The sequence below is a fragment of the Ammospiza nelsoni genome, chromosome Z (genome assembly GCF_027579445.1).
Source record: "Ammospiza nelsoni isolate bAmmNel1 chromosome Z, bAmmNel1.pri, whole genome shotgun sequence".
Taxonomy (NCBI): domain Eukaryota; kingdom Metazoa; phylum Chordata; class Aves; order Passeriformes; family Passerellidae; genus Ammospiza; species Ammospiza nelsoni.
The window spans coordinates 40,475,907-41,001,942 of record NC_080669.1 but is presented as its reverse complement, the minus strand read 5'-3'; the positions used below and the strand labels follow the sequence as shown (position 1 = coordinate 41,001,942).

The 526,036-nt window shown below is 36.6% G+C and overlaps 1 protein-coding gene across 1 annotated transcript; it reads right to left on the bottom strand.

Annotated features, from left to right (window-relative positions):
- Window positions 1-52,775: 52,775 nt before the first annotated feature.
- Window positions 52,776-411,411, bottom strand: PTPRD (protein tyrosine phosphatase receptor type D). The gene is made up of 34 exons (XM_059491826.1): window positions 411,371-411,411; window positions 332,734-332,901; window positions 275,374-275,519; window positions 271,101-271,242; window positions 193,562-193,750; window positions 189,674-189,784; window positions 185,965-186,234; window positions 184,665-185,246; window positions 177,451-177,584; window positions 176,966-177,110; window positions 173,397-173,702; window positions 172,193-172,386; window positions 170,298-170,324; window positions 168,017-168,134; window positions 162,584-163,171; window positions 162,047-162,144; window positions 161,025-161,278; window positions 156,377-156,467; window positions 150,247-150,456; window positions 146,773-146,933; window positions 141,455-141,466; window positions 139,066-139,178; window positions 128,888-128,985; window positions 115,204-115,327; window positions 103,615-103,790; window positions 88,396-88,515; window positions 87,713-87,867; window positions 70,535-70,820; window positions 69,866-70,044; window positions 68,424-68,550; window positions 67,353-67,478; window positions 62,853-63,007; window positions 58,772-58,907; window positions 52,776-56,403 (listed from the first exon to the last, which is right to left on the bottom strand). The coding sequence occupies exons 2-34, from the start codon at window positions 332,816-332,818 to the stop codon at window positions 56,335-56,337; spliced, it is 5,727 nt and encodes a 1,908-aa protein (XP_059347809.1). The 5' UTR covers window positions 332,819-332,901; window positions 411,371-411,411; the 3' UTR covers window positions 52,776-56,334.
- Window positions 411,412-526,036: the final 114,625 nt, after the last annotated feature.

The following is a 526,036-nucleotide window of genomic DNA, read 5'->3' as shown; positions in this document are numbered from 1 at the left end:
CTGTCGCTGACATGAGCTCTGTAAACAATTGTTTATACAGTTGTTCTCCTTAGATGCTTTCCCATCACCAGAAGGACTGAGGAAGATGTTGCTTGGGCCCTCATTTCCCTAAATGCCACCACCAGAGCTCTCCAGTTATTTTTGATACACTGTGGGTTGCCATTGGTGTGTATATGGAAGAAAAGCTTGTTAAAAGTAAAAGTTTCCAGTACTTCTCACGTCTTTTGGAAGCAGCATCTGCTCTGAAGTTACTCAAATAATTCCCAGAAATGCCTCAAGAGTCTTCAATGACTTTCCCAGTTTATTTAGAACATCTTGAAGCAGGATCAGTGAAGGGTTCCACAAACTTCTGTGTTTATTTACTGCCTCTGTTACCAACATTGGGAGGGAGGAAATAAAATAGTCTGTGACAAAAAAATTTTTGATGTTTTGAACATCACTTGTAGCCTACTCTGACCTTCACATGCCTTTCCCTTTCCCCCAGCCTCAAAACTTTCTGCTCATTTACCCCAAAGTGAGAGGGTATCCAAAGGGTGCTCCTGAACTTCTCTTTATAGGATCCTGACATACACAGATACTCACTCTCCCCCTTTACAGGTCAACTGGAAAAACTTCCATAAAATCTAACTACGGTGCTTGTATAGCACCACAATCAAGCCAGGAACTTTTACCACTAGCTCGAAAGACAGCCCTTTCTGCACAGAAGACCTTGCAGTTTTATTTTTAGTACATGGATTTCTACATATGACAAACTCCCTCTGATTTCATAGGACTGGGATCACCTTTCTTATTTATCAAAAGGCTGCAAGAAGGCTGAGTTTGCTGGGTCTCACTACTCTGTCACTTCTGATTGATTACACCAACTCTTAAATGAGCTCTTGCAGTTGACTCCAGGTAAAATGCACCCATAACAGCAAATTCATGAAAATTAAATTTGAAAACAAACAAAAAAATCCAGAAAAACCTTCCAACCGCACTCCAAACTAAACCAAACCAAACCAAACTACAAAAACTGAGTAAGATAAAGTGAAAACATGAAAGAGAAAGAAACATGCATTTTTTGACTTTCATCACCCTCAGAGTTACATGATCTCTCTTCTTACTCGCATGGCTACTTTTCTTGATCCTGAAATACATGATTCTTAGGCTGCATTTCCCCAAGAGGGCCTAATCTGCTGATATGCCTTTTCTCCTTCTGCTTTGACACCGCTCAGAAACTGTAGTCATACTTTGTCATTTTGTTTTCCCCTTTCTTTCCCTGTTAGAAATCTATTTACATCTACCAAATTGAGGAAGTCAGATTAGAAAACTGGCAAAATGAAGGACTAGTTATCCTGTATTGTGGGGCAAATATTTTTGTGGTTAAACTGATGGCATGGCCATGCTTTTCAGACTCCCTAATTATTTTATTCAGTAAGGAATTAAGCAACTATAGTATCTTCCACAAACACTCACCAAGAGATTAGTGGCAGTAGGTATACTTATTGATCTTGCTTACAAGTATAGTTGTCTCTTGCTTACTTAATTGTTTATGCTTATATCAACCTGAATGTTAATTAAAGCATATACTGAATTTCTGCACCTGGAATAGATGGATGGTCTGTGTGCTGGCTCTGATTGGAATGAGGTTCTTTGAGATAAGGATGGCCAATGAGTATCAAACTCCTTATATCCAAATTCTTGCTTAATCTTACCTTTCAAGGCTATTTTTAAGGACACTGTAACATATCCTAAGTCAAGTTGTTTTATAAATGATAGCTTCCTTTGTTATCCTGGAAAACTGGTCTTATAGTAGCTGTTCATGCTATTCCCCTAAATCCCATTAATTTAATTATAGTAGCCAGCAACCTTTTTGTTCTCAATGACATTCAACCTGTTGATGCTGTTGGCTTATTTTGTGCTACATCCTGCCACACAACATTTGCTCTAATACCATCTTTTGTAATCAGGTCAAGTAACTGTAAAATATTTCCTTTATTGACTGATTCTATGGACCCATCATGGCCTCTCAGTGCTAATTCTTTCTCTCTAGGTAGAAAAGATAATTACTTCTATTACTGTCTAAAATAACATATTTAATTGACAGTCATTTTCTGAAGATGCCCATTAGTTCAATGGCACCTCAGCTTCCATGTGACAGGGAGTAAGTATATAATTTATTTATCCTTGAAATCCCAGCACAACACTAAAACCTGATGAACAGTAAAGCACAATTTTCTACTTTGTTTTTTGGCATGCTTTAAGAGAGACTAAAGAATGGTAAATAATCTTGACACTGTAGAGGAGCTAGGAGGGCAGAGGTTCTCAGAAAGTTGTGAATGTCCTACAAGATATTGATATCCTTTGTCAGTGGTTTCACAAGGACAGGGAAAAATGAAATTCTGCATAGCATCATATGTGAAAAATTGAGATAATTCTCCTACCAGACGCCCTAATTTATTTGTGCATGCACAGATAGTGCTGGTTTCATAAAAGGTCAGACTTCTTGTAACATAGTAATCACTATAAGGTAGCTATTTAGATTTAGTTGAAGATTTTGCTTTGTGCTGCCTCCCAGATTATGCCTTCAAGTAAGTGAAAAAAAAAATCCCACAGAAAAGGCCACACCAAAACCAAAAGCAAAATAGCACCTTCCTGTACAAGTTATAGACTGTGTATAATTTCATTCATTCTTCCAGAGGCCTTCTGTATTATTTGATACAAAAATAATTCCTCCCCTCCATGCCCCTTCCCTCAAATCAGTACTTAGCTTGGAAGGACACCTGGTTATTCTGGTTTTTTTAGCTCTGGAGATTACTCCAGATTTGGTTATAAATGAAGACTTTATTTTGGGGGTTTTGGAGAGTTGCGTGTGGTTTTTTGGTCACATGTGTTTGGAGTTTTTTTGGTGGTAGGTTGGTTGGTTGGTTGTTTTTTTTAGTAAATCAGATCTATTCCTGTTCTCTATGATAAATTTAGTGTATGTGTACCCAAAACCTCTTTTCTTTTTCTTTGAGTTTCACCAGATTTGATAATTCTTTAGTAAGGCTTACTTTCTTTATGGCTTACGATCTTTTTCAAGTGTCATCTCCTCTGCTGCCACACACAATAATATAAAAATCATTGGGTACGTAAACAGTCTGGCATATGGAAAACTTGATCATAGCAGAGGTATGCTGATTATCTTAAAATGCTAATTAGTCAGCAAGCATGCAGTTTCATATTCACCTATTTCCTCTCTTCATTGAGTCCCTGTGATATAGGAAAACAATATATTTTCAGTTTACAATTAAATTAAACAAAAATTAGATTAAATTAAAATAGAATCACTAATGAGTGCTGGTATTCTTTACGGTGGGATCTTTTATCATTTCAGATAGGATCCATGTATACAGTACATCCTCTAATTCAGAAATGTTGTAAACCAAGAATAAACAGCCAAAGTAGGAATACATGATGCCAAAATGTTTATCATAAAAGGTGTACCTTCTGCTTTCATTCCTCAAATTACAAATAAATATATTTATTCATGATAAGCAATAAGTTCTTTCTATGTTTTATGATGTTTTACTTTCTTTCCCATCTACATCCAGTATAAGCTGGACATTATTTTTCCTACATTCCCTCCAACACATCCAAAATTTAAATAAAATTCTCAAGATCAAATTTCTATTGCACATCTGCACAGACATTAAGAACAGTTTATTTGACTCAGAGACAAAGAATGCAAAACAAGTGCACTTTACCCATAAACCCTGACAGTTTCTCACATGATACCTGCCCCTGCTTATCCACTTTGAGTAGAGTTGTTGTAAGCATCCAAAAGTATTGGATATCAGAAATGTTGGATTTAAAAATAGCTATCATTGAAGACTATAACAAAAAAACCATGAACAATTTGAAAATCATACAAAACAGTTTATTTCACAGAAGAAAAAGCTGTCACTGGCTAATGTAATTACTACTATAATTAATGAATGAACTATTTTGTGATGAGGGACATCTTTCTGTACTGTCCTTCCTTCATTTTGCATCGTAGCACTGCACCAGATACAATAGCTGTGGAGTGAATATTTCAAGCCTAATGTAGTATGAACAAAGCCATAACTAACAAGTTACTGGGTAAGATGTTTTGATAGATTAGACTTCCCTTGATGCAATTGTATTTTAATGGGCTTGATAAAGGAAAGTAATGCCTCCAAGGGTAAAAAGATCACTGGTGTGATCTAGTTTCTTCTTAACCTGCTTTTGAGAGGCATAATTAATTAGAATATGTTCCAGATTCCAAAACTGAAAAGCACTTCATACTGACAAGTTACGCTATAAAAATGATGCTGTTGCTTGGGAACAGTAATGATCTTTTTTTCTTTTTACTACTGCAGTAAGCTGGTAAGCTAACAACCACTTGTGAAGTTTGGCCATCTCTTCAATTTTCAACCAGTGACCCAGAGGTCACACAAAAGCTATAAGCAGTCTTCCAAACTCCATGAGGCCCCTGCCTTTCTTGTTAGGTGAAAGCCCACAGGGAATGTGCAGGATTCATATTATAAAGGATTGCTAGTACAGCTTTGCAGGGTCAGCCAAAAACAAATTTGTAGCAGTGTGTTAAAGTCTTATTAACAAGGATTCTTGTGGGGAAAAAAAAAAAGCCAAATTAACGTTCCTTAATAAAATACTGGCAGGCCAGCCTTCTTATTTGACATCCTTTCTGTCCTTGGATGCCAGAAATACTGCATGTACAGCAGCTGGTTATCCTCCAGCAGTAATAACTACTAGCATTGGAGGAAAAATGTTCTTCCTCCCTGTAAGGCAGGTCATTGATACTTCCTATCACAACTGTATGTCATGACTGTAGTGAATGGTAAAGTGAAGGTAGTAATAAAAAGCAACTCTTTTGTGAACCATTTCAGAAGCCATTTCCTACAGTCATTTGAAGAACTGGTGTCTGGGAGAACTGAAGCTTGTTATTCCCTTGATGTTTTTGTGAAAGAAAAAATGATACAATGCAGGATGGAGTGCTGGTGCCTCAAATGACACCCTAAGTGCTCCTTTCCACTGCTACAGGCAGACACAGGGCTCCATGCTGTGGCAACTTTCTATTCAGTTGCCACAGCTGATATGTGGGTGGGAGACAGTAGGATGTGCTCCAGTGAGTCAAGAAGAAGCAGGTAAATGCTAAAAGAGAGGAGCAAGTCAAAAATCTCAGACAACAATGAATTAATGAATAGGCTTCACAAATACTCCCAGTTTGCTTTCTAAACTCTATCCTTCTGAATGCTCTTGGAATACAATGTCACCTCTGATGGTTTTTCACCATTTTACCTTCTTTGTGCAAAGATGTTGCATTTATTCTCTTTTGAAAGGGACATTGTCTTGAACACGAGCGTCACAGTTATATGTGTCAGTCTTGCCCTCCCCGCCTCGGTAAGTTCTGCCTGAAACCCTAAGTTGGTGAAAATGCTGCTGTTCATCTGATGAAAGGAATACATCTACAGACTGCCATCACAAGACCTGTTGCATTCTTGCCCAGTTTTCCTTCAATTACAATACTTGTATCTAGGATACTCTAATATGGATATACTCAATAGGACTATTGAAATTCTAGGACAAGCTGAAGAGGATCAGTGAATCTGCAGCCCAAACAATGCTGTACAGCTGGCCCACTCAAGTTTTCAGGGAGCATATGGGAGCATACACATGTAAGGAAATAAATACATCAACTGAAGTCTATCCTAGAAGTCTGCCTAATTCTCAAGTGAATATGAATGTTCATCTAACACATGCCAGCCTTGACTTGTGTTAAGAGAGAACAGCAGGTTAAAAACTTCACTTGTCCCTGATGTCAAAGCACTAGCAGGTGAGGATGAGTACTGACAGCACTAAAAGTGGAAGCTAGGCATTTTTGATGGCTGTTGATTGTTGAACTGACAGTGTGTAGGGCCTGTGCTAATCTACATGACTTCTGACGACACTGATAAGAGCTGATTTCCTAAAGAAAAGCCATTTCCCATAAATAGCACAGTAATGAATCATGCCTAATGCTGATCTCTGTTTCTCTGACACTCCAACTACTCAACTTTGAAACTCTGTCATGAGTAACCCAAAATATTACTGTATTCCATATCTACCTGTGCCCCAAATGCTTACAGTCTCTTTAAAGCCCTGCAGTTGGGAAGTTGGGGTGGGGTGGCACCACAGGTGCTTTTAAAGTCTCCTGAGGTGCTTTTTAAGTCTCCTACAGCAGGCAGCTCCTGCCCTTTTACTTCATGATTTCTGTCTTACTGTCTTCTTGGTATTTTGCCTTAGGCAGAGGCTTTTTCCTATTTGAGTTCTCTTCTGGCTTTTTGTTTTGTTTTCTTTTCCCCTTTGAAAAGGGGAATCAAAGGGGAGATCCCCTCTGAGATTGTACTCAGTGGTTTTGAATTGCCAGGGGGCGAATTCCACAGGTTCCTGCCTGTCTCCTGGGCAGAGAGCAAGTGGCCCCACTCCATCAAGCCAGTCGATCTTGAGAAGACCACAAGTCACCCCAGCGCACCATTCTTGCCTTGCCTTGACTGCTCCTGCTGTCTCCTGCCATGAGAAAGTCCCTCTGTGAACACTCACCCCTGGATCTGGAGAACGCCAGGCAGTGTCAGGGAGATGAGCTGAGTGGGCAGTGGGGGGTGATAGACACCATCCTTCCTCCATCCTTCAAACCACATGCTCAGCTGCAGAACACCGTGTTGGTGGGGCACCCCTGGCGTTTTGGATCTCCCTTTGTTCTAGGGACTCCGTCAAAATTAGCAGTTTTGTATCTGGTGATTATTTGCTGATTCTTGACTCTTGTTAGTAAACTGTTATTCTTCCACTTGTTAGTGAGCTGTTATTTTTTCACTTAAATTTGCTTGTATTCATTCTTTAGTAGTGGAAAGGAATTGGTTGAACTCAGAGAGGGAGGCAAAGCATTCCAGAGCATTCCCCTTCCAATTGTATCAAAGCAAGACACTTCTACTGTGGTACCTCAAAATACTCCAAAAAATGCTGCTCAAGTTTCCCAATAACATAAATACATGAAACAGTGTATGAAAACCTGTATGCAGCTGACTTTTGCAGAGGACACAGGTTCCTTAAGCACCCTCATGTTTCTTTTCAGTCCAAAACACACACAGTGAAGGATGAATGGCATAATTATCAAAATGATAGCAGCTTTGGAAGAAACACTCACTATTAAAGAGAATTAAAAAGTATGAATAGTATTCATCATGTCACCTAATTTAATCTGAACCCTTAGCCCACTGGAGAGGTGATTTCTCTGACAATATACAGCATTAACAGGTCAAGAATATCTGGGTAACTAATAAGATTGATAAGACTGGGTAAAATTTGCTTATTTTTTAACAATCTGCCAGTGGCTTTCTTTTGAGCAGAAAGTTGTATAAAAGACAGTCTCTAAGTTATCATTTATCAAAAACAATATTTTATCTGAAAGCCTGCACTTGTTCTGACAAAGTATTGCAAAGACAGAACTTTAAACACTCCCACAAGGAGGGTAGTTTCTGTCTTTCCCCATTCTTAGATAATTGGTCATGGAACGAAAATATTTTTGTCATTTCTGAAGCTTAACAGAGACTTGGAGATCAGTACATTGGGGCATATTAACTCACTCTTCACCCAGCACCACCCATTCCTGTACACCAACCACTGATGAGAAGGATTAACACTCAAAATATTGTCACCATCTTGCTTTTTGTTGGTTTTTTTTCCCCCATTATCTGAAGATTTTAGCAAAATAAGTCCCAGACAATAGAAAAGTTTTCCTTATTGTTCGCTTTAGGATCACAGAATCTAAAATCACAGAATTTTCAGAATAATGAAAAAGTGGGGAGGATTTGCAGACTGACTAGAAATGAGGTAGTAAATCATTGATACATTAATAAAACATCTATCAACAGTTTTTACTTTAAATATCCTTAATTTAAATTGTAATCCAAAATACTGACTTGGATGATCACTGACTAGGGACAGAGATGTCTGTAATTCAAAATGGATGACAGGGATGCAGAGATGGTCCTTTCCTCCCAAATTCAGAAAAAACTATGAACATATAATTTTGTTTTATGAATGTTCTGAGAGAAAGAGCAATTGGCACATTGCACAAACTGCTTCTTCTTCCTCAGTGACACCTCAAGTAAGATTCATGGGGACATATTTTTCCCTCCTTCTAGAAATAAATGAAGCATGAAACCTCCCCGGAACTAAATTTGAAAGGTAAAATTCACTCAGTCATATCCAAGCATCAAGACTTATTGAAAGCAAATTCATCATCTCTTATGTGTACTCATGATACATGGGTCCTTCACAATATGCAGGTTTAATTTTGGAAACGGAGCTGAAGGTTCTTTCTTTGTTAACTAATGCTTAGGTAAATACCTGCTCAGTGAATGCTGCAAAACACAGCACTTCTAACTACTTGGTAGAAAAACTTGTACAAATAGCATAATCCCTCATGGTGGACATCAGGTTATTTACTCTGTTAAAGAATAATGTCACCTTGGATGCTTTCTAGTTAATTAGTAGCTGGAGTAGCAATACCACTGCAAACACAGGGATTCTGTTCAAAGAAGTAGACATAGTGTGTAGGTAAATAATCAACTTAATCCTTAAATTGTAATGTTAGTGTATTTGATCCCACAGTAGCTGCTAGCCTTTCTTTTTAAAATAAATTCTCAGTATAGATATTACACTAGAATTAAGAGGAACAGAAGTAATATAGGCAATATCAATAATCATCCATATTATATAGCTTCACTTATGCAAGCCTGCATTCTGTCTTAAAGTCTGTTGTGAAGTCAGATGGGACCCTGCCAGAGCCATTATTCCTATTTATTGAGTAGCAGACTAGTTATAAGAACAAAAGATCAATATTAATGGCTGGAACATAAGTTCAGCCTGACCCTGAACTGGACTTATTAAAGCAATGGCATTTTCCCTTTTACTTTTGTTTGGTTGGTTTTTTGCTTGTTTTTTAACAAAACAAATTTCTTGCTGTGGCAACACTCTCCTATTTAATAATATCCAACATAGCATATACTTATCTTAGAAAAAGTATGTGTGGACTTTCAATTCAACAAAAATGAAAAGTATCAAGTCCAGTGTATCTGCATTTCCTTTGTGATTTCATCTAGCTATTACATACTTTTACTTCTGCCCTGGACTTTGTGCTAATTAGGATCATACATTGAATTGATTTTGAGCATTTTCTGCCAAACTGAGAAACAAAATAAAATTAAAATTTACTGAATTTTTCTCATCTGCCACAGCAAGAAGGAAGAAAATCTCTCTGAATACACTGCTGTGATAAAAGAAAAGCACTAACAATCTGCTCATGCATTCTGCTGAAAGCTGAGTAATTCTTTTACAAGAAGAATCAAGGAAGTAAGAAGTTTAAATGGGTATTTATGCACTAGTGTTCACCCAAATAAAAATGTTCTTCTAAAGAAAAGAAGTGGAGCCAGAAACCTAGCATGTAAAATCTCTACTCTTTGTTTGTTTGTTTGTTTGTTTGGTTGGTTTGTTCTGTTCTTCTAGGCAAAGAGGAAGGAATTTTAACAGAACATATAATTAATTTTATTACAGGATGTTTTTGCTGGTAAATTACATTGAATTTAGAATCCTGTAATCATAGAATATCCTAAGTTGGAACAGGCACACAAGAATTTAGAAGTGTTTTCTTTGATTTTTCATTAAAAAAATACAAAAAACCACAGCTATTCATGCTGCTCCTCATGCATGCTTTTTGGTGGGATTTTCTTTTGTGTTTTTTGTTTGTTCATTGGGGTTTTTTGGGGAGAAGCATTCCTTCTCATATCAACAAACAATTTGTAACAAAAATATACGTCGTATAAGAATATTATTAGTGTTTGCAAAAATGACTGGAAAATGCTAGCTCTAGAGTAAAGCAGGAAGAAGTATTTTGGCCAAAAATCATCTGTCACTCCTAATGACCTCTTTCTGAAAAGTTTCTTATTGTAATTCTTCAGAGGAATTTCTATACAGCTAGTCTGTTTGTATTCTGGTTAAGGCTCTATTGTGTTTCTTCTATTAATCTTTCAAGAGTCAAATTATTTCATTCTGAGTTTGACCCATCAGATTCCAGCTCATGAAACAGACTAATTTTGACTGAATTAAGCCACATCCTCCTGAGAAATGAAGATGTTATCAAATTTCATAAACTAGACTCTAGCCATACTTGAAGAAAATCTTTTAATAGTAAAAAAGAAAAAAATTCTCAGCTCAAAACAGATTATGTTACAATTCTTTCTTATGACTTGACTGTTGAGAACAGAATGGATGTTCATGGTATTTACGTAAATTAGACAAATCAGTGGGTTTGCAATACCAAGCAATGGTTTCCAACTGAAATAAATGCATAGAAACACAAGCTGTCACTGCAATGTACTTGCTTTACAGATTAGCAAACAGATTTGTATACCTTCCCTCAATAGCCAAGTATATCAATGCCTTGCAAGAAGAGCTTTAACATTTAAAGTTTAAGAAACTTAAATTTGAATGAAACTTCCGTGATTTATGATGTTGATCAAGATTTGTAAGTACACAGGCAGAGCTGCAAATAACTTTGATTTTAATTACCTTACATTAAAAATAGTAGAAAATTTCCTTAGTCTTGAGGGCAACACTGCTTTCATTTTGCAGTGGATTATTTATAGCTCTTGGTGATGGAATCTTTTCCCAGACCAGGTTGAAGGGTGGAATCTACCAGTCTATAATAAAATTTACATCTTTCTGAACCCTGCAGAGGAACATTAACAGACTGAGACTAGCATTAATGCAGTACTTTTTCTAATCAATTAGACCAATCAAAAAAATATCCACTGAGATGGAGAAAATATCCCTGTGGAAGAAAAGTGATTCACAAACTTAAGCCCCACCATATAACTTTATAAAAAGGGTGAAAGTGGAGGCAGAAGGAAGAAAACCATCAGTGTGTGGGAAAAATATATTTCTAAGTTACATCTCTGTCTCTTCCAACAAAGTATTTCTCTCTCACATACCCTTCCCCATAGAATTACTGAATGATATGCTTAAGTAGCAAAATGGAACAAAGTACATAATGCATTATGTAACTGAACACATATAGAAACCCGTTCTGAGATTCCATGGCTCAGTCATATGTCGAAAATAGGGACAGAGAACTCAGGGAACATCCTAGTGTTATTTTGATCTTGAGAGAAGAATAATTCAAGCTGTTTCAAACTTTTGATAAAACAAGATTTTTTACCTAAGATAACATTTGAGCTAACATTTCTGTGATTGATATTTATCTCCCTAATTTCATCTGTAAATTCTGTATGTAATTAAAAGTATCATATAAATCACAAATCAAAGTCATGAAGTTTACTAAGCAAAAACTGCTACAGCAAGTTTCTTCACTTCCTATTTACCAGGCTTCACCTATTAAATCAAATAACATTAATTACCTTAGGGTCTTTTATGTGTTTTTGATGATGCACTACATTTTTTGGGAAGTTTTTTCCATGGATGCCAAAGAATTAACTCAAGTCAGTTTCAGAACTTAGCTTAAAACTATTAGAGAATGTTCTTGGGGAAAAAAAAACCATAAAGAGTTTTATTTCTATAAATGGGAATAATTAAGTCCAATTTTTTGAGGATGGATCTGAACTTTTTAGGAGCACATGAATTCATTAAAGAAACTAAAGAATTAAAAAAAAAGTTTCCACTCCCCTCACATCAAAGTGAGAAAACTCACAAGCCATGTATTCACACAAATTTGATTTATTTTTCTTCCTTAATGTGCTATAGACAATTTTTAACAGCAAGAAATAATGGAGCACTTTTTACCAAATAAACACCAACTTGTTTAGAAGGTACTTGGAGCAGCATTATTGCAGTTTGGTTTCTAGAACATTGGCATGAGGACAGGAGCACCTACAAAAGAAAGGTGATAAACTATAAAATAGAAATCCTTTCTTTGAATGTCTGCTTTGAAGTTGGAAAGGGAAATCATCAGATATATTATGACTGCAAATTCAAAATTAACTTAATTAGTTGTATGGCTGATAAGAACAGAACTTTGTAAGTCTAGGCTAACAAGTATGCTTACAATGGACAATAAGAAAAATACTCTTATCTGAACCTGTGATTCAGAATTTTAGATGGAAACCGATCAATTACAGTTGAATTTTTACTTGTGAGGGATATGAAAGGAAAAGTTTTCACTTTTGCAGCACTTCTGCGCTCAGAAGGTGGCAGGTATATTTCCAGAACAAGCTAAAATGAAATGTTGGCCCAAGACTCAGCTGCATCAAGCAAGAAGGGAAAATAAACTTCACACAAGTTTACTCAGTGGTGTGCATTTGCTGATCTACATTTCAGCTAACTGTTAAGATTCTGATAAGTGCATATAAAATCAATTTCCTCAGGTGGAAGTTGTGCTTTGATGGAACACTTAATCCTCCTCTGGGAAAAACTGTTTTCATTATTTGGAGCTTGCATTTTATAATACAACAGCTTTCATCTGTTTCTGAAGCAACTGCAGTGGGAAGATGAAGGAGGAAGAAACTGTGCCCATTTCTGTGAATGAATTGTCTTTGGGCAAGATACTATTGCCCAAACTCTGCCTTCCCTGAAATAGCACTCTTCACACATCTGTTGTTAGTTCCATTGATCTAAGCATATGGGAGATTGCATTATGCCTGAGGACTGAATAGGCTTATCTGAATAATAATAATAATAATTTTGAAAGACTTAAGAATTTCTCACTTTGTACTAAATGACATGATTTCTTGCATTTTTATCTTAAGCAAAGGATAGGTTTCTTAATCTTTTAAATAATAAGACATATATGTCATGTTCTTACAATTTATTTCACTTTATGTATGTGACAAAAAGAGGAATAGGAAATTGTCCCACCTATCTGAGCTGATCCCTTTACTTTTATTGACACCAATAATTATATTCTCTCTAAAGTGTTTTTTTCTATCCTGACCCAGAGGAATCAATTAGTATCATAAATAGAAAAGTGTTTTTTTCCAATTCTCAGCTGGTCCTTTTCTGAACCTGTTACAGTTTGAATTTATGAAAAATTTGATATATATCTTTAGTGTGGTGCAAGCTCTTTTCCTCTGGAAGTCTCTGATGTAAAAATGCACCCAGTATTTCTTCTTTATTCTGGCATCATCATGGAGACATAGTTACTCTATTTTCATTAAGTACAAGGGTTTTTTCTCCTCTTCTGCAACTGCTTGCCAGTGATTCTGAATATGAAGGAATATCACTAACCCCTAAATTTGTGAGCTTGCTTTTATGGCACTGAGATTTCTCTCTCTTTTTTTTTCCCTTTTATGCTTTAGGTCATCTATTCTTTATACATGATATCTAATTGGACTCGGAGTTTTAAGGCTTAAAGCTTTTTGCCATCAGAATTTTTCACAAACTTTTTTTTTTTTTTTAAATGCATTAAAATGTTGACTAAATTTAGTCTATCCATCACTGAAGAATTTCTTTGGTAAACTTCTATACAGCTGATATTTCTTATAAGAACATAACATATAAATATCTCGTAACATCAAGTTATTAATCCACTCAGTATTTTAAGTGGCAATGCAGCACATGATTTATTGAGCAAAATTCTCTCATATCAATAGTAAATTTCCAGTGTCTATTTATTCTTTAATTTGGGATCTAAACAGAGACCTTTAGGATTCTTTATTTTTCTTAATAAAATTGAATTGCACTTTAGTCAGCTATCTGTTTCCCATCATATTTTAGTACTTCTTTCCTTCAGCACATGAGCTTCAAATGCCTTAAAAGAGCTTTTTTAAAAATAAACCTGTATAATCAAAGAAAATTCTCAGAGGAATATGAAGGATGTTAGAAATATGTAACCTTAGATTTAATTTCTTTTTATTTCTGAATAAAAAACTTTACTTATAACCATGAAAATCTAAGCTAGTTAATGATAATCTTTTCCAAAGACAAAAATAAATATTTGTTTAGCTAACAATTTGGCTTGTACTTCAATTCAGGTATGATTAGTAAGAATGTCAAAGTGTATGATTCAGGAAGATCACTGCTGTGGACTGTGATCTGCTACAGATCTTGATTTTGTCGACACTTCCTTCCTTCCTTCTTCCTTCCTTCCTTCCTTCCTTCCTTCCTTCCTTCCTTCCTTCCTTCCTTCCTTCCTTCCTTCCTTCCTTCCTTCCTTCCTTCCTTCCTTCCTTCCTTCCTTCCTTCCTTCCTTCCTTCCTTCCTTCCTTCCTTCCTTCCTTCCTTCCTTCCTTCCTTCCTTCCTTCCTTCCTTCCTTCCTTCCGACACTTCCTTCCGACACTTCCTTCCTTCCTTCCGACACTTCCTTCCGACACTTCCTTCCTTCCTTCCTTCCTTCCTTCCTTCCTTCCTTCCTTCCTTCCTTCCTTCCGAAACTTCCTTCCTTCCGAAACTTCCTTCCGAAACTTCCTTCCGAAACTTCCTTCCTTCCTTCCGAAACTTCCTTCCTTCCTTCCTTCCGAAACTTCCTTCCGAAACTTCCTTCCGAAACTTCCTTCCGAAACTTCCTTCCGAAACTTCCTTCCGAAACTTCCTTCCTTCCTTCCGAAACTTCCTTCCGAAACTTCCTTCCGAAACTTCCTTCCTTCCTTCCGAAACTTCCTTCCGAAACTTCCTTCCGAAACTTCCTTCCGAAACTTCCTTCCTTCCGAAACTTCCTTCCTTCCGAAACTTCCTTCCTTCCTTCCTTCCGAAACTTCCTTCCTTCCTTCCGAAACTTCCTTCCGAAACTTCCTTCCGAAACTTCCTTCCGAAACTTCCTTCCTTCCGACACTTCCTACCTTCCGACACTTCCTTCCGACACTTCCTTCCGACACTTACTTCCTTCCGACACTTACTTCCTTCCGACACTTCCTTCCGACACTTCCTTCCGACACTTCCTACCTTCCGACACTTCCTTCCGACACTTCCTTCCTTCCGACACTTCCTACCTTCCGACACTTCCTTCCGACACTTCCTTCCGACACTTACTTCCTTCCGACACTTACTTCCTTCCGACACTTCCTTCCGACACTTCCTTCCGACACTTCCTACCTTCCGACACTTCCTTCCTTCCTTCCTTCCTTCCTTCCTTCCTTCCTTCCGACACTTCCTTCCTTCCTTCCGACACTTCCTTCCTTCCTTCCTTCCTTCCTTCCTTCCTTCCTTCCTTCCTTCCTTCCTTCCTTCCTTCCTTCCTTCCTTCCTTCCTTCCGAAACTTCCTTCCGAAACTTCCTTCCGAAACTTCCTTCCTTCCTTCCGAAACTTCCTTCCGAAACTTCCTTCCGAAACTTCCTTCCTTCCTTCCGAAACTTCCTTCCGAAACTTCCTTCCGAAACTTCCTTCCGAAACTTCCTTCCTTCCGAAACTTCCTTCCTTCCGAAACTTCCTTCCTTCCTTCCTTCCGAAACTTCCTTCCTTCCTTCCGAAACTTCCTTCCGAAACTTCCTTCCGAAACTTCCTTCCGAAACTTCCTTCCTTCCGACACTTCCTACCTTCCGACACTTCCTTCCGACACTTCCTTCCGACACTTACTTCCTTCCGACACTTACTTCCTTCCGACACTTCCTTCCGACACTTCCTTCCGACACTTCCTACCTTCCGACACTTCCTTCCGACACTTCCTTCCTTCCGACACTTCCTACCTTCCGACACTTCCTTCCGACACTTCCTTCCGACACTTACTTCCTTCCGACACTTACTTCCTTCCGACACTTCCTTCCGACACTTCCTTCCGACACTTCCTACCTTCCGACACTTCCTTCCTTCCTTCCTTCCTTCCTTCCTTCCTTCCTTCCTTCCTTCCTTCCTTCCGAAACTTCCTTCCTTCCTTCCGAAACTTCCTTCCTTCCTTCCTTCCGAAACTTCCTTCCTTCCTTCCGAAACTTCCTTCCGAAACTTCCTTACGAAACTTCCTTCCGAAACTTCCTTCCTTCCGAAACTTCCTTCCTTCCGAAACTTCCTTCCGAAACTTCCTTCCGACACTTCCTTCCTTCCGACACTTCCTTCCTTCCGACACTTACTTCCTTCCGACACTTCCTTCCGACACTTCCTTCCGACACTTCCTTCCTTCCGACACTTACTTCCTTCCGACACTTCCTTCCGACACTTCCTTCCGACACTTCCTACCTTCCGAAACTTCCTTCCGACACTTCCTTCCGACACTTACTTCCTTCCGACACTTACTTCCTTCCGACACTTCCTTCCGACACTTCCTTCCGACACTTCCTACCTTCCGACACTTCCTTCCGACACTTCCTTCCTTCCTTCCTTCCTTCCTTCCTTCCGACACTTCCTTCCGACACTTCCTTCCGACACTTCCTTCCGACACTTCCTTCCGACACTTCCTTCCTTCCTTCCGACACTTCCTTCTGACACTTCCTTCCTTCCGACACTTCCTTCCTTCCTTCCTTCCTTCCGACACTTCCTTCCGACACTTCCTTCCGACACTTCCTTCCGACACTTCCTTCCTTCCGACACTTCCTTCCTTCCGACACTTCCTTCCTTCCGCCACTTCCGCCACTTCCGCCACTTCCGCCACTTCCGCCACTTCCGCCACTTCCTTCCTTCCGCCACTTCCTTCCTTCCGCCACTTCCTTCCGCCACTTCCTTCCGCCACTTCCTTCCGCCACTTCCTTCCGCCACTTCCTTCCTTCCTTCCGCCACTTCCTTCCTTCCGCCACTTCCTTCCTTCCTTCCGCCACTTCCTTCCGACACTTCCTTCCTTCCTTGTTAGGTGCAACTTTTCAAGTTTTCAATAATCTCCTAATCAAAATTATGGCACATAATTACTATTATCTCAAAGTACATCTTTAAAAACAAATATAATTCTGTTTCTGACATCATGATTTGCAGCCTACTCTACCCTTCTAAGTACACTAAATGGTACTTAGTATCTGCAAGAGTTTTCCAGAAACATCAGCTGCAGAATAACGTCCTCAATATTTTGCCTACTCTCAACTCATTAAATACACCTGAGCTCTGCAATGTAATGCCTACAGCTTCCAACCTCAGGGATAAAGTAATTACTGAAGATAGGATGAGAAGGTGTCTCAAAACAAAACAATTCAATTTAATTAGTTATTCTATCACATGCAGTGGGTAAAAATGGATGTCATGAAGGCAGACTCTCACTGAGGTCCTGAAGAGTTCCCAGCTGAGTAAGAAAGGACAGTGCAGAGCAGGTCATTATCATAACACTGTTACGAGTGAGATAGTAAAAAATTCTCAGACCATCATGGCTATTATCCTTCTTTGCCTCATATATCTACCCAGCTTTGCATGCATAAATTTACTCAACATGGACTCTAACAGCCTTCCCTTCAGCTCATCAGATGCTTTTGTACCATTGTAAAATGCTACACCTTTAAGCAAAGACCCATGAATTAATTCATTGCACAAGTGCAAAGTGTATTTTATACAATAAAAAAATTCAATAATTAGAGCTAGGAAAGGACACATCAGTGTCATCTTCTTTTAGTACCTTGCTTAGATTTTACTTCCCCTGCTACATCCAATAGACACATTACAAATCTCAGTTTAAGCATGGAAATTAATAGTCGTCAGCTGTGTCTCTGTACTTGCAGGGCTTTTTCCCCAGCATTGTGTACAAATTATTCAGTGATTTCACTAAAAATATTTCTGTATTCTCTTTTAGAGATTATAGATCTGTGTGAATAGAACCACATATATTCTGCCTCTAATAGAATAGCAATATATGTAGTTGTCACTCTTAAAGCAGTTCCAGAGAATTTTCAGAAATGCAGCTTCTTCCCTCCTCACCAAACATCAATTAATGCAAAAGCAGCAGAAGGTGATAAAGCAACTTTTACTGTTCTAGTAAAGGGGTATATCTTGGAGCTGACAGTTACATGAACCTCTTAAATTTCTCTTGTGAGCTGGTATTTAAACAAATTCATAGAAAATTTGTTTCCGCTAAAAAAGTTCGGAATAACCAGAAAACCAAAGAACGTCCTTTCTCCAAATCCTATGCCTCCCCATTGATAAGATGAGAGTATGAATTTACCAAAATATAGTAGGTAGTCATATGAGTTACTTTCTTGTATATTTTGTTGAAAGTTTGAGATATATAAAATTGTAGCATTGTGTGTTTTATACAGGTTTTGTTGTAAAGTTGGTTATTGTTTATAAGTCGAGATTATGGTTTGACCCTCGGTTCCCCCCATGTTCCTCCCTCACAATGGTGTGTCCCTGGGTTGTTTGTCCCTTGTCTTCCTGCCAGTGACCCGTCTGTCAAGGTAACCAATCCCCTGGTCCTTCCCTTTATGTCCTTATGAGTTTATCTCCTCCCTCCTGGTGCTGCCCAGTTTCCCTGTTCATCATTGTAACCACCCCCCTCTGTTTCGAGAACCTTCTATGTCAGTTATCCCTTACTTAAATATGATTTGCCTGCTGAGCCTTTTCCCTCCCCTATGCAATCCTTATTGGCTCAGTTGTGTCCCTCCCTCCACCCCGGGGCTTCGTTCATTGGTTCCTTCGTGTGTCCTCCTGTCAGCCCAACCCCTTTATCAGTGCCTTCCCAAGGGTCCTTCTCTGACACCGTCACTGGTCCCGCGTGGGACAATAAAGCGCCTTGGCCACACATAGGAGTGTCTGCTCTCTCCTTCCTTCACCTTAGAACTTTGTAGTCCCACTCTTGCCTGCGCCACCCACACTGCAGATGGAACCACTACCTGGGGTTCTTGCGAAGAACCTGGGAGTGGCGGAATCCATGGTCTTCTCTGGCCACTCCGGGAGTGGCTAGATGGGCCTGTCAGCTCCTGTGGCTACAGGATGAGGCTACATAAAATTATGCATAGTTCTCATTCCTAGAGGAAAGGTAAAGCTGTAAGGTACAACATAAATGATAAATCTGAAGCAAGTCCTTGAAACAGCAACAGTGAGAGAGCTACACACTTAAAAGATGTTTTTATATTTGGGGACAATGCCATGTCCTCAAGATGTCCTGGAAAAAACTTGTATTGCTGTAACTGCTCTACTGGCTAATTCTGTACATATTCCATTACTTTCTTTACGTATCACAGAATCAGAGTGGCTAATATTGAAAAGGACCTATGGAGGTCCTCTGGTTCAACCCCATGGTTGGTCCAGTGCAACTGGTCATGCAGATTCACCAAGAGACATTGCCCAAGACTATATCCACAGACTTTTGAATATCTCCGGAGATGACAATTCCACCACTTCACTGGGCAATTTGTGCCAGCACTCAGTCAATCTCACCATGAAAAAGGGAGTGGATTTTGCAACTGAGAAGAGCCTGACTCCACATTTGCCTCTCTCCCATCAGGTATGTATTTACAGTAGTTTGATCCCCTTGAGCGTTCCCAGCTCTCTCAAGTTTTCCTCGTAGGAGAGGTGCTCCTGTGTTCCCATGCATCATCTGTGTGGTCCCTTGCTGGGCTCTCAAAGTGTCCATGTGTCACCTGTACAAGGGAGCCCAGAAGGGGACAGAGTACTCCAGAGGGTAAGGATTGCCTCCCTTGACTTTATGGAAGCCTTTGCCCAATGCTTCTCAGGATACTATTAGCATTTCTTGTGATAAGGGCCCCATTTCTGGTTCCTGTTTGAGCTGGTATCCACCAGGAACCCCAAGGCCTTCCCAGCAAAGCTCTTTTCCAGCCTACCAGCCCATATCCCAAATGTCTGGGGTTTTCCTCCCTAAGTACACGGCTTTGTCCTTTGAACTAAGGATATAGAACATATATCTTATTTTCCTGATCATATCTTAGATTTCTATGACTCACTTAAGAACAAAACTAGCATGAGAGATAAACTGTAGCAGAAATATTTGCATTTAAGTTTCTTTCTCTGAGAGACCAAAACCCATTTATAACAGACTGAAATCTTCTTGTTTTACAGTAAAAGAAGAAGCTACTTGGCTACATAGGGTCAGCTGAATTTGCAATTAAGTCCTTAATAGATACTGGTATCCTTAATTGTCCATTTTCCTGATCAAGCAGCAGATATCTGGCTTGGTACAACCTCTAACCAGACCAGGTGGAAATTAACTGTTGACATGACCTAATTTACGAGAGCTTGGAAAACTACGCATAAAACAATACTTTAAAATAGCATTAACAGCTTATTAAAGTATTTCACGTCCCTGAATCCAACTGAGATTTCATTGCAATCCAGAAGCTTGTTGGGGGAATTACCTTGGAAGGAAACACCATTGAGTTGGAACTGTCTCCATGTCAACTATGTTAAAAAATAATTTTTGCATCATTTTAATTTTTATGCTTTCTTTCTCATGCAGTAGTCTGGAGAAGTATTTTCTACACCAAAAATTGTCAATAACTGTGAAAATTCACAAAATTTAACAGTGCAGTAGGGTTTGTGAGTAGAAAAGCAATTTAAAACTCACCAATTCTGGCCAGGCACCACTTAGACATTTCTGAGACTGAAGTATTTGATTCACTACATTTAATGGGCATTCCCAACCATTAGTCTCGATTCAGTCTCCCTAGACTCACTCTCTAAAACACAAGATTTTTGCATAATAGCCCTTACACCAAATTATTCTCACTTAACTGCGCAATCAGCTCCCTGCCACCATCACCACCAAAGATTTTGCTGTTTCTAAAACACAGCAGTAGAGAAGGAACTTCTGATCCCCTGAACTTCTGCTTCTCCAAAGGAAAAGGTGTGGGAATGAAGGCTTCTGTAAGTCTCAGTTTTTCACTTTTAAAGAGGTATACTGTTGTGTCTTCCCTTACTTAGACAGCTGGCTTTAAATACAACCTTACACATACTTTACAAGCCTTTAACCCTTTTCTGCCTCATTGCAGTTGTATATATTCTCTCATAACTTCCACAAATTATGAAAAGACAACATGTAACAGCAGGGTCATACAAATACAGAAAAAAAAATCCCCCATTTTCCACTATGTCTTCACTACTACTACTACACAGTGCACAAAGTATAAAAATCTAGATGAAGAGGGAGAAAATTCTTAATTTATGGTGCATTTACTCTCCCTTTTAACATCCTTTTTCTTTTGCCTAACATTTTTGTTTATCATCTATTTAGAATATAATAATAGGAAAAAGGGGGAGATTCAATTTCCTGCATTCTCACCTCCATCTTACCTACCTACCTACATACAGCTACATACTCCCAAATCTCTTCTTCATTCCAAGGTGCATTTTTGCCCTTTAAGTATCTTTACATTCCACTCTTAAGGTTCCTTAAAGTTATCACTACTAAGCCTCAGTATCTGTGCAACGGGAGCTCAGGTCCTGCTTGGTATATTCAGAGACCAGGAGCCTTCTCCTCCGGACACAAGCCACAGAAAGGCTTATGCATGCATTTGTACAGAAGGTTGTCATCTGCCATGCAGAAAGTAAGGTGGCAGTGAAAGGAGAGGGGAGTATGCAGCAGCATATCTGCCTGTTATATCTCAGCATATCTGCTGGCAGACCAGGTGCTGTTTGTGTAAGTATCACATTCTCCTGCTGAGGTATTAGGTGCTCAGAGGGCCTTAGACACATTTCTTTCTCTAAGAGTTAGTCCTGAAGCCTATAATATCCCCTTTATCTTCTCAGATACCCTGTCACCGTTCCTCCTGACAGAGGTCAACTTAGTTTTGCTAAATAGTTTTTACCAGCCTGTCAGAAAGGCAAGTAGATTGTGTCCTCAATCCATTTTGCACTCTGCCAATCCATTTTCCAGAACTTTATTTCTTTACTTTTACCTAAAAATATAACAATATAAAGTTAGCTTTTTTTCCCTCTTCAGTGTGCAGACTTTCTCTTCTTGTTCTATAAAAGCAGACTTTCTCTTCTCATTCTATAAAACCATCTGTGACCTCCAAGCCAAACCTGCCTGTAAAAGTAAGGAGAATATGTTCCCTACAAACAACTTACTTGGGTCTTTCCTACGGCAGATCTCCTGTACTGATAACCTATTCCAGTTTTTCCCATCAGTTTAAGTATTTCTCTGAGGCACAGAGAACTACAAGATTAAAAGGATGTCCTCTTGGCTTTCTGACCTCTGGTTAGTGGTGACATTCCTCCCCTCCATAGTAACAGGAAAAAAAAAAAGTAAGGGGTGGCAACTAAAAAGCTGTTAGAAAGGAAAATGGGATCTTACATTATCTCTTCAGTATGAAATTATCTTCTTCACTGGTAGTGTTAGGTGATGGAAGAAGTGTTAGGTGATGGAAGAAGTACCCTTTTCTGTAATCTGACTTCATTTTTACTCAGTTCCTGTTTTATACAATCATCCTAAAAAGCACGTTTTCAGTTGCCACTGCTTGATATACCTACACTTGGCATTTTTTAGATCTGCGTGTTTATTTCCTTTGCTTTCTAAAATGATTGGGACAAAAGCAGCAGGGCTAGAGAGTGTTTAAAAGGACTCTTTAAGCCTCAGTTACATTTTTGAACAGAAAAAAATGCAGGTACATATAGGAAATACATATATTCAAAAATATAGAAATCTTCAGAAACAACTCAAGCAAGGGCAAGGACAAAGAGAAGGGCAAGGGTACAAATATATCAGGACCACACTTCTAACTCAGCAAGTGAGGTGTTGTCCAGGAGATGAGGGACATATATCCCATCTCCTGGTGCTCAAGAAATTTGCACTGTTTGTCTGCATAGATCTCAAAAAAAGTCTTATTGTTAATAATTCTTGAAGCAGAGTCAATGTGTCTTCTTCCTTCTTGGCAACATTTAGTCCCATTGAAATTGCCAATTCTGTTTTATTTTTAGAATGTTTTTTTTTTTTCTACTTACAAACTAGGGTATGGTTCCCTTTTCAGATGCTTCTCTGAGCTTTCAGTTATGGCAAGGAAAAAATTGAAGCAGGAAACTTTGACTGAGGTAAATTGAGATGGAAACCATTGCTGAAGAATTATTGTCAAAAGTGTAAAGTCATGATTGTGAGAGGTTCATTTTTTTCTAATTGTGATCATGCTGGGATTACCATCTGAGGAACACCTTCTGGAGCCAGCAGCTGATTTGTTTCAACATTTAGGACCAGTTCTTTTATGATGCTCTTTTGCTTAACAAAGAACATACTTTGCATTTGCAAACCTCATTCACTGGTCTTCCAGTAAATAGTATGAAAATAGTTGGTTTAGGTTATTTTTGTGTATATTTTTTAAAATTTATTTGCTTTTTTGGGGTTTTATTGGTGAGTATTAACTTTGCAAACATGTAGGTCACTACAGACTTTTACAATAACTAAGGGCTCTTGTTTCTTGGGGCCCGAGGACAAATACATAATTTTTGCATGGGTTTCAGTGTTTTTCCCCCATTGGAAGGGCTGTTTCATTATTTGTATAGCATCAGTAAAGTTGTTGGGGACGTACTATACATTTCTTTGACAGTCTGTGTTGAAGTAGTTCTTTTCCTCATGAACGTCTTGTTTGTCAACTTGGGAAGTCACTGTTTAAATTCCACTTGAATGGAATATGCTGCTTTGCAAGTGCTAGAAGAGAAGAGAAATTAAGCACGAAAAGTTCATCTCACATGACCGTCCTTTTCATTTTTGACAGAAAGCCAGGTGAGAAGCCAGGAAAGAGGAGATGACATTCCATTCCATCTGGATGCCATTGGTGGGGAATTCAGTACACAGATAATGATACTTTCAACATTGCATCTGCGATAAAGACCAGTGTTGAAGGGTAGCTGCACATGTGAAATGTTGACAGTGTTCTGCATTCCCTGCAACAAATGAATGGTCAGAAGAATAGGAAGCATTACAAATGAGGTAATGTGCTTTTCAAGTACAATGCTATTTTAAAAGAAATACTGACCTCATAGTCTGGGAAATGCTGGAGCTGGATTAGTTGTAAAAAAGGGGTCTTTTACCTTTGACTCTCTAGTAAGAATCTGGTATTTATGAACAGAGACTGAAGGTTTATTAATTTCTGAACTATTTCGTAAGACATATGTGAAGACAAGCGATGGACTCAGAATGTAATCTGGATTGAAAGGGATCTTTTGAGGTCATGGTCATCTGGTACATATCCCAGTCAAGACAGAAACAACTTCAAAGTTCCATTAGAATGGTCATAACCTTGTCTGGTATCTCTAGCAATGGACATTCCACAGTTTATTTGGTATATCTATTTTTGTGTATAACAAACCTCACTGTAAAAATGTGCTCAGCTTCTACCTGACATGCAGTTCCTCTGGGAGAGTCACATGCTAATTCTCATCAGGAAGGTCAATATTTAACATGCAAAGAGGCTGACTTCTCTTGCTTTTGTATCAGATTAATGATAATACCAGTGGACCACACGCTGGCTTTTCCCATGTAATTAAGTTCTGTTGAGTTTTTCAAAAGCTGCTCTTCTTTCCTTGAATATTCAGTTATCTTGAGGGAGGGATGGGGCAAGGGGGAATGAGAACAGAGAGGGAGAAGACATTTTTTGCTTTTCTTCCCTTGCTTATTAGCTATTAAAGAAACAACAATGTCTAGGAAAAGAAAGTTCTCACATATGAACAAAATATCTCTTATCTCTAGAAAAGAATCTATCCCACCAAATATATTCATCTCTGTTTTGAAATATTTAATGAGAAGTATCCTAAGGCAAAAGTTTTCTTTCATTTCATTTAAGAATCACACATTTTATCATTTGAGTATCCGTCGGTCATATTAAAATTCAGACAAATATCTGCATATTTTAAATGTCTGCCTGAATACCGAGATCATTTGTCAATGTCCTCACTGAATTGTTAGTCAGACTGTTGTGCACATTATTTGAGACAGCAAATGAACTGTTTGGGTTGCTATGGTTACAGCTATGGAGAAGATAAATTTCTGCAGCTACTATCTTTCTTGAGGGGCTGGGGCGGAGAAAGATAATTGAAAAACTAAAAGTTAATTCGACACATTAGGGTAGGGTCAGAACTGCAACAAAGCTTTATGTGTGTGTGCACTTCGTTATAAATGTGGAAGGAACAATACATCCATAAAAGTACATAAATATTGATGGATGCTTCCATTACATTCCCTTTCTCTAAATTTATGCTGCAATTTGTACCAGTCAGGTAGCAGTGATTGGGATTGTTCAACCGGCAGGAATTGTTAATTTGGACAGTTATCTGATTTAGAACATTATGATGAGGTGATAATTTCCTCCAAAATTACCACTAACATTTTGGGTTCATGGAAAAGCCAAATCACAGAATCATTTAGGTTGGAAGGGATCTTAAGATCATCTATTCTATCTCCCTGCTTACAGCAAGGTCACATACCACATTTTATCCAGCACCATGTCCAGTCAGATTTTCTGTGTCACCAAAGATGGAGATGACCTCTCAGAAAAAGAGAGTTTACACTGAATTTACTGTTTTTTTAATTTGTGCTCATTGCTGTTTGTTTTCTGCACATCACTGAAAAAAGTTTAGTTCTGTTTTCTTCATTCTCTCCTGTCAGATAGTAATAATAAGGCGCTCCTTGAGACTTTTCCACAGGCTAAACACTTGCAGCAGTCTTCACATATGAAAAATGCTCAAGTCATTTCATCATCTTTGTGACCCTGGGGTGGCTATGCTCTGTGAAGTCTGTGTCTTGCTTGAAGTTCAGAGCCCACACTAGACACAGTATTCCAGACATTGTCTCATCAGTACTGATCAGAAAGGAGGGATCATCTCTGCTGAAAGGGCTGGCAATGGCCTTTCTAACATACCTTATAGGATATTATTCTCCTGTTTTGCTGTAAGGGTGCACCACTGGTTTATGGTTAACAAGGTGTCTTGCAGGACCCAGGGTCTTTCCCTGCAAAACTCCTTTTCAGCCAGGTAGTCTCTCAGCTGAATGAGGGACTGGGGTTGTTTATTTGCAAGGCAGGATTTTGCCCTTCCATTTGTTAAACGCGACATCCTTCTATGCCAAAGTGTCCAACCTGTCATGAATGCTTTGAATGGCAGCACAATCACATCATTTATGAGCCGCTTTTCCCAGTTCTACACCATTTTAAAACTCTCTGAAGGGTACGCTCTCATACCGGTTACCAATGAAGATGTTAATAATGAAAAGTGTTGCTTGACTAACATGATCTCTTTTTACAACCAGGTGACCCTCTTACCAGTTGCAGGAAAAGCTGAGAGGAATGTTTCTACTTGGACTTCAGTAAAGCCTTTGGTACTCTTTCCCACAGCACTCCTGGGGAAGCTGGAGCTGCTGAAGCAATTTCACCTCATCATAGTAAGCCATCAGGTTCTATAAGCATTATTTCACTTTGTAAATCCATGCTGGCTTATTCAAAACTCCTGCTTTTCTTTCATGGGTTTGGAAATGTCTTCCAGATGCAGTTGAAATAAAACACATTGATCTGTATTTTCTAGATACTCCCTTGGCCTTCTTGAATATCGGAATGTTCTTTCCTCTCTTCCACTCTCCTGCAACCTCTCCCAGTTGCTATGACTGCTCAAAGATAATCAACAGTGGCATCACAACAATGTTAGCCAGCTTTTTCAGCACGTGTGATGCCAAGTGTCAGAAGCCATGTGTGGGAGTTCAGCTGGCTGGGATGGATGGTAAGCTAACCTTTGTTAAGAACAAAGGCATCTACTTAAGGTCTTGGGAAGCAGGATATTAAGAAAGGAAACATCTAGTTGGATTATGGCAAGGAGAAGAGGATTGTGGGTATAGTTATGTTAATGCTGTTGTGCTATATAAGGTTATGTTCTGAGTTCTTGTTTATGATTGGTTAACAGTGTTTTACATATAAGGCAATGATCTTAGTTCTCATTGATGATTGCTTCCCTGCCCTCAGATCAGCTGTTATATATTGTTGTGTTTCCCACATTTTGGGGTCTTTGGAGGACACCCTGTACTGTGCACAGCTTCTTTCCTTTGTTGTTTTGCTTGTTATTAAAGTTCTTTACTTTTCTGGGCTGCTGTTGTTATTAAAGTTCTTTACTTTTCTGGGCTGCTCCGTCATACCCGTCCCTGTTTATTTCTTTCTCCACAGTCTCTGGCTGATCTGGTCATGAGGTTGTGATGCTGATGTGACAGCCATGGACTTCTGTATGTCATTTAAGTGCTCTCTAGCCTGGTGCTACTGCACTGAGAGCAAGTCTTCCTTGCTCCACACATTCTTCTGCTGTCTGAGCCGTGCATTTCCTTATGGCTAGTTTTACTGGTAAAGGCTCAGGCAAAAAGGCACTAAACCCATTTCCACCTCCTCCTCACCCTTCACACGTGGCAGGCTGAAAGCAGGCTCCTTCTTTTCATAGTTTTTTCCACTGTTTCTTAAAAGCTTCATATTATGATCTTCCTTAGGTCCTAGTATCCTTTCCTTAAATGGTAAAAATATAAAAAAGCCCAGTATACTCAAGTTCTTCAAAAAACCAGTTTTGGCATATGTGAGACATTAAATTTTATATTAATACTCATCTAAACTGCCAAATTTAGGCCATGTCCCATTGTTGTCTAATTTATAAGTTGGCCACATTAGTTCTTAGTGTCTGATCAATTTGGGTTTTGAAAGCAATGAATTTTTGTCTGTTAATCTTTGCCAATTTTTCAATATTAAACCTAAAGGGGAATCTCTAGGTTTTTGCATTGTATCTTCACATGAGAAGGATCACCCCATTGTCCACGAAACAGGAAAAAACCCCATAAAATTTAAATGAAGTGACCTAAAGGCAAACAGTTAATCAGAGAGAGAGAGAACAAGAACGACTGTTGAGTTATGAGCGGGTCTTAGTTCTTCAAAGAGACAGGAGCAGTTGTTGGTTGTTGTAAAGTTGTTTATTGAATGAATACATCAGCTTTGAAAGCAAAGAAGTTGCGAGTATTAAAGTCTGTGCTAAAAGCTTTCTGGCGTAGAGTCCCAATGTTCCAAACAGAACCAACAGAAGCAGTAGCTGCTTGCAGAAGCTACTACCACCCCTTTGCACCCCAATACAGGGGATTTTATTCATAAATCATCCCATCAGCTAAAAGCACTATTCTAAAGCATTCTTCCTACACCTATCCAAGCTTAATTCTAATGTGAGAAAGTAATGTTGATTCTTACACAAAATCTATGCAAACAGTTCAGTCTGTTTATGCAAATAGTTCTATCTGGTCTACCTAGAAATGCAAGCAATGTTCTGTTTTCATTATATCTGGAGCTAAGCTAATTTTGTGAAAGGTTACACTACTGAACTTAAGTTAGGCTTTAGGGCTTTTTACTAGCTAGCACAGTCTCTTAAGGCACTCAAGATATATTTCTACTTACTTAAAACTGAAACTTACACTCCTGCTTCATGTCTGTGTGGCATATATTTCAGTTTCTCTAAAGGTTCCAATTCAATCCCTGCATTCCTTTTTCTCTCTGAGGGACTCAAGGAGGTTTCAATTTCATGCATTCCAACAAAGAACCACACAGGATTCCAACTCACAACCTCTGGACCAGCAGCGTGGGGCCTAAGTCACTTTGCCACCACTGGCCCTGGACCAAAATTTGCCACTGCAGTGCTAAAACTCCACTCTTTCGGGGGGCATTCCTCCCCTACTTTATGAGCAAATGGGGGTAATGACAGACAAACGAGAACCCCCCCCCCCCCGCCCCCCTTGGATCCTTCAGATCCTTCCACATACCAAACAAAATATCTCTTAACACTACACCTAGGTGCTAACAACAAAACACTGCTTTTAACTTGCTTCCTCAGGTGCCTTTGTGTTAGATGTGGAGGGTTCTTGGGCTCTGACACCACCTGGACTGTGGCCACTGCCCACCCCGAAATGCTGGCAGTGGCGGGGAAGAGCAACTGGGTCTTCCTCAGTCCAGAGGATTTTCTAGAAGTCTCCTTTTCCCATCTGGGTCACCAGAAACTGATGCCTGTTTCAGGCTTACCTAAAAGCAGAGGTCAGACAAAATTAAAGGAATAAAAAATGGTTATATTTATTGAAGGGTCTTCAGGTACACCTTGGGCAGACAGAGCCTCCCAGGGGCTATACCCAAAATGGACAATGGGTCATGACTTTTCACACTTTTCTAAGTTTGGTCCATTTGGATATTGGGGATTAATCTTCCAATTACACCTTCAGGTAATGAAGTCACTTTACTCCAAGTTTACCCCCCCCAACTCACTTTCATTTACACTTTTGAGACAGTAAGGTGTCCTTGATTCCCAGGCCTACAGAGTAATTGTTTTCTCTGACCAAAATGGGAAGCCAGTAGCTGGCACTGTATATGGAGTTTAGAGTTATACACTAAAAAATTACAAATATATGAAAAATATAAAACCTAATATCCTAAGGCATCAAATAACTTGACCTCTTTATTTCTCATAAATTCTCCTGCTGCCTTCAGTAACAGTCCAACATTTTTCTGAGTCCTCCTTTTGCTGTTCATAGACATGTGGAAGAAGCCTTTCTTGTTGTCCTTCACATCCCTTGTGAGATTCAATGCTAGCTGGCTACAAAGGTCAAGGCAGCCTTTCTGACTCTATTGCTGCAATATCAGATAGCAACTCTTCTTGGGTCGTGTGTCTTCGATTTCATACCTTGTGAAGTTCCTTTTTATGTTACGAGTTCAGTTAGGAGCTTTTTCCTCATGTAGGCAAGCTTCTTCACAGAATCGCAGAATTATCAAGGTTGGAAAAGGCAATGGAGATCATCAAGTCCAACCTATGACTGAACACCACCTTATCAACTATACCATGGCACTAAGTGCCACATCCAGTCTGTTTTTTAATATCTGCAGGGATGGTGACTCCACCACCTCCCTGTGCAGCTCATTCTAGTGCCCAACTACTCTTTATATAAAGTATATTTTTGTAATGTTTAGTCTAAGCTTGTCCTGGTACAGCTTAAGGCCCTGTACTGTTGGTTGCCTGGGAGAAGAGACTAACTCTCACTTGGCTACAGCTTCCTTTCAGGGAAAGAGTGATGAAGTCTTCCCTAACCATCACTTCCAGGCTAAACAGCTCCCTCAGCTACTCTTATTAGGGCTTGGGTTCTAGACCCCTCATCAGCCTTGTTGCCCTCCTGTGGATATGTTTGAGCATGTCAGCATCCTTTCTAAACTGAGGGACCCAGAACTGGACACTGCACTCAAGGTGTGGCCCCATCAGTGCCGAATACAGGGGGACAGTCACTATCCTTGTCCTGCTGGCCACGCCCAGACACCTGGGCACTGCTGGCTCATGTTCAGCTGCTGTCACCAGCACCCCCAGGGCCTTTTCGTCCTGGTTGCTATGCAGCCACCCCATCTCCATCTTGGAGCACTTCCTGGGGTTGTGGTGGGCCAAGCACAGGACCTGGCACTTGGACTTATTAAACTTTGTATTGTTGGACTCAGCCCATCGGTCCAGCCTGTCTGCGTCCTTCTGCAGAGCCCTCCCACCTTCCAACAGATCAGTGCCAGTTCCCAGCTTGGTGTTATTTGCAGATTTGCTGCTGGTGAACTCAATCCCCTCACCCAGGTCATCAATGTAGTTGTTAAACAGGACTGGACCCAACACAAATCCCTGGGGGACACCACTGGTGACCCTACTGGATTTGATACCTACTGGATGCAGCACCATTCACCACCACTCTCTGGGCCTGGCCATCCAGCCAGTTCTGAACCCAGCACAGAGTGCTCCTGTCCAAGCCAGGGGCTGCCAGTTTGTCTAGGAGTCTGCTGTGGGAGACAGTGTCAAAGGCCTTGCTGAAATCCAGGTAGGCAACACCCACAGCCTTTCCTGCATCCACCAGGCAGGTCACCTGGTCATAAAAGGAGATCAGGTTGGCCAGGCAGGACTTGCCCCTCCTAAATCCACGCTGGCTGGATCTGAGGCCTTGGCGATCCTGTAGGTGCTGTGTGATGGCACTCAAGATGATCTGTTCCATAACCTTGCCCATCACTGAGCTGAGGCTGACTGCCCTGTAGTTTCCCAGATCCTTCTTCTGGCCCTTTTTGTGGATGGGTGTCACACTGGCCACCTTTCAGTCATCTGGGACATCCCCAGTGATCCAGGACTGATGACAGATGATGGAGAGTGACTTGGTGAACTCTTTGGCGAGCTTTCTCATCGCCCTAGGATGGATCCCGTAGACCTTTGAAATCTAAGTGGCTCAACAGGTCTCTGAGTACTTCCTCTTGGATTCTGGGGGTTTATTCTTCTCCCTGACCCCATAAAACAAGCTCAGGAGGCCCATTGTTCTAAGGAAAACCTATCTTACTGTTGAAAACTGAGGCAAAGATGTCAAGAACCTCTGCCTTTTCCTCATCTTTAGTCACTAAATTCTCTCCCGCATCCAACAAAGAATAGAGGTTGTCCTTGCCCTCCTTTTGCCATTAATGTATTAATAAAAGCATTTTATGTTATCCTTCAGAGAAGTGGCCAGATTAAGGTCTAATTGGACCTTTCCTTCCCCTCTTTCCAAAGGTCATAAGGTCTCTGTTTCCTTCAGTTCCTTCAAAACCTCCTTGCCCATCCAGGCTCGTCACCCTTCCTGTTGGCTCATTTTTTGGCACATGGAGACTCTCTGTTCCTGCACCTTCAAGATTTTTTTCTTGACGTATGTCTAGCCTTCTTTAATCCCTTTGTTTTAAAGAGCTATTTCCCAAGATACTCTCCAAATCAGTCTCTTGAATAGGCTGAAGTCCACCCTCTAGAAGTCCAGAGTGGAAGTTTTGTTGATATCCCTCCTTGTTTCCCTGAATATTGGGAACACTATTATTTCATTGTCACTGTATCCCAGGCAGCCTCTGGCCACCACATGTCACCCAAACCTTCTCTGTAAGCAGCCAGTCTAGCAGAACCCTAGCCCTGGTAGGCTCTCTCACCAGCTGTGTCAAGCTGTTGTCCTCCGTACAGTCTAAGAATCTCCTAGATTACCTCTTGTCTGCTGTATTGAGTTCCCAGCTGATAACTGGTTAAAGTCTCCCACAACAACAAGGGCTGGTGATCTTGAAACATCCTCCAGCTCCTGTTCATAGAATAATTCATCCACTTGTTCATCCTGGTTGTGTGATCTATAACAGACTCCCACCAGGATTTTGGTCTTGTTGGCCTTCCTACTGATTCCCACCCATAGGCACTTGACCTTGTCATCATTAATTTCAAATTCCATGGTATTGAGAGCTTCCGTAATATACACAGCCACACCCCTACCTCTCCTACTTCACCTGTCCCTTCTGAGGATCTAGCCACCCATTTCAGCCCTCCAGTCATGTCAGCCGTCCCACCATGTTTCTGTGATGGTGACCATGTCGTAGCTTCCCTGCTGTATCTTGGCTTCCAGCTGTTTATCCATGCTGCCTGCATTAGTGTACATGCACTTCAGCTGGGCTGCTGATTTCACCCCTGACTCTGGCTCTCTATCAGCCCTGCCTGCTCACAGGCTAGAATCCTTTTGTCCTTGTTAGATAGATGGAACTTATCTGACTCTGCAGACCAGGTGCCATAAAAGTTGCCCCATGATCAAAGAACCCAAAATTCCACTGATGGCACCAGCCCTTTAGCCATTTATTACTCATTTATTAATCAGCGATTCATTAATCATTTATTTCATCATTCATCCCTGAGAATGAAGGGACTGAACAGAGCACCACCTGTGCTCCTGCCCCATCAACCTATTGACCCAGAGCCTTGAAATTCTTTTTAATTGCCATGGTGCCCTTCTTGTCAACCTCATCATAGCCAGCTTGGACAATTAGCAGTGAAGCAATAGTCAGAAATGAAGCAATAATCAGAGGACTGGATAAGCTCAGGTGATTTCCTGTACTTGGGCCCTAGGCAGGCAGCAGACTTCCCTGTGGGATGAGGCCAGTTGTTATACAGGGCCCTCTGTTCCCCTCAGAAAGGAGTCACCTACTAGCACTACTCTTTTCTTTTTAATACAAAAGGTTGTGATCCACCTGACAGAGGAAGTATAATGGGGAGACTCGCCAGGTGGTTTGTTTTTTTTGATACCTTCTGCCTGAACTTCCAGGGCATTGTACCTATTTTGAAGCAGCACCTGAGAAGGTGATGGAGGTCAGGAGGTAATTTTACTACCTCCCTGGGTAGGAATCTGTTTCCAGTCCCCCACATCTGCTAGGTCTTCTACTGCATGATTATTAGAGGCATGAGCCTTATTTGAATCCTGGTGGGCTTTTCTTAGGGGTGGAAGGGTGTAACTCTACCAGCCCTATTTCCCTTTCACTTTCCCTAATACTCCTTAATCTTTCTACTTCTTCCTTAAGATCTGCCACCACACAGAGCAGATTGTTTACCTGCTTGCACCATGTGTAGGTGTCTTTTCCTCTGGTACTACCACCAGGCTCAGGAACATTCTTTTTGTGTTAGCACACTTTTACTAGCAATGGCTTTTGATTGTTTGAAAACCATTGCTAGGAAAAAAAAAAGTAAAAAAATGGCGCAGCATAATCCACCACCAGGAATGTGGCTGCAACCCTGCCTGCTTGCCTTGCCTGCTCAAACTGCCATGTAAGCTGCTGTCCATGCTTTGTATGCATGTCACACCTCTGTTTACCATGTTCCAGGTCACTTACGCTCCCCATGGCCTTTTCTAAATTGTCCGTAACGGCCTGAAGATGGCCTTCCCTTTACCTGGATGCCTGACAAGATGACCTCCTTTTCTTGATTCTGCAGCTGCTGGGAGTGTGAGGGGGTTGTCCTTGAATATCAACAAGATCTCACAGACCTGCCTTCTTTCCAGGGCTGCATCCCATTAATTTTTCCAGGCAGAAAATGTTGAAGCTTTCTTTCCTGAGGTCCAGGATTGTGGTCCTACTTTTTCTTTGCTATCTTCTTTTAAATCCTGAGCTCTGCTATATCATCTTAGCTGTAGTCACAGGTCATGCCGACTTTCACATGTCTGACCAGTTCTCCCTTTTTCAGGGTCTAGCCATACTTGTCCTGGATTGCCATTTTACCATCTGTATGGCAAGTGTCTTCTGTTAAGTGGGCAGTTTTCCTTATCTCTTCCACAACCACTCCTCTCTTCAGGGAGACATCTGCTGAGAGCAGTCTATTGAATGTCACTGATAAGAGCTACAGCATCCCATTGTAAGATGCTCCGCCCAGAGGGAGGAGCCAATCATTCTTACCTGGGTATAATCTTGAGATTCTGGAATACCAGCTGGGCTTCTCCACTGGATTTCCCAGAGAAGCAGGTCCCTCTTCCACTGGATCTTCAGAGGAAACTACACTCTTTCTACAGGATTCCTGCTCCAACAGAACCGCACCTGACACTCCAGGAGGACTGCAGCCACAATTCCAGTTGGACTACTACCAGCACCCTGACCAACAGAGTGCCAGGTTGTGTTCTGACTCTGTTGGTTTTGGTTTACTGTGTTATTTTATCTTTTTATTTTCTTCCCTAATAAAGAACTGCTATTCCTGCTCCCATATTTTTGCCTGAGAGCCCTTTAATTTCAAATTTATAACAGTTTGGAGGGAGGGGGTTTAAATTTTTCCATTTCAGGGGAGGCTCCTGCCTTCATTATCAGACAACTGTCTTCCAAACTAAGACACTTGTCTACATATAAGTAACTCTGTAAAGTGGTTTCAAGTCAGTGTGTAGTATCAGCTCAAGAAAACAGAATCCTAGACCTATCCTTTCACTGCTAGGTGTCCTAATTAATAAGAAGCATATTCTATCCCCCGACTTCATTGAAGCAAGAGAGGCAGCAAGGCAAACATTCAGTTTGTCTTTAATATAGTTTTCATTTAAGGAGTATCTTTCTGGGACATGGGAACTGTGTAAAACCATTTAGAACAAAAAATGTCTTGAAAACACTTCTGCTGCATTCTAAGACTTTTCTGATGCTATAAACTATGTGCTAGCTCTAGCCAAAATGCTCATATTAAACTGCATATAGCCTAAATGGAACTTCTTCCACTAAAATATCTTATACTCCTGCTAGCAGGTACCTCAGATTTTCCAGAACCACAGCTATGAGAAGAAGCAAGTTAATAGGATTTCCAAATCCTACTGTGTGTTTTATTTTTATTCAGTCCAGAAGGAAGTCACACTGATCTACTTAGTCATCCAGCACACTATTTTTAGGGACAGTCTTCAACAAATCTTCAATATATAATTTGTCTATGGAGTTTGACAGTCTGGTATTATTATTAGTCTAGCATGGAATCAGGAGCACCCTGACTACTTTCCTTGATTACATATATGTACAAAAGTGTCATTCTTGTCTACTCGCCTAACTTAATGTTTTTGAACATATCCTGAGGACCCTTAATACCATAGCACAGGTGAGGAAGAAGCTTTCTGTTCACCAAGTCAGTCAAGAGCAGACTGAAGGAATGCAGACATCTGAATTCAGGTTCTTGCTCCTCCAATAATCACCTATGGCAATCTAAACACCAGGAGGAATAAACAGTTATGAAGAGAAGAGTTTAGAAATCACTGCCTCAAAATTCAGATAGTATTGTCTTTTATTTGGTTTATTTCAGTTTAGAAATACAAACTTAGCAAAGACATGATTGAAGTTTGGGTTCAGTTTTCTGCTGGGAGGTCTTTTCTGCTGTCATCAGAGGTGCTACTTAGGTCAGAGAAATAAGATCATTATATATAACAAGTCACTGAATCCACTATGAATATATTATTTGATACATTTATTCCTATTGTGAATTATTTATGCAAGAATCAAAAAATTTTACAATGCCAATGTTATTTGAAGCCATCCACTTGTAGATTGCTATGTAAGCTAATTTCATGAGTATATTTGCATGCTATTCACCACTGGTCTTGGTGATTGCTAAGATACTGTATCTGCCAGCTCGTGATTACCTTTCCGAGAAAAAAACACCCCAAAAATTTCCCAAAAAAAAAAAAAAAAGAACAGTTTCCAAAGCTACTTTGATCTACTGAGCACAGTAAGAAGTTTTGACACTGTGAGAGAAATTTTTGGAATTTTTGGAGTTGATTAGTAACTGCAGTTGCTAATGTTCATTAAACATGTTGAATGAATAAGAAAAGATATTGCTGAAAGGTCTACAGTTGTCAAAATATTCCTAAATTCTGAATAATCACCAGAATAAATGTGTGTCTTTACATCATCACTATTTTCCCCATATTAATTTGCTTTAGGAACTGTATCAGTGGTGAACTGTACTGATGCGGTGCTTAATACTAGGTTTTGATTGAATCAGGTTTAGTAAGAGATTTCATAAGCAAGATGGCTTAAAAAAATCTCTTAAGAACTAAATTCATATTAACAAAAACTTCTTATAGCAGGCAGGATTATGATCGCTCAAATCTAAATTAAAACTTGGAGTCCCTTTTCATACCAGTACCAATGTTTTTAATTTATTTCTTACGAAGGATTATGTCAGATATCAAATAAAATTAGATTAAACACATTATTAGACACATAGATATAATATGATAATAATTTTGGTAAAAATCATGTTCAACGCAAAAATCCTCTGGGACAAATGAGAGTGGTGGGGCTCTCCCTGGCAGGGATTGGCAGCTGGATTTATCCCACTGCCCCAACAAGGAGCAGGGCAGGCAGGAGCAGTGATGGCGTGCAGTGATGTTGCAGAGTTATTTAAATGCTGTATGTTTCCACGGTACAGATCTACATCCAGGGGATGTAGATCTGGAGCAAACACAGGGAACTGGGTGTACGGCACGAGAGACTTGGGACTGGCAGAGGAGATTCAGGTTTGCCGTGAAGAGCCCTGGAGGCCAGATGGGCTCCAGGAGGAAATGATGGTCATCTTGTACAAGAAAATACTCTGCTGGAGGGTCTGCATGCTTTCTCTTCAGAGTCTCCTCTTAAAGGCTGTTTTAATCAGTCATAAAGCAGTTCCTCTCCAGATACAAAATGAAAAGTGCCAGAGCCGGGATAAAAAAAAGTCAAACAATGTCCTTTTACTCTACTTCAGCAGATTTTTCTTGTTTTGGTTTTTTTCAGGTGTGAAAATAAAGCCAATATGCTGACATTTTTATGACACTGCTTTTCTATAATAAGTAAAAAGTCACATTAATACAATAATTTCATTTTCCAGTTCACTGGCCCGTAAAGAGGCTTATTGCAATTGGGTATTTAATACAAATACAGAGAAGTATTTACTTTGATATATTTTAATTCTATCAAGAGTTGTGGTGACACTTTAACAATAAGAAGTAGCAAATGAGTTGTTTAGACCATTCATTTCCCTTCCAGATCAGTATTAAAATCCAGCTGAGGGAAAAACTCATAATATTTAAAAGTTTTTTTCCAGGATCTGAAGCAAAATAATGTACAGAAATTTGGAAAACCCTTGCTCCTTGGGAAGCCAAGGGCATACCATTGTTTCTGGATATAGATGCTAAGTGGCCACACAGGGCTGGCAGGGGCCCTTCCGCAGTTCAGCCTTGGGAGCTTCTCTGCTCTGCCCACATGAACTACATCTGCCCCAGGACCAGCAGAGCAGTCACTGATGTGAACCTTCACCCTCGCCCTGCTGTCCCCAGACATCCCAGCCCCTCCTGACCTGTCGCCCTCCCTCCCCCTAGCTATCCTTTTAGCAAAATAGGAGCCATTACAGTAGTCAGAACTAGCAAAAGGACAGGAGAGAATACAATTTTTATAGAACAAGTGGGTCAGAAAGCCTGTACTCACATGTTGAGTGATACATGGAAACTCTTGTGCATTACTGCACATGTGGTCCATTTGTTCTCCCCTACTTCCCAGGTGTTTAACTCTCTTTGAACCCAAATGTTTCTCTTAAACTGTGTGAAAGTAACACTTTTCACAGCTAAGTATGACATGGAAGTGTTTCCAAACTCATTGCCATGCCAGCTTTTGAATCTGTAATGCCCTAAGATAAGTAATTTGGTAATTTTTCCTTTTCCCTTTCTCAGAGGCTCATACAATTTTCTGACTATGAGCAGCCATTACACAGGGAGAATGAGAAATATTCCCGCCTTAACTGCCTTTGGAAGCTAGTCCTGGTTTTTGAATCTGAGGGAAGAGAAACTTGAAGGTAGTGAGAGGCTATGGGTTTGAACCATGCAAGGACCTAAGGAAGCAGAACCACTCTTCTGTAATGTTCATCAACCACTCTAACAAAGTGATGGGTGTTTTATACTGTTTGTGAGGGGCTTGTGTTGCAGGGGAAGGGCACAGTACATAGTAAGCATCTAGCAGAATGGTTTCCTTTGGGGAAACTTAAGCTGAAGAATGTCTTGAGCCCTCCTCAGTCCCATGTGACAGATGGGACTAAAACCTCTGCACACCAATAGTGATATTTGTGCTCAGACACATAAATCTCAAGTTATGAGTTGACAACTTCAAAAGACATATGTTCTTGATAGATGTACTCTGTGCAAAAGCTAGGGTGAAACAAAGATCTAGAACTTCTATGCCATATCTGAGGGGGCTCCTATTTTGACTCTGAAGAAAGAATTTCTTATTATCTCATTTTAATTATTTTTTCTTAAGAGCTTCTGCTTCTGATGTTATGAAGCAATACATCTGGCTTTACAGAAATAAGCCTATTCTGTTTCATATAATGTATGACATTTGTCATATAAGCCAGGCCACAGGAATGGTAAATTTTTACCTTATATTTTAGGAATTTATTTAACCTGCCAGTAATTTAGATTAATTTGTTTACTTTGGATTCATGTTTGTTTTGCAATAGGTAAGTTGCAAGTCCAAAAAGGAATCAGATCACATGATTGAAGCATGAATGATCATTTCTCCTGGGGTAATAAACTTCTCTTGGTGAAAGAAATTGTGGATTATTATTAGTTTATATGGCAGAAAATGTCAAATGAGAGAAAATAAAAATACCTTCAAAGAAGACCATAACTATACTTGGTTCTGCAGTGCAAAAATCTGAAATCTGACTTGTCAGAAGATGTTCCAGCACAATAAGTAATGTGGGTATTTTTCAACAAGATAAAGCTAACATAACTTTTTTTCAAGTATCAAAAACTTTTAAACATGGCTCCAATACTCAGCAGAGCTAGACAGAACTGCAGTAACAACATTCTGTAGGAAGGAAGAAGAGAAAGACACATGAATGATTTTCACAAAATCATGTGAAATCGCTTCTTCATTTGCCTTCTTGCTTTTTATCCTTCTTATCTTTCAAAACTGTATCAGGTATGACCCACAGAGAAGGAAACTCACCACACACTTGATGTCTCAGTCACACCTTTTCAGTCAGGAGAGGTCCTTGCCTTCTCTTCCTAGCACCACACCTGGTCCTTCGTCTTGCACAGTAAACCCTCATTCTGCCTGTTGGCAATGGGATCCTTTGATAAGGAGGATGCCCCGCCCCTACCAAATAGAAATTAAATAGAGTCTAAAAATAGTCTCCAGAACCATTCAGGTTGTAAAAGGATGATCCTTTTCTTAAATCAGACATACGTATTTCTTTTCCCTGAACTCCCCCACAGCAATAAGTAAGCAAAAAGCTGTGATGTTTCACTTTGGACAAAAAGAAGCCAACAAGCACACAAGAAAAAAAAAAGCAAACAAGGAAAAGAAGTTACTTTCCTGTGCCTTGTCAAGTTGGTTCTTAATTGTTCTGTTACTTTTTTTAGCCGGTAGGTTTTTATTTTAGATTTCTATCTTTTTCATGTGATAGTGACACAATTAGGTGGCTGTTCCTCATTTAAAAAGACTAGGATTTTCAATGTTTTCTTATTTGAATCTGATTGTAATTAGCAAATTTACTCTTTTTATATACCACCTTTGATCTCTAAATCTATCTAAGCCATGAAAGAATAGAATTTAATCCTCAAAGTATACAATGATTCTCCTGGAAAAAACTCCAACCAATGAACTAAAAGAAGAAGAAGAAAAAAGGGGGAAAATATACTGCAAAAATCTACAAGGATATTAAAAATATTTAGAGTGCTCTTCATTTTTGTTAATGCCTATTGATGCATTTGTGGGATGGGAGGCCTTTATTGCTTTATTTTCAGCCCTGGCATCAGTTCTATTCTCTCTAAGCAGGTAACTTTCTATCACCTCCAGTGAATTAAAAAGTAAAAGCACCCTTGCCTGTCATTTCTCACAGAAAGAGATACACTTGACCTGCTTCCACCTGTGTCTCCTGTCAATCACAGCATTTACAACACAACTTGCTTTTCATCTTGATGAAATATTCTAGTCATGCCACACAGAGGAAGCTATTGATATTTGCATTGGTCATCAGGTGGAGTTTGTCCTATGATGTCACTCTCCCAGCTAAATCATATTTTCCAGAGTATGAAAAAACCCAAATCAAACAAATGACATAGTCCTATCCCTCCTGTTTCTGTGGAATATCTCTCCCCTTTAGTTGCTGAATGTTGCACTGGGAAGACACATGTTTCACCTAATACAATGAGACATCTAGACGCATACTCATCCCTTATTGAAGTGTCTAGCGATGTTCTAGGTCATATTTATCCAAAACTTCACATATTTTTTCAGGCTATGTAGCTGACATTGTACAAGTAATTATGTGAATATCCAGTCTAAGCTAAGAACCTAGGTTAAGAAGCCTAGAAGGATCTGCTTTTAAAAAGGTTGGTGCCTTCAAAAGTTCTAAAATGAGTGTTTGAAGTTAGCTATTAAAAAATGCATGAGACAAAAAGTCCTCTGAAAACCTGAAGAATATCAGTCTGTGTTTACATACCTTATTCCAGAATTTCAAAAGGGAAAGGAAGATTAGGTGTTCTAGGAACTACTCTTCCATGTTTCAATGCTGCGTTTTCAATATCTTGAAGTACAGACATGCAAGATAAGCATGTCTGGCCTAATGTGGTTTTGGAAGAGTGAAAAGTCCCAGTAGAGCAACAGTTCAGTGCAGATACTGTTGCTTGGTTCTCAAATTCCTGGATTATGCTACTTCTAGTTGTTACACATATGTGGATCAGAGATCAGAGCTTAACCATTGTGAAAAGCTATTTTACATCCATATAAAAGACCTTATTTCACAAATGAACAAGCCAAAGGTTTAGCTTATTTGAATATCTGAATGAGATCCAAAACAGATTTAATTGAATATTCATTTCACGCAGCTTTAGCCAACTAAGTTGCTTAAGTGAATTGATCCCATGAATAACACTCTATGTAAATGGACACTTAATGACTGCACTGACAGAAGCCTTCACCAGTGTCCTGCTTAAAGTGGCAATAGAGTGATGAAAGACTAATTTGTACCCTAACATGCAACAGTTTTACAGTACAGTATGAGGGTTGTGGAAGTAATATATGAAACTTATCTTTTACAAGCTGTCAGCTTCTCTTCTGCGTCTACTGAGGCACCACGCTGCTGCCATGCCCATATTGCATGCCATATAGAGTCACTTTTTTCTCAGGTGCACTCTTAACTTTCTCTGTGGGATTTAAAAATGGTTTCTCATTCCCTTACTGTCAGCATACTTCTGAGCTCCCTTGATCCAGGTGTTCGCAGTCCCCACCATGGAGCAGTGCAGCAATGTCCTAGCCACAGAGGCATCTGCAAGGGAATGCACAAAAATGCATTTCTGAAATTCTCTGCTATCATGACTTTTGGGCATCTTCTTCTGTTTCTTTGGGTTAATTACTTTCCTCGGATGACTGAGATGAGATGAGACTAAATGAAAGCCTTAATCATCGTCAGACTTAGGAGAGCAAAGGAAGGGGATGTGCTTCATAGTGGTGCTATTCTCCTTTCCATATGATTCTCATGTTTTCGTGCCTGCTACAAAATCTACATGGCATAAGAGACGATTTACTTTTGAAAGAGTGGCAAAACCCAAATATTTCTCATTAACCTATGTAGTTTGTTAACCTTGGCCAGCTGCCAGACACTGACCTAGCTGCTGTGTCACTGCTACTCCTCCAGTAGGGCAGAGAAAGAAAATAAGATGAAAAAGCTCATGAGGCAAGGTAAATACAAGAAGATTACTTGCCAGTAGCCACCACAGGAAAAAGAAATTCAACCTGTGGAAAATTAATTTAATTTATTGCTAATTAAAATAGTTTTGGATAGTTAGAAACTAAGACAAATTTTAAAAGCCCCTGCAGTCCATCAGTACCAGCATCTGGACACAGACACCCATCATGTTGACTGATGTTCTGCCAGTTGTGTGCTGTCCTGCTTTCAGCAGATGCAACAGCAGTCTCTGTTTGGGAGAATGTTGGTGTACTCCAGGACACTCTCTTTCTCAAACACAGGAACATGCTTGTGACCACTCAGAAATGCTAGCTGCAAAAATAGAGATATTTTTCATACAATTGTTTTAAGAATCAACAGGTGAATGTGAAGGGAAATAGACATATAAACAGAACATGAACCTTGGAAAAATGTGGCTAAAGAAGTCTGAGGTTCATACATTTCATAGCTGTAGAAAGAATCAGTAGCACAAGCAAAAACTTTTGTAGTCTGATAGAGGTTCAGAACTACAAACAACTCCTGTGTATCTTTTTATTTTTTGTTTGTTTGTTTCTCCTGTTCAGTTTTGTGCATTTACTATAATATAAAATTCCAGATTTAAATATAAGTGTCTGTATTTTCAGTTTCTCTTTTAACCTCATTTCTTTTTAGTTCCTTGATAGTCACACTGCTCCTTTATAAATTCATGCTGACTATTCCCATCCACTTTCTTCAAGTGTCAAGAAAAGATTCTCAGGACTACTTGCCCCTTCATTTTCTCAGGAGCCAGTGTGAAGCTGGCCAGTCTGTTGGTCTCTTTTACTTCCTGATGGCATGACTTGCTCTGCTGGATTCCCACAGTATGAGGAAGAAAACAGCTGGTCCTATTGTACACTCCACTGGTGAAAAAAATAAAAATTTGGTTCATCTAACTGGCTCATGAAGTGGACCCATTTCTACAGGTCAGTACAGTTTGGGGCAAGTACACTCAGGAAGAAATCAATCATTATAATCCTTCTTTTTCCATGAAGAAACATTAGAAATTAGGGTCTAGAGTTTTTTTCTAGCTATCTCTTTCATACTCCACCTTCCTTGTTGCTGCCTGTTGTGTCCAAGCTGGAGGTTACCACTCAGCAGCTGGAACTTGACAGTTCTCAGCCCTATGGGACATAAGTCCATGCATAAACTGCTTTGGTTAAGGTAAACACTTTCTAAAACAGGTGTTTAATGCAGCAAGTCTCTTCTCTCCCTAGAAACACCCTGCTTGTGTGTTCTTCCGTTCCTTTTCCTGAAATCACAAGAGATAGACACTTATTTCTCTCCTTTGACAAAAAAGAAATAAAGACAGAGACAGAAGAGAACCATTATCAATGTATACATTTGGTGCACTACATTAAGGCCATGCTAGGAATGCTACAACCTATAAAACCTGGGAAACACCAGATCCACGCTGCTCTAGGAACTTGTTTGTTAGAAGCATTCAACAGTGAAAGGAAACAGTGCAGATGTTTTAATTAAGTGGCATAAAACTTCAGTTTGCATTAGTCTTGATTTTAGCCTCTGGACATGGCTTTAAATCAGGCAAATACAAAAACCTATGGGTCTTCAACTACAGCAAAAAATACACCTCCAAGGAAATTGCTTTCAATTTTCCCTCTCATCTGCACAGGCACAAAGCCGGACAACGTCCAAAGAGCCATTGGAAAAACTGCCTTTAAACCACCAATTTTTATGGAAACCAAATAGCTAATGAGAACGTGAACAGAAACACAAAAGGGAGTGGAAGGGCTGAAGCATACCCCACTACCTCATGCTCATGAGACATGAAGCAAATTTTTTTCAATCATAAGACTTTCTCCCAATAGAAAAATATTTTAAAGTAACAATATTTACTTTCTATTTACTCTAGAAAGTAAAATAGAAACTTTTGGGCAGATGAGAAATTGAAAATTAGAAAGACTACTTGAGTTGTTTTCTTAAAAATACTGAATCATTTCTGCAAGAAATGTATGTAGAATTGCTGATACTGGACTAATTTTCAGAGGTAAGAGTAAGGATAGTATATAATCTGCTTTATGTTATCTGGTTCCACTAACCTCACTTCACAGTTGAATCATTACAGAAAACATAAATGCCTTCTGAGAAGGAAAATTTAGTCAAGGTTTTGACAAGATAAGAAATTTTCCTTTGTAAAGAAAATGTCTCTCAGAACCAAGGAGAAAGGATGAAATAAAGGTTCTAATTAAAAATGATGCCATTAAAATGTGCTGTTTAAACAGGTCAAACACCCCAAAAGAAAAACATGAATGACACAAATTTTCTGAGAAGCTAAAATAAACAGAACATCTTTGAGTACAAATTTTGAGAACAACAGTACTGTGTTCATGCATATACAATAAATACATATTTGTGGAGGTATACATGCAAGCATATGTGACTGAAGGTAGTCAACACTCATTTCTTGAGAAACAGAAATGTGTGTTAAATAAGAAATTCTTCCATTTGGCTTCTTAAGTTTTGAAATTAAAAAACTGAAAATGACATTGAGTGAGATAAGAAACTTGACCGTAGAGAACTTCCGGTTCATCTCCAAAATCTGATTTTATGTTTTGTATATCAATGGTTACAGTTGGAAGAGACCCAAGGACATCACCAGGTCCAACCCCACTTCTCATCTAGTATTACCATTTACAGGTTGCCCAGAGAGGTGGTAGAATTGCTATCCTTGGAGATACTCAACTGGATACAGTCCTGTGCTGGGGCTCAGTCAATCTTACCATGAAAAATTATTATCTGAAAATCAGACAGAATTACCTGTTTCATTTTTTCCCCTTTGCCACTGGTCCTGTCCCTGGACACCACTGAGAAGAGCCTGACTCCATCACCTTTGCCTCCCTCCCATCAGGTATGTATTTATAGTAGTCAGATTCTTCTGAATTTTCAATTCTCCAGGCTGAACAGTCTCAGCTCTCTCAAGTTTTCCTCGTAGGAGAGGTGCTCCTGTGCTCCCATGCATCATCTGTGTGGTCCCTTGCTGGGCTCTCAAAGTGTCCATGTGTCACCTGTACAAGGGAGCCCAGAAGGGGACAGAGTACTCCAGAGGGTAAGGATTGCCTCCCTTGACTTTATGGAAGCCTTTGCCCAATGCTTCTCAGGATACTATTAGCATTTCTTGTGATAAGGGCCCCATTTCTGGTTCCTGTTTGAGTTGGTATCCACCAGGAACCCCAAGGCCTTTTATGTAAATCTACTTTCCAAAAGAATAGCTGAGATCATTCCTTCTCAAGTTCAAGTCTTAGCAGTTCCCCTTGTTGAACTTCATGTGGGTCTTGTTAGCTGTCACCAGTGCCCTCGGGTCCCTTTCCAGCCACACCGTCCCCAGCCTGTAACATTGCAGGGGGTTATTGTGGCCAAAATGCAGGACTCAGCACTTGGATTTATTAAACTCCATCCCATCGCACTCTGCCCATCCATCCAGCCATTCCAGGTCTCTCTGCAGAACCCTCCTACCCTCCAATGATCAACATATGTCCCCAGCTTGGTGTCATCTGCAAATTTACTAATGAAAAACTCATCCATGTCATCAGTGAAGATATTGAACAGAGCTGGCTCAGCACAGACCCCTGAGGACACCACTGCTGACTGGCCCCAGCTGGATGTGGCACCGTTCACCTCCACCCTCTGGGCCCGGCCACCCAGCCAGTTCTGAACCCAGCACAGAGTGCTCCTGTCCAAGCCAGGGGCTGCCAGCTTTTCCAGGAGTGTGCTGTGGGGGACAGTGCCAAAGGCCCTGCTGAAGTCCAAACAGAGAACATCCACAGCCTGTCCTGCATCCACCAGGTGAGTCACTTGGTCACAAAAAGAGACCAGGCTGGTCAAACATGACCTACCCCTCCTAAACCCATGCTGGCTGGGTCTGATACCCTGGCCACATAAACTGTTCCATTATGTGTATATAACATGGAAGAGGCTGAGAAGCCTGTCATGATTCTATAATGAGTGAAACCTTGTTTTCATGAGAGCCTTCAGCTCTGCCATGGAGAATAGGAACACCACATGGTTCAGATGTAGTCTCTTCAAATTTTCCTGACTCATAGGAATCTGTAAGTTATTCAGCAGTCATTGTATACAACTTAGAGAACAGAACATACTCAGCTCTTGCTTCATGACAAATGTTCTGATCCATTCTTATTGCATCTTTGCTAGTCTAGAAGATATTGCTTTCCTCTTAGAAAAAGGTTTTTTTTCTTTTTCTGTATGTTCATGCATGTAAATGGAAAAAAGCTTTCATCAGATTTTTGAAACCACTCCATTTTAAGTATTTTCATAAAGCCATCAAGTTATCTAGTTCAAAGCTTTCCCCTCAGCTTCCTTTTCTGCCAGATACTGAAAACCACTAATTAACTAGTACCAAGAGGAAAAAAATTCACTCTTTCTTTTTTTTACTTATCTTTCTTGTCTCCTCCCTTTGATAAAATAACTTGCTTCAATAATAGTTTTAGTATCCTATTACATTGATGGAGGAGGGAAGGAAGAATTTTGTGAAGTTTATGTTGACATTAAATTTCATTGCCTCTCCATTTTTCAAGGATTTATCTGAGCTTGTTGATTCTGAATTTATGTTATTTGATTCTGTAGCATCCCATGAAATAATAATTTTTTGTATTTTATAGTGATGGATGCAGGTGTGTGCTTACTGGCAAGTAATATCTTTGCCCAAAGGAAATTTCTGTCAAAATAGCCAAAGCATATTAATACTAATCTCCATCTTATAGCTATTAAAAAGACAGCAAGGTCAAAATATAAATCATACTAGAGTGATACCAGCAACTACCTAGAGTGGATGCCATCAACAGAATTTATTACATACATCTCTCTCTCTTCTTTTGGAAAGAAAAACAGAACAGAACAAAACAAAACAAAAAAAATGCAAGTGTGTAATTAACTCTGCATTTCTTCTGTGAGCAAATTCACTTGAAAGTCTTGCAACGTGACTAAGCTTTTAACATTCCATTTGATGAAACACTCCCAAAAGCCTGTAATACAAAAGCCCATCTAACTATTTTCCTGCAATATCTTGTGTAGACCATGTATGTATATAAAATAACACAACTTTCAGCAGGTAATTAGCCTTTTCACCCTTTCAGAATTTACTCCTAGCAATTCTGAAATTAACACAATCACACAAAATGTTATTTACTTGTTTAAAAGAACAATTTTGTAATCAGGCAAAGGAGTATGTCCATCTCATAAGGTCCTCAGAAGACATTGTCAAGAAACAGTAATGTAAGAAAACACTTTGAGGGAATAAATTAACACTATTTCTAAATCCATTCTATCTCCATAATTTTCAGTTTGAGTACTGTTAATTTTAAGAGATGAAAAATCCTTCCTGTGCACAGAGCCCTGATGTTAATTTTCCATTAATTATAAAGAGCACATGTGTTAAATGAGTCAGACATAACAAGTCTACACAAACTTTTTCACACATCTTTAAGTAATTACCAAACATCAGATATTTACCAAACATCTTGCATTTGGTATATCATTTGATATTATTTAGCTAAAATCCTATAAGTAAGGAGATCAAGACAGGAAATGAAAATATTTTCTTGAAGACAGGATTTTTTTCCTTCTAGATGATTAATTTCTATCTCCTTAAGAAATAAATATTAATAATTTTAAACTTATTTTAAAAAGGCTTAAAATGCATTCTCTTATCTTAAATGTAGTTTTACATGCATTTGATCTAAGAAGCAGCATGCAGGAAGGAGAGCAGCTCTTTCACTTCAGTGAAGAGGCTTTCCACCTTGGCTTAATTCTTCAATTAGCTAGAGAGACCAGTGCTGGTGATGCATTCATGTGAGTACCATGTGTAAGAACAATGTCTTGACTGAAGCGCCAAAGTCCTCACCTGTGAGGTTTATTGTAGACTTGTATTTTTTCTATAGTATTTGCAAAAATTGACTTTTATTCAGTTAAAGTAGATAGTATTAATATCTTTTTTGCAGTGTTTATCACTTGCACCTTACCTGATTTTAGACAGTTACATTCTGCTTCCCATTTTGTAACCCCTGTGCTTGACCATTGTTTTCTTTCTGCTGCTTCTGCACAGAGTCTGCAATGTTTCTCTGCAATTGTGTCCCCAAGAAGATAATCTGAAATTTCTGGTCAATGTCAATGAAGTTACAACTGCCAATAAAAATCTAGAGCCACATGCTGTGGGTTAATCCTAGGCAGCAGTTAAACTACACACAGCCATTTGCTCACTTCACCCCTCAGTGGGATGGGGAGAGAATCAGATGGGGAAAATTAAAAATGGGTTGAGATAAAGACAGTTTCACATGCAAACTAGATGGTGCATGTGAAAACAAAGACATTAATTCACTCCTTCCCATCGGCAGGCAGATATTTAGCCCTTTCCAGGAAAGCAAGGTATCACATACAATGGCTACTTGGGAAGACAAATACCTAACTTAGAACATCCATCTTTTTTCTTGGTTTACTCCCTTTTTTATTGAAGAACAGAACATTATTTGGTATAGGATTTCTCTTTGGTCAGCTGTCCCAGTTGTGTTCTCTACCAATTTCTTGTGTACCCCCAGACTAATAGCTGGTGGAGCAATGACCTCAATACCCTGAACACTGCTTTGCTGTAAGTAAAACACTGGTGTGTTATCAACACTCCTTCAGCCACAAATCTAAAACAAAGTATCATAAAAGTTGCTATGGAGAAAACAAACTCAATACCATACAAAACAAAACAAACCAAAAAACAACTTCTGAAAAAATGACAACTTCTGATTTTGGATAAATATTGCCTATTATAAAAAAAGCCCTGCAACCATCAAACCAAAATGAACCAAACTCAAACCACCCCAAATATCACTTGGAATATTGTTTCCCATACCTATATTAGATTTAAATAGAAGTCTGCATTTTAGCTCTTTTTTATCTAAGAAGAGAGAGAGATCTACTTCACCATGCTGATATGCTGCTCAGATGCCTACTTATTACATAAAACTTACTCGGCAGCCTTATTCTACAATGTGGCTGAATGTATTTCCCCCTCTAGCCTGAAGTATGTAGGTTTGGGCCTCAATCTGTCATTCCAGTTTTCTGCAAAGTGCTGTAAATTGGGTAAGAGTTCTCTAAAACTGTGAGGGACTAAACTTTAAATGAAACAATCAAAGAAAAAGTATAAATAAGCATTTGATGAAAATTGAATAGGAAGTTTTAATGGAAAAAAATGGAATGAAAGGCATTCAAACAGGAGGTGTGAATGTGTGAAATGCTCACAATAGTCTTTGGAAGTGTGGACTAGATAAAAATTGTATGTGTATGAAACAGAAGCACGTGGTTTTGTTGTTGCCCATGAAAGATAATTGTTTTGCCCCATCTGTATTCAGTGACATACTCAACATCAGTCACTATTTCTGGTGGTTTCACTGTGCTTAGTTTGAAGTACAACAATACCTGAACTAGATGCCTTGCAGTGGTAGTGCAAGCTGGTTGGTTTGGATTTAGTGATGATGCTGATGAGGCTTGTGAATGTGAAAATCCTACCTGGAGCTTCTAGATGAGGTTTTGTTTTCTTTTACTGCATGGATGAGAGCTTGCTGTGAGTTTGTAAATTGCCTGCTACAGTAGAATGCTGAGCTTATACAACTCCCTTAGATTTGTAGCTAAGTGGATTTTTAAGAGCTAAGTGGATTTTTGAAGACTGGAATTATAGAAACTCTTGATGTGTTTTCAAATAATTTCTTCCAATGAAGAAAATCTTATATTCTGTTCTCTTGTTTTTATGTATGAGAGAAGGAAAGGCACTTCCATGCAGTTTTGACTTTAAAGATTTACATTCTGTATCCAGTAAGGCAGTTGAATATACAATGGAGTACTTTTATTGGCAAAGAAAGGTTGTTTGCTTGTTCCAGCTACAATAATTAAGACTTTTGCTGACAGAAGCAAGCTGAATGCATTTTGGGTTCAAAAGCATCCTATTTATAGTCTAGATGCAAAATGATCTCTATTCACTACAATGTCTCATTTGCAGGTTATCATTCTGCTTTCCTCTGAAAGCTAGTCAGCAGATGTTTCCTTCCATCTTGACTCATTGCATTAGTGGTAGAAAAACATTTTGTGTATTACCATGGTACTCTTCATAAGCAGATTTGGATGACAGAACCAACTTGTTGAAAAGACAGGACAGTATTAAGAGAAAATTCTCTTGAACATTATATATAACATATTATTGTATATAATATAATCTCTTGTATAGCTATGATATTCAAATCCTTAAGGTTTTGAATCAAGTAACTTTCCAAACAGTTGCAGTAGCACTGCATTAATAGATCTTCCTTGGGAAAAAAGGGAAAAAAATTAAAATCAACAAATAAAATGTAGTAAAAAAGTAAACTAAAATTAAATTTTAAAAATACAATAAAATTTTGCCACAGGTCTTTGCATGAAAATTTTCTATGACCTCACACCCCATCAGTGTTTTATTTCCCCATGCAAAGTGAAATAATGACAAAAATAGCAGTCTTTCAAACTTCTGAAATTGCTTTAAAGATATTCTTTGACAGTGAAAGTAATATTGATACCATTTGGTATCTTCTGTGGACATTTTGCCAATTTGATCCAGTGCTGTTGAAGTTTAATGATCTAAAGCTGTCATATTTCAAGGTTTCAAAATGCAAAGCTATTTCATAGAATTCAGCAATTCCATGGGCAAGATAGATGTCTTTTTGCACATGAAGCGTTGTGGAAGGGGAAGTGGTTTATCAATGGTATGTTGGCTTACACATCAGCAAATTTGTTGGTTATTTTCCTCAAAATTCCAAAGTCTGTGAAAAATAGTTTTAACTTCATTCTTCTTAAAACCGGTTAAGGGTGGGGGGGGGGGGGGAAGGGCATGTTTGCATCTGAAGTAAAAAAGACACAGCAATTTCTAGAAAGATTTTTTCCTTTCCCTTTTTTGACCATTGATCACTGGGGATCACTAGGTACAGATCCAGTTGTTAATGGACTGGGCACTGGTCAATGAATGATTTATTTTCATACATTCCTTATCATTACTTTTTCAGTACTTTGTTTATTCCATTACCAATAGCTCCCTTTTGTCCCACTTCGTCTGCACAGACTGGGAAAAGCAGGCAATGGGTAAATTTATAGATGGAAATCCCTTATTACCTTAGAATCAGGACTGACCCATTTGGGGAGACACTAACGAACACCAAAGATTCTGGGAATTTGGGAATTTGGTCCAAGTGATTGGATAATACAGAAAAGATGTAAATGTTATTGTGTTTTAAGGTCTGTAGCTATTGCTTTGCTTTGAGATAGGTTAATTTCACATCTCAACAGCATTTCTGAACAGTAATGATCTCAAAGTACATGGCATTTTTTTCTGTGTTAAGCATGAATTAGAACTTACTTTGTTAAAACCCCATTAACTTAGAAGTTATTAAGCCATACACAGCCAAATATTTTTGTCAATACTCATTTTCACACTTTATTATGGTCCATGCTAGACGCACAGAACAGGAAAATCCAAAGAAGTCAATGCTGACATTAAAGGGTACCATCTAAAGCCACTCAGATAGTTAAAGAAACCCTTACATAACACAGCTCTAAACCACCTTGCACAGACTACGCAAAAAAGGTTCAAGTCAAAGGCAGCCTGCAATGCAGTAATTGTAAAATCCACAGAAGTCAGTGGAAAAACATTAATAGGCCTCTGTAAGAATACCAAGGCTTCACATTTACACTTTTATCACCATCTTCAAGTGGAAATTAGGCCAAGAACAATACACGTTCTTCGAAATCACCCTAATGTGCACATCCTTCCAGCACAGAGAATTCTTTATTAACATGTACTTAATACTAACTGCTAATAGACTGTATTCTCTTACAAAGTAATCTTGGAGACAGAACCTGCCTTTTTCAAAACAAGCAGAATAGATTGCCATGCCATGCCCGTTGTAGCTTGCCTCGATACACCTGGTGTGTTTACTCATCTAAAACTTTTCCAACCTGTTTAAAAACTTTACCACAGTATTTGGATAGTAGCCTCACAGACTCACATTTGCACTCACTGCATATGCAATGCATAACAGTAATCAGTCAAAACTCATGACAGCCTGCCACAATTCCAGGGACTGAATACTGACTTTGGATTTACCCCAGAAGCTGCTAAATCTGCAGGGATTAAAAATTCACAATTTACCTCAAATGTGTGGATATTTGGCCCTCTTTGAGTTGCACCTATGAATGGAGAACAATCTATTCTCTCAGTGTAGTGATACATTTCTAAAGAACAAAGGGGAACTCCAGAGGCATGTAAAGTGTGGTAATTTCAATTAAGCTGATGAAACTATGAGAAATTATGCCAAAGGGTTTGCCTATGCTGGCTCAAAGCTTGCTGCTGAAGATGATATATATTTTCTAACCTAAGAATGCATTTTCCACTGTCCAGCAGCTAGTTAAGAAGATTAATGACTGCTTTGTAGTTTCAATTAAACTCCTTTATCACCAAGAGGGACCAAACAAGTTTTGATTTCAAAAGTACTGCTTAAGAAAGAAGACCAGGGCTGCATAACACTGACATTTTATTAGAATTCATCTGTAACAAATGGAACTTGTGTCAGCAAAGAACTGATTTTCATACAGACTTCCTTTTGCCACCAATGTAACGAAGTAAGAAAATAAAAAGCACGCCTTTCATTCTGTAAAACATTTACGCGTACTACTAATTAGAGGTAATTGTATCTTTTTTAACAAGCCATTTTACAAGGTAATTTTTTAAAGTTTTTCAGTCTATGCATCCAAAACAAGAGCAAAGAACACAAGTTTTTATTATCTTTGTAAAGACACTCCAAGCTTGAATGGCAAAGCCACATAATGGATGGTTATAATGAGACCTGCAGCCTTCTGATATCTGTGGAGTATCAGGGCACCAAGGGAAAAAAAAAAAGAAAAAAATAAAAAAAAAAAAAAAAAAGAAAAAAGAAAAAAGAAAAAAGAAACCATAAAGAAAAATGGGAGAGAATAAAAGGAAGCAAAAAAAGCAGTTGCTTTTTTTTTCCTTTTACATGTTCTGTGTCTTTTAAATACATACAAGTGGGTTTTGTAAGCAATTTCATACAGATGGGTTCAAGTTATTATTGGGTGTAGAATCAATAGGGCAGTGCATAGTACAAAGGTATATATAGAAAGTGCAAATCTCCTTAGAAGGTCACTCCTTCCCCCAGCCATCTTCTCTGCTATCTAACCACTCAAATAAAATTTTAAAAAAGAGCTAAATTAAACTTTTGTATAAATCATTTTTATATATTTTGTGGGGTTTTTCCCCATTGCAACTAATTACAGAATTAGACATAACTACACATACAAACGTAAATAATAGCACCGTACTGGTTATGCTGATGAAAACAATTTTAAGCTTGGAAATGTATGATGTATGTAGACAAAGATGCTCACAATTTAAATTAACTGCAGAATACATATATTGGAATACAGAAAGTGGAATGCACATCAATGATGCTAAGAGCTATCATAAGAAACAAAAAACCTGAAAGGAGTACTTAGTTGTACAACAGTTTTTCTCACAAATTGGCTCTGCTTTTTTGTATTTCTTTTACTCCCCTATTTTTGTTGGAGCTTGCAAGACAGTCTGCTAGGGAAAATGCACTGATCTTTGTACAGATCCAGTGTGCAGGAACCTTCCTTAGTCTATGTTTTCAAATGACACTTTGTTTTGTATTTCTGAATTCCTATGTTTGAGTTGAAGAACATGACCACACTACATAACCTGGTATTTTAGTAATTATTTCAAAGTATAAATCAAGAAAGAAGAAGAGAAAGAAACATAGTGCACATTCTTCTCTGGTTCAGATGTAAGTTATAGAATCTCATTCTGAGGTAGCCTTCTATAATACTTCTATTCCATATATATATATATTTATACTTCTGTTTTGATTTTTTTGGTTTGGGTTTTTTTTCATTACAAAAGTGCTCAAATACAATTGCTGGAGTTTGGTCTTTCTTATTTTTACTTCTCATAGGAGTGGGAAAATTGGAAGAAGAACTAAAAATGTTGAGGCCACATGGAGAAGCCACAGCAATGCTCCTATTTGAAACCCCAAAGAAAGCATCCTTTGATGCTGATGTACTAACAATGGCAGAACACATGCTGACCAAGGTCAATGTAAACGGCATTCTAGAAAGAGTCTCAAAAAGTACTTTGTGCTGTTTAGAGAATTTTCCTTTTTCCTGGAATAAAATCTGTCAATCTCCAATATGTCATGTGGGCTTAGTCTTGCTGGCCTTACATGAACCTTCCCACTGAAAACAAGGGTTTGACTTTAGCAATCTGTTGACACAAGTGAATGAGCAGGACTTGGCCCAAAATAAATCTGAAAAAAAAAAAAAAGAAAAGAAAAGAAAAAAGGAAGATGCATAAGCACTGCTGCTGTCAACTACTGCTACTGTGCTGCTACAGCTTGGCAATGACAGATAACACTATAACCAGTGACAAAGTGGGTTTTAAAAGCCAACCAGAAATAGATTTCCAATTTGTGGGCTATTCTGTTATTAGAAATATGGAAAGATAAAGGGCCTTGACTACCTATATGTTTTGGGTTATCATTTATTACCATCCATACTTGATTAGAAACTGGAGATGCATATTTTTCAAAATTGTCTGGTACATGTATTAAAATGTCTGAAAAGAACAACAGAGATATAAACAAACTAAACTAAATACAAATGAAGGCTAACTTAAAGAAATACTATTCAAAATAGGCATCAAATATAAGGCACTCTAAATGTAAAATTAAAATAAACCCCAGCATCCCCAAACAATGCTGTATGCCACAAAACGTTTGATTTCACAGAGCAATGTGTGTTTGGCTTTGCCCTGTTACATACGATAAATGTAAATTATATAGCGCACACTATAGACAGTATACTATTGAATACAATTTTAAAACATCTTAATACCTAGTATATTACAACATTCTCCCCTCCTAAAGGGATATGCACTGACCTTTCCCACATGCACACCTCCTACATTTAATAATATGATTTCTTATTGCACTATAGTGTTACAAATATTGAACTTCACTTGAAGCCTAAATCACATACTCTGTGTGCGTGTGTGCATGTGTGTGCTCTGTATGTGTGCATGTGTGTGTGTTCAGGTGGAAATGTGGATAGAAATATTATTTGGGATAGAGATGGCATTCAAATATCAATGATGTGCATTCCTCACTTCTCTTTGAAACAGAAGTTTATGGACCTTAAAAATGCAGAGATGATCAAATTGCAGTCTGATATAATTGCAGTATGTGGAAAAACTTTCCCAATGCTTTCATAAATCCAGGTATGTAAGGACTGATATGTTTATGTGCATGTGTGTGAATCTGTATCTGAATCCATCTGTATTCTCTGCAACTATACAGAGAGTCAAAAAAGGGTAGACAGTAATACATACATATATATATATAAAAGAGAGAGGGTGTGAGTGTGCATGTGCATATGTGTGCGTGTGTGTGTATGTGCTAGCAGCATCTTTATACTTTGCGCCTCCCTGTTGATTCCAAAATAAACCAAAAGCCCCATTTTGATTTAACTGATTACAATGAATATTTTCTTAAAGAAAAAAAAAACCAAATAAAACTACAAAATTCATATCTAACAAGACTGTGGTACTGTAGGACTGCACAAAAATGTGCAAATTTTCAAAGTATCTAACATTTCTACAGCACAATATTACAGATAACAGTTCTACAGCTTAAAAAAAAAATCTACATTTTTAAACAAAAATATTAACAGTTATGCAACCTTTTCTTTGATTCACTTCATCGAATGATAAACTCTTGTTAAAAAAAGGAAAAAGTTTACACAGTTAAAAATGAAGCACAGGTCAGCAGTATCTTTACAATACTAAAAAACTAAATCAAGGACTTTCTTTTTAAACATTCCCACATTTTCCCTTAAGTGTTATGATGAGCAGTATGATGGGAAACGGTGATGTTGAAGTAAAGAGTCCGCTTTGTTTGAGAAGCCAGAACCCAACCTTGCAACAAACATCTTGCACTGAACTGCAGTTCTCAAAACTCCTCTTTGCAAAATCATGTAATCCTGAATAAGATGATCACTCTTTCTGATTAAGTTTCCTCTTCCCTTTAACTTCAACCAATGTCGAACCCTTGAGGTATCTGTAAATGAGATCCTTCAGACGCCTCAGTGGTCAGGATTCTTTTATTATGGTTAGGTTATTAAACTGTGAATTCTTGGTCCACATGGAATACTTCTTGTTGGGTGGGGTTTTTTTTTGTTGTTTTTTTGTTTTATATATCCCCAATATTTTGTTCATTTGTTTCTTTTTTTATTATTTTTTATTTTATATATCCCCAATAATTGCTCCTTAGCTAAGAGTTAAGAAGTACTTCTAAAGCACATTGTATGGCTCAGAAGCGGCTCTCTGGATCTTAAAGGGCCTGCAATAAAAATCCACAATGGGTTTTTATGTTGCATAGTGATCAAAGCTGCCCAGATACTCCAGTGCGGCTCGATAGCAGAACTGGTATTGATCCTAGAGAAAGAAAAACAGAAAACAAATGCATCAAAAAGTCAGCTTGTTGGTTGGTTTCTAGTTTCTTTCAAGTAATAGTGAATATTTTGTAGCTGCAAACAAATATACTGCAGAGGCATCTGCAGTTCAGCAATATTCACTTGCTGACACCAACAGAAAACCACTCTGAGTTACAAGAGATGAAGATAGACAGTCTTTTAATGCAACAACATTTTCCACAGAATGGAGCTTCTTTTTGTGCAGAGACTATATACCCACCTACTGACAGTCTGTTATTCTGGATTAAAACAATATCAGCATTAAGCTTTCTTCTGATAGGAACATGCTAGGATGCTTTCCCTGCTCGTATTTGAAAATAAGTAGCAAAATAAACAATGAATTCTACAGCTAATACAACACACTAAGTAAAAGGGCCCATCACAGCTTGAATATGGAATTCTGTATGGAAAACCATCACTTTTAAAAATCATGCAAAGAAAGCAAAGGGAATTCCAGCCTTTCAGTAAGATAGGCTTTGATGAAGATGTGAAGATACCTTGGCAAGAAAAAGACCTAAGGAGAAATATAGAGCTAAAGGACCTCATTCACCTAAATCAGACTTCATTTCAACCTACACCTGGAAACAGAGAGAAGTTTAGTGTGCTGAGAAATTTTCTCATACCTCAGATGAATCTAACATTTGTAAGTTTGTGTTATTCTCACCTCCATAAAGCAGTCCTTTTGCACATTTATTTTGTTGCACACTTACACTAAAATAGCACATCTGCATATTTATTTCCAACTGCCACTCTTGGTTTAAATGGTAAAACGTAAAAAAAAAATTAAAAAACAAAAATAAAAGAAATTTCTCAAAAATACCAGGGATGTCTGTTTATTTTTCTGATAGTGCTCTGTGGTAACTGCACAGGTTGCAGTTGTTAAGATCACAATTAAAATTCTTTCGGAGGCCAGGAAGCTAATCAGATATTTGCTTCACTGAGGTAGTATGATTACTCATAGTTCATTTCTGTTAGTTGGAATAGTTAGAACAGTGGCAGAATACATTACACACATGCTTAAATTTTAAGTGTGTGTATGGTGCACATGGAAGTGCTTTGTTTAATAAGGATTAGATTTCCTGGCAGTTTATAACACTGAATGAGAGATTTGTTTGCCACAGAATCCTGGAAGACATGCCTACAGAACACCTCTGCTTTCAGCAGCGGGGATGAAGGGTACCATAAAGAAATAAGTCAAAGCAGGAGGAGGGAGCATATATTGCAGAATTGAACTCTGCATCTGTCAGGTAGGCTCAAAGAAGCATAGTTTCTGTGTACTTTAGCTATTTCTTGCAGCCAAAATGACAGAAAGCAATCATTTTTCATTTTGCTTATCCAGAAGAATGATGGTAATGGAAAATAAATGGAATTAACTCTTCCGTATGGTCACAGTGATTTACTTGGCTAACTGACAAGATTAAAAATAAATATCTGTATTTTTCATATAAGCTTTATGAAGTTGTCTTCTTAGAAGTAAAACTACCCAGCTTCTACAGAACTAGTTTAATTTTCTTGTGGAAAATGGCAAACTCTGGGGAACCATCTTAAATTTCACAGACTTAATTTAAAGGCCTGTGTCAACCAAATTATACTAAATAAATGTGTGATCTGAAATGTTTCCCTTCTCTTTTCCTTTTTGTTGGTCCTCCTAACCTATTGACTCTGGCTTAGTCCAGGTCTTCTGCTCAGAAATTAAGGGCATTTACTGATAATGTTTAAGCATTCTTTATGATGTGACAGATTTCCAAGCATACAGGCACAGGTAACTGGTCTAAACTGCTTGTCACTTACTTTATTTCTCTATGCCACACTTAATAGCATAGAAATTATTTACACTATAGTTATCCTGAATGCTGAACTTACCATTATGATTTTCAGGCCAAGGAGCCACTTGCTTGGTGACACAAAAAAACATGAAAATAATACAGTGTCAGTCTGAAGACATAATCAAGAGCTTGCTCCCAGGGAAAAAAAAAAAAATCAGTGGATCCACCTGCAGAAACAATTTGCCTGCTTCTTTACTACCACACATTTCTGCCAGGGAGCATGGATCAAATAAAAATGTGTCATGCTTCACAAATGGGTATTTCTTAACTACCATAATTTAGGATCCACTATTGAAATTACTTTTTTTCTTCCTCATTTTGCAGTAACTACTGCGATAACAGGAAATAGTCCTTTTACAGATTTTATCCTGTAGTCGCAGGGCCGATATATGTCTTCAGATATTACTGTAAGCATGTCTTATACAGTATCTATCTGTGCATATTTTTGCTTGTGTAAATACCAGTTCTTTTCCATCACCATTGCATAAGGATACTCATGCTCACCTCTGTCTGTACCATGGCTGGCCGCTGTGTCCTTAACATTTTGACAGTCTGGAAGATGTCTACAACACCTTCATATCTCATTCTTTCTAGCACAATGCTCAGGGTTATGAATACTCCAGTCCTTCCAACACCCGCACTGTTGAAGAAAATGAAGACAAAATAAAAGGAAAAAACAAATGTTAATTGACAGTTAATGCTGAATGAATTGGCTGACAAATTCTTTGTGGTTACAACACACCATATGTGTATAAATTTCTATATGGGGAAAGGCTCACTAAGCAAAATTCCATAGCAAATTACGACATTGCATTCAAAAGAATAACTGCACTCAAGTGAACCTCACATCTACTGATTACATCAGACTCTCCAGTCTTCCTTGCAAAGCCTTGATTTGTTCATCCAGATATACAATAATCACTGCATGGTGAAGGCAAATATTAACATTTGTTGCCAATAACATACATTGGAACTGACAAGAGAAAATGAAGCCAAAATGCATTTTACTGCTTGCTTTACTTTAGTTTGTCATGTATATGCCTGTTTTACACATCTTCTCTGTGTTATTTTACCTTCTGCTTGAAGTTTGAAGTACAGATGTTCGTTTAATATTGAACTTGTTCATACATGGTCTGATTCAAATAATGGACAGAGAAAGATCTCAGTTCAGGTCTTATTCAAGTCTGGCAGTCTGGATCTCTGCTTTCCAATGCTGATATACATTTACCGTGTTTGTCTACATTGGTCTTAAAAGTATTCTTTGAATATATATGTGTTTTGTTTGCTCTCTGTTCTGCCCTGGGTTTCTGCTATTCGCTTTAACCCTCAAGAAGTGATGGAAATTCTTGACATCAATAGAGCCAATAGCTGTCAGCTTTTAAAATTAAACAATCACTTATTCAAGATGATTATCCTTTGCAAAAGAGACAGGTAACTACACAGAGAAAAAGACTTTGTAAGTCTGAACTTCTATGGATGGAAACAAAGCACCTTGTCATCTCACTGTTGATGCTAATAATTTCACAAGGTTTCCTCCAGCCAGATAACCCTGGAAAGCTGAATATTTATGAGACCTATTCACCAGACAGATGAATGGAACAGCATGAACAACAGGAAAATCGTGAAGAACTCCTGAATGTTCGTATGAACTATGACAGAAATCCGGCAAATTCACAAAAGTAGTGTGGAAACTGAATGTTCAAATTGTATGATAGCATCTTAGTGTTTGGTCTAGGTCAGAGCTCTCTTAGGGCTAATAGACATATGCAACTGGATTTATAAATTTTGCATAGGATGTGTGCCTTCAGATAGCTGAAGCCAAAGGGCAACTGACACACCACTTGACAGAATATCATGTTGTCAGTGGTGATTTACCTATGTGATATAATAACAGTCCTGGACATCTAAAGCAATTGCTGTGCAAGGTGCCTGATGAGGTAAATTAGACAGCTAGTACTTCAGAAACATCCTGAAAAATCCTGGAACCTGCTCGTTGGAACCAGCTTGAACTTTGCAGACCTGATTACAGTGTGATCTAAACTAAGTAGCCCAGGAAATGACCAGGAGAATGAACACAGACTACCATTTTACATTGTCCTGCTCTGCTATTTAATTAAAAAGAAAAATACTTAAATGTGTGAGAGCATTCTGGCCTCACAGTAGACAAATCTTTGTTACTTTAAAAAAATTACTTGGAAATCTCAGGCAAAAGGAAGAAATTCCTTTGTTGTCTTGGGTACTTAAAAAATCAGCAAATGTCTCCAGGAGAGATTTAATGAGGAAGAGAAACTAATATGGAAACATGTCAATGCTTGCAAATCCTAATTGATCATCAAGTGCAACGTCTTGAGAAAATCCTGCGGGAAATCGATCCTGTTCCCTTTAGAGTAGCAAACATACTTTAACATTGGAACAATTCCTATCCAAAAATGCTTAGGATTTCTAGAGTAAAGAAATCCTTCATGATGCATTATAAGTCCCCATGATTCATAAGTTAGACTAGAAACTAAAGTTGAGATGCTTAAATGAACTATGTGGATGTATTGATTTTTTGTAAGAGAGAAGAGTTTATTATTACAAATACATCTTGACTGCATTCTGGGAAAGGTCTTCCTCAGTCTTGAGCTAAAAACTGGAATAAAAAGACTATAAATATCTAATATTGGTATAAATTAAAATTTTACTTCAATTGCTCTCTTAAATAGTTTTAAGTATATGCCTCATGAGGTTAGAAATTTTTTAATTCAACACACTGACCTATTTGTAAAAATGTTACAGAAAAAGAAAATTTTGAATTGTGGGTTGGGGGGGTTTACTGCATAACAGAGAAAGCAAGCCTGTGAAAATTATATAGAGTGTAAAGGAGACCCAAAGGAAGTGACACTACGGGTGTTTTAATTCACTGTAGAACTCATCATGGTACAAACTGGAGGCATTATTTCAGTAATTCCTCAGAGACTAGGAAAGCACAGGTATCCAGGATCTTGTGTTTCCTGAAAGAAATAAACCAACTTACTAATTTGCTAGGGACACTTCCTATTCATGTAAGTTGACTAACACTGGCAATGATAATTAGCATTACCAGTCCCTAAATAGTCATTACAATAATGATAAAGACGTTTAAAAACCAAGCCGTGATTAGTTACACTGCATTTGACTTTCTTTCTAGCAATGTCAATGGCGGAAGTCCATAATTTTACCATGAAAGATCACATCCATTTGGGAGGGATATGTAATGTAATGGAAGCAGTATTCACAGTATTCACAAGTGGACAAGTCTGCATGGCACAAAGAACCTAGAATAAAAATACTGCTCGGCTTTCTTATCTGCATAAAGGCATAAATATTGCTTATTACTCCTGTCCTCTCAAAACTCATTAATGTTGAAGAATAAGGCTTATTCTTATCTGGTTTGTTCTTCATCCCCCTTGTGTAATGAATCCCAATCAGTGCTCTGCATGCTACTCTCCTCAGCAGCCTATAAAAATTTTTAGGCACACAAGAAAAGTAGGATTCGAGTATTCCAATACATTTATTTTGTCTGTCTTTCAGATTAGACGATCATAAAGAACTCAAATTCTGTTTACCGACGACTTTGGAAAAAGGAAAATTTCTCTCCCTCCGTTTACTAGGCTCTAGTAAACTCATTCATTTATCTTCATGATAGTATTGGGGCACTACTTGGCTTGCAGTAAGAACTTGCAACTTGTGTCAGTATTTTGCATCTCTGTTATATAAATAATAATATTTAATCTACAAAAAAGAATTTCATATTACAAAAATGAGTATCTAAAATCCTAATGGAATTTATAGAAAACAATTTATTAAATAAGAGATAAGAGATAAAGATATTATTTTTGGCCATCTGCTATAGACTCTAGAATACTGTAGAGGAAATAAATAAAAAATACAAGAATATTAAAAAACCCATGCTGGATTATTTCTAATCACCATGCAAGTAATTTTCATCTGCATATCAATTGCAAAGAAGGGAAGTCATCACATCAAAAATGAGCACAAAGTTCTGATGCTAGAACTCATAAACTCAAACCCCAATGATTTCTTTGACAGGCAAAATTTCTAAACACCACTTTCTATTCCATTCCCTTTCTTGAGATAGCTACCTTTTTTTTGTTTTTTTGCCTCATCTTGATTGCTACTAATGTGCCACTGAGGTGTAACTAGCTTGGTTGCAGCTAATAATTCCTACTGAAGTAAAAGTCTTTAATTTCTAGTGGAAAAAATATCAGATGTAGCAGCTTGTGATAAGGCTCTTCCTATGCCTTCTGCGGGCAGCACTGACCAGACTGCTTTTATGCTGAATTAGAAGCATTTATATGTGAAAAAATCACGTGTTTCCACATATTTCTGAAGAACCATTTTTGTATAAATGGAATATCACAGAACAGTTCCCATTTCATAAAGCAGCTCATGCTGTTCCATTTTAGATCCTCTATTTGATTACATGACATGACACTTCACCTCTGAAATGTTGTTTAAATATACATGTTCACCACAATCAGCAATCAACTTTAGGAAAAAACCAAATCTGCATATGATTTGTTTTTAAGCTTTGTTTACTTACCTGCAATGAACAGAAATTGGTCCATCCTGACCAAATTGCTCTTTTGTTTTATGCACTTGGCCAATGAAGTCAATAAATCCTTCTCCAGACTTTGGCACTCCTTGTTCTGGCCAGTCAGTGAACTGGAACTGCCTCACTGTTCGGGACTGGCCATCCTTTAACAAAAGTTAGACACAAATAAAGCACGTTGCTGTGGCTTGAAGTTGGTCAGTGAATAATCATAAAGACAATCACAAAGTAAAGATGTTGAGAGGAGATGGGGAATGGCTAAGATTACATTTATGGAAACTCTTTTAACTGCAGTACTACTATTAAAGCTTTTGTATCAGCCCAAAACTACTATTATGAGTTTCATGAACCATATTGCATGGATTCTCTTCCACACTGCATAGGAGAGTTGCCTGGCATTCTGATGGTGTAAAAATTGTGCCTGAGGTCAAAGCTGTAACAACCCCATGAGGGGTATATGACTTTTTTGGTATATTATGTTTTGAATCCTGTGGACTACAAATTCCTTTATATACAGATCAGGTAGAATAAGGTCATCTAATCTGGATTTCCATTTCTGAGATATGCTCAACTACTTCACAGCAAGAATATCTTTACTGATAAGACTTGTTTAAGTCATTGCCCTCCTTGCAGATGTTATCTTTAACAGTAAGCTGCTTTCTATGAGGTGAACATTTTTCCTGCAAGAAGATGGATAAACAAGCTGGTTGTTTAACAAATTTCTCTTCAATAATGGTTCATTTAATTCACCAACAGCTTGGAGTTAGTTAAAATTGAAAGAAAGGGTTTCCTTTCTTAAAACAAGCCATCTGAAGCTCTTCAATCCCCATGGTTAGGAATACTAACAGTTTTTCTTTAAAGTGCAGAATACAGCATCATGGTTATTTTTCTAAAGAAGCCACTGGAATTACTAAACATGAACTTGTGCTATCTGCCTATTTAATGAGCAAAAGGTCAGGACACATAAAAATGCAATACAAATGTATAAAGCAAATTTGTTCTGCATTTTCAATCATTGATGATTTTGACACTGTCAATCTGCATGTCTGTAATGTTTAAAATCATGGCAATATGAGCCAGTGATGTTAACTGGTGCCTCTAGACATCATGTTTTCTAAGCACCTACCCTTGTCATGTCTTCAAAATGGTCTTCTATTAAGTGAAACTCTTGAAAAATTGAACTTTCTTCTAAGTAAAACTCATGAAAAATTGACATTATTACTGGAGATTCCCATCAAAAAGCAGCAAGTTATGCTGGAGGCAGGAATGATCTTTCTCTCTTTTTCCTTAGACCACAAGCATTCAACTGCTACAGACCTTTGAAATTATATAGAAGTGATTTTAAATATAACCAAAGGAAACCCCAATAATTTGCTTTTATATTTCCTCTGGTTCTGTGGGATTTTGCCTCCTGTGTCTCAGATGAGCGAGAAAACAGAAAAACTGTGTGTGTGCCAGCAACTACTCCATGAGAGGACTCTCACAGTGTGTATTTCCACTAGGTCACACCAACAATTTAGTGGCCTGTATCTGTGAAACACTTTTTTCCACTTAGACGAATAGGTAATGTTTGAAAATATTCACCGAATAGGATTTATTGTGGGCATCAACACAAAGAACTAAATGTTTAGTTCCAAAAATGGCATTTTGTGAATACAAACATCTCTGATAATGGCTTCCATAATCCCATTTTCTCCAAAAAAAGATATAATGAAATTGCATCCTCCAGATAGCCTTAGGCAGATGATATAAATTTATCAAGAAGACACAAGTACAGGTTGATTCCCTTCAAAATAACCTTCTATTCTTTCAAAGCAAAGAAGGAAAACCTGAAATCCAACTTACTTTTTCCAGGTAGAATAAGTAAGGAAGACACAAATTTATTTAAGTCCAGTCTGTCACTGGAAAGTTAAAACATTTCTCTGTCATAAATAGATCTAATGGTAAGTATTTCTTTTTTGGTGTGTATTTATGAACTGTATTAGTATGTTTCATGATTTAAGTAACTCAGTATTCCAATGCGAGTCTGTGAAATGACAATAACCTCTGTTATTTAATATTATTTAATGAGCAGAGAAATAAAGTTACTTAGTCTATGTTAGACTAGCGTTAAAGCATATGGGGAACTGATCTGCAATTTCTTACAGCTCCCTCTGTTACTGACATTATAAAGAGTGCTGATTTCTTTTAATGAGATTCTTGCCAACAGCAGTCCAGATACAAATGCCAAATTTTATTAAAATCTGTACTTTTAAATACTGTGACAGTTTGCACAGTTGGTTATCAAAATAAGTACTTTAAAATCCCTGTGTGGCACAGTGGGCTTTTAATGTTTTATCCTGTTTAGTGGCTGACCGTTTGGATTTATTCTTCCTCCTCACAGGGGATATTCAATTGTCTTTTGATTATGCTTTAGAATTGATATTACTCTCTTACAGGCATCACTAATAGTTTAGCCTTAAATAAAACTGGCCCAACATATTGACCTCTTGAGTTTCCAGAGAAAGTGAGTACAAAGCCATTTGAAGCAATACCTCAAAACAGTTACTGAGGTCAACTTCACCACACAACAACTCACAGCTCAGTTTCAGAAATAGAGTTCCACAGCAGACACTTGCTGGTGGCATCTACACAGGTACAGTGCCTTGTTTTTTGTCCTTGTGGAATAACTGGTCATCTTGGCTCTGCCAGAGCACGGATGGTGTTGTAACAGTACAGATGGACTTGGAGATGAGAGGGACAGAGGACGTTTGCAATCAATCCAGCATTTACTCTTCTTTGAGTGCAACAATTTAGTCAAATGATTTCAATTACTGGGCGTGACAGCCACGACAGCCTAACTAGAGAAAAACTATAATGTACATTTTGGTAAGAATTTCCGACTTCCAGTAATTTTGGAAGGAGATATAGTTTTCCAGCATAACTAGAAAATTTAGGATGGTGCTGTCAGCTCACTGAACAAAATTTGGACCATCAAGATAAGGAGGTTCTGTAAATTTGAGAAGCAATAACATGTGACAGTAAAATGTTATATCAGGACCTTCAATGTGCTTAATGCTTTCTAAAAGAGGTTTATTAATATCATGCCAAATAAAATTAGGTCTGGTAAATCTAATTATTTAATTATTTGGCCCTTTACTGGTTTGATAGCTGTAGGTAAGCAGACTTGCCTAAATATTCTACTTCAATACAAAGTCTTGAGGGAACTTTTTTTTTAAATATAAAATATTTGGGGACACTTTGATTACAGCTATGACTTTTTGTTATAACTGTAATTTTGTGATCAGAGCTTTGTGAACTATGTCACACAATAATTCTTCCAACTTGAGACAGACTTTTAATAGAAAATCAATTAAAACTATCAGGATATTTGCAGTGAAATTGGATTTGACTATCTCTGCTTGCAAGCGTGTTTAAAGACTCATGCTAGGAGCCTGTTCTCCACTTTTCTTAAGCACAAATAGGCTAGAGAAGATATGAGTCGTATGATTCACATTTCAAATAGAATGAAAATCAGATCCAATGCATCTACAGTTCCTTTACAAAAATCTACACCCGAATCTAATTTGCCAAACAAAAGGTTCATATGCTCACTTGATACAATAATAACAATACTACCCAATTTTACTTGATGCTCACATTAAAAGCAGTGGTCTAGCTAACCATGAGGAAGTCTAATATTTCAAATGCTGACAGGCAACTCTGAGTAGACACTCATGATATTCCTAGACATTACATCCTGCTGTTTTGCTTGAACAAGTATTATTCCACAGTGCCTACAGAAACAGAGGCTGACAGTATGTTTTCCTACCACAGAGACTGAAATGTTAGAAATCAATCTGAGAAAAGCCAAATATATATTAAAAGTTTATGTATGTTTAATCCTTTATGAGTATTCAGTTTTGGACTCAGGAATTCAGATAAGAAATGAAGTATGAAAATGAGGATGCTAAGGTCACAGCTGCATGTATCTACTCTGCAGATATACTAGAGAGCTGAAAATATACTACGTGAAAAATCAAATTATAATGTGCAAAGCTTGTCCTGCTTTTCTTATGAATGTCATTTGCTTTGCAGTTTTAAAATCTCAGTATATTAACCTTCATACTCACTCAGCCTCAAGGGTGGTGCAAAACAACAAAACAACACTCTATGTTGCAAAAATTGTAGCCAATAATGATCAAGGGGAAAATGAGGAAAAAGAGGAAAATAGTTCTCAAATAATCTAATGTACTTTGGCACAAATAGTTCAGAACTATAAAACTGTGCTACCCAGATGCTAGATCTGAATGAAGTAAATCATTCCTACAGAAAGATCCCATTTATATAAAAATAACTTCATTTGATTTTTTATTATTGCTTGTAGAAAGTATATCTCTGGGTTTTCTTAATAATAGTAAAAACTCCAAAACCCCCAAACACAGAAAAAAGAAATAAATAAACATTTTCTTTTAAACTTATGGAAACAAATGTAATGTTATGTTGACTTACCCTTGCATCTGTAACCTTGAATTCCCTCAGAATATACTGTGGCATGTTGTACTCTGCCATTGGATCTACCACAAAATACTGGTATCTGGCTGAGCGCTCTGCAGGCCAGTACTGGTGGCATTTTTCCTATGAAATAACAAAGTAAAATACATTTCCTATTGTTTGAGAGCACTGCCATAAACTGGTATAAACCCTTTTTTACTCAGCTAAGTATAATATTCATGCAAAGTGTCAATAGTGACGGGAACATGAACTGCTTGTGTTGGTGTAGAGTCAAAAGTTATCTTTAATACTGCATTGCAAAGGGTTTCTCATTGATTGCTGTATATCTGAACTTGCTTATACTTCTGCTCAGTTTTATTATCTATCAGTGACAAGAGCTATCCTTAATCTAATTTTCAATGGTGAATTTTTATCTCAGTTTAAATCTTGATACCACCTTCAGTTTTCTTCCTTTTTGCTTGTTGGAGCAAGTCCCCCCAGCCTCAGTCACTGCTCTGTCCTCAGTCACTACTCATCCACTAGCCATGTCCTGAATAATCTTTTTTCTCTCAGACACATGGTCTAACTCAGATTTCACGTATCAGATGCCAGCTTTCTCTTGATGTAATCCTGTCCAGACAGCAGACTACTTCATTCCTTCCAGCAGGCAGAGTACCAATGAAATGAGTTTAGAACTGCAAACTTGGGGATGAAACTTTCATGTGCAGCACAGAACACACAGAAGATATTCCAATCTAAAAAATACCACACTTTCTTTTAACATTTTTACAATGAGATGCTGCAAAAGTGAAGTTTCCAAAAGAGAGATCTTTCTTTTTCAATAGACAGCAATGGTCTCTCTTGCTCAATCTCAATGTGTCCCACACAAACACATCATGTCTAGTTTGTCCATCGCAACACATCAACAGATTGGAAAAATTTACATCTATGACCAGGAAGGCCACTCCTGTTTCAAAAGAAGAAGGAACTGAAATTCTCATCTTTAGATATCCTGAAGTATTAAATATTTTAATGAAAAGAGCTGCTGTAACCAACATTTTAGTAAAGGAATATTAGAGCAGTACTTACTCTGCCCATTTCTCGTAGCTTAGTGAGCATGACCACAATTGTAGAGTTATGCTCCCAGAGCATTCTCCAGAAGTCTTCAGTTGTTTCTGCTAAAGGACCCTGTGTAGCTATGTAAGCTTTTTGTTGTCTGTGGTAACAAAAACAAACAAACAAACAAACAAACAAACAAAAGTAGATTAACAGTATTATTTACAGTATTATTTTGGACCTATACTCATGTTCTTTGCTTATATGAAAACATTATCTGGAGGGAAAATGTATATACTGTTAATAATGAGCACATTAAAACCTTATTATGATTGTTTAATCAAACTATGGCTTTTTATTTTTAGAACTTTGAGAGGAAAATTACTCTGTTAATATTATGATGTATGACTTTATCATTATTATTTAAATTTTAATGCAACTCTAATTGCTCAATTTTGTGTGCTGTAAAAAGCACTTAAGAAACACTTAGTTGTGCTGGTTCATTTTACAGAAATAACTGTCTAACAATCTATTAAGTTTAGGAATTATAGCATCAAGCAGTTTCTTTATTAACTTCATTTCAACAGTCTGATGCCTCCAGCAAAAGTAAGGCAGGAAGAAAATTTGGGAATGGAGTGTGAATTTCCAGGCCCTAATATCCTACTGGGGAAAGCTACCACCAAAATGTTACAAGATTGCATCAACAGCTTTATAAGATGATGACCAGTTTGTGTTGCTCTTGCTTCTTCCAAGCAACAGCAATACCTTTGTGGGTAGTGGAGATGGACTTTATTTTCAATTATGAGCTGAGGCTCAGAAAATTCACTCTGTGGATACGGATACTCAGGCACACCTAAATTATGGCAAACACAGGCAAATAATGCCATTTCCCTTTCGTGTCTTTTTCAACCAGCTGCTCTAAGTCAGCTGAGGGCATACTGCTCCATGTTGTCATGAAGAGGCCAGTGGGTTGCACATCTTATATATACAATATATACATATATACATATATATATGCACCTTTTATATACAAAAGGCCTTCACTGGTTAGATCAAGTCCTAGGCAGTGTCCCAAGACTGTAAGTTATCACCTTGACACACAGAGTGTATCTCCTGTATCTTATTTCTAGATATCCTCTTAAGCAGAAAAACTGTGAAGAAATAGGGGTCCATGAGCATGCTTGAAGTCTCATTAACTTGCAGCATGTAAAGCATACTGAGAGCTCTCAGTGGCTTAAACACAGGTTAAAATATAATATTTAAGATTCTATGTAATTTACAAAATTTTTCTATATTACATGGGGAAAAAATATAAACCCTTTACTAAAATTTTAAAAAACATCCAATCAAACAAGCCCTGAACAGACAAAAAAATTACTAGATTTCTATACTGTTCTGTTTTATTCAAAATAATTACATAAACAATTTTGTAAACTTTTAAAACAGTAAAGATAAGAACACAACATTATTTGTACCTGTATCCATCAATGAAACTGGCATTAATATAATCAGAGCCTTCTACTCCTCGGATAGGCTGCAAGCATACCCTTGTGGATTCATATGGCATAATATTGACAAGGCGGTTTTTGAATTTATTACATGGAAGATTGGCACTGATGAATCTTGAAGTGTGAGCCTTAGAGCTAGCAAGACGCTGTTGAAAACAAGTTAAAAGAATTAAGGCCAGGTATAACAAAGACAAGTGACACTATCAGGTTTTATAATTTCTACTCAGTAGCCATTAATGAATAATTTCAACTTCAGATGCTTACTTTTCCATATTCTATTGCATTACCCAAATATTTGTAAAGCTTCTTTAACACCTTTTCGAAGTACAATGTCTGCTCCATTAGTGCATTTGTACAAATTTCCAGGATTAAATCACTACACAAACACATATATCTTGAAATATGTGTAACAATGAAGGAACAGCATGGTTAAATCAACCTCAACTGAATGGTTCTTATCCAGACACCCATTGAGAACTGAATTGTACTTTTTAGAAAGAACCATCTTCCTAATTTAAAATTTTAGTCTACGGGTATCTTTTATCTTCTGATTACTGGAAACAAGTGGTGGAGAGCAGAGCAGCTTCAGTGTTAGATCATTTGGTTTTGGTTACCCACAACATAAAATGCCAGTACCTTGAATTCCAGTTCCATTCCTGTGACATTCTCGCCTGTTTCTATCTGTGTCAGCTTCTGGATATATGCATACAGGTTTCTGGCTGGCACTTCGGTATTTCCACATGTCACTGCTTCCAGCAGTGCATCATGGATAAAGATGTACTGGTCCTCAGTTTGAACCATGTAATTCCTCTGTGCTCTCATTAGAGTTACGTGGCCATAAATATCTACAGTCTTTTCATGCTTTATTCTCTCCAACATGGCATCTATCACAATGAAACAGCCAGTCCTGCCGACTCCAGCACTAAAAGAAATGAACACGGGAGAGAAAACATGGACTGTTTCATTCACTGTGCTTACTTTTACATCATTCAACATTTAAACTTTTGTAATGCTGATTTAAATACCACATGCTTCTGAATGTGAACACCAGCCTTTATGAAAGAGGTTGGTGCCCTGAAATAAGTAAACACCTTAAATATCAATAAAAAGCAATTGAGAACACAGAATGCTTTTATGTAACACCTTTGTAACTTGCAGTTTCAGGTTTGACTATAACAGAAATAAAACACATTGCAACATGTTCTCAAGATTTATGTGCTTAAAAATGCAAATTACTGGAGATGATAAATACTCTAAGAATTCTAGCTTTATTTATAGCATGATTTCTAAGTCATTAAACATGCTATTGTTGCTACTCTCTTTACAGAGGTAAATTTATTGGCAAACAATAATCTAACAGAAAATGTGTCTTACATATTTCTATCATACTTTGCTGGTCAACTTTCCACCCATCTCCCAACCCTGCTGATGGGGGTTCTATTAACACAGTTTGTTCTGTCCTCTGCTGTTTCCCTTGGCTAGGACATACTGTTAGTCTTTGCAATGCAGACCCATAACTAGAGAGCTGTGCTAGCTGTAGGCTGGGGAAAATCCAACTGTTTGGATGCCAACTGCAGTGAACCAAATCAGAACACCTTTTTTGTATGATTGAACCTAATGAAGTCTTGTTGCAACTACTTGCATCATGTAGCTAAACTAAACTGGAGTTTAAAATGTGATGGGATTCGTACATTGTTTTTCTGTCCAGGATCACATCATGCCTTCAACAATGAATTATAGTCCCAGGCTTTCTAAACGCCTAACTTTTGTCAGTTAGTGACTGAAAATGAAGTATAGTAAACAACAGTTTATAAACCCTCAAGACACTGAGATTAGCTAAATTAAGAATATTTAAGAACACTATGAACTGCAATCCTTTGACTATAAATAGAAAGAAACAAAAATAATTATAATCAAGCACCTAGAGGACAATAGTAAAGCCAAAACTTCTCACAGTTTCTCTATTTTCAAGAGATATTAAATATTCTAAGTCCATCCTGAAACTGATAGGCAAGGTCAAACATTTATTTTTCCTATTTATTTATTTATTCTTTCTTATTTCTTAAGAATGTCTGACAATTACCAGTAAAACTGATTTTCCTTATAATCAAATCAGAAGGAAGTACAAAATAGAAAGATATTTAATCCAACAAAAGGCACGTTGTCTTTCTAAGACAGCAGATTTACATATTGTTAATCACGTGCTCTTGCCAAGGATTACTCCTCCAAGCATCAGATTCCCTTCAAACAGCTGAGGACTTCTGCTAATAGACCAAACACATCAATCTCAACTTTCTTAGATGCCACTCTGACAAGAATTAACCTGTATTCTGAGTTAAAGAAAATTTACCTTTCAGTGATATTCATCAGTGGGAATTGTAGAGAAGGAAAAAAAAAGAAACAAAATTATAGTTATCCTAGTTCATTTACCTTGTATAATAAAAGCTCTGCATTTCAGGAAAACTCGTTGACATTAACATTGCTAAAAATCATGGAGAAAACCTTAAAAAGTTATCTCACTGTTGTGATTTTCTTTGGGCTTTTTTTTGTTCTTGTAATGGAGATCAACAGAAGTAGCACACGTTTGTATGTCAGATTGGTTTATATAACATTTAAAGCATTCCTTCAATAATTAACTCTTCACATTCAGTTTTTGTCAGTTTAATAACCATGGGCCAAGCGAGAAAAATAAAAGTTTGGCGGGGCAGATTTTCTCAGTAACCTAGAATATGGTTATTTTTCCTATAATGTATAATGTACATTTCCTATAATGTATTAAATTGCTGTTCCAACATCATGTTTATAACTGGATATGCCATTTTTCAGATGGAACATCAAAAAGGTCACTGGTACCTGCAGACCACAACTGCAAAACCCCAAGCCAGTTAAAAACTTGTGCCTTCAGCTGGAATGAACAATTTTCAGTTCTTTTCATGTCTTTTATTATAATTTATATATTTATTTTTTTCCATGAGCAAACTCAAAGAGTGATAGCTATTAGTATACTCTAGCACAGAAGATATTTGCTAGTCTACAGAAATATGCAGAAGTTGTGAAGATCATGAAAGCAGATCCAAACACATTATTATTTCATGGTAAGGATGAAGGGGTGACATGCTACGTGTATGGAGGCATTTGGGCTCCTGACACACATCTCTCTGGACCATTTTATCCAGTGAGATTTTTTACTCTTTTAAGGTGTTCACTACATTCTAGTTCTGCCCATTAGACTGATGTATGTCTACCAAACTACTCTTTTGACTTTCCACATAAAAATAGAACCAGTGCTATGAAGGTGTTAACTCTTTGAAATGTGCCCTTCCTGCCCCCAATACCTTCTAATTCCAAACTACAATAGCTTATTATATAAAAAAAACTATCCTGCCCTAATTTTTTATCCCATTTCTCTTTCTCTTCCACTATTACACAGCCTTCTCAATATACTATGATACACTGCTGGGAAGCCACACAGTTTGAATCCTCACTAATAAGCTACTGAAATATATTTAAAAAAAATCTCTGTCTTTCATCTGCTAACCATGATAATTCATCTAATAAGAATAATTTCACAAATAATTTCTACTTTTGTTATTGGCTTTCTTGCCCTTTTGGTTTGCATCTTCTGGTGTTGCTGTCAAAATTAGAATTTTTGTTTCAGTTAGTGAAAGAACTACTACATTTTCAATTTGAAAACCTAGATATCTGCTAAATAGACATGCCTATTGGGAAACTGTTGCTGCTTCAAATATTGTCATTTACAGTATTATAACATTTGCTTTCAATTTCTAAAATCATGACTGACTCAGTCCCATGAGCTGAAACATGCTTAATGTCCTGTGATGTAATACAGCTGCAATAGCTACAATTCAAAAAAGGAAAATGAAGAGGCATAAGGGGGACATTCTGAATTCAAATCACTGCATGGATGTGTTAAAGGTTGGCTTTTGTGATTAATTTGTAGCTGTTTAAATGATGACCCTTTACTGATACTTCAGTGATTTGGCAAAGGAAGGCAGTGTAATTACCAGTATTCACAGATCATTTAATTGGAAGCAAAGACAGTAAAATATGGAACAAAAATCATGTAGGACATCTTTGACTCATATCAGGGGAAAATTTTATTGAATATTACTGTTTCAGACTGAATGAAGCTTGCATTTATAAACTGAAAGTACATTAAATTGGTTGTGATATGGGAAATATATAAAAAGATTTGGATTTTACTGAGGAACTTCTAATGATTGATTAGATTCTGATCCCATAGAAATTCTGTAGTAGTTCTGACAAGAGTGATATTTAGATTATTTTCCCATTTTGTGGTTAGCAAATTAGAACAGAGCAGAAAATCACCCTCCTGGAGAGGAAGCAGAAAAAAAAGGCCCTTATAAAACCACTGAACATCCTTTTGAAAAGAAACATCTGAACAAAATAACATAAAGACCTTGTGCAAAGACGTAAATTGAAATTTCATTTTAGAAGAGATTCTGGATTGCTTCAAGAATTATACAGCAGCTTAAAAGAGACCTTTGAGAATGTATTGGCAGTTTATTGAAGTGTACAGTGACTTTCTTTCCCTCTCACTGTGGTTATGGTTGGATACCAGACAACAAGAATGGTATTCAGCACTTTCTTAGATGCAGTGCTTTACCAAAGACTTCACTGACTGAATTTTCTTTATCCCTAGGCTATGCATGGAGGCAACCGTATTTATCACTAAAGTGTCTCATAAATGTCTGAAAAAGAACATGGAATAAAGAAATTGGAAAACAGGAGAATATTTCACTACAAGCAGATAAGGTTCAGTCTAGAATTCTCCCTAGTTTTCATAGGTAGTAGACAAAAAACATGGGATAGTTACAACTCAAAAGCCAGTCAGATTTCTTTCTTCCTTTAAGAAAGGAAGCATTTTAATAAGATTTTTCATTTAAGCCGTACCTTCTCAGAATTCTACTATTACCATAAATTCTTCAGATATAACTGCCCCAGATTTAAGCCCACATTTTTTTGTAATATGCACCTGCAAAAGTATAATAATGTTCAGGAAGTAAATTTGTTCTTCATCTAATCCCAAGTACAGCTCTGGAGAGATCAAGGATAAGAAGCTGTCTTATGAGATTGTACCTTGAACACAAACAAACCCTCAAATATTAAAACACAGAGAATCTAAACTTCTAAAAATTTCCCTAACAAATCCCATGTATAGGAAATTATTGTTTACTAAAATAATTTTAAAAGGTGATTTTTTCCATACAAGCTAAAAATGTAGCATTTGTAATGTTCAACAAAACAAAAAATTTAAGAGACCCTTCTAACAATGACATTCCATTAGAGCAGTTCAAATCCTCTCATTGGTCATAAATTAATGTTACATACAGAAGATGAAACAAAAATTATTTGTTCTTTACTTGCCAAATAAGAACTGGGATCATGAAATGAAATGATGAGACTTTCAAACAAACAGGAAGTAATTTTTAAAGCAGTACATAATTAAATTGTGAAACACATTGTTACAGAATATCATTCATGACAAAAAAATTCAGAGAGGAAAGGATCAATTAAGGGTTATTAACCAGCATGTTACAGACACAACTTCCCCTACAGAAATCCTTTTATTAGATTTTGCTGGAATTTGGATAGGGATTCTGAGAAATAACATTCCAGACATGTTCTGGGAGAGAAACTGAAATGCACTGTCTAAATTTGGTGTCATGATCCTACATATTTATAAAAGGCATAAACATTGTTTCCCAGCTGTAAAGCAGATCATCTTAGAACTCTTCTTTTGAATCAACACTTCAGCCACCAGGTACTTGACACCTTTGTTAATTATACCATTGAAAAGTCACACTCTTAATTGTGATACTTGCTTCTTCTTTCTTGAAAGCGTCAAATTATCATAATTATTCTACCTGCTTCTTTCCTGAAATCATGAACTGTTGGTGAAAAAAATCTCTTGTTGTCCCTCTTATGAGATGGAATAGCAAAAATTGTAAATAACTGAGAAGTTCATTGGCCTTATTTCATCTCTCTTATTTTTATCATCATAGTTTTCCTTCAGAATTGATTGTTGATTCTATAACAATACATGCCATAATCCTGCTTTTCATAGAGGATTTTTACATATACACCTTGCTTAATCACTGTATTATCTGATTCCTTCAATTACTCAGTCATATAAAGAAAAGACATTAAACAACTTTAAAATTAAATCAACTTTATTTCTCTGTACTATTTTATCTGTTTACAAGGATTTACTGTGATTTTTTTATTTCAAAATTAATTCAGTTCTATATTCTCCTTCTTATCTTCCTACTTCTCTAAATACAATCTTATATATGAATGTACTGATTTCTGTATTTATCATCAAAGAGTAACTATCCTAAATATATCTTCTCTGTGATATATGTTGAGTTTCAGTGTATACTATACATTTTTGCAATGTACAATGCCTTCGTGACATTATGCATTCCACTAAAGAAAAATGTTCTAAAATTGACTGAAATAGAGTTTAGAAAAAGAAAGTATTTTAAGGTTAATTTTAGAAACACATCTTACTTGACTTGTTACCTTCAATTAAAGATAGATCTATGCCTGAACAGCTGTAGTAAATACAAAAAAAAATGCAATTTCTGAGTAATTTAGCAGAGGAAGTACACTGTGATCCTACAGTCAATAAATAAAAGTGAAGATTACAGAACAGCAGAGAAATCAATGGACAGAAATTATGCTGCTTGCTGCTAACAATTATTTGTTCCTTTCTTTGCAGTTAAGCTGCTTTGCATTCTCAGGGCGGAATGTTTTGAGAAGTAGCTTCATACTTTTGAATATTTCTTTCTGTGCTTTGATTACATTTTCATGGAGAAGAGCTATCAGCCTATCAGTGCAAGTAGCAGAAGGTGAACTGGTGCTATCTGGATAGCTGGAAGACCTTGGAAGTACTTGCCAGCCACTAAAATTATTCTGTTCCAGAGTCCTCTGGACTCTTCCCTGATTCTAGGTGTTTTGTATTTCTATTGTAGACAACAATTTCTTCTTTTCTTAACAGCAGCTTCCCTTGGGATTTTTTCTGGTTGGGTTTAAGACTGATGGAACAGTGAAATGGTCTGAGGTTGTCACCCAGACACAGGACTTCATCAGGTAAGCCCAAAGTAAAAGAAAGATGTTATCACCAGGACTCTTTACTCCACACTGGCTTTTTTGTTCTGTTTTGGTTTTGCAGTACCAACCACAATTCAAAGTCCTAAATGAATCTGTGAATAATTTTTTTTTAAAAATTTTCTCAGTCCCTTCCTCCACTTTCCCCGAGTAGGGGAAATAAAAAAACTTGGAAATAACCAGCAATTTAGTCCTGAATCTTGAAGCTGATATGACTGTAGTGGTAGACCTATTGTTTCGGATCTCCATCTCAGAATGTCTCTTCCTTTTCAATACAAAACTGATACACCTAGAGGATACATTCAGAGCATGAGACAAACTTTATGCTGTCACCTCTAGATCTGGTTTAAAATGAATTGGTTGCAAGACAGTATTAATGCAGTGAGATGCTACACAGTAGAAAACAGTTTAAAAAGTTGAGGCTTCTCTGATGAGCTCATATGAAGACTAGTCTTGGGTTTTTTTAGATGAAGCAGTGAAAAAAATAAATACCCTTTGTAATATTTGACAATACTCCACTGCCTGCTGAAGAGCTTGGTACTCATTACAACAATTCTTAACCTCTGAAATCTTAATACCATCATGAATTCTCTGCAACACAGAAAATCAGGTTGTGAAAGGTTAATACCACAAAGCATTTCACATTTCTTAATCACAACTTGTCATTTAGAGGTTAGACACTAATCTCTTCCTTTTTTTTCTGGATTTTGAACTTACGTGCAAAAATTTTGGGCAAGTTAGAATGGAAATAATGGGAGTTTTAGCATAGAAGTTTCAAGATAGCTGTAAAACAAGCTTGGATAGTGTTATGATGTTTTTAAAATTCAGGTGACAAAAAAATAGACATCACAATGCCAAATTTACTTGGAGCAGCAGTCACTGAGAAAATCTGATAAGTGATGAGACCCTGAATTAAGTCTAAAAGTATAAAAAAATGAAGAAAGATTAATATTCAGGGCAGAATACTGATTGGAAAGCCTCCATGAAAAGATAACAGGACTATTTTTAAAGCTGCATTTTACTTCTAGAGACGTGGGGAGAGGATTTAAAGAGACTTTCATGCTGATTACTTTAGATAAAAATACAGCCTGTTCGAAGTTAGCCAAACACACTGGGTAGCCAAGTTGATGCAATGTGTTCCAGCATACTCTGTGTCTATGGATATTACGGAATTTAATGTAGGTACAGCTGGGAAATCTCAGAGGTACCCCTTTCCAGAATTCAGCTATTGGGTTATAAAAATATTTTCACATTTCCTGCAGATGGCTGGATTATTTTCTTCACTCATAATTTTAATTCAGAATTCATTACGGACAGCTGCTGGCTCTGATAGAACCTAATTGCTCTTTTACTAGACTCAGCTGCAAGCAGTCAGATTTCCTTTTCCTTTGTAGAGTATATTATATATAAACATGGGTGGGGAGAAAAATAACCAATTAACTAAATACATATGGATAAAATGACTCACTAAGAGTGCTGATCAAATAATGTATCAAACTACAGCTTAGGTCAAAGGAAATTACAGGCCTTGTAGGACATGATAATATATATATGGAAATAATTATCAGCAGCAACATATTTTTAATTTGAGATAACACATGGAAAAGGCATTGCATTTGTTAAAAAACTCTTACAGACAATTATTACATTTTAATGAGGGGCAGGTTATTTTGCCCAGCAAAAAGTCATCAGTCTTCAGCAGAAATGCTCAATTGAAGCCATTTGTTGGCCAAATCAAAGTCAGGCCTCAGTATGTCCCCTGGGAAACTTAGAATAAAATGTGACATAATCATGGAACTATTTTTACTGCCCTACCTCTTATTAAAAAAAAAAAAAAAAAGAAAAAAAAATACCCAGAGAATAGTTACTTTTACTCAGGCTACCAAAAAAGAGTACATCACAAAAGGAGGGAACAGAGACAACCAGCAAAAATGTCAAGGATGTGAGAACTCCCTTCCACCTCCCTCCACACAAGAAATACTGGAATGGGTTACAATATTTTGATGGATATGAACTCAAGAAAATTTGTAGACATGTAAAACATGAAAAAAAAAATTTTAACCCTTTTATCCAAAGACATTCAGTGAAATAAAGAGACACACTCAAATTAAAAGTAAATAAATATCTTCCAATGTGATATGAGTGAAACTACTTTAAAAAGGAAAAGGATCGTTAATACTGCCTGGTTTTGTTCTTTGCCTGTACAATCATGAATATAAGCAAAAAAGTATCCACCAGTTTCTCTAGGTAGCTAGAGGAATAAAGGGGAAAATTGAAATCCTCATGAAGCAAGGCTAAACTAGTCACTAAATGCTTGCTGCTGGAGAGGAAACTTTACTGTAATATTGTTGACATTGGAGTTTTGTACTTTCCCCTAAAATTTCTAACATTTGCCATTGTCAGAGACAGGATACTGGTCTAGGCAGAACACTGATTCTATCTAGTAATAGCATTCGCTCTGTTCCTTTACAGATTTCTGACTGCTACCAGAAACAAATCTTGCCCTATGCAGTCACAGCAGCTTTTTAGGATTTCAAAAGATAATCCAGCCCTGAGTCACACCAGTGGGGAGTATAATCCCTGAACCATAGGCTAAGTGCCAACCAAATATGGCTTTACACACATATGACGGATTTAATCAAAGAGACCACAAGTAGGTGTTTTTCATTATTTGAATCTGCATGACAAAATATTCCTATTACTTGTTATTTACACGTTTTTGAATTTTAATAGTGTTTTCAGTGATCATTTCTGAGTTTTAATGCTTATAAACAATGGAAGCATAAACTATACATACAGCAACTACAGTTCAGGTTTTAAGAAAGGCTTGTTTGCTATGAAGAACTGGTGTCTAACTGAAGACAAAACTTGAAGGGGGATCAGCATCAGTTTGCTTGTGTTTGACACTTCATGGAAGATTTACAGATAATATAGCACAGTATTTTCCCACTCTAAGAAAAAATCTATCAAGGCCAATTTTATAGGATCCTCCATACCATCACATTAACTATGGTGTGCTAGTTCTTACCATGTTCATACTCCCAGGTTTTCATAAGCAAGTGCCTAAATTTAATGAAAAAAAAATTACATACCTAAGCTCATAAGAACACTGCTAAGTTAGAAGATGAGTTGGGAAATACTATCTTTGCTATCAAGATGATTCTAACTAGTTACACTCAAACTTGAAACAGAGAAAAGAAAAGCCAGCATGACCCATCCATCTCTCTCTCAATCAGCATACAGATGGAGACACTACCTCTTGTCTGTGTGCTTGCATGAACATATCCCAATAATTACATGAGAGGTCTTGCATGTTCAGCATAAAATATCCAGGGTCTTCAACTGTAAGGTTTCTGTAATCTGCATTTTCATGACCCTGAGAGTTTTATGGTGAAAATATGAAGGCAAATCCAAACTCCCCTCTACCAGTGACATCTCCTGTCCATGTGTGTAATACCATTCATTATAAAATTACCAAGGAGTGTCTTGCTATACCAATTTCTTCCATTTGGCCTCTATCAACTTTTCTTCTAGACTCTTTCTCTTTTTCCAGTAGATTCTGCAACTCTAACAATTGATCAAAGACAGAGAAACCATCCAAAATTTTCTAAATAAGTGAATCCAGTTCCATTTACTTAAACAGAGATCAAGCATCCAAGGCATAAACACTGCAAGCCTCACCCTGTATATATATATATATATATATATATATATGTTGAAATGAAATAACTTCTAAGAATAAAGGTATGTGTAGAAATGAAACTGATGCCAGTCAGTTTTTCTGACTTCATAATGAGAGTTGCTGAGATTATTAATACAGATGAAATATAAGGAAAACCATGGACATTAATTTATTCCTATATTTTTATATTAAGAGGAACTAAATATCCTAAGCAACTAGACATCTTTTCAATATGGGATTCTTATGGCAATCTTATCCCTCTCTGTTTTCTATTAATGAAAAATGACTATGAGAAAAAACAGTATTTATGAGACCTACCGTGATCCACAGCTAACAGCTGAAGAGTAAATAGTGTTACAGTGTTTTTTTACAGGGATGACACCCAGCACAGTTTACTACACAGTAGCAATTCAATAACTTCTGGATAAAGACATGTGGGTAAAATAGAGAAAATTTAAAATATTTATGATATTAAAATATTTGTCATACTAAAATGCTTTCACTGTCTTTTCCTCTCTAGAGCTTTCAGCTGCCCAAGGAAGTTAGGAAGGGTCCTGGATTGTTCTCAGGAGAGGGAAAGGGAAGAGATGAGGAAGATTCTAGTATTTTTCAATCTTACTTGTGTTGTTTTTGAATATGTACTGGGGAGGTTTTTTCCCTACCGTGAAAAAGGATAGGCAGTCATCTGCAACCTACTCACTGCAAGGATTTAAAAATGAGCACTTGTAAGGCCTATGGCAAAAGAAGCAGTTCAAACTATACAGAAATGAAATAAAATAATCCACTGGAAAATCATCACCTTTGATAAGTATATTTTTTTTTCTTAAACATTCTATTTTTTATTCACATACACTGAACAAGAATTCTACTTTAGGAAATAGAATATCATATGGTGTTTTGTTATTTTTTGAAAATTATCTTGTTTTTCACTCTGCTAACTGGTTATGTTAGTGTAGTCAGACACAGATTTACTTAAAACTGTCACATTCCTCTAAACAGCCAAGTCTTTCTGTTAGCAATAGCAGCATTAGAAGTACCTGCCAAAGCTTGAAAAAGGGTCTTAGAGATATGCCCCTCGGTGCTGGTATTAAAAGAAAGACTCAAACATATGGGATCGCACTAACATGTTAAGCTTTTAGGTAGTGTTACTGAACCAGCCACTGAAGTTTCTGTGATGTTTTGAAAACACAGTGGCATAAAATTCCAAACACCCTCCAGTACTGGTTTATGTGATCTGATTAGCACCTGTTTGCCTGCACTAATCCAACTTCAAACAAAAACGTGTTTTCCCTGCTATCATTAGACCATTAGACCACACATTAGTGTCTCACCAATGCAGAATCCTAAGATTTAAGCCTGCATTTTTTCATTAAAGAAACAATTTTTTCTTGATCAGCTCTGCAAATTAGGGCAAGTCACGCCGAAAGACCAGTGGGATTGCAGTATTACTCAACTTCTGTAGAAAGGGACTGAAAGGGTAATCTTAAAATATAACTGTAAATGAAAAAAAAAAAAATCTATGGGCATCAATTATTTCAGTCACCACAGAAAAATTTTCAGACAAGTTACTATAAATAAACCAACCAAGATTTTAACCCATTGTGTAAAGTACCTACAAATAAGAGTAGGTACTTAAACAAATAAAGGAGTGATAAATTTCCTTTGTGGATTTTTTTTCTGGTTTTTTTTTTGGTTTTGGGTTTTTTGTTTGTTTGTTTGTTTGTTTTTTGCATTCAGCTTTAATTTATCTGCTTTTCTCTTTCAAATCTCACACTAAGAATAAGGATCATGGAACATTTAGCTCAACATTGACTGAGGCTCTACTGAACTGTCTTCCCTGGCAGATATAGACAGAAAACTTTATCTTTTTTCTAGGGAAAAGAGTAGAGTGGAATTATGCATTTATGTTATGACAACTACACCATTCATCGAGGTAGTCCTCACAAAATATCTGATTACTTAAATTAAAAAATCTGCATTTAGATTAGGCCTTGATGTTTCCCTTGGTGTTCCAAAATTCTTTCAGCAATGATCTACTGCTGAAAGAATTATCTTTTTTCCCTTTAAATTTACATACCTGTGAATATGTTTTAGCTACCTTTTCCAGTAAAAATCCTGCCAACTTTTCTGCACAAGTGTGCTGGTTTTGGCTGGACTACAACTTATTTTCCACCCAGACTTCTTGCCTCTGTTTCAGTGTGTGGTGCAGGAGCTCAGGGAAGGTGGGTGTGCGTGGAAGGTTGGGAGGGGACACAGGTAACTCAAACTGACCAAAAGGGATGTTCCAGACCATATGGCATCATGCTTAACATATAAAGAGGGGTGAAGAAGAACGAAGGGAGAGACTTTTGGATTGATGGCAGTTGTTTTCCCAAGTCATCATTATGAGTGATGCTCTCCTGGAGATGGCTGAACACCTGCCTGCTCATGGAAAGCACTGAATAAATGACTAAATTCCTTGTTTTGCTTTGCTTGTGTGTGCAGCTTTTGCTTTCCCTACTAAACTGCTTTTATCTCAGCCCATGAGTTTTCCAGCTTTCACTCTTTTGAATCTCTTCCCAATCCCACTGGTACGGGAGCGAGTAAGCAGTTGTGTGGGGATTGGCTGCTGACAGAGGTTAAACCACAGCAACAAGTAGGGCTTTGACTGGTAGAACGTCCTCATGAAATTCTCAACATGTTTTTGACTTCAATATTAGATTCAAATTCAATACTGTACAGGCAATTAAACTGTTATCAAAAGTATATGTCTAAATGACAAGCAAAGATGCCTGTTGCATATACATTAGTAATAAATAATTACCAATATTTTGGAAATTCTGATTATATAATTCTGTACTTCTTTGATATTATCACACAAATATTATTAAAAATATTTCCATTTTCATATCTTTGACATACATTTATCAGAAATCTTTAAGTTGAGTAACGTAGAATGGTAGTATGTACATTCTCAGTTAATTTCACTAGATAGAACTATGTTTTTTTGGTCGCTGTTATGTGAAAAGAGGGTATTCAATTATGTGCTAGGTGGGCTCTTCAGTAATCAGGTGTTTTCAGCTCAGACTTCTTCCCATTAAGCGCTATATAATTGTTAAATAAACTCTTCACACATTCAAAAACCATTTCCTAGGGACAGGATATTAAGATAGCTAACCAACAAATGAGGCTTTGATACAAGCTTGTCTGGGGTCACTAATGAACTGGGTCTCCATCTACCGTGATTCTCTATTGGACATTTAGCTGTACCCCAAAACCATGGAGCAAACTAGAAAACCATTTAATCCCTTAACATGAAATGGACTGAAAGACAACTGCTGGTCATTATTAAGGCAGATGGGTAGGAATGGAGTAAGGAAAATCCTAGGCTAAACCTTTCACTTGCAATACATACCTATAAGTACAGAATAAACAGGGGGTTACTCTGTAAACATCAAAACACAGACAGGTGGCTCTTGTGTTCCTCACCCACACAGGGTGAGAAATAAATTCTCCCTGTACTGTCAATAGCTTTGTTTTTCAGTTTCTATGGTTTAAGAGTTTGCAGAAAAAGACTTCCACCGATTCTTCAAGCCTACTCTTTCTTTTTATCAAACACATTTTGAAAGGAAGCTCCCATTCTGTTTATACTTCTGTAATGTGATTATTCGAATTTCCTGAGCTCTGATAGTTTGGTAGTTAGTGGAAGAAATATAAAAGAAGGTATTAGTGTTGTCTCAGATGGCTTAAAATTGCTAATAAAAATCCTGTGGTCCTTCTAGAAACTAAACTCAGATTACTCCTTCAATGAGATATTGTTAAAAAGACTGTCTACCATAGGCAAAGGATATAAGATATGGTTCTGTATTGTATTGTTTGGATCTAGTTAGAAAAGTCTTAAGTACTTTTTAAATCTGGATGATGAAAAGGGGGAATTTAATGAAAAGGGATTTAGGTAGACCTAAACACAAAATGGGAGACAATAACAGACAAGATACAGAACAAGGACAAGAGGAATATTAAAAAGGATGTAGAGGCAGACTAAGGGCCAGGAAAGGAATAAATGAAAATCAAGATGTTTTTCAAGAACAGAAAAATATCTCAATGGAAAACAGCAACTAGTAGAGGCCAAAAATTAGAGGCTAGAGGCTTGGCGAAAATTAGAATGACAATTACTGTTAGAATTACAATCTTACTTCAGAGAAAATACTAAGAAAGGTAGGAACATATTTCATGAAATGGTTCAGCAATGTGATATCAACAATGAAATAAGTTTGATAAAATAATGGAATTGAAGGACACAACTAGAATATACTCAGAGGGGTCCAGAGAATAAGAATCAGTCCAGATGTGGAGAGAAAAAATTGATAAAAGTGTTAAATGACTTAGAATAGGCAAAGGAAAGATTGGAATGGAGAAACTTACAAAGTGAGCAACAGAGAAGAGAAGGAAAAAAAATGGAAAGCAGATTCTCATTAAAAACTGGGTAATGTGCAGAGTTTGTACTTAACCTTTTTATAATTTATTTTTTATAATTTGAAATGAAATGTTTATGCATGTCCAGTACTTCAAGTTCAAGCCAAATAGGAAGAATTTTCACACTGCTGTACGAAAGACATATCCTTTAGCCTAAAAATACTGTGGCGATGCTCCATAGTTCTTCCTCTTTTGATTTTTTGAACCAATTTAATAATCATAGAATCACAGAATAACCTGAGTTGGAAGGGACCCACAAGGATTATTGAAATCTGACTCCTGTCCCTGCACAAGACAGGCCCAACAAAATCATGTTGAATGTAAAATGATAAGGCAATACAAATCCCTGAATATTATGTTGCTACAGAATGCCTGAAAAGTGACACGTTAACATGACTATAGTGAGAAACACTTTAGTTACTTCATTAGTCTATCAGTTGGATAGTCAACACATTACATGGAGGAGTTAATTAGCAGATTAATAGACTTTGGACTATCCAGAACACTTGATGCTAAATGTCCAGCCTGTTTTAATTATAGAGAGATACATTTTAAATTTTTTTCAGAAACCTGGTTACATTAATTCTGCTCATAGACAAATTGTTAGGAGTCAAATTTTAAAACCTTACTAAAATAATAGGATATGTGAAAGTCTGTCTTTTAGAGGTTAGGTTGTATGAAGTGACTGAATCCTAATGTCTCTAGTAAGTATACATAAGGCAAAAAGCTTATATATAGCAGATTATGCTTATTGCAGATAAATTATTGATACATAAATCAATAGGAATTTGGGATAAAAAAAGTCCCTCGGGCATAAAATCATACTACCTAACTTGACCACCACTTTCAATGAAATCTGCATGCAAAACTAATGATGAAGGGAAAATAATTGCCTTGTGCTTCATCAGTACCACTGGGTGATAACAAGCAATGCATTTTATTTCATCTTTTCCAATGGCTAGCCATAAAAACTGATTTAATTTGCCTATTTTTCCATAGTGGTAATTTAGGCTATTATATGAAGAGATTTTCCAGGGTGGAAAAATTAATTTCTTCTATTAAGTTTGGTTTTGAGGTAGCATACAGCATCTTCACTGTTGAGCAACTTTGGAGTATGCTATATATGGATGAAGCTAAAGAAGTTGTATCTGAGGAAATCTAAAATCCTAGACAATAACCAAAATGTTTTGAGACCCTGTAAATGCAAGTACAAAAATATGCCTCTCCATTCAAGAAACACTCAGCAAGCTTTATGAGTATATTTGTGTTGTTATTTATAATTATTCCACATTATTAATCCTGGTGTTTAAATAAACATTTAATATCTGTGTTCCATGTTCTCTGGTATTTTGTAAACAGTCTGTGCCTTTCAACATTTAAGTTCTGCTTATTTTGTTTTCCTGTTGAATTTATTTTTATTATATTGTTTACAGGAGACTCTTTCAATCACTTTAAAAGTGTTTCAATTATCAGAGTCCATGGATGGGTTGCCAATATAAGAAGTCAGAACTAGACATGGCAGTATGCTGTAATTACTATTCCTCAGGTTTTGGATGAAATAAACAAGACTGGTTTTCAAATATGCTAAGCATCTGTACATGCAGAGATCCATATATAGCGCTCTCAGCCTTACTAACTGAAGGTATTCCAAACTGAAGTTCACAAGAAATAGTGATCTTACGAACTTGCTTTAGAAAGGGCTACACAGCAAGCTATACAACGTATGAGAATATAGCCCTGGAATGAGGGAACACATCTTGGAGTTTATTTCAATCAGAATTGGTATATATGTTCTGATAATGTCCTTATCAACATGATTTTAAGGCTTTCTCAAAGATCTGTTCAGCAAATTCCAAAGAAGCTGTATCTCTTCCTTTTCATTTTCCTTAGTCCCAACACACAAAAAACAGCTGACTTTTTTTTCTTCCATGGTTACTAATTCATACCTTACAATGCCTGAAGAGGTGTGCTACTTTGCAAAAAAGCATGGAGAACTAATTTCCCTGGAACTGGGTTCAGCTTGTTCCCCAGTTACATCCTTTGCATTTTCAGCTCCTCAAAGTCCTAAACTGGGGATTCAACCTTGAATACAGATTCTGGTCTTACCTGAATTATCAATCTTAATTCCCATGTTTGCTACTTTCTCACACAATATAAATTAAGTAAAAATTTCAGAAAGTGTTTAATTGCTTAAAACATACTTTTTTCAATACTTAGTCTCTTAAACCAATACCATCCTCTTCCTTTTTCATGCCACATTCTGAATGCCACAGATACATTTGTATTCTCCCTGCAGACATTCTTCCTGGAGATCTTTTGACGTACTAAAATTAAATTAATTGTGCATAGACCAAATAAAATAATTCTAGCCTACCCAAGCTGGGAGAGCCATACTTAATTTGCAATGCAACCACCTTTTTCTTTGACAGACTCAGAAGTCTATTTGAAAGAAAATCGTATTTTCATCTGCAAAAAAACAGAAAGCAGGAACCTTGACATACCATGCAAACTTCTGGGCTTACCTGCAATGCACAACCATAGGTCCAGCATCAGGTGGGTTGCAAGTCTTGACTCGTCGCAGGAAAGCCAAGAATGGTGTTGGGTGTTCTGGGACACCATGGTCAGGCCAGGCAGTGAACTGGAATTGCCTCACTTCCCTTTTCTCACTTGAGCCATTCTATGAAATTTAAAAGTTTCATGACAAAACCGCTACTTGAGATTATATTAGCACTTTTTAGTAAAACAACTGCTAAAGCATATATACCAGTGAAAATTGATTAAATCTTCCGGGCCAGCAAGAAAAAGAACTATGGAGGAAAATCCTTATTACAGATTCAAACAATGTAAGATCTTTAAATATACTGTACACTTGTGCACCACAAGTATTCAGCTTTTTCATGGTGAGAGCTCTGCATTAACTTACAAAACTTCATATTATCAGGAACATGTACTCTGTAGAAGTCTCAATATTCAGCACTGTTAGAAGGAAACAAGGGTAAGGCTAGAAAGGAGGAGAAGGGGAGAAAGGGAATAAGGAAGTAAGGGAAAAGGGCGCACAGGTAAGGCAGGAAGCAAAAGGAAGAAGGACGACAAGGTGACAGGAGGGAGGCCAGTGATAGAAAGGAAGGAGGAACGGGAGGTGAGGGAAAAAACTGCCAGCCTTTCAATTTAAAAGCATATAGTAATTACATATAAGTATGTATACCTTGTGAAGTGCAAATGTACGAACACAGTACGTTGCCAATTCAACAGTGTCTAAAAGGGTGACTTGGATTAGTCCATAAGTTTCTGTGCCTCTGCTTGGCCAGTATTGATCACACTTCACCTGCAGTGAAAAACATGTTATCATTTAATACATTTAATATTGAAATTTATTACAAATCTGACTGTATATCACCATAAGTTTTAAAAATATGTGGAGATACAATGGCCAACTTTCAACACAAGAAATTTATCATCCACAGGAACTGCTCTTCTGGTAGTAGACTATATAATGTCTTCCTCCATAATGGGCAAGTTCAGTAGGACATATAATTGGGAAATGCTAATAAACATAGATACACTGTAGAAAAAACCAATTTATAGTAGCCTAAAGTATGACCTCACTTTTCACAGTCCATAACTTCATAAGAGTACTTCAACACAGGTGGAACATTTTTTTAATATTTTCCATATTTTACTTAGTCCCCAAACTTACAAACTACAACTTTGATGTTAGTATTTAATATGTATAGATATAGCTCAGTACAAACAAGTAGGTTTTTAGAAATAATTTCTGTACACTGATAAATGATAGGGCATCAGCAACTATTAAGTGGACTGTGAGAAAAAAATTTCCTTCTGAGATCAGTGTTCATCAGAGAAGAAGCACATCATGAAATTGAGTCCACAGGCATTTAAAAAAATGGTTTGGTGGAGAGTTCATCCATCAAATCTAAAAAATCACAAAACATTTCATTCAGAGGAATCCTAATTTTAAAATGCCACAGTCTAGAATATTAAAATATGCAATAATTCTGTGTAAGATGACACATAAGAGAACCATATTTTTATCAATATTTCTAAGGCCCAATAATTTGTTTTGGTTAAAAAGGGTATTTTCAATGTTAACTTTAAGAAAACAGAAATGCTGAACCCCTAAATCCACCAAAAAGTGTAGTACAAAGCAGTATGGCAATCAAGTAATTTAAAATATTTTACTTTCAGTGGCTGATGGGTGAAACAGAGAGTCAATCTCTATGCTATTTACAACAATACATTCTTACCAATTAGCCCTGCCTACAGTACAGAAAATAAGTTTAAACTGAGTCCAGTAACAACACACTGGGTGTTTCAACACATGTCTTCATTAATCACTACAAGCCAGATGCATACAAAATTCAATGAGAATACACTAAATGTAACAAACATCACAAGCAGAATATTGCACAATATTTGCAGTAAAAAGATGTGAATTGTCATGCTAATCCACGAGGAAAACTGATTATTTCCACAAAATGGAAAATTAAGATATGCATTTTGAAACTCGTGGTTCTCCAGGTTCTTCATTCTGCACAATAGTTAATGAAAAAAGACTTAGTATGCTCTCCAACTCTCCAGACCCAAATAGCTCTTTCTCACAGATCATTTTATTTTGAGGCTCAGAGGTCACAGATCATTAATGGCTCACAAATCACAGTCTGAGAACAAGTAATCTAGATAGAGAAGAAAAAAATTCTACCCACTGAAGCAGGGGATAAGAATTAATTAGTGGCAAAGTAGAGGGAAACAATTTTTTACAGGCAATGATAATTTAGTTTAGAGATAACGAATTGCAACAAAGTAAATAAAAATGTTTTATTGATACTGCTCTAAGAAAAAATAGGATTGATAGGGCAAAAATTCTCTTTTTAAGTAAATAAATAATTACTTCCTTGTGTCACTTACTGAAAGAATAAGTACTATATATACAGTATATATTTGCAAGATTCCTAGTACTTGCCCCTTTGGTCTTTGTAAATCAAACTAAAAAGCATGTTTAAAACTGAGACATTTAAATGTGATTATAGAAAATCTAGCTTCACTTTATAATTAATATATAAACAGTGCAACATGTCTATATTGGTTACCTGTATTTTAAACAAACAAGTTGTGGTCTATTATTTATTAATTCCAATGGAATGGAATGTTTTTGGAAACATTTTTTCATAGAAAGTGTGGATACATAATAACTGTAATTTGTAATCTTAGCAACTACAGGTTTACTCTGACTAAATCTGGGGGTTTTTTTAATTAATAAAAATGATTTTTTAAATTCAAATGAGAGAAAAGTGTAGCTGTGCCTTTGTATGCCTAAATATGTCATTCTTTTCTTCACTGGACAGATCTCACATAGAAATTATATGCTCATAGAAGCAGTACCAGCTTCCAGAAAGCATTTCTGAAAAATTACCCACCTTGCAGTCTGCTACTGACAAAGTTTGACCAGTTTGAAAATGACAGAAAATGTTTGTTTTATTTTTATTTTGTAGAGTAATCTAATGTTAAGAATTTACTCAGAATTAGAAAGCTATTTTTCAGTTACGCTGGGAAAAAATAAATGTGCATGCTCCTTTAGGTGGAGATTTTGCTTGGGTTGTTTTTTAGTGTACTAGTTTATCTAACATAAACTTCAATTATGGTATAATTTTTCTAAAATACTTTCTGTGAGACCTACGTGATGCAGAGGACAGCTGCTGGAAGCAGACAGTAAGTGTTCAATAAGAAACTCAATTTGTAGTGTAGTATATATATTATTTGAAAGTGGAAACTGATGAAAATAAGTATCAATTCTTTTAGAAAGAAAACCTGATTTCAGGTTGATGTGGATTTGACCTTCTGGAAGAGCACATAAAGCGTAAATTGATTGAACTGCATCTTCTGTCCCTTTTGCCTATTGATTTTTCTGAGATCAAGAGGTCTTCTTCAGAGATGTGTCCTTATGTGCCTCCTACCCTCTTTTGCTCTGTGATCATAAACCTTATATTCCCAATACTCCTAACAATTTAGAGTCCAATTTATCTTTGTGAGAGATCAAGCAATGTTTTCTATTGGACTTCACTGGCAGCAGAGGACCAGATAATACAAGTTAATTGGTAAGACACTACTTTCTGAGACAGAGTTCTTTCCAAACCTTTTATTCTATGTTAAGATCCCAGTCTTCAGCTCTTGAAGCGGGAGAGGTTACATATCCTATGTTCTTTTCAGAAAAGGAATCTCAAGCCCCAAAATTTAAGACTAAATGTCAACAAGCCAATTTTGAAATGTTTTGCCAAATGTGTTCTTGCTATAGCTTTTTGGCATGTTTAATTTCTGCGTAGTAAGAGCCATTTCTCTCTTGCTTCTGTAAATTATTTGGAAAAAAAAATATTTTGGCAAAGGATGCTGATGATAAAGCCCTCTCCAGAGTTACAATTACAGTGGTTTTATTGTGAGTTACTTTCTAATATATTCTTGATAAGCCCTCGCCTCATAGTCATCATTTTTCTCTTATCCATGTAGTTCTGAGTTCCAAGGGTTGATCTTTTCCCTAGCTGACTATACTCACCTGCATCCAAGAGCTTTTCTGTGCCACTAACTGCACATGAAAACAGCTTCCACCTGCAAATATCTAATATTCTCTTGCCTACAACTAAAGATGGCAAGATGAATGAAGCAGACACATGAGTGTGAAATAATTCACTGGTGATCTAAGAGTGTTTTTTTAAAAAAGAGAAATGTAACTAAAAGTACTGAAAAGCATATCTTTTGCTCCTACTTTCACTATCACAGAATCACAGAATCAGAGAGTGACTAGGTTAGAAGAGACCATCAAGATCATTAAGTCCAACCATGCCCTAACTCCTCAACTAAACCATGGCATTGAGTGCCACATCCAGTCTTTTCTTAAACACATCCAGGGATGGTGACTCCACCACCTCCCCAGGCAGACCATTCCAGAATTTTATCACTCTTTCCATAAAGAGCAAACTTTTTCCTGATATCCAACCTATATTTCCTATATTCCCCTTGGTGCCGCTTAAGACACTGTCCTCTGGTTCTGTCAGTTGTTCCCTGGAGAAAGAGACCAACCCCCCTGACTGCAGCCACCTTTCAGGGGGTTGCAGAGAGTGATAAGGGCACCCCTGAGTCTCCTTTTCTCCAGAATAAACACCCGCAGCTCCCTCAGTCGTTCCTCACAGGGTTTGTGTTCCCAGCCCCTCTCCAGCCTCGTTGCCTCCTCTGGATGCGCTCAAGCGTCTCAAGGTCCTTCCCAAACTGAGGGCCCAGAGCTGGACACAGCACTCGAGGTGTGGCCTCACCAGTGCTGAGTACAGGGGAGAATGACCTCCCTGCTCCTGCTGGCCACACTGTCCCTGACACAGGCCAGGATGCCTTTGGCCTTCTTGGCCCCCAGGGCACACTGCTGGCTCATGTCCAGTCGGCTGTCACCAGTGCCCCCAGGTCCCTTTCCAGCCACACCGTCCCCAGCCTGGAACGCTGCAGGGGGTTATTGTGGCCAAAATGCAGGACTCAGCACTTGGATTTATTAATCTCCATCCCATTGGACTCTGCCCATCCATCCAACCATTCCAGGTCTCTGTGCAGAGCTCTCCTACCCTCCAACAGATCAACACATGTCCCCAACTTAGTGTCATCTGCAAACTTACTAATGAAGGACTCAATCCCCTCATCCATGTCAATGAAGATATTGACCAGAGCTGGCCCAGCACAGACCCCTGAGGACACCACTGCTGACTGGCCCCAGCTGGATGTGGCACCGTTCACCTCCACCCTCTGGGCCCGGCCACCCAGCCAGTTCTGAACCCAGCACAGAGTGCTCCTGTCCAAGCCAGGGGCTGCCAGCTTTTCCAGGAGTGTGCTGTGGGGGACAGTGCCCAAAGGCCCTGCTGAAGTCCAAACAGAGAACATCCACAGCCTGTCCTGCATCCACCAGGTGAGTCACTTGGTCACACAAAGCGACCAGGTTGGTCAAACACGACCTTCCCCTGCTAAACCCATGGTGGCTGGGTCTGATACCCTGCCCACCCTGGAAGTGCTGTGTGATGACAATCAATATAAACTGTTCTGTGACTTTACCTGGTACTGAGGTCAGGCTGACTGGCCTATAATTGCCAGGGTCCTCCTTCCCACCCTTTGTGTGATGGGTGTCACACTGGCCAGCTTCCAGTTATCTGGAACCTCACCAGTGAGCCAGGACTGCTGGCAAATGATGGAGACGGGCTTCACAAGCTCATCTTGACCCTGGGATGGATTCCACCTGGTCCTATGGATTTATGAACATCCAAGCATCTCACAGTTCTCTGACTTCACCTCGATAACAGGGGGACCATTCTGCTCCCTGACAGCATCTCCCAACCCATGATCCTAAGTTGCACACTGCCAAAACCACTACATATGAAATCAGAGCATCTCTCAAAGGACTAAATACAATAAAAAGAAATCTTTTTAGGTGCCATAGAAATGGATGTAGCTAGAATACATAACTAATGGTAGGCACATTTTCTTAACTTGCCTCTCAAACATACACATATTTTCTTTCTCTACATTTGTTCCTCAGACCATGCAAATCCTTGCTCTTTGTGGAAGTACAAATATTCACTGAAAGCAAAGCTGTAAAAAAAATATAAATGCATCCTTTTTCATTAAAAATGAGAAGCTTGAGACATTTTCAGACTTGACGGGTTTCAGCTCCAGAGTTCCTAATATTTGTGGATATTCACACTTCAACAAGTCATAGACAGTAGAGAACATGCTGCTATGCATCAACAGAGCTGAAGGAAGTGTATTTCCATATGAACATATGAATACAAAGATTTCTGACATTCAAGGGTAGAGAAATAATTTTCCAGTATAAAGTTCCATCATTCATGCTGAAAAGCTCCTTCAGGTGATTCTTAACACATGAACCAGCTGCTACAAGCCATCTAAGATTGTAAGGACAAAACAAAAAAAGATCAGGAAAGAGACAGAAAACTAATATAAGGCAGACACATATAGCGCATGATTTATTGTAAGAACAGCATATTAATTATGCTGAATCTAGAATACAAAATATCAGTAGAACATAATTTCTTGCTCCTGTTTTCTTACTAAAAGAACTTTTGCAGACAGAATTTTCTATAGTATTTTCAGATGACCTTCCTTCAAAAACAGAAGAATAACATAATAAATTATGTTGAATGCCAATAATAATTATGCAATAAGAAAGGTAGTGCCAATTGTTGCTGGTGGAACCTGTCTCAAACCCTAGCAGCTAATTTACTGCCTCAGACATTTCAGCTGGTGTTTTGTCTCCAAACAGATTTTACAGTGAAGCCATATTCTTTTTCCAGGAATGCCTTGCCACCTAAGGATTAGACTGATTTGATTCTAAAGCTTGAAGACACTGACAATAGTATTTGAGATTATAATGCAGCTTAAAAAAAATCAGAATACAGCCCCTTTTTTTTATTTTATTTAAACAAGATTTGATCTAGTGCAACTCATTGAGTTCAGTCTAGGCTTAAATGAAAGATTAAAATATAAATTCATAGTCATAAACACGTTTTGAATTTTCGTTTTAAATACAGTAGCCACAAAAAAATTCCAGTAAGAATCTGGAGGCAAGATAAATGAACCATAGGCTAATCAATTCATAAGAAATTTTAGTCCTCTACTAAGGCTTCAAATACATCCTCATGACTCCCCTACTTTCTGAAATTTCTGAGATATGAATAATAGGTTAACAGTTAACACTGAAAGATAATAGATTAATTAAAGGAATTATCCCCAGATTTTTTCCATTCTGATCCTTATGAAAGAGTGTGGTGTGGTTATTAAAACAAAAGGAAACAGATATTGAAACGAATATTGGACATATTTAAAAGTGTTTTCTATCTCAATTTTCATCTTCATCTATACAATCAGAGAACAGTTCAAAGCTGTATTGCTGATATCAATGTGACATGCCTTTTTTGAGCTCTTTCTTAGAGCAGGGAAAGCATGGTTTTAATGAATTCATTTTGAAGGATGAGTCTGTCAAACATTTAAGATCAGCAAGATTTTCCAAAATAATGTCTTGAAAAGGTTTAAATGAATGGACTGACTGGAAAAGTGAATGTGCTGACTACTTTTTGTTTCATCCTCCTGTACTCAAGGCTGATCACTCTGTGCAGCCTGAATAATACTTTCACTGAATAAGATATTACAGTATGAAGAACATATTGAACATTTCAGCCTGCTATTCAAGTGCTGTAATGAAGATCTACTATGTTCCATAAAAGAGAACTACATTTTTAAGCGGATATGAATATTATGTAAAATATCAGTGAAACAAAAGGATCAAAAGAAAGAAACACCAGATCAAAAAAATTCTATTATTATTATGTCTTTGGTTCACTTGAAACAGAACTAATATGTGAAAAGGTACATTGGAAGGTGTTTCTTGGACCTAGAGGTCTCAATCTGGATTTTGATTTTTGAATGCAACTTCAAGACAAGGTGAGCTATCTATAACTAGTTTAATACATAGATGAAATTTTTAATCCCATAAATGTATTTCATACACTTCCTGTTACATGAACCAGAAAATTCCCCTAGCAAAAGCATTGATTACCAACCTCAGTATCCATCTGTATGCATTAACTTCCTTAGAACACAGGACAAGCTCTGTAAATTATGTAAAATGTTAAAAATAATATTCTTTTTCAGAGACACCCATTAGAAGAACTTAAATTTTCCTGATTTGTTGCTTGCCATAAAGGGCAACTGGCCTTGAGTTTTTCACCATAATCTGCTAAAAAAGGAAAAGTAGGATCACCTTTTGATAAACAATACTAAATCCACTCTCTGACATTTTCAAGCCTCAAATTGCTTGACAGAACACCATGTGCTGAAGTAATGTACTACAATGCTAAACCAAACATGAACTAATCATGTGTCCAGAGAGGGCCACAAAGCCAGAGAAGGGTCTCAAATGTAAGTGATGATGAGGACACAATGGTTGTTCAGTCTGGAGAAAAGAAGGTTCAGGGGGTACCTTATTGTGGTCTAGAACTACCTGAAATGAGGTTGTGTGAGGTAGGGGTTGATCTCCTTTTCCAGGCAACCAGCAACAGTAAAAGACTGCAGCAGAGAGGTTCAGGTTGTATACCAGGAAAAAATTTCTTCACTGAAAGGGTGGTTAAGCATTGGAACAGGCTTACCAGGGAAGTGGGAGAGTCACCATTCCTGGAAATGTTCAAAAAACGAGTGGACATATCACTTTGTCATATGGTTTAAGGAGCACAGTGGTATTTGGTAAAAGGTTGGATTTCATGAAGGTCTTTTCCAACATTAATGATTCTAAGATGCTATGTTCAATAAATTCTGAAAACAAGCAGGATTTTTAATTTTCTAACTCAAAAGTTCAATGGGCATTTTCTACATGTGGCATAGTTCCTCTGTATTAAGAGAAGAATTATATGAGGTAGTAGTATATGTCTTACCTCAAGTACAAAGCAAAGGAATTAAGAAAATAAAGTCCAACTGCAGAGTTAGAATATGGTTTTGACTAAATCACTTTCTATATATACACTTGCTTCAGGGAAATATTATTTTTACAGAAAACCATCAGTTTACCCTAACAGCTAAAAGAAACCACACGGAATGATAGCACAAAAACCCTAAATGGTTGCCTTGAAAAATACTTTTGGCAATACCAGGTATCGCCAGCTAGAGACCATTTCAGATAAGACTGTGGTGCAGAAAGTCCTTGAAAGCTTACAATGGAAGACACTGTACACAATATCCCACCAAGGCTGTTCCATTCTTGACATTACATTTTGGAAGTTCTTTAATAGTTTGATATAAATTATCTTCACTGCATAGTTTATTTCTTCCTCCTTAAAGCCCCAAAGGCAGGGAAAATGGTAGATTGCTATGGAATTTTTTAACAACCTTTCACATGCTGAAAGACAACTGTGATTTCCTTCACTGTCTTATATATAAAACAAATCAAAACCTTACTATTTCTCCAGCATCTGATCATCACTATTCTCTTCTAGATTCTCTCTAATTTACCAAGATCTTTTCACATGGGGCATTAATTCTGTATGTTCTCAATTTCAAATGTAAGTAAGCTGAAATAACCAGACTTTGAGCCTATTGACTGTGTAAAAGCAAAATTAACCCTACTCATAGTACAGCATTTCCACAGCTACTTTACTGGATGATATTCACAATCTGTATTTTAGTTGAGGAACCTTGGCACAGGCTCTTCCACCTGAAATGTGCCCAGAAAAAGAAACTCTACGCTTTATTGGATTAGATTTTTGCATGCATTAAGCACCTACGACTGACTACATTTCAGTCATAGAAATTGAGAGCTGACCATGTTCCTGCCCTTGTGCCTCTGAGAATCCTTCCATAATAAACAGTTATGACTGAGTTTTACAATTCTGACATTACAACTGGTGACTCTACCTCGTAAAATGGTGTAGCAATTCTTGGATTGTGGCCATGGCATTCTGTTACAGTGAAAAAAAACCCAGTACAAACCTACACATTTTTATTTTTGTAATCTGGTGAACACATGGTGTACTTAATTTTGTGTTTTCCTTTTTTTTTCTCCCATTTCTCTCATTCATTCATCATCTGACTCATATCTTAGCATGCAGCAAGCACTGAAGCGGTGAAATAAAATTCTGATAGTGCATTATTGGTACAGAAGGCATTGGTTTACCATTAAAACTAGGGAATGAACAATGACAAACTGCATATTTAATTCCTCTTTAGTAAAACAATACATTTTAGTATGAAAAAATGCCATCAGCTATGTGTCCTATCTACGAATATCTGCGGTCTTATATGCTAATGTACCATCTACCAGTTAAAGACATAATTTTTTTGGTTGCTACAAAGCATAGCTAAATTATCTTTTTATATTTTCCTATATAATTATACTTCACAACTTGAAAAAAACCCCCACATTTTTACACACCTGTGCTGCCCCATATAAAACACCAGTGAAAGTTTTCTGCAAAAATCAATTATATTTTGCCTAAATACAGTAAAATACAGGTGCACATGGGACTGTATTGAAAATATTCCTAAATTAATTTTTAAGTGCACCTCTTGCTGACTTCTCTATTCCTTTAGTGAAAATGTGTAACAGTATTTTGACAGGTAATACCTCCAGTATTACCCAAACATACTTAGGAGGAAAGATCTGAAATTTTCTGCAGAAGCCCTGCACAACAAATGGAAAACTAACTTCATCACATTTGCATAAAAGCCTGTTGCATCCATATCATATAGAAAAGAAAACTGCATTCTTCATTTTCTGTGCTTATTATTTACTCTGGGGCATGTACTGTTGCTTTGACTTACATATGAAGTCAGATAGATTAGATATCAGTGCCTACTCTGCCGTAACAAATCAGGATTCAAGAAAACTCTTAGCAACATGCACATTTTGAGTAGAAAAATATAGCGCTCATCCCAGACCTGCCTTCATTTTTTCCTTTCCTATAGCAAGACTTAGAAATCTTTGGTTGCCAATGTCTGTTTCAAAGCTGTTTTTACTGTGGAGTCCCAATGTACAATTACATTTTCCAGTCGTTGTGGGTTTTGTACTATAGTTGAACTTGAATAAGCCTTCCCTGATTTAATTTATTATATCCTCCTTAAAATACCCAATCAACCCACCAAGCAAAACAAATCTCAAACAATTATTTTACCTACTTGATATTTCTACTGTCATCCATTTTCCATTTTTCTTACAAATGGAATAGTCTATAAATCTATAAAATTTTCATTGAAATACTCAGACACAAGTGTTCTGATGCTTGATACTTGAATAACAGGAGTTCCTATCTAGCATTTCAGCCATACCAGGAAAAGTCCATTTACCTTCCCCTGTGACAGTGCCATCTCTCCTGACTCTCTCAGGTGTCAGTGACAAGTTGAGAGACAGTAAGTCCAAGAACTTTCAATTATCTTTTGATGTTCTTATGGAACAAATACAGGACCCATGTAAATAGTTCCATGTATATCAATAATGGGGAATAAATCTGAAACAGTATACTTCACTTTCCTACTGGGCTTGTTTTGATCTCCCCCTTCCCAATGAAGACTCAGGATTCAAGATGTTAAACCTTGACAAACCAAGATAATTATTCTACACATATGGTTTTTTAGATAATTTTTGCTTATAATATTGATGATAATATCCACCTCATCATAGTCAAATAGATGTTTGGATCAGGCTAACAGAATGGCACAAATGAGGTTCTCTCATGTTTTCCTTTAGTCATTAGCAAATTTGAATGAAGCTCATAGTATCACTATGAAAACTAAAGCCTTCCTCATCAGTAAAGAAGTTCAGAATGTGGCTCAATATCAACTTGATATTGACATTGTATTGTTATTTACCTTCTAATATTTGCATAATCGATAGTATCACTATGTTTTCATTTAGCTTTGACCTGATTGGGGTTTTTTTTGTCAAAAGATTTTAAACCTAGGCAATGGAGTCTCAACATAGAAAATATTGTAATGAGGTTAACAAGAGAAGTATTTTCTATCAGTTCCAAGATAACACAGCAAATGTATTCAAAATACAGAATTACAAAGCAAAGAAGGAAAGGATTGAATCCTCTTGCAAGTGGACAATCTACAATAGTATCCGACCCTGAAAAAGGAGGAAGGACTATATGCTTCCTGTTGGAGGCACCATGGTTAGGTTTTGCTATAAAAAGAGATTTTTCATCTGATCATTCACACAATTCACTACAGCCCATGAGTACTCAGAATATCCAATGAGTTGCGACGAGCAAAAAAACCGGATCCAAAACTCAAAAACAACAACAAAATTTAATCTGTACTGCTTGAGGTAGAGGAGAAGACAGAGAAGTTGGAAAGAGAGATATCATACATTAAAGTTTTACATATTTTACATGTTTCCTTAGTATAACAAACAACTGCTTTCTTTCAATCTCAAATTTACAACCTTCAGTATTGTAATTGTACAACCTTCAATATTGTTTTATTTCACTAAGATTAAACTCGTATCTGTGACAAAAATGCTACTAATACTGTTCCATGCACCGCCAATGTGTGTAATCCTTTTTGATACAAATTATTTTCATGGTAGCTGAATGATGAGATTGACTTTCTCTTACAGTCGAGTTTAGGTCAAGGGAAATTCAGGTGATGACATTTAATATGAAACCAACTAAGTGTGAAAGGTTATAAGTGAAAGATCTTTTTTTTCCTGCAGCTTCCTTATAGGCAAACAAATGAATAATGTATTCACTGTAACATCTTCATTTGATCTACTCAGCTGTAAAATATGAACATTCTCAAATCTGAAATCATTCAGACATCTAACACATGCTAATGAACCAACTTTGTTTCTGCAGATGCAATTAAAATCCTCATCTTTATCTATGCAGTCCAGGTTATAAAGGCTGATACCAGGCTGCAGGACTGCATAATGCAAAAAAGCTAGCTAAACAAAATGACGACATGAAAATGGAAAGCAGAAAGTCTGAGGGAGAAACAATCTTGCCTTGCAGCAGGAATAATGATCAGGCTGCCAAGACACAAAAGCAATCAAAACAGAATCAAAGGAGAAAGAGAAACAAAATTAGCAAAGCTCTTAATCCCTAATGATATGTAACAGTGCTTATATTTCATGTTTGAAATCTCACATGTTTTTCTTCTACAAGAATATGCTATATAAAAATGATAGCCCAAGAAAAAGTAGCAATGTAATGCCATCACTGGGTTTTTTCCCTGCACAGGGATTCCCAGTGCTGCCTCACCATCAATACCATTAATTACATTACATGCAGCTACTGTATTAGAAGTGGTAAGTGGTATGCTTTATTCACAGAGCTGCTGACTCTGAGACTGGGAGCTGAGTTATGTACTGGATAGCTGGTATGTAATGCTCTGCAATGAATGCATCAGATTCAGCCTATGAACACAGAAGGTGCTAAATTATGCACAAAACCCACACAAATGTAAGCATTGAATGCATGAGCAATCCATTGACTAGAATGTCTAGTTTCTTATTCCACTTAGAGCATGTATTGCTTCTGAATGCTAATCACTTATGGGGGTGATTACTATTCTGATCAGTGTTTTTTTAGGGTGCAGCCAACAAAGGCTAGAACTAGCTAAAAACTCTGCTAGGCAATTACTGGAGAGAAAGAGAAGAATTTCATTTAGCTACATCAAAACATCCTTCTAGACAGTGGCTGTCTGTGGCCTGCAGTATTAAGATAAATTTTCAAGTACTTAAATATACCTTTTGCAATGGGCTGCTTATTAGGAACTGATTTTTTTCTTTGCTCTGGTGTCATTTACCAGCAATTTTAATGAATTAATTAGTGAAGAAATGGGCAGAATTGCATTTTCTCAATTCCAAACAGGCAGTGCCTGGACTAGACAAGGTCTGTAGACCCAAGATAAAACTAAAAATTCTGCTAAAATTACCATATGCTATGTACTAATTGCCATCAGGTATGTGAAAGCAGTGGTATTAATGCAGGTTGAATTTACATGTGGGAAGTGATTCTATAATTAGAATGCTATACATTGCTTGAACTGCAAAAAGCCTACTCTACTTACAGAAATGACAGAAAGGGTAAAAGAGTAAATATATATGTTTTGGTAAGCCTCCAGAAAGGAATGACTGCTGCCAAGAGGTTCAAGTTACATAATCATTGCAATTATAGGTATCCAAGCATATGAAAAAGACATCAATGCCAACACAGTACAGCATTAGACTTCATGGTGCACTCCACCCTGTTCCAAGCTGACACATGCTGAAGTATTTTCATTTTGAAATGGAGCTCATCCATGAACTACTGAAATATCAACTATTATCCAGTTACCCCTTTAAGATACTTTTACTGATTCAAAACCGGTCTGGATGATAAATCTTCTGTCCTCCTCTGTAATGTCTTTCTATATTACTGAACTCTTCTTGATCCCCCATCTATATGGTATTTTTTTAACTCATTGCACAGAGCCTTCGATGCCTTAGCTTTTTCCACCTTCCACCTGCAGTCCTGCAGCCTGCTTCCCACTTGCAGCTTCCTGCCCCTTCACACAAGCTTCTAGGACAGAGTGCCTCAGAATGGCTGCAGCAGTGTTTGTTATTCACTTCCTGGGTTTGAAAACTCTTCCACTGCAATTGGCCTGGACCCAAGGGAAGTGATAACCACTGATGTTAGAGTCACCACTTCTTTCTCCCAGTTTCTGATTTCTACGTTTGGTTAAGTTTCTGGTTTATGATATAGGCCACATAAATGTGTTTGCAGAGAGCTCAGCAATGAACCAGCTGTGCAGCACTCTGCCCAGCCAACGCGTGCTCCCAGCAATGGTAACAGAACCACAAACAACCCGTGAGAACTTCAAGTACCTCTTGACACAAAATACTGTTACTGTAGAAAAAGTTTGATAGAGGATCCACCACTGATGGCTAAATACTTGTTTGTCTTCCTGACTGGCTGCTGCTGCTGATTTTTCTCATTTCTCTTTCTCCCCATCTTCCTCTTCTGTTATTGTCTTTTACTCTTTCCTCTCTAATAACAACCACTCTTAGAATTGATAAATGCCACCAAATATGGACCCACTAGTAAATCTTCATGCAACACACCATGATCTGTCACTACACTTTCTATCACTTTCTTTATCTTATTAAAAGCCTAATTACTATTTTTTATTTCCCTTTACATATAGCACATATTTTACTAAAACTCTTCTAGTAATAGAATGTATAGTTTAATTATTTGAATAGTATCATGCTATTATCAGAACAATATCTGTATGTTTTAGTGCTTCACTTTCCTAATTTTACTTCGGTCTGCAAAATTGAATTTGAAATATGACAGGTAATTTTGTATTCTGTTATTGCATGTGCTGTTGTAATTTTCCTAGCTACCAGTATGTGCTCAAAAAAAAAAAGAGTTTCTCAAGCAAATCTTCATTGATATTAAACAATGGTGAATTTATACCATTTAAAACTGAGAACTGAATGCTGTTGACATACACTAACTTCCTCATTACAGGATGATACAATCATGTTCTTATTACTACAGAGGAAGTAATTCTTTTGGTCACCTCATAAGATTTCCAACATGATTAAAAAAAAAAACAACCGTCAAAATTACTGAGATCAAAAAATTAAAAATTTTCCAGAGCATAAAAAAAACCTAAATAAATGTTGTGACTTGGTAGTTTCATAGTGAAAGCAAGATGTCCTAAACATAAGTACTTTTTGTGGCACTTTAAACTTGTGGTAACCTAAAAATCTCCTCAGTTTTTACACATATAAAGAAGACAGGCAAACATACATGAAGGAAAAAAAACACCACAGACATCAGTGGTAACTCAGGTACAATATTTTTAACCTTGCATAAGTTTTCCTTACCCTGGACCTCTCCTCTAGTTTTGTCATCATGACGACTGTTGCACCTTGTTGCTCCCACATCATTCTCCAGAAGTCGCCAAAGGTTTCAGGCAGTGCCCCCTGCGTTGCTATATAAGCATTCTGCTTCCTGTATCCATCTATGTAGTTGGCATTGATATAGTCACTGCCCGGGATGCCTGCAAAGAGAGGAGAGTGAAAACACAGGGCACAGCCTCTCTGCCATCCTGTTTTACAAGGGCTGAACAATCCCACGAGACTGGATTTGATGAATCCTGGCTTGCTGTGTGTGCCAGAGAGTGCATGGGTACTTACATGTGAGTGTAGGCCATCTGTGGAGTCAAGAGGCATGGTGGTGTCTATGGGAATAACAGTTCTTTTGAAACAAGCGACTTTGTGTGATAAGAAGTATAAAAGAAGCCTGAAAATCTGTATCAGGCAGAGAGACCTGGGGGTCAACACAGCAGCATTTAAAAGCTGGTCTGATGCTACCTGCAGACAGCCAAAATATGGCAGTGCTACCTGGGACAGAGCCCTTTGAGGATTCTCAATCAGACACCCTGAGTAGGCTCCTCAAACATTCTTGTTGAGGTCACTGCAATTCCTTTAAATACATAAGGGAAAAAAATATCATGAAGACTATTAATATCACTGCTATATTAATTTTCTCCATTAAATGCTAAGATAATTATGAGTTTTATTGTAACAAAACACATTATGTAAGTCAGATTTAAGAAACAGTGAAATTTTCTATATGGTGTATGCAAGAAATAAAGACCGTTGCAACACTGAGTAAGAATTAAAAGAAGTGAGATCCAGGACTTGTGTGCACATGGGAACTACACCATTATTTGCTTGAGGCTCAGGTATTTTGGACAAGACTTATGCAGGAACTTTGGCTGTGCCTACCAGACACATGTCCATTCTTAGAGCCCCATAGGAAGCAGGCCAGCTCCCAGCTGCAATCTGGGTAACTCAGGGTGTGCCACAGGATGCCTGGATTGGAGCATGCTGCCTACCCAGGCCAAGGAGGGGTGTCAGCTGTAGCAAAGGTCACATTACTACTCTGCACTAATACAGCAGGCATGCTCATGGAAATGAATAAAATTGGACTTAAAAATCTCAGGCCACTACTGAATTCAGTAGGCAGTGCCCAGCTTTTAACTCAGACTGCATGTGTGCCGAAAGATAAAGCACTGAGGGAACCATTGTTATGTTCCTGCTGTTGCTTTAACTGATGACTAGAGAAAGAAATAAGATACTCATGTGAGATCTCAGTGCTGGCTGAATAGCAAAGCAGTGTTAATTAGCTGAATATAATCATCTGCAACTTAGTAAGTTTTGTTGAAGTAAGTGACAGAAGTTACTTATTTGAGCAGAAATGAATGATTTATATTTATGCAGCCAATGTGCCACGCACAACTCTACAACCCCAAAAAATGGTAAGAGGCTCCACAAAATCTTTCGAGAGTCAAGATGATGATACCAGCTCCAGATTTATTCTACAGCTATGACTGTTTTCCCTCATCAAAGCAAAAAAATTGAGTTTCTTTGTCTATGAAACAGAATAAATTGCAAATAAGTATTTCCCAAGATCTTTGTCAAAAACAAAATCTTCAAATAGATTCTGATGCATTATCTCCTGCTAGTGGTCCCAAATCAGGAATTACTGGAGCTGCACACTCCTATCTTTCCTGACTATAAGTAGCACACATCTGAAAATGTCTTCCAAAATATTTTTAATTTGAATGGAAATTAGGGGTAACTCTTTAAAATGGACTGTTTCTTTTAAGCTACAATTTTAATTGTTTCAACACATATTCAGAGTAAACCTGAATGTTTCATTCCACTACTAAATTAGCAGTGAATGAACTCACAGACTAAATGTCACAGTAAATAAGATCCAATATAATCTGGAAATTATTCAGATTACGGGATACTGTATCCCGTAATTTCTAGTAAAAAAATTTGCTTTCATGCCCGATAAAGTTCCATATACGTTCTTGTTTCATATGTTCAAATCATATTTAAACTAAATTTTTAATTTGTTTTTACTTTCTGTATACAATTAGAAGAAAATCCTGACAAAATACTTCAGAGATAGAAAGACCTTGTGACTTCGGGGTTACAAGAGAGGCAGAAAATGGCACTCCTCAGGCAAGATGCAAGAATGGACACAGGCAGACTGTCTGACTGATTTGACCTGACTGAAAGTCTCTTCAGGAGAAAAATAAAACAAAATAAAAAACTTGTTAACCTGCATAGTCCATAGCTGAAAAGCATGATTCCCCTCCATGAAAGTCAGAAAGTGGAGGTCAAAAGCATCACTCTTGTAGATCTGAAGCTGTTTCACGTGACACTTCTTATTGGGGATGTTGGAGTTAATGATATAGAAAATGTAACTGCTAGGCACAATGTTGTATTTTCTTCCTTTATCAAGATAATAAAACTTTTTTTCACAAAACAGATGAGAAAGAAGAATGAAGCCAACAGGAGAAATCTACACCAACTGGGTATTATTACCAAAGGAACTGAGAAAGCTGGTAAGAAATGTTTTCTGCATAAATTAGAATTCTATTATGATGCCTGGTATCATACTTTGAAGCACATGTTATAAATAAAAGCCTGAGGAAAAAATGAAAAACAACACTTTGTAAAGTGGTTAAATGATCTTCTGGGAAAGCTGTCCTCTGGAACTGATAATGCACAAACTCAGTGTGAAAATTAAGCATGAGAACTATTGCAAGCTGTTCCCTAAAGAATGATCTTTACAAATTTTAGCAACCAATACTAGTACCGGATGTAAAAAAAATCCAGAATCCTGAAATTGTAAATTCATTTCTATTCACTAATTTGTATTGAATTTATTGACAAATTATATTAAAATATATAACTTCTAAATTAAATAAATTCTAGTTCTTTCAATTAGAATGAAGGAAAGCTTCCAGATTACACCTTCCTTGATCTAAGATTCAAGTCAGAAAGAATTAAGATTAAGAATTACTGACAAATGCAAGGAAGATTTCTTCAAATATAGACTAAAGTGGAAATTTTCACTTTGTTTCTCCACTTTATTTATTTATTATCTGTAAAGTGGACACGAAAAATTCTGTATTTCCTTTTAGCTAGAAAAATTAATTTTCAAGGCAAGTCAGCTTCACTGCACCAAATGAGGATATACTTGGGACATGGACATGAAATTCCATTTACCACAGGCCCTGAGCAACTATTAATGAATTAACCAATGAAGTTTCGGGGGGGGGAAAAAACAACAAAACATGTTGTTTCAACACTTGCACTGAGCTTTGCATCAAGCATTTATTGCTAGCAGAATACAGTACTGAATAGTACTGTACAGTACTCAGTAACACTTGATTTGCTGAGATCAAGAGAACAACATGATTCAGAATGCTCAGCTCCATTTTCTCTCTCTCACACAGTATCCATTAGGGATGTTCTCTGTTCTCTACCCATTCTCATAGTCCCTTTAAGTATTGTACCCATTTCTCACAGAGTCTCTTTTCATCACTATTTTCATGCGTGACCTCAGTTTCACATCCTGCTCCAAAATCCTTAAAGCCCTCTAGGGAAGGTGCTTCATCATGAGAGGACTAATGAATTTGTTAAAAACAGCAAATACAAAAATTGAATATCTGTAAATACCTACAATGACAAAGAATAAAAAAAAAAATAAATCTAAATATTAAAATTTCCATTTCTGAAATTACTTTTCTGGCCATAACCTCATTCTGAGCTGAGAAAACAGAACAATTTTGTGTCAAGTCCAATAGTGCAAAAATAATCAAATGACAACCAGTCTGACTGCAGTACAATGAAATCCTGCAAACTTTTGTTAGCTGCCATAGCTTGCAGGCAACATACCCACAAGCACAGCAGCAATTGCCATCATTACTTAAATTTGGGCTTCATAGTTAAGAGAGGTCAGTTGTTCTGTAAAAGCATGGGTCAAAAAAGGGACAAAGCAACCAAATTCTGTAAAATTGATATGAACTTTACCTAAGCCTTTTGGCATCAGTGGGATTTATTGTACCTTTAGGATGGCATACTTGAAGTATAAATTTAGGGTAATCTATGCAGTATAACCTGAACTTTTTAAGTTTCATGAAAGCAGAGACACAGTTTCTGCACAAGAAGTCAGTTAAAGACCAAGCTCCTGAACCATGATTCTACCACAATTATTTTCTAGTAGCATTTTCAAATATGGTGATGAATGGCCAGAGTCTGCAATCTTTTAATTTAGCCAGACAGGAGTTAAGTACAATGGGGGAAGAATAAAATGAGTAGTTTAGCACTAAAGACAATCCACTTTTAAATATCTCAAGAGAACAATGTTTAGTTTTTATATAGTCAAAGTGAATGAGCAATGAAATAAAATTAGGCAATGCCACAATTAAAGTACAGAAGATAAAAAACCCCATGAACTGTATTGCTCTCAATTTATGCTGAGAATGCATGAGCTGAGATGACAGTACAGCTTACTGCAACATAGGCTCAGATCCACAAGGCTAATAATGTAGACCCTAGGAATGATTCACTTGATTTCCTGAAGAGAGTTATAACCTCAAATAACTTTAATTAGACTTCACATTTTATTCACAAACTGAAATCAAATAATGAAATTATTTCAAGCCTTCACAAAGGCTGAGTACTGAACAGCCTTTCTATTTAAAATAAATTAAACTATAAAGCTTTGTTTCTGCGCTGCTTCCCTAAGACATGTGCTTTTAGTCATGTGCATAAATAGTGTGAAGTACTAGGATTAAATTCTGTCATGCTTGTAAACAAGCTGGAAAAATACCATGATGAAGTGAGAGTGTTGATGAAGTTGTACTACTGTTTTAAATCAATGTCTGGTGTTTTGAACAATGCCAGAGCAAAAACCACAGGCTCATTGTGCATGTGTGAACAAAACAGTGAGAAAAATCTAATTTATATAAGAGGCATGCATCAGGTTAACTATAAAAGAATGCAGATCAGGCCACTTACTGTCCTCTCTTTTTCATCTCTTTCTCTTTTGCTTTCTTTGTCGCACCACCCCAGCTCTGCACCATCCACATGGGAGGAACAATGTGGAATCTGGGGTGATATTTTTTGTTCTCTCTCTCTCTTGCTTTGTCTGAGCCATACGGAACTTTATTGCAGGAGTGGGGAGATGTGGACATGTGTTGTGGCTTGTTAGCCAGCACCTTTGAGGGGTTAATTTTAGGAGGTGAGAGCTATATTAGTGTACTTGCTAGCCACCACATTTGTGGAAGCAAATTTTAAGAATGTAGAGGCTCGTTAGACAACACTTTTTGACTCTAAACAGTTGTCTGATTGTTGGAGTTAAGGCATGCCTTAAGAACAAAAGCACAGGAGACCTCACTCTTGGTCGGGCTTCTTTGTTCAGCCGGATGAGAGCTTACCATGACAATGTGCCCCCTGCCATGGGCTGTGACAGCAGCCCTGGTTGGCAATGCTGTGCCTGATGCCCCTGAGGACATGTTTGGCCCCCTGGATGCTCCCCCTGTGCTGGATGCTCCCAAGAACATATTTGTCCATCCCGGCTGCCAGGGCACTGCTGACTCATGTCCAGCTTGCTCCCTCAAGTCCTTTTCTGCTCTCCAGCATCTCATTCTCCAACCGTTTGTACTTCCAAGGTTGCTCCATCCCAGGTGCAGAATCTGGCACTTTGTCTTGTTGAACTTCCTGTGGTTGTTGATTGTTCAGCCCCCTGATTTGTCAAGGCATCTCTGTAGGGCCTCCCTGCCTTCACGGGAGTCCACAGCTTCCTCGATTTTGTATAGTTTACAAACATGGTTAGTATCCCTTCCAGTCCTGCATCCAAGTCATTTATGAAGATGTTGAAGAGCACCAGCCCTAAGGTGGAGCCCTACAGAACCCCACTAATGACAGGTCCCCAGCCTGATGCCATCCCATCCACTGCAACCCCTTGTGCCTGACCTGTGAACCAGTTGCTCACCCATCACATGATGTGTTTATCCATATATATGTCCATGTATGCCGGACATTTTGTCCAAAAACACAGACCATGAGAGAAGGTATTTAAAACTTAGCTGAAATAAAAAAAAAATTACATCAACTGTCACTCCTTAATCACCTTGGCCAATGAGCAGGTGCTAGGTGACAGTAACTAGTGTTTCTGTGGATGTTTTTGTTACACGAAATCTATATAGTTAAGCAGATAATCAAATTGAAATGGTCTAAGCACAAACCTGTACTTTAAGAAGTCACTGAAATATGGAGCAGCACTAAACCAATGAAGCACTCCAGCAGTAAATGTTTGTAAAATGAAGGCTTTTTACAAAGACTGAGGAAAATTCTCAACATATCATCCTAGAAAGATGAAGGAAAAGAAAAGATGGAGGATGAAGAAGGAAAAAGAAGTATCAGGAAAAGAGAACCTATAGATAGCTGGATTGTGAATAGACTGTTAGGAGGACTAGGAGAGTCTGGTGAAGAGGAAAAAGATGAATGATATGGAATCTCAAAGGGAAATGTTGAATTAGAGAGAATTTATAGACAGAAGACAATGCCAGAAAGGGATAGGCAGAAGATGCAGAATTAGGCCTGAGAAAAAATTGGATTGTTTAGAGGGCATAAGAGAAGTATTTGAAAGGAAAGGGGAAAAGCGACAAAAGTGAAATGTAAGTATGCAAATGAAGAACTAAAAGTGTAGAAGATCTGCAGGCAAGATGAGGAATTTGGAAAATTGCAGGTGAGAAAAGAAACTTGGAAGGTGACCAGCAGAAAGACATGGAAAAAAGGAGAAGCTCCTTTAGAAAAAAAAAACAAACCAAAACTCAGCATGAATTTGTTTTGTTTTGGTCTAAGAACTGTCTAGTATTAAGAAGTCCAGAAGGGAAATAAACAGATTGTTCTGTGCAAGTCCTCAGAGGCATAGGTAAGAGCATTGCATCAGGAAACGATCCAAAATGCATGACAGTATGTGCAGATGGCAGTATGTTGCACAATACTACAAAGCAGATATTTAAAACTAACATGATGTCATCATACTGTGATTATTTTACTGTTGTCTGAAACTGGGTTTAGTGATCTATTTAACACAGAGTAACACAGCAGTTAACAGACAAAGCAATCTTTTATTGAATAGAAATATGAATTTATACTCTAAATTATCCACTCAAAGAGATGACAAGTGTCTCTACTAATATGAAAGGAAATGGTATCTGGTTTGATATTTCCTGCAAAACCCAGTTTCAATATGAGTGTTCACATTAAACATGTACCAAAATCGTTAGTCAGTCAAGAACAAAGCCACCAAATGTTTTCTTGGAGTTTTTCCCAATGGAAAGTATGTCAACATAGTCAGGAAAAATTGTTCTGACTAGATTTTAAGGGTATCAAGAATGGCAGCATTTAAGTTATAGCTATTACAGTATCAGTAGGCTCATAAACCTACAGCTTGTCTCAGCATTGTTGTCAAGACATGCACCATGACATCTACCCTATGAAATCTACTTCACAGGGGCCCTAACACCATGAAATCACTTCACCCATCTTTCTGTATCCATATTCTTTATGGGTATTTCTGTATCCATCACCAAAATACTTTTGTTGTTTTTAAGGCACTCCAAACTTGTAGGGTGAGGGGCCATTCAGTTCCTATTGTTAGCAGAAAGTAACATTAATGCAATGTGACAGAGTGCAAATAGTTTGTGCAGGTCATGACTCTTCCATAGTTAGAGTGCTCCAAACAATTTCTAAATCTTACAATGATGGTCTGCATAATCAAAGCCAAATTACTGGCAACTGGCCATCAGACAAATAAGAATATTAGCAGCTTCTTGCCTTTTCTTTCTTGACCATTTGTATTACAGTCAGAGCTTTCTAGTTTTCTGGCAGAATTTTAAAGTCACTAAATTTCCCCCCCCCCAAAAAAATTACCGTGCTGAAATAGGTATTTTTTTTCTTTTAATAACTAGCCTTATACAAATACATCCACATACAAAAGACTTTTAGTCATTAATATCTCCTAAAAGAATCGGCAAGGCATTTTAAAATGCAGAATGTTTATCCATTCCCTCCCCAACCCCTGAATTTTTATTTATTTCTTAGAGGTTGAGGATCACAGATCTCGCTGTTTTAACTCAATCTGTTAGTCTTTTGATCAGTAAATTCTCCCTTAAATCCATTTGGATGCATATAATAAAATTCACTACATTCTAACATTCTGTCATTATACTTTAAAATTCCAAGTGTCCATCTCAGAAACAGCCAAAGACAGCACAACATGAGCTGATTTCAAGACTTCAATCAGATTTCAAGAACATGGGAACAAAATTTTGCAAAGTAAAATTTTCTTTTCAGGAGGAAAACCAAATTACCACATCCAACCTAGGTTTTCTCTCTGAAGAGAAATCTAATGTAATAAAAATTTAAACAGTGATAACAAAAACATTTCTGTGAAATGAGTAATTATGTTGTGGAACTCCATACTGTATGTAATTAGAGAGGTCAGGAACTTAGTGGGGATTCAAAACAAGGTTTTAACATGAGTTATGAAGGGTGTCAAAATAAATACTTTGAAAGTGTTAGTAAGCCTCGTGTTTCAGGGCTAATGCAATTTTTAACAATTTGATATTATCAATAGTTGGAAAGAATTAATTTCAAATCTGTGCTAATTGCTTCTCAAGACTTTCTAGTAATCACTCTGAACAGGCTACAGAGTTCTGCTACGGCACAAAACTGGCCTTGTGTCTCATTCTGAAGCACCAATTACAATATTCCTTATTCCTGCAACAGTGTTAAGATGCTAAATGTTCATCAGTGTAGGATTACAGTTTGGCAGATGCTTAGTCTTTACTTCATATATACTTGCTCTTAACAGCAAGCAACTGTCTAGGAGTAAAATGGAGCTCCTCTCATTAGAAAGGCACAGCTGCTATTCAAACCTCACTAATAATATAAGTTTTCTTGTGACCATCAAAGACATGCAGATGAGGCCTATATGGAGGCATGTACATGTATATGTACGTGCATATATGTACCAAATATTCTCCAAATAGTTGTAACAAAATATACTGTAGCCCAAATTCAGGTCCTGATTAAGTTCTATAGTAACATAGATAAAGGAGAAGTCATTTTTAAGTAATATTCCAAATACTGATTTCCCTGGTAACATGAAAAGAAACACCGGTATCAACTGAATAATGTGCTGGCCAGACTGTGTATTTTCATATCTGAAATATCTACTTAAAACCTGAAAGACAAGTACTTTTTACTAAATGCTAAAACCAATTTATTAAACTTTTGAAGGTACATACACAAAATTTCATCTACCCAATCATGAAAAATCCCAGGAATAAGAATTTTAAGAGGATAATGATATATTAAATTATTTCCGTTTTCAAGACTAAATATCATCTTATAAAAAGGCATTTAATATTTGATTTATTCATCACATGCTTTTTTCAGCATAATCTAAAGACTTGGAAAAAAATTAAAATAATGAAAATCACCAAATGGGTGAATATTCCATTTGTGGTCTTACATGCAACACTAATATTACAAATGGTTATAATACTTTTATCTCTGAAGACTCAGTGACTATGGAAGATTTAGAAATTTTAGCCACATTGTGGTATTTCTTACTTAAAAAATGGAAACAAACATTACAGTTTAACTATATTTTTGTCCCTGCTCCTTAAAATACTCAATCCTTTCCAGGTACAATGTAAATATTTTTTCTGCATTTTTACTATCACTTATGTAAAAACATAGTCCAATGAACTGTGTAATTTTATACTTTCAATTACTTTCGCTAACATTTTCTGCTTTGCCTCTTAAATTTTTTTCTCATTCTCTGAATATATTGATTTTTTTTTTAAAGGGAACCAAATTTCAGGGAAATATGGCAGTCCAGTTGTCTAATATATAAATTAGCAAATAAATTTGATTGCATTTGGTTTCCTTTTTCTCTCCTTCTCTCCTCCTTTACACAACTCTTTTTCCAAGCAAAATCCCTGGAAAAAAGAGTCTTCTTTTTGCCAGTTAGACAAAAAGTTATCTCCCAGTTAAGCATTTTGTTCTGAAGAATACCATTCGGAAACCCTGCCCAGCTGCTGTTCCTGACCTATCCAGACCATGTACTTTGACCTCTTGTCTGGACCAGAGAGACAGGAAAGGATATATTTATTGAGTTACATCACATATAGTGCTAATTAGAATAGCCTCTCTTTAGTGTTGACACAGGTAGGGCCAGGTTTCTACACAGCCATATTCTTTTACAAGGTAATATGAAAAATTGTATGCTGCCAAAAAAAAAAATCTTGTCAGAACTGCTATATGAACCTCAAAGGTGGAAAAATATAAGCAGATTATCATATGCAAATTCTTCAAGGTAATCATTAAAATTTGCTAATACATTTGAGAAGCTCTTATCTGTATTATCAAAGCCTATGATATGCAGCTGCAATGAGCGAGGAAAGATCTAAACTTCAGTCAGTGGGATTGCCTTTTTCTTTACCAAGAAGCTAATATTAAACTGGATTACACCTATAAATCCAGTATCTTCAGGTCTGGAGTAGCTAAAGATAAGCAGGTGTTTATAACCATAAATTAAAATTCTTGCAGTTTAACTTGTACCATGTTATGACTGAAATAACTATGACCTTGAATACAGATCCCTCTATCTTATGTATCGTATGCAAGTCCTGTTGGAGCTAACTAAAGACAACTCTTACCTTCATTTAAATTGTGTCATTTAAATATATAATTTTTTTTTTATTACAGCCATCATTAATACCTGACTGTCAACAACATAGAATAAACTGAAAATCTGTCTTCAACCTAGGAAGTAAGTTAATAGTAAGGCAGAATTGGATAAAAAGAAAAAGAATCCTCTGAGTCAAAACCAGTGTGTCCTGATGCTTGGTAAAACAGACACAAAACCTAGGACTGGCTACCTGTAACAGTTTGCTTGAGATAACACTTTAAAGTGCTTATGATTTTGGGGAGCTTTGTAGCAAAGAAAGATATAACGAAAAGCTCTCACTAAATCACACTGCTAATGTTTAGTCAGTGAGATACTCTCAAAAATGCCTGCAAGTGGGCATTTGTTTAAAAACTCTAGTTCGATATTTAAATTGGAAATTAAAATTAAAGTTCTAAGAGAGAGTTTTTAAAATTTCCCCAGAGAACATGAGGTTGAACTGATTTTTTTCCCCACATTAAGGTTTTGCAAGTAAAATTCAATGAGCAGATATCTTGATAATTTCACTGATCAACAAATGCCTCAATTCAAATATGTTTGTTTACCGCTACGTTTGCTTTGTAGTGTTAGTATAAGTAAGCAGCAATATTAATTTACTTCAGATAACTCACTGGCATATGCACAGGTACCTAATGCACTCAGTTTTACACGTGAATGTACTTTTTAGTGCAAGTTCATAACACGTTGCTGACAAGCATCAGAAGAGGATTGTCATTACAGGAATTTGCTGGAAGTGCTTTAATTAACACTTTTTATATAACTACATAAAGATATTGATTGGTAAAATCATTCTAGATCTTAAGATATGAATAATTTAATTTTAATGGTCTCCTTACCTTCTATTGCTGAGAGTAGAACACGAGAATGGTCGTATGCAATTACATTCGCATATCTATTCTTTGGTTTGTTTACTTCCAGGTTAGAGTGTTCCCATGTGAACTGCTGGCCAGGATCAATAGACTTCAAAAGACAAAGAGAAAAAAAGGAAAGGAAACTTTCAGCTAGGGACTACATAATTGTTTCATTTATGGTAATTAGAAACTAAAATCCCATAGTTTGCACTGGAAATAATTTCCTTTTGAAAGAAAATTATTACTTCAGTACACACTGTAACATATTAGATCATATTACATTAACCATTTTGTGTTTATGCATCTGAAATTTCCATGAGGAATTTAACCACAAGCTTTTAAAATCCAGGGCTTTTTCTTCAGAGAAAACAAGCTATCCGCCCTTTTATCTTTTTACTCATTTCAGAAAGTGAGGGGCTCTCGATTAACAGAAAATGAATAAATATCATAAATCTCAAAAACACGGGGATGAAGGGGAATAAATATTTTGCCTTTATTAGTAAGAACATGTGTTCAAAAATTTCCCTGTCCTGTTTACTAAATAAACTCCAAAGGTTCCTGAAAAAGCTTTTCAGAAGAAAAAAAATGTTTCTTTTCTTTCATTTTGATGCCAGACCAACCCATGGCACTAGTGTTGCTCAGGAAACTAGCTGCGTTTCATCCATGGACCAAACATAAAGAAACTTGTTTTTCATTTCCTTTAATCATAAATAAGTAAGCAATTCAGGCATATTTAAAATTTTAATGATATCTTATTCATAAACATAACTAATCTTATTCATAAACAAAACTACATGTTTCCAGATTTGCTGTTTATTTTCTGTTCCAGGGTGGATTACAGAAGCATTCAGCACACTCCTTCATCCTTCACCACTAGGGAAACTTCAGGCTCTAGTATTTTTACCTCTATGGTTGAATGATCTACGCAGCAAAATGAATGTAAAATAGGTAACAGATGGTACCTGTTTATGCTCACTATGGTAGTGGCTGTATGAAAGGTCATCTAATTCTGAGAAGTCATGAATAATCACCTATTGTTTTACCTTCCCTTTCCATAACATTAGAGACCTCAAAATTGTTTCATCAATATGAATACACAACTATGGCTTGAGGTTTATGCCCTTTGTTTAATCCTGATAAGAACTGGCAGCTCCCAATGACAGCTAGTGGTAAACAATGAAAAAAAAACCCGAAAAATATGACACAGATAAGCCAAGGTGGGGCAGTTCACCAACACCATGCTCATTTTCCACGAGTAGACCAGCAACATGGCACAAGTCGGGAGATCCATACTGTCTGTACTGCCACTACAGCATCAAGCCAACAGCTCTGATGACTCTTCCCAGGGTATGACCTGCAATCTGTTCGAGTAGGTATCACCTGACAATGAGCATGTGTGAAATTAGTTAATGCAATTTTACCAGTACTTATCCTTTAGACTGATAATTTGGCCAGTCTGAAAATTGCTTCATTCTCATGCATCTTTTCATATTTTATATAATTTATTTATTCAATATTTTGAAAATGAATTTGCTTCTTTATCGAGATTATTGAAAAAAAAAATTTGCCTGTCTGCCTGATAGAGAAGCATTTGTTTTTGGGAAAACAAATATCTCAGAAAAACAAGTGCTTTATCCTATTAACCAATACCACAGGCTAAATTAACTTTTATAACAAAAAAAATATAAAGTCCTGCATAACCTAGCTGTGGAGAGTAGAGGAGTAAGATGGCTCAGGTTCTGGCTCACCCTTTACCTACAGCAACTGAGACAGAGTGCTTGGCAAATCTTCCCTCACAAGGAGATGAACTGGAATTATTTAGAGGAATGAGGAAGAAATTAAATGCTTGCGATCATGATGAAGGCCATGAAAATTGTACTTATGCTTTGGATATGATTCATTTGAATTCACAAAATTCACAGAATGACTAAGTTGGAAGAGACCTTAAAGATCAATAAGTGCAACCCATGCCCTATCTAAACCATGGCACTGAGTGCCACATCCAGTCTTTTCTTTAACATCCAGAGATGGTGACTCCACCACCTCCCTGGCAGGCTATTCCAGAACTTTATCATACTTTCCATAAAAAACTTTTTCCTAATATCCAAGTTATATTTCCCTTGGTGCAGATTGAGACTGTGTCCTCTGGTTCTGTCAGTTGTTCCCTGGAGAAAGAGACCAATCCCCCCTGACTGCAGCCACCTTTCAGGGGGTTGCAGAGAGTGATAAGGGCACCTCTGAGTCTCCTTTTCTCCAGAATAAACACCCCCAGCTCCCTCAGTCGTTCCTCACAGGGTTTGTGTTCCCAGCCCCTCTCCAGCCTCGTTGCCTCCTCTGGATGCGCTCAAGCGTCTCAAGGTCCTTCCCAAACTGAGGGCCCAGAGCTGGACACAGCACTCGAGGTGTGGCCTCACCAGTGCTGAGTACAGGGGAGAATGACCTCCCTGCTCCTGCTGGCCACACTGTCCCTGACACAGGCCAGGATGCCTTTGGCCTTCTTGGCCCCCCGGGCACACTGCTGGCTCATGTCCAGTCGGCTGTCACCAGTGCCCCCAGGTCCCTTTCCAGCCACACCGTCCCCAGCCTGGAACACTGCAGGGGGTTATTGTGGCCAAAATGCAGGACTCAGCACTTGGATTTATTAATCTCCATCCCATTGGACTCTGCCCATCCATCCAACCATTCCAGGTCTCTGTGCAGAGCTCTCCTACCCTCCAACAGATCAACACGTCCCCAACTTAGTGTCATCTGCAAACTTACTAATGAAGGACTCAATCCCCTCATCCATGTCAATGAAGATATTGAACAGAGCTGGCCCAGCACAGACCCCTGAGGACACCACTGCTGACTGGCCCCAGCTGGATGTGGCACCATTCACCTCCACCCTCTGGGCCTGGCCACCCAGCCAGTTCTGAACCCAGCACAGAGTGCTCCTGTCCAAGCCAGGGGCTGCCAGCTTTTCCAGGAGTGTGCTGTGGGGGACAGTGCCCAAAGGCCCTGCTGAAGTCCAAACAGAGAACATCCACAGCCTGTCCTGCATCCACCAGGTGAGTCACTTGGTCACACAAAGGGACCAGGTTGGTCAAACACGACCTTCCCCTGCTAAACCCATGCTGGCTGGGTCTGATACCCTGCCCACCCTGGAAGTGCTGTGTGATGACAATCAATATAAACTGTTCTGTGACTTTACCTGGTACTGAGGTCAGGCTGACTGGCCTATAATTGCCAGGGTCCTCCTTCCCACCCTTTGTGTGATGGGTGTCACACTGGCCAGCTTCCCGTTATCTGGAACCTCACCAGTGAGCCAGGACTGCTGGCAAATGATGGAGAGGGGCTTCACAAGCTCATCTGCCAGCTCCCTCATCATCCTGGGACGGATCCCACCTGGACCCAGGGATTTATGAATATCTAAGCATCTCAGCAGTTTTCTGAGTGCCTGCTCTTGGATAATGAGGGGAGCATTCTACTCCCTGATATCACTGAGCAACCCAAGAGGACAGTTGTCCTGAAAGTCTTCTCACTAAAAACCGAGACAAAGAAGACGACAAGTACCTCTGCCTTATCCTCATCTGCAGTAACAAAGCTCCCTTCTGCATCTACTAAAAAACAAAGATTAGTCTTACTCTTCCTTTTACCATCAATATATTTGCAAAAAGAGTTTTTATTATCCTTGCAGACCAAAGCTGCCATTTTAAGTTCAAACTGAGCTTTAGCCTCCCTAATTATTTTCTACATACTCTAGCAGCCCTCTTAAATACTACCCGAGAATCCTGACTCTCCTTCCGAAGATAATACACCCTTTTTTTATTCCTGAGCTCCAGCAGAACCTCCTTGCCCACCCAGGCTGGATGTTTGCCTCATTGACTCCTCTTTCAGCACACAGGGACAGTCTGTTCCTGTGCCCTCAAGATCTCCATTTTGAAGCATGCCCACGCTTCCTGAACTTCTTTATTTTTAAGGACTACTTCCCAAGGAACTCTCTGAATAAGTCTTCTGAATAGGCCAAAGTCTGCCCTCTGAAAATATAATGAAAAATCTTATTAATTTTCTTCTTGACTTCACCAAATACTGAGAATTTTGTAATTTCATGATCACTGTGCCCCAAGCAGCCTCCAACCACCACATCTCCCACCAACCAATCTCTATTGGCAGATAACAAATCTAACATAGACCCTCCCCTGGTGGGGTCACCCACAAATGTTGAGTTCCCAACAAATGTCCAGCAAGTTGAAATCACCAACAAGAACTAGGGCTGATGATCCAGAAACATTCTCTAGCTGTTTATAGAATGAATAGCTGTTTATAGAATTAATTTATAGAATGAATTCTTCCTGGATGGGTGGACCACACCAGACTGCCAGTAGGATGTCAGCCTTATTGGCCATCCCCCTAATTGTATCACTATATGTGATATATGAATTGTATCACTATATGTGTTACTAACAGTTAAAAAGACACTCTTAAATGCAGCTCTGAAAGAATCTATTTTTTAAGGTTCTACACAGTTTTTGACACCAAACTCTTTGGGTTCACTATCTTAGAAATTTGAGTGACTATGATCAACATATTTTAAAATGTCAGTAGTATTAGGAGCTTATTAAATTAGCGTCTAAATAGACTAAGAGGTTTGCAAAACCGGTGATGGATTTTTTTGGAGCCATATTATATTTCGTTTGCCTATAAAGGGACAGTGAATTATGCCCCAACAGTATTTTTCCACATGCAAGGGTAGACATCACTTCTGTGCTGAGCTTAAGTATACACATAGCGATGCTATCCAAGAGTAGCACTTCACCCTTCTCCAACAAAAATATTACTTTTTCTGACTACAAAGTAAAATTCTTAGTCATCAATAAAGCAAATGGTACAATTTGCTCTCTAATTTCACTCAGTGAAATTTTTATTCCTTTTTCTTACAATTTAGTTTCATTCTAGTAATGTTTTGCCATGCTCTGAGAAGGATAGCTGGTGGAATTCTGAAGCGGATATGCACTGTGTAATTTAAAAACATAAGTCTTTTATCTTTACTTCTAAGTCCTATTTATTTCATCAAAGGTACAGAGGAAGAATTTGGAGTGCATTTCCATCAGCACTGGGAAGAGTAGAGTTATATATATATACATATACACACACTATATTTAAGACATAATATACCTCTTTATCAGCAGGCCAACAATTCACTTAACATCTTATGACTTGAAAAGTAATAAAATGTACATAATGACTTCTCTCAGCACAAATCTTCCCTCTTTTCCTTTTTGAGTTAATGGAGGTGAATAAGAAAACTTACGCAGGTTATTTACAGGTCAAGTTTTGAGAACTTTGGAAAATAATTTTTATGGATTTATTTCAGAATTCTGGTAGTAATTTAGAAAATACACATAGTACAGAAGATGCTAACTATATATTCATGCATTAACTTTTAAAATTAAATTGGTAACTTGACCAGGAATAATGCACGTCTATAGTGTCCCTGACTACCCAGACAGTATTTTTTGAGAGACATAAATGGAAACATGCTATCTAAACCACAGCTCACTGCCTTAGAATGAATCATACTACTCTGCATTGTTCTAGCAACATAACTGAAGCAGACCATCTGTCTTGTCTTTTAGGTTTTTACCTACACTGCCAAAATATCCTGGAAATTACTTCACAATGTAAGATGTCAAGTACACTTTCTCTTCGCATAAGAAAACTAGAAAATAACTGAATAAACTGTCTGTCTAACATGCTACTATTTTTGAGTGAGGACTGAAGGACTTCGGCTTTAAATCATAACAACCAAAACAGGATGTAACAAATAATGATAAAAAATGCTTACAAACAGAAATTTTAAACTGCACTTTTGCATATACAAAGATGATTTTGCATATACATTGAAAACGATGGTCTAAGACTCTTATCTATTATGAGAAATAGCTTCAGCTCTCTATTATACCTATTTTTCATGTGAACTTACAGAAAGAAAACTTTAAATTTAAAGCTTAGATTCAACTGTTCAGCATTCAGTATAATTCTTCCACTTTTCACTCCCTAATGTTTAAGCATTCTTAAGCTACTGTTCGATATCAAGATATTGTGCAATGTATGGCCAGATGGTGTAGTTTAATGATTAATATTTAGGTCTACATGCAGACATAGTTAACATAAATTATCAGAAACAGGCAAATGGATTGAACTTTAATCTTTCCTATTTTCCTCACCAATCTGAACCACTTTGTGGCCATACCATCCTATCATAAAGCACCATTTTGTCAAAAGAAAGTTAATCTGTATTTCCTCAGACTTAATAGCCATACTCTCAACAAAGAGTTGAGTGGTATTGGCAGACACGTTTCAGAAGTGTGAAAGACCAATAACTCATGAATAACAAGTCTGTGCTAACAGTTTTAATGACTGCTTTAATGGTTTAATGGATAGCACTTTAATAGGATTTCTAGTATTTTCATTCTGAAAGCTTGCCTTCAATAAAGCTGTCATTAATAAAGAAGTGGATTTCTTCACAGCATAACTGTGTAGTATGAGTGCTTTGTGCAAAATAAATAAAAATATTTGTAATACTGTTACTTTCCTCTCATGCTTTGACAAATCTTTCATCTAGTGTGCTCTAAATGACTGGCTACTTAAACAAATGTGATCAGTTAGTGGGAAAAAACTGGAGCAATATTTACTATCACAATGCACCATCCATAAAATAGTTCATTGACTAATAATCATGGTAACCAAAATGTTCTGGTGGTAACCAAACCAGAAGAATTTCAAACAATCCTCCTCTGCTAATAGGTGTACCTGCTCGCTCACTGTGCAGTTTTCCTTTACACCACTTAAACAAGAGGCAAATGTTCCCTGATGTGTCTTCCAGGACTAGATCCTGGTTCAGCACTAAGGAAGGAAGGAGTATGACAAAATGTCAGCCCTCCTGCTGTGAGCTGATATGTGCCTGCCTGCTCTGGAACACTGCCCCTCCAAGGGTCACTACGGCAGCAAATTAGAAGCCAGCAGTTTTAGGTTCCTGCTGAATGTGGGGATGGATATATACTGCACAGCTGTCACAAGCAAGGGGAAGGAGGCATGCCTGTAAAGCATTTTCAAGCACTGTAGCTGCACTGTTGGTGGCTTGAATTAAATCACCAATGATGACTGCTTCACAGAGAAACCTAGGACTGGGAAGGCAAAGTAGAATGGATAAGAAAAACTGGAGAGCTTGTCAATGCAAACAGAACAACTGGTGAAGGTACACAGCTACACAGAGAAATGAACAGTTTGACCCTCTTTTACCATTGCCAGCAACTGTGAGGAGAATTTCATACCATAGCTGATGCATCTATAATAGAATGCTATTGTATTATGCAGGAGACTTACTAATAGAATCAGATTTACATACTGCATTACCAAAATGTGAATGCTAGATGCACGAACATTAATTCATGGCAATTCATCAACTGGAATTATGTTTTTTTAATTAAGACAGAGACTTCCCCATTGCACTGCAAAGGGTATAATTTTCAAGAATATGGGAGGAAACCTCCACACATGGCTAAGACTTCTTTTGAACTCGAATATGAGTTTGCATCCAGGTCTTAAAAACAGTTAAAAATGCAGATGATTAATTTTCTGTTAACTCTCAAAGGGAAGAGACCTAACTGTTCAAGACTAGCAAGATATACAAAAAGCTTTTTTTGCAAAAGCTTTTAAAATTTTCCCTCACGAAAAAACCCCATATTTTCTCCACTGTATCAAGCTAATATTCCTATGACTAAATGAAATTATGCAAAACCTGATTCCAGTGGAATCAAACAAGCTATATAAGCTTACAACTAAAGAAAATTTAAAGAGGAAAATAAGCATTATTTGAAAACACCCTTGAAGGAGATTCTTTGTTTCAAAAAGCTATAAAATCCCTAGTTTTTAAAAATTAATCATTTTGGTTTGTATTTCTTTACCATCAGTTTTAAAATAACCAACCTGCAATTTAAAAACATTTGACCATGATATCATAATGCATACAACACCAGTTTTAATGGAATTAATTTTGTATTGAAAATTGGGGATTACAGTCAACTTCAGGCGGAAAATAAGTATCAGGACGAGATGAATACCTGAATAATGAAAAAACTTGCTTTGTTTAAATATTTTTGTGGTTAAAGCTTCCTGCTGGTTTGTTACACATAGTGTATGAAATGCATCAGGTCTTATAAACTAAACTTTGTAATTGTCTCACATGAGACACTACGCTACTTTAAATTTTAAACAAACTTTTCATCATGTTTTTAAAGCACTGTCCACATCTTTTTATCTAGAATGACCTAGTTAGTTTGTCCTCAAATAATTTTTCTTGCTTCAAGAACACTGGTTTTCTCTTTCTAGACATATCACTGCTATTTTGGGCAAAATAAAACTGATATTTATCACAGTAGAGAATCATTAAATCATTAGTGTTGGAAAAGATCTCCAAGATTATTGAGTCCAACCTTTGCCTAACCACCAGCAATCCAACCACAGCACTAAATGTCACACCCAGTTGTTCCTTGAACACTGGAGTCACGGTGAATCCACCACCTCCCTCTGATCCAATGCTTTCAGTAAAAAGTTCCTGCTGGTGTCCAAGCTGAGCCTCCCCTGGCAGAGCTGGAGGCCATGTCCTCCTCTACTGTCCCTTGTAGCTGGGAGAAGAGGCCAAACCCCACCTGGCTATACCCTCCTCTCAGGCAGGTATCTGACTAACTAAACTGTGAAATTCCTTGGCAAAAAATCATTCGGCATCAGACCAAAACACTGCATCCTAATATGTAACACCACCCTTCTTTTATTTGGTTCATTATATAAGCATAAACAAATGCCGTTATCCCAATGAAGCACTCACAGCACAAAGGAAGGAGATACTACTCCACTCTAAATCTCGACTAGCAGGATTTCAAATTCCTGCACTATGTCTTTAAAGTTCTTTACCATAACTATGCTGCTGGCTCAGACACTGCCCTAGGTGGAACTAAGCACCAAACAACCTAGGTGAATGCAAGTGTATGTGCTATTAATAAGACAACTTTTCATCGTTCACTGACTACACTAATTGTTTCTCAATACATTGAGCACATCCTATGAAAGTAAAGTTAGAAAATCCCAATGAATGATGTTTGTAATATTAGAAAGAGAAAACCATTATAAGGAAAAAGAACAAAACTATAATTTTTCTGGAAAAAGAATTGATTTTTCCACATGAGTCACTTTTACCTACAATGATATAACAATTAAGTGCAGCTGTTTCTTTGATAGAGATTCATTCAGTGGATAATTTGTTCTTCCTGGACTTCTAAAATGTATTATATTGATAATAAGTTTTATATGTGGTTCTACTGTACAATATTTACTTGTTTTAGTACCCAATGTTTATGTTATGGCAGCTTGATATACAAAAAAGAGAAATGTAACTTATTCAGTAAACTGTGTTCCCATCACAAATTTAACCAACTGATTCTGAAAAGCTACAATAAAAAAAGTCAAAAGTTTTCCAATATTCAGTTTTAAAGCAAAAGACTGGCTGCAATTTACAGAAAGAAACCTGATGAGTGAAAACATTAAATTATATACAACTTCTCGTAACATTTGTTAACCAGTGCATATATACACATTCACAGTAAATCATGCAGTGTCTGATAGTGTAAATTATGTGTTGTAGTGACAGATTCTCATGCAAATATAGTATGAATCTGAATCCACTTCCTTAAGGGTGCAAAGTTCTATGTATAAACCTCAGAAAAGAAATCTTATATTTTTACAAGTCTCAGAAATCCGAGGAGAAATATATTGGAGGAATATATTTTCTGTTCTGCCTTACAGGAGGAAATTACCTTACAAATACATCATAAAATAGGCAGAACATTACTGGTTTTATTCAGTTTATCTCAATGACCAATTTTATTTTTAAATTCTGAAGTCTAAGATAAGAAGGAGATACAATATAAAGGTCAGTATCTTATAAACACAGATTTTTGCTCAGCAGCTGTCAAGTCCATATGGACCCTTACATTACATAAAAATACCAATGAAATTGCCAAAGTCAGCAAAAGCTTCCCAATAATCAGCTGGGGTCAATCCTGCCTTTAAATTAGAGAACAGAAAATAACTGTGACATTAATGGTATGATATTTGATATTAACAGAGTAAATCAACATTTTTTCTGGCTTGGGGATTGCGAGCTAACAAAAAATTAATGAAGGACTATGAAAAATTTATTTTGAAGCAGAAATGAACATCTTTGAGGAGTCATAGCACTATCATGTGTTAACACTACAGAACCACTTTATGTAACACATGAATTGTAAGTTTATTTGAATCTTGCCACAGTAAATAATCCTTGAGACTTGGCCCCTAGAAGATGGTATTCAAGGTAAATTTGTGAGAGAAGTACAGTGGAAGAAATTTCTATTGTTCTGCTGAGATGCTGTAAGAGCTGGGATAGATGCCCTCAAGAAGGCACTATGGAATAGCTTCTGAAACTTTTAGCAGTAGGAACTTGACCAGTTGATGGCACTGAGCCTCAGAAAATATATAACTAGAGGCTGTTCTACACTGGAGAATACACTGTTTTCAACAGACAGGGAGGTTTGTCCTTCTGAGAAGAAAGTGGAAAAGAAAGAAGTGGAAAGGAAAGAAGTTATATTCTTCCAAACTTGTATTGACATTTGATCAGAAATTCTGATCAAAAGTAAGTGGATGGAACATGAGCAAGGATGGAAGGGGAACAAGTAATCAGCTATTTCTTAGAAAATTAAAAGATGTGTTGTGTGGTGAAACCAGTAATTCTTTTGAGGTGGCAACTGAAGTAGGTTGTGCTAAAAAAAGAATTTAAACATCCTTTTGAAATGGAGCTAACTTCCTGATAAAAGGAAGAGAAGTCAGAGTGTATCAGAAAACCACCAAGATATATACTTTATAGTATCACAAAGTTATCACTTACTACAGTAAGTGATACATGCAATCAATGCATCTTTGAAGAATTCCATCTATGCAATGCAAATAATTACATAAAAAGTAAAATAAAACAATTGACTGCCAATGAGGAAAGGGCATTATTTTAAAAAAACAACACCAAAATCATCAGTGGTAATTGATTAAAACTCTTTGCTTCCCTAAACAAATTAAAATTTGCTTCCCTAAATTAATTAAAATTAGGAGGATTTTGCTGGTATCAATAAAGGTCAGTAGTTTTGTGCTGCATGTTACACCTTGAACTTTTGAATATGAGAAGTATCTCTTTTTCCTTCTGTCTCACCAGCTCTAGTGCTATCTGAAGTGATAATGACTGAACTGTTACCATCTGTACCTCTTTCTGCTTTGCAATCAGATTTAAAAAGATTGTTTAAGGGATATTAGTGAGAACTGCTGCTGAAGTAGAAGGTCCCAATCCCTGACCACAAATATACCCACCACTTCCCGTTGCTGGCACTAGAGCTTAAGCAGACATGTGGTGAGCTAGTTCAGGGAACTGATCCAATTGAAAGCAGCAAAGAAAAATAAAACAATTAGTTTTCAGCTGAATCTATTTCCTGAGATAATCCTTGAACAGCTGCACATCTGCTGGTGCCAGGACTGGCACAAGAGAGACAACAGGAATGCACAGCCAAGACACGGAGATGACTTACAGTGATCATCAAACTGCAGCTTTAGTCCACTGCCTAGCCTGGACCATGAACCCAAACAGCAGTGCTTTTCACTAATTCTATTTCAAAATGGATGCATCTCAGACTAGATGGAAATGAATCTGTATCTCTAAAGCTGTAATTTCAAAGATAAATGTTGAACCTTCTTGGGCAGAGCAATATGAATGAAGCTTGATGTTGACCCACAGTTGCCCATATCCTAATCTTGAATGTCTGAACATTCTGCTCCAGATGGCATGTTTTGTAAAGATTTTTTTAAAAAAAGGAGGAAAATATCCCAAATAAATGATGGAAAGAAAGAATGTGAAAGTTTTCCTGCTTACGTAGACTAGAGAAACTTCTGCAGGGTCAGAAGATATTAAGAAATAAATAATGTAATTAATTTTTCAATATTGACTATAAATTATTAAAATACATCTCACAATGATTTTAATTACTTAAGTAAGAAAGAGATAATACAAAACACCAAAATTTTCAATTTCTAATGCAGCATAAGAAAACCACGTCATGTCCCCTCCACGTTCAAGATGTAGTACAGCTGGATTGTTTATTTGTATAGAAATGATACTATATTATACGACTTGTAAATGGTTTGGGATTTTCTGCACTGAAAAAAACAATTAATTTGCCCATGGTACAACAAAAAATGGTTCTAAAATTTATCTTTTATTATGGCCTGATTGTTTATATGCTACAATCTTCATACTTAAGAACATAGGGTTTACACATAGAAAAATGAGAAGATTCTCCCACATGTTTTGTGTGACACAATCCTAAGTTGTTCTTCAACAAATTTATTTCCAGGAATTGTTGAAACTGTGTTTTCTTTTTAATTTCTAATTAGATTATTTCTTAAAGAGGTCTTAAGAACTTTCTGAATATTATATTCAATTAAAAAATAAGGAATTGTAGTTCTTCATCACAGTACTTAGTATTAATTTTTAACATCTTCTGTCAAGACTTTTAAAATACAATGGAAATATATAGGGCTTCCATGTACCCTGCAGTAACATGTTACTATGAAACTAAAATGTGAATGTCATCTTGAGTGTTTTTTATAGCTCTGCCAGTGTCCATACAAACCTTCAAATGCAACTAATGTGCAGTCCCTAAAAAATAAGAGCAACTCAGGCTTTTACTCCACCATGCTGAAAAAGTGTTGAAGGATTTTAAGCAAGGATTAGTGACACAACAGACCATAAAGAAAGTACTGCATTGGTGATCCCTTTTGGGGATGTTAATCCTATATGATCACCTATAGCTGATCTATAGAAGCACTTCTTACTGATGGTTCAGTGTATACTTGATTTAGGTATTTTTGACATGGACAATATTTTGGCAATAAAGTAATAGCTATAATTTACCAGTTTAATGGATGGCTCCCTATGTCCCTTTCACCACAAATTACTGACCTGAGAGGCTGTTACCTTCCACTATAGCAATACCTATATACTCTGTGGGTTACTGACAAGGTGGCTGGTAAATGATTACTGTCTTCCTGTTACATTCTTTCATGCTCTTCTAGACCATCACTCCCAATTTATCAAAGTGGTATTGTTGACAGGAGGAAAATACAATGTCCTGAAACTGCTACAGTAGAAGAGACAACAAGCACTCACCAACCCTTTTATCTCATGTAAAAAAATAAAAGCAGTGGACTGAACCTTCTTTGGAGCTTTTGCTCTATGTGTCCTGTCAACATTATACATAATCTAAGGATCTTTAAACTGCAGGAAAGGAAACTGTCTGTATATTAAAACAAGTCTATGCTGTATCATTCACACATTATTTCAAGTATGTGTCCATGGAATCTGACATGTATTCTTATAAAAAAGAGTACAGGATTTTATGCACAAAGGATCCACCCCACCACTGTAGCCATTTTACACCATTTTTTTTGTCATGGTTTTAATATCATACAAACCTGGTACCATATCAGAGAGAAGTCTTGGGAAACAGCAAGCATGACACTTATATTTGAATGGTAAAGAAGTGGGGAAAATTACCTCATATTCCTGTGAGAACTTCAAATTGTCATTTGCTTTCAATCTTTCAATGTGATCTGCAAGTTCCAAGATAGGTATTGGGGGATGACTGGCCATACCTGTTGAACAAGAAAGAAGAACAAAATTTAACGTAAACTACAGTGATGACATTGCTCTAAAATTTAGAAAATGCAGTAGTTAGAATGTCTATAAATGTGTAAATAGTAAAGATGTCATATGTGAGAGAAGCAGGCAAATAGTTTGGTTACTCAAAGCAGGACATGCTCTGCATAGATGAGCTCTGAAGCCAAATTAAAAAAAGTCACCAAACGTATTCCCAAAGCTAACATTCCTAGTGTAGAGGAAAGAGCTACTGTCATATGAGTCAATGAGTTTAGCTAGGCATGGAAAAATGAAACAGTTAGACCTGATGTTGACCTCTGCTTTGAGTAATGACTCCTAATGTCATTTTAAACCCTTCTACTGCAATGCATGAAATGAAAACTCTATTGAATTAGATGAGGAAATGTGAACTGAGAAACAGACACTGAAAGAGCCCTAAAGGGGAAACAACAGTGTTTTGACAGAAAACAAAGTGACTTATGCATAATCAAGAAAAACAAACTTGAATAATGAAGGTTACCAAGGTAACCAGAGACACCTGATCCTGCAAAAGAAATGGTAAAGAAAAAAAAAGAAACCTAAACCAACATAAAACTTTCAAAATAAAGGATAAAATAATGAAATGGAAATATTGAAGATTAATAATAATAATAATAATAATAATAATGCATCAAGGTATAGAAGACTGTGTACTCTAAATTAGAAATACTTAGGTAATTTACAGAATTCTGAGGTGACTGACATGCAGCTGTGAATGACTAGAACAACATGCATCACTTTTTTAAGACAACAGTCACTGAAGACAACATTGGACATAAGACAATTAGATCTTCAAAAATGTTTTCACTAGTAGCAGATTGTAGAGGCAGGGGTTGTACAGTTTGGCTGGACTCACATGCTGACTGCACTAGTACCTTAATATAAGCTTAATCTGAAATCCCATTTATCAACCCCTAAAAGTACCTACAATCTACTTCAGGTGTAAACATCTTTGTCCACTGATGAAGATATTAGGTGAAAAAGAAGAAGAGCTTGGAATTGGAGGTACAGATGGGTGTGTAAGGGGGTACAGGGACAGCAAGGCAAAAAAACCCCAAAACAAACAAAAAATAAAAACCAAAAAAACCCAAAAAGACAGAAAAGATGTGGGGTCAACTAGAACAATCTGCCAGCTTAAAATTTGATAGGCAAAATTTTGTGAACATATTTCTTTCAAGCTATCAGTCTTCATGAGCTTTCTCCAAAATGCTTACATTCTTTTCTTCATACTTTAGACTATCACACCTAAAATGAAAGTGAGGTTTCAATAGCTTAGGGAAGAGATCAGAGCTGGCAAGAAAAAGTTAAGCTAGTGAACCCCAGGATCTCTTGAAATTACAAAGGGAAAACACTGATGACTCAAGGGGGCTCAAGCTGGAAGGCATGTTGCACAATGCAGTTTGCTTTGTCACCGTGACCTTCAAGAGCATGCCTAAGACAGTTGACTAGCATTTTCTTTAAACATAGCTGAAAATGACCATGTGGCTACAACACAGTCACACTACAGTATGTGCTTTAATTCTTTAAATTCTTCTAATTTTGTTTTTAATTCCTGTTTTCTTTTGGATTCTTTGACATTTCGAGCATCATAATAGACTCCAAAATAATGTCCAGCAGCACTGGCCCTAATTCTTCTGACCCTATTAGGGAATCTTCATAGCACATCTGTGATGGTAAGCCATTAAACAAAGCAGAATATTCAGATCAGTGGGGAGATTCCTCAAAAATTTCAATTTAAAAAATTAATCTCTAAGTACTAATTTATTTGCTGCAGCTCTGCTTCTCTCCCATTTTCTTACAAATTTTACTTAGAGCTTGGCTACTCTCGAAATGCGATCAGTCATCTAATAATTAGACGGATTGATCCAGATCAAGCACCCCTATGGAAAATATGTGGGTGAAAAGGCACAGGAGAACTCTAGATTGATCCAGAAATGGAGGTGGACTGATGTACATCTAAAACATTGCTTGAACAGAGAAAATAATAGAGACAAAGATGTTTAGACCTTTTCGAGCGAATCGTGGGAGAGAGTTATTATCATATAAGGACTGAGTGGTAGTTTGGCTAGAGAGGGAGGACACAGAGCCAATCAGGGAGGCGTAGGGGACTGAATTACTGCTCAAAGCTGTAAAAAGTAAAAGCCAATCGGAAATGGGAAACAAATTAGTAACAGCAGTAGACCATCATAATCAATCATCTTGTACATACAGGCACTTCAGACATGCACAAAACAGCGTCTGGCAACTCAACTAAGATATTTAAAGGTGCAGTTACCCTACTGTAAATATAAAGGTCATAAAACCAGTGAGTATGAGACTCACTCATCACACAATGAACCTGACTGAATCACCAGCATCATGAACACAAATCATAATAATTAACTTACTGTGAAGGAATATTTTTCTAAAGATGCTGAACACCCATTCTTTTTTCAATTGTTTTTATTTAGACACTTCTCTTTGTGACACTTGACATTTCCAAGGGGAGATTTCACTATAAACACTTTGTGTAAATAAGAAATTTGAAGGTAAGTTTCTCTAAGGCAAAAAGAGGAACTACTTACAATTTCAGAAACTGACAAATTTTAACTGCATTTAAACCCTTCCTCTACATCTCATTTTCAGCAATTACACTTTGAATTACTTTCCTCAAATAATATTTGGCAGTTAACTTATGAAGTAATTGCATTTGTTCTATTTTCATACTTTAAATACATAAAATGGGCTCTACTGATATGATAGAAGTAATTATTTTTAAAAGAACTGGTGGAGGGCTTTTGTTATGCAATCAGTCTGTGAATCATAACAGAACATGCTATGAATAAACATCCTAAGATGTCATCACACCTCATGCAAAAGCATGAGGTTTCAATTGAGCAGGTGTAGAACTTGACTCAAAAGATCCCAGTTAAAATACAGTTAAACTCACTTCTTTTTGTGGTTACAAATAAGAAAATACACTTATTTGATGACACACTCCCACACCATTTAACATATGTCATGACAACACAAAAACTTAAAGACAAAATACAGCTAAATTACAACAGGTCCTGTGACATGCTAAAAAGTCAAAAGAAATACCATGCTGAAACATGCTTTCAAATTCTCTTTTAAATATGGTATCTCTTTTTTTTTTTCCCTTAAAAAAAAAGAGATAAAAACACCTGAAAACTCAAAGAAAAGAAAACCCCCAAAACCACCACATGCAAAACACAGTTGAAATTGTACCCATTAAAAATTTTTATAACCAGGTTTGGTAGAAGATTGCCAAATGTAATTGATCATATGCAGCCTAGTAGTAATTCCTTTGCATGAATTAAATAACAAAGTATGGTTTGATTACAGTGTAGAATTATCCTCTGGTTAATCTGTGGTAAATACATCACTATGGAACATGAAATACTATTTCTGCTACAATTTCAAGGAAAAAACTAAGAGAGCAAGGTCAGAAAACATCTGCATATTAACAGACATTAAACCTGTTAATTATATTTCCTTATCGCAGCTAATCAAGTGGGTGTTTTAGGCTTGTCATTAGTGCGTTAAATTAGGATTTTGTTTGCTGTCAGGGTTTTATGATAAAGGCTTTTAGAAACATTTATGACACATACATTTATTTACCAATTTGGAACTGTAGGTTCACATACCCACAATAAACAAGAACAAAGTTAGAAATTAAAGAGCAAATCTGCTAGTATACAGACTATAATCTACATGAAGTGAAAATGTGACACATAATTGTCACAGCAATTTCTTTAGGAAATGAGTGGTATGTTAGGTCCACATTGAATTAATTGTCTGTGACTTTACAGATGTCTCATTTTTATTTGATAATTTACGGAACACTCTTTTACATGTGAATCTGCGCTGAATAAGATATCCCTTTATAGAAAAAGGAAGTAATAAGTAACAGTGGCTGTTGAGACTTATCCTTATCAAAAAGATAGGGAAAAATACCTACTTTGAATTTGGACATGGAAAAAGGAAAAAAGTAAGGATGACCCTTATTCAGTAGGAATTCAGCATTCATGAAAACTTAACAAGAATGCCTTTAGTACATGAAAATTACTGTTACTTTAAAATTTCTTTTTCACAGAGCCAGAGCTAGGCCAGAGCATGAAATTACAAAGACAAATTTACAAGACAATCTCTAGAGAAATATATCATTCTGCAACAGCTATTCTAAAATAATTGCAAATGCATATATAATATTGCAAAATTATGCCACTTTTATTCAAGAATATTTTCTGTTCTTCAAAACTTGATCAATTATTCTGGAATGAAAATATTTTATCTTTTTCTGAAACAAAGACTGAGCTTTAACAAGGAGCACTGCAGGCTCCACCGCCTCATCGCAGAAGCACCACCTCTGAGTGATGTTTAAAAGTCACCCATAGTGAGAATAGGGGAAACCTAATTTTCAGATCCCGATACAAAAATGTCAAATACAGTAAAATGTTACAAAAACTATGGTCTAAAATCCAGAGGAAAAGAAAGGGATAACTTTTGTGAAGAGAAGACTTTTCAACTTCATCTCCTAGCTAAGCAGATTCTGGGTTCCTCCAGGTTTCAAAGTAAAATGGGACAGCAGAGAAGTGCTGTTTGCATCGGAAGCTGTGCCTCTCTTAGGTGCCTAAATCCTCCGTGTTAGATGTGCATAACAAGAGCTATATGCATGATGGCTCACTATGAGAAACATTTTAGTCTGTTTTTGCCGTGGAGACAAAGCACAGTACTTCCTTCGACATTGTCATGATTCTTATAAACAGATGTTGAGTGGATAAACTGCACAAAAAAAATTCTGCTGTCATGCAAAGCAGGTAACTAAATCCAGACATTGCTTTTTCCACCTTTTTTTTTGTTTGCACCCTTTTCCTCTGAACATGTTTTATGCTTTTTCTGCTTTATCATGGAAATAAGTTTGTGGAAATTCCTTAGCAACTCAGGGAATAAGTGAGCACTTATCTAATTAAAAAAGAAAGGTCTTTAATTTAGAGCTGTAATAACTCTATTTATTTTTCTTGTATTTAAAAGCATCTTATTTAGTTCATAAGATATAATGAGATAATTGTTTAATTGGCACCCAATTACAAAAATTACTTATAAGTGTGACACATTTTATAGTTAAATGGGGATAAAAAAAAATCAGTCACTTTTGAGGCATGATTCAATTTATTTCTCTGGCTGATTGGCAGACTGAAGTCTGCCTGAGCCTTGGATCTCTCAGAACCCACTCAAACTACTTAATTTCAGTTAATTTTCTTCTGCACAACCGGGCTGCCATATTTGATGAAACCTTTTGTGAGGCTTAATTATTATCCCTTCATTACCTTAACTCTCCCATGTGGCATAGAGACCTCTAAAATTTGTGCACCAGGTTAATGATTTTAATTCTGCATTTCATAGGCAACTTGTAGAAAGGTAAGAATGTGACAGACTTTTCTCCAGCTATTCCAGTTATGGAAGAATAACAGACTTAAAAAGGAAATCCTACTGAGAGATTGGGTATTTTCATGTTTACTCAAAGAGAACTTGGCACTGCTGTGACCCACTCACTGGCATATGGGCTTATCTAACACATACACATTTTTGGATAACACACACAGACCTGGGATCTTGGTCTCAGATACAGAACTGTGGGCTATTCCAAATGTCAAGGCAAAGTGTGAAATTTATCTATGGAGTTACTTCATCCAATGAGAAGGGAAGCCAGAAATAAATTTGATCCTTTCTGAACAAGGTAAGATAGGAAACTCTTTAGGTTAGAGCCCTTTAGATCTCTTTATGTTATTGAAGAATATAGACAATAAAAAGTGAAAGGAAAGCATACATTTCCTGTGCTGGTAGTTTAGACTGTGAAATTTTATAACATCCTCATGTGGAATTGAAAATTTTATGACAAGTACAACATATTTGTACAAAAATGATTGTCTAAATATCACCAAAGATAAAATATTGCTTTCTCATATTTTGTGTCAAAAATCTACACCTAATCTTCTGCATTGGGAGTAATTTAAAATTGTGGTTAGAAATTCAAATTTACCCCAATGAGTTAGGTTTCAAATGATTTTGATATCTGTATCCGATCAGGTCTTTCCTTATACAAAATATATGATTGATAAGATGTTTGGAATGTGACTGTTTAGAAATCTTTTAAAGTACTAAAGTTTATGACAATCCATAATTTTATAGGAGTGTCTCATTCACCTCTCCAAGTAAAAATTGCCAGTCCAGATATGCCAATGTAATTTAGAATTTTTTTTCTCTAACACTTCTGTACATTATGGATTCAATCAAAATTGTTTTCCTCTCTCACTGGAAGCAGTTGGTCTGCCTGGAAAGCTCCAAGCAAACTGCAGATGCTTTCATAATCTAAAGAAATAAATCATTAGAATAGCAACCATGCGAAATCATCTACCTTGAAGCACTTGTACTGATAGTATATTCACTACTCTGTCCTTTGTTCTATCTGTCAGCAATGTTGGGAAATGCCTCATTTTATGAGGGCAATAGCAGATTTCTCAGTAAAAGGAACCCAACACACAACCACATCAGCCCTATCCCCTTCCCTCAGTTACCTCCTTTGCAGTACCCCCCTATCTAGTTCTGCTACCTTGCAGAAAATAAAACCCATATATTTGAAAGTGAAAGAACAACAAACCCAACAAAGCTGACATCCTGAATGTATAGCCTTTCTGTAGTTTCTCTATTTTCATTTAAAAAAAAATATTGCATATTATTTGATAATGTGTTGGTGGTTGGGAGATGGATAAATATTCCAGTAGGATCTAAACACTTCAGTTAAATTTACTCAGATTTAAATGACATGGTAACCCTAATTGAAGTTAATTTGAGTGAAATTCTGCTTTTACTAACAAAAGAACTGTAGCTTGATTTCACTGTGACTGTTTACATAGTAAGAATGTGTTACCAGAGTAAGTTAACAGTATAACAAAGTAAGACAAATCTACTGGGGTAAGATTTTTCTCCTTTGATATTTGGTTGAGTAGTACAATGGCCTGACCTGTGTCTAGGGACCTTAAGATGTACAATAATAAGGAAAAAGAATATAATTTGATGTATTTTGTTTTCAATAATAATGGTAATACTCCAGTCTGTGAAAAGGATTATAGCAAAGGAGTTCCTAGTAGAAACAGATCACAGATGTTCTGCTCAAATAGCTTCACAGAAAACTGCAAACTTCACAGATAAACTACAGCCCTGCAAGAAAAAGTATGCCTTAAATCTTCTCCAGCTCTTTTCAGATCAATGACATGGAATTACTGTGTCTACAAGTGCCACAAATTCTGCCATTTCTTAATAACTTTACTTTCTCAATGTAAATTAAAAATTAATTACAATAAATTAATTTTATATGTTAGCACTTGGTAGCGGGGTTTTTTTCCCTCATGTTTCATTTTAATTATGATGAATACTAAATGAATAGGTAAGATTTTGCATCTAAATAAATGGAGTGCAGAAAATTAGGCTTATCTATCTAGTTATTATTCCATTATTTATTGGATGAAGAGGCAAATATAGTGACGATCGATGAGGTAAAGGCTGAGGAAATTAATGCCTTCTTTGCCTAAATTTTTAATAGCAATATCAACTGTTGTGGGGGCATCCAGCCCCCTGAGCTGGAGGACAATGATGGGGAGCAGAACTTAGTCTCCCTGATCCTGGAAAAAAATGGTCAGCAACCTGCTACACCCCTCAGACATGCACAACTGTGCGAGACTGGAGGGGATACACCTAAGGGTATCGGGTGTTGATCAGAGCACTCACTGAGCCTCCTTCCCTCATCAGCAGTCCTGCCCAACTGATGTTCCTGTTGACTAGAGGTTTCCAAATGGGACATCCATCAACAAGATGGGCAAGAAGGATGATCCAGGAAACTACAGGCTTGATGCTGGGGAAGGTCATTAAGCAGCTGGCTCATCCTGGCCTGTGCCAGCAATGGTGTGCCCAGCAGGAGAAGGGCAGGGATTGTCCCCCTGTACTCTGCACTGGTGAGGCCACACCTCAAATCCTGTGTCCAGTTCTGGAGCACTCACTTCAGGAAAGACATTGAGGTGCTGGAGCATGTCTGGAGATGGGCAGTGGAGCTGGGGAAGGGTCTGGAGCACAAGTCCTGTGAGAAGCAGCTGAGGGAGCTGGGAGTGTTTAGCCTGGAGAAAAGGAGGCTGAGAGGAGACCCTATGCTCCCTACAACTGCCTGAAAGAAGCCAGGTGGGGGCAATCTCCTTATCCAAATTAAGAAGTAATACAAGGAAGAGCAAATGGCCTCAAGGTATGCTGGGGAGGCTCAGATTAGATATTAGGAAAAAATTCTTCATGATGAGAGGGTCATGAGTCATCGGAACAGGCTTCCCAGGAAAGCGGTGGAATTACTGGCCCTGGAGTGCTCAGAAAACATGTAGATGTCACACTTCAGGACATGGCTTATTGTTGAACATAAGGTGCTTGGCTTGGTTAATGGTTGGAGTTAATGATTTTAGAGATCTTTTCCAAACAAAACAATTCTGGGATTCTGGTAAGCCATTTACTCTACTCATTATATATCTGTATACAAATAATTACTTCTTTTAGGCATAAGCAAGACTTCCAGAACAGTATTTTTTCTTTTCATGTTTCAAAGATTTGCATGTATATTTCTTTCACTGTAAGACTCTTTAAAGTTTTTACAAAAGTGCTGAGTAACAGGTAAAAACTTCACCCGGAAACAAAGAGCCGCCACTGAAATTGTAGCCTTAGAAGGACACTGAATAAAACCTTTCAATTATTTGCATTTACTGTATTTAAGTTCCTATGCTAGACACGCCCCAGAGCATGTCAACAAGATTCCCACACCAAGATGAAATTAAATTAGAAGATGTGCTCCTGAAACACACCTGATTTGCCCCAGCTGATAGGAGCAGTGTACTGGAACACACTGAAAAAGCAACGCTGGAGCAAAACTCAAGCCTCCAGACCCTTCCCTTTCTACTCCTGCCACGTGCATGAAGTGTGGGTCTTTGGCCACATTCACTACTCTGCAGACACACTCCTTCTGGGGCAACATCATCTCAATACAGTCATTATTTAGAAGATTTGCATGTTCCCTTAACCCTTCAATGGTATTTATCCTGTCAACTTCAGCAGCTAATTCTCAGCATCTCCAGCACTTAATTACCTGCTTTTATGAACTTGAATTCACTACCTTTTTTACTTAATATAGTAAGCCTGACAAAAACAAGAGGCTCAGGAAGATTTAGCATCTAATTAGCATCAGACTCCATGCAAATATATTGCAGTAGAAAACAAGTCTACTGGGGCAAAACTTAATCAAAACAGAGCCAGTTTAAGTAAAAGTTGACTTCTGCAAAGGTGGTAAAAATACTATTTTAAATATTTCTCTGTTTGTCAGATTAAACAGCTTTAATAAAACAGTGATTAATGAAAAAAAAAAAAATTAAAGTATTTGAGAGTGTGTTCCTTCTGACCTCAAACTACTGACATAATTATATCCTCCTTGACCATAACATACAGCCTTATTTTCGACATCAAGACCATTTATCTAGTTATGTATTTCCCTTCTGTATTGTACATTTGCAAACCAGTAGAATTCACAATGATGTTGATATATTACCTGATAATGCAGTAGATAAAAGAGAAGCTTATTTTCAAAGAAGCGTCCATAAAAATATCATTAATAAACAGAGGGATGTACATTTCCCAGTAACATTTTCTAGCATGGTTAGGTTTAAGTTGGAATTTTAGCAAATAAAGCACACCAATACCGCAAATGTGTCTTTGGGCTTTTTTTACAAAACTTCAAATTTTTTTTTCAAGCAGGCTTTTTTTAAAATATAGAAATTACTTAATTATTTCAAAAGCCAATGAACAAATATATTTTGCAGCAAAAACCAAAAAAACCACCCCCCAAACCCTCAATCAAAATACATATTTCCAAACAGTCCCTGTTTCTTTTCTGTAATAGCATCAGTAACCAGCTGCAATCACAGAGGTCTCAGTGAGTTATTATTGTCTCTTACCCGGAGTTTGAAAGTTAAGGCGTCGCAGCTCCACTGGATCTGTGGGATGGTGAGAGGGAACCTCCTTGCTGTTGGGTATGCTGCTCTTCCTAGAATCAGATTCAGCCCTCTTCCTGCATGGAGAAGGTGAATACACATAGACAGACATGTTAGCTTCACAAAGGTGCCTGAATGTTTGGCATTACATTCTAAAGGCAAGATGTTTATTTCTGAAAAAGTTTTTGATGCAGTGCAAAGGTAATATAATCATGAGTGGTGGGTACGGTACCTACAATTTGCAGTGGAAAAATGGTCAGAGAGAAAATAGTTGCATTCTGCCCTAATCTGCTCTTCCAGAACATCCTTCTGGTCATCCTAAGACTTTACTTTTATAACATTAAGCCTATAGAAATTCAGACGATTCTCCGATTTTAAATGCTACCTAGCTATACCTTATACTTTTATCCCTTTATAAAAAAGCAGCAATCTCTTGAGCTAGACCACCCCAAGTTACTGTGATTAAATATTTCTTATCCTATACACATAGCTCTGCATGCTATAAAAAATAATTTGCATTCTTTAGGTATTTTTAATAGGAGAAAGAACAGTACAGAAGACACCAATTAAGAAGACATCTATTCTTTTCACTTTCTAGGATGTAAGAATTTGATCTGCTTCCTCTCATCTCTGGAAGAGCTGAAATAGGCCATCTTCATATGTCTTATCAGGTCTACATATATTCAAGGCTTAGATCTGTATGAATATTTCTAATCAAATTAATGCTTTTACTGCAAAGGAAGGAAAATAAAACAAAAAAAAATCAGACAGAATTAAAGAGATAAAAGAGAATGAATGTTGCCTATGTTTCCCTTTCTCTAGAGAGAAGCAGAATCCATGCATGTTCTCACTGGCATTTTGCTAAAACTGACTTTTGTTATCTGTATGTATCTGATGTAAAACATGGATAACTATGTTACATGAAGAGTAGCGACCACTCTGCATCTTTATACAGAAAGTGGAATCTTTCTTCACAAGTTATTTGTGGGGTCCTGAATGAGAACACAATGTGGCTGTTATTTTTTATGTAACATAAAATGAAGAAGCAAACAGAGGAAGAGTTATGTTGTGAAAACAGAACTGAGATTACTTTAAGGGTAATGATAGCAGAGTGTTTTCCAGGTGCCCAATATTTATTTTAACATAACACTTTCTTTTTCCTCATTGACTCATAATGATAAATCTGTCATTACTCCAGTCAATTTCTTGCTGCCTTTGAAATAATGAAGACCAGGTGATATACTCTGAGATTTCAAAAGTTATAAAAAATACGCCTGAAATTTTGAAAGTCCCTAGTCCTATGGTTGTACTGGAAAAAAGAAAAAGTTTTACTGTAAAAACACTCCACCTGTTCTCCAGCACATACCTTAACATACGTATTAATGTCTCTTTAGTGAGGCAATAAAAATTTAAATCTGATTATTCTGTTTTTAGTCTTCTTAAAACAAAATTAGTACACATAAACTCAATTGAGGTTCCTTTCTTTTGATTTTGACTATTGCAAACTCCTTTCACAGTAGCACTTGGCCCTAGTGCTCTTTCTTCTTACTGAAGATGTGTGACATAGCTTTCAATAAGTCTTTTACCCTGTACTTCCTTCTCTTTAATTCTAGGAGTTGTAAGTGTCCTTAAGTTTCTGGAACTGTCCAGGGACAAGCTTCATTTAACTTTTTTCCGCTTGGAAGTTAGTACCGGGCTGCAATTTCATAATAATCTAATAAAACCACTAAAATATCTTCCAATCATGTTCCTGAATATTTTCAGTACTTATAGAATAACAGAATGGTTTATTACAAATTATTAATTGGAGGAACATTCTGGTTTTTTTAATCTCTCCAGCCTGTAGAAGACATCTCAATTCTTCCAGATTATGCAACGATTCTGAGATAGGTGGGGAAAAAAAATCCAGAAAGGAAAAAATGTATCACTGTATCACTGTCACTGGTAGAACTGTAAGTCAGTGTTTATGTGTATGGGACATTATGAAGATTCAGAGCAGCTAATGCCTCAACTACAACCATGGATTCCTTCAAGAACTTTGATTATTGTGTACAACCACTGCTTGCGCAGCACTAAAACACAAATAAAATCAAATGAGCATTGTCAAGCTCCGCTATCTCCTGAAAATTAACCCTACGGAGACATAAAAAAAACAGTGAAAATTTGCTGCTTGCATTACACTGCTTTTCAGCACTGTAAATAACATAGCAAATCTTGCACTTGCTCTCACTGACAGATTACTGACTACATTCACTTAAGACTGACAGATGCTTTGTCTTAGATCATTATCATAATGGCTTTTTTTTTCTCCTTTTCTGTATTAAATGAAGAGTGACTATTTTTCACTTCTCACCTGTCAGGTTTACTGCTCCATTTTAATGCAGCAAGGAGGGAAGAAAAGGTGAAATGTTAGTTGACCAGCAGCACAGAGAATAATCATGAAAACAGGAGATACAAGAAATTTTGATTTGCAGTAAAGATATGTAACTAAACAAAATTAAGCTATGACAGCTCATCAAAATATTCAATGCTTGGAAATTACAGAATAAATGGAGGATCCAAGGTCATGTCCGAAGTGAATCTTCTGTTGAAAAATACACCTCTATCTGCCAAGAAATTAGACTTCAAATTTTAACCAGTGAGACAATGGAGAATGGGTGTTTAATTTGAGCCATGAAAGTAATGTTAACATTACATTGAAAAATTACTTCTCACTGAGATGTAGCTCCCTCTTACTTTCTAGAGAGAATAGAGATGAGAGGAGGGAAGAGAGGAAAAATGAAAGTGGAGGGCAGAATGGGAAGGAGAAAAAGGGAGAAGAGGAAGAGAAAATAAAGTGACCAACAAGGTTTAATATATGACACACATAATACCTGCACTAAATTTAAAAAATAGTAATAAAAAGAAACGAAAATTTCTAAAACTATTTAATAAAACCAGGTAATAAAATCGCAAGAAATTTTTAACAGTACCCTGGAAAGAAAGGGAATCATAAATCTTTTTCCAATGAAGTATTACACACCTTTTTAGATTTAGAATTAATGCCATGTACTAGAGGTCTACAGTGATCTGTATAGATCTGTAGTGATCTATGATCTATAAAGTTTAGGTAAACAGGAAAAATTATTTATTATCTCTCACCAATGTGTTCTATTATACACAGACACTATAACTATAGTGTCTCTCTTTCTCTGTGTTGATTATAACAAACAGGGGTTCTTCAAACATTTTAATAGCTTGTACTCTGCAATGACCACATTACACACATGGATGAGAAAGTCTTTAAAATACTTCATCATCACTTAAGATTTCCCATTTTCCTGTTTTGCCTTTCAGTGCTTTTTAACATCTGGGTTTTTTTTGTCTTGGAAGCATGTTTCTTCTTATAGCTCAAAATTCAGCAGGGGACCAGCATTCAAAGAAAGTGATTCTGCCTCTATACTCCACATTGGCGAGACCCCATCTGGAGTGCTGCATCCAGGATTGGGACAATCAGTACAAAAAAGACATGGATCTGTTGGAGTAGATCTAGAAAAGGGTGACAAAGATGATCAGGGAGATGGAACAGGAAAGGCTGAGAAAACTGGGATTGCTCAGCCTGGACAAGAGAAAGCTTTGGAAGACTCTCTTGCATCCTTCCGGTACTTGAAGGGACTTTCTTATAAGAAAGATGGGGATAGAAGAACCTATAATGACAGGGCAAGGGGTAATGGTTTTGAAGTGAAAGAGGGTAGATTCAGACTAGCCAGAAGAAAGAATTTTTTTTTTTTTTTTTTTTATGATGAAGGCTATGAAGCACTATTTAATTTGATTCCCCAGAGAGGTGGTGGATGCCCTATCCCTGGATACGTTCAAGTCCTGTGGATGGGGCTCTGAGAAACCTGACCTAGATGAAAATGTCCCTGCTTATGGCTGGGGGTTGGACTAGATGACCTTTAAAAGGTCCTTTCCAACCCACACTAATCCATGATGCTATGATTCAGAGTGCTGGAGCTACTATGTTCAAAAGATTTAAGTTGAGGCTACAGTCTTCTGACCCAAATCAAAAAGCTGCGCTTGATAAAAGCAAACAATACAAAGTCTGTCAAGAGGGCTTTAACTTCCTTAGAAATGGAAAAATCTAGAATGAGGAACCTTTTGCTCTTCATCAATGGAAAACTGAAATAAGGGATTTTGTGATTTCTTAAAAACTACAAGGAATATCCACATAAAGTAATTTGTTAAAAGAAAGAAAAAAAGGAAAGATACACCCTAGACCTGAGAATGAGATGACAGGATGCATCATGGGGACAATCACTTTTCTCTCTTGTTTGTTCATTTCTGAGAAACACCACACAATTTCTAGAGCTCTTTAACATTCACTAATTAAGTTCCTAACCAACCTAATCCTATGTAATTGAACATGTATCAAACATATAAAATATATGTAAACTGTGACTCAAGCAGACCTCCTAATGGTTAGGAATTTCCTCGAGGACACACACCATCCATCCATCCATCTATCTATCTATCTATCTATCTATCTATCTATCTATCTATCTATCTATCTATCTATCTATCTTTGCTTTTGTTTGAGATTTTGGATACAAATCTTACTGCACTGAGTAAGACACTCGATCTTTGAACAAAGATTTATTTTCTTGTCAACAAGAAGATGGCCAAAAAGGAAGCAAGATTTATTTAATTTACTTGAATCTCTTGATTTGATTGTTTATAAAGTTTAATAGATGGAAAGATCTGCCACAAAGTAGGTGTCTCTGTTTACTATGACTGCAGGGTGGTTTCACTGCTGCAAGGACAGAGAACACTGAACTGGTTAATGGCCAAGTCAGTTCCATTTGCCAAGACAGAGTCAAGTGTAACTCAGGAAAAAATAGGTTTTACTGTGAGGATAGTTGAATATGAGAACAAGTTGCCCAAACAGGTAATTGAGTTTTCATTCTTCGCTATACAAAACTTTGCCTCTGAGCAAACTGCTGCAGGTGACCATGCTCTGAGCAGGGCTGAGGTGAAACACCCTCCAGAGGTATGGCCCTTTGATTCTGTGAATCTGTGGATTCTTCTGCACACAGGAGTGTGAAGAATTGGTATGGAATATGGAATATGGTAAAATTCCATGAAATAGATATGGAATTACGTTCCATCATTGGCCTAATCTGTGTTGGCTATAATACCAATGACAAGAAAAGATACTCTTCAGTATTGTTCTCATCTATTACTGTTTCTTACTAAGCTGCAATGACCTTTTGGTTATATTCTAATATATGATCCAAAAACTTGTCCATGAAATACCTTTGCTTTCAGATTTTAGGAAAAGTAAATGCACAGGCAATAACCTTTTTACAGACAAACAACAAATAATAAAGAGTTCAAACATGCATTTCTTGTCTTTGGAACAGTTTAATATACTTCAAACCAACCCATGAAACTTATCCACACTATCTAATCATGCCTGTTTTAAAGCAGGGGCAGACTTCTCCCCATAAAATTATTCTTTTGGAAACTGCAGTTGTAATTTCTCTGTGATTGTAATTAAATGTATAAGTAGTATTGTAAATCATGAGCTTAGTGGTCCAAGTCTGATCAAAAAGGTTTCAATGGACAAAGGGAATTAAACATAGTTGACCTTTATTTGAGTTACTACTCTTTGCACTTCAGAAGACACAATCATTTACCGGTCACCCTCTTTGCACTGCACATTCTTTAACAAAATCGTCTGTAATTTTTTTTGCATGTATGTTCATAACTAGACTGATGCCCTCTATCTTCATTTTCTTTTCTCACTATCATACTTGTTGCACTTATACCCCAATATAGGCTAGAAATGTAAAATTTTCTGTATCCACGAACATTACTTGTTTGCCAGTTTCTTTAATATATTTCATCCAACTCCTGTAGCCACATTAGGTCTATTTAACTCACAAATAAAACTTCACTGTTTTCTTGAAGCAATATGTTAAATACTCCAACTGTCTTGTCACTGCTCTTCTACAGTCAGCACATCTATCAAAATCTAGCAGTAAACTTGCATTCAGGTTATCTTCTCTTGGAAAAGATATCCTATTATATAATATATTTTTACAGAAATAAAAGCTCATAGAGGAGCACAGACTGCTAAAATTGCAGTCACAATTTCTTGGAGGTAATTTGCCAAATCAGTGCAGTTTAACAAATTAGAGTAAACAGCTGAAAATCGAAAAATAAATAAATACATATGGACAGTTGCCCAAACAGTTCCAGTACAAGTAGTAAATAACAGATGGTAAACATGTCCCCCATTCTTAGTGAATGACAATCTCTTCACACTACTGATGAGCAAATTTTACCTGCTCATTTGAGGAATATTCCCTTTTCTTTTTTTTTTTGGTAACAGACTTGAAGATTGTTATTTTAGTTCCATAAATGTAATCAGTAACTCTCAAAGTAGTTGCACATCTGCTTAATATACTAGTGTTCAGATTTCTTTTGTAGTATGGGAGAAGATTTGCTTTTAAAATAGTTAGAAGAAAGGAGTATTTCACTTTTAGCACATTTCCAGTGACCAGTTTTTGAAGCGACTGACAAAAGCAGAGTTGGTAACTAATTTGATTGGCTGAGACACCGTGAACTACCAGAAACATTCAGGAGACATGGTATCTGCAAACAACACATGCTGCATGATTCTGGCCCTGAAACCATTCCATAAGTGTATATCTATTTGGAATCAAAAGGTGAAGCTCAGATTTAAATATTTATATGCCCATAATAGCCTCATAGCCATTGGTTTTAGAAGACATATTTCATTTTATAAAATTATCCCTAGTGTGCCCCCTCCTAAGAAATCGGCAGCAGCTTTGTAATATTCCTCTAATCTACTTTATCAATATATTTCAAAAATGTACTAGGAATTAAATACAAAGATTAAAAAAAACCTTTTTGAGTTTTATTCTTTGGTTTTGGTTTAGTATCTTGACCCATGTTAACTCATTTGCACTGTAAAAGCCTGCTACATATAAATTATGGGATCATATTCACTGAGTATGTTGCAAGACAAAGGGAAGTCCTTTGTGTAATAGCAAAACTAAATCTGTGTCATAGAGAGAGAAAGAAGAATGAGTGAAATTTGAACTCATTGCAAGATTAGTAGAAAACAGCTATTTGATGTCTCTTTAATCTCTCAGATCAGAGCTCCAAATTCATATAGATACATTGCCAAATTGAGGCCAACTGTCAAAAGTTGAAATTCAAATTACTTGAGTGGAGATGAAAATCACATTTAGCAACAAGCTGAATGTAACCCCTAATGCATTACTATTATACATCTATAAACAAGTTCTAAAAAGTCAAATGTGCAAATTCCATACATATTTATATGCGAGCTCATATTTACTTTCTTTGCATACAAATGTATCTTTGCATACAAATGTATGCAAAGTGGAAAAAACATTTAAATGCAATAGTGTTAATATAGTATAATCAGCATAAAAATGTACTCATATACCTGTAATTATTGAAAACTTTCAGTCAAAAATTTCTGCAGCATGCTGGAAGCCATTAATAAATTTCAAAATGTTCCAAAGCAATGACAGTTAACATTGTAGTGCAAAAATACAGTGTGGAACAAGTACTACAAAGTGACCAATATAGAGGAGAAAAGACATACCTTGCAAGAAAGCTAAAAGGTAAACCTACCTTTTATAAAGCAGTATAGCTATAACAATACAGATGATAAACACCACTGCAAGAACTGGTCCAACAACCCAAATCAAGCCTTCTTCCTCGTCTGTAATTGGTTGGGGATCAAGATCCATTGACACAACAGGATCTGAATATGGGCTTGTTGCATACATGGTCTGGAGAAATAAAAATAGTTCTTAATCAGAAAGCAATGCATTAATATTTTAACTATCCCACATCTAAAATAAATGTATAGAGGGTAATGATGCAATGAGGACAGCAAACTGGAAATGCTATTTTTCTTGAAAGAAATACATAAACTTGCAAATTGAACAGTGTGTTGTTATTATAATTTTTATTTTGTGTTCCACATATTAGAAATGACCTGCAGACAAATCATGTAGCACAGTCCTCACAGAACACTTTGCAACCTAAACAGAGAATGAAAAACTGAATAGGACACTGAGAAATATGGCCCACCAGTTACCAATTTTTGGTTTTTTTTTTAGTTTCATACTGGTTTAACACTTTCTTCCTGCACAATATGGAAGGGTACTTGAGCCATAACAAGACTGCTATAGATAAAAATAAAGGGGACTGAATGTAGGAGGTTTTCTGAAAAGGGTCTTGCAATGACAGTACTGTTTTTGACCAGTCAAAAACTGTCTGACAGAATATACCTACACAAGGTGGAGACAACTTGAACTTAAGACTGAAAAATGGGAGAATCCATTGTAGAATATAAAGGGAAGCTAAACACTCAGTGTTTCATAAGGATTAAACTAAAATTATGAACCAACAGAGGTTGTTGAAAATCTTTGGTTTGCTACATGATGTAAAGCCAGCTGGCCTAGGATAAAACCCTTGATAAAGAGAATTCTTTTTTATTCTTGTCAGACCTGAGATGTTTCATCTGTGGTTGAGTGCAGAGTTAAAATTACAGACTGGTGAGGCTGAAGAGTCAGCCTGCTGAAACTGGATCATTTTAAGAAGTCTAAATTATAGTAAAGTCAGAAGTGCAAAATTGTTTGTACATATTTCTTGTTTGTGCTAGTGTGTCTTCATCAGCATTAAACTAGGATTTGAACAACAGATCTTGCAAAAGACTTAAAAACTTGATTCCATGGTAGATCAGAAATGTCAGCTAAAACAGAGTAAGATAACTGGGAGAAGAGATTAGCTTCCATTTATGTTTGCATCGCATTCTGAAAGATGCCCTAAGCCAGGACAAGTGTTATCAAAGGAGACATGTTTTTTTACACTTCATTTGGCCCTGTTTGGGCTCTGGGCTATGACAGTGTCTGGGTTTGAGACAGGATTAGGACTGGAAAGGCTGAGGCACTTACTTACTTAGTGTTACTGAGCTAGCACCCATGCCAACAATCCCCAGTTATATTATAGCATTTTACTACACCTGGCATCTGGCACCAAAACCTCCCTATATTTTGCGTCTATGATCATGGTCTGGAAATTGGGGAGTCTTCACGTTCCATTCCTGAGCCACCCAAGTAAACTGATTTTTTTTTTCCCCTCAGGTTTAGTACTCTTAAGAAATAAAAGAGGTTCATTGCTCCGAGAAGAAACTCTTTGTATTTCCCCTCTTCCTTTGGAGTGGATGGCAAAAATGCCTGGAAAAAGATATAGAGGGATATTGAGGGTAACAGTGTAAACACTTACTACCTTTTCTTCAATAAATAGGATTTCACTTTCAATTTTAAAACATCTTGTATTAATGAAAAATTAAACTCATTTATTATTTTAAATTTTTTCTTATTTTTTCCTTCCTCTTGATGACATTCTTAACATATTTATAGATTTTAATCACAGCTCTCCAGCTCCCATTTTACTAAGTTAAACAAATTCAGACCTTCCCATGACCTTTTTTAATTCAAGCTCTCTATTCTACCAATCAAGAGAGAAATTTTGTGCTCTCTGAATAAGAAGCCTTCTGTAAAACGTAACATCTGAATATCAAGAAAAATGTCCCTTTCAAGTTACATCTGTAGAACCTGTAATCCTAGAAGAAAATCAGCTATATATGCTGGAGCTGATACACTGGAGCATTGAAAGTCATTGAAAGCTGAATCTGACACCCCTAAATAATTCTTCACAGTCTGTGGCTACCTCATGCTACTCAAGCACATAAATGTTTCAGATGGCATGCTGAAGTGTCTTATTGATAGCCTAAGTTCAGTAATGCCTTTTGAAGTCTTTCAAGAGCAGGACCCTATATACATTTTGCTATATGTGTCAGTTTACAAACCAGTTTCTTCCTGCTTTTTCATCCTGATTTCTAACAAAACAATACATTCAGGTAATTTATACCTTAACTAATATAAAAAACACAAGAAACTGCACTTTATATTGAAAAGATCCATTTTAGTACAGGCAATTTATGACATACAGATTTATGGCCTCTAATTTATAGTAAAAAGCTGTCTACCTTCTCCAGTCTGAACCTTTGTGATGCAACACCTTCAGAATTATCTGTCTATGCAGCCCACGTCAAAAAGTGAAAAGAGAACTTTTGATTTATGTTAGAGCTTGCAGGAGGCACTTTATTTTCAAATGAAGCTAAAGTGTCTAAAAGTATTCAAAGTGGAAGTACCTCCTCACTGCGCCTAAGTAGGCACATTCCATTGACACCAAGAAAGCAAATGCAGCGTTATACACCACAAGCATTTGATTAGAATTCAGATTATTGGTGTTGGAGTTTCAAGTGATTGAATCTGCAAATGTACCTGTCAGGTTGAGCTACAAATTAGAAACATACTGTATTACACACTGTATGTTAAAATGCTAATGTGTATTGCATCTTTCAAAAGTCTTACATCTGTCTTTTTGTCTTCTTTTTTTAATAAACTACATGCATTAGGTTAATTCATGCATAAACGGATGTGACTACAAAATGAATTGTGTAAAGAGAAATGACAGCTCATTTTTTAGGTTTTTTTTTTTTTTTTAGGAATTTTCCCTACTACTGAATTATTTTCTAACTTTCTAACAATTTACAGATGAAATTCTTATGGAATGACTGCAGCTAAAGAGGGTAGCTGTGCATGTCCCTAGTTCAATGGATCTTTACAAGAACCCTATATGTATATCCTATACCATTATTCAATGGTAGCATCAAAAGACAGCTTTTAAATTCTTTTAAATATATAGAGAAAGATGCTGCTGTAAAGATCATGTCTCAGAAGCTGTGTCCATGGTCCAAAATAATACACAATGTAATTTTCAAAGGATCGTGACACAGCCAATAAAAGCTGACTCTTAGGTTTCAGTTATACACTGAAGTAATACACAAAGGTGCAAGCAGAACAGAAGAGTTCAACGAATTAATGGGCATTGAGTAAGGAAACACTCACTTTAAGATGCTCTGACATGTAATATTAAAACAAAGATTTAGGGAAGTGGCTTAAGCATTGAAAAAATGCTTCCGTGATTGTGTAAGGTAATTTAGATATTGAAAAACATGAACTAACTTACAGATTCTGAGTGCTCCATTACAGCCAATACAAAGAAGACATATTCTTGACCACTCTGCAGTTGCTTATTCTCAAATCCACCATAATGCTTCTTATCCCCCAATGTGAATTCCGTGGGAAGAACTTCAAAGTGAGCTGCAATATATGGCTTTAATTCAACTTCCCTCCCAAGACGAATGCTTCTGCGTTTCCTAGCTATCTCCTTAAGCAGCTTTAAAATGAAGGAAGGGAAAAGAAAGGGGGGGAGAGAGAGAGCAAGCATGAACAGAACGGTAACTGTAAACAATTTTAACGTAACTTATTGACAGTGTAATGAGAAAATTTAATGCATGACCAGGAACTACAAAAAAACCAATTTATCCACATTTCATGGGATATATCAGTATCACTAAATCAATTGCAAAATCTTCCAAATTCTCGACATTCTTGTCAGGATAAAATACAAGGAGGCAATTGCAGCACTCAGACTACAAACATAAAACAATTTTTAGATACTGTTGCGTCTAGGAGGAAGTTGGGAGAGGATAAGAAAACTATCTATTTTCTCTAGGGACATATAAATACACATAACATATTACATATTATCTATCTATCATCTATCTATCTATCTATCTATCTATCTATCTATCTATCTATCTATCATCTATCTCTATATTGAGTCATAGAATAGAATCATAAATCAATTGCATTGGAAAGGGCCTCTAAGACTGATTCCAGCCACAGCCATTAATCTAACACTGCCATGTCCACCCTTAAACCATTTCCCTAGTTGCCAAAACTACACATCTCTTTAAATACCTCCAGGAACGGTGACTGAATCACTTCTTCTGATAAACAAAGCTAAAATTTACATCAGTACAAGATTAGATGCTAGGCTCAAACTTGGAAAACATATACTTACTGATAAAGGAACTTAATCTCAGCTAGTATAATCTGTTGATGAATTACTTATTAAATCAGACAAATGTTTCTTCAATACCTTTTTTTGCTTTACATATACCGGTATTCCACAAAAATTAGTCTGGTCTGATTACAAGGAGTCAGAACTTCTCCTATGTGATAAACTATGACTTCTAAGGTTTCTTTGTGATTCCCTTTGTTTTTTGCTTATGAAACTTACATGATGTCCTGTAGTCTTATAGTTAAATCACAAATTTTTCTAAGTAGTTTAGTCTTTTCAGCACACTAATGCTTCTAATACAGCAGATTAGCACAAGATTCATTTCTAAAGAAGGAGAAGGAGACAAATCTCTGGAGTGAGAAGTAGATTAAGAAAAAAGATACTAAAATCCAATCTTAACTACATATATTAATTTCAAAGTACGTTTAGTCGGGGAAGTTCTCCACAGAATCATGGAATCACAGAATATGCTGAGTTGGAAGAGACCCTCAAGGATCACTGAGTCCAAGTCCTGGCCTGGCACAGGACAGTCCCAAGAGTCATTCCCTGTGCCTGTCATGAACTCTGTCATGCTGGTGCTGTGACCACTTCCCTGGGGAGCTGTTCCAGTGCCCAACCACCATCTGGGTGAAGATTCTTTTCCTAATATGCATCCTAAACCTCCCCTAACAGAACTTCAGACCATTCCCTCAGGTCCTGTCTCTGGTCACCACAGAGTGAAGAGATGTGTGCCTGCCCCTCCACCTCCCCTCACAAGGAAGCAGTAACTGCAATGGAGTCTCTCCTCCGTCTCCTCCAGGCTGAATAAACCAAGTGATCTCAGCCACTCCACATATGGCTTCCCCTCAAGGCCCTTCACCATCTTCAATGCACTCTTTATTTAGGCCATAGCTTGGTGACCACACCTTTTTGTCTCCCGTCATGGTATCTTGTATTTTGCAATTACACAATTAACAATTGCAATGCATGTAAAGCAACTTAATATTCACTCTGCTACTCAGAAAGGAGCTTTTAATACTGAATAATTTGATAACCTTTCTCACTGACTAAATATAAGGTTACAGATACATATGAAAGCAAGTCGTGCCACTTGAATCCGGGCTTCCTTAACATTGAGGGCATTTGGATGTTATACCTTCAAACATCTATGCAGTAAACTGCTTTCCAGCTCTAATGCTGTGTCTGTGCCCCGTTGCAGAGATTTTACATCCATTTACCTCTATCAATTTCAATGCCATGACACAAAAGCTGGTACAGCGCAATGGATCCCCTGAGCAAAAGAAGAACTGGCCATAATTTGAGACTAGAAATCATTATTCATTACTCAAGGACACTATTCCAATCAGCAGTCCATATTTCTCTTTCATTCTTCCTAAACAGTTTAATGAGCAGCTAGAGTCTATTTGCGTCGTATAAAAATGAGGGCAGCAGAGAACTGTAATATTGAAGAGATTTCTATTTAGTTACTTTATTGAAGGTGACTCTCACATCTGTTGGTAGCTTCCTATGCCCTGGGAAGAGTTACTAAATGCAGAACATGAGGCAGACAACAATCAAAGTTTGTTCCAGGTTAGATCAGCCCTGATAGGATCTGCTGAGGGAAGCACTTTGAAAAGTTTATCTCTGTATGATGCCCCATTTTATAGCAATGCCTATGCAGAGGGCTGAGCACTGGCTATCTTGAAGTCTGCCAAAACATGAAGCTAAGTTTTGGGGTAGTAACAGTGCACGCTAGCTTAAAGTCAGGAGCCACAAACACAACAGCTCTAGTAGAGGTGTACGGCTTGTGCAATCCCCGAGGGTAACTGATACTTCCATGCACCTCTTCCACTGGAATTAAAGTTGTGTGTCCTCTGCCTCAATTAAATTCATTGTTCTTTATCATATGTTTCCAGATTACAGTGTATTTACAATTTAGATTATAAATAACTCATAATAAAATGTCAAAGTACGGTAGGAGTACAGCAATCAAAATTAGATTGAGAGACAAAGAAAAATGTTTGATCTTGATAATTTCTTGCATTTGAAATAGTAACAGAAAACATATATATTGGAAGAAAATGAAATGATGAAGTATAGTATTAGAGTGATCAAGAACTGAGTTTTGACTATGAATGCCAAAAGTTAGTTAGCCTGAGACAATAAAATTAGTTAAACTTTTCAAAGGTGGTTATACATCACTTAAGGCCAGTTAACTTAGGCGTGTTTGTGTGTAGATGAAAACTTTGTAAGATTGATTACACATGATTGAGTAGATCTCAGGTGAACCTCCAGCCTCAGTAATGTTTCCTATGGAAATGGGGTTGTTGCCAAATATCATTGCTTCTTCATCTATCTCCTATTGTAAACTATACACAGATTTCAATAAAATTACTGAATTCATTTAAAACTTAACATTGCAACCTTTATTTAGGTTTTACTGCTTACAAATCTAAAATAATTCTAGTAGGTAATACTTACTGCAATTCATAATTTTTTATTCTTTTCATTTGGTTGCATGATGTGGCTATTTAAAGTCACTGAACCTCCTGATATTAAAAAAAAGAAATTTTGAGTTCGTAAAAAAGGACTGTATCTCTAATAATTTTTTTTTCAGATACCAAACATCTAGTTCATTATCTGCTATTTTAAAACTATCTTAGTTTCTTTCAGAGCTGAGGTTCAAGGAGCAGGTAGATTAGGCAACTACAATAAGGCTGAAGAGTCTTTTTGGACTGCTCAGTTATGTAATGGAGTTATACTCAAGAGCTGCGTTATTAGCACTTTCCTTCTGACAATCTACGAAAACTATTTGGAACATAGTTCTTTGAAATATCTATTACCCAACCAATTCTAATACCAGACATATATCTGAGACCATACTAAAAATATAAATATGTACAAGTATCCTCACTTGATCATCAGGAACTATTTCCTCAGAGAGTAGCGGTTTTTTGAAGGAGTGGTTGTGTGGTTTTTTATTTTTTAGTTTGTTGGGGTTTTTTGCTGTTTTTTTTTTGTTTTGTTTTGGTTTTTTTTTGTTTTTTTGTTTTTTTTTTGTTTGGTTGGGTTTTTTAGGGGGTGGTTTTGTTGGGGTTTTTTTGTTGTTGTTGTTGTTGTTGGCTTTTTGGGTTGTTTTTTGTGTGTGTGGTGTTCGTGTTGTCATTGTTATTATTTTTTTCCTAAAGTATTTATTGTGGCACTGTGTTCACAAACTTGTCAGGAACAGCACACTTGATAAAATGCATACTTTCCAAAGCTGGAATAAAACCAATCTTTTAAGCAATAGAACCTGAATGAGTTAGAATGATATGCAGATGCTGGCTGCTTTTAATGTTTTCCTCTGCTCAACTCTTGCTATATGTATTGGTGGCAATTGTAAAAGATATATCAAGGGATTCAGTTCTTTATCAGAAATAACTTCATTTTCCACTCAATGCATATCTTATTTCTTCCATCATTAATTCTACAATGTGGTCTCAATTATATCAATAGAGGTAGGAAACAATCCATCCTGACACAAATATTTCTGAATTAATAAATGTTCTTTATCAATCTCTTATACCGACTAAGGCAACACAACTTGCAGGATGATTAAAATGACCCTTTGTTATGAGAATCAGCAGGAACCATAGAATTTAACTGCCAGAAAGTTCAATGTCATCTGGCACCTATGCTTTAATCTATTAATGCTGCTGAATGTGACTACAGCCTTTGGATGTTAAAAGTGGGTGGTAATACTCAATCAGTTTCCATTACTGTATAGATGTGGCTGTCAGAGTTTTACTGTTTAACTGTATTTGATGTCACCTATGACTATGTTCATGAGCTGATGGCATTTACAGTCAAAGTTCTTTTAAAGGGAAGAAGTTAATAGATCAAAGTGAGGCATTGCTGCAATTGAAAGAAGAGAGATGATCACACAAATGAAACTGGTCAAGAAGAAACACAGGAGTGAATCAGTTAGCCATCATGCCTTCCTCTGAAAAGTTGTTTTTAATATTCTGATTAAGGATTTACCTGTTGTTGTGACAAGGACTGAAATAATTCCATTTATATTTCGAACACTTTCTACAACACTGTTAGTTTGGTGAAGATATTTATTTTCCCTATATTTTGGGGCAAAATTTGAAATTTATATCCATTTTGTCAATAACAGGAGAGAAAAGAACATTTATGCTTGCTCGCAGGTGATCAACACTTCCCAGTAACTGTGTTATGGAAAAGCATATGGTGAGGTTAGCTCTGTAACATAAATCTCTTGAATCCACCAAGAGAAAATAGAAAAATAAATTGATACAGTCAAAAGAACACTCTATCAGGAGTGAAAAAAACTGATTCTGGTCTTTGAATTGCAGACATATTACAGGTACAAAGTACCACAGCATTTGAATGTTATCTAAAATCTTGGTCAGATACAACGAGAACAATAATAACACCATCACCTGCTTTTTATAGAAGTCTCTCATAGGGGGCCCTTAAAAGAGTTTTAAAATCACAAAAATTAGTATTACTACAGCTTTACAGACTGAAAGAAGAAGGACAAGTTTGCATGAGCTATACTGTCCTTCAGTAAAACAGAAAATGGGGGTGAATATTTTATTTCCTGTAATACTACTATATCAATAATATACTGAATTGATTTCTAGCATTGCTGGGCTTATTTCTAAAATGAAAATAATTCCTCCCCTTGGATTAAGGTCATTTAAAGTTTCAGACGATGACACAAAGTTGCTCTTTCCTTCCTTGTTCATGCATTTATTTCTGATCACAAACTGTTGGTGGAATGGAGGCTGTGTCTCACTAGAAGTATTACAGTATATGACAATGGTATAAAAACACCACCAGAAGGTCAAATGTTAAACTGAGGTGCAAATTGCAATTTAGCATTTGTTACAGACTTAGTAAACACCCCTGTAATGAACCAGACCTTTATTACAGTTCATATTGTTGGTGATTAAGCTTTTGCTGACAAGTCATTTCACCTCCTGCACTTTTGCATCACTCTTTACAACAGAAAAAGAGTAAAATATTAGTGTCAACAAATATAAGACACTGTGCTCTTTGTTTCAACTTAATGTCTTCACTGTCTTCTCATTTAAGTAATCTGAATTTGTTTTAGTCTCCACAGGCTAACACAAACATAAAGTATCCTGCCAAAACTTTTAAAACTGGTGAGTTAATTACCTAAAAGTAGAAAGATTTCTTCTTTAATAAAGGAGAAGAAAAAACCCCAAACCATATACAGTACCTCATCTAATTCCATTTCATCTGGACTCTCCCATGGTTTGATAAACTTTCCACGAGACCTCTTCAAAGGCACAATAACTATGTAATAGCCTCTGTAAATGACAAAGTTGGACAAAAGAGAAGGTGAATGACAAGGAACAGATAAATTGATGGAGTGGGTCTGTTCAGAGGAACTAAAGAGAAAAGTGGTATGTTGAGAATAAACTTCTGCACATTAATATGTCACTGCAGTCTTCCAAACATAGCTGTAAACGTTCACACTTTGGCAATAACATCAGTTGTAAAGCATTTGACCAACAAATGGCACCAATTACCTGCCTTTTTGTGCAAACATATAAATATTTATAAAAAACTTTAATTACAATGTACTAAAATGCCGACATGAAATACAAGAACCATAGGTTATGTGTGCCCTGCCACCATCACACTGAAACAAAACCCCAAAGCCCTAAATTAAATATATTACCATATATTTAAATCTCAATTACCAACCTATCTTCTCCCATTTTAATGTATAATCAAAATAGTAGGTTTGAAAAATTTATTTTTTAATGCCAATATCATAATAAAGAGAAAAGAGAGCAAAGAGGACATACACTGCACCCATACTCTCTTTCCTTTTGACAATCAAATGCCATTAGCTCTATCTGCATAAGTATCCTGTTCACAGTCATAGGTAAGAGAGCTTGATACATACTCTCTTTATAACTAGGATTTGCAAATTATATATATCAGTTTTGCTCAGAAATATTTTCATAATAATATTTTCTTCCTCCCCACCCATGGAGACTAGTAAATTATATTTTCTAGTGTGATGGAGATCTGCTACTTTTATTGCTTGCTTCACAAAGCCTGCATATGTGTCAGGCAGATCCATAACTTCACTTTAATGTGAGGGAAGAAGCAGTGGAATCACAGCAGCAGGACATTCAGGGTAGTATATGTCTTCTTGATAAACACACTTGTCACAAAGTCAAGCTCTCTCCATATCAGGGGAGAGGGAAAGAAACATTTTCTTTGTTTCTAGTAACAAAAGCTTATTAAGGTGTTTCTAGGTCTCATTATGGAAGATAATTTTAGTGTCTCATGGGCCATCTCCTTTTCCAGTCTGCTTTTTTTTTTTACAACCCATTCAACCTTCTGCAAAACTATTAATTTTACTCGTGAAATGCAGCTGAAAATCCTAAGTAATTAACAAAGAGTCTACAGAAAAGGAGCTGCCAAAATGCTGGCTCAAACCCATATCAGTCTAAGCCAACACTAAACTATCATTTTTACCATACCATTGCAAGCCGTTGATCGATTTTAATGATCTCTTCTTATTTAAATCTCTTTCCCATAAAAGAAATGTAACAAAACCAGAGGTTTTAGAGAGTATGTGTATTCGCTAATACTTGTGTTAAGAAATTTGAGGAAATTTTCAGTGGAAATGCTAAGCTCCAACAGGAGCACTGGAAAGCAGTGTTGCCCATAGATTTTTAACTAGTGTCCACTTGCTGTATTCCAGTATGTCAAAAAACATCTGTGGTGTGCATTCTTATAATGACGATATTATAAATAATCTTTTAAAAATATTAAAAACTGTAAGGCTGGTTGACCCCAGGTTTTAAACCTGCATTTGTCTATTAAAAATACTTTGAATTGTAAATCCTAGTAAACACTGACTGACATACCCTTTCTTTAACAGATGTCTAAGAATCAAGACATAAAGAAAGGAAAACTTGCCCCTCTATGTCTTTCAAACATCAAAGACACGTACTTATCCTCTTCTTTTTCTTCATCTTTTATTTTTTAAGCTAACAGAGCATTCATACATTTCTCTTTTCAATCAAAGAACATCCAGCACATAATTGTAACTTTCCCACTCTTTTTCACTTCCCTCATTAAAGTCTCCCTGTTGTAACTTTGAAAATCTAATAAGACTTTCAGCACACACAGCGTATTTTAAACTGAACGAATAAGCGGATAAATAGTAAGCAGAAAAATGAAAATTTTCACACTAATATGCAGTGCTGCAAATTGTGAGGGATAATAAAGTTCTGTGATTTTCAGTGAATTGTGCAAAATGTAGCATCTCCTGAAAAACATGTCTTATAGTTTACTTTGTTATTTTCTTGTTTGTTTTTAGGTTGGAGGTTTTCCTGGGAGAGAGAAGGGAGGAGGGTGAGAAATGAAGGGTTTATTTGGATCTTGTTCTATCTACTGAGTATTTGAGAGGCCAAAGTCTTCCACAAAACTCTGTTTTTACTTAAGACTTTTCAAAGATGTAAGAGATTCGGAGAAACATGAACTGTGCTTTACGCATAAAAATTGCTTTGGAAATAGCCCAAAATACTAAGAGAAAGAAAAATTAAGAACTTGCTCCCTTGAGATGAGCAAAAGAGATCATTTTACTAATCATAAGGTGAGCTCTGCACCAATTTCTATCCTGTATCACCATCAAACGTTGATAAATAATACCTTCTTTAATTACAAATATTACAAAGGCTTTTATAATATTACCCTCAATCTCATTACCTATTCTGCATTAGAGCAAACTATTACCTGTTTCACTTTGTGTGTAATTAGAATTACTCAAAAATTCTCAGTACTTCATTGTAAGCTAGGAACAATCCTCAGCATATAATGTACCAACAGAGGAGCAGCATGTCTAAAAATCTCAACATGACTAATACATAAAATTGTTCTTCCCATATAAAGACTAATGCAGAATAATCTTACTTATTTTATTGGGGCAAGCATCAGGTCAGGCTTACTGTTCAGTATGTACTTGCTTTGGTGTGCTTGCTCCAAGGGTCAAGTCAATCTTTGCTGTTGTGTTTTACTTTATCAAGCCTGATCAAATCTTAGAAAATAGATGCAAAAATAGGAGATACATTATTTGCAAAATTGGCAGTCGGACCCTATAGATTTAATATACCTTTTCTGATGTCACTTAGCCTCTTTAACTTTTTTACACTATATAAAAAGAAGGGAATTGTCTTTTATTCCAGTGCTATCTTCTGCTGCTGTTAGATCAGCTATCCTGCACATTTTTCTCTCTGTGAATGCCCTGCCTCATAAATCTTTTTTGACTCATTCCATCTTCAGTCTTCCTTAGCTGCATTTGTTACTGACCGCATCTTACTCAATCTAATGATAATGACTACATTTTTCAGTTTTTCATCCTTTTAATGTTTCAAAGTCATTTATTTCTTGACCTTACCTGCCTCAAAATCTTCAGTCAGTAATGAAAAAGGGGGCAGCTTTCTAGAAAGCTGTAAAAATCCACCAGGGAGACAAAGCTGAATTCCCATCATTTAGTGACCAACTCATTTTCCTCCCCATTTCCTTTACATTACATATGGGAACCTTACAGATCAACAAGAATCACTATAAGCAGAGCAATAACACTTATTGATTGTTTCATGCTTCATGTTTTTCTGGCAAATCTTTATTGTCTAACCTTTCTAATCCCTGCTGACCATGTGCTCTCAGATCTTTAGTCCTGTTTCTGTTTAAATTTCAACACCACCTGTTCCCTTCCAAAATCTATGTAACCTCTGGAAAATTTCCAACTTTTTTTAGCAAAAGCTTGTTTTCATTCTGAGACCAGTGGAAAGGGCAAGTATTTTTATCCTGATAAAAACTATCAGAAATAATTAATCTGAATGAATTTAAGTGCAGTATCAATTCTTTAAAACTCAATATAATTCTTGAATGACGGAGTCTGACTACATCAAGGAGCTACAGCAGGGTAGTTATGCATTGACGGGTATCCACTCTTTTTGAGATGATACACTGTTCAAAATATAACTGGTTTTCTGCATCCCTCATTTTGCAGTCCGTGATGAAACACAGAAGTACTGCAAGAAAAATCTGCAAACTGAAGGACAATCAGTCTTTATACAAGTCCTACATACGTGGCTATGAGACAAACTTAAGAGTTCTACTTGGAACTGACATACAGTGATCATCTGTTCCCATTACCTCAGCCCTTCAGGGGTGACCAAAAGTTAAAACAAATTAGGGCATCATCCAAATACCTCTTAAACACTGACATGCTTGGGACATTAACCACCTGACTAGGAAGCCTCTTCCAGGTTGAAAATAATCATAGTAAGCAAATGCTTCCTAATACATCTGATGCAGCTCCCCTGATGCAGCTCTGAGGCATTGCCTCATGTTCTATAAATGGATCTCAGCAAGAAGAGATCAGCAGCTCCCTCTTCACTTCCCCCCCCCAGGAAGTTGCAGAGAGCAGGTCAGCCCTTAGCCTTCTTTTCTCCAAACCAGACAAACTCAAAAACCTTAGCAGCTCCTTACAGGATATTCCTTTCAGTCATGCCAACAGCTTTGTTGCCCCCTGTTAAATGCACTCAAGGAACCTTACAACAGAATTTGACATTTGCTCTTAATTTTCATGCCACTCATGACTGCCCAGTGTTCCAATCTATCTGCATCCTTCTGTAAGGCCTCTTGCCCCTTGAGAGAGTCAACAGCACCTCCCAGTTTACTACATCAAACATTACACTGATATTAGGTCAAATACTACTGCAGAGCACTGTAGTCTCCGTACTGTTATAAAGAATAAAGCCATGGTTGAACATCAAGTTACAACGATCATCTCTCTGGAGCTAAAAACAATGGTATGTCATTGATTCACTTACTTTATATTCTCATTTGAGGGTACTTCTGGAAGTTCCACAGTTATCATGCCATCCAAGTTGGTCTTCCCAATGAAGACTGGCTTTGTGCGAAGCACGTCTGGGGCAGTCTTTGCGGTTACTCTGTGCTGAAGACCCCCAGCACTATTCCCTCTGTTTGTCAGGACAAATGAATATGATGTCTCTGGCTTCAAGTTTGTGATCAGCTTTTGAGTGGCACGTCCATCAACCTCCATTTTCCCATCATCATAAAGGATCTAAGTTAATAAACAAAAGTAGTTTTGGTTATTCGGAGAGGTCACACTGAATTCAGGAATCAACCTACCTATAAATTTAAATAATAAATAAATTTAAATTTATTTGGGTATTTTAGGGTGTAAAGCAGAACGGAATTCACTACCTAAAGTAAGCTTCTCAATTTCAGGAAAAAAAAAAAAGCACTACATTAATATAAAGCAATGTAAACACTCCTGAAGTCCAATTTCACTTTTTCAAAGTAAGCAGCTTTTCTTGAACCCAGAATTTATAGCAAGGTACTCTTGTTAAAAGTATCTTGATTGTTTCATTCACACTCCTTATTTAGAAAGGTTTTTGTACCATTTAGTTCCTAAAATACTGTTCTTCACTTGCTATTGCCTGAGATGACCCAAGTGATTAAGAATGAAGCAGAAGAAATTCCAGGCAAGACTGCATGTTACTCTGAGTCTCTGTATCTAGATAAAACTATAGCTAGTGGAGTAAAAGAATTGCAAATCAAAAACACGCTGTTGTACACTGAGGAGGCAAAACCCAAAATAGTACTCTACTGCATTCTTTATTGAAAGGACTAGAAAAAAAGAAGAAAAAAATTATTTTGTTTCACTGTTTTTTTTAAATACTGTAGTGGTGAACAAAAAATTAGCCATCTTAGAAACAACGATACCCCCAATACATATTCACGATTCATGTTCAGTAAGCTAATTAATCAGGTAAATACATTGTCTAGTGTCTGTCATTTTCTTTTGTACAAATGGAAAGTTACTTACTTTGAAAGGCAAAGCTGAATTGTAGTTTTCTGGAATTTCCCAGGACAATAAAACAGAAGTCTTCATTACTGCTTTAACATGAAAATTTTTTGCAAACACTGCTGGAAAAAAAGAAACAATGTATATAAACAACATCTTGGAGTTTAGATCTTCTCATTTTTCCACTGTTCCTTGGGAGTATTAGGTCATTAGGTTTCCATTTAGGTCAAAAATCCCAAAGAATTCAATTCTCCTACCTGTTTGTTCATATTTAAATATCACACTTAAACTCGTTCTCACTCTTATCCAGTGCAACTCAATACACACATTTTCCTTACCTGAAAATGTTGTGAAGAAGTTAGCCAGAACTTGCTTGGCAAGGGACAACTGAATTCTAAGGCATCCAAAACATATTAAGATTTACATACTTTACCTTTTGTGTTTGATGAACCTATTTTTATGAATGGGCCAGTCAGTTTTTTTTATACCTCCAAATACACTGATATCCAAAGACCGATACTCCTTTAAAGGTCAACGCCATAAGCAGACAAATCCTACCTTGATCCACGGGTAGTGTCCTGAACTGGACACTTGGACTATATGGACCCGGCCCTTTGCTTGTGTGGGCACGTACTTTTACATCATAAGTGGTATCTGGTTTTAGGCCAGAAAGTGTCATAGTGGTATCAGCAGGAACAACAGGGAGTTCAACTGGCTGGTAAGCAACATTGATATCTCTGTACAAGATGGTATACTTGGTGATAATGCCATTTCTTTCTGCCAAGAGTGGCATCTGCCAAGTTAATTGGACTGATGTAGAAGTAGAGCTTTCGGAGTGGAGATTTTGGGGAAATCCACTGGGTACCTCTTCAGGAACAGAAATCTCTTTAACCATCTCCTCCCCAAAGCCCACTTTATTTCTAGCTGAGAGCCTGAAGACATAAGAAGCTCCTTTGTGAATATCTGTGGCAGTGAAGTGATCTTCCTTCTCTGAGAACTCCATGGTCGTTAAGGTATCCACGTCTTTGCGGCCAAACTTGAGGCGATAACCCTGCAGCGGGCCAAAAGTTTCCACTGGAGGATGCCACTGAATTAGAGCCGTGTTCATCTGTGTGTGGCTTATCACAAGCCGAGGTTTGCCTGGAACTGCAGCACAATGTTATTTAAAGAGGATAGATATATACACAAGTGCACCTACAATTCTTGAAGCTAGTTTTTTGTAGCAGGGATAGGGATATATTTACTCTTTCCTCACTCTCAGTTCACATATTACTGTCCTAATGAAGAAATAGTATCTGGCTCCTGCACTATTTAGTAATACAGTATAAGGAACTGCAACAGTAGAGACATTTACTGCTTTTGTCTTCTTCCCTTACCATAATTTCTAAATACAGAGTATATTCAGAGGCACAGGATCTAGGAACACAAATCAAGAAGTAAACTTCCAACAAATGTCTTATGAATGGTCCTGTCTCACAAATCCTTGTTTGCAAAAAAAAAAAAAAAAAAGTACTGTCATAAGTTTTCATGTACTTAATCCAAGGCACATTTCCTGTAAATGGGAAAATAATTAAAGAAGAAGTAACAAGTTTCTAGATAAGTTAACATTATCATTAAGAGTAAAAATGTAGTAGAAGTCAGAAAGTCAAAACAAACTTGCCCTCAAAATTATTACTACACAGGATAGAACCCAGTCATTCTAGTTTCCATACATAAATCACTTCTGTCTCCACCCTTTCAGTGTGGAGAGGTAACGCACTTTGGAATTTAATATTTTACAGCATGGCTTATCACATATGATTTATTTTACAGCATGGTTTATGTGCACATGAACTGGATTTCTTTTGAAGAAGGCCAAATTGGTAGCTTTTCTTAAACTATACACTACATTCAGTCACAAACGTAATTGGGACCCATTGGTCTAACTGGTGATTTTTAGAGAAGTTCAGACTGGTATGAGTCCAGTGATACGAACATCGAGGAGGAATTGAACTGAGCAGTCCAGAGAGGACTGAATCTTAATCAAGCGAGAAACACCATTATAGAATTTATATAGTGTACATTTTTGGAGTCCCAATATGAATTCTCATTTACTGGTTCTATTTAATTGATTAATTAATTTTAATTTAATCATATCCATTTGTATACACTTCTTTTTTATTTTCATCAATACCTCTATTTCAAAAAAGTCTTTTTCTATTATAGTGATTTATTTGGTAATGAAACATATCCATAACTATTTAGAAATCTGGTGCTCATTCAGTACCAATGCTTGACAGGTCAAGAGACCAGAATAGTTTTGGGAGTAGTACTGCAATGACAACCCAGTCTTCAACAAAGACTAATTAGTTTCATCTGCATTCGAAGCCTTCCCATGTGAATGTAACTGCTGCACTGAGAGCTCTGGTTCCTGTATTTAAACACTTCAATAGATTTTATTACTTATCTTCAGTTCTCAGGCAGCCAGCAAATCAGATTGTTATTGTCAGAAGGTCTAACTACCATTGCATAAAGAATTAGGAATAAGGAGGGAAGAACAGCATGCCTTGAAGAAAATTCTGCATTTAGTCAGCTCTTTCCTCATAACATCTGCCATAAGTCATGACATTTCTTCTAATTTCATGAGAATTATAGGTAGGTTTTATATAAATTTTCCAAATTTCTTTAGATTTGAATGTTGAGTTCACCTGGCAGCATTATTGTGGAATCTTGTGTTTTCCCACATTTTCTGCTGCATAAAGAATATCCCTCTGATTAGTTCTGACTTTTCCTCAATGATAACTGAAAGTCTTTATGGAACAAAGATAAGCCTGTGAAGGCCTTTTGCAGACCATATTTTCCTCTGCATTCTAACTATTACTGGCACAAAATAATAGTTTACCTAAAAAGAATAATGCCCCTTCAGTTTTCTAGAGGAGAGATTATTGGAAAGTATAACTAAATTATTTTTGTAATAAATTGCCTTTTGTTTTTTTGTACTTGTGGCAGACTTCACAATTAGAATGACATTTTAACCTCTGAATAACTACAGAGAAAGGAAGAAACTAATACTTGCTTTGATCAGGGAACTAATAAAGTTTACTTATTCAATAAAGTACCCTGTGACTATAATAGTAAATAACAATGGTCACTTTTTTTAATACTGTAAAGCCTATCTGATGTTGCAAAGCAGATGAATTTCTTTTTATTTCCAGACAGCTTTCAGTTAACATTTACTTTCAGTATGACTTACTTATGAACATTACAGTCTTTTAGGACAAATGACAGGATTCTGTGCAGTTGTACATACAGTTGTGTCACCAAACAGCTCTGTCTAGAAATTTCTGATAATAATCTAAATTTACCATGAGTGCAAAAGAAGTGAAATTGTCAATAAAATAAAATACATTCTCTGATCTAGTGAAATCCTCTTCCATTAGAAAATAGCAAGATATCTTTCACACACCCCTTTGCAAGAGATATTGCTGCAGCAATGGCTTGCCACCACTAGTACAAGCTCATGCAAACTGCCTTTGCCAAATTACCTGAAATAAGTGTTTTCTGTTAGCTGCTATAAAGCACACCACTGTCTTACTATAAGCTTTCATTTTCTAGCTGAAATCTGTATTTCAAGATTGCTGTCCAGTATGAAAGCAAAAGACAAGTAATGGACAAACTATTGTCCTATGAGATTCTTCAACTACTGTGACACAGAAATAAAAGGTCTGATTAAAATCTTCATAAAAATTGTATGATATCACTGACTAGTAAGTCTTCATTTTTATCAAGGTCTTGTTAATCATACATTTTTTAATTTCTGCCCCAAGTAATCTGCTAAGTGCTTTGATTTAGAAATGTTCAGTAACAGTTTTTGTTCCATCTGATTTTAACAGTGAGGAAAGGAAATCGAACATAAGACACTCTTGAATGAAAGTATCAGCTGTGTTCAGTGACTACACCAATAATTGAGTTACCATACTATAGGCTTACTTGGTGAATATTTCCTGCCTAAAAATGTAAATTATACTTTTGTATCACTAACTGGACAGTTGAAGAGTTACTTATTGTCTCACAGAATACTTTACAGATAGCTTCTCTAGTAAAAGTTCAAATATCTATTCTCCTTTCATATCTTTTATGGATATAATCTTAATAAATCTCATTAAAACTTTAGAAGTTAGACTAGAAAGCAGATCCTTCATTTTATTTGTTGTAGTAGTCCAATAGCACCTTTCTAGGAAAAAAAAAAAAAAGGAGACTGAGGACACTGCATTACAGACCTAGAGTCCTTTGATGTTAATGCATCATTCCTTCCCTTGTGTGATGCATGCTCACAGAAAGTGAGCAGAAAGCTCTTGGTACTGACTATAGTGAATGTCTCATTTTTCAAAAACCTGCATACAAATTTTTCTTACAAAAACAGCTCAAACACAGCAAGCCGTAACACAAAGTGAAGAGATTTCATACAAAATCTGGAATGTATGAAGGAGCAGAATGGTAACTAGCTCTTAATCCCAAGAACAAACATCACTTGTTCACAGGTTTAAGCAAACAGCAAGAACAGTGCAATATGAATTACATTTACAGACATGCCCCTGATTCTCCATTGCTCTTCAATCAAGTTCATATGGGACATAGGATTTGTTCTGTCTTTTTTAAGCAGAAGCATCAGAGTTCTTATGAACAGTCAATAAGGACTAAATGCAGTGAAACTTTAAGTTTTGCAAGTATATTTCCATAACCTAGGTTTATGTCTAGGAACTAATAAAATCTCAATTTATATAACTGTGTTAAACTGGGAATTTATATAACTGATTAAACTGGGAATTTAGCTTTAAGAATGAGTAATGGATCAAGTGCCTTTTTTTCTTAAATCAAGTTCCAATACATGACAGAAATAGATATCACCTTTTTTCTCAGAGTATGAGAATTCAGGAAAGATAAGAAGTTAGAGAGTATGTTTCAGCAATAGCCAAGAGTAATAACTAGAATGTATTCTAAGACCTGATATGAAGCACTGTGAAATCTAGCCACCAAGACTGAGATTTTTCCAAGGAATCTAACAAGAAAAGCTTATAGATGGTTTTGATATTAATACTAGATGTGTCCCGCATTGAGTGATTGTTTTAAAAATTGAATCAATCACTATAAATACAAAAAACTTTTGAATTTTATCTATTAGCATAAACAATACGTTGTTATTCAGAGAACTTGTAATGGTGCTGCAAGTGACTGTAATAGAATATCTTTAAAGGCTGCACTACAAAACCCTGAAAATGAACACAATACCTACAGATTGTGAACATCTGTAGGTAAGCATGACACTAAACCTAGGTTAAGCTGTGCCACAGAGACATATTAAAAAAAGAAAAAAAAAATTGCTCCTCATATAAAAGCAGTTTGGTTCATGCCATCTGTGCTAACTGCTGTATTGGTTATGCAGTCAGGATATCCAGCCTTTGACACCACCTGAGACTGAACACAGTGGCAGAATGAATTTTGCCCCAGTTTGTTCCTAAAATTATCCCTGCATCAATATGGGCTTCAGGGTTTCACAGGATGGAGTTTTATTCTGTTTTCCAATTCTCTGCTTTAATAATTACATTCTTCTGAGATAAGTTGTGAATCTCATACAGATGGGTTCTTTCAATGTTTTTACTAACAGGCAGCAGTGCTGCTACTTTCACAAAGATCATGAAAGCCCTTTACATGGTTTTCAAATATCCTTCTGAGCTGAGGAAAAATTTAAATTTTTTCCTCTCAAAGAAGACACCAATTTTAGTGGAAGAGCTACTAAAAACTATAAAGTGACCTCATCAGGAACTAAGAAAGGGATAAAGGGAGTCACTGCTCTATTTTTATCTAAATAAATGAAATAAATGAAGGTCCAAATACTGAAACAGAAAATCCTATGTCCTAGAAACACTTTTCACACAACAGGAGATGTTCAAACAAAACAGCAGCAGAAAAAGCAAAGGATTCATTTAGAGCTCAATTTGCGCATAATATTACCTGCACCAGTAGTAGATACAAGTTTAGGTTTGCTGCGTGCTCCGTCACCTTTAGTTGTATAGGCTGTCACAGTGAAAGAGTATGTGGTTTCAGGCTGAAGCCCAGAAATTATCATTTCCTAAGATGAAAAAAGATAACATAAGAACAATTAATTTAAAATAGATTGTTTGCCAGGAGAATGTAGAATCCTTTAGAAATCCATTTATATCACACTTTTGAGCTATTGGCAGTAATAGCAAGCATGTGAATGCACCAACAGACTGTACTGTGTGAAATACTTGATAATGCCAAACATTTCACTCACTTAAGCAATAAAGGACAGCACACATCCAAACAGTATACCTCAGGTAGTTTAAAGCAAAAGGCCAAAGGCTTAGTGGTGTGAACAGCGAAAAAAGTCTTCCGAAATACCTTGCCTGAGGAATACTACTGACACTGTGAAACACATGCACATGCAGAAATGAGAAACTCAGTTTAACTTAATCATTAACTGGATATCACAGGTATAGTTCTAAAAATGCCTAGTAAGAGAAATGTGTGCACTGACATGCACGCTTTTTAACTAATGATGGTTTAGCTGAACAAAAAAGCCTTGTTACTTCCATAACACTTTCACTGCAACCTGTGTGACTGGGTAGACTGCACTGCTCAACACCTGAAAGGACTTCAGAAACAACCAGCCCTTCAGCTCTAAAAGAACTATGTAAAACACCTCTAAAAATCTGCTCAGGGGAAAGATCTGATGCCCTGAGATGACAGCAGCTACAAAACAAGTATCTCCTTAGCTAGAGCAAAGTAACTGCAACATCAAACTGTATATATGAGAGCAAGGGTGTTATCTTTTCATATGTGTGTGCGCACACACGTTTATGCACACAGAAGATGCTGAATGGTGTATGAGAAATGTACTAAACTTATGTCCTGCTACAGGGACTGCAAGAGAAGTAAGTTTTGACACTCATAATATAAATAAATCTTATATGTAAGTATAAAAGGACAGTATTTGAAGGTAACTGATGGGCCAGGAGTCTCCAGCTTCCAGTAGTCCAGTAACCACTGGACTACTCCTTTGCATGTTCATAGGGCTGAATGAATTTGCACTGTATTTCAATGCTGCCAGAGGGATGGTGTATTTATACACCTAAATAAACAGCAAATGTGCAATCACACATCCCTCAGATGCAACAACCATGAAAAGTTAATATAAAAATCATGGGTTAGACTATTCATAGTATATGTATTTTTCAAGATAGTGGATATGAGCTTAGTAAGTACGTGATTAGAATTCAGCATTGTATTTACAGTTAGTTATTAGCAATATAGAAATAATTAGGTAATGATCAGAATGAGTGGGCAAAATAGCTCAAGTAAAAAAAAAACAACCAAAAACCCCAAACAATAGAATGACACAACACATAAAAATCTACTATCAAAAGATCAACTTCTTCGACTCTATCTCAGAATTTAATTGAACTGTAAGACCAAAATCAGTAAGAAAGACTTCATATTTTCATAAGAAAACTGCACCTGGTACTACCAAAATTAAACTGTAAAAGGCAAAAAAAACCACCACAAAACCACAAACAGAAAGACTTATGAAGACATTAGTTTCATCTAAAACAACCAGTGCTTCATGGTGTAAGAGCTATGGCTGTATGTAATGTTTGAGAGTGTCGTTTGGATACAGCAAACGTTATTACTTAGGCATAAACAGTGCAGAGCATCTGGCTTTCCTGATAGCATGTATTTATTTTATACAAAAGAAAGCACAACTGACTTCTACTTTCAGTTACACAAAAAACATTTAATCTTAAAAATGAATACAGAAAAATACAACTATTGGTATGTAACTCTGAACAGCTTCTGTTTTATTTTTCTGTCACCTTGTGAAGAAGAAATTGCGAGGCAAATTTAGTGACAGCCATCAAAGAGATGAAAACACAAATTAGTGCTGTACATTTTGGCATCATGCTAAACCCCAGAACAGGCAAGCAACAGTGACCCTACTCTCCCTGGGGTAAAAAAAATAAACAAACAACAAAACAAAACAACAAAGAAAAAAGGTGTCATGAGAGAAAACCCTTGATGTTAGGAACATGCATTTGTGCAAATGTCAAAAAAGCACCCTGCAAAACAACAAAAAAAATAAACCCAAAGAAAGCACCCAAAAAACTCCATAACCAAAAACAAAACCATACAGTGCTACAAGCAAACAAGCAAGACAAAAAAAAATCTCAACCAAAACACACAATGATTTTCTGCCCAGTCAAAAAGTACTTACATGTTCAGTAGTATCATCATATTCCCACTAATTTACAGTAAAGGAAGTCGAAAGGAAAAACAAAAGAAATAAGGAGATTTGTAGCCTGGTTGAGATAAAGTTTTCTTCTTTATAGTAAAATGAATATTAAAGATGTCTGAAAAAGTCATGTACAGTATGAATTATCCATGTAGAATCACATGAAATTTGGTTATGAAATCAGGCCAGGCATTTTTAATTCCATTTTAATTCCATTTCTGTTTTCCCTAAAATTCAGCTACTTCTCTTTCACTGACAAATAAAAGAAGTAATGAATCCTCTTGTGCCATGCAGTACTATTTCACAATAGTTTTTTATTAAAAGTTACCAAGGAAGAATTAAGGGCTACCTGATTTATTTAAACAAGTTACCAGGCTATATATTTCCATTTCCTGAACTAATTCAATGCATTAAGTTTTGAAACAACAGAGATATTTTACCATCTATGTCTTCATACCTGCACTACCCTTGTTCACATGTATCACAGAAGTACTACAGGCAGGAAGGAGTGGTGGGAAGAGAAAGGAGTTAACTATCATTCCTGAAACAGTGGCAAGTGGGCTGGTCAAAGCCATACTTGACAAAAGAAAAAATACAACTTTTGCCTTTATGATATCTGGACTGCGATATCTCATCTAGTCTCCAGTTAATGACCTTCTAGTGTTTAAAATCATTTTAATCCCCTACCAAAAAGAGGCTGAAAGCAACAATTTGCGAAAAGAAGAGAACCAAAGCACACCAGTATGTTCCTTCCCTTCCCACTTCCTGATCTACTTTCATCTTTGTCTCCACTGAATTTAAACTGCAAGAACACCATGTTTTCCAAAATAAGAAAGTAAGTACTGGCAGCAAAGTCCTCCAGAAACAGACATAGTATTTAGCAATTAGGGTCAAGAGCAAAATGCAGGTGTAAGAGACCTGTTCTCCAAAGAGGTCTCCGGAAATCTGAAATTCAGAACCAAAACTGAAGAAAAAAAAAGGTAAAGCCCTATTTGTTAACCATGTAAAATGCTTACAAAACAGATTTTACTCTTTAATTTAGGTTAATAATTTCTTTTTATTTCCAGTCAATCCAGTCATAAACTGTGAGCTAGCAGTGAGACGCGTAATGCATAACAGTTTCCCACAGGATGACCCCGTCAGTGTCAGGAGCTTTGTAAATCTTAATTTTTACATAGTGCTGGTATAACTCAATCAGTAAAATCCTAGTTTGAGAAGCTTTTTAAACTGGATGTTTTCATTATCTCATATTCTCATAATTTCTAAAATAGATGGGAAATTTTGCAATATAAATAACCACATACCTATTCAAACTAAGTTCCTCATTTTATTGAAGCTCCTGATATGAATAATGGAAAATATAATACCTCAGTGGTTTCTAAAGTTACATTAAGAACATTAATTTATTGTGAACTGCATAGTAAGGTGCGTACAGGAGAGAAAGAGAGATTCTCCATGCAATCAGAGAAACACTGTAATAACAGGCTAACACAGGCTCCTAATGATCCTAGACTCTCCACTGAAACACTGAAATAGGAGATGGGTGGATCAGGCCATGCACAGTTTACTACACTAACTCTGGATCAGATCACCCTGATGCTTTAGAACTTCAGAGGGCATGTTAAGTCTCTTAAGATTTAACAGAATCAGAACAATGACACAGCCTAGCATTTAGCTGCAGATCAACAGAGAAGAAAGTGTCTTGTTTTGGCCCAAGAACCTTTAAATGCAAGTGTTCTGAAAAAAAAAGTTTTGGAAATAGACACAGAAAACGCTGGCTGGTAGACTGTTCAACAGAAAGAAAAAAGACCCTCAACAACGTAGGTACATGAAATGTTTTTGCTGTGACCCAGGGAAGAAGGGAGTGTCCCAGTTACCTGTGCATCCACCAGCATGATGTCCTTCAGCATGGGCTGGCCCTTTGGCTCTCCGTTCTCCATCCTCACATAGTGCACCTGGTAGCCTCGTATCTGGCCGTGCTGCTTATTGGGCACAGGCGAGCGCCACGACACTTTAACAGCAGTGGAGTTGACAGCCTCCACCTCGACTTTGCGAGGAGGACCACTAGGAACTGGAACAACATCATTGGACAGAAGAGAATTACAGCCACCTGTCCCACCCATGCCTGTCGCTTTTTTAAAGAAAGAGCAGACTCACTATGTTGTCTTTGAAGAATACAAATCATTCAGCAAATGAGGATGCTCAACAAATCTGCTCTACCTTTCAGTGAAAAGATCAAAAAACATGACTGATGCAAAAAATGGAAGAAAAAGGAGTATTAGAGAAATAGAAAAACATGTAAAAATGTACAAAAGCCAAGGAAGATGCTTTGAGATTCAAAGCATTATAGTACAAAGAGAGATTTTAATCATTGAAATAATAATACTATAATAATAACAAAACCACAAAAGATTAAAAAAAAAGTTGCCCTTTTTTTTGTTTTTCAAGTTCTACGTTTTATTTTGGTTTGTTTTTTCCTCAGGATAAAAAGGAGGCTGATTACAAGGCTGTCTTCTGTCACTTTCAAGAATGGAAGAAAAGAAAATGTGTGGAGCATCAGTTTTCCAAGATCAAAAAACAAAACCCAAAAAAAAGAACAAAAAAAAAAAAACACAACCCAAAAAAACCTCAAATCAAAAAGCACAATATGGAAGAAGAAAGCAGCTAAAAAAACCAAAAACAAACAACCAAAAAACCAAGACCCGAAAAAAAGTTTATATACATAACTGTTTAAAGATGGCAATGACTGTAAAATCAAGGAAAAGGCAGGAAGTTTTTTCCCTAGGAGTTATTTTTCATTAAAGGAGGAGAGCAAGAAGGATACATATGGGCTCAAAGGAGCAGCAGATTCATGTCACTTGCAAAAAAATTTTCTGATTAAAAAAATACAAAAATACCAAATAGAAAAACGGTGTAGAAAGAACAGTCTTTGAATAAAAAGCTCAAAGGGTGAAAATATCTGGTTATATTCGGGGAAAAAAAAAAAAAAAAAAGAGCAGAAAAAATTACGGTTAGCCTATACGAAAGACAGCAGATGACAGAGTCATAGAGGTGCAAACTGATGTAGTGGAGGCAACATACCATCTTCATCTGTCCGAATCAATACTGCTAAGCTCTCTGGGCCAGGTCCAACATCAGTGTGAGCAGTCACAGAGATCCGGTACTCAGTCCACTTTTCCAGCTGTTCCAAAAGGTACTGGGTACTGTCCGAGGAAATTCCCAAAATTTCATGGGGCTTGACATCTTCTCCATCAATTCCAATGTACTTGATGGAGTATGCAGTGATAATGCCGTTCTGTTTTTCCACCGGCGGAGGTTTCCAACTTACCAAAATGCTAGTGGAGCTGGGGCTTGTGCAACTAATGTCTTGAGGAGGAGCTGATGGCTCTAATTTCAGTAGTGGGTTAAAGGAGGATTTGAGTGGAAGGATAGAAGTGATTGAAAAAAATGAACAAAAAGAAAAAATAAAAATAAATAAAAGAGAACCAAATGAAAATAATAATTAAACAAAAAAAGTAGAAACTCAAAAAAGCAGAACGTCAGATAATCGTATGCGCCTTGGCTTATTAACATGAAGAAACTGAAAATGAACAGGTCAACTTAATGGTGAAAAAGGATGTAGGGGAAATATATGAAAATGAAGCCTCAAAATAATATTACCTACCTGTAATTAAAAATCTTCTTGAAATAAAACAAAAACGTGATACCTCTATGACTACAGATCTATCTTTGCAATCCTTGCAATTAGTGCAAGCTGTAACAATGTAAATAACATGTGACATGTATTTACTTACAAATTTTGACATCCCCTTCAAGTGGCTTTACTTTCCTTAAGACAGAAAATCTTTAACAGAGCTCCTAAAAACTTGCAATAATTGCTAGAAATTGCTCCATAGGTTGCCATTTTTGCAGCCTTTCCACTCTCATAAACAAATTACTATTTTTTTTGTTTTTTTTAATGAGTCTGCCTGACACAAGTTCAACCATAAATTACATTCAAATTGAAAGCATTTACTGAAACATTTACTGTAACTAACATACTATGAGCATGCAGTCCATAGAAGATGACGAAAGTCTTAGTCAAAGATTTACCTACCAGGAAAAAGTGACAGGCTTGTTGATTCTGACTGTAACTTGTACTTACCCTAGATCAGCTGTCAGTTTTATTTTTTTAACTCCTCTTGGAGACACCTTTGCTAGCAAAGAATTAATCCTACCAGTAATGTATATTATTTCTACAGAAAAGAAAAAAAATCTACCCCAAACAACACGTAAAGAAAGCAGGCATTCATTTTACAAAGTGAGGTTATAAGCTTGACACCTCAGAATGTGAGTTTCTGACTTTGTTTCATCTCCTGTCAGCAACACCAGTTTTCCAGAGCAGAAATTTCACCTTTACTCATTTGTTCTCAAATGAGTACGTTACCGTATTTACCTTCCCCAAGCTTCAGAGCATCTAAGCATGCATGTCATTCTACTGCTTTCAGCGAGGCAAATCTAGTACTGAAAGTTAGGTATGCATTTATCTGCTTAAACGCACTTTGACTTACCAAAATCTATGCTTACTAACAGATCATTCAGAGCACCAAAAAAGGAGCCATAATTCAAACTCACTAGCAGAAGGAGGGGATGTGAACTCCTTTCCTATTTCTGCCTCCTGTCTTGTAAGAAAAATATAAATGTTGTGTGCAAGATCTTTTTTCCCCTCTACATCCCCCTCTCCACCTTTTCTTTCAGTTTCTAAGGGAAAAAAGGAACAAATGGATACTTATACGTACTTACAATAGTCACATCAAACAAAATTAAAACAACAGAGAAGGCCTAGGACCCTGCTGTGACCTACTGCATTTACACATGTATCCTTCGGTTCCCTACAGCTCTTTCTACAGGGATCAATGGCTTTTTACTCAGTATGGTACACTGCTCCTCCAAAGGGAAGATAGGAGGGAATTTACTAGAATTTCAATTAAGTAGAGGAGGTGGAGGGAAGAGCAGATGAGAATTAACACTTTTTGGGTTATTTTTATAGACTAATTCAGTACTCAGCTACTCAAAAGAAATGGATCCCCTTCTACCATTAACTTGTGCAGGAAGTGAAACACATGTAAAATGTCCCTTAAGGGTCTTACAAAAAAGAAATAAATCCCTGCAGCATCTCCCTCTGATACAAAGATGAAAGGCAGTGGCACACTCTGGTGAATATTGCTAATAAAATCACAGAAGTTTATTAATTTTTAATCCATTATACTCTGAAAATGCAAAATATTGCACTTATGTAACTGAGGCTAATTTGAAGGCTTATTTTAACCAGTTTTATCAACGCATATATATCTTTCTTAACTGCACATTTTTAAAAAACAAATGTCATCTTTACAGCAAATAACTTGGATCTGACCACTGAAATCAACGGGATTTTGCTACCATCTGAAGACACGAGGCTGAGATACATAACATATTCTTATATGCAAGAAGAGAAAACAGCAATGTGCTTATGTAAGGAACACAGAGCCTTGGCTCCTAGATGTTTGTTTTGTATGCAGTCTAAGCAATCTTCACTCAATAAAGGATAATGACCACTCTAAATGTTGAAATGGATCCCAGAATAAATATATACCTATTTCTTAATCAAATTATTCATTCTGAATTACTAAACTGGAAAATTGCCTTGCTACTATATCTAAAACTAACTGTGTTACATGTGCTTTTTTGTGCTTATTCCAAGTGCCCTAGAAATGCTTCAGAAATACATTTAGCTTTGCTTAAAGGTGAGCCGCACTGTGTCTCCAGTCACACTAATTGATATTAATACATAACACTAACAAGGAATGATAGTGCAAACACCTGTCATGACTGCAAAATAAAAAGACTAATGTCAACTAGAAACTGAATTTTCTGTTTTGAATTATCCTACTTTAAGAACAGGGAATTTAATTTAAAACAAATACAAATAGCATTGCACTAAGTTTTTCAATGACACACTGTAATGCAAACTGTCAGGAAAACCTAACTTCTCAGGCAAGAATAGTCCTTCTGGACATCATAGCTGATTGTTTTAGTTAAGTCTTAATTTAAATGTTTTAAGGTGAATATACAAGTTCCTGACAAATTTTTATATCCCAAGGTAGAAGTGACTGAACATCATAAAAAGCCTAGATTAAGAAAATTTAACAAAATCAGAATAAGATACTACAGAAGAGTTGGTAAGAAATATCTGTTACAGTCTGAAGTATTCCACCTGATCCACTTCTTTGCACTTTTTTGATCCAAATGTTTGCACTTTAGGGAGATGCTGCAGAGACAACCTAAGAAGTGTGCAGAGTAGGAATGTGGAACTTTATTGGTTAAGGACTTCTATTAATGTACATCTACTGCATGATACAACATTTCACCTTATTATAAAATAAAATTTCCTTATGCCAACATTATATTGCCTCCTTAGGCACAAGTTTATTTGGGTTGCTTTTTGAAACTGTGTAAAAGCCACTCATATATAAAGTTGATACACCTCAGAACTTCATATTTTAAGCATTCTTTTGCTGTATCAAGCAACATGAATATCATATTTTGCTTTTTTTCTCTGTTTCTGTCTACCTGGGCTACTGAGATTAATAGAAACAAAGAGAATAAATATTTAAAGGAAAGACACCTACTTGACTGCATGGTTCTGGCTGAGATTTCTGCTGTTGAGGCACCCAGGCCTTGAGGAGACCGTGCAGCTAGGCGGAACAAGTACAGGCTGTTCGGCCTTAAGCCTTGCAGGCGATACGATGTAGTAGGTTCAGTGGAAACCCGTTGCTAAATGTAGATTAAAAGGGAATGTCTTGATTAGTATTCAGAGACTCTGATTTCCCTATGTTGCCTGTATGCTTTTGTACTGGGATAAAACCACACAGAAAAAATAAAACTCAAGAAAATAAAGCAGAACAAAACCAAACTAAACAAAACCAAAACTGAACATTTTCTGCTGTTTACACACGTTAAGTCTGTCACCAGGCTAACTGCTCAGCTTAACAAACCTAAATATCAAAGCATTTTCACTGAAATAAGTTACTAAAATATGAAATTTAAACCATTGCCGTATTTTATGTCCAACTTATTAAGGATGACTTAAAAGATGTACAATCTTGCCACTTACTTCCTCCCCATGCTCTCCATCTTTGTAAACCAGTTCATAGCTGGAAATGGTATCAGACCGTGGAGGTGTCCAGGAAAGCAGTATGCTCGTTTCAGACTCAGGTTCTGCTTTGAAGTTCAATGGTTGACCAGGTACTAAAGAAAAGTTGAGCAGTGTTGCAAATTATTTACTTGGATACTTAAATATTTTCAAATGTTTTAAAACGTTATCCGAATATGGCATGCAGTATCAATTTTATTTATCTTACTGAACTTAAACAAATGTATTCACAGAACTATGAAACAAAATTATCTAAGCACAGAAAAAGTAAAATGATACATTTAATTCACCTGTTAAAAATTATCAAGGATTTCAAACAAATGAACTGAAATATAATTGAAGAGATGTCTGGTGATGAATACCACCAATCTAATAACCTATATGTGAAATGGCAAATATATACATCTATATATATGTGCTGTATGAGAAAAAGCTAATACAACACATGATTAGCTGAAATAGTCTAGAATAAAGTGTTAAAACTCTTACATGCATTTCCAGACATTAAATTTTTTTTCTCAGCTCATAAATGAAAGACAGTAAACACATCCTGATCTTTAAGATGATATCCTCATAAAAAACCCGCTTGTTTAACCTGAAGTAGTTATAACCTACTGAAGAGACATTCAGCTAATTTCTCATTAAGTGAAGTATTTCCACCCTTAATGACTGGTATAATAAGAATATAAGAATAGAGCGACAACACTTTCTAATTGCAAGAAGCATAATGCACTTTTGACTGCACTAGTCAATAACATTCTCTGTGGCTGTATCTTGTGCAATGGTCACAGGAATTATCCACACTAAATGTTATCCTAATTTGCTTCTTCAAATGTGAAGCAAATTATAAGGTTGACTATGAAAAGACAGGAAAACATAACTATATCATTGGATTGTGTACAATAGTTTTGGCACCCAAGTTCTAAAACATTACTTTCAATTAATAGTGCCATTGATAAGGCATGAAACAGTTTTCCACAGCATTTCTAGCTGTTCAAGAATAAAATGTGAGATGCTCTCATTTTTTCAGGGGAAAAATAAATAGATGTACTTCTTATAACAAACTGAGAACAGGTGTAAGAAGTAGGATGTGACAATAATGATGGTTACACAAACATTTATCAGAATTCTAAGACAGCATTACAAGTATGTTCTTTTAATACAGTAAAAGACCTAAAAACTTCAGAGAGTTAACTGTTAAAATAATTTGGTATTTTCATTTTTATCTTCCCCAGACTTCTACAGAATACCAATTTGAGGAGAACACTGCCCTTGGGTATTCTGGTGCAGATTTGATATCTAGCTTTCAACAAATAGAACCTTTATACATGAGTTGCATATTCTTCCAGCTCCTGAATGGACTTTATTAATGAATGAGAGAGACAAAGGAGACCAACTCTTTTACAGGAATGAAAAGGGACAGGACTAATTAGATGCTTTTCTAAAAGGTGTCTGGTCTCAAAAGAGAACACTGCCTGGGTCCTGCAAAGTGCAAAGAGGAAATGATCCCAAAGCATGGGGAGCCATTAGAGGAAACATCAACTAAGTGTTTGTGACAGATTCTAATTTTGCAAGGACAGGCTGCAGGGCTGGCGATGGTCCAGCTGGGAGAATGGACAGCTCTCAACAGCACACCCAGCAGTGACAGAAGGAGTGGAAGAGATGTAGCCAGGCTTTTCACAGAGTGTGGCAGGTGAGAGGCAGTGGCACAAGCTGAAAACATGTGAGGCTCAGGAAAATGCAGAAATGCAGCCAGGGCCTAAGGAGGTTGGACCATACCAGCCCTGGGACGTTTTACACATCAAGTGGGTGAAGCCCTAAGAAGCTCAGTCTGACCCCAGAGCTGAGCCTGCTCTGGGCAGTGGCTGTGGCTGGACACCTCCTCAGATAATCATCCTGCCAGCCTGGTTGTCCTGTAATGCTATGATCTGTGCTTAATGTATGGATACATGAATTGTAGAACACAGCCAGGCAGTAATAGTAAATGATCAGTCAAGTGACTCATATGAAAGCTGGTACCATCTGTTGTGATAAATATGGCAGCAGATGGAGAACTAAGGGTATTTCCTGACTCTCTACATGTTTTAAGACCCTCACTCTCCAAGTATTCCTTTTAGAAAAGCTCAAACGCTTTGTCATCTTGGGTCTGCAATTCTCAAGCATTTTATAATACAAGCTGACTGGACTTTTCCAAATGCTGTTTGTCAAAATAATATCTTGCTTTCAAATTTAATCTCCCCTTGGATTTTTTAATCACAGTTAAGACAACTCTGATGCTGTAAACACTGACAGAAGAAAAAGGTGACAGGGAAGTCTGCATTGCTCCAAACAGATAAGAGAAGATGACAAAGAAAGAAAACAAAACCAAAATAACAGAAACTAAACACACCTTATTGCCAATAAGCTCTGGTATGAACCCAGTACCAAAGTAAAATTCAGTGAGTTCAATAAGAAACCAGCTTCGCAAAGGACGATAGATTGATCAAGAGAATTTGCAATCAGTAGGGAACCTAAAGGGACCAAGAGTTTATGCTTCTGATTTCTCTGAAAGAAACATGAAACTCTACAGAGGAACTTTTACAACTGAAGACCTACTGTGCTCCAGAGTTTTTGCTTTGTAAATAATATACATATTTTTTGAAAAACAAGTCCTAATAGAATATAATTAAAAAATAAAATGGCTAACATACAAAATAAAAAGTGCCCAGTGTAACATACAAAATAATATGTGCACTGTGTTCTCCCTGTCTCTGCTACAACTGAAATAATCTCTTCTAATGAGTCTGAAGGTACCTGAGGTTTGCAGTATCAAACAAAACCACCGCACCCAAAATAATTAACTACTATACATTTCAGGTTTTAAAGAAGCATAGTATATTATCTGAAAAATAGTCAGAAATCCATAAATCACTTTTTTCAAATATTATCTCTAACTGACATAGTGGGAGCCCTGAGAATAAAATAAACGTGTCAGAGAGTCTTAAAGACAGAGTCCACCTGGTCCTGTCTGAATGACTAAAGAACACAGTGAAGAGATAAATTATCAGTGTGTGAAGGTAAGATTCTCATTACTGAACTCATCTTGTTAGCATTTCAATGAAGTAAAATAGAGACTACAACACTTAACAAAAGTTACCTGTGCATTGATAGTAGGGGAGTTATTCAAAAGCTGAAATAGTCTTTTCTACCTGACCAGAAACGTCCCTTGAGGGAACAAATGTCCCTTGAGGGAAGTTTTAAAATATAAGTCAGTTAAAAAGCTATCCTATACCCCACCTCAGCATCAATATATGTAGGTATCTCAAAGGGGGATGTCACAAGGATGAGGCCAGATTCTTTCCACTGGTGCCCACAGAGAGGATGATGAAATGGCCATATATTAAACCACAAGAAATTTCTCCTCAACCTGAGGAAGAGCTTCCTCATATAGAGGGTGGCAGAGCACTGGAACAGGCTGCCCAGGCAGGTTGTGGTGTTTCCCTCTCTGGAGACACTCAAAACCCACCTGGCCATCTTCCTCTGTCACCTGCTCCAGGTGACCCTACCTTGGCAGAGGAGTTGGACTGGATGATCTCCAGAGGTTCCTGTCAACCCTAAATTTCTCCCACCTGCTTTCTTGCTTTCTGAGTTTCTAGGTACATGCTCTCAACTCTTTTCATGTGGAAGTCCATTTCATGAAATGCTGCAAAAGACAGCAGGCTAGGACTACAGGGTTTCAGAGACATCAGGTCTCCCCATCCATGTGCTCATGAAAAAAAATTAAATATCTGGTAAAGTAGCTAGCTTACTACAACACTACTTCAGAACAGTACTTCCTTGCTACCAACACCTTCTCTGAACTTCTAATCTTCTTTTACCACAAGAGCTCCAGAAACATTAATTTTGTTGAATCTAAGGCTCCATTTATGTGCCCTGCAAGTCAGATACTTGAGCTTCTCATTACTGTCCTTCTTCCTATGTTCAGAGCATTACCCTATAATAATTATAATAAACCTCAGTTTTCAAATAATGGAGAATCCTTCATTTAAAACTAATATGTTTTGTGTTTTAAATTTTTTCCACTGAAACATATGCTAACAGGTACACATTCACTTCCTTGAATATTTATTAATTTTTTCCCCTAGCTCTTTTTCCAGTAATTCACTATCCAATAGACCTTGTGTACTCTCTCCTGCCTTTCTATCTAAGCTCAGAAGAAAAACAAGATTCACTTAATTCCTTTACTAGCTCTCCTCTCTTTGCAGGTTAAAAATTAAATGAATACCCAAACTGAGACAGTTCAAAACTCTAAATTTTCTTGGTACACACAGAATAAATGATGTTTCTTACAACCAGTTTAAGCCCAGAAAGGAGTTATGAAAAGTGCGTCCTGAGCAGCTAAACTGGATGCAAACAAATTTTGTTTTCTAACAAAGTAAAAAAAAAACAAAAACAGGAACAAGACCAAGACCAAGAACAAGAACAGGAACAAGAACAGAAACAAAAACAAAACCAAAAGAAGTATCACCCTAAAACTTATATCAATCTTCCTTTATTCTAAAATTTGGTAAGTCAATTAACCTATGTAACAGACCAATCCTGACTCCATCCTGAACAGATTTTAATCCTTTGGCCCAAAATGTGGAGTAAAGGTTTTCTGAAATTTTGGAATTGGTTTCCTTTTGCTCAAAAGGCTCAGCTCCACAGCTCTTTTCTGATTACAGAATCTGTTAAAATTGGGTCTTTTTACCATAAAGAAAGCACTGCTGAAAACAACTGGCAATATGACATGGCTTTGCCTTCAAATGCTTAAGAAAAATACTGAACACCACAACTGAAATTTTTGGGGTTTTTTTTCAGTGTCTGGTTGTCTGAAAAATATATCCTTCACTTCCCTTCAAACTACATGCTCCCAGTCAATATTTTAATTAAAAATCTAAATTTCACTACCAGCAGAGTTTCAGCTGATCTGCAAAGAAAGAAGCCATTCATACACCCATTTCAAAAGAGTAATTCTGCTATACTAAAAAAATAAAAATTCCTCTGAACACTATTTTTAAGAACAAATTAGTCATTTTTATAATCTCTCTCCAAAGATCAGAATACACTTAAAGGCAGGAAAACTCTGACCCATCTAATAGAGCCTGTAAGTCACACTTGTCAGCAACATTTTCTTTTACATATGCTCTAATATCCCCAAAGTGAGGGTTAAGCTAAATATATATATAATGGCAGGCTTATTTGTTTAAAATAAAACAAGCAAATGTAATCAGCATCCCATTCCTACCTTAACTCTTTTAAAATGTTTCCATTAAATCCATTTTCCCTGACCTTAAATGGCACTTTATATTCGCTTTAATATTTGGAATGTGTTTAATCTTGAGAGATTTTAACTAAAACAATCATATTCAGATGTACATAAAAGCAAATTGGAAGAGAAGGGCAAGGAGGGCATTTTTTTCTATGATGTTCACTGAAGAGAAAATACTGGATAGAGAGATGGGCAAATCCTAGTTTTTAACCATACCCTGAACTGGAAAAGTTCACTAGACTTTTTCTATCTCTTTTAGGACTTAAAATATCTGTATTTAAAGTAAAAGTATCAGTGCTTAAATATGCTTCCTGTATGTCCCATTCTTTGTTTTCTTTCAATTTCTTTAATATAGTCACAATTAAACATTGAAATAATGTACTGAGAAACACTCCAGCACTGTTAATGTTGTTGTAATTTCTTCAGATTGAAACAGTAATCAGAAACAGATGGATGTGCTTACTTCTCTGAAGTGACCTCAGAAAGTAATGTAACTTGTGCCAGTCCAGCTGAGCCTCAGCGCTCATTATTTTGATTCCTTCATCCTTCACTGAGGAAGCCACTGTCAGACACTTGCTAATCTAAGAGGTTTGTAGCTGAGAGTGAAAATACAGATAAGGAGCTCACTAAACCTTCTTCTGGAAAAGCCTCATGAAGGTGGATTCAATCAGAAGTCAGATGTCAATATAAAAACTAGCTCTCTGAAAATGGTTGCAAATGCCAAAAGTAAACTGTGGTGCATATATTGACAATTGCATGTGCAAATTTCGTAACTTTGTTACTTAGCTGAGATACTGCAAAGGGTAACATCTAGATCTTTGTGCAACACAACACCTAGAATGATTCCAGGACAATACATCAATTTCTGTCTTTATTAAATGCATGTTGGTAAAATGCAGAAGTAGAAAGTGGATGAAACATAACTGTCTACAGTTATACTTTAGAGATCTGTTTTTAAGAATTGGAGGGATGCTAAATTCTGCAACAGGAAACTTTCCTGTACTAAAAAATTCAAGTACTATTATATATTTCTAGGAAATCACTGACCCACAGTAGTACTTCATACAGCCTTCTCTAAACTGCTAGACAAAAGGACCTTTTATTTCTTATTGCTACAATAAAACACTTTGTGCAGCGTAACTCTACCAGAGCTTCTCACTTTAGATTTCATAAAAACTTTTCTGCCACATTTTTTACTGTGCTTGCTTGTCCTTTACTAGTAAAACTAATTCATGGACCTAAAAGTTCTTGAACAGAAACAAAACAACCTAACTGCAAACATAAACAAAAAATAGTGACCCTATGGTATGCGTTTTGTTGGGGCAGCTTTGATTTGACTTATAAATCCAAAGTGTAAAAACCTACTTGCTTGAACGTACACAAAGATTTGTTGTATTCATTGCTCTCATGTTTTCTGTGTTCTCAGAATCTTTACCAACTATTTGAATACATATGCAGTACACATACATTTTAAATTTCCAAAAGCAACATTCCCTAGAGTGGTTCGGCATAGGAGAACCGCATGTCGCCTGAAGAAAACCCACCAAAACCCACAACTAACATCTCAAAACAAGCTAGGAATAATTACTGAGAAGTAGGTTTAGTGCACAGAGCACTGCCAAACAAAAGCCGTAAGATTTGGCCTCCCCCAGAATGAAGATCTCCCTGAGATTTCAGTTCCACTGCAGATAAAGTTCTTGACATTGGTGAAAAAAGAAAGCATGATGGGGTAATTTCCACTCTGAAAAGATAACCTGCACTGTGGAATTGAGAAAGGTTATCTGCAAAAACTGCCTGAGTAAACTGGCTATACCTGGGGGGTAGTATTTTTGCAACATTTTAAACTGAAAGTCTCTCTCACAAATTCTGCTCATTGCTAGCTTACCTCCTGTTTGAGTGATGACTTGAATGTCACTAGAAAGTGGTCCATCCCCAACAGAAGTAAAAGCAAGAACCTTCACAGAGTATGTTTTCTGGGGTACCAGATTCCCAATAGTGGTAATATGGCTGTCAGCCACATTGTGCTTCATCCAACTGTTGACATGTTGAGTGGGGTCCATGGTGTAATAAACTCTGTAACCTTGAATTTGCCCATTAGGTTCCTCGGGCTCTTCCCACTGTACCAGAATGGTGGTGGAGCTCAGCATACGGGCCTGTACATTGCGGGGAGCACTTGAAGGTGCTTGCTCCGAAGTCCTTGTTGACACAGGCTCGCTGGGGGGCCCTCGCCCAATGTTATTTACAGCAACTACCCGAAATTCGTACTCTGAATATGGGCTTAGGCCAGCCACGCTGTAACGTGTTGTGGCCACCCCATCAATTTCTTTATATGGCTCCTCTGAGTTTTTGGGTTTGTGTTGGATTATGTAGTACGAAACTGGCTCAGGGTTTCCAGAATCCCAAGTCAACGTTATGCTAGTTGCTGTGCTTTCTGTCACCACAGGTGTTCCAGGAGGTTTGGGTAAGGCTAAATACACATAACAAAAAATACAGTTAGCACTATGTAACAGTAGACGTTCTTTATTAGAATAAAAAAGCTTACAAACAGTAACTAAGAACAAAACAAAAATAAACGGGAAGACAAAATGGAAAGAAGGAGTAATCTGTTCAGAGCAAGCTTTTGTTAATTACGATTTCCTCCAAAATCTATTGGAAAATCTTCACGTTCTGTCCAATGCAGTTAATTTGTCATGAAAATTAATGATACTGACTTTTGTAATAAATCCATAACCAGAAGAGGAATCTTATAGAAAGGCAATTCACAATTACAACTGAATTTTCAGATATTTTTTGAACCTCTTGTTTTCAATTACTCAGTGAATATGATACTTGGACACCCAGCAATTCTAAAAATCACATGACTGGTTCTCAAAGGTTCCTGCTGTTGATAAAGAAACACAACATTTCAAGATAATTTCTTTAACTGAAATAAAGGCTGGGAGCTAGACACAGAAGAGTAATGGAAAATTATGACTAACTTATTTTAATAAATATTAATTATTCAATTAGTGATTATTACTGCTGTCTGAACCTGTATTTTGTCTTATGCTAGTGAGTGGTTAGAAGATTTACCCTCTTGATGTAAGAGGGCAAGTGGCATTTAGAACTTTCAGTGTAATATGTTTGCTCAGAACGAATGAAACAGAAGACAGAACTGTGTCCAAATAAATGTGCTTGAGATATACCTTTGACAGTTATCTGTGCTATTGCTTCTATAACACCAAGGGTAGACATAGCAACGCAAGTATAGTTTGCAGACTGTCTGACATCATTAAGCTCAAGGACGTTTCTCCCTATTGGCATATCATCCTCAGGTGTCAAGTCTTCTGCTCCTAGCATCCATTTCACATATGGCATTGGTGATCCCACCGCAACACAGGTGATATTTACACTCCCGCCAGGCATGATCTCATGATTTGTTGGGGGTATAGAGAACCTCGGTGGGACCCTTCGAACTGGAACAAAACACAAAAAAAAGGTAATAACATATACAAAAAAGGAAACTGAGTCTTGCATAAGGACAGCATGCAGTGTACAGACACGATTTATTATTTTAGCGTTTATTCCAGTCTGCCAGAAAATATATATAAGAGAAATAAGAGATTAAACAAGAATTTTGTCTGCACACAGTATGATTTATTCTGTATTTATTTGAGGATATTATTAGGCACATTCATACAAAGGCTGATTCAGACCTGCTAGGGCCCCACATGTAACTAACTACATACTAACAATACACAAACACCATGCAAAAGATATACACGCACACGTGCACGCACACACACAAGCGCACATATATATATGCATTTTTTTTATGCTGATACATATATATATGCACAGAAGAAAACTGGAAGGTCAACAGCATGCTTGAGTTGATCACCAACTTCAATGCTGCATGCTTCCAGCTGATGTGAATAAATGTGCTACGCCACATCGTCACATCACAGTCCTGGAACACACTGCCTAGAATAAATTGAAAGTGCAATTTCATTTGCTTTCAGACTCAAAGTAGATGCAGCCTCAAGACCTCACACTAACACTGAAACAAACATAGAAAAAAAATAGAATTGCGCACAGATTCAAATATATATATATATATATACACACACATATGTATACATATATACAAATGTATATAAATATACATATACATATATATATTGAGAGAGAGAGAGACGGATAGAAAAAGAGACAGAGTCACAGAAAGAAACTAGGCAAAGCCAGTACAAGGTACTGGATTTGGTCATGCAGGCAAGCAAATGACAGAAACTGTAGAGAGTCATGCTTAGGGAAATGTCTGAGTAAAATCTGCAGAGAGAAAACAACACAAAAAACCCATTGGGTGAGGAAAAGAAACTTGAAAGCGATGGAAATAGGATAGGCTGACAGATACAGGAGTTTAAGAGGAGCATAGCATTTGAGGGAGAAGGAACTTAGATTAAATTTAGGTGGTTAAAAAGCAACTGCTAGGAAGAGCAACTGGGGAAATAGCAGAATATTTAACATTCAGTATTCCACTATGCTCACAGTTTAGGGAAAGCAAAATAAGGATTAATAATATTAGACATTTCTGTATTGATAGAAAGGGGTGGCAACCTTAAACACATAGCAGGACATTTCACTAACAGAGTAGTTAATATTTAAACAAACACAACACCGAGAAAATTACCAGGCAATAACAGATCAGTGTTCCTGCTTCAAATATTCTCAGTGGTGTGCACATGTGTGTAGGAGGTGGAAGTGACAGAGGTAGCTGAGAGAGGTAGGCTTATATTTAGGCCTTTCATTGGATGGTGTACTCGAAACTGTATTTATTTGGCCTTAATAGAGGCTAATCATTAAACACAGTTTTAATTCAGCAAAAAAGTTAGAAGTAAAATAAGACTATAAGTGAGTTTGAAAACAAAAAAAACCCCAAAAAATCAACAGGAAAACTATATTAATCTGAAACCTTTCCTCCAGGCTTGATTAAATTTCCGTGATCCTCTATGGATTCAGAAGGGGCTTACTGCAATGGCCTCATGAGTGAATGACAGGCAGAAGGGGAACAAGCAGAGAGCAAAACATCCGTAAACAGCCAGTTCACAGAGGCCACACAAAGCAAACAGCAAGCAATGAGCAACTTCTTGTATTGCACAAAATCCTTATAGACAAAGGAGAGTTTAGTCTTCATGCGTGGGCTATTTGGAAAAGCAACTACTGAAACCATTCCTTGAAAAGCAGGCATCAGTGTGAACAAGAAATTAAAAGGGAAGAAAAGCAGGAACACTGACCAAGTTTAGTAGACGTTAGTATTAAAAGCTAAAGAGATTGCCATGCATCCAGGTTCATTCTCTCGTGTCATGCACAACAGTTAGATACCAGCACTCATCAAAAGCCATGACCAGAGCATTCTCCGCTTAAACATAACATTAACTTAAAAAATGCCACAATGCAGCTACATTCATTTCATTTGTATTCTTTGTTATTGGTTTAATTAATAGTTTTGTAAGGTGGGTAAAAAGTAAAAAACACACCAACCTTCTCGCAGCTCTGAGGGATGTAGGGGGTTTGATGCAGAACACAATGAAATGAGGAAAGGAGAAAAACAAGGGAAACACAGAGAGAGTAAAAAGGCCATATCAAGGCTTTCAACTGCTACTTGAACATCTCTACTTGCTCTAATTAAACCTTCCTACCTCATCTTGAAAAGTTAGCATTTTCCACAGCTACAACGGAAACAATAGCTAGCATAATTTTGAAATTTTCCTTTGGATATAAAGGTATACATGCCTCATGCAGTACAGGAGAGTCAGTATGTTGGAGGAGAAGAGAAAGAAAATAAAAGATCAAATAAATTTCTACAGATGTTATAACTATGAAAGGTTTTCCTTTCTTTTTCTTTTTTAATTAGCCAAAAGAGTAACACCATATGAAAACGCATCAGGTTGATAGAAAAATCAGCTCTAAAAAAAAATTTCAAAATCAGGCTAGGCTTTTTCTGTAAGGTCATCCATCCTACTGTAAGGTTTAAGCTGTTTATATTTTCATTCCTATTTCCCCCGCCCATCCCCTTATATAATAGACACACACACACACACACATATATATATACACACATATGTATGTATGTATGTAATAGGCTTTGTTTTACAGAAATCTACATCAATCAGACGTAGGAAATACTGCCTGAAACAAAGCCCTTCTTTCTAGGTGAATCAAAAAGAAAATTCAATATGTTAATAACCATTTTTACCACCATACAGAAGAAGATAATGGTTTTATTATTAGTGATACCTGTCATACACAAAGGCAATTTCTTAAAATAATATAGCCAATTGACCCTTATCATTCTAAAGGACTACACTTCACTTACAAGTCTACACTAAAAAAAAATATATACACATACATATATATTAAGAAGAAAGAGAAAAGAAGAAAATACAGTTGTGCTCTGCATACATAAAGTTATAATGTTAGAAGCCTTTCCTTTGCAGTTAGACAGCAGAGGTCAGGTAGGCATACACCTCAATGCCCCGGGGTTACACTCAGCTGATTAGTGGCACACAGAGCAGTCACTTCAGTAGTTTGAAAAGAAATGCAAAATAAAACAAAACAAATACAAGAAAATAAATGCAAAGCACAATTTAACTTAATGCAGGAAAAAAAATAAAGTTAAAATGCAAAAATATAAATATACTTACAAACCTTAACCCACAGGATAGACTGGACTCAAGAGTGCTTTAAAAGAACAAAATAAACCCCAAGCCTTTCCTCCACAGTTTAAAATTAGCTTTACAATTGGTACATTTACCATGGCATTTTGGTCATTACAGTGGTTACTGTACAGATCCTGAGAGTATCTTAGCCCTGAACCTGCATGAACAGTGGATGCCAGGGTTATGTCATTCCTACCTCTGACATATAGATTGGCAGGGGCAGAATAGCGTGTACCCGCACTGTTGGTTGCAACACACTCATATTTGCCTTGGTCAGATTCTTCACTCAGTTCAATTTGGAGGGCACCTGTATGAATATAAAATACATTGCCAAAAAGAGGGTCAGAGAAGGCTTTTTACATCCATAATAATACACCTCTCAACAATATGAAAAGCTTGTATGCGAAGGTCCACTCAACGTCGATTCATTTTCTTGCTAAGGTGCACAGACAGAAAATGATGCAATGAAAAAAACAGAGATTATTTTTTTCACATCATCAGTGCTAGCACAGGAAAACAATCAGCATTTGGCAAAAAAAAACACAACAAAACCCTGTCTAAACAATACTATTTCCTAAGCCATTAAATGAAGATGGGTGAGACTGCTTCAAGGAAGAATGGCTTTTAATAAAACAATAGAGATTAAATAGTTGGGTCATTATAGTTTTTTATTTTTTATTTAATTGTTTCAATCTAGTAACAAAAGTAGCACAAAAGGTGGTACTCATAAAAAAGCAGGACAGACTTCAAGAAATCTTCTGCTGAAGAAAGCCAAAAATGCGCAGCAAGAACAAAAAGGCTGCTTGAAGTGAAAAAAAAGAAATTGTATTAGTCATTTACAATTATCAAAATATTATTTTAAAGAAATAAAACTCCTTTAAGACATGCAGATTGATAAGAAAAGAAAGACCGTTTTCCGCAACTTACAATCTTAAAGTACGTTTGCTGAAAAACAAAGAGCAGTTGAATTAGAAGACAAAAAAGTTTCAAAAGCATGGTCTACGCCAACAAGGAAGAACCAACCAACCACTGCTGAGGACCATAGGAGGGCCCCTCCTGAGACACCCATCAAAATCCACAAGTGGGATTAGCAGTGTGGTGTCACAAAACCCAAGAAAAATATAAAACAAGAATTACAAAAGAAGTAAACAGTTTTGCTAGAGAATCAAAAACCAACAATACCACATACCACCAAGAATAATGAGTCAGTAACCTTTCATTTCCAAAGCCTGTAGATTAGAAGATCCAAAAATCCAGAGGTGAGAGAATTCCAAAAAAAAGAAAACTACAACAACCAAAAAAAAAAAAAAAAAAAAAAAAAAAAGGCAAAACCACAATAAAAGGAAAAAAAACCACTTCTGTAATTCTTTAGGGAGGGGATACATAATTTTCAATTTTATGAAGTTAAAGAAAAAAAAAGGATTGAAGAAGAACAAAACCAAAAACCTTTTATGAAAGATAAGACAAAAAGAAGATAGTCCATGTTGTCTTCTGCATGTCTGCTACTGTTCTCCAGACCATCTTGGCTTTGGTCCAGGAAAAGAACAGCTAAGGAAGAAAAAAAAATGATCTTTTTTTGCTCCAGTTGGACAAAAAAAAAAAAGAGGAAGGAAAAAAAGAAGAAAAAAAAAGAAGAAAAAGAAAAAAGAAGAAAAAGAAGAAGTAGAAAAAAGAGAAGAAGAAGAAGAAAAAGAAAAAGAAAAAAGAGGGACAAATGGTACGCTGTGACTGGGCTATGGCCAGGAGACCTGGATATGCTTTCTTTGAAGCATATCACTTTTTTTTTTTTTTTTTTTTTTTTTTTTTTTTTAAATGAACAAATGAAAAGGGGAAAGGAAAAGGCAACGTGAAGAAAGAAAGGTCACAATATGAGAGTCACTGATCATAACCAAACAGGAGGACAAAGGAAAAAGAAAATCAGATGATGGACATTTCCATGGTTTTTATTTTATTTTGTTTTTTCCTTATGGAAAACAAAACAAAACAAAACCAAAAACAGGACAAAGATGAGAGTGATGAAAGGACAGAAAGAATGAGTAAGATCATTCTGTGAACGTTAGTTCAGCACTCTTACCTCTTATTGGTGTACCACCTGGGTGGATAATATGAATGCAAATAAGATTAGAAAGAAGAAGCATTAGTACGAGAAGAAGGAGGCTAGGGCTTTGGAAGAAGAATCAAATTAGATTTACAGAATTAAATAAGGTCTTAAGAGAAACTTGAATTACTATACTGTTAAAACAGGAATATATTAGATAGTATTATCAGGTTATAAAAGCAAATTGCATTGTACCACAAAGGGCAAAAAGGCTATAATTGGCTGCACTGCCATTCTCAGAGTAGCATCTGAGTTCTTAGACGTTCGGTTATATAGGGTTAGAAATGTATCAAATATGCCTCAAATACTTAAAGGAAACTTTACAAAACTGTACTTATGACATATTTTAGGAAAATATTGGAAATTCTATTTAAATATATATATATATAGATCTATATATATATAAAAAGAGGATATACTGAAGTCTATCTCAAAACAAACACTGCAGTTTAGGCTGGATTACGGCATTTACTGTTCTAGATCTTTGTGATACATGTGTACTGTTTCTTTTAGGTGTTGCTATGACTGATAAGACAACATTTCTGTGGAGGTGTGCGTGTGCGCCACTATAGGGGTCTGGTGACTACACTGACTGTTAGTAAAATGCATGCCATGCATTTTAAGAATAATAATACTAATCATATAATAATTATCATAATCATAATCATAATATTCTGAATATGGAAATTAGTGGGGGTGAAGTGCGCTTCAGAACTAAGCACTTACCAATAGATTCTGGAGATTTAAATACGGAGAGAAGAAAGACAGCATAAAAATATTATTATATTCCTTATAATTTGGTACAAAGTTTTCAGTTAAAGCTTTATATACTAAATCATCTATGTCACATGTGAAAAAAAATCTTAATTTACATTAACAGAAGGTTAATTTACACAGTTCTGCTGACAACAAGCAAAAAGTAGGTTAACAAGACGATTTAACATCACAGGACAGGTCAAAAGCTGAGAATTCTGGGAAGACACGTGATTAAACAACTTAGATTCTACAACGATAACTACTACAATTGTTGAAGAAAAAAGCTCATTATATCCCAGTGATCAATGATCTGATCTTATTTTGGGATAAGCATTAAACTCGATAAATTTAGAGATTTGTTTGTCTGTTTCTGGTTTTGTTTTGTTTTGTTTTTAATCTAAAGAGAGCAAAAGAATAAACTAAGGCAGGAGGAGAGTAAAGAGAACTGCTAGGAAGGTGCAAGGGGCAAAGAGAGAGAAAGAGCAGCAAAAGCTGGAATCTACACCAAAAGCAGACTTCTGTAGATCCAGAAAATATAGGATTCATAAAGCTTTAGCGTGGACGCACACTACTGTGGCTAAATGTGTTGGAAAAATGCTCAGCCAGCAAAAAACCCCCAAGTTTGTTCCATAGATTTCCCAAAGATTTCATTTCCCTTTTTTTTTTTTTTTCAGGTATAAATCTGCATGGGAAGAAGTACTGTGTTTTATGTATTTGTGAGAGGAAAGAAGATGTGTCCAAACTGGCTAATCTTTGGTGAAGTCAAATGTGGAAAAGACAGCAATAAACACATTTTAGATTTTAATTGAAGTGTCTAATGCAGGTTTTGGTTTTGATGAATATAACCATTGGTACTCCTTGCAATTTCTGAATGAAGTCCAATGTTGAAATAAATTTGTTAAAAAAAATTAAAAGGAAAGAAGAAAGAAAGAGGAGAAAATGGATCCATCAAGTACTGCAGAAAGCAGTAAAGAAAAAAATTATCAAAAAATACAGTCACAGCAGTGAGCAATGTGGAGTAAACAGAAGCTGCAAAACACATAGAGACAGACTCTATAGAAAGCTATGACAACATCACAGACATGGACAACACACTCAGTAACACAGAAAAGGAGAGGGGAAAGAGAAATTATTACCTATAAATAAAATATTTTTAAAAAAGGAAGAGAAAGAAAAGAAAGAAAAAGTGAGAGAGAACAACTCTGGGCGTTGGTGGAAACAAGACCTTACCTGAGCGTAGCTGCTTGATGCGGCCATTGTTGTTGCTTGTGTCAACAGGTAAGAAATCTTTGAACCAAGTTATTTCAGGATCAGGATTGCCACTGGCTGCACACAACATGGTAGCTGTACGAGTTCGTTCAACCACCTTCAGCTGTGGGCCCATATCAATGGTTGGAAAACCTCGAGGAATTTGATCCTCTGAAAAAGAAATTTATAAATTGAGGGATTTAATTTCAGATGTACAGTGCTGCATGAAAGCCCGAATCATCCTGCTTAACATTTAGTGATCACCTAATTATTTATAAACAACAAACAATTGATCAAAATGCTGATTCAAAAGAAAAAGTTAATTAAAAATGTCTATAATCTTTATAATTATAAAATCATACGAAATACACTAGTTAGCAGGCAATCACTGGACCCATAATGAGGTACCACACAACACTGATGTTGCCCTTCTTGCAAGAGGCCCTACTATTTTACATGAAATATCAAGTTACCATTATCAAATCTACCAACCTTAAGGAAAACTCCTCTTTATACCAGAGAAGTATACAAGGAAGGATCACTGTGCAGTGTAAGATCTGGCCGCTAACTCAGAAGACATAGGTTATGTTTCTTGCTTCTATCATTATTACTTATCTGCTGTTGTTTAACATCTATTGCCCCTGTGCTTTGATTGTCCATCCTACAGATGGACTTGATAGTGCTTTACTGCTACAGGGGAGTGCTGCAAAGATGAATGCCTTATAGGACTGCAAAACACCGAGAAATTCTAAACATTGCAGCTGTGCGGACAGCAAAGTTAAAGTGGCACGAAACTCGCAATGATATTGAATAGATACAACAGGGTCTATTAAAATACTCAGATACAGCCCCAAATCCTCATGCTAGTGTGGTTAATACTGAAATATTAAAAAATATTGCACAAGAGTAATTGGCCTTCATAATGTGACACCTGCTAGCAAGTAACACTGAAAGCCCGGTAGGATCAGGAAAATTCTCAGAAATCAAGTTTGCATAGCTAAAATAACCTGTTTGAAATAAAAAATCATGCTACTCATTTCCACTGCAATGGCAAAAATATTTTTACTGAAAAATTATAATTCCATTCAAAAACTAAAATCAAAAATAACCAAAGAGGATAAACACTCACTATAAGCCACATTTTATTTAACGTCTTAACTAATCATTACTGACATGCAATTGATTAGGGGATAAAACTAACAGGAGAAATTGTTCAACATTAACTCTCTTTAGTTAAGAAGTGCCACATTTTCAAAGATATCAGGTAAGTCTTCTGACTTTTCTGAAAATATGTACAGCAAACACAGCCTACAGATCTTTGTAGTTCCTGGGGTATGATGTTGCTCATGAGCTACTTAACTGCTTGCAATACAAGTGCACATAGATAACCACAGAATAACAGAATGATTTAGGACCTTAAACAAAATCTACATTCAACTCCTCTGCGATGGACAGAAATCTCTTCCACTAGACCAAATTACTCAGAGATACATCCAACCTGGTCTTGTACACCTTCAGAGATGGGGGATCCACAACCTGTCTGAGCAACCTATTTCAGTGCCTCACCATCCTCAGAGTAAAGCTTTTCTTCTTAAGATCTAATCAAAACCTACTCTCCTTCAGCTTAGGAAAAATTTCCTATCCCTTTTGAAAAGCTCCTCTCCAGCCTTCTTGTACTGCCCCTTTAGGTACTGGAAAGCACAATGAGGCCACCAGAGCTTTATCCTTTCTCGGCTGAACAGCCCCAACTCTCTCAGCTCTTCTTTGTAGAAGAGGTATTTCAGACCTCTCATCAACTTGTGGCTATCTAATGGACTCATTCTAACTAATCAAAGTCTTTCTTCTGTTGGAGGCTCCAGACCTGGACACAGTACTCCAGGTGGGAGTCTCACAACAAAAGAATAGAAAGGTATAAGTATATCCCCTCACCTCCTAGACATGCCTCTGATGCAGTCCAGGATAAGATTGGCTTTCTGAGCAACGAGTATACATTGCAGGGTCATATCAAACTTTTCATCCACAAATATCCTGTCTTTCTTCCCAGGATAAGCCTCAATTTGTTTTCCACTAAGTCTCTATTATTATTTGGAATGACCCCAACACAGGTACAGAACCTTTCACTCAGCCTTGCTGCACTTCCTCAGGTTCCACGTCTCAAGCCTGTTAAGGTCAATCCATGTCCTTCACTGGGGTGACCCCATCACACAGCGTGGTGTCACTGGCATATTTGCTAAGGGAGCACTCAATCCCACTGCCCATGTTGCTGACAAAGGTGCAAGTAGCACTGGGCCCAATATGAATCCCTGAGGATTTTCAGCTGACACTAGTGTCTAACTAGACATTGAGCTGCTGACTGCAATTCTAGGAGCCACCATCCAGCCAATTTTTTATCCACCAAGAGTTCCACCTGTCAAAATTCCTGCTTCTCCAGTTTAGAGACAAGGATGGTATTTGGAAGAGTGTCACATGCTCCACACAAATCCATGCACATGATTTCTGCTGCCCTTCCTTGTTCAACACTGCTGTAACGCAATCCTAGAAGGCCACCAAATTTGTCAGGCATGATTTGACTTTAGTGAAGCCATGTTGGCTGTCAACAATCACCTAATTATTTTCAGTGTCTCTTAGCATATTTTCCAGGAGGATCTGTTCCATGACCTCTACAAGCACTGATGTGAGACTGCCTGGCCTGTAATTCTCTGGTCTTCCTTATCTCCCTTTTAAAAAGTGGGGTCATGTTTTCCCCTTTCCTGTTGGTGGGAACATCACCGGACTGCCACGAGTTTTCAAATATGATGTGTAGTGGCTGCATTCTTTCATCCCAACACTCTAGTCATAAGAGAGGTCCCTGTGTTTCCATGATGCCAATTAAAGTCATAGACCTGCAGGCATCCACACATCTCTAGTACCACCCATGCTGCGTGTGTTAGCACAAAGGGGTTTTAAGTTGCTCCCCAATGACGCTGACTTTCTGTCTGGTGTGGCTGGACTGTCTTGGTGCTCTGCTGCTGACCTGCATACCCTCTCCAGACTCTTTCTGGCTCAGCAATCTAGCTAGTATGTGTGGGATGGCAAGTCCCACACTTTATCACTATTAAACCTGATGATATCTCCCTCCCCTCATATCTAATTTAAACGCCTATCAATAAGCCTGCTAGCCCTTCACCAAAGAATCCCTTCCCCCTTGGAGAGAGCTGAATCCTGCCTTCAGTCAGCAAGCTGGTGCCACATATATAGGCCATCCCATTATCAAAGAAATCAACATTTTGGTGATGACACTCGTCATGGAATCATGTGGGTCCATCTGTTTCTTTCAATGCTAACACCTGCAACTGGAAGAACAGAGGAGAAATAATCTTGACCCAATTCACCAACAATTCCAGGGCCTTGGTACTGTGAACAAAACTCTCCAGAAAGCTTTCATGACTCTTCAGAACAAGGATTTCTACCAATCAGTTGATAAATGCCAAATCATTCACCAGCCATAGGCTCTTCCCAAAGAAAGGTATGTTTCATATCTGCTTATAAAAGTCCTTGCTTTGGTATTAGCTGACAAGATTTGACTTGGGACACAGAACAGGATTTTTATGACCTTACCTTTCCTACTTGGCTTATACAAAAAACCCTAGAGTCCCTTTTGCAAATACCTAAGTGTACAACAAAGATAATCTATCTTGAATGTTAATAGGATGAAGTAGTAAAGAGCCTCCCTTTCTTATTTTTAATAAGGGCAATTAAATTCCATCCATCTGCCTTATGCATACAATCTCTTTGAATGAATGCTCTTCATGAAATTTTCATGAGAAACATCAAAATCGAACATTCAAATACCCAGAACTGTTATATTTTTGACAGTTGTGGCTGGTATCCAACCTGGCTTTCAGGTATCTGGCAATAAACCCAGATATACAACATCAAATGGACAAGGGAAATAATGAAATTTCTAATTGGAAGGCTTATCACAGTGGATTTCATTTTTAGGATGTTATTTACTTTTTGTCCTATAAGTTTATTCATAATTTGTACAACTGTCTTTACACATTAGTGATACCAAGTATGACAGATCACCAAACACTCTAGGAAACAAAGCTGAGCATCAAATCATTGTACAACTGCATCTCAGCCACAGTAAGAGGAAAGTAACTATTACAAATTTTTATATATTGGTATCGCTATAATTTTACGTGAGGTGGCCAGGAAAAATATTTTTTACTGATCATTAATATACTCACTAGGTTCTAAACTACAGTATATTCTGCTCTTCCCATGTAAAATTCAGTTCCAGACAATTAGTTTCCAATTCATCAACAATTTAAATCAGACTTGACCTTCTCAAAGCCATTTGGTACTGTCATTTTTAGAGGCCATTAAAGGTCAGATTTTTCTATCCTTGGGGTTTAGTGACTTACACATGTAATACGTATTTTGTTTAGGATGACAGATACAAGTGATTTAGAAATAGGCCACATACTTTGAATCTGTTATTTGTCTTAAAGGTGCTGAATTTCATTATTGGCATTAAAAGAATGCATTTAGTATAGCACTAGTATAATTTCCAATTGCTGCATGACTTCACAGAAGTTATTTGTCAGCGTATGATCTGAACAATGTAGAAAACAATTACAGAGAGAGATTACCAGATAAGCCCATAAGAGAGAATGCAACAAAATGACCTTGCCTTGCTTTGGATCATGGCTCTTCGTATTTCTCAAATCTCTGTACATTCAATCAGTTTGACATTGCTCACCCAAGGCACACAAAATGGACAACAAACAGAAGCTGGAAACCACTGAGCTGCCAGAAAGTTGTCACCTTCTTGCCATTACTGAAACCTGGTGGGATGTGACTGGAGTGTGACTACTGATGGCTACAGGCTCTCCAGAAGAGAGAGGTGAGGGAAGAGAGAGGCAGAGGGGTGGCCCTCTACATCAGGAGGCAGACTGAGTGTGAAGAGCTGTCTCTGAAGAGCAGCCACGAGCAGGGCAAATGCCTGTGGCTAAGGATCAGGGACCAAAGCAACAAAGGGAACCTTGTGGATGGTTTTAAGTGCAGACCCCTGATCAAAGGGACCCTACTGATGAAGCCTTCTTGCTCCAGCTACAGGAGGCATCATCCTCACAGGCTCTTGTCCTGCTGGGGCATTTCAACCATCCCAAAATCTGCTGGGAAAGCAGCGCAGCAAGCTGCAGGCAAGCCAGGAGACTCTTGGAAAGCATGAGGGATACTTTCTGGAGCAGCGGAATAGACAGCAGCCCTTCCAGAGGGGATACAATCCTGGATCTGAAGGGCACCAATGGAAGTGAGCTGATGTGAACATCAGCGTTGGAAGGAGTCTGGGCTGCAGTGACCACACATTGCTGGAGTTTGCAGTCCTGAGGGCTATGGGCCAGGTGAGGAACAAAGTTAGGCCCCTGAACTTTAGGAAAGCAGACTTCCAGCTCTTCAAGGAGATAGCCAGTGAGATCCACTGGGAGACTTCCCTCAGGGACAAGGGAGTGGAACTGAGCTGGCAGATCTTTAAGGAAGTCTTCCACCACGTGCAAGAGCTGGCAAACCCCAGCAGCAAGAAACTGGGCAAGGAAGGCAAGGGAACAGCAGGGCTGAGTAGGGAACTGCTGGTCAGAGTGAAAGGAAAGAAGCAAATGGACAAGCAGTTAGAGCTAGGATGGGTGGTGACCTAAGAAGAGTAGAGATATGAAGTATGGTTGTGAAGGGATGAGGTCAGGAATGCCTAGGTGAAGCTGGAATTGAACAAGGCAAGGAATTGTTCAAGGTCAGGTTGGATAGGGCTCTGAGCAATCTGATCTAGTGGAAGGTGTCCCTGTGCATTCTAGAGGGTTTGGAAATAGATGACCTTTAAAATACCTTCCAACACAGCCCATTTTATGATTCTATGTTCTGTTAACAATGTCCCTGCTGCCAGTTTAGTAATTGCTTCCCTTACAAGAAGCTTGATTGGAAAAAGCACATTACCCTTTACATTCAGATTTCAATATAAGTATACCTTAAACAAATATAAAATACATTATTTTACTTGTTGCTTCATTTGTCCTAGAGATGAGCTTGCCCTCATAAATGCAACAGCATTTAGAGGCTCAAATTCAGTGTTTTTGTGTGAACAGTAACTTTGATGAAGTGGTATCTTGAAAATAGCCACAATTTAAAATTATGTTCTATCAAAAAAAGAAAGCATACTTATCTTTAAGTGGTAATGATAGAAAAAATCATAGCTGCGCCACAACTATATATTATAAACTCTGTTCTGCTCATTGCTTAACTCTGTTTCCTCTAATCTTAACAAAAAAAAGGTACAATCTCTTTTTTAGGTTTTTTTTTTTAGTGACGTAATTAAATTTCTAAAATAAATAAATTAAAATAAATTTCTAAAATTTCCTAAAATAAAATTTCAGGAATGGAACTTCCCAAGCTATGCAGATGTACTGTAAGACTGTATGCAGAAGCTGGACTCAAAGAAAGAAAAGGATTTCATTACAATGGCTTTGACGCTTTGTGGTAAAACCTGCATGTCTAATATACAACACAGCTAAAGAAAAAGGAAGACAGCCATATTTAGCTAGGATTTGTGCCTCAGCTTCTTAACATTTTTACTATGTTTTCTGTAAAAGGTAACTTTCAGACCATGGCCCTGCTACCAGCAAGAAGAGTGTTACCTTTTAGAAACAGATTGAGTCTTGAAGTCTTAAATTTTGCACAGCTACCTTACTGAATCACTCTGGCAATCACAATCATGATTTAAAAAGAAGGACTGAATAGTGTGAATAGTCTTCTGAGTTACAGTACAATATGATGATATTACTACGATATGGATATCCAAAGCAAATTGCTATGACTTTGGTTTTGGATTATGAACTATAAAGGCACAGTAATAGCATCAGAACTTAAGACCAGACATTGTCAAGAAAACTGGCTAGTATGTTTGTTAAGTATTTAATTTCACCTTAACTATTTTCACCACCGAAACATCCATGTTTCAGAATATGAAACTGGAACTCATATTCATATGTAGAACAGAATATTAACCTGTAGTTAAATCTGTGTATCTGCCTAGCTAAAATACATACTCACAGTACTTGACTGTGCCTCTTAAAAATTTTGGTTATGTAAACCAGTTATTCTTATTGTGCAAATGGAAGGTGGTTCTCTACTCTATTCAGAAAGAAAAGGAAGTGAATCTATTTCAGGATTCCCTGATAGGTTTGCCACAGGCAAATTTTAGTCATTCTGCAGTTCACAGAATAAAAAGGCACACATGGAGCATTCCCAGAATACATTATAGATACTGAAGATAAACTGCCACAATAAAGTTTATTATTTCAAAGAACAGTGTAAATAAAGCTTTTATTTTCACTATTCCAGATGGCAGCAGCATATAATTTGAACTGTTTTGACATCATGACCATATTATTCAAAATCATTCTTCTTCCTTCTGAACTGAATGCAGGATTGAGAACAGTAAAATCAAAGAGACTAGGGGAGGAACTAAAATCACCATTTTGCAGTGAAGTTGGTATTCTGTACTATTATTGAAGAACCATGGATATAAAGGAATTAAAAAATAAAACCAGAGCCAATTCTAATTATACATAAAAATTAAATTGGATTTAAAATACATAAAGCATCAGAGAAGTGTCAGTTAATAAACATTATTTGTACTGAAACACTATACAAGGCAAATTTTGGAAAATAGAAGCAATTATGAACACACAATAAATTATTTTGTGGGATCCTTTGTTCAAATTTGCTATATACAGATGGATACTTACTGGTGTTGTACATCAGTAAAGCAGGGTAATGTCTACACTAGAATAATAGATCTTGGTATTGGTTGGGAGTTCTTTTTAATTTCACACTATTTTAGCACATGAGGAAAGTGAATTAGACATTGATAAGATGATCAGTAAAAATTCAGCATAAGAACAGCTGTCCATACCATCCCATCAAACCCCATGCATTTCAAAGTATCTTCATATACTGAAGAGATGTGCAAAGCACATTTTGATACAAAAGAAAACAAATTTGTTTAGTAGCTCTGTATGCAATTACCCTGCAAATTGCAAAGTAATGTCTATATAACAGAACACAGAGCCACTTAGACTGAATTATCATTTGTATGAATGTTGAACCAGCAATTTCACATTGCATTAAGTCAGTTAACATTCATTGTTATTAGCATTTAGCTTTAAATAAGTTCTCTGTTTTAACAAATGAGTGCACTGAGCCTTTGAAATTAGATATCTTCTAATAAAGAAAAAGGAATTTGCACCTTTCACCAGTTCTCAAAATCTGCAAAATTAGACTGCACAATGCAAGCTTTCCCCAAAATGACCTGTCTCAAATGAACAATGAAATACCTCCCAATCTGCTTTAACAATGACATGATATCTGAACAACAAGAATTAACATTTGTGGATTCATCATTCATATGAAAACACAAGCCTCAAAGTAAGGCTTTATTTTCAGATCTCTACATGGGCGTGTCATAGCTTACAGCAGAGCATATCATCTGAACATCAATATGCCCAAATTTGGATGTCTGTTCTGTTCATTTGGAATGTAATAAGAAATACAAAAAGCGGTGTCTCAAAAAAAAAAAAGGGAATCCAAGCATCACTACCAGATGTATCTAACACAAGGAGAGGACTCAGAGTCTGAGGTAATGAAACAAAGGCAGAGAATGTGGTCGTTTAAGAGCAGGCTATCATATATTTAGGAAAGTCTATTTTGCACTGGTGAATAAAAGACAAGAGGACTGCTAAGGGCGGCAACATGAATTTCCATGATTACTGTTTCTAATTTAAGGCTTAGTTTCCAGACAGGGTTAGGATTTAGATTACACTAAATCGGGGTTAAATCGGGGTTAAACTGGGGCTTGCCAAGAATCAAGATCAGAAAAACAAAAAAGCATGCTTTCTCTATCCAGTCAATAATTTTAAGACACTAATACTTGTGCTTTTACATTCTCTTTACTTTTATTTGAAAAATAAAGCTGAAAACAGTGCAATGTAGGCAGTTCTTGTTTTACACTTTACGTTCTCACTGACACACAGCTTTATGGTGAGGTAAATAATAAGATGAGCAGTAGGTTCATATGTACACCATAGCACACTTTTCATGTTAGTAGCTTGAATATACTGACTGGTTCAGAACACACAAAAACATTCTTTTCCTTTTCTTCCACTCCCTTCTACTCATTAGTGCTCAATGTTAAAATATTTAAACTAGCAAATACATGACAGTTTCTATAAGTAGTTAACTTGTACTCATTCAGTATAAAGCAATAAAAACGAATAAGTGCAAAGCAGTAAATCATCACAATCAAGTTCTAACATCTCAGTTTGAGAATGGAGTAGGAGCATCTTGTTTTCTTGTGATCAAAAGAGCAAGAGAGAAAGAAGTAAGAAAGAAAGAAGAGCAGTCTGTCAAAGGAGTTCTCAGACCATACAGTCTGCCTCTCCTTCCTTCCTTGTCGTGGCCATTTCTGTTACTGATGTTACACTGCTTTCAAGGAATTGTTTCCTCAATGCCATAATCTTCCTGAATGCTTTTTAATGCAGTCTATGTACTCTGTAACCCAAACTGTCAACAATAAACTGTACTAACTGCATTAATGCCACAGCTGCAGAACCTGACAAAGCAACTTGTCAAAACCATTAACTTTGTTGAAATATTGTTTCTAAAGGAGAACAACATTATTTTCTGCATTTCTACTTCAGCATTAAACTTGTACATTTTAGAAAGAGAAAGGCGATATTTTCAATTTGATAAGTGGTTAGATAGATGCTCCAAAAGAGGAGATAGATGGTGGTTAGATAGATTCTCCTACTGTTTAGCTCCCTAAAAGAAAGAAATGAGGAATAAGGGTTATGAAACTGTATTCCTTAAGTTTTAACAAAGGATATTTCATTCAGGATGCTAAAAGCCATTTTGGTTCAGAATTAAACAGTAAGGTAGTGTCTATGCATTTCAACTGATTTTCTGGTGCCCAGCACAACAATGCACCTGTACAGACGTAGCAATTTGAATGTTACTGCATCATTTCAATAACCAGCAAATGTAAGTATTAAAAAACCCCCATCAAACAACAGAAGTCCTATTACTGCTGAAGTGACAGGGAAAGAAGAGATATGTTATCAGAACAGAAACTGAACTTTGGAAAAATGCAGCCAAAGAAGATATCCCTTGAAATTCAGTACTATTCAGTGTTGTACTAATGCTACTTATACAAAACATGAACCATTTTTCTATATCCAATGCTGCATTCATCTTCAGTGGTCTGAAGATCATGCTTACAACATTCATAATGCTTGCATGATTACAGATAGGTGACTGTAAAAAAGCAATAGACACAGTCGCCTCCCATTTTTATCCTTTCTTTGCTTGCCTTAAGTCTTTCTACCACTATCAACATGTATTTATCAATTAAGAAATCACTGGAATATGTAAGACACAAAACAATGCCTTTTATCATGTACTCCCAATATATATAAGCAAAAGACAGAATACAAAGTTCTGGTATAAGTTAAAACACATGGCATCTTTGAAACTGTATGAACCTTTAACAGAAGGAAGGAAGTAGTTCCTTTATAACTAGATGGTGAAGTTATTCTCTGATTGCTTGGTAGTGGGTGTGCTCTAGACTTCACTCTTCATATGCCTGAATATGAGGGAGGAATCCCTCTCACTATTTGTGTGTGTCATCACTTATGGCAACATTCCTTTTTGCAGATACCGAGAAGATGCCTATCTCCTTACAGGGATCTGACAGCAGAGAAGAAAAAGTGTAGGAAAAAGCAGAGAAGGGAGTAGATATGAATTGCTTTTTTGTTTGGGGTGAGTTTCACCACTTAAAGTAAGTTCTTTGTCTAAAGAATAACACTCCAAAGACGGGGAAAACACCATTGGTTTCTGGTTAGAAGGATACTGAAGGGCTTTCTCTCTAGCAGAGGACATACACTGCTTAAAATTCAGCTTTTCACAGTCCTGTGACAAACTGAATAACCACTGATCACAAAAAACCTCTAATGAGCATGGAGTCACACAGAACTTGACATTAACACTTCATAATACACCTACGGCTAAGGCAGTCAACATTTCAAGGTTTTCATCCCATAAAGACTCAAGATTCATAACATCAAAGGTTCATTTTGTCACCCAAACCCAATGTTTAGAACTGTGGCCTGCGACTTTGAGTCCTACCTGAAATTTTGCTGCTGCCCTAAGATGAAGTAAGTGGGAACAGTCTGTGATTGAACATGTTTCACGGTATAACAGTGAGTGCTGCTATTAGAAATGATAGATAATGTCTGTACTATGAATTATTGTGTGAAAGAAAATGCTCAACACCCCAGCATGCTCTGAAGCACGGCAGAGGCCCTGCCTTCAGCTTGCAGAGGTGATGCAAGGCAGCACTCACTCTCATCTGCTGGGAGCTTGCTCCTGTCCTATGCTCCTCCAACACATTTTTCACAATAATATTCACATGGCCTTGAAAGAGGTATTGTGAAATACTGTGAGCTGAATGGAGCATACTCAAGCAGGCTCTCTGGAATGCTGAGGGAGAAAGATTACTTTAAACATGGCACTTTAACATTTGTCTAGAAACAACAGCTAATATTTCTCATGGAACTGTAAATGAAGAGTGATGTGGGAATTCATTCATAAGATGTTGAACACAGAACAACACCAGATTTACTCAGTTTTGCTATAACTATTGCTACAACTTGCTTGACTAATTCCAACACAATTTATATTGTCATTAATTTGAAATAAGATCTTGGCTGGGCATAGGAATATATGATGTAAAAAAGCGTTATTTTTAAAAAAACTCTTTTATAGGCTGAGATCAAGGTTCACACCTCTAAGCACATCATAATTATTTTTAACTACTTTTTCATTATTTTAAATAATTATTTAAATAATAATTTAGTGCTAACTCTAAAAAAGTTGGCAAATTAAAGTCCACAATAGGCAGTGTAAATTGAATTTTTTTAGTCTAGAGTCTGAGTGGATATATTTAAATTACAAATAAAATGTGTTCCATAATATTTTTAATAGTTTTCATAGCAAATAATACTCATTTTATATATAGTATAGGCAAGCTTTTTGTTTTCACAGATTCTGTTTAATTTTTTCACTAACTTCTATCCATCTAATCAAAGACCATCAATCATTCGTGATCTTTTTAAATTACGAGCCTTGGTGGCTTCCAGTTGATTTTGCTTTGGTTTGTTCTGTTATTTTTTAGAAGAAATTTCTGCAAATGAAAATGATAATTATTTAACAAAAAACAGTGATGCTTCAGTTTCGGTGGAATACTTCACTGGCATGTACACAAAAAAACCAGCTGTTCAACATAGCTGGAAGTCATGGACTGCAGTGACTGCAGTCTGGGACAGTGTTTGAATTGCAGTGTGACTGCCAGAAGGGTGAGAGCCATCATGTCAGGCAGGGCAGGTAGAGGACGAGAAACAGAGAAAGAATAGAAGAAATTTTCATGTGTTGTCAGTTACTTGCAAATCCATCACAAACTGTTTTGTGACAAATAGTTAATGAAGTCAAACAGCTGTGGAGAGCCAGCTCCTGCCTTTGAGCAGACACAGTGTGACAGAGTAAGCTTAGCATAGCATTGTGTATGTCAAGTACATCAAAACCAGTGTAACCACAGAAAGCCTCCACACCAGCTTCGTCAACAGACTTAGCATCTGGTAAGTTTCATGAAGAAGGTACCAGTGAAGAAAACAGAATGCTTGATAACAGAAGATGTGCATGTGTCCAGTGGTGAATTAAAAGTCAGTGGAAGGCCCTGCGCTCAGAAGTAATGCAAGCAATTGACTGAGAGGGCCAGGGTTACATATGCCTTCAATAATAGAACTGTTTCTCTTTGGATTTATTAACAGTAACATCTGTCACCCATTTTACAACAATATAAAACTTATGTCTTTTAGAGAAAAGAGACTGAACTGTTTTTCCTGTAGGCTGGAGAGGTAGGGATGAAGACCCTGATACGTACTCTTTAGAGGCAACTGGGAACAGGTCAGATGTTACCGTAATTGAGAAATAATTTATACCACTTAACAACTACACAGCAATAAATCTCAGACCACGCAAATGTATTTCAGTATTCCAAGACTTTTTTGTACCTGAAGAAGACTCAAAAATCAACCTGTGCGTGCTAAATAACTTTCTGCTCTTTTTCATGATGGCATTCTACTTTGAACATTTGAGTATGTATCACTTTAAGTGATGCAATACAAGCTGTTCCATTAAATGGAATGTAACAGGGGTTTTAAAAAGAAGAGTTAGTTGGTTTTGCTTTTTCTGTAACTTCCAGCTCCTTTGGCAAACGAGGAAAGTACTTTGCTAATATATAGGTAGCTTTTTGTGTGTCTGTTCTTTCTTTAAATGTTGTGCTTCTGGAAAAGTTTTGTCTAAACTTTTTATTCTGATGTATCCCAAAATTCATCCTTTCTGATTTTTAACCTTTAATATGACTCATTTAAGCCTTCATAACCTATTGCAGCTGAATGTCCATTAACACTTTTATCTCCAAAGCCACACCCTAATATCTTGCTGTCCTCAAAAAACCAAGTAAAAACTTCAAAGAACACCAGCAAGAACTTTGAGAAAAAACAATCTCTTGTATTTTGATCCTAAAATGTTTAGGCTTCTCTATTATCAACATTTTCTCACATTATCAACAGTTAGGCCAACATTTTCTAATTCTCTAACTCTTTGGCATTTAGCAGCTGGCTTTCCACAAAAGTCAACACCACGGAGATAACAACCGCAGAAACATGAAAAAGGTCTTTCCTGAACACACTGAAAATCTCCCTCTGCACTAAAAAGTCTGAAAGATCTTGGAAATTATCAGCAAGTATCTCACAAATCTTCATGTGTGCTGCTGATCATGCTTTGCAGCTCAGACAGGAAGTACGACTATGTGAGCTTCTATTACTGAGTTAATTACTCAAAAGAAAAACAAAACAATGCTTTTACAAGATAAGGTCCTGCTGAGGCCTTCAAAAACTGACAACAAACATACTTAAATGTTTCTACCAGTTTTAAAGAAGCTTCACAGAAACATCTTTCTCACAAATAAAAGTCTGAAAATGCTCCTAAAACAATTAATGACTACCACACATAGCACTCTTATGCTGTGCTTGAATTTGGACAAAGTATTTTATTCCAGAAAAGGAGATAAAAATTCCTTAGAAAATATCTTATTCTACATGAAAACCAAAAATATAACCAACTGTGAGCTGTGAGTTATTGCCTTCTGATTCAAACTTTTTATAGGAGATCAGAAACTACCAAGGGTTTAGAAGTTAGGATACATCACCTGCAATTTTGGGGTCTGTTTTTATAATAATTCTGAGACAGGTAAAAGTGTATTTCCATCAGGAAAACATGTCGTAAGGCTAAATTAACTGGTGCACAACATCTGCAAGGCCAGTGTGTAACAGTGTAAATTACATGATTTCTTCTGAGTATGTCAGAGGGTTCCTGAGATCTTATTCTTTCCTATCTTTTTCACTGTAGGGTAAAATTTCTTCCCAATAAAGGTAAAAAAAATTAAATAAATATTATTTATGAACCATGATTTTGCAAAGTGTTTCATTATAATGAAAAATAGGTACAGTTTAATTTTTATAGCTCCATAAAATCCGTAGATTTTTTAAAAAATCATAATTAATTCCTTGTTTTCTACAGTATTTAGTAATATTCAAACTAGTGCATATTGAAGAAGATAATTCAAAATCTACTTTCAACATTCTGTAACATGATACGATTGTATAAATTATGGAAAAATCCTCCGTATTTCCTAAATCTAGGTATTCTGTTCAAAATAATCATATGCAGAAAATTATTTCTTGACTGTCTTGCAATGGCTTTGAAAGTCTTTCATTACATAATCTGTCTAACTCAAAGATATTGGGTAGTCTCATTGAGGAAACTGACTGTAATGGAACTATTTACACACTTAGGGATGTTGCCAAAACAACTGTCACACTTTCTAAACTCATTGCCATTTCATTTCATAAGTTATTGCATCTGCTTTTTTCTTCCTACTCTAAAGCAAACCAGTTCACTTATGAATTTTCCCACACATGCAACAAGTATTACACTCTCTGTAACTGAAGCCAACTTGCAAGCATTTCACTTGTCTGCCTGAGACTCATAAAGTGCTGTTTAGATTTTACACTGAGTAACATGAGAATTTAGACATGCATCATCAAGAATATGTCATTTTATCACGATAGTAGGAATAAATCTTATGCTTAGCAAACACAGCATTGCAGAGAAATAGATTATTATTTTCTTATATCATGGGAAGAACAAGGAAGCCACTTAGCATTTGCCCTTACCAAAGCCATCAAACTTCTTAGCGCCTGCACAGGTAGTCTTTTTTATGTAAACTGCAACACTGAAAATTATTTACTAGAAAACGAAGATAAAAGCAAAAAGAAATTTCCAAGTTGCTATTTTGGCAATGCAGGTGGACTAACATACACACATGCAATAATTGATTAAAAGTTCCATGTTATTTTATCAACATTCCTGGTAGATCACAACAGGATCCTGAGGCAAAGAGCACTGAGCTTCTAGCACTAGAGCAAAGTACTGAGCACTAGCTAAATAGTAAAATTACCAATTACCACCACCGCTTGTTCTAGCAGCTACATGTTGATCGGCCTACTATTTAGAGGTTATATGACTGAAAGCTCACAGCTGGAGGTTGCAGAGAAGTAAGGGAACAACTACACTCTCAGGAAGTATGAGATGTTTGTTTAATAATTATTACAATATACCACATATGTTTTCTGTTCTCTTGATGTGTATGTAATACTAATTATCAAGAGAAGAAGCAAGAAAAAGAATAGATGCTATAAAACCTCGAATTCGTATTTAGCATGTGTATTGCAGGCAAAATCAGGACATCCCACAGAATGATCTAGAAACTGAATAGCACTTTGTTAGTATTATTGGCAGTGTTGAACAGAGACATTTATTTTATATTGGATTTTATTTTACAGTATCCTTAGCATTCTAAGTGATTTCTGTTGTTCCATCTGCACATAAATTTATGTTGCTATAGTACGGTTCCACCTTTCTGTATATTTGCCTTTCTATATATTTGTCTACCAGTAGTGTAACAAGCTGTGTTTATTTCCTTAAGTCTATGGAAATGAACGCTCAGAAGATACTTACTGAGTTTTAAGCTCTGATCTTCCTGGTATTTTTACTCTAGAGACAAGTACCTTTTAAAACCATTTTTCTTTTTCCTTTTTCTCCCAATTTTCTTTCAGCAGAGGAGTCTTTCAGCCAGTGTTTAGTCTTCTGTTCAAAACCACACCCCCAGAGAGTTGTAACTATTTGTCAATCTCCCAAAAGCAAAGATAAGAATTTAAAGTACTCCTTTCATTTTAGCCGCAAAATTAACTCCTTGTTCCCCTCCCATTGTTAAATTCGTTTAAAATCGCTGGTGCTCCAAGCTGAGGTTAGCTGCCTAGAGCCACGGTGTCTGTAAGGCAGAGCTGCAGCACATCTCCCATTCAGCTACAGTGCTGCACACACTTTATGCCAGAGAGCTCCAGTGAAGGGTCTGAAGTCAGTCCCTGCACTGCCTGCCCTAACACCAGAGGGAGATAAAATTTAGGAAGATTTTATTGCAGGTTATGAAGTCATGGTGTGGATGGATTGCTTTATCTCCAATATGATAGCTGTCCCAGCTCTGGTATTGCTTTATCATATCAGATAAACACTCTACTTGCAGCATTAAATACCAGGAAGTAAATAAGTACTACAGTAAATAAGACTTGGTGGTAACAATACTATTCCTGAGCGTGACAATCTACTTTTCCAATTCTGAGCCTATCATATATGACGAAACTCCCATCTCTGAAGTTAAGAGACGTTTGAGTGTGTAATGCTTTGCAAGATGTAGGTACAGAAAACAATTATGATGACTCACTGCTTTCTGCATTTTGTAGGACACTTTTCATATGGAAAGGGACAGCTAAGTTCACTCAAAATCTGGTGGGAGTGTGTCAACCTACTGGAATATACTGGGTAAAAGACTGTGGGTAAAACTCCCAGAAGAATTTTAACATGCAATTTTGAAAGAAGAAATGATATAGAGGTAACATCTGCAATATGACTATGCATGTGAGATACTTGCGCTCAGACTCAAAACAGCATAATGATCACATCTGCATGCAAATTCCAAAATTTAAATGTGATGAAGACATATGTGGTACTTAAAAACTGAAAAACAAGCCTCAGTTTCTTTCTGAGCAGTGAATGCTATAATCACTCCACAGATATTAACAGTCATTTCAAGCTTTTCAGATTAACTAATGCCATATATTATTCTGGTTTTTTTTTCTTCAGTTAAAAGAAAAATCTAGCTCATACTAGAATATTAAGAGCAAAAGATGGTTTATATTTCTTTTTGTATTCCAATGAAACTACTAAGTGCCAAGCAGTCACATTTTATTTCAGGGATTATTACCAAACAATTTTGTTCATTTAGTTTGTTCATGTTAAGATTAAGTCACAGAAATGAAAAAATTCCTTAAATCCTATTCTACCAATTCTAGAATTATTTCTTAAGTTTGTTTTCACTTAAATGAACAACAAATCTTGTGGGAAATACAAAATATTTTTTAAAAATATAGAACTGTTTGGTTACATCTAGGCACAGATTCCAGCTTTTGCACTTGAAACCCAAAGACAACCAGAACAAAGAAAAACACATAATATTTTAAATTCCTGTAGAGGACTCTAGAGAGGCCTCGGTAAGTAGTTTCAGAAGGATAATAATTCATTTTAGATAATAGCTAACTCATTTTACTTTTTTTTTTTTTTATCATTTCCCCAGAGGAACGAGTTATTCTTAAAACTGAATCAGATTTTCAGAAGAACACAGAAAGCAAAAATCTTATCCTAGAAAAACATAACATTTGAAGCTGCCTTTGAAGAGTCAATATTTCACTTCTCTGCTTTAGTGAAGAAAACTGGAAGGACTGATTACACATTTTGTAGTGAACCTATAGATGTTAGGAAGAAGAGGCACTAAGTAGCATCTTCAGAAGATCTGTAGACTTCTATGGGACTGTTTTAAAGTCTGATATCTAAAAGAAAATACTATTTTAACACGCAAATGACCAATAATGAATCATATCCTGATATAAATTTAAAAACAGTGGGTACAATTCTGCAACACAATCTAAATTCATAGCAAAAGACAGTTTGTGCACTATGCAATGCTCCTAGAATCTGTGGTTCATTTCCACTGCCAGCTGGTCTTTCACAAAAAATGGTTCCATGTTCTCTGTGTAATTATTACTCATACACATGGAATCAATCTGTTCTGCCCAGGGTTTTCACTCCAATCACCCTTCAGTATCTCTCAAAAATATTCTCTTTCAAGACAACAATGGACACAAGAGTTGAAGAACATCAATTTGTCCCAAGACACAGACACTGGCCAATAAAGGCATTGCAATTGGAAAGTAAGGGCCCTTGAATTTCTCAGCGCTCCCTAACTCCTTCTCAATGCTTGGTAATTATAGAGATGCCAGTACTTACAAAGTTCAACTGCTTTAAAACCCTCTACTCTTCTCGACGATTCACTCAACCAGACACCACACCACTAGTCTGGAAATAAGTTACTCATTCTCAGAGATGTTAGAAAATATGTTTCACAACTCAAGTTCCCAAATTTACCGTAAGTCTTCTGGCATATGGATTTCAGAGGTAGCTGAGCATCCACGTAGTGAAAGGTAATATAATTTCACTGTGATGATGCTTGTTGCTCAAAAGAAGCACATGCGTCTTGCGGTCTGGCTACAATATCAATGTTTTGCTTCCTGCTGGGTGTAGGAAAGACATCTCTGCTGGAGAAGGAGGGGAACTGCCCAAGACTGACTTTCCAAATTCTTTAAATAGCTTCAGCCTTTGGTTAAGTTCAATACATGCCTTTATTATCCAGTAATACCTCAGTCTTGCTTTTGAAGGAATTTCAGAAGAAAAAACTCTGAGCTGAGTTCTAAGGTTTTTAAGGGTCAGAGCTTCAGATTTTACACTGAAGATCCTGTTTTGATGGCCATGTCATTGGGGTCTTTTTCTACATATATACAACTCTGTATAATAAAACATCTTCTAACCAAAAACCTCTACAGAATACAGTATGGTGCCTCTCATCCCTCTGAAAAGAAAACATGAAAAAAAAATCCAAAGTTTTCATTGATTTAGAAAAGAATCTAATGTTGTTGAGGACTGCAATTTTGAGCAAAAGAAAGCAGCAAACAAACATATTCACAAAAATAAATAAAACAGGCCAGTCGTAAGGATTCCCTTATCTTTATTTATTATCCCATGCACAGAATAATTAATTGGTAATATGCTCCCAGTTTTATAATAACACAGTATTTCAAAAATGAAGACATTACAATGTCTGTGCAGTGTCTAGATGAGCACATTTAACCTCTTTGATTATATCTTTAGTAGAACTTCTCTTCATCTTTAATTATCAGTATTATTCATCCTCTGCAGACTCTTTAGCAGACTTTGTGAATTTAATCAGAATCATTACGTTCCCTATATGATTAAACTTAAGTACAATCTGATTTTATCCTCACTACGGTTCAAGCTGATATCACTACTTACAATAGCGATCATGATTTTTAAGTTTGAAAATTCTATGAAAGCTACCTGTATCATGTATCATGTTTTACAATCAGCTGTTTTAAGAGATTGTGAGACATTCAAATTCAATCCTGAATCAGTGTCTACACTGATAGGCACAATATAGAGAGAAGGGATGTTATTATAAAAAACCTACCAGAAAATTGGAGTTTACTATAAAATGTAGGGTCTACTATAAAATGAAAATGTTTTGTCAGTAACAATGAAAATAAAATATTTTGGTACACACAATCAAAATGCTTAAATGCACTTCACCTCTCCACAAGGCGAGCATATACTTTGTTACATATTTGCAAAGAAGATTTTACAAATTGATTTTCGTATTGTCTGCCTTTTTTGTTGAGTAGATGAAATAGATTTTCTGTCTCTAGCTTCTGAAAAGAAGAAAATAAAATGGCAGCTGTTCGGAAAATACGCAGAAGGAATGCAGCAGGGTTCCTTCATAACCATGGGTGACCTGAAAAAAAATCTGTCAGGACAGATTTGTTTTTCCACTTTTCCTATGAGAAGCTACATCACAAAATATACACCAAAAATTTCGCATGGATTATTTCCATGTTATAATAATGGTGAAGAAGTAAAATAAAATCTTATAGTGGACTTTCTTAATGAAAGGAATTGAGTAGTGGATTTTTTCAGCTACACAGAAAATCATCAGGTCACAGAGCATATTTGCTTTCCGTATTGCTTGGGGAATACCAAATCAAATCTCTTTTTTATTGCAAGATGCTGAAAAGGTAAATAGAGTTCAGAAAATAACACCAAAATTTAGAAAACACCTGAGTGAAGTAATTCATCATGTAAGCTTGGAAGATTAATGTTAGAGCTCTCTTAGAAAATAGTTGTAAATAAATAGCAGTTCAGGAGAAGGAGGATGAGCACAAAAGTAGGGCAGTAGTGGAATAATGGAGTCTTTCAGTCAGTCATAAGCAACATCAAAAAGTACCCTTAAGTGAAGAAACATGGTCTTCTTACCAAGTCTAATTTAATTAAAGGAACAGCATGTGTGTGTGTGTGTGTGTGTGTGTGTGTGTGTGTGTGTGTGTGTGTGTGTGTCTGAGTCTGTGTGTGTCTGTGTGTCTGTGTGTATACAAAGCAAAAGTACAACACAACCATTATTTACTCAGGGATACTATATATAAGATTTAAATATGGGTAGTAAATGATAAATACTTTGCCAAACTGCAGATGCCTAGATAGATGCAGGAATTGTCTACCCTTGGAGCTGATAAATGTGATTGATCTGCATAAACAGGTCCTAAATTTGCATTTTGATGTTTCAAGATATTTGTTGTATTCTTTGATTTTGAGTCAAAATATGGACACTCCTAATATATCTGTAGCTGACACCAAATTTCCCCTCCTCACCCCCAAATCTTCTTTTAAATCACTCCTTGGAAGGGTTTCATTAATTTATTTTTTTATTCTGGGGATTTACTTTCATTTAGATAATTACTTTTTCATTGTGTTAATGAGTTCTTATAATAGCACATTACAATGTGAGCAACTCGGTGGTCAGTTGATTTAAATTCTGATGTCATATAATGCTTTCTGGGCAGCTTCTATCAGCTGCTAGCAGCTTCTATCTATTCTAGCAGCTTCTATCTATTCCATTGTTAGGTTTTGTGGCAAGAACAGTATCACCACATAGACTTGTAGAGCATCCAGCACAATGGTGCTTCAATTTTGATTGGACACACAGAAAGCTATTGTAATACAAATACAGTATTTGTTGATTGAAAGATTAGATAAATATATGAAAGCTGATGAGACCGTATTATTCTCTACAGGGATTTTGAATCTACTGTTCTATTACTTTTAAAAAAACCTGAGTGCTGTTCATGACAATGGAACATTTTCATTCATTCCACAGGAGAAAATGCAAAATAATGACTTAATATACGATAAGAGTATGGCCAGTGAGAATAGGTCTATTTTGGTAAATAAATTACTTTGAGCTATGATATGCCCCAAAGTAAATCGACAGCTGCAACAGTTTTCAGTAAGCCATTAGTGTGCAAAGATAAAATGATGCAGTTTTGCAGAGACAAAAGGCTGGTACAACAGCCAAACCAGTTGATTTGTTAAAATTCAAGACTTTATGCAGACTGCTAGAAAAACCGTTTAACTTTACCTTTCAAACAGAGAGATGAGAATCTGACACATTTTAAATGGCTGTTTCTGGGCTGTCAGTCAGAGCAGGCCAAGAGATCAACACTGAGACTGCAATTTATTGTGAACTTGCCAAATTTATGTGTAGAAATTAGACTGCTACCATACCTTAAGATTTGGATTACAAATACAAGAAAGATAAGAAGAAAAAATTAGAAAAATAAAGATGTCAGTGATCAAACATCAGGTCATAAAAAACCAAAATGTATCTGTTGCTTTATTCTTTCATTTGTCTTCACTGTGAATGATTAAACAGTAGCCTTCAAAGCAAGAAAATGAAAATCATCAGCATTTGCCTTCAATACTCCAATAGTATTTTGCGTCTTGTCTTAGAAAAACTAACATAATTATTGCTGTTAATACTCTTCAGCCAAGAAGCACTTCTTTTCAGCAGAGACGCACAATATTTTTTATTAAAAGGAGAATTATATCACAATAATATCTTGTCTATTTGTTTTGAAAAGTGTCCTTGGAGATCAGAAGATTGAATTTCAATTAGATTACACTTTCAATGCTCTGTAGACATAATCAAATGTAGCTGACTTTCATCTGGAAAGAAAATATTCTTTCATGTACAGATTTGAAAATGTTCATGATCATACATAATGAACCAACCCCCGGCAATGGGAAACACCAACTAGGTCAATAATGTGCTTAATTTAGGGTACTTCCCAATGATCCATTTTGTGGTTTGTTTTTTTTTCCTTGTCACATTATTACTATTCTTGACCTATGACCCCGCATATATTCTGTACTCCTTTATACTTCTCCAGCCTGAATCTTAGTGATGCATATCCTCTGTGTTTTCTATCATGATTGCTATTACATTTTTCAAATTAATGAACACTGAGTATATAAGCATCTTTAACTAGCAACAAACTCAATTCTGTTTTGGCTGATGTGCTTTGTTGCAACTTCACAGCTCATATGACAGGGGAATTGTAAAAGGAAAGGTTAGACAAGGAATGCTGCTGCATTTTCATTGTCTACTAACTCAGTTAAAAAATCTGTTGACTCTTTTGCTTCTATTTAATTTGCTTTAGAATAATAAAACACTGATATGTCTTCTTAGAGTACTGTTATGGTACATTAAGGGGCTACTTAAACAAAGATTTAGATTTAATTCTAGAATAGAAGGTACATATTATGATGGAAGTACAAATTACAAAATTGACAACAAACTCTCATTAATATGGGTTTGATAAACAAAAATTATCAAAAATAAATAAAACAAGAAAAAATTTCTATTTTGAAGGCAGAGTATAACAACAACTCATCTGTAATACAGGCCTGCCTGTTACCACCATCCCATTTAACTCTTGACTAGTAAGTTCCTTCTTATACAAGTTTCACCCTTCTTCCTTCCTTGAAAAGCTAACACCTCATATGAATATCATCACTTTGTGTGTGTTATGTTTTCTTCTTTATCTAGTTAAATAAAAGCTATTTTTATTCATGAATTAGCCTTTTAAAACTCCTATGTTTAGCATAAAATTCAGTGGAGTTAAAATGGACAGTAATCTATTTGGGAAAACTTTGCATTTACTTCTAATTCTTTTAGTTACGAGTTTACATAAAATTCAGTCTGATCTATCAGCAGCTAAGCTGGTTTTTTTACCACTCCTGTCCAAAGTGTTACTTAAAATATTAGGGAACTAAGAGTTTCAGAAAATCTTCAGTTCTAGGTGGTGCAGTTATAGCTGATGAACTGACAACACAGTAGATCGGAAGACTGGCAGGGTCAAAGTAACATGGAGTCTGGATGACTCTTAAAATAGAAAATAATAATTGTTAGTAATAACAGAAGTGTATCCATAACAATACTGGTTTTAGTACTTTAGTGTTTAGTATTTTAGTAGTTACTATTCTTTGCATTGAGTTATACAGTGTAACCAAACAGTTCTCCCCTCTTCTGATGGGGATTGTATTTTCTTGATTTATCTGGAGGAAAAATAACCACATTACAGCTTTCCTTTTGAAAGTGGATTGTACACAACACCATCACTAAATATCACTCAGAGACCTGTTATGGGACTTTACTTACAACTGAATGATCTCTAAGAAATGTAGTAACATCAGAGGCAACAAAAGCAGTACAGGACATGTTTCAAATCACAACTAGTACATTTCAAAACTTTTGCCAGTTTATCACAGAAAAATCACATCCTAGCATGGAGACCTCTACACAAAAAGGGCTTAGGTTTTTGGCTAATCCTATGTTTCAAATGTAGATTTATAATTATAAATACATTGTTAGTAGAGTGTTTAATGTCATATTGGATAATGTTCTCTATAATCTTCCATAAAGAAACACCATAATATATTGATTTATTTTCTCTTGTTACATGTCAGTATCAAGAGACCCATGTGGAAACCAGATATAAGGTCACAGAAATATTCCCACTTCTCAGGAGTTTTCATTAGCCATGAAGAAGCAATGTTTTTGTTTTTATTCAGGTAAATCTGATCAGCATCCCAGAGCGCCTGGAGGACCTGGGACCTCTTGCAAGCCAATCAGAAATGGAGAGGATTTTGTCAGGAGCATCCATGGGAGATTACAGCAGCTCCATGAAGTGCAAGTGACCGGGAGGGCAGTGAACAGAGCAGGCACACAGGGTGTGGAATGGCAGAAAGGTGTGGCATGGCAGTCTGCACAGCAGTTCATACACGTAGGGGCAAAGAATTTAGGGAGGAAGTCATCATCCACCAAACTAACAGAGGACTGTGGTTTCCACTCAGTCAAAAGCCACTGTCAGAAGGAACACAGTGACCCAGACAAACCTCACACACCAACACACAGCTGTCCAGGTCTCCAGCTGCAGGGAGTGTCTGAGCTTCTCATGGATGCCAGAGGGAAGTGGAGACAGCACATCTTTGCACTGTGAACCAGTGGATGATCTGCTAAGCTTGGTGGCAGAACTGAATGAGGAAGTGATCAAGGAGTATGAAGAAGTGTGAGTAGTATTTCACTGAATCGTAAGAAGTTTGTCCAGGTGGACTACCTTCCAGAACAGGTGCAGGAGACAGTCAAAAGAGAGAGATATCAGGGAGGCTGAGTCAGAGCTGGACAGTGGGCTCCAATCCCAGGGTAGGGAACCACAGCCTGCTGAGGAGAGGTCAAAAATTCACCCCCCAGTACACATGCAAAGGAGGGAGGGAGGGAGGGAGGGAGGGAGGGAGGGAGGGAGGGAGGGAGGGAGGGAGGGAGGGAGGGAGGGAGGGAGGGAGGGAGGGAGGGAGGGAGGGAGGGAGGGAGGGAGGGAGGGAGGGAGGGAGGGAGGGAGTGCATTGACACAGGGGATTGGGAAGCAGTGAAAAAACAAAAAAATATACAAAACCCAAAAACAACAAAAGAGGAAAGGGACAAATAAAAGGCCTTCCTTCAAAGCCAGACATTTTCCCCCAGAAATGCTTTGTAGCTGTGCAGGCTAATGAGACAATGCACCGAGCACACACCCAGAAGAACAGCCAGAGCTAATTGGAGCAGCCAACCTGCTTCAAAAATAAGGCAATTAACCACTAGTTCAACCAAGAAAAGGCAGCATGTACATGTAGTGTACTTAGACCACAGGACTGGATTTGGCAAGCCACGTCTACTGGGGGTTGATGGGGTCCATTTGACAAGGGAGGGAAAGGTCCAGGACTTGACAAAGAAAGTTCAGGACCTGTCAGACTGCTGAAGGGGGCTTAAATTTGATCTGTCAAGGGAGGGAGGCACCTATCCCTCCCAACCTTGCCAGCTGGACACTAACACCTGTAATGGATGCCTAGAACAGTGCAAAGGCATTCCAGAGACTTCAGTCAGTAAGCCAGCTTTCTCCAGGCCTGTACAAACGCACATAGTATGGGGAGGAACATGTGCATAGCTGCATGGATATATCATTGGTACTACAGGGATGGCTCCCACTGGAACAATGGAATGGAAGGCTTAAGGCTTTTTAGGAAAAACCAGCTAGGGATATGAGGGGCTCTCTCCCTATGTCAGTGACCAGCAAGAGTGTATGAAACTCCAGCTGGGCAATGATGAGACAGCTGAGAGTTTGTGGGTCAAAATTAAAGGGAGGGCACAGACAGGGGATGTTATAATGGGCCACCTGATCAGGAGGATGGTGTGGATGAAGCCCCTTAAAGGCAGACATGCTCACAATGGCCTCATGCTCACAAGCCCTGATCCTCATGGGGGATTTTCAACCACTCTGGTATCTGTTGGAGGGACCACACAACAGAGCACAAGCCATTCCAGAGGTTCCTTGAATATGCTAATGACAACTTTCTTACAAAGTGACTGAGGAACCAACAAGGAGAGGTCTGAAATTCACCAACAGGAAGGAGCTGGGGGAATACAATGCTCCAAGGCATCTTTGGCTGCAGTGACCATGGGAGGGGGGAGCTTGAGATCCTCAGGGTAGGGAGGGGACATGCAGCAAGCTCACTGCAAGCTCTGCCCTGGACTTTAGGAGAGCAAACTTTGGCCTCTTCAAGGACCTAACAGGTAGACCCATGAGATAGAGCCCTAGAGGGTGGAGGGGAACAAGAATGCTGACTGATATTCAAGGATCACATCCTCCAAGCTCAGGACAGATGCATCCTGATAGGAAGGAAATTGGGTGGAAATGCCAGGAAGCCTCTGTGACTGAATAAGAAGCTGCCAAGCAAAGTCAGATCAAAAAATGAAATTTTTAGGAAGTGGAAATGGAGAGAAGGGGCCAGAGAGGAATACTAGAAAACTGTGTGGGAAGCTAGGGATTAGGTTAGGGAAGCCAAGGCCCAGTTAGAATTGAGTCTGGCTACAGATATCAATGACAACAGGAAGGACTTCTATAGATATACTGCAAAGAAAAGGAAGACCAGGGATAATTTGGAATCTCTCCAAAAACAAGAGAACAAGAGACCTAGAGACCATGGACAAAGAGAAGGCTGAGGTTCTCAATGACTTCTATGCTCTGGTACTCCAGCCACACTGGCCAAGATGAGAAAGAGACTGGGAGAATAAAGACCCTGAGTCCACTGTAGGAGATCAGGCTCACAACCATCTAAGGAATCTGAGTGTGGAACCTGATGAGATTGATCTGAGATCCTCAGCTAGCCAGAAGATGAAGTTGCTATGACACTATCTACCATTTTTGAAAAGTAGCAGTCAGTGAAATTCCCAGTGACTGGAAAAATGGAAATATAACTCCCACTTTTAAAAAGAAGAAAGGGAAAGAAGGAAGGAACTACAGACCAGTCAGTCTCACACACGTTTGAGAAAAAAACATGGAGAAGTTAATTCTGGAAACAGTGCCAAGGCACATGATAAAACAAAGACGTGATTGGTGCTTTTTGACCAATTTCCTTTACAAAGGGGAAGTCACTCTCAAAAATTTGGTGACTTTCTATGACAAAGCCACAGCATTTAAGGGCAGAACAACTGATATTTTTAACCTGGATTTATACAAACTTTGACATCCTTGTCTCTAAACAGGAGAGACATGGGTTTGAGGGATGGGTGCCTCCGTGGATAAAGACCTGGCTGGAAGGCTGCACCCAGAGCTGTGGTCAATGGCTCACTGTCCACGGGGAGAGCAGAGATGGGTGGTGTCCCTGAGGCTCAGCACCAGGGCCCAAACTGCTCAACATCTCTGCAGGGGACGTGGACAGTGGGGCCGAGGGCACCCTCAGACGTTCCCTGGCCGCGGCCTGCGCGGGCAGCCACGTCCTGCAGGGAAGGGCCCATCCTGAGGGACCTGGGCAGGCTGGAGAGCTGGGCCCATGCAAACCTCATGATGTTCAGCAAGGAGAAGCAAAAGGTTCTGCACATGGGCCGCGGCAATCCTGGACACACCTGCGGGCTGGGAGGGGGTGTGATTGAATGCAGGCAGCCCTGTGGAGAAGGACTTGGGGGTGATGGTTGGTGAAAAACTCCATGTGACCCAGCCATGGGCACTGGCAGCCCAGAAAAGCCAAACGTGTCCTGGGCTGCATCCAAAGCAGGGTGGCCAGCACAGTCAGAGGGGATTTTGCTCTTGTGTTGTGTTGAAGGCTAAGTTGGATATGCCCTTGAACAACCTGGTCTACTGGGAGTTCTCCCTGTTCATGGCAGGCGGTGTTGAGACTAGGTGATCCTTAAGGTCTCTTCTAACCCTTAGCAGTCTATGATTCATTTTATGATTCTATGATTTTAAATTTACTAGCTAGCTATTAATTTAGTAGTAGCTAATAACTATGCATTAAGAAATTCCATAAAATACATTTGTGAATCTCTACATGCTATCTGTTTTACAGAAAATAAAATGTAGATACAATGCACTTATATGATTCCTGAGTAATTACATGGTGGGTTAGTAGCACAACTGACAATAAAATGCCAAAGCTCTAACTTCACAAGACCTATGTTCTCCTCAATGGAAAAATTCTTCTATTCATATATTCACAATCCTACATGTACCCTTTGGAAAGTAAAAAAATGCTGTCACTTCTGCTATTCAACAGTAGACTACAGATTCAACATTCTGTTGCCCTTACTTTCAAGAAATTCAGGTTTTTCAGGTAAAATCAGAAACATATGCAGGACTAAAAGGGACTATTACTGGAACTGTCAGTTGCAAGTATCAGGCAGGATTGAAGAAAATTTATTTTGTATCTGAAATGAAAATACTTGCTTGGCAGAAGGCTTATGCTATTCAGCATCTTACTGCATTGCTAAATCCTTTCCTCTAAAGTGTACCACAAACTTTAAAATCTGTTAAACTGCAACACCATGATGTGTGGCTGACACAGATAATAGCAACCCTGTGGGTGACAGTGAACTGACAGTCAATTGACTGCTGTCGCCCCACGGTGATGATTAACAGAGGGGAACCAAACTGAAGTCCCCTCAAAATGTCTTTAGCCACACACAAACAAAATCACATTAAATTTTGCAAAGACCTGGGGCTCTAGAAACTTCTATGAAATGAATTATGAAATAATACTCTTGATTTTATGCATAGCATAGAGTGACTGTAGCTAAAAACCATACATTCTTTCAAATATTTTGGTTTTAAGGCTGTAATGTCTGTTCTCTTCGCTGGTGATGTCTCAAGAGCAGCGAAGTTTCTGCTAGTTAGTCCAGAGTCTTCCTTAATAAAAAGTTGGCAACTACCACAGACTAAATTCCTCTGAATTTATTTGACTGGTTCCAGCTGTTTATTCCAGGCATATTTAATCACTTCTATACAGCTGAAGTTGTATTTAATTTTTGCACATTTTTTATTTAATTTTATGCTCTTTGTTAAAAGGTATCTTTTGAATCAGACTATGGGATTTGTACGGCATAAAAAGTAAACCCATCTTATCTTTTGAGAACATCAACTTTCTGGGCACAGCTAAGGCAACAAAGGAGTAAGACTGCAATAAGGAATGAGCGGGTAGCTTTGTCCAAGATTTAACAACATCCTCCTTTGTTTGTAATATAGAAATGATAATTTGGTGAGGTATTTATATGCAACCTGCTTCGAGAAACATTAATATCCCTTAAGTGGAATAGTCAGAACAGGCTGCTTGTTTCATCTTGCTTACATTTTAATCTCACCACTGACTTGTTCAACAAACAATGGACAAAATCTCACCATCCTGATTTCTCAGTTTTTAAGAGAGACAATACACTTCACCTCAACATAGCATCTGGAAGACTGAAAAGTTATTGGAAAGGCTGTTTATGTCATTGAAGAAGACTCCAGTATCACACTAATGCCCTAAAAGGAATTTTTCATTCCACACATCAGTGTTCTCCACACTGAGAGCTTTGTTACATTTCCCTGTCAATGGGTCTTCAGTGGTGATCTGAGAAAGCAGTGGATGAGATGGCAGTTTAGACTCTGTGTATTTGACCATCTGTCCTTTTGGAGAGACAGCTAACAAGAACTGCATTTGACACAGTTCTATCAAGACCACAGCTTCCATCAAGTGGACACCTGTCTGTTAGAAAATGTAATATGACTGCAAAACACACACTAACTGTTGATCATTTAGTTCAATAGTTATACCCCCTCACCAAATTAACCATAATTAGAAAAAGCAGCTTTTGAAATTGATCTGTTCCCCTCTTCCATTCCATTACCAGGTTTTTCTGTATCTTGAGAGGAATTTGCTTCAATTCAATGACAATAAAATTTGAACTTTTTGTCAGGTTTGGTGTTTTTTTCTTTTTAAGGCTGCTTCATTAGAAGTCTGGGATTGTACCTTAGTAATACATCACTAGACGCCCTGTTTAACTTCAGTAACAATCAGTGAAAAGTGATGAATACATTCAGAAAAGGTTCAGTTGAGATGACTGGATTTATTTTGTTTGAATTTTAAACATTCTTAAGAGCACTGAAAACACTCTCCTTTACAAGGCAGCAACAGAAATTACACAATAGGAAAGACAACATGCTTTAGGATACATTCAGAACTGCCTTACACCCTCCCATTATTGTTTTCTTCCCTTAGGCAAAAATGTCTACTTGTGACAATCTTTACAGATTTCAGAACACCAAACAAAGGAAGAATTAGATTAATTAAATGTAAGTTGGTAGTGTAGCATTTGTAGTTGCAATTTCCTGGAAGCTTTTCCTTATTGCTTTTATTTATAAATAGATCAGCTTTGCTTAATTAACATGATATTCCCACAAAGCAAAACAGAATAGAGACTTTACTCAGCCATGAATGTAGTTCATAAAGAAGGTATTAATTTATGACACAAAGAATATTACAAGTTGTTGAAGAAAGGGAAATTATTTACTAGATTACTCTTTGGATTAATGTCTCTTAGACAGACTAGCTGCCTTCATACTAATGACAGATGAAGTATATCTGTACTGCCTTTGCATTTTCAAATCAAGATTTTGTGAAAGGCATGAGGCAACACCTGAGATTTTGTATTCAGCCATGCATAAGGCTGATGCAGAGAACAAGCATCCCTTAAGGTCTTCCTGCCAGTGGAGGTTCCCAGATCAGAACTTAGACTCCATACAAGAATTATAAAGAATATTCATGCATGTGTACATTTCTAGCTATAAATAGATAAACGCTTGCCATTTCCAATGGTTTCTGTATTCACTTTTCCCCTGCCACTGCACAGACATTGTTTTACTTTTCCTAGAATAATTTTCTTCATGTTAATTGTATGTTTCTACATCCCTTTTACACAAAGGAAATACCACAAAACTCTGCCTCACCAACAACTTAACTACATTGAATACTAGACTCTAAGGATTTAATGAGCTTAAAGTCTTCTATACGGCATGAGCAATGCTTTGTGTCCTAGCTGGAAGCTCAATTAAAACTGTAATTTAAATTTTAAACTCAAGAGATAAATCATCAATTTTAGACTTTTTTTTCCTTTAAAATTTTTCTTTGAGGATCACATCCACATCCAAAGTGTGACAGGCAGAATTCCAGATATTTTACAACACATTTCTGAATAAAAGCTGACTATGATTAGAACTTACTGTATATTTCAAATCTTTTAGGATGTGAATACCAGGAAATAATTTTTAAAGTGGCAGAGGGAAGTGGGTTTGGTTTTTTTTCTCTTCTTTCCAAAGTGTCACTGACAAAAAAAGTGAAAATTTAAAAAATTTCTTTTCAAGTTTATTTTACACAAACCAGAATACTACGTACATTCATTTTCTTTACATAAAATGCAGTGTGCATCCATGACCAGTCATCACTCAGAAAAATAATTTACTCATCCCCTTCCCTGCGAAGGAGGTAATTACAGTGGCAAGATTAAGTTGCTTATGAAACATTGTGCATAAAACCTGTGAGAGATGCCTTTGTTTCTTGCTGATCTGTGCTCTTTCAGAAGTCTGGCTTGAATTCCCAGACAGGGATCTCTGGGAGAGAAAAGGACTGATAGCACAAGTGGCACATAGATGCTGGTAGTGGGTAAATGGGTAATCTGTGCTCTAGAAAGTAGTGGATGAAGATTTAGAAGAGATGAAGCAGTTACTGAGCAACGGTGGGTACAGTATTCTTCAGTAACCTGACCAGTTCAGATTTCATCAACTCCTTCATGGCCCAGTATCGGCTTCAAATATTGTCTCCACGTAACTCCAAAGGAGGTGGACACATATCCTTGTGGAAACTCAATTTCTGCTGAAGTCTGTATAAATCCTGGCTGAAAGCAAATACACGATCAAGTCCTAGCTAGGAAGTCTGAACAGTCCCATGGAACAGCAGTAGGCATTTAAGACAGCAAATTCAAAACCCAGCTGATACTTTTACTCAAAAGCATAAGATAATGAGGTAGGAACTAATTCAGGGAAATCCTGTGACCTCTGTTATACATGAGGCCAGACTAAATAGTCTTACTAGTCCCTCATGGCTTCAAAACCTATGGCCTCAGGAGAACTGACTCTCTGGATCTGCAACTGATTCATTGTACAACTGTATACTGCCTTTTCTACTTCTCCATGTAAGAAAATGCATCATTCCTGATCCTATTTTACAAAGATGCTGCCAATCAATGATGGTATATTGTTCTAAACACGTGAAAGATTTTTAAGTAAACAGTAGTAATAGTGCATTACCAACAGATGCCTCAAGAACACAGGTCACGTATGATAAAATTTTATTCTCATTCACAGCTGCTTAATAAAAGTAACCAAGTAGGTAGTATAGATCTTTAAAGAAAAAACTAATGAGATGAAGGCCACCTGCCAAATTAATCCCTGAATGTCCTGGGGCTTATTCATATAACAAATACCAAATAATTTACATTAAAAACCCAGTTTTATTAAAAATCTCATAAAATTTCTATAAATAAAGGATTGTTAAGCATAATGGCTTTTTCAGAGTAATTCCTGCAATTGCGGAATACCTTGCCTCTCAAAAAATGCTTTGTGTGTGATAAAATAGTCCTACCAAAAAAAAAGTCCAGAGGGAGAAGGACAACACCATCTTTCATGTGTAGTATATACCAGTATGTTCAAATTATTAATTTTACTAGCTTTATTTGTTTTAAATCACAAATTGACCAAAAGAAATATTAAATTTAAATGACAGGTTCACTGAACTAGTGTAATATTATGATTCTCAGTTCAGATTCCATCACAAATTTTAAACATTCCATAGATAATAATGAATGAAGGCCCATATGTGAATACTTATAAAAGACCTGAAGGTGTAAAGAAACATGTAATTTTTATTACCAGCATAATGTGACAGTCAGGTACAGGGAAAAAAAAAGAAATTTCATCTTAAAGTTTTCCTCTTTTTTACCAACTGTATCTTTTCCTACAGTAGGAAACTGGTAATAGGGAAACCCAAGGGGAAGGCTTTGAGCTACTACACAAGTTAGCACTGAAATAGACACAGCTAAGTTAATTTTTACCAGATAAAGTATCACCAACAGATGACTGCTGCATCACATATGTGTAAATTCTCCAGACAATGGAAGTACAGGTAAAACAGCCTCCAGCACTAAGAACATTCAGGACTAGCAGCTCCTCTGCCTAGCTGATCCACAGCTGAACAGAAAAAAGGTTTTCATATCCTCTAGTCTTTACAGAAGCTACTGTGTTAATAGAACCTCTCTGCCTGCATAACCAGGAACAGAAAGCACCAACTTATAAACTGAAAAAAAAAGACATAAAAATCATGGGGCGAAAATCTAGGAATTGAGGACGACAATGCCAGAGAATCACTCAATTAATTCTGAACAGTCAAGAGTTTTACATGAGAAAACTGCTCAGAAAACTGAAAACAAAACTTTGACCTTCCTGGCAAAGGAACGCTCTTATGAATATCTGTCTCTCACTTAACAGTTCCATGCTTTTACTTTAGTAAGTAAACAGACCATAAAGGTATTATCACGGATTTATCAAATTCCACATTTTTTAGCCTTTTCCTCTAAAAAGCTCTTTTATAATATCTCTCCACTTAAAATTCTAAGTTCCTAAATTTTCTTCTTTCCAAAGGGAAGCCTCATAGTGTAAAATAATTCTCCTCCATCAATAGTATTATTTAAATCATTATTTTCTCAATGGAAATAGGATATCTTTTTCTCCACAAACATTACAGTAGAGATGCATTCTGTCATAGAGGTAGGCTTGTTAAAATTTCTACCACTAGTACCAGAGTCACAGATCCTAACAAGATAAACAATTTTGTTGTGATAAAAAGACAGTGTTCTGCAAGTGGATTGGAGTAACAAATGAATAAAAAGTGCCTATAGCAAGAAGTATGGTATAAATATTTCAGCACTAGACCTAAATACAGATTAAACGATCTAATCAGTGTAAGCTTCTTTTAACAAAAAAGCTTTCAACAGGAAAAAATGCAGCAGTGAAACACACAGACCATATTGCTGTAGTACACTGCGGACTCTAAGCCATGACAATAAATATATTTGAGAGTGGTAGATTGTATTAATAATAGCAACAATTTCTTTTTCTTTTTTTTTTTCCAATAACAACCCTGAAGTAAAGCTCTTAAGTTTACTTCATAGCTGTTATTGTTTTCCAAATCTCTTTCCATCATTTATACTCTGATGTGGTTTTTTTCCCCCTTCAACTCAGTGTTGTGATGGAATCAATACAAACCTGCTCTTAACATATCTGTCTCTGACCTGTGTTTGTTTTAAGCTATATCATTCATAATGGTGATCGATGGGTAATGCTATTCCTCTTTCTCCACAAAAAGCATGGAGCATAAAAAGTGCATATATTTTATGCCCAAGGTCAGGATAAAATTAATGGATGAGAGCTAGATAAAATGGAGTTCAAGCTGAATGGGCTGAGTGCTCTCTACAGGGTACAGCCAAGGCAGGCAGTACAAAGCCCATTATACTCAAATGTTCTTGAAGCATTTCAGAAGTGAAATTGTTTCCACAGGCTAATGCATAAAAGTATGAAGCTTTAACTTTTCTGTTTCACAGATAGCCTACAGATACTGGGCAAGTGCTCCTATTCAGGATTTTATTTAGCATATTCCATTTATCAATCTTTACCTTAAGCCATAAACCCATTTGGTGTTTATGACTAAAGTTGTACAAGCTATGTTTATTTGTCATTAGTGAACTTTACTTCACAGACTTTTCTGTTCCTGCTCTCCCAAGATCTGTGTCAAGATAACAAGTGAACAACAGAGCCTTAAAAAAAACAACCACACATACAGAAAACCTCATGAAATAAAAGAATGGAATCAGCATGTAAATATTGAAATTATCACTTACTATAAAATATGGTTTAATAATCAAGACATTATACCATAAACATTTTTTAAAATAAATATAAATTAGAAGTGCATTTCAATTCAACCCCAAGACCATGGAAATGGCAGAAGGAATGACAAAAATAAAACTCTGTTAGAGTGTTACTATTACAGACTCAGCTACTTAATATTTTCTTTCCTTACCCTGGTTATTCTATCTAACAAAACCCTCCTTTATGTCAAGAAATTTCCTCCAGTATTAGAAGTGTAAGCTTCAAACAGGGTGCACTCTTCATATGAATGAAGTATGTGGGAAGTGCCTGAATAGAGACACATTACACAGGTTCTTCAAAATACAGTGCAGCTATTTTAAGAAATAATATAGTCATGCCATGTGCATTTATTAAAAATACTGTCCTGGGGTTTTATCTAAACATGTTTCAGTGTTCATGCCCTTCTTATAATCTAAGGTTAACAGAAAATCAAACCAAGAGTAGCTGAGCATAGATTTACAACGACAACATCACCACTGACCGTATCATCATTTTTAACTGTTAATAATTTCCTGGAAAAAGATCAAGGTAAAAATACAACACTGAGCACCAGATTAGATAACAGAGATATTCAGAAAAAAGTTGAATTAGACCTTGGCACTACTTCCCCACGGCTTGTGCTCTTAGTCCTTTCTGCTGATACTTCACTAACGCAACTTAGCTTCTAGTGCATACATAGGAATATGAGGCTGCCAATTACCCACATAACTAACTGTATGCCTTATTATTTCTGTCCAATAAAATCTCACACTGCATTGGTTTAGTAAAACTAAGAAGGAAAAACCTGTAAACAGTCCAGTGTCAAAAAAAGCAAGTTAAGACAGTCTTCCATTTTTAAAAAGAAAACAAAAAAAGGATGGGGAACTTCAGCAACATGTGTTTTTTGCTAGGATAGACCTAATTTTCTTCACAGTGGCCGGTACATGGATGTGTTTTTTATTTTTGTTGAAAAGAGAGTTGATAACAGAGAGATGTTTTTGTTATTACTGAGCAGTGCTTTCATAATGTCAATGCCTGCTCCTTGTACTGCTCCACCAGTGAGGAGACTGGGTGTGCACAAGAAGTTGGGAGGGGATACAGCCAGGACAGCTGACTCCAACTGACCACCGGGATGTTCCACACCATGTGGCATCATGCTCAGTACATAAAGCTCATGGGTGACAAAGGAAGAGGGATAATCTTGGGAGTAATTGTGTTTGTCTTCCTAAGGCATCATTACACATAACAGAGTCCTTCCTTTTTGAGGATGGCTGAGCACCTGGCTGCCCACTGGAAGGGGGGGAATTAATGCCTTGCTTTGCTTTGTTTATGCACAAGGCTTTTTCTTTTCCTATTAAACTGTCTTGGTCCCAATACCTAAGCTTTCTCATTTTTACTCTTCCATTTCTCTAACCTATCCCACTAGCGGGGCAATGAGTGGGCAGCTGTGTGGGGCTCAAATGCCGGCTGGGGTAAAATCATGACATCAAAAAACCCCAAAATGCAAACAAATAAAGAGACAAATTCTGTAAATGCAGAGATCACATTATAAGACATGCATGTTCAATCCCCAGTATTGTGGCACTTCACCCAAATATTTTAGCAGGATATAACGCTGTAATATTCACATGTCTTCACTGCTGTTATATGGGGCAGCCCACCTCAAACATGCAAATAATCTATTTATATACTTGGTGGTGGGCTGCTGAATACCTAAATGTCTTTATCTTATCTAAGCAAAAATGGTTTTGTTCTGCCAAAATACAAGTTAAAGTTTATCAGATTCAGATATATATTTATGAACAGGGTTTTATTTTATGCCAAAATGTATTTAGGTGCTATTTTTTATCCGTTTTTGGTCTGTGCTTTGACTACTTGCTAAGGTAAACTGCAAGGCAAAATGAAACACTAATGATGCAGCTGAACTTTAGTCGGAGAATTCTGGATTATTTCTGAATCTCTTAAGAAATCAGAAGGTCAGAACAGGATGACACACTCATGTTTCTCGCTGATGTGAACTGGTCTCAGAGTTCATTTAAGTAATCTGTTTTACTGTTTATAAATAAAACATTTTCAGCAGGCATCTAAATAATGAAAACCAACTGGACTGACATATAGCTTCTAGACTATAATCAGCTGTGCCTACTTTATGTTACAAGGCCATTATTTTTGCTCCATTTTATTTATGCCAAGCATTTATTGGTAATTTTTTATTACTGTGATTAAATCTCAATGAGCAAAAACAAGATATTGTATTAGATGACTTTGGTATTTGTATAATTCAAAATAATTTTAAACATTCTAATTCTTTATTCTTTAAATATGCTTTTCCTGATAAATATTGTACCAACACTGCTAAAGTGTTCTTCACAACGTTACAGAACCATGCTGTGCTCTTCAATGCATGATGATGATGACCTTCTTGTACAAGAGCCTCAGGGCAAATTTAATATTCCCAGAAAAAGAAACTTTCACCAAATCTTTTGGATTTTGCTCACTGCAAATAGAATCCAGGAAAACTATTCTGGATTTGGTTTTTCATGTGTCAGTTCATTTTTACCAGCATTCAAGGCCAGAGTTTAAAACAGTTGTAAGGCAACCATTTCCAGAATATACAATTAAAGAACTCATTCAATAATCTAGAAATAATGTGAATTCCACACTATGGTGCAGCAAGAAAGGCATTCAGCTCTGGAGGACCTTGACTACAATCTTGAGTTCTACTCCTTCAACTCACAATTTATGATTAAATAAATGTGTTTAAATACTTTCTTAAAACCAATTTAGGATGACAGAATTTAAATGCATCCAAAGTGAGTCAATACACACGAATTTAATTTAAAAATGCTATTAACAGGAATTGCATAATTCTTTACATTTCCCAGAAATTTATTCAGATAATGAGCACTGTATTCTATTTTCTTGTTCATTTAATTAACAATAATTAACAATATTGCCTTTGCATGAGAAGTTTGCAACAACAAACTTTTCTGTTTCTAACAAAACCAGTTATCTTTTCCACTCTAGGTTTTGACTGACAGCACCTCCCAACAGGTGCTGAAGCTAAATGATTCCACAGTCCTTCCTGCACCAGTTTCACTTCAGCAGTTCTATTGCACGGCAAATGTAAATGAAGGAGGCAATCTGTAAGGGGAAATATTGCTTATACGGTGTTTCAGATGCAAGAAGTGTCTCATTAAAATAAACAGATTTGTAAACATTTAGCAATCTATACAATCACAATTTAAGTCTCTTGTCTGAATGAATAAATGATTACTAAAGTAAGATGTAAATGAGTTCATAAGATTTTCAAGTTCTTTTCCATTACCTTAGAATCACAGAAAATTAAGGGTATGGAATGGACTTTAAAGATTGTCTAGTCCCAATCCCCCTGTCCTGAGAAGGGACACATTCCACTAGACCAGGTTGCCTAAAGTCCCACCCAACCTAGGTTTGAACACTGCTGAGTTGGGGAATCCACAACCCCCAGAAGACCCTGTTTCAATGCCTCACCACTCTCACAGTAAAGAATTTCTTCTTAATATCTAAATTTCCCCTCTTTCTATTTGAAGCCTTTCCCACAAGTGCTATCACTGCAGTTACTTACGAAGAGTCCCTCTCCACCTTTGCTGCAGCCCCCTTCAGATCTGGAAGTTGCTGTGAGGTCTCCACACAACTTTCTCTTCTCCAGGCAGAACAGACACAACTTCCTCAGTCTGTCCTCATGAGGAAATGCTCCAGTTCTCTTATCAGCCTCATGCCCTTCTCTGTACTCGCTCCAACAGGTCCATGTTCCTCCTGTGCTGGGAGCCCAGAGCTGATGCAGCCCTGCAGGTGGGGTCTGAGCAGGGCAGAGGGGCAGAATCCCCTCCCTGCCCTGCTGCCCACCCTGCTCTGGATGCAGCCCAGGACACGTGTGGCTTTCGGGGCTGTAAGCACACACTGCCAGCTCATTATGCATGAACCACCTGAACTGCTTTTGCATCAGGTGCCAAACACAGAAAGATCTCAGACCTTAACTCACACAAGATGCCATTTCAGTACTGTAGGTTTGGATTAGGCACTTCTCATGTATGCTAGAAAGAAGAATTTCCTCTCCCTTTAAGCTATAGTACACTGATAACCTATGGTTTGTTCATCAAAAGGCCATTATAATTGATTCTTAATATAACAAACTCTTTCCTGCAGGCAGAGCCACTTACATGCAGATTGATTTCTGTTTTCAAAACTCTTATACTCTAATTTTTAGAAACCCAAGATTATTTTTTGCTTATGCACAGAAGACAGAGCGATAGAGAAGTAACAGCACAAAAGTAGAAATATTTTGAGTAGCACCACATTGACAAAATTGCTTTCAAAGATGTTACAGGAGGTCTTTATAGGGGGTGTGTAACCAATTTAAGGAAATAACTGTGTTCATACGGCAAACAGAGCAACTGCACAGCTACTGAGGTGTTGCCAGTGTCAGTCACGCTGCTAGAGGTTAACTCCACATAATAAACAACAGGGATAATAAACATTATCAACCTCCTACTCAAACACAACCATCTCTCTTCTCCCCACTACAATGTCAGAATAAGGTGAAGACCCTGACTACTCACCATCTTTTACCGTTTCTTTAGTGATTTTGTTTCTGTAGATTTGTTCTTACTATTGGATGTGACCTGAGTTGCTGAAAACCAGTTTTTTTCCTCAGAGAAGCAACAAATGACTGATCATTGATCTGGAAACTGGTTTGCTAAAGTAAATGGGAATAGGTAGTCAACCATGGCTTTAACACACACACACAAAAAAAGCCTCAACTCATATACTTTAAAGAAATATCAAATAATTAAAATAATATAAATTGTATCAATAAATTATCAATTATAACAAGCTCAACTCAATTTTTCATTATCATCTAACACTGAAGTGAATGCAGGAATACCAGCATAAATTACACACAAATGTATATCCTATAAATTTATTTATTTATGAGCTTCCCATAAAACTTCTGTTATTTTTAATGTAGGAAACCATAATGAAATACCAGATGATCACCCCAGAAACCTCATACACATGAAATCACCACAGGAGAACATGGTATATATTTCCTTAATGGTGTGTACGAATGCCAAAGTCTAAGAGCATTTTGAGAAATTTAATTCCCACTGAAAGGTAGTAACACTTCAAAGAGAACAACCTTTTCAAGGGTGTCAAAGCTTTCAGAATTCCGTGAATACACGCAGTATTTAATGTAAGCAGAAGAAAAATTTTGGGAAGTTCGTAAATCCCTGTAAAATTCAGTTTTTCTTCAGAGAAGTTATTTTCAAGCTTTTGAAGATACAAAAAGAAAATTGCATAGGTCATCACAATATAATACAATTTTAATAAAGTAAAAAAAACATAAACCCTGTCAACTAATATGTTGTTTTAAAAAATTCAATATTTTTAAGAAATGCTCAACCTTTTCAGGGACTTCCTGATTGAATCAGATAGTCACTATTGACTATGTTTCTTATGGAAAAGAAAGATGTGAGAAGCCCAAAGAACACAGCATTTTAATTTAAATGCCTTTAAACACACGGGACATAGACAGATGGATAGGTAGGTAGGTAGGTAGGTAGGTAGATAGATAGATAGATAGATAGATAGATAGATAGATAGATAGATAGATAGATGATAGATAGATAGATAGATAGATAGATAGATAGATAGATAGATAGACAGAGAGACATAGACTGAAACAGGTCAGAAGTGAACATTAAGTTTCCTCACTGGGGGGAACTTTATTACTATGCTTTTATTTTTTTTTATTTAAAAGAGTGGATCAATTTCAGTAAAGTCAGCCAGGCTATTCCAAGTCATTTAATACTCTAATTTACTCTCTGGTAACCTACTGTCTTTCATTAATCTGGAGAGTTGCATGAGCCATGTTTAAGCATCTACTGCTGAAAATCAGCTGCTAATGAAGTAGTATCTTTATTCAATTATGAGTGGCTGAGAAAATCTCCTGAAGAGGTTCTATTTCTCTGTATGCTTTTTAACATTTCTCATTAATATTTTTGATAAAAAAATCATTTAAGTCTGAATTAGCATCTTGGAAGCATACACTGAGAAGACACACCCTAAACAGATGGTAGGTACAGTGAAGGAGGCAGCAGACAAATCTTTGTTCAGTGCTAGGGAAGTTCTGTGCTTACATCATGAGGACTCTGTTCACAGCTCTCATATACACTACAGTAAGGCATATACACAACCTAAATCTGCCTGTACTTAGAAGTCTGTAAAAACTGTACTACTTTTGAAAAAGTCAGATGAAAATTATAGCCTGCTGAGCAAGAATCCTTTCAATGATTATGCTATTTATTTTTTTCTCCACAATTGCTATGACAAAGATAACCACACGCTTGGCCATGACTTCTGTTCTCAGTATTTGCCTTAGCTGGTGTAGTTCTGCTCTCTTCAAGAACTTACTCCCAATTTAGCACCAAACTCCAACAGAAACAAGATCAAGAGGATCACTATCAAGAGGATATTTTATGAGACATGCACTAGCTCACTTAACTCTTTCTCTCTTGTGGTAGGTTAGCTTTAGCAAACACCTGAACTCCCACCCAGTCACTTGCTCCCTCACAGTCCTTCCTCTGCACTTAGCATACAGGGAGAAAAGAGGCTGAATGAGCTGGGTCAAACAGAAAGTAGGGCAATTGCTCTAGTAGGCAAAACAGACCTAAACAAATTAATGAAATTTCGTCCTGATTAAAACAGGTCTGCATAGTGAGCATCAAACACAAAATTTTAAACACTATCTTCCTATCCCCAAAAGCAGTACTCTAGAAGTCTGCTCTGCCATGGAGCTCCTCCTCTTCTACCCTAGATGTTCCCTGTGTTGTTTCCCACTCTGCCTTTGTTCCCTCTCCTTTGCCTGTCTAGTATTTTAATTTTTCCTTAAATATGCTTTCACAAGAGACACCACCAGCTTCACTGATAGGCTCAGCTGTGTCCTGTGCAGATCTGTTGCAGAGCTAGATGGAGCCAGCTGTGTCTGGCACTGGTCTTTTCTTGCTACCCACTGCCAAAACCTCACTGGACACACTGAAAACACTTCTATATTTATACTATAACTCAGTTTCTAATTTAACATGACTAATCTGAACCATGAAATCCAAAATTTAGCCAAGTGTGAAAAATGGTGAAACACTGTTTTATTTTGTCAACATCTGTGCCATAGCATGTGACATGGTTTTCATTTTGTTGCAGATGGTCAAGAAAAATGTTAGCATTCGGGTCATCTTTCAAACAACACGAATTTAGAAGCACGTGGCTATCAGTCACACACTGATACTGTAGATTTTCACGCAGTTTAAACACGAGCTATATTTTGCATCCTTGTAATCTGAACTATGTGAAATAAATATTCTGGTATGTAAACCATCACATCTATGCACTGTGTCTCAAACTTGTATTTTCATAACATAAGTTATACATACACCAACATTGTATTTTTCCTTTTTTCCATTAATAAATAATATTTCACTTCATAGCTTAAAAATGTTTGTAAAAACACAAATTATATTTAACTGAAGATTACTTCAAGCTAATCCAAAGGCTACATATAGTGAGAGATGAAAAAAGAAAAAATTCCTGAAAAAGAAATTTTGCAAATATATGATAGTTGTTTCTTTTTTCATTGATGTGCATTTGCAAAGACAACAAAAATAAAGCCATTATATGGTGCATATTAAATTATCTAAAAACTGACAGTATTTTTAATGAAAAACACTGGCTGGATTATCACCATTTAAAAGATAAGCAAGTAAGCTAGCAATCCAGTATGTAATATTCAGTTATGGCTCATCAATTTGATTAAAAGTAATGTTAAAATGAGAACTACAAAATCTCAATTCCAGTAGAGAAGCTATTTTTATAAACTTCCTGGAGATAAAGATTTAAAATCTGGTATAAAAGAGATACAGTAATAAGAACTGGAACATTGTTGGCTTAGCATCTGAATCTAAACACATACACATGAATTTTCCTTTAAAAATATAAGTAATCCCATACCTGTTCAGCTCAGATACATGTCCATGCTCAGCTAAATGGGCAAGGGATAAGCCACCTGAGGCATTTTCTTCCGAGAAGGCTCTGCTTATAAATATTATGGCATTAAGTATGGTGAGAAAAATGGGAGAAAATTCAATTTCTCTCCACGTAACATCTGAAACGGAGTTTTTGCAAAGCACTTGACAGGAGCAGCTGGCAGCACAAAGCACAGGTGGCAGCAGACGAGGGCACGAGGCTGGTGAGGCAGGCAGGGGCACGGCAGAGCTCGGCCCAGCGCGGCTCCTGCGGCCACCACACCCACCTGCCCTGTCTGAGGGCACAGCCCACTATCTGTACAATGTGCTCTCGTCTCTCTTAAAGCATTCACTTTCCATCTCTGACGATAGTAACCAACCATAATATTACCCCTGACAAGAATGGCTTTAGTGAGGGAAGAAGAGGGACTGACTCTAAGTCTGCTTACATTTTTTTAGTCCCTGATTCCTTGTTTACTTTGCCATGGCAGGACGCAGATCTGACTTTTTCAGAATCCCTGGAAAGCATATTACATGCACTCTCATCTATGCAAAGAGATCTTTTTCTACCACAAAGGATTTTAAAAATAGTAAAATATGTTTCATTCAACTGGATCCTATTGATACTTTCCTAAATGGCTGTTTTCTACTTTATCTGAAGACTTTTGTCCTTTCAGGAGAATGGTCAGGGTCTAACATGACTTTGTGATGGAGAATTTTAGCTATACATATTTAATAAAAGGAACAGCTACTAGTAAACACAGTTTTTGTAGTCCTTATACTTATTTACTTCATACAATGTATTTGAAATAAATGCATTGATTGAGAGGCAACATAAAATGGAAATGCGTGAATGCTGTAGTCCAGTGATGTTGATATGGTTCTGCTAGTAACAGGCTTCCAGTATGGTTTAGAAGGCTTCACACTGACGCTTTCTCTGCCTAAACATGCTACAGATTATTCTCATGTTTTTAGCTGTAACAGAAATTTTTCTTCTGACAGGTGGCTATCACTAACTGGGTCACCTTTAGTTACCTTTTGGATGTTACAGCTGCAATTTTTACAGTCATGGCAAGAGGCTACTGTGGGCAGAATGAGGTATTTGTTACCCTAATGCACTGCTATTCATAGAGAGAAGGCTTGGTATGACAGCAGAGGCTTTGAGAAGTGGAGACATTGTGCAAATGAGCAGCATGGGACTGCCAAAAAAGAGGCCCAGCCTGGCACTAGCTCTCCAATGCTTCAATTCTCAGTTAAACTGCCGGGCAACAAAAAGAAGATGGAAATAGCATCTGCCATAGACAAAAGGCATAGTATGTAATAAAATCATATGTAACATCAACCTGCAGATTGGTGAAGAAACAGCCAAGTGTATTTAGTTTTTTTTATGGTAGCGGGCATAAAAATTGTTCCAGGTGGATCCTAGAGGGAGGAAGAGTGATCACCATGAGCACTGCATTTCTCAGACATAAGGTTATTAGAACTTGCTGTTACAGCCTGTACTACCAGACTGAAGCCATCTACTCCAAGACCCCAGAGGAGCACTGAAAATATGAGCACAACACCAGAAAAAGGGGGAAATACCAGGAAGTGTTTTTGTGAAAGAATTATTGTATTTTTATGTTTAAGAATTTTTGGTGTAATAATATTTGGGCTTGTGGTTTATACGTCATTCTGTCCTTTAATAACCAATTTTGGTCTAATTCAACTTGTTCTACAATACTTACAATTTAACTTATACTAACAGTAAATTATAGTATTTACATATAATATCCTTTTCATATACAAGACCCTGAACTTTCTCTTGAAAAGACTGATGTACACGGATAAAGCAGAAAACAGTGACCTAGCAACACATTAGTAGAATTTGTTGCACAATTTGTTGTTCAAATTTATTTGTTGAATAAATTTGAATGTATTCAATTATTTTTCATTTTTGAAGCTAAAATAATAATAATTCTTCGCTGCCTTAGGTGATAAAAAGTAAGTGCAGCAAAAGAACACACATAGTGGCCCAAGCATTCTTCTGGATTGCCTCAGGAAAACTAACTATCACAGTAAGACATTAAATAAATGTTCATATGTTTTACCAAATTTAACAGGTTTTTTTCCTATTAAAAATACAGAAAGAGTGTTAATAATATAGAAATATGAGAGCATAAGCAATGAATTTTCTATGCCTTTCATGTTCTTCACCCTGATTTTTTTTTTTTACTTGTAAAGAAATTTAGTAACATCTCTAAATATAATGCTCCTTTAACCCGGCCTCTGAACAAATCTCATTATGAGATACTCCCTAGAAAGAAACACAGAATTGTACAATATCCTCACTCAAAAAGGGACCCACCAGGATCACTGAGTCCAACTAGCGGCCCTGCACAGGAGTCCTCACAGGTTACAGCTGCTGCTTCAGTCTATAAAAACACACTCCCTAGTGAGCAAATTTATTCTGTTTCTAGATGTGCTAAACCTCAGTCTTAGCCCAGATGTAACTTGACACCTCTGATGTAGCTGATGCATGCTACAGAATGTCAAAGAATGCATTGTGCAAAGTTATCTTCAACTTGACGCATATGCTTTACTAGATTATTAGATTCAGATTTCTTCTCCATTAGGAAAGGATTTACTTTTTAAAGTATTAGAAGTATATCAAGTAACCAGCTCAGCTCTCACCAGCAGAGCTGCTCCCATAATACCATATATGATGGAGGAAAGATCCTCAAGATAAGAGAAAGGTGACACCAGGAACATACTTTCACATGCTTACCAAAAGCAGCTTTTTAGGAGAAACTTTTTACATTAGCATGAATGGTATGTATGTTGCAAGAAACAGCTATTTAATATTCTGCTTTCCATGTGCAAGAGTCCCCAGATGGTTTTTAAATTTAGCGTTTATTTCCATTTGATGACATGACCCATATGACCACACATCTCTCACCAATATATACGATGTTTCTATGTGTAGAACTCTTTCTGTCATTCTCTTTCTCTTCAGGATTACAAGCTAGTTGATTATGCTGGTTCTTTTTCACAGGTAAGTAATGTCATAGAAATGTTCTCTCATTCCCTCTCTTCCTCCTGCTTCTGCAGGGCGGTTTTTTTCCTCAAAATTTCTAGGTAAGTCTACAGAAACGATCCATTTCTCTGTGACACTTAAATCTGTATTTTAATGTTAATTCCTAATATAAAAGAACTACACTGCCAAGAAGTACTCAGAATAATGCATGTGTATATTAAACTGTATCTACAGCTACCATAGAACAGTTATTAGCCTTGTGTGAAATACCACTAGACAACATAGGTTTTACTGCTACCAATAAAATTTCTTATTCATTACATGATACAGCAGAGGCCATCATTTTTAACTAGCCTGACTTTCTGCAGTGTTGAGACAGCTGTTGTAGATAAGATCAAATACAAAGCTTTCCTGAATATTTCAGATTTTTTATTTGCAACTTTTTTGTCCTTTTTAGAATAAGGATGACAAGTTTATCTGTAAAATATTTATTACGCTTAGTAATATTGTACTGCCAGCATATGACAAAAACCACAAGATTACACTCTCTCTAGCATTTCCATAAAAGGCTTTAACTCCTAAGTCTAGTAATATGTAGGATTTAGGATTTCTTAACAGTTCAAATATGTTTTTAAAATATAGTAAATGGGAAAAACTCTAAAATTGTAGTTGTGCTGTACAGAATACTCATGTCAAGATTACTATTAAACTAGAGGGGGAAAAAAGAAATTAGATATAGTGCAGACTGACAACTCTTTGCTGATGATTGCATCACTGACTTCAGTGTAACTTTCTAGTTTGGTTCTGACTGGTTGACAGAAAACCTTCAAACAGACAGTATTCAACACTGCCATTAACAATATGATGATCTCTCGTGCCTCTCTCATAACAGCATTCACGAAGCCACAGAAGCTCCTTCTTAGTTGCACATATGTGAGTATTTTTAATGAAAACACATTATGGAACATGAAGGGAAAACATAACTGAGAAGTTATGCAAACTGTAGGTTGGATTGCACAGAGGAAGAATCACAGACAGACTTTGCTGGATTGCAGCACGGATGACTTTGCTAAATTTTAGCTTGCAATAAAATTATAAGTATAATTTGGCATATGACACAAGGTCTTTAAATTCAAAATTTTATTTGACAAGACTTTTTTTCAATACTCCCAGAGGATCTGGGATGATGTACAATCTTCCCAGTTGCATTCTTACCTGCATAAGTTAATTATTCATGTATTTTATCTTCATTGAAGCCTTTCTTATCTGGATAGCTACAAATAGCTGCTTATAATGGAAGGAACAAGGCAAGGAATGGATGAGTGCAGCAAGAACAAAAACATACAGGATATACCTGAACTACCATATTTCAAAGAACATAAATAAACAGGTGAAACCTGGAAATACCTTCACCAATAATTACAGAACTGTTTTCATTAATATTTCTGCTTTTGAAATGCATTAATAACAACTAATAGTTAAAAGCAAAAAAAAGTTGTGTTCAAGCTATTTATTTAAACTTTTAATTTCTTCTTAATTCAAAAAGGCCAACATTATTGTAATTATACCATTCATGATCACAGCCCTGTGAGCCTATCTATCAACCTCTGAAACCTTTACTTTAGAAAACACATTGATATTAGGAAAGAACATGTGAAGTCAAAGGTAATTCTGAATTATTTTCTTGTCAAGATTTACATTTAAATGGTAAACTTTACTGTCAGAATAGCTGTAAAATTTATTCACCATATTTAAGCATAATTAGATGGCGACTGTTGTGAAGGTACTTTCAATTTTTTTTACTTTAGACTGGTTAAAGTCAACCACTTATTTTAGAAAACAGTATTGCACTTGTGAGCTGAAGATAGGTAAGTAAAGCTTATTCACTACACTGATAAGTGGTGTAAGTGAAGACATGCAAAATACCAAGAGAGCACTAAGAAAATAGCTTCTAGCAGACTTGAGAAAAGACTCATGGTGACTTTACTCATCCTTCTTCTCACCTAGGTTTTTCTGTCTCATACACTCCAAATACCATGCATTAAGTTCAGAATCAAAATGAATGTTGAGCAGAACTGCTTTCTGAACAGACTAATCAAACACATATCAGGGCAAAGGCTGAAAAAAAAAAGTCATGCATTGTCAGCTGCATCTTCAGTGCATACGCTATCAGCTGCTTTCCTCAACTGTGTGGTCATGCTCAAAAAGAGCACTTCATGTTGTTCCTCCTGCCCCATATGACAGCTGTTATCCATACAATGAGAAAACACCAGACATTATTAGCAGTTTTGGTATCTAAAACATTTGGTATCTAAAATATTTCCAGGCTATTAGAAACGTCAAGATTTTAGGGTTTTTGTGTACAAGACGAAGGCTTTCATGTCATCATATTTTAAAATTAATCACAAAAGCAGGAAAGAAGACCTTGATTTTTTTGTTGTTTGTTTTTCTGTCATCTGTACCTCAAAGCTACATGTTGAGAAGATTCATGAATAAAATGAAAGGGTTTGTTTGCAAAGCAGTCAAAAAACATTAATTTGTAAACTGCTGACAGTTTTTACAACTGTTGTTGCCAAACAGCTGTTAGTGAGAAAAAAAGAAAGCCCTGTAGGGGCAAAAAGCTCCAGTAATTACTCCTTCTCTTAAAACTGAACTATTCTGTAATGTCAAAAGAAAAAATATACAGTTAATAGTTCGCCTTTCTTGCTGGTTTTGGTTTTTCAGTTGGTTGGTTGGTTGGTTGTTTTTTTTTGAAGGTTGTTTTGGAAGTGCTTCTTTTGCATTCCTGTATACTGGCATCTCTGGCAGGAAGAAACACAAGACACTAATACTTAGAATAGTACTGATGCAAATAAAATTGCCAGAATAGGTTTATCTGACCTGGGAACAGAGATCAGTGATTCACAAGAAGATGTAGAAATTATTTAATAATGATTATTATGCAGGAGAGACACTTTTTCTTTCTTTCTGTAAAAGATGGGAATAATTTTATTTTTAGGAAAAATAGGGAACATCATCAGTTCATCTGATATTAAAGGCCCTAAAAGGCTGAGAAGAAGTCTGGTAACTCACATGTATTACAATTTACAAATCATCCAGATCTCATTCTTATTACATATATTTGAGATGTGTATGCTATACATAACTTGATAATTATAACTCACACCAATTGAGCTAAAATTACACTGCCTGTAGCTTCACAGCACTACACACAACTCCCTTGGAGCAGTAAGACTGCACATCATATGTAAGGCTGATGTATTAAGAAGCCTTGTTCAATCTAAGATCACATCTGTATTAGGCTGGGTATTTTTTTCTTTCAGCATTAGTCTGTACTCAGAAGTTTTCTAGAAACAACCTAAGGTCATCAAAATTTTTTAGAATAAACAGTTACCTGGTTTGGTTCTTTTTTATAATAAATATATGGATTTATTGTGAATGAATATATTTGTTTGGCTATAAAACACACACACACATTCCAGAAAATTAACGATACTAGAAAACCTGATCACAGATATGTTCTATGCCAAAAGCAATAAGACTCAGTGTTGTATTGATCCTCTGCACTTCTGTTGTTTTCACCTCCTTTTCATTTAAGATATTTGTAGTAATTTTTATTCAGAATTTGTATTCTGTCCTCAGGTCTTTTTAATCTTGACTCTTTCTTCATCTGCTTTCAACTTAAACTGATTCATTCTTCCTCTTTGATGTGTTATTGTCTCGCAGAACACTGAATCTGTGCAAGAATTGCTCCTAAGGATGTTAACAATCTCAGTGACAGCCAAACTGACAGATGTGAAAAACTAGCCACAACAAACTGTATGACATTTAATGGAATTCTCCTCCTGCTTGTGATCAAATAAAGCAGAAATTAAGATAATCTATAAAAAAGAGACACATTTCACATACTAGTTTGAAACAAATAATCCTCTCTATATAAATAAAACAATTTTTGAAATTTACATTACTAAATGCAGTAACCATTTTTCCTATTGCAAATGAAAAAGCATAATTTAATTATTATTTTATAAATTCTACCCTTCACACTGAGGAAAACAAACACTACGTTTATCAGCATGAACTATCTTTAGAAGTTTTCCATTTCTTTCACTGCTAATTTAATCTCCAATGGTTACCAGCTCTTTACTGCTCTCTGTATGTGTGCTTAGGCTTCTCATTAAAAAACCGTCAAAACACCATCCCTTAGCTTCTAACAAGAAAAATCTAAAACTTTGCTTGTTTCACTGATAACCCTTGTAACTAGCTCTTTTCTGTGATGTTCTATGTGGCTGTACTTCAGTCTCATCATTTTCTCTAAATCTTTTAATCATCTTCTGCTGTTTCCTGCTATGGTGTTTTTTCTTTTTCCTCCATATGCTGCAGAGCAAGTTCCTGTCCTTAATGAGAGACATAAACAGCTATGTCAGAAGTCTTTACAGATTCATACTATCTAAAACATATCAAAATAATTACACAGATAAGGTGTATTAAAAAATACAGACAGCATAATAACCTCTTATTTTATATTAACTTTCAGTGGTCAGCTAAGACAAGTCAGAAATACAACATTTAGCAGTAGTGACCAAAATATTAGTATAATTTTAGGACTCAAAGGCCGAACACCTTTATTTAGTATATTCTGCTGGACCAGAAACTGATGCTGCTTAACAAAAATATCAAAAGTTTAGTGGAACTACAATAAATATAAAAAACAGGGATTAAGTAATCCAGATCTGTTTGGCATCTCTCCTTTGAAATGTCACAAGATTATACTTTTGGTTCATAGAAATTCTAGTAACTTATCTTTAAAGATCTCTGCAAAAGAGATTCTTTCCTCTCAACATTATGAAAAAACAATGTGGATTCCTTCAAGAATGGTTGTATTCTCTGCACAGACCTTAACAAAATGATGGGCAATTTAAATACCCAGATCAAATTTTCCCTGTATTTGCTTAATATTTTTGATACTGGAATCAAAATAGAAACCACAGCTAGCATGACTGAAATTGGACAAAATGCAGTAGGCAGATAGGGACCTGCTACTTGCTTCAAAACACAAAGCTACTATGTATTATTTTTCCAGTTATGTTAGAGCAGTGCTTGTCTAAGAGCAGTGGGGAACAGGAGAAAAGAGACAAAAAACCCTAGTGCAATAAAGTCTTTGCTAAAACTCTGAAAGTATCCAGTTCATCTTTAGAAAAAGGAGATTCATTGTCACAAGGCAGTTGTCATCACAACTGAACAGCAACCATTTTACCAGGAGAAACACTCTCCAGAAAAAAAATCAAGCTTGGGTGACTTCCATGAGCCTTGAAAACCTTGGCAGCTAAACATTTGGCATCTAAGGTCTTGGCAATGGTTAATCAGCCCTTGAAGTTATGGCATGCTGCCATTTCCCAGCTCTTGGACAAGATGAACGTTTTGGATTGTGCTGTGGGAACACTAAGATCATAAAATTTATTTAGGCAGAAAGGATGTTTTTTGGACTTATGGACAACTCTCCAAGTGCTTATTCCATCTGAGAATAGTTATTCCAGGTCTGAGCAGAATAATAAAACCCAAAACTCTCTAACACAGTTTTTAAAATTGTGGTAAAAGGGGAATTGAACAGATGGAACAAAGACAAAGGTGACAGAAATCTGAGCATGCTTCTTTATGATTATTTTAAATAATATTGAGAATACATACCAAGAAAAGACTGGGCAAGGACATAAAGAAAGTGATAAAGACTTACAGAGGCTCACAGTAATACTGTTAAATAATAAATGCATGCTGCTAGTCACAGAATGTAATATTTTTCAATAAATCAGAAGATGGGCTGGACAAAAGAGTTTCTGGATGTCTGTCATTGCATCTAGGAACTGTGTCTATATTTTTCTTTATTCAGAAGCACATGAAGACTTTTTGTAAGCAAAGCATTGTCATTCTTTTGTGTAGGAGAAGAAAAATATTCTTTTGGCTATGAGCGCTTTTTGTCCAGTGATAGCCCATTAATTTTTTCTTATTGGAGTACATTGGAGAATTATGAGTCAGCCTGTAACAGTAGGCAGATTGATATGTATCAATTTATCATCTGCACTTTTAATTTTTTTTAAATTTTTTTATTAGATAGTATTGAGACTGCAGCAGAATTCTCCTTCTTGAAAATGGGAAAAGAGTCAGTCCTGTTCAATTCCAGGGATTTACCTTCTGCATGTAATCTCACTGGAGAACATTAAGACCATGAGGATGATGGAGCACACTTCAGAGTTAACTAATCTCCACAGAAAACAGGTACAGAATGTCCTGGGTTGGAGAGCATCCACACAGACCACCAAGTCCAGCTTCTGGCCCTGCACAGGACTACCAAAGAATCATAGTGTGTGTCTGAGAGTGTTATTCCAACACTTCTTGAACAACAGGCAGGCCCAACACTTGGATCTTATGAACACACTTATTCCAGGATTCTACAAAATACTGAACTTAAGTCAGTAAATTTTCTGTCTTGCCTGATATGGTAATGCCTACTTACGAATTTGGTGATATTTCAAAATAACTTATAAAATCCACAGCTGTGCTGGTGATACAGAGCTTAACACATTTTTTGTTTTTTAATGTTGTAAGTGTGTGAATGAATTGACATTTATACTCTCATACAGAGACCAGGAATGGTCAGGTAGGAAAAGGAAAGTCTAAAAACTGTTCTCTTTTTGATGTTAAGTAATGCTTCAAAATTAAGCAAAAGCACTCCTGCCATTGAAGTGCAGTCTTTGCTCTCTGATTACAGATGCTGAAATTGGACCAGCTGTTTAGTGATTCTTCATTTCTTGAAATCCCCTTATTTAATGCCTTTTCTGAAGTGTGAGCAGAATTTACCTGAGCTCCTTCCTTTCTTCCTTCTCTTCTTATAACATTTAAATATCAAAAGAGGAAACTACTAGGAGATGCACATTTTAACACATGGCAGTATCTTTCACAAGCAACTATTACCATCAAGGTTGCACACTGCACATAAAATTTTGAGCAAAACTTAGTATTGGGATCTGTGAAAGTATCTTGTGCAGTATGAGGACGTGGGCTAGTCTTATAGCATTGTTACAGTGTTTTGAAGCCTCTTTCAAACAAGGCAATTCTTGCACAAAAGAAAACCTATAGGGAGAAGATCTGTAAAATAAGAATACTCTATAAAATATGAATACTGACTTACTCTCCCCTATTAGGATAACTTACACCCCTGAATTATGTACACTTGCCTCACAATGATTTAAAGAAGCTCTTCTTAACTGACAAGCTTTTTTGGATGGCAGCAATTAAAGAAATATATGACTATAAATGCAAATTGGCATATAAAATGCAATTATGAGTGTTTCTTACACTGTATTTTTCACTAGGGGAGTTTCTTTAATGTTAAAGAAGAATTGCTGCAGCTCTCTTCCTAAGTCTTTTGTCTCTCAGGATATAGTTTTGCAAGATGGCAAAAACATTGTAGTAGGTCTGGATCTTGTTTATCAGAGAACAATTTCAAATTAAGCTTCAATGCAGTACACTGATCTACTTTAAGCAATGAAGTCTACAGCTTTTGCTGGACTGATCTACCAGAACAATGATGTGTACTTAGCTGACCAACCCTAGTCCCCCTTAAAAGAATGCGCATAAGAATTATTGTGGTGAAAGCAAAGAAGTCATCTGCTGACTTCTAATTTCTTGTTTGTACATGAAAATTCAATGACCTGTGGAACATCAAAGGCAGAGTCACTGAGACATTGTGACAGAAATTAAAAAATTATTAAAAAAATTATTCTCAAAGTATCTTTCCTCCCTTTTCTATTATCATTTGATTTTCTTACATTAAGTAGAATTATGATCTGGGAACCCTTTACAGTCAGACATTGAAGTGGAGAAAGTAGAAGCTACAGACGTAATCCAAAGGGATACTTTATCATGTTCATTAAAAAATGAATTCTATGCCATGTGAAGATATTCCAGCTTCTTCATAATGGCTTTGTAACATTGTAACAAGTAATACAAATAAAACTGAACATTTCATCAAAACGTGTTCAAAGAGTTAAATTGATTTTAGAGCAGTCTATGTGATTCCACATCATTATAAATAATATATGGACAAAAATACCCCAAAACCCCTCTTCCTCTTCATCAAATGCAGTAGGAGGCAGAAATTTTTTTTAAAAAAATAATTTTATCTTTATGTGTATTGCTAATTATTGTAATGAAGAAGTCCCTAACTCTCAACTCTGAATCCAATCGACATAGCAGGAATATTAGCATCTTTTTAAATCACATTGTCTCTTTTGAAATTGTTTTGCTTATGAAGAATTTGAAATTAATATTCTACCAAGCTTCTGAACTAGCTGTGTGCTCTCACAAAACTGAACCGCATCCCTACACTGAAATTTTGAATTTAATTAACAAAAGCCAAGACATGGAGAGGAGTCTTGTCAGCAACACTGTCCTATAAACATAGTTGGAAAAGCAGATCAGCTGTGAAATGTGTTTGCCTGTAAACTACAGCAGCAGAGGCTCATTCACACTGGCAGTCCTGCAGCCTCAGGAGCCCTGCCCCAGAGAGTTTCATCTGTGAGCTCACACCAGCCTGCTCAGGGCTTCACCCAGCTGAGCCACCGAGCCCCAGCGACAGAGACCGTCCATCCTCCTTTGGGCCTGGGCCCCACACACTTGTTCCGGTGGGGAAAAAACCAGCTTTTCCTCATCTCCATCCTGAGCCTCTGCAATGTCATTTTGTGCTGCTGTCTCTCACACTCCCACCATGTGCTGCTGTGAAGAGCACAGCTGCACCTCCTTCATCCCTCCAGTGGTGCTGAGGATGCTGCTGTACGCCCCCACAGCCTCCCCTTCTCTCAGCTGGACCAGCGCCAGCGCCACAACCTCTCCTCACAGGGAAAAGACTCCAGCCTCACTGGCTGCCCCTCAACTCCTGCCTGTCATCTTCTCTGTATTTCTAAAGTATTAGGGAGGCCAAAGCTGAAACCTGTAAGCCAGATGTGGTCTAACAAGCCCTGCACACAGCAGGAATAATTCCTGCCTTGATCTCCGACTGTCACAGTTCGCACAGCCACAGAATATTGTTGCCTCTCTTTAGGAAATCCTAGGTACTGTTCAGTTATATGAGGTGTAAGCTCATTCCCTAAATAGCTATATACCCAAAGGTATTACAAATTAGCTACTGAAATATTTGCACAAATATACTGTTTCCTAAATATACAGTGAGTTAAATTTTCTGTTTGCTGAGAAACATTCTGTTCTAACATAAAATTGACATTCAGCAAGTTGTCTGTGACTTACAACACAGAAATCATTAAAATAATACTTTTAAGAAAGCGTGTTTTCTTTTAGCAATACATCAGGAAATAACTTGTGAAACTGTCTTTTTTTTTTCTGGGAACCATTAAAGATATCTGATCTTGCAACCACTTTTTCAAGAAATCACTTTATCTGGAATTGTGTGCCTCAACAGATATTAAAAACAATGACAATGAGACATAATGTAGGTCTAGTCAGCAGGTTTTATTACCTGACAGCTTAATATTTATATAGACTACAAGTGCCATAAATATTTGGACTAAACGAATGTTCTTCATTTTATTTTGATTCTGTTTTGTATTTTTTTTGGGTCATTGTGGATTTGGTTTATTGTTTGTTTGATTTTATTTGGTTGAATTTTTTTTTGTCCTCAGAGCCATTTATTTAGCTTTTTTTTTTTTTTTTTGTTAGTATTTATTTATCAGAAAAAGAGAAAGAAATTATAGAAGCTTGGTATCCAAACTGTTCTACCATCATATTATACAGTTTATGAAACTGCACAGATATTTGTTAAGAACATAAAATAGTGTCTTTATGGGAACTGAAAAGACATATAAGTTGGTAGGTCTCTTCTGTCAATGGCCAAGATCAGATAGAGAGATGAGTGTAACAGGATAAATGTATCATGAACCTTCTTCAATTTATTATTCCCAGCATTGAAACTTAAAGATCCAGGACTTGCTATATTTGTGTACTCTTATAAAATACACTGTGGTGTACTCCTAGAACAGAAATGTGGAACTATTCCATGCTCTGTTATTTTCTGTAGTTTCTATTACAGCTTTATAATCCTATATCTGGAAATTCTATAAATATCTGGAATTGCTACAGTCAGAGAAAGCTCAAGTACAAATGACTGAGAATATACTTTGCAAAAGAGATGCTGTTAGCTCCCACAGGTGTTTGACACTCATCACTTCTCCCTAACTTCACATTTACTAACTCATAGGAGGTGAGTTAAAACACTTTAGAAAAGAAGTGTTTACTGACCCTCTCAGTTGAGAACATGCTTGCCTTGACAGAAATAAATGCATATGGAATGAGAATGGACAGAATTAAAAAAAAAAAAGGTGCCTAAGTGGCAATAAAATAAATGAAAAAAGAAATCATGTATTTGTGATACCATTTCCAAAGGATGGTATTCTAGTTCCCATTTTGCTTTACAAATGCATGTTTATATTGCCAAATTTCATGGAAATGAGCTGCACAGCCATTTAAAAGACATCAAATAAACATTCTTTTTATTACAGTGAAATGCAAATATCAAGTCTTAACAAGTAAATCTAGGGTCTGTAATTTTAAAACAGCAATAACAATAACCTCAGGCTATGTTTTTATTTTGTGGTTGACTTTATGAGAAGCAACTGTTATTTTTGTGTGGCACTTCAATGAGTCAGAGGCACACTCATTCCAGTTAAAACAGTAGCACTCTGGCAGTACTTGTGATGGAAAGTCAATGATTATTGGTCAATTCAAACATACTGTCCATCACACTGGTGGTGACAAGGTTTTAACCTATTTCAAATTTAAATGTCAGTTTTTACAGAAACATTTCTCAGAAAGATTAAACCTAGGAAAGACTACAAGTGAAACCTGTGATAAAACTCTGTGAGTATAAAAGCTCTAACACATTCCCACAAAGCCCAGGTAATTATACTGGAAGCATCTTAATAGACATTTAGAGGATAGCAATGAATGCTTTGCCTATCTATGGCTGCCCTTTCACAGTCATGCAAAAATACATCTTCATTTCAGAAGAAAGGAGTTTTACAGATAGACCTAGCCACCATACCAGTCTTGAACAAGCAAAGACATAAACCAAAGAAATTCTGTCCCTGAAATAGGTAAGACATCTTTGTCTTTGTAGATGTAAGATGTTTATTAATTTTATTTCCTCAAATACAGGGAATCAATATAAGCAAGAAAGACATATATTCATGTTTGACTGTCATTTCCAGCTGGAACTAAACTGATGTAATAAAATAAATCTGATAGAAGTTTGCAAGCTGTCTAAATTTCAGAATAACTGAATACCTTAAAACAAAATCAACTGTGAAAAAGTTTACATTTGGAACTCATAATGGAGAAAAATGTGCAAATTTGTTTAGAATAAATTTTAGTAAAGATAGCATATACATGCTTTGATTAGTAGCCAAGGATGAGTAAAATATTCAAAACTGTGTTTCATACTGCACATAACTCAAACACCTTTAGATACCAATCTTTTCCTTGCAAATTCTGACAAGATATGATATGATCATCCTGCTAGATTGAGGAAGTCCAAGATGATAGAAGTCATGACTCTAAGATCTACGCCTTTCTTCATAGTCAGTTTCTTATAGTCAGTTTTAGGGCTCTAAGAGAAATGATGGTGTTCTATGATTCTGAAGGGGTCTATTAAACAGAGAAGTTGTTTATTCTTTAGCCCCACAAGCCCTTTTATGTCTACAGGATTCTTCACAGACAAAGCTATTCTCCAAACTCCTAAGTACAAAGTAACCTCTATGAGGTCAGAATGGGTTACAGACCTATCACACTGGTTCCAGCCAGGACAGGGTTAATTTTTGCAGTAGCCAGGAGGCAGCATTGCTGGGACCCAGAGATTTTTCTGAACCACCTCACATCATCCTCAGGGGAGAAGAAGGTTCCCTTCTGGGTCCTGCAGTAGGAAGTGAGCAGCTGAGCAATGTCAGGGTCTGCATGATGAGCATTTGCATGGGAATAGTTTGCCTTTCTTGTAGAGACTTTATTATTAATATACTTGCACTTTCTCTCTGTTGCCTTATTTCACTGCTGTTTCCAGTAAATTGTTCTTATCTCAACCCATGATCTTCAACTTCTGTGCCTCTAGTCATGCTCTCCAGCCTGATGTAGGAGGGAACGGGAGGAGGAATTGAGAGGAATATGGTTTGGAGTGTTTCCATTGGAACACTAAACTAGGGAAAACATATTCCTAAACCAAGACATACTTCTTCAGCAGAAACTTTTTTCTCTCCTAGTTAAAATTCTTTATCAAACACCCACCTAGTATCATTTGGGACATGCCAAAACTACAGAAGCACCTGGAGACATCTTACTTCGATATCTGGGAAAAAATACACACTGAACAAACTTACTATAATGCGGGTAATGCTAAGAGTGGGCAATTTATTGCCAATTTATGGCTGATCAATTCTAACAGCAGCAAAAATGAGGAAACCAGGGCAAGTGCACTTACTTAAGTTTGTTATCCATTCCTATATTATTATGTTATGTTACAAAACAATATTTCCAAGAATGGAAAGTTTTTCCCTAGGAAGGGAAAGGCTAGCTAGACTAACTAGTTCTGCCATTGAGTAATCCTCTTTGTATTGGCCTTTACTGGAATAGAAGGATTTAAAAACAGCAATTGCCCATTTAAAAACATCAGGGGCATGGGCATCTATTGTGCTCCAAATATGGTTTGGTTGATAAGGTTCTGCCATGTCCTTGCCAAAAACAATTTATGTACAAAAACTAAGCATAAAGAAGTATGGTAATATGCATCCCAACCTGAATTCATAGCTTGACCAGACAAAATTTTCAAAAAACAGAAATAAATCAGGTATTTTTTTGCTGGGCTTCTCTATGCTCATTTGCCTTAGAAATTCTATTTTATTTAATGTGTAGGAACTTCCATTTTTTTCTACCTGGAGAACGTGATTTTGAAACTTTTATATTTATTTCTTGAGCAATAAAAATAATTTGTCTAGCACCACTTTTTAAAGATGAAATGAACTTTCTGTATGCTATTTTTGACTTCCAATAACTTAAATTTTCTTCATTTACACCCATTCCTGAATTCTTCCACTCTCAGGATTCTTCACCTACAACTTCAAAAAATTTTACCAGTTTTATCTAAAATTCATTTTTTTCAAGGAGCAGTAGATGTCACGGCCTCCAGATCACATCCATTAACATCCCAGCCGAATCCATGAGTATTTCTCTTGCCCTTATCCTGTCTGTTACTCACAGCTAATTAGTTACCTTTAGTTTAACAGAATTTTGGTATTTGAGAGACTGCTTTTATTTTTCTCACTCTTACTCTACTGCTTTCCTAGAGTATCGTATTATATTATAATGTTATATATTTTTCACAATAACAGTCTTCAACTTTTTATGTATTTTACTATCATCTCAGCTAATTTAAAACATAAACAGACAGAAATAAACCCATCACCTTAAGTGCAACAGGAAACACATAAAACAGGTAAGACATTTTTCAACAGAAAAAAATGCCTCTTTAAAATACAGATTTCCTTTCCTGCCCACCATTTTCACTACTTCATCCTCCCTTCACCAGTAACCTTGGCTGAAAAAGAACTCTTTATAATTTTCTCCTTTATTCAGAAGGTTAATTTCGCTGTGCACAACAAATACCAAACCCATCCATTTTGAACACACAGAAAAAAGATATATGCAAAATTTGGTTATCTCTTTTAAAATGTACTATTTCTCTACCTACTCACTATCTACCTACTTACATGCTTAATAATTTGAAAGTTTATTTCAAAATATAAAAATTTTTAAATCTTCTGACACAAAGACCCTTTTTAAATGATAGTGTGACAGTGTCTCAGAACATGCACTATTATATGAGAGGATTGCAAAAAACACCACAAAGTTCTTCTACAACAGTCAGAGAATAGAAAAGCAAATATTCATGGTATAATATTGAATATTCACGCTTTCTTAAGACAATTTGAATAAAAATTGCTTTCAATGCTTACTGGAAGGCTTTTTTGCATCAGGACTGATGCAATTTCCAAGTGTAAGCAGCTTTTTGGAATCCAAAGAAACCCAACGGAGCAAGAAACAAGCGGGCCCCTTGAGAATCAATCTATTGTTAATTCTAAGGGTAAAAAAATAATGTGTCACACAACATAAGAAATGGTATTGCTCTGTAGGAAACACCAACACATGGTCAGGACCCATGTAAGTAACACCAGAATCCCAATTCTTCCTGTTCAAGGCACTGACCCCTGATCTAACAATTTATTTTTCCTCCAGGTCAAAAGTTAAGCTTCAACCTTTCCAATATTCATTATTAAGAACAAAACCCATGTGGCTGGGCTAGAAATGCTTTGTGAAATCTAGGTGAGGTAACTGAAGGAATGCACTACCACAACAGCTTTCTGTTTTTAACTTCTTGCCTAGTAAAGGCGCGTGAATTATCCTGCTAATAATCCTGACAACAGACACCATTCTCCATCAGGTAAGGAAGAAGAACATAAAAAAATTATTTTCTCCCTTGTTTAAAAGAGAGCAAGCAGGTATGTTGCTGCCAATGTCCTTTGTAGGCCTGCCTTAGAAAAATTTATCTTAGTTTTTTTGCCAGTCTATCAGTAATAAAAACTTGAGGCAAAAACTGACCTTCACTCCTTGCTTTAATAAACACTGGAAAGGAATGAAAAGAGCTTTTCACCGCTGGACAGATGGATGTGGACAGAAATGTGGAGAGAGGTGCTGTGACCAAGTCACTCTCTCACAGCAGGAAGCTGGTGTTTGCTGCACTGTCTTAGTCTGTCAGAGAGTGCTACTATTATGCAGTACAAGAGAACTAGCCACTTCTAAAGCGAAAAACAAAGTATTGTCCAGAAAAAAAAAAGTAAACCATATAGAGGCAAGAAGAGTCAGGAACTACTTGCCTGTCAAACATTAACCACGTACATTACTGTTTTAAGTAATTTCATCTTTTCCTCTACATTTTAAACATTTACAAATGTTGAAGTTATACAGATTTTGAATTTCTGTTTGGTTTTACCTAATTAAAATGTTCTTACATTACAGTATTTTCTTATGGCGAGGAGCCTTGAACTACAACTGCAATCGTTCAAGTGTAATCAGAAGATCCTTTTGAATATGTGAAATATCAAGTCACCACAGCAAAACTGAGACTATAAAAACTCCACCAATATTTGATAAGAGAAAGAAACTACATAAGCTGTGCCTTTAGCAGAGATAATCCAGCTTCAAGCTCCATATATCAGATTTTTTCCTATTAATAACATGGGTCTAAGTACAGAAAATTAAATCAATTATTAACTTCTTGGAAGGCAAAATTCAGAAGCGATCACTCAAACATTACCTAAACTTTGTACCATTTTAGATGACTCTGAATTCCACTATTAGTCCCACCTAATTATCAAATGTTGGATGTAATGACTGTATCCAAAAGTTCATGGTATGTTCATCAGTTTCAACAGAGTTCCTAACAGATGTAGTATGCCTCTTTCTTTAATGAAATACGACCATTTCTTTCACTTGTTTTAAGGAGATGGTAAATCATGAGTGTAATTAATATGTTTGAGATAATTAAGAGAATGTGGGGGGGAAAAAATAACATTTAGTTAAAAAGTAAGAATAATTTACCACAATCTAAATAATAATATGTAGCTTTTAAATACTGTTCTGGTAGTATTTCAAAATATGAACACTACCACCTGATTACAGCCCCATCATCAGTATTTAAGATTTGACCACTATTTCTTTGAAATATACAAATATTTGCTCACTAAGAGAAAAAAAAGGACACTAGAAAATAGAAGTCCAAAAAGATCAAACCCCCCAAACCTTAATTTTAATTATTGAAACAGTCAATTTATTTTTTAAATTTAGCTTATTATTTCGAATATATATATTTACATTTTCTGAGCACCTGGAAATAACTATGCTACTGAGAGAATATATGTGTGTTTCCCTATTGCAAGCAGAAGTAGATTAAATATAATGAATTTAGAACTACTGAAAACAATAACGGAAGCCAAGCAGGCAAGGCGGAATGTCAGCTTGGCTGAGTATGGATCTTTTGGAAATAAGGAGAAAAAGGAAGTTGTGTGCCCGGGGGAAGCAAGGTCAGGTGACACAGGAAGAGTACAGAAATGCTGCTCACTGCTGTAGGGAAAAAAAATTGTACAACCAAAGCTCAAATGGGGTTGAAAGTGGACAGAATAGTGGGAGCAATAAAATGAGGTTAATGTTAATGACAAGAAGCAGCGTAGGAATAACATAGGCCCATTGCAGGATGAGAGTGGTCATCTCACAAACACAGACATGGACAAGTCCAAGGTGTTTAATGCATTCTTTGCCTTCATCTTTAAACATTTCCTAAACTGGAAGACCATGATTCCAATAATGATAAAATCCCAGTTGACCTTGAACTTATGTGAGATCTGCTGCTTGAGCTGAGTCCCTATAAACTGATCGGCCTGATGGGATTAATCCAAGATTCAAAGAGTTAGCTGATGTCATCATAAAGCCTCTCTCAATGATTTTTAAGTAGTCTTGGGATTCTGGAGAGGTCCCAGTTGATTGGAAACTGGGGAATGTTGTCTTGATTTTCAACGGAAGGATGCCCTCACACAGAACCAAACTACAGACCTGTCAATCTCACTTCAGTGTCCAGTAAAATAATGGAGAAGATTATTTTGGGAGGTATTGGAAAAGGACAATAAAATCATCAGTTACAGCCAGCATGGCTTCATAGGGGAAGTCCTGCTTGTCAAATCTGATCTTCTATGACAGGTAACTCACCCAGTTGATCTAGGAAAGTCAGTTGATGTAACCCCTTTGAACTTCAGCAAAGCATTTGATACTGTCTCTCACAGGATCCTTCTGGACAAAATGTCCAGCCCACAGCTGGATACACACATCATGTGATGGGTGAACAACCTGCTCATGGGTGGGGCACAGTGGTTACAGTGAATGGGGTGACATCAGACTGGGGACCTGCCACTAGTGGGGTTCCACAGGGCTCTACCCTTGGCCTAGCTCTTCAACATTTTCATAAACGACTTGATGTAATGCCTTTTTCAACCCAGAAATAAAACAACACCCTTTTGTGATAATATTAGTACAGGAATTAATATAAAAGTGGATCTTTATAGAAGGCCTCCAGGGGCAGTTATGAAAAAATGTCCACAAAAGACCACTCCCCACAGGGGTGCATAAAGTTTTATAAGTTTGGTAAATTGACAAAAAAGCACCAATAAGGTGTAGAACTGTTGATGCAATTCCCACCCAGTCCAAGCCCCTTCTAAATTCTCCACTCCATAGATGGGACTGGACCTTGTTGATGAAAATGTGTCTGAAGAGCTGTTTTTTAGCCATGGATTCTAAGGAGAACCAAAACAGGACAGGGGCTTTGGAACATATTTTGTCTTTCTAGGAAAATATTGAAGTTAGACTACAATAGAAAATTACAAAGTTACAAATATTTGTGTAAAGAATACAGAGAATATATAAAAAGAAAAAAGGTAAAAACCAAAACGGCATCAGATGCAGGACTGGAAAAAAGACTAAGTAAGTTTGCCAACACCATTAATTGAGAGCAGCTCCTGACTCCCTTGTGGGCAGAGAGACCCTGCAGAAAGATCTCTACAAATGAGAGAGATAAGCAATCACCAACCATATGAAGATGAAAAAGGGGAAAGTTACAGATTCTGAATCTGGGATGGGACAACCCTGGATGTACAGACAGACTGGGGAATGAGAGGCTGGAGAGCAGCACTGTGGAAAGGGAGCTGGATATCCCAGTCAACAGAAAGATGAAGATGAGTCAGCAGTGCCCTGTCAGCCAGGAGGGCCAACCTTGTGTGCTTGTTGGCACAGCATCACAGCTGGGCAAGGGAGGGGATTGTCCTGCCCCACTCTGAGCTGGGACAGCCTCACCTCCAGTGCTGGGGCAGTTTTAAGCAACATAATATATGTTATGTTTTATTTTAAATTTTAAAGCTATAAGTGGCCAAAGGAGGACCACAAGGATGGTAAAGGGTTTGAAGAGGAAGCCTTATAAGGGTGGCTGAGGTCTTATTGCCGGGACCTCATTGTAGTCAGCAACTTCCTCATGAGGGGAGGAGGAGGGGCAGGCACTGATCTCTTCTCTGGGGTGACAGTGACAGGATCAGAGGGAATGACTTGGAGCTGTGTCAGAAGAAGTTTGGGTTGGATATCAGGAATTTTCATCCAGAGGCACTGGAACAGCTCTCCAGGGATGTGGTCACTGCAGCAGCCTGACAGAGTTCAAAGGGTGCTCTCTGGCACAAGGTGTGACTCGGGGCTCTCCTGTGTAGGCCAAAGTTGGACTCTGTGATCCTGATGGGTTCCTTTCAAATCAGCATATTCTCTGATTCTATGAATAAATGACACTCATTATAAATACCCAAAATATCACCTTATTTATTTGACTCACTCATAAGAATGCAATAAGAAAGAAACTGCACTACAGACAGATGCATAACTTCCTACCTTTTCAAAAGGGGATCAGTTTCAACTGTATGTATCATTTATATTAAAAATTAATCTATTTTTTAAAATAATTTCTTGAGAGTTAGCAGCCAGTATTAGTGCCAAAACCATGTAAATTCTGGAACTCCAAATATCTTGGAAGATCTTGCTGGAACCAAATAGTACATTCAGAATAGTGCATTCTATTTCTATGAGAAAATGAGGCCACATTTAAGAATATCTACTTACACAGTCATTTAAATTTAAACAATTCACTAAAAAATAAATATCACTCTCCCTTTCTGTTTCAAGATTTCAACAAAAAACATCCCAATAAGCAGTTTTTTGATGTAAGTATCCTCAGAAACAAAACGCACTCAGTATCATCACAGGAACAACCAGTAAGATTAAATTTAGGTTTCCAGGTTTGATAAATGTTAAGGAAATTAGAAATTTTTCTCCTTGCTTTTGTGGTTTTGACATTTTGCAACTAATGACCAAACTCAAGTTTTGACAGATTTCAAGTCCAGAGAAGACGACCTTTTTTTCACTGACTTGAACATATTCTCAATTCAAACCTCTGTCTGCTCTATGTAACACAGCACAACAAAAAATGATTGCTTTTGGGCTTACTAATGGCTTTTCTCCACTTGGCTTCATCTTCTTGCCATTAATCAAGTTCCAAGTGACAGCAGCATTTTGCAAAAAAAAAAAAAAAAACAAAGACCTGGCAACTTTTCAGCCTCTCAATTCACTTTCTTTGAAAGTCTCTTTGCGGCAGGTATAATGAAGAGGGTTTCCCAGATAGCCTACTTCCTTATCTGTACAGCCAAAACCCAAATAAATCTCTGAGTGAACATTATGATAGAGGTTGTCTATACAGATTTGTTTATCTTAGCAGCTTGGCTGATAATGCCATTTAAGATGATATATTTTATGAAAATAAATTACAGGCCTAATGAAAGCATGACAGTGCAACAGGTGAAATAATGGAATGTATGGGAGCTAAGATGAGCTTTTGAGCTTGGTACTAAGCTAGGCACACTGAATTAAAAAACCCAGTACTTTTTAACTGCCATTCATAGCAGTGATCATAAAAAATGGATTTCTTCACAAGAATATTCCCTGTAATGAAGAACAGGACTTAGCTGAGTTAGACAGGATACAAAAATATGGCTATAATGTTACAATAAATTTTTTTTTGAAAGGCTTGAAAGGCTGGGAATATGAATGGGCATAGAAAGAACAAGATGATTTTATGTTCAGAAGAAGAACTTGTGCTGATTGAAAACCAAAGGATTTGTGAAGCCAAAATTTTTGACATTCTTCTTAAAACAATCTTTGTTCTAACTGATGTGAAATAAAGAATATTTATTATAATTTAATATTATATAATAAGTAAATATTATAATTAAGAATAGAATAAAATATTTCATTTGGAAGTGATGTCCAAAGACCCAACTGCCCAACCACTTCAGGACAGATTGAAAGCTAAAGCAAGTATTAACGGCCTTATCCAAATGCCTCATAAACACTGATAGGCTTCAGGCTACTCTCTAGGAAGCCTGTTCCACTGTCTTGTAAAGAAATACTTTCTGAGGTTTAGTTCAGGCTGCATCTCCTTTGATGTCACTTAGAACCATTCCCATGCATCTTTTCACTAGATCTTAGAAATACATCCACATCTCCCTCTTGCTTCCTCACCCTGGAAAGCTGCAGAGAGCAGTAAGGGCTTAGCCTCCTTTTCTTTAAACTATGGCTGCCAAAAGTCCTTAGCTGCTCCTCAGAGGACAAGGCTTCAAGTCCCTTTCCCAGCCTTGTTGCTGTGCTCTGAGTGCATTCAAGGACCTTCACATCTTTATAAATTGTGGGGCCAGCACTGCCCCCAGCACTCAGGGTGAGGCCACACTAGTGCTGAGTGCAGTGGGACGATCACCTCTTTGGGCTGGCTGGTGATGCTGTGTCTGATGCACCCCAGGATGCAATCTGCCCTCCTGGCTGACAGCGCTGACCCAAGGAATCAACCAACAGCCCCAGATCCCTGTCAGAAAAGCTGCTATTCAGCCACACTTCCCCCCGTGTGATCTTGTGCTCTAGGTTAAGAATTTGGCATATAAACTTAAATTTTGTCTCATTAATCTTTGTCTAGTGTTTCAGTCCATCTAGAAAGGTCAGCAAGATCACTCTGCAAGAGTCAACAGCAACTTCCATTTTTGTATCAATCAGCAAACTTGCCGATACAAAATGGTGCATTCTCGTATATACAGATAATGAATAAATATTTTGAACAGGACTGACCCTTAAACATATCTATGTGGAACACCACTAGTAAGAGGCTGCCAGCCAGATTTAGCCCCACTCATCACAATCATTTCAGCTCTGACATTCACCCATAGCATTGTTAACTCTCCCATTCCACAACTGGACAACTTTTTACAGAAGGATACTGTGAGGGACAGCCTTACTAAAATCCAGAAAAGCCCCATCCACCACCTTCTCTTTATCCACTTGGAGGATATCATAGATGGATATTGAATTAGGTAAACAGGGCCTTTGTGAATGCCATTTGTGAACCAATGTCAATTGCATTGTTCTTTAAATGCCTTTCAGAAGTATTCAGTATAATTTTCTCCAGGAACTGAGGCTAGAACTATCATTTGTAGTTTCCTGGGTTTCCCTGCACAGCCTTCATGTAAATTGAATAATACAGGCTTTTTTCAGTCAGCAGGGACCTTTTCAGACTCCCACGACCTTTGGTAGATAATGCAAAGGGGTCATGTAGTAACGATAATACAAGTAATTCCAGTAATAACACTAGTTTGCATATTCATTGTTGATATACCCTGAAATATGTAAATGTCACAAAAGACCTGTGTCACAAGCCAAGATTCAGGTGCACTAAATGCCCTAATGAAACACCTGGCTCTAATCAGTGCTTTTTGACTGTATTTGACTGAAAAGTTTGAAGTGTTTCAACCTGAAGAATTTCTTCATTATTCTGTTTTGCTGTTGTCATATTAAGCACGCACTGACACTTTAGGTCACAAGATGCATTCAATATACACAAAAGTGCTCAAATGCTACTATTACTAGCTAACATCTTACCTCACAGTAGATTCTTTGTAACAGTAAATCATTTAAATAGAATAATTTAAATCACTATGGACATAAGACAAAATTTTGCATGTTTTATTCATTTGTAAGTGAAGAAATTTAATTTGATACTGAACCAGGAGCAAGAACTGCATCTTGCTATGAGGTTAAACAGAACACTAGTAAACCAAGTACAGCACTTTACATCAGTTCAAAGCAAGCACTGAAAATACTTGAAGTTATATACATTATAGCAGGATTTTATATCCTAGAGCCACTTAAATCACAGTTCTTGCAATCTCCTGCCACACTAATGCAACAAAGCCTCTTTTCCTTTGCAGAATCAACTGAAAGTCACTGTTTCAGAACTGTTTCATTTCCAGTCCTAATAAACAGAATATTTTTGTTTTGTCAAGGTCTATTGAATGTTACCTTCCTTTTGATGTCTGTATGTTTGCCAAAAATACTTGAATACTTTAGTATGTGCTCTTCATTTTATTTCTTCTTCCTACGTCAAATCCTTGAAAACTTAGGAATTACAGTAATAAATACTATTTTAATACCTATTGCCAGGCTAAGCAAGCCAAAGTATTACATAAGCTTTCTCTAATTTCTAAATTACTTTTATATATATATAAAAGCATTCTTACTGGGCTTTTTCTGTATTTGAGGATTAGCACTTATTACATTAAAATGTATTTAATCTTACTGTCACCTCAGTACACTAGTGTCAAACATATCCTACATTTCAGCAAACATTTCTGTCACCCTAACTGCACACTTGATAAGACATGAGAGCTCACAGAAATGGCTAGCCTGGAAAAATGAAGACAAGCCTTAATATATGAATATATGCCTTTTTCTAGTAATTGCCTTGGTTTTCTTACATGATATTAGACATCTCATATGAAGATTTGCTGTGATAACAATTAAATTGCAACTATCAAGCAGCTAATACCACTGAGTTCCTTACAGATATGATGACACTGTCAGGGGTTGAGCAACTAATCAGCATATCATCTCCTTAAACAGAAAATCCCTAGAATGTTTTTTTTTAATCAATATGAAATAAAGACAGGAAAAAAATCTATAGAATTCTTTTATCAATTTTACACTCCGTGTTGTGCAACTCTAACAATTACATTACTAATTAATATCACAAGATTTTGTTAAGTGAGTGGACAGACAGATGTATAAAATGCATCCAAAACTGAGGCCACAGATTATACAAACAACAGGAAACATGGCATTTGATTAACTGCATTGGATTTCATTATTCCTTTGGCTTCACTTGAGAGAGAGGGTTTAGGCCACTGAGCAATGAAAACCTGCACAATCTCAACACCTGATACTGAGCCAACAGCACTCTACACAAGGACAAAGGCCTTCAATTCATGCACAACTACTAAACCCAGAAAAAGTGATTGTATTCTAAGAATTCTTGGTGTATCAAAAATTAATTTGCACTTTTTCTTTTAAGTAATTAAAAAAGACAAATGGCCCTCTATTTTCTAAGTAGATAAAAAGAACCACAATACAAATTTGAATGACAGTTTTATTTAAATTGAACTATATTACAGCCAGGCAGAATAAAAAGAAATTTAGTATCATTTGTATAAAAAAAGGACACATAGCACTAAAAAATATCAAAATTATCGCACAGAAGTATACCCCTCCTCCTGCCTCACTTTATTTTTTCAGAAAAGCTAACACTTTTACACAAAAATCCACCTTTTCTTGTAAAGATAATTTTTAAGATCACATCCATATGCTGCTTCTTTCTGGGTCTTTAAAGAACCAGATAAAAATGGTTCCTTATTGTATATAGCAGGTCACGGTTCTTATGTTAGGATATTTTGTTTTAGTTCTGATCTTACATCACCTAGGACTGACTCTGCAGGTAGGAGAAATATTACTCCTCCCCCTAATATTTTGTTTTGCATTGTCCTTACTATCATTTGTGACAGATTTCTGATGATGTAAGGATGATCATCTGTGAAAAAAGATTGAATCATCATAGGTATCAATGAGTGGGGAAAAAAAGTATAAAACAAACATGTTTTAAAATTTATCTGCTCGACATGGCTTAATTTGCATTTTACAAGCAGCCAGCATATACTCACTGTGGCTATGAAAAATGCCTATATAATTCTACATGCAGTCATTAGATAGCAGAATGGGGGTCATGCTAAAATTAGTCACTTAGCTGAAAGCGTCTGAAACTGTTTTAGCTGAGTTGTCTGAAACCATTTAACAGGTGGACATTCTTAGCCAAAACTGTCAATGAAGAACTCTTTCAAGCTAAACAGAGCAGCTCTGCTTTTGTCCAGCATTATTTCAGTTTCTCTTCTTAGATCACAAGTGTGAGATATCCTTTCAGGAATCATCATCCGTAGGTTTATTTTCTTTCATGGATATACACAATAACTACAAATACAATATAGTCTGGCCATATTACTGATTTGAAGACAATGTTTGTCTCTTAGGAACATCAAACTGCAGTAAAAAGGTATGGCAAAATGATTTTGTATTACTGCCAATACTTCATAAAATAAAACTAATCCTACGCCCAAATATGAATTGTGTAACTTTACAGTATTTTATGTAAAACAGAAATTTGGCTAGATGAAAGTCAGTAACGTGAAATTCATTGAGAATTAGAAGTAGGTAAAATAGACTTTTGCAAAGACATGATAGGTGGTAACTGGCAGCAGGAAAACTTTTTCCATGTAAGTTGATCAAGAAAACATAACTGAGCAATCAATCATCTTAAAAGAATATGCAGGATGATGAAGAGACAAATTAAATTTCACCAGTAAAAAATTAGGAGGGAAAAAGTTAGGAAAGATTTCTCAAAAAAATCTGGTTTCTACAGATACCTTCTAATTACATCTTTAAAGATCTTACATCAGCCTAATCTTGATTTTCCAAAGTAACTGATGTCTGAAAGTTTTGACGACAGGAATTTACAAAGATAATTAAGAAATCCTGGACTGCTGTTTCACTAATTTTCTAAAGTGACATCTCTACATCTTGAAAAAAGCTTTCTAATGTACAGCTTTAAATTCATAACGTAGTGGGCTACTTATAAAATAATGTTGTTCAAGAGAAGGGAAAATTTGTAAAATTCAAACTAAAGAAAAAAAAGAAGCCAAAATATTCCCCAATTAAAAAAATGTATTTGATAAATTTTGCATATAGAAATATGAGTGGAAATATTTTAAAATGTACTAACCATAAAAAAAACTAGGTGAGGCACTTGCCAGAAACTTCTTACAATACTTCCAGGTGTTATGCAATGATTTTCATAAATATTAAATTATTACGACATGTTTTTTGAAGAACTACACAAAAGTCAACAACACCACCTCTTAAACCAGCACACCCAACTGCATATACCTAAAAACTGAACTCAATACCCTGAATCATGTATTTATAGTGATAGACCTTTGTATGTTTACTGATTTTTTCAGAATTTATAAGACACAGTACTTCCTAAACCACTACCATGTCCATGCTTGCAATTAACAGAATTGAAACATACAGTATCTTTGAACTCAGCTATGGGATGTGAGATGTGCATTTCATTACTCTTTTGTATCTTTTTGTATCTTTTTTTGGCTACTAGTTAAATGTCAACACTTCATCTTTATAAAGATCAGTAAATTATTAAGTATTTAAAATTGTACTGCATGGAAGCTTAATATTTATTTGCCAGACATAATATTTGCATACCCAAAGAAAATATTTCAAATTAGTTTATATTATTAGAGATAAATATTTCTAAGTCTGTACTATTTCATAAGCCATTCCAAGAAATCTGCATGCTGTTGTATCGACTGGGTTGTATTGGCTACCTCGCCTTTTGTTTCACTATTTCACAAAATCCTATTGTGTGATTTTCAAGCAGTGATGTTTAGTTTCTTAATCCTCCCTGCACAGCTACCCAGGAGAGGCTTTGCAACATAAACTGTAAAGTAGCATTTTCTCAGCAGAACAACAACATTCCTCTTCAAAGAGAGGCTTAATAAAAATAGAACTGTAATGACCACGCTAGCTCTGGTCACAAAGTGCTACACGCAGCATCGCCACTGAAAGTTCAGGAAGTTTTGCAGAATGATACTCCTCTGGCTCTTCAAAAACCTTATCATGCAATATATGATTGAGATAAATGCCTTTCCAGTGTATTAAGCTCATGCACAGGTATTTTGTTAGTTCCCTTATTTCTCTTCATTCCACTTTCAAAAGCCTGTCCTACTAGCAACCACCTGGCATTAATCACTGTGACTATACAGCAAACAGTTTCAGACAAACACTGGTGTACATAATTTATACAGTTCCAGCTGAAACACAGAAAATTTCTCCTACTGTGCAGCTGATATCCAGAATATGCACAGTCCTTCCTCCCACTTGTCTAGAAATGAGAGACATCCCACTCCACATTTTCCCACTACAGCCCTGCCACTCCATTTGTCTAATTTCTGTGCCCTCTAAGATAGCTGTCCCAAATGACACGTTACTTCATAAGAGCAGAGCTCCTTCTCATTTCAGTACTACCAGGTAAAGTGCAAACAGAGAAATGAGCTTCTATTATCATTGAATCTATTGCTAGCAGCAGAAACAAAAACTGTAATACCTTGGATTTATCATCTCTGATTTCGAATCATTTTGGGGTCTTTTTTGTTTGGTTGGCTGCTTTTGTCTAGATTTGGTGCTGTTTTCTTCTTAATGTAGAAATGTTGTGCACTTCTGAGAGCCTCATAAAAATCTCCCACAACTGCCTCAATATCTGTGGGTATCAATGGACTGGGAAACACAATACAGTAAATATTTCTCTTTTTTTTAAATTTCACTTTATGCAGCAGTGAATGTTTGACATTGAATCAATCAGTTTTCTAATAATAACCACCCTAGGCACTTTCCACTGAAATTGTACTTCTTTCAGGCTTATATACTGCCTGCGGTACACAAATGCTGTTTATCAGTATTTTTGTAATGCAGAGTATTACAAAATCAACAAGAGTAAGAGAAAATTATGGGTCAAGACAAACAAACTGCCTTCTGCATAAATTCCCTGTTGTAGCCTCTCTCTTTACTTTCCAAACAAGAAAAACAGAGCAAACAGAAGGAGTATTAGAATATATGTAATGCACTCCACATTTTTATTTAAAACCTACACACTTCTGTGCCTTACTCATATGTCTAGCAGTTGAAGCTAAGGCTTCTTGATGCCCTCACGGTCTTGACAAAACTTTATAAAGAAATAATCATACAATTTTTTTAAAAATGAAGACCAGAATTCCTGAAAATTAACTGAATAGAATTTCTGCTGATTTCCTTACTACAAGAAAGCACCTATTCCCTTCTTCCTGAACAATTTATAGTCTTCTATATGACACCAGAACTCTTGTTCTACAGCTAGGGAAAATGTTTGATATCCACCATTTGCAAGACCTAAAAACAGATTTAGGTGGCGTTAATGTGAAATGAATGGACAGCAAAAGGACAGTTATGACATCCCTGATGTCTGGGGAGTATAGGAATACCTCACTGCTGCTTTTTAGAAAGCAACCTTGTTGCTTTTTATTCCTTACACATGGATCACAGAGCAGGTAGGATTTAAAGGCGAAGCAGCAGGATCATCTGGTCGAACCTCCCTGCTCAAACACGGCCAACTGAGAGCACATTGCAAGGGATTGCATCCAGACAGTTCCTGAATATCCCCAGTGAGGGAGAGTCCACAACCTCTCTGGGCCATCTGCTGCAGGGCACAATTACCTCCACACTAAAGCAGTTCTTCCTAATATTCACATGGACCTTCCTGTCCATCAGTTTTTCTTCCTGTTGCCTCTTGTCCTTTTGCTTGGCATAACTGAGAAGAGCCTGGTCCATCTTCTTTGCACTTTCCTTTCACTTCCTTATAGACATTAATAAGACCTCCTCTCAGCTGTCCCTTCTCCAGGTTAAACACGACCACTTCCCTAAGTTTTTCCTCACAAAAGAGATGCTCAAGTCCCCTCATAATCTTTGCAGACCTTTGCTGGACTTGCTCCAGGAGCTCCACGTCTCTCTTTTATTGAGGAGTGCAGAAAGGGACACAGAACTCCCAATGTGGCCTCACTAGGGCTGAGTAGAGGGGGAGGATCACCTCCCTCAAGCTGCTGGCAATGCTCCTTCTAGTGCCCCCCAGGACACTGACATTCTTGAGTAGAAAGGCATGTGTATTAAGCACCAATAAATAAAAGAATCAAAGCACTGTTCCATTCTTATGGTTCTCAGCGCAAACATTCAAAACAGAAACATCCAAAATAAATTGTATTGACTCCTCTTGTCAGCCTGTCTCCAACAGTCAACTTTCAGACTTCTCTTTTCAAGCTATGTTTCCCTTCAAATTCAACGTTTTCATATGGGTGAATCCGTCATGGAAAGCAGCCAACTTCTTTATATACAGAAAATCAAAAGCAGTTTCCAGTTATCTCAGACATTCATACTTGGTCCAAACTCTCGCAATATTCAGCCTAACAAGTGCAAATTTAGCCTGGAATGTTTCCTGATTTACTCTAGTAACAGAAAAAAGGATCCAACATTTTGTCTCTGGTAAGGCATTGAAATGTTCTCACCTGTAGATGCCTTTTCTGCCCTTCTTCCTTCTCACACTGTAAATTTGTAAGATCTAGAAGCTAAAACTTTATTTATGTTCGTAGTTCTTTGAGACCCAAATAATAAGAATTGGTCTTAGTATAGGAACCTAACAAAACATGGTAGCATCTGTAATGCATGGAACAAGTTACTCTACATGGCCACAGAGAAAATCTGGCAAGTTTAGCTGTAAAGACACGGACATATCAGAAAAAATGTTGCTGTTCCGTGCTGCGTAAATTATTTGCAGTATTCAAGCTGGGATTTGTGAAAGAAACGATCAAACAAAATGGATGTAGGTAGACACTTCTGCTCCTGGAATTACCCTGATTTCACTGACATTCCATATTAGCGCTGAAATACTTGTGGGCTGAATTGTGAGTAAAATCTGACTTCCACCTCTGGGTGACATCTCGCAAGAGGCACAGATGACAAGCTGGGTCTGTGACAGAACCATTGCAGAACAATTAAAAGAACATATGAAAGTTATACAGGCTATATAATCTATGTACTCCAGAGTTGCATACATACCACAGGGATGAGTAAAGCATAAGCAACCACAGCTCCAACTCACTCTACTCTGTCCTGTATTTCATTAAATCTAGTTAATTCCTGTTGACATCTATAGTATATATTTATTCCTACAGCAGCCATGTGAGGCAGAGGCACTCTTTCCCATAAAGGCATCATCAATGGAGTGTTTTTCCAAAACAACAGCTTTCTACTGTTGCAGACTGTACAAGGTTAAGATTTGTATAAGTTTGTAAAGTAGAGGCTTTGCAATAATAGAATTATCTTCCAGGCTAATGCCCTTAGCACTGAATTATGCTGTGACTTGGGAAGCCATACAGCAAACCATTGTATTTTCAGCAATTCAAATTTTAACCCTATCAAAACTTCTTAATACTGCCCTTTTTCTCTGCAGGCTCCTTGCTTTCTATGACATTACCACTTTATCTAAATCCACAGTCACAGTATGTTCATGAATTCTCGTATGTTCCCAGTTTCAGATTAAATCCGTAAATCTACTCCTGGGGCAAATATATTTCCGCAGTTGCAAAAACCATATGTATTCTGATAATGGATAAAATTCTCAATCTTTACATTTCAGTGGTCTTAATTAAAAAAATTAATTAAAATTGAAATTTATTTTAATTTTAACTTCAAACCAATAAGATTTTTTCATTAGTCATTTGCATATGCATATCATTATGTATTGCTTTTAAAAGAGGATGCAATACTAATATTGTCAGAATTAGGCACTGAGCCACTATTATTGCTCTTACTACCAAGCAAAAAATAGGCAGCAAAGCTACACGTGTTACCAAAAAATTATTAATAATCAATAGGACTTGTAAAGAAATATACTACATTGTATAATCAAGTCAGTTTTGACACTCAGATGCCCCCTCTATCTTTTGCGTTTGCTGCGGTTCTTGGTAGAGAGATATGAGGGTTGTTGCTTCTCTACAGAAGCCAAATAAGAACTTTGGTTTAGAGCACTCTCTTTCAAAACACATGCATGCATATTTCATAACCAGTAGGCTTGTAAATACACTACAAGGAATTATGAAGACAAAGAATATTATTTCCACCTGAGTTTTCATACAGTTTTTTGTTTTTCCTTGCTCCTCCTCCCAATCTTCCTTTAGTTTGCAAAATTTCTAATGGAATATAAAATGTCATTTTATGTTTATTTTCAACAATGTGGAAACTGTACATAAGAAGTCCTCCTATCAGTTTTATTAACTGATTTATTATCTAAGGGAGTTAAGATCAGGTCCATGGTGCTGTTAAAACATCAATGTATCAATATTCCTGTTTTCATTGGCTTGACTGGGAATAATTTTTAAAAGATAATATAAGGAACAAACATGGCATTAGAGATAAGGATTTTAAATACTGAAAAGGTTTCCTTACACCAGACTTCACCTAGGGGAAAAAAAAGTATGTCCTTAGGGTTAATTTTTGATATATACGCAGATAGTGTTGCTAGCTGTCTCCAACATTAATGTCAGAACTGTCTGCAATGATTAAAATAGCTAATAAAATTATAGAATCTTTTTTTTTTTCTAGTAAAAATTGAACTTTGGAGAATAACACAAAAAAAGAAATCCTCCTGTCACCCTACAGTGCTTGGGATAGAGGCTCAAGGAAAAAACATATTGTAATTACACATTCCACAAATTTTCCTCCAAATTCTGCAAAGCTGTTTAATCACCTTCAATTCCTGTAAACAGGCCCCTAGTAATTTTGCAAACCTTGTAATGCCATGTAGTATCAAAATACAAGACAGTAATTTTCAGTCATAAAGCCAGCCCTGCAAACTGAAGAGTGTGCTATTTCACGGAGAGTCGCCAAATCTAGTGTCTATTCATTTCCAGATGACAAAACAAATGTTCAGGTCATTTGACCACTAGTATTTTCTCCCTTGAGTATTATCTAGACAGTAGGCTTGGCAGTACATTAATATCCTCACCCCTGATGGAGTTGAAAAAATTGAATACTGTTTTCAAAAACTTCTTATTGAAGTAATACAGTTCACGTGACATATATCTGAAGTAGAAGAAGCCTTCACCTTTTTTATGACTGCTTCTTGTGGGAGAAATTCTGCAGCAGCTTAACCTCATCTAAAAACTGCTCAAGCAACTTTTCAAGGTCACTGTTAATAGAGAAAATTTCTGTGTAAATGCTGATTGAACAAAGCTAAGGTACCCAGGGCAGCATTAAAATGTGAATCAAGTGCATTCATAAAGTGATTGGCTTGAGTAGTAATTGATAACCTGTTGTGTGTGGCACTCCTATTTCACTTATTTCTTCTTTTCTTCAGTCTATTCTGTCACACTATACATTCTTACATTACCATTTTATGGTCAAAAGTCACAAACACAGCAGTTGAGTATTTTTTTTTAAAGTTTATAATGAACAGCATTGGGACTACAGCGAAGTCCACCTGTAAAGAACTGTATTTACCTCTGCCAGAGAGGACCCTCTGCTTTACAACAATGCAGCTCTTTAAGCTCTATGAAGTGAATGGGTCATGTTTAGAAAGAACTTACCGCGTAAAACAGTGAGTCTCGTGGACACACTTATTTCGCCAACACTGTTGGAAGCCACACACTCATAAATAGCTTCATCTCGGGGTGTGCGCAGTGGCTGTATTCTGAGAACTGATCCAGATCCATCATCAAACTCTATTACCTATAAAAGGAAACAAAAGCTGTCACAGATGTTGTTACAAATACCTATCCCTCAGCTAATCTGTTCATGAACACTGGTCTGTTGGTATTCAAGTGACAAAAGACAGGTTTGTTTCTCAAATTTATGTTGCACAACAAATTCCAGTCATATGGGAAAATGTTTAAGAGGAACATACATTGCTTTTCAGTGAGTCCTCAATGGCCATTTTAATATAGCTTCAAGAAATACAGGACAAAAACCAAATGAACAAACGAAAAAAGAAAAATAAAAACAAAAAAAACCAAGCCAGCAAACAACGGCTCTAAGAAAAAAGCCTGTGACTTAATGCTCTCTTATTCTGAAGTTCACTACCAATGCTTCTCAATTCTCTCAGCTAAAGTACTTTACCTTCAAGTGACAGTTAGATTCATTTTAATTGCTGCCAGCTATATTCCCTCTCTACTCACAGAGTGCAGCTCACTCACTGATTTGGCTCCAAAGTTAATAACTGTCTGCAGTTTCTGAACCAAACAGGATGACTCAGTTTAGCTTTGTATTTAACCCACAAAATAAGTAAAGTTATCTAACAAAGTGATCATTTAGGAGGCTAAATAATACAGCAAAAGTTCTAATATGTCGTTTTAACATTGCAATATTCATACAATAAGTAATAACATTTATATGAAAAAATTCACTGAGCAGATCTTATTTCCTTCTTGATCTGAAGTCAGAATCACATCAAATATTGGTGAGTACTGCAACACTCTGTTGGTCCTGGAAAAACCTTCTTAATAGTTAAGTAATAGAAGTAATCTCTTTAATCTACATTTTAAAAAATAAATGTTAAAAATTGCTGAGAGATATCAGTACTACCATCAGATAAATGGTACTTATAAACAAAGGACAGTCAGATTTTTTTTTGTCTTGTTTTTCTCTACAAAGTAATCTATATATACATGCACAAAGTGATTTACAGATATGTCTATTTGCACATCTCTTTGTGTCCTTCTGTCTCATTTTCACAGAAGCAACCTATGAGATCCCTGTACATGTTGATAAAAGAGAGCTTTAAAGCCTGGGGTCAGAAATGATGGTAAATATGCCCTGCATCTCGCTATTTTCATTGTTGGAATCGCTCAGTTTCTACTTAGCATTGGGAGAGGTGCAAGTAAGATAAGAACCCTGGGGGTTTTTTGATACTGAATTTTTTTAATAGCCCACGGGATGTATTTTTCTTGTTCTTCCAGTAAAGCCATCTTAAACTAATCTAGATAACACAAAATATCCACCTGATGTTAGCACAATTAAAGCAATAATTAGAATTCTCAATAAATTGACATTTATAAGGGAAAAATAATTTCAAAGTCTTTAAGCAGTCAGACTATCAATTTACAGATACAAAATGCAAGCATAGGATCTGAATACTCACAGACATACTTAAAATAGAGTAATTGATATTGTTTAAACCTGAATGCTGAATAAATGTATCTGGACAGTCACTGAAAACAATTGCAGAAGATTGGATTCGGTAAATACTGCAGAGATTAAGTTTCAAGTCTGGTGTCTCAAAAATATCTATCATAAAAGGGATTTATTTTTTCATGCAATGAGTCCTCCCCTTTCCTGCATAACACAGCTAGTTAATTCCTAACTCTTCCCCATCTACTGGATGAGATTTTACTTTTTTTATGACAGATATTTTTTAATAAAAGCATTTTTGCACACAAGGTGGAGTGATGCAATTTTCAACTTTTATTTTTCCCTTTTCTGTTTTTTCTTAAGTTCCTCTGAAAAGGACTTCTCAGCAAATTAAAGCAGATTTCTGTAATTCCTATTATTTGAATTAATTTGCAGAAAGAGGAAAATGAAAGGATCCCCATTCAGAGTCTACATCTGTAATATAAATAAAAGCTGAAAGATTAATAAAGAAGACCCTCGAGGTCTTACTGTGTATTTTAATTTCAGAAGCTATGCCTAGCTTTCACTGCTATTGTCAATAAGTTGGGAGAATTAGCTGGTGAGCAAGAAATTTCAATGACAGTACTCTTAAAGTATATAAACAGTCGAGAGAGGAAAAAAACTATTTGCTCCCCAATTGCTACATACATCAAGTTCCAGCAAGAGTTCTGATTTCATGTGGGGCACAGGCAACCATGACAAGTTTCATAAACCCTGTAGGAGACTTTCCAAGTTTATTGAATATAACAAAGTAACCTCCAGCATGCTTGGGAAAGCATGTGCATAAGATGGTCCACTAGAATCGTTTCCAGCTGTATTTACTTTATGAAAACAGGTGTTCAGGTAAAACATTTTGATGTGTGTCATCATTAAGTAGCTGAGAGAAATTTACAAAATATTAACGTGAAAGAAACCAAACTAAATATTCTCTTACTGGTCCAGCTAAAAATCTCAGGACATTTCTTGTTTCACAAATGTTTTATAAGTATTTTTTGAATCTCATTTCTACTGTTGTTCTTTTCTTATTTACAGATTCTATGGCATGAATTAACAGCCTTACTTCAAACAGAAAGAAAAGCTGTTTAAAATAATGATTTTGTATGCACACTTTGTAACTGCTCTGCTCAGCGGACATGATAAAAATTATAAAACACTTGGCAAATGTCATCTATTTGTTCAAAATACACTCCATCTTACTTGGCTATACTGTTTGTTCAACCGTCCACTAGAGGCATTTTTAAAACATTTTTAGGTGTTTTTTATAGTTACATGCAAATAATTTTTATGGAAATAAAACTTCTTTATGTTTGCCTATTGTCCCTAAAAACAGGTACAGAGATTCCAAGAAAGCAATGTATTAAGGAGATATACCATGACTTATTGCAGAATAACACACAGTAAACATACACATGCACCATCATTCTCTGTTTAGAATTCACTTTGAGTGAAAGTTCTGTGAACAGAAGAGGATAAATTGTGTAAAATTAATGATAAACCTTCTATGTTAATCCCTCTAGCCAATTACAACTCTGCATATGCTCTGCAAAGTGCAAACAATTTTGGCACTAGGAGGTAACATTTAAATTAATGATTTTGTTTTTCATGTTGTAGTAAATACACAAGCCAGAAATTATAATGGTTAATGAACGAATTCCAATGTCTTTAGATATTTATTGAACCAAAAATCAAGAAAATAAATTTGGTTTATAGACAAAATGCAGTTCTTCTAAAAGAATCTGACCTGAAAGCCAGGAAAAACAATCTTCACAAATGCTAATAAAAGTTAATATAGAGGACTTTAATATTCAGTCGGTTGTTAATAACTATATGTTAGATAATTTTCTCATAAAATGCATGTCACATACATTTTATATACAAAGCTTTAATCTCTGAACAGTTGTTTTCAAGGAAACAGAAGTCTCATTTCTAACACTGAAAACAATTAAGAGACAATTGCACACTCTTAGTGCCAGTTTTGATATCTCTTCTAAAAGCTTTCCCCCATTTTCTGAGTTTTTACTTCACGTTAAAGGTGAATCCATATTGACATTAATTATTATTGCCACTACAAGAGGGAATAATACTTATTTTCTTATTTCCCTCAAAAAATCAGAATCCTTTGAGCAGATTATTTTCACTGTTTCCTTTAACTGAAGATTGTGGAGAGAAAAATCTTCCTCCGAGCCTTTTCCTAATTTATTGTTAAGAAAAAAAATCAAAGCAAGCAAGTTTTATTTTTCCTCTTCAGCAGCAGGAACTACAGTGCCCCTTTCATTTCTTTCATCAGAAGGGGTAAGGAATTGTGGCAGCAGAAGCAGCCAAAGACTAAGCCTGCTTGATGCACCTTGTCAGAAAAGGAGATGGTTTGCTCTTTGGAGACAGCAGTCACTGCTCAACTCAAGTTCTTCATGAGCTCTCCATGAACCAGCAAACTGAACAGAGGCACCACAGAGCTCCTCAGTCCAACCATGCTAGCTTAGGAAACAGCAGTAGCAGTTTTCTCTTTAATGGGTCTATGCAGCACAACCAGTTTTCAAAATTAAAAACTTCATTAGAGTATTCCCACCAAATTATCCCTGATAGTTACTTACTTCTATTCTGCTAAATCACCGTTAATAAAGCACAAAAAGTGGGATTAAAAACAAAGTTGGAATTAAAATGTTTTTCAGAGGAACAGAACAATGGACCTAATACCTCAAATCTCTGATTGCTGACTTTCTTTCCTTTTTTGTTCCAGACAATTTTAGGTCTTGGATCTCCTGTGGCTTGACAGATGAATGAGGCAACTCCTCCTGAAACTCCTGTCTGGTCAACGGGAGTTCTTGTAAACTTTGGTGGTGCTGAAACAACAAAAAAAAATTAACTGTATTAATACAAGCAGTAAACATAAATTTTAAAAAAGTCATATCAAGTCTTCAAAATTTAAAAAAATGAAAAGCTTTGTTTCTCCAATGATAGCATTCACCTGCATGAGAAAGCACTACTTTAAAAAACCTAAAAAATCATTAAAGTACTTACAAATTTTACTAGTGAAATTTGTATTAAAACAGAAATTTGATGGCATTGGAATAGCGAGATCACACATTATATTTTATCACCATTATAAATAAAAAATCCAATGTGACTTCTGCAGCAAAATGAGCTCATCAATCAACTGGAATAATATCACGATTAGCTACTTGATGCTGTGAACACAGGGTGTCATGAAAACAGGAAGCTCACCTTTGAGACATTAAAATCAGGGACATTTAGGAGAAAGCATTTGTAATTTTGCATGGTAGAGGTAAATTATTATGTATTAAGAGTCCAGGCAAAAAGGACTGTATCAGAAGAGAGATTTATGCTTTGCTAATTTTCCTGGCAAAAATGTACCAAAACCAAAATGCAAGAGCACATTCCAGCAAAACAGTGTACTACTACTGCCATGGGGAAATTATGTAAGAACTTCTCTGATGTCAAAAATTGCCAAAACCTTAGCAAATAAAGCACACTTTAAGTGAAAATACTTGAGATAATTTCCCAAGCCACAGGCCTTATGCCTGAACCACAAAAAAGGCAAAAATATATGCTGATGAAGAACATCTGGGTTTCAACAGAACTGCTCTCTCAGAACGCTTTTTGTTTTAACTCAGCACTGTGATATGGAGAGACTCAACTGAATCTATATACTGACATTCTGTGGCACAAGTTGTAATTGTGGGCCACCAAGTGAAAAATGGCATGTTGCCATTCATCTTTAATTTTTTTTTTTACATTTTGTGAATTCACTGTTAGAACTCAAAGCACTGAAGGAGAAACACTTCATGACAAAGTCCAAGAGCACACAGTAACTCTGTATAGTACCTCATAGGCAGCAAATAGCACACATAGCAATAAATTAAATTAAAAATCTTTCACTAAACTTAACTGCTCTAAGGTGCACAACTAGTTTTCCAGCAATTTCTTATATAGAACTGTCCAAAATCTGGTGAAGGACTACAGCACTATAGCTGCTACGACTCCTTACAAAAACTGCATACTGGCTTCTGCAGAGCATTATCACCTACATCATGGAGTTGCAGAAATATGACTGAATACTTAACAGAAATGTGACTGAATACTTAATAGCTCTAGCTACCTGAACAACGGTATCTTTGCCATCCTGCGTGAATTTTTGCTAACCAGCAATTAGTAAAGCTTTTGTTTATTAACCACCTAGCATTAGAGGCATAGATAGCATTACACACAGGAAACAAGGGCAGTTGTACATAATGACGCAATTTTCAACTTGTGGACTCTTTTCAAGGAAAACAAGGTTTTAAGGCTGTATATAAAATCCACTTTCTTGTATGATGTGACTAATATTATCTACATCAACAAAAAAGCTTCACAGGCCAGAATAGAATGGAATTGGGTTGATCTTTGTTTTTCACTTAGACCATAACCTAGCTGAAAAAAATAAGGTATGTATCTGTCTGGTCAAACTTCTTTTTACATAAGTAAGACATTTCTATAAAAACACATTGTCACAACTCTCCTCCAATACATAATATTGGAAGTAAGTCAGTTATCTTTCAAGTATCATACAATATCAGAGAAGATAAATTATCCTTAGAACATAAATTAATTTATAAAATTATCTGCCATAGGGAGAGGTAAGTACTATGCAATCCCTCTTTTTATTACTCTATCAAAATGTTCATCTTGTTACATATAACGCAACTACCGTCAGTCTAGGGGTGTGTGAAATCATAACCCAGCAGAAGCCAAAATGAAAAGTGGTATTTGTTGCCTTTATCTTTATAAAAGTTGTTAATTAAGGTTTGACACAAATTATCTCTACAATTAATGTTGTCAGTTTCTTGACATTGATTGTGACCTAAGCTGCTAGGCACTCTGACAGCAAACACAATTAAACTGCACACACAGTTGTGCTTATTAACATGAGGGCAATTTTGATTGAGAACTGACAACTATTTTCGATCTCCCTTAACAACAGCAGTGCATAGTTCAAGAAAAACTCTCCACAACACAGTTCATTAAGCACAGCAACAATCTATATGGAAACCTTCCACTGCAATTAAATCTGCCAAAAAAATAAGATGTAATATGTTACCAGCTATGATACCAGAGTCTTTCAGCTTTTGGAACTCTTGGAACTCGCCTTGGTAACATCAATAAATGCAGTTAAAATAACACAACTGTAATTAAAATAAAGTAAGTGAAATTCACTTAAAATCAGCATCTCATATTTCTGTACTTAAATTTTCTTAAGTGAATCATAAAAATTGCTGCAGTATTACCTTTTAAATGCAAGAACAAGCCAAGTTTTGCTTGCTTATATACTTGTACCTACTCAGATATTGACACTAATAGTGAATTTTGATACCTTTTCAAGCTAAAAATAAAATAAAAGAATCAGAGTGGGAGATAGCCGTAACTTGGACTTCTGAAGAGTACCACAAGCTTTGGCATTTGAGAGCTGAGGGCTCCCACCATCTCCTACTTGGTACGCACTTCTTGCTGGGACTCCTGAGAAGCCAAAGTGACAACTACAAAACTACTGCAAATTACACTCTTAATATACAACGGAAAATTGAATTTATTGCTAGCTCACGTTAAGTACACTGAGCTTGCATTTATCTGTTTACAGAGTTTAACCCCACAGAAATTAGGCTGCTGCTTCAATGAACAGTCAAGCTGTCCCCTCAAGGGCCACAAGAACTTCTGAAATCAGAGATGGTTTACAACTATCCAGATAGAAGTGGATTTTTTTTGCACATTATGGCTCTATAAAATATATTTTTAAAGTGACACTAAAATAACTCATTTTGATTGGAACATTTGAATATCTTGGCAAGAGCATAAGACATTTCTTTCTTCCCTTATGCATCTCTACATTGACTTTCTAAAGTTTAAGTGGAATTCTGAAATACTGAATTGAATTAATTAATTCACATTTCATCATGTTATAGAATAATCCATTTTGAAGTTACTGTATTGTTCTCTGTGCTGTGCTTTAAGGATATTTAATATTGTTTGTCTGCACTCAAATAAAATGTCTGACAAAATACTTCTGAAGTTCAGCCCCCTTTTTTCCATAGCTACTGCAAACTGTTCTTGTGTAGAGACATTTTTATGAACATACTCCTCTGTGAAAAGGTGAATATGAGGATAAGACTTCCCCTTCTTTAAAGTGAAAGCTAAAAGGATGCCTGCAGTCCAACTACAGCTAGCTCAGCATGTGAACTTACTATGGAAAAATACATAGAGGATGCAGATCCTCATACATTTGTTTCCAGATTCTCTGTTTCGGGTGTATGAAAGTTCCTAGTATAAAATAATTCAATTTAGGACTAAACTTCATCATATGCATCATATGCCTGAAATATCAAAAATTTTACTACGTCAGAACAAAAATTGCCAAAAAGCACATCATATTGTAGCCTTTGTAAGCATATATAGCAAGGGTAAATAAAGACATCAGAAAAAACTAAAAATGCAAAGACACTATTTCAAATACCTCATTTGCTAATGCATTCACACATATTTAAGGAGGTTCTTTAAAAGTTACAGCAACTTTTTCAGTTATAAAGACTCATTTTGTACCAATAAAAGTTGGAAGATGACAATCACAACTGTTCCCATGAAATGTTTTCACCTCAGACTCAGAAATGTAGGTTGACAGCAGAGCAAACAATGTGGTCTGGCACACATACAATCACACATACCATTTTCACTTAGCATAGTCTTACTGGTCTAGCAGCAAAAAGTTTCAGGGAGTATGCAAACGGACTCACTCCGGGTAAAAAATTCTGTAGTGATTCTTCCCATGTCAAATTACACACCCAGAAATTTCTCACACACTAAAAATCCAAATAAACAGAATTAAAAACAACCACAAAAACACCCCGAAAATCCAGCCAAGAAAGAAAAAATCCCACTACTCAAACCAAACCAAACCAAACCAAGCCAAACCAAATCAACACCTTTATTTAACCCGTTTTCCATTTTGCAACAGTCACTGTAGTCCACAGACTTAGGAGACAATGCCATATATTCTAAATAAAAAGGCCATAGACTGGTTCGTATTTAATGATGGTGAAGGTGGTGAAGACTCCTGTCCAGGTAAAAATGAACAAACAGGCAAATGTTGTATTTAATCACAGGCTGATACTGTATTGATGCATTACAAATTTCATGATTCGTTATTTTGTTCACAATCCCTCCAGCAGTTAATATATTAAAAAACTACTATACATATACATAGTACTTAACAGAAAATTACTTAATAGAAATTTCAAAACACCTTTATATAAAGCATTAGCAGCTAATTTACCCATTAGTAATAATTTGTGACATCAGTTAGACTGATCATTTTACAAGTAATTGTTTCACCTTAATTCTAACCTGCACTTACAGAGGACTTGCACACTGGCTATGTAAAAAAAGCTAATTAGGTTTTTTTTCTATAAGGAGAAGAAATAATTTGTATTAATGAAATCTGCATAAAGAAACTACTAAGTTAACAACTAGTATGTTCCTAAAAGCTCTTGTCTGTCAGTCACAAGCTGTAAAATTTTTCTGTTTCTCACCTAAAACTGTTTTTCATCCTAAAATTTCCCTTGCCTTAACATCCTTCAGCAAAAAGAATAGCAAAAACACAATCTTCAGATATCATCATACTCTGAGCAGTGGAATGGTTTTATTATTATAGGAATGAAAATTATTGGTTTGGTGTCCTTCAACTTTTAAATGCATTTCAGCCATGCCAGTGAAGTCCCGCTGAAAATTTTGATCCATTTGGTTCCCAGAAACTATTTCTAGGTGCAAACAAATGTTTCCCAAAAGTCTGGGTAAATGAAATCCAGCAATTTTACTTTACAGGCATCACAGCATCCTCTTAAAAATTCAGCCCCTACAAAAGTAATAAAATCTTGATAATATAATTGAAACACTCATCACTCCACCTTCTTTCTTTACTATGCATTCTTCTAAAAGCAAAAGCACTCAGAACAAAGGACTGGTATTTGAGAGAGGTTTCTGGTTATGGTTATGGTTTGGGGCTATTTTTCCAATTTAGCAGTAATCTCCAGTTCCCAACCTTCAATCTGCCAGAACATACCTTCCCTACAGATTAAGTAAGCAGCTCAAAAAAAAAAAATATCACTTGCTGATGTCTCAAGGAAAATATGAAAAGCCAATCCTATCTTTTATATTTTCAAATTTCCTTCAATGCACAGTGTCAGTGTAGTCAGCTGACTATTAGGATCATTCCTCCCTGAAATAAAAAGTTAAACTGCAGACTTACAAGTAATGTCTCACAAGCAGGATAGGTGAGTTACATTTTCCAAAAGGTCTAATGTTAAAATAGCACACATTTAATGTGTACCTTTAACCTCTGCAAACCTTGTTACCAGCTCATTTCATTGTGGATTATGTATGCCTTTTTTAGAGACAGACATTATCTGAGCCCTAGGGACATGGGAGCTATATGAACTAACACAGACAGCAGCAGACGTTTATTTGCCAACTAATATCATTCACACACATTCACACATGTTCATTTCAAGCTTATAATAACTGAGAGAATGAAAAAGGCTTTCACAAATAAGAAGAACCTATGTGAAAAACCTGTGAAAAAAAGCCTTTTACTAATAGTATAGACCAATACATTTATATTTGAAGTAGAAAGAAGCTGAAGCAGTACACATTGCTGTTCTGTTTCTATTTAAACTGTTGCAGGCAACCGACTAACAATTTAAACTGGTTTCATGACAAATTTTTGGCACATTTAGTGTAAAACTTGGGCCAGCCATTAACTACTGCCCTATTAGAGCAACACTGCGCTAAGCCTACTAGGAAGCCAGGGTTTACAAGCTATCACACTCAGTCTCACAGATGATCAGATAAAAGGAGAAACCTCCCAAAGCCAGGCCTACTCCCACAGCCATGCCCTCTTGCCTTCATTTATCAAGCTGGGTGCCCAGCCTTAGCAATCAGTGATACACATGCACTAGCTTAAATACAAAATTTAGCCTGCATTTAAATACCACTACAGAAAATGAAAGTCGTATACATTTGCCTCTGAATCTTCCCTTACTTCACTGTCTCTTCAGTCCTTTCTACGCAAAAATCCTGGTTTACACTAGAGTTCAAGAAAGGAGAATCAGGATGTTTGGTTCTAGTATTTGGCTAACCTGAGCACTAAAAGATGCAAGCATATGACTAAGTAATAATCACTATCCAGTAAATGCTTAAGAGGGCAAGAATTCTCCCTTTTTTTCCCCCATGCCCATAGGAATTCCAGCACTATTAACCCAGTGTTCATGATATTAACTCAACTGCAGATATGCCTTTAAGTCATAAAATAGCACATGTTCAAATGCACATTACAAAACAAAATAGGTATAAGCTTGTGTATATTCACGATATTTATCAAAAAAGTATATGTAAAAGCTAGGTGGAACTTAATTTACCTGAGTTAGAAAGAGGACCTTGCTAGTAAATCCAGTACTAAGCCTTCTTTCAGCAGCAAATAAAAAGCATGAAGTCTCTTGAATCTAAAAGGTTAGTGACGTGCACCACTTTATCCCCCAGGAATATTACATAACCTTGTCATATTCACTAATTTAACAAAAGGAAATTCTGCTTCAAAGCTCTCTACTGCTCCTTTTTCAAATTTTAATGTCTGCAGACTGCATATGAATTATTTGGTAACTGAGAGCTGACACTCCTTTTCAATGTGCAGAGTAAAAGCAGTGAATTTCAAAATGCCAGGCAAGCTGATCTCTTTCCAGAAGAGTTTTGCTCCAAGAGAAAGATAGGAAAAAATGAGACACTAGAAGTTTCAATTAGGGACTGGGAATATCTGGGTTATGACTGGAGAGATGACCTTTACAAGTGTTTCAGTCTTACTAAAACTCTCAAAATACAGGTACCAAAATGAGGAAGCATAAAATTGGGAAACTGTAACAATGAAATGAAACTTCCATTCATATTTTATTTATCTAAAAACAACAAAATGCATACCTTGCCATTTGTGATGATTACTGACTGTGAAAACAAAATCAACTATCCAGTAATAATACTGACTCTACATACTAATATGATTCAGAGTTAATGCTTGACAAGGCATTCACATAAGCAAATTCTCATAATTCCTATTCAAGCAGAAGTATGCTTGTGTCTAATCAAATCTCACAGCCCATATGAACATATGCAATATGGTGAATTAAGGGGTTCAAGATTACTTTCTACTTGCAGAACAGCATTAGGATATGACATGACTTGACATAAGCATAATTTATTGAGCTAAACTGGTTAAAAAAAAGTATAATTAAGGCTGCTATAAAGTAATAATAATTAAAAAACCTAGTTAGGAGAGACTCATAAATCTCTTTCCTTCTTACTAAGTTAGGCCTGCTTCATCCCAAAACTTGATCAACACCTGCTTCTATTAATTATAAACCAACATTTACCATTTATCTACAAAGAGTAGTTATATACAACCTGAATTAGATGTTCAGCCAAGTAGAGAGAATACATACTCCTCTTACCAGCAAGCTCTGTGAGCTGTGCAAGGCAGCCCACCTTCAGCTGTACTGTTAGACAGGTTAGCATGGCCCCTAGGATGAAGCATGGCTGATACAAAAGCAGACATTCATAAACTAGGTCAGGAAACTGTTTATAGATATTAAAAAAGATTCAGTGACTAAAGGCCCCAGTGGATTGTCCCAGTTCCTTGCCTACAAGTCACTTACAATACATCAGAGTGTGGTTAGCACAGCACAAGCAGCCTGCTCTGGGATACGGCTGTGCAGACATAAAAGCACTGATTAGAATGTATTTACGCTGGCAGTATATTGTACATTTCCTGAATCCTACTGTGTGTAGGTCCTGTTGCAAGTAACAGCCACATTTTTGTGGCTGCTGTCATTAAGGACAATGCACTGCAAAAATGCAAGAAATACTAGTCATAAGGTAATCAAGGTTCATCTGCTCCATGAACCTCTACAGGGGCTAAATTTGTTCTAGATTGTCTCTAGTAAAGTTATGCCAGCACAGATTTGAAGCATATGGAAGCATGTAAGAATATGAGAACTAAAACCTCATACAAAGAAATGGACAACAGAGGTGTTGCCAGACCAAGGATTTTATTAAAAAGCAGAAGCATAACCAAAATAAACATATCACCACATAAAGGCAAACTTCTAATCACTAAAAGTTCATTTCTCTTTTAATTGTGACATGTAATAGCACCTCATACAATGACATCTACTCTGCCACCTATTACCTGAAATCACTGAAAATACAATTATTTGATATCCTGTATATCTCGGTGTAGCATTGCAGTTGCTTTACAAGAATCTTGCACGGTTAGTCAGGTTACTTCAGTAATTTTTAATATAATTTTCAGTGGTTAGAGATACATCTAAGATAAACCTGTAGTGCTGTGACTAGCTTATATCTATCTCATCTACCTATCAATAATGTATTTTCCATTCTTCTGTCTTCTTTTAAAAAGAGATACCAAGAAATCATAACACTACCTGTAACTGGTAGGACACAATCAAACCTTTTTTTCTAAAAATAAATAAGGAAAAAAATTACATTTGACCTAGCACAGAGATTTTTACTCTAAAATCTGTTACAATTTGAAAGCATGATTCATGGCCATTTTTAAAAGAATAGTAGAAATTATGAAAATATAACTACCAACAAGGATTTACTTCTTTATTTTCTTGCAAAGGCAGATAGGTCTTTACAACTACTATAAAAATAATTTTTAAAAAATAGTATCAGTCCTAGTCATGGTTTCCTTTTAAGTTCATATCTAAGTAGCATGAAGAAAAAAAAATCACTGAAGTTTAGTCTCAAGAGATAGGACTGGAAGCCAGAAGCACTGAAAGTGGCAGCTGGCTCCTGGACAGAAGGGAGGGCTGACAGCCAAAACTTTGTAATTCTAATCCCATCTCTGTTAATTGCTTGCTGTTTAGCTTCAGGCAAATTACTTAACCTCCGTGTCTCAATTTACTTAATTCCAGGATTATGCTACTTAGATTATGTCAGAAAACAGAGGGAGGAGTATTACAGATGTTCCTGCCACTGTATTTACAAAATTTGTGCAGGGATTTGTGCTCATGAGTTGAATGAAATGTTCCAGTTTAAGTCCTACCCACTTACTACATGGGTGACACTTCTATCAGGGCAAAGAAGACAAAAAATGAACAAACAAACCGTACTCAAATCTAAATTAGAAGTGTCAGCAGAAATTCGTAGCTATTTGAAAAACTTACTAGTCTTGGAAAACTGCAGTCCTCTGCATATCAGTATTGCAAATTGTTGGTTTAATTAGCACTCTTTTCTCTAAGGAAATGAGCTCACATTGCTCAAGTGTACTGAGTAAGAACTGCCTATTTTGACTCTAAGAAGTATGTACTCAAAGGAGTACACTAAGAGGTATGCGCTTCTATAAATTATAATAAATTATTTCTGCAAAATGTATCATTCTGCATCATAACTAAAATTCAGTGGTGTATGATTAATATTGTGTGTCCACTTAAATAATAGAATTGAATGCTTTAATTAAGAAACCATATTAGTTGTAACAATCACCTAAAATATTCATCTAGATAACAGTAAATATGTATACATACCTTTAGATCTAATATGCATGTTCAGACTTTAGAGATTTAAGGAAATTGTATTTTCCACATAGAGTTTCAGCAACCTCTTGAAATTATACTTGAAAATGGCTGACTGTTCATGAAGAGAACTGAGAACCTTAGTTTGCTGTCAATGGATTCAAATTTCTGTATGTCTTAATCTCAATGGCCAATTCAAAATGTAGAAAATATCAAGTGATCAATCACTGCACTCCATCATCAGAGCTACTATCTACTTATGGAAAGATTACAAAAGGTAGAAGATAATCTGCACTGTTTCAAAAATTAATTTTTCTCTGATTTTTTCCTTCTGAATACAAAAAGATAAACAGAAATTAACTTCTCACAAAAAACTGAAAGTACTGACAAAAATTCATATGAGGCTAGATTACTAAAGTTGGGGACACAACAAATACAGCAGGGCACCAAACAGAACACAAAATAACCAGTATCAAATATCCAAATGTAAAATTATTTCGGCTGTGGAAAGATGGGAATAAGAGACAAGATTAAAAAAGCTCATTTCATGAAAAAAGAAAAAAAATCTAAAAAGAAAAAGAGAAGCAGAAACTAATAGTCAAACAGGGCAGAAGGATAACCCAAACCAAGATGAATCTCAGGTCTACTGACGTAAAAATTTAGGTAAAAGTAAAACCTTTACATATTACCATAATGTCAGTCAGTCACATATCTTTAGTAAAAAAATTAAGAATCTTTGAAAACTTAGATTTCAGTGTATATAAATTTGCTTGCTCCCAAGGGCTGTCTAGAAAGTTGTAATTTAATCTTTATGTTCTTTAACATGCAATACCTCTCATAAAATAATAGCAAAACCTCTTGAATGAATTACTGTATTGTTCATAAATCACAAGAATCAATTACCACATGTATTGTTCCTTCACTGAATGCCTTGAGAAAAGCAGCTTCTGGTTGTTCAATAATTTGGCATCTTACTGCGTCATAAGCTGGCAGACACAACTGGAAAAATTCTAATTAGAGTTAGTAATAAATATTGAGAAGTTAGACTTTTATGCTTGCTCTTGTAAAACGAATCCTCTTTTAAAAGTAGACAGCTTTCAAAAAAAAATCTTGGAAGGTTTTGGTTTCATTACTCTTAACTTCTCACTGCAATAGTAACAATATAATGTAACACAATATATGGTACCAAAACAAAAGGAAGGTGGGGAAAAGAATTAATATAAAATTAATACTGACAGAAATGAAAATCAGCCCACTGAAGTACCAGATGTATTTTTTTATGCGTTTGGCCTTAACCACAGCAACACTTTTAATGATTAGGAATAACAGATTTGAACATCTGTGTGCCTTCTTCCTCCTCAACAGACAGCCATATAGTAAACTGATACAAAAATGCTTAATCTTGTATCAGCCTGTAGCATAACAACATGGTATATAAAAATCTTTTGTTGTGATTATATAATTAGTTGTGCATGGGTATACAGGCACATAACTGCTGGGTAGAGCTAAAACAAGTAGAGTTTTCACTCTTCCCAATGCAGGAGCCTCCACTGGTCAAGGACCTCCAACCTGTGACATCCCACCTGGTATCAAAAGCTGCAAACATAATGACCTGTGGTTTCTGTTTACTTTTAAGGTTCTCACTTACTGGATGTAGCAGCTTCTCTGAAGTTGTTCCCTGTTACTAGGACAAGAGTAGTAGGATGTTTCCAACTGCTCCTTCCTAGAGACAAAAAAGCTATATGCCCGGATATGGAGACACCAAGAATAGGGAAATTAATATAGTGTATACAAGACTAGGATAATAGAGAATTATTTTATATTATAAATATAAATTCATAAGAAAAAATACAGAAAAAAATCTTGAGGTAGCTTAAACTAAAAAAGAAATACTTCACCTTCTGTAGTTAAGAACTGCTGGTTTTTTCAAGGAAATAATCATGCTTTCAGGCCAAGGTTACAGATTATCAGCCAAGTAAAAAAAATCAGAGCTTATAAGGCTGACTATATGACTTAATGTAGCAAAAAAAAAAAAAAAAAAAAAAAAAAAAAAAAAAAAAAAAAAAACAAAACAAAAACACCACAGTACAGGAAAAAATGAAAGACTGTTTTAGCATTTGAGAGCATAAGGCTAATGTGTATATTTATAGCATCAGAAAAAAGCCCAACACTTTAAATAGTGTCAAAAGCATCCCTCACCTTTGAGTTTGCCCATACTGCAGTAAATCTTGTAATTACAGTCATACACACATGTTCTAGTCAGTTTTAATTAAGGCAAGGCAATACAATTAACTGTTAGCCACAGAACCCTCAAGCAGGCAAAGAACTACATGGACCTTGCAGACAATCAGGCTATGCTGTCTGCCTAATGGTTAAGGTAGCCAGAGCATATCCATACAGTCACAACTACGTTCAACTTCAGAACTGACACTGACACAACTATCCAACAACAAACTTTCAAGTTCCTTATAATGTCTCTCTGAAAAACCTATATCGATCCATATTCCACTACACACACTTAGTTCCACTGCTTTCTGCAATCCTTTACAAAAGTGTTTGTTTTGTCACTATCAAAATAAAGTTTTGTAAAGGTGTGTAAATCTTTCCATACTGGTGACCTCCAAGTTCAGATCTCCTGTAACACTTGAATGTCAAATTTCTTTTTCAACCCACCAGCACATTTTCTTTTTTCAAGTGGAACTGAGTTCTTTATCCGATACATATCTTGAGACTCCCCTGTTCTCTCAGATCTGAGAATTTAAGTCCTTTCTGATCGAAGTAAGGGCTTATTTCTTAAGCTTTCTGATCGTTTCCCAGTGAATGCTTCCACCATGCCCTCAATTTCTTCCTTATCTTGCTTACAGGTGATTCCTCTGCACCACAGCAAAGGAGTATGAAATTAGTTCAACGGCTAAAGCATTACACTGTTAAAAGGCAGGATCCCTATGACAAAGTAATTTTAATTGCCAAACATTGCAAATAGAAAAAATATTGGATCTTGCACTGTAGAGCCAGAGCCAACTGTCTGCGTCATTGCTATTTGAAAATACTCATGTTCTTTCCCACATTCTGATTCACTTTGACCTTTCAGGACTGAATAAATTAACCTCTTTTCTGAAAGAAATAAAAGGACAACAAAAGTCAGGTAGGTGTGCATAGTTTTGTGTGAATGAACAATGAAGAACAGATTAAAAAGTCATACAGTTACCTCCAATGTCCAGACATATCCTTCTAGGAGCAGCTATCTTACTCCCAAGATCAGATGAATGTTTAACAAGGCCACCATAGAACTGAGTGCTTAAGTGAATGATGTAAAAACACCCAGATTATTGAAATAAATTCCAACCTGGATACTTCACACAGATGATTAAACCCATTATGGATTTTCCTTTACATTTTTAACTGCTTTTCTAAGAATGGAGCTACTAGGTTCTTCAAATGCTGTGAAAAATACACTAAATTTTGCTTTAAATCACAACAGTGAAATAATGGTGCCAAAGAAAACCTGCTGTCTGGTATTCCTAAATAGTGTCAGCCTTTTGACCATATAGCTAGACTTTTTATGGTCATGAAGTACTCCAGTACTAGTACGCTTTTCAAGACAAAGCACCTGTAAAGTTTCTAAAGATTTTTACAGTTATGTTCACAAAATGAGGATTGTCTAATATATGGCCCAGTGAACATGGATATTAATAGAAATAGAGATTTTGGAAAACCGCATTTTTTCCTGAACTGCCACGTTGCTACCAAACTTGACTAGGTTTCTTACACAACTAAATTTCTGTTAAAGATCATTGGAATTTGGCAATCCTTGAAGACTTTTAAAATATTATTTTTCTACTTAATTAGAAAGTTATCTAAGTCATTAATTGATATTATGTTCAAGAGATTTTACCCATTACATATCTCTAATTATGTAAAAATTTATGTAAAATTATGTAAAATTTTCCCTTTCCTGAGGGAAATATGGACAATATGAGCAGGTAAACTGATTTCTTAAATGAGCAGCCTAATTCCTTCACTAGTGTAAGCTGCTCAATAGTCAGCAGTAACAGTGACAATGCTTAAATTTATGTAAGTCAAAGATTTGGTCCATTTTTTTCAGATTCAGCTTGAGAAGCACATGTGCAGTACTGTGTTCATGTTACTAATTGCATAGCTTCCAAAAATAAAAAAATTGCAAACTTACATCCTTATGCACTAGCTGACTGTTTCAAAGATGGATGGATAGACTGATACTACTCATACCTATGCTCAAGCAAAGACTCACCACATCAAGCAACCACAACACAGAGTACAGGATGAATTCCATAGGTTATGAACTAATTATTTGGCTGACAGGGACTCATACTACACTGCATAAAAAGTTAGTAAGTAAATAGGAGTTTTCCTATGAGACCAAAACAAACCTGTGTTTCTAATGAACTAATTCACATATTGTGCTTGAGTTTTGCAGATAAAAAATATAAATAGGTTTGAGTTTCTGATAAAAAATTTCTTCAAAAGAATTTAAAATCAATTTACTAAAATTCAAAACTGGGTATGGGTTTTGCTCAGAAAGTATGAGCATAGAATTTCTTTTCATAGAATTACAGAACACCTAGTTGAAAGTGACTCACAAAAATCATCAAGTACAATTGTGGTCTTGAACTGGACAGCCCTAAGACTCACACCATGTGTCTGAGAGCATTGTCCAAATCCTCCGTGAACTCTGTCAGGCCTGGTGCTGTGACCACTTCCCTGGCGAGCCTGTTCCAGTGCTCAAACACCCTCTGGGTGAAGAACCTTTTCGTAATATCCAGCCTAAATCTCCCCTGACACAAGCTCATGCTGTTGCCTCAGGTCCTGTCACTGGTCACCAGAGAGAAGAGAATAATTCTGGAATTTCATTCTAAAAGTATGTGCACTTCCACAAGTAGAAAACAGGTATTTATTCATCCTAATCTTTATTCTTATTTCATTAACTGTAGTTGCTAATTCATTTTCTCTTAATCCTAACTAAATTCTAGAGTTATATTCATAAGGTAACAACTAAAAGGAGAAGAGAGAGAGATATATAAACATTTCAAATTCATATACCGTTTGTTTAGACTTCAGCATTTTTGAATGGCATGATTTAGGAGACAGAGCGCAAAGCTAGTTTGTAGCAATGAAAGAAAATCTATCATGTTTTTATGTATTTGGTAAATCTAGGTCTGCTCCTACAGCATAAAAAATTTACACTAAAGTAGAAATTCTAGCAGCCTGTAGTGAAAGTATTCCCTGTGAAATGATGCCAAATATGTATCTGTGTGTCCTTACATAAAAAACTTCCATATGTATTGAATGAAATTCTTTGCAGCACTTCATCACGCCCCTACGTTTACAAAGTCCTGGTAAATATCCAGGTTACATTGGTAGTGGGCCTTAAGTTTCTCTCTGTATTTATTGGCATGATAAATTTCTTCCAGGTCTGTTGGTCCTCCCTGTAATCTTGGAAGAAATCAAGAAAAATTCCAGTGAAATAAAGCTAATGAGTGGGTAAACAATGATGAACAAGAATTACATTACAAAATAATAAATAAAGCATTTATTTATACCAGCATTATTTAGTATTTGTAGAACCTTTAGCACCCTCATAAAACTGGATCTGAATTCGCTATATCCAGCAAACCAGAAAGGATAATCTTCCTTCAAGAATACCTAAAATCTTAATCTTACCCCCTAAAATGTTTGCAATCTGCATATAAGTTGGACATTAACACAATACACTGAAAATACGAGAGAGTTTTAGTTTGCAGAAATGGCATTAAAATGAATTCTATTAACTTTCTAACAATTGTTGAGTTTTTAGCAGAGTGAAATGCAGCTGAAGGAAAGATCTGGAAGTCTCTTTGCAGATAACTATGGAAAATGAAACTTTTGCTTATCTTTCTTAATAGCCTGCAATGCAGGTTTACACAAACCTGTAAAATGGCCTCCAAAACAAAAGACGTAAGAAAGAAGTCACTATCTCTGCACTCTGGTTTGTAATTACTGGAGTTGTTACAGGAGAATGTTCATCAGCCTGACTCACAAGCAACTCTGCTGCTGACTCACAGATATTAAAATTACAGAAAATATATTGAAAGGTAATCAGTGATCTCATTTATTAAGAAAAGAGCACATTTCAGACAAGTGAGAAATTGAGAGCTTACAGTAAATATATCTTATGTCTGCAGGTTGTAACCATCAACACAAAATACTTCCTCAATCAGGAAACTGACTCCAATCTCACATTTTAGGGTTGAATTACTCTTTAGTTTTCATTTTGCCCACTGGGTGTATGTCCTAAGATGCTGAATTGTATTCCCATTCATCTGTTTAGCCCAGAAGTTAGTTTTGCACCTGTAAAACTAGATCTTACAGTGAAGTGGGGAGAAGGAGAAGCCGTGGAATGTTTGAGGCACTTGCATTCAAAAACATGAAGGGCTTCAGCTTCTCTCTTGGTGTGTGTTGTCTGCACTGGCAGAGACCTCTCCTTTGCTTTTGGTTAGTTTTTTTAGTTAGCTGAGGTAGAGATGTCCCCCAGACTATTGCTTTTCTCTTTCTTGGAACTGACTGGCCCTGTTCTGGACTGAAAACCCAGAGAAGCACCAGGAGCTCACGCCTGTGGCCCACCAGGGCCTGGGATACAGCCTTTTCCACCGGGGGCTGATAAGAGACTTTGAGAGCCGAGGTACACCCCATGAAAAGGACTTTCTGAATTTGCCTTGTCTCAGAATGGTGAGAGGCTTTATTGTTTAATATTATTATTTTTATTTTTTTATGCTCGTGGATATTTTCTATGTTAAATAAACATATGTTTTCCACTTTTCTCCATGGAAATCTTTGCCCCAACCAGAAGGGGGAGGGGCCACTTTAATCTGATTTCAAGAGGGACCCCTTTGGAAGATTCCTTCTAAATTAGCCCTAAGCCAGGACAATGTAACAGGAATTCAATGTCTTGTTTCATTTCAGGAAATATGGGATCACAGCCAGCAGATACCCAAAACATCTGTCTCATATTAGAACTCATATTAGAGACTAGGATGTTCAGCATGGAGAAGGTTCTGGGAGCTCTTATAATAGCCTTCCAGTGACCAAAGGGGTCTTAAAAGAAAGAGGGAGAGGTACTCTTACCAAGAGTAAGAGCAGTGACAGAACAAGGGGTGAAGGTCTTATACTGAACAAGGGTAAATTTAAATTGGACACAGGAGAGAAATTCTCTCTGTGAGAGCTGTTAGGCACTGAACCCATCCCTAGAAGTGTTCAAGGCCAACGTGGATGGGCCTTTGAGCAATGTTGTCCACATGGAAGGTATCCATGTCCATTGCAAAGGGTTTTGAACCATAAGTCATTCAAGTATCCATCTTCAAATATCCACCACTCTGTGATTCTTATCTGCTAGAAAACTTTTCTTACATACTCATCATTCAGATCACTCCAGATTCTGTTTTCCAGTGAAATAAACATCCCAGCCAACACACTATATCTGCCATTGATAATTTACAGCAGTTGAGAGTTCAGTTCTCCTTCTGCTATAAAATATCAATCTATTGTAGTATGTAATGAGACATTTACTTTCTGGAGCTGTAAAAGAGATACAAACAAGCTAAGCTACATAATGATAAATGCCATTGGTTTCATGAATCTGCATTTTTGTACTTCTGTCAGAATAGAAGTCTACTTCCATATGGATTTGTACACTTCTGACCTTCCAATTTTTTGCTCAAATTGTAACATGAAGAATCCCGTAAGTTATTATTTAAAAGTTTAAATATTTAATGACTGCCACTGACCTGTTTCCCTACTGAAAAGCCTATGACATATTATATGGCTGATGTCAAATATTTGTTTAGGCTGCAGTTAAACTGTAGTCGCAAAAATTGATCTTGTTCATGAAAACATTGTGTATTTCAAAAAGAGCCATATATGTGACAAATATATGGTCAAACAGCATAGTGGGTTGACCCTGCCTGGGTGTCAAGTGCAGACCAAAACCTCTGTCACTTCCCTCCTCAGCCAATGGAGTGGAGAGAAAATACACCAAAAGACACACAAGTCAAAAGAAGGACAAGGAGATCATTCACCAGGTACTATCACAGACAAACCAGACTCAGAGAAATTAATGTATTTATTACCAAAGACAGCAGATTAATGAGAAATAAACTTTTCCCTGACCGCTCCCTTTTTCTTGGGCTCAACTTCATTTTTGTTTTTCTCTCCCTCCTTCCCGTGAGCATCACAGAGAGACAGGGAATGAGTTCATCACACCTTGTCTGTCACTGTCTTCTCCTCACCCTCCACCCCTGCTCTAGTGGAGGGTCCCTCCCACAGGCAACAGTCCTCCATGAACTTCTTCAACCCAAGTCCTTCCAACGGAGGTCTGGAAAAGAGTAAGGAAACCTTCAGGAAAAGAGTAAGGCAGCATGGATCCCCCACAGGGTCACAAGCCTGGTCAGCAATCCCCAGCTGCAGCAGGAGCCTCTCACATGGCCACTGCCTTCTTTGGGCGCATCCACCTGCTCCATGGGGTCCTTCATGGCTGTAGATGGATGGGTGTCTGCTTCATCACGGGCTGCAGGGCCACAGCTGCCTCACCATGGTCTTCACCACGGGCTGCAGGGGAACCACCTCCTCACCCTCCCTCCCCACTGACCTGGGTGTCTGCAGGGCTGTTTCTCTCACATATTCCCTCCCACTCCTTGTGCTTTTCTGCCTGCAATTGCCAGAGCACGGCAACTTCCTTCCCTTTCTTAAATCTGTTATCCCCAAGGCACTACCACCATTACTGATGGGCTTGCCTTTGGCCAACAGCAGGTCCATCCTGCTGCCATCTGGCATTGGCTTTGTTGGATATGAGGGAAACTTCAAACAGCTTCTCACAGAATACACCTCTGTGCCCCCCTCCTACCAAAAACCCTGCCTAGTACAAACAGTGATTACTTTCTACTTTCTGCTTAACAACCTGCCTGATGTTTCTGTTCTCTATAGCATTGTCATCTTTCCAGACCCTCCTAAGCTTTTACTTTCCACAATTCCCTGATCTATTCATTGTACAACTTCAATGAAGAATGAAAGACGCAAAGGGCTTACAGCAAAGAGCCTGAGCCTGAAGCCTGGCAGATGGCCAAGGAAAGAAAGCCCGTGTAATTGCATTATCTTGCACCCATATAGGGAAATAGAAAGTTACAAGAATATCTTTGATTCTAGCATTTCCCACTAAGTAAAAACACAGAAATCTTCACAAAGTTGGTTTTTTATTCCTGTTAGAAAAAGAATTCTACAGTATAATATGTATTTATACAAATTCCAAGTCATCTGCACACTTCTGCTGATATATAGGAGCAGCAGCAGCACAAAGCAACCTGTAATCACTAAAGCTGGTATGTCTGGCTGAAAATAGAAGACAGCCGATCATTACTCTACTCAGTTTAGAGACTATTTATTATAAAATAAATATATTCTTGATCCCGTGAAACCTAGATTAATTCCCAGGCTATGTAGAACAAAACTTTCACTGCTTTTCCCCCCACTGGTTTGTCCAATCATGCTTACTATGTCAACCAGGACTGTCTCTCCAACAATCCACAATCCTCACATCTTGCTTCTCATTCGTCTTGTTTCTAAATCACAGATTTTCTGCTCACATCTTCCCACTCCTGCATCTTTCTATAAACCATTTCCCCCATCTTTCCACAAATGCAGTTTTCCATTAGGACTATGAGTTTTGTTAACATGAAACAGTAATTAAATTTTTTTTATTTTGAAACTATTTGATCAATCATTTAGCTTTAAATTCATTCCAGTGTTAGCAGTTTTTATGTCATATTGTACATACAAAATCCAAAGACATTTGTTCTGGAATACCATCTTTGGAAAGTCAAATATACACCTCTTTTTTTTTCTTTTTTTAATGTTTTAATGTTACTCAAAGGAATAATGACCTATACTTAATACTATGACATAATAAAAGAGCATAAATGAAAACTTACAGACACTGTAAGCAGCAGAGATGCCTTGGCTAGATGTAACTATCTAGCCAAGCCAAGTAAACTATATCCAGTATATATTTTGTTTTTAATTGTTACATTCTTATATAATCATATTCCACTACCTTTAAGCTGTAATGGTGAGAATACATCAGACAAACCTACAGCTGACAAATTCCCTCTTTTTTCTCTACTACTAATGCAGCTGTAGTATGGTGTTTAACAGAGACTATTTCAACAGCTACTCCAGTCTGCTGCTGCACATTTGAAAATGATGCAATGTAACAGCAATGGACATCTTCCTCATTTACATTCGCAGCAGACAATTAAAACCTGATGGCTTTCCTTCTTTAAATAAATCTGAGTCAGATAGTTCCATCCCTTAAGTATAAACAAAATACTGTGCTGAGTTATTATTTTAAGATTCAACTGCTATATGGCAAACAGCCTGCATGCATTTGTCATCTGCAAGGCATGCAACATTCTCCTGTTCAGCTTCGGCAAGAGCCTAAGCACAAACTTCAAGCTGTAAGACATAACAAGCAGGATGGATACTTGTCTTGGATACCTATTCACGATTTCAAGGAAGAGGCAGATGTCAGACACAGAAGTTGTGCCAAGGTATATCCTGTATTACTTGGCTTCTAACTAATACACCATTTTGCATGGTCTTACTTCTGTCACACAAGGATGCTTAATGAGATCAGAAAGAATGAAGAAGGATCAGGCTGACGCTTCCTTGGCCGTGGGAAGCAACTCCCTGCAACACAGTCACCTGTATTTCAGCTTCAAAAGAAGTTAAACGACATGTTGTCAGAGATCTCTTTGTCCCGAGTTCAGCACAGAACAGAAGAAAATGTTAAGGTGTAAAACACTCTCCATTAAGGTACTATGCATTTACTACACCTAACTGAGACTCTAGACCATTAGCAACCACAATTCTATTCTGTACCTACTCCTTAAAATTAAGCTTAGGCTGTACCTAGCAAAACACAGCAATGTGTAGCCTTTGTATTTTCCAACTGATGAAACAGCAGACCATTCACAAAATATCAATTAACCTTTTCAGACATGCTTCACTTTTTTTTTTTCCTTTTATGGAAGGAATTCACTTCCAAAAAGCTAAATCTAGCATAGTTTCTATTAAGCACAGTTACAAACATTAGAAATTATCTGATCTCAATTCTGTTGTTGTTGTTATTGTTGTTGCTACTACTACTACTACTACTACTATTATTATTATTATTATTAATTTAAATTATCCTCTCTCTAACAAGATGGTACAGCTTTTAAAAAAGCCATAAAAAAGCTTTTGCATATGTGTATAAAGTGTTTAATATTTTTAGCTGTACTTTCAACAGAATCACTCCCTTGTCACAATCTCTGAAAGAAGTTTGTAGAACATCATCCTTCTGTCTCTTCCATTTCAGTTTTCGTAACGTCACAAAGCCAGTAAATGTAACATTACAAAAACCTTTGAAATTAGTCATTATTAAGTTACTTGTAGGTTTTTTGATTTTAGTGAGGTCCTCTCAATGAAGCCTGAAAAATAATTTTATTAGAATGTGGACCCTATAATTAAGCTCCATGAGATTCAAGTAGTTTATGTAATTGACTTTTCATTAAACTTTTCATCATCTGTCACAAAAGCCGTAATTACAGTGAAAACTAATCTGAGTTGCAAACTAATTTCCAAAAAAGGATTTACCATTACATATGGGTTTTCAGCATTGTCTGGGTATTTCAACTCCAAAAATCAAAATTTCAGAGATACTTCTTTTTTATTCTCCCTAGCATCTTCCTGAGTTTTGGAACTGGACCTTCTATTTGCAGTTCAATTATTCAGTCTAATGCTGATTACACTGCTGTCCAAAAAGTCCTAATTCAAATGTAACCTCATTACAGATTTAAAAAATGCATTTAAAGGTGCTCAATAAACTACAATAAACTCATACACTCCATAATGACAGCAAGAAAATATTGAAGCAATAATTCTGATAAAAACTTTGATCTCAGCTGCAGTATTGTGTTATACCAGGGATTCTGCCACTGGTAGAAATTAATTAATTAATTAATTAATTATCTCAATGCTTATCAAAATGCAAAGAGCTTCTCAGTCCTTAAATTATGTGTTCAAATACATCTTCAATGACTACCAAGGAAATTTAACATCATAATTTATAGTGCTTGAATTTTTTCTGCAGAAATTAATGTATTAGGAATTTTTTCAAAAAATGAACTTGAAAGTTTGCATAATCCACATTTCAATTCACTTGGTTTAAAATAATTTCTGCATTTGAATTACTTTTTTTATAGAAACTTAAGTAATTTCCAATGAACATCAAAAATAGTACAGAAAACCGTATGTGCACCAGTCTTTCTTTACTTCATTTTAATAATCCTTAGTTTTTAGAAGATGAGAAATAGTAATAATATTTTTTTAAACATGACTTTTACAGTAACTCATAGGGAAGGCAAACTCTTTGTTTTTTAAATCTTCTATCACATGTAGAAACAGAAACCATTCCCTTTATGATTAGTAACAACAAATTATAAAACCTCTAGCCTTATTTAACATGCAAGGTCCAATAACTGCTTTCTGTCAGTACCTGTTTGGTTGTATCATAAAAGGAACATTTGGTTGAAAAAGCATTCACGTGCACAATACACATAAACTGAAAAAAGAAGCATTGATTTGACAATATTTATTTTTTAACACAAACCAAGCTGATACACACTGAAACACAAGTACAACATGCTCTACTCAGAGTTTTTAAAATATTTTCCAGTAACTATGCAAAAATAAATAAATGTAAGCATCACACAAAATGCAGTTTTTGACAGAGAAGATTAGCAATGCCAATATGCATAAGTTTCTAGATGGTGAGGCCTCGACTGCAGTCAAATCAGGAGGTTTTTCTTTGTGTAACTCCACTAACTGCAGTGTGTCTCTTTACACATGGTGCAATTCAATATTAGTGACACCTCTTTATCTGCTTGCATGATGCTGATCAGAATCACCACAACTATCAAGGGAACTGGCAATTACCTGCTAAACATGATCCTTAGGATGTGAAGCCATGCTCTGGCCTCAGTCATGCCCTGTGTTACGTTATCCCTCATCTGTGCTTACTTAAAGCTGCAGAGCTCACTGCTTCACAGGAGAATGACAGTCTGCTGCATGCTTTGAAGTTAAGCCTGTGTGTTTCAAAATGTGATGAAATGCTACGCAGAAATTAGCAAAAATGTAGAACCCACAACGACTGTTGTAAGCCTAAACTCTATTCCACTCCTCTGCTTGTGAACCTAAACCTTTAATAAGCTACATATGACTTAGAGTCAGTATTTCTTAATATCAAATTAGAATTAGAATAAAACCATTAATGGGTCTTTTATAATAGCACTTAGCTTATTAAGACACATAAAAGGTTTGGCTCCCTTGGGCCATTTTTATGGGCCATATATTTAGAGTTGAGAAAACAATACCCACTTGAAGAAGGACAAAACCTAGTCCAAAATGTACACCCTTGCATAGTTTCCTATTTAATTTCCCATTTTATTTCCCCAGTTCAGATGTATTAGAAAACCCCATTTTAGGAAGTAGGTTTCTATTACAGAGGGATCAAATGCCCTGCAACTTTAACTGTATTTTAAATTCATCATTATCCCTGGACATAAAACTCCACTGCTACTGCACCTATTAATAAATAAGAAAACATTCTGACCAAATATCCATAAATGCCTAGATTAAACAGTTAAAAGACAATTTCATTTTGTTTTGCAATTGATGTTCATTGCACACACTTCTGCTATTTGGAAAATCATTACCATCTTATGGAGAAAAAAATAACTCACTTAAGAAGCAGCTTTGCAAGTGAAATGGAGTAAATTTACAACATTTGGAAATAATATTTTCAATTTATGATGCATCTACAGGCACTGCAATATATGCATAACTGCATTATAAAATAAAGGCAGAGGATAACTAATCTGAGACATGCTGAGCTAGACAACTGTTAGTATACTTGGAAAATGAGAGTGTGCCATTTCTCTAAATTCAAGTCCAGCCATGTAAGTAGGAAGTGAACATTATAAATGTCTCACAGTTGCTGACAGCTACCTGTATAAAATCAGTGGATCATTCCAGTAGGTGACTTATGTAATTTATTTCCACGAAGAAACCAACTATCTTCATTAGCCATTTTTGACACCTACATAACCAGAGATGAACTAAAATGCAACGGGAGCCAATTTTTGCAGAACACCTTCCTGAGGCATTCAAATAGTCTAAATTTGAAACACTGCATTTCAGTCAGAAGCATTATTAATCTCACCACAGCATAATGACAGTAGTAGTTGTCATGATGCAATAAATAATATACAGGGAAAATTAATTTTCCACACTGGTAGACTTCAGGAAAAAAAACATTAGTGTTTAATGGTCTCAAAAAAAATTGCCTTAGGATGTCTGATGTAAGCTAAGAGGAGCTGAAATGAGAAAAAGGTATGATTTGTGGAGTACCATGAAAATAAAACAGGTTCTCACATTTTTTAGCCAAAAACCACACCTCCTAACCTCTGTTTGTAGCTGCAGAGGTTCTCTCACAGTAAGCTGTGTGCAATGGGGAGGTTCACCCAGGATTTCTGATAATCAAATCACTGCACAGAATCACAGAATCATCAAGGTTGGAAGACACTCTACCGATCATCTAGTCCAACCGTCAATCATCTAGCCCAACCATCTTATTTAGCAAGTAAATTTGATTTATGATAAAATGTGGAAAATCAAGCTTGATTTAAAATATATTTAGTACAGTAAACTTTTTTTAAATTTACTATACTAAATATATTTTATGTTTCTTCAATTTTGATCTAATTCAATTAACTGTAGTTCAAGTTAAACCCAAAACTACCTTACTTTTGGTGCATCATTTCAATGCACTTAATATCTTCATGGTTTATTTACTGTAGAATGTCTTGGTTAAACCCATTCCTATCATTGGAGGGTTTTGTTGGGGTATTTTGTCTTGGTTTTATTTTATTTTCATATCTACCATCAATGGATAGAAGAGACACCAATTTACAAGAAATTTCACTAAAAAAAAAGACAGAGTGAGGATTACAATTCAAATAGAAGAAAGTCAGAGACTTCTTGGTACTGTGCATTTCTTCTGCAAGTATTCACAGCTGTAACTTCTATTCATAGAACACAGACTATCACTGTTTTACACAGAATAACAGAATTGCTGTGAACATATTACTTCATGCTGATTCATGATAACATTACTTGACTACTGCCTGATAATAGGAATGAGCTTTTACCAATTCTGTGACCAAGCCTTAATGTTTTACTGCACAGAACACTTGATTTGTATTTTACTTGAAAACAATTCAGGATCAAGCCAGGATGGGACAAATTCAGCACTCCATTAGAATTAAAACCTGTAAGAAGATATGATCAAAAAAAGTGTGATTTTAATAAAGAGCACCCGAGCCCTGTAGAATCAATACTGTGTATGTAATAGTGCATGCCAGTAAAAGAAAATATGAATTTCACTTTAAGAGTAGGAACCTACTGTTACTTTTAAGCTTTATCTGCAATCTCTGTTAAGAGCACTACCTTTTCAAGTAAGTTAGTTGACCCACTGGAGAATAAATAATCTAGAAAACAAAATGTCAATGGCCAATACCTAATTTAAATTAAAAAAAAAAAAAAGAAAGAAAGAAAAGTAACATTATTTGCTACCCCTCATGGGAATCCAGCTTCATTACAATCAACAGTGTGTCTGCTTTGTCCTTGTTATGCTCTTCTTTCATGCATGCTGAGCTTTCCTTGCTCACTGCATTAATCACTGTCCACAGCTGGTATGATTTAGCTGGGGTTCTGTTAAGAATATCACAGACTATTCAAAATTCAAGTACAACAGTATTTATGAATTAACTAGAGTTTAATAACACATTACAAATCCTTGCAAAGTCTTGGGATTAAATTCCAATATGCAAAAATGTTACATAATTCCCCATAATATACATATCATTTTTTAAAGATAGCTGTTAAAAATAACTTCACTCTTGAACTTACAGTAAGCATCAGTGAAACTCTACACACTAAGCTAGAAGTAGTATTTTTCATTTTTTTAACAACAATCTTTACCTTTATTTTCTAATTAAACTTGACTAAATGGGCTTGGGTAACTTCTGATGCAATTTCTGATAGAAAAGTCATTATTTTCTGTGGTAAAAAGTCAAATGATGCTTTATTTCCTTTGCTTCCTTATGTCTTTGCCAGGCTACTTATTAAATTTAAACAACAACAACAACAACAACAAACCAAAAAACCCCAAAGCAACCAAAAAAATCTAGATGCAACTAGAACTGTCCACAAGCTTTCTCCCTCTTTTTTTAACCTCTTTCATACCCATGGACAGAAACATATGCAAGTCAAGAATTTCAATAGAGCTCTTGCCAGTAAGACTGGTCTAAAAAAATACACCCATTTAAAGAAGGCATGAAAAAATTCTGATGTAAGTATATATGATAGTTTTTAAAAAGGAATTTCATTACTAGTGAATCAAATTTTTCTTGTTCTTGAGAGTGCTACAGGTTTTCTTTACTATGGATCTAACAGGCTGACTTATGAAAGGGAAGTGAACCTCGTGTTCCAAAAATTAAAAAAACTCCTTTCATATATATGTGAAGATTGTTTTATCATGAAAGTGTTGCAATAGTTATAGCAAGATATTATTATGCTGGTCAGAATTTTTGTTTTATATTACTTTGCCTTCATTATCACATGCAAATGTAACACCAGAAACAGTAAAAATGGAAGTTTATGCAAACAGACAAGATTTCTCAAGGAAAAAAAATTGATCCTCTTTTTCCTTGCAACATCAAAAAGTCATTTAATGATCTACATTCAACACATCAACTTGCAACTAATGCATAATGTAATCAATACAGTGATAAAACATGCTTCGTTCACATGTTTATCCACAGCCAGTTTCATCAAAAGAATAATCAAGCTTCCTGATTCTCCTTCAAAAATATAGTCTACATAGCCATTACTTAAACAGCACATCTGTTTTAGGGATCTTGGGGTTTTTTAATGTACTTCAAGCAGCATACAGTCCCATGATGAGACCCAGAAGAAGGATTATCTTTGTGCCATTCTGGTACGTTGTCCAATGAAGTGTCACGCTGCTTCCTAGGGAGTTACACACATTACTCTTCAAGGCCCTGTCAGCGCTAGCAGGGACTGTGGGCCCAGACACACTGTGGCTCAGTCCTGTGATCAGTGCATGGACTCTGCTGGGGTCACCGGGGGACAAGCTGACAGCCTCCATCTCCTCTCCCTCACTCACGTTCTACCACCCAACAGCTCAACACCTCCTCACACTGAGGCGTAAGGCTCGCTGGCCTTCTCCATCCCAGGACTCCCAGTACGGGCAAGCCATCGTTTCACCACAGCCAACACTGTTGGGAAGTTCACCTCGCTTACCATTATGAAGGTGATTAAAAGAGTTATGGATGACTCTCCAGCCACCATTCTCTCAGGATTTCAAACAGGACACATGCTTACCAAACACACCTAGGTCTTTATTATTAGAAAGGGCTCTCTCACTGAACCTGTCCTAACCTTGGGCACTGGCAAAACACAAACATCTGCCAAGCACTGGTAACCACTCCTCACCTTCAACTGAGGACTCTCACATATGCATATGAATAAACAGAAAAATTGGTATCTTAGAGGAAACAAAAAAAGAGGGAGAGGAGGTGTGAATTATAAAAAAATTATACAAATAGAGAGATAAAAACTCTTCACAGCCTCCAGGATATATTAATGTATCTCTCAGTCAGTCAAATTTGTGTTGACAGTTCATATACTTCAGGTAAAAAACAGGCAATTAATTCTCCCCGCACTTTTTGTTGACTTGGATGCTCTGTTACTTCATCTCCATAGATGTCCAGATCTAACCCAAATGACCCTTTGAAATGTATCAAAAAGCTATCAAGCAGCATATCCAGATCCTTGAAACAGCAAATATTTAAAGTTGTTTCTTTCAGATCAACAAGATATTCATAAGTCCTCCAAGAATAGTTAGATTCTGAATTTCATCCTCTTTAAAAAAAAAAAAAAAAAACAGAAAAAATTGTCTCAGAAAGAAATCAGTACCTAATTCAGACTGCACTGCAAAGCAAAAATACCAAAAACACAATGATGCAACAGCTTTTCCTTATGGTTCCTCCAGGTCCTGATTCAGAATGAAAAATGAAGAACCCACTTAATCCTTAATTACTAATGGTAAAGATTTGTGGGTGAGAAGATCCACTACAGATACCCAGTGTATGATGAATGGGCATGAACTGTTCCTAGTGACCATTCTGCTAGAACTACAGCGATGTTCTCATGTGTGTGTCATTTTGAAAGGGTGGCAGAAACTTGCAGCTGCTCTGCAGTTGATCATATACAGTCACATGAGCACTTCTCATGAGAGAAGTACCTTACCTCACAGCCCATCTTCATCTTACTCAAAGCTTTACCTGTTTTTTTCCTGAAAAAAATACCTGTTCTCTAGTATGGGCTTTTCCTACATCCCACCAAAAGACACTACCCATTGCACCAGTGACACTACTGGGATTGAGTAGTCAGCTAAAATATTAAGTAGCTTCAATATGTATGTGTGGTATCTTGAGGAGAAAACAGAGCTACCTACAAAGCTCTTCAGTCCAAAGAAAAATTATGACAACATTAGTTTAGAAATACTATGAGACTTCATAAACAGATGCTTTGGAGTGTATGAACCTGTTCAAAGGTCCCTTAGGAACTCAAGCATCTGGGCAGCACTTAAGGCACTGGCACTAGATTACTTGTAGTAATTTTAAGATCCCCCTCACAGATTAGAATTGGATGGTGATGGATGCATGGAGACAGAATAACTGCTCCTTCCTTCACTCCATATAGAGATCCCTTTTTGCTTAATGCCATGGTCTTTCCTCAAATATATGAGAAATAGGTTCTGGAGGAAAATTAGTTATAGCTGGTAAAGATGTGAGTAGAAATATGAGATTTATGCAAAGATACTATAGTTGTGATTTCAAGTCTGTTGTTCCTCTCTGTGTTTGATCTAATGAAAACTGACACAACTACATGAGTGACTGATTCTAGCTGAACTAAAGGATATTTACAATGAGCCTGAGATCTTAAAACACTGACACAGTTTTATCAGTCATAAAATGTTTCTCTGTCTTCATGCAAGAACTCACTCCCTGCATGAGAATGTCCATCAATTTTATTGTAAATAAAATCTGCAAGATTTCCAATACTCCCCAGGACTTTGATTAGGATTTTCACATTTGTTTTAGTCAATTGTTCACTGGTTTACCTAAAAGGAAGGTCTTAAAAAACTACTTTAGATTTTAAACAATACTTGATATTTAGACTGTGTTTTGATCCAAGGGTTTAGCAATTGCAGCAATGTCAAAGAGCCCTTATGAATGGTCTGAACTTCATTCAAACCATCCATGAAAGAGGGTTTTCCTTCTGACAATTTTTTCTTTACTCTATGGAAAGTCATTGTGCATGTGTGAAGACTGCCATAAATACTAACTTTTCAACACTGAAAACCCTGCTGAATCAGAAAAAAAGAATGTTGTATACTGTAAGCAAACTCTAGGAATACTTAGTCCTCTAGACCTTGATCTTGGTTTTCTTTATTTCAAATGCTTCACAACAACCTCTGCAGCACTTTGTAAGATACCAGACTGAGCACTTAAATGTTATACCTATAACTGAAATTTAAAAAGCAAAAATTTTCTAGAGCTGGAAAGATAAAACAAATAAATAAAAGATATGCAATAAGAAGAAGGTAGAAAATATTCCCATTGTGAAATGGAAACAGAGCATGTATAAATTAAAAATCCTTTGCAGAAGCCTAATAACCTGCATCCTCTTATGTATTCCTTGACAGAACAGGAAAGGCTTTGAAGCTAAACAAACAAATAAAAAAAAGCTCTCCATACAAACATGAGGTCAAAAATTTAGTACTTTGTGTAAAGGGTGTTACAAACACAAAATAGTCCTGAATGTTGGTTTAGTTTCGGTTGGGTTTTTAGAATTTGTAAAGGAGGAATTACATAGATATAAAAAAGGGAGAAAGAATACAGGCTGCATAACGAATTGATTTTACACCAAAAAGACTCAGTAGTAACCAAAACATTACTGCAACTCCAAACTCCGGAAATTGGAATTTTACTTGTACCACGTGTATGCTTACATGAAAGTTGATATCTGGGATATTTTGATTAATTTTTTTTTTTATTTCTTATCATAAACTAGAAACTGGAGTTTAGCAATATTTAACCTTCAAATATAGAAATCTTTCTCTATATATGTAATAGAAATTAACTTGCAGCAAGATGGAAGCACCAGAAGCTTATATTTCTACTAATCAGAGACTGACTGGTTTAAGCTCTGCACATTTTTTAAACACTAAATTACTTTTTTTTTTGAGGATATGAAAATTTACACACACACATACCAAAAAATGCACACACATATAAAAGCAAAAGGGGCAATTTCCAAGAAAAGAAATTAAATCAGTTTGCTAAAATATTTCACGACATTTACAAGATAACATAGCTTTTACAGTTACATAGCTTTACCTAGGGTTTAGATTTTTAGAGAAGAACGGAAAATGTTTTTATTTTCAAAGAATTTTAGAAGACTTTAAAATCAAGGAAAGAGAATACCTGCAATTAAACATTTCAAGAAACACAGCATGAAGTGCTTCCCGGATCTTTGCTTCTCAAAAATACTAAGACATACCCTTTATAGAACTACAAAATAGATTTCAGAATCTATTCCCCAAAATAATTAAATCTCCTTATTTATTACAAAAACTCTGGAGAGTACATAGAAGATTTACTTGGCTCAGTCTTCAAGATTAAACTTTTTTATGACAGTCAGCTTTAAATGTCTTCTTACAAAGAAGAAACCAAAAGAGGAAGACAGAAAGAAGCACTGGTTTAATATAAAATTAAGACTACTGCTGGACAAGGTTGCTACACTTCCTATGATATATGAGGGTTATAAGCTAGTAATTTTTGAATTTGAAGACCAAAGTGCAAATAAGTAGTAAGTAAAGCTAATCACAGAATGGGTACAGTTGGAAGAAGCTGCCATTAGAGTCAAGCTGAAGCAGGATCATCCCAGAGCACAGGACTGCTTTCAGACAATTCTTGAATATCCCCAGTAAGGGGATATATTCACAGTAAGGGGATATATTCACAGTAAGGGAATATAACCACAGTCTCTCTGGGCAATCTGTTCCACTGCTGAGTCACCTGCATAGTACAGAAGTTCTTCCTCATGTTCACGTGGAAATTCCTGTGCGTCATTTTCTGCCTATTGCCTCTTGCCCTACTGCTTGGCATGCCCGGCTCCATTCTTTTAACCACTCTCCCTTCAGACATTGATGGACACTGACAAGGTCCCCTCTCAGCTGTCCCTTCTCAATGCAGAACAGGCCCAGCTCCCTCAGCCTTTCCTCGTAAGAGGGGTGCTCCAGTCCCTTGAACACCATTGTTACTCTCCACTGGATCTGCTCCAGGAGCCCCATGTCTCCCCTGGGCTGAGGAGGCCAGGACTGGGCACAGCACCCCAGGTAAGGCTTCACCAGGGCTGAGCAGAGGGAAAGCATCCCCTCCCTGACCTGCTGTCAGTGCTCTTCCTAATGCCCCCCATTGTGCCGTGAGGGCACGCTGAGATCTCATGGGTAACACGCAATATTGGGTCAACTGATGTAAGCTATTTTCTGATTATTTTTAATATGAAGAAAATGGCTATTAAAATGTGAAAATACATTTTAAGTGGTATGAAATACTGTTGGGGCTTTTTTCTGCAATTACATCTCCTAAAGTAAATACAATCAAATATTCAGTAAAGTACAAAAATATACTTTGCAAATACTAATCTGACTAGATCCCAAGAACATCTATTAGTATTAAGATGAATCTCATGCAGTCAACACAAAGTAAGAGAAGTTATAAAAACCCTTCCTGCCTCTACAGCAACAGAAAAGAGAGAAAGACAGAGATGTAACACTTGACTTTCACACTATAAGTGGTCCCAGCTTTCACCTGAAACAAAAAACTGTTATAAGCCTCTTTTTCTTAAAAATGCAAGAATGAGATATTGACTGTCCTGCAAAAATTCCCAGTGGGCTTCTCTTACATTTTTTTGTTTTCAGTTGGATTTTCTGATTGTAAAATTTTAAATAGTTACCAAGCTTTTAAAATTGAATGATGCACTTCAGTTGACACTGAAGAAACTAAAATACATATACAAACAGCAAAGCAGGTAGTACATTTTTAATGACATTTTAGACTGAAATGAATTGTAAATCACAAAAAAGAAGTTCTTGATATATATACATTAAGTCTTTATATTGTTTCCTGAAACTGAAAAATGACAACAGAATGAAGAACAGACAAAGAACCTGGTTCCTTGAAAGAATATAGAAATCTGTAGGCATCGGTTTTTTTGATATTTTTCTGTTTTTGTTAGGGTTGGGATTGAAAGTGTTTGAGATGGTATTTTGTGTTCAGACTCAGATGTTTATTATTTCCTATGTATATTACAGTATTACAAGTTGTGATTTTTATATCATTTCACTAACAAGTTACAAAATGGCTCCGCATTTGTCTCTACAAGGTTTTTTAAGGAAAAGCTACTCAATTAAGAAATTACACCTAAACTTTTTTTATTTTTAACCCAAAACCCAATTACTCATGTTCCATAATGTGGACATTTTTTGTCTAATTATAAAATACCACTTAAACCTATGAAGAAGAACATGAAGAAGGATTAGTCACCACCCTAAAACCTCTACCTTAGTTTATATATATAGTCTAAAACCTTAAATTCTAAATTTTTTATTATGTGATACTGTACACTTTTATTTAAACTACACACCTATAAACCGGTTTTATAATTTAATTTTGGAAGCTTTCTCTATGGCCTCAGGTCAAATGTAGTGTTCTTTTGAGGGTCTGTGTTATTCTACACGGAAAATCTAAAATTCTGAGTATCTAGGGTTCCAACACATAGAGAAAATTTGAAAATTTTAATTTGAAAGAAACCTAAACAATTGCATTGTTCCAGAAGTAAGATGAATTCTTGTTGTAAAAAAGATGTGTGGGTTTTTTTTTTTTTTTTTTAATTTCCAGGCATTGCAAGAGGTCTGAATGCTATAAGCAAGAATAAAGAAAATAATATGAGAAAAAGTTCACATTAGAAGTATTAAGCAACTCATGGGACCCAACCAGACACATCCCAGGATCCTGAGGGAGAGAATGGCAGACAGGGATGCCAAGACACTCAAGATCATATTTGAAAAGTTGTGGCAGTAAAGTGAAGTCCAGTGACTGGGAAAAAAAGAAACATCATGGACTGGCTTTGACCAGTCCCAGTCTGACCTCCATGCCCAGTGAAATTAAGAAAAGGGTCTTCCTTGAAGATGTAGCAAGACAAATGAAGGCAGGGAGATAACTGGAGACAGACATGGTTATACCAAGTGCAAATGCTGCCAGACTATTTACAAAATTTACTTACAAAAACTGTGTCAATGGGACAAGGGAAGAACAACTCATGATCTATGTAGACTTCTGTAAGACCTTTGGCACAGTCCCTCACAACATTCTAACCACAAAATTGGCAAGCTATGTGTTTGACAGATCTACTATCAGAAGAAAAAGAAACTAGATAGAAGACCACATCCAAAGACAATGGCATCAAGTAGAAGCCACCATGAGGGTGATGAGATACTAAAACAGACTGCCCAGAGAAGTTGTAGATGCCCCATCCCTGGAAGTGTTCAACGCCAAGTTGCATGGGGCTCTGAGAAACCTGATTTAGTTGAAGATATCTCTTCCCATGGCAGAGGGGATTGGACTAGATAATATTTAAAGATTCACTTTGACCCAAACAATCCTGATTCTGCAACTCTGAAAATGAAGAAAAAGGAAACCAAAGGGAGTAGGTATGCTTATCGCTTCAACACAACCCAAGAGATTTTCAATGCTACAAAGTGCCCATAAATTCAAATTTTATAGTGGTACCACAGAATATCCAGGAAGGGGCCCATGAAGAATCATGAGTCCAAGTTCTGGCCCTGCACAGGATATCCCAACAATCCCATCGTGTACTTGAGAGCATTGTCCAAATACTCCTTGAACTCCATGAGGCTTGTGGCCATGACCACTGCCTTGGGGTGTCTGTTCCAGTGCTCATCCACCCTCTGGGGGAAGAACCTTCCCCTAATAACAAGCCTAGGGAACTAACCCAAATCTATCCTGACACAGCCGCCATAAATCCTGACTCTGTATCACCACAAGCCTTACAGGAGTGCTTCAAATGGAGTAAATATCTCTTATACTTTTCTTCCAAGTCCTGACTGTACTGATTTTTTGCCCCTGAGAAGGTGGAGTGACAGAGCAGCTGTGCGGGCACCCATTAGTTAGCCACGGTTAAGCCACCGCACTTAAGCATGGCAGTGAAATTTATTGACACCAAAGCTCATTTCATGTCTACAAAATTAAAATCCAGATAAAAACCAACTATATAATGCACTCTTTTCCTTTTTATGAAGAAGTATTCCATTGTGTGGACAGCAGTATTATCTACATCTGGACCTTTTTCTCCCTAATCATTAATGAAAAAAGGCATTGAAATCTCTTCCGAATACATGTGTATGCTATTAATGAAGAAGCTAAACTAATCTTTACATGCATTACACAAGCATTAATAAATTTTAGAGATTGTTCACAGAATTCCAGCTATTGTATAATATATCAGCATAATTCTATGATACATTTAAAAAGACATTTAACATTTTAATTTCACTAAATTCAGCAGGACTCCTCAGACATGAATTTAGGCAACAGATTATATTCATCTGGATATTACACATTGACAAGTTAAGTACATTCTTTAAAGCCATGCCAAGAGTCTCCTACTGATCAAGATCCTTAGTTTATAACATCTTGTGTAAGAAAAATATTTAACAAGTAGATGGCAAAAAGTAAAGATATTCCTACACTATATCATGTCACAAGGACACCAAGATTTTCTGATCATCTGTGCTATAATAAAAGCCATAATCACAATATAGTTAGGAGGATCCCAATAAAGGATTCTATTTATTGCAATTATAGGTCAAATAAGAAAAAATCTTCATGCCATTATATTTTTTCATACTGTATTTATGGACATAAACAGAGTTTCTATGTGTATAAACAAATACGTGTTGCAGTTGAGCTTTGACATAGAAAAAAAAACAACGGAAAAATGCAACCAGGATAAATCAGACTAGTGATTTCTCAAAACTGGACTATGCTAAATCAATCTACTCGCTTTGATAAAATACTTGATTTTTTTAGATACAGGAGAAAATGATACAACTAATATATTTGTATTGAGGCACTGTATTCTTCAGCAAGGCATCATGAAATGGGAAATTAATAGTTAAAATAAAAACAAACTGTGATTATTTTACAAAACATAAAATATTTAGCAAATTCCCCTGAACTAAGGTGAAAAATAACCTAGCTATAAAGCTACATGAATTTGTAATATTGTTCTTGCAGGGCCAGCTTTGGGACTTTAAGAATTCTAATTATTCACTTGGCTGCAGAAAACAGAATTAGCTAATGATACGTGCTAATAGTGATACAAAACTAAAAGGGATTGCCTTTTGCTAGGATGGAAGTTGTTACCATTATAGAAAAGGATCTAAATGCCACATTAAAGAAATTGGATTTAGAGTACTGAAACAACTGAAATAAGGTAAGTCACCACTGCAAAAAGTACATGGTAAAGTGCTTAAAGACAACTGCAAAAGGTGCTTATTATTTGCATCAAAAATACATATGTATTTATGAATCATGAAATTATGAAAAGCCAAAGAAATGCAGCTATTTCAAAGCCTAAGAAGTTTCTGGAATGAGTATGTATACACTTTCCTCACAGAGTTGGAGAGAAACTAATGCTAATGATACAAAAGGAAAACTTGTATTCTTTGACAATATTACATCCTAAAGCTTACACGGATTTCAGTAATCCATGTGCAACAAAGTGTCTGCACTCCACATGCAAAACATAGACATAATGTGTACCATGGTAAGAAAAAGAGATTTTGTGTTTCACAGACGACTCAATAAGCCTACAAAAATAAAGGCTAACCGCTACTGATAAGTACTTTGGAAAGGAGAACAAAGATACTAGTGTGTAAACAAAAAAGAAGAAGAAGGTTTATTCAAATGATAAGCAGAGTTTTAAGGCACAGCCCAACTGGAAACAAACAGCTAAATCTCAAAGGAAACCAACTTATCAATTTACCATTTTCAGGACAATAATCTATTTACCATCTTAAGTAGCTGTTCTTCCCTTAGGATCCTTCTGGTATCTTTCAACTAGAACCATGCAAACATTTAGAATTTTGCAAATCTTAAGAAGCAAAAATCTAAATGTGTGAAAATTCTTCAGAGGGAAGGGGCCAGTGGAACAATGCAGTGTCAGGAAAATCAAAACTATAACAGAGAGCTACCAACACCTAAATTAAATCTTTTCAAAGGCAGATGAGTTTCTGGGTGGGTGGCTGCCACTCTCCTTTTCATTAATCATTCAATAGTGCTGATTAAATTTTTTTATGCAGATGTAATGTGATAGAGAAAACTCAAAAGTGCCCTTTTTTCCCTTCATTTCCCCCTTTTGCAATGTTTTACTGGCTGCATCTACAAGGTTAAAATAACAATTGTGTTACAAACTGAACGAAACTAAGTGTAGGCTATATATTAACCCTAACCCTATACTTTAGAAATAATATGAGTTTTCAAATTATTCCTTTCAAAAATTAATTCATTATGAAATTCAAAGGTTTAAAGCTCTGTGAGAGATTTATTCCAATGTTGAAATAGGCTAATTTTACCCCTCTATAGCATAACATCCACCACTTTCACATTCGTGTCCTATAAACTTCCTTTTGAGATTCCATTTGCAGAACATCTGCCTTTTCAAAATCATGAGAAATGGAAAGATGCTCCATGACAAACTAGAGCATAAAATCCAGATAGAACAGATACTCTTTTTTTTTCATGTTCAGCTACTAATTCTGTCAGTTATTTTAATTTACCTGATCAATCTCTATGGGATTTTAAACTCCTAGTGACTGGTAAAATTCAATGGGAACCAGGCATCCTCCTTTCATATGCTTTAGAAAATCCCCTCTTTGAATATGTATTAGAATGAGCCTCTTTTACAAAAACATAGACCTTACAAGGTAAGTGGTCATTCACTCTCCCAAAAAGACCCAAACAACAAAAGAACAAACAGAAAACTTTTATAAGAAAAAGGTGTAAACAATAATAAAAAGAAAAAAAAAATAGAAGACTTCAACCAATATATGTATGTGTCAAGTTGTCTTTTTTATCTAAAAATCCTGCATCAATCCAAATTTAGTGTAGTTCTGTTCTAAGGGTTATTATATAGATGTATCTATAAGGTAAAATTTTTGCTTGCTTATATTCATTTGCTGTTGATTGATACTGGCAGCCTTTAGTAGGGCACTGAGAAAGGAGCAAATGCCAGGTGATCTACATAAGTCTTGAGTGCCTACTAAGTGTCTTTTCCAATAGTTATTGTCCTGGACCTTACTTCATTTCTAAGGGCATCTTGACCAACAGGAGTCTAGCAGATTGGTAACCCAGCTGAAAGTAAAGGGGCAGAAATAAAGGAGCTTGTTCCACAGGCCGTGTAATTTTCTTAATTATAATGTTAATTATTTCATGCCAGTCTGGGTTGGTGTCCAAAACTACAAAACTAAGGAAAGTATACCACTAAGGAGAATTCCAACCACCAGGGTTGTTTCTCCAGCTGCCACTGGTCCAAACCCCTGTTATAGGGCAAAATCAGAAAGATAAATAAACTGAGTAAGTGGAGACAGTTACAGTTGTCATATCTCAAATGAAAGGAAATAATAGAGATGACGGAGAACAGAAAGAAAATGCTGCTTGCATCATCTGGTATAACTACTGGTTGACCTCCTTTTCATTCTGTGATGTTGCAGCACTGACATACACACTCCACAATATGGCAAAAGGAGGAAAATCACTTATGTGAGGATTCAGACAATAAGACACTGTGCTAAAGGTAGGGGGGAGGCACAGAAGTGAAAGAGAAATAATGACTGAATGCACAAAAAATTATGCTCCAGGCTGAGAGAAGAGAAATGCTATCAAGACAAGTCACGCAACTGCCACTATCAGAAGTGTCTGCATGACCTGATAGTAATTTATTTAATGAAATAAAAATCTATCTATTCTATAAAAGATAGTACCTATCAAGAATGTTTGTATCATTTAAATAGTTACAAGACATTTTATTATGTAAATGCAGTATTTTAAATTTTAAAATTAATTATTACTTTAAATTTATTACTGTATGCCTAAAATATAACATGGGTTGCTGATAAAAAGTACAGAAATAACACCTTCACACCAAAGTTTTACTTCCTACAATATTACTTGAAAATGCTATTCTGCAACATTCTTGCATCACTTGAGCTTCTCAGAATATCTATAAATTAATTTATATATTAAGTTGGAACAATAATTTCATGTCAAATCAAATAGGTCAATCAGTGTATGACTAATGACATAAAATTAAAACAAGATGTAAATGGATCCCTCAGTTTCTTTATGAAACCTACCAGTATAGCTCTGTGCCTGTAAGACAGATGTTGAACAGCTGCACTTGGAGGTTACTAACCCATACTTGTTGGAGAGCCCATACTTTGAGAGAGAAGCTCCTCTTTCTAAGAAATTTGTCCTAATCCTGAAGAAATTTTTTAAAAAAAGGGAAAAAGGCAGAGATGGCAGAAGCTGTATCAAACTTCTGAATAACCCTGAAAACAATACAAAGTGTTTTTACTTTGATGTGACTGAAAGACAGGATGCTACAATATTACATTTCTCAAGTTACATCACTGTATTTATTTGCTGAATACTTTTTTGAAGTATTTTAAACATTCAGATTAGATTTCAATCACAATGCTTTATTTATAATTCATTTAATCCTATTCTTTACTTAGAAAAGTAGCTGAAGCAGATGCCAGGGGGATAGTGTGACGAATAACAAGCGAAAGTATTGCAACAGAAAATATATTTCATTTAGTGATTTCTAACTATTATTGTGATAAAATGTGTATTAGTTTTAGAAAAATGATTTTCAAAAGAAACAGAATTCATATACTTTGAATATTAAATAAATCAAAAGCTCTAAAGAAAGTTATTCTAGAATACCATCGATACTGAGACTCCCATCTCACGAGGTAAAGTAGAAAATAAACCTGCATGAGATTTGGTGGTTTCTGCTGTTAATAACATATACACAAATCTGGCTCTATTTAGTTACACTATTGCATAGCAGGAGAGTAATTGATAAAACATATATTTGTAAGATTACTGTGAATTCAAATGGCCTAAGAATATCTGTATAATCTACATGCTTTCACAGAAATAAAAACTGTATTAAATAAATATCCATTAAAATAGTAAACTGTCTTTCAAGCTGTCAAAAACCTACCCTTTCCTAAAGGAAAAGAGTTCTTAAATTATAAATATATTACATAGATATTAACCTAATAAATATGATTTTAGCACTCCTTTAGTATATAAAAGGGCTTTTAGTATTATATCTGGTCTGTATTTGAGTTCCTTTTTTAATAGCCTCTAGCGTGCAGTGAAGCTGTAATGGTAATTAAAGTGCACAACCCTTGCATATATACCTCGGTACAAGTATGCTACATTTAAAAAAAAAGGTTGCAACAGATACAAAATATAATAATTTCTCCACATTAATCTTGCATGCATTTGTAAAATTTGCATTTCTAACTTAATCTGACAATTCGCTTATAACTATTCATTTCTGAGATTTTTTTCATACATTTTTAACTTAAGCCTTGAAACTAATTTATTTTCCACAAGTATTCTTCACTCATATCCAAAATTCTAGCACAAATCACTCTTTTTTTGAATTGCAGAAATTTTACAGAAATGCTTTCTTTTGTACTCTGGATATCCAACAATTTCTATACCAGATGAACAGAAAAGTGCATCTGTCCTTTTCTTTTTTATTTAAATAAAAGGCCGAGGCAGCAGCAGTAGCTGATTAGTCATTATTTGGAAACATCATACCATTAAACCTCAGTTCCTATTCAAAGATGATTTTGTATTGTAGGGAACACCACAGGATTACTATTTTCACCAGAAGGAATAGTCGAAGCTTTCAAATCTTTTGTTATCCAATCTGTCATTTCAATTAGTCTAAACTACCTACATTTACCTTCTTTTTTTTTTTCCATCTGTGTGTGTGACATTTCACTGATGAATAATTAAATGCAAGAGAACAATTTCAGTATCACAGCACAGTATTTCCACCTATGGAATTCTGTCACTCAAAAAGAAAGCACAAATATTCACGTTTCTTTGTGATCAGCCTGCAAATTCCTTATGGCCCAGGAAAACAGCCAGCCTAGAGGAATTGAAAGAAGGTGTTTTTTTTTTTTTTTTTCATTTTGTAACTGTTTTCAACATCATTAAACAGTTTCCTTATCACTTTGCTGCACTTAAATTCCACTTCTTATAATTACTTAGCCTCTTCACAAACAGAATTATTAAACTACACAGCTTCACTGCACACTAGAGGTCAAGATGTATTGAGATGTACTTTTATTGTTTCCAACCAGTAAAAGAGGTAATGCCTTGTATTACAGATCTTCGGTCACCACTGGGTTTCTCACTCATTATTGAAAACAAACTAGCAATTAGGTCTAAGAGTGAACAGATGAAAATAATAAATATTTTATGACTAATAGTTATATACATTTGACATCAACATAGAACCATAGCCCGGTTTGGTGTGGAAGGAACCTCAAAGATCATCAAGTTCCAATCCCCCTGTCATGGGCAGGTACACCAGATCATTGTTCAGAAACCCACCCACCCTGGCCTTGAAAACTGCCAGGGATGCAACTTCCACAACTTCTTTGGGCAACCTGTTCCAGTGCCTCCTCACCAACACAATACAGAATTTCTTCCCAAGGTCTATTTTGAATCCACCCTCTTTCAGTTGAAAGCCATTACTCCTTGTCCTGTCCCTATATGCCCTTGTAAAAACTCACTTTCCAGCCGTTCTTTAGGCCTCCCTTAGGTACTGGAAAGTGCTCAAAGGTCTCCCCAAAACTAGCCCCAACTGCTGTCTCAGCATGCCTTCATAAGAGAGCTGTCCCAGCCCTGTCACCACCACTGTGGCCCTCCTTCCAACAGAGCTGCTGGGGCCATCGAGCTGGGCCACTTGGTAGGTAGGGTACTCTTGGTAGGGTCTCGCAAGAATGGAGTACAAGGTGAGAATAACCTCCCTTCACCTGCTAGTTATGCTTCTTGGTACAAACAAACGTTAATACAAACCTTAAGAGTTTTCCTTCAACTAATTTTAAGCATTTTTGAGATTGCTGTGCAACTAAAATAATTCAGTATTGCCACCCATCTTTAAATACTACCCCTTCCTCTGTTACAAACTTCATTAGAAAGTCAGGAAAGTAAAAGAAAAATAAATGCAGAAATACTTATGAAAATCGATCCAGGACAGAAAACAAACCTGATTTGAAATGAAAATTTGTTTTTCCTGACATTCAGTAGGAAAATATACACTCGCTTTTCTTTTCCCCCCCCTGCTATTAGAACAAGTCCAACTGAACTCACATTCACTGAAGTTACGTAGTAAGTGATACCAATTTTTTCATCTGCAGGTTTTCAACATAGATACTTTAGAAAGTAAAACATTAAAGCACTGTTTACATGGTAGACATTTTGATTCAATGGACTTCCAAAAACCTAGATAAAAACTTAGTATTGGTATGCACTGAGCAGGTGCAAGAGTCTTATTTTTTAAATGATATCTAGTTAATTTTACAACTTTTATTTTAAATATACTAAGTTTATTTGCCAATGATTCACTTACTGCCTCTGGAACTCTGAGTGTTTCACACAGTGTAAATTTAGAGGATGATGCAAGCCCTGGACTCTGTAATTTAAACAGGATTTTTCCAATTGATTTCACTTGTGCAGCATTTCACCCACACACTTAAGAACATTGATTATATAGACAACTAAAGGTATATTTATGAAAAGAGAGATTATATCTTCAGTGCAAATAAATACTAGGTTTCTTAGACCTAAATCACACAGTTCTTTGCTATATGTAGGATAAAACTACAGGGTGTAGAATTTGAAAGAACAGACTGGTTTTGTATGTTACCTATCTCTCTTACTTGCTTTCTTCCCTCATGATTGCATAGAATTGTGTTAACACCTTCAGGTGTTTGCTTTCCATTGTGAATACTGTGATGTTCACTTTTTTATGCAAAAGAAATCTAATCCATTATTAACCCACCAATTTTTCTCTCATTCTTTGTTGTGTTATAGAAAAGCATTATTTTTGATAGTATAAGGTATCACATTCTTATACCTATTTTTATAAAATTAGTAGGCTTAATAATACTTTACTTCCATAGGCAACAGTTGAAATACAACATAAAAAATATTAGGGGCACATCAAACCTTGAGAGTGCCTAGTCCAGAACCTGGCTGTGACCCTGGTAAGCTACAGAACCTTTCCCTGGGTCATGCTTAATTTGTTCAATTTTAAGCGTCTCCAAAAATGGGGACACAAACACTTTTGACCTATTCCAGTGCTCAGTTAGTCCTGTAATAATTGCAGTAATAACAACAACAGTGATAATTATAAATATGTCTTATGCTTTAACAGAGCTTCATGGGCTTCTTGGGCCGTCAGCTAGGGTTCTCTGAGAAGGCTGCAGCTTTCCTATCTTCACCCTCTACCATCAGGTATACTTACATATTCACAGGCAACATCCGAGTCAACCTTCTTGTATCAGGCCAAGCTGTCCCAGCTCTCAATTCCTCTTTGTATGGCAGTATTTAAATTCCAGCACTGCCTTTGTGGGCTTTTGATGAACTGGCTCCAGCATGCCCCTGTTTCTCTTGTACTGAGGAGCCTAATGCTGAACCCAACAGTCCAGATGCACCTGACCATGCCTGAATGAAAGAGAAGGATCACCTCATTCCTGAAAAACGTCGGCCTTCCTTAACCACAAGGACACACCATTGATTTATGGTCAACTTTTGGTCAGAACTCCCTGAACTTTTCTCTCAGGCTGTTTTTTCAGCCGGTCAGCCTCCAGTGTGACAGGGGTTGTTCCTTCCCAGATACAAGGCTTGCCACTTCCCTGTCTTCAACTTCATTGAGGTTCCTGTAAGCCCATGTCTCCATCCTGCCCAGGTCCCTTGAATCAGTATCTTGTGAAGAGTTTTGATAAAATGCCTTATATAGCGACACAAATTTAGAGTAATCTCTATTTTCATTTTATTTTCCTAATGAACCCAAGCACAAATATCAATCTCAAGTATATACATGTGAAGTCTTGAGGAAATGCAAAAAAGAGGTTACTATGAATAATCAGACACAGATTAATGAAACACTTGTTAGAATTTTAGAAATAAGTGCTTTACTTGAAGGTTTCCAGGAGAGAATCATAGAATCATCTAGGTTGGAAAACACACTTAAGAAAAGCGAGACCAACAATTAATCCAACACTGCCAATCCACCATATAAAATATTCCTAATGGCCACAATGACACATCTTTTAAATATTTCCAAGGATAATGAATTAACCACTTCCTTGGGCAGCCTTTTAGAGTGCTTCCTAACTCTTTTGGTGAAGGAATTTTTCCTAGTATCCTAGATATCTTGCTTGGAAAAAAATTGCCAACTGTCAAGTAAGCCTGTGAAATCAGCCACTGCCAATGATGTAGTTTTAAAATTATCTCTATTTTCATTCAGTTTTAGCTAGTCAGCATGAACTGAAGAGTAGTTTAACCAGTACTAGCTCATTTAGTATTAGCTGATGTAGTTTTAGCTACTGAGGCACCAGCTCATGAATTACCAGAAACAAATTCACATTTTTGATATTGGCATGCAGACTTAACATTATAACTGAGAATAAGGACAGGTCAGTGTCCAACCTGGCATCATTAAAGCAAAATATTAACCATTCTTTACCCAAATTTTTATTGTGATACACATCCACAAAAGAATTCCTAAAAAACCATGAGCAATGAAAAATAATTGTTGAAAAAGTCAGTCAGATCTCTACAACAAACTTGAGTTACATGGTTCATAGTCCAGCATTAAATAGCTAAAGTCAGCTTGGTATTGTCTTTCATTTTTCACTGAGGTGACACACAGAAGATGCAGTTTGTCTGAAAGCACAATGCATAGGCAAGGTTAACCCCTTCCCAGTGCTGCTTGTGCTGCAGAGTTGGAGTGCTGTGCACTGACTTCATGCCTTTTGACAGCCCAAACACCACAAATGAGGAGTTGCAAGAAGAACTGAAATAGCAGGTCCCAGGGGATCAAGAAAGAAAGCACTAAGCTTTACTGTTTGTTAGTAAGGGGTAAGTGCAATGATTTAATGATTTAATTACTAACACTAATTAAGATAACGCACAACAGCAAGACTACAATCCAAAAAACAGGAATTTTTCAAAATTCACAGTTTTTAGGCTAGGATCCTGCAAACTATATTTTTTTTACAGGTAGTTTGTGTGAAGGCAGTGCTACTTCACCATGAGAAAAATTGCAGCAGAATCAATGAAACATAGATGTTGCATTAAAATAAGAGTATTCAAAAAAGAAAAAATCCCAAACTTTGCCAGAATAGCAACTCTATAGATCCTACCGTCTGGTACATTGGGGTAATATGGTACATTTTAGCAAAATGACGATTCTTGAAATTATTTGCAGAGATGGAATGTCATTTTTTAAAAAGCAGCATACCTGTGCAAAATTACACTCCCTTTTGAGAGAGTCTGTATAGTCTAGACAGATAGAAAATTAGACTTTGGCTTCCATTTTACGTCATTAATTAGAGGTTACCTTTTCTTCATTGAAAGTACTGAAAGATCAGCAGATAATAAGTCTTGTCTGTCTGTCTGCTTGTCTGACTGCACAACATAGATACTATTGAAAGGATCTTTGTGATTTTTTTGGAAACAATTTGGTCAAGTAAAATATCAAAAATCAGGAACACAGTGAGAAAGCATGTCCATTTGAGTATGAGGAAAACAAAGTTGCTACTGCTTAAACATTAGGTTATAATACGCCTTTTCTGACCTCTAATGAGTTTCTGCAATTCACATGAAATTTCTTTGATGACTTTTTCAGTCTATTATTTCCACATGGGTGCTCCTGCTTTGTTTCTACTTAGTGATGCATGACTGACAACATTTCTGGACCAGATTCCAAGGACGCTTATGAAAACTGGTATGTATTTTTGACATTAAGAGAGAAGTGGGGAAGCTAGCATGAGGAAGGATAAAGAGAGCTGAAGAGGTAAATGGATGCATGGGAAGGGACACAAATGGTAAATGAAGAATACAGGAAATATTAATTGTTTCACTAAGAGAGTGAGGCCCATAGATAGTCACAGCACAGCTGAAAAATCAGGCACCCTCTGGTACCAAAGAACATGCAGGGGTGAAGCTCAGGCCTGGCATGCTGCTGGTCTTTGCAAGAGCACAGCAATCCTTCTGCATTCCACTCAGACCAGCCAAATAATACCTCCTGACAGCAAAAAGCATGCCTTCTCAAAGCAGAAAACAGCCCCCCAACTCCAGCCAGAATGCACTCCAGCTCTGCCTGAACAAAACTGGGCCACAGACCGTAAGAGGTCACTCACCCAGCAGAGAAGGTGCAGGGACAATTGCTGCCCTAAAGGTCCCAGGATTCGGAGCTCAGTACTCAGATTGTGATAAACAAAAAGAAGACTTTTGGAGAATAAACACTATTTTTAGACCATGGATTCTGCTAACGTTGTGCAACTTAGAGCATTTTGGCAGAATAAGGAAAATGCATTACCTATCAGAGAAAATTTGCACACTCCTTTTAAAAGCTTTTAAATTAGGAGCATCTAGAGACAAATACTCCAGCAGCGAGATTTAAATTACCCTAAAATCCAATTTATAGTTAAATAGTACTTGTGATTTAAATTCTTATCCACCTTTACATCATTTTTATGTTAAATGTCTTTTCTGGACAATGTCATCACTCTGAAGAGAAAAGAAATTATTAAAGGAATACAAATTCCCCTCCAGAATGCATAGTAGCGTAATTTATTTATGTTAAAGAAAACATTAGTGCTGCAATCAGAAATTAATATCAAGAAAATATTTTTCAGAAAGCTTAAGATCTTTTCTAAAACTTCAATCTCAAAACATTTGAGTATAATTTAATCAGAATATTGTATTAAATATTACCTTATTTTTCTGAATCAGTTATTTGAAACAAATTTCAGTAGCGTTCTAAAAGCATCAATCTTTGGGACACCATTGAGATCCCAGTGTCTGTAGCAACAGTATATATTCAAAGGCAAAGAGTTTTCTTTGTAATGTGCATTAACTGCCCTGCACTTTCCTAGCAATATTCTCCCAAATGGCAAGGAGTGCTTGACTATCTTTGTAACTTATTTTCCAAATAAAAAAAAAACCTAACAAACAAACAAACAAACAAAACCCCAACCAACCAAACAAAAAACCCAAGCAAACAAAAAAACCAAACTGAAAATTTATTAAAATTTACCTGTAATGTCTGAATATACTTGATTAGGCACTACAAATAAGGATTATTAATTTATCTCCTGAAAGTCAGTTTTGAAAAGGGTACGTGGATGACTCTGGTGAAAAAACGTAAGATGTAATATTTCTTTGAATCTGACAGTCTCAGAATGGACCCTTCTCTTGCCTACAATCACATGTCTAACAAATATGATTTCTGACACTGATCTATGCACAGTGAGAAAGCAGTCCTTACTGCTTCAAGGTATCTATAGATCAATGAGTTCTGATGACTTGCAGCTGCAATTTTATGTTCTGTTCACAACCTAAGAAGCAAACAGTAAACCAGAAAGAAAATACTAATATGGAATTAGAAAAAAAATTGTCATGATGAAAAAATAATTGCGAGGGCCACACATTGACACACTAAAAACTGAGAGGTGTAAACTTGGTGGTTCTACCTAAGAGACCCCTTTTTATTCTCACTGATCCTTCAAAATGCTTTCTTTGTAAAGTCAAAAGACATGACAGATCTATTAACATCAAAGAAATACAAACTCTTGATCTTCAGGCTCTCAGAGTAGTGTGTCTTTTCCCCCAAGGTTAAAATGTATTTTGCAATAAGACACTGAGCCATGCACTCATAGATAAGGAAAAAGATACTAAAGACTTAGAAGATCTGCTCAGTGGCAGAAATGAGTATTAATTAACAAAGGCATCTATAAATTCTCACTTAAGTGCACATATTAGAGAGGAACCCATACAAAAATACCAGTCTATATTGTACTAAAGAAAAAACAATGGGGCATTCTAGACAAAAGATGTGTTTTTCTGGCTATAGAAAAGGTAAACAAATCTTGCTGTGATTGGGGATCTGAGAATAATTTGGCTAAAAGTTCTAATCTTTTCATATAAATAAAATCCACAAATTCTATCCTAATTCTGCATTTCAAAATCAAATAACCAAATTCAAACCAAGGGCAGCTAAAAATCCTGTTTAGCCTCCATTCACACATTTGCATTTCTTCAGAATGAAAAAAAGAAACAGAAAATTGAAAGAGTACTGGAAATGCATTTATTAGTATTTAAAGTTATAAATAAAGGAGAAAAAACGCTCCCTTTTTAAAATTTTTTGTATCCTATTTTTTATGCACAAAAAATCCAGAAGGATTAATGATCAGGCATCTCAAAAGTGTTTATACACAACCTACCTAAACTGAGATCAATTATAAATTGCCTCAAGGTTCTCAAGACACCAATAGAGCTCCTGCTCTGTGTGGGTAGTGAGCTGCTGTCAAATGGTGTATAGCTGAGAAAAGTTTTCTAGAGACTTTCTGCCATGGGAAAATCCCTCAGATTTTTCATGTAAATCTAAAAGCTACTTTTAACATACTCATGTTATCCACATTCATACTTACAAGTTGCCAAAGCACTTCATTTCACTGTAATGTTTTTAGAAGTCTACAGTTCTTGTTAAAAAGTAACACTGAGCTGCTATGTAGAATGCAAATAATCAATCCAAGAGAATCATGTTTAGTGAGCTTAAAATTTTAACACGTCTTTAGTAACAAATTTATCTTCAATTAGTGCACTGCCAAATTATTTTAAAGGAGGCTAAAATAATTTCTTATGCGACATTTAATTTTAAAACCAACTGTATATCGTTAATACTTTTAAGAGAATCTATATCCATTTGATTTCAAAATCTGTACTTAAGAGTACTGTGTCATCTTCCTAAGATGTTGTGGCACCATTCTAGATTCCAGTTTACCTCCAGTGTTTAGAATGCATACATCTTTAGATGCTACAACCTTTAAGTCACTTTCGTCAGACCACAGATATTGAAAAAGGTCAGTGAACATGTTAACACTTCCTCATATTAAGAGTATGTCTGAAGATGAAAGTTTATAAAAGAGGAAAAAAAGGCGACTAGGATTTTCCACTAATGTACTTCATCTGTGAATTGTAAAGCTCTATAACTCATCCCATAAAATAACTACTCCTTGTATCTCCTGCCCCAAATCAACATACACAAAAACACATAAACACAGAGCTGGCAAATATGTGAGCTATGCTATCAATAACACTAATATTGTTATTTTTCAAAATTATAAACTGCATTTGCCTAAATGCTTGCCATAGCCTCCAATTGCACTTCCTGTAAAATATGTTATTAAATATAGATGTAATAATTGCGATAGAATTGTGATATAGTGTGATACAAGAATCTCCAAATCAGATTTTCTGGAGAAGTTAGTGTCAATGAACACAATGCAAAACGCATGTTGAAATCATATGTATTTCTGAGTGTAAGATGACAGTAAATACCTTATTAGGACACACTAAGTCTTGTTGTCTGCTATCATGTCTCCACATCAAAAGAACATGCCATACATGGGCACATTAGCCTGGGCAATTTTTGAGGTCCATTCACTTCATATGCATAACTACATTAACAATGGCATTCCTGTCTGTTCTTTTAGTATTAATTTATGGACCTCCTGTACACAGATTTTTAAAGTCTCTTACAACTATAAATACTGTCTGCCTCAGCAAAAATGAACAGTAATTTCCATTTTTTACCTGCTTTTAGTAACTCTTCTACTAAAATCCTCAAACTCCACAGTTTTATTCTAATATTACTGAGTAGGTGGATACCCATTCTGTTCTCATTCTCGCCTCTGCTCCCATAACTTTGCAGACCTTAGCCATAATCCCCGCAACCCACTTCTGCCAACCTTCCTTGAAACTCTAATAGTCTCAGCCTCCTCAGTCTCCTCTCACATGGCAGCTGTCCCATCCTCTGGACCATTTAACTGTCACTGAAAGCATTTTATGGAACTCAGTTGTGTTTTCTTGAGATAGGTGTATGAGCCTGTATGCTAGCATGCAAGATAAAGGTGCACTAAGGTTTATATAATTACCAATTATTTCCTCCTCTTCCTAATTCCCCACGTAGAATTACTCATAGGTGTAAAACTAGCTTTTTTACATAAAATAGAAATAAATGGATTCTCTTCATCACCTCTGTAATAAGTCCAGCACCTTGTGTACTCTCTATAAAATGCATAAAATCTGAATCTGAGAATATTCAGATATATAGTAGCAAACTGACATTTAAGCACATTGTTTCACAATAGATACAATGCAATTGACCACAATCAGCCACTAATTACATTAAACTCAAATTTATTGAGCAAAGCTCTCTATTACGATTGCTATATTTTGAGAAGAAAATACGTATCCACCAGCTAAAAAAAAGCCTTCAGTTTTATAAAAACTTATTACCAAAGATGATAAAAGTATTTTCCTAGTTCTGAATCTTTCTTTTTCTCCTCCCTGCACTTTCTCCAGTCTGTCAGGAACCCCTGACAAACTTCAATGCATTGCTGGCATCACTATGCCCTTATCTGTAAGGTTAATTTGTCTTTTTATTCACATTCATTCTACCTTTGCTTTTCTATCAAAAAGTTTTGGAGCCTACAACCTCATCTTAAGACAAAAAATCTCTCACACAAAAAAAAAATCCTTGTTTATTTTCAAAATCCTTACTTTTAGAGAGACTATGCACTCTTTGTTGCTGGTAAAATGTGAGCTTTTTAACTACAACAGGAAACCAATTGACTGTTTCTCTTTTCAGTCCATACATCACCTACCCATATACTCAACAATTATTTTACACACTAAAGTGTACGTGATATTCTTGGATGAAAAAAATGACACAGGTGGAACTTTCCTGGAAATGTCTGTAACTAATAAACTCTTACTACCAAAATAAATTTCTTATCATTTTCCCTTATCATTTCTGCCTCCTTCTTCACAATTCCACATATTAAAATAAAACCAACACCACTAGAAGCTCTCTTCCATCCACATACTGGTACTGAAGTAGAAAGCACAGAAAGTTTTACAAAGCAAATTAAAAATCAGTTTCTTAGGAGTAACTAGAACAAAATTCTACCCACTCAGATTTCACAAAGACATATAGACAAATATTTTTATATCTCAATAGAACAAATTTTAAACTTCTATGGAATTATCTTCCTGAAAATAGCCTTGTTGGGAAAAGGCTTTCAGAATTTATGTTTTGTAGGAATTCATGTGTTATGTATTGTGAAATTCTGTCCTTTGCTACTACTTTGCACAGCAAGACCATGTCCAAAGTGTTTACAGTCATGCTCCAGAGTTTCTTGTAAACTGAAATGACCATAGGCCATGCATTTTCAATTTTATGTTTATTAGTAATTTTATGTTTATTAAAAGACATCTTAATTGTCTTTTATCAACATATTCTCCTCAGGTATGTAACATGAAGTTTGTAATCAACAGACAAAATTCTACCCTCACTTTTTTCATAACACATACCATACAGTTTTCTGTAATTCAGTGAAAGCCACAGTAGCAATCTGGACGCAACTTGATGTTTAAACCTATTTTATAGCAATTTAAAGTCAAGGTGTAACTTTGTTCTCCACATAACTTCCTTTAGAAGGAAGCATTAAAAATAAATTAACAATTTTCAAATTAATTTGTATTATCAAAAATTTATTTAAAATATTGTGCATATCCACAAGAATTAGAAAGGATTAAATTAAAAATATTTGCCTAATTATTTTGAACAAATATAGGTTCAAGCAGACACTGATTAAGCCAGAATCATTCTATCCATATGTTATTTCTGGGGGAGGGAGTTTACTGAAATATACAGTGGACAAAAGTGAATTGTGACCTTTCTGTACACATCCAGATATTTTTCATTTTCTAAAAGTGTTGTCAGAAATTTACTACTGAAACAGAAGATGCTACTCAACATTTTATCTCCATTTCAGCCAGTGAGAGTTAGGCTTCAGTCAGGGGGTAAAAATACTATAAAACACCACAGCAGTTGTTGTGCTGTATGAATATAACCTAAAAAAAATTCTAAAATTCCTCTACCAGTGTTTCTTCTTCCTTTTTCCCCAAGAGCCTTCCTACACTGAGACTATGGTATGCACCTCTAGTAAACTTTTGAAGTATGCAGACATGTTCTTAAGCAATCTAGCAGACACACTGGAATTCGCTGCCAATTCTGACACAGGAATATTAATGACTCACATTCCTTTATCTGCCAGTGGTCATTACTGATGCTGCAGGGAATTACACAGTGAGATAACTACCCATACTGTAGTTTCTCCAAAAACACTTGCTGTTAACAGATAACATTAATCTAAATCATGTGGGTTTGTCCAACACTGTAGGGCCATTAACATACATTTCTCATATCTAGATTTTTTGAGTGTCTGGGAAGATTTGAGACTCTGAATTTTCTGACTCTGGTTTTATACATACTCAAAAAAAAATCAAAATATAAAGGCTTTTTTTACTTGGGGAACTTCACTGCCTCCACAGTCAGACACACACAAAGCTGCCAGGCCTTAATGCTTCTCAGATTCCCAAGCTTGCAACTCAGCTCTGTTCAGCGCTCTGCTTTAGGGAGGTAGGGGTTTACAACTACCTGAAGTAGCAACAGCTCTGAAAACAGCACTAAACAGCTCTGAAAGAGACACAGCAACAATCTTCAGAGCACCAGAGATGTAGACAGAAAAATGTTCAGAAGAACCATTCTGAAATTTTCTTCAATTCGTTCTGAAGTTCAAAACCCTGATGATTTAATCCTGAATCTACACCTTACAAAATACACACAAATCTTTTGTTCATATTGCATTTCAAAGTGCTTTCTTATGTACAGATTTACAGAGATAACCAAAACATATTCTTAAAAATTATTTTAACTGAAAAATTTTATTTCTCAAGCAGCTCATAATTTTGCGGTTGGTAATTTACACCAGGTTAAATAGATATGGTGATAGTTATGGCTACTGCTGGAACTAAATTATTCAAATTTGCATTAATGCAAGGATTTGAAAAATAAGGGTTGGATAAACCCTGGCTCGTGCAAAGAGCTTTATTACCTGTAGTTTCTGCAGCTAAGTCAGTATGTTTGGAATGATGGTATAATATTTTCATTTTCCCTGACTCTTAATCTCAACTATCAGATTAATTCCAAAGCTGTCACTTTGCTGCAGAGCAAAATGAATGCATCTAGGATGGTTGGGTATGACTAAGTGCCCCACTTTCCCCTAAAACTAAAACTTTAACTGATGGGTGATTTACTTGACACGTGTAATATCATATTTAACAAGTCTAATGTAAAATTACTCTTGCAACAGTATATACTAATTTTCATCAAATCAACTGAAAAACGTCCTAAGGTTGGGCTGAAGAGAGGATATCAAAATTCCTGAAAAAAACAAAAAGAATATAAAAGAAAATTGGAAGCTTTTTTCCCCCAAAAAAATCCTCAGCTTATAGTTCAACCTTTTTGAATACATCACCATTATTAAAAAAAAAAACAACACAGCAATATAATGAAAGGGCTGTATCTTACATATAGTGCATGCTATCAGCACTAATATAAAGACAAATGATACTGTAAAAAATTACCAATAAAGAACAAAAAGATTTTATCTTTAATTTTTTTTACTGCCCACTCTTGAAAGCAATTAATTGAAATTACCTGTTGAAAGATATCAGAGATTAAATCTAATTTACTCTGAAAAAATTCACTAACTATCAAATGTACATGTACAAAAAAGTAAATAATTTCCAGATTGGGCTTCACTGCACATAGCATTTAGGACCTTACTCTGGAACAGTGGGGGTTTTTACTATGAACCGTGTATGTCCACCTGTAAGACTTACTATAACACAACTGCTTTCTGTAATTTAATCACTTTGAAAGATCTGGGGGGTAGTTAACTCTTACAGACAAGTGCTTAGAGAGAAGAAAATTCAGTATGTACTGCATGAATGTGTTTCAGATAGTAGATGCACACAAAAAGTTTTTAAAGAGAAAGAGTGGTATTAGTAGGGAAAAACACACATGTTCCCTAAAAAGCAAATTTTTTTCAAAAAATGAGAAAAATATATAGAAGAAAAAATGGTTTCACTAACACTAAATTACTGTCTTTACATCCTATTAAACAAGAATTTGTCTCAATTACCCCAACATCTGTTATAAGTAATCATTGTCCTGTCACAACTGATCCTGGCCTAGAGATATGATGGTACAGTGGTTCCCCATGATGGTAACTGTCACAATATGCATTAGAAGCCAAAGAACAAGTTAAGCATTATTCACATTTCTAACAACTGCGAATAGAAGCAATATTACAGCAAATGCATTGTCTTTAATAAGTATTTCTGTTTGCCTTTTTACAATAAGCTGCAAACACTTCTGCTGGAGGAAAAGAGAATTTGTGCTTCTCTTCTAAAACATCTCTAAAGAAGTAACAAAACAAAAACTTGAGAGCAGAAGCTATGTAACCAAGAATGAAGGAAGAGCATTAAACAAAGTTACTGCAGAGAATTAATGCAGCAGTTAATGCAGCAGAGAATTTTGAAATGCTGGTATGGTCAGGCCTTTCTCAGTGTGGAAAAGGAACAGGATGCACAAGAATCAACTCAAATACCAAAAAGCAAGATGCAGACTATCTGCAGAAAAATATTTGATTCTACTAATACAAATTAAACTCCTATTTTTCAAAAAGTGGAATACCAGGAAAGACCAGGAATAATGCTTTAGAAGAAATTTATATTTCCTATCTTTCTTTGAGCTTAGTGGTTAAGTGAGCTCAGTGACCCTTGGCAAGATCAGAAACACATAATAATGTACCATATTTGATAGTTCTTAAAGAAATATGCTATGTAGGAATCTCTGAAACATATATGCATTGTTATTAAACAGATGAACCTGCATATAGCCTCTGGATAGTTACTGTTCATTTAAATCAACATGAAAAAACCCAGTTCTTATGTTATGACAAAACTGTATTACTAATCTCTCAGAAGCTGTGGTGAAGCATTGCCATCTACATCACTGAGAACATCCCACCCAATGAAAAACACTGTAGACTAGCAGATTGCTGCTCCTCAATAAAGACTAATGAACAAATACTTTCTTTCCTCAGTGAAAATGTGTTTTACTCCTTCTTAGTGTACACTGAACCTGCAAATGCCAAACATAAAAGAAGACATCTAAAAATACTTGTAATACTTGAGATTTTCACTTCTTGTATTTACAACCATCACATTCTTACTAACATCAAAAGGTAAAAAAGAGCGAAGGTAGCTTTGTCACCTTTTAATTTTGCTTACTATTCTCAGTCAATGTAAATTTAGTTTCTGGATTAAAAGAATAATATATAGCTTGCACGTATACTTGTTGACACATTACATTTATCAGCCCACACCAACACATTAGAGAGTGTGGGGTCTTTCACAATGATGAAGAGAAATAAAGGTATCCCATTTCCTCCCTCTCTCAACTGTGAAGGTTGTATGTAAACCAAAAAGCACTAAGGACCACCACAGGGAACCAGTTCAGTAGCATTAAGCTGGCTTGCTACTTGATGCTAGGAGTCCCACACACAGTGATTTGACAGTGAGACTGGAAGAGCACGAGTTCATTACCCATTTACAACTACTCTAGAAAGTTTACAATGTAGCGTCAATGTTTAGACACTAAACATTGACACTTTTCTGCAGTGCCTTGATGTTAGCAACAGGAGAATAATGGCAAAAAAAAAAGGAAAGCATATAGCCTTTAGAGGGTGACAGAGAAAAAAACAACAAATTTTTTGTTCCCTTTGTCTCACCTTCTGTGTCCTCTTCCCATTAAAATGAAGTAATGTGGTCCTGCCACTCTTTGTGAAGAATTTCAAGAAAAGCACTAGGTCAAAGTGGGGTCTGGCCCCTTCTAGAAAGTGCAAGACAAAACAGGAGCAAGAGTATGAGCAGGAGCAGAGGGCAGAGCCAACTCCAGCACAGCAGGAACTTTTCTTCAGGCAAGGAGGGCTAATCCTAGATGAAGACACATCTTTCTGTGTGTTTGCATACACCACGCTCACAGGCACTGTCCTGTCTCACCCAGGCCATAAAATAACTATGTCTGTGGAGATTCTGTGTGTGTCCCAAATAAAGTACTATGTGTAAGATGAAAATGTGACTATATGACCTTCAAAGAAATTAGTAAAATAGAAGAACATTAACTTAACACTCACACTATAAATGCAATATTAAGTGGAGTCACATAAACACATATATGACACACAATTTAACTAATACCATATAATGTATACCATTTGCATCTATGTATATAATTATTTACACAACTTAAAAGGTGGTACATATTAAATACCTGAAAATCATAATCTCATTCTGAGAGAAACTATCACAAAAAACTAATCTTTGTGCTCCTTACGCACAAAAAACTAATCTTTGTGCAACTTTTAAAATAAGTGGATTTCTACAACTGCAAAACTGTCCAACATATGGGCCCACTTCCCAATTAATTATTTGCTGGCTAAAGTGTTAAAATGTCCTTGGCTTCACCTTAGACACAATCATCCCAGCTGGTCATTATCTAACTGGAAAGGGGCCAAAGAATCTCAGCTGTCAGTACACAACAAACATGTATGTTTTGTCCTTTTTTCCTCCATTTACTTCACTTTCACAGATCTGCACTTAAAAGAAGGAAAGCTTATTATGCATGAAATGGAAAAATTTTGGTATCTCTTTTACTGCTGTGACTCTGCATATCTGTACTGCAGGTGATAAGTGGGGTGATGAAGAAATATTTTGTATGCATTTATTGAAAACTGATTAATCTAGCCTTACTAAACCTGATTCTGTTACTCTGTGTTTCTACTTACTTTACCACATGTGTGAAAAAACACAGAAGTTTTCTAAAGACAGAGCTGAAACAAAGTTATTGTTGGGTCATGTGTCTGCATAGAGTCAGGAACTACTAGAAAAGTAGGAAAATATCCCTCAACCAAGTGAATGTTAGCAGTCAGCTTGTAGCCAGTGTTAACAATCAGCTTGCAGTAAAACTGCAGATCAACAGGTGGAAAGCAAATGGCTTTTCTCATTTGCACATTACTTGTGGAAGAAGCCAAAGGACAGCTGGGAGAAGGAACACATGTAAACAAGGCAGACCTAATGATTTCCCAATTAAAAAGAAGATATTATCTTTCCATTAATAGATAACCTAATTGACCAAACTCCAGCAGTTTCCCCTCAGTACAAGTAAACATAGGTGCCTTTCCTCACTGAATTGTCACATGTTTAGGCCAGCCACTAAGCTGTCAGTTCTTCTTGATTTGTTTGGATACTGTACTCCGTGACAGCTGTCGGAAATAATACATTAGAACAGTTGTTGTAGCTCTTAGAAAGGGCTGGGAATTTTAATTGGACGGGATATTAATTGGGAGGGGGATGTCTTTTTTTTTTTTTAATCAAAGTTAAGACAGAAATATTCAAAGAATGACAGATATATTTAAGGTATTTGACCAATGTCTAGTGAGCAAGGCTGGTTTTTGTTTTGACTGTGTTACTTTGTCACAGTGGTGTTCACCATCTTACATGAACCACTTCATGCTTAAGAAAAGGGGCATTAAGAAGAAGAAACAGTAAGGAAGTTGCATAAACAATCTTTTTCAAATACTGGTTGTGATCTAGAGAGGACCTGAAAGTTTCTGAAGAATCACTCAAAAGGAAACTCATTCTGAGACTCTTAGTAGCCACCAGCTGAAAACAAAACCAGGCGTGATGGCCAAGACCTAAGCATAAATGAAAAATAAACTTACTTTCAGCATCAGCACAGAGCAGCAAGCACAGGAGCACCACCACTGGCCTGACTACGTGCATCATCCGACAGCGTGGCACCAGCATGCTTTGGCAGCCTTGTTCTCACTGGCTTAGAAGCCACTGCGAGTCTGTCCAGTCTGAAATTTCAGATGAAGTATTTTCAGAGCCTGTGAAAAGATAAAAATACAATTAGCAAAAACAGACTAGAGTTTTTCTTTTCTTTTTTTTATGTATTCACAATTTGAGGCGAAACAATTTCAAAAGACAAAAGGGTAAGGCAGAAAGGGGAAGAAACATAATTAATTTCAAGCAACTGGTATGTACAAGAAGATCCAAGACACAGTAAATGTGTTACAACACATTTCTTAGTGTCCTTTACCACATAATCAAGTAACTGTCACATCCTGAATCTTTAGTTAGAACTACAGCATGTCCTAAACCAAAGAAACTAGTATGACAAGATTTAAGACATCACTGGAACTCATGCTGCAAAAAGATAATCAAAGCAGCTTAGATATCTGTAACAAATCCACATGCCAACAGGGAGCTGATGCCCTGGCATCTGGTAAGAAAAACACCACAAAATCCACTTCAGAACCTATTATTAACATATTGCATTGTTCAGCAACTTTCAAAGGTTAAAATTGCTGTTGTGATTTCCTGCACATATCTGAATTATGCCTAATAGAAAAACAGAAATCTGGCATTGAATAAAGGGCTGAGATCTCAATTCAATCCATCTAATTTATTACAATGTGTAATTGAATATGATACACCGGTAGAACTACAGCTCAAGTACCTGACTTGAAAAAACAGTGTTTCATCCTTGTCCAAATATGCCACACGAACAGAAATTAAGGAATATAAAAAGTTTTTCCTCCTTCATCAGGAAATACTAGAGATCTCCCTAAGCAGCGTGACATTGGCACTAAAATAACATGACATGCAATTATACTTTCTGAAGGATCAGCAACATATAGGCTTTTTAAATTTGATTCTACCCTCTTCATTACCACACAAATGGCTTCCATGCAGTAAAGATGAAAACCAAGAGGGCAGAGAAAAAAGTATACTAATTATTATTCCACTAAATAGATCTTACAGTTTTGTGGGTGGCATAAAGTGCCCATTTTCAGTACAGAGAAATGCTCAAAAGAATTTACTCAAGGAAGAAAAGACATGAGCAGCTGGTAGAAATCTTACACTATGTTACAAATCTCTTTTGTAGAACTATCTTTTGAATCAGAGACTGCTATCAAAAAATAGAAGCCTAAGAAATCTTCATAGGCAAAATGCTAAAGGCACCAGCTCTCCCCTTTCATCACTACCATCTTCATGCCAGCATTTCAAATGACAGCAAAGTCCATGAGACACCAGTCCTGTCGGACTCAATTTGTGTCTGTGCAAGCGTATCAGAGCCAACTGCTGTGCAATGATTCCAATGCTATCACAAAGATGGAGATGCATGAAACGCACTTTCAAGGAAAAGGTGATTTTTATTTTGCTTCTTCTGGAATGCAGGAGTTACAGGGGAGCCCTGAACTATCTCTACAGGCAGCTCACTTAAGAACAAAACTATTTTTTCATTAGTACACAGCCAAACTAGCTGATATGTGAAGGTGACCAGAGAAATATGGTGGGTCCTAAGTACTCCCTTATTCCTTTCAGGGGCAGAAGCAGAGAGGAAACAATACTACAATACTGAAAATTAATAAAGGGAGTAGAGAAGGGGGGGAAAATGGTGACCACAAAAGTACTTATTTTATACAACAGTTTTTTTACCGGGGCACTGGGGCACATTATTTTCATACATTTCAAGCACTCCCATCAAAATATTAAATGTGGTAGCTAACAGGATAAATATAACTGTCTGCCTGGGGAAAAAAGGAATTTTAAAAACTTTATGATCCTGTGATCCTGATATATGAATCTGCACACATCCTCTACAAGCAGTCTGCAAATGAAAGGATGTTTCACAAAACTTGGCAAATAAGATTATTTGCCAAGATTATTTGCCAAAGGGTTGAGAATATAGCTTTTTCTTGTCTTTTTTTTTTTTTTTTTTTTTTTTTTTTTTTTTTTTTTTTTAGTGAAACCTTATTCTACTCTCTCATTCTAAATGCACATACAACCACTTGGGAATACTGCACTCTGTGTCTGCTTTGAAGGTAATATTCATTATCACTCAGGTCATGAAATGAAAGTCCTCAGTATTCCCTTTCTTTCATGTTTCCAACAGGCATGGCTTTAGCTAAGCTGATAAACATACCAAGGTTTCCAGGACACTCTTTGCTTGTTGCTTGTTCTCCCTTCTTACCTGCCTGGGCCTTCAAATAAACTTCCAATATTCTAGCTCAGAGAAACATAAGCACTAGACTAAAGATGGTGGTTGATTTATCTTTCAAGTTGAGGATACCCTGTTAATGGAGGCAAGCAGGTGATGGGCTGGTACACTGAGAGAAGCAAGCCAAGAGACAGACATTCAGGTAGTATCAAGGCTCTCCAAAAAAGTCTGCTTTACCCACAAGGAAAACAATCTTCAGAACCTACTACTGACAACTGTATCAACAATGATATATCACGTAGTATATAGGCTTATTTGTAAAAACTAACATGAAGATGCAGCATATTCCTTAAAAGGACTAAATGAAATTACCAAGACAACTATCAACTTCCACATCAAGCCATCTCAGTAGTTCCAAAGTGAAAGACTCATCTAAAGAATTATTAATTCCTAAAATCAAATTAGGTTCCTTTCCTTTTCTATTTCCTCCTGATGATGGTTTGTTATGTCCTGAGCGTGGTATCAAAGACAGTGAAAACACAAACAGCATTTGCAGCACCAGGTTACACTAGCCTTGTCATCAGAGGAACAATACTTGCCTTGCAGAATTAATCCTCAGTGAGGAACTCACTTAGAAGCCCCTATTACAACATTCACACTGCACCAGGGCAGAAAGACGGGATTTCACCTTGGCAGATGATCACAATAACTACATAGAGGTCAATAATTCTTTGGAAAATTTCTCTTTATGAAGCTTTAATAAAAGCTGTTATTATTTTAGGTAAAGTTCTGTAAAACTGCTGTATTAAATAATCAGAAATGACTCTTCCAATAACTCTATTAGAAATTACTCTTTCAATATCTCTAAAAGAGCTATCTACAGAACTAGATAATATATCCAACAATAATACACAAGTAAGTAAGAGGATAGATTTTCCCTGATTAACAGTATCTATTAATAGGATCAGTAAAAGTGCAGATGTGCAGCTCTCCAGAGTGTTCAACACAGAGACAAAAAAGAATTCTCCTCAGCAGGAGCACGGCAGCTGATAGTACCAGGGCATGGGCACGTGCACCAATTATCCTCAAAAGGATCAACTGGGTGAATGAAACATCTGAACGCTCAAATGCTTCCCTGCAGTCTGTTTACCTTAGTGGCAAAAATAATCTTTTAGGTACTATCATGGTACTCACAAGATGGCTCCTGCTTCAAGACAGTTATAGGAAATGCACACTTGGGGGCAAATTTTAGAAACCAAACCAAACCAAAAAAGTAAACACTGGTTGGTTGGTTTTTTTGGTTTTTTATCAGCTTGTTTTTCCATGATGGAATGTGAATTTAAATGCTTGCTCACAAAGAAATTCAGCACAGCAGGGAAGAGTTGTCAGAAAAGCCTTGAACACGGACACAAAAGAACTCATAACACAGGTAGGGAGCCACACTGACAAAAATAATGAAGCAAACAGTAACTTAAAAAATTTTAGAAGAAAGGGAATATGAAGGGATGAGAGTTCATTTGTGCTACAAACAGGATTTCTGGTTCAACTTTTCCAAAGTGTTAAATTGTTTAGAGATATGATTTTAGTTCATGGTCATCTCTGGTTTATCCCAAGGATTTCTCATAGAAACCCCATATTTTCCCCCATAGGAAAGTAACTGGATACACCTTATATTAAAAAAAACAAACAAACAAAAAAACCAAAAAACAAACAAATAAAGCAAAAAAAATCCAAAAACAAAAACCAAAAATGTTTCTCTAAGAAAACATGGAAGCAAAGATTAAAACAGAAGACAGTGCTGAAATTCAGTTTTTACACTTCATTCATCACATCCTGAATTACACTCCTTTGCAAGCCACATTTTTAATACCATGGAAATGGAAGACAGGAAATACAAAAAATGAATTTAAAATATTCCTAGAACTAGTGATGGAAAGGGTGTAAATACTTCCTGTATTTGCAGATCAATCATGACCCCTCCTTAAAAATAAAATCTAAAAATTTCATGGAAAAATCTTGGCTTCAAAAACCTAACTGACAGCTGAATCATTACCAGAAAGAATAGAAAATAATGCATAAAATAAATTCTCATAAGCTCTTTAATCAAAATCAATTCAGAAACACCTCTGGGTAAAATAATGTCTTTTAAAGAGAATTAAATTTATTTTTCAAAGCAATAAGGGCAACTGGCAAAAGCATAAGTTCCACATTTTGCTTGCACTTTTATTGACTGAACATGATAAATGTTTTCATAGTCAACCTGCTGGAAAAGTTCCATGTTTCATTATGCTTTTAGTCTTAAAAAATCCAAAATACACAATTAAGGAAATCTGAAAGGACAGCTGTGGTGAGTGTTCAAAAGTTTAGTCTTACCTGTCTCTGGATGACAATTCACCCTAATGCTTGTCTATCATTGCTGAATTTCTCAGTTACAGTTATTCCAAGATGAATGAGCACCCATCCTAAAACAGTAGGTTTATGATGTCATGCAAGCTTTTGAACTACATCACTATAAAAGCACAAATGAGTTGCACTGCTAGGTGGCATTTTGCCTGTATAAAACAATATATCAATCTGATTCTACATTGTAATTCTATTTTAAACTTCAACAAAGATTCCTTGGTTACCCTGAAAAACAGAGTAGATTTTTTGGTAACTGATGAAATAGATTAAACTGTTTAATAAATAAATCAACTCAACAACAGCAAGGTACCTTGAAATCACATCACTGGGATGTTTTTCTCATATATAAAGTTGTTAAAGGTTTCTTTTTTTTTGCTTACAAAAAGACTTATGTTCATATGGAATCTTAAACCACACAGCAAAACCTTGACTAGCCTGATGTTTATACAGCTTCAGTTCCATTCTAAATCAGGGATTAAAATACCAATTGTAAGCTGGCAGGTGTCTCAATGCTTACCAACTTCCACCATCTTAGTCACTTCTTCAGATCATAGGAACTTTTCTTATGCAGAACATGATGCAGAAACAAATCATTAGAACACTGCCTGACTTCTTAACTTGGTGCCTCCAAATAACAGCTCAAGAAATAAACTTTGTGATGGAAATGGCCGAAGTGCTGAGCTGGAAATAGTCTTGCTAGATGAGAAAAGCATACCATGTTATCTGTCTGTGGATATTAAAGCCATGTATTGTTGAGAATCTATGGAAATAACTTAAACCCTGTTACAAAGCCACAGATACTAAGCAGACAAATGAAACATCTTCCACTAAGACTGACTTCTTGCCTGAATAAACACAAACTCTGACAATACCCCCGTCTTGACTCCTTGTACATTACTTGCATACATTACCCTAAAATATTCCAGCTCTGACTTTGCACATATTAAAGAAATCTAACTCTATTCTGACACTTGCTAAAATAAAAATCAACAGACCTCCAAAAAAAAAAACCAAACAAAACTCTAACAAACAAAAAACAAAAAAAAACCCAAACCAAGTAAACAAAAAAGGAAGAAATTAAAAAAAAACCAAAAAACAACAAAACAAACCAAAACAAACATCCAAGAAGACAGAAAGATAGACAGAAAAGGGGAAAAACAGCAGCAGCTTACCAAAAAAAAAAAAAGGCTAAAGTATCTAGGCTACGCTGTTATTTTACTCTTTCTTCAGCAACAGAAGAGAAGCAAGGTGAAATCCACACTAAGGTGTCTAGAATCACCAGGTCACACACTAATGGTGTCCTCCAGGAATCAACACCGGGCAAGTCCTGTTCTATATCTTTACTGATGATTTGGATGAGGGGGTCAAACACACTCTTAGTAAATTCACAGACAACAACAAATTGGGTGCCATTGTTGACTGTTGATCTGCTGGAGGGCAGGAAGGCTCTGCAGAGGGATCTGGACAGGCTGGATCATGGGCTGAGCCCAGTGGTGTGAGGCTCAACAAGGCCCAGTGCTGGGCCCTGCCCTTGGGTCACAGCAACCCCAGGCAGTGCCACAGGCTGGGGCAGAGTGGCTGCAAAGCTGCCACAGGAAAAGGCCCTGGGGGTGCTGGTGACAGCAGCTGAGCGTGAGCCAGCAGTGCCCAGGTGGCCAAGAAGGCCAATGGCATCCTGGCCTGTGCCAGCAATGGTGTGGCCAGCAGGAGCAGGGCAGGGATTGACCCCTGTACTTGGCATTGGGGAAGCCACACCTCAAATCCTGTCCTCAGTTCTGGGTCTCTCACTACAAGGAAGACATGGAAGTGCTGGAGCATGTCCAGAGAAGGGCAGTGGAGCTGGGGAAGGGTCTGGAGTGCAAGTCCTATGAGGAGCAGCTGAGGGAGCTGGGGCTGTTTAGCCTGCAGAAAGGAAGGCTCAGGGCAGACCTTATTGTCTCTACAACTGCCTGACAGGAGGTTGCAGCCAGCTGGGCAATCAGGCTCTTCTCAACACAGCAAGAATAAAACTGTCTTGAGTTCTGCAAGGGGAAGTTTTGAATGAATACTAAGAAATTTTTTTCACTGAACTGAATACATAGCAAGATGATTCTAGACACCTTAGTATGGATTTCAGGCTAAGGATTGGAACAGTCTTCCTTGAGAAGTTGGTTTAGTTGCCAGCTTAGGAGATACTCAAAAGACTTGGAAACACAGTGATTAGGGACATGGTTTAATGATGGACTTAGTGTTACATTAACAGTTGGACTCAATTTCAAATGTCTTTTCCAACATAAGTTGTTCTGGATGCTATGATTATATTAATTGTTTCCTCTGAAATCTGGTTTAAGAACAATACAACGACTGCATTTAAGCAAAAACATTTACAGACTGATTTTTGTCTTGTTTGCCTCAAAATAACAAAAACTGAAAGAACATATAATTAGTACTGGGGTATTTGCCATACACAGTTTGTTAGTCTTTCACTGTCTATTACATTACTTGAACAATACTGGAACTGTGCAACTACCACCTCTTAGAAAAGGCTAAATCTATGACTACGTGAGCCACAAACAAAATCATTCTTAGAGCCACTGTACGGTATACCACATACTCACCCAACACTCCCAGGAAAAGGGTCTCCAACACCAGCTTCCAAGCACATACTCCCAGCAGTCTTACAAAAAAGCAGAACTACCAAGAGCAGCTAGCATCTACCACGAGCAGCTGAGTTGTCAGACCACAGAGGCAGCATCTGTCTGTGGCCTGCTTCTCCACAGAGCTAGCTATGTGGATGACCTAGCAACAAGAATGATTCTACAGCTCCACTGCTATGCACATGACACAGACATGTTAGTACAGCTTATATCTGAACAGCCATCTTATTTTCAGGGGAATTTTGCCCTTCCTGTATCTTTTTCAGTAGGGCTATTGGCAAAAATTCAGGTTACTCCTCACCTTTAGGATCAGGCATGGTTGAAGCATACCAGGTATTGCAGATACTAAGATAAAACTAGAAATATATTTGCAAGTTTGGAGCTAAAAAATAAAATATAACTTCAGTATTACAATGCATTTTTTTCTCCATTCTCTGCAATTTCTTTTTTAATAGCTTTTCTTTGTCCTTTTCACTTAATGGTTTTGCTTCAACACTGTCCAATATACTTGTTGGCTAATCAGATTGAAGCATGACTGACTGAGACAGAGAATTTGCAGTACACACAGGACAGCAATCCAGCTGCAGCTAGTTTAGCCTGACTGCACTTTATTATAATGTTGCTGATGGCAATACAATTGTATTAGAGGAAGAGATGGAGAGCTGAAATGGTTATTTTTCAAAAGTAGTTGGCATTATAAAATTATTTGGTAATAAAAGACAAAAACTTCCTGAAGCTATAGAAGGACTATGCATTTCCCATACTAAGATTTGGCATAATCATGCATGGCTTTTCACAGGTTTTCTTTTAGAAAAAAGATGACAACTGCAGAGTGTCTTTGTAATACAATGCATCTTTTACTACAGTCAGAGAAAAAGTAAAAATAATGTTATAAGCTCTGAGAAGAGAGTTAAAAGGCACCAACTACCTACAGATATTTTACTGCTGAAATTTCCTTACTAAGGAAAGTACCAAGTGAATCGGTATATTTTAGACACCAAACTAATGTCATAATATTGACAAGCCAATTTGATATCAAATAAAATGATGAAATCATCAGCCAGACAGCATGATTCATAGCATGTTTTTCTTTACCGACCTCATTAACTACTATATATCTATCTGTAATAAGGAGAAAGAAGTGGCTTAGTAGGGCCATCTGAACTGGCATTTCAGGTGCTCAATCCCCTTCAAATGGGAAGTGAGAAGTAGAAAGTTTAATCCTCTTGTATTTGATCTGGTGAAAGCCAAGTGAGATCAACAGAAGATTTCCTCTGTGAAACCTATTACCAAACATTAAACAACCAGAGACTGTACAAAGCATTAACCTGTATTCTTTTCTCATTTTTTAGTTTAAGATTTTCTTTGCACTTTGATGGTGCAGCTCCCATACCCACAGCTTTCATTCATTGCCTGTTTTGCCCAGGCAACTTGGCACTCATATGTCTTAGCTACAAGAACATGACAATAAAAAATCCCTCTTAGGCCTGTGGTTCATCCTCTTACAACTCTGTTACAGAGTACTAAAATAGATTAAAATGCAATTATGTATTTTCCATACATTCTACACTGGGTTTATATTCTTCTCAGGAAATATTTCAGCAAGAATGTTTCAAATCTAAGTCCTGCCACAGCTTCCCAGCTTCACCTTTTTTGGGTTGATAATATTAATGAAAAACTAGCTGTGAGTTGATTCTTACAAATATGCTGGCCTTAGGAACAAGCTGGTAATTTCTAACCTAAGTGTTAATTGCAGACTGACATTGCAGAACCTTCACCTTCTTTTTGTCAGTTTTCAGTAAGAAAGTGAGAGCATGTGCTACCACCCAAATGAACATTATTTTCATAAAGGGGATGAGAAAAACTAACTAAACTATAACTGTATACAGCTGTGGAAATATCTCTGCAACTTATACACCATATATACCAACAGTACAGTGATGAGGCTATGTTACAGAGAGGGGCCACATTTACCAAAAACTGTTTTTCTGTGCATATACTGGAGCAGTTTTATCCTGCTAAAGAACTTCCTGCATACCAGTTGTTCATATATATGCTCAATTATCTCTCTCACTGCTTATGAACATGACATAGTTTCTGAAACAAGCAATCTGTTGCCTTTTCTTTCATAAATGAGCAAGAAAAATCAGAGAAAGAAATATTACAGTAGATTAAATTGGTGAAATAACCAACTGCAAGTACTACTCATAGTTTGTCTTCTAAATGAACAGTAAAAAGTCATAAAAAAGAAACTGACTGAAGATATGACACAAAAGGAAGGTTATTATCCTAGTTATGTTTGTCATCTTTCATAAAAAATACATAGATGAGAAAACACAGAAGATGGTGTCTTAGATTGCAGCTCCCTGTCACTCAGATTTTGAGTATCTTTCATAATCTCAGCATCAGAAGGAATAAAAAATGCAGATATCAGCTAAAACAATACACTTAGCATCCAGTAAAGCAAATGTTTAAGAATGTACACAAATACACACTTGTGTACACAGACACACACACAATTACAAAAAGAACTGATCTGCAGAGTTCAAATTGCTAAGAAAAGACGAAACTAGAAGAGATAACCTCTCTGCCTTTCAGACATACCTCATACACAAAGGCTTCCAGGACTTCTGCATTTTCCCTCTGCTTTTTCATTTCCAGAATTTCTACATGGAAAGTAGTAATCAGTAAACATACTGCTGTGAGATTCAAACTAAATAAAGAGTTTATCCTTCAGCTGCACAATACTTCATATTTAGCCACGATGAAATTAAACTAATGAACTAATGAAAGTGAGGAATTAGTTTCATTACTAATCCAACCGACAAAATATTGAGTCTAATAAAATATTAAAAAGTTCATACCGGTGGCTTTCAAAAAACATTTTAGAATTTTACCCCCACATTTTGTAAAAAATACCATAGACTGACATTACAGAAGTAGACAGTAACTTTAAGCCTTCAGACAATCACATTAAAGTATTTCAGGACTTTTAAGGACTCAGAATACATAAATTCTTTTTTTAGAACAAAAAACAAAACTATTTATAATACCTGGAAGAAACATGCCATATAATCTTACTGTCCATTAGCACCATTAGCCTCCAAGTTACCACAACACAGCTTTCCAAACACAAGCAGAATAATGTTTATGTCCTTCCTTCCCCAGAAAAATGTCACCCAGGTGACACTCAAGTTCCACATGAAGCACAAGGTTGTGCCTGCCAGTCTTTTGTGGATATCCCAAGGGTGTACACATTAGACCATGAATGAGGGCTGTGGGAACTCAAGGCTCAAATATTCCTCTGGAATTTTATCTCACAGAGATAGAATCTCTATAAAAAAATTTTTAAAGACTGCTGCAAATAATGATATGTGAAATATTTTTTAAAAAAAATCTAATACAACCTATAAAGAAAATTCCAGTTTTGGCTTCTCATAAAACTCATAATCATTAGTTTTAACTAAGAATCTGGCTAGATGAATTAAAACTTTTTTTTTTTTTTAATAAGTGCATTCTGGTTACTTATACTAATAACGAAGCAGTATTTTTCAAAACATCTAAAGGCTAGAAGATGAGCGTAATGTTCCATTTAGAACACTGCAAGGCACTTGCGGGAGTTTCATCTTTCACAACAGAAATGCATGAGCAACTATTATAAACCTAGTAAAGTTTCTGCAGAATTTCTGTAATAACTGATATGTCTCTGGGTATGTGCGCTGTCCCAGGAGTATTGTTCTGGATTGATTAGCATCAATCTATTTCTCCATAATGAAATGCTCGATTACAGCTTTGAAACAGATAATTATAAAGGGAGGGTGTATTTTTCAGTTAGGGATTTTGTTTTGATTTTTTTTTTTTAATTATCAATGCATGAAAGGCAGCTGTAGAAGTTCTGACTGCACTGTCGCCTCTTTGGAAAGAAACTACATTTTGCTGCTCTCACTGTGCATAAGTTAAATTGAATTGCTAGTTATGACTGGTATGGGAGTTTTATTTTCAACTGTCAGGGTGTGCAGCCAGCTGTAACCAATTTTTCAATATCTTGAAAAGCCTCATGTGAAGTATACAGATGTGAATGACTTTGGGACCTTGTTGTTAGTAAACAGAAACATTTTTCAAAACACTTTCCAATCCTACTTCTTCAGTGTTAAAAAAAAATCCCAAAACTGTAAAGAAAGGTACACATTATGGATGTTCTGCATAACTTTAGCAGCATACGTAAAAAGGCCAAAAAAATCCTAGTGGCATGTCCAAGTTTGGGCTCATGTTTCAGACTCTCTCTTATGTATATCATAATGTTGTTAAAATCACTTTCTGCCAAGAAAAGTGACTCATTTTTTATCAGGTTTAACAGCAAATGAGTGGGTAGGTAAAATGCTTTTGATTTCATGGGTTAGAAGTTAGGAGAAAAAACTTTGGAGTATTTCCTTTCCTTAGTGTTCTGCATACTGCAGCAAGCCCTCAATTTTAAAAGAGGGTTCCTACTAAAGAAACTTATTCCGCTGTTGTTCTGATGTGCTAGTTTGAATGGTTTGCTCACTGAAGGTGCTAGATGATATGTGAGAATTATGATTTTATATATGATTTATAAATTAGAACTACAGAAACAACTGGATTAAGTGAGAAAACGCAGGAATGTATCCCAAGCAATCTCTAATGCCTTGATATCCAAAACCAGAATTCCTTAGTCCTAATCTGTCCATACAGCAGATATTCCACTGCTGCCAGCACCAGGTCAACAATGCTTGTTTAAACAGAAACAGGCAGCTCACAGGCCACAGGATAAGAGGAGGAAAAAATTAGGGGTGTTTTTATGCCTTATACAAAATCTAAACTCCGTAAAGATGTTCTTGTTCAGGTACCCGTAGATGAGTCTCTCAAGTCTTTTGAAGTCCACAGTACGCAGACTGTTACCTTACTCTTTGTAAAATTTACTTCACAATCATTTCCTTATTATTAGCACTGTGGAAACCAGGACTACTTCCACAAATTATATCATTGTTGCATTCTCCTTTTTTAAAGACTCTGGAACCAAAAACAAAATAATTTGCTTCAAGGATTATTTTTTGCAAGTCAGCTCATTAAATATCAAATAAATCTGAACCACTATTTTTACATTTTAACCAATGCACCTCTTTTTTGTTTCTTTAATGTTTAGGCATAATCTTTAAGCCACAATATAAGCAGCCCCGATATAGCAATTTAGTCATGTTACAACTGTTGTATTATCACACTGACACTTATATTTCAAACAATTTTATTTTAAATGTTGTAATGGAAGATTTCGATTTCTAGATTAAACTTCCTCCAGTCTTTGTGTCAGAGACAACCAGGGATCTAAGACAAAGATGTAAACTTTTTTATTAAGATACCAAAAGTTACAATTAATTTTGGAGGATGACTTGAATTTATCTTACATAGAGTTTGTTTTTTACATCTTATCTGCGAATGTACTGGAATGTGCGGTTGTAATCCATCTGTTCCTATATTGCATCATCAATTTTTAAAATTTTTATCAATAAAGTTGACTTAATTTCTGTAGTTGAGATCTTGAACAAGAACATCTACAACAGCCAAAGCAGTCATCTGATTTGGCATTCAGTCTGTATCCAGCAACAGAAAAATCCTAACTGAAATGCAAATTTTTCTCAAATTATTTTGAATAAATGTTCTTCTATTTTCTTTTTTTCTAAGCATCTTCCTGCAGGTAAAGAGAAGACTTCCTTAGATTCCTAAAGAAAAAAAATATACAAAAATCTTATGCTGATCCCCAATCTTCACACTTAAGATCAATACACATAATGTTAAATGAGATCTCTGCATAGAACTGACAAATGCAAAAATGTGGAATTTCATTCAAAACTTATTAAACTTTAAAGAAAAGTATCATAATCAAACTGATTACAATAATTTCTGCAAATTTAACTCTCACATATAATTTATTGGTATTTAATATTATTACATTCCCATTATTTATACTATTTAAATGTCTCAAGTAATTCTATAATTTTTCAATATTCTGCTACTGTTTAATTAAAGATGCATAAAAGAAAAATAATCTGCTGACACACTGTTCTTCTTCATATTTTGTTTTCTCTTAAGTAGACTTCTAACTTAGTAATTATTGCTGTCACCCTCAGCGCTTCCTAGCTTTTCCTCACAGTGAAATCTAAGAAGACTCAGACACTGAAATCCCTCAGAATATCTTTCCATTTAGAAAACAGAGAATCGAGCTCTGTGAATATATGCTGGAAGTAACATCTGTGTTAGAGGGTAAAATATGAACACACAGAAAGATTATGCTACTTTTCTGTAGGAACATCCATCTGCACACACATACAACTGTGTCTACTTCTATCCCATCACTCTGCAGTTCTCCATGGAAGTTAAGTGAATTATGACTTACTAATGGATTTGCAATCATGAGCAAAGTCTGTATGCATAAATACTCCCAGAAAAGGGTTCTTTCCTGACTCAGAATCACACACATAATATTGAACCCTAATCCTAACTGAATCTAAGATGCCCAATATTCCACTTAGTTACAGAAAGGTCAGTAAACATTTAAACAAATATTCATGTTTAAGCAGCTGAGGTAAATGGCCTGATCCCTCCACTGCCTAGAAGGATGGTTCTCTAAGTGATGTTCGCAGATCTTTATATTAATTAAAAAAAAAAAACAAACAAGCTCACCTTTAAGCAAGGTCATGGGGACATTCTACTGAGCATTAGAATACTAATAAATATCCTTTGAAAATGGATCTGTAAGAGAATTGTTACTTCCACATCCTAAAACACTGGATATCCACTTTACAACAGGATGTCAGTCTTCACCACACTTGTCTGTACACAACACATCTGCAAGAAGTATGAATTATCATGCTAATGCCTCATTCTTAGACTACTGACAAGAGAACCTATTTAAATGACTCCTTCTTTTTTTTCTCTGACACTCTTTAAGACCTTTTATTAGGCAAAAAAATATATCTATCAGCAAGACTTTCCCTGTTACGGTGCACATACACCAATTCAATCACTCTTCTAATAAACCATGAACTAAAAAGGAAGCTTTATTTTTTCCTTAAAGTGATTTCACCATGTCTCTTTTGAGCTACACACTAAATTAAATTTTTTGTAATGCCTGAAGTATGTATGTGGTGAATCTGTATTTCTGCAGAGAGATACATCTAGCTGCATAGGTATATTTCTATAGATATGTAGATACACTTTCTTATACATCCATAAATCATCAGAATGAAATTTAAAAAAAAAAAACAAAACTTCAGGGAAGACACTTGTATCAGAGTCAAAACCTACTACATCAATAGTCAGAGTAAAATCACTGTTTTATTATTCAATTAGTTGAAGTGTGAATGACAGACCATGATGCAATTTGCTCTGCTGACATAGCTCAGCTCTGTCTCAGAGAAACTATTTGCAGTTGATAACATTCACTTCCCAAGCCTGACATGATAAAGAAAAAACAGATATAATGCTAAATCTAAAAGATATATTTCATGTCTTTCAAACAAGGAGAAGTGCAATGGACTGAATCTGGTAAACAGTACCTCTTACCCAACACACCTGCTTTTGTTAGCAATTCTTTCTGAAGGATTCTCCAGAGTACTTCTGCTATGCTCTCATTTCAAAGAACCTAAACAGTCTGTTGAATTTTTATCAGCAGAAAGTGACATGACAGCAGATGGGACACAGAAATACATAAATATTGTTTACTTTATATATAGAAATTATTCTGAAAATTTTATTGCAAAACTTTAAGGTGGATATGCAATTATTTCTCTTTTATATAATACATTTTTAGGATAATTAGCAGATATGTTGCTTAGAAACTTTGAGATAATTCCACTTAATAATAGCTGTAATTCCAGTTCATTTAATGCTTACAGTCCTTCTGAATGGTTTTGTATACCTCTTCCTACAGGTGAGTGTGAAAGCACATACGTTCTCCAGTCAGTGAAAAAAACTGCTTGGACATATTCCTTTTCTTCATAAATATTCTCTTTCCAACTAAGCCAGGAAAGGACTACAAAACCACATATGTGACCTAAGGTCATGAAAATATTTTCTTCCTACCTGGAAAGTGGGAAAACTTGCTTAAGTTTAACTTTACCAATTAGAGCCCTTTTAATAGGTATAATTATCCCTTGTATAAAAGTGAGAGATAAGTCTCATATTTCAAATGTCTGGTCTAGCAGCGAAGTTTTACACTTCACTTTCATTCTATATAGGTCATTATTCAGGTCATGGACCTTGGACATTAGAGGTCTGTAAGAAGCAGAAATTCATTCTTAGTTCTAAACTGGCACAAAAAAAAAGCAACCTAAAATTGTAAAGTATTTCTAAATTTTGAAAAGGTCATATATAGAGAGCGTGAAGCAGTACTCTGTAAAATCTGTAATCTGTAAAATTCCAAAGGATGCTCCTTCAACTTTATAAAATTATGTTTTAGTGATACATTCTAAAAAAAAATCAATCTCCTACCAGTTACTAATAATTATAATAATTTAGAAAGAAAATATGGGAATATTTTTATGGATCTCAGCAAATCTTTATCAGAACAGAAATATAAATTTGAATATATTTGGACTTTCCCTGTTTTTTTTATTTGTTAAAGCAATAATATTGCAGCAAAAATAAACTGGAGTAAATTTCAATGCCTTGGAAATACACTAGACTGTGATGAACATAGACACTGTGAAGAATATAGAATTACGTAGAATCGTAAATCAGAGAACCAAAAGAAAGATGGTCTCTTGATTTAGGATTTTCTTTTAATCTTGCTTTGATTATATTAGCATTAACAGCCGAAAGACTAAAATACCATCCTTGCTCTCCAAAATTCAAGATCTCATCTATATTCTAAAGAATATAAGTAGAAAAATTGTGAATGCAAAGTCCAATGAGTAACGCTTTGCTCTAAAATGAAAGCATGGAATACAGCTGTCCAATTTAAAGTACTTGTCCTGCAACTAACAAAAAACATGCTACCCAAAACTTTAATACAATGCAGTCTTTCAGCCCATATGTACTACCACTATTCTTTGATACTGTAAAAACCACACTATTTTAAAGCCAATATTTTAAAATAATCTCACCATTGATGTCAGAAAACAAATTAAATCCTAGTACAGACAATTTTAAAATCATGTTTTTATATTAAGCTGACAGTAAATTGCAAAAATTTCATTACAGTCACAGAAATGAATTTTCAATTCATGTCATTTGTCTGCACCCACCGATGATTTGATTATTTATCTACTGTTCCAACTTCTTTCACAAGCAGAAAGCAGATTCTTAATAAGCCATTTTCTATTTCTTTATTTCAGAAAAAAAATAGTCAACATATACATCAGGGTCAAAACCTGGACTAGCAGGTTTTGCTCACAGCAGCAAACATTAACCGTAAACACGAAATCCTCTGTAAAAGCAGAAATCTGACCAGAGTAAAACTGACAAAAATGGCATGACTACAATGGACTGCTCCAAGTGATTTTGGCAGTGTCAGCCATGAAGTATTGCCAACTACTTGGTAAAAAGTACTAGCTTCCTTAAAAAACTCAGATTAAACTATCTCAACACCAGAACTGTCTAAATGGTAGTCTACTTGAAGAGAGCTAAAAAGCAAAACCAAGCATAAGTTTGTTAGAAAACTAGGAAGAAAGCAGTCTGAAACCTAGGATCTGTTAACCTATCAATCAAACACAAAAATTAGGCTGAGAGTAAAATGGTTTAAGTATTCTTGTATTTTGCCACCCAATCACAGTGCAGTCTTTTGAGATGGTTCACACAGTTGTCTCAGGGGAAACAGAGAAGTCTTTCATACATATATTTTTACTATACAACACAATCATTTATAAATGCTAAAAGTTGAAAATTATTTGCCTAAAGTCAGTATTTTAGCCTTGTAAATAACTAGTTTCTTTGTTTTTGTCCTGCCTCCATAAAACAGAACAGAACAGTGGTATCCTTGTAAACTTAACAGGCTTTTTCTAGCTTTTAGCAAGTCAAAAGCTAACAGTTTAATGTCACTGTTAGTCTTAACTGGGCAAATGTAGTATCAATACTGTTTTCAAAAAAGGAAGAGGTTTTATCTTGACATTCTCTTAATTAGTTTTCTCAGTTTTTACTTAACAAGTCCAAAAATTTATTTGAAGTTAGAAAGCTAAAGTAATAATCAAAATCAAACTGAAATAGTCAGTGGTGTCAAATGGTGTTTCTTCTCACTCTAAGTGTGGATGACCTCAACTACTCTCTCCTTTTTGAAGCAGAAATAAACTGCTTCAAAAGCAAGTCCACATAGTAAAAAAAGCATTATACTGGTTTCTAAATACATCTTACACACAAAAACCCAACAGAAATGAAAGCAAAACAACAATAAAAAACAATGAATAAAAAAAACAACACCACACAAAACAAAATTAAGATCCATACATTTAAAAAAAAATATAGTAAGACTCAGTGAGTAGAATATGGGTAGAAAAAAGGATAAGATCTCAACTTTTTGATCAGGAAACTATACACAGGTAAAGATAATTTCTCCATAGACTACTGAAAATTCTTCAAAATAAGAGCAAATGGAAGGTTGAGTCCAAATTAGGTATTTCTGAATCACCTCATTACTTTCAAATCATGAGGCTACAGAAAGACAGCCAAGCAGTTTCAGGATCCTTTACAGAAATAATCATTGTAACTCTAGCAATCTTCTGAGGATGGAGGAGGAATAAAAAACTACCATCAGCAACCAAACACCACACACAGACACAAAAACATGTATTACTGAATACTTATCTGAGTAATAAAAATGGGGGTCCTCAGGAAGACATGAGGCACACAGACCTCATGGGTAGGGTAGGAAGTTACTACTACGGGTGGCTGTCATTTCTCCCTTTTGAGATATGTTCCAAAACTTTGCGCAACAATACACATCCTTCTATTTCCAAATCAGTGGGTTTTTATGATGGATTTACATATTTGATATGGGAAAAAGAAGAATGATCTACAGATCCTAATAATATCTCTTTAAGATCAGCAACATTGAAGTATTAAGTCTGTTAGATTTCATTTACAAGACCAAGAACCATGAAGTAATACATGAGAAATTGCAAATCAATGGTAGAAGAGCAAAATCAAGATGCTTTCTGAATGGTCCTACTGTTAATCACAACTTCAGTCAAGCTTCCCATGCCATTGCAGTATTCATTGCCAGACAGTTTTAGGTGTTTTCAAGTGTTCTTTATTCTCCTCATTGTGAATTTCTGAGAACATACCACACCCATGAAGAGTCTGCATTAGGAAAAACAAACTGAGTATCTCAAGTTAATGGAAGATTCATTTTGATTGCAAAACAGCTAAACTATTTCAGACGAAATCTAACACATCAACTATTGAAATTAAAACGCAAGAGTATTTCCATTAATTTTATAAGAAGTTTTGATGCTATAAAGTTCAAAGAACCAAATATGAGAAAAGTATTTCAGCAGATTTAGAAACATGAAACTCGGTTTGCCTTTTAAAAGCCAAATATTATTTATTCTAGTTATTGTACTTATTATTATTGTTATTAATTTTATTGTTGTTGATGCTAGTGCAGCTTGACAAGATTCTAAAATCACAGACCTTTTTTCTGCATCATGTCATGTCTGAAAAACATGTATGCTTCTCACATATGATTTAAGTCTGCATGTTAAATTCCCTTAAGTTTGTACTTCTCAACCCTGTTTCTGTTGTGATTCTTTAGACATCTTTTGGGGCATTTATATCTAAGTATGCACTGATACAATACAAAGCTTGAACGTACTTGTCCTGACCAATGTCATTAGTCCTTCAATCCATGTAAGATTCTTTAATTCCTCATTCAGAATATGCTTTCCTTAAACTTTCATTAAATTTTGCAGTAGGCAAACAAGGACACAGAAAATTACTGTCTTTTCAGAGATCTAAAACTTAAGTTTGAATACTATGTCTGCAGAGATGAGCAGTAAGTTGCTGGTAGACAGAATGGTTGGTAATTGTTGCTAGCTTCTAAAATGAGCTAAAAGGATCATTAAGATGAGAACTTCATGTACTGTGAGAATGGCTTTTTGTTTATTGTCAGTAAAAAAGACGACTTTCTGTATACATAGAAGAATAGCCTCTTACTCATTTTACTCTTAACTTCAAACAACTGGTTCTTCTGCTGGTCCTGAGACCCATGAGAATCTTCTGAAAGTAGTGTGGAAAAAAAAGCATTACCATGGACAATCAAGTATGTTACCACTCACAGATTCAAACATGTGGCATTTTTAAGCACATATACACTTCAGTATACATGGATGGATAAATTATCTGTCTATCTATCTATCTATCTATCTATCTATCTACATTGTAAAATAAAAGTGTATCTATCACCTGGTTCCTAAACATTTGCTTCTTCAGATTATGTTATGCTTTAATGACTAACTCTGAAAATTAAGGGACACTAGATGACTGATCCTGCATAACCTAAATAAGAGTTCTTCCTCAACTACAGCAGAAAAGTTGTAGGAAAAGAGATTACAGGAAACAAAATCTAATAAAGTAATTATCAAAAAAAAAAGTAAAACAACAAATCAACTTATCCAGAGGCTATGTCAGTTCACACAACAGAATATCAAAGATGTTCAGAATATAAAGTCAAAGAGCAATAGTTGAAATACCTGTAATATTTCATTGTAACTAATGGCACAGTTTTTACTGTTGCATGTGGCTAATAATAAGTGTTTTAACACATTAAAAATGTCTAAATTCCTAGTTTCTTATACTTGATACCATGTAGGTATGAAAGACTGTAAAGTCACTCCAGAACGCCTCACGAGTGCATAATTAGAACTGCAACAGTTCCTGTAATATCACACCAGCCCAGCAGCAGCAGCAGCAGCAGCAGCTGTCAGCGCTCCCCCGGCCTCAGCCCGTGCAGAGAAGGTTGCCATGAACAGTGAATGAACCACACGCAGATGCTCCACAGCAGCCCTCAGAGTCAGCTTCCGAGCACCGCACCCACTACCACGCTGCCGAAAATGTTTTCATTCCAACACCCACGTTCTCTGTATTTCTTTTAACTACTGCTACAGTGGGATCACTTCTACACCTGGCGACCATCTAAGAAAAAGAAACACTCACGAGGGCTGAAAAACGACCAAACTGTAAGGTCCCAGTTGAAGTACTGCTCTTCAAACACCACCCCTCTTCCAGATCTGGACAAAACAGGGGTACCCAGATGACTGTGTTCCAAAGATTTCTCTGTTAGGGACAAATAAATCAAGCAGGTGGCTCTTGCAGTCATAAATGTGAGGAGGACGCTGCACCTAGTGCCTCTTAGATGCAGCTAAAAATCTCAGAATGCCTAATAAGAACACAGCAAACAACACCTGTATTAAAAAAAAAAAAAAACTAGAAACGCAAGTTTTTAAAAAAATATTTTTTTTTCTTTCTAAAAGCATAAATCTATGATAGTACTGATAATTAGTCCAAATTGCTTATTGTCTGGATAAAATATTCAGATCATTTCAGGACAATTGGTTCAGGTGCTTAGGAGAGCAAGATTTTCTATTTCCCCTGGACAGCACTTTAACAATAAACAAACCAAACTGAACCAAAACCAACAAACAAAAAACCAACAACCAAAACCTAACAAATACACAAAAAAACAGCAACAAAGAAAAAAAACCCATGAATACCCCCACCCAAACACCACAAAAACAAACAAAATGAACATGAACACAAATCAAACCGAAACAAACAAAACCCAAACGAAACCCCACAAAACTGTACTATCTGAAGCCAAACCAGCAAGTAAATCAAGTAAATCAAAATATAGAACTCTGCCTGCCCTTTGGATCTAAGTACAGTACCTGCTAGTGCTGAATAAGCTTGAAAGAATAAAATGATCAAAGAAAAGTTCATTCTAGATCCAAGAGAAAGTACTCTGTAAATAGCAACGAAGCCTAGCAGCATGTAATGCCATAATTTCTTAATTCTCTGGGGCATACAATTCATGCTTTCTTTATAAAATTTTTATCTGTTTAACCTTCTTTATTAAAATTTCTGCAGTAATCTAATTTTAAAATTTATTATTTAGAAGTTCTAATTTTAGTAATAATCAAAAAACCCACCAAACACCAAGATGACACTAAGTGCACTGATTGAATGAAGAGTTAAAACAAGGTATCTTTACCCACCAGTATGAAAAGCTGCCTGAAACTAATATAGATGTGACAGCATATAAACTGTGAGATGCCAGTAAATTGTGTCAATTAGTCTGGTATGTTGGTTTATTGCTACTTCAGGATATCTGTAAGATCCTTTTGGTAAGCTCTGTCCATATACCATAAGCGTACACACCTTACCCAACTGAAATGCCTTCTGGGAAAAACCAATTTGTGAATGATTTCTTCTGTGTCCAACTAGAGTTATTATCTACTAACCAAATGCAGTTAATCTGGACATTATAATGTGATTGCTTTTTGTTTTATGAAGTAATTTCATGTAATTTTAAAGTTTGAGTATATGGCAAGCCATTTGCAAAACTATTTTATTCACATAAAAAGGTATAATTAAAACATATGAATCAGCAGTCTCAACATTTAGACACACTTTAGGACTAGTGGAACGCTGGTACAATTAAATGAGTAAGTAACTCCAAGGCATGCTCTTATTATGAAAGTAAATGTGAGAACACTTACTTGCAAAGGAAAGAGATGTATCCTATCCTAGGTGAGATAAAGTTCAGAGACTATTCTCAGTGCTTGTCTGGAACTAGATTTACTTATGATCTACAGGATATCTGTCTGAATAGTACGTACAGATGTATCAACCACAACACACTTATTTCTGTGAGTAGAAGCAGTAGAGAGAAAATAATTCTATTTAGAAAGAAAAGGGGATGCAGATTACAATGGAGTTGGGAGGAAAAAAAGAAAGGCATACTAAATAAAATAAAATAAAATTAAAATAAAATAAAATAAAATAAAATAAAATAAAATAAAATAAAATAAAATAAAATAAAATAAAATAAAATAAAATAAAATAATTAGGCATGAATATCAAAACACAATCAAATTGTTCGCATGTGCCATTTGCATAGTGATACCAAGGAGCATGTTAGCATTATCCAAGTAATTTGAAAATTATACCAACTTTATCAAATAAACAAGAGTATATTCTTTGGACTTGTTACATTGCACAGGAAGGAACCAATTTGAATTGATACAGGTTATTTCAGTTTTAACTCTCTCCAAATTTATATTTGTGGATGACAAAAAAAAATTTAAAGAGATGAAAAATACTAAATTAAAGAAAAGATAGTTAATATAATTTAGAATGTGCTAAAAAATTGTTTCATGCTGTGATGTAACACTTGACTTCCTCATGGGAATCCTTCACCTTCCAGAAATTATCTGGTATTACTACTTGGCAAAATTACTGAAATAGGTTCACCTGATTTGTACATAGTACAAAGCAAGGCATTCCAAGTAGCATTTCACTGTCCAGACAGTAACACCTATGTCAGGCGTACATTTCTTTAAAAAACAACATCCAATCTTGACAGAATAACACTGCATAATCAATATTCCCCCATATATGGTTAATTGGCTCATTGTCTATAAATGTTACTGTATAAGACTGGAAACCTAAAATTACTCCATCTGGAAGCAATCTTTTTGTTCGAACAGGCAATACTTTAAAAGTTGTTTCAAATGATAGTGTTCCAAGCATAAGCAGGAAGTCTGGATAGCTTGAGGGCACCCCAACCATTTTTGCTGACTACCTCATCCCTGCATCTAAAATTATTACATGACTGAATTGCATAGTTTCACCTTGCAGGGAGAGCAATTAGTTTTCCTATTCCTCTCCCACTGGAGACAGAAAATCAGCCTCCCACACTTCAGATAAATACACATTGCAGAGCAAATTTTTCCCATGCTAATTTAAACAATAATAGTTCAACTACATTTAATTGTAGATATATTTTAACCATGCTAAATCATCCCAATGTAAGAAGAACTGCATGTAGGAGAGATAAAGTAGGTAAAAATAGAAGTGCAAAGCATTTATTTTCACTTTTGACATTACTGCTAATCTTCTTCAATACAAAAGTTCTATTCTGTCCATATATTTAACATCACCTAGTATCATGAGAGAGAAGTCTGCAGGATTTTTAATTATCATTCATCATATATCCTGATATATGATATCCTGATATATCCTTTCTCAACAGAAGTGTCGAACAATACATTAGTGACAAATTCCCAAGACTGTGCCCCTTCAGCCCTTGGAGTTTAACTCCTCTCACATTACAGTATTTATTGAATTTCCAAGCCAAACGGTGTTCTGCTCCATAAAATTCTGACAAGTGGACTCTGCCAAGCTAATAACGGCCTCATTCTGCTGAAATAAACTTATTTCACTGCGGCAAACAAAATGACATGACCTGGAAAGGTTATTTTTAACTGAGTAACGACCCAATATAAACCAAGTCTCTCTCACTAGATCCTGGAAACTGTTAAGACAAATTTCTTAAATGTAAATATGTCCTAACACCAATTCACTTATCTGTTGCTCCCACTGTACATGACTGTGGCAAGATTTTTTTTAAGGTCTGTGCAGGTTGATTTTCTTAATCAGTAGCTCAGTAAACTTATTAAACAATGCCTAATGAGAGTATCTCAGTGGAGTGACCTAGCAAGTGCAAAACTCATGCAAGAATGCTGCGTCCTCCTACATTCTTTTACCCTCTGCCATTTTATGATTTTTGTCTATCTGACAAATTCTATTAGAGCTGCTCTTACATATAACAAATCTGAGAAGTATGAAATTAAAATTCAGAAGGATTTCTGTCTCCCTGATTAATTTTATCAAAAATTTTACGTTGCCATTAGGGAGATGTCGAAAATGAACGATTAGGGACTAATATGGACTTCTGGAAGGGCTGTGTCTTCTACACATATGTCAAGTTCTACATAATGGTCATTCATGTTGTGGATGTCTGTGTGGTAGTACTCATGAACTGCCCTTTTCACGCTGCCTATATCCCTCTATTAGTATGATGTATTTTCTGCAGACTGCATACACAGACTAACCATCAGTTTCAGGTCAGATCTGTATCAAGTTTTAAATTACAGGAGACTATGAGAGAAGCTTTTTAACAACTGGAATTTAGCACAAACATGCTGCACCCTGCTAGGTATACCTTTGCTAATAAAAAGGACAATCCTTGACTGCAAACAGTCAGACTCCAACAGTTTATTAAAGAACAGTTATAATACCTACTGAAAACAAAAGGATCAGAATAATGATCACTCATAAAAATCATGACTTTCAGAGAACAGAAGAAAAATGCAAAACCCCCCAAACCCAAGGAGGAAACCACAAAAGTGAAAGAAGGAACACTGCCTTTTTGCGTATGGCCTGTAGTTCATCAACAGCAGTGGCAAAAGATAAAGAACTTAAAAATAGTGCCTTCAATCACTTAATAATAACCTATAAAACTGTAAATAAATAAAGCTAGAAAAATGCTTAAAATAAATGTAATTTATCTTACTTCTATATATATTATTTTTTCTAAAAAAATTTTTGGGGGGAGTGTTCTTACAAATGCAGTATCATGCAAAGCACAGAACAACTAGAAAGTTTCTCAACAGTCATGATATCTCTAATCTACCAATCCAAGTTTATTCTAATATTAACAATCCTGATTATTTACCCCAGCCATAAATCAGGCTAGTACTATCCTGGGCTGCCTTAGGAGAAATGCTGCTAGATGTAAAGTGATGTGATTCTTCCCATCTTCTCAACCACAGGCTTTATACCTGTTAGTCATCTAAGAGTGGAAGATACAAATAAATTAATATACTTGGGTTTTTTCTAGGACTTTTCACCTATCAGGGACTGTGTGACCTATGTCCTTTAGAAATACTTGTATCTGACGTTGTGTTAACTTTTTCTTAGCCATTAAAGTTTTGCTTCTCTTTAGAATGTCTGGCTCTCAGAGCCAAGTAGGCAAGCTTTATTTCTCACTTCAAGTACGTCCTTTTTGCACGTGTGGCAAAAAAATGTATAAAATTTGAACATTTAAAAAGCTAGCCCCTAACACAGCAGACCAGGTATAATTTTAGCTAATACAGAACACTGCAATCATCCATTTGCAAAACAGCCATCCCACTACGATACTGCTATGAAACTGTTTCCTTTTTTTTTGTTATTCTGCAGCATTAACTGCCACAGTCCTTACTGATGCTGATTTGAAGTAGCTCAGAGAACACTTACCTCAATTGATCTTTCAAAAGATGAGTACAAGAAAGGCAAGACGCATTATTTACTACTTGACAGAACTTAATGATGAACTTAACCAGACTTCCTGCAAAAAGCCTGGTTCTACTAATCACCCATGTCTACCACACTTATTATTGTTGGCTTCAGAAGATTGAAAAAAGGCAGCCAAACCATGTTCAATATTAACTATACATTTTAATTGTAAAATCAACTGCAGATTGGTTGAAGTTGGAAGCAACCTCTAGAAGTCATTTGGTCCATTTTTGTCTGACCCAGCAGGGCCAACTGGAGAGACTGCCCAGGACCATGACCCTGGCCAGCCTGCCTCAATGGTCACTCACGCACATCCTAAAAAACATATTTCCTCATGTTCAGATAGAACTGATTGTTTCACTTCAGATAGAACGGATTGTTTCACTTCATGGACAACGACAGGATGGTAGACAATGGGTGTAAGAGGATCACAGAGACAATTACCCATTGCTCTGTCACTGGACACCACTGAAAACAGCTGGGCCCCATTACCCTCCCATTAGGTATTTGTACACATGGACAAGATCCCTCAAGCCTTCTCTTTACCAGGACAGCCAGTCCAGCTCTCAGCTGCCTTGCTGAGGAGCTGACTGTTCTCTAGACTCTTTCTAGAATGTCCATGTCTTTCTTGTCCTGGGGAACTCAGAAATGCACACAGAAATGCTGTACAGTAGGTAGTTGCACAGCAGAATAGTGCTTCAGTAGTGGAACTCACAAACACCCAACTGCCTTACAGTCTGAAAAGCTGTCTTAGAAAGTTTCTAGGACTGTTATGTCTGCTACTCATGGTTCAGAGACACCTTTCCATACTACAAAGACAAGAGGAGTCATTTTAAGGTCATGAAAAGAACAATAGAGTTCAAAGCTCCAGAAAGTCTATTAGAAATAACAGCAAGCATGATTTACAAATTATTCACTAAGAGATACTTGCTTTAAAGTTTTCTGGATTTTGGAAACAACTTTGCTTTCTTAAATACAGGCCAAGTGATTAAAACAGTAACAAGTTTATAAAAATTATTTTGAAATATGCTTATTATAGACACTGAAATTGTTTGCAGTGCAGAAGCATTTGAAGCAGAACTCATGAAATATTTAAAGTCATGCTTATGACAGAACTCATATTTATACAGTATACCCTTGAGAGCTCTCTCATAGGTGCTTAAGAGCAAAAAGCTTTGGCAAAACCTTTATCTTTTTATTCAACTAATCTCCATATAATAACAACTGAGATTAACTGAGATTTATTTGCATTGTGTTTATTTCCCTACTGAAAGATGTTTCTGTAGCAGCAAACATACTACCTAGGTTCTTTCTATTTTGCAAGCACTATTGCTTTAAATGTCTTTGTAGGATACTGGTTTTATTTTTTTAGCATTCAAAAACTCTAGAGGGCTTTCACTTGCTTGCAAGATAACAGTGGAAACAGGGCACATGGCTTGGTTTCACTATCAATAAAATGCACTAATCAAATGTTGTTCCTTAAGAACAAAGCAAACAGGTTATTATTTACAAAATTCCAGCTGGATAGTTATGAAAACTTGTTGAGACTTTACTGGAATTGACTGGATGACCCAAAACAAGGACATCTCTCAAAATGAGACCTGGGAATTACCAGCATACATTTTGGGTTGGTCTTTTGGTTTTTTTTCAAACACCTGCCCTCATAGCAGTTGGTATCTAACAAATCACATTTACTATCTTGAATTGGGTTTTCAATGAACTTATATTTAATGAAAAAGTATTTGAACTATGCAAAAATAGCAGGACATTCTGTTTAATGGCAAGTGATTCCATGGCCTATTATAATTTATCCTTCCCCAAGTACTCTTCATTTAACTTACAATCATGATTCCTTTAATAAAATGAAATTAATAGAAGCTATCTGCTGTGTAATTGCTAACTAGACACATTAAAAACAAACTGGATACTGAGTCATTCAGGTCTACTTATCTGTAAAAACCCCTTTATGTTCATAAACTTTACTATAAATTGCTACTGATAGAGCATATTGCTCAAAAAATAGTAGAAAACTGAAATGCAGAGATGGCTGAACAGTCTTTTCATATTTGCTGCATGTCTTATATTCAGAGATTCCAAAAGATAAAGTTAAATATCAGTGTGAAAATTCACATCAACTCACCAGAATAACAGAAAAAAAGTAACAAAATAGATGTTTTTTATAAATACCAAATGATCAGGTAAAAAGCAGCATATGGATTTATTCTCACAATTAGAAACTAAATGCATGAAGCAAAAACTTAGATGCAATCAAATCAAGCCAGAATGCTTTAATAATGTTGCTCTTGTCTCACGGAGCAAGATCCCATGTCGTGTAGGGAGTGTGCGTACAATTTAAAGACATTATAGCAAAAAATTTAAACAGTACATTTTTGATTTATACAGACAAAGAAAGAAGTAGCATAAAACAACATATCAAAAGATGCATGTACTTGGTAAGATCCCAGTAACATTTCACAAGAAAAACATCTTTTGGTTCAGTAACAAAAATAAGCAGGTAAATTAGCAGTCATTAAAATAAAGGCAGAAGTACCATAAGCAGCCCTCTAAGGACAAATTTATGGAAGAGATCCCCGAGCTAAATATTGGCATGCTGCTTATAAACTGGCTAAGTGACAATTGAAAGATGTAACAGTCTGCAAATTTTGAAGGGCATATGGAAATTGAGATGTAAGAAAAAAAAGAAAGGGACTTGATTATCAGGAGACCATTCTAGAAATAAAAGGTATCATAAAGGAAAGATGCATTCTAAACAACTATAGGAAATACCTTGAATTTTGAATATTTGAAAAAGATTCTAAACAAACATTAAAAACAGCAAAGAAAATACAAGACAAGGAGAATGAAGACCAGCAGAGTTTATTCCCACTCCTCCCCCCAAACAAACTGGACTGTAATTCAAGTTGCCATTATTATGAGTACCCTGTCCTTTGCAATGGCATATCAGTCTTACAGTAGTGGTTTTCCACATCAGATAATTTTACCATTTTTCAAAGAAAATACATTTTATGCCTTTAGAACTATAACTCGATTTCAACTCTGTACTGTTTCAATAGCATATATCACTGACTCTAAACCTTCTCTCTATAAGGCTTGAGGAAATGAATGACCAAAACAAAAAGGAAGTCCAGCCTGTATATATATCTAAAAGTTCAAGAGCTCAGTGAACGCACAGGAAAAGATCCACGTGACTCAAGCATGGGGCTGTGGCCTCTATGTACAGCAGTACGGAATGGGAGAATAAAGTGATTTATTATCAAGAGGCCCCTTTTACTTGGAAGGGGAGAAATTTGATTGGAGGATCATCAACTGCCATGCCAGCACAGCGGTGAGACTGCAGTGATAGAGAGAAAAAAGATGACAACCACTAGATGCTCTGATTCAGCTTGAGCACACGAGTAGACTCAGGGATTGACTACATTAAATTTCTTCTGTGTTTTACACCATCAGGACTATATGAAGATATCAAAAATGAGCAAGAAGAAGGCCTCCTGCATGAGGCCTTAACAACAACCCCAAATTTGTCTACCATGTTTTTCCGTTTCTTTAACGTTTTCAGTTTTTGTGTTTTGCCAACTGGCAGCTAACCACCACCTAAGATACTACAAAACTGGACAAAACAGACCAAATTAATAGTTTTTAAAAAGTGATGCAAAATGGAAATATTCTGCAGAGTAAATTATGTTGACTTTAATGTGACAGTAGTCATGACAACAATCAGCACTGTATGGTTTTCCTGCAAGAGATGAATAGCTACTACTGCCAGCCAAAGTCAAGGAAGATTCACTGAGCCAGTGTATATGCACACAGAACACCTTTACATGCAAAGTAGCTCACTACAACTATCTTGACCCCTTAGTGCTTTTCTGTCCTACGTGGTACACTCTCTAACCTCTCCCACTCTCAGTCCGCATGGGAGACTTCCATGAAAAGACGGAATCTGTCACACAGGGTTTAATTAAGGGTCTTCTTGACAAAATGCGATAGGACTTGCCTTCAGACACACAGTTCAGGTGAAATACAGATACTACTTTTGTATTTTTTCCTGCTTCCTTACCCTGACAGTCAAAAGTAAAAATCAGAATATATGATTTACCAAAATGCACAGGCATTTGAAATACACAGTCATCCCTAAGGATGTGCAGTGTCTTCTGTGCCGTGTGAACCAAAGCACTCTATGTTCCACCGAACACAACGAATTCAGCTCTTTAAGGACTCTTTACTTAAGAGTTCAACAGCCCTCTATCCTGTGAGTAGGAAATTGAGTAAAGCAGGCTGGAAGCTGCTCAAACTGAGGAGTAAAAGTGCACAGCCAGTGGAAACAAGAACGTGTGAACTGGGGAGAGTACACGGATATGGTTGAAATGTCTAAGGATGGTATCAGAGAAAGCCAAGTAAAATCTGGAACAGGACTAGGCAAGGGAAGTGAGAATAACCAGAAGGGATCCTGTAAATCCACAGGTCATAAAAGAAAGTCCAAGGAGAGCCTACCCCGTGATATGCAAGCAGGCTGAACTAGTGATGACTGATGCAGTGAAGGCTGAGGTGCCCTGTCACCTCTTTGCCTCAATCTTCACCTGGCAGTCAAGCCTCCCATTTCTTTCTAGTCCCTGATCCTCTGAGTGAGTGTGGGGGCAGTGATGTCCCTCCCACTGTAAGCAAAGAGCAGGTTTGGGATCACTTGGTGAAAATGAATCTATTGGAGTTGTGACAGTGACAGGAGGTGGGGCAATGACTTTAAACAGAGAGAAGGCAGGCTTCGTTTTGAACTTAGGATGAAACTCTTTACTCAGAAGGTGGTTAGGTGCTAAAACAGGTTGCCCACTGAAATAGTGCATGCCCCATCCCCGTAAGTGCTCAGAGCCAGGCTGGATGGAGATTTGAGCAATCTGGTCGAGTGGAACATGTCCCTGCCCATGGCAGTGGGGTTGGAACTAGATGATCTTTAAAGGTCCTTTCCAACCCAAACCATTCTGTGATTCTATAAATAAACCTTCAATTCTATAAATAAACCTTCAATAAAGCCAAAGTAATTAAAATTCAATTGCTGAAATTACACATTTCAGAAACTTTTGCACTATACTGAGGTGTTCTGAACTTGCTAGACAAAGAGCGACACATATAACAATGGTGATTCCATGCAGATCAGTGATTCCCAGATAGGAGAAAGTAGAGGTTGCACTGTAAAATATTCTAAATATTGCTAAATATGTTATTCTGCACTGCACTTGGAAGCTATGACAAATAAATGTAGCAAAATATTACAGTAACAGAAAAATATATACTATTCACAGAAACCATTTTTCCCCACCTCAGAAAAGCTAAAGTTCATCTAAATCACAATAGAGACACAAAGGAAAGGGCAGAAAAGCTTATGAACATCCTCTGAACAGGCACAGGAGAAAAGAATTCAAAGACAATGAACAAAGCTATCAAAAAGGTAGCACTGCCCTGACAACAAACTGGTAATTCTTCTCCTGGTTTACCCCTTAGATTATCAATAGTTCTTCCTCACTAGAGGCATCAATTTCTCTTTCGCATGAACCCTTTTTTTATTTTCCCTTTACTTTGTTAGCAAATTCAGCACATCTCTGCCACAATGATAGGATAGAGAAAGAGAGCAAAAAAGAGAAGATACAAAAAAAATGAAGTATGAAGACTTCAATAAAATACATTGAAAACTGGGTACATGTCTTAGATATGCTCTAAGGAATCATTCTTTCTAGGTCATTGTCCACAGAAAATTCATAATTAGTGGCATAAACAGTCACACCAAGAGCAGGAAAATCAGTTCAGAGATATGAACCTATGAAGATCTAACACTGAAAATCCTTGTTAAGAAATAACATTTGGCATTGAACAGTTCCACCCCTGCAGGCACTTAACTGGACTGAATGCATTCCAGCCACTGACTACCTAACTTAGTTAAGAATTAATACCAGATTTGGAAATACAAACATTCCTTATTAATTAGATATATGAGAAAATAATGACAACATTAATTAGATATATGAGAAAATAATGACAACATTTTTTTTCTAAAACCATTAGCAATTTATGTCTTACCAAAACAGTAAGTAAAAAATTCCAATCCTGTGATCTTCAAGATTGATATGGTCTCCTAAAAGGAAAATATGTAAGTCACATAATTTATGATACCCGACACAAAAATAGAAAGGGACTAGAAAAATATAATGCAGGCAACATATTTTGGCTGTGTTTAGCTGACATTAACATATGATTTCAACTCAAAGTTCAGGGTGTTGATACATAATCAATCTTCTTGTCCTTACTCCCCTCTCCTTTATAAATCCAGACTTTTTTCTTCTTTCAGCTTTAATAATAGCCACGTATTTGCCCTTATTTTTGCAAAACTGAAGGGATCAGCCGTGGTGCCTCCTCAGCAGACTAATCTATTAATTACAAATTTATGCTCACGTTTTAAAAGCAATAAACTCAGATTTGTGCCCTGATCATTTACTGTCAAGAATTATTCTTTAATTTACTACGTAACACTCAAACTCTTTTCTAAGGACTTGAATTACTAACTTCCTCATCAGTACTCAGTACTTCCATGTGGTACCAATTCACAAACAATCGTGTATTTTACATCATATCCTTATGTCCCACACTATCATATTATTCTTAATTTGCACAACAGGAACTGTGCAAAACAGATGGGTCTGGATGAAGTTCTGGAACATCAAAGCCTGAGTAAATGCCAATGAATAGATTATACTGAAAAAGTCATCAGAGGTCACACAATCATGTTCAAAACTCTCACAGGTAAGGAGTAAGCCTAGCCTGAAGTCAGATTACAGGCCTGGAAGAAGTTTGTTTGTTGCTGAATCCAGTAATACTTGCTAGTTCAGAAATAAAATCATGCAGGAAGGGAAAAATGGTTTATCATTTGTTCTGGCTCATGGATGATTTTCTCTTCATCCTAATGTTTATCCTAACTGCTAGGTGAAGTGAAGTCTAATGCTCCCAGAACGAGGACTGCCTGGGAGACATGAAAAGAGCCTATATTTTGCAGTAATCTGGGAAGGTATCTCCTGGACAATATCAGCCTTTTACTGCTAAAGCTGTGTCTTGAGAAAGTCTCAATAAGAGGTTTTCTAACTAGAATATAAAAACAACAGAGGATGTGGAAATGCAGACACGGGTAAAGATGGAGATAGGACAGGGCTGCTGACAGGGCAATGCTGATCACTAGAAAATTCCTGTTAACATGAAGATTAAGTTTGATATTAGAACAATTGAGCATGTGATTGATCCTGCAAAGCGTTATAGCCCAGGATAACATAAGGGTTGGAAGAGAACCCCCTGCTCATTTTCTCTAAGAGGTCTCCACAGAACTGAAATGTCTGCATTTAGTTACCCTCTCAGCATTTTTTCTCCTTTCATTTGAAAGGTTTCGGGTTTTCATTTACAATTTCAGTAGCATTTCCTGGAATACCTAAAAATCTAAATATAAAACTCAAAAAAGCCTTTTAGCTCTCATACATTGATAACTATGATAAAAACATACACAAATTTCATTGTCTGATCAAATCAAAGTCTTCTAAAGAAAGACTTCCCTATATTTACACTTCTCTTCACAGTTGTTGTACACACTTACTCATGATTTTCCAGCTTTCTACTCCAGCACACCTACTGTTTCAGAAACTGTTGACAAGCAGCCCTTTCATTTGGACCAATCAAGCCTGCTTGAATTAACAGGAAGTTTTCCATCAACAATACGGAATGTGAATACTAACAAGAAGCTGTTTCTTCTAGTTAAGTGAAACTGGTTTCAGAAACAGGTTCTCAGAATAATAAAAGCCTTGCAAGAGGCCAAAATAGTACACGTATATTACATGTTGTGTAGAAGTGGATTACAGAAGCCCCACGTTTTTTTACTGTTTCTGATGAGTCAGAAAACTTTTCTCCCCCAGTAACTTAGATCCGGCTTAGATATTTGTGGATACATTCTGATTTATCTGTCTGTCTTTAGGATCATCTAATGCTGCAACATGTTAGTTGGAAAACACTATTCCAGTTGATTTTTTTAATATGAAATAAAAACTTATTTTTCTGTACTGTAAATAGAGCTCATGTAATGGTTAAAATCTAAAGATAGTGCTAAATTAATAAAAAGAGTTAAAATAAAGTTGTAAACTAGCAATAAAAAGCAGTAAAAAATTAGAGCTAGTCCCCATCCTAACACTGAGTACTTCAAACTTATTTTGACTTGCATATCTGAAAATCTTCCATTTCATGGCAAAAGAACTCAAAATTTGGAGGGGAAAAGAGCCCTTAAAATTTTAATTTTATAGGACAGCATACAGTATTTTAAAGATCATCAACTACTCAGCAGATAGTAAATGTATTCTTCTGTGATCATTAATAGCACATTTCTTTTTTAGAGTAATAAGCCCTTTGATAAGAGGTGTCTTGTGAATAGGTATTTGGAACACCAGTGGAGAACATGAAGTAACTCAATTTGGTAAAATTAAGAAGTGCTGACCAAGTCAATGTATTTATTTTACACTACATTTTTCTACAGCTTCAGAGTATGTATACTTTAATAGAGACTGCATCAAATGGAAATATAACCATAGTTCTGTTAGGAAATCAAGCTGCATCTAAAATGACAAAACCACTATTGTTAAAGGTGTATCTGCTGACTCAGAAGAGATTTTTCAAGATTAAAATTTTGTCTGTGCACATTTACACTGCAGTTAGCTTCACTATGTGAACAGCAGCACCTAACCAGTTGTTAGTAATGAACATCATAATCACTATATTCAAACAAAGCAAAGCAACTACAAATTAGGAAAGAATTACACTACCATTTAGAAATTACTACTATGTTTTAAATGAGTAATTGTATTTCAAGATTGTAAGTGAACTTGAGGTTGACCTGAAAGTGTGATTTTTTTTTAATTACAGTGCCTGTAATTTGATCTTATGGATGCCACAAAAATAGTTTTTCACTTGCCACAGGAATTAATTTTATCAGTTGTACTCCATATCCACATTACTTCATATGGTCCATCCCATTGCTAAAAGGTAATGGAAGAATCTTGATAACTAATGCTCTAGTCACATTTTTTTTAAGACACTAATTTCTTTCAAAGGAATAGCTTGCGAATTGATGTCAGAAAAATAGATAGATAGATAATTAGATAGATAGATAGATAGATAGATAGATAGATAGATAGATGATAGATAGATAGATAGATAGATAGATAGATAGAGTGAGCAAACATTCGTCACTTAGCCCTAATCATCAAAGAATTATCATACAAATGCACTCACCTATACTGAATTTTCATTGTAATATTACTGTAGATGCATAATACTGCTTAAATAAACAAAGTAACAACTTGTTGCAGGTACACAGTTTGGGCTTGGAAACTCATAGTTAATTTAACTGGAAAACGGTACACAAATTTACTTCTAATTGTACTTTTTGCTAGTGAAATATTGTCAACTATGGATTTTGAAGCAAAAGGAAGTACTTCTGGTTTATACCTCAGGCTGGTGCCACACTTCACTCCTAAAGGAGTGTGCCTGACTTTATTCTCAAGAAAACACAGAAGCCTTGTCATGTTTCTAAATGTTCTTTTCCCATAACTATTCCACAAGCTCACTTCTATTTTATGGAAAATAGAGAAATGGAAAATGCTGTTACTGAAGGACTATTACAGGGAGAGAGAGGCCAGCAACAAAGGTGGGTGAGAAGGGGACAACATAATTGTCACCAAATAAATTCTAGTAAATTTCTTTTACATCCACAAAGCTCAACAAAATAGCCATAGCCTGTGACCAAAACAATTAAAGATTTAATGCTGCAAGAGGATCTATTTGAAATGTGCCAATGTTTGTTTTTCAATGTTTTCATCTGCTAATTTGCTATGACGGGTATAAATCACAAGCTGAGACATCCTTCTTAAAACAACATTTGTAGACCTCTACTGCTCACAAGGAATATCAAGGTTATTGTCCACTTAAATAGAAGAAGAGAGCTTCCATCAACAGATGTCAAAATAGATAAGCACAGATTTGACATGTGCTTGTAGAACTATCACCTGCTATCAGTGCAGCAATGACAGCTTTATAGTGAGAATGTCATCGTGCTCTGTATTTCAAATATTGCTCAATTGAATATGATAAACCTATGTGTTCTTGCCAAGCAGTAGGTGTTTATCGCCATAATCCTACTTGTATAACAAGTGTACAGATTATTTTCTTTCTAAAGAGAAATGTACATTCCACTTAAGCACACCACTATTAAAACTTTCACTGAAAACTTAGGTTAATTGATGCTATAGATGTACCAGGAGAAAAGAAGATGGTGAGGCACTGAAATTACAAGTCATTCACCTGTCTTCTGGTAAAACGGTGATATCTAGTGACACATAACTTCCATGGTTTCAGACAAACATCTGTCTTTCTGACAACTGCTTTCTAAAATATACATACAGGTACTGAAAGACACATATTCAGATATTCCTACAATCTGGAAGGGGATCATACTATTAAAAATCATATTGTCTCTAACTACATAAAAGATATAACCTGCCTAAGATAACAGGTGCAAGGTAACACACAAACGTGCAAAAGAAAAGAAATATTGAAAAAATACAAAGGAGCAAAAAGAACCTGGATGCAGGTAGACAAAAGCCTGAAATGATTTTGTACTATATGTAAAAGGTCCTGTGAGATCACAAGGGAGGAAAGAAAGCAGGGAAGAAGTATTATTTATTTCTAAGATTACAGAGAAACACTTAAGTTTGGTCTGACTTTCAGTTTAAGTAGATATTTCTTTTGTTCTTATTGACCACTACCTCTTGCCCGTACTTCTCTATGACAGGTTCACCATTTACTTGAGTATCTTACTAACAATAGTTCCGTTGTAATTATTATTTTGTGCTTCTAGATTTTCATATAATTATCTGTACTGAGACACTTATACCACCAAAAGGACCACAGTCATCATTTATTAGTCTTTTTGCATGCACTTTACAGTTTGCCTGGAGGCCTATTTTTGAATCAATCAATTTCCCCATGAAATCCTCAAAGCCCAGCTAGCATAAAGTATCTTTTAGGTCTTCTTCTCACTGTTTACCACTGTAATTTTCAGACAACATCCATAGAAAACATTTTAAAAAGTAGTCTCTTAAACTTTCTTCATAGTGTTAAATTTCTCAATTACTCTTCTCAACTGAACAATTAAAAAACTCATCCTTTTAATTTTTCAAATCAAAGTTACTTAAACAGTAAAAACAGACACAGTCAAAAGAAACAACTATATATTCCCCCTAAGCAAGTAAGTCAGAAATTCTGAAAGAAAGAGAAATTTTGTAGCCAAAATCCCCATGCCTTTCATTAGTAAAAGGTTGTCTTCCTTGGAGATTGACTGATATGTAACAGCTGCCTTTCCTCTGCAGGGCAGAGACCTTGGGCTCTCTCCTCTATCGACACAGAACCTAATACCTTTAAGACTTAGAGTAATAACCATAAAAATGGCTAACAAAATAAAAAATTAGAAATATGGAGCAGAGGAGGAAACAGATACAAAAAAAAATTACTTTTTTTAAGGCACGTGACTAAAAAGGACAAAGAAATTACCATCATTATATAGAGGAAGGAATCTTCAAAATCACTTTTATTATAAGGATAAAATCTTCTCTCAGAAAACATTTATTGAATTTTGAGATTGAGAAAGATAGAAATGTACCGAGATTCACAAACATACTATTTATTAACAGTCATGATCCTTCACTTAGGTCATAGTAGAAAAACCTGCCTTTCATTATCTTTATGGACAGGAAGCATGAGATATTACATCCATATTCACCAATTTTAACTACAATTAGCCAGCTTTACCACTAAAGTTTTATACAATGCAAAGAGCTTCTTGACTTTCTGTGACTAAAAATTTGCCCAACATGATCATTAGATCATCCCATGTATCAAAATTACACTATTACTGTAGCAGATATTCACACTTTAAATAGAAGTATTTATATACTAAGCCTCAAGATTCACCAAGATGAAGAATCCTAAGTAAGATTAATCTCTCTCTAAATCAAAGCACTGAACCGAATTGTTCAACTTGCTATTTAATATTCCAGGCTTTTCCAGAGTGTAGGATGCATAAAGTAAATTATTTACAAATAGATCTGTAACTAAAAAATTAGGAACTTGAAATAGCTGCCAGAGACACTTTTAGTACAGTGCAATAGTTGATCTACTCCTAGTTTATTTGTTATGTTTTGAAAAAATGAAGATCTTGCTGAGTTTCCTATCATCAGTGTGTAGTGGAGAAAGAGAATTGGTTCAGCACCACAAAGAAAAAGAAGAGCAGTGCAGTCTTTTGATTGCAGAGGATAATCTATAAACAGAAGGAACAAAGCTGACCCTTGATGTGATCTCCGTTCACCTCTGACAAGGGATGGCAATCTAGAGATATCGTTATAGGGTACAAAACAGCTTTTAGGAAGGGTTCCAAAAGGAAATCATTCTTCTATTCACCCATGTTGCCATAGAAACAGAACCAATCATGCCTGTCCACAAAGGCTTTTATGTCAACTTCTGTTAGAAAACTTATATGAAAAGTAGAAATTAAACCAAATTAACAAGACAGTCATTAAGTGATTAAGATAGGTAAAAGAAAGAAAATAATTTATAAACAAATGTGTCCTGCCTTGCTCCTTAAATGCGTAACTTTTAAAGTGTAAATCAGCTTATTGCAAGGGTTTACTGCACAATGCTGCGGTTCACTGTCTTATACTTCCACACAATCTGAGAAGGGGCAATTTATATAGAATGATGTCTTCTAATTCATGGGGTCACAAGCTATACATTTTTTTCTCCTTTTTCCTCCTCCCAACCATTAAAGAAAGGTCGTATCATATCCCCACCATCTTTATAAAATTAGATCTTTCCAAATACATCTTTAGTGAAAAGATTTCAGCTACAACAATACGCTTACTGAGATGTTTTACTTCTACCCCATGGTATCTTTAAAACATTGATTCTGCATAAAGCTCATGGCAAATAATACTGCCATATATATTAAAAGGGTGATTAATGAAAATGGATTTCCAAATTAACATATGGCAAATTTCCTAACTATCCAGCTAGGGTAAAAAAGATGGTATGGCCAGCCGAATCTGGATCTTGGTACCAATATCAGGAATGAGTTTTGTGTCAGTGGTATTCTTGAAAATTATCAAAATTTATGCAGAACTAATACTAAATTACAAAAATTTTATGCTAGAGTTATAACACATTAAACTTTTATGTTGCCACAAAAACTACTGTACATAGGAGGAGAGGTAAAAATAGCTAAGAATCTCTGCCTTCTTTAAAGTGCTAATCCTATCTATTTGGTCTAGTGTAGTTTGACTCACAGCATAACACAGAACTATCAAGATTGGATCTCTTAAAGAAGGAACTGCTTTTAGACTACACAAAAATATTCTAGGATTTCCCTTTCCATTCTCTTAACCCAATTCAGAAAGTTTTAACACACACCTATAACACCATGAATAGCACACCACAAGAATGCTTCTTTAGGCACATCCTGAATTATTTGTTTTTTAATGACAAAAGATTTAACAGAGTTTTGGAAATTAACTCATACTCTGGTCCTAGAACGTTAAGTATTTTCACCCTGGGATGTTTTCTGAAACATATCTAAAGTTAGAGACTTATTCTTTGTATTTCATTTATGTATTTATAAGTACAAGGCATATTCTTGATAAATTAGATTTTATAAAACCCTGGGAGTTACTTTTTTCAAATTTAAGAAAAAATTATTAGTGTATTTTATTTTAGTTGGTTTGATGGTCTGCTGTTCTTTTTCACAAAGACTCAATTCAAGCAAAACTCATCACACTTTGTAACCTGTAGTTAGTTTGTGGTCATTTTCATGTTTGCACATGCTTCTAACTTTGAAAAAGGTTATTAAATGTGCTGTTTAAACTGCATGGAGGATGAATCTACTAAATCTAATCTAATCTAATCTAATCTAATGCTAAGGATGTTGTGCAGAAAACCTGCAAAAGTCCAAACATGTTTTGCTTTATTATATCTCCAGAATTTTCCAAACCCAAACAAATCAATTGTGTGGTCATGTCTCTTCTCCTGTTGGCACAATACCACTCATATTCAGCAGTTTATACTAAAATCTCAGCTCTACTTCAGGAAGTGGCACATTGAGTCTCAGTGATCACCACAGCTCAGAGTACTTTTCTTACCCCTACCAGGACAGTTCTGAAGTCGAAAGATAAGGATTTGAGTTACACTATTTTATTTTTAACGACTTGAAATACATTTATATGTTTTTATAAATAACATCCTAATAATGTGTTAATTTACAAAAGGTGTAGAATTAATAGAGTTAGAATCCTGTGCCAACAAGGTCACTAAACTGTGGGTAATCAGAGCTCATACTATGACATCCTTGATTACTTTACCATTTGACTTTACATAAAGAATGGTCTCCTTGCAATTATTTTCTTTCCTTTTCTGATTTTTCTTGCCTTGTGGTGCTCTGACACTTACCAAAACCTTCCTAACTGTTAAATGGCCAACACCCAGAAGCTTTCCCTTTGGTGTTTGAAACTTGGTCAAACATTCTGTTGGAAAGAAATTACAAAAAACATGTTCTGGTATTGATGAATTTTGTACTTTAGATGAAATTTTTTTTAATTGAATTAAAATATTTCACTTAGCCCTGGACTGCACACAGTGATAGTATAAAAAGAGCTGTATTTTCCTTCATGCCTTTCTGCTAGTGTTCTGCTCCAACAGATAGAGGAGAAAGTTGAAAAAAGTTTTTTCCATCAAAGCTTATGTACTGCTACATAAGAATAGTTTGCCATTAAAAACTGTAAGCAAATATCTTGAAGACATCTAATATTTGATCTTCAGAAGAGGGATTTAAGAATCATACAGAATTAAAGACACATTAAAAAATACTCTGAAGACCACATGAAAGACATTCATGAGACTGGAGAGAGGAAAGAAGCACACCTCCAGGTCACAAGTTCTGAACAGAACAGGAGAATGAACATCTAATGGTGTCTGAGATGCAGGAATAATTTGGTTCTTGTTTAGTCTAGAAGGGTAAGAGTACTCTTTGGCTAATCACACAGTATTTGTAAATGCAATCAGAAATTTAAAAAATACTGAGAACAGCTTTCAAAACATACTCTGTTTAGGTATTTTAATTAAGGATAACTATGCACAGAGAAAGACCTTCTAGTACAAGGAACATTATCCTGAAACTGAAATTTTATGCGGTGACTTTGTATACAAAACTGGGAGGCAGGAAGAGCAACAGCTCTCTCACTCTCGAGTCTAGACAGGTGTGTAGTGACAGCCTAGTGCAGACAGCAATTATTTATAGTTTGGAACTCTAACTCTTTTCAGTTTGCACGGGATTTGATTTGTCAGCAAAACAGCCATTTAAATTGTCTGCTTAATGGTCATCTGCTCCAGCAGTTAGGCAAGCAGATACACTTGGGTTGAAAACTCTGTCCAAACTGTTTTAATGAGTTTAATTAATCTAAACCTCTGAGGACTGTGCTCTCCCTAGAGTTAATTCTCTTTAGTTCTAGGATGCTCAATCAACTGTAGTAAAATTCTCCAGGAAATCTGAGTACTGGGTCTGATCCCTCTGTGACCCACAGAACCAGAACACACCCATTATGTAACACTTTACTTGGGCTTTTTGTCCATCCACAACAAAACCAGATGGAATGTTATTGCTGTAATCTAGGTTTCATTTTGTTAACTTTTAAAATTACATGCTTTGGAAACGTGTTTGTCTAAATCTTACCTGCAACAATTAAACTAATTTTATTTTATATAGCAGAAATATTTCACTCAAATATTCAATTTCTCTTTATTCGGATGATAATGCCTAAATTCTAAACTGGCAGAGCCCTATTATATTTATTACAACAAATTATCTCTAATGATGAGCTAAAAAAGCAACAGCTACACAATAACCTGTTATACTTTTGAATACTCCATAAAATGGAGTGTTCTACTATTTACAGTACTGAGATAAAACACGCTGTCAAACGTTGTCAGTGAAACTTTTTCAGAATTCTTTTGTCTTCTGACACAAAGTCAAAGAAGCTTTTCTTTTGGAGTCCTCTTCTTTATGGATTGGATTAAATAATTTTTGTTAGAAAAGACAAAACCTGCTAGCTGACTGCCTGATTTTTTTTTTTTTTGTATTTAATGCAAAATTTTTCCAAAATCCTAAGTCTTCTGTTAAAATACAGACCTGTAACAGATCTGGACACAGCAGCTATCATTTCAGGTACCTAGATACCTGCGTAGCCTAGATACTTCATAACCTCTTCTGATTTATCCAACTAGCTGATATTTACACACATAAAGTAGCATATGGCTGAAAGTTTGCTCAGTCATTTACTCGCTGTTAATATGAGCAGTAATGTTCACTCACTACATTTGCCAACACTCCTTTTTGCTCGTCCTTTTCCAGCAAAAATCCCAACTCTAAGCACCATGCTACAATGCTGTTATCTGGCGGACTTAGACTGAAAACAAGAAAATGTAAATTCTCTTCCTCTTACAGGTTCCATCAACTTCAGAATTACCAGGTCCACAAACACACATACAAGTCTAAATGTAAATGCATCTGCCACAAGCAGAAAAAATTTCCAAAACAGAAAATTGATAAAATATTGTCCCATACACAAATTGGCTCCTTTCAGACACTTTGCTTCTACGCACACTCAGAGCTACCACCTAATCCAAGGTTTCATGACTGTCCTGAATCTCAGAAGCAAGGTCTCTTTTACTCAACGTATCAGAATACGTGCTTCTATTTAACTACGTTCCTTTTACTGGGATGTTACCTTTGCCTTTTTTTTTTTTTTTAATTAATCAATTAGAAGAAACATGATACGCTCTGTAGAGTCAAATTTATCTCTTAACCTGACAATGATGTGATAGCTCTTGTTGGCCCATTATGTGTCTCTCTCCCCAGCAAGAATGTCTACATCCTCTTGACCTTTGTAACATAGGTACAACCATGAGAGTAATGATTTTTCTGTGAAAATCTGCTGCATAGTTGGAGGAGAGTTAATACAGCATTTTTTGCTCCTGTTTCTGAAGGAACACTGCCAAACAGCAGGAAAGATGAAAATTGAGTTTTTAAGTCAAACAAATTCAGACACAGTAAGCTAGGGTGGCCTAGAAGCTGGAAGGAAGCACAGCAGGAACATCTGATCCCAGCTGACTGAACGGAAGCTCCATGACATATAACATCATGCTCAGTAATGAAAACTGAAGGAAAGGTTTTTAGAGTGTAGCTTTTACTCAAAGACTGTGTCTTCCACACTACTTGAGGAAGGTGGCGGTGATGGTTCTTTGCATTATTTTTATTCTTCCTACTTCCTTCACTTAATAAATTATCTTTATCTCCACAAATTTTCTCACTTTCACTTTTACTATTCTCTCCCCCAGATCATGGTTGGATAGAGGAATGAAGAAAGTGGCCAGGGCCAACCATCAAGTCACTTCCATTATAAAGCACAATAACACTTCATAGGGGGTGTGGATGTGACAGGGAACACACAAAAACAAAATGAAATAAACAAACCAAAGCTGTGCATTTTTTAGAAATTAAAAAAATCTACCAACCTAAAATACAATTTTCGGATCAGTGTCCATTAAAGCGAAGGGTTTTTCTATAAAATCTCAGAAAAAGAGCCCGAGGTGAACACAAATATTCTTTTACATCAAAAAAGAAGATTAGATGAACTTAAAATTTCGGACATGATCTACATCCCACTTAGCTAAATATGCCCAAGCAGATACCAGAACATGTGTAATCAGTGTTGCACTAAGTTAACTTTGCTGGTAGTGAAGACCCCTAGTGAATCTGCTTTCTAGTATCACAGAAAATCTCATCAAGAAAAGTATGTAACTGCTTTGTAATGCAAATACTGTTGGTATCACCTTGCTTCATTAAGAGACAATTTAAAAAGCTGCAGCAAAATTATCCACAATGATGCATTTCATGAACCTACTGGACTTTGTTACTGATCATGAGACTGTATGAATGAATTGTGAGGATGGACACTCCAGCAAAAACACTGCTGTTCAAAAAAAAGATTTCTGTACTTAAGGGACTTGTATATACAAAGCAGGAAAGCAAATGAAAGCAAAGATTTAATCAAAAATACAACTGCTATTTTATGTGATATGGAAATATTAAATATCTTCTGTGAGTTCTCTATTGAAAAAAATAAGGACTGAGGAAATAAAGAAACTACTTGGATTATAAATACACATTATCATTTGTTCACATCACAAAGCAGCTTCCAGGAACGGTTATTCTCTTTTTTCACAGCAAATAATTAATTTCAGTTCTGAAAACTGTTTGCTGAGTGAATGCTCTACGTTAACAGCTAATACATTTGAATACAGACTCAACTTGCACACTTCCAAGATATTTTATCAATCAATGTGCTTCAAAGTAATGCCACGTTTACTATGGAATTACATATATGACAAGATGCAGTGGCTAAGAATTACTTTCAAAGCCCACCTAGATGACAGATATTTTGGTTCTCAAATACTAAAAACTAAAGATCATATTGTTTGCAAAATGTAAACCACTTCCAAATAACTGAAACAGTTGAGGGAAGACTGTAAGTCTTAGGAAAAAACCAAAACCCCAAAGAAGCAAACAAAAAACAAAAGTCAAAAAACTAAACAAACCAAAACACTCCAGAGATAATCCGTCCCAATTTCTTAGGTGTAGGATTACAGAACAAAGAACAGAGAAAAATATTTCAAATATGCTGAAAAATAGTTAGTAATTCAATCTGATTGTGAAGAGCTGACAGAAAATGCCATATACATGCTTGTCATGAACTGCACAGAAGCGTGAATATTTTAATGAATAACCAGAAAATATGAGATAAGTAACATTAAAAAAGAACATAAGAAAATAATGAAATTACTACAGAACAACAAAATACTTTAATGCAATTTCTACAGCTCCTTGTAAAAATAAAAACCCTTTAAACAGTTGATAGAGATTCAACAGTTATTCTTTAATGAAAAAAAAAACAGAGTAAAGGCTGGTTCTTCAAAATTAATGTAGCTGAATGCAATCAGATTGCTAAAGAAACGATGAAATATATTATTTCATTACTTACAATGTAAAAAAAAAAAGCCTTCCCTATTCATCTGTGATTCCAGAAATGGAGAGAAGTGTGTCACTAACTAATAGCCAACGAATGGGTTTTAGGTTCTGTTCCTGTCACTGGGGACCACTAAAAAGAGCCTGGCTTTGTCCTCTAATGCACCCTCCCTGCAGATATTAATATGCATTGGTATGATCCCCCTGAGCCTTCTCTTCTCCAGACTAAACAGTCTCTGCTCTCTCAGCCTTTTCTCACGCAAGGGATGCTAAACCTCCTTCACTATCCGAGTGGCCCCTTGCTGGATTCTCCCCAGTATGTCCATGTCTTGCTCGTACTAGGGAGCCCAGAACTGGGTAGAGTACTGCAGATGTGGCCTCACCAGGGCTGAAAGGATGGCAAGGATCACTTCTGCTGACCTGCTGACAGCATTTCTCCTAATGCAGCTCAGAACAGCATTAGCCTCCTTTGCAGTTAAGGGCAAATTGCTGACTTTTGTTCAGCTTGATGTTCATCGAGCCCAGGCCTCAGGAAAGCTGTTTTCCAGCCACTCAGCCTCCAGCATGATATGGTACATGTCTGGTACACTTCCTCAAGTACCAGACTCTGGAATCCCAATTTTTGAACTACACAAGGCCGTTGTTGGCCCTTTCCTGCCACCTGCTGAATGGCAGCAAAACCTGCTGGTTTATGAGTCACTCCTCAGTTTTGTACTACCAGGAAACTTGCTGAGGGCACAGTGACCCAACATTCTAATAATTACTGAAGACAGTAAATGGGACTGGAACCTGTAGTGAGCCTAAGGTACACCACCGAGGAATTTTTACCACCAGTTACCCTCTGGTGCCAGTCATTTAAACAGATTTTAATCCACTTCAGTGTCTCCTTATCCAGCTTATACTTCTTTATACAGCTTCTCTAGGAGGAGCTCAGCCTCTCTCTGAGGATCTTTTGGGAGACAGCACCAATAGTCTTCCCACAGTCAAGGCAGACAAAAACCTTGAGCCAAAGAGGAAACAATGGTCTCCTCTGATCTACCAAGTCTGCAGGAAAATCATCAGTTGCTCAAGCCAGACTCCCTTTTGGTGAATCCATGCTTCCAAACTGCTTCTGGGCACCTTTGTTTGGTACACATGCTTGGAAATGGTACCCCAGAGTAGCTGATCCATCACCTTCCTAAGGACTAGAGATCTGAGTCCTGCTTTCTGCCCTTCCTGAGCGCAGGGCTGCAATCTTCAGGCACCCTTCCCAGCTACCATGATTACTGAGAAACTATTAGGAGTAGCCTATCAGTGATATCACCTAGCTCCCTCAACACTTGTGCCTATAGTAGGGCTCTACAATTTGCTTAACTGTTTTCTAACCCGCCTTCCATTGTGGAAATGTCTTCCTCACTCAAGACTTACCATCTGATCTCTGGGGCCTGCTGAAATCTATTCTCACTAGTCAATACAGTACCTTAATGTTTTCTATGCTCTCTCACCAGGGTGCCTTCACCATTCAGCAGCAAGTTCACATTGCCTCTTGCAATTTTTTATTCCCTGTGTCCTTCAGAAGTTTCTAGGGCAAGCTGTCCCTGCCTGTGGTAGGGAGTTGAAACTTGCTGACCTGTAAGGTCCCTTCTGACCCAATCTACTTTCTGTGATTTGTTGCTCAACCTACCTTACCAGATTCAATTCCATATGGGTTTTAGCTCTCCTACTATGTCTGTGTCCTTAGACATTGTCTCTATGTTCTTCTCAGGTTACCTGTCTTCCTGGCTTCCACTTTTTGCACATTCCTTGTCTATACCTGAGTTTTGCCAGAAAATTGCTGTTCCTCCACACAGGCCCATTTGATCTCTCTAAAAATGAGATCAGTTTGAAGTTTTGGCCATATAACTCTTACGTGAATGTTTCATGAATGCTTGCATTAATTTATTTCTTCCTAATAAACTTCTAAAACAATGCAGGTAAACATTGCACTTGACATTTTTCAAACTCATCCTGTTGTTTTTCACGAAAATATCAGTTTATCACCAGGTCTTCAATCTTTGAACTTCTATCTACTACATGATGTGTTAAAATGCATTTGTCTTCTTGAGAAAAATATGGAGTTTTTGTTTTTCATTTCATATTGGTAACATATGGTCACAGGGCATTTTCTTCCTGATTTTGACACCTTAACTCTTAATAAAACATGGCTGGGATGCTGATCAGTCCTTCTCCAAGATAGGTTACTTTACTTATTTTTTAGCAATTTACAGAAAAAAAGAAGATGCGCTTGCCATCTTCCATCTTTTTTAAAACAAAGATGCATAACTGCTTATCTACAGCTCATTAGCACAGCCACCTGCTGTCTGTGAATGTCTAGGAGCTTTACAGAAACACATGTTGTTCACAACATATCACATTCTATGTAACTAAACAGTATGGCTTTCAAAATTCACCAGGTTTTCTACTGATTAGTATGTTATAGTTATAGTCTACATGGCCTTTTTAAAATTTACCTTAACCAAGCTGGACAAAAGAATACTATTTAGTTCCCAAACTTTTCTACACATTTATTTATAGCATGGAGGAAAGGCTAACCTGTTCCTTTCCAGTTGAGCACCTACCACACTATTATAGACCTACTGTACTATTAAAATGTACTACTGGCCAGGACAGTAACAGCTAATTTTTTCAGTAGCCATTCAGATGGGGCATGGCTAGGGCCCTGAGCTTATTCTGCATTATCAAGGGTCATTTTCCAGTCTGTAAATCTTTTGGTCTGTAACTCTGTATGTGCTGTGGCACTGAGGAGATCTGGCAGATGTAGCAATATGAACATTCTTTCCTTAACATACACAAGAAATTAAAAATTATCAAAAGCTTTTTACAACAGGCCTGAAGAAGAAAAAAGTGGGTGAAAAGCAAATTGTTTTTGCAAAAAAGAAACTAAATGGAATTTTTTGCAGGAGATTAATCATATTGGATACGTAACAACAAATCGATAGTCACAATTGAGGAGGTGTTTAATATATATTGGTTTTAAAAAATGTCTGGACTCATAGGCCTGGTTCAAAAGAGTTCAACTGTTGTCAGCATTCATTCACACGCATGTGGCACAAGATTCCACAGAGTAATGGGAGAGAAGTCCTTGCCTGGTGAGGCCATGGGGTCCCTCCCATGGGAGACAGTACTCCTTGAACTTCCCTGGTGTTGCTCCAAATCTCATGAGCAGCAGCCATGCAAAAATTACGGCAATATGAGTCCCTCCCACGGGCACACAGTCCTCCCAAAACTGCTGCAACATGGGTCACTCTTCCATGAGGTGCAGTCCTCCAAGGACGGCTGTTCTACCCTGGAAGCAGCGGCCTTGTCTCTCCATGAAGTCTCCCACTGGATCACAGCCTCCTCCACACATCCACCCACTCCAGAATGAGCACACCCCCTACGGGCTGCAGGTGGATCTCAGCATCAACAATGGATCCCCAAGGGCCCCAACAGCTGCTTCACCATGGTCTGCACCATGGCCTGCAGAGGAATCTCAGCTCTGGTGCCTGGAGCACCTCCTCCCCTCGCCTCCTTCTGCACTGACCTCAGTGTTGCCATGTTCTCATCTCCTCCTCTAACTGAAAGTAACAGTGCCCCACTTCATATTGATTTTTTTTCCCAAATACATCATCACAGAGGTGTTACCAACCCCTCTCATTAGCCCAGCTTTGGCCAGCACCATGTCCATCTTCAGAGCCATCAGGGATTGGCTCTGCCAGACGTGGTGGAAGCTTCACCAGTTTCTCAGCGGAGCCACCTCAGTGGCCCCCCCACTACTGAAAACTAGACTGTGCAAACCCAACACAGTGGATGTATCATATTCCCTGTCACGTAGCAGCCTCTGAGAAAGCTGAGCAACACAAGGGTCTGTTAAAAACCACACTGAAAGCAACAAGTGGTAAACCTTCAAACACTGAGATCTACATTTAACAGTAGAGGCTCTACCAGCTGAGCTGGCCCTGCCCAGCCAAAACCTCTATGTACTGTAGAAGAGGATGAAGTTCCTTTGGTGCGTGTGGGAAATGTGCTAGGTAAGACTGGATTAGTCCAGTTAAGGCAAACCTGTCTGTGTTTTTGCTAAAGGACCTGAGTGCACATAGTGGGTAATGCAGAGAGACAGGAAAACATGATGTGTACCTCAAGGGAATTTGATCTTTGGATGAGAACAGTCTGTAGTGTTAAATGTGCATGTCATACTGGTTGCTGAATGACACTGCCTCTGCATGCCATAACTACCATGGACAATGAGCAGGGACTGCTCCAGGTTCACCAGTCCTGAGCTCCTTATGCAGCTCTCAACCACACAACAGTGAACCAGCCCTCCTGCCCTGGAAGACTTCTAGGGTGGATAGAACCCACAGTCATGGCCTAAATGAACTCAACAGACACCTTGGTGGGACAAGCGCTGACTATGGAAATTATATCTTTGCACATCTATCTATATACATGTGTGTGTGTGTGTGTGTGTGTGTGTATCTATTCTACTACCATTGGAAAGTGTAGGATTTGGGCATGATATAGATGGTATGGAATACAGGCCATTTCCTCCTGTCCTCTCACTGCAGGAACGATAGATGAAACCAGCCACCACCTCGCCACAGCCATGTTTCAGGTATTTGTAGTGAACAATTAGGTCCCACCTGATCCTCCTCTTCTTGAGGCTAACCAAAGTCCCTTCAGCCATTATTCAGAAAGATGTTTTCAGACATTTCACAAGCCTTGTTTCCCTTTGCTGGACATGTTCCAGCACCTCAGTGTCCTTTTTAAAACCGAACACAGTACTCGAGGTTCAGCCTCACCAATGTTGAGTACAGGGGGACAATCACTTCCACAATCCCCAGTCCTGCTGGATACGCTATTCTTGATAGAGGCTAAGGTGCCATTTACCTTAAATCACAGCTGGCCTATAAGCACATAGAACTTTGCCTAAGACACAACAGTCTGAACTTTTATCTTCAATTTATTGTCATAAGAGTTGTTACAGATTACTATTTTTAAGGCTTATTATTTTTAAGGAAAAAGAATCCCTGCAGAACAAAAAAATGCCACACCTAAGAAGGCAATAGATCTCTTGCCTAGATTTATGTTGAGATTGTATGCAGATAACACAGGAAATTGATGAAACTTTATTTACTTCTTAAAGAAAATTTTTGAAGTAACAGTCTTTTTTTTAAGAGACTGATTTTTTTTAAATTCACCATTTTAAAAATTAACTCTTAATACTTACATGTTAGAATAAAAAGTATAGTATTTTTTTTCTCACTTCTTTATAATATGACAAAATGTAACTTCTGGAAACAAGCTATAGACAAGTAGAAGTCTGAGAATTAAAAAATGTAGTTTAATGCTTTGAGTTGAAACTATGTCTTTGATCACAGAAAACCAAGGAGAGTGCTCTTATTCCTACTGCTCTCATTCCATTACTCTGTGGAATCTTGTGCCACATGCGTATGAATGAATGCTGACAACAGTTGAACTCTTTTGAACCAGGCCTACAAGTCCAGACATTTTTTAAAACCAATATATATTAAACGACCCCTCAACTGTGACTATCGATTTGTTGTTACATATCCAATATGATTAATCTCCTGCAAAAAATTCCACTTAGTTTCTTTTTTGCAAGAACAACAATTTCCAAACTGAACTTAATAAAAACATACAAAATCAGTGCACGCTTCTTAAATAACTTAAAATACCTTGATCCCTGTAAGGTTTAATATAATACTGTTGATTCAAAACAAATCCTAAAGTACTATTGTATAAAACATATCTTTACTGCAGTAATTCAGCATAGTGATCTTTTGCAGTATGCAGTAAAGCTGGATCCCATAAATTAAGTTAAACTTTAATACAAAAGATTAGGAACCAGAACTTTTCAGACAGTGATGCAGAAGAGGGCAGTTCATGTATAAACTGAATCTTGAAGAAGATGAGAAATGAAGATGTACACTAAGTCTCTGATAAAAGCAGCACAGGAGAAAACTGAGATCCATATTTATTCTCTTGAGTAATACTGTAAGAGATCAAAATCTCATTCCTGGGAATAATCACACTGTTATCATAACTCTGTCATTGGAAAAAGTATCCATGTATTATGTTTTCTGCTATATCTGTGTCTTGTGCATGTATATTCTACAGGAAATAAATCCACATCTTAAATGCTGTGTCTTGTAATGATATTAAAATATAATTAATCTTAAAAACCAAAAAAATATAATTGCTGTGATAAAAGTACAATTGATTATAAATAAAAACCTTTTGCTATTACATTGTGAAGTCTTAAACAACTTCTTCAGAATCCTAAAACTATTTAAAACATGCAGACTCACACAGCCATTCCCAAAATTCAATACTGAGGGATGTCTTATTACATCATATTATTAAAGTAAGACAGTGGATGAAGAAACAACTTAGAACATGTCTGTATCACCAGATTTCTACAAGACCACACACAGCTGGGTACAAATATCAATAACAGGGTGCTACGAAAGCTCTAACCCTCATGTTTTGTGTGCCTCCATTTTAGATTTTAAAAAGCTACTCATTAGCACTCAGTTTCTGTAACCTTAACTAGCATAAGAAACCTCAAAAACTATACCACTACTAAATTATCGTAATGTATAAAAAGTGTATTTCCCCACTGCCAGAAAGGTACAGGTGCATTTATTCATTTCTAGCCATGTACCATGTTATATAATTACAGTATCTTAAATAATAATTAGAAGAGTGAATGAGAATCTGCATATATTTATATATACATATTTACAGCTGCAGGGGAGACAGTAAAGGAAGACCATTTTTTTTCCTTGAAATTCAGCTAGCTACAGCAGATGTCAGGGATACAGCATGACTCTGGAAAAGCCTAAAATGCCCCCATAAATCCTCCTATAGCTACTACAGAGATTGTCACTGAATATCAGGGAACAGAAAATAACAGGACTCCTTTGAAATTAAAAATTAAAAAACTCCAACAGAACAAAGCAGTCCTTTCGTAACAAATTATATAGCTCTGCTCCAACTAGGTGTCTACCTGAATCTTGTCTTTCCTCTCAGCAACACATTCTAATCTCACTCAAATTCATTTACATACATCTGGCAAACAATTCAAATAGACTATAATGCCCATAACTATGTCTTGTTCTTCAGCACATGCTTTAATAGTTACCTGAAATGTCAGTTGTTGGAGGCTGCTCAGTAGCATAGATAAATACTAGAGTAACCTTTTGGAGGAAAAGACTAATTGTGGGGGCATCTGGACAAAGGTCCACAGTAAATTTAACCCGTCATATGATTCCACCATATTCTGCTACATGGATATCATATCATGACCCTTTTGAAGATGACACTCCTTGCCTAGGTAATAACTTTGAACACTTTGTATGCCCTTTGTCCATAAGCATCTCTTATGGGTCATAATCTAAGCCCTAGAAAAGCTTTAAGTATTGCATATTTATATATGGAAACACAAAACCTGCTTTGCCATTGACCTACTACTACTACCAGTCAAATGTGAAATTTACTAGAACTATAGTTCCTTGATACTACAGACAAGAATCAGATGATAAATTTATTAGCAAGTACTTTATGTACACGAAGTCAAATAAACTTCTAGAAAAAGGACACAAGTGAGTTTCCAGCTTTCAAAGAGCAAGGACATTAACCGTGACTCACTCATACCAACCTGAAGAAGATCACTTTACGTACACACCATTAGACATATGATAATACTATACTGGGAGGAATACTGGGAGTTGCATACTAGATCAAGAAGAGTATACGCTCAACCAGGTAGCTCTAAGTCTTCTTGAAACACATTTTGTAAGAGCTTCAGTATATTTACACAAACTTTACAAAGCTATTTTCACTAGACTTACACTGGCATGTTTTGCACTTAACTGACTCTCTCTATGCAGCCTTATATATTACAACTATTTATGAATTTCTTCCTGCACAGAATGCTACTGACTCAGAACATGATTGCAAAGAAAGGTAACAAAAGAATCTAGAAGCTAATCTAGGAGTCACTTTGCACTCTTCTATTTTTCTTTTTTTTTTTTTTTTTTTTTTTTGCTTTGTTTTGTTTGGTTTTTTTTTAATTTCTTTTTGCATACAAAACAATATCCAGGTAATTTTATAACATGGCTTAGAAAGAAACAAAAAACTTTTACAGGAGTGTTCTTGCATCTTAGGAGGCAAAAACTCAGACATTTGATAGAACTCCTGAAACTTTTGTTAAAATAAAAGAATTCATAATACATCATATTGTTCCCAAGCAACAGCTTGTATCTGCAGGTCTCATCTACCTCAAAAGCACCTCTATTGGAATTGTATCTCCACTTTAAAGATGAAAAAACTGAAAAACAATGAAAAAAGGTTCCAGAATTTTTCAATAGGTCCGTTTCCTGTGTCAGAAACCATCAGAAGAGATCAATCACAAAAAAACACTGGTTTGTATGTACACAGCCATCCAATCTTACACTTACAAAAGACAGCCTCTCTCACACCTGTATGAATATTAGTTTAACATATATTTCTTTCAACAACAATGCTTCAAGCATTGCAATGATGCTACATCGACTAACACAGAAATATACTTAGTATTTTTTTAAATGTCTGAGTTGTAATATGGAGAAAGGAAAATCAGTACTCTGAAATTCTAGGCCTGATTGTCACTAAACTTTTTAAAATTAAGGAACGGGTTAATGAAAATCATGCATTTACAAGTCTAGCCTTCTACACTGGTACACAGCTGAAATCATATAATCATCATCATCATCAGAAGTTATGTACAACAGCAAGAGGCAAAATCTCAGAATGTCTGCATGCCTCAAGTAACTTTAAGCTGCAGGATTAAAAATTGAGCAACTATGCTTTGCAGAATTGTGATTTCTGAGGAAAAATTTAACCCCCCAGCAAAAATCAAGAGGTGTAAAACACAAGAATCCTCAGAAAAGCCTCAGAGGCTACAATTCTGATGCTTCAGCAACTGCGAAAATCAATGCAACTTTTTAGCTCAGATTTTTGGTTTAGTAAGCATCTTCTTTTTGCCTCTGCAAGTAAGACAAATCGACTGCAATTCTTCATAATTCCTGTTTTGTTTTTAATAAACAAAATACTGAATGACTGGTTAAGACCTAAAAGCTTGTTGGCTGTTTTAGTATCCTGTCTGTTGCTGTATGTGGAACTTTCATTCATGCTGCATTCCTACCTCCACAAGTAGTTTGAGATCACTTCTAGCAAGGAGAACTTAAGACCCATTGAAAAGAACCAGCAACAAAAGCACTACAGGGTGTCTGCACACAGCCCAGAAGAAATTATTTAGTTTGTTTTCCCACAAAAGCTTTAGAATTATGAAGTATTACAGCCTAATGTTTAACAATATTTATTACTACAGTTTTTAAGAATTTAAGCATCTTGACCTACAGGATCTCTTTACAAATAACACTGAAGAAGGTATTATGATTTAAATTTCAAAAGCCCAAACAATTAATAAATAGTACAATATATTTAGGTACCCATGATACATTTCTCATCATGATATTCATTTTAGAAGTATCCACTCAATACAATTTATTGAGAACACTGTATTAAACTAGTCCAATTAGGGCATGGTGAACTAAATCTGAATGAGATCCACTTAAAATAATAGGCCTAAAATTGCACAGAATAGAAGCTTTTTGCAAATTTATACATTCTCGTAATATCTAGTACAATATCCTTAGGCATGTTTAATCAGCACTTACAATGTTAATAATAACAGCAATAATAATAGAATATTAAATCCACTCTGGGCTTTTGGTAGGTTTAGACAGCAGTTACATTTCAACAAAAGAGCAAAGCAAAATGATTGATTGTTCAATTATGGATCTGCCCTGCGATAGAAACACGGCACACTGCAAAGGTATCAATTCCCCTAAAGGAAATTGAAAGTTTTCTCTTGCATAGAGTGATCACCACAACCAACAATAAACCTCATTTTAAATTACGGTTGAGCGAAAACCAGCAGGACAAGAGCAAAAGGACATCTAACAAAACTAATGTGAAAATAGTTAAGCAAAACTCCTGGAAGAGTGCTACTGGAAAGAAAGTTGTCAAGGTTTCTAGCCCTCTTTTACATTCCAGTGCCATAAATGGGAGAAAAAAAACACTAGAATTCAGAGTGTGCACAAAAAATTCTTAAATACCACAGGAACTACAGGCGTAGTTTAGAAAATGTATTTTCAGGAGAGTCATAAGAGCATTGAAACTGCAAGTTTTTCTTCTTTAAAAGTGAAAATGATTGTATGTTTTCCAGAGCACCAGCCTAGACACTTCAAAAGCCTGACTGAACTCTTACCCTGCACAGCAGAAAATATGACAATCTCCACAATGTAGCAGTTCTATGAAGTGCCCATTTCTTATGTCTGTGAGATGGAGTAATGATTGTCTAGATAGAGGTTTTTTACCCTGAATGAATAAAAACAGTATAAAAATACTATTGTGTATTGACTGGCTGATTTAAAATTCTGCCAAACTATGCTTCACAGAACTTCTGTTACAATTCATTTTACTGGATATGTCCCTAAGTCCTTCTTGAAGCAGAACAGGCTCACGTTGCCCAGTCCCTACCCACTAAGCCACACAGGCCTAATCTAGCCCACAGAGAATTTAAATTGTAAGTCTGTCAGTTTATTCCCAGGACAAAATTCTTATTTTCAATTTACCACTGTGGTCAGAGCAGATTTTAAAAGGTCTAGCTGTCACTGTTACTTTAGATTCTAAGTCCAGAAGAGAAAAAGCACAGTGCTTTCAGATAGTTAGCAGATAAATTATTGTAAATAATTTCAAATATGCAATATTGCGGATATTTGAAACAATAAAACCACAGAACTGGAAAGTTCTATACGACCCATAAATAAAGATAGGGAAAGTACAGTAAATCATCAAGAGGCAAATAAGGCCTTTATTCATTAGTTGAGATTTCTGATCTTTACTGACTCTGGTCCACGTCATAAGCTTGTGGTGAAAATTACTTATACAAATTAAATTTCTGAAATTAATTTGGTTGAGAAAGGTCAACATAGTTAAAGAAGTAAGACAAAATTACTATACAAACATTAACCAATGCAATAATATTTTGTGACTTTTTTTTTTTAACTAAGTCAATTAAGGAAAAGAGCTAAAAAAAAAAGGTTTGCATTTACTATCAAATGGCACCTACTAAGACTCAAAATATCTGAAATTTTCCACCATGAAAGACACACGCAGCTTGTCTGGGCAAATGCAGCAAGTGCCACTGAAACTGTCAGAAGAGAACAGCTCGTATTTGCTTCATGAGCTGGAGCAAAGCACCAAACTTTTGAAGTTTTCAACTGTCTTAATACATACACACAGCTCAGGAACCAACAAAGCCCACTCAGTCTTATACTTCATGCCTACTCAGCAACAGCAGAAGCAACATAAAACGTGGGAATTCTCTGGCAAGAGAAATGAAGGCAAGAACAAAATTATCTCCTTCACATTGTCCTTCAAGAATAGCATTAAACACTAAGTGCTGGTTTTTAGGAATGTCTGCCTTTTTCCTGGAAGTCCTACACAGATGAGAACGTTCTTCATTACTTGTATGACAGTAAAACAGAAGCTCCTCTCCAACACTTCTGGATCTCATGGAACACACTAACAAAATGTCACTGTTGCATGGCAAGCACTTGCCACTGCTAGCTATGAAATAGAATATAAAATTTATATTAACAGCAGAAGCATATATGGAGGGTGTTGCAAGGTGGCCCACGGCAGTTCTGAAGTCAGACAACCAGATGATGCCATTTTTCCTGAACAAACTGGTTAAATCAGACCATGCAGCTCAAATAAAACTGCATTAAACTACATTCTGTTAAGCATGAACAAACCTAAAATTTTAAAAAGTTGAGTAAAAGTAAAATTTTGATACAGTCATCAAATGCAAGATCATGTAATTTTCCACAGGACTTATTTCAGTTAGTCCATAAAAAAATGCACATAAAAAAGTCCATTAAAAAAAAAACATAAATGAGATTGTGTGGCCTGCTGCAAGATCATATTCACTTCTTAGCCTTTATTTGACAACATAATTAGGGTTTTTTTTAAATTTCTAGTATAGTATACAAGATTTTATCTTAAGAGAACCTATAAATAGTCAAATATCCCTCTCACATTTGCTGAATTAATTTTAAAATATCTCTTTCTTTTCAGGCTATTCATAGGATTACTGATGCACAGAATGAAAGGACCTTAGACATCATCTAGTCCCAGTGACCCTGCCACGGGGACCAACACCTTCCACAAGACCAGGTTGCTCAAAACTCCACCTAACCTGGTCTCCAGCACTTCCAGAGATGGGGCACAAAAGTGGAGAGGGAGACACAAACCCCTCAACTTGCTGTTCCTGCTTCTTTTGATGCAGCCCAGGATATGGCTGCGGTTCCTGGGCTGCAAGTCCACATTGTCCAGTCACACTGAGCTTCTTGTCAACCAACACGCTCAAGTCCTCAGGTCTGCTCTCAATGTGTTCTGCATCCAGACTGTGTTTGTGTTTGGGATTGCCCCAACACAGGTGCACAACCTTGCACCTGTCCTTGCTGAGCGCTGAGGCTGGCATAGGCCCAGCTCTCAAGCCAGTCAAAGTCCCCTCTGAATGGCACCCCTGCCCTCAAGTTTGCTGCCAGAGCATGTTGTCAGCAAACTTGCTTAGGAGGCACCCAATTCTTCAATTCATGCCACCACCAGTGACATTACACAGTGCCAATTCCTATATGACCATGAGGAACCCCAGACTTGAATGGTCTCCATTCCAGCCATTATGCCATTGACTATAACTCTGGAGTGCAACCATACAGCCAATTCCTTAGCCACTGACTGCTACATGCATCAAATCTCTGTCTTTCTAATTTAGAGATAAGGACTTAGTGCAACAGTGTCAAATGCATTGCAAAGTTCCAGGTAGTTGATGTCAGTAGCTGATGTTGCTCTCTCCTTATCCACCAAGGCTGTAATCCTTCATAGCAGGCCTGCAAATTCATCAGGCACAATTTGCCTGACAAAAAAGCAAAGTCATGTTAGCTGTCATCCATCTCCTCCTTATTTTCCATGCTCCTTAACATAGTTTCCAGAAGAATATGCTCCATGATCTTGTTGGGCACAGAGGTGAGACTAAACAGCCTGTAGCTCTCCATGTCTTCCATTTTTCCCTTTTAAAAACAGGCAGTTGTTTCTCCTTTTTCAGTACGTAAGCACTTCACCAGACCACCATGATTTCTCAAATATGATGCACAGAGGCTTAGCCACTGCATCTGCTAGTTTCCTCAATGCAGATGCATCTAATCTGGTTCCACAGTTCTAGACCTTATTTTCTCCTACAGCACGAAGCTTTTCATTCTCCCAGTCCTGGCTTTTGCCTTCTGTGACTTGGGTGTAGCTAGAACACTTGCCAAAAAAATTGCTGAGTGAGTATCTCAGCCTTCTCCATGTGCAGGCTAACCAGATCTCCTATTTGATTTTTCTCTTCCAAGAAAGGCCTACATTTTCTGTAGTCCTCCATCTATCACTGACATATACATAGAAGCTTTTCTTGTTGCTCTTACGTCCCTAGGCAGATTTACTACCAGTGCTTTAGCTTTCCTAACCTGATACCTGGCTGCTTGGAAAACTTCTCTGTATTCCTCCTCAGCTGCCTGTCCTTGCTGCTACCCTCTATATGGTTCCTATTTGGCTCCTATTAGGAGCTCCTTCTTTATTGACGCATGCCTCCTGGAACTTTTGCTTGATTGTCTCCTTGTTGGTATGCTGAGCTTGTGGGAGATGAATATTTACCATCCCTCTTGGGCTCTTCATCCCTCTAAGACTTTATCCCATGGTACTCTACCAAGAAGATGCCTGGAGAGGCAAAAGTCTTCCCTTTGGAAGCCCAGGGTAGTGAATTTGCTGTATATGCTCCATGCTTTAAGTATCTTCAACTCCACCATTTAAAGGTCACTGCAGCTCAGCCTGCTTTTGAGCTCCACATTTCCTGCCAGCCCCTCCTTCTGGTGAGAACAAAATCCATCATAGCACCTCCCCTCTAGCACTGAGAGAAGGAGGTTGTCACCAACACACTCCAAGAACCTCCAAGATTGCTTGTGTGCTGCTGTGCTGTCCCTCCAACAGCCATCAGGCCGGTAGAAGTCCTCTGATCGGACCAGAGCTTGTGATTATGAGGCCGTTCCTGTCTACAGAGGGCTTCATCTCCTCAGTTGTCCTGGCTGGGTGGCCTCTAGCGCCGTAAGGTCACTTGTCCCTGCCCTCCTTCTAATCTTGATCCATAAGCTCTCAGTCACCTCCTCATTCAGATGGAGCTCCATGCGCTCCTGCTAGTCATTGACACAGGGGACAATAGCACCTCATCATCTCCTCTGCCTGTCCTTCCTAGAGAGCTTGTATCCTTCCAGTCCAGCACTCTAGTCACAGGAGCAATTCCACCACATCTCTATCACGCCAGTAAGATTGCACCTCTGGAGGTGTGTGCGTATCTCTAAGTCCTCCTTTTTGATTGTCCTGTAAGTCGAGCCCCTGGTCAGTTGACTTAATGCCTGCATTGTGTGGAATTCCTTTGCGCTGTTCTTCAGCTGCTCTCCTGCTGATCTGTGATCCCTCTCCAGGCTCTGACCATCTATCATTGCAACTGGCATCAAACTGGTAGAAGAGGGATGGGTTGAGGTTCCCTTCTCCCAGAAACTTTAGTTCTGGGAGTTTAGAAGTTCTCTTCACCAGCTTGGCAAACCTATGACCAAAAATGCTCTTCTCCTCTAACAGATGGACCCTCTAAGTCCCTAGCAGACCAGGCTTCTCAAAGTAAGTCCCATAGCCTCAGCAGTCCCTTCCAGTTCCATAACCATTTATTTATGTGCTACATTCAGCTGGATCTTTCAAGCATAACTGGAAGGACTGATCACTATCTGAGCTCTGGAGTCCCTCACCACTACTCCCAGTGGTTCTGTAATCCTTCTTGATGCTCCTCCGATTGCTACTGGCTTTATCACTGGTGCCTGTGTGAAACAACGGCCATGGCTTAGCTCTTCCTTACCCGTAGAACAGTCTTCCTAAGTAATCCTTTCCTCTACTTTTTCTCACCCCTTCATACAATTTTAGGTTTCTTTTTCCCAAGGCCATGATTTATGCCTGACATACAGCCTTTTTGCTGCTACGGCTCTCCTCTGTCACCCACTTAACTTCCTTTAAATCACATTTAAACTGTAATTTTCTCCCTAATTTATAGCCAATTTTGTATGAGAACAAGACGTTCTAGGAATGTTAATGAGATATGGTGCCTTTAACATGTAGGTCTCTAGATCGAAGTCATCTGTAAGCAGCATAGGTTGCTGAAAATTCAGTGATGTTTTTAACAAACTGCAGAAGATACACTGTGAAGCCTTCACGAGACTTCAGGATATATAAATAATAACATTATATAAAAGATGTCTGTTTGGCATTGGCAGCAGAAAGGTTTGGGACATAAAGATTCCAAACTCACTAAAGGTTACTCAGGTGATAGTAAAACTACCTCAGTCCATTAACGTGCAAGAATATGTCATCTACAGAATCTGCAATAAATCTTACATTTTACACTGTGGTGTTGCATTAATCAATACATACCTTTTGATTAAAAACCATTAAATATCCTTGTGCTCTATGAAATTGCATGTGAAAGACAGCATGACAAAATGGATTATAATGTTTAATAGGTTACCCATCCTTTATACATTTATGTTTTTGTTTATTTAAGGCAATCTTATTAATCTATTTTAATAAATTTAATGTTCATTAAAGGAGCAGAGAAAAAAAGAGCACAAACAGCAATAATCATACTTCATGTAAATAGATGCAGTCTTAAACTGCATGCTGAGCTCTAATTAAACATGGTTTGGGGCTGTCACTGCATCCCTTGTATGAGAGGTTACATTTATTCTGCTGCTGAAAAAATTCAGAAAAAGTCATGAGAGTAATTAATATGCATGATGTGAAATATATGGAACCTATTGTCTGCGATCAGTGATGGAAGCAGAGCAAGTCAGACAACGAAAATTGATTACATGGTATTGTCCAATTCTTAGCACTATTTAATGCTGCATGGTAGGTGAAAACAACATTTATTCAAACACTTCAAGTCCCAAATATCATCTGAATTATGATCTAATGTATTCAAATCATGCCACGTGAAAAGGCCATCAGCAAAACAGTGCAGGTACCAATATATTTCTTACAAAAATAGCCCTACAGTTCACAAAAAAAAGAAAAAAAAAACAAGTTTATAAACTGTAAAAAAATACTTCAAAGTTCAACACAAACGTAAGAATTTGATTTTGGTAAACATGACTTCAGACTCGAATATTACTGTCAATTTTCCTATTTCACTTTTCGAAGGCTCCTAGTGAAAACGTTTCTGTATTAATCAATCTATGTTCAATTTGGTACATTACTGGAAGTCTCCCAGGAGAGCTTACAAGGCTGACAAGGCAAAGTACTCTGAATTCCACTCGACACTATCTATGCCTGTGCAACAACTGGCACATGTCAGATCTATCAGCCACTCTCACAGATTTCGCATATCCAAACGGTTCCGGCTTTTAACACATACACAAATGACTGAAGGCTGGCTGTAACAGCAGAGCAGCATATCCCCACACTGTTTAATAACCACTTAAACAGGAGCAGACGTTCAAAACTGCTTTTAGATTCATCACACGCCCTTTCCAAAGAACCTTAAAAGCACCATAATTTCAGGATGTTTTCCTGAAATTCTATGTTCATTCCTCAGTGAAATGGAATTAGAATGACCAAAAAGGTCTTGAACTGGCACCACAGTTTTTACTATTATTATTTACTTATGTATTTATTATTTATTATGTGACTACACATTCATCATATATTCTGCAATCTAAGATTTTGCTTTAGGAAAAAAAGAAAGACAAAAAAAATAGTGAAAAAAGAGATTGCTCAGAAGTAGCTTGCTCCAGAAGTATTTCAAATTTTTGCATGATCACAGTGCAAAATGCAATGAAGTTTATACTTTATTGTGAATACAAAGGAGTGTCACTTGAGACAAATCTCATTCATAACTCATTATAAAAGGACATAATGATTTATCAACTTTACTAACTCATGATGAAAGTCCAAATGTTTTCTTCTTTTTTATTGGTTAGTTTAAAATCCATATATAAAAAGGCAGAAAGTGGAAGAAAAATAAAGTAAAAAAGGTAACAGATTACTGCAAAATTTCTATCCTACCAGCAAAGCAATTCAAAGATTCCAAGTAAAATCTTTATGAAGAAATCTTAAGTGTCACATCATTCACAGAACATTTCTGTTTAGAAGTATTAGTACTTCATTGTAATTCTAGTTTAATTCCTTTTAACTTCAGTCAATTTAAACACCAAAAATGTTAGGTTTAAATTTGTAACAAAAAAGATTTAGGAGCTGAGGTTAGGAATTTCTACACCATGCAGTAACACCGCATCATTAAAGAAACTAAAGACAAAAAATGATATATTTTTCCAGTAAACCTCCTGCAAACAAATTAATGTATATGGCAACTGTTAAAAAATATTGAGGCTGAAACTCAAATGCCTCTTTTCTTGCAGGCATGAAACTGTCAGGCTTCTTATGCTGTGTAAGATGGAGTGCCAAAAATGCATTTGGTTGGCCTATCTAAATACAGGAACTGTACTGCCCGAACTGGCCAAGCTTAGGTGCCCATACACAACCTGCAGTCCGTGCCATGCACAGTACGATGCGGGCGCATGAGGGAACACCTGTGCCCTCAGAGGGTTACAGCGGAGCCGCCTAAATGCCTCCCTGTCCGTCTCGCCCCTGAACACGGGATCACACGCACATTACCAAGGTGTAGCACCTCTCAGAACTGATGTCACCAGAAAAATACAACAGCTACGCTGCTGGCATTAAAACCTGTGAGGAAAGCAGGGAAGGAAGGATGTAAGGAATATCGTTCATCACCTAATGGTGATAAAAGTAGAATAATTAGTAGCGTACAGCAAAACCTCCTAAATCTAGATGAGGATACATCTGAAAAGTACTGCAAGAGATGTAAGTACCGTGTAAATGTCAACAATTTAAAAAATCAACAAAACTTCAAAATATCATATGTTTCTGGTGTTCAGAAACAGCAACAAAATCTAATGCATGCAATCTCCTTAGCCACAATATTCTCACGTCTGTGCATGCACATTTGTCTGAGTGCACATGTACAGGCACTCAGGAGACTTCAGGACTGAAAAGAAAGAAAAGAAATCCATCTGTTTTGGAATAATCATGATGCTTTTCACTTCCTAGTGAAAAATATTTATCAATTAAAAAAAAAAAAGTGGCTCAGTTCCATATTATTTTTATGAGTCAGCTATGGTTGTAAACATTTCAATTCTACAGAGAAAGCTACACAGAAAGGACAACTTACATATACTAATTTGCCAAATATTACTTTCTAAAAAACTACATTTTATAGAAGCCATATTTTCTTTTTCTTTTAGTGCTTGCTGACAACAGAAATAGATCCAAGCTGTAATTTATTTGTATCAATTTCCTACTTTACTACTGTCCAGTAAAATCATTCAAACAGCATGACAGATAAAAGGCAATAATAAAAAGCATTTTCAGTCTTCAGAGACCTGCATTTTCAGTCTTCAGAGACCTATAATGTGCACTGAATACAAACATCAGTTAAGGAATAAAAATTAAACAACAAACACACACATACTTAACAAAGTCCTGCTGGTACCTTGTAAGACAACTCCTAAATATATTTCAGTACCCAAAAATGAAAATGTTATGTAAAATGATGTGCATTGATCCAGTAATCCTCAAAGTCCTCAGAGTGACTTTAATTTACCTGAACACATAACCGCTTTAAGAAAAATCCTTCTAGACCTTGCCAAAATCTGACTGCAGGGAATGTCATATTTTTATAGTCATAAAAGCAGAACAAAAAGATGTCAAACATAAGGCCAATGACAGCTAAAGCTATCACGTTTTATACACAAGTAACAATCAACAGCATAAAAATTACTGGTAAAAACAGTCTATGAAGTAGAAGATGAAAAGTAAGTTGATCTTGAGTTATAGTAAAATATTTTTAGTAAAATCAGTCTGTAACACTAAAGGTTAAAACCTCTATAAAATGTAGGATTAAAATAAAAACTTGCCTCCCATATACGTATATTGGGTTATATATATATATATATATATATATATATATATATATATATATATATATATAGGGTAAATACATGTTTATTTCAGTAGAAAGTTGTCCTTCATGAAGTTTATTGTCAAACAACAACTGCATATACCAAAAGAATAGGTCACTTCACCTATACCAGTGGTAGAAAATTTAATACAAACTAACTACAACAAACATTCTTTTAAAAAATCTAATATCTGGAAAAATACCAAAATGAAAACAACAATAGATTCTATATATATCAGGTTCTCTGTCCTATGAAAGAACTCAAAAACATTAATTTGAAGAGAGATTTTATTCTCACATAGCAGAAGAAATCTGGGACTTACTGTTACAATTCCAAGGAACCCTTTCCTATATTTATCATTGTTTCCCTTGTATAATTCATATGACTCTGAGATTTATTAATATTTGCTTTTATCATATGTAGAGAAAATCATCTGATTGCTCTGTACTACAATTTTTATTCCTTTACTGATAAATCCCTGTGCATTGAATTCTATAAAAGTATGTAAGGGATCAAAAACTTCAGTGAAGTAAAGGGACAGAAAGGGAACTGAAAGGTTTAACCCCTAAGTGGATTGTTTAATTTAATAAAATTCTATTTTAAAATCAAAGCAAGCCTATACTATAAACATCAGTCCATGTCAGCAAATCTAGTTGTCAAAATCATACTGATTTAAAAATGTTCTTCCAACTACCTAGAGAAAAGACACCTTCATACCCTTAGATGCAACTTCCAAAGTCTTTTGGTCTTCAGCTCATTTACCTTAACAAAAATGTACAAAAGGCACTAACAGAAAAAGATGAGAGCGCAGAAGAGCAGTAATGTAAGAAGAATAAAAGCTTTTTGAGGCAAAAGGCTGGAAACTCTAAAAGAATGTAAAATGAAAGCTAAAGAATAACAGACATAAAGCCCTGAGTATGGCACTTACCTATAAGATCACATACCAATCCAGGAAATATATTACTTCTACAGCATAATTTATGACTAAATGTCATCTAATATCTACATTTTAGTCCACAGATTTGCATCAAATGACAATTTGTTCATTATTTTCAATATCTGCAAGATTTTTTTTGAAGTCGTAGAAATACTTCACCTAAGTTTTTTATCCATCACTAATTCAATAAAGCTGTGAATAACCCAATGCAAAGAACAGAACAAGACCAGTGGAGGGAAAAAAAGACACAAAAAACCACTTGAAAACACCTCAGCTGATTCAGATAAATACTTCACTAAAATATTAGACAGTATGAAACAATTAGAATAATTTCTTGGCTTGAGTGGGTATACAGTGTTTCAGCCCCGCATTGTGGTTTCATGAAAGAGAGAAATTCCTGACATAGTGATAGTATCGCTCCTGAATCATGTAACATTTTAAACAGTGTATATGAACTGAAGCAATTATAGCAACAGATTGTGACCTTTTACAGACCTCTTACTTGTTAATATTTTTTCCTGTAATAAAATGACCAAGTTCCATAATGAGCACAAAGGAAAATACAGTCTAATTTAATAGTTTGGAGATGCTTTACTTGCTCTGTATGCAAACTGAAAAGAAAACAGTATCAAGGAGTATTATATTACTTTCATACATGCCATAAACCAAGGAAAGCAGCTGATAATTCTATCTCTTAACAACTATGATAATAATACTTATTTGAACATTATAGAGAAAAGGCAAAAATAGTGTAAAGCAGCAATTAGCATTCTTTACTTCATTTCACTCCACAGACTTGTGTTGGAACTAAAAACAAATCACTTTCGTGTGTCTACTTGTTTTAAAACCACACCTATGCCTACTTTTAAACCCACATATATCCCTACAGATTTCAGTACTGTTACACAGTGGTGAAGTGACCTAAAAATATGGTTACAGGTATGGATGAGCCTAACTTCTCTGCTGAACTCTACCTTAAATTAAGCATTTTTTATTTATCCTTTTTGCCCTTGCTTACATTTCCTCATATATGTTCTCGTATTTCCAACATACACTTTTACTATAGAGAATGACAGGACAAAGCACCACTAACCTGATCTGTGATTAAATCCATTTAATACTGTGGGAGTATGTGCATAAATAAAGTGAGCCATATACAGCACACAGCTCTTACTACCAAGGACTGCTTACATACAAGCATTGTCCTTCCACAAGGAAGCTCATTTTAAAAAAAAACCCTCATTACTCTACAAAAGACAATTTTCTTTCTAATACGTAAACTAAATTATCCTCTCTCATTTGGTGTGTCATTTTGTCAGCAGCCATGAATGTTCAGCTTTTTTGAAGTAATTTCATGGAATCTGGTTATATGACTCCCAGCACCTAAATTTATTTTTAGTTATATGTCTATAAACAACTTTTTTCTTCAAAATTATCCTAAGAATTACAGATAATTAGTGAAAGATAAGAGGGAAGAGTGAAGAGTGTTTTACAGCCATGCTTTTTTTCTGTATTATTCATATTTTATTAGCCAATGACACAAACCAGGGACAAAATTCTAGGCTGTAAACCACAGAAGATGCACGCAAGCATTTTTTTACGTATACTGATGCAGCAGTAAGGGGATCTTTGCAAAGTAAAGCTGACTGGACTAGTTTTTAGCATTCAGTGGATCTTTGCAATATCTCTGTCTGGGCAGTGTATTTGCAATGCACAAGTGTACAATGCCTTCATACCTCTGAGTTGTGTTAAAATTGCAACTATAAAACTATTGACTGTTCAAGTAAAACTACCAATGCATATTATATACACCCTCAGTCCCTTACACAGACACACAATAGATTTATACTCGATTTATATATACAGACACCCAATATCTGATTTATTCCTGTTTATTCCACTTGAGACCTAAGAGTTGGTACATACATCTGAGAGTATGAAGTACTTCTTGACTGCTATCTAAGTAATCTAACATCATCTCACTCCACTGAGGCTTACTCAATTATCAGCTATTTGACTACTAGTCATACACCAAGCCCTCTCACATACCTGTAACTTGCCATGGAGGCGTGCCTTACAACTGGTAAAATACAAGTGGAAACTTATAATTTGAATAAAGGGAAGCCACAAGACTTTTGAAGGCTAAGTTTAAGCTATACTTTCAGTTAAGAAGCATCAGAAAATTACCTTAATGCTTCAACAGGAAAAATCTGAAAGGGCATTGCTGAACATACAAATATTTGCACAGTCCTCCAAAGGAAGGCAGGAAGGCTCTGCATTTTTCAGTAAGTATTGCAGTACCTTCAAGCAAATACTGTAAAAAATTATTAGTTGAGACGGACCATCTGTCTTTCAGTCTACAAACCACTAAGAAAAATAGAAAAATCATCATCATTACAGCAAAAAATAGAAGATTATGGACCAAGTATCTAAGCTACTAGCAAACAGTAAGAAGGCAAGACATTGAGAAGACAACATGAAGTACAAGGTCTCGGTGATAGAAATTTCTGAAAACTGGTCTTTGTAAGAACAGGACTTTAAAAACACACAGATACAGAAAGCCATGTCCAAATAGCCAAAACTGTAATTCTGAAAGGAGCTTCAGACTTTGTATACATTCAGACAAGCCACAAAAGTTCAGTATTAGCTTCAAACCATTACAAAGGCAACCAAAATCACAATTAAACACCTATGACAAGTGTCATTAACTGGACTCTCAGCAAAACATAAGCTTTCAGCTGCTGTGGCTTCATTCCTAACAGTGGAACTGTTCACACTGAGCTCCCCTCAGCAGCTACTAAATTATTAAACACATGCTACTACAGGCAACACCATAAAACTAGTAACACATCTATACCTCTGACTGGAGCAATCATCTGCCCAACACTAACAGAACCAAAACTCACACATGCAAGAGCAGGGCAAAATCCTGCTTAATTGCTTTATACAGATATGTACACGCATAAATCAAAAACCACAATAGTTACCTACTCATAACACCTCAGAAACTCAGTAGGTGCACTATTAACTACATCAGTGCGAAAAGCACAGTAAGAATCTGCCTCAAAATTCTCAAACATATTAAACATGATGAAGAAATACAGCACACTAAGAAAAATATAGTGAAGACGACCATGTCTGACAAATGGTGTCTATTAATGACATTTAAGGCTTCAAAATATTAACACAGCTGTTTCAAAAAACCTAGCCCGGACTTCACTCGGACAACCTGGCACTGAAGTGAGCTTGAAAATGTAGGAACCTATACTCCTGAAATTCCTGAACTCAGAAGTATCTGCCTGAATCTCTTTTGCCAGTTTATTCTCTGAGAAGAAATTAGCAGGATCATGTCTCAATAAAACCTGACTTACTCTGACAGACATGGGATTTAAGAAACTGAATTCAGCTGAGTAACAGAAAGATTTAAATGGAAGCCTATACCTGAAGAAGAGAGAGCCAATATCCAGTTAAATCTAAATCTGCTACCACTGCACCTAGAGACAAAAACCACCAAAATAGCACCAGAGAAATCCATTTCTTTGTTGCTACACTCATGCAGTTCTCTAGACACAAGGAGACAAGAGAAGCTGTCAAGCAGGTCTCCTTCTCTTCTTTTCATGTGGAAAACTTCCTGCTGTGAAAAATGGGAAGTGGTTGAAAAAGCAAAGATTTCACAGAGAACAAAAAGACATTGTTGTATCCTATCCAAGACATAAAAGACAGCACAGAACTTTTTAAAAGACAGATAGCCTAGACTTGCTCAAATACCTCAACAAAGGCAGCATGTGGACAGACTCATGTGGAGTCATGAGTACACCAATGCCTGTACTCAAAGACTGCTTTCTAGATACTGATACATAGTCAAGGAAATCAGAGATCAATCCAAATGGATGCACCCGTAATTCATAGCAGAAGTAAGAAACCATAAATTAAGTCTTTGAGATTGCACTGACAATTGGTTGCAGAGGGGATTTTTACAACCTAACAAATAAAAGTATCCAATACTCATGATTTCAGTGATATTCTAAAAAAAAAAAAAAAAAAGACCAGTTTAGAGAGTCACTCTCATAATTTTGAAAGCTCACAACCTCAGATATGTTCTCACAAGATGAAGCAAGAACTGCTATGGAGAGTTGCACTTAAAGAACAACTAAAAGACTCATCTCAGAGAGAGTCAAGTACAGTATGAAGTAGACATTAGTATTTGTTTAGAAAGACAAATTTCTCTTTCCTAATCTTTATACAACTGTAGAATTGAAAAATCAAGATGGAGAGCTACTTGGAGAAAGAGATGGGGAAGGGACACACCCAGGCACAGCTGTGAAATTGACACTGATTATATGGCAGTTTTGCTTTGGCGCGAAAATTCTGAGGTTGCAAAATTTCACTCCTTCAGGTTCATCCCATTCCCAAGTTCTTAGTTTTCAAGTTTTCAAGTTTTCAAGTGTTCTGTTGTATTAAATATGAAATAGAGCTTAAGACCATTATCTGAGCAACAGATAAAAGCTGAAGAAACCTCTGCCTAATTTTCTGATTGGCATCTGCAACATGAAGTTAATCCAGGAAAGAAAAAATTTCACACCAAAATAGCAAGCTTTTCACCCCCTAAAAAAAATGACAACCAAAAAAAGGCTGAAAAAGCAGTCTGTCTGTTTGTTAAGAGTATACCTCTGTTAAGCACTGGTTAACATATAAACATTTCTAGCAACTCGATTCTATCATCATGGTAGAAAAATCTTACCATACTTTTCTTCTATGCATGACAATCTATTATCATTTTCTTATTAATCTCTGTCTCTCTTATCTGGACTACTGCAGAGATTAGCAACGATGAAAAAAGAGTTTTAAGGCCTCTGCAGCTTCCACAGTTTATATACTCCGCAGTAAAAAGTACAAAGACTGATTGAGATTATAAATTCAAATTGCTTGAAGACATAGAAATCCACATCTCTAAGAAGTCTAGTAGTTATTTTCATGCTTTCTAATACCTTTGGAATAAGATTACCCTTGTGCACTAGATTAATAAAGCAATCCTACGAACAAATCAGCAAGGCATACAGTCCTAGTAAGTGTCCTTTTAGGGATTACATTGTCCAGAAGGACATATATCTATTCCATCAGATACAATCAAACAGATGAAGAATAAACATTTCCTTTTTATATAAACACAGTATTTAATTCAGCCCCACACTGTCCAAAACTAAGCTAACCAAAATACTATTGCTCAAGACCTAATATTCTGTTTTTTTTCCAGTCACTGTAATCATACAAAATTAAACCCAAAGAATGCTAGGATTCTTATGGAGGTGTGATTGTTCCTGCAGGCATTTTCTACCACCTGTTAGCATTACAATGTACAACACTCTCTTGATAGTCTGCTTCCCTTGATGAAATTTTCATCTCGTCAGTATACTGATACTTCATGCAACCATTTAAGACACATTTTGAAAATGTAAAATGGGAAACAAGTGTAAATTCTACATATGGAACTGAATGGCAACAACCACTTACACTGATTATACACTTTTCTTTAACAAAACAAAGTTGTATTAAATTATCATTATTATCAACTAAGACAAACAATTCTTCAAGTTGATATTACAATTTTTCTATCACATGCCACATACAGTAGAAAAATTCAAGGCTTTTCAGGTCAATAAAAAATAATATCCCAAAACCACCCAAATTATCAAGAAAAGTAAGAAGATCAGCTTCACTGTTTGGAAAATTCTGTTAATCAAGATTCATTGATGCACTTAATGGTAATGAGCAAAAGTCCATTCTTTGTGAAATAGGTCAAAATGTAAAGAAAAACTCTAATAACAGAATCCATCTTATATTGATAGTAACATTAATTGGTAAATAGTGAATATTTATTACTTAAGCAAAGAGAGTTTTCCAAATAAAGTTGATGGCATGCTGCCAATATATAGAACACATAGGCATTTGGCAAAAGGCCATTTCCTTGATGCAAAATTGTTCTCCGGATAAGTATTTCTCTTTACCAAAATGCTTCTTACTCTCTAATTTATGAGATACTATAAATCAACTTATCAGATGTTTTATTAAGCTTTCTTGTCTGGATTTGAATTTAACCACGGCTAGGATTACCCAAGGTAAAAGCCTTACCACTTATGCAAAGGCACAAAAGCACTATGGATCTGATCCAAATAATGCTGCTGTCAAATGAAATCTTTCTCACTGATCACTGAAGGCTTTCAGCCTACTAGGACAATTCTTCTAAGGCTCGACAGAAAAGTCCACCTATACCATTAAGGTACCAATTAATAAAAACAATTCAAAAACAGTTTGTAAGCTTAACAATAAAGCAGTCTGGGATTTTTGTGCACCTTTCTCAACCAAATTTTTTTTAAATTAATCACATCATCGTGGTATCAGAAGCAAACTTCAACATCTCAGGGAAAGCAGACAGTCCAAAAATAAAGTCTGAAAGTCTGACCTCAACAAATGCTTCTGAAAACACAGCTAAGAGTATGTAAACTATCCATCTTTATTTGTGATGCCTGAATTAAGGTAACATTTTATGTTATCGAAGTAAATTCTTTCTACCTGATGAACATCTACCCTCTCATCACTGATGGACATCTACTCTGCTTTGGTTGTGCTTGCTGAAGACCACTATTTCTTCCATGGGGAAAAAAAAATCCTATTTTTAGGTCAAAAATGAAAATATGTTCTGAAACATAGTTGAAACAATTGAAACGAAAAGTCAAAAGTATCAATTTCAAACCTCTTAACACAGGTTAAAATAATATAAAAGATTTCTAAATGAAATCACATCTTCCCATTTCCTTTTTTGTAGCTAGTTCTGTGTGTTGCTGTGAAACAAAAGGGCACACTCATGACCAAATTTATCCTTGCTATACACAAATCTACTTATTCTTTCTCACTAGTATGAATAGATAATGCAGCAACAGAAGCTCATCACTGAACATTCCTAGTTGTTTTGGGCTTTTTTTTCTCCCTAAAGAAATGCTTGGGGAAGAGACATAAGGCTGTAAATTCCTATCCTCCATCAGTAGCACTGACCTCAGAGAAAACCCCACAACTGGCTACAGGCATTCCACATCCATCATTGCTCCTGAAACCTAATCTTTCAGGGAAGGACAGCTGCACTGGGCAGTAGTTAAGCAGCTTTCTAAGATACACTACCATCCTAAACAAACGAAAAAATAAATAAATAAAACTTCCTGTCCTACTTTCTGATCAGTGTTTTACAAATCTTTCATTGCACGTTCTTTACATCAAATTAATGACTTTCCAAAAACTGAGCTGTTTGCTTATTTTAGAAAAAATAGAAAATAGTCAAAAAAATAGAAAAAAATACTCAAATTCTGGAAGTGTTAATACACAGTACACATGTAAACAGGATTTTAACAAAAAGTAGCATAAGAGGTAAAGCAATTATTTACCTGACAGTCACATTACTGAAACCTAGGCAGAAAATACTTGGTCCTACAACCAACCTTTTAAGAAAAGACCTCCCTGCCTCCAATAAATTCCATAGTGGAAAAAAGCCCTTTCCTAAATTAAAAAGAAAATAAAATTAAACTAATCATTAACAGAAGTTTAGTAATACAGATGAACAAGACAAATTAATCATGTCTCCGTGTTAGAAACAGTGGCATGTGTCTGCTTCACAAACCCATTCTCTGTGGCATAAAGAAGATGAAAAAATGGGATGGAGTACAGAATTCTGTATGTATTTTTGTGAACTTTAATAAGATCAGTTTTATCTTTGTTCTTATAGGAAAAGGGGAAAGGAGTGGGGAGGAATAGGAAGGCAAGGAGGAAGAGGGAGAAGGAGAGGGAGAGGAAGAGGGAGAGGGAGAGGGAGAGGGAGAGGGAGAGGGAGAGGGAGAGGGAGAGGGAGAGGGAGAGGGAGAGGGAGAGGGAGAGGGAGAGGGAACAAAAAAATGAAATAGTAGAAATAGCACTCTATTCCTTATACACAAAATTCAGCTTTTTTGGCATAGTTTTATAAAAATAAAATGGCCTACAGATAGTTCCAAAGGCAATTAACATTTTTTTTATTTAATCAACGTTGTAAAGCAAGCGGAATTACTGTGTTCAAACTCAGCAAAGAGTGATTTTCTGAAGATCAGAAAGACTAAGACATTGCTAACAGAATGTATTTGAATTTCTTCTTGCTGAGTCAAAGCAAGTATCAAAAAACCTAGATTTCTAGGTAAAACCAAGAATAAGCCAAGGTAAGACACTGAGATCAAAATGGATTGGGAAAATTTGTTAGACAAATGTATATTTATTTGCAAATTCATACCAAAGTCACATTTGTTTTGGTCAGACTGGTACTGACTATATTCTTCTTAGGCATCACCCAATTCCACAACCTAAAACGCCAGATTTTATACACTACTTACTGAACTCTGACTTACAGATACGCAATTTCCAGAACACTAAAGACTGTAAAAGAAAGAGCAATAAAATTGCTGGCATAACTCAATATACCACATTTGATATACTGCTTGGGAAAAAGGTGTGCATTATCTGACCACAACAATATGTGAGCAGTTTGGCTGGCACTAACCAGGACATCCATTTTGATTGTCTGCAAATAATAAATTAATTTGTATACTCAAGGAGTGACTTCACTAACTGGAAGATTACTGAAAAATTAAAATAACTGCAATGTGCTTAAATATGAAGAAGCTCAAGACATGACAGTATGCTATTAGGGCATGTCCTCTCGTACAATAAATCAAAATGCCTGAAATTCCACCTTTTTCTGTTGAATGAGGAGGACATTTTCTTCCCATTCTTTGTATTCAAAGGAACACACAGAACCCCCACCAGAAATCAGATATCAAGTATAAACAGAGAAGCTGATTTTAGAGAAAAAAAAGCTCTGTATCTTTTGAAACTCTACTGCAAGATAATCACATAGTCTTTTTTGTTTTTCTCTTTCTGTAACTGTGCTATTAAGTTACAGCATGTAAGCAGAAGACACCTAAAGAGGTAAATTTAGGGAATATCTTAGGGAAGTTCAGACTGTGTATACCTGCTGATGTAGCTGAAAAAGAAGGTCATAGTATTCTGTTTGACTTGTCGCTTTTACGAATGAATTGAAAGAACCTGAATAATTACTAAGCTCTTAAAAGCACTGCATATTTTATTCAATTTAACCTAATTTTTTGCATAGAAACAATTTTTATTATTCTGCATTTCTCTTATTGGCATTTTAGCTATCCACTTCTTATAGGAAGACACAAACATGCTATGTTTAAGATAAGTACTATCAATAAACTATTGAAAGTCGTCTGAGCTTATGAAATATAAGGTGAAATTGTGCAGTAGTAAATACGGCTCTATTAATGCCCAGTCTCTTAAAAAAAACAAGTGAAATGAAGCTTGTTGGAAAGGAATTTATATGCAAAGCACTCTCATGTAACCTTTTTCTAAATCATCAGATTTCTCCAGCTGTACTGCAACCTTCACCGTAGCAGATCACCAGGAGAAGTAAGCTTCCTCTCTGCTCCTACTTGGTAAATTCCTGATAGTATTCAAATAAGCATTTTTAAACACATATTCTCGCTTTAGGCTGCCAATTTGCCAGCATACATTCATTAACTAGCTTTATTTAGGGCCTTTTCCAAAGAATACAAGGATTAAGCAAATAAAATACACTCACATAGTATGTAAAATTGAGAGTTTTCATAAAAATATACTATGTTGACTATGTTATGACAACTGTTATCAAAAAGAACTACAGTGAAAGCAAGCTCCTGTTACTATAGACGGCATTATGTGACTGACACCGAACTTAAACCAGCAAATATCCATACCTTTCTCTCAAATCTTGTTAGAGAACAAAAGTTTAAAAATCACCACAGTCATATACAAAAATGAAATACAATGATTCATAGATCCATACCGTATTAGTCGTTTTGATATCCGAAGCACAAATGAAGTGCCTATCCCCCGCATTTCAGAGCCACCGCCTTGGTTTACTGATAAGCAGCAAGACTTACACTTTTGAGCCAATGCTTATCATTTGAGAAAACCTTTAAAGTAGATTTCATTACATTTCATCAAAACTTTACCTAAGGCGCGCACACACATTTCAGAAAATTAAGCTCAGTCAATATTTGCACAACTGTTGTCAGCAAGATGAGAAAAAACCCTCTTGCTGTAAGTGGCCCAACACCGAACGATATATAAGACTCTGATGTTTTAAAAGACAGCTTATTAAAAAATTAACATACCATAGGGAAACTGCTTTTTGATTTTATGACCTTACTGTGATTCAGCCTGAAAATCCTTCCAAATGAGAATTCTCAAAGAGCTTAGTAATGGAAGTTCATTTCGAAGGAAATCCAATATGCAAATATTTCAGATGTGCTCTTTTACAAATTATCTGCCTTGTTTCAAAAACTGAAAACCAACAATGGAACAGTGGAAGTATACTTGACCTTACGGCTTAATGTCTATTAAGAATGCTACGGCTGGTGGATTTTAAATTTCTGAAACCGACACTCAAGAATGTATCACACATCTTCAGCCCATGTCCCATAAATGCTGACTACACTCCAGCCAAAGCTTTGGAGCTGACACACTCTCAAACTTACATAACACTTACAAAGCTAGTTTAAATACACCATCAATCTATGTCGGTTCCTACCTTGTAGAAATCCTGTTTAGTTTATCTTTTAACCCTACACTTGCATGGAACAGTACCATTACTAATCTACACATAGGCAACAAATCTGATTTTCCCAGCTTACAGAAAATATGAAATGCAGAAGACACACAAATCCAACTTCGCCCAAAATTTGCACCTCCTGAGTCATGTTCATCCCCATCTCCCACAGTAATCAAGAAAGCAGAGACGTTGGATACAATACAGGACTGGGGAAACAGATGAAGTAGGGTAAAATACAAAAAATAAATAATATGCAATTTGTACCCACCTCCTAAAAAACTGCAATCTCATTTACTAGAAAGGAATGAATTACTGGCATCTTTGCTTTGACATTATGCACCTGTGTAAAAAACGCCTGGTGAAAGTGAGCATATGCCATGCACTGGTGTCTGCTCTACGAGAGCAGTTTATACAGGCCCCTAGTGGCTCAGTACACACAGCAGCAGATGAAGGGGAATTCCTACTCTTCAGCTCGTGTAGTTTTGGTCCCCGCATTCCTCAAACGCAGAAGCAAAAGGCAATGTTAAAAATGAAAGGTGAATCGCTGACCAGACTTAAATCTCCAGACACTTGGATCTTTACCACATCCCCAAGTAGATTCTTGCACATCCTCTCCTAAGATTAGGCACTGATTTCCTAACACCCATTGAGTTTGCTGACTGCTGGTGGTTTGGGTTACATAACCATCACAGCACAATGCTTATATGCCTTATTCTTTAGCGCTTGTTTTAAAAGTAGTATGACTGCTGGGTCTAAAAGCAGGTCCTAAGACAAATTCCTGAAATCTAGAAATAGCGAGGTACCATTTTCCTTACCATGCCTTACCACTCCTAACAGCTTGCCACAGCACACACAAACCATAATGAATTTCTTAGTATCTTCTTAAGAGTAGAAGACTTCTACTAAGACAAAGCTTTTACTGATTTAAGTGGATACAGAAAAGCTATACATCATTTTTGCGTTGAAAGATATCTAAATATACCTCACCATATTAAGACAAGTGACAAAACTAAAATTGGAAAGCTACTCATGTAAAAAGTATCTCATTAAATCCATTCTTTCTGTGTAACACTTGGTACCTTAAAAATCCCTTGCCAGTATATTTACAGCTTTTAGCAATTTTGACTGAGCGAAATTTGACAGCTGAATTTATTAAACTGACCAGTTTGTCAATTTCACACATTAAAAAAGCAGTAATAGCTCATCTCATGAGAGGCAATTTAAAGAAGCAATCAAAAAATTGCCATCTAAAGTAAGATGCAAGTATTTAGGACAGGGGAGAATCTTTTTTTTTTTTTTCTTCAGAGTTGCTCCATTCATAACAAGAATTGTAGGATTCGTTGCTCCCAGCCCAGGAGAAATTGATGTCATTTACTATACACTTTTACAGCAAGAAAAGAAAGTATTGACTGTTACAACATTTCCAACCACTAGCAGATACCAGAAGAAGGAAAAATATGATACATACATTTTTCCGTCTCTGTATCGAAATCCCCAATAACGTCCCAACATTACAGAGAAGTTGCTCGTGCTTGAACAAAAGGTATGTTGGAAGCGATCTCTGAAAGGCTGAGAAGACAATCATAGCTTCCCACATTAATCCTAAGTTTAAGAGAATACAAGTGTCATCACACAAATACTCTGCAAATAGGAAACTCGAAAGTAAATCAGCACCTACAGACTTATCCCCAATGTAATGCCATCTCAGGTGACCAGTGAAGGAACACATAAAACCCTAACAATTCTTTGTACATAAATTAACCCTTCTACGTGTGTCAGAACTGGGAGTATGGACATCGCAATCACGGCAGAGAAGCTGCCATCCTTACACGAGGAAGTAATTGTACAGAGGCCAAGCAAAAGAATAAAATACGCATGACAGCAGTTCTGGAGGAGTAACAAGGAGAAGCAGGCATTCAAAAGCCATACATGCAAAGCTGAGTGGTAATCACTTAAAACTGAAAGAACACCGTTCTGTCCAGAACTGAGGGCACATATAATACGCGAAACAGGGGATTCCGTGCAAGAAAACAACTGTTTAAGAAAACAACAGTCTGGGAGAGCCCGGCTGCAGCAGTAAGGAGTGCCTCCTTGCATGGGCAGACGGCGCAGAGGGTGCTGCTAAGTTTGCTGAACAAATTCAAGAACCCCTTTGCGAACGCTCGGAAAACTGAGTTTCCAGCCCGATGCGCTTCCTTTCAAGTGGCTTCGCGAGAGTAAACAAAGAAATTAAAAGCCTAACCTGTGAAAATCTTCGCATCTCCGTGCCTCCCCGCTCCGCCGAGAGACAGCAGGCGGAGGAGAACGAGGAGAAGGAGGAGGAGAAGGAGGAGGGAGCCGTGCTCGGACGGGCGCCCGGGGTCCCTACTGGCCGCTCACCCCCAAGTCCCTTCTCCAGCGGCAGATGCCTGGTCTCTCACCCTGCTACCTTCCCCCATCTCCGAACCCGTTAGAATAAACAAAATAATTAATATTAATAATTCGTTCGCCAAAGCAAACAGACAGTGTATAATTACCGTACTCCCTTCTCCCCGCCCGCGCACAGCGGCACTCAGTGGAAACGTCGACTCCGATCCATCAATCGCCCTCTCCCTGCCCCATCCCCCGTCCCCGTACCGCAGCTCCCCTCGCTCCCCGAACAGGCCTCGCCGCCAGGCTGAGAGTCGGCGGGGAGCGGGCTGGAAGCTGCCGGGGAGAAGCCCTGGGGCACCCACGGGAGAGTTGTGCGTGAGGGACATGTGTGCGCGCTGCGCGCACACACACACATACACACACACGCACACTTCTGGGCTCACACACACAAGCGCGCCTAAAGAGGCGGCAAAGAGGGAGCGGCGGCGGAGGAAAAATGGGTCAGGAGCGGGGCAGTTACCTGGTCATGCTGGCTCCCCCGGTCCCAGCAGCAGCCTTCGCCGCTGCCCGCCCGCCTGCCGCTGCTTCCCGCCGCCGCCGCCGCCGCCACCTCCTCCCGCTGCTCCCGGTCGGCTCCGGGGCGGCCAATTTAATCCGAGCCCCGCTGCAGCAGCAGCAGCAGCTACGAGCGAAGCCCCGCCGCTGCTGCCTGACGCTCGTGCGTGTCTCTCACAGTGCGGCGCCGGGGAGCAGGAGAGAGTCAACGAGAGTCCGAAAATCCAGCATCCAGAAGAGCCAGGTCCCCGCCTGCCTCCTCCTGCCAGCGCCGCCTCTCCTCCGCGCTGCTCTGCTCCGCTCTGCTCTTCTCTTCTCCTTCCTGCGGCGGCTGCTGCTGCTCCCGGGCGCGCTCTCTGTTCCCCAGCTAGCTGCTCCGTTTCCCCTCCTCCTCCTCCTCCTCCCTCTCTCTCGCTCTCTCCCTCTCTCTCCTTCTTCCTTCCCCCTTCACTCTTTTTTTTTTCTTCTCTTTCCTCCTTTTCTTTTCTTCCTTCGTCTTTTCTAACTGATTCTTTTGCTACAAATAAAAGCGAGGTTTCCCACCCACTCTCCCGCCTCCCTTGCTACAAAAAGTGCAGTGCAAACAAAAGCGAGAGAAGAGGGCACAGGGCGGGCGGGGTGGTGAGGGCAGACACGGGAAAAAAATCCCAGAAACCGTCCCCGAGAGTCGAAACGTGAAAAACCCTCCCCCACCACTTCGCTTGGCTCCTCTGGGGAAGAAGGGGGACGCCGTGGGGACACCGGTAGAGAGTACGCTCTCCCGTTTCATGGGTTTGTTGTGGGCTTTGGGTTGGATGTCTGTTTGCGCTTTTGTGTGTGTGTGTGTGCGTGCGCTTTTGCTTTTTTTGTTGGGTTGTGGGTTTTTGTGGTTATTCTTTTTTAATCCTCTTACGCTGTGTGGATCACAGGATCCGCACGGCCCCAAGAGTCGGGGAGAGCCCGCTGCCGCTGTCCGCGCCTGTGCGTGTACGGGCAGGCTGGGGGGGCGCGGAGCGGCGACCCGGGCAGCGCCCGCCCCATCCCGGGCCGCGCGCCGGCCGAGCTCCGGAGCCGCGCGCCGCACGCACACCCGCGCGCCGCCGGGCGCGGGGGGCGGGGCGGTGACGTCACTCGGAGCGGGCCGGCGAGGGAGGGCGGGGGGCAGAGCGGCGGGGCGGCGGCCGGGCCCGCGGAACTTGCCTGCGCCCCGCCGCCGTGCTCAACTCCTGTGCGCCTCCGCGGGCAGGTGGTTACACCGACGGGGGTGTGCCAGACCTGCCGGTCCGCGAGAGGTGTCCCAGAGCGACGGTGTGGCAGAACGATATTTTAGTGGCAGTCGTCTTTGTGTATGGCAAGTCCCAGATTTTTTTTCTGGAGGATGATCAGGTTCCATGCTGAGTGGCACCACGTGTTGCTTGGCACAGTCGGTGGCCTAACTTGGGCTGGAACAGGGTCCATCCCGGCTCTTCTTAGTCTTTTGTCCAGTCCTCTGCAGAGAAGGAACGTAGGTGGGAATAGTAGGATGTAGGTGAAGAGTGCTTTGGAAAACCTCACTGTAAACTTCTAGGCTTCTTCTGTGGGAGCCTGGAAGATATACCCCCTGTGACACCCTTCACGCTGTGTAAAATGGGGTTAGAGTGTCGGTATAAACGCAGTAAGTGCTAGCTAGACATTATGGTGTTTGGAGCTCATGAGCACTGATGCTGGAAATGTTGGCTTTCCTGGGATGGAAGTGATGGAGTGAAGCTCCGGGTGCGCTGCTGGCCACAGTGGTGCCTCTTGTGTTGGGTTCCACACCGACAGGCCGCAGTGGTGCCTCTCGTCCTGGGTTCCACACCGACGGCCGCAGTGGTGCCTCTCGTCCTGGGTTCCACACCGACGGCCGCAGTGGTGCCTCTCGTCCTGGGTTCCACACCGACGGCCGCAGTGGTGCCTCTCGTCCTGGGTTCCACACCGACGGCCGCAGTGGTGCCTCTCGTCCTGGGTTCCACACCGACGGCCGCAGTGGTGCCTCTCGTCCTGGGTTCCACACCGACGGCCGCAGTGGTGCCTCTCGTCCTGGGTTCCACACCGACGGGCCGCAGTGGTGCCTCTTGTCCTGGCCCCACACTGACTGGCCGCAGTGGTGCCTCTCGTCCTGGGTTCCACACCAACTGGCCACAGTGGTGCCTCTCGTCCTGGGCTCCACACCGACTGGCCACAGCCCCATCAGCTGGGCAGTGCCTGATCTTGGAGTCAGGCTTGTTGGCACCTGCTGCGCTCATTGCAGGTCATTGCTCCTTTTCTGCAGTGGAGAATGATTTGGGTGTTTTCTATCATCCTCTGGAAGCTAGTGCTGCCAGCATGAAGGCTGACAAAAGTGAAAATAAACTTTGTTCTCCACAAGTCCTATAAATTGCTGTCTTCTTTTGATGCTGCCAGTTACACCATGAAAAATGGTCACCCAAATAATCTCACACTTAAAAGAACACTAATGCTCCAAACAGTATCTTTCAAAATACCAAGTAACCTTGTACAATAATTACTTTGTATGAAGAGGTAAATATATGAAATGTGGCAGAGATGATTACTTTTTAGCTTGTCTAAAAGAACTAACTATTCCGTAAAAGACTAGCTTTTCAACAAGCAACAGTGTCTTCAAAGTACAACACAAATCAAAAGCTGGGCAAAATGCTACTTGGTCTTTATTGCAATAAATGTTGGTAAAGAAAGCAAGACTTAAATCATCACCTTTGCCCCCCTAGACTGAAATGGCATCAAGGCTGAATTTTGCTTTGAAATGGCAACACTAAATAGATATTTTAGGTTTTAATGTTGTGTCCTAGAAGTTCTTGTAAGTAACTTAGCTGTTTTAGTGCCCTTCCTGCTATGACCCTTGCATGACATTGAAGAGTTGAGCAATAAACTCATGTATTTTATATTTTTAACATGGTATCACAACATGGATGTGAGGTTTGAGGACTAAGTTTAGCTTTGCTTTTTTTTTTTAAGGTCATGAGCAGGTTATGTAGCTCTTCCTGTAGTTCAGTCAGTCAGAAATGAATGCATCACATTAGGAATAAACATATTTCTTTTTATAGAAATATTTAAACCAGATCTCATTATTTAAAAGATTATGTTTTATAGTGATGCTAAAAAAAAAAACAGATAAGAAATTACCCTAAATTAATGAAGAACCATTAAAACACTGTATATTTCTGCTGATGTATTGCATATCAACTTCTGTTACCAGTAGCATAAATTTTGTATTTAAGATAGTAGTGTACACATACACATACATTAACCTATATATGTGGTTTGTTAATACTCCTTTAACATTCCTTTCCTTCTAAGAGCAAATAACACAACAAGAGGCTTAATTCATGTGTTACAAACTACTCATTAAGGTAGATTTTTTTTTTCCCCCAAGCTTAAAAAAATTCAAACACAGCATTCTGTACTGGTATTCTATTTCTGCCAATATTGCAGCAGTACATTACTCTATGGTTAGTACAGCACTGAAATAGAAATACATCTACACACTCTTTAAACTTTGAAATGTTTTGTTGCATTCCTGATAAATAGCATCCCACAAAGCTCTTTAACACAGTACGATATTCCATTAACAACTGGAACCAGTGGCCATTGGGTCAGTACACAGCAAAATCAGGAATGCGAGGGGGAGTAGGCAAGATGTATCAGAAAGGTTGCTCTGTAGTCTCTCCCTTTTTTTCTGTGATACATTATTATAGCCGTATTTTAGTTATTTATGATTAACGTATGGCAAGCTGTCAGCTGAAATCTAACAGGTGATTTGTCACAAAACTGTATTAATACATATTTTAGGCATTGGCTTACAAAATTATTATGAGAAATGTTCCCGAGTTGCCGTACTGATGTTTGAAAATTCTCATTTTTAGAGTGCAGACACTTAAGCTCCTATTTTTAAGGTTAATAAAACATTACTAGACAAGTAGACACATGTTGCCTATATGCAAAAATTTATTCTGCTAATTCAGTTTGCGTACTCATCTTTTAAGTGCTGATTTAGTGTCTAACTAGATACTGTCAGTAGTTGTCTTTATTTTGTAAACATTTTTGATTCCTATGTATCTAACTTACAAAACTTCAGTAGCTGGAGACAAAGGTATGGAGAAAAAGGCAATTTTTAGTGCAGCTCTTTGTGATAATTTTTGCCACATCCGCTATTGTTTTCCATGCTGTCTGAAGGAAATGAGGCTTTATACACTTGTGTGATCCACCTGGTACCCAAACAACTTCTGCATGTGCCAGCACATTTCAAGTCCATTGCAAAGCATTCAGGTCTCTTATTCTACAGGTCTTAAGCCCTGTTGTAACTTTTCCTCTGTGGAAGTAGATGTTAGAAAAATGAGGGAGATGAACAGGCTTGTTCTCACACTTGTCCCAGCTTATTAATTGGTGGGACTGAACCACAGACCTAAACCATAGGTCTGCCATAGACCCAAAATAGCATTGTGGTGGGATAAGGTGATGTGGCACATTAACTTAAAGCAAATTAGGTTTAATTGTTTCTGCTTCTCAGCGAAGAACTTGCTGTACTAGCTATTTGGGGCTTTTTTGGTTGGGTTTTGGGGACCTTTTGGTTTTGGTTTGTTTGTGTTTTTTTTTTAAGTGGAAAGAGCAAGAGGCCAGTAATTAATCATTGAGCAAATGGAAATCTCCAGGGTCTTGGAGATGATGAAGCAGGATTAGCTTTGTCAAAGTGCACTAGAGTGTGTGCCACAAACTGAAAATAAACAGCAGCTTGTGTAGGGAAAGCTGTAAGTAAGATTTGTAGATAGAGGAGGCAGCTTTGTCTTTTATTTCTGTAGTATTTGGAGTATCTCAGATGGTGTGAGAACTCTGCTAACTATTCAGAAAGAAAATACTTAGAATACAGTACACAGTGTGGTGGTATTGTTTTTGAAAATCATGCCCCTCTCCCCCTCCCCCCCTCAGTAGATATATATATATACACACACATATAAAATGTATGTATGCACACAGGTGCATGAGGTCCATTTCAAGATTTGTCATCATTTTGAATACGGTGCAGTAGACTGAGTTTTTTGTTGTTTTTTTTTTCCTTCTGGATTCAAAATGTAGAAGGTGCCACTACATTTCAAGGACAGCAGAAGAGAGCTAGGCCTAGAATGTCAGAAATATTCTCCAATTTCAGCAGAGGAAAATGGAATCCAGTAAAGGAAAACTAATAGCCAGACAACAGCTTGTTAGTTTGAATCTTTTGCAACAATAAACCAAAAATTAGACCTCATACATTACTTAGCGTGTGTGATTAGTTAATGATTCTTCAACATTCACTAGAGAGACTAAAGGCACCATTTTGCATCCATAGGTCAGAGATCTCTGACAGTATAACACTGCTTGATCTATATCTTGATACACTTCTTGATGTAAATACTGATAAGTAGCAGAATTCACATACTTTAAAACTCAGGAACAAGAGGAAGGTACTAATACCATAACTGATTTACAGAAATTGAAGATTTTTTTATCTTTGACTTGAACACTGACTTCTAGTTTCTAAGAAGACACTCACTGCTGGTCAGTTTAGACAGCTTCTTTTATAGAAAAAGTATCCAGAAATGCTTCCTACAAAACTGAGGATCTCACAAACTAACAACAACTGGTGAAAGTGAAATCTCATTAATATGAATGTTCCCTCCTGCAAAACATCAAGGAGATTCCAGACACATATGGCAGTGCTGTGCTGTCAGGGCACTGAAAAGGGGGTAGAGGGAGGAAAATTAAAAATCTCAGTTTATTTCCCAAAGCTGAACCTTTTGCTTCTTGAATATAGGGGTGTTTTGGGAGAAGCTGCTCAGTCATCTGAAGGGGAGAGTCTTTCTCCATTCCTCTCACATTGTCTCCTTTGTACTGATAAATCAAGAGGCATAGACAAGCACTGGGAGGCAAGAAATGTACTGTCCCAGCAGAATGCTGGATTACTACTCTCGCAAGATAGAATGTGAAAAGGGAAAATGAAAATATAAAATTCTTTTCGGCATCTCTCTCTTAAAGTACTTTACAGTTAATATTTGAATGTTGCTATTGCTGTGTGCCCAAATATTTCAAAACCAGCATAGATAAATATCTATAGTACTAAAAGAAGGATATTTTTTTTTGCTAGAGAAGACCCTGCCAGGCTCTGTCTTGGCTTTAAGTAAACTTGGATGGCCAAGTTTAAACTTTCAATTAATCTGTTCAATTCTGATCTGAATACAAAGACAGTGTTTTTTTCCCTCAACATAACTCCCATTAACTTCAGATAATGTGTTTCCCAATTAAAAATATGGAAAAGCATATATGTATATGTTTATATATATATAAATATGACTAGTGTTGTCCCTGTTACAAAAAATGGTGTCATATTTTATAATTATGTTTAAGTAAAGGAATTTAAGGAAAATCAAATTATTCTCTCATTTCTTACTGCAGTTGCTCCAGAGGAAGCTGCAAGTTTAATGGCAGGTCAATCTAGATAAAACATCCTGAAGTATTTAGTATTAGTCTGAAGTCTGAGTCTTACTTTTCATAAGCATTGTATTCATCTTATTTTCAGTTTTAATTATTAAATATTTCAAATTCTGTGAATTCTGATATCAGGAGGAAACATTTTTACATTATGATTGTGACTGACCTATGTAAACAAATTACTGAATTTTCACTGGAACAGAAAAAATATTTTCCTTATAATCATTCTGTTTATATTACCTTTTCATTGTTTCAGTTTATATTTCCTTCCATCCCTTTTATTAATCACTAAATGCAAGCCCAGTGAACATTTACTGTTACAGAGTGTGGTATAGAAGCTATGTATTACCACATCCTTTTATGGAAGACTGTGTATTTTGGGCAGAGCAAGAGGTGTTAAAACGACATTATCCAAACAAATCTGTTCACCACACAGCATTCTCTAATCATTTTCATTCTCAGCAATTCAATTAAAACAGAAATTAGGACCATGAGAAAAAAAAATCTATATTTTAGCCAAATAACCTATTTGTGAAAAAGGAATGGAAAGATTAGATCTGTTGTATTGAATCCAGATTATTAACAAGCTTAGATGCCAAGTCCTTTTTCTTTCAATGTTGAAAAGCTCTTTCATGCATTAGACTAACCCTGTGAGGGAAATCACTTATTAGTCACAAGGGGTTTTTCTCAATAACAGAAAAAAGATTTTCAAAGTTCTGTTATAAAAATGACACTATGAACTTCAGCAAACACCTTTTTCTTTGATGCAAATATATTTCAATGACCTCCATGTATTTTTTTTAATAGGTACAAGCTAGCACAAACATAAACTGGTGGCAATCAGACTCACTTGGTAAGATTTTGCTGGTGTTTTCTCATTTGGTTCCTTCTCTGAGAAGGCACAAAGGACACAATAGGGGCATTAAAATTCAACTACAGTGTTTGTGGAATGATAGCAACATGTTTCATGTTTTTAGTTTCAAGTAGGTTCTACATATTCAGGTTGCAGGTATGTATGCTTAAAAAAAAGTAAATAGAAGACTTCTTCAGACTTAATTCTTTTACTTCCCTCCTCTGTATTTGTTTCTGTGAAATCTGATTTTGCAAAATAAATGTTTCTTGGCTCCCGTGAAGCTTTACATTCTCTTAAAACCAATCCCATACAATGTCTTTTTAGAATCATCTACTTTTTTCATTTTCTAATGCCTCCCTTCTCTCTCTCTCTTTCCTTTAAATTTATGTTTTCTCAAATGTCAGCTTCCCCCAGCATTACAAGACCCTGGGTTACCCTTTCATTTGTTTGCACTTTCATTCATTTCTTTTTTTTTCAGATCTATCTTAGTCTCTTTCTTAAATGTCTCTGTCATGAGCCTTTTCTAGCTCCAAATCCTTCCACTTTCCATTCCAGAAGTACACTTGTGCTTATGCATGTAATGGGGAACAGGGGAAGAACATGATATTTCCCAATCTGTATTTTTTGAGATCCCAGATAGGTCAGGTCAGTAAATTCTTGCTCAACACATTGAGGAGGCTGCAGCAAACTACTGTACAGCAGTTCCATATTATTTTATCGAGTATGTACACTCTTCCAGAGAGTATCCTTCAGAAGCTGGAGGCACTGAGGCAGGGAGCCGTTCTGAACATAGGATATCCCACAGAATATTTCTTCCTGATAACAGCATTCAGTTTCTAAATGCTTGGTTGGTTATGCTTTTCTCCACTTCTCCCTGCCTAGGTCCAATTCATTTTGGTTCTGCAAGGTGTAAAAATTATCTCAGAAGGAGGTGACTTATCGCTAAAATTTGGTAGCTGCTTTTCTTAAAGATTTTGAGGATGTGGAACATCAAAGGAAAGAAAAGGGTCTTAATTTGTTTCTGACTAGCAAATAGTCACAAATATGTCATACAGGGGGCCTTCAGGAGCAGTAGTAGATGGCATCACCTGAAGAACAGCAATGATCTTGAGATCAGAAAGATTAATTTTAATGGCACTGATATGATTGTCTCATCTTTTCACAAAATTAAGGAGGTAGAAATCTCAGAATTTGTCTAATTCTGTGTAAATAAATGCCAAATTTCAGGGCATTTATAACAGTTTGTCTCTACAGACTCTGCAGTAAGCAGCAGCTGGTTTTGTGGACTCATTTGAGCAGAGACTATTTAGAAGGTGTAGCTTGAAAGAGTACTGTAATGTTTTTTCTTTGCATGCTGATTCCTAAGGTGGCAAAATACAGTGATGATGAAGGTTTATTCCTGTAATTATGCTTTCATCAACAATGTACTGAGTACTATCAATATGATCTGAAACAATAAAGTTTGCTATCAAGAGGTAAATCACTCTTGCATTCCATCACATGAATTGTCTTTCTTTATGGAGATGCATACACACACGCACACAAACACAAGGCCCCTTTTCTAAAGAGTATATAGAAAAGAACAGGACAAACTTGTGATGGGATAAAGTACTTTTAGTTGGGACACTTTCACATAGAATTTTTTAAAAGGGTTTGTACTTGTTTTCTGGACACAAGGAAGCCCTAGTTTTGAAATTATTTTGTGTATGATTTCACTAAGAAGAAATCAGGGAAAGAAAATTGTTTTTTTAGTTTAAATAAAAATAAATCTGCAACTTGAATGTTTTCTGTTCAGCAAAAATTATTCATTTACTTGATAAGTCTTCAAGCAACAGGCAGAAAGAATGGCAAGGCTGTATTTAGAAATACACTAATGAAGAAAAAAAAGCAAAAGGAAAAATGTTTGTGGATATTTCTACTGGCTCATCATCCCAGTGTCAATTACCAAGGCATATAAACACCACTGTAATTGGTCCTTTGTTCAGTGCTACCAGGATGCTGTTCATCAAAGCCTAAAAAATATTTTAGCCTCTTTACTTTGCTGTTACTAAGCAGAGTAAAGAAGACATGCCTTCAACAGAAAGAGACAGAATCCCAGTATCAACTAGGTTGGAAAAGATCTTTGAAATCATCCAACCCATGACCTAACATCACCTTGTCAATTAAACCATAGCACCAAGTGCCACATCCAGCCTTAAACATCTCCATGGATGGTGATTCCACCATCTCCCTGGGCAGCCCATTCTAATGCCCAATCACCCCCTGTGTGAGGAACTTCTTCTTAATGTCCAACCTAAACATCCCCTGGAACAGCGTAAGACTGCGTCCTCTTGTCCTGTTGCTGGGAGAGGAGACTGACACCTGCCTGGCTATGACCTCCCTTCAGGTAGTTGTAGAGATTGGTAAGGTCTTAAGATGATAAGACATGCCTCCTCCTCCTCCTACTCCAGTAGGCCTAAGTGATGGGAAGCTTATGGATATACCAAACTGCAACAACTGAGATATATTTATGACCGATCATTTCATTTCAAAGAAGAATAAACCAAAAGGAAGAATTCTGAACATAAAAGGACGTTTCAAACATTGTTTTCACTTACTAGAATCATATGATGTAGTAAGCCACCAAATAAGTCACAAAATTATAACATCATAGAATACGCCGAGTTGGAGGGGACCCATTGGGATCACTGAGTCCATCTCTTGGACCTGCACAGCACCATCCCCAAGAGTCACATGTGCCCAAGAGAATTGTCCAAATGCTGCTTGAACTCTGCCAGGCTGGTGCTGGGACCACTTCCCTGGGGAGCTGGTTCCAGTGCTCAATCACCCTCTGGGTGAAAAACTTTTTTCTATTATCCAACTTAAATGTCTACTGACTCATATTCAAGCTGTTTCCTTGAGTCTTGTCATTGGTCACAAGAATGAAGAGATCAGTGTCTGCCTCCGCCCAACAAGGACATTGAGGATCTCAATAAGGTCAGTGTCCTCCAGGCTGAAGAGACCTCAAGTGACCTCAGCTACTCCTCATACAGCTTCCCTTCCAGTTCCTACACGATCCTTGTGGCCCTTCTTTAGATGCTCTCTAATTTTGTGGCACCCAGAGTGCTGTCCCCAGCACTGGAGGTGAGGCTGCCCCAGCTCAGAGCAGAGCAGGACAATCCCCTGCCTTGCCCAGCTGTGATGCTGTGCCTGATGCCCTCCAGGACAGGGCACTGCTGACCCATGTTCTACTTGCCACAGACCAGGACCCCCAGGTCTCTTTTAGCAGTGCTGCTCGCCAGCTTCACTTTCCCCAGTCTATTCACTCAACCAATGTTGTCCCATCCAAGGTGCAGAATCCATCACTTACCCTTGTTAAACTTGTGTGTGACTGCTGAATACTTATGAGACATGTTTCACAAAAGAAAGTTGACTAATCATGTGAGAATGACCTACATTTCTGCTTCAGTTCTGCATTTGGTTTGTCTTTAACTTCTGTCTGTGCTTACTTTACTTTACTTTTTTACTTTTTACCTAACAATTCAGATTGGCCTATGTTAATGATCTGTGTTTTTTGTTATTTACAAGGACCTTGTACCTTGTGGGTATCAGAATGTATTTCCCCAGTGAGGTTTTGAAAGGCTGTACATTGCAACCTGTGTACTTGCTATACCATTTCGTTCTAGTATTCAAAACTGAAGGAAACAGAAGTGAAAAGAGTTCCAGAGAACTCAAAATGGAATATTTTTTTACTCACTTGTGCATAGACAGTGGAAATACCTGGTTTAAATATGTAGCTGATCATGCTGTTTTGAATCTCTCCCTGTGTTTTTTGGTATCATATGTGATACTGCAAATCCATGTAATATGTACCAAATAGGTTATAGAGAGCAAGACTGATGCCAGTGCATGCATACAGCTTATTTATGAGCATACTCTTATATTCATACTATACTAAATGAGGTGATTCTTCTATTTAATGTTACTTGGATAAGTGTTTGCAGAAAATGAGACATAAAAAGTGTAGTTACATTTCCCTCTAAAGGCTGAATTAGTCTGCTGAAACTTTTAAAAAGGCCTATGAAAAGTATATTTATATAAGAATTGAATTTATTCCAAAAATATTCAAAATACTGTCACCATGTGAAAAACATCTAAAGAAACACTAGGAGATTATATTCCCTGAGCTAGCTGCTAAAACCTTGGCAATTTCCATCTCTTCATTACTTACATAGTATCCACTCCCCTTTCCTCTATATAAATCACTTTCTTATTGTTATGATACAGCAGTGTGATTCAACTCTCTGCACAAAGCCACAGTGGAAATCAGAGTGCTCTGGGAAATTCATGGGCTCTGGCTAGTCAACATAACAGACTACATTCAGAAAATTCCTACTGCATTTAAAGGCCAAGAAAAAGGTTAAATCTTTGAAGAGGAAAACTTTAAATAGGGGGACTGGTTTTGCATTTGCAAATCCTAATTTTAGTCTCTCTTTGCAGTGAATGTTCAAGGATAGTAATAGAACTGCAGTGTCTTCTCAGGAGTTTTGTCAGTTGTCCTGGTTAAAGATTTCATTACCTGCTATTGACAGAACCCATAGGCATGAAGCATTCACTAGTTTATAATTTTAAGTTAATAAATAGTATCTATTTACATCGAGGAAACTCACTTGCAAAGATAACTTGTATATTGTGTGCTGCTCATTGATTGGAAAAAGCAAAAATAAAGCAATGACAAATAATTAAATAGCTGTTCTTTCCCAGAAGTTAATATCAAAACAAAATGGGTATAACTACCATTAACACAGTCTAGTTCAAAACTATGTTTCTGCAAATATATTTTCTGAATATATATATAACAGTTATTTGTAATTACCAAATCAAGAGAAAAATGAATAATGCAAATTTTGTCTCTCTTTCAGAGATCCAAGCATGATTAACATAAGTAAATTCCTTTGTGCTATAGATAGCTCATTAAAATATCTTTAGAGACTCCTAATCTCCAACCAACAAGGTAGTACAGGACTCTTTGTTTTCATACTTCACTAAAAGTTTGGAAAACCAGAGCTCTTTGCCTAATTCTGCATGAAAATTGCTTTGTGGCCACTGTAAATGATCCTATATATTTTGTTGGATCATATTATCCACATAAAATGTGGTAATATTGTATCTTAATGTATACTTTTTACACTTTATGATATAATAATCCAGTTTAGAAACTTACTACTTCAATTGCTTATTTATGACTTATAAATAAAATAATTTATATATAAGTTGTTATATATACTTATTATGTCATAATAATTTCATGACAATAATGAAATTAATTGAATCATAGAATCATTACATTTGCAAAAGTGAATCCATGAAGTCATCACCAAGATCATCAAGTCCGAACTTTGACTGAACACCACCATGCATGCTAAACCATATAATGAATTCTTACATCTACTGATTTATTTAAAAAAAAGTTCATAAGCATTTCCTATATAAAATTAACAGGCAACATTGCCCTTTTGTTGAAATGTGCTATTGTATGATTACAAAATAAAGTAGCATATAATGCCACATAAGAAAGCAATTTCCATTCAGTACTATCATCAGTCTGATCTCAAAGTTTTTTAGATGTTCCTACCCTTTAAATTTTGGAAATAAGCAGAGGCCTCTGTCTGGACTGACCAGAAGCACTTTTTAGAAGCACTTGACCTGGAGTGAGCTAAAATATCTGAATAGCACTATTTACCTTAACTTTCTTAGATACCTGAATTATCTCTGAAGCAGGCACAATGGTTAATTATGAACAAGAATTGAAGATCTTTATTAGAGGGAAGATTATAACTATGTGTTTAAACAAATCTCTTTGAAGACCTGTGTTTTCAGAATCTAGAATGGGAATTTCTTTTGCTTTTGTGTTCCAAACTATATTAGAGATGAGGTGTTGTGGGTAGAGGAAGGATGTAGGAGGCACCTTAATTAAAGGAAATTATTCAGCCCTCACAACTGTACAATTTATTAAGTGGTAAGAAATCCATATTCCAGAATAATCTGTGATTTGGTCTGCCTTTTAGGCTATCTGGCTGAGAGCTAATGGTGATATTTATGATTTTTCAGAGTTACTCAAGCAAAATGATTCAGAAATGAAATGTATATCAGGAATTTCTCCAGTTGGTTCTCTTTACACCGTTTCATTTTTCCTCCTGCCAAGGTGATCAGTAGACATCCATTAGCTGTATTTTCTCTCTTATTATGCAATGGTATGGTACAAAGTGCAATCAAATTCCAATTAATTATTTTAAAACTGTGATTAATATTAAGCAAAATTTTAGCTGTGCAAAAAACTACTGTAACAGTTAAACTTCCATGTAAATGTCCAAAGTAGCACTAATACTGACAAGTCTAAACTATTGCATTCCGTGGCATCTTGCCTTTTCCCATTACATAGCATGTATCAACTATAAGTAAATTGTAAGCACAGAAAGAAACATTAATGGAGTTTATTGATCAATCTACCTGAATTACATCAGCAAGAGTCAGGCATGTTCATGTTATGTCAAAGCTTCCATAAGCAGAAGTCATTTTGGGTTCTTAGAAGATGAGGGCACCCAGCTCTTGTAGTGCAAGGTCCCCCTTGACGTAGACTTTTCTAGGAGAGATTGTAACTTAGGTGATTCACTTCAGCCATAGATGACCCTGCTTGAGCAGAGAAGGGTGTTCAAAGTCACCTCTAGAGATACCTCCCAGCCTTAACCATTCTACAATTCTGTGATTTAAAGTATCCTGAAGAAAGTACAACAAAATAGTCAAAGTTCCCATTTGATCACCTATTAGATACCTCAGGGTATCTGTGAGTAATCAGTTTGCAAGTACAGGAGAGGACAATATATTAAAAGTACAGGAGAGGACAATATTTATGTGATAGGGAGGGAGCATTTGCTTACACTACCTACTTGTTATTAGCTAAGGATTTATTCTGTAAAGAAACCTGCTTCTAGCAACAGGACAGCACTCCTAAAATGTCTGCCCTTCCTTAAAACACAGAAAATGTGGAAATGAAGTATTTTGTACACTAAAGAACTGCTTATTGAAGAGCTCCTCTCTTATCTTTACCAGTACTGTGCAGTTGCTAAATTATCTCCCTGTCTCAATTGGCCTTTCTAGATGTACATCTCATTTGCCATTTATCTAAATTATTCAACAAATGCCTAAGCATATTTAAAATGTGCTCTAGGTAAATCAGAGAAGTGTCAGGTGTTTTTTGTCAGGTCCTGCAAAACTTGTGTTGAAGCATAAAAGTTTGGTGTTCTATGATTACTGTAGTGTCTAGACAACTTCCTTGAGTGATGTCTTGTTCTTGCAAAAAGCGTTGATACCTTCTGGTAGAAAAAAAAGAGATATGAAGGCCAGAAAAAAAGCTGACAATAAAATTTACTCTGACAAAGTCTGAACTCTTCCATGAGTTCTTTGTTCAATGTAGGAATTAGTGCAAGTGACAAGGGTATATTTTGTTCAGCTCTTCTTGAAGAAGAATTTTTTTTTTGGTGCAAATTTGTTATTTCAAAAGGTTTAGTTAAGGCACAATCATCTCAAAATGATATATGTCAGTATACTTATTGTGTCAATATACCTAGCTATGTCCTTCATGATAGGCAAGAGAAACAATTTAGTTCCTTCTAATTGCCAAGCCATAATTTTTTGACGGAAAAATTTCATGTGAATGTCTACATAGAGTTGAATTTGGAGCAGATAGCTGGAAATATCTGGGCTCTATCTGTGTAATCATAGAAAATGGGGATGAAGGAAAGACTGAAGTAAAAGAAAATTATGTATTGCTGCATCAGTAGTTGTTGGACAAAATTTAAAAAATATTTCACGTCATAAGCATACACAGTCCTGAAGAGAAGGCAGAATTACTTAGTATTTCTCTTCTGCTGCCAGCAAATCTCTGAGAAATACAGGTATAAATATGTCTGTACATCTATTGTTGCTCATTTTGAAGGATGTCAACTTTCTCTTGGTGTCATTTACTCTGTTCAAGGAATGAAGGTTTGTGTAATAGGCCTAATCAGAGACTGCAGTCATCCTGAGGAGTACTTCAAGCACTACAATTTCCAGTCACAAATGTAATTATGGGAGTGGGAAATGCTAGTTTGTTTGGATTAACAACTTAAATAATTAATTAATGTTGCTTTTTTAAATTTTTTTTTTTAACCACTGGACCACTGTCAACCTTAGTGTTATTTACAGAAATTTCTTCATATTCTAACTGGGTCATCAATATCAAGAATTATCTTTCAAGCAGGAATAAATAGTTACAAGCAAAGATCAGAACAATCAGTTTAAAGACATCCAGATTTCTGTGACACCAGCAGATTGGCAGAATGCAATTAGAAAAAAAAGTTGATATGAAAATCCAAGGACAGAATCTGCTTTCTTGGGCAGCTCAAGAATGAAGGATCAGAAATATGAATCTCTGAAGCAATTCAGAGACTGTCTGTGTTCCTGTGATTCTGGACAGGAACTTGCAAATATTGTGTTGTTAGGCTTGTTACAGATCCATAGTATTCCAATAGAGAGATGAAATCCAGTTCTTCCCTCATTTTGACAGTTAAAAGTCATTCCTTCAAAGTAAAATCAAGTGTGATTCTTGCACATGTCAGCTTCATCCTACCAACAGCAATGAATTCACAGCTGCATAGTCAGAACACTTGAAAGCAACAAGGTTCTGCACCTTGAAAACAGCTTGTTTCAAACTGGTGTTACCAGATAGGCACCCTTAACACAGAGTAAAAGAATTGCTGGCATTTGAAGAGCTCAGCCAGAAAACAGAAGGTTCAAGATGAGACGGCAGTAAAATTTTTGAACATATCACTATGAAAACTCAGAAATTTTTACAATTGTTAGAGAACAGAATTAATGAAGAGGTGATGCAAATGTATGTAAAGAGCATGCAAATAGCAAAATGCAAATCATAAGTGGGAATTAAAGGTCAGTTTATTCATGTTAGGAAAATCAGTTTGTCTGAATCCACTAATTTGCCAAGGATACACTAGATGCTTAAGTAATGTAAGAAAAGATGCAGGGTTTTTTTCAGGGCTTTTTTTTTTTAACACAGTATTTGGAAATTTGTAATCACAAAGACAAACTTGAATCAAAATTCAGTGTTTCAACTTTTTGTTTGCTTTTTTGGCTTTACTTTCTGTCACACATATTTTGAACTACATTATCTGTTTTTTTGTTAAATAAGTGATCTGTTTATTGCACTAGATTTTGTTTGGGCTTGGATTTGGTTTATTCATTTGTTTGTTTGTTTCTGGTTTTGTTGTTGTTCATTTTAATTTTACAGTTTTAAGTGTTCCACATTTCAATTATCAGTGGTCATAAAATAAAGTTATTCTACAGAATGTTTCCTAGGTATAAGTCAGTCTTTCTGCTCTTGAAAGTCGTAGTAAGACTGCACACTCTCAGAGTTTATGTTTCTCCATAAATCCAGCCACAGACAAAAGGATTACTAAGAATTTAAGGTCTTAAAACCAGAGTGGTTTACCACCTGTTCTCCATGAATTGGAGTGCCGTTGGGTTCAAAAAAGTTTATTTTCTGTGATTTTTTTACAAGAAAGCAAATTAAAAGTTCCTGGCACTTTCCTAAGTCTCTCATATCCAGAGACGGGGGTCAAAATATCTCACAATTTTAGTTATTAATGGAAGCTGTAGCTCTGATATTTCCTTGCAGATTTCATTGGTGTATAGCTGGATTTAATCGGCTCCAAAACTAGCCCCATCATAAAAGCCCACAAACAAACAAACAAACAAACAAGCATACAAACAAATAAACAAACATTTTTTTATTTATAAATAAATGTTAGTGGTTTATTTGAAGCTAGCTGAACTTCTCTTACATTCAAGGGGAAAAAAATCCAGTTGCTAAGGCCTGTTTATTTTTAAATTGAAATGAAAATCAGAACCTTTTTCAGTCTGTTTTGGTAAGAATTAGTTTGTTAGAGATGTCTTCATTACATTAAGTTCTGCTAGCTGTATTTGCTGATATATCAACTGAAACAAATATTTTCTGTATGCATGCCATGTTATTATATTGAAAAGTTCAGAAACAGTAAAAAACTTCAGAGCATTACGAGTATTATGAAAACATTTTGAAAAGTGTAATATGCCTTCTGGTTCATAAACCACTCTTGAAATTTCTAAAATCTGAAGTCAATTTTTTGGGGGAAACTTCTATATTTGTAGTGTTCAAATAATCTTAAATAAATAAATATATATTAACAAAATACTTGGGAGCACTGCCATATGTGTGTCTTGTGAAGTGTATGAGTTATTGCCTTACAGAATGGTGAGGACATGACCCAGAAAGTTCCTTCTTCAGTGCATTACTTGAGAAAACACTAACTCAGACAAAAAAAAAAAAAAGAATTGAAAACTTACAACCAAACCAACCAACCAACCAAACTCTCTTCCCCATCAAATCACTACAAGAGACAGAAAACTGTGTTAACAAGATACACTTCAAAAAGCATCCTGTGATTTCTAACTTGTTGTGATTTTTTTGAGAAAAAAACCTTGGCATACCATTAACGGAGATTATGCTCATCATCTGTGGGGACTTTATGTTTCCGATATAGTGCTACTTCCACCTGTGCAAATACCAATAAAGTTAATTTCCAAACTGACTGAAAGGTCATGCCTGATTTGTCATCTGCATTCTGTAAACTCATGACACATGCTCAAGGCAAATTTAAGCTGGAAAACAGAATAAAAATAGCGAGGTAGAGAATGGTGAGTTTCTAAAAATACAGAAAAGTTGGATTTCCTAAATCAAAGCGTATTGCTGTTTGTCAGATCTTTCAAGTATCATTTTGCTCTGTTTATTTTTCCAAGTGGAACAGGTTTTTCTTCCTAGTAGGAGGACATTTCTTCCTTGACATGAAGCCTTGGTGAGCTTAGGCCAACAAAGAGAATATTTTCTTCTTCTTCCAGGTTGTCATTTGATAACATCTTTGTCCAAGGATAATCTCTGATACTCTGCTTTTCTACCAATTCCTTACTGCTAGACTGCTATATGCCAGAGATGCAATTCCAGTAATGCTCAAGAGAAGGCATAGTGTTAGGAACATCCTAATCAGTTCCATAATTTTTCTGTGGATGAATGTTTGGCTTTTTTAAAATTTATATATGTTTGCATCTAACATATGTATGTGGATATGTATATGTGATATACAGTCTCATCAGAATTCCATGATAAATCATGATCCCTACAAAATGATTAATTTTTCTCTTAGATATTTGAACAACTCTGGAAATATGTCTATTGATTTGCATTTAGTTGATGACTATGCAGTTAATTGATGACTTCCATGCAGAAGTGGTTGACAGCATTTTCAATCTGCAGAGGGGTTTGTGAGGTAACTACTTGTATTTATGAGAAATGCAAGATAAGATTCATGTCTTGGAATATTTTTAGGTCTCTCTGTGTTGTAGCATGTCTATAAGCAGTGATTATCACTGCTTTCTTTAGATAGCAATGATAACACAAAATAATTCCATGAGGGAACAGAAGACACAAAAGTATAGTTTGACAGGCGCATACTAATTTTAAAGATTAGATTAAAATAAAAATAAGTCAAGGATTCTTAAAAATTATCCAAAATAGGATAAAATTACTATAAGAATAGCAATAGAATTCCTAATACTATGGCACATAGAAGATAAATGTGTAGGATACTCCAGCATTTGAGAAATCTGTTCTACAAAAAAAGATAAAAATGGAAGCATATCTGTAACCATGAAGCAAGTGTCCAGAAGCACAATATTATGGTTTAGAAAAAATGTAACCACTACATTTTGCTAATTTTTTTCTTTTGAAGAAGGGATTTTCTGAATACAAGAATTGTCACAAAACCCAATCAAACAAATAAACAAACAAAATAAAACCCAAAATCTCAAACAAACAAAAACTCCCAAAACAAACAAATACACAAAAACCCCCTAGCATTTCGCCTTGTGTTTTCGTTTTTATAAGGATCACTGAGTGCACAAAGGTAGAGCTAAAATATATCAAAATAATTTAGCTCTCTCATCCTAGATTTACTGAATTCAAATTCTTCTTGCAATGCAGTCACCGTAGTCTGAGTTTCAGTCTTATATATTTTTAAATCAGGAAACTCATAATAAATTTATAATCCATGTCGGTAAACAAGTCTCTGTGCAAAAGAGCATTTAAAGATGACAAAGTATATTGCGAAGGTAAGAGATAGTCTGAATTTTACTTACTGTTTCACTATATAAATTTGAGCTCTGGCAAAACATAGTAGGTTATTTAAAATTTTGTGGATGCAAAAGTATTAAAAAAGGGGAAAAAATATCAGCTCTTAAGAGAAGAATGGAAACAATTGTGAGAATGCCTAGAGGACTTCCGAGTCTTGCTTCAATGTATTGTCTGTCATATATCTGGTTGATATTTGCTGCCCCCTGTAGTTTACTCTTACATAATTTCCATAAAATCATCTGAGGTGACTGAAAATATAAACCAAACTTTTCTTTTCTACTGATTATGTTTTGGTTATTTCCTATTTCTGTCATCCTGTCTGAATTGTTGCTGTGTTGAGAATTGGGATGATTCTCAATTATTATCTTGTTCAGTTGTTATTTGATAGATTAAAATGAACAAATATATGAAGTACACGGATCCTATTTTATTTATTTCTGAAATAAATATATCTTCCTTTAAAGAGGCAGATCAGGCAAATATTTAATAAAATGCACTGTAAATAGTTTGTGTACAGTGTGTACACAAACAACCTTATGGTTCCTTGAAGTCTGTTTTTGGAGAAGATGATGAAAAGTGGTAGTTTGAAGGTTTAACAGGCATCTAAGTTGCTTGCTGAGTTTAAAACAGTCCCATCACTGACTAATGAGATATCACACTGTGCCTCAGAATTTAATAACTGGACTTCACAGTTACCAATGTCTTCCTAGTATTGAAGGAAGAGGGATTTAAACAGCCTAGAAAAAGGCCACACGAGAAAAGAGGACTGCTATGATGTTCCAGGGAGTTTAACCCACTAATGTGAGAACCAGCTCAATTATGATCGACTTCCTAGAGGCCTCTGACCTCCTGGAGGCATTATGAACCAATTAGACAAGGGATGTATGTACTTATTTTTGGTTTAATTTAAAAGAAGACAACTCTGAATTCTGAAAAACTGGAATTTGAACAAGTTTATGGCACATTGTTCTGTTAACTGTAGACTACCAGTTAACCCTTTACAGTTACCAGACTCTTTATAGGTAAGGGTCACCAGGATTGATATCCAGATTCAAAAACTGCCTTTGTTGAGTTCAAACTCAAAATCTCCTGACCAGTCAAGAAGAATTTATCTTATTTACAAATAAAAAGTAATGAAGTTAAATGATAAAGCAGGAGCAGATACGAAGAAAGCGCCAGAGGTGTCAGTCTCTGCCACAAATCAGGACTTAATACCAAATCTTTTTCAGGAAAACACTGGTACAGATAGAATCACCTTGAAAATGCATTTTATCTTCAGTGTAGATGGTTATGCCATGCTTAAGGCAAAACCAGCAGGTGAGGAATGACTTAAGCAATTGGAAATTGGTCAATGTTTGCAGAGTTCATCAATCCCAGCTGCTACGCTTGAACAGTTTCAAGACAGAGCAGTGCATGGGGAGCTTTTTGTTTTAACGGCCAAAGGCACTGTTGTAAATATTAGAATTTGGTTTACATAGGTGTACACTTCTTAAAATATGTACCCAAGTTAGAAATTTGTCCTTAAAAAAGACTTGAGCAAACAAAAGTAGAAAGAAGAAAAAGTGACGAAAAGTAAAAATTGGGAAAATTCCAATTTAATAAGTCTCTGTTTAAGCAGCGAACTTAAATGTTAGTACAAATGGTAGTAAATAAAAACACCTTCACTTTCTGTGCATGCATGCCTGAAAACTCCATTGGTACAGTTTATGTCCATGATGTATTAAAAGAGAATTGTGAAATCAAATTTTAGATACATAATTGAACAGGCTTACAAAGTCAAAGATATCACTTCTTTAAAATATCAGAACAATTACTGACTTATAACGCTTATTGGCAACCAATTTATCAGTCCTTTTACATGAACTTCAGAAATGGTCATTTTCATAATTTGATCTTACTTACTGTGTAACAGAGGTTACACAATTTCTCTCCCCTAGTCCATCCTCAAACCGTTGCTGTGTCTCTTGCACTGCAAAAACACACCTTTTGGAAAAGCATCTAATGTTTATTTTAAAACCTTCTCCATGGGGAATTCACAATATTCTTAGAGAAATAATTTTAGTGTCTCATTAGCCTTGCTTGTTAAAATGGGCCTACTATTTCCCAACTAAATTGTCTGATGGCTTTGAGACAGTGGTATCTGAAAACTGACATTATCAAAAATTTTCACTTACATGCATACAAACTACAGAGAAATGAATTTTTAATTCCCCTGTTTAAGCTGCATAGATTCAGCTCTTTAATTCCTGACAGTAAAAGAAGCTTTCCCAATTCTTATGGTTTCTCCACACACTATGTTAAAAATGCTGTATCTATTTACATTGCACATATGGTAGTTCATAACTGCTTTTCTTTCTATTCTGTGTGTATTGTTTCTAACATTCTCCTACAATGATCCATGTTCACCTCAAAGTCCTGTGGTGAGTTACAGAAGTCTCAAAGAATCATAAACCAAATTTTTAAGTTAGAAACTGTTATCATGTGTAAAATTTGCTTTTTTAATATATGGCAATTTCGTTTGTTTAGAGCTGTTATCATAATGCTTTCCTAGATACAGATGCTAGGTGGCCCACTGAAACATGGGCAGTCTATGGTTTAGTAGAGAAAATAAGGTTTTCTATACCTTTTTTTTGAAAACTCTCAAGATGCTTAAGACTGATTATAAGAAAAAATATCTATCTGCAGAATTTTGCAAGAGTGAACTTAATTTGGCTTAAATGGGCAAAACAGGAAGTTAGGATTTTTTTTTAATTTGTAATGCTTCCAAAAAGTTTTTTAAAATGAAAGAAAAATAAATGACTTTCTGAAGTTTTTTAAGAGTAGTTCAGGACATGAGGAACTAATGGGCAAAAGGCCCATTATCATCATTAGTGTTATTATTACTACTAATATTACTAAAGGATGTTCATAAATGTATAATAATGTGTTTGTACTTAGGAATTAAGAAACATTCAAAAAGTATTTTGAAATTATCTGAAAACAAAAGCATTCACCTAAAAGAAGTTTCAATGTTCCAAACATATTTTAAGAAATCAGTGCTTATTTTTACTAATCAAAATGAAGACCTGAGACTTCCAGAAAGAAGTTTGATAACAACAAAATAATACTACCAAACTCTCATTAAGATTTTTTTTCTCAGTGAATTATAGGTTCCACAGTACTTGAGACAAAGGAATGAGGTGGAACATGACAGCATTAGATAAATATTTTTCAGGGTGTTTTTTTTTGTTATATTCATGGGTTCCAACATTAATGTTCAGAGGAAGAGATTATTACAATACAAGAAACAAAAAAGTTAGTAAATAAGTCACTCAAGAAGATTCCTGCTACAGAAATATTGGGAAACAAATGACAGTGAGCTTCTAAGGCCCTATTTATAAAGGGAAGTGTCTGTGTATTTTTACCAAGGAACAGCAGTCACTGACTTGAAATACTTTTTGCCTCATATGTTTTAGTCCCTCAGAAAGTGTGTTTTTAGTAAAGAAAAAAGACAAATATAGAAAAAGAAATTCTTTACGTATCAACAAATGCACCTCCAGAAAATTATGAATAATTGTTATAAAAAAAACTCTAACCCCAGTAACTGATAGTGCATTGATCTTTTTATGAGATTCAGTGGTAAAAAATTTTCTTTGACAATACGTGCTAATTTTTCCTCAAGATTTACCTTAAACATAAATCAGCTTTTCTGATATGAATGTTCTGATAAGGTTTGGGAATGGGAGTGAAATGAGCAGTCCTGATTTTCAGTATAGAGCTGAGGTGAAAAGGTAATAAGAAGACGCTGGAAGAATTTGACCTTTCCTTCCTTCTCTCAACTATTGGATATATTAAAAATTATCATAAATAATAATAAAATAAAACTACAACATTAGTAGCAATATGCCAGAACTAATTTTTTATTTAAATTTAAGAGTATTTTGTAAAAATAGCAATTTCATCATTCTGTCTATCATTAATCACGATGATTTTTAGGTTTCAGTTCCAATTAAATAGACTAAGTACCTTTAAGAATAGGCTTTTAATTTTCAGTTAGTCTTTTTAAATCTAAAAAATAATAAATTTAACACAACATGTCTTCAGGTAATATTTAAATAGGTAAAAATTGGCTGCATTTGGAGAATTTTAAGTGTAAGTGTGGAAATAATATGGAAAAGGGAAAATGAGATCTGAAGAGGAGTGGAAGATAAATCTGGGTACAGGAAATAGAAGATGTTGGAGCTCTGTAGTCATATTTCAAGGAAGATCTCATTAAAATATGTTCACAGATGTTCTGGAGAAAAAATGCCCACTTATAAACACTTCTCCATTCCCACTGGTTCTTTTCCTTCCTTCCTTCCTTCCTTCCTTCCTTCCTTCCTTCCTTCCTTCCTTCCTTCCTTCCTTCCTTCCTTCCTTCCTTCCTTCCTTCCTTCCTTCCTTCCTTCCTTCCTTCCTTCCTTCCTTCCTTCCTTCCTTCCTTCCTTCCTTCCTTCCGACACTTCCTTCCGACACTTCCTTCCTTCCTTCCTTCCGACACTTCCTTCCTTCCTTCCTTCCTTCCTTCCGACACTTCCTTCCTTCCTTCCTTCCGACACTTCCTTCCGACACTTCCTTCCTTCCTTCCTTCCTTCCGACACTTCCTTCCTTCCTTCCGACACTTCCTTCCGACACTTCCTTCCTTCCTTCCGACACTTCCTTCCTTCCTTCCGACACTTCCTTCCGACACTTCCTTCCGACACTTCCTTCCGACACTTCTTTCCGACACTTCCTTCCGACACTTCCTTCCGACACTTCCTTCCTTCCGACACTTCCTTCCTTCCGACACTTCCTTCCGACACTTCCTTCCTTCCGACACTTCCTTCCTTCCTTCCGACACTTCCTTCCGACACTTCCTTCCGACACTTCCTTCCGACACTTCCTTCCGACACGTCCTTCCTTCCTTCCGACACTTCCTTCCGACACTTCCTTCCGACACTTCCTTCCTTCCTTCCTTCCTTCCTTCCTTCCTTCCTTCCTTCCTTCCTTCCTTCCTTCCTTCCGACCCTTCCTTCCGACACTTCCTTCCGACACTTCCTTCCTTCCTTCCTTCCTTCCTTCCTTCCTTCCTTCCTTCCTTCCTTCCTTCCGACACTTCCTTCCTTCCGACACTTCCTTCCTTCCTTCCGACACTTCCTTCCGACACTTCCTTCCGACACTTCCTTCCGACACTTCCTTCCAACACTTCCTTCCTTCCTTCCGACACTTCCTTCCGACACTTCCTTCCTTCCTTCCTTCCTTCCTTCCGACACTTCCTTCCGACACTTCTTTCCGACACTTCCTTCCTTCCTTCCTTCCTTCCTTCCTTCCTTCCTTCCTTCCTTCCTTCCTTCCTTCCTTCCTTCCTTCCTTCCTTCCTTCCTTCCTTCCTTCCTTCCTTCCGACACTTCCTTCCGACACTTCCTTCCGACACTTCCTTCCTTCCTTCCGACACTTCCTTCCGACACTTCCTTCCGACACTTCCTTCCGACACTTCTTTCCGACACTTCCTTCCGACACTTCCTTCCGACACTTCCTTCCTTCCGACACTTCCTTCCTTCCGACACTTCCTTCCGACACTTCCTTCCTTCCGACACTTCCTTCCTTCCTTCCGACACTTCCTTCCGACACTTCCTTCCTTCCTTCCTTCCTTCCTTCCTTCCTTCCTTCCTTCCTTCCTTCCTTCCTTCCTTCCTTCCTTCCTTCCTTCCTTCCTTCCGACACTTCCTTCCGACACTTCCTTCCGACACTTCCTTCCGACACTTCCTTCCGACACTTCCTTCCTTCCTTCCTTCCTTCCTTCCTTCCTTCCTTCCTTCCTTCCTTCCTTCCTTCCTTCCTTCCGACACTTCCTTCCGACACTTCCTTCCGACACTTCCTTCCGACACTTCCTTCCGACACTTCCTTCCGACACTTCCTTCCGACACTTCCTTCCGACACTTCCTTCCTTCCTTCCGACACTTCCTTCCTTCCTTCCTTCCTTCCTTCCTTCCTTCCTTCCTTCCTTCCGACACTTCCTTCCTTCCGACACTTCCTTCCGACACTTCCTTCCGACACTTCCTTCCGACACTTCCTTCCTTCCTTCCGATACTTCCTTCCGACACTTCCTTCCGACACTTCCTTCCTTCCTTCCTTCCTTCCTTCCTTCCTTCCTTCCTTCCTTCCTTCCTTCCTTCCTTCCTTCCTTCCTTCCTTCCTTCCTTCCGACACTTCCTTCCTTCCTTCCGACACTTCCTTCCGACACTTCCTTCCTTCCTTCCTTCCTTCCTTCCTTCCTTCCTTCCTTCCTTCCTTCCTTCCTTCCTTCCTTCCTTCCTTCCTTCCTTCCTTCCTTCCTTCCTTCCTTCCTTCCTTCCTTCCGACACTTCCTTCCTTCCTTCCTTCCTTCCTTCCTTCCTTCCTTCCTTCCTTCCTTCCTTCCTTCCTTCCTTCCTTCCTTCCTTCCTTCCTTCCTTCCTTCCTTCCTTCCTTCCTTCCTTCCTTCCTTCCTTCCTTCCGACACTTCCTTCCGACACTTCCTTCCGACACTTCCTTCCTTCCTTCCTTCCTTCCTTCCTTCCTTCCTTCCTTCCTTCCTTCCTTCCTTCCTTCCTTCCTTCCTTCCTTCCGACACTTCCTTCCTTCCGACACTTCCTTCCTTCCTTCCTTCCTTCCTTCCTTCCTTCCGACACTTCCTTCCGACACTTCCTTCCGACACTTCCTTCCGACACTTCCTTCCTTCCTTCCTTCCTTCCTTCCTTCCTTCCTTCCTTCCTTCCTTCCTTCCTTCCTTCCTTCCGACACTTCCTTCCGACACTTCCTTCCGACACTTCCTTCCGACACTTCCTTCCGACACTTCCTTCCGACACTTCTTTCCGACACTTCCTTCCGACACTTCCTTCCGACACTTCCTTCCTTCCGACACTTCCTTCCGACACTTCCTTCCTTCCGACACTTCCTTCCTTCCGACACTTCCTTCCGACACTTCCTTCCTTCCTTCCTTCCTTCCTTCCTTCCTTCCTTCCTTCCTTCCTTCCTTCCGACACTTCCTTCCGACACTTCCTTTTTTCCGACACTTCCTTCCTTCCTTCCTTCCTTCCTTCCTTCCTTCCTTCCTTCCTTCCTTCCTTCCTTCCTTCCTTCCTTCCTTCCTTCCTTCCTTCCTTCCTTCCTTCCTTCCTTCCTTCCTTCCGACACTTCCTTCCGACACTTCCTTCCGACACTTCCTTCCGACACTTCCTTCCGACACTTCCTTCCTTCCTTCCTTCCTTCCTTCCTTCCTTCCTTCCTTCCTTCCTTCCTTCCTTCCTTCCTTCCTTCCTTCCTTCCTTCCTTCCTTCCTTCCTTCCTTCCTTCCTTCCTTCCTTCCTTCCTTCCGACACTTCCTTCCGACACTTTCTTCCGACACTTCCTTCCGACACTTCCTTCCGACACTTCCTTCCGACACTTCCTTCCTTCCTTCCGACACTTCCTTCCTTCCTTCCGACACTTCCTTCCGACACTTCCTTCCGACACTTCTTTCCGACACTTCCTTCCTTCCTTCCTTCCTTCCTTCCTTCCTTCCTTCCTTCCTTCCTTCCTTCCTTCCGACACTTCCTTCCGACACTTCCTTCCGACACTTCCTTCCGACACTTCCTTCCTTCCGACACTTCCTTCCTTCCTTCCTTCCTTCCTTCCTTCCTTCCTTCCTTCCGACACTTCCTTCCTTCCGACACTTCCTTCCTTCCTTCCGACACTTCCTTCCGACACTTCCTTTCGACACTTCCTTCCTTCCGACACTTCCTTCCTTCCGACACTTCCTTCCTTCCGACACTTCCTTCCGACACACTTCCTTCCGACACTTCCTTCCGACACTTCCTTCTGACACTTCCTTCCTTCCGACACTTCCTTCCTTCCTTCCTGTTTTTTTCTTATCTAGCAAAATTTTAACTTAGATAGTTAGAAAGAGTATATAGACATTCAAGGATGTAAAGAAATCCTCTGCCGCTCAAAACCACAGGTGACAATTTAAAAGTTATACAAACCTATATTTCCTAATGGCTACATGACATGTTGCATAACAGAGGTGTCTTCAAACCCTCTCTACCTGGGAACACTTGGAAAAAGAAAAAAAATTTTGAGGGTAAATGTGGATAATTTCAATAGATGAAATCCTCTGTAAATACTCTCATTTAGAAGTAAAGGAGTTTTGGAGAGCTATATTTCAATACTTTTTTCAAGGAGTAGCGGAAATATAAAAACAGATGTTTAATGTGCTTTATTTAAGCATCTTAGTTTCTGCACTTTTAGTAGACTTGTCTTCATTTCTCTAAGTTTTCCCTGTAAAAAGTCCTTCAGTTACCAGCTCTATTTTTTTTTTTTTTTGTCTAAAACCAAAATAGTTGCAATTTCTTGAAAGATCTACCTCATATAATGAAATCACATAGGAAAAATCTACCCTTCTATATAAAAAAAGTTTTTGGCTGAAAAAAGGTACAAATGTGGACAGAATGCACATCAGGAAGCAGTTTAAAAGTCTATAATCTGCTACTTGAATGAATTTTATGTTTTTTTAAAAAGATCTGATTGCTTTGAGGGGTTTGATTAATCTTCAACGATAGGTTACCTTCTTTATCTCTTGCTTTACATTTTGACAGCTAATTCTGGGACATTTTAGAGCTTTCCTCACAGCAAACACAGTTTAGACAATTCTCTGCAATAGTGCAGTTAAAGTGTACCCTTTAATGTTCATTATTATTTACATCAGATTTTGTGACGCAAAGTAATGCTGCCTATTGGCACATCTTTCAATCTGAGATGCCTAATGGCAAAGAATATTTCATTAAATATATAAATGCTTCATAATTAAGAGATTTAAAGAGGGAAAAAACCACTACCTTGTGCATTGTGTTTCTATCATAAAATCACATAATTGTTTAATTTGGAAAAATCATTTAAGAGTGACGCTGCCAAATTCCCCACTAAACATATGTCCCTACGTGTATTGTCTACACATCTTTGAAATACCTCCAGGGAAGGTGACTCCAAAACTGCCCTCACCAGCCTGTTCCAATGCTTGTCTTCACTTTTCATAAAGAAACATCTTTTACCACTGTCTCTGTTCCTCTCACTTTTTACTTGGGAGAAGAGTCTGATACCACCTGGCTGCAACCTCCTATCAGGAAGCTGTCAAGTGTGATAAGATCCACACTCAGCCTCCTTTCCTCCAGCTGAAAAATACTGCAAGTCCCTCCCTCAGCTGCTCCTTGTAGGACTGTAATGCTCCAGACCCTTCATCAGCCCACAGCTCCATTGCCCTTCTCTGGACATGCTCCAGCACTTCCATGTCTTTAATGCAGTGAGGGGCCCAGAACTGAACACAGGATTTGAGGTGTGGCCTCACCAGTGCCAAGTACAGGGGTCAATCCCTGCCCTGCTCCTGCTGGCCACACCATTGCTGGCACAGGCCAGGATGCCATTGGCCTTCTTGGCCACCTGGGCACTGCTGGCTCACGCTCAGCTGCTGTCACCAGCACCCCCAGGGCCTTTTCCTGTGGCAGCTTTGCAGCCACTCTGCCCCAGCCTGTGGCACTGCCTGGGGTTGCTGTGACCCAAGGGCAGGGCCCAGCACTGGGCCTTGTTGAGCCTCACACCACTGGGCTCGGCCCATGCTCCAGCCTGTCCAGATCCCTCTGCAGAGCCTTCCTGCCCTCCAGCAGATCAGCACTCCCACACAATTTGGTGTATCTTCAAATTCACTAAGTTTTGAAACATTAGTAATTCTGCTGTCGTCTACTTCAAGATATTCAGATAACCTTAGTAGATGTCTTAAAATTTTGGATATATTTTAAAGTAATGTATGTTTCTTATTCTTAAAAGGACTGGAATATTACTGTTACTTATCTTAAGAGAAAACCAGTACTATCCAAATAGATTTCACTTTAGCATAGACAGGTAGAATATTAGAAGGTGATGTAACATGAACTAGCTTAGAATGACAATTGCTTCATGAGAAAGCAGAGGGAAACCAGGAAATTGAAAAACTAATTTACATGTTTTATTTTGTTCTTTAAAATTCTGTGTGCCTCTGATCAGTCTTACCAAGTTTAATGCTGTAGCAAACAACACACAGTGCCACAGCCACTGCACAATTCTAACTATAGATTTTGCTCTGTGCCATGGGCCGGATTTCTCATTTCATACATCATTTACAACTTGCTGCAGTGATTCTGTGAAGTCATTGCCTATCTCACTAACACAAAGTTAGGAAGAAGTATCATCTTTCCCAATACATGATCAAGCTGTGCACTAGACATCACAGCCAGTTCCCTGTTTCTCTCTACTGAAAGTAAAACACCAGCTATAATTTTACACACTAAAAATCATACCAGCAAGCCTTTGCACCCTGTTCTTGAGTGTCAATGTTAAATTGTAAACAAAGGATGTTAAATTGTTCAACAAAGCTTTTTCTGTCAGGTGCTATATGCTGCCACTCCTTATTTTATATGCTTAGAGACATCCAACAGCATGCAAAAACCACATCTGGAGAGGAATCTCTGGACTGTAGCCAAATCTGTCAGGATTTTTTTATGTTTCTGAAATGCCATTCAATAAAATCAGTGTGAGTTATTTCTACTTTCCTCATTCAGCACCAGCAGTATAATAGCTTAATGGTAGCATGAGACTCAGGGCACAGACCTGGGACAGGCAATCATAGCAATATCTCATTTTCACCCTCGTCTACATGCAGCGAACCAACATTTCAAGCACTGAAAGTAAAGCTGAGTTAAAATAGGCAAACTTACAGCGCTGGCAAGCACAAAGTGTTACTGGACCTCACCTTTGTGTGAAGGAGAATGAAGAAGCTTTGATATTGCTAATTTCACTGGACTAAATCCATCTTTATACCTGGCTGACAGTGTAAATGAAGTTAGGTAGGGAATGAGCATGAAAGATACCCTTAAATATAATCAAATATTTACATTTACTCTAGCTTCTTAGAATCAAATATGTAAGTAATATAATGTAAGCATTAATAATGTAAAGTAATATAATATGTAAATAATTTATCCTGGAAAGGGGACTTTGCCACTACATCAGTTTGTCAGTTTTTAAATTTTTTTTTTTGTCTTTTGTCTTTTAATATTGGTTAGTATATGCCTCAGATAGAACGAGTGTGTTTTTGCCCAATTGAATGAAAAATTCAGTTTTATGCCAGTTACAGCAATGTATAAAATGCAAGATGCTTAAGCATACTGTTGATTCAATTCCCCTATGTATTGTCAGGAATACCCTGGGCCAAAGCCAAAATACTCTTTTGAGAGTTACTATTTTGCAGTCTTCATAATCTAGTAAAATGCATCAATAACATGCTAAAGTTGCAAATACATCTGCTATACTTTTGATCTTCAGTTAATTTCAAAGAGAAAGTGGAAAAATGAAATGTGGATGTCTTGTTTTGATTACTCATTTTGTTTGTTTGTTTTGGTAGATGCTTCCAAAGAATGAAACCTCTGTTTTTCTTTGAAATATACTTGGCATTTAGCTATTCGTATTTCTCCAAAGCTTAAGACTTTTTAGACACATGGAATGATGCAGCCAACTCCTCATTTTGTTCTGGTTCCCTCAAGTCAACAGGCTGCAAAGCAAATGTCTACTTTGTTTTTGACTTGTCTAGAAAAATTGAAACTATGCAAGCCCCACAATTCCCTCTTCTTTTCACTGCTGGCATCACTGATTCTATTTCATTATTTTTTTTCACGATGATGAAGGTTCTCATTGCTCAGGAGATGAAGGAAGTGTTGGGTCATTTTAAGCAGCCTTCTCACTCCATGATTACAGTGCAGCAGGGTATACTGAGGCCCTTAAAGAAAAAACACTCCTCTCTCCTCCCTTTCTTTTCCTGTGTCAGGGAGCAAAGAGCAGGATGAATCAAAGGCACAGTAAGAGCAGACACACAAGAGGACCATTATTAAGCACCCTGAAAGCACAGTTACTACCATGGGAACACACTAGTATTAGTCAGAAAAAAATTAGCTGAAGGGAGATAAATAAAGTAAAATCTCTAACATATATGACATCTCAGAAACACCCTTGAATGACCATTCTTCATAACCCTGTAGGGCACATTATATTAAATGATTGTCACTTATGTAACCATTACCTCAGGTTTCGCTGACCTTGACAGCAAAGCAATAATTACATCTTTGAATGTCACTGAAGAGCTTTTACAAAGTAATGCGAAAGGCAGATAGAACATGCAGAATTTTTCTACTCACTATTCATAGATATATATGGATTGTATAAGCCTATTACAAAAGAAACCTATCTCATGTCAAACTTCATTTTTATGAAGTATTCTGACAATATTGGAGATTCTTAGAGTATGCTGTTACTAGATTTAAGTGTGCAAATATCCTTCATGCATTTCCTCCTCAGCTAAGTTTCTCTTATCTTTTCTACTGCTTTGAGAGAGCTTGAGCCATGGTGACTGCATAAGAGCATCCAGATTTGGCATCACTAAATCGAAAAAAATGCTTCATAAGTTCACTGGCATTACAGAGTTGTTGTTAGACTTATAGTCAATGTCAAAAGTAGGATGATTGCAAACAGAGCTTGGCTTGAGGGAGTAGATTTCCAAGATCAGGAAGTTCAGTTAACTCACATCTAGACCAGCTAGTCATATCCATAGGTAGTTTCACATAATATGAGATACTGTGCTTGAACCAATGTGCTCTGTAATTTGGCTTGCTTATGGCCCACTCTTTTCAGTGTGTATGTTTGTAATTCCAATAAACAGATGAGGAGATACAGTGCATTCACATCCCAGGATGTGATGTGATGATACACACAAAGAAGTATGACCTCCTGTTTTAAGATTAGACAGTAGGCTGCACACTGCAGCAGGCTGCAGGTATGCAGTGCAGTACCAAAAATTGAGGAGCATTCACTTTTTTAAAAGTTGATGCTGTCCATATGCATATTTCCTATTCAGATGAGCATCATCAAGTTGAGTTTATTCAAAACAAGAGTTTCTGCTCCTAAACTGTTCTTAAACAGAAATCCTCTGCTCTTCGCTGAGGCTAAGGTTCTAAGGAATAATCCAGAACCACCTTTCACGAGCTAAAGGATTTTCTGAGCAATATTCTTTTCCTTTATTTGATTAATTTGTTCAGCATGTTTTATTCCTGTGAAAGATGCTTGGAATTATTACCTATCACTAGAACCAACAGTCCCCAGATAATTTTTCCATGTAGAAATTTCATTTAATGTAACAAAGGATCCCAAAAGCAGTTTTTTGCTGCTCAACCTCATACTAAGAAATACAAAGGCCTTGTTGATGATGTGAGGGTTGGCTGCAGTCTTGGCTGTAGCAACCATCATATTGTGCAGTTCACTACTGAATGAAGAGGTATCAGGACAGTGAGTGAGATTACAGCCATTGATTTCAGCAGAGCTAGCTTTAGCTTCTTTGGGGATCTTCTTGGAAGAGTCCCAGAGGAACAGGCCCTTCAGGGAAGAGGGCTCCAAGGGAGTTGGTTGAATTTCAAGGATGGGTTCCTCCAGGCTCAAGAGGCCTGTGAGAAAAAAATCAGGCCAAGGGAGCAAGAAACCTCTTTGGAGGAATAAAGAACTAATAAAGGGAAAACAAGAGATAATTAGCAAATGGAGAGGGACCCTGGTAACAAGCTGTAGAGAAGGCAGTTATTGAAGGCCTTCTTTGCATCAGTCTACACTGATGAGACCATCCTCCAGGAATAACTGACCTGGGAGACCAGGGCAAATTGATGTTGGAAAGAAAACTTCCCCTTCGTCACAGAGGATTGGGCTAGGGTCAGGAAAACATGATATCCACAATTCCATGGGCCTTGATAGCATGAATCCAGAAGTGCTGAGAGAGCTGGCTGATATTCTAACCAGACCATTCTCAATCATCCTTGAAAGTTTGTGGCAATCAGGAGACCTGTCTGAGGACTGGAATACAGCACATGTCACCCTAGTCTTCCAAAAGGGCACAATGCCAGGGAACTACTACCCTGACAGCCTCACCTCAATCACTGGAAAGGTGATGGAGTGAGTGCCTCATTCTAGAGTCCATGACTACCACATGGAAGGCAAGAAGCGGATCAGGGGTTAGCATGGGTTCAGGTAATGTTTGAACAACCTCATTGCCTTTCATAATGAAACAAGTAATCAGATGAATCAGGAGAGAGCAGTGGATAATGTCTATCTCAACTTCAGGAAGGCTTTCGACACTGTCTCTCACAACATCCTCACAAGCAAACTCAGGAAGTGTGGATGAGGTGAGTGGACAGAGAGGTGGATTAAGAATGAACTGAATGGCAGATCCCAGGGGGTTGTAATCAGTAGTGTAGGGTCTGGCTGGAGACCTGTCACTAGTGGTGCCCTCAAGGTTCAATACTGATCCAGTATTGTTTAACTTGAACGTTCATCAATAACTTGGATACAAGTTATTAATGCAAGGAGCTGAGGTCTGCTCAGCAAGTTCACTGATGACACAGAGCTGGGAGCGGTGGCTGATACCCCAGAGGGTCGTGCTGCCCTTCAGAAGGGCCTTGAGAGGGTGGAGAGGTGGGCAGAGAAGAGCTGTGAAATTCAGCAAAGGCAAATGCAGGGTTCTGCACCTGGGAAAGAATAATCTGGGCACCACAACAGGCTGGGAGCTAATCTGCTGAGAAGGAGCTTTGCAGACAAGGACTTGGGTGTCCTGGTGGACAAAAAGCTGTCCATGAGCCAGCACTGAGTCCTGATGGCCAACAAAGCCAACAGTATCCTGGGATGCATTAGGAAGAGCATTGCCAGCTGGTCGAGGGAGGTGATCTACTCAGGCCTGGTGAGGCACATCTGAAATGCTGTGTCCAGCTCTGGGCTCCTCCAAACAAGCAAGACTTGGAGCTCCAGGAGCAAATCCCACCAAGGGGTATGAAGTTGATTAAGGACTGGAGCATCTCTTTTAAAAGGAAAGGCTGAGGGAGCTGGTTCAGCATTGAGAAGAGACAACTGAGAGGAGACCTCATGTCTATCAGTATCTGAAGGGAGGGTTATAAGAGGATGGAATCAGGCTCTACTCTTTGGTGCCAAGCAATAGGACAAGAGGCAAAAGGCAGAAGAAAACGCACACCTGAACATGAGGAAGAACTTCTTTACTGGGTAGGTAACTGTGTACAGAGAATCCCCCTCACTGGGGAAATTCAAGAACTGTGTGAATAACAATGCAAGGTGCTCTGGGATGATCCTGCTTGAAAAGGAAGGTTGGACCAGATGACCCACTGTGTTCCCTTCCAACCTGACCCATTCTGTGATTTGATTTTTCCTATAGCAAAATATTTGTTTGCAGTTTGGTTTTGTATCAGGAAAATGCTCAATAAGAAGATACATTAGCTGCCTCTTATATGAAACACTGGTTAGTTTTTTCCAGTTGAATCATTATTCTGCAATATTATTTTAATCTTTGTTGTAAGAGGAACAATTGTTAGAAATGAAAGAATAGTGAGGGCATTTTATTTTAATTTTTATTTAATAACAAAGTGAGTATAAAAATAATGTTAGTAATTTAAATAATATACCATAAAATAAGGAATCCAATACAATGTGCAAGATCTTGTCATTTTCTTAAATGCTTCTCTCTTTTTATCATGGACAAATATATAAGTAGTTCTTCAAGACATCTATGAATCAATGCTGGTTGTGGCTTAACTGAAGTTCTTATTGGTTGCTCAGGACTACTCTGCCACTGAAGAAGAATCCACACTCTTTAAAATTTACTGCTTCTCAACTACCCCCTCCCCCTTCCCCAGGAAATATAGAAGCTTGGAAAGAAAGAAACAAACAAGCAAAAAGCCTGGAAACAGTAGAAGACAGAAAGCTAGAGAAATAAACCCACAGTTACAATGATTTTGATGCCAATGATTCTTGCCCACAAAGTGCAATTCCCATAATGTCTGAATCTGTAGAAGGAATAGGAGTTTATCTGTTTCCAAGGAGTAATATTGGCACATATTTTCTGATGCCCCTTTTTCTGGAGAGAAAGCTCAGCATTGAAGTATGCGTTGTTTGAAGTGCCTAAGATACTAGCATGGTTTGTTTCTTTTTCAGACATTTTTGGGCACTATTTCTGCTAACTTCTTTACCTATATTGATTAGAAAAACTGTAGTTTTCAAAAAATTACCTGTAATGTTCCTTATAAAGCACTAATGTTAGAGGTCATTTATTGAGACAAGAAATGCAATTAAGAGGAATTAATTTTGGCTAACTGAAATAAATACTAGAAAGCATCAGAATAACCATAAATGCCATAATGGCTCCAGCTAAATGCCAACTGTTTTAATAGCCATCTGGATCAAAATTTAAATCTATAGTCTGTTAATCTTGCTTTCTCTTGTTCTCTCAACACTATTTCCAGTAGCAATCACAACTCAATGTTCTTCTATAAACTGTGAGTGACAGAAAGACATCAAAGCAAAGACATAAATAAGTGGAAGCAGAAGATGCCATACTACACAATGAAACAAGCCCTGTCACCAGGGTTTTTTTAGTGAAAGGATGCACTGCGGGTCCAGTTTGAGTGAATGACCTTACAGAGCCCTTGCTTTGATTCTCCTCCAAGGATAGCATCACATATCAGGATAAGAGTGCTTCATCATGAGAGGAGACCCTATTTTTCAAGATCAATGTTCTTTTCTTTAAATTTTAACAATGGTCGTGTAAAACAGTTTTTACTTCTAGTTTATTTTTCTTGATCACTGCAGACTCTACCAGTCCCTTTTAGGCTGTATGTTGGACCTCCTCTCTACATGAAGTCCTGCTGTGTGCTTTGTCATCTGACTTGTTTTTCTCACAGGACATGTATAATCTATTCATCTTAACATACGAAATGCTCAAATCTTCCTTACTAGGCAAATTTTGGTTTATTCCCAGGTTTCTGAAAAAGGTTTCTGAAAACTTCAAACTAGAATTTCTAGCTTTATAAATAGAATTTCTAGCTCTATAAAGTTGGGTCCACTAGTAGCTACACCTTACTGAAGGAATCTACATAGCCTTACAAAAACAATACTTCCAGCTGTGTTTTGATGTTTTCCTGAGACTAGAAAGCACATGAGAGATTGAGGTGCTGAATCTCATGCCGGTTTTGTAGTATGTGTTTTCCTCTGGTTCAACAATTCTGTCATCAAAAAAGCCCAATAAAAAATGTCTGTGTTATTTATTTCTTTGGTATATGCACATTACACATGAAACTGTAAGGCCCAGTCTAGCACCCAGTTATGATAATAAGCGATTTAATACTGATTTTGATACCTTGCATTGGGGTGTGGATTTAGGTAGGAAATTCAACAGAAAAAGCAAATGTTAAAAATCTGACTATGTATCTTCTCTGTTGTGGCAGTGTCTTATGTTCCCAGAAATCAGGAACAAAGAAATTAAAATAAACTTTTCTCCTGTTACTTCATACAAGATTGACTGCTTCTAGATGGAAAGGTCAATACATATCATATTAGTAAAGAGAAATGTAAGAAATCACAAAGCACAAGACACAAAATCTTTTCTTCATACACATGCATGCAGAGACTGAAACAAAATTTTTCCCTCAGGAAAGAAAAAGCAGAATTTTTATCTTATACAATGTTAAATATTTTGTACCTTTCAAAACTCTATTATTACAGAAGAAAATACAATGGTATATTCTTTTTACTTGAAGCAGACTGGTTCACCGAAAAAGGCAAGGGGAGTCCCTTCTGTTAAGAATCTGTTTCACATTTTGCATATCCATTTGCTAATGGACAAAGAGTTGAGTGTATATTGCATTGCAAAAACGTAATTTCATCTAGGAAAGGGTAACAGGAAAAAAAAAGGTGGAAATAATAAAAATATTATCTGTTTTCGTAGCAAGGTTGTCATTAACGTCCCCGGGAAAAAATGATGCAAATCTCTGCTAGGAATATTGCATGTGCCCAGCCTAGATACACAGAGTGGGCTTCACAATCTCAAAAGACTCCTCTTTTCCTCATACTTCTTGCACAGGTTCTTGGGATTTTCAAGACAAGTAGTGGCTTATGAGACAAATAGTTACTAAAGAGGTTGTCTGTGTGGGAAGCAAATTACTGTCATTGTTCAGATGAAATCTGGATTGCTGAAAAATTCTGCTTGGAGCAATATCCTGGACTGGGTTTGAGTAAACTGATGTTTAAAGCATTTTCTGTTTGTTCCTATGTTTGTCTTAGTTTTAGGGGTTTTGTAATTTTGCTTTGCTTTCTGTCAATAAAGGAAAGCCCAAGGGAAGAGGTGAGTTTTAATTGCAAATGTACATTCTTTGTTTTAGAACAGGTTGGAAAGGAGTAGCAGATGGATAATATTTGGGACATTTTGTCAATTCATCTGTTAATAAGTGAGACACTAACACTGGCTACATTAACCAAAGTCCTTCTGTCTCCTGCACTGCCAGCAGCCCTGAAGATATCCTCTGAGAATGTTTTTGATGATGGACAGCTCTGATAAAAATAGTAATATTTTCTATAGTCAAAATCAAGACCTCTTTTGTGATACCTTATTATTATTTCATCACAGAAACACATTCATTTTTACCTGCATTAAAGCTTAGTGAACTTGCCCAGACAGAACTAATGCAACATATGGATTACAAAATATTTTTCTACCATTTCTGAGAAACAAGCAAATATGTTACCAGGTGGTTGCTGCTGTTGCTGATCTAGCTGTTGTCAACCTATCTGATACTACTTCATATTCCCTGGTGTTCCTAAGACCTGTTGTTGCATGGTATGTACCTAAGATATCTTGGATGTCTCTTTCAACAAAGGGTCATAGAACAACACAGTAACTTTAAATATTAGTAGAAATCAAGTAGTGTTTTATTTGCATTTTGATTAGTGATTTGGAAAGAAATGCTGGGTTATGAAAAGAAGTATTATCAGAATTCTTTTGAAAACTTCAACTTTTCTATCCTTTTGAAACATTGTAAACTACAAAATATTCTAGCCATAACACATTCTAACACACGGTAAGCTAACACCTGGCTATGTAAATGAAATGTAATTGCTATATCATGAGATGATGTACACAGCCAATTCCTCGGTTCACATGCAGCATTTTCCAGTGTTTGAGCATGGTTAGTATGATCAAATGATGCTGCCAAATATTGTGATATCTATGTGCTTTACAAGCACATAGGTACCACAATAATGCGTAGACATATTATTTGGCTTACTATTCATAACGCAAAGGTGAAATTAGGGAATTCAAAGCTCAGATCTTGAAACTCGTGTGGGATATCATAAAATCATAGAATGTGCTGCATTGGAAGGGACCCACAAGGATCATCCAAGTCCAGGTCCTGGTTCTGCACAGAAGAACACCAGACTCTCACCATGTATCTGAGAATATTGTCCAAATGCTCCTTTGAACTCTGTCAGGCTGGTGCTGTGACCACTTGCCATGGGAGCCTGGTCCAGTGCCCAATCAGCTTCTGGGTGAAGAACTTTCCTCTATCCAATCTAAACCTCCCCTGACACACCTTCATACCATTCACTCATATCCTGTCACTGGTCACAAGAGGGCAAAGACTGGTGTCTGCTCCTTTGCTTCCTCTCATGAGGAGGGTACAGACTGCGGTGAGGTCTCCCTCCAAACTGTTCTTCTCCAGGATGAACAAGCCACTCAGGCTTGAGGAAGCTTTTCACATGGCTTCCCCTGTAGGCCTTTCACTGTCTTTGTGGGCCTTTTTTGGATGCTCTGTATATCTTGCATTGTGCCACCCAAAACTGCACACAAGACTCAAAGTAAGACTGCACCACTGTGGAGCAGACGGGACTATTATGTCCTGCAACAAGTTGGCAATGCTCTCTTTGATGCACTCCATGACAATGAGAAGAAAGGCTGAGGAAAATCGGAGGCCAGTGCTCAATGGAGAAGTGAATTTACTGAGAAAGGATGAGAAAAAGCTGAGGTGCTTGATGCTTGTTTTGCATAATTTTTTGCTGATAATATCTGTCATCTGATTTCCAGGGCCTAGTGATAAAGCTGGTGAGAATGTACCAGACCCTGGGAAGTTTCTGGTGTTTGGGAAAATACAAAGGTTGCACCAACCTTTACACAGCTCAGGCAGGAGGACTGGGGGAATTGGAGGCTAATCAGCTTTCCATAATACCTGGGAATATGAATTTAAAAGTTTCTTATAGCCATTTCCAGACACTTGAGGAACAAAGATGTGACTTGGAACAGCTGGTATCTTTTGGCCAAGGACATATTATGACTGAAAAGCCTGACAGCTTTCCATGATGAAATGACCAACCCAATAGATAAGGGGACAACAGGGAATATTTATTAAATACCTGGGCAATTGGATCCAAGCAAGTCTTTGGACATCATCAGATTGAGGTAGAAATGTCAGTACTCTGAAGGGCAGTGTTACTGTTTGTAGAGACTTCAATAGGGTGGACGAGTTTGTAAGGTTCAGCAAAGCTACATTATTTTGTTTTTTTTTAATGGCCAATTCTAATAGTAATGCTAGAATTTGTTCCAGAGAATTATTTTTCTCTTAATCATAAATTCAAGATGTAGTCTTTTTTTTTAAGAAAGACAGTAATGTCATCTGCTCTTGTCGCTGTAAGGTTTGCTGGAAAACATTTGACACTACGCCATCTATCCACAGATCTACCCCACAATGTTGTTATTCTAAGAGAACACAGACAGATGATTCACATTTTGGCAACCCTATTTCATGCACTGTCACTCATCTTAGACTACTACTTGAGCTACAGAAGTTCTAGTATTTGATTTTTAATACTTTTCAAATTTTCTCTATTCCCATGTGGCTGGTAAAGGTTACTGGAACATAGTTACAATGCCAGTTCTAACCATTCCTGCTAAAACAAAACAAAATCCACAAGTATAACTAACAAGCTCTTACTTGATCTCAAAAAATATGTGCTTCCTTTCTCTTCTGCCAATATTCTTCAAGTAAATGAAAGTCTAATATAGAAATAAACAGAAAAATGAAAGACAGTAAGAAGCAAAATCCTTTCATTTTTAGTAGTCTGTCCCTGCTCTCTTTTTGTCACTGGTTGTAGCATACACTTTCAAGTGCCTTGGAAAACATCCTCTTTCATTACTGGATCAGAGAAAATAACATTTCCTGTTTTCTTCACTCCTTGTATACAAGGTGAGCATCATAAGACTCATACATCTCTCCTCCTTTACTGTCCATTAAGGTTATATCTTGAAGTAACTTTCACAATCTTGCATGTCTTGCATTTCCTCACAGACCACACTTGCATGATTTCTCCTAAACTTAGGTCTGCAGTTGTCATGCCTTGAGAATGAAACTCTCCAAAGAGATTCACTAGATAGACTACAGATCAGAAATAGAGGGGTTAGTATATGGAACAAATATGAAAAGTTATTTTCCTATGTATTTATCACATACAGCCTGTTACAAAACTGATACCTTTTGGAGATGAAACAGAAATAATTAATATATTTCCTTTTATATGACCTTTTTCTATGACTCATATATCTATCCAAATATGCCTAAAGAGTTGATTGGTCTAAGACTGCCCGATTTTATCAAACGCATGACAGATTGTTTTAGAATGGCATGTGGCTAAAATAAGCATTGTGTTAAAAAACCCTATGATTTTGTTAGTAGATATATAATAAATATACATTCATACACAAAGAACATGGTACTCAGAGGGGAATACAAATATATTTCACTACCTAGGAAGATAATGAAATTTGTCCAATGTCCAGTTTTCATTGGATATGAGCTAAAGGCTGCTTCTTTTGCTATCTTTTTTTGTATGATCTTCTGAAATGTCTGCATCTCGACTGCATTCCCAAATGCTTATAAAAAGCCTAAAACTAGGTAAAATGCTACTATTCTCTTTTCCTGTGTGACAAAACAATGTACTGAGTATATAGAATCACTACAGCAAAGTTGCAAATGGTATATGAAATTAAAAACTGCTGTCCAGTGCACAGAGAGAATACAGACAACAATGTAGTTATTGCTATGTTGTGGTATTTGCAGTGATATTTAAATTAGATACATTCTTTGACAACACCCAAGCAGATAAACAAAACCCCAAAAAGCCAGAGGAGAAGTATTAAAAAATTGCAGGTGGGAGAAATTAACCTCCCTTTCCCTATTTTCTCCCTCCTTCCCTACCAAAATTCATTTGAAGAGCATCTTAAATGGAGACCCGGGCTTGGGCAAAGTCCCTTACCAGCAGATAGCTGCTGCACACTTAAGCATAACTGCAGGGGACATGCACAGGCATATGGAACATCCACAGGTGGGAAGAGGAGATCTGAGAAAATTAACTTTGTCTCGAATAGTCCAGATTGAAAACAGGTGAGGAGCTGAACTCAAAAGCTGTACTGCAAAGCTGTCTCCAACCTGTCTCCAGGTTCTGTGGCTACACAACCAGGGTAACAAAAGTAAAAAATTGGCTTTTGAAGCATCATCATTTTAAGTCTATTAACTTTGATGACGTGGGAAAACCAACCAATTTATCTACTCTCATCTAACACTGTTATCTCAAATAGAGAAAGAACATAAAAAGATAAAACTGAGGATAAAAAGAAGAAACATGTGAGGAAGTGTCCATGCAAATCTTTGGCATTTCATTTTGTATTTTTGAAGTCACTTTATTTTACCAGAAAGGCATAGAAAATGCCTAAAAGTCAGCATAGTTTGATGCGAGATATTTCTAGCAGTAGATGGTGAGCAATTATTTAAAGTCTTTTTCTCCATTTATTGACTGGCTACATAATTTTTTTTTTTATTAGCTTTCATTTTATATTTTCCGTCTATCTTCCTTTGGTTTTCAACTTTACTAATCTGACCAGGCATCAGTGCTAAGGCTCCTGTCTTACAAGTTACTGTTACATACTTGTCATTTTCTGAGTTTCTGGATTATCTAAAGATTATCTTTAAAATTATATCCTTTTATCCCCCATTTTTCCATCTTTATATTCGGAAAGTGTGACTCAAATGGAAGTGAGTACTGCTGACACACAGTATAGTAAAAGTGATGCATACCTGGCAGAGTGGTAGTCTAGAATGTCACAAACGAGCTGGGGTAGGTACATTGGCATTATCCAACCAGAAAACTGGGAAAATTTGATTTTGCTTTTAAGGAAGAAATAGAATAAGGTTCTATCATTCATTTTAGCATATTGAGATGCTATGAAAGCACTGTTTTTCTAGTGTCCTTAGTTTACTCTCATAGCTCAAAGACCTCCCTTTACAAGTCACCAGAATGAATGTGTCTCTTTTGAAAGTTTCCACAATATTATGTTGTTGAAATAAGTAATATATGTGTTTATGGAGGGCCTCAATCTCTTATATTAAGTTCATTTTGCATGGGTAATGAGGTTATCCAAGCTAATGCATTAATATTCAAAGTACACTAAAGCTTTATGAATATTTTTAGAGATTATGTATAAAACTAAAAGAACTCAAACAAAAATTGTAATAATGCATTTTAAAAATGAAGTAGTTTTGGACAGTACCCTAACTGTCATACTGTCTAGGTACATAAGTGCTCTTACATCTGAAAACTAGCTACTGAAAATACCAGAATAGGATGCACGTATTAAAGGAGATATAAAATAAACTTTGAACTGGATATAAAAGAATGATTAAAGTAGCCCTGTAATTATTGACTGTCCTAAACTAAGGTGAATCTCCTTGGTATGTATTTGCCATAGCCATCACAAAAAATATATCCTATACTTTACTCAGTGAAGCAGAATAAATCTGTCTCAACAATGGGACCACCACCTATGTGTGCAAAAAAGGATTGTGTGGACTAAATTTATTTAGTTGCTTCCTTCTGCAAGAAAGTGCAAATAAAAGCTGAGGGGCTCTAGAATTTCCAGTCAGCCTGCACATCTAGGTGGGCATCCATAGTGAACAAAATTCAGATTCAATGATCTTTTCCATTTGTCAGAACAACATAAGATGCAGCCTAAGCACCCTTTTTTCTTCAGCTTAGAGAAAGATTTGTCTTTCAAGGTTTTACAAGCACTTTTGTTTTAAGAATTAAGCAGACTCAGCAGGGAGATCTTTTTAGGGTGGATGACATTTTCAGAAAATTATTATACATAGCACAATTATAGACTTGAACAAATAACTGATTTCTTGGTTCATTGGCAATTCAGAAAAGAGGAATTTAGCAAATGCAAGGTGAATTTTAATTCATCCTCCAACTCAGCAAACAGATCAAAGCTGAATTCTTTGGTATGATATGAAATATTTGCTACAAAATTATTATTTAATTGCAAACATGAAAATTTATAAAGGCTTACAGAGATAAAGGAAATGTAAAAGCAAATATTAATTTAAGTATTTAATTTTTAAGAAATCCTCAGCTTTTACATTTTTTTCATATGAGCTATTTTGTCAAACATTCCAGTGGATAAAATATTTTGATGTTTGTAAACTTATATTTTCCACCAAAGCAAATACAATAATGCTGAAAATCTTTATATATGGGTAATATTGCATTAGGTACAAAACTTGATTCTAGACAATCTAAATGTTGTGATTTCAGTGTCCACTTTAAATTATAAATCTTCAGAAACAGCATAATTTGCATACATTCCAGAAGTTAAATTGTACTGATAAACAAAATGAATGTGTGATAGGAGTTCTAAACTAAACTTTTGTCTAATTCACTTTTAGATTCCAGTTATCCAATATCTGCCTGAACTAAATGTTTCTGCCAATAGGGTTTTCTTCCTTAGTTCCAAATCAGGATGGACTCTAATGGCCCGTTCCATACCAAGAAGGAAATAGCAATTAACTTGCAGTCTTTTGAGGATTCTGACATATGTCAGCAGGCTGCAGTAACAAGAACCATTCAAAACCTTATCACACTCAGGTTGATTTGAAAGTCATATACCTTTCTTAGCACGCTGCCTACTTGTTCCCAGTGGTGAAGCAACGGGGACAATTTTCTGCAGCACTACAGGATATGCAAAATGTTTGAAGAGGAATGTTTAAATCACTACCATCTGGTGGAATTCAAGTGGATTCTTTATACCATCTTTGAGGAGCTCAGTGGTAGCTACTGAGAACTACACTTAGTACGCTGTGAATAGAGATAGTATTTTAAGATTCATTTCAGACAACTCTTCAGTATTTGCTGTGAATCTATCACCAATTTTGATATCCTCCAGCTGTTTCATTATTTTGGCAAAAAGTATCAGATTAAGATGTTTGATAATTCAAAGGATCTGGCTAAATAAAGATGGACATTGCTATCTGCATGCTGTACTATTCCATATTTTGCTCCTTTGAGTTTAGTCAACTTGCCCCTTTAATTGTCTCATGAATTTATTGCAGTACCAAGGAATATCAACACAGTCTTTCCTATGTACTTGATATCATTAAATTTTGTTTGACTTTTTAAACTGCTTCCTTAAATTTTATTGTAAAATGCTGATGTGTGAGACGGCATGCAACAGGAAGTGGGTATTAAGAAGTTGTAAATGTCCACAGTAATTCAAAACTATTATCTTTGAAGACCTTTATTCTGAGCCTCCTGTATTGCTAGAGAAAAAACTGCATCTCAAAAGAGAAATATCACTGATGTGATTAATTGATAAAAATTATCTTTAAATTAAAATTCTAAATCTATTAAGGTAAAGGTTGAAATATCCCTCTGAGAATAAAAATAAAAATTGCATAGGAATTCATGTGTGAGCCAATGAATCAGAGAAAGTCTTATTCTTCATAAAAGTCTTTAAACCAGTTCTAAGTAATACCTTTTCCTAGTTTCAAAAATATGGATTTGGGGATTGTACTGCAAAGTGCAAGACAGATGCTTTAGATACTGACATAAATCAGTCTAGATAAACAGTGGGGTATATATCTAGATATCTAGATATATCTATATCTATGTCTATATCTATCATCTAGAGATCTAGATCTAGATGGTATAGGTATATATATGACAGATGCATATGTGCAGATATTTCAACAGTTCCTTTTTAATTTATTTGGATATTCATAAGATTGTGTTTTATTGATCAATATAAATGCATAATTGTGAGCAATGATATTTGGTCACAAATATATTGCTGACAATGATATTGCTATATTTTTCGCTCTTGATTGCATAGGTAGGATTTCTTAAAATGCCTAAGCAAGTCTTAAGCCCCACTGAAATTCACTGAGTACTGATAAACTTCTGTGCCCTTTTGATATAGATATAACTGTATTCTTGATGTTATTTCCATCCCTTTTCTGGATCTTCTTCTTTGTACATAAGTTTATACCTAGACCGTAAGATTCAAATATGTTTTATGCTTCCAAGTCAAAAATATTTTCTTGGTTCATTACTAAAGATTAGCATATTATTTGAGGGGTTTATATGCCCATGATGGCCAAAGAGTTTATTCACTTAAAAATGTATTAGACTAATGCTGAGAAAATGCTCAGTATTTATAGTGTTTTGCATACTTATCATACTATTCTAATTAATGTAGATTTAAATCCAGGCAGTCTGGTTCACTAATTTGCCATGATAGTAATAATAATTTATTATTTAATATGCAAAGACAGTGTGCTTAATCTTTGTAAGGTGTGTTAAGAAATCCTAAAGAGTTTTTTAAGCCAAATGCATTTGGAAAGTAGGCAATTAAAGGATTTGGATGCCTTTGTGAGAACTTTCAGTAGTTTTCCTACTGTCTAAAGAGCTGCAGAGGATATATTCAATTTTAAGAATTTCAAAATTATCTCTGACTCTGATGTTGTTATAATCCCAATAAGTAATGTCGGAGGAAATGTTTAAGTGAAATACCTACTCTTGAGAGTCCAGATTTATTCTTTGCATATTCCCAAAAAGTACTGAAGATACTATTTCAGAATTATGTGCTTTTCCCCATCAAATTGGTGAATATAAATTCAAAAAATAATTATTTCCACTTTTTTTTTTCTTTTTATACTTTCTTCATGGTTTTGCAATATAATGTGCATGGTTTTGTATGGAGGAACTGTGATAAATTACAATGTAGGAAACATTGCTTGTGTGGGATAGATAAGAAATAGGTACACTCATGTAGGCAGGAACAGATAAATTCTCTTTATCTGAATTTATCCTTCACTAGGTTCAGGTTTTCCTGGCCTTTGTAGTGGTCTTGCTATAGTGAAATTGATCCCTTAGATACACCCAGTCTTTTTGTTACTGCTAAATGATGCTAAATCAGAAAGACCCATTTGAACAAATGCTCCGTCACCCCATGATAAATGGTGGTGTCAAGAACATACAGTGACCTCTGAACATAAGAGAAAAAACCTCACACCTTATTCAGAGATATATGTTGATTAGGGATGTTTCATCCTGTAAGAAAAAAACTGGTGTGTGGGCAAACTATAAATTCTGGAGTTCATACACACAGAATAAATTTTGTCTGTGCAAGTAATTCCAATTGAAAAGGATGAAAGGAAATATAGAAATGAAATAGATAACTGAGTTATGGGATTTACAGGTATTCTGTATTTATTATAACTGTAATTTTGAACAGTTTAAATAAGCCATCCAACAAATATAAAACCTTTGATTAGAGAGAACCACTACAAAATTAGAGGAACTTTGTAACTTGGGAATTTAGAGTGTTTGGCAATATGTATCAATAGGATAACAGAATGACAGCTTCCGCTATGCTCAAATATTTTTTGTTTCCAGGAGTGAAATCGAATGTATATCTAAACAGCATATTATATTCACCTTGTGCAAGAGACTGAAGATGAATAATTTAAATAATTATAAATACAGACATAATATCGCTTGTGTGCATAAATGAAAATTTGAGGTAGGATAGTAATATCCTTCACATTATGCACTTCTAAAAAAATAACAAAAACTTCTGTTATTTTGTACAAGATTTCTGTCTCTTGTACACAAGCACATATGCTGAGAACACACATCGACTTCAGATAAATAAAGAATATAGGAAAATGAAGTAATTAAAAAACAAAGTCTTTCATCTCAGATTATGACTCTTTCTGTCCAGGACCATATCTAGAGCTGGCTGAATTGAATTTTCAAGAGTACAGGGAATTTCAGATACAAACAAGTAAGTAGAATGTGAAATATAATACCACAATTTTCAGTTGGAGTTATACATTATATGAATTCAAAGGGAAGCGAAAAAAAAAAAAAAAAGGAGAAAGTTTCCTCCAAACATTCCAAAGGCTTCCCGTTTGATAATTTTCTCCTTGCAATAAACGACTTTAAGTTGCTTTTATCTGATTTAGCAAGATAGAAATTTAGCATGTGATGAGAAAAACAGTAGGAAAATTTTCACAGGCCTGGCAACAGCACCTGGATTCCGCGAGCGCCCCAGGTGTGCTCCCTCAAAAGCTAAATAATCCTTTCCAGAGGCAGGAATTTGTAAGTTTTTACCTGGGGAGGGGGAATTAAAAAAGGATCCTGACCCACCCTGGAAGACACTGTGACAATAGATTAGTTTTTCTCAAACTTGCCTATCTTTCAGAGCATTAGAAAACTTAACGAAGTGTAATGCTTAACTCTTGACCTTGATTTTTCAGATGGTCATTGTAATTCAAATCCTTTACACCAGTGTATGTGAGTAAACACAAGTATGTCTCAAAGCACTATCAGAATCAATAATTTTTTTCACCTTTTAAAAAATCTATTCCTCTTAAATTTCTAAACCATCTGGTTGACAGAATTTTTTTTAAATTTTAATTACTGTTTATTCTAGAATACTCCAATCTTCCTTTGAGATGCGGGATTTGTTGGCTTTTGGTGATGGCTTGAAGAGTCAGAAATTCATTGTTGTGCCCATCCAGAAGACTTAGTCAACTCAGAGCTAAGGATAGTCTCCATTGTAAATTGAAAATAGGTGTGCAATTGTTGTTTCTTTATTTGCATTATCAAGTATGCAGCAATTGAAAAAAATGCTCATTAAGATAAACTGTGAAAAGGCAAATGAACATAGAAAGGTGACTGGAAACACACTGTCCAAGCAAGGCATCAAAAATATATGCTGAAAGAACTGTTTACTAATTCTCTAAGAGTTCAGGTAAATGTACAAAGATATGCTTTTCTCTCTCCAAAGAGCAGCACATTTCTTTTTACCGATAATTTTCTTGTCCTGTGGGTGACACAAACACCAACAAGCGAGTAAGATCTTTACATGGGAACTCAGTTCTCCAAAACAGCTTGCATGAAATTTCTTGAACAGAAATAGACTAGCACAGAAGTAACTAAAAAATATGTTTTATCCATTCACAACAAATTGGAATAAAACAGATATCACTGATTTCATATTAAGTCTTAAACTCTGCAAGAATTACATCTCATTAATACTGCTCATGGGCTTAGAGAAAAAGTATGTAATACATAAAAGAGGAGGAAAAACAACTGCATGCAAATGGAAGATTTTTAGCAGGAGAACAGAAAATATAGTGACCTTCTCAATTCATAAAATGCTAAAATTAGCTTAAAAACTTGTCTACAAAGCACTCCAGACAATATTTAAACCTCTAAAATTTTTAGTGAGATTCCCTAGAATTCATTCAGTTTGGATTACTGTTGAAATCTTTCTAGGCAAATAAAATTATTTTGCAGTATTTCAGGGCTTTTTTTGTTTTGTTTTGTTTGATTTTTTCCTTTAGTTTTTTTGTTTGGTTTGGGTTTTTTTACTTATTATTATTCTTGAAGGATTTTGATCACAATATAATGTTTCTTTACTGTAAGTCAAGATACCATAATAATTCTAGAATTTTAAGTGCTCCACAGGAAAATATTAAAACACATGGTAAAGTATTCCCTAAGGATAATTTTGAAATTCTATTTTATTAACAAATAAACAAACTTTATATTATGGAAATACAAAGCTCAGCTATTGAATTAAATAGAATCAGCACATGGAGTTTCTAAACAGCTAAATTATCCATCTTTGGCAAAGAATCACATGCAGGAGCTACTTGAAAACAAACTTTGCTAGAAGCCAGAGGAGAAAGATATGGATTGTCACTTGGGTTAGGCAGAATGTAGAGCCTCACAGGAAATTAGGCAGGCCACAGATTGTGTAAAAAATACTGCCAGTGATAGGGTTACGGTGACTAAGAAAAAAAGCAAAAGTAGAAAATTTCCATTTTGCCTCTAAATAAAGACGCACGCTAATTTAACCTGAAACCAGCTACTTTAGAAGGCATGTAAGACATAAACATTGTTCTGAAGTTCTTCCATGAAGAATGTGAAGATAGTGGTATGAATTAAGAACAGGCATCTCAAAATGTTGGAAGAGAAAATGAGTGCCCAAATTGCTGTCTAGAAATGCATTTTATTAGGATGGCCATCATCTCATATGCACTACCCCTTTCACTCCATGATTTGTTTGCTTATACACATACCAAACCTAATAGGTTTCCTTGGACATGGGCTCAGCTGTTTCCACTGAGACTGACTTGATTTATTTTAATGAATTTTCAGAATAATCTCTTCTGGACATTAAGTATGGTTTCCCAAATTTCTGAACAAATTTCTGAAAATAGTTAAAATTTTAAATTTCCATTAATTTTTAATTGTTAGATGGTACTATTGTGTGTTTATGTGAGTGTATTTCTATTCACAAATAGTGTTTCATATGTTTAATTGCATAAAGGTTGAGATTTTTTTATGAGTAGGAAAAGAGTTGAAAATTCATCTCCTGAACTGTTGAAAGTTCCATCAAAAATAAATTGCATTTTAAAAAATATTTACTGTCTGCCTATTTTCTTGTATCATTCCCCTTTGTATTGTGTTTTCAAAGTGAGGAGAAAATTGAATAAACTAGAAATCTATGAAAAAGAAACATCCTAATGGAAATAACCTAGAGGTTGTGTTACTGAGGTTGTGTTACTCTTCTGCCTGTGCTTTCATGTAGTAAAATGTCATGGGATTTTGTATGTTGATTTCAGTGGTACCTGCAAGTGTTTTGCTGAAAATAACCTCTTCTCTCTTCTCTTCTCTTCTCTTCTCTTCTCTTCTCTTCTCTTCTCTTCTCTTCTCTTCTCTTCTCTTCTCTTCTCTTCTCTTCTCTTCTCTTCTCTTCTCTTCTCTTCTCTTCTCTTCTCTTCTCTTTCTCTTTCTCTTTCTCTTTCTCTTTCTCTTTCTCTTTCTCTTTCTCTTTCTCTTTCTCTTTCTCTTTCTCTTTCTCTTTCTCTTTCTCTTTCTCTTTCTCTTTCTCTTTCTCTTTCTCTTTCTCTTTCTCTTTCTCTTTCTCTTTCTCTTTCTCTTTCTCTTTCTCTTTCTCTTTCTCTTTCTCTTTCTCTTTTCTTTTTTTCTTTTCTCATTAAGAAAGAGTTTAGTAATGGTGGAAGACTCCTTTCTCAGGACTCAAGCTTTCACAGATTAGAAAACTGCTTTGTAAACATGTATCTACAAATACATTCTTATTTGCTGTTTATAACAAACTTCCTCTTTTGGAATTCAAAAATCATGTGGAAAGTCAGCAAACCCTGACAAATAAGCCAAAGTCAACTTAGGAAACCAATACTGAGTGAATAGTTTCTTCATAATGAAAAGAGTATCCTGATAAAATACCCACAGTGAATTTTTGTCTATACTGTTTCATCCTTAATATGTTAAGCAATAAATCTTATTGAGTTTCCCAAAAATTGTAGATCTAATGATTAATTTTCAGGAAATCAAATTTAATCAGATTTCTACCATACAAAAGTAGGCCATTATAGCCTTACTTGGAAAATTACTGACGAGAAGTAACAATATGACCTGCTACATGGAACAGCACAACTGGCTTCTTATAGGGCATATCTTATACTAGATCAGAGCATCTGCTGATAAAATAGCTGGGAAGTTATCCTAACTATTTTTTGTTAGGAAACTATTTGTTTCCTAACAAAATAGTTAGGATTAAAGAAATAGTTTGTTAGTTATTTTTTTTTTAAAGCTAGATGTATTTCTGTCATATTTTTCAAGTGCAGAAATGTGATGAAAGTGTTATAAGCAATCATTTCAATGTTTTCTGTAAAAGTACATATTCAAGGCTTAGCCAATATCAATCAACTCTATAGCAAAGATAAATGACATTTAATTAATAAATTCCACCTTCATTTGTCCAGCTGGCCAGCTAATCTTTTCCCACTTTCATCACCCCTTTTTTTCTTATAAAGAAAGACGTGTAAAATATTGTGCAAAACTGACACAGAAACAAAGCAGTTTCCAGTATCTTCATAAAACTAAGAGTATCTGATTAGCTACCTCATTTTTATAATGTGCATGTTTGGATAAATACCACAAGCTAAAAGCATTTCCCTCTCTCCCTGCATTTGATCAATTGAAAAATACATCTGTCCAAAATGGTAGAGGTAAATATACATATACACGACTGTGTTACAAATCAGTTGCAATAAGACTTCCCTGAGGTAGCTTCTCTAAATAGGGCATAGCAACATACATTAATATAAATAAATGTACATGTAATCATACACATTTTAGCACAAACCCAACCCCCCTAAGAAAATCTAAAACCTCAGTCACCTTACTGGACAAAGTGAACAACCACAAGTAAAGTTAATTTTAATAGACAGAATGATGATTGTAATAGAAAAAACTAGGTGATGGTGTATTCTGGATAGAATTGAAATGCACTGTAGGGATGCAGCCTGTACTTTTTCAATATCAGGAAAGGTGTAAATTTTAGAAAGTTTGCTGTTTATCTAGTTTCTTTTTTAAAGCTCATAGATTTTATGCTTCACATTCAAAAATTACTTCTTCATTTGAGGAGTTTGAGGGAAAGAAAACTATAATAGTTACAGGTTATAATGAAGTGATATTCTGGAGGTCAAACTGACATATTGCTTAACATTTTATTTTCTGTTGGAACTGAGGCACTGATATTCATTTATTTACCCTCTTTTACACCAAATTCTCATGCCTTAATTATCCTTAGACCTTAAATAACTACTCCACCTAAACTCTCACAAGAAGGGAAGTAGAGAATTATTAACAAAAAGGAAGGTGGTGTTCTGTTAACGTTTGATCAGTGTGAACTTTTGTAGGTGTATTATAGTGATTAAATTTAGACAGAATCCAATGTTTTTAGGTTATCTTTTAGGTTACAAAGAGTATTGTAGAACCAGTTTCAACCATAATACATATTTCTGACAGCTCCCTGCATCAATTAATAAAGCAGCTAACTTTGAGTTCTTACTAAATTGATTGATTTTGTTTTGTACAAAGGACTTTAGGAAGTAAATTTATCTTTAAATGGAAAAATAAAGCATGTTAAAAATTAATTAAAAGAAGACAAACAAACAGATGGGCCTGTTTATTATAGACCTTAATACATTTTTTTTACATTGCTGGAATAAAATCCTGTACCCGATTTTTTTCGGTCCCACAGCACCATCCCAGTAGTTACTATGAAAATAGTAAAGTATCCTTTGTCAGAATCCCTTTAGTAATCTACCCTGGCAACACTGGGCTTCTCGGAAGATTTAAGATTGCAATTGGCCAATTATTACCAGTCTTAAAAGACTGTTTCATTAGTGACTTTTGAATGTTCAGATGAACACTACCCCCCAAAATGTGTGGGCTGGAAGCATGTCCCATTTTTTTCCCCCACACTGTAATTGTTTTTTAATAAGAAATATTCAGAAACTATGTCTGGTTTATACCATTAGGTCAAATAGAGCTACTGCATTCCTAACCTAGTTTTATACTTTACCTAACTTCCTAGTATTTCTTTTTTTTTCTAATTATTTTCCTTGCTTCTGTTTTTTTCCCAAATAAATGATCTATTCTGATCACATAGTAAATCCCCTAGAACTCTTGGGTTGGATTGGTTTGGGGTTTTTTTTTCCCCTTTTTGGCAATAACAGCATTGTCCATGGCTATGGTCTATTCAAATTCAGAGCTGTATTGTCTTTGGACAGCACCTATTCACATGTAAATTATGAATTGCATGCATTATGTTTTCTGGCTATCAATCACAGTCCAATAAGAATTCTGGAATTAAAGACAGGCAAATATCGTTTTGGAGAGAATGTGTACAGCATTAACAATTCTTATTTAAGATATAAATTAGCAATTGGGCTTTAGGGAAGTGAATCAAACTGTTTTATGGATTTGTTTAAGATTTTTTTTAGACAGACAAAACTTTTTAGACCTTGAAACACTGTTGTATTCTAATTAGTGGTTCCCTGGCAACAGTCAATATCCAAAATCCACTGACACTGTTGAAACAATACATCTGCAATATATTGTAGTAGTGTGCTCCTCTTCCAGTGCAGATAGTGTACTGTAGGCACTTGCTGTCTCAGTTTTGCTGTTTCCCTCATCATATGATATTAAGCTGATTTTCTAAGATTCTCTCTCCTGAATATGACAAAATCCCCATGCATGGAGATATAAAATTGAATTTTTCAAATGCAAATGATTGTAGTTATCATCTCCTCTACATTTTCAACCTCTCCATTGCACAAGCCATAATTCTTTGGAGTACAGCCCTGGCATGTTTAAGAAGAAGACTGATGAGTCTGCACTGCTTACAGAAATGACACAGTTCTATCCAAAGTGATACAGCATCAGACAAACACATTGGTAAGAAGCAAAAGAGACGAAGCTCACTTTCATTTAGCCTGCTTTCCTACACTTATTAGTTAAAGGTCTTGTATTTTCCAAAAGCACTTAACACTTTTTTGGTGCTGTTTGAGAGCATATTGGTCTGTACCACAGATTGCAGCATAGGACTTACAGAGAGATATCACAGAAAACATAAAATGTGTTACCTCAGGTACAAGGAGCAATCTTGCCATAACAGCAAAAGTTATATGTAGGCTAAAGAACCATTTCAGGTGACAGAATGTTGTATTAAATTATGCAAGATGGCATTGGCAAATAGTATCAGTCAGCTGGTTGGTGGAAGCACGGCTAGAACAGAATGCAGCACAGCCCTCAAAGCATGGCCAAAAAACAGTGTGAGGAGGTGGCTCACTGCAACTCAGCTGTTTAACACAGCAGTCGTACTGCTCGCAGAAATTAGCTGTGTTTGTGCTTGAAACAAGGTCAGACCAGCAAAAGCTTGAGGATGGCAATCAGTGACCCTGGTATTTGTATATATTTAGCTTTCACAGCACACAAAATGGTTCTGAAAATGATATTGTCCTCTAAGTCTTTTGGGTCCATTTGCAAACTCCAACTAACAACATCAGTTCAGATACAATCAACACAAGCAGTCAGAGAAATTAAAAAAAAAAAAAAGAGAGAAAGAAAAGTATTTATGAGGAGAATCACATTAAATATATCCTCAAATCAACAGAAGATTTACTCTTTCTATTATATTCATGTTTTATTGACTTGGTCTTATTAAGTGGTGACATTGAGCTCTCTTATACAAGACATTTCTCTTCAGTGAAGTCTGACAGTTGAAACTTTATTTTATGAAAACTCCTAATTACACCCTTGAGTTCATTTTTGCTCATGACTACATGTAAACGTGTAAAACCAAGTGAATTTCTTAATACTGAATTTACAAAAAAATCCAAAAATTTTCAGGGAGGTGGGAAAATTATTTTTAAAGATATGGCAAAAAATGAAACTTATCTTTCCCAGAAAATAAATTCAGCATTTTATTATTATGAAAATAAAACCAAATTTAAGAACCATGGGGTTTTTTAATTTTACCATCTTCTATGACTAAAACACCTCCATAAACATAATTAAAATGTATTAGCAACAAATATTTTAATAACTGCATTCATATTCTTTGACTAAAAAGTAAAAGTCTACATTTTATGCCTAAATCACCTTGAAAGCTGTTATATAATTTCACTCAAAGATAACCTTCTGCTTGCACATATTATTATGCTAAAAGGACTTTAAAATTTTGGGCTATATTTTCAGTGCTTTATTTTTGCTCTTACTATTTCTATCCTTATTCCAACTGTAAGGGCTTATCTGTAAGAATGTCTGCTTAGAAGTAAAGTACAATCTTAGTAATAAATCAGGGAAAGTAAAATAGAAGAAGGAGACCTGTGAAATTACAATCTCTATTTTTTTCGATGTGACACATTGGAAAGGAACCTACTGAATGTATCTGGTGAACTGGTACTTAAGGTTTTCATTCTTCTCAATGATCATCAACCTGTAAATGGACCATTTCTTTTTATATGTTCGAGGTGTTAAGAAATATGTTGTCATGTTGATGAATATAGGATCATCCAGTATGTGTACATGTCAAAACAACTCTGCAGAAACATAAAAACCTGTACTGAATGGGAGGTGTGCCCAGAGGAGCACTTTACTTTGTATCTCTGAATAGAATTTGCTCCTGGGATTCATGTATTTTACATTAATAGGTAGTTTCAGGAATGATACATTAAGTAAGTCTATTCATTTTTTAGCATGTATTCCTTTCTCTTTCAGTTGAAATACAAGAATATTTAGGTTGGAATATTTAGGTTATCCATATCTCAGAGAAAACTGGGCAGGGATACTGTGAGAACATAGAAAGCACTTCAAATTAAATTAAATAACACATATTTCTTCGTCCTTGAAATCCTTAAATGTTGTCTCATAAAAACAGAAGAGGTCTGAATTTTAGCTCTTACTTTTTTAAACTTTTTGCACTATATGCCTGGGTATCATCATATGCTCTACACACACAGAGGCACCATTTTTGAAGTTAGTGGATGAGTTTTAGTTTTATTTAATAATTGCTAAAAAATGTGGGCATGAAAACTGAGAATTACTTGTATTTTCCAAAGTTTTAAATCAAAACGTGAAAGGGATCCATGACATATCTCTCTGCTTTCTCTGCCAATCCAGCTTTCATCCTTTCCCTTCAAGGCATCACGGGGTCTATTCACTTCAAGAACTAGCTCAAAACCCTTGCAAGGATAAGTGGTGACACTGCTGCTGTGCCTAAGGATAACTAGGATAAACTGTGTGTCTTTGAATCTACAGACCAGGAAACTTAGGTGTGTTTTGCATTAGCTAGGGGAAATGTCACCTCTCTTTGAAGAACAATTGCGTCAAATTAGCAACCTAAAATTAGAAAACTTCCTTCCAGTTTTGCTAGAGTAGATAAACTTTTTTTCCCCCCTTCATTATGCAGCCTATAATCTATTGGCATTTACAATTTTAGCAGATTAGTTCAGCATTAAAAAAATCTATTTTAAATTCCAGCAAGGGGAAACACATAGCTATGGAAGTTGGCAGCTTGCTCTGCTTATATTAGCTCACAGTTGCACTGCAGTAGAAACAATGGATGACTTTTGCAGCCCACTTTTTGCTGTTCACTTTGTGCTGGTTCCACAACCTTTCTTTCAAACAGTCAGCCCTGCACATTAACATGGGGAATGTCATGCCTGGACAAGTTATGCATGAATACCTTGTCAAGTAGTGGATGCTTCCACACTGTGCTAATGAACCAGGGACAAATCTTTGATTTGTGGCTAAACCATGCCTGGCAGAACAGCATTTGCCTCTGCTCCTGTCACATGACAGAGATGACAACATAGTTCATGAGATGGGATTGTGACTGAGAAGAATAGCAGTACATGATCTTCAAAATCCTCTAAGAGAAGCTGCGTAGCATACCTTTTAAAAAAGTTCCTTGCTGTAAGATATTCCTCACCTGCCATCCTAGGTGATTTGTGGCTCACAAAAACAATTTATTCAGCTGGGTTCCTCTGCCTAAACATTTCATCCACCACCACTCCCCTGGATGCCTCCTTCCACTTCCTTACTCCAAGTCCTAAAGGCGTTAAGGAATAATGAGAAGTAGGTGAATTGCTTATGCTAGGGTCATTTCAGCTCGTCTCTTGTCATACTGAACTTACTGATCATGCATAATAGAGCAGAGGGGCACAACTAAATACTTTTCCAGTTCCCAGGAAATTTAAATTTGGCTGTCAGATACCACCATTACAGCAATTAATCTATTCCTTTGATTCTCATGAGTGTGTCTAAAAAAATGGCAGCATTTCTCCGTGCAGCTAGCTGTCAAACTGCACTCTTTTGTTAGAAGGAGAAAATAATCAGGAAACATCAGTGCACATGTACAATAAATCCCATGCTTTAGGGATCCTTTAGTACACATGGTGAACAATCTTCCTGTTTGGACAGAACAGGTATTGATGAAGAAGAGTAAGTAGTGCTTCCTACTAATAGAAAAGAACCATGGGAGTCCCTAATGAAAAGAGTTGAGCAATGCTGATATGCTGTACCACAAATAGCATTTCTGCAGGGAGTTAAAAAAGACAAAGCAAACATTAATTAATGAAAACAAATACCAGATGATAAATGTAGGTTTTGGTGGTTGAAACTAAGACCACAATGATCTTGTAGGTAAGGACAGGGTTCAGCTATCTCCTTTTGATAGCTGTGCTGGTTTTGGCTGGGGTAGAGTAAATTTTCTTCACAGTGGCTGGTATTTGGCTCAGTTTTGATTTTCACTGAACAGAGGGTTGATAGTAAAGAGCTGGTTTTGTTATTGCTAAGCAGGGCTTGCACAGAGCCAAGGCCTTCTCTACTTTTCATACTCCACACTGGGGAGGAGGCTGGGGGTGCGTGGGAGTTTGGAAGGAGACAGCCAGGACAGGTGACCCAAACTGACGCATGGGATATTACAGACCAGGTGGCATCATGCTCAGTAGATAAAGTGGGGGGAAGAAGGAGCGAGGGGGACATATGCAGTGATGGCATTTGTCTTGTCAAGTTACTGTCATGCAGGATGGGGTGCTGCTCTTCTGCGGCTGGCTGAACACCTGCCTGCCCATGGGAAGAACTGAATGAATTCATTGTTTTGCTTGCTTGTGTTCATGGTTTTTGCTTTTCCCATTAAACTGTTCTTATTTCAGCCCACAGGTTTTCTAGCTTTTATTACTCCTCTGATTCTCTCTCTGATCCCACTGGTGGGGAAGTCAGTGATCAGCTGCATGGGGCTTGTGTCTGACTGGGTTTTAACCATGACAGTAGTGCATGATCAAAACATTCTAGAGTTTCCCAGCTTTAAAAGTTTACTATACCATGAAACATTAATGATACAGATAGAAAAATCATTAAAATTTCTTCTTTTATGCCTGTTAATGACATAAAAAATAAAACTAAAAGATCTCTTGACAATACTTTGAAAATTGTCAAAATCACAACTGATACGTGTCAGATGAATGGAAAAATACTCTATTCTTTTTTCTGATTTTCACTGTATTTTTTCTCGTTTCTCCTCACTACATTTTATAAAATATCTACTCTAAAATTCTGTTCTAATACAGTAAAATATTTTATCTATTTTAATATAAGAATTATATTTCTTACTATGTTGATATAAGGATGATTTGCATTTTCTTGAGCCTAAGCTTGAAAACATTCACTTGCATTTTTAACTACTGCTGTTAAAAGACAACTATGAATCACTGCATCATCATGCTTTTAGGTTGTGAATGATGCAAGAAAATTGAAAATTTAAGGTACGTTGTGTCCCATGTACTTTTGCATCTATCTCCACAAACTCACTTTTAAATATTTATATTGTAGAGTAAGGAATATAAATTATGTGCATCCCAAACATAAAGAGCAGAAGAGTACCTCAGTAATTTTTATATTTAAGATTTCTCTAGTTGGTCAATTTGCTATAACAATGATCCTGGACAGCATGGAAATACAGCTCTGCAGGGAAAGAAAGAAGCCGGATGAGGTCAGGAAAGCTATTTTCTGGTGAGTCTCATCTTTATTTCATCTTTTATCCATCCCCTTTAGTAAAGCTGATGCATCATGTTCCAGTCCTTTTCTAAAATGGCATAAAAAAGCTTTTATAAAAGTTTGAAACTGTAAGCATTTATTTTATATAACTGATATGTTACTAAAAAAAAGTTCAGTTTTGCTCATTACTCTTTTTATGCCATGGAAACAACACAAATGCATATGGATTTCATACCACAGTAATCGTGCTCAGAACTTGTGCACTTTAAAGTCTGTGACATGAAATCAAACTTTTGTGCTCCGGCTTCCTGATTAAATGTGATTCTATTTGCAGCATTAGCCATATCACAATATCTAAATCATTAATAATGATTGTATAATTAATGGCAATAGATTTTTCTTTTGCATTGGTTTTAAAACTATGTAGGTAATTATAAGGTTACCAAATACACTAAGGAACAAAGGGGAAAAAACTCAGAAGGTTAAATAAGATTATAAAATGCAAGCTTGTGAAATTCTTACCTTGCTCTGGAGATTTCTGTCTGCTTTCTTAAATGTCCTCCTGAGCAAGACCAAGCAGCATGCCTGAAGCAAGCTGAAACTGCTGAAGTATGGTACATCTTCAGGAGAAAAGGACCTGATCTCATATTCTTACATTTTTCAGTGTCACATTGGTCAAGGCACAGTCTTCCAGGTTAGACTATATCCATGACATACACTTTTATGGTAACAAAAATCAATGCCCTAGAGAAAAGTACTTCCAATATAAATTTGTCTGATTACTATCCCTAAAAAAGATGATCTTTTCGGCTTTGGAGGAGCTGCCTGTAGTGGAATTTCTTTCTTTGATTTATACCCTTCCTTCTCTCAATGCTGCAAAAGCCAGAAAATGTTCTAGGTATCTTCCTTCATCTTTGTACATTGTCCGAGATTAGGAATCTTAACAGGTTTAGCCTACAACTACGTAAGAAGCCTCACTGTTGGATTGTTTTTGTCAGATCTTTAATAAACATAGGCAAACTTTTAACTGTTTGGAGTTAAGTATTCCCTGTGTTTGATGAAAAATTTTGCAAAGAAAATTTTACGATAAACATGTTTCTAATTTGTTTTAAAAAATAAAAAACACCCCAACCCACTGCTGCTTACTTATATCTTCATGTTTTTCAGTGAAAAAATGGAACATTGTCAAGGGAACCAAGATCTTGATGAACCATCTCTTTGACTATAATTAAGCAAGTTGGATAAATTAAAAGCACCTGAAAGATCAATCTTCACCTATCATCAGAACCAACTTAAAGAACTTGGCAATCAAATCCTCCACTTACAGTCTATACTTGTAGGGGTTGTGCTGGTCCAGGGTAGCAGTGTGAAGGGCATAAAAGAGGCCTCATTAAAGAATTCAATGTCTCTTATCTGTTATCCAGGCTTCATGAGTGACAAAGCAGAGAAATGAAAGATAGATCTGAGAGGGGTGAGACAGTGGTGGGAAAAAAGTGAAATTAGAACTGAAAGCTGGTGGGAAAGAAGGACGATGGTGTCATGAGTGATTCTGGCACAGAGATCTGGACATAAGTGTACATAGAGGAGAAGAATGAAATAAGAAGCTGGAACCAGTCAACTAAGAAAAGGACTTATTGAAAAAAATGAGAAAGAGAGCACTGATGAACAGAAATGTCTATTATTACTTTCTTCCAAGCTCTCACACAGTTGGGATTTACTCAAGATTCATCAGTCTTGGCCTTCTTTTTACAAAGGATATCACCCTGAAACCGCTGTCTTGCTCATCTGAGGATTTTGCTGTACTTGTGCAATCTTAAATAGCCAGCCATAATAGGTGCTGTCCAATAAAAAATGAATGGATGTCACCAACATCACATAATCATCAGTAAACAGTAGCTGAGAAATATCTGTGATGCAGATCTCCATATTCTAGCCTTGCCAGTGTGATGTCACTTCTCACGCTCTTTTAAATTTTTAAAAAATATTAATATCCCTCTAGTGCCCATGCTGTGTTTACCTTAAAAGTGCATTAGAAAAAGTAGAACAGAATTCTGAATTAATGAACAGTTTTCAGAATTAATGTTTCAAGCTCAATTTATCTTTTTTTTTTAATGCATTGTTTTGTAATAAGACAGAGTCCTTAAATGTTCAAAGAGTAACAGAAAACACAGAGAATGGAGGAATAACAGGTAGGAGATAGCAAAAAAAAGAAAGAATAATGAAACCAAACATTTCAAAATAAAAAATTATATATGAGTCTTTGCAATTCCTAGAGTTACTTAGTGCAAATACTGAATCTAGAAAAAAAAAATATGATACTGTGTAATCAGGAGTGAGCCCTACAGGAAAAAAACAAAGCTAATTAGAATGTATTCAGGACTAACTGAGAAACAAATGGTTTATATGATTGTGTTTTCCCAGAAGTGTTAATCATATTTATTTTATACTGTCTCCTTTGACTGCTTAAATGTGGAGTTCATTCTCCCATGGGAAGTTATACTTTTAATGTCAAACATAATTATGTATAAAGAAAAGAAGTCAAGTCTATTCAGAGAACTAGGGCAGGCGGACTGTTACTTCTCTAAAAGAAAAATATGGATACTTTCCTTAGCTCTGGAATACTATCTCTATGTGTGTGTTTAAAGATATATTTTCTATGTCTTTAGTTAGTGAGCCCTTTTTAGTTACCAGAAGACAAGCAGCAGTTATATGCAAAAATAGTCATTCAGTTTCATGAATGAAATCTACCTAAATCATAATCCATGCTATAGCAAGATCTGCTTCAAATAGTATTTGGGGAAAAATATCATCCTGACATAGTTAAAAATAATGTATTTAAAATATAAATGCTCTATAAAGCAATCGTTAATCACAACCTACGCCCAGTTGTCTTTAAGGCTAAAACCTGGTATTTTTCTACCAACGTCTCAATGTCATGAAAATACCTAATACAAACTTTTTTATCATAAGTACAGAACTTGGTGGAGTTCTTTTAATGTACATGGTTATTTACTCAAGAAGTGAGCAAAGGAGAATTGAAATGAATTATGATTTAATAGAAGTCAGTGTTAAGAAGTATGCCTAGTTGCATATGCATCCAAAAGACCAGTTTGAGAGACTAGCTTCAGATAAATAATACAACACTTGTAGAGACTTTCATGAAAGATTTACTTTAAGGAAACCACCAAGGAAATTAAATACTTCAAACTATGTTTAAGTACCATGAAGAATCTGACAGATTTTAAAAAAGGAAAAAAAAAAAAAAAACCCAAAAAACAACAACAACAAAAAATACCAAACCCAAACCAAAGCCTCTACCAATAACCAATAAAACCCCGCAGCCCAAATTTTTGAAAACACATGTGTCAGACTGTCTGTAAGTGTCCAGTTAATTGACTAGGGAGTGCCTTCTTCATCATGGAACTCCTTTTCTTGTTAATTTAAGCCACATTCTTTCTGATATTTACACAGAGTTCTGGGGTATGTAATATTTATATATGGACTCAATTCCCATATGCTCAGCAGTTTTCTGCAGCAGTTGAAGCATTGTCAAGCTTTTACCTCTGCAAATGTTGGCTTTACTTTGTTTTGAGGGCATGGTACTGTGAAATCTAAGTTTTCTGGGGCATTAAATTGATGTGCTATTTCATAATGCACATCCCTCTAATACATAATTTTGTTGTCCAAATCAAATGGTGGAAATGGCCATGCTACTATAAAGTAGTAAGTTGAAACTATGCTAGACGATGGTACTCATGACAGTGAGAAAGAAAATATAATTTCAAGGGCCTGACTGAACTGACAGAAGATTGAACAGACCCATATTTAACAATCCCTTAAGATGCCAGTTAAGGGTACAGAGAAAGTTCAAGGCTAAGAGGTTTGCCTTTAGGACAGCTAACAAAGAGGAGAAGAAAATGTTCAACTGGAATGTAGCAGTTAATTCTTCAGAGATTTTAATATTCTCTACCCTAGATTTCAATTTAGACCACTCACCTTAATATAGATAGTAAGAGATCCATAAAAAATGTCTTGAAAACTGAAGATTTCAGCATACTCTGTCTCCTTTCAACAATATTTGAAAGACAGACTCATTATTTCAAAGCAGAAACATAATTCACTGCACCAACAAAATACAAAATGCAATTTAATAGAAGTTCTAAATGCAATTTAGGAGGAGGGGAAATAATTTTAACTGAACCATACTTTAAAATTGATGTTAGTCCATGCAACTAAGTTATAGAATAAAACAGAACACAAAATCTTAGAGCTGGAAATTCCCGTACCACAGGTCTGTGTTTTCTTAAATATTATTGTAGCCACAGCTCTGCATTAACTTTGTCTCACCCTACTCCTCCTTTAAGAACTGTATTTCCACTTTGCATATTTCAGTTCAATTTATAAGTTTGGTAACAAGTGATTCCTGGAAAATGTAAAATCAGCCAAATAACTCTCACAGAGGAAATAGGTAGTTTTTTTATAGCTTATTTTCTTGATTGACCTCTATTGTTACAGAGACTGAGAATCTTTAGTTTTAATATATTTATTCTGCCTATTTAATATTGTGGAATTTCTGCTGTTATTCAATCTCCTCCTGTAGAAAGCCAACACACAGATAACTGAATTAAATTCCCAGTTCTGCTGCTTAGCAAAGTCACAGCTCTAACTGTTGAAACTAATTTCCATTCAACATTAGATGTGATTCTGGGTTCAGGAAGTTACCCATATTTCTGATTAGCCAGACAACCAATATTAATGTACTGAGTATGGAGAATAAAGAAGTAGTAAGAATACAACAGTGAGCAACTTTCCCATGCCCACTACCTAACCTCACAGTTCAGTAAAGGCAAACTCACAGCACAAAACCTGGTTTTGGAGGTATGCCCAGCCTTGGCTATTGTGTGTGATCCATGCCACCTGTATGCCATCGATAAAGACGCTCAGTTCTCAAGCTCTCAAGACACTGCCTCACACAGCAGGACTGCTCATAGCACATATGTGCTTATTTGTTGCATGCCCTCTAGCTTGCCAACATATCTGGATTCTGCACCAAAGAGAAGTAGCTTCTCTTTCATGTTTTATAAGACACTGTGGAATACGGCAGGAATTGAATCACTCTTGTTATCTGGTAAAAGTGGTCTCCCAGAGAGCATGGTTCTAGAATTTGTCAGGTAGCATTGCTGTGTAAAGCCAGTAGCATAACCACATTGCTGGGAATGGCTGGCAATCTCAACAACCCCTTTATGGCCTGGCTCATGAATTTGAGCAGGGAGCATGACACTGGCTTGTGAATCCTCGACTAGTGCCAGATGTCCTTCAGCAACTGGCACAGCAGCTGCAGAGAAGTGATTGACTGTGCTGCTGGTTGCTGACAGTCCTTGCCACAGGAACTGTATTTCTCCTTACAAGGTTGCCATTATCCTGTTGAATACTATGCATTATCTAAAAAGAAGAAAACCAGACTTACTTGCATAGGAAGCAGATCATCTCCCTAAATCTCTGCATTTACTTCTTCAAGGACTACAGGTTTTGTGTGGGAAGAAATAATAACCAGGCAGTGGGATAAAGAAAAAGACCAAGGGCAAGCAAAAAGGCAGTTATAGTGAGCTCTGGGCACCAGTGCTCAGATACTCTTTGCATTTGTGTCAGGCAGCAGAGATGAGTCTAAAACAACATTGTTTATTGTGTTGCATCAGAACAAGAACCTGGCATCTCGCAAATTCACAAATTATTTTATTGAGTTATTTAATTTTGCTGTCTGTCTCCACATTTTTAAAAATGGTTGTTAAAGATAGTCCACATTTTGTTTGAGTATTGTTCCCCGATTCTGTCATCTGAGGTTTAGATACAAGGGAAGGTAACCTACCACCTCCGTAGTTTTATTCTTTGTCTGTTTTTAATGTCATAGTAAATTGCTGTTTGTACTTGTTGCTTATTGATGTAGTGCATAGGAACTGCAGTAAAAGAAAAAAACATTTTACTTTGTTAATCTGTTGACTAAAAACTGCCTTCCTGATTATTGTTGCATTGTTCTTTTATAGAACTACTGCATCTGTGTCTGTACATGCTTCCTTAAGCCTGTGTTGTCCAGGAAGAAAAATGGGCCAAAAGAGAAAACGTTCTGAAAAGCGAGCAAGGATGTGATGAAGAAGAAATTTCTTCAGCAGGAAAAATGTACTAAAAAGCAAGCAATGGTTTCTTTTCAGGCAGCTTTGCTGACAGGCAAAGCGAAAGGAAAAAATTTTGCTGGTTTTAGAAGAGGACAAAGTCACCACAGACATCATGTCCACTCTATATCCTTCTCACCAGGTCTTTTGATTAAGAAATAAATGGAGAAGAAAAGAAACAGGAAAATTCACCAACATTGTGACCTTCTGCCAAAGATATAGGCCAGGCATAATCCCTTATGTGGTGGTGTATCCTCTACCCCCTCCTCTGTCTTGCTCTAGGACGTCAAAAGCTCCTGGTAAGCCTTGAGCAAACCATCTGAGCAAAGACACACCCCTTTATAACACCAACTGGGCAGTGAAGAATCACAGCAAGAGCTCTTGCATGGTAAAGGTGGGAATAATTCTGACTTCAAAAAAATATCAGTTGCCTAACCAAGGTCAGGAGAAAAGAATAAACACCTATCCTTTTCACCCTTGGCAAATAACTTACCTGAATTGTAGCTCAATACCATAGCTATTAGACTTTTTGGAAAAAAAAATGCAGTAGTTACCAACTTGGTTTACGACCATGATGGAATCTTAGTGTTGACTAAAGCCAAGCATCTCATAAGAGGGATCCCTAAGTGAGATCCTTTGATCTCTCCTGGACTTCAGCAGGCTGTAGCAGCACATCCCACTGACTGGGATGCCCTTTGGAGCTGACTAACGCTCAAGTTTTGGGTTCACTTAGAGTTTAAGTTTTCAATACCCAAAAGACTTTCTTTCACTGATGATGAGTCCTAGATGGCTACCCACTCCTATGCACATACATAGTCCTTGAGGTATAAGCCATGCCTGTTGAGAAACATGATGGGATTTTATCTGAGTATTTCACTGACTCTGGGCAGAATTTTTGATGGGTATCTTTACATACTATATCTATACATCTTTTTGCCTCGTGTGTGCTTGTGAATGAATTATGGTATTAATGTTGCTATTGGAAATCGATAATAAAGTCAATGTTATAATTGCAGCAAATCCTAGCTGAGCCTGAGCTTCAGTGGAGTGAAGTGGTCTGGAAATGGGCAGCACAGTGCAACAAGGACAATCTAGCTTTTCATTGTCCTTTTGATTGATGGAGGTTTGTCCACCATAGTTTTTTTTCATTTTCCCAGGCTTGGTGTTGGAAAAAGCTAGCTGTGGAACCACCCATCATCATGGTTTTGTCCCAGGAAGCTGAGAGGTGCTGAGCACAGGAGCAGCCACCATCATGCCATTGCCCTGAGGTCCATGTGGTGTCACCCACGGGAAGTGCCCCACAGTTTGTCTCTGTCTTGGTGGCCATGTGGAACTAAGTCAGGATGGTGAACATCTTTAGTGTTTAAAACACCTTCTCTTTTTACACATTTTTGTTATTAATATCACCACTGTTACTCTGTGTTTCTTGTTCCATTGCTTCTTGCTTTCAGTGAATTGTTGTTTCAATCCATAGTCTCTTTCTTTGTTGCACTCTTACTGGAGGGTTTGGAGGAATGGGATTGACTTCTTGGATTGACTTCAGGTTTAATTTCCTGTTGGTATTAAACCACCACAACTCTGTACTAAGCAATTGAATGAACCTTGTAACCAAACTCTATTAAAGTTGCACTTTCACAATTTAATATTAAAACCTGCTTTGTGCCACTATTGATAGTTATTTTTTAAAGTGGCCTAACCATGCTTTACGAGCTTCTTCCATGAAAATAGCAAAAAGGTCATTCAATATAGACATAAACTACAGAAATGTGGATGTTAACAAGTATTTCTGAAATCCTATGTGACCTGGCTCCTGAGAGCTGCCTTGTCTATGTCCACCATTTCATTGCTGCTGTTGAACAAGAAGCACTAATAACCTCAAGGAATACCCAAATTCTTTCTGAATGTGTCAGGTGTCACTGATGAAGCTGAAAATCTAATACAAATCTTGGAAATGGGATTTCCTTATAGAACAGTTTTGTTATCCTTTTACCTTCTTTGAAATGACCTGCAGGGTTCCAATGCATTTCACAATGTCACACTAGTCCATTCTCTGGTGCATCTGGAAAACTATGGCCTGATCACTATTGCTGAGACTTGGTGAAATCAACCACATTATTAGAGCACTTCATACAACGACTAAAACTGTGCAGGACAGACAGCTGGAAGAGGCTGGCCACTCTGTCCATGATAGACAGAGATGAAAAGGTGAATGGGGTTCCCCTCTACGATTGAAAAGATTATTGGATGATTGGATGATTTCCATTTCTGTATAGAAAAAAAATCCATTGCCACTGAAAAACAGCCTAGCAGAGATCTGGAGTGTATGGGTGTTATGGTTTGGGCCTGGCAAAGCCAGAGCCCCATGGGTACACCTTCTCCCTGGTGTCTGCTGTGAGATGTGACCAGGAATAAGCAAAGCAGGCTCCAAACTTAACATAAAGAAAATTTTATTAACTAAACTACACACAAAGAATTACTAAACTACACACAAAAGAAAAAAAAAAAAAACCAAGGAAAATGAAAACCTCACAAAAACACTCTCCTCCTCCTCCCCCCTAAATTCCCAATACAATACATCCTCCAAAATCACCAATTCCAGGTCCAACACCACCCTTCAGATTGCTCAGACTTTCAGCTCCTCAAGAGGAGAGGGAGTCCTTCCGTGTGTCGTGGTGGCCTTTTCTGTCCTTGTTCCAGTGCTCTCACCACCGAACAGGGATCAGGGCTGCTTCCAGGGTTGTCTTTTTTTAAGGATGCTTTGTCCAGTTCCAGAAAACCACAGTATCTCACACTCTCACCTTTGGGACATCCGTCCCCCCCATATTTTATATACCCCCTGGGGCCGAGGGGTACCCACACTGAATCTTCTCTGGCACTGGGACATTTCTCCCCCTGGACTCAGTCTCTGTATCTCACGGAAACATGGCTCTGTCCATGGCTACACAAAAGAGTCCAGCATAAAATGCCACTCCATCTTCTCCCTTCTTTCAACATCTCTCACTCTCTCTCTCTCTGGTCCAGACCCCCATCACTGGTTCATTTCCTTCGTCCTCCTCCACTCTTATCACACATCTAGGAAGGGTTAATGTTCTGTAGGGTTTTCATTGTCCAAAAGGGGTTAAAAACTCCTCCAGGCGGCTGGACTCCTGGCTGCACCCCCCCCCCATCTCCTCAGCTGGGCTGCCTGCTGCCAGCACATATTTACTGAATTTCAAGGTAACGACACAGGCTGCACTCTCTCTCTCTCTCTCTCTCTGTCTCTGTCTCTGGGGGGGGGGGGGGAAGGCTGTCCGATGTCTCTTGGGGCTCTTCCTCCACCCTTCCATCATCCAAGGCCTCCTCACTCCCATGTCTGTCCAGGCCCAGGCCTACCGCATGGCTGCCCCTCCCCCGCCCAGCGGCAGCGGCTGGACGGGGGAGAGCTCCGACCTCGGTCCCTCGAAGTCCCAAGAGAGCCTCCCAGGGCCGAAGCTCTGCTTTTAACCCCTGGGTGTTCTCGGAGGTGTGTCCTAAAACCCACTGGCTACCCCAGGTGCCAATATCAAAATCCAAGCACCCATTGGTTTGACCACAACATCCCAGAATTCCCACTTCTTTCTGGTCAAACCACCACAATGGGTGAAAATCAGAGGCCAAACTAACAAAAGCAGTCATAGAGCAGATGTTTGCTGACAGATACCAATCTATCAGTCTTACCCCAGGCCTAGTAAAGTCGTGGAACAGGTCCTCCTGGCATCTACCTCAAGGCATATGAAAGACATGAAAATGGCTTCCCCAAAGGCAGATGGTGCCTGATTAAGTAATGGCCCTCTGCAGTGGAATGTCTGCTCTGGAAAAGGATGAGAATAGGACCTGATGGTATTTACTTTGACTTCCATAAGGCCTTTGATATGGTCCATTCTCGCTGCCAAATTAGAAATATACAGGTGTACTAAAGATGGGTGCATTCTTGGATAAGAAAGAGACTACCTGAATGCTTGCATATGAAGAGCTGCAGTTAACAGCTCAATGTTCCAAATGAGATCAGTTAAAGTGAAATTTGTCAGAAGTGTCTACTGGGGCTGGCACTGTCCAACATCTTTATTAATGACAGGCACAGTAGAATGTAGTGCATCCTCAGCAAGTTTAGAGATAGCACAGTATTGGGTCCAGCTAAAATGAAGTTAAATCTCTCCACAGCAGCCCTCAAAGCACTGTGAATTGCAATGGTACCTACAAAAGTGTTGATAACACACCAGTGTATTGGCTTTTGCTGAGCAGAGCATCAGCAACACCTCTCAAACATTCTTTCATTCCTACCTGCCAGTAGGCTGGATCCTTGGAGGTGACATAGCCAGTACAGCTGGTGACCAAAGTGATATTCCATACTATATGATGTCTTCTCAGCAATAAAAGATAAAAAAGAGGTGGTAGGGGTGGTGTGTGTGGGTGCGTGTCTGTGGGTGCATGTGTGAGGTTACCTACACCTACAGTGTGAGGGGGTTGATTTGCTATTTACATTGTTTGCTTCCAGAACAACCAATAAATGTGCTGCAGTCCTGTTTCTCAGTAAGTTATTGGTCATTGCTTATGAGAAGCAGAAAATAAAATCTTTTCTTTGGTTCTTCATGCATGACCTTTACTTTTCCTTTTTTCAAATTTCCTTTATCTTAACCCAGAAGGGGTTTCCCCATCTTATTTTTTCTAACCCTTTCTGTCTAAGAAAGGAGTAGTAGAGTGATTTGGTCAGCATGCAGCCCAGGCCATGCCACCACAGGCAGCAAGCTGAACAGTGCAGTGATATGCTAGAAGGAAGGGATGCCATCCAGAGGGACTTTTACAGGCTGAATAAACACACCAATATACATTTCATGACTTTCAACAAAGTTAAGTTCAAGGTCCTGCACCTGGGCCAGGGCAAAATCAATAATAGCATTAAAGACTAGGAGATGAGCAGCCCTGAGAAGATAAAATTGGGATATTAGCAGATAAAAGCTTAGGTATGAACCAGCAATAGGCATTTGCCAGAAATGCCAATTGTTTTCTGGACTTCACCAAAAGCAGAATGGCCAATAGATTGTGGGAGGTGATTCTGCCCTTCTCCTCTGCTCTGGTGAGAGCTGACCTGGGGTACTGGATCCAGTCTGGTGTTCCCAACACAAAAAAGACACGTATCTGTCAGAGTGTACAGAGGAGGCTATAACATCTTTTTTATGAAGAAAAGCTGCAACAGTGGAAGTTAATGATCTTGCAGAAGAGAAGGGTCTGGGAAGACTCTATTATGGTCTTTCAATACTTAAAGGAGCGCATAAGAGGATTGGGAGAATTGTAATTAGCCTAGAGAAGTACTGGAACTTACAATTAGCCTGGAGAAAAGGAGATTGATGTGAGACCTTCTCACTCCCTGCAATTACCTGAAAGGAAGTTGTAGGAAGATGAGGGATGCTGACTTCTCCCAGGCAGCAAGGATGGCAGTGAATGGCCTCAAGTTGCACTAGGGAACATGTACATTGGAAAGAGGGAAAAGGTTTTTCATCAAAAGGGTTATCAAGGGAGCACCAGGCTACCTAGGGAGGTGGTGGAGCCACCATCTCTGAAAGTGTTCAAGAAATGGCTGGACATTGAAAGGTAGTAGTGATAAGTCAGAGATTGGGTCTTTGGAGGACTTTTCCAATCTTTCTGATTCTATGATTCTAAGAAAGATGGGGAAACACTTTTTACCCAGACTTGTAGTGAGAGGAAAAGGCAACACTTTTAAACTGCAAAAAGATGGCTTTAGATTAAGTAAGGAATAAATTTATTCAGGGAGGGTGGACAGAGACTTGCCCAGAGAAGTTTTGGATAATCAATCACTGGAAGTGTTCAAGACAAGGTTGTATGGGGAAGTGAGCAATCTAATCTAGTGGAAGATGTCCCTGTCCACGGCAGAGACTTTCAAACTAGGCCCCTTTAAAGGTCTCTTCCAACCCAAACAATCTTATTGTTTGAATTTTTATTACAGATTTTATATTTTTACCATCTAGATTGCTATTGGACATATTATCTCTATCTGCATACTGTGCTTTAACACCTGTATGAACAGAACAACTTTTTGTGAAGCAACAGAATCTGCTGATTCCACACTTGTAGTTTGATTCGACTACTTGTAGAAAACAAGTAGTTAAGGACACCAAGAACTGCAATGGACCCAGAAAATTACTACATTAAATCTTCATTAAATCCAAATCTCTTGGTTAAAATTGTTCTTGTTTTCATAATACAGCGCTGCTAGTAGGGGAATATGTATTGATGTTGTCTCATAAACCTTCCCATTGCCATTCAATGGCAATGGCAATTACATATCTTGCAATAGGAAAGAACAATACATCTTTTTTTTAACAATTGTTTATCATCTATGGGGGTATTTTGTTTGGGTGATTTTGGTTTGTTTTTTTTTTGGTGTTTTTTCCCTTTTAAATGTTGCTTAGATTTACCCTTCAAAATTGTCTTTTTCTTCTATTAGCATCACACTGCACCAAAGTATTTTTAAAAGTAAACAGTTGTTACTCTGAAGCAGATTTCGAAGCAACTCTATTCAACAAGTATTCTAATTTTGTGCCCATTTTTTTCAGCTAGTTCCCTAATTACTTCTTCTATGCTATGATGAATAAGTTCTATAAGTAAAGCATGAGTCTTATGTCCAGAAAACTCCATTTGCAAAACAATACTTTGTAAAGGAAAAAGAAGATTTTTTTTAGAAAGGTATCTTGGAGGGTAAATTATATAAACCAGAATGAAAATATTTATGCCTAAGAAATCGGTACTGGGTTAAAATCCAAATTAAAAGCTCATGTATTTGATAAGGAATACAAAATCGGTACATCTTTCATCGTGCAAAAGAAAGGGTACCCTGTAAACAATGCCAATGCAAAAATGTGAAATGTGCATGTGTGAGCATGAAGTGTGTCTGTGTTTAATTGCTTATGTAAGTTTGTGTTTAAGCACTGAAGAATTCTTTTTGCTCTGAAGTTCTGTTCTACAGCAGACCAAAAAGGAAGACCAAAATATTCTAATTTCTAATGTCATGTGCACTGTCTGCCAGCTGCTATACTCATTATTACGTACAGGCCACAGCATTATATGCTAGACTAGTTTGCTATCTCATTACTAATTCCTTTATGCATCCTTTAGAGCAGCAATTAAAAGGTGGGCCTTCAGCATGCGAGAGCCAACTATTTGAACCATAATCACAACATATTTTATGCTCTGTGCTGGAGGCTGTGCAGTGATTTGGAAGTTAAGTCCTTGTGCAATCTCTTAAGATTGCCTCAGAGGCAGGGGAGACTAATTTGCAAGTATCTTCCTGCAAATATTTTTGGACATGCGAAAAGAAAGAGTGGGGTAATCTTCACTTTCTTATTCAATTGCTAATTATTTGTTATATTTGTAAACTGGGGAAAAAAGAAAGAAAGAGAGAAAATCATCTGTCTTACCCTTTTTGTAACTAAGTAATTCTTAATGTAGTAAAGTCTAGTAATTGATATGCCTGATTTCTTTTGTCTGGTTGTCCTTTATTAAATATGAGATTTTTGTTATGTGCAAAGCAGTCTATGAGGGTATCTTGTCAAAGTTGTCAGTTTATTCATAGCAAATCTATAGAAATTTTTAGTAAGAAGCTCTTCTAATCACTAACGCCCCCTCCACCTTCCTTATGTTTTTATTCTAGCTAACAAAGTGCGCATGAGATGAAGGAATGGTTGTTTAAAACACAGAGAATTTATGAGTATTCCGAGAAATTTTGTTTAAGGTATTTAAAATCCCCCTAGAAATACCAGGAGAAAAACGTTACCTCTCTCTATTATTTTATTAGAATGAACATTTTATAAAAATGAGAAAAACCTCTCATCTATGCCATACCCATTTGCATTCATTTTTACAAAATTTATTTACCAAAGTATTTAAGACAAATGCTTTAAAAATCAACTAAACTTTATCTACCACCGCTTGTGTTCCTTAAGCTTTAATTTCTCTTTACAAGTAGTTAATTCATGTCCTGGAGAGTGAGAACTTAAATGAGTCAGAAACTTATATTTATATAGTCTAAAAAGACCAAATGTATAATTATTCATTCATAAAACACCACCAACAACAACTCCACCAAAAAAAAAAATCCAATATGAAATGTGAAACATGGACATAGCTGTGCAATTCTTTGGTCATTAGTGAAGAATTTTATAGCTAAATAATGTGTGTTAAGAGAATTCAAATAATTATTCATTAATATTGCATCACAGAAATTCCTCCATGGTAATTTTATGCATATTAGTATTTTATGCACAATCAGAACAGAAGAGACCTTGCTTCAAATTAAATTCTACTTTGTGGAGTGTAAAATGGAAAATTATTCAGTTTTCTTGAACACCAGAATGAGTGCTAGCTTGGTGTTTCAGCAGCAAACAGCAACTCATCACATGGTAAAAGCATATAGCAAAAATTTGAACTAGGCCCCAGATCACTAATTGGCTTGACAGATCAAAGCTACAACAAGAGAGCTCTCAGGAAGATGAAATGATTTCGAGAGTACTATTAGATGGCTGCCAATACCTGAAGATTAATGAAGAAACAAAAATTATATTGTTGACATTTACAGACCCTGCTTGCCATAAACTGTATTAATACACAAACCTCTTCATCCACCTACAAAAACAGTTGTTGTGTGAGAAGCACTCTGCTCTCTTTTTTTTACCCTTATCCATAACATAACCTCTCCTTTTCCCACATCCGCTCATGTTCTTTATGAAAAAAACCAACTCTGTTATTATATACTTTGTACTGCATAACCAATCATTAGCAAGCATTAAAATAAATTCTGACTTCCTTTCAAATCTCTTTACCTCACTGAAAAGGTAGTTTTTTCCCCCTAAAATAAATATTTCTTAAATATTTATGTATATGACTCTTCTTTATAATAGAATGCCAGACTAGCAGCTGTGGATCTTTAGAAAAAACCACCAGCAACAAAGAATTTCAGAATAGAGAACGCACGGTATTGAAAATGGATTTTAAGAGTTCATCAAATATATAATGTTTTTTATCCACAGAGTACATGCAGTGTTGTCTCCTGATATTTATTCAAAACTGTCTTTTACACTGTTTAGAGTAGCAGTGCTCTTGTACTGTCTGATCTTGTATCTCATGTCAGAGTACAGTTGACATGAGGGCACTCTGGTCCCAGGTCTCCGAGGTTTTCACTCAGAGAATGCCTCCAACCAGTAACAATATTGCTGGAGAAGGACAAGACTCTGAAATGAATCTTTACCAGATGTCTATAAAGATCACTGGTAGGTCAGAAACCTGCTCAGACCTTGCCAGTAAATTCCTACTTCAAGCTCTCCAGTTGCCTGCCATTATGCCCACATGATTCAGAATTGCTGAACACAACTAATGACAGCAACAAACTCTCAGTCAGAAATGCTATTGTATAAGTGATTGGCATATGTTGACAAAAAATTGCAAAAGAAAATGAACTATTTCTAAACAATGCATGACAGGAAATTATATTATTTCATAGCAGTATTTTGGTTTTCCAGTTGTTTCCTTGATCTTTATCTGCAAGAAAAAATAGTAAAAAAAGAGCATGTACGATGTCTAAACCGTAAAGTGCTGCTGAAAACGTACTCCTATGGGTCTGATTAACAGCTTGTTCAAGCACTTTTTTCTATTGTAATTAAATGGCATTTGGGGATCGAAACACCTCATAACAGCGTGCTAGCATCAGTAATGCTGTATATTTTTATTCCACTGTTGGATCTCCCTAGCTGAGCCTCTGATCTATTTTAATAGTATTTACAAGGAGGGAAATAGAACCATTAACTTCCCCATATTGTCATGTTGTAATATGTCCGTAAATATCAAATCCAGGAGGCTAAACAAATGTACTGGATATAATTTATGCCCTTGCTTTCCCTTCCTCATCGAAAAGGTAATTGGGATTAACATAACTACGGTGGAAGTATTTTCTAAAAATCTCAGCTTTAATACAATTGCTGATAGTTAATGAGGGAAATATGGTGTGAGATTTTTAAATTTTTTTTTATTTGTGCACCTGAGAGGGACCAATCTGATTTTTATTTATGCCTCCACCTAAGTCACGTTGAAGGATTCCTGTGCGGGCTGTACCCGAGCTGGGAGCCCTGTCCCCAGGGAGTCTTCGCCTGGCAGCCCATCAGGGCAGAGAAAGCCTCCTTGATCGGACTGCAGGCATCCCCCTCACAACCTGCCGGTGGGGCAGATGCCCCGATGCCCGGGAAATCGGGCTATGGGAGGAGCCTTGGCACACAAACGCAGCTACCTGCGGTACAACGGGAATCCTTTTCTCTGGGTTTCTTGGAGGGACCAGGGGCTCGTCACTGGGTTAGCTCAGCCCCTCTCCCCGGCTCGCCTTCTCCTCTCTGCGGCCCTGCCTGGCTGCCCGCACCCTTCGTGCCCGGCCGTGCGGCCGGTGACGGCCTGTGCTCCGCGGTTTCCCCTCACGGAGCGGGCGCTCTCTGCCCCCAGCCGCAGCTGCCGCCGCGCTCCTCAGGGCCTGCGGCACGACCCGCGGCACCCGGCCCGCGGCAGCCGCCCTGCCCCGACCCCGATAGGCCGCCCACGGCTGCTCCACGAGCATGCCGGTGGCCATGGCAGCCTGTGGCTCGGAACAGCAGGGACACGCAGCCTGCTGCTGCTTGGAAATCGCGCCCAGCCACCACGGGAGCACGCAGACGCGCCGTGTGCTGATGCGGACAGAGCGCCAGGTTCCTGCGGTAGCGCTGCCCCTGCCTTCTGCTTCTCTCTCTCTTTTTCCCTCTGTGATCTCTTGTCTATCGCATTTGGGTAGGAACACTTTCCCTTTATCAATAAACAGTTTTCAGATACGATATTGTTGCATTTGCGCTTCGTTTTCATCTGAGAAATCTGTCAGAAAAATCCTCTCCGACCAGATCTTTTATAGCAGCACGGGGCAGCACTTCATGAAGAAAAATGTGCAATATTTAAAGTACAATTAATATGATGACAGATACAAGCACAGAACCAAAGGTATTGCTTGATAACCCTTCTGCTGTAAGGGCATTTTGACTGTTACTATTTATGTCACTGTTTAGAGCAGTGGAATAAAGAACAAAATTCTAAAATTCTGTGTTGCACAGAGAATCCTCTTTTCCTTTCCAAACTTTAGCAGAAAGGAACAAAGGGCATTTTGACTGTTACTATTTATGTCACTGTTTAGAGCAGTGGAATAAAGAACAAAATTCTAAAATTCTGTGTTGCACAGAGAATCCTCTTTTCCTTTCCAAACTTTAGCAGAAAGGAACAAAATCCTTAAGTTTTGGTTTTACTATTTTAGTAATAAAAGTTTTCCTTTTCTCTATTTTCTACTTCTCCAGGGAGTTTGCATTTTATCTAGGTTTGGAACAGGAGATTCTGGACCAAAATAGCTATAATGTAGATGGGGACCTAGTTTCACAGGAATTTTGAGCACATAAATTAAAGCCTCTGTACTTAAAAAGCATGAGTATGCACAATTTGATATGAAACACCTAAAATTTCTGTATTTAAGGTAGAAATCCACCAATTCATTTAGTTAAAATAAGAACCAGTATGTATCCCTTTCAAAGATTTCTGGAATGGAGGTGTTTGAATAAACTCCCTCTAGGAATGAAACCAGTGGAAAAGGGACAGTGGGAAATGAGAACTGATGAAAACCTCTGCACCAGGGCACAGTGAGATGTTGTACAGAAATAATAGTCTACATAAGAAAAGAAGCAGCAGGATTAAAGGACTCAAGGTGATCACTGTTACTCCTTCAGCTTCTTCCAAGATCCCTAAGTGCAGCTTCAGCTGAAACTGATAACTCCAAAATGGCCTTTTTTATTTTTTTATCTAGACAGTAAAAGCTTTTGAAGTCTGGGACACATTCTGTGCAATTTGTTTCTGTGAAACATGCTACAGTCTTGTGGGTGAATAGACGCATGAAAGCAGTTCCAGCTAATTGAGATGGTGCCGGTTGACAGGAAATTAGCAAATATTATGCCCATCTACATAAGGGACCGGAAGGAGGATGCAGGGAACTGCAGGCTTGTCAGTCTGACCTCATTCAGTGACAGATAAGATCATGGAACAGATCATCTTTAGTGGCATCAGGCGACATATGCAGGGAAAAAAAGACAATCAGGACCAGCTAGCAGGGTTTTGAGATCAGCAGGTCCTGCTTGATCAACATGATCTCCTTTTGAGACATGGTGACCCACCTTGTGGATAAGGGAAAGGCTGTGGATGTGGTCTGTCAGGAATTTAGTGAAGCTTTTGACACTCTTTGCTACAACATTCTTCTGGAAAAAGACTGGTTGCACATAGTTTGGACTAGTGTAATCTACTGGGTAAAAATTGTCTTGATGTCTGGCCCAGAGAGTAGTAGTGAATACAGTGGGTAGCTGGTCACCAGTAGTGTTCCCCAGAGCTCAGTATCAGAACCAGTTCAGTTTAGTGTCTTAATTTACTGATCATTTGGGCAAGGGGCTTTAGTGACCCCTCAGTCAGTTTGCAGGTGATACCAAGCTGGTTAGAAATACTGATCTGCTGGAGGGTTGTAGAGTTGTGTAGGCTGAAAAGGAATCTGAAGGATTCTGAAATTCTGAAGGATTTCAGGCTGAAGGAATCTGTAGGAATCTGAAAAGGCTACATCAAGGAACCAAGGTCAGTTGTATGAAGTTTAGAATCACAGACTCAGAAAAAGGTTATGGTTGGAAGAGATCTCAAAGATCATGTGGTTCTAAGACTTCTGCAATGGGCAGGGACACTTCCACTGGACCGGCTCGCTCAGAACCCCATCCAGCCTGGTTTTGAACACCTCCAGGGAGAGAGAGTCCACAACCTCTCTAGGCAACCCTGTTTCAGTTTCCTTTCTATCCTCACAGTAAATAATTTTTTCTTATGATCTAAGCTGAAACTACTCTCCTTCAGCTTGAGGCCATTCCTCTTGTCTTGTGACTACAAGCTCTTTTGGAAGGTTCTCTCCACCTTTCTCATAAACCCCCTTTAGGTAGTGGAAAGCTTCTAAAGTTGTCCCCAAAGCCTTTTCTTCTCCAGGCTGAATTCCCCAATTCTCTCAACCTTTCTTCTTAGGAGAGGTGTTCCAGCTTTGTGGTCAAATTAGTATCTCTTTTCTGGACTTGTTCCAACAGGCAATGTTTTCCTTGTGTTGAGGGCCCCAGAGCTGGGCATGATACTCCTAGAAGGGTCTCACAAAAGCAATGCAGAAGGGAAGAATCACCGCTTTCAGTTTGCTTGTCATGGTTCTTGGCTCTTGGCTTTCTGGGATGTGGGCATACACTGTTGGCTCTTGTTGAGCTTCTTGTCAACAAATACCCTCAAGTCCTTCTTCTTGAGGCTGCTCTTTATCCATTTTCTGCCCAGCCTGTACTTGTGCTTGGGATTTCCTTGATGGAGGTGCAGCACTTTGTACTTGGCCTTGCTGAACACAGGCCCATCTCTCAATCCTGTCAAGGTCCTGTCAAGGATGGCAGCCCGGCCCTTGGTGTTCACCTCACCAAACAGCTTTGTGTCATCAGCAAACTTGCTGATGCACTGAATCCCACTGTCCAGTTTGCATGAGAGATGTTAAAAAGTGCTAGTCTCAATACAGACCCCTGAGGAATCACCAACTGGATATCAGTCATTGATTAAAACTCTTCAATTTTTTTATCCCCTAAATGGTCCATCTGTCAAGTCTATGTCTCTCCCATTTAGAAACAAGGTTGAGACATGGAACACTGTAATGATTTGTACTCTTCAGGTAGATGGCTTTTGTTACACCGCTGTCCGCCACTGCTGTATGAAATGGTGGCAATAGAAGGCCAACAAATTTGTCAGTTATGATTTGTCTTGTGAAGACATGTTGCCTCAGTTGTCTCCTTGCTTTTCTTGTGTCTTAGCATAGTCTCCCAAAGGAGATCCCCTGATCTTGCCAGGCACTGAGATGAGACAGACTGGCCTCTAGTTTCATGGGTCTTCCTTTTTTCATTTTTAAAAATGGGTATTATATTTCTCCTTTTCCAGTTAGTGAGAATTTCACCGCAATGCCAAGACTTCTCAAATATGATGGCACAGTGGCATTGCCACTTCCTCAACCAGTTCCCTCTGGAGTCATAGATGTATTTCCTCAGTTCCCATGAACTTTGTGACTTCAGATTCCTTAAACAGTCTCCCAGCCCAGTCTTCTCGTACAGTGGATGGTTCTTCATTCCCCTAATCCCCTCCTTTCACCTTCCACATATGGGTGGTGTGGCTGGAGCACTTGCTGGTGAAGACTGTGGTAAAAAAGGTGTTGAGTGCCTTGGCCTCTGTCTCCTGGGTAACCAGGTCTCCTTCAGTGATCCTGAAAGGAACTGTGTTCAATACATTCAGCAAGACCAAGTGCTGGGTTCTGCTGCTGGGCCACTACAGTCCCAGGAGATTGGGGGCAGAGTGGCTGGAAACCTGCTGAGTGGAAAAAGACCTGAGCATGTTTATCACCCATGGCTGAATCTGAGCCAATGTATGCCCAGTTGGGAAGGAGGGCCAGCAGCATCCTAGTTTGTACTAGGAATATTGGGGCCAGCAGGACCATGGTGGTGATTGTCACTTTGTGCTTGGCAATGGTGAGGCTGCACCTCAAGTGCTGCATCCCATTTTCTCACTACAAGAAAAACACTGAGCTTCTGGACCACATCCAGAGAAGGGCAATGAAGCTGGTGTACTACGTAAAGGCTCAGAACATTATTGGCTCTAATAAAGTTCTGTGAGGAGTAAGTGAGGAGTGATTTAGCCTGGAGAAAATAATACCCTTATTGCTCTTCACAACTACCTGAAAGGAGGTTGTAGTGAGGAGGAGGTCAGTCTTACCTCATAAGAAATGAGTGATAGAAGAAGAGGAAATGGCCTCAAGTTGTGTCAGGGGAGATTTAGATTAGATATATATTAGGAAAAATTTCTTAACAAAAAGGATTGTCAAACATTGGCACAGGATGCCTGGGAGACTAGTTGAGTCTCCATCTCTCCAAATACTTAAAATATGTCTAGATGTAACACTTATGGATATGTTTTAATGGTGGTGTTGGCAGTGCTAGATTTATGGTTGAAATAATGATCACAGAAGTCTTTTCAACCCGGAGCTTTGCTATGACTCTGTGGTAGGATTTAGAACATGTGGGGCTGACTGAATATAGGAATAAGCCCTAGTCACAATAACAGCTGATTCTTTTGAATTTGCTGTAGTTTATACCATGCTAAAGCCTTCCTGTTGGTGGGGTTTTTTTCTTTCTCATTTTTTCTCATTGAAAGGAACTTGGAAGAAAAATGTGAGAAGAAAATGTCATTCATTAGAAAAAGTTGTTGGTTTAAAGAAAACATTATGTTCCACTGGCTTTAATGCATTATTTTGTTTTAAATTGGCATAAAATTATTAATTCTACAAGTTTTTCACTTTCTCAATCCCAGAAAAATTACAGAAAACAATTCAATGTCTTAATAATGTATGTACTACATAAAGGCTCAGAACATTATTGGGTCTAATGAAAGAATAACTAAGGAAATATAACTCCTTGTTTTTTGAGGGAACCTAAAGTAGAAAAGCTAATAGACTGTTAGAAAGAGAAATGACCTTTGATTTTAAGAACATGTAATTCTGTTTGTTTTAAAAGAATACAAATGCATCATTTTTCACTTTTTGGGTATTTATCTTGCCCTTTAAAGGCCAGCTGGAGAGTGGAGCTAAAGTTCATGCCTAAAATGAAATCTAAGTATCCAATATGAACCACACTTTCCCCTTGGCATTGATTTTGAAACAGAAAATATTAGAAAGCAACAACAACAACAAAAATCATATGTGCCTATTGTCAGTATAAAGAAACAATAGAGGTCACAATATGCACATACACAGAGACACACAAACACACACACACACACACAGGCCATAGATGTAGACTTGAATCTTCTTACTACCTTCTGATTCCCACAGACATAATTGGAAGACTGAGTATTGGCATGTTCAACACATAAAACACAATATTGAAAAGTTTTCTGGTAGTTCCATCAGCTGTCTAAGTAAATGTAATGGAGGATATAGAAACCCATATTTTTCTCCTCCTCCCTCACTTGCTGTCTCAAGACAGTTCTGCCACAACAAGCTAGTATTCCAAGCAAAAGCAGTTTAAGAAATATCCCACTCCTAATTTCTAAACAAAACAAAAAAAAAGTCTTCATTATGTATACTCTACCAGGTAATTGTTAATAAAAATATTATTAGGAAAATCTGAGAATATTTTTGAGGAAATCAGAAAATTACTTCCTGGAGCTCAGCACACTCTAGTCATATATTGACTTTCTGCTTTCAAATATAAGATGTTCAGATATTTCTCAACCTACTGCTTGAATTTCTATTTTAAAAACATGCATTGAAGAAGAGAGTTCCTAACTTAGTTTAGGAAAAAAAAATATTCTTGGATGTATTTTATATTTAATCTTCAAAATGTGCTAACTTCTTGTGTTTCATGAAGTATTTTGAAATAGTAGCAGCAATAAGACAATTATATGTACTCCTAAGAATAAATAGTATGCTGACATACTCTAAAATGGAATATATGTACCTGAAAATTAAGAGTAGTTAGTACTGAATAATCAGAGAAGCAATTCCTTTTGGAGATGAAATTGTTTTCTGCAGCACAGTTATGAGACACTATGCTGATATGGATAACCAAATTTAATAAAAATATATGTATGATAAAGATTCTAATTCTGAAAATATTTTTTCAATGAAGTTATAATTTTAAAAATACAATGTTTAGGCAGGAAATATCATTCACAGACATATGAATAAGCAAATGCTATGCAATTTTAAAATTCCATCTAGTTCTACAAACTGTTTAACTGTTTGGACACGTGGAAGAAACTCAAACCCAAAAATTAGTTATACATCACTTAAGACTATTCCAATTTCAATGCTTATTTAATTTGGCATATGTACCAAATTATAATTATCAGTTGTAATGCAATGTTGAGATATAATTTCTGCTGCGGTGCAGCATTTATTAAGCACTTGGACAAGGAACCTTTGCTACTCTAAGAAACGAGCTGCTCACACTGTAGCAATCACGACACCTGCATCTGCCTCACCCATCCTAACGCGGCCATAGCAGCACCAGGGAGCACGGGAGGTGTGCAGAAGCCAGCTCTCATCTAGAAACAGTGTGCCTCTGCTAGCAAGGCACAGCCTGTAAGCTAACAAGCCCTGGCACTTTTCAGAGCTCAGTGGCTCAGGGGCAATGCTGCCTGAACATGCTATTCTGCTTCCATAGCCAAGCAAGTTCACCAGTGTGTCTCTGCACCGTGCCCCGTGATGGATGCTTCTGCCAGTGCAGGTATCTCTGATGCTGTGACCTACTGGGCACGGTAAACATGCCGCCATTTTCGGGGGTCTTTCACTGTGAATAATTGTGCATTTATTTGAAGATGAGTAACTTACCTCTTTCAAGAAAGAAGTGTGTTTCATAATCATAACATGGCATCCAAAGCTATTTATTCATTCATATCAACACTGGCATGCATTTAAGGTTCAGCATCTGTAACTAAGTTTAAAGGACTGTTTTTACCACCATCTTATATCCTTTTTCCTAAAAGTATGTGTTGTATGTGAGGTGTAATACCTGTCATGAAATTGAGACATTGAACATGAAGTAATCCTTCAAGTTCTTTCCTGAAACCCTTGCACTAATGTTAGGTTTGCTGTGAATCTAGAAGGTCTGAATTCCCTATTAGAAATTGTTACTGGTAAATGCTGTAAAAAAAAAAAAAAAGCAGGATATGGGGAAAAATCTTAAAGAATTGGATTCCTTCTTCTTTTATGGAAGATATTTTACAGAAAATCTACTAGAGATCCAGATTGAATTAAACAAAAGCAAGCAAGCTTGGTCCACTGAGTTTAGTACTTATGTATATAATTGTAATTAGGCACACACGTTGCTCTCAGACACATTTAATCAGTCTTTTAATGATCGATGCAAACAGTACAGTATTTCTTTAACTTCAGGGAAGTCTTCTGACATATTAACATCAATAATTAGAGGAGGTCAGAGCACAGGAAGTATTCCATATGACAAGTAGACATGCATAATTTATGGTGTAATACTACTGTAGATGTAGTCCTCCAAATTCCGTGTGGATGATAACCATACTAAGCTTGTATGGCTCTCCTGTTGCTAATATTAAGGTTGTGATTGTTTAGGAACTGAGGGCCATGCTTTTATTAAAAAATGAGTGAGTGCCTTTCTTCTAATCATAGATGTGAATTGTTTATTTTTCGTGGACATTCTCTTTCCTGTAAATAGAAAGTTTTTAGCTAAAATGTAAAATCATAATGAGAGTCAGAGATTGGAATTGGGAATGATACTGTCTTGCTAATTTTGAGGCTAAAACAAGTCACATATAATGGACCTAATACCTGACCACTTTCCTTCAGAGAACAATACATAAAATCTGCATTTTAAAATTAGTCACAGAAACCAAGTAAAAAGAAATTCTATGTGCATAAGAAGAAAAAAGTTAGTCTTACTGCCATTAATGGAAGAAATACATATTTTCAGTGATATGGACATGTCCATCTCTTTCTGTATATGTTCTGAAATAGTGTAATTAAAAAGAAGGTATCAGGAAAAAGGGAAGAAAGGGAAGGCATAGGTAATGACAGAAGAAGCTGCTAGTAAATGTGCATTAAATCTGGTCAACATTTTTTTCCCCTGCGGCTCATAATTCAGTTTCAGGCAGCATTCCCAACAGTAATGATAAACAGGATGTGGTCCTGAGGTGGCACCAGGAGAGCAAACATGATGTCATGAAATCACTGCTGCTTTGATCGCTCCTCATTGATTCACTAAAAGACTAATACCCCCGAGCCTCAAAGCCAAGCTGTGCAGCACAAGGGATGCAGAGGTTCGTGTATTTCCGACCTCTCCTCACAAGAAGTTAAAACAAAGGGCATGAGATCAACACAGCATAGCGCATAAGATTCTAGCTAATTGATTCTGAAATAATGCTAGATGTGAGACAACCAGCTGTCCTCCCTTTTGGCCCCTCTGAAGCCAAACAAACCCAATTCCTGAGGTTTCACACCAGCAAGTTTTATTGAAATCTATCTTGAAACTGTCTTGGTTCCTTCTCTTCAGTATTTACACTTCTGACCATTAAAAAGAAAAACACAGACACTAAAAAAAAACCCCACTAATTTTTGGTTTTTGTTCGAATTTGATCGTTAATCTCTGCTTCATTTTATATCAAGCTTATATCTTGCCAATTGTATTTTTCTGAGTGGTGTTGATCCCCTAAATGCATTTATAAGTAGTACATTTATTCAGTATGTATGTAAAGGATTTATTGACGTCTCAGCCTTTATTTTAATTAGTTTAATAAGCTATTACCTTTTAGTCTTATTGAAGAGAGAGACTTTCTCCATTTTCCTGTATATGTTAAAGATTCTTTGACACTTTCATCTACTTCCTTTTTTTAGTCCACATATTTATGTCATAATGGACAAAAAAATCTTGGCAGAAAATTGCACTTTGAAGGAATTACTGGTTTATCTGAGTTACATAATTTAGAGGATAACTAATCTTAGTCCAGAGAAAGGAACATGTTTCATCTGTCTTGCACTAAAATATTCCAAAACATGTTTAGAGATAGAATGTATGGATAGAGATTAATGAAGTGAAATGGAATATTGGTTTTCCCAGAAGTTGATTCTAGTAGGGAAATTTTTTTCAGTAAAAATTAACTGGTGCTCCATAGGAGCACTTTACACAATTTTTCACACATTCAGAGTGAAAAATCAGAATGTAACGCTTAGATTTGAATCTTTAGAAGGTTTTTATTGTTTAAGTACTTCCTATCTCCTTTTGAAAACATTTAACCTGATCCATATCAGCAACATTAACCTTTTCATGTTTATGGGATTTCAGAATACACTCTACATAAATCATACATAAATCCTTGCCTTTTTCTTCAATTAATTAGATGCCAATTTTTTTTTTTTTTTTGTCCAGAAAAAATATAAGACCCTAAAAAGGGTGAATAGGTCTTCTTCTGTTGTTGCTTGGTTTCATATTATAGGGCTGGCAATTCTTCTCTCATACATCAAGCAGACAATGTTAAATTGTTATGAAGAAATATTTAGTGATGAACTGCTCTTGAATGTACTGCTCTTGTATTGTGCTTCAGTGAACATTTTATCTCCTACAAAACTGGGACAAAGTGGTTACAGGAAGAAAAAAAGAATGGAAATCTGCATGAATAAATAGTGAAATCAGCACTAAATATATTATTAAGCAGTCTAATAATTATTAGTTTGGTAGCTGAGAAAAAGTCAGATGAACTAATGTATGTGATTATAGCAGGATAAAAAAATAATCCAATAGCAGCATCCAACTAGGGGAAACAATAAACTAAAACTTTAGGCATGTTATTAAGATGCACAGTGCCCACAGCAAGAGAACAGGACTTGCAACACTAATTGCTGGTGTCTAGACCATAATTTGGTTTTTAGTCCTTACAAGTTTAATCCATCCAAAAAAAGAAAATTGTAAATTAATGACAGGTTTAATAAAACTGGTATGGAATCAGTCCCAAACATGTTTAGATTCACAGCTTCAGCTAATTTTGCCTCATGTAAACAAAAAGGGAACATGTCAGTTTATTTCAAACCACTGGAAACAGTGTACTTTGTTTTCTCATTACACCATCAGTGCTGAAGCAGTCCTTAAATGGAGCATGAATTCAATTCACCCTCATTTAAAGTATCTCCAGGTCTACTTTAGTGCTTTTATCCAGTTAATAAATGATAGAACTCAAATCCCGATATTCACTACAATAAAAGTTACACATTCCTACTTGAAGGAAAAGTAGGGAAATTCTCATCCCACTGTGAATTCAGTGCGACTTCTATGCAAGGAGGAAGGATTCACACTGAATTTAAATGTGGGCCAGGAGCACAGTCTCTCCCTTGGCTGTGTGGTCATATATTCAGAACGTGGTAATGAGAGTTAAAATGGCTAAAGACACAAGTTCCTGGTGCCTTTGTGCAGACTTAGAGATGAAAAGGGGTTAGGCAAATGATTGCAGGCTACACTACAGGGAATATGGCTTAACAGGCTAATCAGTAACACAGGAAAGCACAAAAATTGCAGTTTGTTTTTGTTCTTGTGTACTTATTCGTATTTCAATTGACTTTGTGGTCTTTTCCAACGAATGTTGAGCATGATAAATCGCAAGCCATTCCTTTTTAATGTATCAGTCTGAAGTACTTGCCTCCTCAGTTTCTAATAGATAAAACAGCCTCCTGTGAATTTCAAGAAAAGAGACAACATCCATTCTGTAGGATGGTGGTACATTTCAGAGAGTCTTTTTAAATAGTGGATTTCCATTAACAATCTAGCTGATGACACTGGGAATTAACTATTGTGGCCTTTCATGTTTTCAAAATTTTGCTGTATTATTTTTAGGCAATAATGATAATTTGGTTCCTCTTATTTTAGCAATCGGGGAAAAGTTTTTATAATTTCATTCCAGGATTGTCAAGTTAGTTCAAATTACACACAACAACAGTGTAAGAATTCTTTTTAAAGATTAAATATAATTCCATTATTCCATAATAACATTTCTGTTTAAAATAAGTTGGAATTCCATAATTCCAACTTATTTTATACAAAAATGTTTTTACTGTTTTTATATGTAAAGGTAATCCACTTGAAAACTCTTGTAAATATTTTTATCTGAACTGGAAATATATCCTTTCTTGGCATTCCCAACTTAGTTTTTTCTTTTTTTTTTTAGTAACACCTATAATAAGTTGTGCCCTCTGATGCAATAGAATTAGAATAAAAAAAATGTCTGTCTGGGAAAAAGTCATTACTCATCATTCCACAATTTTTAGGTCATCATCGAATGTTATTCTTATATGCAAAAAAAATCCCCTATAAAGCTCCTGCTACTTCATTAACACATGGTAGGTATAAAATTACAGAGGCTACTTGAAGAGTTTTTTCTCTTTGGTAGCTGTTAGACAGCCCAGTCCTGTAATCTTGGGAGCCTGATAATTTCTCTAGTAAATATTACCAGTTTTATCTATGATCTTCTTCACTGTAGATTTGAACGTGAAAGTAGTAAGTAAATTATATAAAATGATATGTCTGATTCTGCCTTCTTAAATATTTGGTGACAGGTTTATGTCTCAGTGAGTTGCAACAACCACTTACCTTTTCTCAAAAATATTAACTTTTTTTCAAGCCAAAAAGATCCCTTATGACTCATTGAGCTTGAAAAATCATGCCCATTTCCTTTAACACTGTCCTGAGGTGTAATAGCTTTTAAGCTGAAAATATTCTAAATAGAGCTCCTGAATATATCTTTTCCAATAATAGTTTCACTTAATGTCTTTCCATTAATTTATAAAATAAAAAAACTATTTAATCTGCGTGAAAAAAGATAAACCTTGCATTGTTATTTATTTTATTAATATTTGTTAAGGATGTACTACAGTATTGAACAATATAGTTTTCTTCTGAATATTGTTGATATAACATGGCAAAAAATAATGATTTAATTTAATAGAAATATTGGATGATGTTTTCAATTCCAATTTTCAGTGTTTTACTTTATATAGAGGACAGCATTTTATTATACATGGGGAAGAGTTTCATATGATGAGAGTTTCATCAGTCATTTTATGGGTAAATAGTGTTGGTAAAGGTAAGTCTGTACTAGAAGTCTACAGAGCTCAGAAATCTGATTAATTCTACACAATCATAACTCAAGAAGTAACCAGAAGAGATTAGTCTTGATCAGTAACCTACTAAATATTTTTCATAATTTCTAATGTCTTCTCAAGATAGATAACTAAGAAAGCTGGAAGAATCACATTTACTGTGACAACCTAGTAACATATGTTTTAAACACTGAAACTTCTGAATCATTAATTTATGGTACTTTTTTATTATTCATTCATTTTATCTTTATATATATATATATATAGTTGTATGTGTATTAATGGATACTATTTTGTTCTGGAATAATTAGAACTTTTGTAAGTAGAAATAATTCAATGCATAGAACTAATTTGCATAGTAAAAAATATCTCTCTTAAACAACTATCTTTTTTTGCTAATTCATGCACAGGCCAGACTTCCTATAATGTTTCTATGATTTATAGTTTTTATTGACGAAACTTCAATGAAGTCTAAATTTAGATTTCAACTAGATAGGACAGAATTCCTCTCATCATACAATTTGCATAGCAATTTTGCTTGGATTCAGGAAAGACAAAAATTTCCTAGAAACCTGTCAGTTTTTATGAGATACATGACTCAATGTTTTAAGTGACTTCATGGCTGCAACAGAAGTATGAAAGGTTTCATATGTAGCAGAAAAATAAAAATGCATTACCTTAAAAATTCCCTGACATTTCACTAATGCTTTGTGAAGAAATTTAAAAGGTGCTTTAGAAAGACTGAACACTTTTTTGTCATGAAGGATCCCAAAACAAATTACTCCATAAGCATTATTTATGGGTCTTTTTGAAATAAATAATTAGCTAACGAGATTTCAACTGACAAATATAGTTGGTTATAGGTTATTTTACATACTTTTCATAAGATTTCTGCCTCAGAAATACCACTATGTTTGTAGCACATATTGTTTGCCCTCCCTTCTACAGAGTTCAGATTTCAAGTATGCCCTCCCTTCCAGATTTTTGTTATAACATTGTTACACAATATTGTTGTATAATCAAAGATTGCTGCACTTTACACATCTCATTGTCCTTTGATCTTCAAAATCAGATTCTTCCTATATAATATGCACTTTACTGTAATAAATAAATTGCCTACTCTCCATGTAGAAATTACTTCTGGAATTAACAGAGGGCCTTGCAGAATAAATAGCAAGTTGTCATGACACTGAATTTCAGTTTACAGCACTGACATAAGTGTCGTTAAATTTTTTTCAATAATTTTGTTTAATTGGACTTAAAAATAAAATGTAAAAAAAATATTTGTAAATATGTTTCCTTTCAATATTAAGCTACAAACCATCTTTCTCTGTGGATCTTGCTCTTGTAAAAACATGTTGTCCTACATTGCCCTGCAGACTATTTAATAATGAAGCTTCGGTTACAGTCTATAAATGTTTCTAAGCAACCACAACCCACTTTAAATATGCTAGTCAATTAGCTCTAGACACTCTGTTTCAGTCTTTGTCTCTGTTATTTCTTTCTGGCTTGAAACATAAAAGACGGAGAGATAGAGGGAATATTTTAAAATAATACCTTGTACTGATCAAGGGTGACGCTGTTAAGTTGCACCTCTGCAGATAAACACAGACCTTGGGCAGCGCCTGTCCAGGACTATAGTGATATGTGTGCCCATCAATCCCTTATCAACATATAAGCCAGAAAGAACAGAAACTTATCTGGCTAATGCCAATAGGGAAAATAAAAATAAAAAAGAATGATAGGTGTTGATGACTGCCGGAAGAATAGCTTCTCCCACGTTACCCACTGTTTTCATTCTATGATTTTTAATATTTACTTCTTTCCACATTAAAAAAAAAAAAACCAAGAAAAAGAAACCCCCCAAAAAAGATGAAAAACATATGAGTCTCCCGCTTAAAAAAAACCCAATTCTTAGACATTTTCCTAAGAGAAGACTTTAAATAATTATTTTTCTACTCAAACATAGTACCAGTTGAATTTTGAACACAGAGCTATTTCTTAGTTAAACTGCCTAATCCCGTTAATCTATTATCTTTTATGTTTTTATCTTTTCATAATCATAAATTCCAGTTTTTTCCTAGAAGCACAACAACCTTTCTTACTTGGTATGTTCAGTTTTCCTTATTATCCTTTATTCTTTTCACTCCGCATTATTGTCTGTAGACATCTTAGTGAGGAATATCTGACAAGAAAATTCTGGCTTAATTTCACTAAGTCTCTTATGGTTTAGAATCTCTCTCTCCAGTGAGGCTGGTACAGAACATAGTTTATATTTGCTGGGATTATGTGATATGATTTACCTAAGCAAAGATGAATTCTGCTGGAACTTCATACCTAACAAGTTTTTTCTGGACTTCTGGTATTGTCACTGTCATTTAACACAAGACTGAGAGTGAAATAAACCATAAAGAATCCATAAAAACAGAGAGGCTAGAGAGAGGCTAAGGTGTGTGTCTGATAACTTATTTAACTCCCTACCTATATTTTTGTGTTGCTTTCCAGTTGGTATCATATTCTATAAGCAGTAGCATAAAAGCAATAATGGTCAAATTTATAATTCAATAGCACCCCTGGGGTATCAAGTAGCTAATAAAGGAAATTTTGGGAAATGTAAGAACAGTACAATTTTATAGTATTACTACCCTTAGGCATGTATTCACATGACTACTCCTTAAGGAGTTTCTGAAGCTAGAGGGATTATCAATGTATTTACATATTTATGGGACTTTTCTTCCTCAAGACTATGGCATATTTTTAATCCCAAATAACTTTCTGCAAGAAGTTTCAGATTTTCTCTACAAGCTGCATTTATTCTTAACTTTACTTCCATTTTTTCAGACTTTGGTTTTAGTACTGGAATAAAATATGAATGATTGGTTTCTTCTTTTATCTTTTACACCCCAGACATTATTTCTATAAACTTCTCTATGGTTTCATCAGTTTATGTCTCGTCCAGATTGAAACATGTTAGATATGTAGTACTTACTCACATTCACTGACTTACTATTTTTGATCCTCCCTTTTTGTCATGCTCCTCATCTTGCCCTCTTTTTCATGTTGCTTTATTTACTTTAAAAGTGAGCTATCTAACTCAGGATGAAAAATAATCACTTTCAAATTATGAGTGCTTGTGATGTTAGGACTGCTTTTCTCAAGAAGTATAAATTCCCATTTCCTGCATGCTGACTTTCACCTGACTATTACTCATTCACAGAATCATCTTAGAATTCTTCTATATTTACCCACATATTATTAATTGTCCTCTAAATAGCTTAATAATCCCAGGTACATAAGTGGTATTATTCCCGCTAGCTTTTTCAGCTTTTCTGTCACAGTTGTAAATTTATTAGGTTAAGGTGTGAAACTTGAAGATTACCCATGATTACAGAAATAATTGAGCTTTTATAGTGTGACCAACACCACCAAATTTCCTATACATTGTCATACATATATTTTATAGTATATAGAATGTAATATAAATTGCCAAACTTCCTGTACACATATAAAATAATCTCAATTTTTCTGTGATACTTTACTTGTCATAAATCATTTATCCCTGGGGACTGACATACTTCAGTTTATGCCCTACCTTACTCATTAAAAAGAGAGGTCAGGTCATATGTACCTAGAAAACATATTACCTTATACAAAGTAGGTAGAAAAAGTAATAAAAGCTTGGCACCCCTTTCTCATATAGCTATACCTTGCAGAATATTTACAACAATCAGTGTATTGCTGTCCAGACTTACTCAGCCTTTATAGGTAAGTATTATTCCTGGTACAGAGGCCAGTGTGAGATAGCACATAAAACAGAAGGCTAGAAATACACAGTACCCTTTTTAGTTGCTGTTGCTAATCATTCAATGCATTTACTAAATTTCCATTTAATTCATAGTACAATTTAGCAATCATGCTGAAGCAACCAGAGTTTTTTCCAAAACTTCAAAATCTGATCTATGATCTTACTCCCACACCTTAGGAAGTATCTATGCATTTATTATGTAGTCTACTGATTCAATAATTATGTTCTATTTTATGACTAGGAGAAATTTGAATTTCAAACAGGATATGCTTTCCAAGATTTAATAAAAATTGCTAATTAGAAAGATATTTGTGGTTTATAACAGGAAATCCAAACCAAAAGAATTTTTAGGCCTTACAGGAAAAATGCTATGACAACTTAGAAAGTTAATAGATGTGAAATCTTACTTTGCACTTTTGTATATTTTTCTGCTGTCCACTGAGTTCCTCACCTAAGGAAAAAAAATAGGCAAAGTAAAACTTTGTGAAATGAATAATAAATTTTGCAGTTAGAGAATTTATACTAAAATTTGTCACAAGCAAGTTTATTTTTTATTAATTTTGAATCCAAGTGAAGAGAACATTCTGTACATTGAGTACTTAATCTCTAATAGGAAAAGATTTCTATGCTATTAAAAAGTACACATATTTTCTTAGGTTTCATTCTATATAACAGTAAATCCATATAATACAAAAGGCAAAAGAATTGTCCTTCAAATTATGACTTATAAAAAAAGAAACAATCTTCTTCAGTGGACTGAAATAGATATTAATTTTCATTGTGGGAAGAGAAACAGAAATAGATTTTATAGAATCAAGCGCTATGTTTAAATTTTTGAATGCAATCAATAAATATTTTCAATTTCAAATTAAGAAAATGAAAACACAAGAACCCAATTTAATACTTAGCTAATGTGATGAAAAACTTACAGACACTCCCTCTAAGTGGTATAAAGGCAGCTCTCAAAGGGAATTGCGTCTCAAAATGTGCTGCACTTTTCTAGAAAGCAGAACTATTTGCTTCCAAGGGATCTAACAATGACAGAGGGTTTGTCAAGTTTAAGGCAGTGGCAGAATGTCTTCAATTTAAATTTGTGTTCTGAAATTCTAGCTGAAGATTTTAAAACTAATATTCTGTGGCTTAATTAATTGAAAAACACTCACAGAACCATTATTTATGATGGAGAAATAGAAAAGGATTTTTATGTGGATCATGGTTTAGGGATGATGCTGCCCAATTTGATGACTCCACAAAGACTCTTCCAAACTAGACACCACTTGCTTGTTCCCCCTCTCCCTCCCATTTCCTCCTCCAGCTTGGAGTTAAGCATTGGAAACACTAAAAGTGAAGATCATTAGTTGAGATAAGAATAGTTTACTAGAAACAGCAGTGAGAAAAAACAAAAAGCAACAACAATCATATTAATAAAAGAACTATACAAAAAAGAGAGTGATTCACATGCAAAAATGCCCACAATGGACCTGGAAACAATGAACAATGGCAGATGATGCCACCACGGTGTTTTTTGACAGGAAGCCACACTCTTCTTTTTGGAAGCCAGACAGAGTCCTATCCCCCCCATGCACAAAACTAAGGCAATGAGTTTGCAAATAGCACAGATGGGGTCTTCTGTTAATGAGAAATTCCTTGGTTATGTTTTCCACAGCAGAGGATTTACTCATCCTACGAAAGTTTTCTACCAAAATTTTTATTGTTATCTTACTCAGTCTTAAAAAAACCTGGGTAGAGAGAAGAGCTGTCACTTTAATGGTGATTTTGCTGAACATACTTCTAAGGCAACCAAATTTTTGAACTACTTATCTATTTAATGTAATTTACATAGAAACCAGCAGTTAATGGTTTTCCTTGGCAAACACACACATATTCCAGATTAGAATATTAAGAAATTAAAGTAATATTATAGGAACCTGGTCAGTGTGTGTTGAAGCCTGTGGAGAGGAGTGAAACTGATGTTGTGTTCTTGCAGAAGGCCTCTTTATGTACACTGCAAGGCAATCAGGTCTTTCTGTCTTCTCTGGCTACCTCTACTCTCCCATCTTACAGGAATGGAGGATGGGCTGGCTTAGGTACACGTCATACTCCTGGACCTTGTGCTGGAACCTTGCCCATAGCTGGGAAACAGAGGGTAGATCCTATGTACACCATGCTGACTTATCTATCTCATGTTGTGCCCACAAAAAAGAGGAATGACCAGAAGAAATATGGTTAAAGCTAATTTTAATTCAGCTTACAGGACTACAGCAGGAGACATAAAAATGGAAGGTAATTCAAATCTAAGCATTTGTTCTCTGTGCAGCAGATGCCTCAGGGCCTAAGTGGAGACACTGCAACAATCAACATGTTTTTTTATTCTGTTTTTCCCATTGTACTTTCATTTTTGATGGAGGCGTCTGTGCCAGGCCAAGCTCAATAGAACAGCTTCACTGTTTGTTCATTTTAATCTGCCCTGATTCTTGCTCTGGTTCATAGATCCTGAAGATAATCTGATTTTATATCTCCACAGTATTTTTACTGTATTTTTGAAGACACCCAAGGGAACAATATTCTAAACTGGTACTAACAATTTATTATGATATATTTTATTCTCTTACACTTGGGAATTTTTTGTTGTTGTTGTTTGTCGTTTGTGTTTGGGTTTTCTAAAAATTTTATGAAAAGGCACTGCGAGGTGACCTTAGAGACAGAACATGTAAAAGTTACTCTTCACAAAATATTGTTTGCAAGAGTGAAAAAAGCTCTTTTGGGAATGGGAAAACTGTGAATTTGTAGAGATGAGAAGAGTAAAAAAGTTAACACCACACCTAAGTAAATGTTTGGTTTGTTTTTGGTTTTTTTTTGTATATCATCTATTCAGGAAGCATGTCAGCATGGCTCTGGATTTCAAAGCAGTTTCCACCCTCTTACCACATACTTCCAGGAGCTTTGTAGGAAAATGTATAATAAACAGCAGTTCCCATTTAAAGCTAAAAGAGAGGTTTTTACTCTAGGTGCTCCTTTCCTCAGTAATTTCAACAAAAGACATAAGAATGTCAATCCTCCAAATACCTCCCTGCCCCTAACCTAAAGGGAGAATTTTGAAAATACTTAGATGAATGAATAATTTTTCACATGTGAATAGTCAAAGTGAAGTTCTACTGACAGGGTAAAAGACATAAATTATACATGATTTAGCTCCTTCAGTAAGCATTGAATGCAAGTGACCAACTGAGTGTTAAATATATTGAGCAAAGGAATGTCATTGTGCTCTAAGGCAATTTAGGACATGTATTTCCAAAAACATAACAATAAATAAAACAAGTGTATTTTAAGAAAGCTTCAGAGGAAAGGCATATTTTTAGAAAAGTAAATTACATATGCTCCTGTTGAATAAATAAAGTATCTAATGGACAATCAGTGGGTAAGACCTTTATTGTACTTGAGAGATGAAATGTAATTAAAATAAATGAAGAATTGTCCGCTACTGGAAAGTTTTCTGTTCCATTTGTAAGAATATTTTAAATACATCATTTCAGGTCTTCTGAGGACTTCTGCTGCTAAAGAGATAGGGTTTTGAATTTGCCCTTTGTAGGTCACCTTCACATGAAGTTCTTTCAGTGAATGATATAATGGTTTCCGTTTCTCATTCTTCAATCTTTGCTTTCCCTTCTTCTCATATTTCAACAATTACGTCCCTCTGTCTAGTCAGAGGAACCTCCACTTAGAAATTCTTTGTTGGCTTTAAAGCAGAATGGTGTTTCCATTACTTTACTTTTTGAATTTTTTTAAAATTAGGGTTTTTTATTTTATTTCTTTTTCTTTTCCCTTATTTTAAGCCAGACACTCTCTTTAGTATCAAGGTACCTGTCTTCTTTGGTAGACCTCCTAACCCATTTTTCTTGGTCCATATTCCAATGACAATCTTTCACAGAAAAGCCAGTTTCCCTGAATCTTTATTTTTTTTTATTTTATTTATAAATGAAAAAGCCTAAATATGCAGTTTCTATTCAAGCAACAACTTATGCAGTAGCGCTGCAACAAAGTCTGCAGCCTGGTACCAGTATTAGTTTTATCAGTTACAGCTCCACTGCTTTCAGTGGTATTGCACCTTTTGCCTGTTGGTCTACATATCAGTAAAATGTTTCCTCTGAGACAAAAGTAAGGAGTATAGGAACATATTTTTATTTTTCATAATAGGTGATCAAGCAGCTGGCTTTTTTTGTATTTCGGCAGAAGAAACAGCTTACCTAATGCAAATGCACAATTACACTGAGGGCTAGTACAGGATGAGTGTGCCGCACATTTGGAACACAGTCTTTCTCAACATTGATGCTATGAAACATTTATGAACGCTGAAGTCTATACACATCAGCAAGCCTGCTAAAATTGAAAAGTGCTCCTTACTCATGCAAAAATAAGCAGATGCTAAAGTGTTTGCAGGAACAAGTTTTAATTTCTCTCCATGGGTGTTGGAGAGATCCTTTGCACAGGGATGAACTTCAGTCAATAAAATGATTAGCAACAGTAACACACATTGCAAGGAAGTGTATCCACTCCAGAAAAAATAATTTAAGTAGTGTTAGCTGGGGTCTGATCTGTGACATGTAAAATCTTAAGTCTCTCGAGATATATTGCATTTTAGAACAATGTCTGCAAATATTTTACAGCAATGACTCGTTTTCCTTTCTTGTGTAGGACATGTCAAGACTTTTCCACCTAATAAAGGTTGCTATTTTGTTCGTTTCCTCAAAAAAAAAAAAAGTATTGTTCATGTTTTCCTTTTAAAAGGAAAGGAAATAATCTCTATTTACTTCTACATTTTCTTATCGTGCTATTTTCCCTGACTAATTTCCGATGTTTTGATCTACCCCAGGTCTGGCTATTAGAAGAGAAATCTCAGAACTATTTTTGAATATTCTTCCTAATTTGCAAAATTATTTGTAACTGAAGACACATGCATAAATAAATCTGTATCCTGATTTATTAGTCTATCTAGACATTGCCATATTCATGATGTTGGCATTTCAATATTTCATTTTGACTTTGCAAACTCATTAAATGCTTTTAAAAATCTGAATTACAATATTCACCATTCTTCTGTTAGTGTAGAGAAGTCATAGGATTGGTTCCAAGTTAACTAAACGTCATGGATGAATTTTCCTGAGCCCCATTATGTGGTTTGAATCAGTCCATTAACTAGCACCAGAAATTAATTGAAAATATGATTTTTATTCCATACCTATTCCAGAAACCCCTGTATAAATAATAGCTTTAAAATTTTTCTGTGATGAAAGCCTGAATCTTTTCTACCTGTTTTTCCCCAAGGGAATAAACTGGTTACTCATGCAATGTAACTTCTTTCTAACATATTCTTAAAAGATAAATTAATCACATTAAATTTGTAATGTGGCCTCTCATTTCTGTATGTGGTGCTTGAACATCTCTACAATTTCTATTTCTTATGATAAAATACTATTTTATTGTGTCTTAACTTGTCTTTACAGCCAAAGAAGGGATTACAAGATACCTTTTTCTCATTTCTCATGAAAAAATTATATGGAAAATGTTTATTTTTGGTACTCTGAAGCTAAAATAAATGTAAAGGGCTTACAAAAAGAACAAAGGTACCAGTGGGTTCTGTGGTAATAAGACATATTAAACTTTGATTTCTTCATTAAGAGTTCCAGTGTTAGGTTTCACAATATATTGAACAGTTCTGTTGATTATCTAAAGTTTGTAAAATCTGAAAATATATTTATATGTGCTCCTAATTTTACATGCTGCTATGAGATATATACTTGATGTTTCATCTGGAAAACTTAATGTAGTAAGATGATATTAGGACATAACCAGGTATATTAAAATTTACACAGAACTCTAAAAAATTTCACAGAACTGCCATTCTAGAAATCACATTCTTGTCTGATACACTAACAGAATTTTCATGCCTCTGCCTCAAAAAGAATAGCACACAAAGACTATACTAGTAACTGAAAGATAATAATATTTATAATAGACAATTTACTTCACCACATTTTGTCATATATTTTCTTGTTCAAGCAAGACAGATTTTTAGGTTTTGAGTTGGTTTGGGGTTTTGTTTTAGTGTTGGTGGTTTTTTGTTTGTTTTTGTTTTGTTGTTGTTATTGTTTTTCATTGCGCTTATTGTTGCTCTGAGGCTACTTCATAATCTGGAGGATCTTGTTTTTAATAAGCTGTAACTGAGTTTAGTTAAGTGGAAATACACCATGGGAAGTGAAGAAATTTCAAAACATGCCCATGACAACAATAAGAAATGTCCTCTGTGTCTAGTTGCTGAGGCAGAAAGGATATGTAGAAATAATTGTATATGCAGAAAAAATTGTATACATTTACAATGTGCACATTGTATAAAAGAAGATAATTTGCAGTTAAGATTTGGAACAGATCATTGCTTCATGATGACATAAATAATATTACTTAGTGTGTGGGCAAGTCCTAAGTCACAACATTAAAGAGACTGATCAGCAAAACAGCCAGATAACTCATTGTGTTTGCGGGTCAGATTACTTATATCCACAAAATCTCAAGCTTCCTCTAAGCATGCAAAATTATTTTGTTGCTTAAAAATCCATATGGAGACTAGAAAGACTGTGTGAACAAAATTCAGCACTAAAAATTGAAAAAGGGACAAAGTTCACATCCAAGGCAGCCCATTAAACTGCTGGTGGAGGGGGAAGGAGGCAGGGGAAGAGAGGAACAGATAGTTTGTTATTGCAATTGAATAAGAAAACATAGTAAAAATTAGAAGACACAAATAGAACTAGCAAGCTTTGTGATCATTCACATTGCTTCCCTTTTCTTCTCCCCTTTTTGTCACTCGAATTCTATGATATACACAAATATATTCTAACTTAATCAATCTCCTTAAGATTGCAAAGTGAGATAATACTCCTTTAATTATTCACACATGGAGTCCAGAAGGCTCTTTAAACAGAAAAGTGAGAAATTTAACTATTTCAATGTAGTGAGATACTTGTAGAAAACAAAATTTATACGATATGCTAACACTTAGAGGAACCACTGCCAGACAATAATCCCCCCAAGATCTGCTACACTACAGATCCAATAACAGCCAAAGTGGATATTTATCATAAGATACCTACCATGATTTTAGCTGATACTTCTCTACCAAAGGGTAAGTAAATGGAATACATATGAATGGGGATAAAATAGCAGTGGAGTCTTTCTACTGCCTTCAGGGACAAATTATTTTCCCCTCAAATATTCCAGTAGAGGAATATGTAGGCCCTTATTATCAAAACAATATAAAGTCTTGCTTAGACAGGATACAAGAAGTTTGATGGATGAACACAATGATTTTTGTACATTTATAGTACTAATAAAAATTTCTGAAATAGCAGTTATATACTAGTATATATGAAGAAGTAGAAGAATAACATTAAATTACAGCTGTACTGTCTTAATTTTCATGGCTTTTAAGCCATGAAATACTGCATAGATTTAGAGCACTGCTGTGCAATATTGAATTCTGCCATTTATCTTAAAGTAGAAATAAGTGAAACACTGAATATCATTAAAGTTAATAAGGGAATCATCTTAGTTGTTCTCAAGAGGCAATTTTGAACAGAAACCACCCCCCCCCCCCCCCAAACTGAGTTTATATTCAGAGTTGCTAGGGAATTAAATGAAATGGTTGCCAAGGTGAAATAATATATGAAAATTCCTGACATACATTATCCAAAGGTTTCTGTAGTCTGATCTTCCATTTTGGCTCAATGTTACCAGTAGTTTGAATACAGACATACTGTTGCTAAGGACTGATGCTGTTGCCAGGTGGAAATAGCCCATATTAACCTGCCACAAATATCTAAATATGTTGATAGAAGTGTGCTGATAAAAGATAGGAGAAACATGTCTTGGAAAATTGGATGATCTATTATTTCTTATCCGTGACATAACAGTGAAGTGACTTTTCTTACTCTTTGTGCACATGAACTCTAACCTATTAAAGTATCAGTAAAGTACCCAACAATAATGATGATATTATTAAATGAACATTGTGTTCTATAAAATATAAATCTTAATCAGGCATTCAATGTAACCTATAAAATTGTTACTGAGGGGATGTAACTGAAGTCAGATAGTGTGTAATTCTGACTAGCAAAGACATATGATCATTGCTTCTGGATCATGGATTCTTTCAAGCCATTCTTTCTTCTTAAATGTTATGAAATTTGAGCACCACTATCTCAAAGCAACTAAGAATATGCTTGAAGTAAAATGATGAAATTGATATTTTGAATGAAAATGAACAGGTGCTTTAGAGCACAGTTGCTGTGTGTCACATAGGTAACAGGCAGCTTTTTAAAATGCTGGCTAAATTGCAGTCTAATGCCTTTCTGGCAATTTGCACAGTATTGCCAATAATATTTTGTAGTATAATATTGCTTGTAAAATCTTAGCCATTTCAGGAAGCAGCTCCGTGTTTATCAATCAAATAAAGAAAGGAGATCTGCAGAAGCTGTCAGACAGAAATATCCACACAGGAATGCTTGAGAAACAGTTACAGTATCCTGTCTGGGTAAAGAAAACTACCGTACACTACATACATATAATTCTAGCTTTCATTTCTCAGTAGTGAGTACAGAGCACTGACCTACATTGCACTACAGAAAAATGGATTGCATTTGATGAAATTACACATTCTGAGAAAATAGTTTACTCAAGGATAATGTGTAAGTGGCAAAGTCACAGTGTTCAGCCGCAGTTTTCTCCTTCTTCAGAACTCTTCCTAAAAGACATTTAACCATCTTCTACATCTTTCAAGGCAGCTTTGTTCTTGCTTTTGCCAGACTTTAAAAGAGAATTGTAAAAAGTCACTTAAGAGTATGATCCTTACAAACATCTGTTTGCTGTTCTACCCAAACTCAGAACTAACTCTTGAAGTCACTCACAAAAGCTAAGAAAGCACATGACTGCTCTTCTGTTGTGGAAGTTTCTGTCTGTATGCTTAGCTTTGACTGACACATAATTTCTTCTCTGGACCCCAATCTATTTTCTGCCTCACTAAACTTACAAAACTCTGCATAAATTGTTCTTTTCAGCTTGTTCTGTAATCCTATGAATACACAGTCTTCCTGTTCATCCCTTCAGTCACTAAGTGCCAGCTGTTGGGTCATGGAAACAGTTTTATTTATGTGAAAAGAAAAAGTGGGAAAAAAACGTATTTGATCAGAAAGCTATGAAAACAACAAGAATGTGCTGAAATAGCCAATCAGAATGTTTGAGTCAAGCAAAAGAATTTATTATGGTTTCCATCAATCAACATATGAACAAACTTAGACTAGATAAGTTTTACATGGAAAGATAAAACTCTGAGGTTTTTTCAGTCTATAAACTAATCCCATTTTGATTGTTCTCTTGAGCATGAAACAGAGGTCATGCTGAGAAATTAAAAAAAAAACACCTCTGTGAAATGAACATAAATTAATTATCTTGATATATTCTGCCATATTGCATCTGTCAAAAATGTCCTTCTTTTTAATGGGAAATACACAACACCCCATGCGTGCCCCCATCATATTTTCACAAGTTATAAAGCATGTGTGCATTTTTGGTAATTGGAATGGGAGTATTTATGTATTTTATCCAAAGGCTATTAATATGTACATATATAATTAGCACTGAGTAACTCATTGTACGAATTACAGTGACTTCCAGGAGGCACTGCCTCCAAAGTGACAGAGAGAGAGAGAGAGAGACGGAGCTGGTCTTCTTGGAGATGCAATGGGAAAAAAGTTCAGCTTCACATGGATCTGTGCTCCCCCTGCAGAGCTTTGAAGTTGCATGAATACATATGATATGGATGGGAATGACACTACTGGGTAGTGGTGCATTATTGTCCTTACTGATGAGCCACACACTCCTTGCTGTTTTCCGTAAGAAAGACAGGAGGTCTTTGCAACATACACAGCAGCAATGGTATCTCTTGTCAAAATTCTTTGCATTTGAAGACTTTGCATAGGCCCAGAATGCATTAGAAATGATAGATCTCTTTTGAGAGTCTATCATGGGTATCTGTTTTGGTAAGAAACAATATTATTGACTGTACTGTCGTGTACAAAAGGTGTCACCTTTCCTGTTCAGCTCAGCTTGTTTTTCCCACATAACAGCTCTGTAGTGCAGAAGAGTGGTCCACATCTCACCTCACTATGTGTTGTCCAGCCCCTGCTATCTGCTGATTGGGGTAAAGAAAACTTGCTGACCTTTTTTACACATAGTACGTGAAACCTCAGACTTCTTCCCTATCGCTAATTGTGTTTGACCTGTCACTGTTTTTCAAGACCAGAGAAGTAGCAAATCTGGCATGGCTTAAAGGGTAGCCTGATTCTTGAGAAGATCCACTTTTTCCTCACTAGTTTTCTTGGAAACAGCTGACTCTGAGCAAAGACCAGAAGTGGTGCAAGGAGACTGGAGAATCCAGAAAGAATTCTGAATTGCTAGAAGGAATGGGTACTTGTTTTGGAGACCTAGGGAGTTACACATGTCCAAAAACAAGTCACATTTACAGTGTCATATGCTAAGATTTCCCCACTGCTAATAAACTGGATCACTTCAGGTAACATCTTGAAATTCTGGTAACATCTGGAGTCTGTGTCAAGCCTTCTGTGTTGACTTTTAGACATCACTAGCCTGCTCAAGAGGGAGAGAGAAGTGGTGCTTTAAACTCAAAATAGTTGTAACTTACCATGAGAAAAATAAACCAATTTAAACAGAGCACTCCTGCTGTGTTCTTCTATCTTTAATCTCTGTGCCATCATACATTATGCCTTTGTGTTATCTAAAAGGAGGTCTGGTTGAAATTAAAAGTTTTGCAGTAACTCGTTGGTGTAGTTGTTTGTTGTGCTAAGAGTAACATTGCAATATAAGAGTTATAAATTACAATATTGCAATGAATACAGAAGTCTGCTAAAGAAAAGTACCAGAGACCCCAAGAGATACAACAGAATGATAAAAGATCTGGAATAATCTCATCACCTGAAATAATCTTATCCTTCAGATAATTTTAGTATTTCTGTAGAGAAAGAGTTTACTATTCTGTATATATATATATATATATCTATTAGTATTCACATGTAAGTTTTAGTATAATTTTAGAATTTGCTGATCAGAGGGAGAAACAAGACTACTATTTAATGAGAAAATTGGTTAGCAAGATCCACTAATAAAATAAAAACCTTTGCATCTGTTTGATTTTTTTACTGGAGAAACTTGGATGATGGGATACAAAGACATAAAGTCTACCCATTCATTCAGAGAACTCTGAGAACATCTAGGATTCATCAAGGTAGTCAAAACCCATATGTACTGCCACAAGTGCTAAGCTAATTAGGAAATCTCTTAATTTCTTATAAGAGTTAACCAGATCTTCTAGTCAGGCCAGTGTTTTCCATGTTTTCTGGAATTGAGGTGCATGTGGAAATAGGGAAACTTCCTTTTATTTTTGTGACTTGCTTCTTTGCCCGGTTGTTTTTCAATTTTCTTGCTTTTTTCTTTGGACATCCTTTGAAACTAGTCATTAAACAAACTTAAAGAGTGCTACTGATAAAATTTATAAATGAAATTTTAAAACTCTACTGTACTTTAAGTTTACTGGATCCTACATAATATCCTATGAAGGAGAAATATAATGTATAAATCTTAAGGTTTTTCACCTTATGTTACTCACAACTACCTGAAATTACTTATAAAGAACCATGTAACCATGTAAACCTTGTGTTTACAAGGAATGTTCAGAGAAATTGCTCCATTCTTATGAATGTTCTACTGAGAGTATGGAAACAGGATGGAGTCATGATGTTTATATGGGAGATCTTCAAGGAAAATAAGATGCATTATTACAGTAAATGGTGTTCCAACTGTGTCCTCTATCTTCAACATATAATAATCTGAAATTTCTCCCTCCCTTTTATCTGGTCTGCCCACTCTCAAGGTAATATGGAGGAGCCCTGTTATGTTCTAGAAGAGTAACAAGGGGATATAAAGGACACAGTGCTGGAGAAGTTTATTTTTTCTTTCCTGAAAATATTATGATAATATAGATGCCTCTTTTCTTCATTCTTTTGGCCCAAAGTAAACCACTGAGTTCTGAAAAGACAAATACTTACCTTTCAGACATATGCATATCAAATGCATTTCCACATACATTAAAAATATACATATATTATCAAATAAATCATCATACTTATGGAATGGTAAATTTTCCATAGCAGGTAGAGCCAGAGTTCCAGGAGATCTTATTATAATCAGGGCAAAGGCACACCAAATCAATATTTTTAGTCCCAAAGGAAAAAATGGAAGTGAGCAAAAAATTTGTAATGCATAAATTGAAGACACTTCTGGTTTTACAAAATAAATAGTAAGTTTAGCAAAGCTATCAAATATTCATATTTATATTAGAAAACTAGACTTGTTAAAAAAACATACAGTATTTGGCAGATCATAGGGATCTGAAGTGTTGTTTATAATTTTTTATGTCAAATGTCAAATCTAAAATTTAACGGACTTTCCAAGCAAACCTTTTCATAGGCAATATCTATGTATATAACATCCTTCCAATGCTGTGTTGTAATTTAATTACTGAATAGTTTTCAGTAAAAGCAACCAAAAATATACTTTTTGCAGCATGATATTAATGAAATTGGCACAGTCACAGAGATGACATAAGCAGCAACTATTGTTTTCTGATTTCTGTGAGTAGTGAAAACAACTAGCATAATAAAAAGGCCATGACAAAAGAATTATAAATTTCCAGGTTTTTTGGCTATGTTACCAGGTGTCATCTATAACTGCTTATCCCTGTGCTCAAATTTATGCAAATTATTTCTACTTGCAAGGAGAAAACTGTTTTTATATCAACTTGACAGAGAACCATCCTCTTTTTCTCTGATTTCCTTTTCTGCCATAGGATTTTACTCTCAATTTATCAGGCAATTAAAACTTGAATCAGCCGTTACATAGCAATTGTGCTATAAGGGGAATATATTGCAAACAAAGATTTGATTAACTCCTGGACATGGCACTAAAACTGTAGCTGGGGTCTGTGTATCATCCTGATAACAAAACAAAGCACTTACTCTTTAATGGCCCTCTCTGGGGAAGAGAGGAAAGGATTGGATGTAATGGGAACAAGGATAAAATATTAACTAGGCAACAGGTAGCCAATTTCAAACTTTGGTCAGTAAGTAAAAACAACTGCCACCTTGTATCTCTTTAATTACCATAAAGAGATTTGATCTTATGATAGCTTGAGAATTCCATACATTACAGATGCTCAACTGCCACTAGCAGATATTTTTTATTCATAGTTTCAAGACCATAAACAAAATTCAAGGGAAGCTTTCACTTTTGGAGGGGAATATGATCCAGATTAATTCCTTGGACAAAATGTTAGTTCTCTCATTCTGGATATCCATATTCAGGAATTCCACCTGAACATGAGGAAGAACTTCTTTACCGTGCAGGTGACTGAGCACTGGAACAGACTGCCCGGAGAGGTTGTGGAGTCTCCCTCACTGGGGATATTAAAGAAATCCTTTCTATGAAAAATCCTGTGCCATGTGCTCTGGGATGGCTTTGCTTGAGCAGGGAGCTTGACCCACTGGGGTCCCTGCCAACTTGACCCATTCTGTGATACTGAAAATTTGATATCCAGGTAGGTAGTTTGACTTTTCTGATGATGGCCTCATCACTTTGAAAATCAACACCAGGTTTCACAGTACTACATAACAGATATGTCATACAATGAGCTTGGCCCTCCATGAATTTCTCATGTAACTTGTATTCATTCCATAATTCCTTTAAAGACGCTTTCCCAGCTCCATGACATCTATATTTTGTGGATTTTGTATGGGGTAGAGCAGCTATTAAAAAAAAAAAGTGAGAAGATCTAGTCTAAGCACTGTTTTTTTGACACAAATTATGCAAGCATGTTTCAGGAGAAAACTAAATATCAGGTGTTTAGTCTGGTTACACAGGAAATTATTCCAATATCAGACTTGACATACCTCAAGTGCTATTTTCGTGGCTTGAGTGGAACAATAGGCCTATTGAGACAGAAATGGTAATGAAATTTCTTATTTACAAGTAAAAACCTATGCAAGTTGTACTTTTTCTCTACGTTTTTTTCTCTACAAGGCAACTTTGTTCTGTGACTGTCAGGAGCTGTCAGGAGAGTTCTTGAGCAAAGAAAGCACAGGGAGAATAGGAATGCAAAGCACAGGTCACATCATGACATGCCTTGCTGCCTAAATTCCAGACTGGATGGGCCCTGCTCTCCACTCTAAACAAAAAATTGAGTCCTTCATAGCATTTTTTTAAGAGATATGATCTTATCCAAACCTATGAGTGGAAATGAAGATCCTTGCTTGATTTCAGAGCTTTACAGAAATTTTCAAAGATCAATGAATCCAAGAAAATAAATTTTCTATGGACGAAGACAGCCGAGGTTGTAGATGCATAGAAGAGGGAATTGAAAATGAGGGAGAAAGAAAATAGAAGAAACAATAAAACTAAAGACGTGAGAAGGGAAGTAGGAAAGGGGACAGAAGGAAAAAAGTTTAGAGAGGGAAACTTAAAAAATAAGAGAGAGACTTAAAAAGACTCTGAAAAGGGAAAAGAGAAAAGGAAAAAAGTGAAAGAAAGAGGGAAAATATACAGAAGAATGAAGAGAACTGGAGAAAGAGTGATCAAACATTCTTTAAAGTATGATACTCTTTTCCATATACATGGAAAAATAAGAAACAGGGAAAAAGATTACGAGAAAATAAATAGAGAGAAAGAACACTTGCTTAACATCTCTGGCAATGATGTGGAGCACAGAGACAGCACATGCATAATGTCTGCAGAAGGACCAGTTAATAATTTTGGGGCCAAAGAGATAAATACAGAGAAAAGTTTAAAACCTAATATACACTATTGAAAAATGAGAATACTATACTTGAGATATCATATCTTACTGTTTCTCTCTCTTTTTCTATAAAGTAATTCCTTAGTGATTCATAGGTTGTTTCAAAATTTTTCCTTCAAAATGTTTTTGCTGTGTTCTCATATTGTCAGTAGAATTCTCATTTAAAAGAGTTTATAAGGGTATTATTATTCAGAAGAGGCCTTGACAAGTAAGCATTATATTTCATATCAATCCATTTTGAAATTCCAGCTTATCCATGTTTCAATATATTATTTTATTCACAATTAACTCCTTTTCTGAATAACCAGGGTTATTTCTTTGCTTCAGTTGATTTGTCAGATTTATACAGGAGTTGATAAAGCAATTTTCTTAATTCAGAGATGCCAGCTTCCCAGAACCTGAACCAAGGTGTTTCTTTTAAAGCTCATCTTACATCAGGAAGTCTTCTGTGAATACAGGGATGAAATATTGTTTATTTGCTCTTCTCCCAAGAGGTATGGTAATATACAGTTGACAATAAATGACAAAGTGAATTTCCTCTTTTATCCTTACTCTATGGCTTTTTAAAATTTTTTTCATTTTCTTATCATAAAGCTAAATAATACCTCAAGTCACATTGTGAGTCCAAGAGTTTCTAAGATTTCAATGTCATTCCTGTGTTTGTTTTATTATTACTATAACCAAATTCAGAAGGATGAAGAAGAAAATTGAAAATATATTCACTTTCCACCAAAGGAAATTTAAGCAACAGTAGCATTTTCTGTAGTGTTTTACAGGTGTCTTTCTTCCCTTAAAACTAAAGATTAAGAAATTCTCCTTTTGCAGGGTAAAACCCCATAAACTGTGTTCCAAATGAAACATTTAAGAAGTCTGCAATACAATGTCTGAAGGGGGATGGTTAGTTGAAATAAAGTCCTAAAAGCTGTCATCATGTCATTCATCCCTGAAATCAACAGCTGTGCCTCAAGGGCTGAAACCTAGTTTCAAATAAATCAACTAGAAATGACCTAGCACCCAAAACTCCTAGTGCTATGTTTGACGCCATCATTCTACCTTGAAATTAATAACTACACATCTATATCTGTCCTTCTTTATTTCTATCTATCTATCTATCTATCTATCTATCTATCTATCTATCTATCTATCTATCCATCCATCCATCCATCCATCCATCCATCCATCCATCCATTCATCTGTCTGATCTATCTATATCCTTATCTCTAATCAGCTTTTGGTTTTGTATTAAACTAAGGAAATTTTCCCAAACATTCTCAAATAAATGCTTAAAATTAGTGCCACGAATACCCATTTACTGTTGTTTAAGTACTCAGAGAGTGACCATTTGTATGTACACTGCTACAGTTTTAGGAAAATCCAAAACCATAAGTCTAAACAAAGGCTTTTTCTTGACACTGAAACTCAGTGTAGTTACACATTGCCGAAGAACAGAATATTGGATTACTGAAAACAATAGTTCAAATAATTTTCACAGAGATTGGGTCAATGAAATATATTATGAAAGCAGAACAGATTTCTAGAACTTTCTGGGAAATTTCGTACTATAGTTTGAGACCTTAAAAAGTATCTGTTCACCTCCCTGTTAATCTGTACTATTTCTAGTTCATGTTAATAGTAAAAATTGTGCAATGTTACTCACACAATTGAATTGCAGCATATAGTAGCACATAAGAAATACAGAAATCCTGAAATTTCTTGAGGAGTCCATGATGTAAATTTACGGTAAAAAAAACAGGAGTACTCATGCTGGCTTGATTCTGCTATCATTTGCCATGATAATAGAATTCCCCATGAGGTAGTAAAGGCAAAACCTGAATTTATGCTTTCCAAGAACTCACTATCAGTTGCTCTTAATTCTTCAGAAGATGAACAAAAAAAATCCTAAATAAAGGTTGGAAGAAATTTATTGTAATTTGTACTTCCTGTTATTTTTGTGTTAATTGCATACCTGTAAATTTGTGAAGGAAGACCAACCACAAAGGTTTATAAACTAGGGAGCAAGGCTGCAAACCACATGAAATATGAGAAGTACACATCTAATGCCAGAAAGGAAAAGTAAGTATGAAGGAGGTCTTAGGAGGAACAGTTTTGGGTACAACTTGATTAGATACATGAATGATCTAGAAACAGATAGTTTAAGTTATATAGTTTTCAAAAAAGACATTTTACTAGAGATTAACAATGTTGAACAACCAGAAAATGAATAGAAAGACAGCAACAACTTTTTTTCTCTTCTCTTGCATGCAATTGGCACGAGAGTTGCTGAATATCCTGTTTGAATAATTTGGATAAATTATTTGGTTATGCGTTCCAAATGACCTGAAGAAATTAATGAGTTTAGAAATTCAAATTTCATAAATTAGCTTTTGGATTTACTGCTAAATCTAATCAGAGATGTTCTTGATTTATGTAAACATACCTTCCTTCAAATGTCTATTTATAGGAATCAGAAAAGCCACATACATCTGATTAAAAGTTTTCTTTACCTGTACTTTTGTATTTTATGATATGGAAATTTCAACTCAGTTTTAAAAATGGAACTGACATTTTCATAATAAAGAAATTTTCACACTGCCTGTGTTCACATTTCAATACTACAGTCCTTTGTATTGCTGCAGTGCTTTATTTTGTAAGCATTAATAATCATCTCTGAGAGCATTGCCAGAGGCAGATAATATAGGTATCACTAGTGTTTGAAGGAGAAATAGCAAAGTCTTTTATCAAAACCTGTCTGATAAGGTACCATTTGGTGCGGGGTGAAAGTGTTTTAGAATTGAATATTTTATGACAGCAATAAGTTTAAATATATTTCAGAAACATAATGATCTACTGCAGTAATTTTCAGTTTAAGATGTACCTGTTCCATTCAAAAAACCAGCACAAGAGAGTAAAAATGGCTTCTTAGGTACCTGGAGGGACAACTCTTTTGCAGGATGAATTATCTTTTTTTCTAATCGTTGAGACCTTATTTTTTCCTATTAATTTTAAAACAGTGTCCTCAATATCAACTGTGTTTCAATATCAGCCAAATACATTCAGAAAAAAGCTGCTACAACAGGATGAGATCAACAACATTTGATGTTTAGTTGGGACATGTTTTTTTCACTAGAATTACGTGTTTGTCTCACAACTACAGTGAGGCAATTTCCCCTTAACTCTTTTTACTCTTTAAAAAACGTAGCACATATTTGCTGTATTTACATGCATGGCAGGCCAGTTCTTTTTGCTGTACATGGAAGTTGCTACATTTTTCTAGATAAAAAGGTATATATGCTGCTTGTGGCAAAATTACTCATAATGAAATTGCTCATTGCTGAATTGCTAGACTTGGCCAATATGCTTCTGGCTTTCCAGGAAATGCTACTGTGTTTTAGGCAACTGGAAAATATATGAACTATCTTCTGCCGTTTCATTAAAAAAGGAGGGAGATCTTTTAAAGTTGATGCCAGAAACTGTTGAAAAGATGCAAGGTCACATAAAAATTAGAGTTCTTTCCCCAGAAAAGTGGATAGGATCAACATCCCAACTAAAATTCATGCACACCAACACACTCAGCATAAGCAACAAACAAGAAGACCTAAGCCATTGTGAATCATAAATACTACGACATATTTGTCATCATGGAAACATGAAGGAATGTCTCACAAAACCCAAGTGCTGCACTGATTGTCTGTAAACACTTCAGAAGGAATAGGCAAAGGAAGAGAGGTGGTGGAATAGCCCAGTATGCTAGGAACTATCTTGATCTTAATGATGGTGATGATAAGGCCAAGTTCTTATGAGTACACACGAGGGGAAAGGCTGATAAAGCAGGTACTATGGTGGGAGTCTGTTATGGAGTCAGGGTGTAAAGGCAGAGAAAAGTTTTTATAATCTGACGGAAAAGGTAAATTGCCTCGAGTTCTGCTGGGGAGGCTTAGATTTGATATTAGGAGAAATTTCTTTTTTGAAAGATGTTCAAGCACTAGAACAAGCTGGCCAGAGAAGTGATTGAGTTGCCATCCTAAAAAGTATTTAAAAGATGTGTAGATGTGACACTTAAGGACAGGGTTTAATGGTGGACTTAGTAATGGTGAGTTAACAACTTGAAGCAATGATCTTAGAAGTCTTTTCCAACTTGAGCAATTACATGAAATATATAGTAAAAATATATTATCCCTCTGGAAAGAAATACAATAAAGTAACCAAGACAAACTTGATTTTTTTCTTGCTATTTTAACTAAAAGAAAAAAATTACTAAGAAAATCAAAGAGCAAATTCTCCATTTTCTGATAACAAATTACACTCTGTCCCATGGTGCTCTTGTTGCAGAGACCTGGCAGAGTTTATAGCCATATGGGTATGGTTAGGCTGTTATTCCATACCTTCCACATCAAATCGGGGAGTGTGATTTTGGGGAAAAGAAAATAGTGAATACATCATCTCAATCTATACTGTCTGCCTTTGTCCCTTTCTAACTAGAGGGGGCGGGGAAGAAGTGACTGGAGTGTATTTGGAGTTTAATTTCTATCTTGTGTTGGAATCCAGAAATAAAACTCTGATGCTACTATATAATATATATATATATATAATCTGGCTTTCAGTCTGTTACTATCTGTAAGCAAAATGATGCAGATTTTGACACAACAAGCCATAATTGTTTTTCCCTAATAATTATAGAACTAGGCCTATTTGTGCCACCAGCGCTGTGGGTCCTTGGATAGAACTGCTGAAAAAACACTTCCTAGCTGAATGAGAAATAGCTGATGTGTCTCTAAAAATGTTTGGAAATCCTCTGTCATAGCGCTCTATTTAGTTATTGTAGGAAGCACAAATCTGTTATATGTAGGGGTAATGCAGAATGAACCTGAACCCATATATTTCATTACAACTTCTTCACACTCCATTACACAAAAGCAAAGACTCAAGAAAGATCTTCAACCTGGAACTTGGTCTTCTTTCTTCTTCCAAAATGCAACTCCTTTAACAAATGTCATGTAATGAATTTCCTGTTATCCTGATTACATATTTGTGAAAGAGGATGAACTTCGTTGGGAAATTTGTAGAGGTTCTTCCACTAAATCAGGTAGGTAGAGGTCTCAGCCCCAAGATTTTCCAGCAAAACCTGATCTGAATCTTGCTTGGATCTGTTGTTTTTTTTTACAGTTCATGGAGGTGTTTCATATTTAGCTGATGGGATAGCTTATAGTTGATACTACGCATTACAAAGCAGCCTCCATAATGCTCAAATAACTTCTTTGTGTTGTGGCAATCATACTGCTAACACTTCTCAGTTACCGAAAGTTACTAAAGCCACACTTATTTATATATAAATATTATTGTAAATCGGATGACAATAATAATTACACTTTTTAATATAGTTTAATTGGCTCTGGAACTTCACAAACCATGCTCCGTTAGACCACAAGAAAAGCAAAGTTTGTGACTTGGTACTGAAGACTGCATCTATCATACACTTTTCTGCATAGCTTTATCATGTATGGTGAGACTGGGCTGAAAGCCAAAGTGGGCTATGGCTTATTCATGATAATTTTGACTTTTGAAAGGCTGCACATAGAATGTAACTTTCACAAGCCACTGCTTCTTTCAAGAACTGAAACTGGTTTTCACTCCTGTGTGTTAAAAGGACCTACAGAAGTGGCATGGGTCTGTAGACTGCCCTGTGCTGAGTCATCAGCCTCACGGCAAGTGCTTCCTTCAAGCGCTCCTTGCTGAGAAATCCACCTGCACGTAAGTATACCCACCTGGAAAGAGGTGGATATACTTAGCTATCTTCTTATGTTAAACAAAATTTGCTGAAAAATTCTAAATTTAATTGCAATGAAGGGCTTTCCTTGTATTGTGAATGAACCTCTACAGCAGCTTTAATCCATTTAATTGATTATATCACTTCCAGCTGTGTCCTGATCTTTCCTTAGACAGTCTTAGATAAAGCTGTTTTTTAAAATAAAGCATTTCAGCACTAAGCTGTCTGATAATATTCATAATCAGATTTGATTTTAACATCTTAACAAACTTCTTTGTAGCTAAATTCCTTCTCAACATCAGCATATCTGATTAACTGAAACCACCATTTCCTCAAGGTAATATATTCCAAAGGTAATATATTTTCAGTGAGCATTTATAGAGGGGTATTTACATAGTAAGACTTCCTTCTGTAGTACTGAGCTATGTTTTTTAAACTAAGACTGTACAGTCTTGAATACCAGAATTGCATGTTGAATAATGAAAGCAAAGTTTAGCATTTTATGGTGCACAGTTTTTGTAGATAGAAATAGGTAAATACCATTTATCTCATTGACTGGACAAGTTGAAATCAAACACTTTGGTCTGAATTTATTTGATGGGGAGGTGGCAACATTTATGAGTCTTCAAAGTATTGCAAAAAATAATGAGCCATGTATCAGAAAATGAAATTTTATTTTGGCCTTATGTTAGACAGAAATTGGGAATACCCACTTGGATAAGTTCATCAGGAAATCACCAATGGTAGTTTCCTCTTCCCTACCAAGAACAACCTTTAGAATTAATTGAGTCAGCTGGGCTAGCAAGCAGATGTCCAATTACATCATGGAACATGGGTTGCAGTGTCTCTTCTTAAGCAAAACATGTAAATATTCAAAATGCAACATGGTGCTGATGTGAAGCTTACATATTTACACTTAGCATCTGTTTACAAATTAAATTCACTTTAAAAAGTAGCTGTGAAAATTTGGCTATTTAGCAGTATTATTTCCAGGGACAAGTACAATTCTACAAACATTCAGCAAATGTTTTGAAATCTGGCAGCTACTCTTCTCAGAGGGGGATCTCTCTTTACTTGACAGTGTATCCCTAGGTGGCGAATAAAGAGAGATGCTTGGCTTGCTATCATGTCTCTAAACACATCAGATAACTATGCCCACCAGCCTACTTGGACACAGCAGTGGGTTTGACCATCTGCTCCTAAATATGACTACAACTCAATTTTGGCAATAGAATTCATGAGAAAAAGGCAAGGGGTACTAAGAAATACTGGGTTCAGACAGGTGCCTTGGAAATTTAGCCGTGGTAACATGTGTTGCTGTAACAGTGATATGCATTCACATTTCCACAGCTCTTTGAAAGTGCACAATTTGTCTTGGCTTGGGACAGCAGAAGGCTGTCACTTCTGGTTAGTACTGCTTTCTGTAGGAGCTGCTGTTCCTGTGCTATGTGCTCTAGACCAGAAGGTAGCAGAAAAATTCTACTTAACAAAAAATAAATAAACCCCACTGCATGATGCTACCTATCATGGAAAAGATTGCAGAGAAGTCAAATTTTCATTTCCTGCTACCTTCTAGAAGAGGGCTAAGTGGGCATAAGACACAGCTGTGACTCTCTCATTCATTTAGTTAATCAATAAGCCTTTACAAGAGATTTGGGAAACCATGCATAGAGGCCACTGTTGAAGCAGTCACACAAAAATGACATAATGGTCAGCTGTTGTTCTCTTTTCATTCTTTCAGGAGCCATTCTGAGGACTCTTTGCTTTTCTGACCTTCTAGCAGGTACTTTCCTGCAATCTGAAAATGCAGTAAAGTGGTATTCATAAAAGTGACTTTGTAAGCCACTCTCAAAATAAGAAAAATAAGGCTGACCATTAAA

Coding starts and splice junctions, on each gene's coding strand:
- PTPRD (XM_059491826.1), bottom strand. CDS start 332,818: ATGCTGGTGCCACGCTGTCGGATGATGCACGTAGTCAGGCCAGTGGTG. Junction 88,516..103,614: donor AACTAGAGGAGAGGTCCAGG/GTAAGGAAAACT, acceptor TTTTCACTGCAG/GTGAAGTGTGATCAATACTG. Junction 70,821..87,712: donor CCTATGGTTGTGCATTGCAG/GTAAGCCCAGAA, acceptor CATTTCTTTTAG/TGCTGGAGTCGGCAGGACTG.